Genomic DNA, 491,232 nt, shown 5'->3' on the forward strand with positions numbered 1-491,232 from the left:
ACATGCAATTTTGCCATACTCCGCACACTACAAAGGCAAAAAGCAATGGCAGTGAAAGAACATAACTTGTCGGGCGTATTTCTGTTTTCGTTGTGTTCAACCAGTGCAACACACAGAAGTACAAGAAATGTAAGAAGACACAGTGGAACGTACTTTTTTTAGTATGCATCAGAGTTTACCACAAGGGCCACTATCGTCTCTCGTACACAAGTGCCACTCGTCAAAAGGTGTTATCTACATATAAGGAAACGTGAAGGACGGTTCACTGGCTATGAACGTCTGCTCCTGAGCACGAAGCCGTGGGTTCGATTTGCCACTGTGACAATGCGTTTTATGGGGGCGGAATGCAAACATAACCCCGTTTTATGCCTTGGGTGCACATTTACGTAGCAGAAGTGGAGCTAATAACTGTCAGACATTCATCATGGCTTTCCTCCGAGCCCAGCACACAGTTGAAGCAGCAGTGTTCTTTACGCCGCCGTACAATGCGACGGAGTTCAGTGAATCTAGTGCAAGAAACTAAGCAAGACAAATGTCCACCCGCTGGGCAATTCCTTTTAAAGCGAAGCTTTCCTTGCCTCGTCCTTTGACTTTTACGCTGCTACTGCTGTTGTCTTGCACGCCACTTTGAAGGTGGCTCAGAGCATGTGTTTATGTCACGGCCTGTCACCCGTTCTCGGTCGGCCCGAAGTTGTCGACGGAGTATAGAAGGCGGTCGGTTGTTCTGTACTCAAGCTAACCCAGTGAAGAGGTCAGAGTAGGGAGAAAGAAAGAAAAAAAAATCATTCATTGATTGACCGCAATAAATAAATTAAAATAAACACAAACACTAACACACATGCACCCAATATCAATCAATGATGACGACAAAGGAAATAGAACGAACAATTAACAGTGCATATAAAAACTAACACTACACAAGAATACACTTAATGGCGGTTCACTGAATAGGGTTAAAAAAAACAAAGGATGGCATACGCATGGCTGGGCAGCAGCAGCGAATCCTTAAAGCGTGTAGTCGACGACAGAGCTTTCCCCAAGAACGCTTGCAAGCCGATTTCGATGCGGTGGATGCGATTGCTGCGCTGGGTTTCCCGTGAGTCAAGGTCTGACGTCTTCCGTCGAGCAGGTTGAACCAACTTGAGGGGAACTACCGTGAGCATCGTTGCAGACTTTGGTTTGTCGTCTCTTACGCCAAATAGTCACTCGCAGCTCAGACGCAGCTAGACTGCCCAAGCCATACTGGATTGTACTAGCTCGTTGATGCTTCTCAACAGATTATAGCCTGAGCTTGTAGACTGCTTCACCATCATCATCATCAGCCTGGTTACGTCCACTGCAGGGCAAAGGCCTCTCCCATACATCTTCAACTACTCCGGTCATGTGCTAATTGTGGCCATGTTGTCCCTGCAAACTTTTTAATCTCATCCGCCCACCTAACTTTATGCCTCCCCCTGCTACGCTTCCCTTCTCTTGGAATCCGGTCCGTAACCCTTAATGACCATCGGTTATCTTTCCTCATTACGTGTCCTACCCATGCCCATTTCTTTTTCTTGATTTCAACTAAGATGTCATGAACTCGCGTTTGTTCCCTCACCCAATCGGCTCTTTCCTTATCCCTTAACGTTACACCCATCGTTCTTTTTTCCATAGCTCGTTGCGTCGTCCTCAATTTAAGTAGAACCCTTTTCGTAAGCCTCCAGTTTTCTGCCCCATACGTGAGTATTGGTAAGACACAGCTCTTGTACACTTTTCTCTTGAGCGTGACCTGAGAATGCCTTCTAAACGCACCCCAGCCCATTCTTGTTCTTCTGATTATTTCAGTCTCATGATCCAGATCCATGGTCACTACCTGCCCTAAGTAGATGTATTCCCTTACCACCTCCAGTGCCTCGGTACCACTACCTATCGTAAACTGCTATTCCCTCCCGAGACTGTTAAACATTACTTTAGTTTTCTGCAGATTAATTTTTACCCCCGCCCTTCTGCTTCGCCTCTCTTCTGCTTAGCTGGGTCTAAAACCTGCTTTTAAATAACTTCTTTCCCTATTTCCCTGGGTCGGGGATCGGCAAATATTGGTAGGATCTAATCACGCTCACCCAATCCTATCCCGGCTCCTCCAAAGGCGTTCATCACGCCCGCTTTAATTAGGCGCGAGGGAGCGGGTGATTCTCCCATGCTGTTAGAGGTGGCGCACTTGCATTACACCACACAGACCCACGCGCACACCCCTGAGTTTGTGGCGGACCTCTATTGTCCGTCCACAAACACAAAAGAAAGGACGGTAGCCGGCCACACAGCGCCAAACCCTCCGACAAACACAAACTGTCAGCAATTCGTGGACACGGTATTGGACAGAGACACCACATATTTCGGTGTATTCGCATCCCTGCCTTCTTAGCAAGCTTCTCAATGCACGCGCCGGGCAGAGTATACGAATGGGAAAAGAGAGAAAAAATCTCTTAACCTGCTTTCGACGTTTTCCCGCCGCTTGCCCAAGTGGTTGGCAATAACCGTCTTGCTTGCCGGTTCCTCTTCCCACGACCTTTTGGCGCCCGTTTATTGGTGCTTCGCGATTCGAACAACGCCACTCCGTGACAATATTCCTACATGCATGTTGCGTGTTTCTTTCGGACGACGTGCGCGGGAGCCCTAGCGAAGAAGATGAACTGCTCTTGAGGCTAGAAATGTCCGCTGAACTGGCCAGCGCTGTTGTTGTTTTCGTAAATATACGTTCTAACCAGTCTATCGCAATCAATCCATCGTTCGCGTAACATTTTGGTGAAGGTTGGCGTTTCCCTTCCTCGTCACGGAGCTCGGCAGCGTCCGCATAGTTGAGCTTTCCACCATGGTTCCCTGAGACGAGACCTCGTTTGCATAAACACCTACGACTCCAACAACGTACGTCACGGCTATCATACCCCGCTACCCTGGCATATTCTTCGCACAAGATAATGATAAAAAATTATGCGGTTGTACGTGCCAAATTCCCGGTCTTATGGTGTGGCACGCCGTAGTGAAGGACTCCGGAATTTTAAAACAGCTGGGGTTCTTTAAAGTGTACCTAAATCTAAGTTCACGGGTGTTTTCGTATTTTTCCGCATTAGAAATGTGGCCGCCGTGCACGGGATTCGATGTCGTGACCGCTTTGGAAGCCCCGCTGGTCGCCAACTGGCTGCGAGAAAAGAGCTTCCTATCAGAGCGCAAACGTACAAGACGCGCTTAGTCTTTGCCGGAAGTTCGACAAGAAGATGGCCGTGGTTAGTAAAGTTGGCCAAGTCCTCAAAATGATCGCGTACGACGCCTTATACCTTGTTGATCTACAACAATGCTTCATCTGTGGACGTAATTATCAAGGAACGCCGCCGCTTCGAACTGGCCAAAGCTCATTGCAGGGGGGACATGGCAATACATGGCAGTCCACGCGCGAAACTCGTTCGGACCTTTACATTCCATAACAAGTGCACAATGCACTCTGAATCTCTCTGGGCATCGCTATATTATCCTCTTGACAGCTAATTATCTTCGACCCTCGTACAAAGCATTGTAGAAACAGCACCGCTTACCTTTGTACTAAATAGCAAGTCCAAAGGCTACATAGAAAGAAATGCAGAACGAAGCGGGAGAGGAGACAGAGAAGGGGTGGAACCGACGCAGTCACGAAGCAAGCGAGTAACAGCCTTGCCTGTCTCGGAGTTCCTATACAGCGGGATAGGGAAGGGATGACATGGAAAGGCAAGTAAACAGCAGTTGCGGGCAAAGTTAGGGTATGATTCGGTATGCTTCCACTATTTCTGAAAAACAAACACCATGCGAATTCCTCATGCGGATAACTGACGCAGGGCATGCCGACGCAAAGCCGCATTAAAACGTCGTAAGGTCTATGTGACACTACCCAAGCGGACGCACGTCCAATTAAAGCTTCTGTCCCCCCCGCGATAGCTTGTCGGCTGTGGCGTTGATCGAAATCGTGGGTTCAATCCCGATCATGGCACTCGCATTTCTACGAGAACGAAATACAAAAGAACTAGTGCACATAGATATGGGTACACGTTAAAGAACACCCGGGTATCAAAATTATTCTGGAGTCGGGCAATATGGCGTGCCTCATAGTCTGGTCATGGTTTGGGCACGTAGAGCCCCATAGCTCAATTAAAGTTTAAAACTGGTCGCAGGATGCGATGTAGCATGTGATGCAACAGTAATGCTCAACCCTCTCAGACAGTATTGACAACGGCGCAAGAGAATACCTCAAGGAAACACGTCTTCTTGTGTGTTTTGCGTGCTACGCAAACAAATAGCATTGGTTCACGCCATATAACGTTTAACACTAAGTAACCACTCTCGTGTTGAACTAAACTCTGAACTCTGAAGAAATTACGCATTCGTCGTCGATATCACTTCCAACTATCGACAAACACCATAGAAACTTCCGTTACATCGATTACCAAAGTGCGTGGGAGGTGCATATATTTTTTTTGTAGGATTCGCTTTTCCCGGATGAAAAAAAGAAATTTTCTATTGAGAAAAAAAAAAGGTGCCCTGAAAGAGGCGATTCCCTTTGTCGAAACGTTGGCTCCGGCGACATTCGTTGTTCTCCCTCTGTTCATAAAAATGAGCCTCCATGTTCCTGTGAACTTCGGTGTTGTTTGGATATGCTCCAGTTATATAGGACCAAATTTTTATTTATTTTTTATTTATTGATCCTGCAATCCCACTTTGGGGATTTCGGCAGGAGGGTACAAATGTTGACAAGATCACAAAAAGGCAACCGACAAATGCATAGATACATAAGAGTAAATGAACTAATATAAACTAAAATAGAAGGCATACGGTAAGTACTAAGTTAGACACGATGTAAACAAGGTAAGTGAATTCTGTTGAACTTGGGTGGTAGTAAGCTGGTTCCATTCAGCTATTGTCCGCGGAAAGAAAAAGCATTTAAAGCAGTTTTTATGTGTGCGAAACGGAGCAATTGTTAATTGGTGTCTTTGTCTAGTGGCATACCCGGATGAAAAGGTTATTACGTCTGAAGTATCTAATTTATAGTGCCCCTTTACAATATGATACATAAATTTTAGCCTAGATGACCGGTTTCTTTGGGTTCTTTGTGGCAACTGGGCTCTGGTTAAAAGGGAAGAAACAGAAGAACGTCCGAAGCTGTTATATATGAATCGCACACCCTTTTTAGAGCGCAGCTCTTTGGCGTCCGTTCCTGGGTTTCGCGTCGGCGTCGGCGTCGGCCTCGTAACCAGCTCCGCCCCCCTTCGCTGGAGTGGGAGACGAAGGACGCGAGCCGCGAATGGCGGAGACCAATGAGAGCGGCCCCTTCAGTGACGTGCGCGCGCGATGCTGGTGTCATGCGGACCCTCCTTACGGCTCGATGCGCACTCGTGTCTGGTCTCAGCCGATCCGCTCGTTTCGTACTATCGTCTGCTCGCGCCACAGCTCTCGCCCGCGCCTGTTTGGTTCTGTTGGGTCGGTCTCGTTCGCGCTTGTTTTGGTTGTTATTTCGACAACAAACGGTTACAAATATCCCTCGAGGCCAGCGCACCTTCCACAACTTAATGCGGTGAGTGTAAGACTCGTATCTCCGCGAATCCCATTCATGCAAGTGCGACGACTGATGCACGGCGGAGGCCAATATGGCATTAAGGGCCCAGTTGTGAACGTCTTTGTGAACGTCTTTGAGAATCAAGCATTGGTGTACCAAGTCGAACATATATCAGTCTATTTCTCCGACCACAAAGCTTCCTTCATGACTGTCAAGAACTGTTAGTGGAGTCTTTGTTAAAGGAATACGTGTGAAAAATAAAAAAAAAAATTCTGTGATAGCGCATACATGTGTTGCTCGATTTCTTTGCCTCAATCTATCGAAAAGGTGAAACAGCTTATTTGCTGCGCTCAAATTTCGCATTAGGAAGTAACGTAATCGTCGGTAATTTTTCTGTACGCTTGTTCTTGTTAATATTGGTCCTAGTGAAGGGGTCCCAGATTATGGCTGCATAATCTAATGATGGGAGAATAAGCGCTTTATATGTGGTCATGCGGACACCAGGAGTGGTAAATTTTAGAGCTTTTCGTAAAAAGAACAACTTACAGTTTGCATTTCTTACGACATAATCAATGTGCTTAGTCCAGTCTAAGTTACTTGTCATCCAGAGGCCCAGGTATTTGTAATGAGGTACTTCGTGAAGGACACTGCTGTAGATAAAATAGACAAAGGTTAATGGTCTTTTTTTGTTAGTAACCCTCATGAACACTGTTTTTTCATAGTTTATACACATTTACCACATATCACACCACTGAACAATTTTGTTCACTGTATCATTTACAAGAATTTGGTCAGCTGTACTGTTCACTTCAATGTAAATCACGCAGTCATCGGCATACAATCGTATTTTGACACGAATGTTACAGACAATATCATTAATAAACAAAAGAAAAAGGGGCCCAAGCACAGACCCCTGGGGAACGCCCGAGTCCACACCAAGAATTTCCGAAGTTTCTCCCTTAAAGACAACAAACTGTTTTCGATTGTTAATGTATGCGGCAATCCAGTTTAAAAGTTGCTGGTTATTTAATATTCTCCCTAATTTGTGCAATAACTTCTTATGAGAGACCTTAATAAAAGCTTTTGTTATTGTCCATAAAAATTACATAGGCTTGTTTTCCATTATTATTTGAAAGTGCAAAGTCATGTATAGTTTCTGCTAGCTGGGTACACGTAGAATAACCTTGTCGAAATCCATGTTGATACTTTGTTAAAACATGATGTTTGTCAAGAAACTGCGTTATGTAGGTATGTATAATATGTTCTAAGAGTTTACATGCAGTACAGGTAAAGGAAATCGGACGATAGTTCTTTATGCAGTCTTCCCTCCCATTCTTATGGACAGGCTTTACTCTGGCGATTCCCCAGTCGTCCGGAACTTGCCCCTCAGATAGTGATCTAGAGAACAGAACACACAAGTATTTTGAGACCCATTCTGCGTATCTCTTAAAAAATGCGTTTGGTATGTCATCTGGCCCTGGGGACTTCTTTACATTGAGGTTTAAGAGCATATTCAAAATTCCAGCTTCACTAATCAGAACATCTGATATGGGTGGGAAATTTGCGCCGAAGTGTGGTAAAATATCATTATCAACAGTGAAAATGCTCTTAAATTGCTCATTGAAGGCATTTGAGATTTTTTCGCGTCATGTACTTGTACACCTTTGATATCAAAGACATCACAATCGCTAGAAGTCGGGCGTATGTGCCGCCAGAATCGCTCGGGGGACGTGCGCATAAAATTTGGCACGGACTCTCCGAAATACCGTTGTTTGTCAGTTCGTACTTGTGTTTTTAGCTGTAATGTAATATCCGCTATTTTCAGCGCAGTATAGGAAGAGTGTATATTTTTGTATTTTCTTTATCCTCTTAAGATGCCTTTGTAACCGCAATGAGTCCCGAGAGATCCACGCGTTCCTGCGCTTCGACTTCATTACAATATGTGGAACATATTTATCGATGCATTCTTTTACAATCATTTTGAATTGATGCCAAAGACTGTTATATCTCCAGAATAGGAGGAGAAAATATCTAAATTAAGGAAGGCATGTCAATGATAGAGACATCATCTGCTCGTGAAAAGTTAGGGAAACTAGAGGTTGGGTTATTACGTTTAATTGTTGCACCAGTCAGTTCTAGCAATACTGCAGAATGGTCCGAGATACCAGGTATTACCTCACAGGAAGTTTCGGCTGTAATTGAGCCACTTACAAGAAACAAGTCGAGTATGGACTTGGAGTTACCCTGAATCCTGGTGTAATGTTGTTCTACTTGCACTAAGTCGAACGCGAAGGCCATATCTATCAGTATTTCACAGTGATTATCATTTCGGCTTCGGGTTCTGAATGTTGACCAATCCACCTCGGGCAGGTTGAAATTGCCTGATAGGATTATTTTGTCCCCAAGCCTGACTTGTGTGTCTAGATACTTTCTTAAGTTTTTGAGGATGCCAACATGAGACCCAAGAGGCCTGTAAATAGCGCCTATAACATGTCTGGTGTTACCACAATACACTTTGCAAAAGACAGCCTCGACACCAGGCACATCAGGCATTTTTTTCATGCCTAAGGATTTGTTGAAAAGAATAGCCACCCCACCACCCTTACTCTCGCGGTCTTTTCTATGTACGCTGTACCCAGCGGGCACAAATTCAATGTCATAAATGGACTCGTTTAAGCACGTTTCACTGAGGATGGCTATATCAATGCTATGGGTCCACAACAATGCATCTAGCTCAGTAACTGTGTACGACACTTCTGCAGTTTACATTAAGTACTTTCAGTGACAGTGCGTCATGCTTCTGCCGTCAATTAGCCTTTTTGCTTAACTTATAGCGTGAACCAGTAGTTTCGTTCCACCCGAACATGACGTCATCCACGCTTAGTTTATCAAAAATTAGTTTCACTTTGGATCCGTTTTTCCTTTCATCAGCTGATGTGCCCCACAATTTTTTCCTTCTTTCTCTTATCCTGTAGGAAATGTCTTCCGACATTGACACCATACTTCCATTAAGTTTGTTACAACTCTTTAATACAGCTATCTTCCCTCGGTAGTCTAGAAACTTTAGAATAACAGGACGGCATTTCTTTTTGTCCATCTGCCCGATTCGATGACATCTTTCGTTTCCCGTGACTGTAACCTGTTGTACATCTTTGAAAATTTGATCTTTTACTTTTTTTAATAGGTCATCTGCAGTTTCGCCCCGTGGTTCTTCCATGCCATATATAATCAGGTTCTTTCGGCGGCTTCTATTTTCTAGCTCATCTACCTTGCTCATCAGGGATACAATCTCTTTGTTTAATCCTGTAACTGTTGCTTCTACTTGTTGCACTTTGGCGGTTAGCGCCTTGAGGTTTTCTACTTGTTTATCAACTTTGTCTATGCTCTCTGTTAGAGTAGAGATCTTCTTTTCTATTGCATTTTGAGTTGTCTGTATTTTTTCAATGCAGGAATGTGTTTATGCTAGGCCCTATAAGATTTTAGCCAACATTTCGCTATCACCGGGACCAGGGTTCGCCTCAACATCTCCGCAAACAAGCAAATCAACCGGCAGTGAATAAATACATGTTAGCAAAGATTTTACACCCAGTGGGCAGCGCAGCAGCAGCAAATAACGATTTGCTGCTGCTGCCCGACGACTCATCACGTGACCACGTGATGAGTCGTCGCTCCTGTGTATGGCCACGCAGTCTCAGTGTGTGACACAATGAACGGTGCACTTTCGGAGACCCGGCAGCCGTTGATGTTCGTTGATACAGGGTGCCTCACGATAACCCAATCGACACGTGCGGCGTCTTGCGTTCCGTTGTGGACAGCCAGATGATTCCCGAGTAGAACAGCCGTGACCTGTGTCATGAAGCAGAAAGAATTTCTAGGCATGTTGCCCTTGCTGCTGCCGCAGTGCCCACTGAAGATCCAGGTTTCTGGCGACGCTTTTGTAGTTTTCGGAGGGGTCGCGTGATGAGTCGTCGCTCCTGTGTATCGCCACGCGGTCTCAGTGTGTGACACGATGAACGGTGCACCTTCGGAGACCCGGCAGCCGTCGATGATCGTTGATACAGGGTGCTCACCGTAACCAAATCGACACGTGCGGCGTCTTGCGTTCCGTTGTGGACAGCCAGATGATTCCCGAGTAGAACAGCCGTGACCTGTGTCATGAAGCAGAAAGAATTTCTAGGCATGTTGCCCTTGCTGCTGCCGCAGTGCCCACTGAAGATCCAGGTTTCTGGCGACGCTTTTGTAGTTTTCGGAGGGGTCGCGTGATGAGTCGTCGCTCCTGTGTATCGCCACGCGGTCTCAGTGTGTGACACGATGAACGGTGCGGTTGAACGATTGAACGTTCAACCGTTCAACCGACCTTCGGAGACCCGGCAGCCGTCGATGATCGTTGATACAGGGTGCTCACCGTAACCAAATCGACAGGTGCGGCGTCTTGCGTTCCGTTGTGGACAGCCAGATGATTCCCGAGTAGAACAGCCGTGACCTGTATCATGAAGCAGAAAGAATTTTCAGGCATGTTGCCCTTGCTGCTGCCGGAGTGCCCACTCTTGCTCGTGCGTAAATTGCCTGTAGAGAAACGCATGGCTATGAGACACTCAGTTTGAAGGTCAACCCCTTCCAAAATACTTAATTTATGGCACGTGTTGCATTGACGAAATGTATTATACAAATATCAAAAGTCTAAATGCTTCTTTTTTGGCGAGGCGTTTTTTACTTGCATGTGCCAGCAGAAATTTGGTAACCTCAACATATGAATACTGCTATATTTGGCACCGCTTAAAAATTACAGGGCAAAGTGACAGGCCGGAGCAGAGTGAAGACCAAGTAAAATGAAATTCTGGTGTCTTACGCACCAATACCAAGATGTAATCATGATGCGCGCCATAGCTGGCAACTTCGGATTCGTTTGGACCACATGGGTTCTGTAAACTTAAATCAATTTACACGGGTGTTCTTGTATTTTTCACGCCGACACGCGTCTGCCATGGCTAGAATTCAACCCGCGACCACTAGTTGAGCTGCGTACCGCCACAGCCACTCAACTACCATGGCTGGTAAAAGGCCGAGTAAGGGCGCGCGCAGTCACGCAATTCCTTTCTTTTTCTGTAGCGACATAAAGCTTACTGTCGTTGCGAAGTTAAGGATAAATTCATGCTCGTAATTATTAGAACTACACAGCTGAATAGCTCACTGGCAAATTATGGGTGAGTCATTAATTGATTTGAGTCATGTAACGGGGTGCGGCAGGGCGCAGCATAGTAACTATTGATCTCTATGCTTGAAAAATGTGAAGTAATTTTGCAGATCCAACTCACATCTTGAAGGCCATGTCAAGCGAAGCTTTCGTGAATTGGTTACTGAGATGGTATGAAGTTGCCTGTTTAGATCCCGCATCAGAAAAGTGGCACGTGCGCATGTACCAGCGCCCACCCATGCAGGAACTCAATACAATACACGTGGCGATCATCTCAAAGAGATAGCTGGCCTTGGGAGAATAGACGCGCAGTTGTGACTTTGTGGTCAAAGCGTCGGGCTGCTTTTTGGGGGGACAGAGGTTCGATTGCACTATGAGACAGGTAATTTGATGATTTTGAGTATGAGCCATTCGGCAAGATGGCAACAGCACCCAGCTTCCTTTATTGGTACATCGATCACGTTTTTTGCTCAGAAATTTGCGTTTTACAAAGGAAGCTTTCCTCATACGGTGTTTCTACGTCACGAATCAACTGCGCGTGCGTGAACTTTTAGAGGGCCAGGAGCCTGTAGACCACGGCGATCTGCTCAGCATACTGGATGGGTTTCACTGCGCAAGAAGTTTATTTGCCCATTTATTTCATTTGTAACGCTGTTGCAAATAAAATAAATTCAAATTGAAACTCCTTTAGAAGATGAAGGGATTCATGGCATGTTCTTACAATTTTCTGGCTCTTTCAGTTAGAAAGATGATTAGTCGAGTTTTTATAATTACTTAATTTATTACTGGGGTAGTCATTTCAAAATATGATAAAACATACCAGGTATGTTACTGATTCATTACATTTTCATATTTAACGAACTGCACAACCTTTTTTGAAATCTTCCAATGTATTCCAAATTGCATGCCAGGCGATTTCAAACTCTCAATTAAAAAAGTAGTTCCTCAAGACGTTCTAGATATGTTGCAACAAAGCCTGCTATTGAATGCTCTATATCCCGTGATTTTACTTTGACCTCAAAAATGCCTAATCAATGGAACAATACAAGTCAGTCATTTTTTCCAAACTTTGTCCTAATTGCCTCAGTGTTAATCATTTATTTTTCCTCAAAGGACTTTTGTCAGCTAGTATACACTACTAAAAAGCTCACGATGTGAAACTATCTATTGTCGAACAATTATATTTACTGCTATAAAAATCATTGACTAAAGTTTGCACGCCTTAATTGTGGGTTTAAACACCTAAATTGCAATAAAACTACTTAATAGAATGACCATGAAGGATTAGCCTTCACATAACCTATTAATTTTGCAATAGGTATTAAGAATAACAATATTGTAGGGAATATTCTGCATGTAGCAGCTCTCCTTGTGTCTGCAGTGTTCAGTCACGTCATGAATTTTTTTGCATAAAGGACTCTTTAAAGGTTGTACATAGGTGAAATACCACTTTTTCAGAAGATATGATGTTAGTCAACATATTTTAACCAGGTAAATTACAGTTGAGATGAAATTATGCAGTTGTACATAATTTACGCTCGTGAAAATTATGTATGTGTTACAGCTAAGTCTATCAGGTTTTGTGTGAAACATTTACTGTGAAGTTAGTACAGCTCAACTTTCTCTGAGATCAATTAGTTGTATGTGTCTTTCACAAGCTCACTTAGACCATAGTTTTCTACGCAAGGGAACGTGGTGTTCGGACAGCATGCACAGATCATTCGGGGCCTTTTGCACGACTGTGCAAACATTGTGTAAATTCATTCCACAGCAAATGTTATTGTTGGATCTTAAAAGATCTGATGGTTTATTGTGTAACAGCAGACGCTTGCAAAGGACGATGCCACAGCAATGAGAGAACATTCAAGTTAAGCAGCTTCATCCAGTGGAGCAGCCCAGCGTCAAGTTGCGCCAGTAAGTTAATGCACAGCTCTATGCAGCCATAAGGCATGTTTCCAGTTTGATCATGCCTTTTTGATGACTGAGGTAGACATTCCCCAGTATTACTGAAGTGAAGTGTGTTTTATTTATATTCAGGCAAGATGCTCTCAAGCCACAATGGACATAGACCTCTCTGAGGGCTTGTCTGATGTGCTAGCAGAAGATGCTGTTACATCTGCTAGCCCCTCGACTGATTCAGACATCGCTGCTGAGCCTTCCCAAGTCCAGCATGTCCTGGTATGTTTCGTTTTGGTAATAACCACAGAGCCTGCTTAACAAGTTTAATTTCAAAAACTGGAAAAAAACGTTTTCTCACGTGTGCGCCTTTGTGCATTCATGTTCTGCTCTGCTTTGCAAAAATCTAGCGTTTCCCTGTGATATAGATTTTGGATTCCACCTTTAAAGCAATAATTGCCGTTTCAAACATGCATATTAGATTTTGTCATACAGTTTCTTGTAAGATGTTTTCGACAGATTTAAAAGATCTGATACTAATGCTAAGAATTAAGAGAAAGAATTCTGCAACCTATCATCAACTACGTTACAGGCCTTTTGTGATACAGGTGACAAACATACTTCATGAGTTGTGTGGTCAAATTTCATTGTCAACACTGGGAAAAGCATGCGCTAATGAATGAAAGCCATAGATGCTTCATCAAAACTTCATTTTAGTGAATCTAAGATAAGTACAAGATAATGAAAATAAAGCGATGCCCAGCAAAGCAGCTACTTGTTTTTTTTCACTAGGGCTTGCTTGTTTGAAGCAGAACACACAAACACACTGCTTGTTTGAATTATACTTAAGCCATGTCCTCTCATTGCAAGCGTAAATAGCACCCGTGCTAGGCTCCCCCATTTACTACAGTATTAAAATTGATAACATGCGAACTGTGCTGATAAACTTGATCAACATCATTTTTACGACAGTAGATAAAAATACAGTACATTGTCACGGCCACTGATCTTCATAAAAGTATACTCGTTGCTGGTAATTATTGTGCTTCCATTTTCAATCAAGCCAATGGTCTCGGTTTCGGTCCTCGGTTTAACTTCTGCTGCGAATCTAGTATTTCGTTAGCACGGGCAGCAATATCAACCTATGTAGCAATAAACAGTCACTCATCATTTAACCTTATGTATTTTGTACAGCCTTCCAGTCGACGGTCTTTTCCGAAAGTTGACAACAATATGGCCGAGGTTGACAAAGTTGGTCACGTTTTCAAGGAGATCGCGAACGATGCGTTCAACTTGTGGATCTTGAACAACGTACCCACCATCAACGTCATTGTGAAGGAATGCCACCGTTTTGAGCTCGCCAAAAGCCGCCGCGTAATTCCACAGTTCTCCCTAACTAAAGTCCCTTGATGATTTGAAAGTAGCGACACTCTTTGAACTCTCCCGCCGCCGCGCGACCTCCTCGCCTCCTCTTCGCCCCTTGTGCGTTCCCCCCGCGGTAACCAATTTTGCCCCCGTTTTTCTGCACGACGATTGGTCTCCCTGCCGTTGCCCTTGGAAACGCGCGGATCTTGAGTTTTGCTTGTGTTTTTCTTTTTCGTTCGCGCCATTTTCCTCCTCAGCACGGCTGGCTCGGCGCTTTAGCTCGGCGTAGCGAACGCTGTACGCCGTGTTTCCTGCTATATGTGCTAGCGCTATGCCGGGCTGTTGCGCATATAACTGCAGCAAGAAGCCTGAAGATGGTTATGCCGTTTTTATGATACCACAAGGAAAGCGTGACGGCTTGCGCAGGAAGCAGTGGCTGCATGACAATGGCCGAAAGAACTTTGTTCCGACAAAGAACAGCGTTGTTTGCGAGCTGAGGCGTCTTTCTTATAGCTCGTAGCAAAGCATCCCGTAATGCTGCATTTTTTTTCATTCTTCCGCTCACCACGCCCACCACGCTCACCATGCTCATAAACGCTCACCAGCGTTTATGTTGCGGTTGTCCACAGTATGCTTAATATTCCCCTCACACGCCGCGAACTGTTGTTATTCACTCGGAAGTGCAGCCTTATAGATTGTGCTTTGCACCCTGAAAAAATTAGTGGCAAGTATACCCGTGTTATTGCAGGTGATGAGCGTTAGCTAGTCAACATTGAGTTTTTTTGAAGTTTTAAGGCGAAAGCCTTGAGATCTCTGTTTCAAGGTCGCCTTGTAAACTGGAGGTATCACGTGACCCAAGGGAGGCCAGAGGTGACCCAAATCATGTCCGCGCCTGCATAAGAGAATGATTGCCCAAGTTAATTAATGAATCATTAGTGATTTACATAAAATGGATTAGGGAGGATTAATGATTAGCGTGTATTAAAGAAGATTAAGGCGTATTAGAGTGCCTTAAGAAGGATTAAGATGCATGAATAAGGATTAAGGTGGGTGGAGGAGGATTAAGGCCGATTAATGTGGATTAAGCTGAATTATGGTTGCTAAAGGAGAATTAAGACCGATTAAGGTGGATTAGGGACCATAGAGCTGGATTAGGTTTGATAGAGGTGGATTAGGGTGTATTAAGGTAGATTGGGACTATTAAGCAGGATTAAGGTGGATGATGGAGGATTAAGACGGATTATAATGGATCGCGGTTGATAAAGGAGGATTAAGAACGTATATGGTAGGTAAGGTGCATTAGGGGCGATGTAGATTGATTAGGTTGTATTAAGGTGGATTGGGAGTATTAAGCTGGATTAAGGTGGATGAAGGAGCATTAAGGTGGATTAGGGTGGACTAAGGTGAATAAGGGTTCATTGAGTATTAAGCCCGATTAGTCTACCATAATCCCCCTAATGCACATTAATCCACCGAATCCACATTCATCGACCTTAATCCTCCTTCATTCACTTTAATCCACCATAATCCACAAGAGTCCGCCCTAATGAACCCTAATCCAACGTCGTCGACCTTAATCTGCTCTAACTCTCCTTAATGCACTTTAATCCTCCTTAACCAACGCTACTACTTTCTCATCCACATTAATGTACCCTAATCCGCTATAATCGCCCTTAATTCACCTTAATCCACATTCATCTACTTTAGTCCACCCTTATCCTCCTTCATTCACTTTAATTCACTTTAACCCACCATAATCCTCCTTAATGCACCTTAATCCTTCCTAATCCATCCTCATCCTTCTTCATGCACTTTAATCTACCCTAATCCACTATAATCGTCCTTAATGCACCTCAACACATCTTCATCCACCCTAACACACCTTCATCGAACTTAATCCAACCTTGTCCTCCTTTATGCACCGTAATCCACTTTCATCAACTGTAATCCAACTTAACCCTCCTTAATACACCCGAATTCATCTTAATCCAATCCTAATCAATCATTACTTTGCTAATCATTAATCATCTCCTATGAGTGGCTGCACATGCTTTGGTTCGCTTGCCGCCTTCCTTCGGTCACGTGATATTTTCTGTAGCCCACAACGGGACCTTGATACAGAGGTCTAAGGCTTTCGCTTAATAGGCCACACACAAAGGGATGTGTCACAAGCAATACTATATCAGACGCACGAAATAAAGCATCTCATCAAGCGGCAGAAAAATTGTCTGGAGTATAGAACTCGCCTCAAAAGCGCCTTTTACATCGGTATACCCCGTTCATACGGCTTTAGGAAAAAACCAACCTCGTCATAAATGCTGCCTCTAGCATTATCGATGCTGCTGTTAGCATTTCTCAAAATTTTCAACCCCACTGGGGCGCGCAACTGGCCCAAAATAACACGCCTCCATAGAATCCTGCGGCCCGTGCGCGGTAGCCAAGGAGGAATAGCGTGCCGTGCGCAGCCGGCGGTCGAGGAGAATCGAGGAGGAAAGCGCCGTGAGGAGGAGAGTGTCGCTACTTTCAAATATCAAGGGGCTTTATCCCTAACATGGCTGCGACGCCATCTTGCGTCAACCTTAACGCTGCACCACCCTTAAATGAGTACGTCACACGTCTTGTTCGCTATGAGCTCGAGGCTACAAGTCCTGCACCGTTCTATCCACGTCCACTTGACTCCACCATTGACCAACCAACCCCAGCGACCTCTCTCATTCAAGCAGTTGCGCGGCAAGCATTTGCAAACTTCCGTTTTCCTGCTGCCTGCTCCGTCTCCGGACCTGATGCTCGACTAGTGCCGACAGCTAAGGCTCACAGCGATCTGCACTCGCCTACCAGATATCGCAACCCTCCCGAGTGGAGAACTGCCGACGACATGCCCATTTACTTCTGTTGCCTCCGCATTGGCCACGTCGCTCGCCATTGCCGCATCTCCTGGACGTCGCCGTATTCGAGCTCCTTTTCCCCGTCTCCTCGCCTATATGGCGTCCTGCGCCGTTACTCACCTCGCCGTATGCCTTCTACCTCAGGCGTATCCGACGACGACAGTCGTCCTGCTCGCCCACCGTCACCTCAGCGCCGTCGGTCCGTCGCCCCAGCCACACCGCTATTCGTCACCCACCAATTATGGACCCTCCAGGACCGAAACCTAGACCATGCAGCTCCTGGGGGTAGGGCTTCATTAACTTCGTCGTGTCAAAATCCTCCATTGACGCTCCCAACGAACCAGAACTTACTTGATGTTCACGTCGAGGGTGTCCCTTTGACTGCGTTAATAGATACTGGAGGCCAGGTGTCCATAATGAGTTGTAAGCTCCGTCATCGTATGAGAAAGGTACTCACGCCTGCTACGACACGAGTGTTACGCATGGCCGATGGCAGCACTGTTGACGTCACTGGAATGGGTACTTCTCGTGTGATCGCCGACCACCACGTTCCTGTTTTGTTACAGTGCTGACCAACTGTCCCCATGACCTAATCCTCGGACTCGACTTTCTTAGGGCTCATTTAGCTTTGATCGACAGTTCTGCCGATACCCTATACCTGGTACTTCCTCTACTCACGCATATTGATACCGAACTGCCGAACAACTTGAGTACGATCGGCTTCGTCCGCCTGCCACCTAAGGCCTTTACTTTCGTCGATTTGATATTATCTTTTCCGGTGCCCGATGGAGGTTACGTCGCCACACCTGTGCATGATGTCTTTTGGTGCGCAATATCACGGTGCAGCACTCCGTCTTCAACATCGCCGGTAACCACACATGCCTCCCCGTCGTCAATTTCGTCCTGACAAAGGAAGTTCTACCCCAAGGCATATCGGTTGCAACGCTGCGTGTTATAGGAGATGACCACGTCACGACATTTCCAGTAGGCGTCTGCTCAGATTCTTCATGTCCATAAGACGCTATTTGCCCTGACGCAGCATTTCGCCCCATGGTTGCTGCGGGCCTATTGCCTGAACAAGCAGCAGCTCTGTGTCGCCTTTTCGTTTCCTACCACTACGCCTTTCACCTCCACGATCGCTAATTGGGCCAGACATCTATTGTTAAGCTTCGTATAAATACTTCTGATGCCAGTCCTATCCATCGCCGGCCACATCGTGTTTCTGCTGAAGTGAAGAAGATGTTTGCCGAAGGCATTGTTGAAGCTTCGTCGAGCCCATGGGCGCCAGCCGTGGTACTTTTTAAAAAGAAAGATGGCACAGGGCGTTTCTGCGTATATTATCGTCACGTTAAACCGCGATTACCAAGAAAGACCTCTATACCTTGCCCCGTATTCATGATGCCCTCGATTGTCTGCACGGCGCCAAACACCTTTCATCAATAAACCATCGGTCTGATTATTCGCCGATTTTTGTGGATGAAAAGGACCAAAAGAAGACCGCGTTCATCACCCCTGATGGTCTATATCAATTGAAAGTCATGTCATTCAGTCTATGCAACGCCCAAGCAACATTTTAATGTATGTTGATGGAATCTTTGCTTCTAGGGTTCAAATGGCCAACAAGCCACTGCTACCTAGACGACGTTCTTGTATCTTCACCTACTTTGAGACACACCTTGAACGGTTACCAGGTGTTCTTCAAGTCTTCCATGAGGCTGGGCTGCAACTGTATTGATCGAAGTGTTACTTCAGTCGTCGGCATACTACAGGGCTGGGCCACCTGATCGACGCTTCCTGTACAAAAGCAGACCCGGAGAAAATTCGTGCTGTGACTTCTTTTCCTGTATCTCAGTCTGTCATATACGTCAGAAGTTTTGTAGGACTCTGCTCTTACTTACGACGCTTCGTTAAAGACTTGGCAGCGATTGCCTGACCACTTACTGATCTTCTGAAGAAGGACGTGCTGTTTACGTGGCGCCCCGCTCAAACTGCCGCGTTTGCCTACCTCGCCAACATTCCCACCAGGCCACCTATACTGGCCCACTTTCACCCGTCCTCTCCTACAAACGTGTGTACCGATGCCAGTGGTCACGGTATCGGAGCCCTCTTAAAGAGAAGCTGAAAGGTTTTCCAGAAAAAAATGAGTGAAGAGCAGTACGCCGTGATTTTCAACCCTCTGAATTCGAATATCGCATCGAAATTGAGTGAAAGAAAGCGCGAACATATTTTATTTCGACGAAAAGTGCAGCAGCAGACAAGCCCAGGTCGCGCGCCTCGTTTCTGCCTGTGATTGGTCGGGCGCCTCGTGACGTCAACAATGGTTCGGCTTGCAGACGACGAGTGAACGCGACAGCCATCGCCTCGCTTGTAGCGCTGCCGCTGTCGCGTGCAAGATCACTAGTAAGGGGTTTATACTTGTACATACTACACGTACGTACATACTTGTGCATACTACATGCACGAGCCGATTGCGAAGAGCCGGCCTCTCCAAGAAGCAAAATATGCTGGTGCATGCACTGCTTTCCACGCGAGCGAAGGCGAAGTGCTAGTATCTCCTTGTGTTGGAAGTGTTCTTTGGCGAGTATGTTTTTCGCTAAGCTGCATTCAGCGTTCCAGTGAGTACGTTTCCGGCAAACAACTGTAGTGTTATGTTCCTGCATGCCTCCTCGTAGAACGTAAGCGGTGCTGCAATCTTCAGCATTCGTGCGCTACCCCAAAACTGTCGGCAATCTACACAGATGGTTTAAACGCGGAAAAAGTTTACCGGCTGTTGTAGCACGTGTACTATAGAACATTCATCAGCGCGCCATCCGCACGCTACTCGTAACTGGCGAATTCCGTCGGCTACGTGAGATGGTCGGTTTCTTATGTGTGCGAGAGAAGGGGGAGTACAGCGTCTTGGCGTGAGCAGGCTTTCCAACACATGCAAACTTTACGCTTGCACTGCGTTATGGTAGCTGCATGCTGGCTGTTCCACAACACACGTGCGAATAGAAAATTCGCGGCGCTTGGCGATGAAACCTGCGTCAAGGGTGGGCGATAAACATGCACCTTCCATTCAGCGTGCTAACAATTTTTTTAGGAGAACCCAAAGCATGCATTATTGATAAACTTCGGTAGTAATCGTCACGGAAGTGGTTAGAGCACAACAATGTTGTTCTTGAGCGCTTCAAGTTGTTTCGCTTCACAGCAGCCTCCCACTTAGCTGAAAGTTTCTTGTCTTGCAGGAACTAATGGAACGTCGGAGCATTGTCGCGGTCGCTGGTGTTCGCGCAAGCGTAGGCTGCACAGAACGCCGGCATGATCGACCTACAAGTTCAATTGATGCTGCGAACGTAAACTACCACTCCTATATACAGACAAATAAAGGAATGTAGGGTCGAGCGAAGCATATTAGGACGGCACGCACGCAGAAATAAGCCCGGTCAGGCACGGTCGCGGAGACTGCGAAGGAGCGGAACACCAGTGTTGACGTCACTAAGCCGCGGTTTGCGGTCTCCGCTCGCATCGTCAGCGTCAGCAGCAGCGCGCAGCGCTCGACGGGGGGCGGAGCTACAGCGCAATTTTAACTGACGATTGCGTCGCTCTTAAGTGAAAAATCCCTCCCCCCAAATTTTACCTTCATGGGTTATAAGGTTCCCGCATCCGTATATGAGCGTCTTATTGAATTCGACAGACTCTTCAGCTTCCCTTTAAGCCCAACGCCAACACGGTCGAGATTGTGTTATCACCTACGCTAGCCGCCTCCCAATGGCAGCGGAGCGCAACTATTCGATTACAGAGTGTGTATGCCTGGCACGCGTCTAGGCGGTTTCCAATTTCCGCCAGTACTTGTATGACACGCACTTCCAGGTAATCAAGGATCACTACATGCTCTGCTGGCTTTCGTCACTAAAGGATCCTACCGGCCGGCTTCGTCGCTGGGCTCTGCGACAGCAAGAATATTCCTATGCAGTAGTGTAGAAATCCGGCCGAGATCATCAAGGTGCAGACTGTTTATCACGCTATCCACTGGACGAACCACCCGCCGACCCTGGCCCCGATGCCGACGCTTGCGTGTTGTCCGTTTCTCAGCTGCTACACGCTGCCGAGGAGCAACGCCGTGATGCCCCCTTGCGCGCCATCACTGACGGCTTGGAATCTTCGTCTTCTGATTCGTCCCTTCACCTGTTTGTTCTCTGGGATGGTGTATTATACCAAAACAATGTATGCCCCAATGATCCTGCAACAGCTCACACCAACAGCTCACACCGTGGTCGGAAATTTCTTGCGCAAGGCATCGCCGACATCCTGCAGTCCTCGTCCACCAAGCACAAGCTGACTACATCTAACCATCCACAGACTAATGGCTTCACTGAATGCCTGAATCGCACCCTAACAGACATGTTTGGAAAGTACGTCTCGTCCGACCATACTGATAGGGACCTTGCCCTACCCTATGCCACTTTTACACATAATGCATCGCGTCACGACACTGCCGGTTATTCGCCGTTATTTCTGCTATTCGTCCGAGAACCTACATTGCCACTGGACGCATTCCTTCCAACCACCGTAGCAGAGACAAGCGAGTATATATCTGACGCCATCGGCAGGGCAGCCGAAGCACGCGAAATTGCCCGCGCTCGCCTCCTGACTTCCTCAAGAGAAGCAACGGCGGCTGTACGGTCGCCAACACAGAGGCGTCCACTTTTCGCCTGGGTCTCTGGCACTCCTGTGGACTCCGACTCGCCAAGTTGGCCTGTTAGAAAAACTCCTGTCTCGGTACACAGGCCCATATCGAGTGCTGTGGGTCGCGACTCCGGTTAAGTATGAAATTGCCCCAGCCAGTACCAGTGCCTCATTGGACCCGAATTCCACTAAGATTGTGCATGTCGCACACCTTGAGCCATTTTACTCCCCTCTTATCACCGATATTTAGACGCTCCGGGACGGTGCTTCTTCCGCCGGGGGCAAGGAGAAATCCATATTGCGTGTTTCTTGTGGCCGATGCACGCGAGCGCCCCGACGAAGACGACGAACGCTCTGGCTCTCTAGCTATCGCCTGAACAGGCCAGTGGTGCAGTTATCCTTTGTAAATATACTTTCTAAATAGTCTCCAGTCTTAATCCGTCGTTCACGTAACAATATGATATGGACACCTTGCACCTCAGTATCACTGTTGAGTTTGAGTTTTGATAAATATTTAGGAAGACACAAGGGTTGGCCTTGGTGATAAATACACTCATGTTCTTTTTTTAAAGTACTCTTTTTGCAGTGTTCCTCAAGTACATGTTTTCAGAGGATGCTTACACCCCCAAATTGCAAACTGCCATGTAGCTTGTGTGCGCATTAAAGCAGCACTCTTTCGCCAAAAGAAAGCCTTATTTAACGCACAATTCATAAGAATAGTAAGGTGGTAACAGGACGTCACACAGTCTAACAACCACTGCATTTTACTGCTTGCACAGCAATATCAAGCAAGAGGCGACAAGCAAGAATAGGTAAATCGGCAATACATGTTGCTCACACAACTGCGAATACGACACATGTCATGGCTACTATGACACGTGTTTTACAATGATAAATAAACAATCTTGCTATCTTGATAATCCTCTGGAGGGGAAGCCCGCTCGGCGATTCCCTATCACACATATAAGGGCATCCTTACAAATTTTGCCAGCCCTATGGTCCTTATACCTAGCCACAGTTGCACAGTTTTCAAACAAAATAATACAAGTGAGCTGTGAACTACCAACTGACCGCCAAATGACCTCAGCATCAAGTTAACATGGTTGCAAATCCAGTCATTTATACATTGGCCTCTTTTTCCGACAGTGTCTACTGCACGACAACAATATTTAATACCCATCGACACCTCTGTCCTCAACACACTCTTTTTTTGCATGCTTTCTTTCACAGGTAGCGATGCACGCCTCTTCCTTATTTACATGCCTACACAGCAAAGAAAGCTTCTGCCATGCCGAGGAAGAATTGCAGGAAAAGACGACATGAGGCTACTTTTCTCAGCACTGAACAAGGTAGGTTTGTTGGTTTGGGTTTGCATGCATCATGTCGACGGTTTTCGAAGCCCCATACAGTTTTTTTGCTCATACTAAAGCAGACAAGCTTATGGGATGTGCTTCTACAATTTGTAGAGTGCACTAACAGTCCAGGTGCGGGTCTAATCTTCGGAAGGAAGTTTACTAATGGCACCGTTCACGGCACAAATGACTCTCATATAGTCAGGCAACGCACCCGTTTTAATGTTTGTTCCCTTGCCCAAAACAGCAGGTAGTTGTGCAGTTCAGTGTAGGTAAGTATGTAGGCGTAGATAGTTCAGTGTTGTTTTAGGAAGACATGTTAAACATAACTTCTATGCTTTGAGTAGGTGCATTTGCCTTAGGGCAAAAGTTTCTTTCTTGCAACTGTCTACAGTAGTGCTTCCTTAGCATCGGCATCAAGTTGCCATGAAGTTATGCATTCCGAAAGTCGTGAACAATGACCGTTTAGTTGGCACATTGTGAAAAAAAAAATCAGCTTTGATGCCCTTCATTTTTTGCTGGCATACTTGTGCTGTCAGTAATTTCTTGTCAGCTTGCTGAACTATTCTGAGGCCCCAAGCTGATGCTACTGATGTCTTTTCAAGATGGGACTCTGGGTTTTGCGAGTGTGGTTGAAGAAAAGGTGGCACTCGCAGGTGGCTGTTCTAGATGTAACTGAAATTAACTGGCGCATCTTGGTTACATGTTCTGTTGAGTTGAGTAGGAGGTAAAGGTTTGACGAAAATTCGTCTCTTCTTTAACGTGATCATAATCCCTTACTTGGTCAGTGAGCGTAACTTCACAAAGCATGTTACATGAATAAACAAATTTTCGTCGAACCTTTGGCAACACTTTCTACGGAACTTATTGACAGAACATTGTAACCGAGACTTACTGGTTCGTCTCTTTCGCATAGAGAAAAAAAATCTATAAGTGCCACTTTTCCTTCAAACAGGCTTGCAAAGCGAAGACTCTTACGCCAAAAAGTTTGAATTTTAGGGCATCGGTAGTGCCAGCGTGATGTATCAAGATACTTCGGCTAGCTGGGAAGAAATTACTGCTAGCAAGTCTTTCGAAGCCTTGATCTTCTGTCAGTGCTGACAGAAGATCAAGGGCTTCGAAACTCGAGCGTTCTTCGCAAGGAGCGAACTATAGCAGGTCATTACTTGTGTCTTCTGTAACATACAGCTAAATGTCAATGTCACGGCGACACTAAAGGACCACCTGTGCAGACAGCCACAAGAAAACTTGATGTTTTAAAGCCACAAGAGCCCGTTGAAACCACGAAGTTATCTTGAGGTTGTCTTCCTACAAGCCCACTAAACCTGCAACTCCCATTCTGCACAAAGGAATCAACACTGTGGCAATTCCCCCAACCCTGACAACAGTGACCTGCGCCATGGAAGTTGCTAACAGTAAGCTCTTTCTGAGGCAAGACCACGAACTTAACCCTCCAGAACAGGAGCTGTGTTGGCTTCACTTGGCTCAGTCACCCTAAATTCATCACTATGAAACAGGATGCATCAATAATTGCAAACTCAGGTTTATGTCTTTATCGGAATCATTTTGTGGACAACAGATGAAAAAATGTCCAGTGTGACTAGTGATCCTGCCCAGGTGTCCATGATGTCAAGAAGTGTGAAAATCATTTGCATAGCTTGACAATTACAAAGCTAACTTGTGCTGTCACTTAAACAAAACCATGGACTTAAAGGAGTGGTGCCATATTCTTTTTGGTGTGGTGAGCACCTGCACTGCACACATAATTATGTGAAAAAGCAAATAAGGCAGAATGGGCCATATAAAACTGATGGCAACCCAGGTAGCACATTAAGTCTCCAAAGGTCGTATTAATGGATTGAACGTCTCAAACAGATGTTTGAACAAACTCGACGCATTGAAAAGGTCGCAAGCAGGATAGCTTAAAAACGAGGCGTGAATACGTTTCGAGAACATTTTGATAAGTCTGGCCGTATCTGTTCAGTTAGCGTGCTTGGTTTTCGAAGGCACCGTTCTTGGCGGGAGAATTACAGTAGAATCTCGATAAACGGAAATCGGTTAAACGGAATCAACGCTTAAACGGAACGAACGCCTCGCAGTTGGTTGGTTTTGCATTAAGGCAATGTAAAAAAATCCCGTTAATCGGAACTCAAATTTTCAGACCACCGTATAAACGGAACTGAAAATAGACTCGATACCGCTACTTGACGTTCACACAGAACCCCATCGCGGTACGGATCACTGTCTCCCCTACTTCTTTCTCGCACAATGTAACCGCATCGCTTGCTTTCTAACGGTGCGCTTGCTGTTGTTTGACTTAAGCCTTACATCCGCTGTTTAGCGTTGTCTGCGACATTTCGTCGCGAAGTCAGCACCTGATGGCAGCGCAGAAGCGACCTCACAATGTCCTTACGTTGGAAAGGAAGATGGAGATAATCAACGACTTCGGGAGTGGTCGCTTCACAAAAACAGCGCTTGCGACGAAGCACGCCGTCCCCAAGAGCAGCCTCACGAGGATACTTCAGGACGAGGATAAGCTGCGGCAGGCTTTCGAGATGTCACGCTTTGGCCCTCAAAGAAAACGGTTGCGAGAGCTCAAACAAGCAAACATAAAATCCTTTTTTACAAGCCAGTAAATCGCAGTTATCACTGATTTCCGCGGAATAAGTGGACTATCGAGATTTTTTTTTAATTTTAGTGGTGCTCTGAAAAAAGATTCATTGCTTACCGCTTTTGTGCAATAAAGTTAGTGCCCATAGCCTACCATCCTCTTTATTACCTAGATTTTGCATCTGAGATCCGCTTCAGCGGAGACTGCCGATTGCGCGCACGCCTGCCTCGTCGGGACCAAGCAGTCTGGAACGGATTGCGAAATCCTGAACCTTCTCTCTCTAAACGAAACTCCTGATAAACGGAACATATTTTCCTGGTCCCTTGAGGTTCCGTTTAACGAGAGTCCACTGTATTCATTTATCAAGAGGCACTCGTGTCAATTGCTGGTCTATTCCCCCTCCATAAGCATGAGTTCGGCTAGGGAAAAGGAAGCATTTTTTGGTGTTGACATCACGTCAGAAAAGGCAAACGATTGCAAACGAAGTTGACACCGCAACAGGCCACGAAGGAATAGTGCGCGAGTGCAGTAACATTGAAGCCGCTCCTTGCGACGCGGACAACCGGTCTACATCGACTTCGCAGGAGTGCTGCCAGTCAATAGACCATGCGGGTGTGAGTGATGATTCTGTACGCGCATTCTCTACTTCAATAGCTTTGGCTTTATCATAAACCTTCTCACCATTCAATTCTTTCTGACAATTTCTTTCAGTGCCCTGCAGTAATTTTTTTCTCATGACCACTAGTGCAAATCTGAAACAATCGATGTGTCACTCTCATCGTCTTGCAAATGTATTCATACCGCACACTATCATAGAATTGAACAACTAGCCATCGCACGTAGGCACTGAAGGATACGCCGCAAAATTCAAAGAGCTGCTACGCACTGAGCGCAGTGCCCAACCTAATTCATTTCTCTACATCTTACGCGTTTTTTACAGTTTCTTACACAATCAGATGTATTTTAGCGATGGCATGTTAATACTTCCCCTGTTCCATTTTGTCAGCCTTCTAATGCGGTGTATTTATAAGGCTTATTCTATATTAAGCCTGAATAAAGGGATTGACTTAAACAGCGAACATCACTTTCGATGGCACCGAAGGAATGCATCGGTACATCCGTCACTGTCGGAACGGTGCTTTGCAGAAAGCGTTGGGGGGGAATTCTACTGTGAGCACAATGTATACAGAAATAATGTGCAGAAACCACCGTAGCAGAATGTCAGTACAAGCGAATAGCCCGAACGAGCGAGCGAACGAAAGAACGAGAAAGAGTGGGCGAAATATAGTTGGCGAGAGAAGAAAAGAATGAACGAACGTGTTCATTGCACATCAACAGTACTTACGACCTACCACTGACCTCTTAACAAGCATAAAAACAGCCAGAGACAGTAAGCTATTCGCTTTAATATTCATGGGACTCATCGGTATGGTATCGGCACGCTTAGACGCATAGCTTGGTGTGATCACGCATGGTCAGACGCGCCGATCGTCTAACCCCAATGATGTGGCACTGACGGCGTGCGAAATCAAACGCCTGAAAAATGCACAACAGGAACGGCCAGCTCACTGCTCTGCTTTGAGTCTGAGCGGCATACAGAGCAAGCGAGCCAGCGCCAGAGCACGAAAGAACAAAGGGAGAGGGTGGCGTCTGGCTCTGCGTGACATGATTCACAGTCGCTACACAGAAGCGCACAACGCGCACGACACGCCGATCCGAACACGCAAGCGCTCACACCACGGTGCTTCAACAGCCTGTCAACACAATCCAACATTACGCATGGTGCCGATATGATGCCGTCGTCACATCGGTCACATGACCAATTGTGTGGCCAAGGCTGCCGTGGCTGCCGCTGTGGCTTCCCTGTGAAGTGGGCTGTGCATAGTTCCGCAAATGTGCTCGTTCGGACAGTCGTCTCTTTCTCACTGTTTTCGGTTGCGCTGTCCGTTGTTAAGCAAGTATTGCGCATCCGCCTTACTTCCCACTGCGTGTGAAGCGATTTGTTTCATCATCATCATCATCACCATCAGCCTGGTTACGCCCACTGCAGGGCAAATGCCTCTCCCATACTTCTCCAACAACCCCGGTCATGTATTAATTGTGGCCATGCCATCCCTGCGAACTTCTTAATCTCATCCGCCCACCTAACTTTCTGCCGCCCCCTGCTACGGTTCCCTTCCCTTGGGATCCAGTCCGTAACCCTTAATGACCATCGGTTATCTTCCCTCCTCATTACATGTCCTGCCCATGCCCATTTCGTTTTCTTGATTTCAACTGAGATGTCATTAACTCGCGTTTGTTCCCTCACCTAATCTGCTTTTTTCTTATCCTTTAACGTTACACCTATCATTCTTCTTTCCATAGCTCGTTGCGTCGTCCTTAATTTGAATAGAACCCTTTTCGTAAGCCTCCAGGTTTCTGCCCCGTAGGTGAGTACTGGAAAGACACAGCTATTATATACTTTTCACTTGAGGGATAATGGCAACCTGCTATTCATGATTTGGGAATACCTGACTAACGCACCCCAGCCCATTCTTATTCTTCTGAATATTTCCGTCTCATGATCCGGATCCGCCATCACTACCTGCCCTAAGCAGATGTATTCCCTTACGACTTCGAGTGCCTCGCTGCCTATTGCAAATTGCTGTTCTCTCCCGAGACTGTTAAGCATTACTTTGGTTTCCTGCAGATTAATTTTTAGACCCACTCTTCTGCTTTGCCTCTCCAGGTCAGTGAGCATGCATTGCAATTGGCCCCCTGAGTTACTAAGCAAAGCAATATCATCAGCGAATTGTAAGTTACCAAGGTATTCTCCATAACCTCTTATCCCCAATTCTTCCCCATCCAGGTCTCTGAATACGTCCTGTAAACGCGCTGTGAATAGCATTGGAGATATCGTATCTCCCTGCTTGACGCCTTTCTTTATTGGAATTTTGTTGCTTTCTTTATGGAGGTCTACGGTGGCTGTGGAGCCGCTATAGATATTTTCCAGCATTTTTACATATGGCTCATCTACACCCTGATTCCGTAATGCCTCCATGACTGCTGAGGTTTCGACTGAATCAAAAGCTTTCTCGTAATCAATGAAAGCTATATATAAGGGTTGGTTATATTCTGCACATTTCTATATCACTTGAAGGATAGTGTGAATATGGTCTATTGTTCAGTAGCATTTACGGAATCTTGCCTGGTCCTTTGGTTGACAGAAGTCTAAGGTGTTCCTGATTCTATTTGCAATTACCTTAGTAAATACTTTGTAGGCAACGGACAGTAAGCTGATCGGTCTATAATTTTGTAAGTCTTTGGCGTCCCCTTTCTGATGGATTAGGATTATGTTAGCGTTCTTCCAAGATTCCGGTACACTCGAGGTCATGAGGCATTCCGTATACAGGGTGGCCAGTTTCTCTAGAACAATCTGTCCACCATCCTTCAACAAATCTGCTGTTACCTGATACTCCCCAGCTGCCTTCCCCCTTTGCATATCTCTTAAGGCTTTCTTTACTTCTTCCGGCGTTACCTTCGGGATTTCAAATTCCTCTAGGCTATTTTCTCTTCCATTATCGTCGTGGGTGCCACTGGTACTGTATAAATCTCTATAGAACTCCTCAGCCACTTGAACTATCTCATGCGTAATAATAATGATATTGCCGGCTTTGTCTCTTAACGCATACATCTTATTCTTGCCAATTCATAGTTTCTTCTTCACTGTTTTTTGGCTCCTTCCGTTCCTGAAAGCATGTTCAATTCTATCCATATTATACTTCCTTATGTCAGCTGTCTTACGCTTGTTGATAAACTTCGAAAGTTCTGCCAGTTCTATTCTAGCTGTAGGGTTAGGTGCTTTCATACAATGGCATTTCTTGATCAGATCTTTCGCCTCCTGCGATAGTTTGCTGGTATCCTGCCTAACGGAGTTACCACCGACTTCCATTGCGCACTCCTTAATGATGCCCACAAGATTGTCGTTCATTGCTTCAACACTCCTGAGTTAAAGCTGAATACCTGTTATGTAGCTTGATCTGGAATTCCTTTATTATCCCTCTTACCGCTAACTCATTGATCGGCTTCTTATGTGCCAGTTTCTTCCATTCCCTCCTCAGGTCTTGGCTAATTCGAGTTCTTACCATCCTGTGGTCACTGCAGCGCACCTTGCCGAGCACGTCCACATCTTGTATGATGCCAGGGTTAGCGCAGAGTATGAGGTCTATTTCATTTCTAGTCTCGCCGTTCGGGCTCCTCCACGTCCACTTTCGGCTATCCCGCTTGCGGAAGAAGGTATTCATTATCCTCATAATATTCTGTTCCGCAAACTCTACTAATAACTCTCCCCTGCTATTCGTAGTGCCTATGCCATATTCCCCCACTGCCTTGTCACCAGCCTGCTTATTGCCTACCTTAGCATTAAGGTCGCCCATTAGTATAGTGTATTTAGTCTGCACTCTACCCATCGCGGATTCCACGTCTTCATAGAAGCTTTCGACTTCCTGGTCATCATGACTGGATGTAGGGGCGTACACCTGTACAATCTTCATTTTGTACCTCTTATTAAGTTTCACAACAAGACCTGCCACACTCTCGGTAATGCTATAGAATTCATGTATGTTACCAGCTATATACTTATTAACCAGGAATCCGACTCCTAGTTCTCTGCGCTAAGCCCCGGTAGCACAGGACGTGCCCGCTATTTAGCACTGTATATGTTTCTTTTGGCCTCCTAGCTTCACTGAGCCCTAGTATATCCCATTTACTGCCCTCTAATTCCTCCAATAGCACTGCTAGACTCGCCTCACTAGATAACGTTCTTGCGTTAAACGTTGCCAGGTTCATATTCCAATGGCGGCCTGTGCGGAGCCAGTGATTCTTAGCACCCTCTGCTGCATCGCAGGCCTGACCGCCGCCGTGGTCAGTTGCTTCGCAGCTGCTGGGGACTGAGGGGCCGGGGTTTGATTGTTGTGTTAATAGGAGGTTGTGGCCAAGTACTGCACCAGGGTGGCCAATCCTGCTCTGGTGAGGGAGTGCTTTACCGGTTCTGGTCACCGGGATCAGGCCACACTCCAGGCCTGTTTGTGCTATTTTATCAACACGCGGATATTTTTTTATCCGGTGGACAATTGCCGGCACCGGGATTCGAACCACGGACCTCTTGCACGCGAGGCGGGTGTTCTACCTCTCCGCCACCGCTGCATCTTAGCGATTTGTTTGTATGATAATAATTTGAAGAGCAGCTGAGTTATTCATTCGAGAGCGCAGAGTGGAGGGTACTAATTTGCTCTTTAAGCTCATTGTCATGTCGCTATGGCTATGTGAGGGCCTTTTCAGTGGCGTTGTAATTAAGGTATTAAGAGCAGTATTAAGATGGAACTTGGAAACGAAATGTTGCTTTTTGGTGCCTGGTATCGGGATCGGCCTCATGCATGAAACTAGCAAGTTTTGCAGGATGCGAAGAGAGGCGGGAATGCCAATTATGCGCACATTACCAATGGCCTCTAGGCACCAGTCACTGGGGTATTTCACTCTTCCGTTTAGCAAAAATGTTGCAGGCAAGAGAACTGACGAACGGGCTCTTTGTTAATGTGCATCACGAGTACGGTAGCCCAAGACATAGGGTCATGTGCCCGTCGTATATTGTTGCCCTGGCCTACAGCGTACTCGCATATTATTGTATGAACCACACCGTGCTGTTATCGCATGCGATCCAATTTCGATTTTATTTTGGCCCCTTTTATCACTCGTGACTGGTATGTCATGGTCAGAAGAGGAACTTTGTGTCCGATATGAGACCGCTGAATTCGATTTTCTTCAACACCTCGGTACTCTATCAGTATCTTCTGCTGGTTCTAAAGCTTTGTCCTTGTTATAGTTTCTGTAGTTCGTGATCGGATACCGCATATACTATGCATAACTCACTTGTCGATACTGTGCTCGTCAGTCGTGAATCTCCTTGCCGTAAAATATCCTGTTAATCCAGGTAGTCACTATCTTTGCTGTTTGTGACTGGTGCCGGTCTCCGCGCTGTGCGGCCGTGAACTCGGTAGCCGCCGAGTTCATGCGTATGTTATGTGTGCGCGCGGAGTTTCGGAAACGCTACCGTGGGTTTTTCGATATGTGCGCCGTTCGTGTACTTCGTGCAATAGAGCATCCGCTGTTCTTGGTCCTTGTGCAACGAATTTTCCAAGCATACGTCAAACGGAGAAACCTCTTAGGCATTTAGGGATGTCGGTTCATTAAAAAAGTTGATGGGTAAAAATACATAGGCCTTGCTGCTTGGAGTTAATGTAATATTGCCACGTAATGCAGCAGAGAGCTCTCCACATGCCAGTTACTAGCACTCTCGTTAGTGCGCTTGTTTCTGGCTCGAAGAGCGTGCTCTGCCTTCTCTCGCCTGTCGGTGCTGGCATACGTGGTAAGCAGCTGTCTCAGAAATTCTGCCATGCTGCTGACTCTTCTAACGCGAAGTGCACGTTTCGAAGTTTTCTTGCCTTGTTCCAGCCGTGGAAATCTGTGACTCGCTTGAAGTGTCCTCACCAATCCTCCACATCTTCGAACGTATCACCGTGGAAGAACTCGGGCGTGCGTGGTGGGTACAAGATGAGCTGAGACGACGCCACCGGGCTGGTCATGGTTGCACCGTCACTGGTAACTGTGACGTGAACTGCTGCAGCAACCGGCAGACCGAACTCGGGCGGGTCTCCTCGGAGGCAGCGGTTTGTGCGCTGGTGTACTGGAGTCAGTTATCTGGATTCCCCTCGCTGAGGGTCGGTGCTCCGCTCTCTTATGAACTGGGGACTGAAAATCATACCCCGCACTTCCACCAGACATGTAGCACTCTTCAATGAAGCACACTAAACAAACTGATATATCGTGGGCGAACTTCTGCAAGGAAACTGAAGCGTAAAGCACTCTCACGCAATTTGCAAGCAGAGTTAACAGGAGCATATCAACAGTGAACCACTTCTCCACACCGAACACACTTTCACGCGCCCCGAAGACTAGGAGCGACGCCGTGACTTCTCATTCGACGGGGGGACTCGGGCGCTGCCGTGTGCCGGTGCTAGAGGGAAACGCGCTGTCTAATGGCACTCTTCTAATGGCGATGCGATGAGTAATCCCTAGGGGCTTAGCGATGGGGCTCTTAGAAGGGTACCTCACGAGAGTGCTTGTAACTGACGTGTGGACAGCTGTTTGAGGAAATATGGGTTATTTGCACAGAAATTCTAGCCTTGTATTGTGGAAGGGATTTGTGCGCGATTGATTGCATATATTTGTCCCTACCTAGAGGTCTTAGTTGTCCATGTGATTACAAGGCGACAGTGTGCCAATAAATGCAGCTATATCGGACTAACGCCTGGTAGCTTAGCGTGATGTTTTGAATGATAGTAAGCTGATGACAGGTGACATAAAAACCGCTGGCGCCAACACATTGTCCCCTGCTAAAAGGGTGGGATAATAAGCGTCTATACATCGGGCCATCTTTCCTCATCTGACTTTAAGGACGTCCTCCAAATCGTTTAAGGAATGCAAGCAATCAGATTGCTAGCACAGGAAGGGCGAGTGAACGCAATTCACATTGTCACTACATAGATAAAATGCTTAATATACCTAATGTGAAATTTACTCATCATGTGCCCATTTCATTGAACAGCCTAGTCAAAACAATTTCAGTAATACAATTTTACAGTTAACATTGGTTATGTTCATATTTACGATCTGGATACAGCGTTGCAGTTGCATATTTTGTGGTCATGCTACTTTGATGAGTCATAAATTGAGCATATCTTTAACATTGTAGCTTAAGTGTGCTGCTATATGATATGTTTCATTAGAAGCTGCAAAAATTTGAGTGTGAGGCCTGCCCACTTATCTGGCAAGCACACCGAGTGGGAACACGCAAAGTTCAGTACTACCAAGTGTACAGTGAGCGCATACATGTGTCAGAGATAGTATGTGGGCAAGTCGCACTGGTGAAGCCACTGCACCTGCATTCAAAAGATTTACACTACCAGCGTACTGCAAAATGTCGTGTCCACTTTGACGAAATGAAGCACCTGTGCAAATATCGGCACATACCTGTCCAAGGCGGTAAGTGTGTATACATTGAAGACATTTCAAGTACCATCATGTACGGCAGTGCCATTTCCAGCGGAACTGCAAAGTACAAAGTGGTGTTCTCCCAAGCTGTTCATCAATGGAACTCTGCCTGGACTCTGCGCCAAATATTTTTGGATGGGGAAAAGGATGAACTGGTAAAGCATTGGCTCGGGGCTACATGGGTGAAATGTTTTCGTCATTCAAAGTGCTTTTGACAGGGAAGCTGTTAGCCCCTACTTGGTCGGCATTTTTTGTGTCCGTGTGCATTACCGAAAATGTGGGCCGATTGCGGCAGCAGTGCAGGACCAGAAGCGATGGCTCGTACCCCCCTAAGGCAGAGGATTCGGCAGAATGAAGCGCAGATTGCATACATTGTTTGGAAGCACGGATGCAACATATAGAAGAGCGTACCTTTCATAAAGAACAAGCTCAAAACAAGCATAAGAGTGACTTAATTGATAAAGCATGCCTGGTAACAATGCGAAGTGCGTAGTGCTCCCTGCCGACGTTTCCCGATAGCGATTACTGCAGCGCAAGCTGCCTCGGCGATGACAGCTTGCGACGTGGGTAGTGACGTCCCTAGCCTTGCGTTTATGGCATAACCAGCCTAGCACCTGATTGCAGTGTTGTTGCAGCACCGCTACGGGCGGCGGCGTGCTGTCAAAATTACCACCACTCTAAAGCAGTAAAGCACTGCATACCCCACAGAAATTGTAGCAGTAGTGTTAAATAGATTCACTGGACATCCACTTTTGCAGGGCCGGGAGGGCGAGCCAATTTGTTTTATTTATTTAGGAGACTGGGGATGCGTGCAAGGTGTACTAATGTATTCATGTGTTTGCAGATGATTCATTGCGAACTTATGCCTGTTTTTGCGAGAGTGGTACATATGTGCCTTTTGTACAATGCTGTTTATGTAAACGGATTTGTATTTATTATGACCATTGCTCCCTTGGTTACTGAAGCGCAGCTTCTTGTGCATTCCAGGTAATTTCCAGGCTCAAAACATTCAATTATGGGGTTTTACGTGCTAAAACCACTATCTCATTATGAGGCACGGCGTAGTGGGGGACTCCGGAAATTTGCACCACCTGGGGTTCTTTAACATGCACCTGAATCTAAGTACATGTGTGTTTTCGCATTGAGTAAGTACGAAATGCGGCCGTCGCGGCAGCGAAATTTCCAGGTTTATACAATTTTGTAGTAAAAAGGTGTGCACATTCATTTATAGTGCACTAAAGTACTATAATTACTTTAAAATCAAGGAAGGGGCTGACAGATGAAATAGCACACTGTTTTTTAGAAATGCACAACGTTTCTCAGTTTTATCGTACTCAGCATTACAGTATTGGTCACTTGTTACACAGATTTCCTTATTTGAGTGTTCTTTACGATCATTCACGAGATTGTGTTTTAGTTTTAAGGTTCGTTTATTTCTCGCACCATTGCATATTTGATGTACCGTACAGGCAATATTTTCAAGCTTAACATGGGGCCATTGTTTCGTTTTGATCACAGGGCTGATTTTTGATCGTATGTCGTTATTCCTTTCTGTGTTCTTTTCAAGGTCCTAGAATATTGGTAACAGAGCTTGTAGGCAGATACCATGCGATTAAATTTGGCATTTTCATTCTGCTTCTTGCAGTTTCTGTGATATCACTTTCTAAACTCTAGTCTCGTCATCTGATAGCATGTGCTCTTTACTGTGCAAAATAAGGAACTTTAGCAGACTTCGCGTTCTTGCTATTCGTCATTGTATGCGTACTTACGAATTTCGTTTCTGCATGTTCTAGCTATTGTTGATCAATTTCTAGTTCATTAAGAATTTTTTCTGGTAGCTTTAGTGATTCTTGATGTGCTTTTAATTCGATTGACCTTTCATTTCTCATATATTTTCCTCAAACTTTGCATAAGTACTATTTTTGCAATAAAGTGTTGGTTTGTGATATGCTCGCTTAATATGCTTTATTTCAAGGCCAGCTATACGAATCCGTTTTGAAGAGCTGTTCTAGATCGTCTGGAAAAAGAAATTACGCTGGATATTCGCAGGCATATACGACACTTTACCAACGAAGTTTTCTTACTCGTTGCTTCTATAAAGCGTTTATTTTGTCTCAAATAAACGATATAAAAACGTTCTGTATCTCTTTTGTGCTACCTGGGAATAAGTTTCCTATAAATAGATGTTTGCTCAAATCATCTCACAATTTCTTGTTATATAAAGCATGAAATTTTGTTAAATATAGCTGCTGTCAGACGACTCTCCATAAGCATTTTTATTTACGGATATGCTATTTGCCCAAAGTACATGAAATTCTGGAGTTTTATCTGCCAGAACCACAATATGATTAGGAGGGATGCTTTAGTGGGGGACTCAGGATTAATTTTAGATGCTCACGGTTCTTTAATGTGCGCCCAGTGTACCCTATGTTTTTGCATTTTGCTTTCATCTAAATGCGGGCATTATGGCCGAGATTTTATTTTCCGCCATTTGGCTTAGCAATGCAATGTCAAAGCCACTACGCCACCATGGTTCTTATGTTGTTGGCGGACGGGTAGTCTCCATGTAACTTAGACCCCTCGACCTGTTTTGCTCCTTTTTAAAATTACATTGTAAGCTTGTTACTTCTGTTGCTTCAATACAAGTAATTGTTGTTCAAACAGTGTTTGTCTTTATTTTTTTACGGTGATAACTTGTTCCAGTGGCCTGCTGATGTGACACGTTATTTTACCACAGTAATGCATGTTCCTTTAGAAGTCATAAGCATTGCAGGAAACCACTTACGTTTACTAAACTTCGTTAAGTATCCTTTTTGTTCTGAACTCTGGAGCACTCTTACCTGTGTGAATGTAGGCAAAACTGATTTTGCCTATGCGCTATCTCATTGCATACCAGAAAATAAATTTTGGGCTTTTCTTTACTTTTTCAGGGGCCCTGCATGCTCTCACTCAAGGAACACAATCCAATGGTCATCTGTCAGCAGACTGGTTGTGTCAAAGTACCATTGGAAGGTCTGATAAACAACACTTGTGTGATGTATAACATGCTGTTGCTTAAATTCAGAGGTCACTACTATTAATGAAAAGTTGAATGGCTGTGCAAAAAAGCCTCTGTAAATATACTCTTTTATTTACAAATACAAGCCCTTACTTGATCTCACTTTTCCTCTCAAAAGTACTGTTTACCGTAGAGTTGCGAACAAACCATTACAGCAAGACAACACTGCAGTAAGGTCAGCACAAATGACCATGCATGTAGTACCACTTATAATAATTGTACTTGAAATATTATAGTAAATATGTAAAGGAAGTGCCATTATTTTTTAGCGTTCATTCTCTTGCAGGTTTTTACAAGGTCGTTCATCTTGTATGCACTCAGCTCGTAGAAACAAACACGTTCATGATGTATAAGAATCTCGTTCATTGGCAAGAATGCAATCTCATACACAACTGTAGTACGAGAAATCGTTCAGTCGACGAGAAATTTTGCAGTTCACGAGAATTCTTTCAGTCGTGGAGAAATCCTACAGTTGATGAGAACTGGTTCAGTCGACGAGAAATCGTCGTCTATGGACCAATAGTAGCGTACAACATTTCTTGTAGATTCTCGTTCGCATTTTTTATTTCAATAAGGTAGGCTTTGCGAACAAACTGTCGAAGCAGATTAAGTGGCCACTTCTATAAATTATGTGAAGAAGTAATTTTGTGTTTAGCAGAATTTGCTTACATTCCCAAGTATTTCAAATTTTTGAAAACGATTTCGCATAGTCTCCTGAATAAAAGCTATCCACTGAATCATGACATACATAAGGCGTTTGGTATAACAACAAAGAGGGCATGGAAGAAAGTTGAAGTGAACCACATTGAAAGTGCATTGCTGGCGTGTGATTTCAGCACGATGCGACTGATATCGAAGCTTCCTGTCTAGAGTGCTTTACAATAACTTGATGACTTTTGGGTGTATATCCCTTTCAGGTGCACATTAACTCGCTGCTAAACACAATAGCACAGACAAAAAATAAATAAACGAGTCACGTACATTTTAAAAATATTCTGATTTCACATGAGCCAACTGTTTCAATAATGTGCACATTGCATCCGTAAAAAGAGTTGAGAAGTAGATGGCCTAACGCTTGCTCTCAGTGCGAGTATGTCATGATGCAGGTGCACTAATTACATTGCTTTCGGCTTGTTTTGCATCAGGCATGTTGTCCAAGTATTCTGGACACAAAATAGGTGTTTTCATTTATAACAACTTGTCTTTCCAAACGTTACCTAAGGTTTCTTAAATGATTTATAGATAAGAAAACCAGTAATTAGAAACATGGCTGAATAATTATTAACATTATTCCTGGGGCAAAACAAATGCCACTTCTTGAAGCGAAACCCACTATTACTTTCATCTTTGTAAAAAGTAATTTTTTAAACCATTGTGCATGTCCCCTTAGACGCATTGTGCATAAGAGTATTGGACCCTCTTGCTCCTGAGTGCCAAGAAAGTGATAACAACAAATACAAACGTGCGATTCTGCTCCATTTCTTGATGGAGCAATTATGTTCTGGTGTAAAATGCTGGCGGCCTCTGTCTTCTTCCTTTTCATATCCTGCTTGTGGGCTGCTCCTGAAACTTTATGGAGGAATATTTGGGGAATCTCGGGTAAGGCTGCCCAAACAGTAATGTACAGTTGCAATTTTTTCACGATTTTAACGTCAAGGTTGTCTTCTCTGCCGATGAAAAATTAGGCAATCTGTACAAAATACCCGTCGCTGCATCTCGGCCCAAAGAGGTTGTATTATCACACAGAAGAATAAATTCATTCATTCCACAAAAAAAAAAACATAGTGTATCGGATCCGCCTGCACTGTGGTATATGTTACATCGGACAGACGGGCCCCAGCACCCAGCAATGCTGTTACCCCTAAATACAGTGATTGCATTACCTTTCTACACTGCAATGCGCAATCTGCATGTGCTAAGCATGACCGGCTCACTACACTTTTCAATGAATTTTCTTTTCATTTTCAAGTTCTCATGATTACCGAGACATGGTATGCATCTGAAAACGAAGTTATGCGCCTGCCTCGTTATAACACCTTCTTTGTCAACAGACCTTGTTGACGCGGTGGCGGCGTGTTGCAGCTTGTGTCAGAGCGCTTATCGTGCAGCTTGCTCGACGAATTTTCCATAGCAAACGAAGATTATGAATTTGTAGCACTGCAGTGTAGAAAATGTGTGTGTCATTGTATACCGCCCACCAGATGGAAACACCAACACTTTTTTTTCTTTTTTGGAAAAAAATATTCAGCTTTGTGTCAGTCGACAAACTGTGTTTTGCTATGGGAGGAGACTTAAAGATCAATATTTTACGCCAGACACCGAAATCTTTTGAATTGCGAATGATTCTCGAGTCATATCACTGTACTAATGTTATTACTGAACCTACACGCATCGGCCATCTCTCTGATAGTTTGATAGATGTACTTATAACAAATTCTTCTGAAGATTGTACAGATTCAGGTGGTGATTGTCACTAGTTTAGGTGACCATTTACCAGTCTATATGTTCTACCGTTTTATTCACTGTTTTGAAGATACACATCACACTGATACATTTCTCGTACAAGAAATCATCGGCAAAACATTCGGGGAATTTCGCACGAGAATAGAAAATATAAACTGGAGCTCCATGCTTGAAGTAACTGATGCAAACAACTCTTACAATACGTTTATAAGCATTCTGAAGGAAGCATATACTTGATGTTTTCCGTTTAAACAAGTAAGAAGGTCCACTAAAATACGCAAGGCATGGGTTACAAATGAGTGTCTCAAAATTATTCGCGAGAAAAATTCATTATATGCTCAATTCGTGAAAACAAAGGCCATTAGTGATCTCGCAGCATTCAAGAAATGCCGCAATGGTGTAACTAAACTTTTGAAAAACACAAAACGTGCATACTTTGAACATCGGTTTAATCAAACAAATAGTCGAAGCGAAACAGTCCGGCGTGAACTTAACAAGCTTTTAAGACCAGACCGTGAAGATGAGTTGGAAGTTACTGTGGGTGGTAAATCGTTAAGGGGCGAAGAGCTAGCAAACAGCTCTAATGGCTCCTACTTTACTTCTCTAGTCTCAAGCAATTACAACGAAACAGCAATTGAGTTATCGGGTGTACTACCCAATACACATTCAGCCTTTCTTGAGCAAACGTTTCCGGAACAGGTTTTCTTAACTTTCATTACCCTGAAAAACAGCATTGCGCGTGATATTGGTGAGCTGCAAATAACACCCATTAAATTTCTGCTCGATCTTCTGTCACCTGTCCTCATTCATATATTCAATATTGCTTTATCTGCTGGAGTCTTTCCCCAAGCAATGCGACGTACCAAAGTTACTGTACTGTTTAAATCGGGGAACAAAAATGAATTCTCAAATGACCGACCAGTTTCAGTATTACTTGTAATTTCAAAAGGACTATAAAAAATTATCTGTAAGAGGGTTACATCATTTTACGAGAAACATTCTATCCTATCCAAGCAACAGTTTGGTTTTCGGAAAGGAATGTCGACAGAGCTTGCTTTACTGTCACAAAAAGAATTCCTTCTTAACGGTTTTGAAGATAAAAAGATAATAGGGGTATATTATTGACTTTTCTAAAGCGCTCGACCGGATTTACCATTTAATTTTATTTGATAAATTACGACATCATGGGTATCGCGGCACTCCATTAGCACATATAGTCATATTTAAGACATAGAAAGAAGTGCGTCTCAATTAAATGCCACCGATCAACTCTTCAATAAATGTTGCAAGGAGTTCCGCAGGGCAGCATTCTTGGGCCAACACTGTTCAACATCTACATAAATGGCATTGTTCATATAAGCAAAAAAACACGCTTCATAATTGATGCCGATGACAGCAGTTTGTTTTTCCTGTCAACTAGTCTGGCTTTACCTTTCGAACCTGGCAAATGACACCCTGAGTAGTTTGCCTTAATGGAGTAAAACTAACACGTTAGAAATAAATAGTACGAAAACAAAAGCTATTGTGTTTGCGCTACCGCAGAAAAAAATTGATAGAAACATAATGTTAACGCTTGGTACGGAGAGGAAAGAGCTTGTAAAAAAAGTAAAGACTCTAGGAGTAGTTTTTATTGAGCATTTATTGGGGGATGATCACGTTGCCCGAGTTTCAACGTCTTTGGCCAGGGCTTGTGGCATACTATGCAAATTCAGGCGTTTTACCTCCTAAAATTAAACTTTTAATCTACAACAGCCTTCTTGCTCCTCATATAAATTATTGCAATCTCGTATGGGGGAACCTCTTCCCGAACAAATCTTCACAGTTTACTAGTCCTGCAAGAAAAAAGCCGTTCGCAATAGTTTGAATGCCTCTTACGATGCTAATACAGCTGCAATATTTCGCTCCCTTAATCTGATTCTCGTACAACACTCGCACGAAACAAACCTTGTTTTAAAGTACAAAAACAGTCTTCTATACAAGAACACATTTGTCTTAGATATATGCAAATTAACTTTCCCCACACATGTACCGTACAATATGAGGCAAAATTATGTTTGGCTACTGCAATTTTCAAGAACAAATTATGGCTTTACTAGATTAGAATATCGCGTCCCCAAGTTACTAAACGCCTTACAGATTGTTGATAGAACCCTAAATGATATTTCTAAGCGAACGTTGACAGCACAACTTTCAGAATACAGTGCATTTGCGTGGAACAGGTGACACAAACGGTCGAGCAATTTGATTAAAATGACTTATATAACAGTATTTTGCTTATATTACTTGAGTATCCCTTGTACGAAAGCATGTTGCTGTAGTAAATTATACCCTTATAAGTGGCTGTATGAGTTACCATGGCAAGTTTCTGAAAAATGAATGTTGTAACAATGTTTAAAGAAAAATTGTTCGAGAAAATACTATAAATGTACTTGTCTTTTTTCTAGTCTTTTTCCTTTTTTTCCCTTTTTTTCTTTTTTTTCTCTCTCTCATTTACAAACTAACATGAAGTTTTCTGGTATGGGTTTGTGTATATGCATATTATATGTACTTTGAATGTATGTATGAATATGTGCCTGTTGCCAAGAAAAGTGGCAAGGACCTAGTCAAGCTTCTCTTTTGCAGCTTTTTGTTCCTGCCCTAGCATTCTTTTTCTGCTGTAAAAAAAGAATGCTGAAATAAAGTGAAATGAAAATGACAATGCTACCATTCCAGAGCCTGCGAATATTAGTTTTTTCTCCTTTCCTTTTTTTCGCACTCAGTGCTTCCTTCAGTTTATAGTCGGCGTTCGTTTTGTCCACTTCTCCTGTGTCCGTGTCTGCACGTCTTATCCCCTTCTTGCATTATGGATCTCATCCTGTACTCTTTTTGGTGTTCAACATCCTCAACATAATTAAGACACCTTCTTTTTTGACGATAACAATGACCATATCATTAAGGATAAGGTATTGGGGTACATAGGCACTTGACGGAGAGAAAACGCTCTGAAAATGTATATTAAAAACCTGCGATAGTATTATGCCGTCAGTTTAGAATTTCCCGTTAAGATTATTTTATGCACCATTTCATTTCTTTGACCCAAAAATCTCAAAAATTTTGCAGGATCATCTTTAATGAATGCAGGCAGAGTGACTTGATAGTAATGTATCCACGCTTCATTTACTTTAGTTGCAAATTTATTTGCAATTCATTAAACAACTCAGCTGTTACGTCTCAAGCTTCCTACGTCGATTGAATCTACGTTTAATATGGATCGCATCCGTAGAGATCCATAGATTTTTACGGTTCTTACATATTCCGGAATTGAAATATTGGTCAATCGAGAACATGATCGTGTTCTTAAATCGTGCCCACAGGGCACCAACATCATCATGCTTACTGTGTGGTTCAGTGCACTAAGTAATCTGTTACTGATGTAATATCAGCACGATCAATGTCTTTAATGCTCTCTAAATTAGCACTCGAATGCCTTGCAGACCTTCGATGAGACTAGAAAAAAACAATAAATATGATCTCACACACCATACTAAGTCCTAATAATGCCATTTAAAAACATATCACTTACAAAAAATAAGCCCAAGACAGCACTTTGCGCATAGGTTCACAGACAATTTGATCAAGCTTCAAAGTTAGCATTGTGTCTAAAGATCACTCTATTTAGATTGTCAGTAAACTAATTTATCCCATTTAAAAGCTGGAAGGTTGAAATCCCCTGTAATAACTACATGTCCTGGGCGGTTTAGAAGAAGATGGTCGTAAAGTTGTTCAAGAAACGATTCTGACATTTGAGGGGCGTTATAAAGAACACAAAGCATAAATGTGAAAGCATTACCAGTGACACTCAGAAACAGGCTTTGGTGATCAGGAGTCTGGTTCAGCAAACATACATCAATACCTAGTTTAGAAATTACAGCAACTCCTCCGCCGCGTGTGCCCCGAGCACGCCTGTGCATCTGATAGCCGGGCGAATAATTCCATCATCGCGTACGCCATCACGCATCCACGTCTCAGTGATAGCAACTACATGACTGTAATAAGTCAGAAGCAATACTATTTCTAGTTTTTCCACTTTGTTGAGAATTCTTCTGGCGTTAAAAAAGAGCACACAATGATTCGTAGATTTAAACCGTAAAAGCTACGACGTTTTTTGTGTAACATCTTTCCCAGATTGGAAAACAACACATGTGTTTGAAACGTCATCCCATGCGTAGAACTGGCAATCGATGCGAAGTTTATCCTTCACCAATGCGACCTTCGTGCCTTGTTCTTCAGCTTTGGCACTATGGCACTAACAGTTTTCGTTTAATTAGTGTTTAAACAGTCACGTAATTTTGCACGAGAATCTGCGTTCCCTTATGCTTCGTGCAGTTGCGTAGCACTTCTTGTTGTTCCATATAATTTTGAAAAACAAGTCGCTTTCCAGCATGTTTTCCCAAGCTATGTATTCTAGCAACCGATAAACACTTTACGCCACGCCCATTCATCGAACACTTCCTTGATTACAATATGCCGCAGATCAGCCGCAGTTTAGTTTGCGCAGTCATCTATGCCGAAAACCACAAGATTAGGCCTCCGACTCTGATCTTCTGGCTCTACTAGGTTTGCCTGTTGAAATATGAGTGTTTGTTGAAGTCTTTCCGCAGAATTGGTAAAGATTTCACAATTGTCTACTTTTTGTGCTATTGTTCCGACATTTGTTTCTAGGTTGGCCATTCGGGTCGAGATAGAATTGACATTTTTTGGCGTCTTCTGACCGCTTTTTAAGCTCTGCCAAATCATCCCTAATAGCCTTCTGGCCCTTTATCAGTGTCTGGAGCATATTAGCATTCGGGGGACCCGGATTCAATTCTACAAGGCATGAATTGACAATTTTTGCATATAGTAACACTCGTACGCTAAGGCAATCAAAGTCAGTGGGCACGGCACCACAACACCCCTTTCATCTCTGCGGTATGAGCCTACACAACTAACCTGGAACTCACCATAAACGCGAAGTGCCGTGCCGAAAACGACTTCTGCTGAGGAGCACTGTGCATCTGCTTTCATAGCTGTGCGACGCCCTAGTATAACCAAATGCAGGCACTTTGCCCATGGAATCAGAGTCATGGGCACGAAGTGCTGCTTTTAGTTGACCATGGAAGCGTTCTACCAATCCAATGGAACTTGTGTAATAAGCTGTCGTTCGTATGCGCACTACAAACAAAGATGGGAGAGAGGTTGAAAGGGGGACGAGTCAAATTGTCTTCCCCTTTCTGTCATTATGGTGCGGGGTACGCCGTAACAAGAAATCCAGGTATTTGAGTTGGCCTGGGCTGCAGGCGCTGCAATTATACTGAGACAGAGGCATTACTTCAGGCCAGCGTGTGAAGCGGTCGATACAAGTGAGTATGTACCGTTGGTTCGAGGACGGTGGTCGCGGACCAACGATATCCGTCTCAACCTGGCCGAAACGAATGTCTGGTGGTGGGAAATGACCAGGCGCGCTCATAGTGTGTCGACTGACGTTGGCGCGCTGGCACTGTATGCATGCCCATGACCAGCAGCGGACGTCAGCGCTCATACGTGGTCACCTATAGCGGGAAGTGACCAGACGTTGTGTGGCACGTACCCAAGGGTGCGATAAGGATTGTAGTGCGTCAAAACCTTGCTGCCAGAATTCTTGTGGAACGTACGGTGTAGGATGACCCGTAGACATGTCCCATATTACTGTGACGTTGCAGCCAAGCAGTAAGATACCTTCGAAGCGCAGAAAATCATTGGCACTCCGGAGTGTTTGAAGCTCACGGTCTGTGCGTTGAGCGGTAGCAAGGTGGGCAAACTCAATGCCGGAACAATTTACTCGGCTTCCATTTATATGCATCCGGGACTGAGCGTCAGCGACGTTATTATCGGCACCACTGATGTGCAAATATCAGTGATGAAGTCCGAGAGATATACAAGCTCGCGAATTGTGCGGGGAGTGTGCAAATACCTTTGCAGATAATAGCAGAAATGAGCTGTTTGTGGTCGTTGAGAATAAAGAACTGACGCCCTTCGAGGTTGTGAGGGAAGTGGCGCACTGCGAAGTACAGTCCGAGCAATTTGCGACCGAAAGTGCTGTAAAGGATTTCTCGCGGTGTCAGCTTCCTTGAACAGAAAGATATCAGCTGACATGTCTTGCCAAGCAGCTGTTGAAACATGGTGCTAACAGCTATGTCAGGGGGGTCTACTAAGACGGACATTAGAACGTCTCGTTGCCTGTGTGCCAGTAGAGCAGTGATAGCAAGGGCGCTCTTGGTAGAGATAAATGCAGATTCAGCAGCATTAGTCCATGATATAGACGTGCCATGGTGTGCCAGAGTGTAGAATGTGCAGAGGCTGCAAAATTGAAGCACAGTGAGGAATGAAACGGCGATAGTAATTGATGAGGCCCAGAAATGCCCGTAATTGCTTGGTAGAAGACGGACGTGGGAATCTTTGATGGATTGGAGGCGGGACGGAACAGGTTGGGTGCCATGCTTGGCCCAGAAAATCTGGAGAACCAACGCGAACTCACTCTTCAAGAAGTTTAGAACCAGGCCATGTTGATGGAGGCATTCCAACACCGTACGTAGGTAAGATTCGTGTTCTACAGCAGAGCGACTGAATATAAGAATGTCGTCTAAATAGACGAAGCAACAAGTCAGACCTCGGAGTACTTAATCGAGGAATCGCTGAAATGTTTGAGCAGCACTACGGAGGCCTAATGGCATGCCCACGTATTCAAACGTGCCAAAAGGGGTAATGACTGCGGTTTTAGGAATGTCGGAAGGCTCAACACGAATCTGATGGTAAGCATTTACTATATCCACTTTGCTAAATGCTAAATAATCAGCAACCATGAAGCGAGGCAGTGAAACCGTGGGTGTTGTGTGCACGGTACCTATCGGGAATGGTCACTTAGTTTAAGGCGCGGCATATCGCCACACAGCTGCCAATCACCCGTCTTCTTGGGCACCATGTGTAAAGCAGACGACGAAGGGCTAGCGGCAGGACGAAGGAATCCCAACTCGGCCTGAATTCGAATTCTTGCTTTGCAATTTTCAGAGAGTCTGGTGCTAAGCGGTGAGGTAGGGCCTATGCTGGTGGTCCTTTAGTCACAATGTGGTGCGTGATGTTCACTACTGAACAATCTGGCGAGAGTGGTTTGAACAGGTCTGGAAATTCCAGCAAGACGGTGGACCACTGTTTCGGTACCAGGGTGTGTGCTTTTACGAGACGCATATTTGGTGCAGATGTTGTGATACTTTGTACGGACAGATTTGTTGAGGTGTCAAGAAGGAGGCAGTTGCGAAGGTAGATGAGAAGGTTAAACCTCCACAGAAAATCAGCGCCGATGCTCGGCCTGCGGACGTCAGCGACAGTGAATAACCATCGAAAACGTTGCCGCATACCAAGGTCTAAGTTAACAGATATCCGGTCATACGTTTTAATGTTATAACCGTTGACGGCAGTGTGAAAAGACGTGTCATGGCGATGTCTTATGTGGTCTTGAAAAGTAGGGGGAATTACACAAATTTCCGCACCAGTGGGTACAAGATAGCGAAGTTTCGTGACACGGTCGGTGACGTAGAAGAGACGGTTTGGTGTAGCCGTAATCTACTAGCCGTAATCAGTGACTGGCCCGACCGTTTCCCGGAAACTCGCAAGGTAGGCGGCACTGGCCTGCGCGAGTGTAATATCTGGCGCGATACCAACGAAGAAAGGGAAACGGAGGACATGACACGCTTTGATCATGTGAGCAATGCCACTGCTGATGGTTTTTCACCCAAAATCATAAGGCAGTCAACTGGTTAGTCCGCTCCTATACATCTGCAGCAAGGTGCGTGCTTGAACTATCTGGTTCGTCAAAGTGCTGCTGTACCTGGGGTTGTGTCGCAATGGGTGCACAACAACGGTCAACAGCGGATGGAAACACAGGAAAGAACAAATCCACAATCTGGTCTGCCATCATCGCTAAGGCCTCGACAGACGTCATGGTAGGTGAGCCACATAAAATCATGTGTACCTGGTTCGGTAGACGCTGGAAGAAGAGCTCCTGAAGGATTTTCGAGTCTGCTGATGATGGGCTGGTTCCCAGGATTTGTGTCATGCGGCGAAGCAGCTCAGATAGTTTTCTGTCACCAATTTCCTCCGATGAAAGGAGCTGCTGAATCAGTCGCTACTCAGACGGTAGTGCGCTGTAGTAACTGCCGGTTATGGGTGTCATACCGGTCATGGGGCGGATGAGCTAGCAGAATGTCGCGCACCAAAGGTGCAGCGGTCGGGTTAAACGCACTCATGACGTTGTCCTACTTGGCCGTCTGAGATGTGACTCCTCGACGGCGAAACTGCGTCATGATGTGGGCAAACCAGAATTGACAGTCCGATGGCCAGAAATGGAGACGTTTCAGCACGGCGACGGAACATGTTCCGTTTTCTTCAAGATGACATTGTTCGGCGGCTGGTTCCATGGCTTCAAGAGAGAGAGAGAGAGAGACAACTTCATGTAGTCGCCTGCAGAACGACACCATGACTAAATGGCGCCGTGAATCGGGCCCAGACGTCTTCTCAGCCGGTTGTCTCCACTGAACGCCAGCGCGTGTTACTCCCGCGGTCGGTCGCCCTGAGGGGCAACGTTCCGTCGGTTTCGCTCGGCATTTGTCTTTCAAGAGCCGCCGAGACCCGTTGGATGGCCCAGGTTTGGCTTTCGTGGTCGTAGCATTCCGCCGCAGCCACGAGTCGCGGCGGAATCGTTGTACTTGTCGAAGCCTCACTGGGGAACTTGGTGCAATCCCATAGGATGTGCGTCAGGGTGGCCCTCTCCCGCTGGCACACGCGGCACACATCACTCACATATAATTTAGGGTATAGATGAGTCATTAACACTGGGGTGGGTAAAGAACCAGTTTGCAATTGTCTGAACAGCAGCGCCTCCGCTCGGCTCAGCCCCGGGTGCGGGGGTGGGAAAGTCCTTCGAGCCAGGTGGTGGAACTGTGTAAGTTCGTTGAACATCGTCATGCGGTCCTTGGCACTATACCACGTTAGACGGTCGGTTGCAGCGGCGCGGTTGGTTAACGCTCGCGCCACTGCGTGTGCCGTCTCGTTGTGGTTATCGTGCTTCTCGGACGCATCGTTGCCCGCGTGCGCCGGGAACCACTTGATTCTAACATACCAATTCTGTCGTTGCAGGTCAGCCGAGCACAGAACGCGCACAGCCTCACCACACACTTTGGCCTTTGCATAATTCCGCACTGCACTTCGGGAATCGCACAACACCGTCTGGCACCCGGGGTAAGCAATGGCCAGGGCAATGGCCTCGTCCCAAGAAGAAACTTCGTGGACGTATACAGTTGTGATGAGTTATCACGTCCGGGTCACCAACTTATAGTAACAAAAGACCCACAAAGAATTGCATTTTATTTATCAGGTGATTTTTTTATAGCAGGTGATGTCGCAGCTACTATTATCGAGCCTATAAGCTTGAAGTCCAGTCTCTTCTTCCACAGTGGGGCTCTATGAGTACTTTCCACTGCACTTTCTTTCGTGAATACGGATGAGAATAATATTGAAAACTTGTGCGCACTCACTATTAGGAATAGGAATATTGTTTTCATTGTGTAACGAGATGTCATTAGTGTGGCGTTCAGGAGACAAAATTAGCCAGAAATTTCTAGGATCAGGTTTGAGTAGTGAAGGAAGGTCTTGGGAAAAATATTCATTTTTGACTAAACTACGAGCGGAGCAGTAGGAATTGAAACAGTTATGATACGTTTCCCAAGCTACCATTATACCGTTTTAAAGAACTGCCTGGAAGGCACTTTACAACTTTAATAATATGAGTAAAATTTTGGACGATGCCACGGCAAGGAAGTTTTTGAAATTGCTGAGGGGGCTCACCACGAGGTTGTATTAGATTAGTCGTTTCAGTGTATACCTCAGATTGATAACCTTTGCAAAAAATTGAACAATGCTTGTTGCATTCCGCTAAAGGGCTGAAATTTTGTTGATATAGGAACCCTTCGAGAACATTTAATTGAGCCTGTTCCGCATTCGTTTGTCGTATTGTGTTGCATCTATGGGTCATTCATGCATGGAGCCAGTTATTCAACCAAAACAGGGCTGTCAGCATTATGACTTTCTCGCATTACCATACAAACAGAACGCTGCCCTTTAAAGAAGTAAATATTTTACTGATTCCCTAATTACTGCATTTAAAACTCCTGTAATGGTTATATAGCAACGTTAACGAGTTCCAACTATCCGCGAAGAGTTTGACTGAATGGGGACCCTCTACATGCAGTGCACTTAAAAATATTCCTGGTTCCAAAGCCCATATTTTGTATGGTAACCGGAAAATTTGAAGTGTTGCAGTAGTCGAAGATAGCGTTCGGCCCACATATGTAAACATGCAGCTAACCTTCGGAGAAAAAGTTAAAACTGTTCAATTATATTCGCTGCTTGCCTTTTTATTTTTTCTCGTGCATTTCCCTTGCAAATCTTCATTCATACCTTTTGTATTATCAAGATTTTTTTATATTGTTTTCTTCTTTTATGTACCGTGCTGATTGTTGCTTAGTTTAAGTACATGAGTCTATGCTATTCTAATTGCTTTGCTTCCTCTACAAAATGTTATGCATCCCGACTAGCCTCATGTTCGTGATCCAAATACATTTGTTCCCACGTTTTATTCTACTGCACACAAGCAATATATTTCAATTAAAGAAAACTGTTTTCTCATACGGCCCCTTGGCTGTCAGGGGCCTGGGGCTGCAGCACTCTTAGTCCGTAGGGTAATCCATCCCCATTAATAACTAGTATCATGACCGTAAGTTTTGATTCACCATCCTTTTTTATCAGGTGGACATTGATGTAAACAGCAAAAATCCTACAATTCATGGCATGCAGAAAACAGCCTTATATTAGAAGATGCATATAACTCGTGCTCTGAAGAACTTAAACTTTGATTGGGGTTTCCTGGAATGAAAGCAGTTTAGGAACCTTAACCTCAAACTCTATTTTACTGGCTGCAGCATCTATCGTGGATGCGAAGTGGGTATTGCAGCGGAAAGGCGGTGCCCACGTAGAAGGAAAAGTACTACGATGCTGATCAGAAGTTTCATAGATGTATAGTTTAAAACCACAATTACGTACAGGAATCACATGACACTGGCCATAACGCAAGGCAACGGTTCATCACGGATGGAGTATGCATGTATGGGCACACAAACATGATGCCCAACGCAAGTGTGCCAGGTGCAACCTTCACTTGAAATGATAGTCACTTTTGAGATACAAGTGGCATGATGGCATAGTGGTAATCAATGCTTGTTATTTCTTTATTCCCACAATGATCAGTTGTATAATAGTTGTGCCTAGAAGCAATTATACATCCAAGAATCACAGATGTTACATTCTATTTGCCTATGCAACTTTGCCACATGAATTAGGAAGGTCACTGAAATAATCAGTTATGCATTGTGCAAAAGTTTTATGCTGTTTCTTGCAGTTTTGTCTGTCATGAGTACTTGCATAATGTGGAAAAGAATACGTCGAATACGTCGATGTTCTAAATGTTATGTACATATGACAACACAACTATGCTTCGGTGATCAGAGGAGGATTTCATGTCAATATATGAAGTTCTTTAACAAGGAATATACGGCTGGCACTTTCATGTGAACAAGCGTAACTAGCCTCCCACAGGCAAGCACGTTGACGGGAGTACCTTTCAGTCATATTCGCAAGAAAGCTTTCCCATTGGCTTTTTTTTTGCGCTAAAGCCAACCACACGTTTCTTGATCTAGCCGGCTTATCTTTTATGCGACAAGCATGTGCTCTTTTCCTTGGAAAGAGTCCTTTTACATGTGCACACAAAACGTCGTTCACTCATAAGGTTTTTCTCTTTTTCGACAATCCTGATGTTTTTGTGGCAACAAAGCTCTTCATACAGCAGTCAATCTTGCTAGCAATGCTTTTTTGCAACGAGGCGCTCAAGTGATTGATAGACTATTCATTTCGTTTTGTTAATACGACAATTAGTAGTATTGCATTTACAACGTATCCTTTGTCCCCAGTAGTTAGCTCTATTTTTGCACTAGTTAAGATGCGGTACCTAAATATATAGAAATAAATATTGCTACCACAAGTACGTACGTGGCCATATAACTTCAACATTTGTATAATCTTATTGAATTCATGTTTAAAAAAGTGACATTCTCCCACCTATGCATCAGATACAATGCGCAAAGATGCACCCAAGCCATAGTTGAGCTTTCTGAAGTCTTACTGTGCTCTATAAAATAGAGAGAAAAATCAGCTTTTTAGAGAGAATTTTATTATGTTGTTTTGTGTATTCTGTTCTTCGGCATTTTCTATTCTGGATTGAAATGTATGTATTGTGAATACGTTGCAGACAGAGACATAGCGTCTCAACTGAACAGATATTTATTTGATACACATGAATTTGTGCCCTGCTCAGCTTGCTTTCAAAATTATGCCGATTGTGGCCAGCCCATAGTATCTGTAGAGGCATGTCTATGATGTGGTCGGAGGGTACGTGTGCAGTGCTACTGTAAATCCAGTTACAGTTCTCTCAGCAAGGTTATGGCTTAAATATAAAAAACACGATAGCTCCGTTGCAAGGGTGAGACAAATTATTTGTTCAAATCACCGAAGACACAAGCAAAATAAAATATGTTAAGAGAAATCCGACATCCACCCATTCGTAGCAATTGCTAAGAATGGGTGAATGTGAATGGGTGTTCGAGGACTCGAACATGGAACCACCGCCTTCCTGGTGAAGCCGCTCTATCATCTCAGCTAATCAGGAGGTTAGCAGGTAGCAGGGCGAAGTCAAATTTGTCAACAACTTGAAACAAAGGCAAGAATTTCACGTAATAGTTCTGCGGAAACCCGCAAGGTGGAGAGTAGCAATTATCTAGGGAAAATAAGACATCCTCCCGTTCGTAGCAGTTGCTAAAAAGGAACCCACACGGGTTCCTTGAAGCCTCGCATTGAAGAAAAAAATGGCGATGGTCCCAGTTTCAAGTCCCGAACCAGGACAAATGGGTGTATGATTTTCTCTCGGTTAATTACTACACTCCACCTTGCGGGTTTCCGCAGAACTATTAAGTCAAGATATAATATGACTACATACCATGTGCTAGCTATTATTTGTAGTGATGAATAGGATAATGTTTGCGCTGTTGTGTTAACTTCGTTTATATGTTGTGTTACAAGACAGGTTGCGAAGTTAACTTGAACATGTCTAAATGTTTACGAAATTTGGAAGGTGGAAGACATACTTCTCGGGGAAGCAATACCTCAGTAGTAATGATGCCATGATGGTATGATGGTATTACATCCTGTGAAATGCCACACCAGCAAGGCTGAATATCCATCCTAACTTCTCGAAGGTTTAAAGAATGTTAAACAGTTATTTTTTAAAGAACATTTTGGTTACAAATGTACACCACGTTCATTTCAGTGGAACGGAAAGAGGTGATTGTACACTGCCATGCTATTGTACTATGTAGTCAGGAATACAGGAGAACTTGGGGGCTAATAAACGTTAATAGCGTGGACACATAGCTGTGACTTGCAAGATTATTTTACTTCGCAGGGAGTGCTGCAACAAGGTATCTGCAACTGTAAGCAATACGAGAGCGAGTGAACGATTGCTTCTAATATGTGTGTTTGTATGGTACATGTGAATGTGCACCCAATTTGCCACTACGTCTTTTTTTTCTATTGGAGCAATTTTATGTACAGCACAGTCACTATTCTTCATCGGATCTAAGGTCGCTCCTGCACTGTGTCACTTTTTAATGAAAGTCTGACAATAATGTGTTTCACAGGCTGCAGGATAAACATATTGTGCGAATTGCTAGGTATGTGGATGATTTTTTAGTGTTTGTAAGGTTAAATTCCGATGATAGCCTTGAACCAAACGCAAGAACGTGTTTCGAGGAGCCCTCCCGGCATCTAAGGTTCGCGCTCGAACTTTGCAAAGAAAACTTGATCAGATTTCTTGATTTAGAAATGACATTTAAAAGTGAGAGTCATGTGTGTTGGCGTCATTGCCCTAGACCGAAAAAATCACTCCTCCAGTACGAATCGTCTCACTCCAAATTTATAAACCGTGGCATAGTTTCCTTGTTCTTGAGGAATGCTGTTAACAAGAGCTGATCCCACTCTTTGCAGGATAGTTTTGAAGCCCACAAAGTGAGGTTAATGTCGGCAGAGTACGCGGTCTTACTTTTGATGGCTCTGGCTGAAACCATGTTTAGAAAGTTGCATGGCTTGTCTCATAATCTTAAGAGGGTGGCCACTAGGAATGGCGTCACGGTAGTGCTCTCGGCGCCGAGCAAACTGGTTAGGTTGTTCAAAAGCATCACAGGAGAGAAGAAAGATGCGACTGGTGGCTGTGGAAAAATCACGCTACTTTTTTCAGCAAATGTGTGCATCTTCGGTCGTGTATCACATACCTCTCTCATGCGGACTGTCCTATATTGGCCAGATAGGATGTTGAGAGGGTGTTGTTGCATCAATGATCGCATACGTGAGCATCGCTATTTGCTACCTACAGGTACAGGAGGGAACTTGCTGTTGTATTGCAAGAAGCAGGATTCCCGCCCAGTTTTTGATAGTGTATCGGTTGCGGGGGAGAGAGCGCAGTAAAAATGAAAGAGAAATAAGCGAAGCGTTCCACATCAAAACGTTGGGCGCGCATAGATGTGTGAGTGAGCCTTCGGTCCATATCAATGATAAAGAACTTCAATTTTTAAACTTATGTTAATCCATATATTGTTGCCCTTGTCGGGAAGGGCTGTGACTAGGCTTTAGTCTATGTGTACATCATTTTGTTGATTTTTGACTGCAAACCTTGTTATTGTTCTTGGTTGTACATACGCATGCATGACGGATAATTGTGGGAGGTATTCCCAATAAATTTCAGTTGTAAGTCCAGCGTTGTCCTGTCCGTTTCTTCTTACTTGTGCTCGAGTCCGTACTTGCCGGACGCACTTATACGTCCCCCATGCACCAACTGGCCCAGAAAACCGCACTACTAAAGCAATCATCCTTGATTGTTACCATTGCTGAGAGAGGAAGCATGCCTGTATGCACTTTGGCCACAGGCTGTACGTTGTCTCAATGCTGATAGTGGTATGAATAAGTAGTAAAGGGGCAACAGATTTGCCCCCCGGGCCTTTCTGCAGGGGCATTGCTGCTTTGTGTGCCCCGTAAACATTTGTCAACTCTTAAGGCATGAATGAGATAACACTACTTCGATTTTCAGGGCCATTTATAGAACAAACAAGAAATGTAAACATTACGTGATTTCACGCCTATAGTCTTTTCAGCAATACGAAATAATAATTGTTTTCATTCAAACATCCTGTTATTGAAAAGATATCTGAAAAGTATCTCGGGCTAAAGTAACTATAATACCTACATATCATTATTATGCCTGTGATAATCAATTGTAATCAATTCCTTCAGACGTACTGGTGGGCTAGTTCGTTAGTCATCGTGTAATATGGCAGCGCACTTGGAAACAATGACGTAACAGAGAATGGATAAAGACTGTATGTGGGTGTCACATAAGGCAAGTGTTCGTTCGTTGTGTTTCGTCATTGTTTCGAAGTGTGCTGCCATATTAAGTCGTGTAGTAAATTGTAGGCACACCAATAACTTGACAGCTACTAAAAAACGTGAGCACCAAAGTGCAAATAAATCATGAAGCCGTAGTTCAAGATTCACACGCATGCTCGGTGACAAAAACAAGTGACTTGTCGACCTGTGCAGCTCTATTCCGCGATAACAGAACCATTTGTGTAGGAGTACAATAATAGACAACACTGCGGCCTTTTAGCGGGCGACGCTGTGGCTGCGATCGATCTCTTGTTCATTTTTTTATTTGTTGGCACTCCAATCTTTACCGGGATTTTAGCGGGGTGGGATACAATACATGAAATAAAATACGACATAATGACGAACTAAATATATTTACATGCACAGGTCACTGTCAAGAAAGAACACACAATTTAAACAAAGCATTCATCAAATGTGCAAATGAAACAGGAACAATCAACGCAGATGCCATATAGACAGCCAATATAAAAATAACTTATTGTGTTTCAGCCATCAAGAAGGGTTGCGAAAGCTAACAAAGAGCCTGCGTGAGCGATGCAGCTGCTGAGGCTATTCCAGGAAAAAATTAATACTTGAAAGAGTCATTATAAGAACGAAAAAGTGTTATTGTTAGTTCATGTCTTTGGCATGTTGAATAACCGGAAGAAAACGTAATCCATTCGCTAACGTCGGCGTTATAGTGCCCCTTAACCAACTGATATAAAAGTTTCAGACCTGATGAGCTGTTTCTACCGGATAACAGGGTCAGCTTAGCGCGAACTTGTAGTTCAGTCACTGAACTACAAGTTCACGCTAAGTGTAAAAAGTGTGTCGAAAAGCGTTATAAATGAACTGTACGGCTCTTTTTTGGCCATTCACTAGTTTCGGAATATTACCTTTCGTTCAAGGGTCCCATATTGTAGTAGCATAGTCTAAGACTGGGAGAACAATGGATTTTGTAAACTAATCTTATTACAGCAGGGGCAGCCAGAGTCAACGTTCTTCTTAAAAAGAATAGTTTCCTATGGGCATTACCTGTAACGTAATGAATGTGTTTATTCCACCTAAGATTGTTTGAAAACCATAGCCCAAGATATTTGTATTCGGACACCTCAGACAGAAGCACATTGTTAAAATTGTACGAAAACGTTAACGGCATCTTCGTTCGAGTTATCCGCATAAAAACAGTCTTGTCGAAGTTTATACACATCAGTTTATACACCGCTTACACCATGAAGCAATACGCCGAACATCATTGTTTAACCTGACCCGATTGATCATTACCCTTCCGATATAGAACACAGTCGACCGCATTGAATTTTATTTTCACAGAGATGTCATTTACCATGTCGTTTCTATACATAGAAAAGAGGAGTGTCCCTAGGGCCGAGCCCTGCGGACCACCCGATTTCACTGGTAATTGGTTAGACTGATGGCCTTTAAATGCAACAAATTGGTGGTTCAAGTGCGCTGAAATACAATTACCAAGTTGAGTTTCTAAGTAGCCTATGTAATTTAAATAACAATTTACTGTGTGATACGTTGTCGGATGCTGTCGAAAAATCCATAAAAATTGCATCAGTTTGTTTTACGTTATTTACAGATATGGCAAAATCATGGACGGTAGCAACTAGCACTGTACAAGTTGAGTACCCTTTCCGAAATCCATGCTGGTATTCTCTTAAGATGTTATGTGTATCTAAGAAATCCACGATATGTTTATGTATTACGTGCTCTAATAATTTGCCAGTGCTGGAGAATAAATAGACCGGACGGTAATTCTTTATACACTGTTTCACACCGTGTTTATGATGTGGTATTCCTCGGACTGTTCTCCAGTCATTCGGGAGTTAACCTTCTTCTAAGGAAAGTAGAAAACAATGTACAAGTATTTCGAAACCCATTCGGCATACGTTTTTAGGAAAGTGCTGCGTACATGCTCTGGGCCTGAATTTTTCGTCAAGTTTTAAAAGCATGTGGAATATACCCTGTTCGTTATTGACACATAAGAAATAGGGGGCACATATTCTCAAACACAGGCAAGACACCATCATCACTAGTAAAAACGGAGTGAAACCGCCAATAAATAAGCTGGTAATTTTTTCTTTATCATTCAAGCGAATGCGTTCAACTTCAAGTACATCACATTGGTAATGTTTTGGTAACACCTCCCGCCAAATTCTCTCTGGAGACGTCGTGATGAATTTAGGCAATGATTCTCCATAGTAAGTTTCTATTTCAGTAGATAGTTGGATCCGATGTTTAGATGAACGAGAGAAATTTCTGTCAGTGATCTGGTGAAGCAGTGCTTGATACTTTCCTTTTATTTCTCAACCTCATGAGCTCAATTTCAATCTCAGCGTCTTCCGAGAAATCCACGGATTCTTTTTTTCTTTTCTTAACAATAGTTGGTACATATTTTTCTATGCAGTCATTAACAATATTTTTAAAGCATTCCCATAGCTCCTGCACGTCTACAATATTTTCTGAAAATAAAGCTAAGTTAAACGAAAGTGTGTCTATAATCGAGACATCATCAGCTCGGGAGAAGTTGCGGAATCGGACAGCGTTACAGTTGTCTTTGCAGTTCGTAATATTCATTGTCAGTAACACAGCCGCGCGATCCGATATACCGGGATATACAGTGCACTTAGTTTGGCTGCTTGTGGTCCTGCTTACAAAGAAGAGGCCCTGAATTGTTTCAGAATTACCCTCTATTCCAGTATGGGTATCCACTATCTGTACTAAATTAAAAGAAAAGCAATGTCTAGCATGTCCTTCCCTAAGAAGTGTTGTGCCATTACCACCAGCCCGGATTCCGGATCTGCAAGATGCAGAATTTATCCTGCGAGCGCCCAAATTCTCCCTTGACAAGTCAGGATGCTGAGCCGTCAGGCAGCTGTGTCCTGCGGAGAAGCATCGGCAGGCAACATGTTCAAACGTTTCAGCAAGTGACAGAAAGCCCGGCGCCGCACCTCCTTTTGCCTGGAGGTCACCGCGCGCGCGAACTTTGAACCGGGTGGCCAGCGCGGTCGCTGGCTGGACCTCTCGGACGACCGTCGAGTTCTGACTTTGTATTGGGCCGTTTGAGTGACAATGGTTCTCGTGGATTATAAAGCTGCGAGGCGGTCGCTTCAAAAACCGGATCCGCCGACCCACCGGGAGCATAGTGCCGCTCTCGACTGGGGTGAGATGTGTCACGCGTTTTCGCCGGACGTCGCCATGCGGGAACAGTCGCGTTGGCTGTGAGATCTCGGCCCCAGTGCCGACCCGTTCATGTCCTGTATAATGACCTGTATATAGTGTATAAAGTCCCTTTTGTTATTCTCATCGACACCTGGCGCGGAGTCTTCGCTACCAACGCTCTGTCACGAAACGGGTGACCAGCGCTACGGGACCACAAAGTCTTAATAGTGGTGCAGCGGTGCAAAGTCGTAACAGTGGTGGCAGCGGTGGGATGTCGTAACAGTGGATGGCAGCTACGGGATTGACCGGCATCGGCTACCTCGGTGCGGTGAGTGCCTGAAGTTTACCCCAAACACCAGACTTTCTCTGACACAGGTTATAGTAGCTTAGGGAAGGATTTGGTGTTGCATTGTGTTAACCTTGTGTGTTTCAAGCCTAGTGAGAGTGCTTTGAAAACCAGGGGATGCTGAGGGGCTAAACGGGGCAGTGTGTGAAATACTTGCATATGTCTTACTATTAGTGTTATAGTAGCGTACGGCAGGTATATTCATAAAGGGTAAACAGCAGGAGGACAGTGTTAACGATGGAGAAGTACAAGGTGAAGGAACTTCTCGAAATTTGTGAGGAGTTGGGCATTGAGTTGGGCTCAACCAAAAGAAAGAATGCGATCCTTGAGGTCATGAGGACTGGGGACGTAACGGCTGAGGAAGCCGCAGAGGCCTGGGCGGATATCAAGGAACGTCGCGAGGAGGAAAAGAGGGAGAAGGAACGTTGCGAGGAGGAAAGGAAAGAAAAGGAACGTCGGGAGTGGCAGGCAGAAAAGGAACGTCGCGAGGAGGAAAAGGAGGAAAGGAGAGAGAGGGAACGTCGCGAGCACGAGCTTAAAATGAAAGAGTTGGAGACCCGAAATAGCTCGCCGGCGCCTAGTCTCACTTCTAACGTTCCAAGAATACGCGATCAACTTCCACGCTTTGTCGTCGGAGAGGATATAGCCAAATGCCTCGTGAAATTTGAGCACGTGTGCGAACGGAATAGCATTGAGCGATCCCTCTGGGCACAGAATCTGTTAGCCTTGCTTCCTGGGGAGGCATCAGACATAATAACTTGCTTATGGAAAGAGGCGTTTGAGAACTACAGTGATGTGAAGCAAGCGCTACTGCGGAAGTACAAATTGTCGCCCGGAGCTTTCCGGCAGAGGTTCCGGTATGCAAAAAAGGGCAAGGAGTCGAATGTTGACTTCGCGTTTCGTCTAAAAGCCGACCTGGTGGAATGGCTGAAGGGCGAAGAGGTTTACGACGACCGCGACAAAATCGCCGAATGCATCGCGTTGGAGCAGTTCTACCGTTGCATTGATGAGGATGTCAGGCTCTGGCTGCAAGATAGGCTAAAGGAGGTTAAGCTAAACAAGGCAGCAGAGTTAGCGGAAGAGTATTACACCCGCCGCAGCTTGCACAGCAAGGCAGTGCGCATAGAAAAAGCAGATAGGAGAGATGGGTTTTCCGGGGAGCCCGAAAAACGGAAGCCATTAACTTGCTACAATTGCAAAAAGCAAGGGCACATCGCTGCGAACTGCCCAGAGAAAATTGCTTTTGCAACAAAACAGCGAAACGATAAGACGCGTTTTTTTGAAGGACGGAAACCGTTAACCTGCTACAATTGCAAAAAGCAAGGGCACATCGCTGCGAACTGTCCAGAGAAAATTGCTTTTGCAACAAAACAGCGAAATGATATGACGCGTTTTTTTGAAGAACGGAAACCGTTAACCTGCTACAATTGCAAAAAGCGAGGGCACATCGCTGCGGACTGCCAACAGAAAATTGCTTTTGCAACAATACAGGAAACTCACAAAACCACACGACTATTAGAGCCATATATGCAGGAAATTAATGTAAACGGTAACAAATGGCGAGTACTTCGGGACTCTGCAGCAACTATGGACGTTGTTCACCCGTCTTTCGTCTCCTCGAGTGATTTTACGGGAGAGTGCGCTAGGATACGGCAAGTTGCCGAGGAGAGGAGTGTCTGTTTACCGATCGCAACGGTTATCATTGAAGGAGAGTTTGGGAAACTTAACACAGAAGCCGCTGTGTCTGCCGCCCTCCCGGAACAATTTCCCTACCTCTTCTCGAATAGCTCGGAGCAGCAGCTGAAAGATCAGGGAAAATCATTATTTGCCGACGTGGCGTACATGGCCCTCACGCGATCCAAAGCGCGCCCGCTGTCGAGGGAACTTGACTTAGCGTCGGTGAGCGAACAGCGGTGCGGCACAGGGACCGATCAAGGTAACTTGAGCGGCGAGCAGTCACGGGAGAGGCAGAGCTCGGAGGCTGGCCGAGGCGAGCGGGTCCTGGAAGTGAGTGGGAGTGACACGTGCAGTGCTAGCCGCGATATAGACGCGACGCCGAAATTAGGCGACGCGGGCTCCACACTCGCTCCGGTTTCCGCCAGCTGGCAGGAGCAGGGGGCAGTTGAAAGAGAAACTCTGATTCGCGAGCAACGGGAAGACTGTTCAATAGCAAATCTGAGGAAGAGCGTCAAACGGGGAGTGAAAAAAAAGAGGGTTTCATTTTGCAAGGAATCTGGCTTATTGTACCACCGCTACACGGATAAGCAGGGTCGCAAATATAAGCAGCTTCTGATTCCGCGAAAATATCACCGGGAAAAATGAATGACCTCATTTGCTTCCTCAGTAGTATGTTTTCGGTCCAAGCTTTTTCAAGGGGACCACTCTATTTGTCATTATTATTGTTGATTATTAATTGTCCTGATATTGTTGCGTGTTGTTAATTTGAAAACTGGTTGATTGATCCTTGTGTACCAGATCGTACACCTGCCTCTTGTTGCAGAGGGAGAAAAAGGGGGATAGCAATTTAGTTAGGTTGGTTTGGATTATGGCCTTGTCTGGTGTTTGACGGGACACAGAGGGCACTTGTTCGTGTTGGGTGTTGCCTTTTGCCGGTCGGTTTTGCAAGCTGCAGAACGACCAACCGGGACCAGTGGCGAGAAGCAAGGGCTTAGGAACGACCCGAGCGGGACTGGTCGAGGTGCCTTGGCGACAACGCGGTGAGCAGAGCTCCTGTCCTGGCGAGTCAGACCTGGGCACGTGAAGTTACCTGGCGTCCCGACACTGGACGTGAACTTGGACGAGCCTGACGAACGTGCGCGCCTGGCATCCGAGCCACATGGAGGCAGCTCGTCTTCCTGGCGCCTTATCTGAGGGCGGGGATGCTGTTATGCCATTACCACCAGCCCGGATTCCGGATCTTCAAGATGCAGAATTTATCCTGCGAGCGCCCAAATTCTCCCTTGACAAGTCAGGATGCTGAGCCGTCAGGCAGCCGTGTCCTGCGGAGAAGCATCGGCAGGCAACATGTTCAAACGTATCAGCAAGTGCCAGACAGCCCGGCGCCGCACCTTCTTTTGCCTGGAGGTCACCGCGCGCGCGCACTTTGAACCGGGTGGCCAGCGCGGTCGCTGGTTGGACCTCTCGGACGACCGTCGAGTGCTGACTTTGTATTGGGCCGTTTGAGTGACAATGGTTCTCGGGGATTATAAAGCGGAGAGGCGGTCGCCTCAAAAACCGGATCCGCCGACCCACCGGGAGCATAGTGCCGCTCTCGACTGGGGTGAGATGTGTCACGCGTTTTCGCCGGACGTCGCCGTGCGGGAACAGTCGCGTTGGCTGTGAGATCTCGGCCCCAGTGCCGACCCGTTCATGTCCTGTATAATGACCTGTATATAGTGTATAAAGTCCCTTTTGTTATTCTCATCGACGCCTGGCTCGGAGTCTTCGCTACCAACGCTCTGTCACGAAACGGGTGACGAGCGCTACGGGGCCACAAAGTCGTAATAGCGGTACAGCGGTGCAAAGTCGTAACAGATGTCGCTACCTCTTTTGACTGACATCGTTTTTCAATCAATGCTTGCAATCTTAAAATCTCCCGAGAAAATAATGCGGTCACCGGGCATCACATGCTCGCTCGTGTATACCTTCAAACAATTGAAAACTCCAACACCTGAATTAGAAGGTCTGTACATAGCAGGTATGGCATATCGAATATTTTCACGGTAGGCCTTGCCAAATATGGATTCAACATCCTATAAATCAGGCATTCTTAAGAGTTTGATGTTATGCAGCTGCAGCTGTGGCGTAGAGGTAGAACACCCGCCTCGCGTGCAAGAGGTCCGTGGCTCGAATCCCGGTGCCGGCAATTTTTCACCGGATTAAAAAAAAAATTTAAAAATCCGCATGTTGATAAAATTGCACAAACAGGCCTGGAGTGTGGCCCGATCCCGGTGACCAGAACCGGTAACGCACTTCCTCACCAGTGCAGGATTGGCCACCCTGGTGCAGTACTTGGCCACAACCTCCTATATGAACACAACAATCAAACCCCGGCCCTCAGTCCCCAGCAGCTGCGCAGCAACTGACCACGGCGGCGGTCAGACCTGTGACGCAGCAGAGGGTGCTAAGAATCACTGGCTCCGGACAGGCCGCCATTGGAATATGAACCTGGCAACGTTTAACGCTAGAACGTTATCTAGTGAGGCGAGTCTAGGAGTGTTACTGGAGGAATTAGAGGGCAGTAAATGGGATATAATAGGCCTGAGTGAAGTTAGGAGGCCAAAAGAAGCATATACAGTGCTAAAAAGCGGGCACGTCCAGTGCCACATCCTACAGTGTTTGACATCCTCAGTGTTGCTACATCCAGTCATGATGACCAGGAAGTCGAAAGCTTCTATGAAACGTGGAATCGGCGATGGGTAGAGTGAAAACTAAATACACTATAATAATGGGCGACATTATTGCCAAGGTAGGCAAGAATCAGGCTGGAGACAAGGCAGAAGGGGAATGTGGCATAGCCACTAGGAATAGCAGCGGAGAGTTATTAGTAGAATTTGCGGAACAGAATAATATGAAGATAATGAATACCTTCTTCCGCAAGCGGGATAGCAGAAAGTGGACGTGGAGGAGCCCGAACAGCGAGACTAGAAATGAAATACACTTCATACTCTGCGCTAACCCTGGCATCATACAAGATGTGGACGCGCTCGGCAAGGTGCGCTGCAGTGACCATAGGATGGTAAGAACTTGAATTAGACTAGACTTGAGGAAGGAAGGGAAGAAACTGGTACATAAAGAGCCGATAAGCGAGTTGGCGGTAAGAGGGAAAATAGAGGAATTCCTGATCAAGCTACAGAACAGGTATTCGGCTTTAACTCAGGAAGAGGACGTTAGTGTTGAAGCAATGAACGACATTCTTGTGGGCATCATTAAGGAGTGTGCAATGGAAGTCCGTGGTAACTCCGCTAGGCAGGATACCAGTAAACTATCGCAGGAGACGAAAGATCTGATCAAGAAACGCCAGTGTATGAAAGCCTGTAACCCTACAGCTAGAATAGAACTGGCAGAACTTTCGAAGTTAATGAAGAAGCGTAAGACAGCTGACATAAGGAAGTATAATATGGATAGAATTGAACATGCTCTCGGGAACGGAGGAAACCTAAAAACAGTGAAGAAGCAACTGGGAATTGGCAAGAATCAGATGTATGCGTTAAGAGACAAAGCCGGCAATATCATTACTAATATGGATGAAATAGTTCAAGTGGCTGAGGAGTTCTATAGAGATTTATACAGTACCAGTGGCACCCACGGCGATTATGAAAGAGAAATTAGTCTAGAGGAATTCGAAATCCCAAAGGTAACGCCGGAAGAAGTAAAGAAAGCCTTGGGAGATATGCAAAGGGGGAAGGCAGCTGGGGAGGATCAGGTGACAGCAGATTTGTTGAAGGATGGTGGGCAGATTGTTCTAGAGAAACTGGCCACCCTGTACACGCAATGCTTCATGACCTCGAGCGTACCGGAATGTTGGAAGAACGCTAACATAATCCTAATCCATAAGAAAGGGGACGCCAAAGACTTGAAAAACTATAGACCGATCAGCTTACTGTCCGTTGCCTACAAACTATTTACTAAGGTAATCGCAAATAGAATCAGGAACACCTTAGACTTCTGTGAAGCAAAGGACCAGGCAGGATTCCGTGAAGGCTACTCAACAATATATCATATTCACACTATCAATCAGGTGATAGAGAAATGTGCGGAATATAACCAAACCTTATATATAGCTTTCATTGATTACGAGAAAGCGTTTGATTCTGTCGAAACCTCAGAAGTCATGGAGGCATTACGGAATCAGGGTGTAGACGAGCCGTATGTAAAAATACTGAAAGATATCTATAGCGGCCCCACAGCCACCGTAGTCCTCCATAAAGAAAGCAACAAAATCCCAATAAAGAAAGGCGTCAGGCAGGGAGATACGATCTCTCTAATGCTATTCACAGCGTGTTTACAGGAGGTATTCAGAGACCTGGATTGGGAAGAATTGGGGATAAAAGTTAATGGAGAATACCTTAGTAACTTGCGATTTGCTGATGATATTGCCTTGCTTAGTAACTCAGGGGACCAATTGCAATGCATGCTCACGGACCTGGAGAGGCAAAGCAGAAGGGTGGGATTAAAAATTAATCTGCAGAAAACTAAAGTAATGTTTAACAGTCTCGGAAGAGAACAGCAATTTACAATAGGCAGCGAGGCACTGGAAGTCGTAAGGGAATACATCTACTTAGGGCAGGTAGTGACGGCGGATCCAGATCATGAGACGGAAATAATCAGAACAATAAGAATGGGCTGGGGTGCGTTTGGCAGGCATTCTCAGATCATGAACAGCAGGTTGCCATTATCCCTCAAGAGAAAAGTGTATAATAGCTCTGTCTTACCAGTACTCACCTACGAGGCAGAAATCTGGAGGCTTACGAAAACGGTTCTACTCAAATTGAGGACGACGCAACGAGCTATGGAAAGAAGAATGATAGGTGTAACGTTAAGGGATAAGAAAAGAGCAGATTGGGTGAGGGAACAAACGCGAGGTAATGACATCTTAGTTGAAATCAAGAAAAAGAAATGGGCATGGGCAGGACATGTAATGAGGAGGGAGGATAACCGATGGTCATTAAGGGTTACGGACTGGATCCCTAGGGAAGGGAAGCGTAGCAGGGGGCGGCAGAAGGTTAGGTGGGCGGATGAGATTAAGAAGTTTGCAGGGACGGCATGGCCACAATTAGTACATGACCGGGGTTGTTGGAGAAGTATGGGAGAGGCCTTTGCCCTGCAGTGGGCGTAACCAGGCTGATGATGATGATGATGATGTTATCCTTGAAAAGGATGGCAACACCGACACCCCTGCTGCCCCTGTCCTTTCTGAATGCCTGATCCCCAAGTGGAATGAACTCGCTATCATAGATTTCTTCATTTAGCCGTGTCTCCGTCAAGACAACGATATCTGGGTTGTACGACAAAAGAATTCCCTCTAACTCTGTTGGCTAGTTTGAAACGCTGCTACAACTTACAGTAAGAATTCCTAAAGGGCCACGCTTGCGCTTAGTCGGTCAGTTTTGAGGAGCTGGTTTCTTCAGCGTTTAAAGAGATCTTTGACCAGCATCCCAACTAAAGAAAGTCCCGTTGATGCTCAACTTATTGTAAAGCAGCTTTAATTTCATCTTTTTCTGCCTTTCTTCTTTAAAACGCTCCAATGAAAGCCTACATGTGTCACGTACTCGCCTCGAAATGTGTTCAGATAATAACCGTTCACTGCGTTTTAGTTTATCCGATGCTCTAAAGAGGGCACCTTGTTCTCGGTAGTCAAGAAATTTTAGAATCACTGGACGGGTTACATTTTCTCTTTTTCTCCCGAGCCTGTGACACATGTCGATGACGGTTACGTTAATGCTGAGTTTTTTATTAAAGACTTCGTTGTTTATTTTTACCTCTAAGCCTTCTGAAGTTCCAACTCTTGGTTCATGTAAGCCATAAATTAGTAAGTTATTTTTCCTGCTTCTGTTTTCTAGGTAATCAACATGTTCACTAATGTTGGCGAGTTGTTCCTCGAAGTTCGTTATTGTACTTTCCATGCTGTCAACTTTAGAGTTCGGCGCACTTAAACAACGCTAGCTCCGCTCGATGTCATCAATTCTTTTCGTTAATTTGATAGGTTCCTTTGAATTTACTTTTGTGTTACCTGTACGTCTGTAAAGTTGAAAGAATTTTACTTTGCCCATTTAACAGTTCTAGCAAAAGATCTTTTTCTGTAGGACTTGGATTTTCTTCTACACCACCTCAAACCAGACGATATATGACTAATGGGCTAATGATAATATTAAAAAAATAATTACCACAGTTGGCAGAGCGGCAGCAACAAAACCGGTTATCTCATCGATAACCACGAGTTGTCACATACCTACTAACCTGTAGCATGAAGCAAAAGGGATTGTTCAGCATGTTGCCGGGATCGTTGCCGCCTCGCCCACGGGTGCCTTCATTGCTGTCCGATGGGGCATGTGACCTGACGTCACTGTTGTTGAGGCAATATCCAGAGTTGTGACGCATGGAAAACCTTGTCGATCCATGATGCCGCATTCACCATCTGTCGATGAATGCACGCAAGCGTGATGGTGCACGCCCACTAGCGTTGTCGAAGCAGCCCAGGCGCTAGTTGAAGCATGATTTCCGAGAAAGAAAACCGCAACCTGTAGCATGAAGCATACGGGACTGTTGAGAATGTTGCCGGGCTTGCTGCCGCCTCGCCACTGCACTGCCGCCTCGGCACTGGTGAAGCACAGCTCGTCTGCTGCCTTTATGGTTGTGCGATGGAGCATGTGACTTGACGTCACTGTTGTTGAGGCAATATCCAGAATTCTGACGCATGGAAAATTTCGTCAAACCATGATGCCGCTTTCACCACGTGTCGATGAATGCACGCCAGCGTCCTGGTCCACGCACACTAGCGTTGTCGGAGCAGCGCAGGCGCTAGTTGAAACTTGGTTTCCGAGAATAAGAACCGCAACCTGTAGCGTGAAGCATAAGAGACTGTTCAGCCTGTTGCCGGGATTGCTGCGGCCTCGCCCACTTATACGCCTCGCCTACTTATACTTGTTTGTTCATGTGCACGCGCACAACAAGTACGCCATCGCGCCGGACACAACCGAGTGCCTAGGGATGTATGCTGTTGCAACATGATGCGGCAGCAATAAAGAAAAGGGGCACAGATAAAATTACTGCAATGTGCCGCAAGTGTGCGTCAATGCGTCAACGCCACAAATACAGTGCAGAATGCGACAGTGCAAGAGTCGCATTTTTGCCATGACGGGGAAGCTTGAACCCACACTGAGAAAAATATGCCAGCCTCGTCTGCTGTTGGCGATAGTTGCCGGCTTCGAATGGCTTTCCTCTGCGGAACGTTTGCCAGCTGTCAACACACTTCGCGTCCACACATCTGAGTGCGAATGCCGGCGCATGCAAACTGCTCGGGCTAACTAATAAAAAGTTAACTAATAATAATAATAATAATAATAATAATAATAATAATAATAATAATAATAATAATAATAATAATAATAATAATAATAATAATAATAAGTTAACTAAGCCACGACACCGCAGCTGTGATGCCACGCTCACTTTTCATGCTTGTGCAGGTGTTGATGGCGATAATCGGTTCACCGTCGTCCGTCGCACTGCAGCGCCTGGGTTATCCATCGGAAAATACCGGACCTAATGAAGACACCGAGCTTAAAGGTTTACGTTGGATGCGCAGTCAATCGTCAAGTCCGTCACCGGATCAACCACCAGTTCTGGATGCGACTGCATTGCTCGGCTGGCAACATGGCACCTTATCTATGGCATGCACAGTACTAAAGCACACCCATTTCGACAGCACTTCGGGCCACGACACCGCAGCTGTGATGCCACGCTCACTTTTCATGCTTGTGCAGGTGAGCCTCAACGGTGCTTTTTCTTTTCGTAACAACGATGTGTTCTTATTAGCGGTGTCGTGGCCACCCGATTCAATGAAGTGTTTTTGTGATTGTGTCTTGCATCTATGGCGCCTTTTGCTGCTTGGGGGCGACGTAGAGGCAAACCCGGGTCCCATGACTAAACCACAAGAAGAAAAACTTGATTTTGTATTCACCACTGTTCAGAGACTAGATTCTAATAGTATAGGTATTTTAGAATCTGTTAATAAGGTACTACAAATCCATATTGGCATAAAAAGTGACCTAGACCAACTAAGTCGACGTGTTTCTGAACTTGAAAGTAAAATTCTGTCCAATGTTTCTGAGAAAGTAGCACTTAACTGCGAAGAACGCTTTTCTAAAATGCAGAATCAACTCGATGATTTCGAGCGAAAGATAACTTCAGGGCTTTTGTCAGGGGAGGCTAATGCGCACTCCCTTCCAACTCACGAATTGAGCATCTCCAAAATAGAAGATAAGGTCGACGATTTAGAAAACCGCTCCCGCAGGTGCAATTTACTATTTTACGGGCTTTCTGACTCTGAACAGAACGAACGATGGGAAACTTCTGAGCGCCTGGTTCAGGAATTTTGCGACAATCATCTTGGTATGAAAGTGTCCTCAATAGCAAGAGCGCACAGATTAGGTCGTTTCTCGAACGATAAAAAGCGACCGATTATTGCAAAGTTTTCCAATGACAAAGAAATTGATGCACTACTTGGCTATGGTTACAAACTAAAAGATAAACCTTTTAGCATTTCCCGTGACTACTCTGAAACAGTGCGAAATAAACGCCGCAACCTTCTGCTATTTTCCAAAACAATACGTAAGGAAGGCGATCGTGTGCGACTCGTGTTCAACAAGTTGTTTATTAATAATGACGTTTATATCTGGGATAGCGATCAGAAACGCGCAAAGGGAGTGTCTGAAAGAGCTACAGAATGACGAGTGTCATGTGATCACACTAACCATCAATCCACTGGACCAATATTGAGGAAGAATGACGCCCAAGACCGCATTCCATTTCTTTACACAAACATAAGAAGTGTCATTTCTAAAACAGTACAGCTATCATCCATCATTGACTCATGTTCAGCATCGATAGTGATACTAACTGAAACATGGCTTACCGATACTGTCCCCGATACCTGCATTCTGGAAAGCTGGACTTCATTTAATTACTTTCGATGCGACAGGACAAATCGAATAGGTGGTGGCGTTTTGGTGGCAGTGCAAAAAAATCTTTTCGCCACACGTATTCACCTTGACACTTTTTTAGAGTGTGTGTGGCTTTCCATAAAACATAAAGCAGGCCTAATAATCATTGGTGCTTTTTATCGACCTCCTGACATGGGCAATACGTTTTCTCGTGAATTCCAACGGCTCCTTCAAATCATTGCTGTTCGTTTTTCTAAATCTCTAGTACTAATTTTCGGTGATTTTAATTTCCCCGAAGTTGATTGGGCTAACCTTTCAACAGCAACCTACCTATCTGAGGCCCACACTTTCCTGCAGTCATGTCTCGACTTTTCTTTAACACAGCTTATCACCCGTCCTACGCGATCTTCGGCTACATCCGCTAATATTTTAGATCTAGTATTAACCACTGATCCTGACGTGTGCTTCGACCTAACTCATCAAGATGGGCTATCTGACCATGATATCATAACAGGCAGTCTTGCAGTTTCCCTTCCAAGACGTCCATGCTCTGATAAGTACATCCGATGTTACAATCGAGCGGATTTTGACAGCATTAACTCCGCGCTATCTGACTTCTCTTTACATTTCCTCAATAGATGCCAATTTCAAACCATCGAACATAACTGGGCTGAACTTAAAACCACTCTTACTGAACTAATTAATCGATTCGTCCCTCTAACAAAAATAGCCTGCACCCCGACAGCCCCATGGTTTACCGTAAAGCTTCGGCGCCTCAATAATAAGAAAAAGCGTTTATATCGTAAAGCCGATAAAGCCCGCGACTCAGATTCCTGGCACCGTTATAAGACCTGCGATAAGCAATATCAGTCACTGCTAAAATCATCTAAACGACATTTCTTTGCCCATGACCTATATTCTATGCTCACTAACAATCCTCAACGTTTTTGGCGCGTAATAAACCCGAAGAGTTATCCCGATTTAACACTAGTCGATGAGCACGGTGATATGGTCCACCACTCGGAATGTGCTGACTTATTGAATAGTGCATTTTCATCTGTATTTACACAGGAAGACACGATATCTTCACCAACCCTTGACAATCTCATTAATATATCAATGCCAGAAATAATTGTTAGCGAACCAGGTATTTCTTCTTTACTAAATAAACTTAAAGTTTCTTCCGCCTCTGATCACACTGGCCTTTATAATAAAGTACTAAAGCATTTGTCACCTAGTTTATCACCTATATTATGTGCACTCTTCTCGCAGTCTTTATCCACTAACACTATTCCGCACGATTGGAAGGTGGCAAAAGTCATACCCATTTTTAAGTCCGGAGACCGAACTCGCCCATTAAATTACCGCCCCATCTCCTTAACAGGTACTATTTGTAAATTACTTGAACACATCTTGTATACTGAAATCATTAACTACTTAGAAGAGCACAAAATTATTGTTAATTACCAACATGGCTTTCGTCGTGGTTATTCATGCGAAACACAGTTAGCCGGCTTTTTACATGATATACATTCATACCTAGACCTAGGGTTTCAAGTTGATGCTATCTTCCTGGATTTCTCGAAAGCTTTCGATCGCGTTGCTCACCATAGACTAATACTGAAGCTAATGAACCTTAACATACACCCAACCGTTATTGGATGGATTAAGGATTTCCTCTCATCCAGAGTACAATATACGTCTGTTAACAACAGTAATTCCTCTTATACCAAAGTAACCTCCGGTGTTCCGCAGGGCAGCGTTCTTGGCCCTTTACTTTTCTTAATCTATATTAATGACCTGCCTAACTGTGTGTCTTCCCACATCAGACTTTTTGCCGTTGACTGCGCAATATATCGATTAATTTCGTGCGACAATGACACAGATATTCTTCAAACCGATCTTAACGCTATTAACACATGGTGTTCAACATGGTTGATGACTCTTAATACAGCTAAAACGAAGTTATTATCATTTACTAGGCGCAACCACCGTATTCCAACATCGTATGTAATATCTAACAACATAATTGAACTTACAACTTCATATAAGTACCTTGGTGTTCACTTACAGTGTGATCTAACGTGGCATCATCACATCCGCCTGACGTTGGCATCAGCTAACCGTTCTTTAGGCCTCCTCAAACGCAACCTTAAGCATGCTCCAGCTAAACTACGCAGACTAGCATTCATCACATTAATACGCCCCAAAATCGAGTATGCATCAGCCATCTGGGATCCTTTTCAAACATATATCGCCCAAGAAATCGAATCACTGCAAAACCGAGCGGTCCGTTTCATTTTTTCTGATTATTCACCCTATACTAGCATTTCAGCACTAAAAGCTCGCGCTCAGCTTGACGACTTATCTCATCGCCGCAGAATTGCCCGCCTCTCACTGCTGCACAAACTTTATCATCATCCGCACCTTCACCGTATCTTCGAACCAGCGACAGCCTTCTTTCCACGCACAGACCATATCTTCAAGATAAAACGCATCAGTTGTCGCTCAGCTAACTATGCTAACTCCTTTGTTCCCCGAACAATTGTTGCATGGAATAACCTACCATCACACATTGCCACTCAAACCGATTTCGCAACCTTTCAGGAACTATTACGCAATAGTTACGTGTAAATATGCATCATGTACGGTTTCTTCATACGTTGTTCAGTGTATATATTGTTTTGATCATTTGTCTTACCATTCTGCGTGCACATTGTATAAGTCGATTCATGTCTCATTAATTTGTTAACGTGACAACTGACGCATTTTCGAGCAACACCCCGTTTTACTTCTTTTACATTGTACCTATTTTATTCCCCTAATTTATTCTTTCAGACAGTTTTGTATTTTCTGAGTTTCACTTGCCTAATGTATTTCGTATATTGTTTTACTTGTATATTTTGCTAAATATCGTACTTTTGTATAACTTTTGTGCTTTCTTTTGTAAAAATTTTGTATAACTTTTGTGTACTTCAGTTGTTTTTTTTTTTCGTAACGCGCAAAACTCACATCTTTTTCATGTATCTGTACCCCCTATGTAATACCCCTTCGGGGGCCTTTAGGGGTATTATGAAATAAATAAATAAATAAATAAATAACAAAATTCCTGCACGGCGCGAAATTTTCCTAGTCGCCGGCACACGAGGCGGCCAACGCGCTATTGCATTTTCCCAGCTGCCGGTTACCCGTTTGGACAATCAGAGGGCACACGCGAACTGCACAGCACCGTGCGAATCCAGCATAAATGCCATATTGTGAGCGATTGCGCCGACCGCGCGCCCTTCATGAACCGGTCGTGAGCGGCGCGATTAACAGCGGTACGGGGATCGAGCTTAAGCAAGCCCTAAGGGTTACGGCACCTCGCCGTACGAGGCGCCTGCGTGACACGCCTTGCAAGCGGCATTTGCTAAGGAAGCTGTCGCTGTACCGTTCAACACAAGTTTAGCCTACTATCACTTGCACGATGCCGTGTTTCCTGGGGATCCATCCTTGAAAACCAACGATCTGATTTACTTTTTATTTTTTACCGGCACTTAATCGGGGGACGTAATCTGCGACGGTCACTTTCGGCGATGAATTCTGTCGCCGCGACGATAGTACCGCCGTCAGGCGCGGGCTGATTGGCTGGTTTATCAAAGTTTGGTGAGCTGATTGGCTGGTTGAGCACTACGTTACGCGATGGCGATAGTATCACCGAAGTGATCGTCGCACAATGCATCACCAGTGTTCTTGTATTAACGATTTTGTCGCTAGAGTTATAGTTACTCATCTGTTAACGAGAAAGTTTTCTATTTATCAATCAGCGACATCTTTTAGTGACTTGAATGATCAATTGGCAATATTTCAACGAATTCGAAGTTAGAAAATTGCTGCAAAAATAGGCTTCTAAAATACAGTTATTATTGAAAAGCCACATGTAAGTCGCCTGAACTCGCTGTTTGATGGGTAGCCTCCGTCACTAAGCTGAAGGAACAGTTGCCTTCACTGCCATTGTGCCACTGCCACTTCATTCTGATTGTGCTTCATAGCGCTGCCTTTACGACATTACAGCCTCCCATTGTTCTCACAAAATATATGTTTCTTTATTATTTACAACAGCGACCTTTGAGTGTGTTTAAACGCTGCGTGTTCAATAGCATCGCTGTGTGGATTCTATTGGCGGACGTGCGCAAGCTTGTCCGTAAGCCAGTTAACCAAAACCAAATGGATTATATTTTATGTTCAGATTACGAACGCAGCAGGTGAATAACACGCGTCGACTGCATGAGGAAGGCGTACGTATCGGAGCGGCTGATCTCGCTCACGCGCGTCTTAACAAACCGCCTCCGTTTCTCACGGCTTTCGGACCACTCAGTGCGTCACGATGGCTTTCCGGTGGATTAAAGGCGAAAATGTAGTATTTTACCTGTATATATAAAGCTCAGGTGATTGTCATGCCTGCACTAAGAATAAGAAGCCAAGAGCGTTCCACATAACTGAGGGATAATGTACACTTATAAGCGCATTTTCATGCTTATACAACTACGTTACTTATGTTCTTTTAAATCGTGCTGTATTTGTGATCTTCCAGTCCGAAGGCAACGAAAGATTTAAGCTTACATCGTCCGTTGTGCAAATATTATAGGTGGGCCAATATCGAATTATTCGAGTACAAATCGAATGCGCATAGTAAAGTATCGAATAACGAAAAGACAAACGCAGGCGCACATATTTACCGAACGAACATTTATTTCTACACAATCAGATAACACGCATGCACTGAACAACCATTTACCTATTCGGACAACTAGGGTCGTTTTAAACATAGATCACTGCAACTGACGTGAAAAAGAAAACTGCATGGAACTGCAAAGCAAACATAACCGGTTGTAGCCCACACTGTGAAAAATTTTTCGTTAATGAACCTGAAATTTTCTGGCAGCTGCCTTACCAGAAAATTTCTGTAAAGCTGTTTTCTATTTTTCTTTTTCCTGTTACTGAATAAGTTGTTTCTGTTTTACATAGTGATAAATATTGTGTTTATATACAGTTATCTGTTTTGTATTACAGGAAAAGTTCAGTTTTCTTTTAAATTTTGTTCTGGTATTTTAATAATATTTTCTGTTTTATTTCACACAAGAGTATATGTAAAACAATTATTCATTTTCAAGCACAGAAAAAGCTTTTTTTTTCGGTTTATATTGTTCCCTCACTCCATTTTTCTTTCCTGTTCCACGGTACAGAAGTGTGTTGTGTAAAGACAATTTTCTATCGTGGTGAATGATTGGCGAACCAGGACTGTCGCTGCAGCCAACGCTTTGAAAGGACATTGCTCTTTGTGACGACAGTTGCCGCCCTCGCGTCGCATTTTTTTTTTTTAGGAAAGTCAACTGCAGGCGATATTCCTAGTTCGACCACCGTTTATCAGCCTAGCCTCCATTTTCATGTGAACTGCTCTCATGTTTGAGTTTTCTATCGCGCGTCACAAATCATTACAAAATAAGACATTTCATGTAGATATGCAGCTGGTCTCAAAACGAAAATTAGGCTCTGTCCTCAAAGCTCAAGTTCTGCTGCAGCGCAACAACACAAAGGTCACACGTAGCGCTCGTGTGCGTCTCCGTTTTTACTTTACTCAGTTTTCTTGCGCTTCTGTTAAATATGGTGAACAAATTTTCTCTCAGTGGCTGTGAGAAATAATTCGTACTTTAGGACATTGTAAAAGAAAATGAGTTTTTTGTATATGTTACATGAAAATATCACTGGAGAGATAAATATGAAAACAAGTATATCAATAGAATTGCTTATGCGCACTAGGTTCAGAAAACAAGCAGCATCGCTTTTCCTCCAGGTGTTATAACAGCTTAAAAGTCTGTTTTTCAGGCTATAGATAAGCTTCCGCTTGCCATGGATCGCATGCCGACGTAGAGAAGAAGAGGAAAAAGTACATTCCCTTTCAATGCAAGGCTTGAGAAGTAAATAAATACGCACATCTTCGTGTACAATGGGCACTGATGGCCAAGTTACGGAACTCTCCCGACCTTTTCAGTAAATTTGTTCTTAGCAATTTGTTTCAGTAATTTCTTGGCGGCATGTATCCCTGCACACATTGCCGACAGACAATATTATCAAGATGGGTGTGCGGCGTGTATGAGGCATCATGGTAGGTCTGCATTAAGTCACGAGGTCCAGATATAGTGAAGTTCACATTGAAGAGGTGTGTATATTGTCAAAATGCCGATACAATGAAATGCTTTTTTTATGTGAAAAGCAACTGTTGTGTAAGGTCAGATATTGCTTTACCATCATGCGTGAGTCACAAAATAGCAAAACTATTCTCACCTGATAATTGTTTCATCGAATTTCACTATAACAGTTTTTTTTTTGTCCATGAATGAATTCTGTGGTGTTACCTGCCAGAACCACAATGCTATTATGATGCACGCCGTAGTGGAGGCTCGGGGTTAATTTTCATCAACAGGGGAACAACAGGGACGTGGGCCTAATACACGGGACAGACGCATTTTTGCATTTCGCCCACATCAAAATACGGCCGCCGCGCCCGGTATTTGATCCTGCGACTTCGTGCTTAGCGCCGCAAAACCATAGCATAGCTGCTTAGCCACCACGCCGGGTTTTTAACGCGACAGCGTTAAGGAGCTCGTGTCGCAGAAAAGCCGGTGTCATCGGCATCGGCGGCATTCGCCGTGAGCGATAAATCGCGGCAGACACTTCATGAATAAAAAACAACTTCCAAGATGGGCTGGTTGGGAATCGAACCAGAGTCTCCGGAGTCTGAGACGGAGACGCTACCACTCAGCCACGATTTCTTTTCTTCTTTATTGCTGGCTTTCACATACACAAACAATACAGAAAAAGGAAAAACATGTCAACAAGGATTTTGCTGGCACGACATATCAAAATTTTTTCAATGCTGCAAGTTTATCTAGCATGTCAATCCATGTTGGTTGTTCAGGGAGTGCCCGATGGATATCCCTGAACCGTACTACAATTTCAATGAAGTGATCCCGTGTAGGTCGCGAATTGACATCAGCATTGTTGAACTACGCTCTAGCTTTCCACAAACTGTGGAGGCCCAGGAGCATTATAGCGTCATACGGAAAAGCCTCCGTTTCTACCGGCAAGAATCTTATTCCATGTGGATCTTAAGGTAACTCTTTTTTTAAAGTCCTTTGTAGCACATCCCAGAAAAAGATGGGATCCCAGAAATCTAAAAACGCATGCTCTATCGTTTCAGGTTTCTTGCATAAGAAGCAGTTAATGGACCATGGGACAAAAATACCCCTGTTATGCATCCATGTTTTAACTGATAATGTGTTAGTGTGTAGTTTAAAGAAAAAGGTTTTTACCGAAGGGTGTACTGGCATTCTTTTAACCGTTTTGAGGACGTCTCCTGTGCCTCCACGGTTTGACATACGGTAAATCGGTACAGGGAGCATAGTGTCAATTAGGTCCTTATACAGTTTTATGCGAAGCATATTACGAGGGCTCAACCCAGCTCCTCAGGCGCGGCGGTGACCATGAAATCACGTGACACCGTGACGTCACGACAGAGGAGAACCGGCGCTCCAACTCCCGCCGTCGCTCGCGGCGTCGCGCCCCGCATCGGACGCGGTGCGCGTCGAGCAACGCAGCGTTCGGCGCGACAACGAAATGTGCGCCTGAGCAAGCGCCGCACGCCTGAGCCGACGTTATGCGAAGCATATTACGAGGGCTCAACCCAGCTCCTCAGGCGCGGCGGTGACCATGAAATCACGTGACACCGTGACGTCACGACAGAGGAGAACCGGCGCTCCAACTCCCGCCGTCGCTCGCGGCGTCGCGCCCCGCATCGGACGCGGTGCGCGTCGAGCAACGCAGCGTTCGGCGCGACAACGAAATGTGCGCCTGAGCAAGCGCCGCACGCCTGAGCCGACGCCGACGACACCGGCTTTTCTGCGACACGAGCTCCTTAACGCTGTCACGTTAAAATAAAGGCTAGTATGCTTCGCATCCTGGGCTTAACCTTAGCTAAGCCACAGCCATTTTTTTTCCTAGTAATATTGGCGAGATACTGCACAGAAAACCGCACATGCAACATTCTGTACGCAAGCACGACTTCTCGCAGGTAACCTTTAACGGAACCATGCATTGCTTCACATGAGCATACAACAAATCCTGGAAGGTAACGACATAAAAGCACTTGCATGACTGTGCGGAGGAACACATCATTCTGATCGTGAAGGTACATAACTCAGCCACGATTTCAATGCTCCAAAGCAGTACAAAAGCGCCTCTAGCGAATGCGGTGTTGCCTTAGAAACGAGCCGTATAAAGTTATACTGCGATGTATTTCAGTAATTATGAACATGTAACCTACAGAAGTCGCAGTTACACGTTAGCGAAGTGCATTTCCGCTACATTTCTTCTGCGCTTTCATCACACGCAGAGCCATCTTGCGGCAAACACAGAAGACCCCCTCCTCTCAATGTACGGCGCTGCCCCCGACAGGTGGCGCGCGACGCGCGCATTGGGGCTGTGCGGGGACCGGTGCGAGGTGCATCGCGGCCCGGACTCCCTCTCCCCTGACGACGCTTCGCCTTGCTCCCTCACGGGTTGCAGAATCAAGCGTCCTTCCTTTCTTTAGATCACTATCTGTCTATCTCTCTGCCCGTGCCGATCACGACTTTTGGCTGGCGTGCATCGTTTCCCCCTCCGAGACACCGAGTTCTTCGGTTCGTTCCGCTTGCACAGGCGCACGTTTCGTTGCCGCGCCGAACGCTGCGTTGCTCGACGCTCACTGCGTCCGATGCGGCGCGCCTCGTAAGTGATCGCTGCGCCGTAGTCCATTGTCTTACACCCCTTGGCGGGTCGACGGGAACGCTGTCGCGTTTCACTCTTGAAGGCGAAGCTTAAGCGTCCTCCATTTTTTTTGATAACCCAAGCAACCCGATATAATATGGAGTCATGCTTGATAAAGAGCACCTGGCAGCGCTAACACTGTTGTAAATGATGCCACAAAAAAGAGCCAGGCTATAGTTTGCTTAGTACAAAATAGCAAAGTGATTTGTGTGAAATTTAATTTCGAATTGAATATTTCTTGGCCTCAATTTCAGTATTTGTGCATACGCTTCAAATAGAATAGTTATGAAGTCATTCAGTAAATCGGTTTAGTAAGAAACCTGAGCATTGCAATATCTTTCGTTCAAGTCCACTTCTTCATGTAATCCATATCATTAGGCCTGTTTGGCCACATGAAACCTAAACAGAAACGGCGAACTTCTTACTACAGTGCAAGAGAACCAGCTTATATGTCAATATCGACATGTTTGCACAGCCCAAAACACGAGGACACAGCGCCTGTGTTGTGTTCTTCCTTCAGTCGTCATCTTTTGCGCTATGCACACATGTGGATATTGAATTACCAACTCGCCCAAGCTTCCAGCTTATATATGAAAACATAATGACGCTGAGAAAGAACTCAATGTGGCCTCCGCATTACGTTGATGAACGCCTTTGCTTCAGAACTCAATCGTGAAGACACCAGATAATGGTGAAAACTTCTGGTGCAAGGCATGCTGCTTGCTTGGGCGCTGGATCTTGGTTCCTTTCTCAGGGTGTCATGCTGCGACTGACCTGAAAACCACAGTGGTGCTTTAATATACACATGGCAGTAGCATGATTGTACAGAACTCAGTGACTTAAGCGTTTAGGAGAATAATTTTTTTTTTTTGGAAGAGTGGTCAACGAAGCCAAGCAGCGTGTGCTTATGTGAGTACCGTGTAGGAGGCCGCATCCAAGTAATGTTTATTCCAGCCAGACGACTATTTCCTTTCTGGGAACTGCAGAATATTTGTGCGTGGCAAGTCAGTGGCACCGTATACTTTTTGAAAGAAACAGCACTCACCAAGGGACAAAATGTAGATGCCCTTCCCTCCCCCCGCCCCCCTAGACTCAAACAACACACCTGTAGACAACACGTATGCAACACACACATTCGCACGCACACACACACACACAACTCCATGTTGGTGGTCGCTGTTTACTTCAAAAATGTAGAGGCCTATACAGAACATTGCACTGACAATCTTGATCCTATTATTGCCAATATGCACTAAGCTAGAGGATGTGTTAACCTCAGGTTAATTGAGGCGTCTCTCGTTTTCTTTTTCAAGTACAGTTAAGCATACAAAAGGCGAAACATTCAGAATGAGTACTGCTGCATTTTAAAGGAACAGCAGTCGATGAAGGCAAAGACAGGAAAATATGTCAGGTTAGTCACCGCAGGTTCAGCCACAAGTGTAATTACCACCCCCCTACAATTTTAGTCGTTTTGTTGACTGTTTTTATGCGTGTCACCTATTCATGACACTATTAACATAACGTTTGTGCAACTATGGTTGAAACATTTTTCAAACCATGCAACCAATTGAACGGGATAACAGAAACGAATATGCACATTCTGTCATGAATTCGACTTTTATAACTCTTCTAAACTAATTTTACTATTCACTTGAAGGCACATGATGAAATTGCGCAATTGAAGCCGATCAGTATGGAGAAGTGATGCAATGACTTCATTACTTCTTGGCCTGAATTTTCGAGTTTGTACATTTGCCTCAAATAGAATACTGATGAAGTTATTCAGTAAACTGCTTTAATTAGCAGCCTCTACAACGCAATCTGTCGCTCAAGCAGGCGAAGTCTTTATGTAATCAATATCAATGGGCGGCATTGTGCTATATGCTTCGTGTGCTTTCTTTTAATTTTCGAACCAAAACAAAGTCGCACTTTCATCCGAAAGGCGCAGCATCGACTGCGATCGAAATTAGCAGACAACTATGCGAAGTACGGGTACTATTTAGGTCGGCAGTATAAACAGGGAAACATTCGCTTACTAACTGAATTAACAAGCATGGTGTCAGCGCGCACATGCATCAACACATCACACTCGACGAGCGCGCACACTCGCTGTCAAAACGCTGGTTTGAGCGAGCGCAGCAACAGCACCGACCTTCGTGCGATATGTCGGTTCAACGCAAAAGCGGCGAGAACACAGCGCGCACAAAGGCATGAGCCGTGTGCAGATCAGTTTCAAGAAACGTGGCGCGCGCGAAGTACGCGTACTCGCTGGCGGAGCCAAAGCCGTCCGACCACCACTTCCGGCGCGGCTTCCGTCAGTTCCCCGAGCGCCCGAATGCGCAGTCGCAAGCAAAGCACACGTCGACTTTTTTCTTAACGATGTCCAGCAGAATGGAACAAGGTACAAGATAGTCCTGATAATTCAAAGCGGTGGACACATTACGTTAACTGTATAGTATTACTCATGTGAAACAATCTGCCTTTTTACTTTTTTTGCTACATATGTTACTGCAGTTCAGTTTATGCAAATTTTGACAATTTCTTTCTGATTTTTGCAGTCCACCGTTCATACATTTATTCTTTGTCAGAGTCAGGAAGTGAGGCTAGCAGACAACATGCGAGCAATTATTTGTAGCCACGAGCGTGATGACAACATATCTTCACTGGTTGAGTACTAGCACCTACCATGCCCTGCTTTTAAAAGGCGCAGGTACTACACAAAGCCACGCAGTCCAGTGTTCCCGCTAAATATTCTCAAAATTAAGTGACTTAGTCAGTGGCCAGGCAAAATAATTTCCCGGTGTTAACGCGCTAAGCATTCGAATCGCAGCTAATGAAGCAAAAAAGAAAAACAATAGTGGATACCTTGTGCCCTCATATGCGGTGGGCTCAGATACCAGCGTGAAAATAAACAAAATATTACAAAACTGAAGAAAGTCGCACTTTACGCTCACTTTAATAAACTAAAAACAGCATCGTAATTAAGGCCTACCGTCGCCGAATGAGTTTTGTTGAAAGCTCACGCCTGCTTTGATGGTTCTCGCAGCCACACCAAAAACAAGTACATTCCGAAAAGAAAAGAATAGGCAATAATACATTCGTCAAGCTCACTAGCTAGCCCTTACGTGATCTCTAACAAAAAACTGAACCTAAACTGAATACCCAAATCCGACGTTACCTCACAAAGCGCAACGTACGCTGAAATGTCGGAACAGGTAGGTGCTAAATTTTGTCACTGTCCGCCTGAGAGAGCAAGGACAGGAAACGCGGGGAGGTCGACCAGAAGAGCGCCCGGTTTTTTACACAACACTTGCGATGCGGGAAAGGGGAGCAGAAAGAGGAAAAACGGAGATAGTGAGCGCTGAGTGCCTGTGAGAGTCTACCTGAATTTTCTTTGCGGGCGACATTGTAGTCCAGTTCTATGTCATGAACACGCGGAAAAGATTGGGTAATAGAATATGTCGTGCACTGTTTGTAATGCACTTGTAAAGAAAACCGCTCACCTCTTGCGATTTTCAGAAACAGAAACGGAGCAGTGCCGACATGCGTTGACTCGAGGAACAGCCATCATGATTATGGCACGCAGCATCAAAGCAGCACTACAAACAGCGCATCGTGCACGCTATGTACAAAACACGGCGTGAATGAAACGAAAAGCTCCTTTAAAATGTTGTTTTATAGTTTTTTACGTAGTTGCAGTAATATAAACGTTTATATTTTACTTTTGACTCGAGTTGAAGGCTACGCATCTAGAAGAACCAAAAATTTTAGTTTTTTTTTTACTTTAACAGGATTCTGTCATGGAGCATGCACAGAAAATTTATTCTGCGGTACAGAAGATTTCTGTAAATTTTATGTTAACAGCTTTATATACAGTGTAGAAGATAAAACTGCTACATGACTAGACTGCAAGAAATACAGGTCAAGAGCAAAAATAACCGGTTGTAGTGTCAGGGACGAGAAGGGAAACGCAGGGGCCAGAATTTCTACGGGCACAATTTGTGTAAGAACGCTCGCATAGTTTCGTTAGTCCCAACCATATGAAACCAACAGATAAGAATGTAAATCATTTGTAGTTCTTCATAATTATATGAAAATTAGCAGCTAAAGGGAAATGGAGGAAAAAAAAATGGCTGTGGCTTAGGTAAGGTTAAGCCCAGGATGCGAAGCATACTAGCCTTTATTTTAGTTGTTGAACCACTGTTTGGCCTGGTGAACTGCTGTTGCTTGGTTATATTTGGTTCGGCTAGACGAAGAAACTACTCATGCATTAGTGCTTCGCCTTCAAGAGTGGAACGCGACAGCGTTCCCGTCGACCCGCCAAGGGGTGCAAGACAATGGGCTACAGGGCAGCGACTACGCGCCCCCCATTGGACGCGGTGAGCGTCGAGCAAAGCAGCGTTCGGCGCGGCAACGATATGTGCGCCTGAGCAAGAGACGCACGCCTTAGAAACAGCTCGTTTCTAAGGCAACACCGCATTCACTAGAGGCGCTTTTGTACCGCTTTGAAGCATCGTACTCGTGGCTCAGTGGTAGCGTCTCCGTCCCACACTCCGGAGACCCTGGTTCGATTCCCACCCAGCCCGTCTTGCAAGAGTTGAGCCAAAGCCACTTCTCCTCTGTCGTGACGTCACAGTGTCACGTGGTTTCAAGGCGACACCGCCGCGCCTGAGGAGCTGGGTTGAGCTCTCGTAATATGCTTCGCATAAAATTGGAGGACCCTTAAGCTTCGCCTTCAAGAGTGAAACGCGACAGCGTTCCCGTCGACCCGCCAAGGGGTGTAAGACAATGGGCTACGGCGCAGCGATCACTTACGAGGCGCGCTGCATCGGACGCAGTGAGTGTCGAGAAACGCAGCGTTCGGCGCGGCAACGAAACGTGCGCCTGAGTAAGCGGAACGAACCGAAGAACTCGGTGTCTCGGAGGGGGAAACGATGCACGCCAGCCAAACGTCATGATCGGCACGGGCAGAGAGATAGACAGATAGTGATCTAAAGAAAGGAAGGACGCTTGATTCTGCAACCCGTGAGGGAGCAGGGCGAAGCGTCGTCAGGGGAGGGAGTCCGGGCCGCGATGCGCCTCGCACCGGTCCCCGCACAGCCCCAATGCGCGCGTGGCGCGCCAGCTGTCGGGGCAGCACCGTACATTGAGAGGAGGGGGTCTTCTGTGTTTGCCGCAAGATGGCTCTGCGTGTGCGGAAAGCGCAGAAGAAATGTAGCGGAAACGTACTTCGCTACACGTGTAACTGCGACTTCTGTAAGTTACATGTTCATAATTACTGATGTACACCGCAGTATAACCTTCTACGGCTCGTTTCTAAGGCAACACCGCATTCACTAGAGGCGCTTTTGTACTGCTTTGAGGCATCGAACCCGTGGCTGAGTGGTAGTGTCTCCATCTCACACTCCGGAGACCCTGGTTCGATTCCCACCCAGCCCATCTGGCCAGTTGTTTTTTATTCATGAAGTGCCTGTCGGGGTTTATCGCTCACGGCCAACGCCGCCGACACCAACGACACCGGCTTTTCTGTGACACGAGCTCCTTAAGGCTGTCGCGTTAAAACAACTTGCTCTTACGTGCGCATTGCAGTAGAAATTGTGCTACGGCGACGGCTGTTCTCGCGCTCACATTCTTCAGTATTTACGCATGCGTGCACGTTCTAACCTGGGGAGTGTTAATCAGCGCCACACTCCCACCACAATACCGAAAACAAAGCTTGTATTAGTGATTGCTTTTCTGCATTGCTTCAAAAGCCTTTTCGTTGTTTTACTTCTGCTGATTTGCGATATCATTGTTCAGCAGGTGAAGAACAGCTACCTGACTTTAGCGGTCGGTTGTTGCCAAAGAAGTCGCAGTTTTGACGGCAAGGCGAAGCATCGATTGCAATAGCAGATATGTGGACACCTATGCGAAGATAGTATTTTTACCGATGATATACGCTTCTAATCATAGGCGTACTAGCTAAATTAAGAAGCACGGTGTTCCACGCGCACAAGTGGCACCGAGTGAGCACATCTCAGTCGGTGACCACGGACACTCGCTGTCTAAACGCGGGAAGGTGGAAGCGCCACAGCGGCAGCGAGCGAAGTGACCGTCGAGCTGCGTCTCACATGAACGCCAACTAAGCCGCGAAAACACAGCGCACGGCGGACTCTGTCCCCTTCCCAGACGGATTTCGAGATAAAGCGGCCCGGGTGGGCGCGCGCGGCGCCCACCTAGGACCTTTTGGGTAAAGAATGCGAAAAACGAAGATCTAGTTAATGCAAAAGTGAACGGGGAACTTATATGCGGGTAACAGTCGTACAGTTTCGGTTGTCGGCTTGGCGTCAGTGCCGACAGGCGGCGACAACAGAGCGATCCCAGCCGTTCCCGGCCGGGGTTCGCGGCTTTCATCACTGAAACCTGTCTCTCTCCCTACTTATATATTGCCGCACCTTGCAACAGGCGGCACCGAAAGCAGACGTGCGCCCGTCCACGCGCCGGCACCTGCTTTCATGGGCACCTGTGAAGAAGCAGACAAAGCAGTTGTTTGCTTACATCAGGGGCACAATCGGGACTCGATGGGATGCAAAGGTCAGTGGGTCGCCTCGCATTGGGCGCTTACGGGAAGACTTCAAATGAAGCTGTGCAGGGTTATATGGGCTGGGCTAGCTTTGAAGTGAGGGAAGCTCGCAGTAAAATTGAGTGTGAAGAACGACTGAGAAATATGGAAGAAAGTAAATGCGCTGGGAGAGTTTTGAGGTATCTGTACTGGAAGAAACATTGATTCACAGTGGAGGAAAAGAACTAGGAAGCTTACCAGCAATTATGCGGCCTCTAGGGTGGACAACACAGCAACCAAGGCCGTCAAGCAGAAAGTCAGAGAGGCCGAAATAATCTCATGGGTGGCCGCAATGGAAAAGAAACCTGCCATGAGTAACTACGTAAGAGGAAAAAAACGAAATCATGAAAGAAACAATTTATGATAACTCAAAGGGAAGCTCATTACTTTTCGAAGCGAGATCGAGATGCCTTAGAACACGCACCTATAAAGCGAGATATAAGAAGAAAGAAGAAGCATGTGCTTGCTGCGGTAAAGCTAGGGAAACTATGGAGCATGTTTTATTAGAATGTTAAGACGTCTGCCCAGCGGTCGATTTAGGCACCACTGGCCTCCTTGAAGCCCTTGGGTTCAGCAAGAGCATTGGAAAAGTAAATATGTCCGCAACAGGGATTAGTAAGAGACGATTAGAAGATTGGTGGAATAAGAGTAAGGAAACGGCAAAAAACGGATACGTATACAAAAGCACAGTTCGCCACAAGGGATCAGAAAATTTGGTTGTGGGAGTTCATAGTGTTTTTTTTTCATTGTTTAACCTAGGTAGGACACTAAGCAGTATAATAGCAAGAGCTTGGTGGCGCAATCCAACGCCCCGTCCTAAAGGGGATGCTCATAACATCATCCATCAGCCCCCGTTCGAACCCTATTGGAGGCGAGGACTTGCGGAGTAGCCATCTTCCGGAAGCGCCTCCCTTGTCAAATATGAGGGATCACGCAGCGCGCTCCTCACAGGTTTGGCTTATGGCGCTCAACAAAAACACCACGCGGCGTCCCACCGGGAAATTTCTCTAAGTACTTTCATAACGAGGCAAGTTTTTACTTTCAAAATAATACTCTTCGGTGAACTGAAAGCACAGAATCGTTTACAGAAGCTATCTCTTTACCGAATATCGAGATCCGAGATCGAGATCATCCGTCTCAGCCTTTGTTTGAAAAGCTAGAAATTATGAAAATTACTCAAATGTATCCATACCGCCTGTGTTTAACATATAAAAAGGATGTGAAAGAAAACATAAACTTTCTCTCAGCTTTAGCTTCTCTGTCTAAGAAAGCTCCTTTATACGATACACGTAGTAGGGAACTTTGGAACGTAGAAACGTGTCGAACTACCTATGGACAGCAAATGATGAAAAGAAAGCTGCCAGAATTATTAAATTTTTGTCACAGACACGCTATACAAATAGAACATACATCAAAACAGCAATTAAAATTGTTCCTTTCTGCCTGAGTTGTATTTCCCTGAACATTGTTCTCGTATGTATAATTGGTATGTATATCAAATTTCTCTTTGTCTTCTGACGTGCTTCCTGAACTTTCTTTTTTCATTGTGAAATGTAGTGAAGAATGTTCATGATATACCGTTGTTGTGTGTACGCTGTTTACATATGTCTTCCAACAGTGTCCTGTAAACATATTGTCATTACTACAGTTACATGTTCACATGTTTGGGAATGTGCATATTTATACGCCACAAAGATGCTTGTAGTTCTACGTATTATTTTTGTACAATCAAAAAATGTTTTTTGCTGTCGATAGCTGAACTGTCTGCCTTTATGGAATGTTTTTTTTTTCTTTGGGAGGGCGGGAACTAGTCAAGCTGTCTGTTACAGCTTTTTTTCCCTTACCTCCCCCATCACGTTGATGGAAATAAATAAAGGTTATTATTATTATTATTATTAAATACGTACAGTGAACGCCTCTGCACGCGGTTACTGCGATGGAGTCTCCCGAACCGGCTTCTTCCGTGAAAGGTCGACAAACGCTGAGAGCAAACTATGTGAAATATGTTCTTGTAGTGGGCTGTCTGTGTAACGGAATGGCGCATAACAAATGCAGCGATCGCACATTATCGCGGCGACCTACTGCGCGTCTGCATGCATGTCCAAGCAGAATGTTTCGCTTTCCCTGCATGCGCGTTTTTGCACAGTGCCGTGACCTTTAGGCCGCAGAAAATGAGCATTTGACACCACACCAGCAACCATTGTTGCGTGGACGCTATCAGAACTGTTCAAAAATAATTTCGTTATAGCGACCTCGACGCCTACGGCGACTGTGTTGCGCCGTCGCGAGGACTCAATCTTTCTTTTTCTAAATTCTTCCACGTTTCAATATTATTTCTCAAGTTGCGTCGCACTGTACGATTATCGGTCTTCTCAGAATGTGGTTTCTCACTGCTCGTTTTTCGTAATCCAGTGCATTAATGCATCAACCAAACATGACCATATGTCGTGCCTTTCTTTAGTGTGCTTCTTACCGCTCCCTTTACATTCCAGTGAGCTTGCCACTATCTAGCATCAACAAGTTTTTAGACCAAACTGTCATGACATTAACCGGGCAGCGGGCCCGAGCGAACGTCGCTGTGCGCGTTTTCTGCTACTGACCGAACAACGCAGACTCGGCGCCGTAGCACACATATTCCTCACGTCTGTGCTTGCGGCATACCCGAGTTGTAACCGATGGCTGTTTGACGGTTCTAAGTTTCGCAAGCTAACTTTCACGCAGCGTGTTGTGCTGCAGCTAAGTGCTTATAAGCCTGGCACCTGGCTCCGTTGCGTACGTCCGGCACTGCGGCACCGAGCATTAGCCTACCATGCTGCACGCCTGCAAAGGTAGTCACTACGGGCTCATTCACCCCGGCGACTGACAGTGCTGACGCGACCAAGTTGGTCGCAATGCGATCAGTTGCAAATGGTCGCAAATGGTCGCTTTTTCGAAAACCGACCATTTTGGGCCAGTCGCTCTCTGCGCGATTTTTCAGTCGCACGACCGTGGTCGCAAAACTGATAAACCAATCAGCGGCGCACCGGAACTGATCTTTCATGTGTCTACATCCGGCCTCTTCCCGCGCCGAGGCAAATTCCGCGTAGGTGCCGAGAGTTCTTGCTGAGAACGATAATCTCCGGGATCGCGACTTGCGGGTCGCGCTCAGCCGGGCTTGCCGGTGTGAACATCAGTCGCCTCCGGTCGCTTTTTGATCACGAGTCGCAAATGGTCGCGCGACCTCCTCAAGTCGCCGGTGTGAATGAGCCATACCTATTACAGTGTTTTCAAATGTTGCCACGCAGATACCCAAGGCGGTAAAACCTCGCCAGTTAAGCAGAACGGCAGTGCAAGTGGGACTTCAAACTTTCGTTTTCAGCTAGCTTCGGCGCTTCCGAAGCAACCGACGCGGCCGCTGTGTCCACGTGATTCCTCATGCCACGTCACGCCGCGGTGGCGCCAGCTTGTTCAGTGGTGGAGTTCGCCCCCAATATGTTCCAATTGTCTTTGGGTTACCTTCCGGTTAGGGCACGTTCTAAGGATATCAGTTTCGATTCGGGTTGGGGTTCCCCTATAATTCCAGTTCGGGTGCAGTTTTCTAGTTCGGGCTTATCGACAGCCTGAACAGAACACTTGGCAAAATAAATTCTCAAAAATGTGGTGTCACGTGTACCAAATAGAAATGGAGATTGCAGAAATAACGTATTAGAATAACATCTATAGGTGGTACAAAGAAAATGTTTGGCAGGGCATTCCGCGCCACATGTATATACCTAACATCGGCAGAATTCTCATCTCATGATGACTGTCAAAGTTAAATAATTACCATTAAAACAGTGTAGCGACGCATCGCATTGCCCGTGACATTTTTATTTAGTGATCCTTTTAAGATTTTCATTCGCTACATTCGGCACACAGCTGTTACCAAGGTCGGCCCACTCTAGTATGAAAATCGATCGTCAGGGCCGCCCAGTACCATGACGCCATGACGACGATACATACGGTCTCGACGATGGAATGACGAGGTAGAAGCGGCGTCGATGGCATGACTAATGCGGGAAACACATGGTGCGATTTTCCGTGCGATCGGTCGTACGGCGCGTCGTGTGCGTCTTGCCGCATGCGGCGATTCGAGACACATGGTACGACTAGCTTTGCCGTGCGTTAGTCGCTGAACTCCGCCCAAATTTTTACTCTTTCATTGTTGCTTGACAAATTTCGGTGTTCGCCGTGTTGACGTCAGAAACAAGACAAATAAACTCGCGTATTTTTATGTTGAACACAACAATAATGGTTTCTTCTTGTGAATTATAGTCTAATGTGTCTTGGTTCACCAGAATAAATAATAGTTTGTGAATGCGACATAACTATGCCCTAAAGTTGGACGGATTCACATAGAAGTGCTGGCAACTGTGGTCTAGTCGCAGCACGCGCGGGCCCGATGCTTGGCGAGTAGCGCTGGTGTGTTGGTTTCTTGAACGTGCTATTCTCGCAATGATACACCTCGACCACCGCAGAAGACTGCTTCTTCTTAAAAAGAAGGTTCTTCGGATTCAGAAGAAGAGGAAAGAAAAACGAAAGTGGTGGGTGCGGCCGTCATGGAGAGACCGGCACACGCAAAACGAATATTTTACGACGGCCAGTAGCGTTCTGAAGGAAAACTATTTTTCACTTTTATTGAATAAATTGTACAACGCGATGGTGACTGAACAGCTAAATGCCATCACTGCTGCATGCCTGGGAAATGTTACTTTATTGTTGAGGATGTGACCTTGACATTAAGGAAGCTTCAGCACTGGACCAATTAGGATTTCCCTAGCAAGATACTTGTAAAATGCAGAAATGCTCCCGGCAAACAACCGCTAGACCGATTCGACTAAAGTTGCATTTGAAAGGCAACGTGAAATTCTAGACGACAGAGGAAGCACAATTTCGATGTAGGACATCATACTTGGAAAAATTGTCAAGTATAAAAAACTTAGACACGATGTTTACAAATCGCAACGCTACAGCGAAAACAGATGTCAGAACGCTCTAACCTGTAACAGTACAGCTTACGAAAAATTCTTAAGATGCTTACGGGTGTTTCGCAAAAGTCCTACAAATTAGTAGTATTGTCTGATTGTGGTGCATATATAATACGTTCCTTTTGTACACTTGAGATGTTCACGTGCATTTAATACATTGTCATAGCTTTGTATTCTGCTAAATTACAGACTAAAACTTAAGACTAGACTTTCTGTCCAATTTGGGAATTTTGAAGACTATTTTAAAGAGATTGATGACCGAAGTACGAAAACTTAGTAATAAGTGAATTTCTCATTTTACAACAGACCTCATAAAGTTTTGTGCGCTCTATGTCTAGAAAAACATTTTCTCCATTTTCATGTAACTACAATAGGTCCTGAGCTAAAGATATATCTTGAAGCACTGTTTCGTTAACACAAGTTGCTGTAATCACTAAAGAGACACCGAATGCGCATCTGTTCCTCAGATGCAAAGGATGCGTACTGGTGACATTGAATACTTCAAGAAGTATTACCGTATGACGCCGCATGAGTTCGATTTTCTGCTGAGCCTCTTGCAGGAAGACCTCCAGAGAAAGCACGTCGTGAGAGAGCCAATACTCCCTGCTGAACGACTGGCCATGACACTAAGGTAATGTATACCGCATTTGTGTAAGGTGTTGCATTTGTAATAAAAGCTTTATGTCACTTTGCCACTGCGATTTTCGTTCAGTTAAATTATCGGAACGTCTATTTGCAAGTACTAAAAGGAAAAAAAAGTAATGCATTGACGGGCTAGATGGTGGTTATGAGTATTAAATTTTAGTACAAGAAGGACAACAATGAGAGGATACAGGACAAGGCACTACCGTCAACTAACTTATGTCAGACCCTTGCTCATAAAAAAAACCTAAGGAGCAGGCACAGAGGAACCATCATGATGGGCAGATTAAGAGATGAAATCATACGAATTATTCAAAAGAATCGTGTTGTGCGGAGCGCGACAGATGCAACAAAAACGGGCACACATCCATGTCATCCCGTTGGTTGTGTGACACAATTGTATGAAGCAACAGAGCGATGAATTTGGCTGGTTGGTGCACATTCATTGTTATTGCGCTATGAGCAGCACACACTAACGGGGACAAATGGCCACTGACTCTGACCGAAAACGCAAACTGACACAATTATAGCTGTCATTTGCACAATGTGCGCATGGTGTCATTAGAGCTGATTCTAGACTTTACGTATCAAGGTTGTGCAGCCATGTATCACAAAGAATTAAGAAATCTGTTTGCGGAAAGAAACATTCCAAGTTTGTAAAATGAACTGTTGGTATACTTTATAAAATTCACTTTACATGTGACAACGCGTCCATGGGCCAGACTGGCCACTGTATGTATGACTGAGAGCACGAGCGGCCTCTACCAACAGAAACTGCAATTAGCACAAGACGGCGATATGTGCATGTGTCAAGCTGTTTTCTAAGAGACCGTGATATTATCATCACCGTGACCGTGAGACCGTAAAGGAGCCAAGACACAACTGCCTGAGAATTGTCAGAAACGAATTTAAGAGGCTTCTTTTAAATTTTGTTCTTAAGCAATAACAACTTTTAAATTGTCTGCTACAAGCTTTTAAAGTTGCCATTCTCACCCCTGTTGCAGGTACCTATCGTCTGGTGATGTCATGCAAGATATCGCCCTTTCGTTCAGAGTGGGGATATCAACGGCACGCATGGCTGTCCGGGTCACATGCCGGGCACTATGGAGCAGACTGCAGACGCTCTACATGCCGGTTGGTATTCTCTGTTAAATCTGTTGCAGGCAATCACTTCCAATGTTCAAGCCCTAGTTGTACTTACGAAAAAGGCAATTCGACCTTGTGGTCGTAACAAACCTAGACAAGCTGAGCGAGGCAGTAAAGAAATGCGATGGAGGCAAACTTCAGGCATTTATTTCTGGAAACACAAACCGGACTGTACGCTTGGAACATAGTACTCATTGAAAAGGTTGAAGAGGGGACATGGCAAAGAACTGTTGAAAGACACCTACAGTGCAAGGTGAACACTTTTTCCGGATGACCCTTTCAACATCAGCAGTTTCGTGACTCTGGTAGACGAACTCTGACAAGAATTGTCAGAAGCTATGGTAGCCTTTTCCATTGACATAAAGGACGGTTCTACTCAATTCTCAATATGAACATGTCGCAGTTAGAGACTTGTTGCGAAATGTGGTGAACTGCCCTTCCAGGCAACCTGTAGTGTAAGTGTAGAAGCCTTTTAAAGTCGCTAGGCAAGTATTTGTCTTCAACACTCATTGGTAAGTTTTATGTACACAAAAAGGGAGTTTGCATCGGGTCCTATATAGCACCACTGCTTCGCAATACCTTTCTAGCAAACTTTGGCAGCAAGCTTAAACAAAAATTAGACAAGCACATGCTTAGGATATTTAGGCACGCTGATGTTTTTCTGATTACGTCCCCCATGTTTCCCAAATGTGTTGCTGCATTTTCAGTCTAACCATTCAAAGCTATTCAAGAGAGGAATTGTTAAATTGTTTTCAAAGCGCATTAGGTAAGAGTTGCTCACACACTATTATGACAGGCTTTCGATCACTGCAACGTCTGCCGGGAGCTGGTTATCCCCAGGTACTGCAAAAAGCAGTGTTCGAGGCACAACCGAATTACTTTTTTTCTACACTTTCTAACCTGCCAAAAAGATTGTCAAATGTGAGGAATAGTAAAAGTGAGGTGGTCATTTCAGATCGTGCATCATGTCACTAGTAGAATTTCAGTGGGAATGTTTAACAATGCGTAGGAAACTGCCGATAAGATCGATCAATTTCTGTAAGCCTGGTAATGAAAGGGTTAATTCATTATAGACATGGGGCACAACTTTCTTGGGAAGTTTCACGCTCTATTACATTAAGGGAGTTCCTGGGTGCCCCTGTGACACAAGTACTACAACACTGAAAACATAGCTTTATTCACTGCAATTACTGTTTTAGGTGAAGCAATCGTGATGCTGATTCTTAAGAGTGCTGTAAATTGGGCCACCTAATACACTTACCAGCAGCTGTGGCTTTAAGGTATTGCATTGTTAGCTTGTGCAACATGCCCATAAGAGCATTCCGTATTGTGTTATCAGTCACCTGACACACCTAGTGAAGCTGAAAATGGCATTTCTCAGCTTGCAGTACACTGACAACGTACTACCATTCGCTGTAAAACTGCTTCATGTTCCTTTTTTTTTGTCGCATACAGAAACCCGAGACTGCCACCTGGCTGGAGATTGCGGAGGGCTTTGGGCATGCCTGGAATTTTCCAAACTGCCTTGGAGATGTTGACGGCAAGCATCTACACCTCGAGTGCCCTGCCAAATCAGGAAGCATGTACTTCAACTACAAGGTGAGTATAGTTTTGCAATATACATCAGGTAACCTGAAGCAATGGGTCAGGCCAGTTGGTTTGCAACGAAAAAAGAAGCTTGTGGGATTAACTAGTCTGCAACTGCTTATCTTCTACCTTGACTAACAACACCAGGAACACTACAGGGAAGGAACCAGCTTGCAATGTGCAAGGAATGCTTTAAATAAAGCTTAGATAAGGTTTAAATGTAGAAATCGGAAAAAAAGTGTCAGAAAAAAATCCAACCTTTCTTCCTCAAAGGCCATGAGTACTAGTACTTCCACTAATCTCCGTGCTGATTTTTTTCTTGTGGAAGTTTCTACATTCTTTAGCACACTCCACACGCACAATACCAGAGACCCGTAGCCCATCACTACCCAAACGAACAGTTACAGATAACACACAGCTATTTGACTTGGCATGCTTCATTCCTCTTTTCTTTTTTTGTACTGTCTGGGCTTCTGCCGACAGTGGCTCTGATTTGTAATGTGTAGGTGCTTACAATGCCTCCTTTACTATATATGCTTTCCGCGTGAGCCGAGAAGCTGGTTCCTGCCCCTCTCGTCGTTACTCTTCCTCACCCGGGTCGGCTGCGAGCGCTAGCTGTGGTGGCCGCTGCAAACCTAAATCACACAGCCCTGCCTCTGAGATTTTAACGGCGTCTTTTGCAATCCCGGAGGCTGCACTCATGGTCTCTCGTCAAGCCATTGGTCGAGCGCATGCTAGTAATCCTCACTTCCTCCGCAACAGAAAGTGGGTCGGCTGCGAGCGCCGTCTCTCCGCGACTACCCTGAACTACGGTAACCTCTGCTCCAATGGGAAGACTAGCGACGCGACAGGCATCTAGTAAAGGAGGCATTGGTGCTTAGCTCAGTGCTTGGATGGTGACAATAGAAGGAGCAGTTTCTGACTGCATGAGCTGGTTGTACACTTGTTGGTGTGTTTTCTGCTACTTGCTTTGTAAATATATTCTTATGCATGCTCTCCACAACATTCTGGTACACTCTTGTGATTACTTGTTTATTGCAGGGCACTTATTCCATTGTGTTTATTGCTGTGGTTGACAGCAACTACAAGTTTGTTGTTGTTGACATGGGTGCATCCGGCAAGCAGAGCGACGGGGGAGTGCTCGAGCAGTCCATATTCGGGCAGTTACTGCACAAAGGCAAGCTGCAGCTTCCCCGGGACCTTCCACTACCGAACACAGCCCTGCGAGCTCCTTGTGTCTTTATCGGGGATGAGGCCTTCCAGCTGAGAACCGATTTTTTGAGGCCATACCCAGGTCGAGGAGTGGAGGCCAGCAAAAGGGTATTCAATTACCGCCTCAGCAGGGCAAGGCAAGTTCAAATGCTTACCACGCTTCTTTGTAAGAACTGAAGGCTCATTATTTACCGCGAACCTTCTTTTTGTGCATCATGCAGAAGGTGTGTCGAGAATGCTTTTGGAATCCTGGTGACCCGGTGGAGGATCCTCGGAAGACAAATGGGGGCAAGCCCAGAAAATGCTGAGCAGGTGGTGAAGGCACTGTGCGTGCTTCACAACTTCCTGATGGATGCGCGCACAGGGAGTGATGACTTTTATTGTTGGCCCGGTTATGCGGATTCAGTAAGCTCATTGGGTCAACCACAGAGCGGCCAGTGGCGGAAATTACTTGTACAACTACCCATGCAGGTGGCCCGCACCAGGGCACACAACTTCAGACACATGGCACGATATGTCAGGGACATATACTTGCAGTACTTCAACAGCACTGCAGGGCGTGTTTCCTGGCAAGATGCCGTGATCTGAAGTTGCAGTCTTGGTGTCGTCGTACCTTTCTAAAAGTGAGTGGTCTTTGTTGAGCTTGTGCATAAAAATGCCAAGGAATTTAGTAGCCACAGATAAATTGTCTGCAAATTCCTCCGTTTTCTTCCAAGGAAGTAGAACGTGATAGCAACCGTCCTTGTTAGTTATAGCTTTCTCGAACTGTTGTAGTGTCAGTTCACTGTCTATCATGCGATGCTGCACAGATCGCGATGTCTATTTTTCTGGACAACTTTTGGCGTTTTCAGAAGCGCATATGCTGGCACTGTTTCTGGGCACTGAAGTTAATCGAAGTACTCCAGAAGACTTTGCAACTTTCTCTGCTTTCGTCTTCCGAAGCACTGAGTCGGTCTCTGCTTGAACCGTTGATACCACTGTGGATGCTGTCGTTGGCTTTCCAAGCTCGTAAAATTTAAGCGCCAAATCTGACAGCAAGACTCACAAGAGAGTCCCGTAACATGGAACAATAAGTGGGTGTAGGCTTATGCCAAGAGCTTCGACTGAGACTTGGTCATAGAGACCACGAAGTTGCCTGACATTCAAAGATGACGAGACTTGCCTCGGATCTCAAAGGCTCCTAATGTGCTCTTGAACAATTATACTTTCATCTCCAAAACATTTCATGAGAATATCTGTGGGGTCCTGATAGCACTCTTCGGTTGCTTGGAGTACAGATATGGCCGAAGTGGCTGCTCCACTGAGTAGTACAACCCCCCATGCCAGGTAAACCACCCATGCCACTCAGGTGAATAAAATTGTCAATAGTGGTGAGCTCTTCCTTAATGTGCAGGGACGTCTGTTGTGGTACAACATGCAGATATTCTAGTCCTGCAGGCAAAGTGCCCATTGGGCAAAATGGCCCGAGGTATTTTTCAAGAACAACAGCCAGGGTAGTGCAAGGTGGTCTGTAACTACATCAAATGGACGGCCATACAAATAAGGCCGAAACTTAGAGCTTAGATGATGGCCAGGCATTATTTTTCTGTCACAGGGTAATTTGTCTCAGCTTTCGTAAGCGTACGACTTACATAAGCCACAACATATTCAGGACACCCTTGTTTCCGCTGGGCAAGAACATTGCCAAGGACAGTACCACTGGCGTCTGTGTCGACCTCTGCAGGGGCTGATAAGTCAAGACGGCGAAAAAAGATGTTGGCAAAAGACAAAGCCTTGTGAAGGCTTCGTCTCTCTCGGACGATCACGAAGTAAGGAGCCCGTTGCTGCTAAGCCGTTGGTTCACCACTGCAAAGGTGGAGCCTCTCTTAAGTTTCCAAATAGGCTTGTGATGTCTTCGGTTGTTGATACCTATTGGCTGACTCCCAGCAGTTCTAGGGAGGCTGGCTTCTAAGGAGCCTCACTTTTGCGTCGCTCAATTTCAGCAAGTTTCCATGTCACTATGTGGCTTGCGTCAGCGGTGCACTGCGATTCTTGAAGTTGGCGCTTATAGTAAAAATTAAAAGTGAATACTAAATCACCTCTGCCACCTTGACCTTTGAACCAGCGCTGTTGCCACCATGTAAGGACATGATGGTGATTGAATGGTGTTTGCCACCTTGTCTCCAAAAACAAAGCAGCATGAACATTCCAATAGGAATCAATGAAATACGCATCTGACTGCGCATTTCATTGCCCGTAATTGCGGCAATCTGTTTCACGAGACTGAGATTTTGGGCAGATGCATGGAAACAACTGCACGCAAACTTTCGGAGGCTTTCCATAAAAAAATGACACTAGATTGCGTTATCGACGTTTGTGTCTGTCCATTTGGAGCAGATATTTTGCTTCTTTAAATTCTGTCTCTTTGGTGAGCTTAACCATACGTAAGGCCGTTATCTTCTCTTTCAAGCTGGGCAGGGAACTCCAATGCCTATGTTGTGGTTGGAGCAACTGTAGTATCAGCTGAGCAGTGAACGAAGTAGATGTACTCTTGCTAATATAATACGTAAAGCAAAATTTTCAGCCGCACATTGCAGAATTTGTATTTAAGGCGGGAGGATGAACATAACAAAACAGCTCTTCAAATATTTCAGTCTTCTAACAAGGAAAGGATACCCTTCAAGGAAGAGCAGCACGAAGCAATATATATTAGCGTGGCGCAATAAAAGTATGTAACCAGAAAAAGAAAATTGCAGTTTCTTGTGCCGTGACCGAAAAGTGAACCTTTCCATTGTCAACCTTCATATTTGTAGCCGGTGTAGAGTTTGACTTCTAGTGTTGTGACATGGCCGCTGTTGACATGAAAGTCTAGGGCAGCCGGGAGGTATCCGTCGGCGCTCACCTGTAGGTAGAAAGAGGAACAATAACTATATCGGCGGCAGAAACCATGCAAAAATGTAGTATTTATTAGAAGATGATTTGACTTCCTTCTTTAAGTTGGATGAAGATATTGTCCCGAAAAAAATCTAACAATTGCAAGAACTGTAAGTCCCGAAACTAAGTGTTGATTGGGCAAACTTGCGCCCCTAAAAACAACTTACGCTCTAGGCAAAACGAAAATGTCGAGTACAGTAGGCTATTTCTGCATGACGGACTCTTGGAAGGTTCCGTCATAATATATGTACCCTATCTGCGAGCCTGACCTCCGGGAATCAACAACAATAACCAGAAGGCTAGTTCTGTAATAGATTTTTTCTGGTTGCCCTGATAAGCTTACAGCTGGAAATTGCCTTCCAGTCAAGCAATTATTACTAGATTACAGTTAAAACTGCTTCCTGCATAATTGTAATTATCTGAAAGATCAATTAAAACCGTGTGTTTGGCACAGTTCAGAAAGGTAATCGATTACTTTTGTTCATACCGAGTACCTAAAATATTCTTGGTACTAGATGAAGCGGAGGCGGAAGCGCATCGTAAGTAAAGGCTAAAAAATAGAACCTGACTTTTCAAGTTATGTTTATCGGCTTTCGTGGTATCGCGTAATGGCAGTGTGTAACGAGAACAAAAAAATTGGCTGAAGGCTTAGCTTGGTTAAGCCTTGAAGATTGCGAAAGCAATACCCTTGGCTGCGCCTTGGTTCGGCTGATGGTGTGGACATAGTTGCCCTTTGTTAAACTTTTGGCTATACATCATCCGACATAGCGCAAGCCAGCGCGCCGACCACTGCGAGGAGCCGAGCTGCAGCCCCATTTATCCTCCTAGCGTGACGTCACACCAGCGAGCGTCCTCTCTCGGTAGCGCCGCAGCAGCGGTGCGCAAGGCTTCGCCTCCGCCATCGATGCCGCGAGCTGGGACCCCGTCTCTCGGTGTGGCGTGACGTCACACGGTCACATGACACGCAGCTGTGTAAGGAGGCGCCACGACCACCGATGGGCCGAAAATGCGAGCAGTATTGCTCTCGCAATACTTGTTGTTTGCGTGTTCACTTATGTATTATGCAAATTATGTACTAATGTATTCCCACCCCTTATGTAATACCCCTATCCAGGGGTCTTTAAGGTAATAAAATGAAATGAAATGAAATGAAACAGTAAACCCGAAAAGGAGGGATCGGTGGCAAGGACATAACCCCACACGCCGCGACGTCCTGAACCCGTGGCTGCTGGAACGTCATTTTCACTGTTGCCCCGCAAATTAACTGCCTTCATACATCATCGTCACAGCATGCAAACCAATGGTCGCTTGTCTTTTTCCTTCGTTCTTCTTGTGACTTGCGAGTTTGCTGTCCATTCTTTCGGGTGTCGTGCTTATGCTTCTCATAGGTTGGCAATGTAAATAAACACACAAATTGTTTTAATGCGTAAGCATGCATTCTTTGATGAGCTACCCAGCCCTGTTATGCGAAAAGTCGATGCCTTGCATCGGAACAAAAAGTCGCAGTTTCGCGAGAAAGGCGAAGCACCGATTGAGATAGCAATTAGTAGATGGCTACACGAAGTTACAATTGTAGTTTTATTGGCCGTATAAACTAGTAAACATTCGCTTACTAACGGAATTAACAAGCACGGTGTCAAGCGTGTACAGGTAAACATGAATACATGTCGGGCGACGACCAGGGAAACTCGCTGTGAAAACGCTGGAGTGAGGAATCGCTGGGGCAGAAGCCAGCTAATTCAACTTCGTGCCCTCCCCCCCCCCCTCTCTAACTTCAACGCGAACGAAAGTTAGAAAGCACAGCGCATGCGAAGCTACCGGCACAACGGGCACTCTGCAAAGAGAGAGAAAAACTTTATTGCTCAGTTAATCGGAGTTATGGCAGGTCTGGGTGGGGCCCTCAGTCCAGGGCTCTGCAAGCATCGCAGATAAATTTGAATACGAGAGCCGCGCGGGCGAGCACTTTCGCCACGTGGCAGGATACAGCGCCCGCAGGGCCGCGCCGTAAGCAGCAGCCGCTAAAGCCCCTTAACCTTCGTAAAGTAGCGATACTCTCCTCCTCCGCCTTCACTCCTCCTGGCTTCTCCTTTCTTGCGCGCTACCTCCTCGACCGTGGCGCCACCTACACTGCTCGAGCGTAGCAACGGCGCCAACATGCGCTCCTCGCCAATCCGGAGATGCTTCCCGAGCAAAAATGGCGCTGAAGCAAGACGCGAAGGCCCACGTGATGCTATTAGGCCAATAGCGACACGGCGGGGGCCTCGGCCAGAGCGCGCGAGGAGGAGGCGGCATTCTTCAAAGCGTGGCACTACTCTACGCAGTTTAAGGGGTTTTAGCAGCCGCTAAAGTCCCTTCTTTGCTCACGCAGGCGAGATTGCGCCGCGTTAACCGCCTCACCCGGCTCACCCTCACAAGCTTTCACTCGCGCCTACAGCATACGGCGCGCGGCGACGATTTTATTGCCCTTGGACTGTACGGGACCTCATGGCGAGGGCGAGGGCGACGCCGACGGGAGAATGCGCCAGAAGTGCCCATATAGTTGTTACCTCAAGAAAATGCGCATTTCCAACGACATTCAATTGTTATCATAGTGTAAATGTAAATGGTTTGAAGCCTTGAGCGATAAGGAAAAATTTCAAGCAACAAATAGGTAAGAGAATACCCAGAGATACATACGGTTCCTTGGAAAACGCATGACGAAGCTTATAGTAGGAGTGGGTCAACCGCAATTTGAGGGTGAGTCAACTTAATATTTGGAGGTAAGCAAAGTGAAAATTGGGTGTGGGCGAACTTAAATTTGGAGATGGGCCAACATAAATTAAGTGTGGGTCAATTTCAAATTTAAGGGTGCGCCACCTAAATTTAAGGGTGGGCCAAGTTCAAATCTATGGTGGGTCAAGTTAAATTAGGGGGTGGGCAAATTTGCAGTCTGAGGTGCGCACACTTCCATTTCGGGCTGGGCCAACATGACGTTCCGAGGCGGACGCAGTGAAATTAGGGGGTGGGCCAACTTGAAATTTGGATGTGGGCCAAACTGAGATGTTTGGGTGGCCCAATGTCCAGTTCTACGCTGCTGAGCGTCTTTCGAGTTATGAACCCCTGGCGGGCAAGTAGTACGTTGAGATGATTGGCACATTTTCATTGGGCCTTACCGAGGCGCAGTCAGAACGTCGGCGAAAGCTTGCATGGACAAACAGCGCACGCGTAGTACAGGCTTGCGAGAGAGACAGCGAGGGTGACGTTGCGTCACGAAGATGCTATCTTTCCTCATGCAACGCCTCAAGCGATACTCTGGCAGCTGGTGTTCCGCTTCAACCACCTGCTCCGTCAAGGCGCGCTCGTGCCTGCCATTACGGCACGATTGGTACAATCGCATTGAAGAGGCCCGATGCGGCGAGAAAATCTGACAATTGCCTACTCAAGCATAAGCATTCTTTGCCATCGGAAAGGTCTTGGGTAGACGCGCATAAGCTAGGAAAAGCAAGTAAGCAAAACTAAGCAAGAACAAAGTCCCACGAGAGCGAGCAATGCTTATGCATTACCGTACACAATTATGAGAATTTCTGCATGTTTTTTGCTTAACAATCACTTCACCCTAGACAAAATTTAATTATGGGGTTTCGCGTGTCAAAACTACGATATGATTATGATGCAAGCCGCAGTGGGAACTCCGGGAATTTGGACCACCTGGCGTTCTTTAGGTGCACCTAAATTTATATACACGGGTGTTTTCGCATTTCGCCCCAACAAAATGCGGCCGCCGCTGACGGAATCCAATCCCGCGTTCTCGCGCTTACCAGCCCGATACTGCAGCCAATCAGCAAGCACGGTTGGTCATTTCCCCCTAGTCTCAGACCTACTAACATTGCCTCACCCCAGTTGACTCAGAATCAGCCGCACCGATGTTCCACTCATCCTGGCTAACTTAGACTAATCATATTCTACTCAAGCTCATCAAATTCTCCTCAGCCGAGCTCACTCGCCCTGTGACTCGCCGAGATCAAGCTAAACGCATCAATAATGAAACTAAATCTCGGTTTGTAAGGCCTTGCCTTGCACCGTAAGTTTATGCGCTATACCTTTTTCATAAAATTTACTACTCTTGTAGTGTTCCTAAAGGGTCCTGAACCACTTTCAGTCGAAGTCTAGAAGTGGATTTTCAGTTAACATACACTATTTTAGAAAAACCTTCCCGCAAAAAAATATGACTTGAATGCTTTCATCAGAAGCGGAGTTATTAGCAGCGAATGCTCGCCTATGATCCCGTTTGCGGCACTCCCACTCCTTCTTCAGTGCCTTGCACTGCCAAGGCTGCAGTGGAGCGGGGCATGCTCACAACGCTCCGTCTACTGAAGTGACCCTGGCATGCACCTCAAATGTGATTGTGGATGTTCCCAAAGACACAAATAATTCAACTTTTGCATCTATGACGTGCGAAACGCGATTGTCAGCGAGACGAAGTGCGCTCAGTGAGCAGACTCGTCGCGGCACCCGCAGCGGCCGAGGTACATACCACCATCATCATCATCATCATCATCATCATCATCATCATCATCAGCCTGGTTACGCCCACTGCAGGGCAAAGGCCTCTCCCATGCTTCTCCAACAACCCCGGTCATGTACTAGTTGTGGCCATGCCGTGCCTGCAAACTTCTTAATCTCATCCGCCCACCTAACTTTCTACCGCCCTCTGCTACGCTTCCCTTCCCTTGGAATCAATTCCGTAACGCTTAATCACCAGCCGCAGCTACGCGCAACTGTAGTGGGTTTGCGATATGTTTGCTTTGTTCACGCAGAGCTTGAATGCGTGCTCGCGCGCGCGTGCCCCTGTCTGGCCGTGTTACGTGGTGGGGACCGGCTTTGTCCTACACCAGCTTGACAACTACTGATAGTAGCCACATCCAGCTTGCGCAATTTGAAGTGCTGTCAATAGCTCTATACGAAGCGCACTCTTCCAATGCATCCAGACAGGAGCGGCCGGCAGTGAGCATGCCCTTGCAAGCGGGCGCGTGCTCTCACCTGGTGTTTCGCCTGGTTTGAAGCTAGTCAAATTTAGCAAGACCAGAATACTATTTCCATAACTGACCCTGGGAACATTTAACACTCTAACTGCCTCGAGTGAAGCCAGCTTAGCAGGTATCTGAGGAGCTATCAGATATGTCTGGGATATCATTGGCCATGATGAGGTTAGAAATACTGGTGAGGCTTATACAGTGCTGAGAAATGGCCACGTCCTCTGCTATAGAGGACTTCTTAGATGAGAAGCAATACGGAGTAGGAATCCTAATTCATGAGGACACAGCGGGCACCATGGACGAATTGTACAACATTAGTGAGACGGTAGCAGTAGTCGTAATAAGATTTGATAAGGGATAAATAGTGTTACGTGTGGAAAGACACAGAATAAAGAGGCTATATACAGGCTATTTACACTGAAGACAGCGATGGCGTAGAGGTAGAACACCCGCCTCGCGTGCAAGAGGTCCGTGGTTCAAATCCCGGTGCCGGCAATTTTCGACCGGATAAAAAAAAACAATCCGCGTGTTGATAAAATTGCATAAACAGGCCTGGAGTGTGGCCCGATCCCGGTGACCAGAACCGGTAACGCACTCCCTCAGCGGAGCAGGATTGGCCACCCTGCTGCAGTACTTGGCCACAACCTCCTATATGAACAACACAATCAAACCACCGGCCTTCAGTACCCAGCAGCTGTGAAGCAACTGACCACTGCGGCGGTCAGGCCTGCGACGCAGCAGAGGGTGCTAAGAATCAGTGGCTCCAGACAGGGCGCCATTGGAATATGAACCTGGCAACGTTTAACGCTAGAACGTTATCTAGTGCGGCGAGTCTAGCAGTGCGATTGGAGGAACTAGAGGGCAGTAAATGGGATATAATAGGGCTCAGTGAAGTTAGGAGGCCAAAAGAAGCATATACAGTGCTAAGAAGCAGGCACGTCCTGTGCTACCGGGGTTTAGCGGAGAGAAGAGAACTAGGCGTCGGATCCCTGATCAATAAGAATATAGCTAGTAACATACACGAATTCTATAGCATTAACGAGAGGGTGGCAGGTCTTGTTGCGAAACTTAACAAGAGGTACAAAATGAAGATTGTACAGGTATACGCCCCTAAATACAGTCATGATAACCAGGAAGTCGAAAGCTTCTATGCAGACGTGGAATCGGCGATGGGTAGAGTGAAAACTAAACACACTATACTAATGGGCGACTTCCATGCTAAGGTAGGCAAGAAGCAGGCTGGAGAGAAGGCAGTGGGGGAATATGGCATAGGCACTAGGAATATCAGGGGGGAGTATTTAGTAGAGTATGGGGAACAGAATAACATGAGCATAATGAATACCTTCTTCCGCAAGCGGGATAGCCGAAAGTGGACGTGGACGAGCCCGAACAGTGAGACAAGAAATGAAATAGACCTCATACTCTGCGCTAACCCTGGCATCATACAAGATGTGGACGTGCTCGGCAAGGTGCGCTGCAGTGACCACAGGACGGTAAGTACTCGAATTAAAACAGACATGAGAAGGGAACGGAAGAAACTGGTACATATGAAGTCGATCAATGAGTTAGCGGTAAGAGGGAAAATGGAGGAATTCCAGATCAAGCTACAGAACAGGTATTCGGCTTTAACCCAGAAAGAGGACCTTAGTGCTGAAGCAATGAACGACAATCTTGTGGGCATCATTAGGGAGTGTGCAATGGAAGTCGGTGGTAATTCCGTTAGGCAGGATACCAGTAAACTATCGCAGGAGACGAAAGATATGATCAAGAAACGCCAATGTATGAAAGCCGCTAACCTTACAGCTAGAATAGAACTGGCAGAAATTTCGAAGGTAATCAGCAAGCGTAAGACAGCTGACATAAGGAAGCATATTATGGATAGAATTGAACATATATGCTCTCAGGAACGGAGGAAGCCCAAAACAGTGAAGAAAAAACTAGGAAATGGCAAGGATCAGATGTATGCGTTAAGAGACAAAGCCCGCAATATCATTACTAATATGGATGAGATAGTTCAAGTAGCTGAGGAGTTCTGTAGAGATTTATACAGTACTAGTGGCACCCACGACGATAATGGAAGAGAAAATAGCCTAGAGGAATTCGAAATCCCACAGGTAACGCCGGAAGAAGTAAACAAAGCCTTGGGAGATATGCAAAGAGGGAAGACAGCTGGGGAGGATCAGGTAACAGCAGATTTGTTGAAGGATGGTGGGCAGATTGTTCTAGAGAAACTGGCCACCCTGTATATGCAATGCCTTATAACGTCGAGCGTACCGGGATCTTAGAAAAACGCTAGCACAATCCTAATCCATAAGAATGGGGACGCCAAAGACTTGAAAAATTATAGACCGATCAGCTTACTGTCCGTTGCCTACAAAGTGTTCACTAAGGTAATCGCAAATAGAATCAGGAACACCTTAGACACCTTAGACCAGGCAGGATTCCGTAAAGGCTACTCAACAATAGATCATATTCACACTATCAATCAAGTGATAGAAAAATGTGTGGAATATAACCAACCCTTATATATAGCTTTCATTGATTACGAGAAAGCATTTGATTCTGTCGAAACCTCAGCAGTCATGGAGGCATTACGGAATCAGGGTTTAGACGAGCCGTATGTAAAAATACTGAAAGATATCTATAGTGGCTCCACAGCCGCCGTAGTCCTCCATATAAAAGCAACAAAATCCCAATAAAGAAAGGTGTCAGGCAGGGAGATACGACCTCTCCAATGCTATTCACAGCGTGTTTACAAGAGATATTCAGAGACCTGGATTGGGAAGAAATGGGGATAAAATTTAATGGAGAATACCTTAGTAACTTGCGATTCGCTGATGATATTGCCTTGCTTAGTAACTCAGGGGACCAACTGCAATGCATGCTCAATTACCTGGAGAGGCAAAGCAGAAGAGTGGGTCTACAAATTAATCTGCAGAAAACTAAAGTAATGTTTAACAGTCTCGGAAGAGAACAGCAATTTATAATAGGCAGCGAGGCACTGGAAGTCGTAAGGGAATACATCTACTTAGGGCAGGTAGTGACTGCGGATCCTGATCATGAGACGGAAATTATCACAAGAAAAAGAATGGGCTGGGGTGTGTTTGGCAGGCATTCTCAGATCATGAACAGCAGGTTGCCATTATCCCTCAAGAGAAAAGTGTATAATAGCTGTGTCTTACCAGTACTCACCTACGGGGCAGAAACCTGGAGGCTTACGAAAAGGGTTCTACTCAAATTGAAGACGACGCAATGAGCTACGGAAAGAAGAATGATACGTGTAACGTTAAGGGATAAGAAAAGAGCAGATTGGTTGAGGGGACAAACGCGAGTTAATGATATCTTAGTTAAAATCAAGAAAAAGAAATTGGCATGGGCAGGACATGTAATGAGGACGGAAGATAACTGATGGTCATTAAGGGTTACGGACTGGATTCCAAGGGAAGGAAAGCGTAGCAGGGGACGGCAGAAAGTTAGGTGGGCGGATGAGATTAAGAACTTTGCAGGGATGGCATGGCCACAATTACTACATGACCGGGGTTGTTAGAGAAATATGGGAGAGGCCTTTGCCCTGCAGTGGGCGTAACCAGGCTGATGATGATGATGATGATGATGATGATGATGATCACACTGAAGACAGATCGCCAGGCCGACACTCGCTCGCGCCAAGGGCACAGACGACACTCGCGGCGGCTCGTCCCTTGAGCATCGCTCGATGATATCGTAATACTAGCTCCCAGCGGCAAAAGTGCCGTCACGGGGATGTTAAATATCCAAGGTGCGTGGAGAGTTGTAGGGTTTGAGTCGGGCGACTTGGACAATGACACTGGTTGTCTCAGCGGTGGACATAAAAGGGCGTGGCTAGAGCGATTTTGTAGGTGACATCGGTTACTTGGCGAAGCACGCGATGTGGGCCTGGGTAGCAGGAAAGCAGTTTTTCACAAAGGCCAACTTTACGCGATGGTGACCAAAGCAACATGAGGGTTCCGGGCACAAAATGGACATCACGATGATGGAGGTCGTAGCGTTGCTTTTGCTTGCCTTGAGACACTTGTAGACGAGTGCGCGCAGTTGGCGAGCATGGTAAGCATGGGCGAAAGCATCACGGGCATAAACGCTAGTTGAAGCTGTGGTGGACGGAAGCAGTGCCCAGTGGTAGCGTCGGTTCACGGACATACAAGAGTAAAAAGGCGAACAACCAGCAGTTCCGAGACGGGAAAAGTTGTACGCAAAGGTAATGTAAGGCAGAGCCTGGTCCCAGTCACGGTGGTTGTTTGAAACGTATTTGAATAGCATGTCTGTAAGGGTACGGTTCAAACGCTCATAGAGGCTGTTCCTTTGAGGGTGGTAGGAGGTGGTAAATTTATGCTGTATTGAGCAGGCACGCATGATGTCGTCAATGACTTTGGCTAAGAACGTACGGCCACGGTCTGTTAGCAATTGAGGCGGAACACCATGAATCAAAATGATATCATGGAGGAGGAAGTCCGCAACATCAGTCGCGCAACTGGTCGGAAGAGCGCGGCTTACGGCATATCGGGTCGCGTAGTCCACCGCGACTGCAACCCACTTGTCTCCTGATGTGGATTCCGGAAATGGGCTTAGGTCTAAGCCGACATAATGGAAGGGCTCGGCAGGGATGTCAAGCGGCTGTAGGTAACCAGCGGGGAGCTGGGAATGCTTCTTGCGTCGTTGGCAATGTTCACAAGCGGCGACGTAACGTCGTACGGAACGGGCAAGGCCCGGCCAGAAAAAACAGCCACGGACACGGTCATAGGCTCGAGATACGCTGAGGTGTCCCGCCGTTGGTACGTCATGAAGCTCTTGTAAAACGGTTGAGCGGAGGTGTTTAGGTATGACAAGTAAGAACTCAGAGCTGTCCGGAGAAGGTTACGACGGTACAGAGTACCGTCGCAGAGGATGAAGAGGCGTAGAGTGGCGTCGGCCGGATAGTGCTCAAAACGGTCGATGAGTGCTCTGATGTAGGCGTCACGACGTTGCTCGTCGGTGAAATGAAGCAGCTGCGACACAGAGAATACACAATGAGCACTGGTAATATTGGAGGAATCAGGGTCGTCAACAGGCTAACGCGACAAGCTGTCAGCGTCTTGGTGCAGGCGGCCAGACTTGTAGACCACGGAATATGAAAATTCTTGTAGCCTCAAAGCCCATCGACCAAGCCGGCCTGTAGGATCCTTTAGTGATGAGAGCCAGCAGAGAGCATGATGGTCAGTGACTAAGGAAAAAGAGCGACCGTAAAGGTAAGGACCGAACTTCACAACCACCCAGACTACAGCAAGGCATTCTTGTTCCGTAATGGAATAGTTGCGCTCCGATGGTGTCAGGAGGCGGCTCGCATAAGCAATAACGCGATCTTGGCCACGCTGACGCAGGGCTAAGACGGCACCTACGCCATGACCGCTGGAATCTGTACGCAATTCTGTTGGGGCATCAAGGTCGCAGTGGGCGAGAATGGGTGGTGAGGAGAGAAGAGTGACGAGACGAGAGAAGGCGGTGGCTTCTGCAGTACCCTACGAGAATTGAACGCTTTTCTTCAAAAGATTAGGGAGGGGTGTAGCAATTGCCGTAAAACCTTGAACAAAACGACGAAAGTACGAGCATAGCCCTACAAAACTTCGAACGTCTGCGGCTGTCTTCAAAACCGGAAAGTCACGGACAGTGCGACTTTTGTCGGGATCAGGCTGTGCTCGGGAAGCATCAACCAGGTGGCCCAGAAGAGTAATTTGGTGGCGGCCGAAACGACATTTGGACGAGATAAGTTTCAGCTTCGCCTTTCGAAATACATCAAGTATAGCTGTTAGACGCTCAAGGTGAGTGTCGAACGTGGGCGAGAAGACGATGATGTCGTCGAGGTAGCAGAGACAAGTGGACCATTTGAAACCACGGAGCAAGGAGTCCATCATACGCTCAAAGGTAGCAGGGGGCGCTGCATAATCCAAACGGCATTACTTCAAATTGGTATAGGCCATCAGGTGTGATGAACGCGGTTTTTTCTCTGTCCATATCGTGAACAGCAATCTGCCAGTATCCAGAACGAAGATCGATGGAAGAGAAATAGCTGGAACCGTGGAGGTAGTCAAGGGCGTCGTCTATACGTTGGAGCGGGTAGGCGTCCTTCTTAGTCATAATCATCGTCATCATCAGCCTGGTTATGCCCACTGCAGGGCAAAGGCCTCTCCCATACTTCTCCAACAACCCCGGTCATGTACTAATTGTGGCCATGCCGTCCCTGCAAACTTCTTAATCTCATCCGCCCACCTAACTTCCTGCCGCCCTCTGCTACGCTTCCCTTCCCTTGGAATCCATTCCGTAACCCTTAATGACCATCGGTTATCTTCCCTCCTTATTACATGTCCTGCCCATGCCCATTTATTTCTTGATTTCAACTGAGATGTCTAACTCGCGTTTGTTCCCTCACCCAATCTGCTCTTTTCTCAACCCTTAACGTTACACCTATCATTCTTCTTTCCATTGTTCGTTGCGTCGTCCTCAATTTGAGTAGAACTCTTTTCGTAAGCCTCCAGGTTTCTGCCCCGTAGGTGAGTACTGGTAAGACACAGCTATTATATACTTTCCTCTTGAGGGATAATGACAACCTGCTGTTGATGATCTGAAAATGCCCGCCAAACCCACTCCAGCGCATTCTTATTCTTCTCATTATTTTCATCTTATGATCCGGATCCGCCGTCACTTCCTGCCCTAAGTAGACGTATTCCCTTACGACTTCCAGTGCCTCGCTGCCTATGGTAAATTCCTATTCTCTTCCGAGACTGTTAAGCATTACTTTAGTTTTCTGCAGATTCATTTTTATACCCACTCTTCTGCTTTGCCTCTCCAGGTCAGTGAGCATGCATTGCAATTGGTCCCCTGAGTTACTAAGCAAGGCAATATCATCAGCGAATCGCAAGTTACTAAGGTATTCTCTATTAACTTTCATCCCCAGTTTTTCCAATCCAGGTCTATGAATACCTCCTGTAAACACGCTGTGAATAGCATTGGAGATATCGTATCTCCCTGCCTGACGCCTTTCTTTATTGGGATTTTGTTGCTTTCTTTATGGAGGACTACGGTGGCTGTGGAGGAGCTATAGATATCTTTCAGTATTTTTACACACAGCTCATCTGCACCCTGATTCCGTAATGCCTCCATGACTGCTGAGGTTTCGACAGAATCAAACGCTTTCTCGAACTCAATGAAAGCTATATATAAGGGTTGGTTATATTCCGCACATTTCTCTATAACCTGATTGATAGTGTGAATATGATCTATTGTTGAGTAGCCTTTACGGAATCCTGCCTGGTCCTTTGCTTGACAGAAGTCTAAGGTGTTCCTGATTCTATTTGCGATTACCTTATTAAATAGTTCGTAGGCAACGGACAGTAAGCTGATCGGTCTCTAATTTTTCAAGTCTTTGGCGTCCCCTTTCTTATGGAATAGTTTTATGTTAGCGTTCTTCCAAGATTCCGGTACGCTCGAGGTCATGAGGCATTGCGTATACAGGGTAGCCAGTTTCTCTAGAACAATCTGTCCAGAATCCTTCAACAAATCTGCTGTTACCTGATCCTCCCCAGCTGCCTTCCCGCTTTGCATATCTCCCAAGGCTTTCTTTACCTCTTCCGGCGTTACCTTTGGGATTTCGAATTCCTCTAGACTATTTTCTCTTCCATTATCGTCGTGGGTGCCACTGGTACTGTATAAATCTCTATAGAACTCCTCAGCCACTTGAACTATCTCATCTATATTAGTAATGATATTGCCGGCTTTGTCTCTTAACGCATACATCTGATTTTTGCCAATTCCTAGTTTCTTCTCCACTGTTTTTAGGCTTCCTCCGTTCCTGAGAGCGTGTTCAATTCTATCCATATTATACTTCCTTACGTCAGCTGTCTTACGCTTGTTGATTAACTTCGAAATTTCTGCCAGTTCTATTCAAGCTGTAGGATTAGAGGATTTCATACATTGGCGTTTCTTGATCAGATATTTCGTCTCCTGCGATAGTTCGCTGGTATCCTGCCTTACGGAGTTACCACCGACTTTCATTGCAGACTCCTTAATGATGGCCACAAGATTGTCGTTCATTGCTTCAACACTAAGGTCCTCTTCCTGAGTTAAAGCCGAATACCTGTTCTGCAGCTTGATCTGGAATTCCTCTATTTTCCCTCATACCGCTAACTCATTAATCGGCTTCTTATGTAGCAGTTTCTTCCGTTCCCTTCAAATGTCTAGGCTAATTCGAGTTCTTACCATCCTGTGGTCACTGCAGCGCACCTTGCCGAGCACGTCTACATCATGTATGATGCCGGGGTTAGCGCAGAGTATGAAGTCTATTTCATTTCTAGTCTCGCCGTTCAAGCTCCTCCACGTCCACTTTCGTCTATCCCGCTTACGGAAGAAGGTATTCATTATCCTCATATTATTCAGTTCCGCAAACTCTACTAATAACTCTCCCCTGCTATTCCTAGTGCCTATGCCATATTCCCCCACTGCCTTGCCTCCAGCCTGCTTCTTGCCTACCTTGGCATTAAAGTCGCCCATTAGTATAGTGTATTTGGTTTTCACTCTACCCATCGCCGATTCCACGTCTTCATAGAAGCTTTCGACTTCCTGGTCATCATGACTGCATGTAGGGGCGTAGACCTGTACAATCTTCATTTTGTACCTCTTATTAAGTTTCACAACAAGACCTGCCACCCTCTCGGTAATGCTATATAATTCCTGTATGTTACCAGCTATAATCTTATTAATCAGGAATCCGACTCCTAGTTGTCTTCTCTCCACTAAGCCCCGGTAGCACAGGACGTGCCCGCTTTTTAGCACTGTATATGCTTCTTTTGGCCTCCTAACTTCACTAAGCCCCATTATATCCGATTTACTGCCCTCTAATTCCTCCAATAGCACTGCTAGACTCGCCTCACTAGATAACGTTCTAGCTTTAAACGTTGCCAGGTTCGGATTCCAATGACGGCCTGTCAGTGCAGCGGTGCAGTGGTGGCGTAGAGGTAGAACACCCGCCTCGCGTGCAAGAGGTCCGTGCTTCGAATCCCTGTGCCGGTAATTTTCCACCGGAATAAAAAAGAATCCGCGTGTTGATAAAATTGCACAAACAAGGCCTGGAGTGTGGCCTGATCCCGGTGACCAGAACCGGTAACGCACTCCCTCACCAGAGCAGGATTGGCCACCCTGGTGCAGTACTTGGCCACAACCTCCTATATGAACACAACAATCCTTCTTAGTAATGTTGTTCAGATGGCGGTAGTCTACACAGAAGCACCACGAGCCGTCCTTCTTCTTAACCAACACTGCGGGTGACGCCCAGGGATTCGAAGACGGCTCAATGATGTTTTTGTCCAGCATTTTGTTGACTTCACTTTGAATTACTCGGACTAGCATCGCCAGTAAGAATCCGATGCTTGACCGCGAGCGTCTGGCCTAAAGGGCGCTCGTCATAGTCGAAAATATCTCTGTAGGACAATAATACTTGGTAAAGGTCCCCAGCCTGCGGAGAGGACTGGTCCGTCGCAACCATTTTCTGTATCTTGGGGTCGGCGGCCGAGGCTGGCACGATGGGCCTGCTAAGCTCGCAAGAAGCATCGGTCGATAAAGTTGCCACGCGATGGTCACCGAGACAATCAATGGTGACAAGGCAAATAACTTGCGGTAGAATTTGCTTTGCAATCCAAAGTTAAAAATAGGCATGAAAGCGCGGTTCGCAGTATTAGTAAGTATACTGCGAGGCACGGTAACGTCATACTGTAGTGGAATGTCGGGCAGAGGAGTCACGAGGTACTCGCCATCAGGGACTGCTGGGGAAGACAAGAGTTCAATATAGGCTATTGATTTCGGCGGCAGGCGAATAAAGCCGGTGGGGCCTAGGCGGCACTGGGGTGCGTCAGAAGGTTCTGCGAGAATCGGCAACTCAAGGTGAAGGGTACTAGCAGAGTAATCAATAAGAGCAGAATGCGCGGAGAGAAAATCGAAGCCGAGAATGAGGTCGTGGGGGCAATGAGCAATGAAGGTGAAGAGGACAGGAGTGTGGTGGCCGGCGATGCTAACCCGTGCTGTGCACATGCCGATTATAGGCACAGTACCGTCATCCGCAACGTGGACGACGCGTGCCGACGCTGGGGTGAGAAGCTTGTTCAGTCGTCGTCGAAAGGCAGCACTCGTAATAGCAAAGTGTGCCCCTGTGTCAATGGGTGCCGTGACAGGATAGCCGTCAACGTCAACGTCAAGAAGCTTTTGGTTCGTGTGTAACGTGAGCAGAGGATTTGAGGGCAGGGTGGACAACGCAGCTTCACCTCCAGAAGCTGCAGTGGCTATTTTTCTGGCTGGATCCGGGAGGTGATAGGCGACGGAGAGAAGCGACGGGGTTGGGACGAACGAGACTGATGGCGTCGAAGTGAGGGCGAGCGGCTGTAGCGAAGGATCGGGGCAGGAGCATCAGCGGCAATGGGTTCATGGCGAGTGGCATAGGGAACAGAAAGGCCAAAAGGGCGGGAATGAGCGGCGGTGTATATCCGAGGAGGTGGTGGCCATCGGTTGCGGCAGTGACGAGCGACGTGGGGATGCGACAGCAGTGAAAGCAGATCGGCCTGTCATCAGGGGTACGCCATTCGGCCGGGTTGCGGCGAGACGTGGCAGAAAATGACTGCCGGGGACGAGGAGGGCTACTAGAGAACTGGGGAACCGTGGGTGTAGACGATGAACACACGGAGTTCAGACCCATGCTCTCAAATTCCTGTCTGACGACGGCCTGAATCAGCGCAATCGCGGTAGCTGGTGGATCGGGAGGCGTCACGGAGAAAGCTGGCAAACAGGCAGCCTCGAGCTCGCGGCGAACAATGTGGGTGACGTCGTCACAGGTGGTGGTCTGACGTGGTCGACCCTCACATGTCGACGTAGCAGCACTGTTGGGTAGCCGCGTGATGTGATGTGTGATACGGCGGCGCTTGGCTTGTTCAAGGCGCCGGCATTCTTTGATGATGGCGTGGAGTCGAGACATGGCCGAAAACAAGCAAATTGAAAGCATCGTCGGCGATGTCTTTCACCACATGCGACACCTTATCTGCTTCAGACGTAGTATCGTTAGCTTTGCGGCAGAGCGCCAAGACGTCGAGCATGTATGAAACGTACGGCTCTGTAGATGTCTGAACACGGGACGCAAGGACACGGGACGCGTTTCGTCTTGCACAGTATTGCTACTGTCACCTTTATACGTCAGTACCACGTCACACCGTAGTAGCATAGTATAGTATACAATATAAAGTGTACATTATATAGTATTGTAATGGTTGAAGTCGGGTATGAAATAGATGGTAGCTGGCCCATGCCTTCGTCCAACTTATCCAAGCTGAGGATGTTGTTGAAGGGAGAGACTTGTCCTCATCGAGAACGAGGAATACGGGATTTATTTACAGTATCTACATCAGAACGTTACAGTTCACTCTAGCATGAGTGAACGAGAATGCGCACTTAGGAGCCGCCAAGGGCTCCATAAATACACCCTGTCCTCCCTAGATCCCTAGGTGAGGGAAACACCAGTTCGACCAAACGGAGCGTCCAAAGTCATCGTAGCCTACCCGCCTTCGAGAGCGAGGGTTTACGCACTCACTTCCGCACAGGTTGCACTGACCACACCAAGGTGAGAGGGTTCTCGCAGACACGGAGTTTGACCCGAGCCGGCGCCTCTTCATCCCAGAGTGGACCCTGCAGTCAGTGGTCGCCGCGTCTGTCCATTGACCGACGATATGTCAAATTGCGTGAGACGGCACCGCAAAACCCCTTTTTCCAGGAGTTCCATCGTTTCAAACTAACGGTGACGGTGGCGGCGAATCCATGAATACTTGCTCCGCCGACTGCGTCTAGCCATCTCGGCATCTCACAGCAGGGAAAGCGGCACATTTTCCTCCCTACAAAATGAGTCGTCGCCGCAGCCCTGGTGGCGCTGATGGGCTGGGGACTGACGTATTGTCCTTTCAAAGCGAGTCGTCGCAGATTACATGGTGGCGCCTTTCCATTGGTCGCTTCCCCTAGATCGCCAGCCCCCGGCGGTCAAACATAACAGCTCCTCCATGGCCCGGAAAATCTCGACTGGCCAGTGATGATAACCGCTAGGCAGGAAGAGAATGGCTGGTGGCAAGGGGGATATGCGCTGGCTTGCAGCGACCAAGTGTGAAATGATGACACCACCCCAAAACATCCAGCAAAGACAGGCAACTGCAAAGCGAACCCCACAACATGGCTCTGCGCTGAGATGACTTACCTTGGATCTCACTTTAGACCCGCTAGGCTTCAAAGAAAGCATAAGTGCACAAACAACGAATGCTGCATTTTGGTACGCCAATTTTTTTAAGGGAATTTCGTGCTGACAAATTGAGCAATTATGGATGGAGTCCTGCGAAATGAGAGGGGATCTTCTTAGCTTAACAAAATTAACAATAACAACCCCAGAGTTTAGGTGAGTTCAGCTTTCATTCAGCTTCATTTAGGCAGAATTCAGCTCGGCCGGCCGTCTCGTGCACTGACCGATAACATGGCCCAGGCCCAGATAAGTAACCTGTGAAAAGCCAGACCTACACTTTTCAGCCTTCATCGTTAAGCCGCCATCCCTCAACCATGAGAACACCTGTTTGAGGTGCAGTACGTGCTCTTCCCAGCTGCCCCAAAGAATTACAACATTGTCAAAATATGGCAAGGCGCGTGTTTTAGAACAATATCCATTAACTTAGAGAAGCTAAACTGCGCGTTTTTCAGCCCGAAGCTGAGAGCGACACGGCGAAAAGTGCCTACAGGTGAGACAAATGCGGCATAGCGACTGGCACTTTCAGAAAGGGGAACTTGCGTATCCCTGCACGGGATCTATAGTTGAAATGTATTTATTATCACTAACTCTCAATTCGTTCCCCAATGTTGGGTATCGGGTCCAGCTGATCCCTAGTGATGGCATTCACCTTCCTGTAGTCAACACACGGACGAGGGTCCTTATTTAGGGTTTCTACAAGTATTGCCCGTGATGTGTAGTCACTCTCGGAGGGCGCAAAAACCCCCAAATCTAGCATGCGCTGTATCTCTGCCTCCATACTTTCGCTCTGTCGTGGAGACACCCTGTAAGGCTTTGAGTTTACGGGTTCGGTTGATGTCAGCTCTATTTCATGCGTTATTAGTTCGGTTCTACCTGTCCGATCGCTGAATCTGTCGAGATCGCCTGCGTGAGCATGCCGCTTCATTAAAACAAAACCCGTACAGACATCCAGCCGCCCACTGTGAGACGTGTGGCAGCACTCCGATCTTTAACAAGTGCGAAATAACTGGTAGATATAATGAAAAGCGTGCGCGGGAAATCTTCGAAGCATTTCGCATATTCAAAAGTGGCGGCGCATGCGTCAGCTCTGCGTCCCTTACGCTCTCAACAAATGAAACTTATTATCTTCTTGGCTTACCGTTATCCTTCTTAACCTTCCCTTTATATTCTTTATATCACCTTCATGATGTATATATATGCTGCTTCAGCGAATAAAGCATTTGGTTGCTAGTCAGCGCTCTGTCCTGTTTACTCGTTCGTCCTGTGTTGCGCTGTTCCTGTTTTTATTCTAAAGATGAACCAACCAGCTCTATTGAACACACTGCTAGTATCTGGAAGTTTGTGCAACACTTTAACGGGCGCCTCCCAGAGAACATCAGGCTTGTTCATGCTTGAAGGTTTCAGGATCATTAGCTGGTCTCCAGCGTCAAACGTACGAAGCCTCGCATTCTTGTTGTTATGGAACTTGGTGTTCTATTGAGCTACTCCCATGTTCTTTTCGGCTAGTTCTTGGGTTGCACTTAGCCGTTCCAGCTCATTTAGCACGTACTCTACCCCTGTTGGGCTCTCTCCTCTCTCCTGCCACATTTCTCTCAACATTCTCAATGGAGAACGGAGTGTCCGCCCATACACTAGTTCTGCTGGCGAGAACCCTGTAACCTCAAGAGGAGCCGTTCGCAAAGCAAACAAAGTGGCCGGAAGGCAATTCTCCCAGTCCTCCCAGTGCTCGTAACAGAGCACCGGCAAAACTTGCTTAAACACTGAATGCCACTTCTCTACACAATTTGACTGAGGGTGATAGACGGAACTGCATATCAATTTTACCCCGCACTTGTGTAAGAACGTGGAAGTCAGTGAGCTGGTGCATACTGACACTTGATCTGCCTGAATTTCGGCTGGAAACCCAACTCGTGCGAATACTGTCAAAAGCGCGTCTACTACTTCGGTGGAGCTGAGCTCTTTCAGAGGGATTGCTTCTGGAAACTTTGTAGCCGGACACGATATGGCAAACAAGCACCTGTAGCCCAGTTTTGTTTTTGGAAGAGGCCCTACCATGTCTATTACAAGTCGTCTGAAACGCTCTGTTATTAAGGGGACTACCTTCAGTGGAGCTTTCCATGTCTCTCCTGGTTTACCAGAACGCTGGCAGGCGTCGTATGATCTTACAAAGTTTTCTACGTCTTTGAAACAGCCAGGCCAGTAGTATTCCATAAGCAATCTTTCCTTTGATTTGTTTATGCCTAGGTGTCCAGACCACCCATTTTCATGACATAGACTCAAAAGGTCCTCCTTGTACTTACTGGGTACGATCAACTAATCCTGCCCTTTTGGTCCCTGTAGTGCCGATACAACAATCCTGCTATTTCTTGTATCGTCACGCTACGCCTAGCAGTGCCTTCTTTAGCTGTGTGATGAAATTTAGCTAAGCTGTCAGAAATCTTTTGCTCGGCTGCCTGTGACTCTCTGTCCATACGGAAGGGGTGATCAAAGTTCGTTGAGGCTGGTGAGAGTAACGACCCTGTCTCACTTGCAAGTGCGTCAGCTGGCGCTTCCTGCTGGCGCGAACTTTCACACTAGTGATCCGCTCTCATTGAGCTGGTCAGATGGCGGGCTTTCCTAAACCGTTTTTTCCTCCCTCGAGCCTAGCTAAGATTCGGTTACTGAAGTTACCTCTTTTGCTACTTCCGCTGGAGCAGCTTTTGCATTTTCAGCCGCAAGCAACGCAATTTCACGAGCTTGGCCTCGCGTCAACGCCTGTACTACGCCCTTTCCCAGTTTGTCTTTTGTCACGCAGTAACTGATCTGACCGATTCGAAAAATTGTAAGGGTACTGCAGCGACAAAAATTTAGAAACTTCAGCTTCGGTCACTAGCTCCCCAAACGGTCCACTGATTTCGACTTTGGCCATGGGCAGACACATGCTGTGTTCTTCTACAACCTGTTTGGTTCATGCTACTTCTCCCGTGAAGTCATCTGCCGTCACGTAAAACGGATGGACAATCTTCCTAGTGGCGAAACTGTCTCGCAGTACCCGGCATGGCATTTCCAATAACTTGCAGGTCGTGAAGATATGGGCTTAAAAGCTCTATATTCTCGTATTTTTCATCCACGTAGGAGCAAACTACGCTAGTCTTCCCGCAGTTTACAGCGATATCTCCCAGTTTGTGGCACTTATAGCAGCGGATCGGTCAAAAATATTCGAATTTTCTTTTCTGCTCTTTTAGTAAGGTTTCCCCGTTATATTTCTCGTCGTTGTCTTCTGGGGGCTTTTCCTCCACGTCTACAGGTACTGGTCGTCTAGTCTCCGAACCCTTTTTGAACGTAAATGGTTTCCACGGTCCATTTCCACCATCCCAATTTCCGTCCTCGGCGTTCAGCTTTCTACGCGTTGCGTGCTCTTTGGCTAATTCAGCCGCCCTTTCCACAGTGTTTACATTTCCTCTGTCTTGCACCCACAGCTTCACAGATTGTGGGATGCTTCTGTAAAACTGCTCTAGATGCATGCATTCAATAATCAAGTCTCTGCTCTCGTACACTTCCGCGCTTTTCAGCCACTCGACTAGGTTGGCCTTTAAGCTATATGCAAACTCCGGATATCCCTCGCTATCTTTCTTGCCTGTGCTCCTAAACCTTTGCCGAAAAGCTTCGGCTGAAAGGCGGTATTTCTTCAGGAGACTAGCCTTAACTTTTGCATAATCATATGCATCCTGTGCACTCAGTCTGGCGATTACCTCCGCCGCCTCACAGGGCAACATTGCGACACCTGTACTTATCTTTATCGGGCGACCACGTTTCGCCGCCTAACAAATGTATTCGCACAGCGCGGGACGCGCCTGCATGTATCCGAAGTTTCCGGAAAGTTATCGATGCTTCTACCCGGCTGTCTGTTGTCGCCGAACCTTATGTTATCTGATTTCATCGCGTGACGCGAATGGTGTAGAACTTTGTCGAAGGCACGCGGGTCCGAACGATTAGTCTGCAACATTCGACGACTGCTATATAAAAGCCGACGCGCTTGGCCCGCTGAACAGATTTCCGACGATCGCCGACCGTGTTCGCCGCTATCGTTGTGCTATAAGTGTAGCCTGTTTTTGTGGGCACAGGTTCGCCCAATAAAAGTTAGTTTTGTCCTTCACAGTATTGCTACTGCGTTCTTTGACGTCACGACCACGTGACATCTACCTACCTAAAGAAACACAACCTAGCTAACAATCAACAATCTAGCTTACCTACTGTTCTAAACAGAACAACCACAAAATGAAGCCTAGAGAGAAAAAGCAAGAACCAAGCACTCCCCGTACACACAGCACCACGTCGCAAGAACCGTCTCACCACTGTCAGTCAGTTGTAATGGTTGGGGTCGGGCATGAAATAGATGGTAGCTGGCCGAGGCCATTGCCAACTTATCCACGCTGAGGACTTTGTTGAAGGGAGAGACATGCCCTCATTGAGAACGAGGAATATGGGATTTATTTGCAGTATCTACATAAGAACGTTACACTTCAGCAATCTAACATGACTGAACGAGAATGCACTGAGGAGCCGCCAAAATTCCTTAAATACACTCTGTCCTCCCTAGATCCCTAGGTGAGGGAAAACGCCCGTTCGACCAAATGGAGCGTCAAAAGTCATCGTAGCCGACCCGCCTTTCAGTAGGCGGGTTTACGCACTCACTTGCGCACAGGTTGCACGACCACACCAAGGTGAGAGGGTTCTCGCAGACACGGTGTTTGACCCGAGCCGGCGCCTCTTCATCCCAGAGTGGACCCTGCAGTCAGTGGTCGCCGCGTCTGTCCACTGACCGACAACTTCTAAGCTGCGTGAAACGGCACCGCAAAATCCCTTCTTCCAGAAGATCCACCGCTTCAAACGAACCGTGACGGTTTCGGCGAAACCACTAACAATACTTGCTCCGCCGACTGCGTTTAGCGATCTCGGCGCCTCACGGCAGGGGAAGTGGCGCATTGTCCTCCCTACAAAGTTGTCGCCGTAGCCCTAGTGGCGCCGATAGGTTAGGGACAGACGTATTGTCCTTTCAAAGCGAGTCGTCGCAGAAGACATTGTGGCGCCCTTCCGTCGGTCGCTTCCCCCAAGATCGCTAGCCCCCGCCGGTCAAACGTAACGGTATAGTATACTACTATAGTATACTATAGTAATCGGCGACTTCAATGCAAAAGTGAAGGAAAAGCAGGCTGGTGAACAAGCAACTGGCAACTACAGCGTGGATTCTATATACGCTAGAGGAGAGATGCTGGTAGAATTCGCGGAAAGGGATAAACTGCGAATAATGAACACCTTCTTCAGTAAGCGTAGCAACAGAAAGACGACCTAGAAAAGCCCTTAATCGTGGAACAGCAAATACATTACATTTCATACTTTCTGCTGATCCCAGCATAGCGTAGGATGCAGAAGTGTTGGTAGGGCAAAGTGCAGTGATCATAGGTCAGTGACGTCTATAATTCGCCTCAACTTGAAGAGACATAATCAATTTGGTCAAGGAGAAACAGGCCAACCTAGATGCGGTAAAGTTATAAAACCAATTCACGCTTGTACTTGCAAATAAGTATAGACCCTAGAACGGAGACATGGAGATGACATGACATAGAAGTAATGAACTAGGCTGGCTTCAGAAGCAACAGATGAAGTGGGAGGTGAAGCACCAAGGCAACCAGTAGGTAAGCTCTACCAACTAACAAAGAACCTAATAAAGAAACGACAACGAGTGAAAGTGTCCAACTCCAGAGATCTGACAAAATTCGCGAAACTGTCAAAACTAATCAACAAAGAGAAGATACGGGATATCCAAAATTATAACGTGTGAAAAACTGAGGAAGGAATAAAAATCTATTCGACGCAGCATGAAATCAGTGAGAAGAAAACTAGGCATCGGACAAGTTAAGCTGTATGCACTGAAAGATAGACAGGGTAATATCATGAGCAATCTCGAAGATATAGTAAAATCAGCAGAATAATTATATACTGACATGTACAGTACCCAAAGTAGCTACGATACCTCCTTTCGAAGTAGTAATCAACAGGTTACAGAGGCTCCTTCTATAACTAGCGATAAGTTAGAAGAGTCTTGCAAGACATGAAACGGGGAAAAGCGGCAGGAGAAGATGGACTACCAGTTGATTTAATCAAAGATGGCGGAGACACAATGCTGGAAAAACTAGCGACCCTTCATTCGAACCGTTTATCGACTTCAAGGGTCCCGGAGAACTGAAAGAATGCCAACATTATACTAATCCACAAAAACGAAGCCGGTAAAGAATTGAAAAATTTTAGGCCAATTGGCTTACTTCCAATATTATATAAAGTATTCATCTAGATAATATCCCACAGAATAATAGGAACACGGGACTTCAGGCAACTAAGCGAACAGCTCGCTTTGTGAAGGGATACTCTACAATGGATCACATTAATGTTATCAATCAGGTTATCGATAAATCCGCAGAGTACAGTCACCCCCCTATGGTTTTTATAGATTACGAAAAGGCATTTGATTCAGTAAGGGTACCAGAAGTCATAGAGGCATTTTGAAATGAAGGAGTACAGGACGCTAAGGTAAATATTTTGGAAACTATCTACAGGCATTCAATAGCTAAAATTATTTAGGGAATTCGGAGATGCCTACAAAGAAAGAGGACAGACAAGGAGACACAATATCTCCAACGCTATTCACTTCGTGCTTGGAAGTAGTCAAGCTGTTAAACTTGGCTCACGAATGATGATCAACTTTTAATATGTCAGCAACGTTCGATTTGTAGATGACATTGTCCTGTTGGACAACACTGGGGACTAGTTACAACAAATGATTGAGCACCTTAACAGAGACCCTGTAAGAGTGGCGTTGAAGATTAATATGCAGAAGACAAAAACAATGATCGATAGCCGGCCAAGGGAAGAAAAGTTCGCGATCGCCAGTAACCTCTAGAGTCTGTGAAGGAGTACGTTTACCTATGTCAATTACTCACAGGAGACGCTGATCATGAGAAGGAAATTCACGGAAGAATAAAAATGGGTTGGAGCGCATACGGCAGTAATTGTCCGATCCTTACTGGAAGTTTACCACTATTATTACAAAGGAAGGTATACAACCAGCGCATTCTACTGGTACTAACACATAGAGCAAAAACTTGGAGACTGACAAAGCAGCTCGAAAAAGTTATGGACCGCGCAAAGAGCGATGGAACGAAGAATGTTAGGCGCAACATTAAGAGACAGGAATAGATTGGTGTGGATCACAGAACAAACGAGGATAGCCGATATTCTAATTGATATTAAAAGGAAAAAAATGGAGCTGGGCAGGTCACGTAATGCGTAGGTTAGATAACTGTTGGACCATTAGGGTATCAGAACGGGTGCGAAGAGAAGGGAAACGCAGTCGAGGATGGCAGAAGACTAGGTGGTGTAATGAAGTTAAGAAATTTTCAGGCGTTAGTTGGAATCGGTTGGCGCAAGAGCGTAGTTAATGGAGATAGCAGGGAGAGGCCTTCGTAGTGCATTAGACATAAAATAGGCGGATGATGATGATGAAGGCTATGACACCGATAAGCAGGGTGGCCAAAGTTTATTGCAGCGCGAGCGGCTGTGGCGGGGCGGGAGCAGACTATAGCCGGCTTCTTCCGGAAGTACTTAATTCTTACCGAAATTCGAACACAGATTTTCACTAACTTCAGCATGTTTATTGTTCTGCGTCAATATACGTACACAGCAACAGGAGGAACAAGAGAACTGATCCGAATACTTTTCCTGAATGATGTCAGCTATTGGCCAGTAGAAACCGCCTATGGGAATTTGCTATGTTACGAAACAAAGCATACAGAAAAGAGTAAGCAGAAGGCTTCTGTTGAAAAGAGAGTGTTTAAGAAACGGTAACTTCGCGCTCCGCTTGCAAGCTTTACGTGCAGCGTAAAGACCGCGCATGACTGCAACAATTTGGCGCAAATGTTCAGAGCAACGTATCTTATCCGCGCCGCGCACTGCGTATTTTCACCAAGTCCGACTGGTGATTCAAGAGCCCTCTAAAGATTCGTCCTTTCTTCTCCCATCCTACATTTCACACTCGCATCAATCACCAAATGAAAGTTGAAGCACCAGCATGCAACTTCAACTCTTACTTTCGCTCACTTATACCACGCACTGTGGATGATTGGAACTGCCTTTCCCACTCCATTGCTACCATCTTTGACGCCACCAAACTCAAAAAGGTTAGTAACCGCTTCATATGTGCGGTTGCCAACCGCACATATGCCCACAGGCTTTGAGAACAAAAAAATAAATAAGCCAGGGTATATCGCACACCGAGTCACCAAAGACTCTCGGACCTACCTTCACTCGGCCTCTTTCGGGTTCATATAATTACGGACACCGTCATACTAACCGAATCGCGGGATCTGACTCCAATAAAACTCACGGAATCACCAATTAACTTATTTTATACGAACTCGCTGGCCTATAGCTAATATCAATTATCTATCCACTAAAATGATCATTGATGATCAGAGTTAGTTTCAAAGTCATGGTTACACTCGCGTGCACAAACATGACAAGCTGCCACGCACTCCCTGCCACACTCACCTATTTAGGTACTGGTTAATGCTCATATAGACATCCATTCATGCTGACCAGCGTTTACTGATAATCACATAAGGGGTCAAATGAGGAAAAGCAGTAGCAGCAGCAGCTCCCGTTGCCGCTGCTGCCACTGCCGCAACCGCCGCCGCACACGAGTGCGGCAGAGACGAAAGGCGACGCGCGAAACTCGCTTGGACCTTTGCACCGCTTTGAATGTGCACAATATCCTCTGCAGCTGCCTAGACATCACCACTTTAGCCTCCTAATATCTGCAATTATCCGTGATTCCCCGCAAAAGGACTGCAGAAACTGCAGCGCTTATCTTTCTACTAACGTGCAAGTCCAGAGGCTAGATAGATGGAGTTGTAGAGAGGAGAGGGGGAGGAAGCAGAGATAGAACAGACGTAATAGTTAAACGAGTGAATAACGGCCTTGTCACTCTTCGCTCGCAGTTCCTATTCAGCGGGAGATGAAGGAGGATAGGGAAAAGGTGACGTGAGAAAGCAACGAAACGCTACTACATATACATGACAGCGGTTGCGGGGAAACGGGATAAATTTAAGTTCAAGGTACGGTACGGCTCGTTTCTTCTATTTCTGAAAATAAACAGCGTGCAAATATGTCAAGCGGGCCACTTACGTAGGGCGTGCAGAAAAACCGCCGCTTTAGTTAAAGCACAGTGCAGGGTCTAGGCGACACCACAGAAGCATTCGCGCGTCAAATCCACACTTCTGCGTCCGCCGCGGTAGCTTTGCGGCTATTTCATTCCTCGAGCTCGCGGTTTTGATGCCGACTGCGGCAGCCACATTTCGACGGGGGCGAAATAAAAAACGTTCATTTAGGAAGGCAGCAAAAGGCACTATGGTGTCAAAATTAATCCGGAGTCAGCCACTACGGCGTGCGTCACAATCCGATTGTGTATTTGGCAAGTACAGCCCCATTATTCAATTAACGTTTGATACTCCCACGATGCGATATGCCATGTGAGGTGATGACAAAGCTCAGTTCTCTCAGAGGTTATAAAATATGGCGCACAACAACACGTCAAGCAAACACCTCTCCCTGTGCCTTTCATGTACCACGCATACAAATAGCAGTGCTGCACGCGAGGTATCGTTTAACATCAACTCGGCACTCTCGTGTTGCACTAAAGGTTGGGGAAAAACATTCGCCATCAACGTAACCGTTAATTATCGTCAATTAAAGCAAACAATACAGAAAGCTTCGCTTACATCGATTCCCAGAGTTCGTGGGATCATAAATGCAATCAGTGCTGCAATGCGGGCTTGTTGGTGTGGCATCTTGGAACACGAATGTAGCGCATATAGACGAGGACGCAGTGCAAAAGTCATGCCAGGATTTAGAGCACGCTAAGCTTCACGTTCCAGGTCACACGTATGGTGTACTGGCATGGGGCAGCGTGTCATCCGCACAGCAAAACGATGGGAGAACCGGGGACGCTTCTGCGATGACGTCACAGACAGGCGCTGCGATCGACTGGCGGGCCTAGCACGTGAAATTTAAAGCCGTTGTGCATAGCTTTGTGCAGGTATAAACTAAAACAGCCAGACCCATACGGACTGACTCATCCAAAATACTATCCAGCCGGAATCACTCAGGCTCACGAGTCACTCTTAGTTTGAGTTAGTCTGTGCGAGTCGAATAGTGAGTGAGTTTGCCGACCTATGATGCTTCCTAGTGTTATCGCTCGTGATTGCTTATCTCGCCTGCGGCGAGTGCAAGCCCTGGTGGATCTGTTTTATGGCTGCGCTTGTGACTCTGTGCTTCCAAAGGTGTAACCTCATTTGCCTAGTAGGGCACGAGGGGCACATGCTCAGCCCTATATAGTTCGTTAACGTCGTAATTTAGGGCTGCTAGAAAGATGCACTCCCGCAGAAACGGCACCGCCGCAGTTAGGCAATATTAGGGAAACCTTCTAATACACAACAGCGTGTGCTGCAACCACCACACCCACCACATCTAATCACATGCTCACGCACAGTGAACTGTTGCGCAGGTCTGTTGCGTCTTACCCAATCTACACATTGGAAAGCCATCACATACACATGACTCTGAATAGATCAAATTCCAAGTCCACGCGACTTACGAAGATGTAAGTAAAGATGATGTAAGCCTGAATCAGCGCCACTTCACGTCAGCTCCGTCTTCATTCAATGATTTTGCCAAGAAGTCACCGAAAATCACCGAGTTTTTGCTATCCCTTCATGCAGCAAGTTACCAAGATTCTGCCGATACCAACTTCAAGGTGGAAGTCCCATTTCTCGAACTTCTACGCCAAATTTTCCTCTGTGCCACACCGGCAGTCGCCGCGGTGGCTGCCGCGAGCCTAGGCCTATAGGCGCACCTGCGAAAAAAGAGTACACGTGGCGCGCGCCCACGATCGCTCGCAGACGGAATAAATTGAGGTTCTTGTGCAAGGGGAGAACATTTCCCAAGAAGAATTCGAGCCCGGTACAGGCTGGAGTACCGTCGGCTCGAAAAAGCAAGCCGTGGAGGGATCCAATAAGAACAGTTTAGGTGCCCATTTCGCCACCGGCGGAAGGAAGCAGAAGCGCGAGCAGAAGCTGAAACAGCAGTTAATCAAGGCCAGCCGCATGCCATATCTACCGAAGCGTGATTTCAAGATTATCATCCGCCCAAAGGGAGGCCTCAAGATTGGCGAATTAGGAGCGGCCCGAGTAGCCTCGTACGTCTACCAAGCTGTTGGCATACCCGGGGAGCACAGGGAAGACGACACCATGTGCCTCAACGTACAACAGAACATTATCGTAGGGAGTACCCCCAGTGAAGCCAACGCAGACCGATACCAAAAAGTCGAGCGCCTCCTGGTCAACGGCCAGGCCTATGAGACCAACGCATACGAATCGGCACCAGACTTAACTCCCAAAGGAGTCCTCAGGGGTATACCTATCGAAGATTCACCCCGGGACATCACCGCCCAGGTCGTCACCCCTAAGAATCCTACGGTAATCGCTGCGAAACGACTCAGCAATACCCCCATGGGTGCTGTTTTCCGGAGTGAAAGTTCACTCCTTCGTCCGCTACGGTGGCGCACTCATCAGGTGCGCGTTTTGCAGAAAACAACTCGACCTGTGCTTCCAATGCAGCAGACTGGGCCCCCGCATGGACATGTGCCCTAGTCCGCAGGATCGTATCTGTAGAGGCTGCGGCACGGCCAACCCAAGTCTCGACTACCAGTGCAACCCCCTTTGCCAACTTTGCGGGGATGAGCACTTAACGGCCGATAAGAATTGCAAGGCTCCTTCAAGACGCCATATATAGTCAGGAGACAACGTTGGGAAAGACAACGACAACAGGAAGAATTGCTAGCATCGGAAGCTACGAGGGAATCGGTTGGACGCCCTTCCCGGGAGACCAAGCCACAGAACACCTATACAAACTTAGAGAAGGGAAACTGTACCTTCCACAGTGCTACGGAAATAAGCGCAGTGGTGGCGTCATAAACTAAAGTATGCGACCACGGGTGGCGCTGTACAACAGGAAACGGAAACGGGGTTTTTCCCAGTTTACCAGGTGTTCTGCGGCTTTACTAGGTTACTGGCTGCTGCGCCTCGAACGTGCTCCCGCCAGTTTAGTTGCTGCTTGCTGTGTGGCAAACGTAGCGCCTACATATTTATGTAGGCGACGTTTATGTAGCCATTACATGTAGCGCCTACATATTTATGTAGGCGCTACGTTTGCCACACAGCAAGCAGCAACTAAACTGGCGGGAGCACGATCGAGGCGCAGCAGAATACTAGTAGCGCTGAGTCATATCGAGTGAAGGCACACTCTGAACTGATTTTTAAGGGCATCCCGAGCGGTTTTTCATTTTTTAGCGGCACAACTCGGGGCACCCCAAGTTGTGCCGCCGCGCTCCAGCTGTTGCATTTCGTGTAGGGATACTGACAGAATGCGGTTTCCAGATGGCACGATGGCCTCGACTGGAATAAACGCACACGACACCAAAGATTGAGTAAGCCCGAAAATATTTTATTTGCATCTTACAAGTACAAAAAAAGCACACGTCTACGCATCCACACAAACGCGGTTACATAGTCAAGAACATAGTCAAGAAACGGCTCATTAATAAGGGTACCACAAACGCACAAGAAAGAAGACCTAAGCTACAAAACGTACGGTCGGCTGCTAAGTATAATAATTTCCCTGTCACCGCGTGTCACTTTTATACAGCATCTTTACAGCACTACCAAGCCGGGTAGTTTGGCGGAAAAAACTCAACTGCTTACGGCCGTCAGCTGCCTCTTCCTTACAGGTGTCATAACTATCCTAATCTCCGCATCAACGTCGTGCAAGTCCGCATACAGGTATCTGTATCTGAACCATATGTGCCAGCTTAATACATGTGTAGTGAAATTATGATAACCACTGCGTCTTATCAAACGTATTGTTTTTGCAAATGCGCATTACAGCTGACGGAACGACATACTGTAAGTGAAGCACAATAGAACGAGGACAAAAGGAGGATACAACACTTGAAGAAGAAATAAAGAATTAGTAGGCGTACAGCAAACAACCGATGACGGAGAACACACAATGATGCATCGGGTGTTCTGTGACATCGGTTTGCGTACTTACGGTGTTATGGAGATCAACGGCATATAAACGTACCTTCAAGCGTACTCCCTCAACCTCCGCCGCATTTATTATGATAATCAACGCCTAAACAAAATGAGGCACTATTTTTTGCCGAGAGTTGACCTCTTTACAGCACGTCTATGTAATGACTCGCAGACGAAACCAGCATGCTTTCGAAAATGTTTTACCGCCGTAGTATTCCAACACCAACGGCCAGGAAACACATCGATACCAATAGGCTGTCGGCTGTCGGTGGTTAATGTACAAAAACCTTGACGCTATGACTAAAGCGCAGCTTCAACAATCAAATTTTAAAAAATCAATTGCCTATTTGCCTGAGGTCAAAAAACATCCTTAGACACCTCGATTGTTTATGTCAATGGTTTGTGTAAAGTAAAAATTCAACATGTTCAGTGCCCCTAGCAGAAAAAGCACAAATTAAAGTATTCGACCAAATTACAGTAGCTGCACTTATGCGCTTACGCTGAAACACGCCTCGATTCATTTTTCGCCCTCTGTGGCCATTTGTTGAACTTGAGAGTGTGCGGGGCCTGACCAGGCCCCGTGCACGCTCGAGGGCGCGCTCGAGAACCAGAAAGCCCAGATCACGGAGCCGCACACCCGGACCGCCCCGAACTAAAACCCCTCAATTTTTCAAAAGTAGCGCCATTCTTAGATTTTTCCGCCACCGCGCTCACCCTGGCGCATCCTCCTCCACACCTCCTGTCGCCCCAGCCTCCTCCGCTCCCCCATTGGCCAATCTTTGTCACGTGAAAGCAGGCGCCGCGCTTTTGTATATTTTTGTTCTTTTCAGCGCGGAACAGGCGCCGCGCTTTTGTATATTTTTTTCTTTTCAGCGCGGAACAGGCACCGCGCTTTTGTATATTTTTTTCTTTCCAGCGCGCGCCGACCTCCATTGTTGTGCCTGCGCGACGAAAGTACGGCAGGCGGACTGACGGAGTGCGTTAGCGTAATAGAATGTGCAGCGCCGAGAACTTAATTGCGATGCCATGCTGCTGCGCCTTGGTTTGCTGCAACAGACATTGCGAGGGCAAAAAGCTTTTTGCTTTGCCGTCCGGCGGGCGCAACGCAAAAAGAAGTGTGGATTCGCAGGATCGGGCGGGCTGACTTCGAGGAAGTGGCAAAGAACGCACGGCTTATTGAAGTAAGGGCCACGGCTACTCACAACCTCTTATTTTGAGCCTAGTTCACGCCTTCCGCTTCGAAAAAGTATGTGTTCATGCTCTGCGTGGGTTTTAGCGCGTTGTTTGACTTTTGTTTTTTTAATGTGCTCTCTTTGTTTCGTATAGTTTCGTCTTGCGGTGAAATGGACGTATCTGCAGCTGGCCTGTGACATAAAAGCGACTTTATTCAGGGTGTGTTTTGAGCTCCACCAGAAGTTAGCACATTCTCGACGCTTTTGCAAGGCTCACTATGACTTACGATGCAGCCTTTTAGCTTCGAATGTACGCCCGCATGTATTGATTTGGTTTGTGGTGATTAAGGTTTTTAACGTTCCGAAGCGACTAAAGCTAGGATGGCGGTCGTAGTGGTTGGCTCCGGATAACTTTATCTAGCTCGCCTGGGGATGTTTAACTTGCACTTTGATCGTAGAGTCGTACGTGGGCCGGGAAATTCCTCGTTGGCGTTTCATAATACTCACGCGCTAGCGCTGCTTTAGAAGTTGGCGCCTCGGCTCGATTGTATTTCTTCAATAAATTTTATTTACTAGTTGTAACAACTTGTCATTATTTCGTAATATTGACGGCGCCTCCAGGGCACCAAAGCGGCAACGGGAACACCAAAGCTAGAACCAGGGCTAAATGGGGCTCGCCGAAGCCTGTGCATGCCAAGGGGGTATAAGATCGCGGACAGCCAATTTTGTATATGCGAGCACTTCCTGCGACGCCTGCATTAGTATAATGTTACGTGCTCTTCAGAGGCCTCCGTTAGCCATTACATGTGCCCTCCTGGAGCAGTACTTGTAAAAAAAACAATATATCGTCACGATTACCAAAGCACCCCGCACTGAAAAAAACGGCCCGGTTGCCAGGCATTGCTGACCGCACACAGCCGGAATCTCTCACGCGCCGACCGAACAAAAGTGTCCTGCAGGTACGTGAATGAACCTACGAAACCACGTACACATACTTTCCCGCTGTCAACACCTGAAACTTTGGTAATTACGCGCGTGTTTGAGTACACCGCGTGCCTGCGTCGTGTTTCAGCAACACGAACTCTCAACGTCGCGCGCTTTACGCCTTAAATACGCCTTGTATAATGGTCATTTTCGCTGTTTCTTCCGCAATTCCAACACGAAATTCTAAAGGCCAGTTACCGACTGACGAAGAAAGATCTCGATTGAAAAAACTGCTCTGCAGGGCTCGAACGAACTTTTCAGCGGATTTACTCCCGTAGCGTATTAGCCGTCGTCTGCTACGGCAGGCCCACCACCGGCGGCGCCACCGTCGAGGCCGCGCCGAGCAAAGGAGGAGGGAAGCGAATGGCGCTTCTTTGGGAGATTGAGGGGCTTTAGCCCGAACCAGATCCCGGAGCATTCGTGGTCCCGCCGCAGCGGAGGCGGCCCGGCGGCAGAAGAAGTCACCAACAAGTTACGCTGGGCGGACGCGGTCAAAGGCGCGTCGCGCCGCGGTGGATCTGAGGCGACTGCAGCTTCTAAGGAAATAGCAGAAATGAGACGGGAAAATGCGCAATCGAGAGAATTAATCTCACACCTCACGAGAGAAATCCAGGATCTTAACAATAGTCGAAGGGTGGAGATACCTGCCCGTCTGAGTACTTGTAATGCAGGTGCAGCTGTAGTAACCTCTAATAATAGCATGGAGGAGGACAACAACACTCCGCCAGGTAAGAGAAAGGCTCCAGCCGTTAGCAGCCAAACCTGATCACAACTGGCAGACCTAGGGCAGAAATTAACAGAAATGCAAAACGTACTCAAAGAATAAGCGGAAGCCGTTGGCAACCTCACGCTGGCGGTCTTGACCATAATATCGAGACTTGACAAATTCGAGAACAATGTGGCCAACCTAAGTCTTAGGGTAACCAAACTACAGCCAGTTACCAAAGCAGGGGCCCCCATAACTGGGGTCGCATCTAATCAATTTCACGACACCCCTACAAACACCGCAGCAGCATCTGGGGTCGTTCAGACCGCCACCCCACGACCAGACCAAAATAGGCAAATACGGGAAAGAGGCGCGCTGACAATATGGCCGTGGAATTACAGGAGTTATTCCGCAAAAAAAGCGGTCCTGCAACACCACCTTAAAAGCAAATCAAAACCTCATGTAATAATGCTACAAGAAACACACGGATTAGCAAAACTACTTGGTTATCAAGCCATTGGCCTCCCATCCGGGGAGAACCAAGCGTTAACTACTTTGGTCAGAAAAGGCTTAGTGGTCGTTCGTCACGACATTAAGGTAGTGCAGATTGAACAAGTATTCGTAGAAATTATACCCAAAAGCAAGAGCTAATGCAGCACGTTTATCCTCAATCTATACAGCTACCCTGAGCACATACACACTAAGAAAAAAAAGAGTATCTCTTACTCTTTTCGAAGAGTCTGGACTCGCCACATATACGACACACTTTGTGGGAGACACCTGAACTCTCTTTCGGCAGAGAGTCCCGAGACTATCTGTACTCGATACAAGGTGGTTCCGTGACTCCACACATAATAGTCATGCAACTCTCTTGTAGTAGTCTCCTAACCCTCTCAAAACAGTTACACGACTAGTGCTGAGGGAGTCCGTTAACTATTCTGCATGAGTCAGACAACTCAAGATAAAGGGTCACATGACCACTGCAGAAGGATTCGGGCAACTATTCTTGATGAGTGTGACGACTCCAGCAGTGTGTGTCAAGTTACCCTTAGTGCGTGGTGCAGGACTCTTGCAAATAGAGTAAAATAACTAATCCATGTAAGTCGTTTGACTCTCGGATGGCAGTGTCGAGCCGCTTTTCAAAATGTGTCACCAACTTTTGCTGTAAGTACACACGACTACGCCTAGTTCTCAAGATGACTACTGTGAAAAGACAACATATACGAAAGAACCTATAGCAAGCTTGCCAAAAAGGACATGGCAGGTTAGCAACAAAATGTTAACAGTTCATCACCCTTTGTTGTCTTCTGGAAAATTCAAATGTATTAGCACAGAATCACCATGAAAGCAAGGCAGTTTTCATTACCATTAAACTGGAATCAATAGCCAACCAAGCAAAACAATCTTAAATATATGTAGCCTGCAGGTGCATATGCATGACACTGCAATGCAACTCAGAACCATAATGAGACCCCAAAATATTATGTAACTCATGTAGAAGTTCAATTCAGCGCTGCACAAGTCTCTAATGTCAAAACATTTATAAGTTAAACCTATTTCACTGTTCTTCGAGACATGTTTTTATTTAGAACTTTCGATTTAACATTTTAAGGAAGTAAGCTACACATAAAACATACACATAAATAAAAAAGGCTGCACTTATGTACAAAGGAGACCCAGATAGTCAAGTGCAATAAAAACAATATTCCAACTTAGATTACATAATCTATGCGTTATACTATGCTTGCTGAAAAAAACTGGTAGGCAATTGATAATCCAATCTAACAGTAAAAACAGCTGTTTTACCTTATGGTACTCTTGTTGGCACTTTTCCTCCACACTTGTGCGTGTTAGCGTCAGTTGAAAATTGATCTCAAAAATACCACATTAAAAAGTTGTGCATCAATTTTATTCTGTCATACAACATGCAACAGTGTATAAAAGCTTCACAACAGATAATATTACAAAAATAAGTACAGCAACATTTATACTAATTGTTTATTTATGTTGACAAACATACTTTTCCAAGACGAAGTGTAATAGCTGACACAGACAATTTCACAGATTGCAATAACCAGTAATACAAAACTTGCCATAATGCGAACACGCTGACAAAATATGTAGCACAGGTAGCTGTATTTTGTTACGGCAAAGGTAGCACATGAATAATGAGGAAAGGGAGGAAGCAGAACACAAACTATATCCAGCTGCATGCATGCAGCTGTACCAATATACATGGTGCACCAAGATCCAAAAGAAACAAAGAGGAAGATGTGAGGGAAGTTTCTTTTACTCATCCCAAGTTATCCTGTAAGAGCAGATTATGCGCTGGCTGTAATCTACCCTCAGCACATACGTAAATAAGTTACACTAGGTGCCACATTTACAAATCACTCATACAATGTTCTTGTGATTGTCTGTATTCCGATTTTTAACTTGGAAAGCATGACTGATATACGTAAAGCCTCCCTACGGCTTGGCACATATACAGAAAGAAGTGTTTCCAAGTGAGTTGCGGGCACGGCACGCATGCAAGTATGACTTCCAACGTGTTCGTATTTGCTTGTCTGCAGGTCCCTTTTCTCGTCGCTGCCACGAATGCAAGTGCAATCGCCACACACTGCAAGCCGGAGCGTCAGCCTAATCATCTGGATCTACTGCAGACGCAACTACTGGGCACGTGCGACGGCGATACGTATATTGGAAGCATCCACCAATCATCGACGACCAAGTCACGGACCGATCCCTACTTAAACGAGCCCCTGGACCCCCCCGGACTCAGTTGCGGGCACGGCACGCATGCAAGCATGACTTCCAACGTGTTCGTATTTGCTTGTCTGCAGGTGAGACACGACACTTCCTCACTTAGAAGTAATCATCTGTCACTGATTGTCGTGCCGTGCCCCCGCACACTAGCGCTGCTTGTATGTGATTGTTGGTCTATATGTCTCAAGCTTATCACAAGTGGTGATGTAGAGTTGAATCCGGGCCCTGGTTTGACTACAGATGAAAAACTTGAACAGATTATGCAAGCGTTGAAAGACCAGAGCAAGACATTAGGTGACATTGAACGTGATCAGAGAGCAGTTCAAAAAGAAGTGAAAGAAAATGGTGCTGCCATGAAACTTATTGAAGACCGCTTAACTAAACTTGAGTCTTCTTTTTCTAAACTTGATGACACACAGCGGACGATGTCTCGTCTGAATGAAACAGTCGCAGTGCTATCTAGAAAAGTTGACGATATGAAAAATCGCCAACGCCGCAATAACCTTATTATCTTCGGTTTGCCTGAGCAAGACAATGAAACACAGGCAGATTTATCGAAACTGATGCAGGACAAAATATTTTCTGTGATTGGTACTTATCCTCGGAGCATTGAGCGCATGCACCTTCTTGGAAAAAAGCAGTCAAAAGCACGACCAGTTATTTTCCGACTGTATGATTTCAAGGAAAAGCAGGAAATTATGAGCAACTGTCCCAAGTTGAAAGGCATGAATGTTTCGATAAGTGATGACTTTTCAAAGAGCGTGGTGCACAGGAGAAAGTGCCTATGGGAAAGCGTTAAAAATGAGAAATCGAGTGGGAAGCGAGTGGGCCTAGTTTATGACATGCTTTACGTGGACGGCAAGGCGTATTACTGGGACGATACTTCCACACGTAGGCCATGCCGGGAGCCGCGTCGTCGTGACAAAAGTAGCAACAGAGGTGGCAGAGAAAAGCCCTACGAGAGGCGAAACAGCTCTGACAGCAGTCACGAGTGTCCCTGATAGACTAGTAGTTTTAAACGTCAATGCTCGGAGCATATGCAACAAATCTTCACTTTTGGAAGCTGTCCTCTTGGAACATGAACCGGATATCGTAATTGTAACTGAAAGTTGGTTAAATAAATCAATCGAAAGCGCTGATTTCCTTCCTCTGAACTATACGGCTTGTCGCAAAGACAGAGGATCCAGAGGAGGCGGTGTTGCTATTGTTTATAAAACTTCAATGGTCTTCGTCGAAATTTCATCCCCTCCAGAACTGGAGTGTATTGTGGGTACCACAGAGATTGGTGGTCTGTATTTTGTAATTATTGCAGTATATCGCCCCCCTGGCACCTCCGAAGAATACATGCTATTTCTGAATGATTTCTTACTTGAAAAGTTTGGCAACAGCACCTGTAAGATTATAATGGCCGGAGATTTTAATTTACAAAATATTGACTGGGCGTATTATCAGGAAGGTCAAAATAATCAGGCCGTGTCTCGTGTTCTTCTGAATCTGACTTTTTCCCTTGACTTAACACAAATAGCAACTTTGCCCACACGAACCCACGAATCGGGAGAATCACTGCTTGATTTGGTGTTTCTAAGCAGATCTGTCACACAATCCAAGTACTGGTGTGAAGTCTTAGAAGGGATTTCCGACCACAAAATGGTGATCACGTATGTCTCTACCACATATACCCGAGCAGAGAAGAATAAAACTTTGCTAGTCTCCGATTTCTCTAAAGCAGATGATGTTGCAGTATTGGACCATTTAGAGGAAAGTTATGATGATTTCAGCCATTTTATTTCGCTAAATACCACGTCAGTAAATGATGCTTGGGAGAAGTTTAAAAGTGTGGTATTAAAATCAATAGCACTATTTGTTCCCAAGCGCCCCAAAAAGGTTAACAGAAAAAACCCATGGATTACACGGGGAATAATTCATAAAAAGCGCCTCCTGAAACGAATGAGGTCTAGAAAATTCTCTGCAAGAACACGTCATTGTATTCATTCCGCTTCACATCAACCTAAAATGGAAATTATTGAAGCGAAACATTGTTACATGAATAAAACACTTACCAATTTTATTAAATCCTCTCCGGGAAAATTTTGGAGGTACATTTCAGGGCCCAAATCCGGCATTCAATTTCTGACAAGTGAAAATAAGACTATCACGAACAGCTCTGAAATGGCTTGCCTCTTCAATGAATATTTTGAATCGGTCTTCACATGGGATGACGGTTCTACACCCGTAACAGTACATTCCATTAGGCACTGTATATCTGAGCCAACTATTAGACAAGGCGGTATCTTGAATCTACTCCTTAAACTAGATGAGAAAAAATGTCCTAGCCCTGATGAAATTCCCAACGCTTTTTTAAAGAGGTACGCCGAGTGGTGCTCATGTTTCCTTTCAGACATCTATACTAAATCTCTATAATCTGGCGACGTTCCGAGAGACTGGAGGCGGGCTAAGGTAGTACCGATTCACAAACAGGGTTCCAAACATGACGTCACTAATTACCAGCCAATCTCTTTGACAAGTACATGTTGCAAAACGCTGGAGCACATCCTTACTACCCACCTAACTAAATTTGTGGAAGATGTGGGGATGCGCGACCCTCGCGCCTCCCCTGATGTTTTTCCCGCATAGCGCGTCTCCTGTAGTGCGGCTTCGCCGCACATGCGGCGGTCGGAATGGTACAGGCGCAGTCCGAGAGATGGCGCGAGTGTTGCGCTGCTAACGCCGCGAGGTTACTTGGGCGCCGAAAGGAAGGCGCTTGCTCTCTTGGGTTCGAGACAGCAAGCGTGCCGCACGTGCAGCAACGCTCTTCCCCGGCGGGTCGCCGAACAGCGCGGACATTCCGCGCGCGCGGCGACCGATGCATCTGTGAGACCACGTCGCGTGGCCGCCTTCGAACGCGCCACGATTCGCGTGACCATACACGCGAACGACCAGGCGTTGGGATCCAGCATGGGGCGAACATATTCGCTCGCGAGGACGCGGTGAGTCGGACTTCTAGATTTGTCGCGCGCCCATCGGCATGTTTTGTGGATAGCAACTCGGCTAGCAGGCATTGATGTATGAAAGGTGCAATAAATGCCTTTGTGATTGTTTGCCCTACTGTGTTGTCGTTCCTTTGTCCCAAGAGTACGGTGTGAGATATCCCACTTCAGACCCCACATCTGGCGCCCAACGTGGGGCTCTTGGGGCATCGGACGATAGTTTTAACAGTTTTGCTTCGTTCGAGACCTTTGTTCGAACCGAAGCGTAGGCCTAGCGTGAATATTGATCGCTAGCGTCGGCGGCGTGCTTTCTTGAGTGAGGTGACGGTGGCTGTAGTGTGTTAGAACATGTCAACATGCTAAGCCTTTTCGCAAGTGTTTTTTTAATGGCATTCGTCGGTACGAGAGCCACGTGGTCTGCATCCTGGGAGAGCGAGGCTCAGCGCCCGCGGAGCATCGCCAAGCCTGAAGCGAGTGAGTACGGAAGCCTCGTGGGTGGTCCGAATTTCTTATGTAAATAGCTTCTTCTATCTCTTTGACTCGGATGAAGTCGCGGCTCTGGGAGCCGGGTGGCCGCGGGCCACGGGTGCCACTACGGGCTGACTGGTATTGCGGCCTGGCACCGGGCGCTCCGACACCGTCTGGGACGGTGGGCGCCGTCAACTCGGATGCTGTGTGCACCGAGCGGAGTAGGACCACCTCACAGAGCTGACGTCTCCTCGTGGCTGCCTGTTTTGTGCTCATTTTGGGTGTTTGTTGGATGCCGGTTGTTGTCAGGGTAGCGACGCTTTAGGCCTAAGGCTTTACAAAGCTGCCTGTCGCACGTGGAGGGACACAACCTGGTGGACCGTGGCATTGAGGCGTTGCAATTTCCTTCCCTCATTCTATTTAGCCTCGCACGAATTGAAATTACTCGTTTGACTCAAGAAAGCGAGCTTCGTTCACGTGAACTTAGCATCTGAGTAGCTGCCCGATCTTTTGCTGGCCGAGTTGAACATCGTACCACGTGGGCGATGCGCATGTAGAATTCCTCTCCCTTGCACTACTTTAGTGTTTGCCGAGTGTGTTGAGTTTCCGCAGTGTGATTGGAGTCACCCCTGGTTTGCCGTCACCTGCACATCGTCTGCGCTGCTGCCCCGGACTACGATCGAGCCACCCCGGCGATGGTGATGCTGTGGCCAGTGCGGCGCGGCGACTTCGGCGGCCTCCTGTATCCAGCTCACAACCCTCGGCGGCGGACAAAAGAGCCGGCTGTCACCGACAGCTACGGCGGCTCTTGCCAGCAGGGCGCGTCGGCGCGAGCGACGCTTGCTCGTACCGACTACTGCGTCGTCGTCTCCGGAGTCCTGGCTTGGGATCGTGCCGTCGAGGCTGCGAAGCTGCTGCTGTGACCGGCGGACGCCAGCGGTGTACCCAGGGACAATGTCGGCTCGCATGCTATGGACAGCGTGTGGACATTTCTTCGGCGCGGCCACTGTTACATGTGCTACCTTGTCGCGAAGCGCGCGTTGATGTGAGACCGAGTGACATGTTTCGCCGGAATATGTAGTGATTTAAGGTTGGGGGGATGTGGGGATGCGCGACCCTCGCGCCTCCCCTGATGTTTTTCCCGCATAGCGCGTCTCCTGTAGTGCGGCGGTCGGAATGGTACAGGCGCAGTCCGAGAGATGGCGCGAGTGTTGCGCTGCTAACGCCGCGAGGTTACTTGGGCGCCGAAAGGAAGGCGCTTGCTCTCTTGGGTTCGAGACAGCAAGCGTGCCGCACGTGCAGCAACGCTCTTCCCCGGCGGGTCGCCGAACAGCGCGGACATTCCGCGCGCGCGGCGACCGATGCATCTGCGAGACCGCCTCGCGTGGCCGCCTTCGAACGCGCCACGATTCGCGTGACCATACACGCGAACGACCAGGCGTTGGGATCCAGCATGGGGCGAACATATTCGCTCGCGAGGACGCGGTGAGTCGGACTTCTAGATTTGTCGCGCGCCCATCGGCATGTTTTGTGGATTGCAACTCGGCTAGCAGGCATTGATGTATGAAAGGTGCAATAAATGCCCTTGTGATTGTTTGCCCTACTGTGTTGTCGTTCCTTTGTCCCAAGAGTACGGTGTGAGATATCCCACTTCAGACACCACAAAGAGAACGACGTTTTGGGTAAAAACCAGCATGGCTTTCGCCGAGGGTACTCCACAGTCACTATGCTCACTGAAGTTACGGATGAAATCGGCCAATGTATTGATGGAAAGGGTCAAATAGATATGATCTTTATCGATTTCCGCAAAGCATTCGACAGAATATCCCATAGAAAGCTGCTTATGAAGCTGTCTCATTTCTTAGGTAATACCAAGCTATTAAATGGATTGAGGCATATTTGTAACAAAGGGAACAATTTGTTTCCTTAAATTCTGTTAGCAGTACCAATAAACCAGTTCGATCGGGTGTGCCGCAAGGATCTGTTATAGGCCCTTCCCTTTTTTCCATTTATATTAGTGATATGGGAGCAGGTTTTTCGCCGCAAATATCCATCAAGCATTACGCGGATGACACCATTATATATGCTAAAATATGCACTCCTTGATCAACAGGAGCTTAGTAACCATTTACAAAAAGTTAGTCTCTGGTGTGATAAATGGCAAATGGAATTGAATACATCAAAAACTGTTTGTATGCGTTTCACGCGTAAAAAAGATCCTTTAATATTCCCCTACAGCATTAACGGAGCCGAATTAGCTGAGGTTAAGGAATATAAATACCTAGGAATTCATCTCGCACATGATTTGAACTGGTCGGTACATGTCGACATCTGTAATAAGGCCATGTGCACACTTTGGTCGTTACGACGAAAACTTCACGACGCCACAGCAGAGGTAAAAACAATGGCCTACAAAATGACTGTACTTCCTGTACTGACTTATGCAAGCCATGTTTGGGAGCCGTACACTCAACAGAACGCACTAAAATGTGAGGGCGTACAAAACAGGGCCTTGAGGTTTATTTTTAACACATACGCTAGAACGCAGTCCGTCACGGAACTTAGAAATAGAGCTGGCCTCATGACTGTCAAGCAAAAAATGCAGCTTAGCAGGCTGACATTCTTTTTTCACGTATTAAGCGGAGACTATAAAATAGACTTAGAAAAACACATCACATTAGAGAGACCTGCTAACCCCAGAACAAAGCATCCAAAACATATTAAACCACTTAAATATAGAACAGAATCCTTCAAAAATTCGTTCCTGGTTCGAAGCATAGACGATTGGAACAACTTGCCACATGATATAGTAGAATGTGCTGATTTACAATCTTTTGTAAAGGCTGTGACCAATTATTTGTAAACGGTTGAGAATACGTTTTATTGTTAGCTGTTTGTTGGTTGCAGTTGTTTGGGCGCGTTACTTTTTTTTTACCCATATAGTGCTGTAACTTACTTATTGTAACTGATGTTCTTTGTTGCTTCATATTTGTTTATATGAAGTGCCTTCCTAGCCTGATTGTTTTGTATTGAATTGTTTAAACATCCACTATGTCTAGTTTGATGACAGCAATGTAACCGCAACTCCTGTCTTGGCTTGTGCTGACAGTATGAATAAATAAATAAAAAAATAAACACTGGAGGTCATGGAAGGATGACTGACACATACCTTTTTTAATTCTTTTGTCTTTGTCTTTATGATTATCTACCCAGCAGTCTGTTGTAGAGTGAAACACATACAGATAATACACTGTGGGCAACAAAGTGTGAATACTTGTTCTTGATCTCTACCTTTCTCTGGTGTCCCGCTAAGGTAAGATTGTGCAAAAGATTGTCTTCCCAATGTATACGTTCCCACAAAACAAAACAGGAGCAGATGATGAACCACGTTAATGGTGCGTGAACCGAAACATCTGTTCTTAACTTACCACTGCCATTCCAATCTAGTGCGATTTACTGTTTTGTTGTGTAATCTAGCACAGGTGCTACGCAGTTCACTTGGTGCCCAAAGCAACTCTCACACCATATCAGGATGTCAATTTTGTTTTTCAAATTCTAAGCGAAACTCAGGTTATGTGGGACAATTGCAAACTTATAGCTTTGCTTTGGATCTTCATTATGTTGTAGAGCAGGGTAGAAAGCAAGAACAGATGTGTATAGTTTGGGTTCCCACTGTGCATTGCATGGATATGTTTCAATGAATGATAAAACTATTTGGTAGATAAACATTAAAGAGAATTAAGCTCGAAGTCTACCGTATCAGTAACTGGGAATTTTATGTGTAATTGAAATTTTGTGATTCCCAGTGATGAAGAAACAGTTTTGACAATATGTGCAAGGCAACTAAGTCACTCATGCTGACAAAGGAAACAATAAAAACAAGCAAGATTACAAAAAGTTCGAACTTGCAACCTAAAGTGAGAAACCTCACATGACTGATTTATGTATTTACTGAGCATAAATTACATCTGGCGCATAATCTGCTTGTACAAGAGGACGAACAATAAGTTACTGTTGCTTTCTCTCTGGGGCATTTGGCTCTTCTGAACACATGCACATTGTGTGGCACAGCTGCGTGGATGTAGCTGGGCACAGCTGTTATTCAGCACCAATCTGTTTTCATGGGCCTGTACTGTTATCGTTGTAATTTATAATTAGCAAATAGCCTAACTATTCGGTTGATCAGCTCCATTTTAAACAAAACATACTGACAGATTTCCCTGTTTATCGCTAACAAAGAGAAGGGTACATCATTTCAGATTTCAAGAAACAGCGCTGGAACAGAACAAATGCTGAAGACAGAAAAGCTACAATGACCAGTAGCTTTTTTATTAAATGCCATGTACTAGCTCTTTCTGCAAAGAAGACCATTATTACCAAAAATTGTAGCCTGAAAAAATAATTGGGAAATATTTACAAAAGTGACAGGGATTAGAACTGCATGTTAATTTCAAATGTCTTCTTAAAAAAGATCACGATAATTGAATTTTCATTAATTTCAGCAAAATGCTGACATTTCATTATTGAAGCTAATCAGTGCTGAAGGTATTGTTAGTTTGTAGGAGTCCTCAGACTGGCAGCTCTGAAATATTTGTCACCATACTTCGTGGAACATGATTTGCTCTTTCAGATATTACTTTGCCAAAAAGCCTCCGGTAAGCTTTGTGGGACAATTCTGTGTGGAAGAGAAATCTATTTGATCGTTACTTTTTGGGTATGTGTATCTCAGAACTGGTGCTAGTCTGAGTTCTTACAAAGTAGACGTTATTGAGTACTGTAATTCTAATGCCTGCCACTGCTATAAATTTCTGATAGTGAAAATTGTCGCACTGTCATGAAGCAGTTATGTTCAGTAATTAGTGGCAGTCACCGCTCAAACACTCAGTACAATACACAAAATAAATATATGGAGTCAAAATTTAAATGTCCAACAAAGTTATATTCAAGTCTACATTTCACAGATCTTTTTTTCTGTTAGTGTGCCAATACCAATTGCACATTCACAAACATTTTAGTACTGCACTTCTGGCAAATGCAGGAAAATCCACCGTCTTTAACAGAAGCTCTTGGGAAGACAGCCCATATTCGCTTCAACAAAAGGACTTGCCTTGAACTTTAAGTCGCTATTTTGTAGGTCACTGTAGCAAGGGGAACGTTTTGCTGATTGAATATTACTCGAAATATTTTTATTATTTGTACTAGAGGTTTGAAAAGAGAGCCAATTGTAGAGTTCTTCATGTAGATTTCATATATTCCATTTGTTTTTATTTAGCTGCTTCTTGAGTTATGCCCTACACAACGGCAAAATAGTGATATTTGCGGGCACTTTCTTGTGTATTAAATTTTCACAAAAAGCGGTGTGCTGCAGCTTACTCAGCTCCCTGTAGACTGCAAGGTGCCGATATCTATTCAAATAGCATGTAAAGTTAGTAGAAGTATGCAAGATAGAAGGCAGGCAGGCAGGCCTGCCTACTAATCTTGCATACCTCTCATGTACTCTGAAAAAAAATTATTGAGAATACTTCAATAATTTTTTTTCTCATAATAGCATGAGAATGACCTTGTGCACTTATAATTCTATACAAATGAAATGTGGCATACATACTCTACAAGATATGCAGAATACCGATATGTAATTGAAATTGCAATCTGTAAAAATTATTTAAAGTGGCCTAATATATTTTTGCATAGTTCCAGTAATTATACAAGCTGTTTGGATAGGTATAGCCACTTTGCGGTATACAACTAGCTAAACAAGATACAGCATGCAACTATTTGCGAAACTTTTCAGACACGAAAGTGCCCATAAAAATATATTTCCACTATGTAGGACATAACTAAAGAACACCGGCTACACAAAAACCAATGGCAATTCAAATCTACATAAAGCTCCCTATGAATGGCAGCACATTCAAATCTCTAGTACAAATAATTAAAAAAAATTGTTTCGAGGAGCATTTCCCCTTAATAAGTGGGAGTCAGTGTTTCTACCAAAGGGTTAGAAAATGCCTTGAGGCATACCATAGGGAGTTTTATAAATAGCACATGCACGCATCTGCCTAAAAAGCCCCGTGCCCTGCTTGCATTCCTTAGACATTTTTCTACATTCTTTTGTATGTCACCGTTTGCATCCCTTAACATGACGGCGCAAAACCAAAAAACAGTCTATTAACACACTGAATGTTTAGCCTGTAAAGGGGTTGTATGCGAGTGGGGGCAGCCAACTCTAGCATGAGAATAAAGAAATATTTGTTCTCGCATTAATAAAACCATTCAAAATATAATCTCGCAAATCTGGAAATTATGCACAAAGAACCTTGCTATTGTTACATTAGTGTCCGAAACAAGATCTTCTGATGTTTATAATTCGTAGTTTAATTCACTTTCGTCTAGTAACTGGGCTCTGACCTAGAATACTCAGTGTAGAAGACTAACCCAGGCATGGAAGCCAATATTTAAATCTGAAATAGACATTCATCCCCCTACCACACGGCACTGCTACGTCATCAGAAGAAACATGCATCGATGGACATATAGCCTGTAAAATTATTTTTACGTGATCTGTAGCATTACTCTTGCACTAACAAATTCTGAAAATTAGGTAATACATCTGCTATTTAAAGCACTGCTTCAAACATGTGTGTCTGAGAAATGCAATACTCAAAAGGTGTAATACAACCAATGTGTGCATGAAACCTATGCTGCCTTTGACATTCGTCAGTGTGGCAAATAAGCACTGAGAAATGCCAAGGGTATCATAGCTTTCATGTCTAAAACCTTGTATGCGAGTACCAGTATCTTTGCAGTGAAAGGAAGTCCCATTATTACCAGACTTATGAGGGGATGCCATGTTTCTCTAGTTCAATATTTTCTTTCTTGTGCTCCTATATCCTTGAGTTTTTCAAAAATAACGGGTGCTTCAAATAAGTACTCTATATTCCTCTTAAATTTATCCTGCACCAGAGTCCGTGTTATGTTACATTTCTTGAACACATTGCAGTGCTGCAGATTATCAAAGGAAGAAAAAAATGCCGTAAGTTGGCGTTTTGGCCTTCTGTACAGCAAGAATTAAGAACCTATCAATTACATCCACAAGTACAAAAGAACTACGAGAAACGGGGCTTAAAGGCAGGTATACATTATAATATCAGGAGTAGATGGTGAGAATTCTAAGAGAAAGGAACTATTAAAAACTATGTACTAAAGACACGTATGAAATATAATAGCAGAAATATTTGCAAAGAATTTGAAGAGACAAATAGAATGTCTGTTCAAATCGCTCCTCCCCAATATTCATCCATGGTTCGATAAGTGATCACAGATGGTGATGCTGTTTGGATAGATGGTAGGTGAGGCACAGCTGTGAAATAGGTAGAACATGTAGAGGGGTCACCAAAGGTTGCACGCTGGTTGCCTTGATCTCCGGACTCACTCGACACTGATACGTTGAGCCTGGTTATACGTCGTTCGCAAAACGCCTGGCCCGAGCGTGCGGCATGGCTTGGGTAAAATTTCGAGGCAGCCTGAAAATCACAGATCCATAAATTTAAGCACCAAATATTCTGTACCATAGGGCAAATCTGAAGTTGACCATCTGCACATACCAGATGATGGAAACAGACACAAGTAACCAGACTCAAGGTATATAAATGTGCAAAAGTGTAAATGAATGTGAAGAGCTGCTTATAGGATGGAATCCTTCATTTTGTCTTTTGTGGATGTATAATAGTATCCTAACATAAAGTCAAGTGTACATGACCCTCCCTATTTGTGTAAGTGGACTATTCCATGCCAGCTGTTCCAACCTGGCACACGACCACTTGGAATTTCTTTTTGAAAACTGAGGGCCCTTCAAATAGAACAAATCTCAATTTTAATACTTAAATACTTAAAGCAAAAAAACTTCTTACTGGGATAAACATTATGTCAAATTTTGTGTAACGCACCGAAGTATGTATCATAAAATGGCATAGCCAAAAATTTGGTTCCTTCATTAAGCGGGCCAAATTTTAACGACAATGAAGAGAGGCCTTATACCAAAAACTTAACTGCTTATTAGCCACTGCTCAGTTTATTATGGCTGATTAAAAATGGACACAATAGCTTATTAACTTTATTTTCACAGATGTGACCTACAGCAAAAGGTGCAAATTTATGCAATCCATGTGTTTAGGACTTGTGCTACGTGCAAGAATGGTATCAGAAAGATATATTATGCAGCAGTGCAGAGAGAGGAGGATGGACTTGGAAAAGAAGTCAGTTTTGGTGTACGTTTATCGGCCTACTTACCATTGAGGCAGCCCTAGTAAATTTATGCCAAATACCATGTATAAGAGTACATTCAGTTGTCTTTAAATTAGTAAAGCTTTACCAAAGTAGTTTTTCTGTTTGCAAGAAAAAAATTGTACAAGTGGTCAAGTGGCCTCTTGTAGTTTCAAATTTTGCATCGCATTTTGTCTAATACACATAGCCTCTTGGCGGCTAAGACAAAATGCATGGACTTGAGCATCCCTGCACAGATAGCAGGGAGTCTAAACTGCTTCGAAGTTACTTCTTTCATTGCTGAGTGACTACAAGCCATATCACTCAAGAAGACGTCGCTTAATTACAGGTATTTACCTGAATCTTTCTGTCCGCTGTCAGCCTGCTGGCATCATCACTAAGGCTGCAAACTCCCTAGTGGACGTAGTCGGGACATGGTGGTGGCAGAACGCAGTAACAGAAGCCGCCAAAGGCTCCCAACTACCTAGTGGACGTAGTCAGGACAGGTTGGTGGTAGGACGCAAGAGTAGGAGCCGCCAGAGTGCACCTGCAACAAATTTGCACAAATGTTCTTAATGCTACCATGTCACGATTTACGATAAAAATTGAGCTGTCTGTGTAACACGGCTACCAATACAAATAAAGGTAAACAGTAAACAGGTCCTACGACACAACTAGAAGCCCGACAAAAAAGAAACGGTACTTATGTTTATGAAAATCTAAACAATGAAAAAAAATTTGCAACCGATTTGTGCGCGGAAGCTCGGTTGAAACCTGAGCTCACACCATCAAGTGATCTGCTAGTCAACTGCAAGCATGCCACCTTAAAATGTCATTGTAAATTTTTTTACATGCATTATTTTAAGCTGCATTAATACAAGTTCAAAATCTCTTAATATAAGTAAATCACCAAGCTAAATCAATTAAGAAATTCCAATGGTCCTTAATGCAACAGAGTGAAAGCTCGGAATGAAACTGGCCAAACTGGGCAGTGAAAAATAACAATGTGGTTCTCTACATCGTTTTCGTGGCTTTCGCTCTAGCACTGGAATATACAAGAATTTTGACATTCCTGATATTTCACCCTGCTAATTTTTATGCCATAATGCATAATACTTCAGCAAGAGCAATAATGCTTTCTTTTAACCGTAAATAGTGATAGCACAAGAAAATTCCTTGGAGCCAACGTTTTGAGAAGAAAAAAAAATTACCGACGATTACGTTACTTCCTAATGCGAAATTTGAGCGCAGCAAATAAGCTGTTTCACCTTTTCGATAGATTGAGGCAAAGAAATCGAGCAACACATGTATGCGCTATCACAGAATTTTTTTTTTTATTTTTCACACGTATTCCTTTAACAAAGACTCCATTAACAGTTCTTGACAGTCATGAAGGAAGCTTTGTGGTCGGAGAAATAGACTGATATATGTTCGACTTGGTACACCAATGCTTGATTCTCAAAGACGAGATCTATACAAGTGCCTCGCGAGGTTGTCACAGCCGTGGGACGCGTTACGAGCGAGAGGAACGGGATGTTCTCCCGCATAAGTGTTAGGAAATTGCTGTTTGTCTTTATGTCAACATTAAAGTCCCCCACTACTAACATCGGTGTGGATCGATGGACGGTTAATGCGAGTTGCAGGAAGTGCACGACGTCTTTCGTGAGTGCGGTAGCGGACTCACGAAAGCGGTATCAGTCGGTCGCTGCTAGCGCTGGGGGGATGAAAGGGGGGCGGAGCTGGTTATGAGGCCGACGACAACGCGAAACCCAGGAACGGACGCCAAAGAGCCATTTGTGTAGCCAGCCCTCCTCCACAGTCTCTCCTCCACCCTTCCATCATCCTCCCTCGCCCGGAGAGCCGACAGCGCGCATGCGCGGCGGCGGAGCAGCGGCGCATGCGCGGCGGCGGAGCGCGGCGGCGGAGGCGAGCTGGTTACGAGGCCGACGCCGACGACGACGACGCCGACGACGACGCGAAACCCAGGAACGGACGCCAAAGAGCTGCGCTCTAAAATCTCCTTCTAGTTGTCGAAATATTGGCTCCAGCGATCCTTGTTCTATGGCTCTTCATCAGTTCAAGTCTGTCTTCCTGTGTACCTCTGTACTTTCAATGTTATGTCAATGAAATTGTAATAACGGATCATTAGTAAATGTAGCTGATGAAGAACTTGGGCTTATTAGTAGATAATGACAGAGTAACTGCGCAACATAGAGATACGGACAAGGGAGGCTTGTATGTGTAGTCTCCTCCAGCCATGTCTCCCCTTTGGGCGATTACTCTGTCTCAATGTAAAACTGTTACCCTTTGCACAATAATAGTAAAATGCATAAAGACAGGAAAGTGGTCACAAAAATTACAACAAATAGCATCATATGCTAATGAGATATGCGAAAGTGCCTGCTACGATTTGTCTCACCCATAATGTCCTGGATAAGATGGCGACTTCTGGCTGCTGCCATTTCTTGAATACCTAAAATAAAATACATTTCAAAATTAAAAGAATACACAGGACAACAGCAGTAGCCGAGGACATAACGCATTGTTTAGTACAAGAAGGTAAACTAATCTCTTATACACGGCAGACGAAATTTCCTTTATTAAGTTAGTAGAAAAATACACCAGACTTCATTTCATTCAATACTGTCAGCGTTTCTTGCTACAAGAAAAAACGTAGTTCTGCATGGAAGCAGCAAAATAATAAATGGCCTTCTACTTTCACAAAATATGCTGCAGCGACTAAGCCAACTACAGCTGTATATATTTAAAATTGTTGTATGCACATTACAATAGCCAAGACAGGATAAACTTGGCTTCATATGCAGCTCACTGGAAAGTACAACTTTGCAATCAACTCATTTCTGCTTGGCAACTATACGCACTAACATAAAACTACAAATAAAAGAACCCTTTCTTTTTCATAAAACACCGGACTCAATATAAAAAATCCAGTAGCAATATTATAATTCCACCACATAACACAGCCACGTTTTGTAAGACTAGTAGGGCTTACTACATAAATGTTGCAGCATATTCATGATTTTAAATATTTGCAACCGTGAAAATAAAGATTACGTAAAAATAATACATTATATATAGGCTTAGATTGTCAGCTAATGTGTTTTGTGTTTTCTACTTACAGCCAAATGCACTTAAAATTTGTTCTGTTTCAGCGCTTTTAAAGCGCTCTGTCTGTTCGCTTGTGCATGCAGCCGCTTTACCGCTCTTAAAATATCTGTGCTGCCCCATCGCCTGACACTGCCATACAGCGTTGTAGCGCTTTTAATATTCGCGGTAATATACCTACAGCACTAGTAAATCTTCAGAATACATAAGCTGTCTTTTCGACTACCTGTCTTCGCCAGCGAAAGTCACACTGGTGCTAGTATTGTATCTACACTTCAAGTTACGCAGTGCTTGATATTCTGCGGATTTTTCGATGCGACAGGCCACTCGTCACTAGAGTCGTTAAGAACGGTGTTTCTCCTGGCAGTACAGCTTTGCAATAATTTCAGATGCTCTCCTGAGGCTTCCGTCTGCCAGTAGTATTTTCGCATACATATTTTTGCGGCATGGCATTAACTTGTCCTGACAGCCAGAAAAAAACATTATACGGTTTTACGTGCCAAAACCAATTTCTGATTATGAGGCACGCCGTGGTGGAGGACTCCAGAAATTTCGACCACCTGGGGTTATTTAACGTGCACCTAAATCTAAGCACACAAGTGTTTTTCGCATTTCGCCCCCATCGAAATGCGGCCGCCGTGCCTGACAGCCAGAACATCGCACTCATATAGCTAGTCCTTTGGCTACGCCAAAAACGGAAGCCGACCATGTACGTGCGAAAGCTATTCGACAAGCGCCCTCAACTCGGCGACTACCACCAGCTAGTACAGGAGCTGCGAAATGCAGCTTACCTGTGGCGAGACCACACTGCATTCGTATAGCTTCCCACGCGCTGTTCTTCCGCTCTGTGTCGCGGTAGTCCATGCGTCTCACATCGTATACACATGGATGGTTGCGAATCGCTTCAAGCAGGCGTCCTCACTCGCGCTGTCATCACACAAGGATGTTGAAAAAAACCACAGCTGCACTGTCCGTACGCGCACCGCAGGCCGCCATTCTGCCTTCTGCTCACTGCCGCTACAGTGCGCAGTGCATTCTGGTCTAGCGGCAGCCGCGTGAAATAGAACACGCTCTATGTCCGCGCCGGTGGCGTTGTGTTCGCCAAGCGCACCTAAGCACGCCGGCTACGCCGTGACGTCGGACTGTAGAATGCGCGCTTTTCACCGACGTCGCTTAACCGCGCCGCGCGTTACGTCGGAGTATATCTTGCGCTTAAGAAACGTCTGTGAACTGCCAAGAGAAACGTGGCGCAAAATGTAGCCATACCGGAAGGGCCGAGTACGCGCCGTTTGTAAACTCGGAACAAAAGTTGATATGCTTACCTGAGACGTTAAGTGAAATATGGCACAGGTCACAGGTCCCCGCTGGTCGGGGTTCGTATGCATCTGGTCGTCTCTGTCCGTTGCGATCTCCCATATCACAATGAAAGATGCAGTGCAAACCTCAGCACTTCGGGCGCAAGTGACGGTCCGGCGATCTGCACTTGCTCGATGTCGGCAAGGACGAAATCGGCGATACGCTGCTGCTGGCGGCGGTCCCCTCGTCGCAATCACACAGCACGGACAGAAGCTCCTACCGTAACTTGCCGCAACGCTTAGTTGCAGTCGCCCCTAAAACTCAGCGATTTCAGAACCACTCAACGACAACGTACTCGCGTGCGATGCAGCGCAACTTCAAAGTGGCGTCATGCTATTGACGGCTTCGGCTTTGGATCATTTTGTATCTCCACAACTGAGCAAAACAGTTGCGCTACTTTCGGGTTTGTTTACTCGCGTTGAAATAAAAACTGTTTTGCCCACTCATAATTTTACGTCACTGAAGTAACGTTCACGAATAAAACAGCCATGAATTTAACACGCGTCATTTAAGCGCCATTTAAAGTTTCGGAGACGGTTTGAAGGACGAGGCAGCAGAAGCGTTCTGTCCGCTCTGTTCGCGCCCTTCATCACGCCGACGCTGTGACAGCGAGTGTTCGCGGTCATTGAGTGAGATCTGTTTACGTTTGCATGTGCGCGCGCGACCCCATGCTTGCTAATTTACGGAGTAAGCTATTTTTTACTACAGTTTGTTCAGGCGATGAAACTACGAACCTTGGTTCGTGCAGTTGTTCGTGCAGTGGTTCATGCAGCATCGGGGGGAAACTGCTACATTTTTGTTTTTACATTTCTAGGGGGTTCAAAAGCAGTGTTGCGTACACTAATATTTGTTTCTGGTCGCGGAACGCAACGCACTGCGGTAGCCCAGCGGCTTTGCTGTTGCGCTGCTGAGCTCGAGGTCACGGGTCCAACCACAACCGCAGCAGTCGCATTCTAATGGGGGCAGAATGCGAAAACGCGCGTATACTGTGCATTCAGTGCACGTTAAATGAGTCGAGCTGCTGAAAATAAATATGCAGTTTTCCATTACCGTGCGCCTCATAACAAGATGTTGATTTTGGAACCTAAATCCTCAACATTTAATTTTACGTAGCGCAATTACATTTACAATCGACAATGTTGAGTGCGCCTACTGAACTTATCTAGTTGCTGTGCTCTCTTTAGTAGCCAATGCTTTTTTTTTAAGATTTACTTATGGTCAGAATCCAGTGTGACAAATCCTGGTCTTCCTTAGCATAGGGAGACAGCTATAGCTTAAGCGTGTGAGATATTAACAAACATGTTCAAGGAAAATCGATATTTAGAGTTCGATGTATAATTGCAGAACATGACAAGGACAAAAGAATGATACACCGCATTACAACCAGGACAGGAGCCCGAGAGCCTGCCTAAGACAGAAGGCAGTATTTCTTCTCCAGCATTTTAATCTTTCTCTCGCCATACTCATCTCGAATATCAGAGGAGTCGCGATCTTCCACGATGACTCTTTGCGTGCTATTAAGGGTCAAACGACCCATACACAAATGTTCACTCTTGTTTTGTGACTCTACCCGCGCGAAAATGGGTCTTCGTAAGAAAAAAACAGAGTCAAGTTGCCGTGACTCACTTTTTACTCTCTTTTTTCTTAGAGTGTACGACAGCGCTTCCTAACCCTTTTTCGGACGGCCACCGACATTGCGGGCTCCCATCCCCTACTAATCGGGGGAGATTTTAACGCCCCGCACGGAGCGTGGGGCTACGCCTATACGAGAGCCAAACGCAAGGCTTTATGGCAAGATATACAGGAGACAAGACTGACCCTCACCACCGACCCCAGCTCCCCCACCAGAATGGGAACCTGGCTGACAAGAGACGCCACGCCCGATCTAACATTAGTGAATAACGCGAGAGGAGCCAGTTGACTAACACGTTCGAAGACCTTGGTAGTGCCCACAGAATTCTAGAAATTATATTATTGGAGAAATAAAAGATGATGATGATGTGTGGTGTTTTGTGGCGCAAGGGCCAGGTTTGGCCAAAGAGCGCCATCACTAGTGGTAGTGTTAAGGATGTATTATGGAAGATGTAACGTGGCTGTAGAGTGGCCTAAAAATAGTCGCTGTAAAGTGCGTAAAATCTACGTGCTATAAAATTATGGCGATGACTAATGACCAATACTATGAACATTAAAATCCATCCTGAAAGCATGATGCATTGTTTAAAATATGCGAGATGTTAAATTGCTTACAGCATTACTGCCTCGCCAGAGCCCTTCAACCACAAGGGCCTAGAGGCATGTGCTATCCAAAATAATTATCGCAGCGGCATCCTCTGGAGAGAGGAAGCATTACGAACGTGTGGGGCTAATAACATGCAACACGACATCTTTCTAAAAACCTAGGACGGCGTTGGTGTCAAAGAGTGGTTCTGGACAAAGTAACATAACAGGATGAAGGGGAATGTGGTGCCGGTATGCTAAGAGAAAATGTTTTTTTCTTTAGGATTCGGCTTCCCGACACTCCAGTAGGACGTGGAGGACGGTCAACCTCTCCCCGCTTCTACCAAAGGTTGGAGGCTCGTTTCCCGAGAGTAAAACGTTGTGTGCCAAAAGTGTGTCCTATTCTTAGACGGCAGAATAGGACATCGGTCCGGCGGGATTTTGTTGCAGGAGGCCAGAAACCTAATTGTGGCTTTATTACATGCAGTTTATTATTTATTTCTTCGTCCCACATGCGTTGCCAGTGGTTTCGTAGTTTCCTTCTTAAGAAAGGCTTCAGGTCTGTGACAGGGACCGAAGCAGTAGGATTAACTGCATGCAATGAAATTGATGTGGCCATCTGGTCAGCTAGAACGTTTCCCTCAATGCCCCTATGTCCAGGCACCCAGCATATGATCACATGTATGTTAGATATATATGCTTTGCACAGTGCGGAGTAGAGTTCATTAAATACTGGATTTTTGCGATTGCAGAAAGACATCAAGGCCTTCACAACACTGAGGGAGTCCGTATAAATAACTGATTTCTGGAGTTGTGATTTATTTATCTGAGGTGCAGCGGTGGCGTAGAGGTGGAACCCCCGCCTCGCGTGCAAGAGGTCCGTGGTTCGAATCCCGGTGCCGGCAATTTTCCGCCGGATTAAAAAAAAATCCGCGTGTGATAAAATTGCATAAAACAGGCCTGGAGTGTGGCCTGATCCCGGTGACCAGAACCGGTAACGCACTCCCTCACCAGAGCAGGATGGCCACCCTGGTGCAGTACTTGGCCACAACCTCCCATATGAACAACACAATCAAACTCCGGCCCTCAGTCCCCAGTAGCTGTGAAGCAACTGACCACGGCGGCGGTCAGACCTGCGATGCAGCAGAGGGCGCTAAGAATCACTGGCTCCGGACAGGTCGCCATTGGAATATGAACCTGGCAACGTTTAACGCTAGAACGTTATCTAGTGAGGCGAGTCTAGCAGTGCTATTGGAGGAATTAGAGGGCAGTAAATGGAATGGGATAGTAAATGGGATAGTAAATGGCCGGCATTCTCAGATCATGAACAGCAGGTTGCCATTATCCCTCAAGAGAAAAGTGTATAATAGCTGTGTCTTACCAGTACTCACCTACGGGGCAGAAACCTGGAGGCTTACGAAAAGGGTTCTACTCAAATTGAGGACGACGCAACATGGAAAGAAGAATGATAGGTGTAAGGTTAAGGGATAAGAAAAGAGCAGATTGGGTGAGGGAACAAACGCGAGTTAATGACATCTTAGTTGAAATCAAGAAAAAGAAATGGGCATGGGTAGGACATGTAATGAGTAGGGAAGATAACCGATGGTCATTAAGGGTTAGGGACTGGATTCCAAGGGAAGGGAAGCGTAGCAGGGGGCGACAGAAAGTTAGGTGGGCGGATGAGATTAAGAAGTTTGCAGCGACGGCATGGCCACAATTAGTACATGACCGGGGTTGTTGGAGAAATATGGGAGAGGCCTTTGCCCTGCAGTGGGCGTAACCAGACTGATTATTATTATTATTATTATTATTATTATTATTATTATTATTATTATTATTTATATGCTTCACGGCCGACAGCAGTGCGTAGGCCTCAGCCGTAAAGATACTAGTTTCCTGATGGAGTACGTCGGATTCCGAGAAGGATGGACCGACGGCTGCATAGGACACCCCGTCGTTTGACTTTGATGCGTCTGTGTAGAACTCCGTGCAGGAGTATTTGTGCTGGAGTTCCCGGAAATGCATCTTATTTCAATCTCTGGAGCACGCTTTGTGACTTCCACGAAAGATATATCATATTGTATGAGCTGCCACTCCCAAGGAGGTAGCAGCTTGGCTGGATGCATTAGGCGAAGCTCGGGAAGTGGAACGTGCATTTCTTCACTAAGCTCCCTCACACGCAGCGAGAAAGGCTGTTTTACGGAGGGACGATTGCGAAAGACTGTAGCATATGTCATGTCATTTATGACAATAAAACAGGGATGTTGAGGATTTGAGTGGACTTTCAGAAAATATGTTTGGCTGATGTATGTTCTCTGCAGATGGAATGGCCACTCATTTGATTCTACATATAAACTTTGTATGGGACTCGTTCTGAAAGCGTCAGTGGCAAGTCGGATTCCGAGATGGACTGGGTCTAGCATCTTTAGTGCGCTCGGGGCGGCAGAGTGATAAATCACGGCGCCATAGTCTAGTCGTGATCGAATGAGGCTTCTATAGAGATTCATTAAGCACTTCCTGTCACTTCCCCACGTAGTCTGGGATAGAAGTTTGATTATGGTCATTGTTTTAGACACTTTTCTTTAAGATGTTTAATGTTGGGGACGAAAGTGAGTCTGTAGTCAAGTATGACACCTAGAAAATTCTGTTCTTTGTTCACAGGTATCTGTTGTCCACACATTTCTAAGCAGGGATCCGGAACAAGGCCTCTCTTCCTTGTAAACAATGCACAAGAACTCTTATGACGATTGATTTTGAATCCATTTTTCTCTGCCCACCCTGACACCTTGTTCAAACCATGCTGTACCTGTCTCTCGCACACTGCGAGGTAACAGGATTTTAAACCTATTTGAATGTCGTCCACATAGACGGAATACAAGATAGCCGGTGGTAAGGAAGCACGAAGTGTTGTCATCTTAACAATAAAGAGCGTGCAACTGGGCACGCCACCTTGGGGTACACCGGTTTCTTGTGCAAAAGTACGTGACAGCACATTGCCTGCTTTCACCCGGAAGGTACGAGAGGACAACTAGCGTTTTATTACGTTTAGCATATTACCCTGAATGCCCATTTTTGACAAATCTCTCAAGATTCCGTAGCGCCAGGTCGTATCGTACGCCTTCTCCATATCGAGGTATATCGATAAGAAGAACTGTTTGTGTACAAACGCGTCACGAATATGTCCTTCAATGCGTACAAGATGGTCGGTTGTGCAGCGCCCTTCTCGGAAGCCACACTGATAGGGATCAAGGATTTTGTTTTGTTCAAGGAAATGGATGAGTCGCCAATTTACCATTTTTTCAAATACCTTACACATGCAGGTTGTGAGGGCTATCCGGCGGTAACTTGCCAGTGAAGAAGGGTCTTTCCCTTGTTTCAAAACAGGGACCCCAATGGCTTCTTTCCATGCCGTTGGAAGGTATCCTGCGTCCCAGATAGTGTTGAAAAGTGTAAGTAATGTTACTTGCGTGTCATTGTGTAAGTTTTTCAGCATTTCATACATGATTCTATCGGATCCCGGTGCAGAGCTCTTGCATGCGCTCAAGGCAGCTTTCAACTCGGCAGCACTAAAAGGGCAATTGTACGGTTCATTCTGTCGGCATTTATTGATGAGTGGCTTGCATTCTTCTATTTGTTTATATTTTAGGAAGGATTGCGAATAATGATTTGAGCTTGATACACTCTAAGTGCTCCCTAAGTGAGTCGGCCTGCTCTTTCAGTGTATAGCCCTGTGTATTTACTAGAGGGAGTGAATATGTTTGCCGCCCTCTAATCCTATTAACCCTGTTCCAGGATTTGGCCTCATCTCTAAACGAGTTAATACTCGATAAAAACTTATGCCAACTTTCTCTTCTGGCCTGCCGGCGGGTTCTCCTACCTTGGGATTTTATTTTTTTAAAGTTGACAAGATTCTCAGTGGTGGGAGAAACTCGCAGCAACCCCCACGCCTTGTTCTGATTCTTACGGGCGGTCTGACATTCGCTGTTCCACCACGGTACACGTGGTTTGCATGCCAAACCACTTACTTCGGATATGCATTTTGGTGCGGCATCTATTATGAATGCTGTAAAATAATTCACAGCAGCATCAATTTCTAAAGAAGACAGGTCAGCCCATGAGATGCTAGAGAGAGTTCGAAATTTCTGCCAGTCGGCTGTGTCTATCTTCCACCTAGGAGCTTGTAGAGGATATTCGTTTTCTTTAGATGTTCTTATCAGTATGGGGAAGTGGTCGCTCCCGTAAGGATTGTTCATAACTTCCCATTCGAGTTCAGGCAGTATACAAGGGGAAACTAGGCTGAGGTCAATTGATGAAAATGTTCTGTTGGCGAGAGAATGATATGTGGGTGCCTTCTTATTCAGCAGGCATGTACCAGAAAAGAAGAGGAACTGCTCAACAAGACGACCTCACGCACCTATACGAGAGTCGCCCCACAGGCTGTTGTGCGCATTGAAATCCCCAAGTACAACGTAAGGTTCTGGCAATTCATCTATGAAGGACTGAAATTCATGTTTGCTTAGTTTGTAGTGTGGGGGTATATAAATCGAGCAAATAGTGATAAGTTTGTTGAGCAAAACAATTCGAACCGCCACTGCTTCAAGGGCCGTTCGCAGCTGTAAATGTTGACATGCTATGCTCTTTTGGATTACAATTGCAACACCTCCCGATGATGCGATTACATCATCGCGATCTTTGCGAAAAGTAACATGCTGTCGGAGAAAGTTTGTGTGTTGTGATTTTAGGTGTGTTTCCTGTAGACACAGCACTTTTGGATTGTGTTTGTGTATAATCTCTTGCATATCATCAAGGTTCCTAAGAAGACCTCTGACATTCCATTGAATGATTTCTGCATCAATGTTGAAAGTAAATTGGTGCTGTGTGTACGGAAACGGAAGTGCTTAGATTACAGAGCTCTTTCGAGGCCCTGTAATCGGGATTTTGCCCTTTCTGGAGCGTTCGAGGGAGCCTCGCCGCTCCTTAGGCGCTTGGCGCGCCTTGGAGATAGGTGCTTTTCCGAGCGAAAAGTTACCAGGGCGGGTCCCGCCTTGGAAGGCAAGACCAGGAAGAACAAGGAAGGGTGAGATAGTTCTTACTGGTTTATCTGGTTTTTCAGAGTGGATCACGTGAAAATGAGGGAAAGATTCTTTTTGCCGTCCAACAAACCGGAATACTTCATCGGTGCGCCCTCTTTTCTGATGGCGATCAGGAAGTGGAGGGAAGGATGTTGCCATAAGGAATTGAATTTTCGGCAATAACCCCAGCCACCCACCATGGAATCCTACAAGGGGACGCTACAGGGACTGTAAGAACAGGTCCTGTAAGCGCCAGCTGTACGTCATCACTATAACCAAATATGAAATAACCTAGGTTGGCTAATCACACAAGGTTAATCCTTGCTGCCTGGAAAATTTGGAAGTAACCGGAAGGAAGGAGAAGAGAGGAAAGACGAAAAGTGAGAGAAAGACGAAGGCTGGAGGGAGAGGGAGACAGGAAAAGGCAACTACCGATTTCCCCCGGGTGGGTCAGTACGGGGGTGCCGTCTTTGTGAAGCAGAGGCCAAAGGGGTGTGTTGCCTCCGCCGGGGGGCCTTAAAGGTCCAATCACCCAGCATCAGCTCAAGCCCCAGGATCCCCTTTTCCCCAGACACGGCTAAGCCGCGCACGGCTACACGCGGGAGGGTCCAACCCTCTTGTGCTCGGGTACGTGGTGTCGCAACACACCAAACGCTTGCTGATGCAGGAGCCCCTGCGGGGGAAATTAAAGATCGAACCCAACAAAACCTTCAAATAGACGGACTGTGACCAGTTCCGCAAGAATCGAGCCGGAATGGCGCACGCGCCCATCACAGACATTCAACAATGGGCCGAAAAAGTGATTACTGACGTGAATAAAGTAACAAAGACCGAAACGCCAGAACTCCCCATCGAGAACATCGACAGCCGCCTGGTACACATGTGGGAGGCCAAACGATCGCTTCAAGCCAGGTGGCAGAAACAAAGACACAACAGGAAGTTGAGGAAGCCATAGCGTTCCTCAACAAACAAATACTCTTAGTGAACAACAATGGGATGAGATCTGCAACGAGATGGACGGACGGATTGGCACCAGTCACACATGGCGCCTGCTCCGACACCTGCTAGACCCGACTAAGTCCAACGCAACACATACGGAAACCGTGCGCAAGATAATACACACACACACGTCAAAGACGAGGAAGAAATCTTTTCCGAGCTCTGAGACAGACACGCCCCGCATAGACCGACTATTCAACACGGGGAATACACGGGAAAACCCAATTTCTCTCTGGACAGAGACTTTGGCGGCGCGGAAATCCAGGCCGCTTTGCAAAAGCTCAACATCAAGTGGGCCCCGGGACCAGACGGCGTAACTAATAAGACCCTTTGTAACTTGGACAACGAGACCATCTCTGAACTGGCCAAGTGCATTAATGATTGCTGGACCCGAGGATGCATCCCGGACCAGTAGAAAAGAGCAAAAATGGTGCTAATCCCCATACCAGGGAAACCTCCCGATCTGACCAACCTTCGGCCAATATTCCTTACATCGTGCGTCGGCAAGTTGATGGAGTACGCCTTCCTCGCCCGGATCAACGCACACTTGGACGACGTGGAAGCGTATCCGGACACCATGCTCAGGTTTCGAGCTCATCTCTCCACGCAGGATGCAATGTTGCAAATCAAGCACCAGATACTCGACAACAAGACAAGAGGTACCAGGGCCATTCTGGGATTAGACCGCAAGAAAGCCTTCGACAACGCAGCTCACGGAGCCATACTACGCAGCATCGCCGTACTCAATCTAGGAAACCGAGCGTACAGCTATGTTAGATTTCCTCACAAACAGGAAAGTCTCCTTAACGCTGGACAAATTCGCACCCGAAGACAGGAACACAGGCAGCGCCGGCACCCCGCAAGGCTCGGTCATCTCGCCGATGCTCTTTAATCTCATTATGATCGGCCTCCCCGAGCGCCTCAACGCCATCGAGGGGGTGCACACACAATATACGCGGACGAAATTACGAACTGGGTGTCCGAGGGAAGCGACGGAGAAATCGAACAGCGGTTACAGACCACGGTCGAGGTGGTGGAAGAGTACCTTGTCGGAACCGGTCTCGTCTGCTCGCCAGAAAAATCGGAACGCCTCCTCTACCACTCGACTTTTAGGGGATGACCCCCCAATGCTTCATCCAGCATGCTGCATACGAAGAAATTTGCATACGCACCAAAGACGGACAAGAAATACCCAGGGTGAAACAGAATAAACTGCTCAGACTCATCATAGAACCGAACGGCAACAATGGAGAAATGGTCAGGCATTTGGAAACTAAGATCACGAACACGATGAGGCTCATCAGAAGAATCACAAACAAACCTCAGGGTATGAGAGAGGCCAACGTCGTCAGACTCATACACTCCTTCGTTATTAGCCACATTACCTATGTGGCCACCTACCACAACTGGTACGCGGCCGAATATGCCAAACACCCTCATTAGAAGAACACACAAGATGGCACTGGGCCTTCCAGACAGCACAAGCAGGGAACTTCTGCTACAGCTGGGCGTCCACAACACGCTCGCAGAGTTAATCGAGGCACACCAAATCTCGCAACTCGAGAGACTAGCGAAGACACGAACGTGTAGGAGCATCCTGGACAAACTCGGCATAAGTTATCACAAGCAGCACGGTGACAAGACATCCCTTCCAAGCGCGATCAGGGAAAAGCTTCAGGTGGCTAATATACCCAAGAACATGAGCCCCGAATTCAATCAGGGTCGAATAGAATGTAGCGCCAAGGCTTTACTCCAAGCCCTCGGTAGGAACAAGGAAGTTTTGTTCGTAGATGCTGCAGAATACGAGGATCGACATGCTTTCGCAGTAGCCGCCCTCAACACGAACAATTGGTCAGTTCTTGTAGTATACTTTGCAAAAACCCCGAGGCAGCGGAAGAGCTGGTGATAGCCCCAGCCATCGTTAACCTCAGTTGCAGACATATACTCAGTGACTCGCAGACTGCGGTCAGAAATTATGCACAAGGCAGAATTACGCGGAAAGCTGAGGCTATACTCAAAGCCAGCGCGAACTATGTCACCTCCGAGGAGATGGAGGAACGACACATTGTATTGTTCCCGGCTCACACGTCTCCCGACAGCCCCGTACCCAACCTCAACGAGGAGGGCCATCGCATCGCGCGAGGTCTCACATTCCGCGCACACCTAGAAGGATTCTCTTTTGGTGTTGGAAATCCAGTGGAGGTATGGACAGAGAGGGACAGAATGACCAGGTACTGTGATATTACCAAATTTTATCAAAACTCCAGGCGTGTTTATCCGCCCCCTTACCCCAAACTCGACAGGGCCCAAGTGGTAGACTGCAGGCAGTTACAAACAAAGACCTTCCGCAGCCCCGTCCATCTCATGAGGATATATCCGGACATCTACTCAGACGATAACTGCAAACTATGCAGCAGGGTACACGCATCTCTTAGGCACATTCTCTGGGAATGTGAGGTTATATGCAAAGAAAATGCAGTTTCCCCAGATGAAGCTGCGGCGCGATGGACGGCCGCGTTGCGCAACTCAAACCTCGAAAATCAACTACGGGCCATCCAGCAAGCCCGTGAGGCGGCGAGGAGCCAGAATCTCCCGACCTCCTCGGGGGTGGTCTAGGCCCAGGCCACGAATTTGCCGGATTTTCAATAAAGTTGTTACCACCACCACCACCATGCCCATGATTACGCGCGTCTGTGATCATTATTGCACTGGTTGCACAGACTGAGTCCATGGTTTCGTGAGTTTCAGTGAGTTGGCCTTACCATTTTTGTGTGAAGTGTGAATGTTTAATCAACGCAATAAAACCTAAAGACACCAGAACGAGCGCTACGATACGTTCCCTAAGTGCATTGCATCTCACATCGCCAAAAGCAGCTTATGCAAAGTTTTTGTACACAGGCCGCCTTTTTGGCTTCGCAAAAGTTGTCGGGGTTGGAAAAGGGAGCTGTCCTGTAGAACAGGAAAACGCCAATGCAGCATTAAGTGTCGTGCTCCCAATGCTGATTGCGTGCGCGGAGTCGTTTACCGAATATCACTTTCCTACGGTGCCTGCTACGTAGGGCACAGCAGCGAGTGTGTAAACGACCGACTGCGCGATTGCTATAACAACGTGTGGAATGGGAAGGAAGGTTTCTTATCCTTTCGTTGCCAAGATCATGGGTGTGGTCCAATATTTCAGCACACCTCTGTGACCAGCAAGCCTAATGATAACTGCAATCGCATTATCACTGAAGCTGCACTTATGGTACGCGAGGACGATCGTGTAACAAAGCCCTTGATCTGACAGTGCTGACAATGAAGTGCACTTTGAGCGCATGTGTATCTAACGCAGTGATGGATTATGTTTATTGATTGTCAATCTTGCTTTATTTTTGTGATGTTTTCGTGTTCTTCCGAGTTGGCAGGATCGCTTACCTCTAAATATCGCTTCAAAATACACCACAGTAATATTAAGATAGCCTTTGTTGTGTCTTTCTTTTTCGGGGTCTTCTTTTTTTGCCTCATACAAAAATGATGCAGTGGGTTACACTACTTCATCTTATCGCAAAATTCAATGAGCCAGCGTGAGTACATCAGTCTCTGAGCCCGTTCGTGTGAATGATGCTGCGTTAGTTTCATTAGGTGTACGCTGATCATTGCGATCGAAGCGGGCCATTTTTGAATAAGTCGACATCGGGGTGAGCACTTATATTACATAATTAGTCTCAGTGCCTTATGTTTACTCAGCCGACCTGCGCCTTTTCAAATGTCATCCGTTAGCTGTAAGAGTTTGGCAACATCAAAAATTCTACATTTTTTTTTATTACAGAACCACAGATAACGTCTGAATTGGTGATCCTCTAGCAATGGTGCTAGCTGGAGTTGCAATAATTTCGGATTTTCGGATTTTGGAGCATGTATTGTACTTTAAATGATACTAACAATAGCCCTTAATATTGTTACTTGTATTTGAGGAGATTTGTCAAGCACAATATAAGACACAAGCTCATTTCGTAATGTTCTTGTTACTAAGCCTAGCTCAGGCACCACACATTTTATTTTTATACTTGATACAGAAGCATCTAAAAACAAACTGTCAGTCATAAGGCATTTCCAGGCTATCTTTAGCAGTCTTTTCTCATGAGCCTTCATCTACTGTATTGTGAAAAGAAACTCCTTTTCTGCTCGTCTCTTCGAAGGGCGTGTTCAACACGCTTCTTTTTTTGGTTTCTGTAGTGATTTAGCATTATTGAGCAGTGCTTTCTCACATCGAGGGAATGTTAGCAGTAATCTATAAGAAGATATGTATGGAGCACTCTTATATTACATATCGTTATTCAGCTAACTGCAGTCTTCTTGCACCAAGTACTTCAGCGAACCCGGCGCATAACAGCCACTCTGCGTTTCTATTCTTACGGACCCCCATAAAATGTCGTCCACGAACATTGCTACTTCAGATAAGCAAAATAAATGTGCTATGTCAGAAAAAAGGGCTTGGTTTCGCAACGACTATCAAAGGAGCCCCGTCAGAGAAGTTCAGTATCTTTCTTTTTTTCAGGATCATTTTCGCACCACTTGCAATATTCAGATACTAGAATGAAGCCGACCTCAATTTGCATTAAATATGGAAACATATGCAACTGAAAAAAATTTCAGCTACAAATAAATTTTATTTACCAATAACAAGTTCTTCCTTCCTTGATATTTATTCGTTTATTTATTGCACCTAATTGCTACAAAAATGTTTACTGGTAATTACATTGCCGGTGCCAAGTTTTTTACAAAAACTCTGCAGGTCGCTATTCTTCTTCTTGGAGGTTTTAACTGACTATTTTATTTATTTTAATGTTTCTGATGGTTCATATACCCCTTTTTATTGAGATTTTATTTTTGTTTGTATGACTTCTGCATCTGACGTGCTCCTTCGCTGATCCTACTTGGTAGCGGGTACTTGTTTGTACAGTTTTTAAAGCGTAACTCTTAGGCACGCGTTCCTGTGGCGGGTGTCCGCGTCCCTCGACGTAACCACGTGAACAAGCACAGCCAAGGATGAAAGAGCGAACGTGGAGCGCATCGGTGAATGAAATACGTCAACAGCGAAGAGAGCGCGAGGAAAGCGGAGCAGGAGGCTGCACTGGAACCATGAGGCGGAAAGCGGAATGGCGGGTATGGCGAAAGCGTGAGAAGAAAATCGTAATGTTGTGCAAGACGGACTCTGCGGTGACGATGGCTACGAGATGGCGCCCAAGTAGCTGCGCGTCGACTTGCTGGAGAATAAAATATGATATGATTTGTTCACCGATGAGGCCACCGATACCATATATGGAAAGAAAGCATTGCATAAGTAGAGGTTTGTCTGCGGCGGACACTGTGAATCGCGTCCGCGCGTCACCCACACGCTGCCTCTCACGATCTCCCGATAAGAGAAGCAGTCGCAGCACACTTCGCTGAGTTTGCAACGTTCCGCACGCGATACATTGTCCGCGCCAGCCAATAAATTGCGAAATTAAATCAGACATAGAGCTGCGCTAAAATTTTGCATTAAGGAGTATCGTTCTCATTGGTGTTCTTGTTTTTTTGCTTCGGCAACCACCCAGGACCCAACGTTACTAGACTAGCTTCAGTTGTAAAACTCTCCGCCCGCGCGCTTACAGCCGGTGTCGCCACTTCTGTGACAGCCGCCAGATGGCAGCGCCGTTCCATCGGGCTCCACTGCAGACGCCTTGCCGCAGCCTTCAGCCCGTGCGGACGGGCAGTTTGCGCGTGTTTCACGCTCGCTGGCGTTCTCCCTTGTCCGAATTAGTGATACCATGAGAAAGCGGTATCCACCTACAGCAATAAGATTTATCGGGCCAGTTGGTTCATACTGTAATAAGGGTAAACTGCACGAAAGAAAGAAACGCATAGAGCGAAGCGCGGAAGCTGTGTTTTTTCCTGCCGTCTTAACGTTTCGCGCAGCTTAGGCTCAGAAGCCTGAACATTTGGCCAAAGTGTGTGATTAGGATGATCTTCATCCCCACCGAGGCTTCTCGCCACGCCAAAGAAGCGCAACAAAAAGAAAGATGAGGTCAGTCTTTGAACACACAAGCCACACACACACACACACACACACACACACACACACACACACACACACACACACACACACACACACACACACACACACACACACACACACACAAATATCATCTGCTCTTCCACTCCGTGAAGATGGTTAACCAGCGAAGCTGAAACGTGCGGCCCGTGTTTATCACTGGGTTAATCTAGAGGATTCATTAAAGTATTTCTGAATTATGCGGTAACACACACAATCGGCTGCGACGGAGAGAACGACGTCACTGACGATATGCCCGTAGTCCGCCGTTGTCGCTTGCGTTCGATGTCTCGAGTTTGCTCGGAGGCGTGATTAGCTGCTTTCGCCCGATTTGCGATTATTCAAAATTAAGTTTCTTCAGAAATTAAATCTATCCGTTACGTAAGACAATGAGTGGCTCATACTGCCTTAAGCAATGGCCCCTCCCACCGTAAACGCGGCCTCCCCATTACGATGACAGAAGTGAAATTCTACGCTGTAATGATGAACGGCAACGCAGCCAGCTGTGGAAGACGACGATGAACGTAGGAGCAGTGGCACGAGCGCGTGTGCCGGTCGGCACAAGGAATAGCCGAATTCATGGCCGTGGTGCTAGCATTACGCAAATTAGGACCATCAATTACGTCAGCCGTGATAGTTCTGATTCTTTATCATTGTGCTCATCCCTTACTGCTTCTAGTGATTCTCGCGTGATGAGGACATTTCAATCATTGGTACCTGGTTACTTGAGAAGCGTGCGTTTGATTTGGGTGCCCGGCCATAAAGGACTAATCATTAATGAAATTGCAGACTCTCTAGCCAAGGCATCGATAAGTGGCCCGATTCTTCCTTGCTGCCCTTTGACTGCTTATGTAACTGCAGCTAGATTTCGCAGGAGTATCATTATACAGTCAGTATCAGGCTCCGAAATTACTAACTCTGTGGAGTACGGACATCTCCTGCACCCTTGGAACAGAGATTTTTGCCGAACACGGAAAATTGAAGTGTCCATCACGAAGCTGCGCTGCCGTATACCTGCATTGAACTTCTACCTCCACAGGTCTGGTCTGGTCCCCTCACCACTATGCTCATTCTGTGGCGAAGCGGAGACAATCGACCATTTCTTGTTGTCTTGCAGACGTTTTTCTATTATAAGAAAACGACTACTCGAAATCCCGCTTCGCTCTATTGGTCTGACTTTATCAGTGCCTGTGATCCTATCTTTTGGAGCCTCCATTGTTGGGTTCAGCAACAGAAATGTTTGCTTGGAGATCCAAAATTACCTCATTGAAACTAATCGATTTCCATGTTAGATTGATCGTTATCCCTCCCAACCATAGCTTTCTTTTATTTCTTATCTTTTATTAATTATTATTATTATTGTTATCTTATACCCGGTTTTCATCTGATTATTTCTTTTTTTCTCCAAACACAGAACGTTTACTTTTAAACTCACACGCCCAAATCGTTAACTCCCTTGTTATCATTATTATTTTAGGCACCTAATTAAACCGCCCGATTCCTGGCCAATCCCCCACTGTGGGTATGTGCCACGGCCACTCAGGACAACAACAACAACAACAACAGAATCGCTCTGTTCCACGCCGAGCGAAGCGTCGCATTGCTGGCGGCACAGAAAAAGCAGCGCGCCGAACTGTCGACATCGTTCCGATAGCCGCCTATGCAGCCAGGTGCGCAGCACGTCGGCATCGTCTGCTTATATTCTCAACAAACTCGGCGAAAGCTACAGTTTCGTGGATTACATGCTTGCTGAAATTCGCCTTCAACAACGCTGCACCGCGCGCTTAGTCCGACCCGCCCGCGTAGCCGGCTAGTGAGGAAGTGAAGCCGGGCGCGACTGCAGCGCCACGAAGGCGCGGGCGGGTGGCGGTTCCGCGCAACGGCGCCGAGTTTTAAAACTGAAGCTAGTCTAGTAACGTTGCCAGGACCATCTGGGAAATAAAGTGGACCTCCTTAAATTTAATTAGGCATTTGATGGATGAGGGGTACCAACTCGCCCTTATAGCGACTTACCAGGAGCATATAGAAACCAGGAAGTAGCATTCGCCAGAACTCGCCGAATTGGTTGCTGCGGAACCCTACCGTCCTGTTGTTGATAGCAAGCAGCGCACCCGCCACAGGCTCGCCACGTCGGTTGGTAATGGTGCCTCGAACACCTGCAATACGGAACCGCACGTGAGACTGCTCTCGCATTCGCTTTGTGTTCCTTGTTACGCACTGAAGACACAGGGGTGAATCTCCGCATGGCTGCCATTGGCTGTTTTCGAGCAGACGCTCTTTCGACGCTAGCGCCAAGGTGCCCTTCAGTTACGGCCCTAACAGCAGGGTGACGCAGAAGCAAAATGGCGGCACACACGATTGTTTACGTTGTCATGGCAACAGGAACAGCAGCCGCGCGACGCCTTCTCTCCCAAACGTCTTTCTTTTCTTTTTGTTTTTATTATGCCGACCGCAGCACGCCGCCAGTGGCGCACCAATGCTACGTCCATTCAGTAAGTGAGACGGTTAAGCTTTGTGTGCACATTCGCATCGTCTCCTCGGCGCAGGGGACGCCGGCGGTGTATCTGTGTGCTTATATGCACGTCAGTGCCTTTCTCTCCGCTGTAATGGTTGGAAAATACGTTGAACTGCCTTCCATGTACCGAGCGGCAACCGAAAGCCTGGGGAGCGCTCGCTCGCTCCTTCTCTTGGGCGAGGGTGTACTCGACAGCCTATTAGTAGACCCGTTTCGCGAAGCAGTTTTATTTAGAGCAACGAGGTGGCGATTTCGGCGGTGTGCCGCATGTTGCCTCAGTGAAAGCGCACGAATTAAGCATTACCTCTTCTGGCCTGCTTCTGTGCGATCAGCTGTCGGAAATTCAACTGGATTTTCGCCAACGCACTGTGCTCCATTCATGCTGCAATACATGGAACGATGGAGTGAAGTCGGAAGTTGCCTCCAAAATTGTGAGTGGCATATTAAGGAATGGATTAATATGTGTGTCGAATTTTACGGACCCCTGCTTCATAGGGATTGCCTGTGTTTTGCGCTCTTCGCGAAGCACGGTTTCCCTCGAGGATAAAAAAGTCACTGATTCGCCAGTGCTGCTACGTTAACCTCCAAGGACTTCAATCCTGGAACGTCTTCCCGAGTGTGTACCGCTCGTTATACGGTGACGAAGGGAGTAGCGCCGCTCATTGGCATATATTAGGTTCATCGCATGTTACTTACACACATCCACCCCAGCTCGCACGAAACCTTACGCTCATTCTATCGCCAACTTATGAAAAATAAGTTAACGGACGCATACTTGAATCAGTGCGCCGAAGCAAAGGTGAAGGCGAATGCACCGACAGTACAGGAATGTTTGAAGCTCAACGTTTCGTAACGGTCGACACAGGAAGCGAATGACTAGCGATAATACGCATTTGCTACAAGCTATTACAACGTATGGAACATCTGCGTTACAAGCTTTACACCCAGCAAGAACAAGTCAATCGCAACTGAGCACACCCGCGAGTGGTCAAGCAGAAAATAAACATTCGCATAGTGACTGTCCGGGAAACTTTACTGAGTGAGAAACGTGGCAAGCCGCTGCTTAAGAGTATTTGCTAAATAAAGAAATAAGAGCTAAACACACTGATACTGACTCGAATAATAAGCCGGATGTTAAGATAGCTTGGAATATATTTGTAGTACCACTTTTATTGCAGTCACCGTATACGCTGCTCGCACCGTCTGGACAAAGTGTAATGAGCAACGAAAGCAGTTACGTGTCCTTTGAAGCTGTAGCCAAAGCTTCGCGTGTCGTCCACCAAGTCACCGCCTACGATATCCTCCGAAACAGCGGTTTGCAGAGTGGCACCGGCGTCACGCACACTTAATGTAAGCACAGCGGCAACGGAGGCAGCTGAGGCAAGCATAGTGCGCGTCACCACGTGATCAACCATGGCAGCGCCCACGGGACAGCCGTGAAAAGGATCGATAATAGTCACCGCCACCAACGTACTTCAGCCATCTGCGTAACGTTAGCGCGCTTGTGTCACTCTCTGTCTCGAAGCTTGTAGAGCTGGCCGCACCGCAGCGATGTAATAAAACGTTCTCGATACGCGTCACATCGACGGTCTCGCGCATTTGCCTGGGCCTCTCTCTCGTGGGTGAGCGCCAGTCCGCCAGGTCCCCGCTACATCTACAGACCTTAGTTCCTGTTTGTAACAGCCGCAACAGGAACGATTTCGAGCAGCTCTTACTATTTTTACGAACATTTTACATAATCCTTTGCACACATTTTGAAGCGCAAGTGGTAACAGCAGAACAAAAAGATTTCTGCTGATTACGTCTGACAGAAGGTAATTTAAAATACTCTGAATACTTACCAGAAATTGCGTCGAATGATGAACGTTTGTCTATTTATTTGTGTAGGAACACCTGCACAGCTTCTAATTCATTGTATTGAGTTATTCTTTTTTTAAATAAAACTAGACACCTAACACAAAGAATTCAGTAAGGTTAACGTTTCGTGTTTGTAGACTTGTGTGTTATTTCCCCAGCTTCAACTTACCTGGTCGTATTGACACGTGTACTTATCTTTATCGGGCGACCACGTTTCGCCGCCTAACAAATGTTATCGCACAGCGTGGGGCGCGGCTGCATTTATGCGAAGTTTCTGGAAAGTTATCGATGCTTCTATCCACTTTCTGTAGTCGCCGAACCTTATGTTATCTGATTTTATCGCCAGACGCGGATGGTGTAGAACTTTGTGGAAGCCACGCGGGGCCCAACGATTAGTCAGGAACATTCGACGATTGATGTACAAAAGCCGACGCGCTTGACCCCTTGATCAGATTTTCGACGATCGCCGACTGTGTTCGCCGCTCTCGTTGTGCTTTAAGCGTAGCCTGTTTTGTGGGCACAGGTTCGCCCAATAAAAGCTAGTTTTGCCCTTCACAGTACTGCTACTGTGTTCTTTGACGTCACGACCACGTGACATCTGGTGGAGGTGCTAGTGCGTTCATGTACCGAACGCCCCCGCAAAGCCGCGATCCGAGCCCGAAGCCCGAGGACAAAACCAATATCGCCCAAGACCAGCGTTCTAGCCGCAGACTGCAACGACTGCCCCCAGAGCACGGGCTTCTACCTGACACGACCAAGAAGGTCGTGGTCAAGACTACTCCAATGGCTGCCCCAGCGTCACCCGTTATCCTACAACAACCTCGGGACCCACCAACCTTCCATGGAGCAGTGAAAGAAGACCCGGAATCCTGACTGGAGACCTACGAACGAATCGGAACATTCAACAACAGGGACTCCGACGACAAGCTGCGGCATGTATACTTCGCCTTAGAAGACGCCGCCAGAACGGGGTTTGAGAACAGGCAGTCGACTTTGACAAAGTGGAACCTGTTCCGTAGCGGCTTCCTGCGCACCTTAACAAGCGTCGTGCGCAAGGAAAGGGCCGAAGCTATGCTGTACGCCCGAGTGCAACTACCGAACGAGAACATTCTGTTGCGACATGGTGCTCCACAAGTCCTCATTACCGACAGAGGAACGGCTTTTACAGCAGAGCTCACGCAAGCCCTTCTGCAATACAGCCAGACAAGTCACAGGAGGACAACTGCCTACCATCCGCAGAGGAATGGTCTCACGGAGCGCCTGAACAAGACCCTCGCCGACATGCTAGCAATGTACGTCGACGTCGAACACAAGACGTGGGATGCGGTCCTGCCGTGCGTAACATTCGCTTACAACATGGTGGTGCAAGAAACAGCACAGATCACGCCATTTAAACTGGTTTATGGCAGCAACCCGACGACGACGCTCGACGCCATGCTACCGCACGTCAGTGACGAGGAAAATCTTGACGTCGCTAGCTATCTCCAGCGCGCCGAAGAAGCCCGACAGCTCGCCCGCCTGCGGATCAAGAACCAGCGGAGGACCGACAGCCGACACTACAACCTCAGACGACGCTTCATCGAGTACCAGCCCGGCGATCGTGTTTGGGTATCGACGAGGACTCAGTGAGAAGCTACTGCGACGCTATTTCGGACCCTACAAGGTCATCCAACGTATTCGAGCACTGGACTATGAGGTCGTGCCAGACGGCATATTGCATTCAATGCGGCGCCGCGCACGATCTGAAGTGGTTCGTCGGCGTCCGTTTTACGGACGCTGACGAACTTCCTTACTTTGTTGTTTTCTTTCCTATGAGTGAAATAAAAACCGCCAGGGGGCTGAAGAGCACAGTTGTACCTCACATGGGCTCCTCCTTTTCTCGCTATTTTGTGTGGAACATTGCTTGGAAACTCGGGGAATTTAAGCATCGTTTGACACCAGCCACGACGCAGTGAGTAAACTTTACTCGAATAACCAAACCCTGAGCATTCTGTTACCGTGCGCTACGAGATAATCCTACCGCCGGGGCAACCGTGGCACGAGCCGGAGACCAGCGGCTCGCGCCTGCATGCCCGCGGCGCACGCGCACGGCGCTCTCGCAGTAGGAGTGAATCACGCAGAACCAGCATCTGAGGATAAGCGCACCCACTTTCCTGGAAACACAGATGGCGAACGCTTTACAAGAGCCGACAAGGTGCAAATGGAGGTGACCGGGGCTAACTCCGATACCATACCACAGTGAACATACGACGCGAATAGCGACAAAACGACTGTTAAAGACCACATCGAGTGGCTACAAGTTGGTCGTAAAGGCGGATCAGCAAAATAAGACAATAAATCCACCGAGGAAAGAGCCACGGAAACCAGACCCCAAACATCAAGCACAACCACTGCCGCAACGTCAACGCATTCTGAAGATGCGCCCCTTCCCTACTGACGACTTCAAATCGTCTTCCGTCCTCAAGCAGGTCTTGACCTCTCGAAGCACACACTCATCGCAGTGACACATGCCAACGGAAGATCCAGTGGTTTGGCCCAGCATGACTTTCACGATAATGTCCGAGTACAAGTGCAGAAACTAGAGAATGTGATCATCGCGAGCACGGCAACTACGGAACGAGCTACCAAACTGCTGCATATCAACACCATACAACTCGGCGGAACCGCCTATCAAATAAATCCCCACATTCGACACCCAGACGATGTGTGCCGCGGAGTGATATACGGCCTCGAACCGGGTACGAGTCCCGCGGAGATTGTTGCCGGCCTTCGAGTGGACTCAAGATACACGGTTTTCGGCGCGCCCATGCTAGGATCTTCAACAGTTGCGGTTATCACCTTCGACGGACAGCACGTCCCTTATTACGTAACGTACCAGAGCGGTGACTACAGATGCAAGCCCTACCGAAAATCCATGCAATACTGCAGAACCTGCGGCGCCATCGGACACCGACAGGCTATCTGTCCTCAGCCGAGAGCCAACTTCTGCTACTCATGCGGGCGCGATTGGGTCACGGAAGAGCACGATTGTTACCCGAAGTGCGAAATTTGCGGCGGACACCATGAAACGGCAGGCAAGGAATGCAAGAAGAAACTCCGTAACAACCCGCCTCCCTACCAAGTAAGAAGACAGCAACTTGACAACGCTCGCGCCCGAGAGAATCACTGGAGCTCGAGCACCGAAGACTTCCCCGCGCTGGTTACAGCCTCAGACAGCTCACGGGGGCCCTCGCCTCGACAAAGACCTGGCCGGAGACGCTCTCGCTCTACCCTAAGATCGAGCTCTACATCCCGCTCTCGGTCACGGTCTCGCTCCGTTAGGCGAATCACTTACGCCGCCGCGGCGAACGGAAGCAGCGCCTCGAATTCCTCACGCAACCCGAGCAGTTCGAGCGAGACAGCGACGATACGGACTCTCGAACATAAAGTACAAGATCTACAGAGGACGATACAACAACAACCGGTAGCCGAGTGCAACATGTCAGAACTCTAGGAAAGAGTAGCGAAGAGAGTAGAAGAAAGCATACTAAAACATGTAGAAACCAGAATAATGAAGCGGGTAGACGAACGGCTGCAAGCACATGAAGCGAAGATTCTCGACCTTGTTGAACGACGCCTTCAAGTCTTCGAGGAAACCCTCACTCAAAACTTCTCGCATCATCAGACAGAACCATATGGACAATGATAAATAAGATCATGGAAAAGGTAGAGACACTAACCCCTACGGTCACCGCCCTCGACGCCAAACTGGACCACTTCATGGCACAACAACACAACTTCATGACCTATGCTTACAAGAACTTCATGACCCATGAACATCTGGCGGAGCAGTTAGGAACCAAATGCAAAGGACGAAGGACAGTACGAGGGGAATCCGTGGAGGATTCTAGCTCCACAACGCCAAACCACCTACTCCAGGTGGAGGACAACCACCAACATGGCGGCTCCCAAACCTAGACATACCGAGCCGCTTCCCACCCTCCGCATTTGGCACTGGAATTGCAGATCCTATAGACCCCGCTCGGCCAACCTGCAAGAATATCTCAAAGCAAACAATCCAGACATAAACGCGCTACAGGAATCCAACACCAAGAAAATAAAGCTCCCCGGCTACAACACTATGACACACACTGCCCGCACCACAATTCTTGTCAAGAAGACACTAACCGCACAGCCTCACGAAATTCAAGACACTGAAATCGAACACACCATAGTGGAGGTGTTGCCGACTCGTAAGAATCAACAGAGCGTATACCTGGCCAATTTCTACAGCCCGCCGCGGGAGCAGCTACTCCACTACGACCACTTTATCCGGGACCTTCGCAGAAAGGCTAACGGCAACCGGCTTGTTGTGGTAGGAGACTTTAACGCCCCACACGCGGCCTGGGGCTACCCCAATACCACCAAGGGGCACGGGTTCACGACACCGCACAGCAGCACGGTTTTACTTTATGGAATGACCTGCTCCAACCCACCCGAGTGGGCAACAGCGTGTCGAGGAACACCAATCCTGACCTCACGTTCACTCGAGACGTGCGAAAGGCCACGTGGACCCAACTCCCGGAAACGCTAGGGAGCGATCACCATATAATTCAAATCGATGTTGAACAATCTCACCGTGCGCACAAGACAGGAAAGGCGCGACTCACTGACTGGAATGCGTATAGGAATGAGCTAGACAACGATTCGGACATCGAAGACGTTGAAGCTTGGCTAAACGGTATCATAGTGCGGCTGACGGCCACACTAGGACAATCCAACTAGACGAAGACAATCCGGCGGTCGATAACCACCTACTGCACTTATGGGAGGCTTGGCGATTGCTCTTCAAACGATGGTGCCGCCAAAAGCTCAACCGCAAGCTCCAGCGCCGAATTGCCCTATTAAGCATTCAGGCACAGGAGTACGCTCAACAACAAGCGAGTCAGAACTGGCGATCCTTCTGCAACCAATTTCAAGGGACCCTCAGCACAAAGAAGACTTGGCATATACTTCGATCCCTGGTTGACGACACTCACACCAAAGCCCAACAAAGACATGCAATTCACCGACTAATCCACAACTATGGTGGCACAGAGGAACAGCTACTCCAAGAACTTCAGACGACGCTACACGGCTCAGCTAACCCGCAAACCACTGCCACCAACCTTTCCTCCCCCAGGGAGTACCAAGGAGCGCCGAACAAAGAGCTAGATCGGCCTTTCACACAGGCAGAGTTGCAGGCGGCCCTCTCTAGGCTAACACGCAATACGAGCCCGGGAAAAGACAGAGTCACCAACAAGCACCTTCGACAGCTACCCCTTCGGGCATTGACGGCTCTCCTTCGGTACTATAACGACTGCTGGATTCATCATCATCATCATCAGCCTGGTTACGCCCACTGCACGGCAAAGGCCTCTCCCATACTTCTCCAACAACCCCAGTCATGTACTACTTGTGGCCATGCCATCCCTGCCAACTTCTTAATCTCATCCGCCCACCTAACTTTCTGCCGCCCCCTGCTACGCTTCCCTTCCCTTGGGATCCAGTCCGTAACCCTTAATGACCATCGCTTATCTTCCCTCCTCATTACATGTCCTACCCATGCCCATTTCTTTTTCTTGATTTCAACTAAGATGTCATTAACTCGCATTTGTTCCCTCACCCAATCTGCTCTTTTCTTATCCCTTAACGTTACACCTATCATTCTTCTTTGCATAGCTCGTTGCGTCGTCCTCAATTTGAGTAGAACCCTTTTTGTAAGCCTCCAGGTTTCTGCCCCGTAGGTGAGTACTGGTAAGACACAGCTATTATATACTTTTCTCTTGAGGGATAATGGCAACCTGCTGTTCATGATCTAAGAATGCCTGCCAAACGCACCCCAGCCCATTCTTATTCTTCAGATTATTTCCGTCTCATGATCCGGATCCGCCGTCACTGCCTGCCCTAAGTAGATGTATTCCCTTACGACTTCCAGTGCCTCACTGCCTATCGTAAATTGCTGTTCTCTTCCAAGACTGTTAAGCATTACTTTAGTTTTCTGCAGATTAATTTTTAGACCCACTCTTCTGCTTTGCCTCTCCAGGTTAGTGAGCATGCATTGCAGTTGGTCCCCTGAGTTGCTAAGCAAGGCAATATCATCAGCGAATCGCAAGTTCCTAAGGTTCTCTCCATTACCTTTTATCCCCAATTCTTCCCAATCCAGGTCTCTGAATAACTCCTGTGAACACGCTGTGAATAGCCTTGGAGAGATCGTATCTCCCTGCCTGACGCCTTTCTTTTGGGGATTTTGTTGCTTGCTTTATGGAGGACTACGGTGGCTGTGGAGCCGCTATAGAAATCTTTCGGTATTTTTACATATGGCTCGTCTACACCCTGATTCCGTAATGCCTCCATGACTGATGAGGTTTCGACAGAATCAAACGCTTTCTCGTAATCAATGAAAGCTACATATAAGGGTTGGTTATATTCCGCACATTTCTCTATCACCTGATTGATAGTGTGAATATGATCAAATGTTAAGTAGCCTTTACGGAATCCTGCCTGGTCCTTTGCTTGACAGAAGTCTAAGGGGTTCCTGATTCTATTTACGATTACCTTAGTAAATAGTTTGATTGTAGTGTTCATATAGGAGGTTGTGGCCAAGTACTGCACCAGGGTGGCCAATCCTGCTCTGGTGAGGGAGTGCGTTGCCGGTTCTGGTCAACGGGATCAGGCCACATTCCAGGCCTGTTTGTGCAATTTTATCAACACGCAGATTTATTTATTTTTTTAATCTGGTGGAAAATTTCCGGCACCGGGATTCGAACCACGGGCCTCTTGCACGCGAGGCGGGTGTTCTACTTCTACGCCACCGCTGCAACTCTACTGCTGGATTAAGGGCGAGCTACCCACAGCCTGGAAACACTCGGAGGTAACCATGGTACCCAAGCCAAACAAACCCATCTCTGTCGCAAATCTCCGCCCCATCTCCCTTACGTTTTGCACCGGGAAACTATTTGAACACATGGTCAACGAGCGGCTCACCACACATCTCGAGGAAAGCGATCGCTATCCACACACCATGTTCAGCTTCCGCCAGATGTTCTCCACGCAGGACGTCCTCTTCCAGCTAAAGGAAGCTATTCTTGACCATTTGAGCAAACACAGCAAGTCTTCCATTCTAGCGCGAGACGTAAAGGGCGCCTTTGATAACGTGAGCCATGAAGCGATTCTCCGCTACCTAGAAGATATCGGCTGCGGTGCCAGAACATACGCCTACATGCACGCTTTCCTCACTAACCGTGCGGCCACGGTGGGGATTGCCAACCTCTGAAGCAAGACATTTCACCTAGCTAACGCCACAAGGTTCGGTAGTCTCGTCACTCCTCTTTTACGTGGCCCTCCTTAAGCTTCCCCGCCTCCTAGACACCGTCCCAGGGATATTCCATGCTCTATATGCAGTTGATATCACACTGTGGACGAGAGGCGCGAGCACGGGTGAACAGGAGGCCCGTCTTCAGGAGGCGGTCAACATCATCGAACGGTACCTCAACACAGGCGGCTTCCACTGTACTCCAGATAAATCCGAGCCGTTAGTACTCGGGGCACGCACCCGGGGCCGGCACCCAAGCCACTACGCACCGGTCCCACAAGTCCTTCTTCAGGGCGTCCCGATACCGAAGGTCGACTCACTTCGAGTCCTCGGGGTCCATATACACAAGGACGGGTCCGGCTCCACCACACTTCCCAGGCTACACAACACCGTGGCATAGCTTACTCATCTGATACGACAGGTGGCCAATCGCCGCAATGTCCTCAAAGAGCACGACACTTTGCAAATGGTACAAGCCCTCCTTTACAGCCGCATTACATACCGAACTCCTTACCTCAACCTGAAGACCACCGAGAAACAAAAGCTAAACCTTCGAATAAGGAAGGCCACGAAGCTCGCGCTAGGACTACCGACAACCGCCTCCACTGACCGTTTGCTTCACATGGGAGTTCACAACTCCTGGGGAGAACTCGCGGAAGCGCACCTCATCATCCAGATCGAGAGGCTCATTTCTTGGTCTTCACCAACTCTCATACAGTGGCACGCAACTACATGAAGGGCAGGATCTCCATCAAAGCGATCAACTTCCTCAAACGTGGTGATACTCCCCCCCCCCTCCCCTTGCACCTGCGTCGTGTGGGTTCCTGGACACGAGGGACTCGAGGGGTATGAAGCGGCACACACCGTGGCCTGCGCAGGCATCAACCTGGCTTTCCCGCACGACTTTCTAGACAGCTACCACGCACCCGAATCAGAGGAGGAAACGGAAACAATACTGTTAACTTACCAAGCACTGCTACAACACTATCGGCTTGGACGCACGGTCTACCCACTACCACATCCGAAACTAACAAGAAATGAAGGCACCGACTACAGGCGACTCCAGAGCAATACATTTACCCACGGAAGCTTACTGCACAATTTCCAGCCGATGCTATACAGCTACATCTGTCCGCACTGCAACGTGCCAGACACCCTGGCGCACCTCCTCCTGCAATGCAAGAACACCCGAGCAAGCATCACAGCGCCACAACTTATAGCAACATACTCAGACCCAAACCTCCTCGCTGAAACGTGGGAGGCTACGATCTCCAAGCCGGACCTGGTCGACCAGCGCGAACTCGCTGCAGGCCTGCAGGGCGATACAAGACAGGGGGTTCCTGGAATAAGGGACCCTCCCACGTCGACTGACAAATCACTACTTCAAATAAAAGTTTCTTTCTTTCTCTCTCACTTTCCTATGCGTGCTTTTCTTTATTAATTTCGTTTGTTTGCAGCATCGGGTCGATGCTTCTTAAGAGGGGGGTAATGACACGTGTACTTATCTTTATCGGGCGACCACGTTTCGCCGCCTAACAAACGTTATCGCACAGCGTCGGGCGCACCTGCATGTATCCGAAGTTTCTGGAAAGTTATCGATGCTTCTATCCGCTTTCTATTGTCGCCGAACCTTATTTTATCTGATTTCATCGCCTGACGCGAATGTCGTAGAACTTTGTGGAAAGCACGCGGGTCCCAACGATTAGTCTGGAACATTCGACGATTGATGTATAAAAGCCGACGCGCTTGACCCGTTCATCAGATTTTCGACGATCGCCGACTGTGTTCGCCGCTCTCGTTGTGCTTTAAGTGTAGCCTGTTTTGTGGGCACAGGTTCGCCCAATAAAAGCTAGTTTTGCCCTTCACAGTATTGCTACTGTGTTCTTTGACGTCACGACCACGGTACAATATCACGTAGTTACGGGCAAAAGGGTTATACCTCACTCTGCATGTAATCGATATAGTATAACCAACCACTGCGATAAGGAGATGCTAAGCTGATCTATTAATACCGTAAGCAGCAACTGTGGACGAGCGTTAGAACAGTTAATGAGGCTAAAAAGGGAAACAGCCGGGAAATATTCTGTTTCAGCCCGCTTGATCAAAGTGAGAGTGCAGCTGTGGGCAACGAAGAAACGCCACGCGAGCACAGCAGAGCCCCATAATGTGCTTTCATAGGACGGCATGCTCTGTGACGAATACACTCACTCGTGCCCTACTCATTTCAGAGGCGCGAGATGGAGCCTTTGTTAATGATGAAGGCTGTCAGTGGACGTTAGCTGAACGGGAGTGAGTATCGGTGACGTGGAGTAGACTTGAGTACGAACGGTAGTGAGCGCCTCATGAGAATAGGAGACTGGGTGACGTGGTGAACTTTTATTGCATTGCAGCCACGCTACTAAAACGAGGACTGAATTATGTACAAAAAAAGAACACGCTTAACTCGCGACAAATTTTTATTTTAAAAAATAACATTATTGGATCTACCAATGAAATTATGGAAAAATAGACGAGTGAAAGTTGGGAAGGGATCATCACTGTGGCCAGAGCAACGAATCCAAAGAGAAAACTAGGTGCTTTTAGATTGCTAGAAATATATTTATTATTCTTAGTCACTATAAAAGGTTGGCCAACACACATGTCAGCTTGCCTTCTGAACATGAGTACGAACGAAAGTCAGTGACGTGGATTATGAGTGGACGCGCGCGTGAGTGGCAGGTAAGTGGGAGTGGCAGTGAGTGCGAACGCGAATGAGTGCTGGTGTGACCAGGCGCCAGCAGGAACCAGTGCCGACAAGTGTGAGTGGGTACATAGCTTGCGAAAATATTGGCGAGCGAGTATGAGTGAGCAGAGGCTTGTTCTGCCGCCCATAAAGAGCGTTAAGAAAACTTTAAAGGAGATGATGTCCTAAAGGTGAAGCGAGCCGCCGTCATCGTACTAGTGAAATCGATAAACGTGAGCATGTGGCGCAGGGCAGGAAGTCCCTTATTCTCAATTCCATCGCTTTTCACATAGCCCATTTGGCCTCATACGTGCTTCTGGATGTGTCTTTGTCAGTGGTTTTCAGAAGAAATTTGAATATCTTGGGAACCCGTATGAAAGATCATGATATTACTCTTTAGCCAATGGCAATCTTTTAGCCCCGAACAATCAGCTTTTATTTTTGAATTTGTCTCCAGCTTATATCATCACAGCCAGAGCAGTTAATCTGCGAATTCTCTCCATCTAGTTCAGTTAGAGTTCAAGAGTAAAATTGCGGACAGCGCCTGCTCTATCTCCCGTGGTATCAGCGGGTGCTACCATTCCTTTATTATTGAAGACCTCCTTGGCCGACCTCTACAGGTGCTTACCCCTGTCGGCCATTCGCAGAAGCTTGAGCAGGGGTGCACGGGTCTGCTCGAAGTGGCCCTTGAGGAAGCGTGGCTCGTCGTACTTGCAGCAGCCGATGAAGACGCTGAGCGGCAGCGAGCCCTCGTAGGCATACGCGTAATCGGCCAGGCTGCCGCTGATGCGCGAGAACGAGGCACCTAGCCAGGGGTCAAAACAAAGCAAGCAGTCGCGTCGTCACAAACAGTCATTCGGGATAAGCGCTCGTTTGAGTGCTACGTTGACGTAACACAAGCTTAGCAATGTGAAACACTCCGAACGTCGACCCGACAGGAAGTGGAACAACCGAGCGGCCCCGAGTTGCTAGTCACAATAACACGAAGGGCGAGATGATAAATCAAGAGAAAGCCCACGGGAAAGCTTATTGTGTTTGATTCAAATGCTGCAATAATGAGGTAGAGTAGAATGAATGCGAACGAAATGATAAATTTGCCGCAGCTCGGCAGCGACTATCTTCGCATTACGCGTTCGGTGCTTTAGCTGTTAAGCGACCGCCGCGCTGTGCACCTAACCACTTCATCTGGCAGTTGTGTACAAGATTGTCGGCGGAAGTGTGAGCCAGAGTCGCTCACGTCTAGCCGGCGGACAGGTAACGTTTTTTTTAATCGCAGGTGTCGCGTAGCACGCGGTCACAGAAGCATGCAACTGGCCAATAAACCCTCGTTAGTTACATCATGGCACTAAGGCTCCGAAGTTTGAAGCCCTCGCTTTAGTGGGAGCTTCCAATGTGGCATACAAATTATGCACAAGTAACTTCCCCTATGCTTTCTCTAGTTTCATTATCTGCCGCTTTGTATAAATATGACTAACGAAAACCAACCCCCTCGGCTACGCTTTACTTTTGTGCTTTGCCTAGGTGGAAGAATTTACCATATAAAACCGTGTGCAATTTCAACATCATCATCATTCTCATCATCATAATCATCATCAGCCTGCCTACACCCACTGCAGGGCAAAGGGCTTTCCGGTACTTCTCCAGCTACCCCGGTCATGTGCTACTTGTGGCCATGTTCTTTCTGTGAGCTTCTTGATCTCATCCGCCCATCTAACTTTCTGCCACCCCCTGCTACGCTTCCTTTCCCTTGGAATCTAGTCCGTAGCCCTAATGACCATGCCTTACCTTCCCTCTTCATTACATGCCCTGCCCGTGCCCATCCCTTTTTCTTGATTTTGACTAGGATGTCATTAACTCGCGTTTGTTCCCTCACCCAATCTGCTCTCTTCTTATCCCTTAACGTTATACCCATCATTCTTCTTTCCATAGTTCGTTGTGTCATCCTCAATTTAAGTAGAACCCTTTTCGTAAGCCTCCAGGTTTCTGCCCCGTACGTGAGTACTGGTAAGACACAGCTGTTATACACTTTTCTCTTGAGGGATAATGGCAACCTCCTGTTCATGATCTGAGAATGCCTGCCAAACGCACCCCACCCATCCTTATTCTTCTGATTATTTCAGTCTCGTGATCCAGATCCGCGGTCACTACCTGTACTAAGTAGATGTATTCCCTTACCATTTCCAGTGCCTCGCTACCAATAGTAAACTGTTGTTTTCTTCCGAGACTGTTAAGCCTTACTTTAGTTCTCTGCAGATTAATTCTTAGAACCACCTTTCTGCTTTGCTTGTTCTGGTCAGTGAGCATGCATTGCAATTGGTCCCCCTGAGTTACTAAGCAAGGCAATATCATCAGTGAATCGCAAGTTACTAAGGTATTCTCCATTGACTTTTATCTCCAGTTCTTCCCAATCCAGGTCCCTTGAATACCTCCTGTAACAACCCTGTGAATAGCATTGAAGAGATCGTATCTCCCTGCCTGACGCCCATCTTTATTGGCATTTTGTTGCATTCTTTATGGAGGACTACGGTCGCTGTGGAGCCACTATAGATATATTTCGGAATTTTTACATACCGCTCGTCCACGCCCTGATTCCGTAATGCCTGCATGACTGCTGAGGTTGCGACTGAATGAAACGCTTTCTCGTAATGAATGAAAGCTGTATAAAACTAACGAGACGCGAAAAACAAGACAAAGAGCTACTCATTGTTCCAACTTCTTATTCTCTTGCAGTGCCCGCCTGCCCCGTTTATTCGTCTTTTTCTACATACTCCCGCCCCCCAGTAGCGTTGTCCAATTCAAACTTGTACAATTTCTGCACTGGCCTTCTTATAAGCTTGCTACCTTGAGCTTTCACACGGCAGGCTCAGATTATTCCATCTTGACCAGGGAAGACGGCCACGACTCGTCCCAGTGACCAAATACCTCTAGAGGTGTAAGGTTCTTCGACGAGTACTAGATCATCTACGTGTAGACGGCTACTAGGAGGCGATGGGTAGAGGTGGAGTTCCCGTAGCTCGAGGAAGCATTCTTTCTTCCATCGGATCCACAGGTGGTCCACGAGCTTCTGGCGGTATCGCAACTTCTTGCTGAGGTCACGTCGCGTAGCCTGTACACTTCGAGCTTCGTCGTCACTGTTAGTTCGCTCTGGAGAGGCAAGAAATGAGCTCCCGATCAGAAAATTAGCAGGACATAGTGGAGAGGGCTCTCTAGCGTGAGTATACGTATAGGTTAGGGGTCTTGAATAGATAACTGCCTCTACCTCTAACAGTACAGTCTCAAATTGTTAGCCGTTGAGCTTGCTCTTTCCCAGCACTTTGCTTAAAGATGACTTGATTGATTGGATAAGTTTCTCCCACCAGCCGCCCCACCAACGCACACCTGGCATAATAAATTTCCACCCTATGCGCTGCGTCACGAGCAAAGATGCAAACGGAGAGCTGTTCATGGTGTTCCAAATGTTTCATAGGTCTCGCGATGCTCTCTTAAATGCGAGAGCATTATATGAGTACAGTGTTGCGGGCACTCCTCTACGAGCCAAAAACCTACAGAACGCTAGTAAGAGGGAGCTTCTAGAGATTCCACTCGTCAATTCAAGGTGTACAGCTCTCGTGGTCTCACATGTGAACAACAGAATATAAGCTTTGTACGCAACTTCATCAGTCTCATGTTGCTTTATATATAGTGGGCCTGCAAAGTCTAATGCCATGACTTCAAACGGCCGTGATGTGAGAAGCCTGTCTTCAATCATTGGCGTAAATTGCACCTTTACAGGTTTGCCCTTGTATTTTTTGCAGAGAAAGCAAGCATTGATGATCCGTTTAACTTCTTGTCGAGCACCTATACCCTAGTAATGCTGTCGAATCTGCATCATAGTGTTTGCCACACCACCACGTAAAACTCTACAGTGAGCCTCAATAAACACTAAGGCCGTGAAGGGATGCATTTGCGGTAGGTAAGCGGGTGCTTTTAGTCATGCGTAGCATTCATTCTTTCAAGTCGGCCGCCAAGTCTAAGCTGGCCGCTGTGATCAAGGTAAGGGTGGAGATCGCGCAGTACGGAGTGTTTCTGTACAGTGTCTCTAAGCCGAAGGTCTTGAATGTCATTCGTGAATGCTTCGAACTTGACACGACAGATCCAAAACATTTCAGCCCCTTTGTCGAAATAGTTCCACCGAGCGACGTTTCAATACGACGACACCAAACCGCAAATCGAAATGCCCTGGCGGTGACGCACAGGAGCTTCTGTACGTTGCCAAACTTCATTAAGTCAATCATGGTGACCACTATTCTCGGCGCTTGAAGACGTACATGTTGCGTGTCACAGTCTGACTCTTCGTAGGTCGGTGTGCTCATGTCCGAGTCTGAAGGCAAGGTTGATCTTGGCTGGGATAACCAACCAGGTCCCCTCCACCAGCTGCAACATTTACGTAGAATCTTTAAACATACGCCCCTAGTCAATATATCTGACGGGTAGCCTTCTGGGCAGTCGCGCCATAGCGGTGAGTCAGCTAATGCTGCGATTTCAGTCACTATGTGCTTTACAAACTGACACAACTTGTCACGGTTACACTGGGTCCAGCTCAGTGTGATCATTGAGTCTGTCCGAATGACGCAGGGAAAATACGTTGAAACCCACGATCAGCGGATGTATTTTAATAATCTGGCTCCTACTACCACAACCATAGGCTCGAGCTTCGGCAGTGTCAAAATCTTGGTAGTTGCTACTCTAGACTTCGTTACTACCTGTGATATAACTGTATTTCCGCCGTCATGAACTGTTCTCAAATAGGCACATGCTCCATAAGCCTTCAGGCTGGCGTCGACGAATATATGCAGCTCTGCCTTCTCTACCGCTTCATATAGCCCATCTCTCACGCAGCGCGGAATCTTGATGAAGCCAAGCTGGATTACGTCTGCGCACCATGCTGTCCACGTCGTCTTGATCTCCTCTGGTAACTGGTCATCCCAAGAGTGGCATAAAACCCACAGGCGTTGAAACAAAAGCTTTGCAGTGACGATGAAAGGTGAGAGAATACCAAGAGGGTCGAAAATTCGGGAAGCAGCCTTGAGAAGCGTACGTTTTGTTTCCGGCTGAGCTGAGGCTAAGTATTGGGCTATACATTTGGAAGAAAATTTGATGTAATCAGTTTCGGCATCCCATTGCATTTGTGTATTTTGCACAATGATATGGAATGTTATTTTTTCCCCTCTTTTATTCTTGTTATCGCCTATGCAAGTGCATCTTGTTCTGACAAGAACTTGTTATTTTGATGTGATATTGACTATCCCAGTGCATTTTTATTATAGTATGAATATCGTCCTTTGCAGTACAAAAATGCCAACTTGTTACTTTTTTTCTTCGCTCTCTTCCTTTTCCTGTTCCATATGTCTAGCACAAGAGCATATATTATTCTTGTCCTACATGAGTGTTTGCGGAAAAACGCCCACCTGCTTGGTCTGTATAGACTGCAGTATGTACAAATAAATAAATAAATAAATAAATAAATAAATAAATAAATAAATAAATAAAACTGCAGTTCATTCCCTTGATGCACCTACCTCTTGCTCCTCCTGATTGTAGAAAATATGCTGTAGTTGCTGGTTATTGGTCTTCCATTTTCTGAGACTCATGCCTGCATCTCGCATAATTGCCTTCGATCGCTCAAAGATGCTCAGACCATCTTAGAATGTCTCTGCACTCACCAGTAAATCGTCTACATAAAAGGACTGCTTCAATATAGAAGCAAGCGCTTTGTCCGCACAAGCGTTGTCCAAGTGGTGATGAATAGTCACCATGAGCCATAAAGGCTTGATGTTTATCCAAATGGTAGCCGGGCCATGCGCCATTCGATAATATTATTGTTTTGAGTGACGGGAAAAACATCAAACCAGAGGAACCGGAATGCATTTTGGTCGGTCTCCTATATGTCAATTTGTAAGAATGCCTTCTCGATATCCGAGTTGATGGCGACCGGAAACCCCCGACAGCGAAGTAGTACTTGTAGTAACTCTGGGTTGAGGTTCACTCATTTATCCAGGCAGTCATTGAGTGATGGAAAGCCTTGAGCTTGTGACGATGCGTCGAACACGACTCGGCGCTTGGTGGTCAGCGATTCCTCTCGTATAATTTCCATATGTGGCATATAATAGGGGGCCCGATTAATAGGAAAACTCTTAGGTACCACTTCTGCGTGTCCTAGCTCCAGGTATTGTCGAATGACTGCGTTGTATTGCTCCAATAATTTTCGAATGACTACCTTGTATTGCTCCAATAATCCTTGAGTCATTGATAGCCTCTTTGCCAGTTTTTGTAGATGTGAGAGCGCGTTATCACAGTTGCTTCCAAGTAGCTGTTTCTGATTTTCTTTCGAAGGCAGCGCGACGGCGTATCTGCCATTTTTCTTGCGATTTGTTCCTCGGAACCATGCAATGGACTCGGGAGAGGGAGGTTCGCCAGAATCTGTGATGTCAATTTCTTCGAGCTGCCAGAACGGCTGTAGAATCTGCGAGGTTGTGTCATCGTCAGTAATCGTTTCCACTCGCAGAACGCAGACAATAACGTTAGCGTCGCAGTCAAGAAAGCCTTTTTGCCGACTCGGCCCTTGAAGTGTCCATCCGAATGCCGTGTTGATTGCGACCAGTCCTGGAACGTCTATGCTCCTTGAAATTTTTCCCGCCATAATTTTCCTAAGATGGCCAGCTCCAATGAACAAGTTGAGGGCGTTCTCAGTATCTGCTTCAAGAAAATTCTTGTCATCAGCAAACAATTTCAACTCACATCGCAGCTTCCAAATGAAGTTGTTATCAGCTGTCGGTGCAGCAATGTCGTGACAGATAACTGGAACTATAATTGCTGCAACAATGTGGATGTCGGAACAGCGCTGACTACGTTATGGTACTTCAACAATCTTTTGTATTTTAGCAGAACTTGGGTACGCGTTGCCAAACGTGTTGAATGAAATTCTGGTTTCTCGCAGAACCTGCAGTTGTAGTTTTACAGCCAGATCTTCTGTGATAAATGATAGAGCTCTGGCTACCTCCATCCATAATCCCTCTGATGTATCTGGACCTGTTATGTTTAGTGATAAATGTGCGAAAAGTCTGCAGGTACACTTAACTGTCCGTCTTTGCGCAAGTGTTTGTGGAATCTGTCGCAAAGCATTACTGATTGCGACGAGACTATCCCTGCTGTGCTACCTGAAGCCACCACTGGTCTCGAAGTTTCCGCTGTAGTATCTTTATTTCTGTACTTTGGGCCACACATACTCGAGGCGTGTCTTCCGTGACAAGCTGAGCACGTGAGTTTGACATGGCAAGACTGTGCCTGGTGACCTCGTGATGTACATCTATAACAGTGGTTATCCTTAGCTAGCTTGTCATTTAAAAAAAAGAGATAGGTTGGCGTTGCAGGCGCGTGTACCGTGCTTCCTAGATCGACAGAGGAAGCACTCGCTCCCGCTGTATGATGCACTGTGCAGCATGGAAACGGTGCTGCTCCCTCGAGTTCTCTCAGCAAAGGTCATCGACAGATCGTTGTGACGATGTGTTACACTGCTGTCGGCTTTGTAACTCAACATGTGTGAAGATGAGGAGCTCTTTTAACTCCGCTTGCGATGTTGCAGCTGCCAGTGCTGGCAGCGAGAGATTAGTGTCAAGCCCATGTTGACGTAAAGTCTGACTCCGCTTTCCTCGCGTATATGCAAGAACGATCTCGCGTGGCAATGCCTTCTCTAGAATATCTATCAGCATTGCAGAGAAACTGAGAGAATTGGTACTTTTAGTGCAGTCAGACAACGGATATATAGTTGCGCGGCATCATACAGCTGCCTGAGGCCGCGTACGTCGCTTCCGGACTTTGCAAGAAGTAGATGGCGAAGCGCTGTCTGGTGGTACTGCACTATCCTTTGACAATTGCCAAAACGATCTTTAAGAAGTTCTACGGCATCTGAGTAGCAAGCTTCAGAAGTCGGTAAACCGGCAATGGCCGCAGGCGATTCCCCGGCAAGATAACGCCGTAAATAGAAAAACTTCGTCGTTGCCGATATATCGTTGCTGAGATGAACAGTATGCTCGAACTACGCCTAGAAAGGTACCCATTTGTGAATGTCGCCTTTAAATGTCGGCATATCAAGATTCGGTAGCCTTGGCCCAATTCTGGGCATAGCGTCAGGAACTGTCGGCTTGCATTCTAAGAAGCAGACTCCGCTGCACAGTCCACGCTTCCCAAAGCGTCGATCTTGCACCGAATCTCGGCAAGCGTGCTGATAGCTTGATTGTTATATTGTGCAGCAGTTACGTATTCTGCTTCGAGCTCATCGTCGGCAATGGGCTCTTCGAGTGCATCGTTAAGTTTCGAGAGCCCGTTGTTGCTAGCAGATAGACGGTCAAAATTACCTGAAAGCTTGGACTTGCCCACGGTATGATCTCTAAGTAGCAGCTGTGCTTCCTGCAGAAACTTCGTATTTTGTGCTTGTCGAGCCGACCGCTTGGTCTTGAGGCGATCCATCCGATTAGCTCTTGATAGATATCTGGTCTCCATGCCGATCATGAAAAATGCGTCATTCAGTCATTTCTCCTCCCTCACAGCGCGAAGCGGTGGAGTACAAGGCCCTTGGAGACGTGCGATGAAGGTAACGAGTCCGCACGAAGGTTTTCAGCACCGAAATGTATAAACCTAACGAGACAAAGAGCTACTCATTGTTCCAACTACTTCTTCTCTTGGAGTGCCCTCCTGCCCCGTTTATTCGTCTTTTTCTACAAAAGCTATATGCAAGTTGGTTATATATCGCACATTTCTCAATCACCTTATTGATAGTGTGAATATGGTCTATTGTTGAGTAGCCTTTACGAAATCCTGACTGGTCCTTCGGCTGACCCAAGTCTAAGGTGTTCCCGATTCTATTTGCCATTACCTTAGTAAATACTTTGTAGGCAACGGACAATAAGCTGATCGGTCTATAATTTTTCAAGTCTTTGGCCTCCCCTTACTTATGGTTTAAGATTACGTTGGCGTTCTTCCAAGATTCCGGTACGCTCGAGGTCATGAGGCATTGCGTATACAGGGTGGCCTATTTCTAGAATAATCTGCCCACCATCCTTCCCCAAATCTGCTGTTACCTGATCCTCACCAGCTGCCTTCCCCCTTTGCATAGCTCCGAAGGCATTCTTTACTTCTTCTGGGGTTACTTGAGGGATGTCGAATTCCTCTAGACTATCCTCTCTTCCGTTATCTTCGTGGGTGCCACTGGTACTGTATAAATATCTATAGAACTTCTCAGCCACTTCAACTATCTTATCCATATTTGCAATGCTCTTGCCGGCTTTGTCTCTTAACGCATCCTTGCCTATTCCTAGTTTCTTCTTCTGTGCATTAATCTCAATTATAACCACATTATACTTCCTTATGTCAGCTATCTTGCGCTGGTTCAATTAACATGGAAAGTTCTGCCAGCTCTATTTTAGCTGTCGGCTTAGAGGCTTCCGTACATTGGTGTTTCTTAAACAGATCTTTCGTCTCCTGCGATAGCCGACCGGTATCCTGTCTGACGAAGTTACCACCCACTTCTATTGCACACTCCTTAATGATGCCAATAGGATTGTCGTTCATTGCTTCAACACTAAGGTCCTCTTCCTGAGTCAAAGCTAAATACCTGTCCAGTAGCTTGATCTGGAATTCCTCTATTTTCCCTCTTACCGTTAACTCATTCATTGGCTTCATATGTACCAGTTTCTTCCGTTCCCTTCTCAGGTCTAGGCTAATTCGAGTTCCTACCATCCTATGGTCACTGCAGCGCACCTGATCGTGCACGTCCACATCTTGTATGATGCCAGGGTTGGCGCAGAATATGAAGTCTATTTCATTTCTAGTCTCGCCATTCGGGCTCCTCCACGCCCACTTTCAGTTGTCTCCATTGCGGAAGAAGGTATTCATTAGGCCCAAATTATTCAGTTCTGTAAACTATACTAATAACTCACTCCTGCTATTCCTAGAACATATGTCATATTCCCCCACTGACCTATCTCCAGCCTGCTTCTTGCCTACCATGCCATTGCAGTCGTCCATCAGTATAGTGTATTTTATTTTGACTTTACCCATCGCCGATTCCACGTCTACATATAAGCTTACGACTTGCTGGTCATCATGACTGGATGTAGGCGCGTAGACCAGTACGACCTTCAATTTGCATCTCATTTCAACAACCCCTATGTTAATAGGGGTTGTTGTAGCTAAAATGTAGCTAAAACCGTGTTAATGTCCATTCATCGTCGTCGTAACTACGTTATCCCTAATTATAGCATCAATAACACGCAGATTGCAACAACGGATTCATTCAAATATCTTGGTGTGTACATCTCGCGTGACTTAACTTGGACCTATCATGTTAACCACATAATAAACTCTGCTAATCGTACTCTAGGTTATCTACGCCGTAACTTCTTCCTCGCTCCTCCCTCTATTAAACAACGTGCTTTTCTAACCTTTGTGCGGCCTAAGCTTGAGTATGCCGAAGCTATTTTTGACCCCCACCACAATAACCTTATAAAAGCCCTCGAGTCGGTTCAGAACCGCGCGACACGATTTATCCTGTCAACTTATTCATACAATACAAGCATCTCGGCACTAAAAGCCCAAATAAGCCTACCCTCTCTAGCCTCACGCCGTAGAATAGCCCGTCTTAAACTTTTATGCGAAGCATATTACGAGGGCTCAACCCAGCTCCACAGGCGCGCAGGTGACCATGAAATCACGTGACACCGTGACGTCACGACAGAGGAGAACGAGGGCTCAACCCAGCTCCTCAGGCGCGGCGGTGACCATGAAATCACGTGACACCGTGACGTCACGACAGAGGAGAAGTGGCTTTGGCTCAACTCTTGCAAGACGGGCTGGGTGGGAATCGAACCAGGGTCTCCGGAGTGTGGGACGGAGACGCTACCACTGAGCCACGAGTACAACGCTTCAAAGCGGTACAAAAGCGCCTCTAGTGAATGCGGTGTTGCCTTAGAAACGCGCTGTTTCTAAGGCGTGGGTCTCTTGCTCAGGCGCACATTTCGTTGCCGCGCCGAACGCTGCTTTGCTCGACGCTCACCGCGTCCAATGCGGGGCGCGTAGTCGCTGCCCTGTAGCCCATTGTCTTACACCCCTTGGCGGGTCGACGGGAACGCTGTCGCGTTCCACTCTTGAAGGCGAAGAAGTAATGCATGAGTTGTTTCTTCGTCTAGCCGAACCAAATATAGCCAAGCAACAGCAGTTCACCAGGCTAAACAGTGGTTCAACAACTAAAATAAAGGCTAGTATGCTTCGCATCCTGGGCTTAACCTTACCTAAGCCACAGCCATTTTTTCATAAATTCTTTCATTCTTGCCTTTTGACAACCCGTACATAAAAAGAGCACATCGCATTGCCCGCACCAGTCACTCTAATACAGTATATCCCCCACACACAAGCTCATACCGTTACTTTTCAGCAATCATTTTTTCTGCGCACAACACGAGACTGGAATGGCCTGCCCGCCGAAGTTGCCACTATCATCGACCCACTTGCATTCAAGCGACTCATCGGAAATATCCCTTTGTAATTTATAGTATCTCTTTGTCACTAACTCCCCGCTCCCTCATGTAATGTCTCAACAGAGACCTTTGAGGAAATGAATAAATAACTAAAAATAAATAATGTTGGCGGTGGAAGGTATTCCTATTATTATTATTATTATTATTATTATTATTATTATTATTATTATTATTATTATTATTATTACAGTAATCATCGTTTGATCATCGTAGTTTGTGATAATTTATCGACGTTGTCCGCTTATGGTCTGGAATGTACAATTGGAGCTCCTACTAGAGCGGAATTAGTTAATAATGGATTAGTTGATTGTTCTTTAGATCACATAGCGGTCAGAGCCCCCAGCTGTTTATTTAGATCATGTACTATTCTACAACGGTTGGCGGACCACTATTTTGTAGCATGCCGTCTTGTTTTACCAGACGCGTCTGGAATGCCATCGGTGGAAACTGCATCTGGGAAGCGTAAATTCCTTGTCCCTACTGTTAATAATTCTAAGCTTGATAGCTTTATCGTTTCGTTTGACTGGGCATTTCTTAACCAAAGAAGATTCGTTGGGAAAATGTATGAAAAGTTCTGTACGCAACTGAAAAAATTTGAATTACGTTGCACACGCCTGATAGCTAAACCGATAAGAAAGGGTCATTGCTGGATGAACACGGAAATTCTTGCTTCCATTTCGTATTGAGACAACTTGTGGAAACGCTGAAAAAGAAATCCCAGAAACCTAGCACTGAGATTAGCATACAAGTCAGAAAGAAATAGAGTTGTTGCTCTTCTGCCTGGGTCTAAACGCCGTTACTTTTTTTAATAAATTCCAACAATCTTCAAATAATGTAAGCAAAACTTGGTTTTTGGTAAATAATCTCAGAGGAGCGAGTTCCAGTAACCGGTCTGTATCCCGTGCTTTTCAGCATCATCATCATCATCATCATTAGCCTCGTTACGCCCACTGCAGGGCAAAGGCCTCTCCCATACTTCTCCAACAACCCCAGTCATGTACTAATTGCGGCCATGCCGTCCCTGCAAACTTCTTAATCTCATCCGCCCACCTAACTTTCTGCCGCCCCCTGCTACGCTTCCCTTCCCTTGGGATCCAGTCCGTAACCTTCAATGACCATCGCTTATCTTCCCTCCTCATTACATCTCCTGCCCATGCCCATTTCTTTTTCTTGATTTCAACTAAGATGTCATTAACTCGCGTTTGTTCCCTCACCCAATCTGCTCTTTTCTTATCCCTTAACGTTACACCTATCATTCTTTTTTCCATAGCTCGTTGCGCAGTCCTCAATTTGAGTAGAACCCTTTTCGTAAGCATCCGGGTTTCTGCCCCGTAGGTGAGTACTGGTAAGATACAGCTATTATATACTTTTCTCTTGAGGGATAATGGCAACCTGCTGTCCATGATCTGAGAAAGCCTGCCAAACGCACCCCAGCCCATTCTTATTCTTCTGATTATTTCCGTCTCATGATCCGGATCCGCCGTCACTACCTGCCCTAAGTAGATGTATTCCCTTACGACTTCCAGCTTTTCAGCAACCTCCCACAGAAGTGGCAGATGCTTTCAACAGGCACTTTGTTAAAGCGTCCCTAAGGGCTCTCTCTCTATCCACAAACACTCGGCCGTTAGGGCATTCCGTATCTCCGTCAGCTTTTCTTCCGAGAATTTTGAAGGATGATTTGGAAGAAATCATTTTCAGTTTCCGTCCTAACAAGCCCACTGGATATGATGGAATTTCTTTACACGCCATCAGAAGGAATTTCAATGCGCTGTAAGATATTATCCTGCATATACTGAATGGTTTTTTGGAAGGTGACGAAACTACAGAATGCTTAAAAACTGCAGTTGCTGTACAACTACACAAGTCAGGGAAGAAAGATAGTATTGAAAATTATCGGCCAATTGCTATATTGCCGGTTATTGCTCAGGTCTTAGAAAAATTCCTTTTGCACATTATATTTTCTTTTCTTAACAAATTTTCTGTCCTGACCAATCGACAGTTTCGCTTTGTTTCAGGCTGTGGTACTATGGCACTGCTTGAGGAATTTGCAGATGAACTGTTCTCGGCATTCGATCATAATCTTTTCACATGTGCGCTATTTTTAGATGTAGCGAAAGCGTTTTAGACCTTGAATCATCAAATCTTGTTAAGTAAACTGCATTTTGGGGGATTTCATGGGCCTTCTTACACAGTTCTCGAAAATTGCTTGAGCAACAGATGTCAGGTGGCCGCTACCGATGATAAGGGCGTTTTTAGTTCTGAGCTGTCAGTGAAAGCTGGTGTTCCTCAGGGGTCCATTTTATCGCCATTGTTGTTCATATCTTCGTTAACGACTTTCCTTTGGTAATTTCAAAATGTTCAGTATTCCAGTATGCTGACGACACTGTATTATTGGCGAAACACCTTTCTTATAAAGCGTCCACTGAAATGTTGCAAAATGACGTGTACAAGGCAATGCTTTGGTTCTCTAATAAGTGAATTGTTGTTAATGCCCAAAAAACACAACTCGTTTGTTTTCGCTCCCCACTCAAGACTACCGCTATTAACATGCCTCTCTACTTACATGAGCCGGACTGTGTTCATTGTAAATGTGCGCAAATTCCATACGTGGATTGTGTGAAATATCTCGGAATCTATTTCGACAGTAACTTATCGTGGCAACATCACTTATCACTTATTTGTTCTACGCTGAGGTCAGTAGTTTGGCTGTTGTTTAATATCAAAAGTATTGCGCCCTTGTCTGTAAGAAAGATTGTAGCATATGCACTAGGTTACAGTGTTTTGAGATACGGCATTACCGTCTTTGGCTTCTATTCGGATCGTTGGAGATGCAGAGTAGAGCGGATTATAAAAAACATTCTTAAAAATGTTGTATACAATGCCCCAATAGTAACATCTGCGAATATCTTCCATGAACTTGGTCTACCAAATTTTCATTCATTACTTATAGAGACAGTTAAACATTACTGAAATTCCCCTTTCAAACAAAAAAGTGACGCCGCAAGAGAACTTAGAAAACATGTCCGTTATGTAGTTCCTCGTTCAGCCACAAAGTATGGCGCGGCCAGACGTTGTGCTTATGTGCCTGACATATTTAACAAATTACCAGACGAAATTTTTAGCGCGACATCAAAAAGCACGCTCAAACATCTCTAAAAGCAGCTATGGTAAAATTAACGTCTTGAAGATTCATGCATCGCAATATTTACCTCTTCAACATCTTTTATTATAAGTAGATAACGAAATGTTATCTTGTTCTTTTTAACTTTTTCGCCATTCGTTTCTTCTTATTTTTTACCTACATGTCTCATCAATTTATGTATATTTTTTTCTATCTCTATCATATTCATAGGCACGGTCCTACAAGCCAACTGAGGCTTAGACCGGCCTGCTGGGATTGTTTTGTATATTTTGTGGCAACAAATAATATTCTTCTTCTTATTATTATTATCATTCTAATTTATGTTCACTGCAAGACGAAGGCCTCTCCCCGCTATCACTAATTACCCCTGTCCTGCGCCAGCCGATTCCAACCAGCGGCCGCGAATTTCCTCATTTCATCGCTCACCTAGTCTTCTGCCGTCCTCGACTACGTTTCCCTCCTCCTAGTACCCATTCTGCAACCCTAATAGTACAACGGTTATCAAGCCGGCGTATTAATGACCTGCCCAGCTCCATTTTTGCTCTTGATGTCAATTATAATATTGTTTACACCACCTTGTTCTCTGATCCAAACCACTCTCTTTCTGTCTCTTAACGTTATGCCTAACAATATTCGTTCCATCTCTTTTTGCGTGGTCCTTAACTTGTTCCCAAGCTTCTTTGTCAGTCTCCAAGTTTCTGCCCCATATGTCAGCACCGATAAAACGCACTGATTGTACACCTTCCTTTTCAATAATACTGCTAAGCTTCCCGTCAGGAGCTGACAATGTCTGTCGTATGCCGCTCCAGCCCATTTTTATTCTTCCGTTAATTTCCTTCTCATGATCAGAGTTCTCTGTGAGTAATTCACTTAGGTAAATTAACTCCTTCACCGACTGTAGAGGCTCACTTGCGATCCTGAAGTCTTGTTCTCTTACCCTGCTATTCATCATTATCTTTGTCATCTGACTAATAATCTTCAACCACACTCTTACACTCTCTCTTTAATGGTCCTCAATCATTTGTTGTAGCTCGTCTGCAGTGTTGCTGAATAGGACAAAGTTATCTACAAACCGAAGGTTTCTGAGATATCCACCGTTGATCCTTACTTCAACATCTTCCCAGTTTAGTAGCTTGAATACTTCTGCCCGTGACACAGTGAAAAGCATTGGAGGGATTGTGTCTCCTTGTCTGACCCCTTTCATTATAGGTATCTTCCTACATATGGAGAATTAAGGTAGCTGTGGAATCTCTGCAGATACTTTCCAAGATATTTACGTAAGCATCCTGCACTCCTTGCTTACGTAATGCCTCTATGACTGCTGATATTTCTGCAATATCAAATGCCTTTTCGTAACCTATGAAAGCCATATAGAGAGGTTGATTGCACTCTGCACATTTCTCGATTACCTGGTTAATAACATGGATGTGATCCATAATGGAGTGCCCCTTCCTGAAGTCAGCCTCTTCCTTTGGTTGAATAAAGTATTGCGTTGTCCTTATTCTACTGGAAAATAATTGGGTGAATATTTTATATAATACTAGGAGTAAGCTAATGAGCCTATATTTTTTGAATTATTTCACGTCTACCTCCTTGTGGATCATTATAATTGTAATAAGATTGTTTATTATAAGGCACTAGGCACAGTCTAGTTGCACTGGCAGTAGGCGAACGCTGATTGCGCGCACAGCCGACGCAAGAGCGCCTTCTTCGTCTTCATCTTCACCGCAATGGCGCCCGGGAGAGAAGAGGAGCCATCCTGGCGACTTACGGCGTAGGTAGGATGAGGGGGTCATAGTACGGCTTAAGTCGGTTGACATGAACCGTGTCACGCCCGCGGTGCCTATGGTCGGGTTAAGGTGTCACAGGTTCTACAACATAGGTGACAGCGGAGGTACGGTCTATGACGCTGTAGGGGCCATAATAGCGTGCAAGGAGTTTGGTCGAAAGGCCAGAGCTGTGAAGCGGGACCCACAACCAAACAAGGGAACCAGTCGGGAAAACTGGTGTAAGCGCGCCACTGTCACGCCGCAGCTTTTGACGACCTTGAGCAGCGGTCGTTAGGGTTCGCGCGAGCTGCCTACAGTCGTCGGCGTATTTGGCGGCTTCAGACACAGGCGTGCATTCGGAAGCGTCGGGTCGGTATGGGAGCATTGTATCTATAGTACACGAGGGCTCTCGTCCATACAGCAGAAAAAAGGGCGAAAAGCCAGTGGTAGCTTGTGTGGCCGTATTATTGGCATACGTGACGAACGGCAAAACAGTGTCCCAGTTACTGTGATCTGAGGCGACGTACATAGTCAACATGTCACCGAGTGTGCGGCTGAACCTCTCTGTCAAGCCGTTCGTTTGCGGGTGGTAGGCTGTAGACTTGCGGTGAACGATGCTGCATGCAGCTAGAAGGGCTTGGATGACTTCGGACAAGAAGACACGTTCCCTGTCGCTGAGCAGTTCGCGTGGTGCGCCATGTTGAAGAACGAAGTTCCGCAAGATGAAAAAAAATGGCTGTGGCTTAGGTAAGGTTAAGCCCAGGATGCGAAGCATACTAGCCTTTATTTTAGTTGTTGAACCACTGTTTAGCCTGGTGAACTGCTGTTGCTTGGCTATATTTGGTTCGGCTAGACGAAGAAACAACTCATGCATTACTTCTTCGCCTTCAAGAGTGGAACGCGACAGCGTTCCCGTCGACCCGCCAAGGGGTGTAAGACAATGGGCTACAGGGCAGCGACTACGCGCCCCGCATTGGACGCGGTGAGCGTCGAGCAAAGCAGCGTTCGGCGCGGCAACGAAATGTGCGCCTGAGCAAGAGACGCACGCCTTAGAAACAGCGCGTTTCTAAGGCAACACCGCATTCACTAGAGGCGCTTTTGTACCGCTTTGAAGCGTTGTACTCGTGGCTCAGTGGTAGCGTCTCCGTCCCACACTCCGGAGACCCTGGTTCGATTCCCACCCAGCCCGTCTTGCAAGAGTTGAGCCAAAGCCACTTCTCCTCTGTCGTGACGTCACGGTGTCACGTGATTTCATGGTCACCGCCGCGCCTGAGGAGCTGGGTTGAGCCCTCGTTCTCCTCTGTCGTGACGTCACGGTGTCACGTGATTTCATGGTCACCGCCGCGCCTGAGGAGCTGGGTTGAGCCCTCGTAATATGCTTCGCATAAAACGCAACTTCGCGCGCAGAGGCTGCCGGGAGTGCGGCAGTCTCGGCGTAGCGCGTCAAGTGGTCGACACCTACAATTATCCATCGGTTACCCGAGGAACTGCAGGGAAGTGGCCCGTATAGGTCTATGCCGACGCGATCGAAGGGCCGAGCCGGGCAGGGCAGCGGCTGTAGCTCACCAGGCGGGCGCTGTGGAATATTACGCCGTTGGCACGCCGTGCAAGCGCGTACGTACTGGCGCACGAAGTGATACATGCCGTGCCAGTAGAAACGCTGCCTTAGCCGAGTATACGTTTTCAGAACACCGGCGTGACCATTATGAGGAGCAGCATGAAAATAAGCGCATATGTCAGAACGCATGTGTCGTGGTATCACCAGGAGCCATTTGCGACCATCAGACAAATAAGTTCTGCCGTAAAGAACGTTGTCGCGGACAGTACAGTGAGCGCCTTGGCGACGAAGTGTTCGAGAAGAGGGTGTGGCGGATGGGTCGTGGAGGAAATTCAGCATAGTTGAAATCAGGGGATCCTTACGCTGCTCATCCGGCATATCAGCGACGTTGAAGGCTGACATGGATGCGAAGAGCGGAGACACTGAAGCCACATCACAAAGTAGCGGCGATCGGGAAAGTGCATCGGTGTCAACGCGGATATCATATTCTTGTAAGCGGAGTGCCCATCGGCCTAGGTGACCTGAGGGATCCTTCAACGAGGACAGCCAGCAAAGTGAATGGTGGTCGGCGACAATGTCAAAAGGGCGACCATATAGGTATGGACGAAATTTGACGAGCGCCCAAATAATGGCCAAGCACTCCTTTTCTGTTACTGAGTAGTTGGCTTCTGCGTTCCCCTAAGTGCGGCTCGCATATGCGACGACGTACTCGTCATAGCCGTCTTTCCGTTGTGCGAGGACTGCACCAAGTCCGATACCGCTGGCGTCCGTATGTACCTCTGTAGGCGCTGTGGGATCGTAGTGTCGAAGAATCGGTGGCGAAGTAAGTAGGCGACGTAGTTGCTGGAAGGCTTCATCACAGTAAGTTGACTACGCGGAGACGCCGTTGGTAGCGGTAAGCAAATTGGACAGTGGTGCGATGATAGACGCAAAATTGCGCACAAAACGCCGAAATTAAGAGCAGAGCCCTATAAAGCTGCGGAGCGCCTTAAGAGTAGTGGGCGTCGGAAACTCTGCGACCGCGCGAAGCTTGGCTGGGTCAGGAAGCACACCGTCCTTCGATACAACGTGACCCAATATTGTTAACTTGCGAGCAGCAAAACGGCACTTTTTGATGTTAAGTTGGAGGCAGGTCAGTATCTCACGCAAGCGAACGAGGTGCGTCGGGAAATCTGGCGAGAACACCACGATATCATCAAGGTAGCACAGACATGTTTTCCACTTGTAGTTGCAAAGGATGGTGTCCATCATACGTTCGAAAGTAGCGGGCGCGTTGCAGAGCCCGAATGGCATTACGGTAAATTCGTACAAGCCATCGGGCGTGATGAAAGCTGTCTTCTGACAGTCATCATCTGTCATCGGCACTTGCCAATAGCCGGAGCGAAGATCCAGAGATGAGAAGTTCTCCGCGCCTTGCAAGGAGTTGAGGGCGTCATCTAACCGAGGCAGCAGATAGACATCTTTACGAGTGATCTTATTGAGTCGACGGTAATCCACACAGAAGCGTATTGACCCGTCCTTCTTGCGTAATAATACTACAGGAGACGCCCAAGGACTGTGGGAAGGGCGAATGAGGCCACGGTGCAGCATGACGTCGACCTGCTCGTTAATGATCTGTCGCTCGGCTGCCGACACGAGGTATGGTCGCTGGCGTAAAGCAGGATGGGAACCATTGTGTACGCTGTGAGTGACGGTTGCCGTACGCCCCAGAGATAGTTGGTCACAGTCAAACGACGAGCGAAAATTCTGAAGAAGCGCGAGGACTTGCTGGCGATATGGAGGCGGCAGATCGGTGTCTACGACAGATTCAAGAACGTCTGGCGACGACGACGACAATGATGATGATTATGTGCACGGCACGGGAGAAGTGAGGACGTCGAGTTCATAACAGGCCGTGTCGTCGGAAACATCGAGAGTGTGAAGCGGGTCAAGGGGCTGAACACGACCGAGTGATTCACCGCGCAGTAACGTCACATGGTAGTGAGACGGGTTACACACAAGCATTGAGGATAATCCAGACACAGTGGTGAGGACGGCAAATGGGAGAGGTAGGGCCTTGCGACGTAGAAAAATCGGCGACGGTGTAAAAAGTACTGTAGCGTCTGGCGCGGTAGAGCAAGAGACGGGCACAAGCACACACATGTCGGGTGGTATGTCCGTATCGGACACAATAGTGAGCTTGGAGGCTTTTTGTTCAGAGGGGTCAGGCAGCAGATCATCGGCAAGCGGAAAGAGCGCCACTTCGGCCCGCGCACAGTCGCTGATGGCACGTTGGTGAGACAAGAAGTCCCAGCCGAGAATAATGTCATGTGAACATGATGACAACACGAGAAATTCAACATCATAGACAACGCCGTCGATGACCACCCTTGCAGTACATTGAGCAAGCGGGGCTATATGCTGCGCAGTCGCGGTGCTTAGAAGCATACCAGATAACGGCTTGCGACCTTATGGAGGCTGCGACAGAGCTTTTCGTCGATAACAGAAACTGCAGCCACAGTATCAATAGGCGCTATTGCGGCGGTTCCTTCGACCAAAACGTCCAATAACTTGCGTGGCGACTGTGCAGGCCTTATAGAAGTCGCGAAGCTTGCAGTTCGTGCCTGCGGAACTGCAGCAACTAGTTTCCCTCGCTAGGTGACTGGCGGCGAAGTAAGGGGGAAAGTGAGCGACGACGTGGTGATGGCGAACGATGGGTGCCGACAGGGCGTCGAGGAGGCGGCGAAAACTCGTGGTCGGGAAGCATCGCATGCCTGGTAGTATCGTGGGAATAGGCATATCCAGGCGGTGCGACAGTAGCGTTAGCAGGTGGCATGCGACGATGGCCGAAGCGCGCATCGTGGCCGGCGACACCACAAGCGAAGCATATTGGTCGGTTATCGCGTGTGCGCCAAGAGGTCTGAACTGGGCGTCGAGATGGAATGGGAGGCGACGCGGGAGGAGGTGCAGCTTGAAGCCGCATTGGCGCCGGGAACGAGAACGTCGGCGGCGCAGGTCGCGCGGCGACTTCGGCATAAGTCAGAGGTGCAGCCACGGGAGGGCAGGGTTGGGCGAAAGGTAAAGACCCAGCAAGTTCCTCGCGAATGGCCCGCCTAATGGGAGCAGCCAGAGATGTGTCAGGCTGGGGAGGTCCATCGTTGAGAGGCAGCATAGACTATTAGTGCACCACCTCCTCTCGAATGAAATCCTTAATCTCAACAGAGAGCGATACTGCTGGCGTGGTGTTTGAGCGAAGCGTGAGGCCCGCGAGAGAGTCGCCAGGTGCGAGAGCACTGCTCGCAAGGACCCTTTGTCGACGCAGCTCATCGAAGCTCTGGCAAAGAGTGACGACAGCTGCGACAGAAGTAGCGTTCCGCGCCAGGAGCATTTCAAATGCGTCGTCCTCGATGCCCTTGAGGATGTGCTTCACCTTGTCCTCTTCAGTCATGGTGGAATCGACGCAGGCGCTGTTCAGCACGGAGTTTTCGCAAGGCTGGGCACCCGAAGACTTCCGCGAATGCAGTTTTGAAAGTGGACCAGGTTTGCAGTTCCCGTTCATGATTGTGGAACCAGAGGTTCGCCACGTCAGCAAGATAGAAGATGACGCTACGGAGCTTCGTCGGGCCATCTCACTTGTTGTGTCCACTGACGCGCTCGTAGGTAGCGAGCCAATCTTCTACGTCAAACTCACCTGATCCGCTATAACAGGAGGGTCCCGCTGCCGTTGCACGGCGCCGCACATGACAGGAGTGGCAGATGCGCCAAGCGGATTGTTGGGAGCGTCGTTCATAGTAGCGGCCGGAGCAGATGTTAAAGTTCGGCTGCGAAGCTCCAGGGTGAGGTCGGGGAGTGCAGCACCTTCCACCAAATGTAATAAGAGGATTTATTATAAGGCACTAGGCAAAGTCTAGTCGCACTGGCACTAAGCGAACGCTGATCGCGCGCACAGCCGACACTAAAGCGCCTTCTTCGTCTTCCTCTTCACCACATAATGTTTGCATTCTTCCAGCTCTCTGAAACTCTTGAAGTTGATAGACACTTCGTATAAAGATCAGCCAGTTTTTGAAGCGTTATGTTTCTTCCGTGGTTGATTAAATCGACTGTTATTTTATCTTCTGTCGCTTTTCCCCGCTTCTTTTCATGCTAGGTGCTTCTAACCTCATCGCTAGTTATAGAAGTCACTGCCACCTGTTCATTGCTGCTTCGAATATAGGTATCGGGGCTCCTCTGGGTACTGCACAAGTCAGTATAAAATTATTCCGCTGCTTTAGTGCACCTTCGAAATTGCTGATGATATCATTACTATATCATCGAGCGATGCTCAAGAGACGAGCCAGCGCGAGAACGACGATGATGTTGGTCGGTGCGCATGGCGCGAGCGAGTGTCGGCCTAGCTGCCTGGCTCCAGTGTTAATAGCCTGTAAATAGCCTCTTCTGTCTACCTGCTCTGTCCACCTTCTGTCCAGCTGTTCTGACCGCCACCAGAATGTTGCGTCTTTCCACACGCAACATTCTGGTGGAGCTCAGCGATCCCCATCCTCACTACGGAATTTCGAAGTGGTCGGCACACCGAGCTTGTCACCATGCCTACCGGTGACGCGCCCACCTCTGCAACGGCTTCGGCTTGTGCCACTGCTCCAATCGTCACGGTCGCCCCACATCACGACCCAGGTGTGTTCTCTGGCCTGGAGGGACAGGATGTTGACGACTAGATCAAGCTCTATGAACACGCCAGTGCTAATAACAGGTGAGACCCAACGATTATGCTCGCCAATGTCATCTTTTATCTCGGTGGCACCCCACGCATCTGGCACCAAGCGCATGACGATGAGATAACCAGTTAGGACAGCTTCAAAGAGAAGCTACGGGAACTGTTCGGCGACCCCATTGGGCGCAAGGCTGCCGCGAGAAAGGCTCTTGCGTCTCGTGTTCAGTCATCTACGGAGCCGTACGTTTCCTACATCCTCGACGTCTTGGCGCTATGGCGCAAAGCTGACGATGCTATGTCCGAAGTAGATAAAGTGTCACATGTTCTAAAAGGCATCGCCGACGACGCTTTCAATTTGCTGGTTTTGCAACGTCTCCGCTATCGACGCCATCATCAAAGAATGCCGTCGCTTTGAACAAGCTAAGAGCCGCCGTATCACACACCACATCACACGGCTACCCAACACTACTGTTACGTCGACATGTGAGGGTCGACCACGTCCGAGCACTACCTGTGACGACGTCATCCGCATTGTTCGCCGCTAACTCAAGGCCGCCTGTTCGCCAGCTTTCTCTACGACACACCCCGATCCGCCAGCAACCACCATTGCGATGATTCAGGCCGTCATCCGATAGGAATTTGAGAACATGGGTCTGAACTCCGTGTGTTTCACGTCTCAACCCAGCGTTCTCCAGTTCTCTAGCGGCCCTCCTCCACCTTGGCAGTCCTTTTCCCTCACATCTCGCCAAAACCCGTCCGATTGCCGTACCCCTGATGACCGGCCTATCGGCTTCCACTGCTGTCGCATCGGCCACGTCACTCGTCACTGCCACAACCGATGGCCACCACCTCCTCGGACATATGCCGCCGCTTATTCACGCACCTTTGGACGTTCCCTTTCCTATTAGCCTATTATTTCCTATTTCCTTTCCTATTTTTTTTAGCTGATGCTCCTGCTCCGAACCTTCGCTACAGCCACTCGCCCTCACCTCGACGCCATCAGTCTCATTCGCCCCAACCCCGTCGCTTCTCATCGCCGCCTATCGCCTCCAGGATCCAGCCGGAAAACTAGGCACTGCAGCTTCTGGAAGTGAAGCTGTGTTGTCGACCCGGCCCTCAAATCCTCTGCTCCCGTTACCCACGAACTGAAACTGGAACTGAAACATCTTTCTGTTATGAGTGCTGCCTTCCGACGACGACTGAACAAGCTCCTCACCCCAGCGTTGGCACGCGTCATCCGCGTTGCGGATGGCGGTACTGTGCCTATCATCGGCATGTGTACGGCACGCGTCAGCATCGCCGGCCACTACGCTCCTGTCCTCTTCGCCGTAATTGCTCATTGCCCCCACGACCTCATTCTCGGCCTCGATGTTCTCTCCGCACATTCCGCTCTTATTGACTGCTCTTCCAGTACCCTTCGCCTTGAGTTGCCGATGCTCGTAGATCCTTCTGATACACCCCACTGCCGCTTAGACGTCGCACCGGCTTTCTCCGCCTGCAGCCAAATTCAGTGCCTACATTTAACTGTTGTCTCTCCCACCAGAGCCTGATGGGGCATACCTCGTCACTCCTCTTCCCGACATTCCAATAAGGTAGGACGTTACAGTGCCTTTGGTAACTTTGGATTGGCAAAGCAACTTCTACCGCAAGGTATTTGCCTTGCCACCGTTGATTTCTCAGCGGCCAATACGTGGCAGCGTTATCGACCGATGGTTCTCGCGACCTTAGCATGCCCCTCGCGCCAGCCTCGGGTGCTGATCCCAAGGTAAAGAAAATGGTTGCGACGGACCTGTCCTCTGCGCAGGCTGAAGAGCTTTGCCAAGTATTATCGTCCCGCTCACTTGGGGTCGATTGAGGGTTCTCCCTCTAACCCTGACGAGGGCGCACACGAGGACGCGCGAGGACTCACTCACCGCGCCGCCTCAGCAGTCCCCCAGCCCCGCGGAGAACCCTTGCATACATTTAATGAAATCACCAAGCACTACTATCTGGCAAGACGGGTATTTCCCCTCCCGCACCCCGCCTTATGGAGGGCGCGGGCGGTTACCCTTCTACATTTACAAGCCCGTGGGTACCCTAACCTCGCGGTTTTTTATGTCATATACCCTGAAAGATATCCCAGTGCGGACTGCCCTGCCTGTGAACTAAGGGCAACATTGGACCATGTGTTGTGGGAGTGCGAAGCCATCGGCTCCTCCTTCAGCGAGGATAGGTGGGCTGCGCTCTTGGGCAGCCCCGTACTCAACGACCAAACCCTGGCCGTCCAGAGTGCCCGCGATCGGGCCGTCAAGCTCGGCTTGGCGGTCCCTACGTGGGACTAGCTGGGTGGCGCGATATGAAGTTAGTTCACTCACTCACTCCCCGAAATATTTTCGACATCGACGATCGCCCTTTAGGCCAGACGCCCGCGGTCAAGCATCGAATTCGAACTGGCGATGCTACGCCTATTCACAGACGACCGTATCGAGTTTCTGCGTCGGAACGCCGAGTAATACAAAACGAAGTCAACAAAACGCTAGATAAAGACATCATTGAGCCTTCTTCGAGTCCGTGGGCGTCACCTGTGGTATTGGTTAAGAAGGACTGAACGTGGCGCTTCTGTGCAAACTACATTCATCTGAACAGCATTACTAAGAAAGACGTCTACCAGCTACCACGTATAGACGATGCCCTTGACTGCCTGCACGGTTCCAGCTATTTCTCGTCTATTGATCTTCGTTCGAGTTACTGGCAGATTGCTGTTGACGATATGGACAGGGAAAAAAACGCGTTCATCACACCGGATGGCCTATACCAACTTAACTTAATGCGGTTTGGATTATGCAACGCCCCTGCCACCTTTGAGCGTATGATGCACTCCTTGCCTCGTCGTTTCAAATGGTCCACATGTTTCTGCTACCACGACGACGTCATCGTCTTTTCGCCCACGTTCGACACACACCTTGAACGTCTAACAGCTATACTTGATGTATTTCGAAAGGCGAAGCTGCAATTAAACTCGTCCAAATGTCATTTTGGCCACCGGGAAATTACTCTTCTGGGCCATCTCGTTGACGCTTCCGGAATACAGCGTGATCCCGACAAAACTCGCGCTGTCAGAGAGTTTCCGCTTCCGAACACAGCCGCAGAAGTTCAAAGTCTTGTAGAGCTATGCTCATACTTTCGTCGTTTTCTTCCAGATTTTGCGACAATCGCTAGACCCCTAACTAATTTTTTGAAGAAAGGCGTACAATTCTCGTGGGGCACTGGAGAAGCCGCTGCCTTTTCTCTTCTCGTCACTCTTCTAACCTCGCCACCCATTCTCGCCCACTTCGACCCTGATTCCCCTACAGAATTGCATGCAGATGCCAGCGGTCATGGCATAGGTGCCGTCTTAGCCCAGCGTCAGCGGGACCAGGATCGCGTTATTGCTTATGCGAGCCACCTCCTAGCGCCATCGGTGCGCAACTACTCCATTACGGAACGAGAACGCCTTGCTGTTGTCTGGGCGGTTGCGAAGTTCCGTCCTTACTTCACAGTTCTGACCGCCACCTTGGTCAGTTGCTCCGCAGTTGCTGGTGGCTGAGGGTCATTGGTTCAGCGAATTAGTCATTTGGGAGGGAGTGGCTGATTACTGCACCAGGGAGGCCAATTTCTGTTCTGGGGAGCGCCTTCCTAATTTGGTTGTAAATGGATTAGTTTAGCCCCACACGCTCTCGGCAACTTTTGCCGGTGGCAGGCGCCACTCCAAGGCTGGAGATGCAGGCACTTGAGGAGGTGAAATCTTGGCTTACCATCCTCAGATTAAAAAAAAGAGAGAAACGTTTTCCTACGGGGATCCGAATACCACCATATATAGCAATTTCTCTCCACTTGCATGCGCCATTTCAAACATACATTTCATAAAAGTAATGGGTCCTGTCATTTAAGTCAGCAATAACTTCATCTATGCAGTGGAGCAAATAGCACTAAGATTGAGACTACAAAGAAGGACGCAGCGTGGACGCACGAAGAACCAAATGTAGATTCTATTTCGCACAAGGCTGCTCTTATTTAAACGTTAGAAAAGGGGGAACACAAAGAGAGGAAACGCGAATTTCGTCATCTTTCTGCGCAGGCACAAATATGGCGCAATTCATCGTGATTTTTTTCTCTGCTTTATTCTTCCATCAACGTACGGATACATTACTTGGCCATTGACTTCAGAGGAAGCATTTGCTCGGATGCTCCTATATAAAAACATGTAAAAGAAGAATTTGTTTTTCTCGTCAACCACTGCACCAAATTTGGCAAGATTTGCTGCATTTAATAGAAAAACTTAGAATCTAGTGACTGTTGGTTTTGTATTTTCGACTTATTTTGTAAATTTTTTGTTAAAACATGGCAAAAATGTAAACCTTTTTAAAATAATACTATCTTGTTTACAACTCTGTAACTCAGCAATGAGAAATTATATCGCAATCATGTGAATTGCGTCTAATAGTACATTTATAGCAGACAAAATTGATGTAAAACACATGATTCTCAAAAAATTTAGTAACATGGAAATATAACTTTCGCCGAACCTTTGTACACAACGTAACAAATTCACCTAAGATATAGACTGGCATATCAATTTTTTTCGCTTTGAATGATGTAGTAGATGCTGTTCACATAACCGTGATTATGTTCTTGATGCAGAGCTATTATATTTTAACTTCATGCTTCTATTTTTTTTTTAAGATTTGGAATTTTTGAAAATTTTTGACAAAATTCAGTCCCTAAACCGAAATTCCGGTTTCACCAGCCACTATAATTTAGCTTTCTCTCTCAAATGCAACCAATTTCATTAAAATTGGTCCAGGGGTTATCTCAGAAAACCTTTTTTGCGTTTTACATGTATTTAAATAGGCCGCGTCGGAGTTGGGCCCGAGCTACAGTTTCCTATTGAGACACTTCCGTAAAAAAAAAAAAAATTACGAGCCTCACTCTCCGCGTACCGTTGGCGAAGCCTTCGTTATTGGCGCCGACGGGTGGCTTTCCCGCGCAGGGCGCCGTTCCGTTGAGTGCCATGAGAGAGACCATGCTCCGCGACAATTCCTGGAACACGTCGTCGTCTGGCGTCGTGCTACCAGTGCGCACCCAGGGCAAGTCTGCGCAATCGTTGGTCCCGCTTAGGCTCCAAGTATTTCGCGTGCCTCGGTAGCAAAACACACTGTGACTATACCTTTAGGTGTAAACGCAGGACTTCGAGCGAAACAAAGGACCGTGAAATAATGCTACCTTGGGCACTTTCGCACAGGTTGCGGTTAAATACAGCAACGGCGCACTGGACAAGGCGAACAGAAAAGAGCACTTTTGTGAAGGAAATCGCGTTCTTTTCGCTTTGATGATGGCACCCATTTTTAGATTATTTTCTTTATTTTATTGACTTGTTTATTGCTTGGCTGTCTGCAGCTTGATTTCATGCTCCTCACATTCTTTCCTTCCGTTGCCGAGCTTTTAGCAATGTTGTGTGCAGAATAAACTTGCAAGCTTTTTTCCGGTCTCAATCGCTGCTATTCTGTTTGAATCTAAGCACAAATATTTTATTTTCCCATCTTTCTCAGACGCGAAGAGTGAGCTGGCGAAACTTATGGAGTTTTCTCAGCAACCGGTCTAGTTTAAATTGAAACACAGAAATCTGACGCAGAGAATAAAGTTCAATATCACCAGAAAGTTATACGATGACACTATCCCACCTCATGTTCTGACTTAGGTGCGGTGTTCAAAGCACTGACCTCCAATATATGAAGCCTCCCATGAAATTTAGGCAAGATTTAAAAATGTGCCGAAATGCTCTAGGATGACGCAGCTAAATGTATGGGGATGTCTACTGTATGGAGCATGTCATTGTATATTTTTGTATTCCTGTCGCTGTCCTAATTAGGCAGAATACTTAACTGACTTCGCAAGTACGAACTTTAGAGCTAAATTAGAAGAATTATAATTCTAGACATATCTAGGTAACACTTATTTCTGCTGCTCGTGACTCCGTAGTTGTTATGTGGTAAATATTTATACGCCATAAAATAAGAAGTGCCATTTCCGGACAAAAGCAGGAGCATCGATTGCGATAGCAAATTAGTGGACAGCTATACGAAGTAAGGATGGTATTTTTATCAGTCGTATATGTAAACAAATGCACACTGACTACATTAACAAGCGCGGTGCCATGCGCGCAGAAGCAAATGGCTCGGTAACCGCGGAAACTCGCTGTCGAAACGCTGGCGCGAGGAAACGAGGCAGCAGCAGCGAGCGAAGTGACATTCGTTCTGCCTATTGGCGGCGAGGAGTTACGGAGTCGCCCTCTATCGGAAGCGCCTCGCTGGCGTAGTATGAGGGATCACGTGGCGCGCTCCTCATAGGTTTTGTTGTCAGCGCTCACTGAAAACACCACGCGTGAGCTCTCCCGGACATTTCTGTAAGTACTTTCGAAACAAGAGAAGTTTCTTCCAGTCTAAATAATAATCTTGGGCAAACTGAAAGCACACAATCGTTTACAGCCGCTATCTCTTTACCGAATACGTACAGTGAACGCCACTGCGCGCGGTCGCCGCGATCGAGACTCCCGAACCGGCTTCTTGCGTGAAAGGTAGGTAAACGCTGAGAGCGAACCATGTGAAATATGTTCTTATAGTGTTTGTATAACTAAATGGAGCGTAACAGAACGAAGCCTCAATGCAGCGATCGCGCAGATTCGCAGCGACCGACTGCGCGTCTGCATGCTTGTCCGCCCACTGTTTCGCTTTCTCCGCGCGCGCGTTTTCGTACCGTGCCATGAGCTTTACGCCGCAAAATATGAGCATTTCACAGTATACAAGCAACCATTGTTGCGTGGGCGCTATCAGAGCTGTTCAAAAATAATTTCATTTTATAGACTTCGACGCCTACGGGGATTGTGATGTGCTGTCGCGACGATTCAATCTTTTTTCTTCTTCCAAGTTCTTCGACCTTTCGATACTATTTCTCGAGTTGCATCGCACTGTATGTTTATCGGCGTTCTCAGCGTGCAATTTCCCGCTTCTCCTTTTTTGTAATCCAGTGCATTAATTCATAACATAAACATGACCATATGCCATGCTTTTTTTAAATGTGCTTCTTACCGCTGCCTTTCCACTCCAATGAACTTGGCAGTATCTATAGTATCGACAAGTTCATAGACCAAACCGTCACGACATTAGTCGGACAGCGGACTCGAGCGTGCGTCTCAGTGCGTGTTTTCAGAACATCGCAGACCGGGCGCCGTAGCAGAAATCTTCCTCGCGTCTGTGCTTGCTGCATACCCGAGTTGTAGCCGATGACTGTTTGCCGGTTATATGTTTCGCGAGCCAAGCTTCACGTAGCTTCTTGTCTTGCGGCTACGTGTGAATAAGGCTGACACCGACCTCCGTTACGTGCGTCCGGTCCTGCGGCACCGAGCAGTAGCCTACCATGTCGCGCGCCTTCAAAGGCAGCCACTACCTATTGTAGTGCTTTCAAGCGTTGTAAAGGAGACACTCGAAGCGGGTAAATTTCGCCACTAAATGAAAACCGCAGCGTACGAGGGAATTTAAACTCGTTTTCAGCTCGCTTCGGCGCGCCCGAAGCAGCCGACGCGGCTGCTATGTCCACGTGATCCCTCCTAGCACGTCACGCCGACGGTGGCGCCAGCTTTTCCAGTGGTGGAGCTCGAGGCCAATAGACGAGGCTACCTAAAGTTTGCCCGCGCGGCACTAGCGCCGAATGCTTCCCTAGCGGAGCGATGGAAGTTTAGCAAGGTCGTCGCTGCGCTGGCGCGCGCCCGTGTTCTGTACAGCGGGAGCGCACGTGCGCTTGGTTTTTGCGATGCCGAGCGTGACCTCATCAGCCAGGAAAGGTAGCACGCAATACTGATGTGTTGTCGATTGCCACAGCAGCCTCGAAAACACGAAAGGTCCTACGCCGCCCTTGAAGTTCTACAGATTTCCTGGGAAGTGGTACGAGGACAGACTGCAAGCATGGATAACTGCAGTGCGCGGCCAAGCCAAGTAAGTCTCATACTTTCTCATTCGCGTGTAATATCTTGAAAGCGGTATAGGCATATGCCTGTTGTTAGTGCCCGGCCGTTTGTTTAGTCGCGTCGCGTTGTTGAATTGTGGTGGCATCCGCTGTTTGTTAGCGGTAAATGCATGCGTGTTGCGCCGCTAAGCTCTACGACGCGTGCTCGATTCCCAGCCACGGCGGCCGCATTTCGAAAGGGGCAAAATGCTAGAACACCCTTGTTACCGTGTGCTTTGATTTTTGTGCACGCTAAAGAAGCCCCACAGGTTAAAATTATTCTAGAGACTCCCCATTATCGCGGGCCTCATAACGATTTCGTGGTTTTGGCATGGTTTTGGCACTTAGAATCCCCGAATTTATTTGATTGCACTGTGGCTTCCCTCGCGATCGGCATGGACGAGCTCAAGAGAATTATTTCCCTTTTCCAAATGCTGCAACTTAAATTACTAGTTGTGCAGGTAATGAAAGGGGCCGCGCTCTACTTTTGTGTGGTAGCAGACCGTATTTAATGCAAGCCACGGTCGTCGCGTGCGTCGGAAAGCGGCAGATCGGAAAGCAGCCGCTCGAGACGTGCGCGTTATGTTTGTTGTTTGCCCATGCTTTCTAAGTATCTAAGTGTGCAAGTATCATAACTTGTAGTGGTACCACTCTTGTAGAATATATGCACACAATCACAGGAACGTTACCTTTGCAAACATATTATTGGGAGTAATTTAATCCCCACAACAAATAGGCACACATACTGTTTCATTTATATGCGATGCAGATGGAAGCGACGCCAAACAGACCAATGGCAATCACAACAGTCTTCTCAGCAGTCAGCACCACCGGGACATGTGTTTTCGTACTGCAGCGACACAGCTCTTGAGCAGCAGCAAGACACGTGTGAAACAGACTCCAGAACATGCCTTTGTGAAGTGACGGAACCGTCAAGAAGCAGCCCAATGGATCTGCAGTCATCGAGTAGTATGACAACAGAAGTTCCTGCTGCCAGTGTGACTTATGTTGTAATTGAAAGAAAGGTGGCTAAATTTCTGAACATGGTGCGTACCTCTAACTCGACGTCGTCTACGATCTTGTCGGACACCTGTGACACGCACTTGGCTTTCACTCTCACATCACCGTCCACAATTTGTTCAACGCCATACACGTTCGGAAGCAGACGCTCCCCTATCGTGGGGTTGCCGCCAAGAAAAAAAGCTGTCGGCGTCGGCAACCTTCTTGAAACCACACGGCAATCTTTGCATCGTGAGAAACACGGACTAGGTCGAAAGCTGTGCCCAGCGCGATACTTCAACCAGACGCCTGCGCCATGGACACACTAGCATGCCACAAATTCCACATGCACCACACTTTGAAAGGAATTTCCGAGTGAAACGGTAGCACTAATTGATCCATCAGTGCGCGATGGTATTCTTATTTATTCTTGCACGAGCGGCATATATTGATATACTTGTGAACATCTTCCTTCAAATTATTCCCCGTGAACCTTGGCAGGATCGTGAAATATTGTGCTGACCACCTGGGTCCAATGTGTCATAGTACACGTGGCGCCCTTGTGAAGAACCAGAGTCTCTGGGGTAACGTGCCTTGTATGGTCAAACCGTAGGTTTTCGTGCACTTATACCAGTTTCATGAGGTTTAACAGCTCTTGTGGAAGTGAAGGCGCTATATTTGCAGCGGTAACATTGATATCGAACTGCTGCAGCTTGGTTATCCAGTGTGTGAGCTTCTCCTTGGGCGCCGACATATTCGGAATATTAGTCCAAGCGTAGTAGCCCAACAGAGTGAAATTTGCAACTCTACTTGGTAGCCCCGTGTATAGAGTTCAAATTTTATTCAGTCGATGTACGATCGAAATTGTGCACTGCCGTAACGACGCCAAGTGCTTCTTTGTCAGTGTCAGTGGTAGAGAAGTTGAGTACCAAAAACTTCAATGATTTGGGCTAATATTGCGTGTCTCGAAGCCACTGATTTGTTGGAAGTCTACTGGCTTTCTGAAAGAGCACTGGCCGGTGAATTATATCATGTACCCTTTTTCATCTTGCACTATAGGCTAAAGTCGGGTAAAGCAGTGGGACAGACTATGCGGGGCATTCAGAAATGCATGAGTTTGATTTAAATGGCATGGCTTTATTTCTGGCTTGATGGCTCTACAAAAATAGAAATGTCGCAGCTTCACTGGAAACGCGAAGCATCGATTGCGATAGCAAGTTATTGCACAGCTATACGAAGTGAGGATAGTAGCTTTATCAGCAGTATCAACTTGGAGACATTCGCTTATTAAATGAATTGCTGACCGTGGTGTCAGCGCGCACAACCCAACATAAACACACCACACTCGATGAGCGCGGACACACGCTGCTAAACGCTCGACGCTCCGGCGTGCAAGCGCGCCAGCAGCAGCGAGCGAAGTGACGTTCGTGTGGTCTATTGCTTCAACACAAGAGCGTCGAGGACATAGCGTGCACAAAGGCATGATGTGTTCATAGATTCCTTTCAACATACGGGGTGCGCGACAGCGCCAGGCTGTGCAAGGTACGCACTTGTTCGTGGAGTCGCAGCCAGCCCACTCCCTTCAGCACGGGCTCCCCGCATTCATCCACATTGACCCGTGTACTTGTTTATCTTTATCGGGCGACCAGGTTTCACCACATAAGAAATGTTATCGCACAGCGCAGGACGCACCTGCATGTATCGGAAGTTCCTGGAATGTTATCGATAGTTCCATCCACCGTCTGTCATTGAACCTTGTGTAATCTGATAGCATGTATGAGCGACGCGAATAGTCTTAAACTTTGTGGAAGACACGCGGGTCCCAGCGATTACTCTGGAACATTCGACGACTGATGTATTAAAGCCGACGCACTTGATCCACTGATCAGATTTCAACAATCGCCGGCTGTGTTCGCCGCTATCCTTGCGTTTTAAGTGCAGCCTGTTTATTCCTCATTCACAGAATTTCTACTGTGTCCTTTGCCGTCACTACTACGTAACAATATATAACGCACGAGAGTGAGCCGCGCTCATCACTTCCTCTTGCGCTCAGTCGCGAAATGCGTCATTATTACCGGAGCACAATGCCGCCCCCATCCTTCCTTCCCATCCTCCCACGGCCTTTCGCGCTACGGAAGTCTAGACAAAGTAACGGAAGACTGCGTGTTTACTCACCATCCTCTCCTCGGCGCGCGCCAGATTGAGCCGCTACCGTCACTCCCTCTCACGCCTAGTCGCGAAACGCGCAGTTGTTCACGGAGCACAATGCTACGCCCCTCCTTCCCTATCATCCCCTCCAGCATCTCGCACTACGGAAGACTACGTGTTTGCACACCGTTCTCTCCTTGGCGCGCGCCAGATTGAGCCGCGATCATCACTTCCTCTTGTGTCCAAACCCCAAATGCGCAGTTGCTGCCCGAGCACAATGCCACCCCTCTCCTTCGGGCCCATACCCCCACGGCCTTTCCCGCTACAGTAGACTGCGCGTTTGCCCACCGTTCTCTCCTTGGCGCGCGCCAGATTGAGCCCAAAGCGTCACTTCTTGCTCCCAGTCGCGAAGTGCGCAGTTGCCGCCAGACCACAATGCCGCCCCCCTCCTTCCCTGTGGAGTACTGTGCGTTTGCTCACCGTTTTGTCCATGGCGGTCCCCAGATTGAGCCGTGGTCGTCACTTCTTGCGCCCAGTCGCGAAATGCGCAGTTGCTGCCTGACCACAATGCCCTCCCCTCCCACTCCCCACGGCCTTTTGCGCTACGGAATACTGTGCGTTTGCTCACCGTTTTCTCCATGGCGGGCGCCAGATTGAGCCGCGATCGTTACTTCCTCTTGCGCACAGTCGCGAGATGCCCAGTTGCAGCCTGACCACAATACCGCCCCCCTCCTTCCCTCCCACCCCCCACGTCCTCTTGCGCTACGGAATATTGTGCATTTGCTCACCGTTTTCTCCATGGCGGGCGCCAGATTGAGCCGCGATCGTTACTTCCTCTTGCGCCCAGTCGTTAAATGCGCAGTTGCTGCCCGATCACAATGTCACCCCTCTCCTTCCAGCCTATCCCCTGACGGCCTTTCCCGCAACGGTAGACTGCGCGTTTGCTCACCGTTTTCTCCTTGCCGTCCGCCAGATTGAGCCGCGATCGTCACGTCCTCTTGCGCCTACTCGCGAGATGTGCAGTTGCTGCCCGAGCACAATGCCACCCCTCTCCTTCCCTCGAATGCCCTCCGGCCTCTCACGCTACAGAAGACTGCGCGTTTGCCAACCGTTCTCTCCTTAGCGCGTGCCAGATTGAGCCGCGAAACTCACTTCCTCTTGCGCCCAGTCGTTAAATGCGCAGTTGCTGCCGGAGCACAATGCCTCCCCCTCCTTGCCTGCCATCCCCCACGGCCATGGGCGCTACGGAAGACTGCGCGTTTGCTCACCGGTATCTCCTTGGCGCGCGCCAGATTGAGCCGCGATTGTCACTTGCTCTTGCGCCCAGTCGCGAGATGTGCAGTTGCTGCCAGATCATAGTGATGCCCCCTCCTTCTCTCAAACCTCCACCCCCCCTCCCCCCAGCGGCCCTACCCGCCACGGTAGACTGCGCGTTTGCTCACCGTTTTTTCCTTGGCATGCGCCAGATTGAGCCGCGACCGTCACTTCTTGCGCCCAGTCGTTAAATGCGCAGTTGCTGCCGGAGCACACTGCCACCCCTCTCATTCTCTCGAATTCCCTCCGGCCTCTCCCGCTAAAGAAGACTGCGCGTTTGCCCACCGTTCTCTCCTTAGCGCGCGCCAGATTGAGCCGCGAACCTCACTTTCGCTTGCGCCCAATCGTTAAATGCGCAGTCGCTTCCGATCACAATGCCACTCCTCTCCTTCCGGCCTATCCCCCACGACCTTTCCCGCTACGGTACACTGCGCCTTTGCTCTCTGTTTTCTCCTTGGCGGGCGCCAGATTCAGCAGCAATCGTGACGTCCTCTGGCGCCCAGTCGCCAGATGCGCAGTTGCTGCCGGAGCACAATGCCACCTCCCTCCTAGTGTTGCCAGGATTGGCTATATATAGCCCAATTGGGCTACAGAAAAAAAAATTGGCGTCAACTTGGGTGAGTTGGCTACGTGGCTATATTTGGGCTACTGAAAATCTGCGACTTGGCTTTGTTTGGGCAATGAGTGGCGCCTTAACCCACGCTCCAGAGCTGACTCTCATAGAGTAGAAACAAGTCTTGAAGACTATGTTTTAGCTGGCTGAGCCGGCAGCGCGACTGTGCGTGTGCGCGCGAAATGCCCCCTCCCCTCAGTGCATTGTTCTCTGAGGCGATGATTTTATCCTTGACGCACCAAAATTTACACCGCGCTTCACCATGCCAACATTTACGCCAGCAATGTCGTCTAATCTTCATCTTATCCCGACACCCAATCACCGCGTATCGGGATGATCCTGGGAGTGGAGGGTGTTTCACAGTACACTGTACTAACTTGGTTATGCTCAGAAACGAAGAGCAATAAGGTTGGGCGATCGTGGCGCCGGCATGATAGGAGGGAAGCACGGGTAGATGACACGCTCTAGTGTGTCCATGGCGCAGGCGTCTGGTTGAAGTATCGCGCTGGGCACAGCTTTCGACCTAATCCGTGTTTCTCACGGTAAGCTTCTTACTGCCATTTTCCTTAGCGTGCGAAATGAACTTTAAAGCGATAGCCTTAAAGGCCCCGTGTCGCAGAAAATCCGGCGTTGGCGCCGTTGTCCGTGTGAGAAAAAAGATCCCGAACCACGTAGGCCCTTCGGCTGGCGCATATGCATTACTGAAATAATTTATTTTCTCAAAGTAAAACGCGTCAGAAAATTCGTAAAGTACGACTTACACTAAACCTATAGACATGGTAGCCCCGAATTGTACTTTGAATATACGAGAAAACACATCTTTGTTACGCGGAACCTCGATCACAAACCTCGTTTCCATCTGCCGTTCGACGTCTTAGTAGGGGGGCGATGGTTTGGCTAGTTGGTTTTCCATGATATTGTGTGCTCCAACGCGAAGCGGGACAGGGGACTATGGAAAAAAACGAGGACAAGCGGTCACTGCCAAGTAGGAGCGGCGTGTCCCGCTCAGTTCAAATGCAACACCATCCATATCGCACTCGCCTCCGTGGCAGCGGCGGCACCTGCCATGCGAGTGGAATAAAAAAAGAACCAGAAAGCTCGCCTTCAAATCAATCAATCAATCAATCAGTTTTATTTCATCTCTCAACAAAGAGAGAAAGGGGGTGGCGGGAAAAAGCTGCATTACTGCAGCTTGAATAAGCCTAGCCCCCGGTGGTACAATTCGATAGTATGCAGCAGTAGTATAGGTACATAACATAAGTCAAGGCACTTAACAGGCAATGTGAAAAAAAAAAAGGTAACATGGACGTACAGGCAGTAATTTTTTTTGTGCAGAACAACAACAAAAGAAATTGAGGAAAATAGAATTACATACGAAATAATTTCAGAAAAATAAGCTGTGAATACAGCTAAAAAATGAACAAAAATTGAATACATCAGATGTATCGAACTCGAAATAAATAGATGACATAAGCATATGTGCATACATACACATATACATACACTAATACTAATGTATACCAATACCAATGTACATACTAATATGTATACAATAATCCAATACAAGTACAGGAATCACACAGCGGGATGTTGCGAGAGGAAATAAGTGAAAAAAGAACGAGGAGACATAGTATCCGGGTTTAACCCACTTGTAATTAGGGTGTTTAGTAGATCAGCTATGCGGTAGTACCGTGCATATTGTTCGCCTGCAGTGCATGCAGGTAAACATTATGGCAGCATACGCTGCAGTGTAGGAGTTGAGGACCGACTTCGGGGTGAAAACAAACTTGGGAGGGTTTATTTTACATTATATACAGAGAGGTGAGAATCAAGTAACAGTCGTACAGTCATTACGGGCCGGCAGCAACTCGGACGCTGCGGCCCGCGGCAAGAAGTTCGAGAGAGGTGAATCAGGGAATGCTCTGGTCTCTCTGGAATGCTTCTTTTAAACCCTTCGAGGAGTGGAAGTCGCGTCATGTTCGGCCAATGGGAGAGTCCGCTCAGATGACGCCATTTTCGGCCAATGGTTGGCGCCCGTGTCGCGGTGTCAAACCCGGCGGCTCTCTGCGGTCTTGCCTTGCAGACTTGCAATGCGCTCTTCAAAGGAGGAGAAGGGGGGACGCTTGGGCTCCATTGTCCGAGGGCCCACCTGCTCCCGGTGGTGCGGCCCCGCTGTAGTAGCAAATGCCTTCTTCAAAGGCGAAGAAGTGGGACGCTTGAGCCTTCCCGGTACATCACAGCCGTCTTGCTTCGAGACCCACTTTCCTTGCAACAGTGCCGGGCTATCCCTTCGCTTTATGGAAAGGTGAAGCATTGAATAGCTCTCGGCGGTGTACGAACTTGTTTGCACGTGAACTTGTGGCCTTCAACTTGTTTGCTCGAGGGCTCCTCTGGAATGTGCTTTCCGTGTTTCTGCGCTTCTCAATTAGTTGTGCTGCGATTCGATGTGGTCCGGGGAACTCGAAGTAGACGCAGGAAACAGCCCCATATCTAACAGCAGTTTCCGGAAAGCGTGAGCAAGCAGTCAAGGATCTTTGAATGCTATCAAGTTCCACTCTTAAATCTGAATACTAAAGAGCTGAAAACCAATTTTCAAGGCACCTATTTTTTAATGCAATGGAATGTTTACCGGTCAGAGTGCGTAAGCAAGAAGTGGTAACGCGGAAAACGCCGTGGAATATTTTTATCAAAATTATTTTATCTGCAGTGAGGATGTAGTCTTTCCGTGGCAGCTTGCTGAAAGTAGTGATAGGTGAGCACGATAGTGATTATACAACGGAATTAGTGGGAGGCAGACGACAAGTGCGGCCGTAATTGTGACAAAGTATTTTGTATAGCAATTCTACGTTCCTGCGATTCATGTTCTCCGAAGTGCTAAGTACTTTTGCCGTAATTGCTGCGTGTTTTCATTGTTTCCTGTCCAACAGCTTTGGTATTTAAACAGTCGAAACGAAACCAATCGGATTGAAAACGAAACGACGGTTTTGCAAGTGTTACGCAGTTCAGCGTGTTGCCGTAGATTTCACTGTCAGGCTTCGCCACATGGCCTTTGAGATTTTCTACCCCAATTAAAATTATAATCCCTACTTCAATCCCGAACAGTGTGCCTATTTCTATCCCCATAAATTATGATCAGTTCGTTTCCATTAACGTCTCACAACATATTCTGGCCAGTTGTCCCTCAAGCGTCCTCCAAGTTTTTTGTTCGTGCATGCATTCGAGATTCATTTCGATAGGTACTCCCTTAGCAGCGATTCGTTGGAACTTGAGTTCCCGGGGCCAACAAAATTGTTCTGTATGCAAGCATCATGTAGCTGTTGTAGATGTCAAGGGTCGACGTAATGGCGTCACGGACGTTTTTTTTTTCTTACGACGGGTTGTACAAAAGGGGATTACAGTAGTTCAACGTGAAAATGTATATATATATAAAACTGAGCATACCAATGGCTATATTTGGCTACAAATTTGCTTTGCTCTTTTTTGTGTTTGGCTACATTTGGGCTACAGTTTCTCTAGCTTTGGGATACGCCGCGTTGTCCGACCTGGCCACACTGCTCCCTCCTTGCCCCCCATCCCCCACGTCTTTTCACGCTATGGAAGACTGCGCGATCGCTCAACGTTTGCTCCTTGGCGCATGCCAGATTGAGCCGCGATGGTCGGTTTCCTCGCGTCCTTTCACTCGTATACACAGCACAGGACGCGTGCCGACGTTGTTATGGCCCTTCGACATTATACAGAACATCATGGCGACCGCAAAAATGCACCTGGAGTGTCTAATAACTGATATCGCAACAAAACGCGATACGTAGAGGTGGAAACTCTGGGCGTCACCGTGTCTTGCTTTCCGTCCGGTGTATTTTGCGGTGACGCAATAATCCGTGAAGCACGGCGCACCAGTTCCGATAGTGCTAGAATCCTTGAATGTTGCGGCGGCCATGCATAGATATTGCTACGGAACAATATGTGCGATCACGAAAAGGCAAGCAGTGTGAACACGACGACGACGATTTGAAGCTAGCGCGGGCTGTTGCCTCTTAGCCAGGCACAGCGTATTTTCTTGTAAATATACTTGTACATAGCTTTTCGTCTCCGTCCTCCTACGTAACATATCTGGAGGAGGTGGACGTTCCCTGTACCTCGTCTCGGAGCTTCGCAGTGGGCGGTACGTCGAGCCTTCCTTCATGGCTCTCGGCGACGACAACCCGACTCCGCCGGCTCCGACACCTGCTGCCACTTCGACGACGTACATCACTCTCCCCACTCCCCGTGATCATGGCGTATTCTCGGGCAAAGATGGGAAAGACGTCGATGACTGGATCAGCCTGTATGAACACGTCAGCCGCAATAACCGGCGGGACCCTACTATTATGCTCGCCAACGTAGTCTTTTACCTCGGTGGCATACCTAGAGTTTTGTATCGCACGCACGTAAATTGAGCTCACCAGTTGGGTTTCACTTAGGACACAGCTTCGAGACTTGTTCGGCAACCCCTACGGTCCGATAACGATAACGCTCCGATAACGCCGCCGCTGATCCTCCTGCACCAAACCGCTCCTATTCTCGCTCGCCTTCGCCCCAACGCCGACAATCTCGCTCTCCCCAGCCCCGTCGCTCCTATTCGCTGACTCCTTCGGACGCCGCTCCCAGCCGGAAAACTAGACGATGCAGCGCCTCGAGGTGACGCTGCATTGCTCCCTACGCCGCCAAATCCTCTACTGATATTGCCCGCTCATCTGAACCTTGTTGACGTGCAAGTCGACGGTGTTTCTGTGTCTGCACTCATAGACACTGGGGCGCATTCGTCCGTGATGAGCGCTGACTTTCGTAACCGGCTCGAGAAAATTATCACGCCCGCCACGACGCCTGTTGTCCGTGTCGCCAATGGCGGAACAGCCCCGTAATTGGTATGTGTACCGCCCGCGTCTCCTTCGCCGATCGCTCAACAATCGTGCTATTCACAGTCATCGCCCACTGTCCCCACGACATCATCCTCGGCTTAGACTTCCTCTCCGCACATTCTGCTCTCATCGATTGTTCCGCCAGTACTCTCCGCCTTGACCTGCTTGTTCTGGACCCTGCTGAACCACACCCCAGTCGCCTCAGTTCCGTTGACTTCGTTCGCTTTCCACCTTCGGCAGTGACCTACGTTGACCTAGTGTCGTCCCCACCAGTCCCCGACGGTCACTACATCGCGGCTCCTATGCAAGACGTCCTCCTTACACGCGGGATCACAGTACCACATACAGTTTTATCTATTACGGCGAATTGCGTCTGCCTGCCAGTGGTCAACTTTGGCTTGACGACACAAGCGCTGCCACGCGGGATGTCTCTGGCCCAGCTTTGCTCATTCGAGGATCACTCAGTAGCATTCATTGCAGTAGACGACACTTCACCCGATACTCCTCTACCATCGCAGTCGGCAAATTGTACCATCGCTGACTTACAGAAAATGATTGCGCCCGACTTGCCGTCCGAGCACGCTCGTGAACTCTACCGCGTTCTGTTTTCCTACCACGATATTTTTTTACTTTAACGATCGTCCTTTGGCCCAAACTACAGCTGTCAAGCATCGCATTAATACCGGTGATGCCCCCCCTATTCATCGTCGCCCGTATCGAGTGTCACCAGCTGAGCGTCAAGTTATTCACGCAGAAGTTCGCAAAATGCTTGCCAAGAACATTATTGAACCATCATATAGTCCATGGGCGTCACCTGTTGTATTGGTCAAAAAGAAGGATGGCTCATGGCGCTTTTGCATGGACTATCGGCACCTTAACAGGGTTACCAAAAAGGACGTGTATCCCCTACCTCAGATTGATGACGCCCTTGACTGCCTGCACGGTGCTCGTTATTTCTCCTTTATTGATCTTCGATCCGGCTACTGGCAGATTGCCGTGGACGATCTCGACCGCGAGAAGACTGCTTTTTTAACACCCGACGGTCTTTATCAGTTCAAAGTGATTCCGTTTGGTCTATGTAACGCCCCTGCCACATTTGAACGCATGATGGACTCCCTTCTTCACGGTTTCAAGATGGTCCACGTGCCTGTGCTACTTGGACGACGTTATCATATCCTCCCCAACGTTTGCTACGCACCTCGAGGGCCTCTCAGCAGTCCTGGACGTTTTTCATCGAGCCGGTCTGCAACTCAACGCATCGAAGTGTCAATTCGGCCGTCGCCAGATTACCTTCCTTTGACATCGCGTTGACGCGAACGGAGTGCAAACGGACCCAGACAAGATCCGTGCTGTTGCGCGCTTCCCTGTTCCGAAGTGTGTCAAGGATGTGCGCAGATTCATCGGCCTTTGCTCGTACTTCCGCCGTTTCGTGAGAAATTTCGCCGCCATAGCACGACCACTAACCGAGCTTTTGAAAAAGACGCCCCTTTCCAGTGAGGCGATAACCAGGCCTCTGCATTTTCACATCTAATCGACATTCTGACAACGCCGCCCGTTCTGGCCCATTGCGATCCTTCTGCGCCTACCGAAGTCCGTACTGATGCAAGCGGTCACAGAATTGGCGCAGTACTGGCACAACGCCAGCGTCGCCACGACCGTGTTATCGCTTACGCCAGCAGGCTCCTACCACCCGCGGAGCGCAACTATTCCATCACTGAGCGTGAGTGTCTGGCCCTAGTTTGGGCGGTGGCGAAATTCCGCCCGTACTTATATGGCCGACCTTTTTCCGTTGTCAAAGACCATCACGCGCTTTGCTGGTTATGCTCACTGAAAGATCCTACAGGAAGACTTGGTCGCTGGGCTTTACGCCTCCGAGGATATTCGTATACTGTCACCTATAAATCTGGCCGACTACACAAGGACGCTGACTGCCTGTCTCGCTACCCGGTCGACGAGCCTGACAGCGCCGACAGTAGTAGCGCCAACGGCATTTTCTCTGTGTCTGCCTTCACTAACATCACCGATGAGCAGCACCGAGACCTATCGCTGCGAGCACTCATCGAGCGTCTGCGCTCTGCACCTACCGACGCATCCGTTCGCCGATATGTCCTCCAGGGCGGTATTCTGTATCGAAGGAACTTCCTCCCTGACGGCTCTGATCTTGTCGTACCAAAACAGCTACGACAGACTGTGTTCTTTGAGATGCACATGTCCAGGAATTCTGGACATTCTCCTTTGGAACTTCACGGCAACACACAAGTGTAACTCAATGGGAAAATTTTTTTCTAAATTATATTTCAGAATATAGTGCAAGGGTCAAAACGTTTCAACTGACTACAACAATAGGGTAGTCCCTTCTAGCAAAATATGCATTTTGGCACTTAGTCAGAACATTGGTGGTACGTTAAAGCAGATAAAGAAAGTCAGACAGGGGGGGTGAAGTCCAACGACAGGAGAAAATCGTTTTGCACCCTCCCGCCAGAGGGCAAATTGGCTGGAAAAAGTGCCAAATTTAAACCATAAAGCGATTTATTACAGTTGGCATTGAGGAGGTATTGGTAGAGGGAGTGTTATGCAGCCTGTTGGCACGTGCAGGCGTTTGAGAAGCAGCCGAGATGGAACAGAATGTTTATGCGTGTGCATGTCTTGAGCGTGCCTGGGTATGGTTCTATGCGCATGTTCGCTCTGTGTATGAGTGTGCGGGCGTGTGCCTCCGTATTCGCGTTTGCATGCGCGCGGGTGCGTGTATGCGTGTGTCAGCGTTCGCGACGTGTGAGCGTTCGCGGCGGATGTGCGTGCCTGCGTGTGTGTGTGCTTGTGCGCGCCCTTGCGGTGCCTGTGTGGGTGTGTGTGAACGTGTACGCGTGCCAACGTGTGTTTTTTGAGTTTCAGCATGGAGGATTGCGAACAAATGTGTGCGTGTTTGTTTGTGCATGGATATCTGAGCGTGCGTATTGTGTGTGTGCATATGACGGATGGAGAGAGAGTACGTGCGTGTGAGGGAGAGTGCAGTTGTGTGCGAGGGAGACAGTGTGTGTGTGCGTGCGAGGGAAAGAGAGCGTGTGTATGCGTGAGGGAGAGAGATAGTGTGCGTGTGTGTGCGTGCCAGGGGAGAGTGTGTGCGCGTGCTAGTGCATCCGTATGTGCATATGCTTGCACGCGAGTGCACGTATGTGTGTGTGAGCGTTCGCGGCGTGTGAGCATGCCTGCATCTGCGTGTTAGTGCATGTGTGTGCGCGCTTGCTTGCTTGCGGCGCATGCATGGCGGCGTGTGAATGTGCACGTGTGCGACCGTGCTTGTTCGTGTTTCAGCATGTATGCCTGCGGACATAAGTGTGCGTGTTTGTGTGCGCATGGATATCTGTGCGTACGATGTGCGCGATGAAGAGGGCGTGTGAATGCATGTGAGGAAGAGACTGTGTGCTCTTGCGAGGGAGAGAGAGTGCGTGTATGTGCGTGCGAGGGTATTTGCGTGTTTGCAAGTGTGAGCGAACATTTTCCTGCTTACACCTACTCTAGGACACAAACGCTATGTGGAGACCAATAAAGTCCGTGTTTAAATCCCCGAAACAAGAACGAATGACACCGCATTTGCAGCATTATCTCTTTCTGAAAGCGAAATCGAAAAAAAGAAATCGCCTGCGATGTCAGTAATGCAGCCCTTGGCTGGCGCGGCCCGTAAGAGGCTACCAAGCAGTTCAACTTCTTTATCTTGCTTCCGTCGGTGGTAGTGCAATGTCTTGAATGCAATGACGCGCAAAATCTGCACTATCATTCAATCGTGTATCATTTCGGTGACCAAGCTAGCTTTCGGCAGCGCACGTTTGTTGCTATATTGACATTTCAACTTTAAACGGCTTGCCTACGGAAAAAAAAACGCCGTGGTTGCTCAGTGGCTATGGTGTTGGGCTGCTGAGCACGAGGTCGCGGGATCGAATGCCGGCCACGGCGGCCGCATTTCAATGGGGGCGAAATGCGAAAACACCCGTGTGCTTAGATTTAGGTGCACGTTCAAGAACCCCAGGTGGTCGAAATTTCCGGAGTCCTCCACTACGGCGTGCCTCATAATCAGAAAGTGGTTTTGGCACGTAAAACCCCGCAATTTTTTTTTCGAAAAAAACAATGTGAATAAAAATCGACAGTCGTCTCGCCGCAAGGACCATACTCACGGAGCCGTGTCATTCATGACATTATCTCAAAAGGCTGGAAGCAGTCAGGTCGATGTTACCCTCGACTTTTTCCGCGTCCGTTAGGCTTTCAGAGAGTGCTTAATCGCAAAATATTTGTTCTCACTCTTACAGGATCATGTTTATTAAGCATATATTCGCTCACCTACACAATGTCGAAGACAGGCTCCGAACTACTCATTCGCTTTAGCCACCCAAGATCGATTATTTAAAAGATAATCAACATACATTCGTGAATTACGCACACAACTGCTCAACTTGCTCCGTTTTCGGAGGTTACCGTCTGAACACTCGAATGATAATAATGTCAGGAAGATTTACATTGATCTATTTCTTAAAATTTGGTGCCGTTAAAAAAGACCACCTGTATATTGATAGCGCATTAGGCATCTAATAAAGCAGGTGCGAATGCTCAGACAGGTTTTCTTGGCGCAATTCAAGTTGATAAACTTAGAAGACATGCATCCAACCATGCACCTCTGTCTTTACAATGTATTCTCCTACATTGTTCAAGAAATGCCTCAGCGCCACGTTACATGACAAAAGGTGTGTGGTGGCATTATTTGTTTTCCCTAACAGATTTCTGAGCGTTCGCGGCATCAGGCTTGGTTTTCTGGCGTCATCAGGAATCAGAACACTGAATTAGGGTCTGATTTATCTTGCATGAGTAATTGACAAATCGCGCAACAGAAGGTTCCCGCAATGATGTGTGATGATGACATTCTGCCACTAGCGAGAATGAATGTGATTTATACATGAGCGAATGTTTGTGGCTACGCAGCGAGAAACCTAGGCCTTAGGTTTAGCAGAGAAATCGGGAATTATGATGTTTAATGAAAAGACGGGTAATTACACGGTGTCAATTCAACAGCAAGTCATACGCGTAGTCAAACGGTGTATATGCATATTCAGCCATTGCATATTTGCTTGCTTACAAGGGTATGAGAGAGAGAGAGACAACTTGATGTAGTCGCCTGCAGAACGACACCATGACTAATTGGTGCCGTGACGCGGGCCCTGACGTCTTCTTAGCGGGTGGTCTCCACTCAACTCCAGCGCGTGTTACTCCCGCGGTCGGTCGCCCTGTGGGACAACGTTCCGTCAGTTTCGCTCGGCCTTTGTCTTTCAAGAGCCACCGAGACCTGCTGGACGGCCCAGGTTTGGCTTTCGCGGTCGTAGCATTCCGCCGCAGCCGCGAGTCGCGGCGGAATCGTTGTACTTGTCGAAGCCTCATTGGGGAACTTGGTGCAATCCCATAGGATGTGCGTCAGGGTGGCCCTCTCCCGCTGGCACACGCGGCACACATCACTCACATATAATTTAGGGTATAGATGAGTCATTAACACTGGGGTGGGTAAAGAAACAGTTTGCAATTGTCTGAACAGCACCGCCTCCGCTCGGCTCAGCCGCGGGTGCGGGGGTGGGAAAGTCCTTCGAGCCAGGTGGTGGAACTGTGTAAGTTCGTTGAACGTCGTCATGCGGTCCTTGGCACTACACCACGTTGGATGGTCGGTTGCAGCGGCGCAGTTGTTTAGCGCTCGCGCCACTGCGTGTGCCGTCTCGTTGTGGTTATCGTGCTTCTCGGACGCATCGTTGCCCGCGTGCGCCGGGAACCACTTGATTCTAACATACCGATTCTGTCGTTGTAGGTCAGCCGAGCACAGAACGCGCACAGCCTCACCACACACTTTGCCCTTTGCATAATTCCGCACTGCACTTCGGGAATCGCACAACACCATCTGGCACCCGGGGTCGGCAATGGCCAGGGCAATGGCCACCTGCTCCGCCTGACACGCCTCGCGGACCCGTAAGCTCGCCGCTGCCCTCGTCGCGCCGGACGACGCCTCGATGATGGTAGCTACGAACGCCGCCCAGTCTCCCTGGTATTCTGCCGCATCCACGAACCTTGCGTGCTCGTCCTTGGCGTGAAAGTCGATGAGGGCCTTGGCCTTCACCGCTCTTCTCTCCTTGTTATACTCCGGGTTCATGTTTCTCGGGATGAGGTCCACCCGAATCCGGCGCCGGGTTCCGTCCGGGACAGAAACGTCGCTACTCGCCGCTTTCGCTCCGGGCGTGACGCCCAAATATTGAAGTATGCGCCTGCCGGCTTCGGTCATAGAGAGCCGCTCCAGCTGGGCGGTCCGTTGCGCTTCCGCAATTTCGTCGAGGGTATTGTGTACCCCCAGGCTCAGGAGCTTGTTGGCGTTCGTACACTCGAATAGTCCGAGCGCCGCCTTGTAAGCTCGGCGTATCAGGGCATTGATTTTATTCCTTTCACATTGCATCCAGTTGTGGAATGCTGCAACGTAGGTGACGTGGCTGATTACGAAAAAGTGCACAAGCCGAATCAAGCTTTCCTCCTTCATCCCGGCCTTGCGGTTGGCGACCCGTCTGATGAGACGTATTGCGTTGGTAATCTTGGCTGTAAGGCGGGAAATAGTCTCGCCGTTGCCCCGTCGCTTGTCTATAGTTATGCCGAGCACCCGGATTTTGTCGACCTCCGGGATCGCGTGGCCGTTCCTCGTCACGATCTCGATGGCCTCGTAATCCCGCGCTTCGCTCTTCTTACGTCTGACGCATTTCGGTCGTAACACCAGCCATTCCTGATTATGTCGTTCTTTTTTCGGGTATGAGCCATTGCAACGAGAAACTTTAGACTTTCACCCTAATCAACCAATATTTCGTCTGCCAATGTACCCGTAAGGTTTGGGGCTGCTTCAACCACGGGCACTAGGTCGGAACTCGTGTTTCCATGGACTGCATACGTATATCGGCAATAAATCTAGAAAAATATATAGCGGTATTTTCTTCTTTATGTGGTAACAAGAGCCAGTTAAAGTATATGCCGCAAAGCACTCATCCCAATACTTCAGTGCTTTTTGTTCTAACACACACGTGCGCGCTACTGTATTTGACACAATGTACCATAATTTTGCATTTATTTCCGCCAGGCAGCAGTTTTTATTCTTAATGACACCAGGAAACCGAGCCTGATGTCACCAACACTCATATATGTAATCGGGAGCGCGCAAATGTTCTCGCATATACAGGGTGTCCCACGTAACTTGAGCCAAACATTAAAAATATGCAAATGCAACGTACCTAAACAGACTCAAGGTAACGTTTGCCATCGCTTGAAGATACTCAGATAATTCTTTTATTTAGGCATAATTAGATAATTAGCCCTAATAAATAATCAGACTCTCAAATATTATAATTAGGTAAAAAGTGTCAATGACAAAATTGTATAGCAATATGAAAACTCCCGATCAAGCAAAAACTGCAATGCCTCATAGCCCCGTAAGGCAGAGGCTACAAACACTCAGCAAAGTGAAGCGAACAGTGCTTAAATTCTTTCTAATAACGCACACAGCATACAACACAGCATGTCGAAAAATGTCATCATCAATGGCTCATACCCCCGTGAGCAATGGCTCCTACCCCAGCAAGCAATAAAAATGCAATTACACATAGTCCGAAGGAAGACGAAGAAGCCGACTAGAGCGGATGCGATGATTTCGGCTTCTGGTTTTTGCAATGATTTCGGTTGGTTTCCTTCCTCTAAACCGAGTAAATTATGCGTTAATCGACGCAGCAAGTTGTGAGGACTTCACCGGTACCGGACGTTTCACGGTGGGTGACATTTTCGACGTTTTACGAGTGTGTGAAGTTCCGACTGTGCCGCGGCACAGCCAACCCTAGCGCGGTAGCTAGGCCTAAACTCGGCGAGGCAGCGCGGGTAGGCCTGGGCCTAGCCCTGCGACCACGGGCCAAGATGGAGCGCAGGATGGAGATCGTGGACGGAGAAGACATCTCTCAAGAAGAAGCAAGCAGCCCTGGCTGGATGACGGCATATGGCCGCAAGAACGGCAGGGGGATGAGAGTGGCGACTACTACCCGCGAAGGCAACCCAAGACGTGGTGAGCGAAAGGACGGAGGCCGCACTGCCGCCCCACGGAGCGCGCACCAGCGCATCGTCGCCACTTCAAGGCTCCCTCGACTGCCAAGGGACACGTATCGCATCATCGTCAGGCCAAGGGACGGCCTGAACGTGACCAAGGTTGGCCAAATACGTTTCGAGCGAGCCCTAGCCATGGCGGCGGCCCTGGCTCAGGCCGAAATTGAAGAGGACACCATTTGCCCCAACGGTACCCAAAACATCTATGTGGTGTGTACTCCTTACGAGAAAAATGCGTGCGCCTACGTAAAGGCACAGCAAGTCCGACTAGGCGAAAGCACGTACCGGATCTCTGTGTACCCGGCTCCCCCTGACGACACGTGTAAAGGAGTAATACGGGGTGTCGACGTGGATGTCAACGAGGCTCAACTCCGAACAAGGATCGTGAACCGCCGCAACCCAGGAGCCATCGAGGCCAAAAGAATCAAGAACACCACGGCTGTGGTAGTATTGTTCAAGGGTATGAAGGTGCCCAGTTATGTGTCTTGCAGCGCCAGCATGTTTCGCTGCACGCTATACAGGAGACACATGGAGGTTTGTTACGCCTGCGGAGGTTTAGGACATCGTGCCGATGTTTGCCCTAACCCAAACAGCAAGTGGTGCCGCACGTGCGGACAGAAATCACCAGCGGATGATCATGAGTGCATTCCGAAGTGTTCGCTATGCGAAGGCCCACATCCCACGGCGGACAGAGTATGCAAACACAGGTTTCAAGTCCCCTACATCGTCAGAAGGAGAAGACGCCAACGTCACCGGCGTGCCGTGAAGATGCAGCTGGCCCGAGGAATGCAGTCACGCGACTCCAGCGTATGTACCAGCGTCGCCAGCACCCTTGGAAGAGGTCGCTCCAGGACGCCATCTACGCGGTGGCGCGACGCCAAGCGGAGCCGCTCCCGTTCCAGAGGGCGCTCGGCGTCTCGAACGAGATTTCAGGAGGAGCTCATCTGGGCGGATCGAGTGGCGAAGACGCCGAAACCCAGAAAGGTAACGCGGTCGGTATCGCCAGAGCATAGTGCAGAGCGGGAAATTCAACTACTGCGTCAGGAGATTGCTAGTCTCAAAGAAGAGCTATGCAAGCAGAAAGTTGCGCAGGCCATTCAAAGCAGGGTCGAGGGTGCGACAGCGGCGGATAATGCCGTGCAGAAAAGCACGCAGGAACCCAAAGTCGAGGTCAGCAAAGCCAAACGTAAGGCCCCCCCTCCACTTGAGGACGACTCGGAGATGAGCGAGTCGGAGATGGCCGGTGCGGAAAGCTCGCAGAACAAAATGCTCCAAGAGTTACTTAGGATTTCCAAAGAAAATCAGGCAAGCATTAACCAGCTCGCGCAGCGCATGGGAGCACTTGAAAGTAAAGTAGGAGCTATAGAGAATAAAGTAGTAGCAGTTGAAAACAAGATGGCTATAAAGGCCAATTCAAAGGTTCGTAGGCAAGCTGCAGCTAATGACGGCACTGGGATAGCCCCGAAGGGTCATCAAAATCTAAACTAGCAAAATGGCGGGCACTCAAAAGGATCTAGTAATTTGGCAGTGGAATTGTGCTAGCTTTCAAAGGCGCAAGACTTCGCTGCAACAGTACATTACAGCTGAGGCCAAAAGGCCGCAAGTAATTTTGCTACAGGAGACACTGTGTGTTGCACCCACCCTCGCAGGCTACAAATCGGTGGCGGCAAGGGGGGAGTCCAAGAGAGGTATAGCTACGCTAGTGAGCAAAAAGCTCGCATACGTTGAACATGATATTCAGCCAGGTCGCGGCAAAATGGAGGCGCTTCTGGTTGAGGTTATCCCCAACAGCTGGCTTAAACAAAGCGTGTTCATCCTCAATGTTTACAGCCCACCATCCGATCAGAGACAGTCTTTCCACTCCCTGTTTATGAAGGCGGCTTCGCTCGCTAGAGAGGCACCGTTAGTAATCGCGGGAGACTTCAACGCCCCACACAACGCATGGGAGTACATCAGGCAGACAGCTAAGGGCACAAATCTAGCGCGGGCCATCGATGACCTAGCGCTAACAGTCATCACCGATCCCCGTTTCCCCACGAGACTGGGCACGTCGGTGGCTAGAGACACAACCCCCGATCTTGCCCTTATCAGAAATGTAGAGCAAACAACATGGGATAACAAGCAAGAAAACCTGGGCAGCGATCACTTCATCATTAGTGTTACCCTTCAGGTCAGAGCCCCACAGGCCAGGGAATTCAAAGTTACGGACTGGGATGCTTTCCGTAAGCTCAGAAAGGAGGACACTGACGAATACGCCAGCTTCAGCGAACTCGTTGAGAGACTCAGAGCAGACGTTGAAAAGGCTACAAAAACTATTCAAACTGAGCTCGAGGTTTCCAGGATGGACCCGCACCTCGCACATCTCTTGGAAGCTAAAGCCTCTATTTTGAGGCGATAGAAAACACAAAGGCTTAACCGGAGGTTGCGAAAGAGGGTTGCCGCACTTAACAGGGAGATTGAACAGTACTGTACCGAGTTAGCTAGGCTACAATGGGATGAAATCTGTTCAGCAGTCGATGGGCGCATGCACACAGGCGGAAAATGGAATCTCCTTAAGCACATGCTAGATGACACGCAAATCAAAAGCAATCAAAGACAGACATTGTGCCGCCTCATTCACAGGTACAAACAAGAAGGAGGAACCGAACAAACGCTCTTAGACGAGGTAGCCAATAGATATCTCCCGCTAGGCGCAGCACACTCAGAGGAATATCCCAACATCGAATGTGACACGGTAAAGGAGCTCGATGACCCTTTTACGGAGTCCGAAATCAGAGCAGTACTTCACAACTTAAATAGCAGGACGGCCTCAGGTCCGGACGGCATCTCAAACAGACTGCTAAGGAACTTGGATGATAGATCAATTGAGCTGCTAACGAAAGAGGTCAACAAAACTTGGGAGAATGGGTGCGTCCCGGACGAGTGGAAAGCGGCCTCGGTTGTGCTTATACCGAAACCGGGTAAGCCCCTAAACCTTGACAACCTAAGGCCGATATCGCTAACCTCTTGCGTAGGCAAGGTAGCGGAGCATGCGATCCTGCACAGGATATCGGATTACATAGAACGCAACGAACTGCTCCCGCACAACATGGTCGGCTTCAGGCCCGGCCTTTCCACACAGGATGCAATGCTACTCCTTAAGAAGCAAATTTTCGATAAAAGCACTAGGGATGTTAGGGGCATCTTGGCCCTTGGCCTGACCAAGACCTTTGACACTGTATCTCATCGATTTGTCCTGCAGGCCACGGCCAGCCTAGGTCTGGGAGCAAGGTTTCAGGCTTTTGTTAGATCATTCCTCATGAACAGAACAGCCACCATCAGGATTGCACAACTCAAGTCAGATGAGTTCGCGCTAGGGGCCAGAGGCACTCCCCAAGGAGCAGTCATCTCCCCCTTACTGTTCAACATAGTCATGAAGGGCTTGTCAGAAAGGCTCAAATCCCTTCCTAATATAAGCCACTCACTATACGCAGACGACATCACGATTTGGTGCCCCAGAGGATCACTTGCAGAGGTAGAGCACTCGCTACAATCAGCCCTAGACGCAACGGAGTCCTACCTGGCAGACACATGCCTCCAACTATCGCCAAACAAATCTGAATTGTTACTTTACAGGCCAGCCAGGCAAGGTGTTCGGGGGCTCACCCCCCTAAACCAACTTCCCATATCCCTCTTTGCGAGAAACGGGCAGCCCATTCCTCATGTCGAATATATCCGAATCCTACGATTACTGATTGACGCGCGTGGATGTAACGCCAAAACGCTCACGCGCATCACGGCGAAAACCGAGAGCATGCTAAGACTAGTTGCTAGAGTATCCGGACGAAAGAAGGGACTAAGTGAAGGCAACCTCCTCAGGATCCATCACGCTTTCCTAATGAGCCACATCACCTATGTAGCCTCGGCCCTTAACTGGACCAAATCCGAAAAGAATAAGCTGAACATTCTCATGCGCAAGAGCATAAAAAAGGTACTGGGGTTACCAGTAAGCACTTGCTCGGACAGGTTAAACAAACTCGGTATGCACAACGACATTGATGAAGTGATCGAAGCGCAGGTCACCGCTCAAGTAGTCAGGCTCTCGTCAACCAGGGCAGGGAGACGCATCCTAGACGAGGCCGGCATGGCTCCAAGAATACTCAATGAACGGAAAATCACCTTATCCAGGGAGGCACGGGCAACCTTTGTGGTCAGCCCATTCCCTCGGAATATGCACCCGCAATACAATGTAGGGAGACGAAAAGCCCGAGCACGGGCGATTTTACAGAAGGCCAGTGAGAATCAGGATTCGACTGTCTTTGTCGACGCGGCTCAGTACGGCAACTCTAGCACGTTCGCTTTGGCAATCATTGACGGCAAAGGGGAATTACGCTCCTCGGCGTCGGTTAGGTTTGCTTCAAGTGGAGTCGCGGAACAGGTCGCCATAGCCCTGGCCATGACCGACCCCTCGCGAACCAACGTTTTCACCAACTCACGAGCGCCCATCAAAGCTTTCGAATCGGGTAACCTAGCCCACGAGGCTGCCTCCATTCTGGAAAAGAGAACAAACCCTGGCACTCACTTCATCTCTTGGTTTCCCGCCCATATGGGTGCGGACGTTCATCAGAACATACCTACCCTCAACGAGCTTGCCCATGACCGTGCGCGAGATCTAACACGCCGCGGCGGCATGGAGGCCTTATGGGGACAGGATGAAATCCAGCAGAACGATCCACTCCTTACTTTTCACGAGATAACATCTCACTATCGGCTTAGCAGAAGGGCCTATCCTCTTCCTCACCCGAAGTTAGACAGGTCTCAGACAATTTTACTTAGAATGCTCCAGACGGGCTCATTCCCTTCGCTGGGCTTTCTCAGCCGTATCTACAGAGACGTCGATTCGAGCTGTCGGGACTGTAATGAGATCTATTGTTCCTTAGCGCACATGCTCTGGCAATGCCCCGCGTTACCTAACGGCCCTCTCTCCAGCGAAGCCGACTGGGAAGAGGCACTCCGGAGCCCATCGCTCCAGACACAACTAGAGGCAATCCAGAGGGCCCGAGAAAGGGCGGAACATCACGGCGTTCCTGCCCCGACTTGGACGCGGCCAGCGGCTTCCGCGGGTCCCCGATAGGGGCCTCCGCTGAAGCTCCTCAGGATCAAATAAAGTTCATTGTCTGTCTGTCTGTACACATAGTCCCGTAAGGTTCATGGCTACTCACTTGCGTGAATTAGCTGCGATGACACTGCCTCTGTTGTCGGTGATTTCAATGTGTATGTGTGGGTACCGAAAAGGGAGCAGTTCCGTGTTCCGCGTTGCAAACATATCCCCTGCGATGCCACACTGATCCGGCCTAACCGACAACCCAGCGGCGTACGTGCATCGATTTGACATTATCAAAGAATGTGACTGCAGTTGCGAGGGAAATAATGACGACCCATCAGGACGATCAATGAGTTTGTTCCTTTTGTTCAAAATTATGTGTCACCTCCGTCTGCTGCTCTAAACAGCTTCGCTGGTCAACCACCTTCATGGAGTGGATTGGCTCATGATTTTTTTGTACTTTCACTCTGTCGATGAGGATAGCTATAGCGGCTCGTTCGTACGGCATATTTTATTTTGTTGTAGCGCAAGCTGAACAACGACAACACACGGGCTGTATGACGTTTCGAGGGTGTATTTATAGCAACGAGAATGGAAATAAATCTGTTGTTGAAAATTAGCGCTGTGTGTGTCAGATGGGCCTTTATTTATTTATTTATTTATTTATTTATTTATTTATTTATTTATTTATTTATTTATTTATTTATTATGGAACCCACAGCGCCAAAGCATTACAGTGGGGGGGGGGGTACAAGAAGAAATACATACGACACCTCTGCTCCTGTACAGTGTTAAAAGTGATAACAAAAGAGAAAAAACGTTGACCTTGTTGACTCTGTTGACCTTGTTCAGCTTGCGCTACAACAAAATAACATTTCTCTCTTTCTTTCTTCGTTTCTTTCTTTCTTCCCTTCTCTCTTTCTTTCTTTGTTTTCTCTTTCGTTCTGTGTTCCTTCTTTCTTTCCTTCCTTCTTTCTTTCCTTCGTTCTTAAGGCACTGCCGCTCAAGCCCTGTGTGGCTTTGGCAGGCCTGCTCTGTACGCTGCTTTTTGTGACTTTGTGGAATGAAGTATTATTATTATTATTATTATTATTATTATTATTATTATTATTATTATTATTATTATTTCCTCTTGTTTCTTCATTCATTCAGCCATTGCATATTTGCTTGCTTACGAGGGTATGAGCCATTCCTGATTATGTCGTTCTTCTTTCGGGTCTGAGCCATTGCAACGAGCCACTTCAGACTTTCGCCCTAATCAACCAATATTTCGTCTGCCAATGTACCCTTGCGGTTAGAGGCTGCTTCCACCACGGGCACTAGGTCGGCACTCATGTTTCCATTGACTGCATAGCATATCAGCAATAGTTCTAGAAAAAAAAATCACGGTATTTTTTTCTTTATGTGTTAACAATAGCCAGTAAAAATATGTACCGCAAAGCACTCATCCCAATACTTCAGTAGTTTTAGTTCTAACACACACGTGCGCGCTACTGCATTTGATACAATGTACCATAATAATTTTGCATTGATTTCCGCCAGGCAGCTGTTTTTATTCTTAATAATGCCAGGAAACCGAGCCTGATGTCACCAACGCTCATATATGTAATCGGGAGCGCGCACAATATTCTCGCACACCTTGTGTGATATACCGTAGCGCTAAAGTGCTTCTTGTATAACGTAGGAGAGTCCGTCGTAAAAGCAGAAGTGTACTGTTGGGCGCATGTGCTTAAGTTGATGAATTTTAATTGCGCCAAAAAAAACCGTCGAAGCATTTGCACCTGCTTTATCAGAAGCGTACTGCACCATGAATATCCAGGCAGTTATTTTTAACGGCGCCAAACTTTAATAGAGCAATGTAAATCTTGCTGACATTATTGCTATCATTCGAGTGTTGAAATTGGTAGCCTCTAGATACGGTGTAAGCTGAGCAGTTGTTTGCGTAATAAACGAAGGTACGATAAATAAATTGTCAATAATTGATCTTAGGCGGGTAACGGACATGAGTAGCTTGGAGCCAGTCCTCGAGACTACCTAGGTGAGCGAATAATTAATAAACATGCTTCTATTTTACAAATCATTAACAGATAAACTCTGAAAGCATAACTGACGCTGAAAAAGACCGTCCTTAATGGCGACCTGATGAGCCCAGTCTTTTGTGATAATGTGATCAATAGCATCGCTCCGCGAGTACGTTCCTTGCGGCCAGTCCGATTTCGATGTACAGTCGCGGACAGAATAAAATGGACAACGGCATCTCCGAAAACGTTGAATTCCCGAGCAGCCTGTAGCAGTAACCAGTAAAACTGCCCACGACAACGTTGTTAGCACATTCTAGTGGAGGTCCAAAATGCAAATACCAGATTGCGTTGTGAGGTTGCGGAGATACTCAGCTTTTTCTTAGATTTCATGGTCCATAATATTCTGTCCGCGACTGTACATGCCGCCGAAAGTTGGCTTTGTCGAAGAAGGGATACACGGCGCAATGATGGTACAGATGTAGCGCGTCATCGCCGTCAAGAGGCAAGGAAGATAACGAACGCGAACCGATAGTAGCTCCTCGCGGGACCGTGCCGATGGTGATGGTGCCATCGAGACAAAATACAGGGCGTGTCAGGATTGGGGGCTCAATCCCATCCGTTGTCAAGATTGGAGTCCGGCATGAATTCGAAGGTAGCTGGCCCATGCCGTCGTCCAACTTATCAACGCTGAGGACTTTGATGAAGGGAAGAACTGCTTCTCATCGAGAACGAGGAATATGGGTTTATTTACAGTATTTAAATCAGTCTAACATGACTGCTTGAGAAAAGTGCATCAGTCTAACATGGCTGCTAAAGAAAAAGAGTGTCAGTCCAACATGACTGCTTAAGAAAAGTGTCAGTCCAACATGACTGCTCAAGAGAAGTGTCTCGAGCATTCGCTCCACAACAGTTTTTAAACACTCGGTCCTCCCGCGATACAAGGTGACGCGAACGTTCGTTTACTCATTGTAAACTCGCCGCCGCCCCGCAGGACAGTTTACACACACAAAAGCATCTCTGGCGAATGTTCAGAACCGACGTCAGAGGGGAGCCATTCCGGGTAGCTCGGAGCCATTCTGGGTAGCTCCTTGTCCTGCGTCCCGGTCGGCGCGTGGGAAGCAACAAAAACGGCTTTCCCGTGGTAGCTCGCGCACGCGTAGCAGATCAGGTCCGCGCTGGGGAGTTTGGGCACAACAGTTCGCCCGCCGAACTCATTCCGTCAAAACGGCGATTTAGTCACGCTGTGGCTAGAAGTTGGCGGCGAAGCTCCCGGTATCTTGCTTTCCCCAGTCGTAACTGGGTGGCAATCTTGCATTGCAGCTCGCCATTCTTAACAGCACCTCTATGGCCCGAAAAATCTCGACTTTCTAGCGCTGACAACCGCTAGGCAGGAAGAGAACGGCCGGTGGTCAGGGGGGGATTGTTGTCTTGGCTCGCAGCGACCACTTGTGTATTGATGTCACCGCCCCAAAACTTCCAACAAGGACAGGCAACTGCAAAATGAACCCCACAACACGGCTCTGCGCCGAGATGACGTGCATTGGCTCTCACTTTAGACCCGCTAGGCTTCACAAAAAACAACATAAGTGCAGAAACAAAAAAAATGCTGCATTTCGCTATGCCAATTTCTGAAGCAAATTCCTGCTGACAAATTCAGCAATCATGGAGGGAATCCTGCTAAATAAGAGGGGATCTTCTTCGCTTAAAAAAAATTAACACTAATAACCCTAAAATTTAGGCAGGACCCTCAAACGCAGAATTCAAATTAGCCTGCCTGCTCAAACCATCCGCATTGCTATGCAACTTTCCCTTCTTATATCTGACGGAGAAGTTGTACTCTTGGAGAGTGGGGCTCCATCGGAGCAAGCGACCATTTTTGTGTGACATTTGATTGCGCCACGTCAGAGGACAGTGGTCGGTCTCGAAGATGAACTTCGCTCCATACAAGTCACACGACAACTTCTGGGCGGCCCAAACTAAACAAGCACATTCCTTCTCTGAAGCGCTGTAGGCTTCCTCTCTTACGTTTAGTTTACGGCTCGCATAGAGGACAGGATGCTCCTCGTTATCGTCGCCGAGCTGACTAAGTACCACGCCCATACCTCTATCGCTTGCGCCGCATTGAACTTTGAATTCCTTTGTGTACACTGGCGCGCGAAGCACAGGGCGAGAAACCAATAGCGTTTTCAAACTTTGGAAAGCATTCTCTTTGTCCTTATCCCAGTGTACGTTACTCGGTGCTCCCTTTCGGAGGGCATCCGTTAATGGACTTGCCATTTGCGAGTAATTCGGAATGTACCGTTGATAATACCCCACAATACCCAAAAATGAACGTAGGGCTGTTTTCGTGCGCGGCTGAGAAAATTCTCCAATCGTAGCTATTTTCAGCTCGGCCGGCCGTCTCATGCCCTGGCCGACAACATGGCCCAGATAAGTAACCTGTGAGCAACCAAACCTACACATTTCCGCTTTCACTGTTAAGCCGGCTTCCCTCAACCGTGAGAACACCTGTTTGAGGTGCGATACGTGTTGTTCCCAGCCGTCCGAAAAAATTGCTACATCATCAAGATAGGGCAAGGCGAACTCCTGCAAGTCTTTTAGGACAATTCCAGTAACTTAGAGAAGCTAAACGGCGCGTTCTTCAACCCGAAGCTGAGTGCGAGAGGGCGAAAAGTGCCTACAGGTGAGAAGAATGCGGCATAGCGGCTGGCACTTTCTGAAAGGGGAACTTGCCAGTACCCCCGTACGAGATCTCTAGTTGAAATGTATTTAGCAGCGCTAACCCTTTCACTTCGATCCTCAAGGTTGGGTATCGGGTACAGCTGATCCCTAGTGATGGAATTTAAGTTTCTGTAGTCAACACACGGACGAGGGTCCTTGTTAGGGGTTTCTACCAGTATTCGCGGTGGCGTGTAGTCACTCTCACCGGGCTCAGTAACTCCCAACTCTAGCAAGCGCTGTATCTCTGCCTGCATAATCTCTCTCTGTCTTGGAGACACCCTGTAAGGCTTTGATCTTACTGGTTCGGTTGATGTCCGCTCAATTTCATGCGTTATTAGTTCGGTTCTACCCGGCCGATCGCTGAATCGGTCGAGCTATTCCCCTAACACGTTCTTTTAGCTCATCTAGCTGCTCGGGTCTTAGAGCGTGCGAGCTTACCGAGTGTTCTACTACTTCTTCTAGGCCGATTTCAGAGTTGGAGGTCGCCCTATACTCTTTAAACTTGGTACTAGTGCCATCCTGCTCTTTGATGGTATAGTTAACGACTCCGCTCCGCTCTATATATGGCTTCATCAAATTGCAGCGATATATCCTCACCTCCTTCCTGCGACGGGGCATTTTCAGAGCATATATTAGTATCTGAAAGTTTGTGCAACACTTTAATGGGCCCATCCCAGTGAACTTCAAGCTTGTTCTTTCTTGAAGGTTTGAGGATCATTACTTAGTCTCCGGCGTTAAACGTACGAAGCCTCGCATTCTTGTCGTAATAGAATTTGGCGTTCTTTTGAGCTATTCCCATTTTCTTTCCGACTAGTTCTTGGGTTGCGCTTAGCCGTTCCAGTAAATTTAGCACGTATTCAACCATTGTTGGACTCTGCCCTCTTTCCTCCCACATCTCTCTTAACATTCTCAGTGGAGAACGGAGTGTCCTCCCATACACTAGTTCTGCTGGCGGGAACCCTGTCGCTTCATGCGGAACCGTTCGCAAAGCAAACAAAGTCGCGGCAGACAGTTCTCCCAGTCCTCCTTATGCTCGTAACAGAGCGCACGCAAAACTCGCTTAAGCACCGAATGCCACCTCTCTACACTGTTTGACTGAGGGTGATAGACAGAACTGTGCATTAACTTTACCCCGCACTTTTGCAAGAATTTGGAAGTCAGTGGGCTCGTGAATACTGACCCTTGATCTGCCTGAATTTCGGCTGGAAACCCAACTCACGCAAACACTGTCAAAAGCGCGTCTACTACTTCGGTAGAGCTGAGCTCTTTCAAAGGGATTGCTTCTGGAAACTTGCTAGCCGGACACAGCATGGTAAACAAGTACCTCTAGCCCGATTTTGTTTTTGGAAGAGGCCCTACCATGTCTATTACAAGGCGTCTGAAAGGCTCTGTTATTAAGGGCACTACCTTCAGTGGAGCTTTCCATGTCTCTCCTGGTTTACCAGAACGCTGGCAGGCGTCGCATGATCTTACAAAGTTTTCTACGTCTTTGAAACAGCCAGGCCAGTAGTATCCCATAAGCAATCTTTCCTTTGATTTGTTTGTGCCTAGGTGGTCGGACCACCCATTTCCATGACAGAGACTCAAAAGGTCCTCCCCATACTTAGTAGGTACGACTAACTGATCTAAAATCCTACCCTTTCGATCTCTGTAGTGCCGATACAACAATCCTCCTCTCTCATGTATCGTTACGTTGCCCCTAGCAGTGCCTTCTTTAGCTGTGTCATGTAATTTAGCTAAGCTCTCATCATTCTTTTGCTCAGCTGCCAGTGACTCTCTATCCACACGTAAGAGCTGATCAAAGTTCTTTGAGGCCGGGGATAATAACGACCCTGTCTCGCTTGTTAATGCGTCAGCTTGCTCTTCCTGCAGGCTAGAACTTTGACACTTTAGTGCTACGCTCTCACTGAGCTGGTCAGTTGGCAGGCTCTCCTCAACTGTTCTTTGGTCCCTCGGGCCTAGCTTGGATTCGGGTATTGAAGTTATCCCCTTTTCTGCTTCCGCTGGGGGAGCTTGTGCATTTTCAACCGAAAGCGCCGCGATGTTACGAGCTTGGCCTCGGGTCAATGCCTGTGCTATGCCCACTCCCAGTTGGAGCCCTTTGTCACGCAGTAACTGATTCGAACGATTCGAAAAGATGTAAGGATACTGCAGTAACAAAAATTTGGAAACTGCAGCCTCAGTCTCTAGCTCCCCGAATGGTCCACTGATTTTCACTTTGACCATGGGCAGACACACGCTGTGTTCTGCTACAACCTGTTTTATCCATGCTACTTCTCCGGTGAAGTCATCTGCCGTCACGTAAGACGGATGGACAATGTCCATCGTGGCGGCACTGTCTCTTAGCACTCGGCATGGTTTGCCATTAACTTGCAGGTCGTGAAGATATGGACTTAAAAGTTCCATATTCTCGTCTTTTTCCTCCACGTAGAAGAAAACTACGGTAGTCTCCCGCAGTTTACAGCGATATGTCCCAGTTTGTGGCACTTATAGCAGCGGATCGGTCAAAAAGATTCGAATTTTCTTTTCTGCCCTTTTAGTAAGGTTTCCCCGTTAGATTTCTCGTCGTTCTCTTCTGGGGGCTTTTCCTCCACGTCTACAGGCTCTGGTCGCCTAGCCTCCGAACCCTTTTTGAACGTAAATGGTTTCCGCGGTCCATTTCCACCATCCCAATTTCCGTCCTCGGCGTTCAGCTTTCTACGCGTTGCGTGCTCCTTGGCTAATTCAGCCGCCCTTTCCACAGTGTTTACATTTCCTCTGTCTTGCATCCACAGCTTCACAGATTGTGGGATGCTTCTGTAAAACTGCTCTAGACACATGCATTCAATGATCATGTCTCTGCTCTCGTACACTTCCGTGCTTTTCAGCCACTCGACTAGGTTGGCCTTTAAACTATATGCAAACTCCGGATATCCCTCGCTATCTTTCTTGCCTGTGCTCCTAAACCTTTGCCGAAGAGCTTCGGCTGAAAGGCGGTATTTCTTCAGGAGACTAGCCTGAACTTTTGCATAATCATATGCATCCTGTGAATTCAGTCTGGCGATTACCTCCGCCGCCTCACAGGGCAACATAGACAGCAATTGCTGTGGCCATGTAGTCGGGCCGAAGTTCATCTTTTCGCAAGTCCTTTAAAAATTGCTTAGGAAGAAGCCTATGTCGGTCCCGACCTCAAATGGCTCTAATAGCCTGTCCATGCGGTACGATTCTGCCTCACTTGACCGTCCCAGAGCGCCTTCACTCCCTTGAGCCCACTCCAAGCGTTTGCTTTCAAGTTCAAGTTGCATTTTTCTTAACTCGCGATCTTTATCGCGTTCCTCTCTCTCTTGTTCTTTTCTCTCTTGTTCTTTTCTCTCTCGTTCTTCTCTCCTTTTCAGAAGTTCAAACCCCATTTCGATTTCTTACTCACTTGCTTTTTCCGGAAATTAGCTGCAATAATTCCGATTTTAGCATTTCCTTGCGTACTTCTAGGCCCAGTTCCTCACCAACAATCAACAACTCGTCTCTCAGCAGTGTCCTTAACTCCATGATTGCTACTTTGCTGCCTTGATTCTGCTCTCTAAATCTAGCTAGGAAAACACAACCTAGCTAACACTCAACAATCTAGCTTCCCTACAGTTCTAAACAGAACAACCACAAAATGAAACCTAGAGAGTCAAAGCAAGAACCAAGCACTCACCGCAGATACAGCACCATGTCGCAAAGTCCATCTCACCACTGTCAGCCAGTTGTCAGGATTGGGGGCTCAATCCCATCGTTCGTGATCCGTTGCCAAGATTGGAGTCCGGCATGAATTCGAAGGTAGCTGGCCCATGCCGTCGTCCAACTTATCAACGCTGAGGACTTTGATGAAGGGAAGAACTGCTTCTCATCGAGAACGAGGAATATGGGTTTATTTACAGTATTTAAATCAGTCTAACATGACTGCTTGAGAAAAGTGCATCAGTCTAACATGGCTGCTAAAGAAAAAGAGTGTCAGTCCAACATGACTGCTCAAGAGAAGTGTCTCGAGCATTCGCACCACAGAAGTTTTTAAACACTCGGTCCTCCTGCGATGCAAGGTGACGCGAACGTTCGTTTACTCATTGCAAACTCGCCGCCGCCCCGCAGGACAGTTTACACACACAAAAGCACCTACGGGCGAATGTTCAGAACCGACGTCAGAGGGGAGCCGTTCCGGGTAGCTCGGAGCCATTCTGGGTAGCTCCTTGTCCTGCGTCCCGGTCGGAGCGTGGGAAGCAACAAAAAATGGCTTTCCCGCGGCAATTCGCGCACGCGTAGCAGATCAGGTCCGCGCTGGAGAGTTTGGGCACAATAGTTCGCCCGCCGAACTCATTCTGTCACAACGGCGATTTAGTCACGCTGTGGCTGGAAGTTGGCGGCGAAGCTCCCGGTATCTTGATTTCCCCAGTCGTAACTGGGTGGCAATCTTGCATTGCAGCTCGCCATTCTTAACAGGCGGCAATACTTCACCGGTGCTTTCACAGCGAAGCTGTGTACCTCTGCCCCGAAATGCATTTGTCGTGTCAAGGAGCAAGAATTTTGGCCGATCCTGTAGGTTTTGAAGTATCAGGCTGGCATGCGGCGGAGGTGAAGCAGGCTTCAGGTTCTCCGCCAATAATAATAATAATAATAATAATAATAATAATAATAATAATAATAATAATAATAATAATAATAATAATAAAGATGCATTGTTTCACGTCGATTGGCATGCTGGCATCATTTGTGAACCGCACATGGTCTCACGCGCAGAAGGCATTGCCGTATATGCATAGGAGGAAATGTAATACAACCATACAGCACGACTCCTAAGAGGAGAGAGGCATCGACTGTGGAGTTGTCTGTGCCGTACAAACAAAAGACGAAATTATGATATCCACTGTCTATATATGTATATTCAGGCACACCCAAGTGTGGTACTGAGAAGTTCATTACCACGCACTTTGTATTGGTTAGCCGCGACGACACTACCTTTGTGATCATCATTGAAGACTTCAATGTGGCCATTTCAAAACCAGAAAATAAATGGTTCACTGAGTTTGTTCCGCTGACGGGTGCAGCTTGGAGAGGTGACGCTGCTAGAACGACAGGGTTTGCGAATTTAGTTATGAGTGCTGCACCACTCGAAGTAACTCAATTAAGCAACAACGGTCCTGCATAGATTCTACTTTGGCCAAGATTCTGTCTAAGGTTGTAACCGGACCAACCCGTATATATCACAGTAATCACAAGGCTATCGTCACTACCATTACCAAGTGGTGAAAATAAATACGTGACCCCTTTTTTAATCCTGTGTGATGTGCTACAGCTTAGCTGGTCATCCATCTTCACAGAGTGGAATGGCACCTAATATTTTCTTTCTTTATGCATCGGTTTTGCTTTCAGAAAGTGATAATATTACAAAGGCAGTGACATTCGTTCTTGTCTCTTGGGATATAAATAACATTCAAGTAAACTCTATATCCGCGCCGTGCTTGCTTAGTGTCTGTGGTGTTGGGCTGCTAAGCACGAGGTCGCGGGATCAAATCCCGGCCACGGCGGCCGCATTTCGGTGGGGGCGGAATGCGCAAACAGCCGTGTAGTTAGATTCACGTGCATGTTAAAGAGCCCCAGGTGGTCGAAATTATTCCGGAGTCTCCCACTACGGTGTGCCTCATGATCAGATTGTAATTTTGACACATAAAAACTCCACATTCTAATGTCTATATTTCATTTGCATCCGAGAGTAGGTGCAAGTAAGGAAATGCTAGCTTCTCACGCAAACCTATACACATGGATATTCACCCCCCCCCTCTTTTTCTCAAGCATACAGACGCACAGATAACAGGCACGTTAGCCTCCATGCAGATTAACAATCGCCCACGCATGTACACACGAAGAAAAATGTGCGCACGCACGCACGCAAGCAGGCACGCACACGGAAATGCACTCATACACAAATGCACGTATGCTAGCAGACGCATAAACGCGCTCGTGCGCACGCAGACTAAAATACGGAGACACAAGCACGAGCGAACACACAAACTCAAGTACACGCCCATGCACACTCAAGATGTGCACACACATGACACTCCTTCTCCATCCCTGCTGCCTCTCAAGAAGCTACTGCGTGCAGAGTGAATCACACTTGCTCTGCAATTGCAGTTCCAACGCCCGCTCTAATTAATCGTCTTACGGTTTAAATTTGGTGCTTCTTGAAGTCAACAGGGCTATTTCTTTATCTACACTGGCTGCGCGAGTGTAGCTTGTGTAGGAAGTCGCCATGGTTTACTTGCCGTAGAATAGTTTAGCTCCGCCTACCTACACGAAGTCATTTTTTAATGTGTAGCATGAAAACTACGCTTTCTACACTGCGCTTTCGATGAATGCAAGCAGCGGACGTCAAACAATATTAGTGATATAGAGACGATAGTAAATACTCGCTGCGAAGACGATAGCGAAGTGCTTGCGTGACCACGTGTCACAGAGGGAGGTGAGCTAATCTTCCAAGAAGGTAAAATTATCTCACTCATGGATGGTGTAGGCTGTTTCAGACTGCGCGCTGACTTCGTGCACTGCGCATTCGCCATGTATTTAGCTGCAGCTTGTCTATATTTGTTGACGAAAGTAAAATGGTCCACTGGAGTATAGTTTCAGGGTAGCCTTATGCGGGTAATGAATGCTACTGTTATCCGCGTCGTCGTGTGTCCCCTATACCAGCGTGTGTGACGCGATCCCTGCTCTTGCAATGGGTGATGGCAAACGGCTATGAGTAAAGCTCTATGCGACGCTCCCTTGGGTGTTGCCGCCACTAACACTGAAATATACAGCCCGTAAGTGCGAAGTCAGGTGCTTTTCTTCTGCTGATGCATAAGACGACGCGCAGTCTGCTGTGACTGGCTACAGCCCAGCGAGCCAAGTGCAGCACACGACGTCATAACTCTGCCCAGCACTACACTCCTCTACAGGAGCCTGCACGAAGGGAAGGTTAAAAACGACAGCCCTAATTTTCCCTCTGCCGGGAGGGTGGAAAACAATTTGCTCCTGAAGTTAAATGTGACTTCACCGCCGATCCCTGGCCAAAACATTGTTTAATGCACCACCATGTTCCTACTAAGTGCCATAAGCGCTTATATTGTTTGAAAGGGTTGCAACGCCGACAGTCATCTCGTCGCAGTCCCGCGACCCAGGAACGTTTTCCGGGACATACAATTTTGATGTCGATGAGCGGCTCCACATGCATAAGAGCATCAGCGCCCACAATAGGTGGTACAAAAGTGTTATGCTGGCTCACATAATTTTCTACCTGAAAGGAATGCCATGGCTCTGGTTTCGAAATCACAAGGAAGAACTGACAAGCTGAGAGCAATGTAAGCAAAAGCTCCATGAGTTCTTCGGGAAACCTGTTGGCCGTCAGCAAGCTGTGAAAAGGGGACTTGGGTCCTACGTAGAGGCGTCGACCGAATCATGTGACATACATCCAGGAAGTTACCGTCCTTTGCCGCAAGGTTGAGGAGAACATGTTAGAAGACGACAAAGTAAACCACGTACTGAAGGTCATAGCAGAAGACGCTTGTCATCTTTTCGTGCGTTTTTGCACCATAGCCGACGTTATTAATGAATGCCGACGCATCGAAGAAGCAAAAAGTATTTGTATCGTACACCAGTTGATCCGTCTTCAAAATATGGCTGCTACGTCTTCGTGCGAGGACTTTCGCTCTGCGAATAAGGCGTCACCGCCTGAAAGCCTTGTCCGTATCGTTCGACGGAAGATCGGAGCCGCTGCGCCGGTTGGCTTCAAGACCTCTTCGAACTATTGCCGACTGTTACGTTTCGCCTACGACGCGCGGTATAGCCGGCGCGGATTCAACGGACGCCGGGGCTTCGTTCAAAGCTGCGGACATTTTGGCCCGTTCGGAGCGGCCGCGACGCATCCCCGCCGAGCGCGTCACGGCATGTTTCAGTGCCACGTGTCTTCGTGTGTGCGTGTGAGTGTGTGTGCCTACGCTTGTCAAAGCGCGGCAGCCGGGGAGAGGAGCTCCCCCAGTGTGAAGCGAGGAGGTCTGACCGGCGCCGGCCCGGCTGATGCGTCACCTCCTTGTCCCAACGTGTCTCTCAGCGTGTCTGTGCCCCACCGTCACGTGATCTAGTCCCGTGACCTTCCCTCTTGCCCTCAACTCCGAGAGTATAAGAGCAGGTGCCCCCGGACGCCAGGAGAGAGGCTCCGAATTCTTCCGTCGAGAAGCGTGCTCTCCCGTCTCTCCACTTCGGTCGACCTGACCGGCCGCTCTTTTGCGATGCCAGAATAAACAAGTTGTTCTGTTAGCAGTCGACTCATGCTTTGCCGGGACCTTCGGATGCTTCCAGTTTTGCCCCAGGCCGCCAGGCCAACGCTACCCTTGGGGCTTGCGACCCATTTGAAACAACTTGTGCCAGCGGTGCGACTGCAATAACGGGTGTCAGCACTGAGGTTCCAACAGCTGGTTGCCAGCGGTGAGATCGCGACAACGGAGGCCAGCAGCGAAGATATGCGGTTGACTGTATGCTGAGCAGCACAACTACCACCGGGAGCAGTGCAACGAGCCCTGTGTGATGACTGGTTGCCTGCAGCGGAACGACTGCGCTGAATTCTTGGCTGCGAGCTTTGGTGAGTGCGGGACTTTCTTCTTCTGAGTTTTGCCAGGCTTTTTGTTAGTGTCAGAAACAGAGCTGGTAATTGTGGCTGTCGTTGCTGCCGGGTTAGTTTGCGGCAAGACAATAGTAGGCAGTAGAGAAAGCAGCATTCAGAGCAGCCATGGATTTGAAGTCGTTGCGCAAACCGAAATTGTTGGAGCTTGCAAGAGAGTTGGGTCTGGATGTCTCAGACAAACTCAGAAAACCAGAACTGCTAAGGGCTATTCTTGAGTTAGGAGCTGAGGATGACGAGCTGTCGGAATGCCTTGAGACCATTGAGGAGAGGGAGACGGCAAAAAGACATGAGCTTGAACGAAAAGAACAAAAAGAGAAAGAAAAAGAAGAGCGCGAGCACGCTTTGGAAATGAAGCGTCTCGAGGTAGAGATGGAACGCGCTCGTAATGGAAGTCAGGCACACGGTGCAGGAGAACGAGTATTGTTCAAAATGACTGACCTAATGCGGCCGTTTAGGCTTGGAGAGGACATTGGTTTGTTCCTGGTTAACTTTGAGCGAACGTGCGAGAAGCAGGGGTTCTCTCGGGAAACGTGGCCACAGCGCTTGCTCACTTTGTTACCCGGCGAGGCGGCCGGCGTAGTCGCTCGCTTGGAGAGAGAGGAGGCAGAGGATTTCGACAAAGTGAAATCGAGTCTGCTAAAAAAGTACAGGCTGTCAGCGAAGGCGTTCCGTCGGAAGTTTCGGGAAAATGAAAAAGGTAAAAGTGAGTCATATACAGAGTTTGCCTACAGGCTTATGTCAAACATGCAGGAGTGGCTCAAAGAAGAGAAAGCGTTTGGTGACCACGAGAAAGTTCTGCAGTGTTTCGGGCTAGAGCAGTTTTATAGTCGGTTACCTGAGAACGCGCGGTACTGGGTCTTGGATAGGCCAGATGTTAGTACGGTGGCTAGAGCCGCTGAGCTAGCCGAAGAGTTTGTGACGCGTCGGGCTCGCGGAGCTAAGGACGGTCAAAAGGGTGAATTTGGCTCCAAGTTTGAGAGGCCGAAGTTCACGCCCATGAGAGCAAAGGGGGACACACGTAGTGCGGACGCGAGTGAAAGCACTCCGACCGAACGTAAGGAGACGGCGGCAGCCGAAGCCGAACGCAGAAAGCGGTTCGAGGCGAGGCAAGCGCGCGTGTGTTATACGTGCCAGAAGCCGGGTCACTTTTCGGCGCAGTGTCCAGAAACAAAAACAAAAGTTGTGTTTTTGTCATTATGCAGCACTGACGAGAACCTGAAGCTTCTCGAGCCTTACATGCGAGACCTCCTCGTAAACGGGAAAGAGTGTCGAGTGCTTCGCGATTCCGCAGCTACAATGGATGTAGTTCAGCCCTCTTACGTAGAACCCGATATGTTCACGGGCGAGTGCGCATGGATCAAGCAAGCCGTGGAAGCTCATAGCGTGTGTCTGCCCGTAGCAAAAGTGCTTATTGAAGGACCTTTCGGAGCACTTGAGACGGAGGCGGCAGTGTCATCTATGCTGCCCCCCCCCCCAGTACCCGTACCTATTTTCGAACAGGTCCGATCACCTCCTGCGCGAGAAGCGGCTTTTGTTTGGTGAGGCTAGCGTTCAGGCCTTAACCAGATCGAAGGTTCGGGAGCTCGCTGCAAAGGCGGTAGTTGCGGGGCCGACGTTGTCGAACGATGAGAAAGGGTCAGAGGCGCAGCAAGCTGATATTCAGAGCACGCCCGAACTGAATAAAATTGAGCCTGTAGCGTTAAAGGCACCAGATACTGAAGAGGAAATGCCCGATGCGGGAAAGTTAGAAGAGCTATCTGCAGATTTGCTCATCGCGCCTACGTCAGACGGATTTAATAGGTTGCTAAAAGTCAGCCGGGCGGCTTTGATAGCCGAGCAAAAGAAGGATGGCAGCCTAGAAAACATACGCTGCATTGTCAAGGAAGGTATCGCCAAGAAAAATGCTCGCTTTGTGGAAAGAGGTGGGGTCCTGTACCGGAAGTATCTAGACCGCAGGGGAGTGGAGTTCGATCAGCTGATCGTGCCTCAATGCTATCGTCAGGATCTGTTGCGCTTGTCGCATGGGGGCTCGTGGTCCGGACACCTAGGAGTTAAGAAAACTAAGGACCGTCTCTTGCAAGAGTACTATTGGCCAGGGTGTTTTCGGGACGCAGACCACTTTGTGAAGACATGTGACACCTGTCAGCGGGTGGGCAAACCAGGGGACAAATCGAGGGCGCCGTTGCAGTTGGTACCTATCATTGCGGAGCCTTTTAGACGGCTCGTTATTGATACAGTGGGACCTCTGCCGGTAACAGCCACGGGGTACAGACACATTCTGACTGTGATCTGCCCAGCGACAAAGTTCCCTGAAGCAGTGCCGCTTAAAGAACTCAGCTCAGTTGAGATAGTCAATGCACTACTGTCCATATTTGCGCGAGTTGGTTTTCCTGCGGAAATCCAATCAGATCAGGGCACAGTGTTTACTAGCGCTTTGACGACGGCCTTTCTCGAAAGGTGCGGGGTAAAGCTGTTACACAGCTCAGTGTACCACCCCCAGTCAAATTCCGTTGAGAAGCTCCACTCCGTTATGAAGCGCGTGTTGAGGGCATTGTGGTTTGAACAACAAACTGACTGGGAGCTGTTTCTGCCTGGGGTGATGTTTGCATTGAGGACCGCGCCGCCTGCAGCTACAAGGTTTTCGCCAGCTGAGCTGGTGTACGGTCGCTCGCTGCGATCTCCGCTTCGCATGCTTCGAGACGGATTACTGCCCTCTCCATTGGCTGCAGACTATCTCTTTCACAAATGGCCGCCTCCTGCGCTGGAGCCTCGCTATGCAACAGTATTCTTTTGAGGTGCGTTACAAAAAGGGGAGTCTCAACGGTAACGCCGATGGCTTAAGTCGAAGCCCCTAACGTGGGAATCAGCCTCAAAATTGTTTATTATTGATGTTTTTCTTCCTGAGGCAGGATTATTAACATATTGCTTTTGTGTAGTGTTTCAAAGTGATGATGTGCTTTCTAGTGCAATTTTCCGATTTGTGGACGCGTTCTGAGTGCTGCTAGACTACTGTAAGGAACTAGGCAGTAGTATAAAAGGGGAAAGAGCCTGGCATGGCTTAGTGAGGGTTGTGCCGTGCTTGCTGACTGAGCGGCTGAGTTTCGGCGCAGTTCTAACGCTTGCTGGGAACGAGACAAAAATGACAACTCTCCCGAAGTCACTTTGCAGTGTCCTGTGTGAACCTGAACGTGAGAACGAGGCCTTCTCGGTGCGCTGCGCTGAAGAAACGCCGAGGGACGACCGACTTCGGTTATGAGCATCATCGAGCGACATCCCTCAGGACAGCGGATGCAGTCCCCTGACCATCGGGATCTCCTTCCCCCGGCGGGGCGGTCTGTTACGTTTCGCCTACGACGCGCGGTATAGCTGGCGCGGATTCAACGGACGCCGGGGCTTCGTTCAAAGCGGCGGACATTTTGGCCCGTTCGGAGCGGCCGCGACGCATCCCCGCCGAGCGCGTCACGGCATGTTTCAGTGCCACGTGTCTTCGTGTGTGCGTGTGAGTGTGTGTGCCCACGCTTGTCAAAGCGCGGCAGCCGGGGAGAGGAGCTCCCCCAGTGTGAAGCGAGGAGGTCTGACCGGCGCCAGCCCGGCTGATGCGTCACCTCCTTGTCCCGACGTGTCTCTCAGCGCGTCTGTGCCCCACCGTCACGTGACCTAGTCCCGTGACCTTCCCTCTTGCCCTCAACGCCGAGAGTATAAGAGCAGGTGCCCCCGGACGCCAGCAGAGAGGCTCCGAATTCTTCCGTCGAGAAGCGTGCTCTCCCGTCTCTCCACTTCGGTCGACCTGACCGGCCGCTCTTTTGCGATGCTAGAATAAACAAGTTGTTCTGTTAGCAGTCGACTCATGCTTTGCCGGGACCTTCGGATGCTTCCAGTTTTGCCCCAGGCCGCCAGGCCAACGCTACCCTTGGGGCTTGCGACCCATTTGCAACAACTCGTGCCAGCGGTGCGACTGCAATAACGGGTGTCAGCACTGAGGTTCCAACAGCTGGTGGCAGCGCTGAGATTCCAACAGCCGGTGCCATCGGTGAGGTTCCAACATGACTGACGAGTTACCTTGTGCAGTCTGTTGTGTGCGACCAGTTGGAGAACCATGGAATTCAGTCTCTCTATTCCGTCAACCAAGCGGACACCTACATTTTCCTATGATATCTTCTTCGCGAGGCCAGTACCCCTGTCGGCCTTTTCGGAAGCCAGAAGAATGGCGAACATCCGATGACCGGCCGATATGTATCAAGTGCCGACACGTTGGCCATCGGTGCCACAATTCCTGGACGTCATGCCAATATAAGACTGCGCTCCAACCTTCCCGCCACTCGCCAGGTACTTGTCTATCACTGCAAGGTTTCACAGAGCCATACAACTCTACGCAGGCGTCCTCATCTGTACGGCAGAGTCGTTCACCCTCACCACGACGACGGCTGTCTCGCTCATCCACTATTTGCCGTCCTGCGTCCCCCATGTACCTGCACTCTACATGAAACTGATGGGTGCAGCTTGGAGAGGTGACGCCGCTGGAATGACAGGGTTTGCAATTGCTCTACTTACCTTACCGACGGAAAGGAATTTACTTGACGTGACGTAGGTGGTGTCCTTGTCGCTCCTCTGCTTGTATAGGCGCGCACATTTATGTGATGGGCGACCAGCTTTGTAGACAGCTCCCTCACTTACGTCCTGACATCTGCGGCGCCCTGTCTTGTGCGAGTCGCTAGCGAAGAACACTGGCCACAATAAGAATGTGTGCCGCTCTCGTTGGTGTCTGTGGCCCCCAAAAAACATCTGTTTTGTTTACTATTCTTTAAGAGTGTCCCCATGACGTTGTTCTAAGCCTTCATTTCGTATCCGCTCACTCCGCCTATATCTACTGCTCGCTGGAGTTCCCCTTGATTTACTTTGTCCTGACCGCCCCGAGGAAGTTCCCAGCAGGCTCTGCTTCGCTGAGCACATTCGAGTTGCCCCACAAGCCATGACCAGTGTCCTGCTTTATACAGATCCATCTGTGCCTGATGGTGACTGTGTTGTGTCTCCCCTCGGGGAAGTCCTCCTTTCTCATCACGTTGCTCTTCCGCAAACCGTTGTCAGTAACAGGAACAACTCGATCAGCCTTCATCTCGTCATCTTCGCAATCAGTGACCACATCCTACCACAAGGCATAGCCTTAGGTACGCCGTCTTCCTCCCATGTTTGCCTGTTTTCAGCTTTAGCTGCTTATATTACGTTGGCTCCCGTTGACTCCTCTTCTTTGCCGGCTGTCCTTCCTCAGCTCACAAACGTTATTGCTCCCGAATTCCGCCTCACCACGCCAACTACTTATGCCAGCTGCTCTCCGCGTTCAGCGACGCTCTAGACCTGGGTCGCCCTTTAGGCCAGACATCTCTCACGACACACCATACTGACATGGGTGACGCGCACCCTAATCACAGGCGACCACACCGTTGGTCCTTGCATGAACGACAAGTCATTCAAACATAGGTCTTGAAGATTCTCTCTCGATGAGTCGTTGAACCATCATCCAGTCTTTAGGCGTCCCATGTCATTCTAGTGGAAAAGGACGCCAGCTGGTGCTTCTGCGTGAATTACCGGCACCTTAACAAGATCACCAATAAAGACGTTTATCCTCTACCACGCGTTGATGACGCCCTCGAATACCTCCATGGTACGAAGTACTCTTCTTCCATCGACGTTGGTTCCGGTTACTGGCGGACAGCGTCCACGACATGGACTGAGAGAAAACCGCCTTTATAACACTTGATGGCCTATACAAATTCAAATTTGTACCACTCGGCTTATGTAATGCTCCATCTACTTGTGAATGCATGATGGACACACTCCTTGATAACCTCAAGCGGTTCATCTTTATTTCTTACATAGATGACGCCGTAATTCTTGCTCCTACATTTGCCACGCACCCGGAGTGGCGCTCGCTCATTCTTTCTGCGTTTCCCAATGCTGGCTTTCAACTTAATTCGTCTAAATGTCACTTCGGACACCGTTAAATTACTATCCTCGGTCATCTTGTTCATTATTCTGGTGTGCGCCCGGACCCGGGAAAAGCTCTTGCCGTACAGAAGTTTCCCGTGCCAACATGTGCTAAAGATGTCCGGAGCTTCATGGCCCTGTTCTCGTACCTCCGCCGCCTCATGCACAATTTTGCTGAGGTCACCCACCCTCTGCTCTTCTGAAGGCATACGCAGAAGAGGACATGAACAAGCCACTGCCTTCTCGAAGCTTGTCTCTCTCCTTACATCTCCATTCCTTCTTGCGCACTTCCACCAGACAGCTCCAGGAGAAGTCCGCAGTGATGCCAGTGGTCATGGAATCGGTGTCATTTTCAGCCAACGTCAACGACGGGATGTCCGTGTCATTGCCTATGCCCGCGTCTACTTTCTCCAGCTGAGCGGAATTATCTGAGCGAACGTGAGTTATGCCAACGCCAGAAGAAGCCATCTGTGCTCACTGCTGGTTTACTCCTACCTCTTGGCGTTCCTACCGAACCCTCCTATCGCGCTGATGTAGACCTCTTGGCGCCTTTCCCCACATCTGACTGATGCAACAAGTGAATTGCCGTCGAAAAAGATTATACAACTTGGTTCGCGTTCACCAGAGCCCTTCCAACAGACGTAGCCTACTTCCTGTTGCACATAAATTTTCACCACGGCGCTCCTCGTCAACTTCTTACCGACGGGGGTCGCTCCTTCCTCTTTACAGTTGTGGGCGACTTCCTCCATTCTTATTCTACCAAGCACAAATTTAATAGTACATGCCATCCGCAGACGAACGGTCTTACGGAGCGGCTTAATCGAACAATAACAGACATGCTCTTCGTGTATGTTTCTGATAACCATCGTGACTGGAATACTGGGGCCCTATAACGTAAAACTGTTCTACAGTGTTTTTACTGCACTCTCCTGACGTCAAATTTGCGTCACCAGCGACGCAAGGATCGGGCGATCGCCCGCAGGGTTGTCTGAACAAACCAATCAAACGCTTTCCTCGTTTATAGGAGGTCACTTTTGTTTGCTTGAAAAACGAATAACATTGCCTACACTGAGCGGCTTGTCTTATCTAATAGACTGACAATAGGCGAGGAGCCCGCTGAAGTGGACAGGGATTCCATGGGGCCGTGCCACTGCACTGAAAATCGATAAACGGATAAAGAGGGTAGTGCCAGGCGTCTGCGATTGGTCCGCTTTCCCTTACTTAGCTTGCGGTGGCTGGTCGAAAATAGCGGTGGCATGCAAAGGAAGCTTAAGAATGCCGCCAAAACGGATCCTCAGCGAAGAGTTGGCAGAACGAGGTGAAAAAGGTGCGGAAAGTGTTCGAAAACGTCACAGGGCCGCGCAAATAGTTTTATTACGCGCAAGTTAACTCATGCTCTTCGGCAGGCGCGAGTGGCCAGTGAGTGAGCGATCGGCGGCAGCCATCTTTTATTCCTTTCGGAACGGGGCAGCCTGCGGCTATTCACAAGGAAATTCAGTTTTGTTTGACATAATAATCTTTAACGCGTATACGTCACTTTGACGCGGTGAGTTTTTGCGGTTTTGTGACGTCGAGTGACAGGCAGGTGAAGTGGGTGCAGCCCGAAAACTTCTGACCAACAGCCGAGGCGCCGAATCAGAAATAACAATTTTTCTTTTGTTCGGTCAATTCATGCATAATCAGTGTGCACACGTCGTATCAGATGTGGAGCTATTGCGGTTTTCGTGATGTCGCGTGACGGACATGTGAAGTTGGGGTGGACCAAAAAAGTGTTTGACCACTCGCGGGGGGCTGATTACAGAATTGGAATAGAAAAGTTTGGAATCGTTATAGCGCCCCTGCTTTCCTGTTTGTCATATTTGTGTACAATTCGTCACGCCGCGACACTGCACGTTACAAGCATTTTTATTTGTTGTGCGGCCGAGATCCAGTGTTGCTTTGTAGTACAATACTACCTACCGCTTAAGAGTCCGTGTCTCAGTATACAAGCGATGTCATTGCTCGAGCCCAAGAAACACGCCATGTTGCTTACCGTCGTCTTTGTGCTTCTCAGAACAAGCGGAAAAGCATTTGTGACAGTCTTCAACGGGATGCCGATTATATTCCCGGGGATCTTGTTACTCTGTCATCTCCCACCCGCCGTTTCGACCTTTCGGAAAAACTGATGTCCCGCTACTCCGGCCCTTACCGAGTCCTCTGTCAGTTAACCAACGTAACCCACGAGATGTCTCCGGTCGCACCTACTACTCGCTCCATCCAGACTTCCCATCACGTCGTTCAGGTCAGCCGCCTAAAACGCTACCAGTCCTTTCCTGCCTACAAAGCAGTGGGACGGCGCTATTACGCCAAGTGAAATATGTTGCGCAGCTCTGCACAAAGCTGAGGAAGATGAGCCCAAGCATAGGTCTGAAGAAGTGAACCCTTCAACGACTAGCCTGCTGTAGTCTTGGCTTTGTCAATTACTGTAAATTACTGCACATCCTGTGAATTAAAAAAAATAATTATGGGGTTTTACGTGACAAGACCACGATCTGATTCTGAGGCACGGCGTAGTGGGGGGATCTGGAAAATTTCGACCACCTGGCCATCTTTAACGTACCCTAAATCTAAGTACACGTGTGTCTTCACATTTCGCCCCCATCAAACTGCGGCCGCCATAACGTATATACGGTACCCGTCTTCCTTCTTCTATCAGCAAAAAACATTATTCTAAACCTAACTTAAGAGGAAGCTTTAGCTCCTACATTGTAAATCAGCAATCCTTTCTTCTTACAACCACTGCGCCGCAATTCATGAGTTACGTGGAACTTAAAAGAGACAGTTAAAATAAGATTTCAGAAAGGGAATTTTTATTTAGCTTCTACATTTTTTTAAATTCTAAAAAATAGGAAATTTCAAGAAACAATACTCGAAGTATACGACTCTGAACCTCAGCAACTAAAACGATATTGGAATTATGTAAGCTGCACCTAATATTTCATTTAATGCGGACGAAAATGATATATCGTAGGGCACCCTGAAATACACCACTAACTCGTGAATATGGCATTCGCAGAATCTTTACAGGCATTGTAACAACTTCACATATGTTATAAATTCATACATCTAATTAGCGCGATTCAGTTTCTCCAAGGGAGGTAGTTTATAGGGAGGCGATATCAGTTTTAATCCGAACCAAGGGATTTGTAAACTTCGTACTTCTTTCTTCAGATTTGCCGATTTCCGATAATTGTTGCCAATGATGCCATGGCCTAAATCAAAATTAATATTGTAGCGATCACTGTGATCTAACGTTCTCTCTTGAATGCAACAATTCTCATTCAGATCGGTTGAACAGTTGAGTGATTTTCTCATAGAATCATTTATGCGTTTTACGTCAATTTGAGCGGCCGGCATCGAAAAAGGGCCCTAGCTAAAGCTTCCTCTTATTGAATCACACCGGTTCTTAGAAAACACACGAAACATAACGCTGACTTGGGAAGGAACAGCGCCTACTAAGACGATCACAAGAGGGGAGAACGAAACAGGACAAGCTCCTCCCCTCTTGTGATCTTCTTAGCAGGCGCTGTTCGTTCGTAATTCAAGTATGCACCATCTAGACCAAATGAATGTTGTCCTGAACTATATAACATTGACTACACGGAAGCCTGCGGCCGCTGTCGTACACCAATAAAGAGAAAAAGCGAAGAAAGGGAACTTAACGGAAGTTTTACGGGAGCTGTTATCTCGCCCAGTCATCTCACCCGAAATGCCGCCGAGCTGTCTGGCAAGGTGTCTAGCAAAATCTTCGATTCATTGAAAGTCGAGCAAGGAGCAGGTTGCCTTCAAAATAAGACTGATACGTAAGCGCGCTCGTTGCCAAGTGCCGAGGTGAAGCAACCGTCTCAGGGTGTGCTTATTTTATTATGTTTTCTTTACTTTTGCGTCATGGTGTACGTCACGGCACGAATTTCAAATCCTTAAGGTTGATACGCCACGTGGTGGCGAAAAAAGAAACTAAACGCATGTCCAGAATTCCTGGGTATGTCACGCACCCACTGCAGGACATCATGGGGTAACCCGCACGTACGACCGCGTCCGCCGCCGCTTCTATTGGCCTGTTCTCGCTCTCTCTGTTCGACGCCATGTTGCTGCCTGTGATCCCTGCCAGAGTCGGAAAACACCTCAGGTGCTACCTGTCGGTCATCTCCAGCCGATCACCGTCGCTGTGGAACCATTCTTTCGTGTTGGATTAGACCTGCTCGGTCCCTTTCCCACGTCATCCTCTGGGAACAAATGGGCAGCCGTCGCGACTGATTACGCCACCCGATACCCTATCACTCGGGCTCTCCCTACCAGTTGTGCCACTGACGTCGCGGAGTTTCTCTTGCGTGACATTATCTTGCTTCATGGCGCCCCGCGACAGCTGCTTACTGACCGTGGTCGAAACTTCCTCTCGAAAGTTATCGCTGACATTGTGCGTTCCTGCTCCATTCAACACAAACTGACTACCTTATACCATCCTCAAACCAATGGCCTGACAGAGCGGTTAAACCGTACTCTTACCGAAATGCTGTCCAAGTACGTTTCCAAAGACCACCACGACTGGGACATTGCCCTTCCTTACGTAACATTTGCGTACAATTCTTCCCGGCACGACACCGCCGAATTTTCTCCATTTTATCAACTGTATGACCTACCTTGCCCCTAGACACGGCACTTCCTCCTGCTGCGATCTCAACAAGCGAGTATTCGCTCGACGCCATCGCCATCGCCGACAATGCACGCCAGCTTGCCCGTGCTCGACTGACAGCCTCACAAACAACTCAGCAGTGTCAGTGCAACGCCCGCCATCGTGACATACAGTTTTCGCCTGGTGCGTTCGTGCTCCTGTAGTCGCCCTCCCGTCACGTCGGCCTTTCAGAGAAGCTCCTTTCGCGATACACAGGGCCCTACCACGTGCTGCGCCAGGTGACGCCTGTGACTTATGAAATTGCTCCTGTGGGTTCACCCTCGTCCTCTCTCTGGCATCTAGTGATGTCGTGCATGTCAGTAGGCTCAAGGCCTACTACACTGCTTCCGAGTCCGATCTTTAGTCGCTCGGGGAGGGCGCTTTTGCCGCCGGGGGTAGTGCTACGGAACAATATGTGCGATCACGAAAAGGCGAGCTGTCTGAAGACGACGACGACGATTAGAAGCTAGCGCGGGCTGTTGCCTCTTGGCCAGGCGCAGCGTATTTTCTTGTAAATATGCTTGTACATAGCTTTTCGTCTGCGTCCTCCTACGTAACAATATTTAGGGTTGGGAAGGGGGTTGGTGTAGCATAAAATATATGCTTTAAGAACGCTAATAAAATATTGGAGAGTGCTTAAGCTTTGGCTTCAAGAGTGGAATGCGACAGCGTTCCCGTCGACCCGCTAAAGGGTGTAAGACATTGCGCTACGGCGCAGCGATCACTTACGAGGCGCCCCGCATCGGACTTTGTACCCACCAATCACGCGGTGAGCGTCGAGCAACACAGCGTTCGGCGCGGCAACGAAACGTGCGCCTGAGCAAGCGGAACGAACCAAAGAACTCGGTGTCTCGGAACGTCGTGATCGGCACAGACAACTGGACGGCGGCGCGCCTCGCATTGGTCCCCGCACAGCCCCAATGCGCGCGTGGTGCGCCACGTGTCGTGGCAGCGCCATACATTGCGACGAGGGGGTCTTCTCTTTGCCGCAAGATGGCGCTGCGTGGGCGGAAAGCGCAGAAGAAATGTAGCGGAAACGTACTTTGCTACGCGTTTAACTGGGACTTCTGTAATTTATATGGTCATAATTACCGATATACAGAGCAGTATGTAGGCGAGTCGGGGTCAGGCAATGAACAACTTTATTGCAAGAATGAACGGTATATATATACAAAGTAGTGCCGCAGTGGGTCATGCGCAGTGCATACATATAAGGGTGACGTAGCACCTATTCAGCCTTGCTACATCTTCCCTTTTACAGGGGAACTTAAGACGTGGTTATCGTGTCTCTTGTTGAGGGTACCGACAGGGCTCGCGTCGAAGTCTTGTGCTTCGACGTAGTTCTTGCGGGGGCTCTGTGGACGATACGTCTTCGGGCAGGAGGCTCGCTTCCGGCTGTGGGTCTACCAGGCGGAGGTGCTCTCGTGTGCGCCGAAGTTCCCGGCCGTCTTCAGTCTTGACTATCGTTGAGCGGTGTTCATCGGCTGGTCGGAGAAAGACGGCGGGAGACCAGGTCCGCTGGTTGGTATCGTACACTGTGACCTGCTGACCTGGCATCACAGGCGGCAAGTTCCTGCTGCCACGGTTGTAGTAGGTCCGCTGTCGTTGGCGTATTTCTTGAAGGCGGCCCTGGACCACGTCCGGGGGAATTGTCCGTGGTTCCAAGTGGCTGGTAGGGACTGGTAGAAGCGTCCTAGTCTGGCGTCCCATCAGCCTCTGCGCGGGGGACTGGAGCACATCATCCCGTGGGGTATTGCGCCATTCAAGCAATGCCATTTGAAACACAGGCATTTTAAAGGCACACTTTTTTAACAGCTTTTTTGCTTCCTGAACCGCTCTCTCAGTCATGCCATTGGAACGCGGATGATAGGGGCTTGAGGTGATGTGATCAATAGCCAAGGTGTTGAGAAAGTCCTTAAACTCACTGCTGTTAAAAGGTGGACCATTGTCAGTGCACAACTTCCTGGGCAAGCCATGGACTGAGAAAATTTGAGAACACCACGTGTTAAGAGAGCTTGCCGTTGTTGTACGAAACTCTCGAATTTCAAAGAAGAAGGAGTAGAAGTCGACAATAAGGGCGAACTCGTGGCCTTCAAAGAAGAACAAGTCCATGCCGACAACTTGCCATGGTAGTGAGGGCACATCATGACTCAGGAGTGGCATTTTAAGCTGTCGAGGCTGATGCTTTTGGCACACTTTACAGGCTTTACAGAACTGCTCAATGTTGCTGGAAATATTGGGCCAGAACATCACGTTCCTTGCTCTCGCCTTCATCTTATCCACTCCCACGTGTGCCGCGTGAAGAAGACTCATCATTTCCCATATCTTTGATTGTGGTACAATTACCTTGTTGCTTCGAAACACGAGGCCGTCCTGTGCATGTATCTCATCCCGGTACGCCCAATACGACCTAAGTGGCTCCGGGACTTCTTGCTTGTGAAGAGGCCACGTTGTATTCGCGTACTCCCGTAGCTTTACGAGGGTGTCGTCATCATTGGTTGCTGCTAGTAAATCTTGCAGGGAGCGTTGAGAGGCTGAAACACATTCAAGAACATTTACTTGAAACTGCTCGTTTTCGTCCAAGAATCTTTTACTAGGAAACCTTGATAAGGCGTCAGCGAGGAACAGCTCTTTGCCAGGCTTGTACGTCACAATGATAGGATAACGCTGAAGAGTTAGGCGCATGCGTTGCAGACGTAGCGGGCACTGGTATAGCGGCTTACTGAATATCGCCACTAAGGGGCGGTGGTCAGTTTCAACTGTTACAGCATGCTGTCCAAATATGTAGTCATGAAATTTGGTGCATCCATGAACAATAGCTAAAGTTTCTTTTTCAATTTGAGCGTATCTTGTCTGTGCCTCTGTGAGTGTCCGTGAGGAAAAAGCAACAGGCTGCGCATCCTGTATCAGCACAGCGCCTACCCCCAGCTGGCTTGCATCAACTGATAGTGTCACGGGTTTGCTTGGATCAAAATAGCTGAGCACAGGTGCTTGAATAAGAGCCTCACGCAGTCTCAGAAAGCTTTCTTGCTGTTTTTCCGTCCAAACCCATGCAGTGTCTTTTCGCAACAAAGTTCGTAGTGGTGCTGTTACCACAGACATGTTTGGGACAAAGCGCTGTACAAAATTCATAGTGCCCAAAAACACTTGAAGTTCCTTACAGTTTCTTGGTGTCGGCATTTCTAGAATGTCTTGAACACGTTGGGCGTCCACACGCAGGCCTTCGGCGCTGAGCACGTGTCCCAAGTAGCGCACCTCTTGCTGCAAAAAGAAGCATTTCTTCAAGTTTAGTCGAAGATTCTGTTCTCGGCACCGCGTTAGAAGAAGCTGTAGATTGTGGTCGTGCTCTTGCTTAGTCTTGCCCCAGAGAAGAATGTCATCCATTACTACTGCGACATTTGGCAGACCTTCTAGGACGCGGTGCATCGCTGCCTGAAATATCTCCGGAGCAGAGGCAATGCCAAAAGGCATGCGCAAGAACCTGTAGCGTCCGTACGGTGTACTCATTGTACAAAGTTTTGAACTTGCGTCGTCTAGCTTTATCTGCCAATACCCCGATGCTGCGTCTAAGGTTGAAAAAACGTTGGCGCCCGCAAGCTTTGGCACAACGTCTTCGAGAGTAGGCATTGGATAGTTTTCCCGCAACAACGCCTTGTTCAGCGCTATGGGGTCTAGGCAGATGCGCACTTTATCTTTCTTAAGGACTGTGACCATGTAACTCGACCATTCTGTCGGGCCCTTTACCTTTGCTATCACGCCTTGTTCTTCCATGCGCAGAAGCTCTTCCTTGACTTTGTCTTGAAGGGCCACTGGAACTCTCCTGGCTGGCACGACGACTCCTACGGCTCCTGGCTTTAGCTGCATTGTGTACTCCTCGCCTTTCAGCTGTCCCAGTCCACTGAAAACGTCTGCGAAAGGTTGTGCTGCCGGGTATAACTCTTCGACGTGAACGTTTTGCACGCGACAAAGAAACCCGAGGCGTTCCGCCACTGATCCACTCAGCGTCACGGGCACATTTTGTTCGACCACGAAAAACGACTCTTCGTGCACTCTGCTGTTAGCCGACAGTCGCAGCCGAATTTTTCCTCTCGCTGTAGTCTTATGACCGAAAAAAGCGGTCAATGTGGCGTGGCAGGTTTGCTGTGGCTTGCTCGGCAGCAGTTTGGCATCCTTGTTTGAAATGACGCAGCAGTTAGCACCTGTGTCTAGCTTGCACGTAAACTTACGGCCTTCAATGTCAACTGCTGCACTCCAATGATCTGCCGCTTCGACTGCACTGACAGTCAGGGCTTGCAAAAAGAAATCGTCGTCTTCCGCTTGTACCTCGCGCAGCACGTTCTTAGCGCCTCTGGTTTGTCGTCGCACTGAGGATCTACATGCTTGGGCGAAGTGATTACGCCCACCACACTTCTTGCATGTTTTACCTTCAGCCGGGCATATTTCGCCACGGTGAGCGGTATAGCCACAATGACCACACGGTTTCCTTTCTTTGGTGACTGCTTGAATTACTGTGGCACGTGCTGCTTCTGCGCCTTCACTGATTTCTTTAAATTGCTCTTTTCCCAGTTCCTGGGCCCGGCAAATTTCAATGGTCTTACTGTATGACGGGTTCTCGGAAATAAGCCTTTCCTGCAAGCTTTTGTTTCGCAGTCCCAGAATGATTCGGCTGCGGAGCAAACGGTCTTCTAGGTCCCCGAACTCGCAGTTTTTTGCTAAAAGCCTGAGGTCGGTTAGCCAATCATTGAAACACTCCCCTTGCTTTTGGTCTCTTGATCCGAAACGAAATTCATTAAACGTCAAATTCGTCACTGGTTTGTAGAATTCTTCAAATTTCTGAAGCAAAATGTCGACGTTGTTCCTATCCGCTTCATTTTCGAATTTGAAGGCGTTGTAAGCTTTTCTGCCCTCCTCTCCAACTGTTACAAGTAACGTTGCTGCTTGGACTTCTTTGGGCTGCTTACTTAACTGGGTAGCCGTGGAGAACAATGTGAACTCACATTTCCAAGTTTTCCATCCAAGCCATGCGTCTGCTGACGGGTCCAGTGGTTTCGGCGGGGGAAGCAGCGTTGACGGGGCCGACATAGCGATAGTGAACCGCTGCCACCATGTAGGCGAGTCGGGGTCAGGCAATGAACAACTTTATTGCAAGAATGAACGGTATATATATACAAAGTAGTGCCGCAGTGGGTCATGCGCAGTGCATACATATAAGGGTGACGTAGCACCTATTCAGCCTTGCTACACAGTATAACTTTCTACGGCACGTTTGTAAGTCAACACGGCATTCACTAGAGGCGTTTTTGTCCCACTTTGAACGATCGAACTCATGGCTGAAAATAAAGAAAAAAAAAGAACTCATGGCTGAGTGGTAGCGTCTCCGCCTTACGCTCCGGAGACACTGGTTCGATTCCCACCCAGCCCATCTTGCAAGTTGTTTTTAGTTATGAATTGCCTTCCGGGATTTTTTGCTCATGGCCAACGCCGCCGACGCCGAAGACACCGGCTTTTATGCGGCACGAGCTCCTTTACACTGTCGCGTTAACATCCTGCCCGCGCTTCATGAAATTTGGTTTTCACCATATGCGTTCGCTGCTCAAGAAAGCTGAGAATCTGGGGTGCTGTATCAGAAGGGGTACTTAGCAAGGATATTCTAGAAATGGCACATCTGATAACACGGGACACGCAAAAGTTTCGCAAAAAAAAACTTGTGTTTTTTCACAAATCTAAAAAAAAAGGTTTTGTAAGCGTAAATTTACTTTCTTCAGGAGCTAATATCCTGGAATGCTTAGGTAAAAGGACAATCTTTGCAATATGTGGAAACTTATGAAGTACAATATAAGAAAACATAAATCGTGGTTTGTGGAATAGAAAGCATAACGAATACACCGCACTAAGTTACAATAAACCATCCCGGTTGAGGCAAAAATGAGTCGCCAAGAAAAGACAAGAAGAAAGGTAAAGTTAAAATTAAGAGGCATGTTTTCGCAGCTGTTATTGCGATAGGCATGCTTGCCGTCTACAGTTTGATAAGACTAGTATTTCGGGCAGAAATAGACTTAAGTGGAATCTGCTGATAAGCATGTTTTTACGCGGTCACCTGCTTGATCACCGAGAGCGAGCTTGTCATGATTTGCTGAAGCAAGCTGAAGCAGGTAATCAACCTTGCCCGACAAGGAACTACATTTTTCTACGTATGACGTTTTCTCAGTCTATACCACAGATAGGTAAATGCCTGTACTTTTTTTTCATTCAATAGAAAAGCCTCACGTGCCTGTGACATTCCTGGCGAAGGGCATTTTGTTCTTGTCACAAATTTAGTCCCACGCTCTTTCTAAAGTGGCACTAAAGCGGAAAATAAGTTAGCTGCTTGAGTAAATTGTCCTTCTACAATAGGAAAACGCATATTTAAGAATGCCAACTGGGTTCTTACGTCAGAAAAGGCAGAGAAAGTAACACAGGTGGCGACGACGTGTCGAAGTGTCCGCACTAGCCACCTGTGACGTCGTGGAATTAGAGGGCTTCTGCTCGGGCCTTGTAAGACAGCCATTGCTTAGAACACACATTTACGCTCGGCGAGTGAAATTAGTCTCCGTATTTGGCGTTGTTTTTTCTTCAAGCATTTACTTGATCCTTAACCGTCTATGTTTTATTTTACCGGAATGATCCAATGCCTGAATTCTTTAGGTTTCGATAAGTTTTGCTGCTCTACTTGCCAAGTCCAAAATTTGAAGTCCACGACTTCGCAGCGGAGCACCAGCGCGAAAGTCTGCTTGGAATGAGAAAAAAAAAGTCGCAGGTTCCCCCGAAAGACGAGGCACCGATTGTGACAGCAAATTATTAGATAGCTAGCTATACGAAGTAAGGATAGTAGGTTTATCGGCCGTATAAACTTGTAAACATTCGCTTACGAACTAAACTAGCAATGACATAATGTGTAAGCGCGACTGAACGAGGACGTAGAAAGAAAAACACATACAGAGACAGTGCTGTTTCTGTGTGTCTGCTTCTTTCTACGTCCTCGTTCAGCCGCGCTTGCACATTCTATGCTGGATTCAAGCCGACTGGCCCACGGACATGGTTTAGGTAAATTAAAAAGCATGGTGTCACGTGTGCACAGGTGAAGGTGAACCAATCTCGCTCGATGAGGGCGGGAACTCGATGTAAATATGCTGGAGTGAGGAATCGCTGCAGCAGCAGCGATCGAATTGAACTTCGTGCATCTCAATCTTCAACGCGAACGGAACGTCGACAGCACAGCGCATACGAAGTACCGCCACTACGCGCACTCGGCAGACATCGCAGATCGTTTTCAAGATGACGTACGCACGGGCGCGCCGCAAGTAGCTGCTGCCGGAAAAGAACCCCTATAGCCTCACCTCCGTGCCCCTCTCGCGACAGGATAGGGCGTGCATCCAGCCCGCCTTCCTCGCTTGCAGACGCGAGATAGAGCCCCGTTCGTCAGCTCACCCTGGCACGTTTTCACTCGCGCATACAGCATACGGCGCACGGCAACGATTTTGTCGTGATTGGACTCTAAAGGAACTCCACGGCGACGGCGACAGCAGAAATACGCCTGGAGCATCCATGTAATTGGCAATAAAAATTGCAGGTTGAGCGGGTTGAAACAATCATAATTTCTTGAGGTTTCAAGAGAAGAAGACGAAATGCCTTGACTGACGTGTCCTTCAGGCTTCTATATATGGTTCAGTGCGACAATGCGCCTTAGCTTTGAGAGATAATGAAGGTCTGATAGGTGCACCAAATGGGCTGATAGGTGTGTCACAGGTGTCTCAGTTGCTTTTGGCAATGGAAATAGGGTCCATTCTTGAATGCAAAGGCCAAACTGCACGTACAATGGCGGGCGCACGAATGTTCGCGGCCACGAGCCTCAGGCATGCGCAGATGGTCCAGGATACATCATACGCATCGAAGCTGGGCGCGAGCCCTGATACCTCCTACAGACAATCGCGCTGTTCTGGGTGCCTCGCAAAAAAAATGGGGAAACGACGTCTACCAAGGCGAAAATATTCAACTCAGTGAGAGCGCGTTGGCGACCCTCTTGTAGGTGGGCCATTGCTCGAGAGGCGTGGCAAACGCAGGGCGCGTCGGCACGCGTTGTTCGACCTAAACACCCTACTAATTCGGTGTGTTCCCGTGGCATCCTGTATTTCCTTTCCCAATTAGCTCGAGTGGTCAATTCTAGACCACCATGAAGCTCATATGGCGACATTGCTAGTTTTATTGTTCGAAACCCAAAATTATCTATTAATTTACAATCTAGTCCAAACACACTGTATGTTAATTTTGAGATGTACGAAAACCATAGACGTGAACGCTTACCAGTCTGCTGCCTCCATTTAGCCGCTGTGAAATATCTTGTGTGTGCGCCACATTGGTACAATCCTCCACGAGCAAGCCTAGCAGTTACAAGTGTTGACTTATCCTGTGTTGTGAGTTGCAGTGACTGTATGCGTTTTGCCTGTCTCTCTCTATTTGCGTCTTATCTTTGCACGCTCCCCAGCGCCCGTTGGAGGGTAGTCTTGCTTTTTAGAAACGGTGCCCTAATCAACCACTGGGCAGGCGTCAACTGAGAGGACGCCCCTCACCGGCTCCTGGCTGGTCGTCGTAGGGGTAGAGGACCCCGTGCAGGCCGGCGAACAGCAAAACCGTGAGCAGGGCCGGGTGCGCGCGCATCAGGCGCAGCACGGACGCCGATTCGGGCTCGACGGGGGCGCGGCTGCTAGGCGCCACGCGCTCGAAAGCGCTCGGGAAGTTGCGGTTGATGGCCACGCCGTTGCTGTTCTCGCTGCGCAGCAAGCGCACACGGACGAGCGAACAATGGAGCTTCACTTATTCAACTCAAAAAAGAAAAGTAAGCGATGCGATGCATTTGCCCTAATACGCGATAAGTGCAGATTGCTCTGAGTAACCACAAGCAGCAGTTGGCTGACTATTAATTGTGCCAAGCACGGAAGCCTGCCAGCCCCTTCTGTGACCGCCTTAGTCGAAACTTTTTGAAAGCGCAGCAAAAAGGCGTGGCAGAGAAGAGACTGCGCAAGACTCTCGGTCGTGGATTAGCACCGTGCTCTGCTCTTTCCCGTGTTTTCGTAGGGAATAAAAGAAATTCCAAAGATGAGTCGACGAACTCCCGCCTGGCCACCTTACTGCCTTAGTCGAGGGCAGCATTAAGTGAAGACAGGGGAGAAGTAGCCCCAGACCTCTGAGCCACGCGGTGTGACAACAAACAATAGAAGCAGAGATAGGTGCCGGACAGAAAACTAGTACATAAATTCGCAGATCCAACTGTAGCTGACATCTACGTAATACGTATCATTCATAATTTGTTGAGTATGGCTGCATTAGTAATTTATCGGTTATGTAGCCAACTGTCATGTAGAGATCATATGTTTTAGGATTTATATTTACAGTAAGTAAAACAAAGTGTTTCTAAAGGGAAGATATCAAATTTCAAGCAAACTAAGACCCAGTGGCACCTACCCCGTCGCCCCTGTGGCAGCTATCTTTTAGACTCCATATCACCGCGATTGAGCGATGAAAACGGTGATACAGGCTGTACACTCAACAGAATATGACTGCATAATTACTCTATGTGTGCGTCTCGCAGTGGTTCTTGGCCACAGCGGTGGACTTTTGTGGAGAAACACGACGCACCACCCTTTCTGACTGCTGCATCTAAACCTTCAGATGCCACAAGGAAAGCTTCAATAAACTTCGCGTCCCCGTTTCGGTTTTTATTTTTTATATTAAGTGCTACAAGTTCTCTCTACATCATGCTTATACTTTTCACATAACGTTTCATGACAGTCACTGAATTGAGACCTCCTCCTGCATATTATTGTACTGCAACACATCCTTGCGTTATAGACTTGATTCTGATTCTGCAGACATCTCACAGAAGTTGTACAAGTGTGGTAGAGCAAATATGGCTCCAAACTAGACGCGGCTGCAGGAGCTCCTTTTTCAGGTTTCAAATTTCTATTTTTATTGTCAGCTAGCAGCGTGGTGGCTAGGCACAAAACCAAAGCCCGTATTTGCTCTGGAAGGTACCGTAACGCATGTGTATTCATTTGTAACGCTTGCATTCGATGATCGATTACCAGATCGCCACTATGCTTGCCATTTTAATGTTTTCTTCTCGGGGAGAAGCTGGCCTATTTGGAATACTTCGCATTTTATGTGATTCGTGCTGCTACTTCACTGTCACTATATGTTTACATTTAGTTGACGTGCTCCTTTGTCCATACACTGGCTACCCCCATCATGCCATTGCCTAAACCTGACCCATGAGCACAATACAGACGTTACATCGAACCAACGGGCACACCTCATGCAGCAAGAGTCAAGGTGAGGAGTACAGGACCTTGACGAGCAGAACCACTCAACCGCAATTCGCATGACCAATGGACCTACCGATATTCGGAATATTATTCAGACGATGTCAAGGGCTTGTTGGGGAAATTTTAGTATAAAGAATTCCAAACTTCAACAAGTGAAACTGCGAGATCAAACAGCGCCATGCTCATTCACGTTTCAAAGATTCCACTAGTTAAAGGAACCACATTTAATTCTGATTCCCTTTGGGCCAGATGGGACTTCAATGGTTCTCCGTTGATGCGCCTTACACACACACAAGGCCAACGACGATGTGACATGACCGATCACCTATGAGCAGCAAAATTCAGACTTGCACGATCCTCCAGTTTGTGCTCGCCATGTCACTGCACCAGGTCAGTGCATCAGGTCACCAGCTCGCGACGGGTAGGGCCGCAAACAGACAAAGCGCCTACATTATTAGGCTGTCCTTAAGAGGAAGCTTCAGCTCGGGTGCTCCTATGTAAATACATGTAAAAGGAGAATTTGTTTTTCTCGGCAACCACTGCACCAAATTTGATGAGGTCTGTTGCATTTTAAAGAAAAACGTAAAATCTAGTGAATATTGGTTTCGAATTTTCAATTTAGATCGTCAATTTTTATAAAAAATTGGCGAAAATAGCAAATTTTCTGAAAACGAAACTATAAAGTTTACAGCTCCGATAGACGATATCGCAATTCTGTGAATTGTACTTAATAGCACATCTAAAGCGGACAAATTTGACATCTTACACGTGAATCTCAAAAATTTATTAATATGTAATTACAACTTTTGCAGAACCCTCGTAAACAACGTAACAAACACGTAAAATGTGAAATGACATGTGAAATCTATCCGCTTTGAATGATCAAATGGATGCCGTTTACAGAACCACGATATCTGTTCTTGATGCAGAGCTATTAGTTTGTAGACTTCGTGCTTCTATTTTGAAAATCATTTAAACCAAATTCAAGCCATAAATCGAAATTCTGCTCCCCACAGTCACTAGAATTTAACTTTCTCTCTCAAATGCAACAAATTTCATTAAAATCGGTCCGGTGGTTATCTCAGAAAAACGTTTTTTCGTTTTTGCGTGTATTTGAATAGACCGCGTCAGAGTTGGACCCGAGCTAAAGCTTCTTCTTAACGGAAATTAAAAGAAAAAACATTGAAGGCAGTGTTGCTACACGTTGTAATGGCATTCATCGGCGAGGCAGTGGCAAGACGTGGCGCTGTAAGGAACACGCTTTGCAGAAAAAAAAGCAACCACGAAGGCACACAGCCAAATGACGACGTAGGTGGAAAGAGGAAACATACCATAACAGTGATCCAATGAAGAGAGCCAACTACAGCGTGGTGCGAAGAACTACCAAAAGTTACCGTTCTAGTAGGTCCAGGAGATAACGAATCTATCATCAGCGGACCTTTCACCACCTAGTAGGAGTAAGAGCTCGTACACTTCCCGATTTAACACGGCGCAGCCGCTCGCCTAAAGTTAAAATTGATACCTTTGTCGATGGGTCAAGACATATCGCAGCATGAGGAGCTAAATTACCCTGCACTGAAGGTGCTTGAAGATAGAACAAGCGCCACAAGTCGCACCAATGGCATCCGACGAGGCAACCACGTGCATTGTACCTCGTAGGCATCGTTCAGGGCAACAAGCACCGAATGCCTGGCTATGAAATTTGTGGACGAGGCGAAGCGAGGCAGATGCGTACAAATACTACAAAAAAATCGCAATTCTGCTTACATTGTTTGTTGTGAAGCCATGACATTTTGTTTGATCTAGGCGAATTCTTGTTATTCGTGTCATTAAATAGGCTAAATATTATAACAGAATACGAATATTTGGAAACAATAAATACTATTATTTTCATATTGGCGAAAAAGAATTCAATAAGGAATATTTAAATATTTACGAAATCGAAGTTACATTTTCTGGAATGGTTGCGCGCTGATTGTTTGGAAACAAAACGCTTCATTTACATTATATGTTACTACTAGTGCATTTAAAACTTGTATGTCGCGTCAAATGAGAAGCTCGCGCATCAGAGGCTGAGTAAAAGTTCATAACGTTTGTTGCACAATTAAAAGAGGGTACTGAAACAGAGGAAGAGCGTGACATCAAATGCTCGCACATATATACAGGCTGTCCCTACTATTATGCACTAAGATTTAAATATATGCAAATGCCAGATTATGCCAGATGCCAGATGCGTAGATTATTTTTTGCATCCCTCCTAATTACATAATTAGCCTTCCTTTATCAACATCTCAAATATTATAATTAGATGAAAAGGGCCAATGAGAAAATTGCAGAGCAACATCAAAACTCCCGATACAGCTTTCTGTTGCTCAATACCGTCTGCAGCTTGTGTAAGTTGTACTTAACGCATTTACTGATGCAACACACCTTAAAGCATTAATTTAGTTTAATAATGCACTTGTGCTAAGTGGAACGTCTAAAAGAATGAAGATGTATGCTCCACTTACACGCACGCACGTGCGAGCGTTACGTGCGAGCAATATGAGCGGGAACACGCGAACGCGCGGCAAATAGCCTCGAAACCGAGTTTCAGCGACACGCGGATGGCGCTGTCGAAAGCAGAGAGGAAAGGGGGACTCTCTTCCGCTAACTGTTTGCACTCCCACCGCGCCTGCGTTTGTCGAAAACGGCAGCTTACAGTAGACAGTTTTAGTTACAGGTACGTAGAGGCTTTGCGTACGTAGAGTTTCTATGTGTCAGCAGTGCGCATGCGTACAACGTAGCGGGCGCGCGCGCGTCTCACGGACGTACGTGAGATTCAATTCTTTGCGTGCGTTTCTTGCGCACGTAGACAGCTTCGCGCGGGAGTTCCGCAAGATCACGAACAAACGTTAGCGGGCCGCGCGTGCGCAGACGTCTCGCATCGAAACACGGCGACAGGATTTCATTGGCTAACGCCGTGTTCACATTTCCCGATAGATGGAGCTACGGGGTCCCTCTTGGCCTGCGTCGCGTACGTGTAGCTAAAAGCGTTTCAGACGGCGTGCACGTAAGGTACGTTAGCTTTTCAAGTTTGCGTACGTGAAACCTCTACGTACGTGTAACTAAAACTGTCTAGTATTTCACTGGCCGCCGATAGCCGATAACACTGTTACATGCCCAGTAACTTGCAGCGATTCATTTTTTTTTTTCGTCACACTTTCTTTTTCTTTTCTTTCTTGAGAGAGCGCCGCTCTTAGGCGCCTGTTCCTTGCTTAGCTTAGCTTCGGATGTACCCCCACAGGACCTGATGTATATATTATGGAGCGCATCGTGTCACGCGTTCCGGACAGATAGCCAGACGCACAGATTTCCCAGGGAAGTAGCTCTCAAATGTTTACGCTTCAAAATTGTGTGGCCATTGGCAACTCTACGGTGCACAAAGTTATCAGTAACCGCAATATCAAACAGCTTTATCAATGTGCACTGTTGATGCGAAGTTCCGCACTTTGTATAAAGAGACACATGGTGGGGATTGCCAACAGTTATTAGAACAGCGTCCTCCTTTTCACTTTGTTTCCGACAGGGGCCGCCACGTATCAACCATAGCAGGGTTCGAGGCTAAATGACACGCGCTCCTGTGTTCCCGCTCATATTGCTCACCATAGTAGGTCGTGTGTGGCAGTGCCGCATTTGTAACGGCGTCTACTGTCGCCAACAGCTTCGCTGTACTTCCACGTTCACAGGGTGGAATGGAGGCGGAGGCGAAGTTTTTTCGCTGTAGTATAAACGTGCCATAGTGTACCTTAAATTTAAACTTATCCAGTTTTTCCGAAACTGCTGCGGTGTATAGTAGTGGCATTTTCTTTCCTTCTTACGTAACATGGCTTCTGGCTGAGGCCGGGGCGATTCGAGGACTCCAAGTGACTGCTGAATGTCCTGTCGGACGGTGTCAGCAATAGATGCTACTTCTGGCAGCGCCGAAGGGAACATCCTGCGCAGTTCTTCGCGTACGATGGTTCTAATCGTCTCTCGAAGCTCGTCGGAGCCTAGTGCTTGGATTTCGTTCTTCTGCGAAAGCACGCGGCGGTTGTATCGACGAGTGCGCATTTCCAGCGTCTTCTCAATCGCCGTTGCCTCCGTCAAAAACTCCACTACGGTCTTCGGGGGGTTCTAGGTCAGTCCAGGAAAACGTTCTTGCTCTAGGCCCCGCATCAGGAAGCGGACTTTTTTCTCCGGGGACATTTCCGGGCCGGCATGTGGGAAAAGATGGGTCATCTCTTCCGTCGACACTGCGATGGTTTCGTTGGGCACTCGCCCTTGGGTTTCCAGCATTGCTTGCGCTCGCTTTTTGTGCAAGACGCTCACGCATGTCTGCAAGAAGACTCGGCGAAATAGGTCCCAAGTTGTTAAGATCGTTCCTCGATTCTTGAGCCACGTCTTGGCGGCGTCCTCAAATGAGAAGTATACATGGCGCAAGCTTTTCGTTGCTGTTCCAGTTGTTAAATGTAGCGACCCATTCATACGTTTCTTGCCAGTTTCCGGGTCTTCAAACGATGATACGCGGAAGGTCGGTGGCTCCCTTGGCTGCTGCAGCACGATGGGTGACGCTGGGGCTGCGAATGCGGTTGTTGACTTGGCCAAAATCTTCCCGGTCGTTTCAGGTAGAAGTCCGCGCTCCAGGGGTAGGTCTTGTATCCTGCGGCTTGATCGATAGTACGGGGCGTCGCTGGTAATGTCTTTGTGCGGGGTTAACCGGGGCGTCCGGTACATGAACGCAAAAGCACCTCCACCACATGTCACGTAGTAGTGACGGGCGAAGGACACAGCAGCAATACTGCGAATAATTTGACTAATGTTTTATTGGGCGAACCTGCGCCAAAAAAAGAAAGCTACACTCAAAGCACAACAATAGCGGCGAACGCCATCGGCAATCATCGAAATCTGATTTGCGGGGCAAGCGCCTCGGCTTTTATACGTGAGTCATCGAAGGTACAGTGCTGAGCAGCCTTGTCTAGAGCGCGCCGACGGTGCTCTGCGGAGCAAGTCAGCGCCACCTAACGTTGCGGTCTGGGTTTGAGATATGTGTCCCACGCGCATGCGCGGTAGAAACCGAGGCATGCCTGCTCATCGCTTCCTTGTCCAGCCACCGCCTTGCGAGTTCGTTTCGTGCCGCCAGGGACGCGCTGTCGGCAATTGTGACGCTGTGAGAGCGGCGAGAGCGTCGCCATGCCGCCGTGTTTCACGAGTGTAAAGGCGCGCTCACACTAGCGGGAAAACGCACAACGCAGGACGTTTCCCGCACGCCGCTTCCCGCACAGACCGGTTTTTCTCCCGCAGACAGGCTGCTCTGCCGTCCCGCAGAGCGATGGGTCCTGTACCTATTTTTGCCGTGCCGCTGTCGAGAACAGCCAATGGGGGCCGACCGTGAACCGTGACGTCGGTCCCTGTTCAGTGACCCCGTCGGCGGAGGCAGGAGGCTGCGCGCGTGCTGCGGGACACTCGGCTGTTGCTCGGCGCGCTGTCCTGTGTGTTCCTGCCTCGAGGGTCCTCCCTCAACGCCTCCTCTCTCTACATCCCAAGAACCGCAGCGAGAAAACGCGCGCAGTGTGATCGTCATTCCGAGCAGCTGCGACGCAGCGGCGTCGTTTACGCTGTGCCGCTGCGGGAAGTCTCCCGCTAGTGTGAGCGCGCCTTAAGGAGACGGCCAGGCAAGCAAGCGCGAGTGATAGCAGATCACCGCGCATTTCTGCACAGGCACCACTCGCCGCGGCCATAATGTCTTTCGGCGCGTATCTGCACTGCGTATTTAGCTAAGGTCGACAGCGCATTTCGCGTCTTTTCAGACCGCGGCCAACTCGGCTGCCTCTGGGGTTTTTTATGCCGCTGCAAGTGTAGCGGAGTAAATGACTCCTCTACGATAGTTTGATTGGCGTCTGTAACACTCTAAACTCAAGTTCGGTTTCTCTAGAACTACAAAAAAAAGCACCGGAAGGTGGTTTGAAGAAAGAATGGCACATTTATTTAAATGGTACAAACTGGCGTGGGATACAACCGATAAAATAAACACACACAATCTGAAGTAATTCATGAAAAAGCGAATGAAAAACAAAGTTGCTGGACAGCAATATAATGGGAGAAGAAGATATTTATGAAGTGAAACAGAAAAAAATGGCTGTGGCTTAGGTAAGGTTAAGCCCAGGATGCGAAGCATACTAGCCTTTATTTTAGTTGTTGAACCACTGTTCAGCCTGGTGAACTGCTGTTGCTTGGCTATATTTGGTTCGGCTAGACGAAGAAACAACTCATGCATTACTGCTTCGCCTTCAAGAGTGGAACGCGACAGCGTTCCCGTCGACCCGCCAAGGGGTGTAAGACAATGGGCTGCAGGGCAGCGACTACGCGCCCCGCATTGGACGCGGTGAGCGTCGAGCAAAGCAGCGTTCGGCGCGGCAACGAAATGTGCGCCTGAGCAAGAGACGCACGCCTTAGAAACAGCTCGTTTCTAAAGCAACACCGCATTCACTAGAGGCGCTTTTGTACCGCTTTGAAGCATCGTACTCGTGGCTCAGTGGTAGCGTCTCCGTCCCACACTCCGGAGACCCTGGTTCGATTCCCACCCAGCCCGTCTTGCAAGAATTGAGCCAAAGCCACTTCTCCTCTGTCGTGACGTCACGGTGTCACGTGGTTTCATGGCGACACCGCCGCGCCTGAGGAGCTGGGTTAAGCTCTCGTAATATGCTTCGCATAAAACAAAAATTAAAGATAAACCAATCAACCCGCGAAAACCAATGCAGTACAGGAGAAGGATGAATGTCGACTCGGATATAACATCCATGAAGGGCTCAGGCGGTGGCATTGCTGCAAAAGTTTTAGGAGTAGGCGAATGTGGCAAAGTGATCACTTTCCGGGATCGCTCCACTCAGTATGGTATCGCATCCCCCTGGGCCGCTTTAACACTGACTATTCTGCCCGGTAACGAGTCGTAGAGGGGGTCCGCAAAGTTGGGCACACCTCTCAGGCGATTCCACTCAGCCTCAATAGCTTTCCACAGTTGTTCACCTGTGGCGACACTGAGTCCACTTCTTTTGCTTAGATTTTTTTTTCAGGATTCCCCAGACGTTTTCTATTATATTAAGGTCCGGACTGCGCGCTGGCCAATCTAGGGGCATGATGCCCAGCTCGTCCATGAGGTCTCGCACAGCTTTGGCGGTATGAATGGGTGCTCCATCCTGTTGGAAATGAAACAGTCCATCGGGAAATGGCCCGTCGAGAACGTATGGAAGGAGCACCGTTTCAAGTATCCATGAATAGCTGGACGACTTGATTCTTCCTTCAATTCTGTGTATCGGCCCCAGACCTTGATAAGAAATAGTGCCCCAGACGTGGACTGTTGTTCGGCCGCTTGAACGAATACTCCACACGTAGCGTGGATCCCACCTGCAGTGCGAGAAAAATACCGACATATATTATTGTGCTATCCGGATCAAGTGTTCACAGGCGTGCCTACAGGTGCGAACAGCATACTTTTGCAGCTGACATAAAGAAAGCCGCGAGGAAACTCCTACGGCGAAATTTAGGCAAATTCAGTGAAAGCTAATACCTTACTGATATGATTTTGCATTTCTGTGCTGTTATTATTTTGCTCTTGCCGTCCAAATGGTATCACTCTGTTTATTTTGCAATTTGCTAGAAAGAAGTAATTTCTGAATTTGGGTGCTCCCGCAACGTCAGATTAAGCGGTGACCTCAACGATAAGGTATTTAGCAACAGGATGACATAGAAGGCCACACTCCATGTGAATCAGTTGAAAACATGCGGATCGCACTGATTCCAAGCTGCGCAGGAGACACTTGATATTAACAGAATTTCGCATCTTTATAGACAGACCTTCCTCAAAGAGGTACAGTATTAGAACAAACAGTTCGGATCGCACAAATACAATTTGCTGGACCTGCAACTGTGATAGTTATTTCATCGTTGATGTGTTCAAAGCTGCGGAGAGAAAGACAAAGATCCGCAAGCTACCCCATGTCCATGAGTCCCCGACACTTACCGGCAGTTCTCAGGACGCCACACGCGCCTTTGTTGACCCAAGCGGGTGCAAAAGGATGCCTCGTCACTGAACACCACGGCGCGCCAGTTCGAAGGTGACCAGAATTCTACCACTGAGGCAAACTCCATCCTTTGGGCCACGTGGCTTTGCTGCAAAAGTGTCTTTTGGGCGGCGATGTAGGAATTAATGCCTGCTTCACGCAGGCGCCGTCTTATAGTGGAGTCGCTCACATTATCCAAACCCAGCTCGTCCCGAATTTCCCGTGCACTCAGGAACGGATCCAGGAAAGCTGCCGCCACAATCTGCTGGTCCTCTTCAACCGTCGTCTTCTTGTAGCTTGCTGCACGGAGAGCATCAGCTATTTTATCCTAACGGTTGAAGGCTTGTAAAACGCGGTTAACCGTTGCCATTGGGCGCCCTGTCAACTCGCATATTTTTCGTTGTGACATTGTCTTTCCCATCACCGCTATAGCTCGCCGCTCTTCTGGTGTCAAACGGGGTGCCATTTGGAATGCAAGGTTTGTTCAGCGGAGGTAGACTTTATACTTCGCCAACTGGACCGATACTTGGCATTCTTCTTCTCATTGGCCAGTCCGGCTTTCGGTCGACAGTTTTACGTGCCGTGCCGCGGGCAAGCTTTATCATCACAAAGTTCGTCAATGCGAAAAACATCCAAGATATGATAACGAAAAGCGTGTCGGCACATAGCAACCATGCTTGTAAAATGGATTGCTAGGATAAGAAATGATCGAGTGGGTTCATATGTCGCTTTTTTTTTTCACGCCAAAAGAACTTAGTTTCATTCCAGCTCGGCATTCAACAGCTTTTGTCTGCCCTCTTAGCATTGCTTCCTACATACTTGCAGAGTTCTGTGGAGGTGTTGCCGTGTCAAGACACGACCCGTAGGAAACTCAAAGCTGCCGTCAAAATGATTTCTACTACTAGATCAGAGCTCCAAAATATTGTCGCATACAGGGCTGCTGCCTCGCTTTCTGCCAAAGACCGCTTCCCGTGTTATCTCTGTTTGTAGTTGGATGGAGCATCTAACCACATCGCTAAGGTGGCTATAGCAATCCACGATGGACGAGATTGGCCTGTCTTCAGTCTTCACGTATACTTATACCCCTGGGGTGGGAATGGTGAAACAACAAGGAGGTTATGGTCCGAAGTAACACACGGGCTACAAATTATGCAGTACCGAAAGTTTGTCTATTAATTTAGGTCACCTGGGGGTTCTTTATATGTGGCGATACCTCACAGCACTATGGCGTTTTTGTATATCACATCCATTTAAATACAACCTCCACGCCTATGATCAAACTTGCGGCCCTGTAATCAGCAGCGGAACGTTAAAGCCTCTGAGCCGCCGCGACGGCTTCACCGCAGAAGATTTCTGGCAAGCAAGTGCAGACGACTGGAAATATCCTGCGGGACGTGTCAAACTGTCGACCCGATATGCAGCTTCGCACTGCACAGAATAGCTAGTATAGAGCAAGCGAGAATGCCCTGTCCATCTTTAAGTCGAGTGATCTGACATTTAGGCGCTTAGAAATACAATGGTTCTGAAACAAATCCAGCTCTCAACTGTGTCATAATGATCTTGTCCCGCTTTATATTTTCCCATCCACGTTGTTTCTCAATCATTCATCCGGAATTTTTTTTCATCTGTTTTCGTTCGTCGGTATCGCAAGTGCTTGTATCATTTAAATAAATGTGTGTTCTTTCTTGAGATCACCTCTCGTCTTTTATTTTTGTTTTACCGTTTCCGAGAAAGAGCACTTCAATATCGAGCCTTACACGTTAAGTGACGCCACTGAAACGATATTGAATGAGCTATTTTTCTACACTCGTAGCGACATAAACTGCTGCACCCATGAGCACTCCGCGTCGAGGAAGCCAAATTCTCAGATCTGTATGAATGCCAAATGCGGTGTCACTTGTAGCTAGCTGATAACACATCGCGAAGACACGCCATCACACAATATGCCTGCAACGCATGGTGCGTGGTGGTAACGCTCAAACCCTATATATACTGTATACGGAAAAGACGAAAATAGACACCACACAACCATATAGGCCCAATTCTCGCACTCTTAGCCTGGTCTGCGCCTGAAACGCGCGATCACCCGCTATCACTTGGACTTGCTTCAGAAACGTGCGATCACCCGGTATCACTTGCACTTGCTTGCCTAGCCGCCCCGTGATTCGCGCGAAACACGGAGGAAGGAAACTAAGGAGAGGCCCTACCCCCTCCGCGCGCTATACGTCATTTCCGTGTGGCGGAAATGACGTATGGGTTCTCATTTTTTTGCTGCTTTTTTATTTTTTTGCTGCATGGCCACGCCTTTTGGGCCACAATGGCGGCGTTGTTCTGATTTTTTGAGCGCTCACACTTGTTGCTCTGGTAGGTTTCGTGCCGTGGCAAAGGCGCTGTGTGGGCGGGTTTGCGTTAGTCACCGTGTCTTGTTGCGCTGTGTTACCTGCACCGTGCTCTGCCGGATGTTGCGCAAGCGCGCGCGCTCCGCGCGCGAAACCACGCGCAGCGCGGCGTGGTTTCGCGAAAGATATAAACAAGAGAGGAGGGTGGCACAAAAGGCGGAGCATCGCCATGAGCAACGCCAACTTCCGGCTTCACTTTTGCTTCACAAAGAGTGACGTCAGGGCCTCTCCTTAGTTTCCTTTACAGTGAACTAGAATACATTATAGTGACACGACCGGAATGGCGCGCCTGCTTTTCCCGCGGCCCGTTAGGCTCTGGAAAGCCGCTAGAGGCGCTGCCGCTCTCTTTCATATTGCGGCGCGGACGGCTGGGCTTGCGTGGGGCACGGATAGGCATTCGTCAGCCTGCCTCTCCTGCGTTTCGCAAGACTGTTGAGAGTGGTGTGCATACGGTTGGCCTTGTGCTTCGTGCGAAGGGCCTTCTCGTGCGGACCGTGTGCCCTGTGCGTCTTCGCCGCGTGCAGCCCCCGGCATGGCGAAGAGGCGGACGGATTCACACTGCTTCGCTCCGGGCTGCCGCACGGGCTACCCAAGTGGACCCAAAGCGTCGTTGTTTGCGGCACCAAAAGACGATGAACTCCGCAAAAAGTGGGAGCGCAACCTTCACGGGAAGGATAAAGCTCTCACCGTAGACCAGCTCTCACCGGAGACCAGCGCCCGCCTGCAGACGCTGGTCTCCAAGCAAGTCCAAGCACTAAGCAACAACTTGTTGACAAACTGCTTTACTCGGGAAACTTGATTGTAGCAGAAGACCTGCTTTGGACAATGCCCCAGACCATTCATCCTGTGTAGTTACTTCCAGTGACAACAGGCTTATTTTCTACAATGCCGGGTATGTTGCCCGAAAGTGCATCGTGAAATCAGGGTGTGAGGCATGCCTCACTCGTCTCTTGATGACTAAAGAGGCTGCAGAATGCTTGAACTTGGCTTCATTCACACGAATGAGAGATAATAGGGGCCTCCTCTACCCATCAAGTGTGCTTTATACGTTTGTTGTAAATTTGGAGAATGCCTTTACTGAATGCTTTAGTCTTTTGGAATTACATTCTGACAGTGTACTTGATGCTCTGGACCACATCAAGCGAAAGCAGAAGATTCAGCTTGGATGTCAAGATCATTGTGATCAAGTTGCAGCTGAGGTTACAGCATTTTATATCACAACACGCCTACAATTTTTCACAAAGGGCCTAAACCAGGCTAGCATCAAAAGGCGTGAAGGGGCGAAGCACCTTAAATTGAGCAGGTGCTAAACATTACTCGGTGCTCTTTGAATAAATCATACTTCAGCCCTGCCTTTATCGCTTTGATTTCTTCAGCATGCAGCTGCCTACCACGTGTAGAGCGTTGCGTTTATGCTGAACTGCATGCGAAAAATTTACTGGGCGATCAAGAATTTATCTGGAGGGTGAAGGTGGGCGTAAGTGAGTCGAGGGTGGGCAACCCACTAGCTAGGGTCTCCGGACCACCCTTGGAGCAGCTCAACACTGAATGAATTTGCGTGCCATTAAGAGTGTTGAGAAACTGCCCATCAAGAATGTTTGCTGCTTTTCGCTACGACGTCGTTACAAGGACGAAGATGTAAGTTTCGCAAAATCGATCATTCATTGCCCGATCATGTCTGTGGACAGCTTGTATTAGTTCAGCACAGTGTAATTGTGTCCAATTCGCACAAATGTGGAAAGGCGATCGAATGAAAATATTTCTACCCGCAGCCGGCGATTAATATCGCCGATGCGGGTATATATTCACTGTACTAGAATATATTCTAGTACAGTGAGTACAAGTGAGTACAAGTTGTACAGTGAGTACAAGCCCGAACATCGCGTTCCGCATTTTCAACCGAGTACAAGGCAATCGCCGGCTGCGGGTAGAAAAATTTTCATTCGATCGCCTTTCCACATTTGTGCGAATTGGACACAATTACACTGTGCTGAACTAATACAAGCTGTCCACAGACATGATCGGGCAATGAATGATCGATTTTGCGAAACTTACATCTTCGTCCTTGAAACGACGTCGTAGCGAAAAGCAGCAAACATTCTTGATGGGCAGTTTCTCAACACTCTTAATGGCACGCAAATTCATTCAGTGTTGAGCTGCTCCAAGGGTGGTCCGGAGACCCTAGCTAGTGGGTTGCCCACCCTCGACTCACTTACGCCCACCTTCACCCTCCAGATAAATTCTTGATCGCCCAGTAAATTTTTCGCATGCAGTTCAGCATAAACGCAACGCTCTACACGTGGTAGGCAGCTGCATGCTGAAGAAATCAAAGCGATAAAGGCAGGGCTGAAGTATGATTTATTCAAAGAGCACCGAGTAATGTTTAGCACCTGCTCAATTTAAGGTGCTTCGCCCCTTCACGCCTTTTGATGCTAGCCTGGTTTAGGCCCTTTGTGAAAAAATGTAGGCGTGTTGTGATATAAAATGCTGTAACCTCAGCTGCAACTTGATCACAATGATCTTGACATCCAAGCTGAATCTTCTGCTTTCGCTTGATGTGGTCCAGAGCATCAAGTACACTGTCAGAATGTAATTCCAAAAGACTAAAGCATTCAGTAAAGGCATTCTCCAAATTTACAACAAACGTATAAAGCACACTTGATGGGTAGAGGAGGCCCCTATTATCTCTCATTCGTGTGAATGAAGCCAAGTTCAAGCATTCTGCAGCCTCTTTAGTCATCAAGAGACGAGTGAGGCATGCCTCACACCCTGATTTCACGATGCACTTTCGGGCAACATACCCGGCAATGTAGAAAATAAGCCTGTTGTCACTGGAAGTAACTACACAGGATGAATGGTCTGGGGCATTGTCCAAAGCAGGTCTTCTGCTACAATCAAGTTTCCCGAGTAAAGCAGTTTGTCAACAAGTTGTTGCTTAGTGCTTGGACTTGCTTGGAGACCAGCGTCTGCAGGCGGGCGCTGGTCTCCGGTGAGAGCTGGTCTACGGTGAGAGCTTTATCCTTCCCGTGAAGGTTGCGCTCCCACTTTTTGCGGAGTTCATCGTCTTTTGGTGCCGCAAACAACGACGCTTTGGGTCCACTTGGGTAGCCCGTGCGGCAGCCCGGAGCGAAGCAGTGTGAATCCGTCCGCCTCTTCGCCATGCCGGGGGCTGCACGCGGCGAAGACGCACAGGGCACACGGTCCGCACGAGAAGGCCCTTCGCACGAAACACAAGGCCAACCGTATGCACACCACTCTCAACAGTCTTGCGAAACGCAGGAGAGGCAGGCTGACGAATGCCTATCCGTGCCCCACGCAAGCCCAGCCGTCCGCGCCGCAATATGAAAGAGAGCGGCAGCGCCTCTAGCGGCTTTCCAGAGCCTAACGGGCCGCGGGAAAAGCAGGCGCGCCATTCCGGTCGTGTCACTATAATGTATTCTAGTTCACTGTAATTCTAGTTCACTGTAGTTTCCTTCCTCCGTGGCGCGAAACGAGTTGGTTTTCCGGCCGCTGTTACGTATCATTCAGCGCGGCTCTGGCGGACTGAAGCACAAGCAATGAGGCCGAGAACCCACGAGCAGGCAACGCTTTATTTTGGCCGCGCATGCGCACGAGACGCATAGCTCAAACCCAGAGCGTAACGTTAGGGGGCGCTGACTTGCTCCGCAGAGCACCGTCGCCGCGCTCTAGACAAGGCTGCTCACCACTGTACCAAAATAATCACTCGTACCCGCGTCTCTTCCAGAAAGCACCATGCAATTCGCGTCACTCCTGCAGTCAGATTATACAAGGGTCGTTGACAACAGCCAGCGGATAGAACCATCAATAACATTCCAGAAACTTCCGATACATGCAGGCGCGTCCTGCGCTGAGCAATAACGTTTAACCTTTGTTAGCCGATGACAAAGTGGTCGCCTGAGAAAGTCGAACAAGTAAACTAGTCAGTATGCGCGCTCTGAAAGATCTCTCGGCATGGCGTGCAAGACAGTGACAGCAGCAGAACCAGCAGCAGTCGAGAAGTCGAAGGAACGCTTAGCTTTAAAAGCGGACGCTGCTCTTCCAGTTGCTCACTGTCGCCATTCACCTTCTCTTCAGCTTGCGTTCTTGCACGAGCGCTCTCCTCAAATTCCGTGCCCCGGCCCACGTCTATCTTGCAGAGTGCGGCGTGCCGACGTGCGTGGAAATCATTCATCATTTTGTATTACGCGCATGCTTGAAAAGCGCGCAGTTTTGCACGAAGGACGAACCATATATTGCAATAGCAAAGTAGTGGACAGCTCTACGAAGTACGCATAGTAGTTCTATCGGCCATATAAACATAGGCACACTAACTAAACTAACAAGCATGGTGTCACGCGCGCACAAGCAAACATGAACACATTGACTCGATGACCGCGTACACTTGCTGTCAAAAAGCTGGCGTGAGGACACGTGGCAGCAGCAGCGATCGAAGGGGCTTTCGTGCTGTCTATCGTTTAAACGAAAAGCCGGCGCCGAGAACAAACAGCAGGAACAAACCTACGAGCCGCCGACGCGCCGCGACTCTGCCCCCGGCGCAGATCGCTCACAAGATACGGCCGGGCGCCCGCGTGCAGGCGATATATGTCTTATTTAGTTGTAGCGCAAGCTGAACAAGGGCAACAAGAAGGCACATCTGACGCACACAGCACTAACTTTCACCAACAGATTTATTTTCCGGTCTCGTCGCTATGTGTTCACCCTAGAAACATCATGCAGCACGTATAAAATTTCCTTAAATATGAACCAAAAAATAAAGAAATAATAAACTGGGAACCACACGTCAGCAGCTTTTTTACTCTCATGTTCACACACATGGGCACGTTCAGCGCGAACGAATATAATTGAGCTCTTTTGAGTATAATAAACTGGAAGGTTTACTGGCGCATGCGTCGACGAATATTAATATGTGTCTAGCTTCTATTATCAAGCGCCTTATCTCACACCTGCTTCCACTCATGATGACTGTTTCTTTAAATCTAGGTTTGCATTTGCGTCTCTGGCAATGGATGGCAAGAAAGCCGTCAGCGGCCAAGTTGTTTACTTTGTTATGTTCTCGTAGCTTGTCATTTATGCATCTGCCTGTTTGACCAATGTAGGATCGCCCACACCCGAGAGGAATGCGGTATACCACACCCATGATGCAATCAATGAACTTGTTTTTCTGTTCCCTTACACATGCGGTACGAGCGATTGTTTCTGGCCTTGTGTTTCTACACAAGCTGACCAATTTATTAGGCGCCAAATATACAACGTTTTTGATACCACACCTTCCAGCAACCTTCTTTAATCTATGGGAGAACCCGTCTATGTAGGGGATGACAGCAACCTTTCTTCTGTTTATGCCAGTGCTTGTACCATGCACCTGCTCCGAACTGCTTTCCGGTGACTTCTTAAGCACTCCTTCTGCGACTGACACGACCACGTGGCTCGGGTAATCAGCGCAGCTTAAACGCGAGGCTTGCCGTCCGAAGCTATCGTGCATTAGGTGCTGGCATGATTTCTTCAGTGCTTCCGTGAAACACATCTTCGCGATTCCCCTCTTCGCGAGCTTCGTACGCGCGGAATGAAATGGTAAAAGTGGCTTACTTGCCCTAAGTTCGTCACACTAGCAGGTTTTGTTATCGGTCAGCCCAAACTTGATGTCAAGAAGTCAAATCCTTCCGTCACATGCCATTTCAAAGGTGACTTCTAGTGGCTTAAGACAGTCACGAATAGCGGTAAAAACGGGAGCACATTTATTAGTAAAACGAGGTGGTGTACAGTCAATAGGAACTAAAAAGTGATCCACATATCTAGAAACGTTTACAGCCTTAGATATGCCGTACCAAGAAGCCCCTGTAGCTATCCTCCTCGGCGATGTATGTGCAGCCGAAGGCAACACCCCCTTCGCCCCCAGTGCCTCGCAGCGTTGGATGCCTCGCGCACGACGGGAGACGGCGCGCTCATTTCCCGCTTTCGGACTTCTCGAGCGGGCGAGGCGGAGCCGTCATCGTTGGCTTCCCTCGCACGCCTTTACTCGTGCATACAGCGTAGGGCGCGCGGCGACGCTGTTTTCGTCATTGGACCGCACAGTGACGCCGACGGCGCAAATGCGCTCGGAATGGCTACATAATTGCTATCGCAAAGAAAACATTGGAGGTGGGCGACGTATATTGTGTCGTCTGTACGGCTCGAAGGGGTTGTCTCACCCTCCGGTCATGCCGCTGCAGTCTCCTGGGATGGAGGCGTCCGAGCCGTCGATGTTCACCGACGGCACCACGTGCAGCCGGGCGTTGTTCAGCAGCCAGTGCACGTCGGGGTCAGACTGTGCGTGCCCCACCATGTACTCGACCAGGTGCATGACGACCTCACGTGTCATCACCTGCCAGGCACGACACTACTCTCTGAGCCGGCCGCTCGCACGGTAAGAAATTTAAAAAGGAAAGAAAGAAAACATTATCGCCAACTACATACTAACAACAGTTCACGCCCGTTGGGGCGTACCTTTGTCCAAGAACTATGTTCGTCATGTGTCTCGCTTGCGTTTCTCTTATTCAAAACTGTGCGCTCTGCGCTTTCCCGTCCAGAATTGATATTGCTCTGATAGCGTACATGCCGTTCGCAACCCGCAAGTCCTTTTACCTATCGGTAATTAAAGACACGCAAGATGACACGCCTCAAAGAGTATAAGCTCTCTTCACAGTGTACTGGGTCTCCAGCCCAAACGCGACGGCGACTTCCCAGGCGAGACTGTTTAAGCTAGCATTCCTTCACAAGCTCCCTGCTAATGATTGCTTCTTTGCTTTCGCATGTTATCTCTGTTACCACGCTTCCACTTAAGCTGGAAGCACGCACTCAAAACCAGATGTCGCAGATGAAGTACACTGCATGATGCAAGTACCCTGCATGCACAATGCAAGTACACGGCACTGCATTGCAATCACGTATACGAGATACATGAAGAGCGTTCGCGAATTGTCGCAGACACCGCCTGTTCTCCCTGTACGCGTGATTGCGTCCTGTGAGCGAATTGTTAAGTGGCTCGTGATCTGGTTAATTGAGTGCTTGTTCTCGCCACTAGTGTCCCCTGGAATGAAATGCTGCATTTTTGTCCCAACTTCCTATTCAATTGGCTGAACATGCTTCATGCCGAGAAGCTCGCCGAAAAATGTGGGTACATTCTGTTGGTACATGGACTACTAAAACCCATGAACAGGTTTTGCGTGCGAAATTACATTTCCATTGTGGCAAAAAATGTGCCGTGATCAACCGATAATACCAAAGATGGCCGATGGTGCAAAGAGTATAAAAACACCCCAAAATGCTAGGACTGGCGTCACATTTTTCAAGGAGGTTAAGGCAAATAAAGTAAATTATAGGCCTTGAAAAGAAAATTTGCTAAATTTCATTCAGGGTGGGCACCGAGGCCAGGCCTCTAGGGTGCAAGACGAGCACGCTTCCCCGACACAACGATGTCTACACGGAGGTGGTGGACTAAAGGTGTGCGTAGCGCGTGCGTCATTCCACACGTCACGCCTAGGTCACCTGGCTGAATAAACGTGTGGTCTAGTGCTTCCGCTCGTTGGCGCAGCTAACGGGGAGGAGGTGACGTAATGCGCTTACTGTATGGCCTCAGTAGTAACATCGAAGATAGCAAATGGCACAACAACATTCACTAGGACTTATTATGGGTCATTCATGATATTTAAAGTGAAATAAAGTGAATTACTGTGAACTAAAGTGACACAAAGTAAGAACAATTAGACTTAAATTACTTAAGATGGAGTAAAGTGAAATAAGGAGAAATAAAAAAATTATTTACGTGCTTTTACGTGCCAAAACCACGATCTGATTATGAGGCACGCTGGCTCCAGAAATTTTGACCACCTGGGGTTCTTTAACGTCCACCTAGGTGCTTTCGTCCTTCACCCCCATCGAAAAATGTGGCCGCCATTGCCGGGATTCGCTCCCGCAACCTCGTGTTTAGCAGCCCAACACCATCGCCACAAAGCAACCACGGCGGACAAGGTGAAATAAAGCTACTGATGATAAATTAAAAACTATTGAGCTGGTTAAAGCGGATTAAAGTGGATGAAAGTTGGTACAAATAAGGACAAAGCGGATTAGGGCAGATTAACTTGGAATAATCTAGAGTTGTGAAGTTCGATTAAGATGACTTCAGGCAGAGTAAATTGAATTAACGTGAAGTACGGTGAATGAAAGCGACTCAGAGAGAATCCTCATCATCATCATCAGCCTGGCTACGCCCACTGCAGGGCAAAGACCTCTCCCCATACTTCTCCAAATACCCCAGTCATGTACCAATTGTGGCCATGTCGTCCCTGCAAACTTCTTAATCTCATCCACCCACCTAAATTTCTGACGCCCCCTGCTACGCTTCCCTTCCCTTGGAATCCAGTCCGTAACCCTTAATGACCATCGGTTATCTTCCCTCCTCATTACATGTCCTGCCCATGCCCCTTTCATTTTCTTGATTTCAACTAAGATAAATTAACTCGCGTTTGTTCCCTCACCCAATCTGATCTTTTCTCAACGTTACACCCATCAGGTCAAATTCTATAGGACAGGTTCTATAGCTCGTTGCGTCGTCCTCAATTTAAGCAGAACCTTTTTCGTAAGCCTCCACGTTTCTGCCCCGTAGGTGAGTACTGGTAAGACACAGCTCTTGTACACTTTTCTCTTGAGGGATAATGGCAGCCTGCTGTTCATGATCTGAGAATGCCTGCCAAATGGACCCCAGCCCATTCTTATTCTTCTGATTATTTCCGTCTCATGATCCGGATCCGCCGTCACTACCTGCCCTAAGTAGATGTATTCCCTTACCACTTCCAGTGCCTCGCTACATATTGTAAATTGCTGTTCTCTTCCGAGACTTTTAAACATTACTTTAGTTTTCTGAGTATTAATTTTTAGACCCACTCTTCTGCTTTGCCTCTCCAGGTCAGTGAGCATGCTTTGTAATTTGTCCCCTGAGTTACTAAGCAAGGCAATGTCATCAGTGAATCGGAAGTTACTAAGGCATTCTCCATTAACCTTTATCCCCAATTCTTCCCAATCCAGGTCTCTGAATACCACCTGTAAACACGCTGTGAATATCATTGGAGAGATCGTACTGCCTGCCTGACGCCTTTCTTTATTGGGATTTTGTTGCTTTCTTTATGAAAGACTACGGTGGCTGTGGAGTCGCAATAGATATCTTTCAGTATTTTTACATATGGCTCGTCTACACCCTGATTCCGTAATGCATCCATGACTGCTGAGATTTCAACAGAATCAAACGCTTTGTCGTAATCAATGAAAGCTATATATAAGGGTTGGTTATATTCCGCACATTTGTCTATCACCTGATTGATAGTGTCTATTGTTGAGTAGCCTTTACGGAATCTTGCCTGGTCCTTTGCTTGACAAAAGTCTAAGGTGTTCCTTCGCCTCACTAGATAAAGTTCTAGCGTTAAACGTTGCCAGGTTCATATTCCAATGGCGGCCTGTCCGGAGCCAGGGATTCTTAGCACCCTCTGCTGCGTCGCATGTCTGACCGCCGCCGTGGTCAGTTGCTGCGCAACTGCTAGGGACGGAGGGCCGGGGTTTGATTGTTGTGTTCATATAGGAGGTTGTGGCCAAGTACTGCAGCAGGGTGACAAATCCTGCTCTGGTGAGGGAGTGCGTTACCGGTTTTGGTCACCGGGATCAGGCCACAATCCAGGCCTGTGTATGCAATTTCATCAACACGCGGTTCTTTTTAATCCGGTGGAAAATTGCGCGGCACCGGGATTCGAACCACTGACCTCTTGCACGCGAGGCGGGTCTTCTACCTCTACGCCACCGCTGCACCGCTCAAATAGAATCAAGCTGGATTACCGTGGATTAAAGCGGCATTCAAATTTGTTAGGATACTAAAGTGGCTGTCAATTTTTTTTTTCACGGACTTCGAGCAACTGCCCACGTTGCTCGATTTCACTTGGCACTGAGCGTTAATGAAATCCGACAAATTGTCAACCAAGATCTTCTTGTTCATATGACCCGAGATTCATTGTGTGTTCCTATTTCTAAGGAAGATTGTGTAGTTGCCCTTGGCAAAATAAAAATTTCTGCCAGAAGAGAAGAAATGAACACAGCTGGCACAGACACACAATATCTTCAAGAAACCAATAAAACCACGCAAAAACACCCACTTCTGTTGTCATGACTAGCGTGGCAAAATAATCGCGTAATCTAACTTGTTTTGTATGAGTGTTAACTTTTGGCTCCGATACTCTATCAACGGGAAATTTCAAAATCACAAGGGAACCGGATGGGTTGGAGCCATAACTAGCAAATTCAACGCAAAAGGAAAATTAGCATTGCTTAATGAAGGGATGAATTCGAACTGTTTGTATGCCCAGCCCTAATAAAATGTCCTATCACCGGAATTTTGCGATGTATATAAATAAATAAATAAATAAACAAACAAATAAATGACGTACGCTGCATCAATGTATACTTGGTTCGCTTGTCTTTTGACATGCTATAAATACCGGTGAGCTAAGTACCTCCGTGTTTTGCTTTAGCTACCGAAAGAATGTCAACGAAAGAGCAAGCGAGAATGCTCAAAAGAAAAGCGAAATGGTAAAACCTGGACTCAATAGAATAAAAGACGTCAGTATTCTTTACGTAGTGTATTGCGTACGAACTCTTTTATTTTCGATTTTTATTCGTTGCTTCATTCACAGTAGGCAATTTCGTTACTACACTTTTTATCGCTCATGATCTTTACTTGGAACCTGCAAAATTCGCCTAGTTATTCTCCATGTGGTTACTTTTTCTTGTGCTTCGCGTGGCAGCATAAAGAATGGTATTCTGAAAATGTTTCTCAATAAGTACTGTACCTTGAATTCATTATCAACAAATTCAAAAATCGATACCAACACCATAAAATAGAAAAGCATGCTTTAAAAATTGAAGTTGTTATCCACGTACGGCCGGTGAACGTGGCAGACGTTATCTTACGTCATTTCCGTAAATGTTCGCGATGAGGTGCAGGTTGGGTATGAAGGAGTCTTCCTTGGCTCGATTGGTCAATATCAGCTGCCATATCCTGCGCCCTGCACAGGACATGATGTTGCACTCAAAAACCGACAATGTCAAAATGGAAGTGCAGGAGTTTACACTCCAGAAGAATACTACACTCGCGGGATGATTCGCATAATTTTGTGAGCACAGGATTATAGCTGACAGCGACAACGCACTTTTTGTAGTGCTTCATTATACCACTTGTGTACACAATGACTGGAACTTACAAAATCCTCGGAGGAGGAGGAGGTGGAGGAAAAACTTTATTTCCTCTAATTGGTTAGAAGTTAGCGGTGGCAGATGTGGTTGGCCGTCTTCAAGGTCTTCTTCCCCATCAGCGCTGGATCGACGCCCCTATTCCAGGGCACCACTGAGGGTGGCTACACGGTGAGCGTGCCTTACTAGTAGATGCTGGACTTTCGGGTCGCTTCTGGAGAGCGCCCTCTGCCACTGCTCCGCACTCGGGTTTTTTATTTGAAGGAATTGTTGATTGTGAACGCATCCCTATGTAATGTGATATAAGGTGGGCTTGGCGCCGCACCAGGGGCAAATGTCTCTATACTGGGTGGGAAACATATTGCTTAGTGTGTTTAGATTTGGGCATGTTCCTATTTGCAGCCTCCTTCAAGAGGTTGCTTCATGCTCATTTAGGCTGTTGTAGGGTGGAGGGTGTTTGATTCGGACCCCCTCATAGTAATTCAGAATGTTTGAGCAGCTTGGGCTGACTGGTATGGTTTCCTCAAGGTCGGTGCTTGTGGCCGCTCGGTTTGTGTGCTCTCGAGCTGCCTTGTCCGCCCTTAGGTTCTTTTCTATTTCAGCGTGTCCCGGTACACAGAAAATTGTATGCCTGACTTTGTTGTTAGCCCTGCAGGAGCGGAGGATGTGAAGCGCTCTGCGTCTTATTCTGTCGTTCATGTAATTCCGACACCTAGCTTGCGAGTCGGTGAGTATTGCTAACGACTTTTCGGATCGGTAGCCCTCCACTGCCGCTAGAGCTGCAGCTATTTCCTGAGCTTCTGTTACTGAACAGTCCTTCAGTGACGCGCTGCTGATCTCTTTGGAGTCCAGGCTTATTACTATCACAGCTGTCTTTACTTTGTTTGTTCCTCTTTGTTTGGCGTATACTGCAGCATCTGTGTGTACTGTTGTGTTTTTTGTGGGCAGGTACTTTTCGACGGATATCGCCCTTGCGTCCCTTCGCGCCGTGTGGAGGTTTGCGTCCATGTTTTCGGGTAGGGTGCTAACAGTGTATGTTTTCCGATATTCATCAGGAATCCCCTCCGTTCTTTGGGTTTCTTTGATTGATTCCGCGAAGCCTAGCCTTATTAGCAGTTCCCTTCCCGTTTTGGTCTGCTGGAGTCTCATGAGCTGTGGGATACCTTGGGCTTCTTTTAGTTCTTCGAAGGTGTTGGTCTGCTGGAGTCTCATGAGATGTGGGATACCTTGGGCTTCTTTTAGTTCTTCGAAGGTGTTGCTTAAACCAAGTGCCATTAGTTTCTCTGTCGATGTATTGTTCGGCACCACACCAAACAAAGGGACACCCCAAGGTTCAGTAATTTCCCCGATACTCTTTAACATCGCAATGATTGGCCTAGGGCATAAACTAAGCAAAATCGAAGGCATACAACACGCCATGTATGCAGATGGCATCACCATCTGGGCCCATAAAGGCTCGCTGTGCCAAAAAGAAAGCTATCTACAATATCCTCGGACAAACTACATTCTGCAAATGAGTGATCACAACATTCCTAAGCAACTAAATAATATGTTAATACATCGCATTTATGTAACTACGTGTATGGTTTTCCAAACTGGCAATTTCTTTTGTGTCGAGAATTTTCAGGCTGCCTCCTTGGTATATCGAAATTTGTGTTTCCTTGAAATCAGCTATTTCATTTTTTTCGAACAGCCAATCACTTATTTGTGTGTGTGAATGCAAACGTTTTGGATTACGTGATTGGACTTTAGAAGAAAATGGTTATTTTCGCGCCTAGTTTTCTTATTGAAGCAGTCGGTTAGCAGCGCTTGTAGAAGCAGCTAGTTTTGCGGTGTGTATCCATATTGACACGTGTACTTATCGTTATCGGGCGAGCATGTTTCACCGCTTAACAACTGTAATCGCACAGCGAGGGACGCGCCTGCATGTATCCGATGTTTCTGGAAAGTTATCGATGCTTCTACCCGGCTGTCTGTTGTCGCCGAACCGTGTGTTATCTGATTTCATCGCGTAACGCGAATGGTATAGAACTTTGTGGAAGGCACGCGGGTCCAAGCGATTAGCCTGGAACATTCGACGACTGCTCTGTAAAAGCCGACGCGCTTGACCCGCTGATCAGATTTTCGACGATCACCGAGCGTGTTCGCCGCTATCGTTGCGCTATAAGTGTAGCCTGTTTTGTGGGCACAGGTTCTCCCAATAAAAGTTAGTTTTCTTGTTCACAGTAATGCTGCTGTGTTATTCAACGTCACCACCACGTGACATCTGGTGGAGGTGCTTGTGCGTTCATGTACCGAACGCCCCCGCGAAGCCGCGATCCAAGCCCGAAGCCCGAGGAAAAAACCGACATCGTCCAAGACCAGCGTGCTAGCCGCAGTCTGCAATGACTGCCCCAGAGCACGCACTTCTGCCTGAAACGACAAAGAAGGTAGCAGTCAAGACAACCCAAATGGCTGCCCCAGTGTCCCCCATTATCCTACAGCAACCTCGGGACCCACCAACCTTCCATGGAGCAGCAACTGAAGACCCGGAATCCTGACTGGAGACGTACGAGCGAATCGCGACTTTTAACAACTGGGACTCCGACGACAAGTTGCGGCATGTATACTTCGCCCTAGAAGACGCCGCCAGAACGTGGTTCGAGAACAGGGAGTCGACATTGACAACATGGGACCTGTTCCATACCGGCTTCCTACGCACCTTTACAAGTGTCGTGCGCAAGGAAAGGGCCGAAGCTATGCTGGACGCCCGAGTACAGCTACCTAACGAGAACGTTGCCATCTTTACGGAAGAAATGAGCCGTCTCTTCCGCCACGCCGAACCGAATATGCCCGAGGAGAAGAAAGTCCGGCTACTTATGCGTGGTGTGAAGGAAGAACTTTTCGGCGCAATGATACTATGCCCACCGACGACCGTAGAAGAATTCCTTCGTGAGGCCACCAGCATCGAGAAGACACTCGAAATGCGGAACCGGCAATTCAACCGCCACACGAGCTCTACACACTACGCCGGAGTTCAGTCACTCGCCGCCGACGACCTACGCGAGACTATCCGAGCTGTCGTGCGGGAGGAGCTACAAAAGCTGTTCCCATCATCACAGCCTCAAGTGACTTCGATTGCCGACTCCGTGCGTGAGGAGCTCCAACAACAACTTGGAGTAGCCCCTGAATCGCCGCAACCTCAGCCGCAAGCGATGACATACGCCGCTGTAGCCCACCATCACGTTCCCCCTCCGCGCCCACGGCTGGGCCCAGTGACGACACAGTTACGTCGTCCACCACCACCCCCACCGCCAGCACGCCAACCCGTCAAGCCACGCGGCATTCCAAGGAAGACTGACGTTTGGCGCGCCCCTGACCACCGCCCGCTCTGCTACCCCTGCGGAGCAGCCGGCCATGTGTACCGCCGATGCCCATACCGAGAGATGGGACTGCGAGGTTTCGCCTTTAACGCGCCGCGGCCACAGATTGGCGAACGACCTCGCGATATCGCCGACTACCTCGCCGCCACTCAATGGAGCCCTCGACGGCCGTCCCGTTCGCCATCACCAGGCCGCTACCTGTCGCCGCAGCGCCGACCATACACTGGCCCAGCCCGGGGCCGGTCAGCGAGCCCATATCCGGAAAACTAAAAGCAGCAACCGATGGAGGTGCGGTTGCTGTTCGTCGAACTGACGAAGATCCTCCGCCGCCGACAAAGACGCCGAATAGACTACTTCGACGACACAACGACACGCCGCCATTCCGAAGAAATTTGGAAGCAAAGAGTACGACGACGAAAGGCAACTTGACGACGCAACGTTCTAGCTTCAGTTCAACACGACGCAGCCGTGATCCGACTCCAAGACCTAATTGCAATGCCAGACAAAGAACCACCGACCTCGATGTACTTCTCGACGGCCACGCAGTCACCGCTTTAGTGGACACAGGAGCCGATTACTCCGTCATGAGTGGACCCATCGCCGCTCAGTTGAAGAAAGTTAAAACTGCATGGGAAGGCCCTCAAATTCGGACCGCTGGAGGACACCTCATCACGCCGACTGGAATCTGCACGGCAAGAATAACCATTCATGACCGGACTCACCCTGCTACCTTCGTTATCCTCCAACAGTGTTCACGAGACGTCATTCTCGGTATGGACTTCCTGAACCAACATGGCGCAATCATCGACCTGAAGTCGAAGTCAATAACGCTGTCGCAAGATAAAGCGATACCGCCGGGGAGCATTCATAGTCACCACGCCTTGAGTGTGCTCGAAGATCAAGTAAGCATCCCGCCTCGCTCCAGCATTGTTATTTCGGTCGGCACCGAAATACCCGCTGACGTAGAAGGTGTCATCGAAGGCGACCAACGTCTACTGCTAGACCGTGAAATTTGCGTCGCAAGAGGGATCGCTCGACTGCATGGAGGGAAAACTGAACTGTTGCTGACAAACTTCAGCCTGGAGTTCAAGCACATCAACAAGGGCACGACGATCGCGTACATCGAGGAAATTCTGGAACCCAGTAATGCGTGTGTCTTCTCGGACTCCGCGGCATCTACCCCGACGATCATGGTTTCCGAACCAGACTACGACATTAATCCAAGTCTCCCCGTGATTAAGCAACAGCAGCTCAGAAGTCTGCTCCGACGATACAAAGGCTGCTTTTCGACGTCATCGAGGATTCGACAAACACCAGTCGCCAGGCATCGCATAATCACCGAGGAGTACGCTCGACCACTCCGTCAGAGCCCTTACCGAGTTTCGCCGCGAGAACGTGAAGCTATAAGAGAACAAGGCGACGAAATGCTGCGCGACGACATCATCCAGCCGTCGAAAAGCCCGTGGGCATCCCCTGTTGTCCTGGTAAAGAAAAAGGACGGAACCCTACGTTTCTGCGTCGATTATAGTCGTCTGAACAAGATCACGAAGAAGGACGTATACCCCCTCCCACGGATAGACGACGCATTGGATCGGCTCTGCAACGCTAAGTACTTCTCCTCGATGGACCTCAAGTCTGGCTATTGGCAAATAGAAGTCGACGAAAGAGATCGCGAAAAAACCGCCTTCATCATCCCAGACGGCCTCTACGAGTTCAAGGTTATGCCATTTGGACTGTGCTCGGCGCCTGCAACATTCCAGCGCGTGATAGACACGGTTTTAGCGGGATTGAAGTGGCAGACCTGTCTCATTTACTTGGATGACGTCGTTGTATTCGCCGGAAATGTCGACGATCACCTTAGGTGGCTTGCCACAGTACTAGAGGCCATCAAGTCATCAGGGCTCACTCTGAAGCCAGAAAAATGTCGCTTCGCTTACGATGAGCTTTTGTTCCTAGGCCACGTCATCAGTAAATCCGGAGTACGCCCCGACCCCCCGAAAACAGCTGCCATCGCAAAGTTCCCGCAGCCCACCGACAAGAAGGCAGCGCGTAGATTCCTTGGCATGTGTGCCTACTACAGGCGCTTTGTCAAGGACTTTTCACGCATCGCCGAGCCGTTGACACGTCTAACTAAATGTGATGTTCAGTTCAAGTGGGAAACGCCGCAGGCCGACGCATTTGAAGAGCTCAAACGACGCATGCAATCGCCGCCGGTACTTGCGCACTTCGACGAGTACGCCGATACAGAAATCCATAATAAAACGGAGTTGAACAGGTGATAGCTTACGCTACCCGGTCGCTGTTAAAAGCGGAAGGCAACTACTCTACGACCGAAAAGGAATGCCTCGCCATCGTTTGGGCTACAGCTAAATTTTGCCCTTATCTTTATGGCAGGCCATTCAAAGTCGTCATTGACCATCACGCGTTGTGTTGGCTAGCGAGTATAAAGGACCCTTCAGGACGGCTGGCGCGGTAGAGCCTCAGACTACAAGAATACGACGTCACTGTAACCTACAAGTCCGGACGAAAACACTCCGATGCCGATTGCCTATCACGCGCCCCCATTGACGCGCCGCCGCAAGACGACGAGAATGACGACGCCTTCCTTGGAATGATAAGTGCGAAAGACTTCGCTGAACAGCAACGGGCAGACCCGGAGCTAAAAGGCCTCGTCGAATATTTGGAAGGGCACACCGACGTTGTCCGCAGGGCATTTAAGCGCGGATTATCTTCCTTCACGCTTCAAAACAATCTATCATGAAGAACTTCTCCCCAGTACGCGCCAACTACCTTCTTGTTGTCCCGTCAGGACTTCGTCCAGAATTATTGCACGCCCTACACTCTAAGAACTAGGAAGGGTATCGCAGGAGTGAAGCGGCCGGTTCACTCTTCAAAGCGTCGTTTTACTCTCGCAAAATGTCGAGGAGAGTGAAATGCATTGTTCACTCTGTCACCAAGGAGAGTGTTAAATGTGCTTTTCACTCTCCCCTTTAGAGAGAGAGAGTAGAACTACTCTTGCGGCAATAGAGAACAAAACGTAGCGTAATCTTCTGCTTCAACTGTATGTGGCTGGCCCCGAACATGGCAATGTATCATTCATGCACGCTGAGCAAAGACCACATCGTTTTGCTTCTAAGATGATGATGCTGTGTAGTGTTTTGTGGCGCAAGCGCCAGGTTTGGCCAAAGAGCGCCATGACAAGTGGTAATGGTAACGATGTATTATGGAAGATGTGACTTGGCTGTAAAGTGGCCTAAAAATTGTCGCTGTAAAGTGCGTAAAATCTACGTGCTATAAAATTATGGCGATGACTAATGACGAATACTATGAACATTAAAATCCATCGTAAAGGAATGATGCATTGTTTAAAATATGCGAGATGTTAAATTGCTTACAGCACTACAGCCTCGCCAGAGCCCTTGAACCACAAGGGCCTAGAGGCATGTGCTATTCAAAATAATTATCGCAGCGGCATCCTCTGAAGAGAGGAAGCGCTACGAACGTGTGGGGCTAATAACATGCAACACTTCATCTTTCAAAAAACCTAGGACGGCGTTGGTGTCAAAGAGTGGTTCTGGGCCAAGTAACATAACAGGATGAAGGGGGATGTGGTGCCGGTATGCTAAGAGAAAATGTTTTTTTCTTTCGGATTCGCCTTCCCGACACTCTAGTAGGACGTGGAGGACGGTCAGCCTCTCCCCGCATCTACCACAGGTTGGAGGCTCGTTTCCCTTGTGTAAGAAGTTATGTGTGCCAAAAGTGTGTCCTATTCTTAGACGGCAGAATAGGACACCTGTCCGGCGGGATTTTGTTACAGGAGGCCAGAAACCTAATTGTGGCTGTTCTGATTCCGTGGCACGCGTTGGGGCTGCGGCCACTCCTCAGATAGTTAACGAGTCACAAACACCAGGAAAATTAAAGCTTTATCCTGTGCATTTACAAACTCGTAAAAACGCGGTGCTGCCACAGTCGTGCAGCGCGAAAGAACAAAAGAGGCGAAGGTTCCGTAAACAAGGCACGCCGAGAGGGAGAAAACGAGAGTGAGGGTGCACGGGGAGAAGGAAGAACAAGGGACGGGAGAGGAGTCCAATGTTCGCAGACGAGGGCGGCGCCCGGGCGGGAAACTTGAAATGGACGCGAGTCAGCACACTCCTCGTCTGGTTATACATATAACCACTATATGATGTTTTCAGTCCTCACAAGGAATAAGCAGGACTGTCTCAGTCACAGGACGGAGAAACGTCTTAATCACTCCCCGTGTTGCCGTCTTGATTTCCACCTTTCGCACCTTGCCATCCTCACTCGCAATAGCGTTCACAATGAGTCCCATGGGCCACTCGTTGCGGTGAACCTGGCTGTCTCTCAGGAGGACGAGGTCACCTGCCTTGAGACTCCGCGTTGGGCCCTGCCACTTGCGACGACTCTGCAGGGTGGTAAGGAACTCGCGTCGCCAGCGGCACCAAAAGGCGTCGGCCAGCCACTGAACCTGCCGCCACTGTTGCCGATATATATCTTTGTCGTTAAAGACTGGTGGCACTGTGTTGCCGCCGACCTTCTGGGTCAGAAGCGTTGCCGGAGTCAGCACTTCCCAGCACTCGGGGTCCGTTGAAACAGGAACGAGCGGTCGCGAATTTATAATCCCTGAGACTTCTGCCAAGAGGGTTACCAAAACTTCGTGAGTAAGGCGACGAGAGGTATTCTCAAGAAGCATGGAGTCCAAAATTCGCCGTGTGACTCCTATCATCCTCTCCCACACTCCTCCTATGTGAGAAGCATGAGGGGGATTGAACACCCAAGTGCATCCATGGTCTGACAGGAAAGTTCCTAGCTTCTCGTGGTCTGGGCCACTTGTGCTCACCTTTAGTTCGGTGCATGCTCCAACAAAATTTGTCCCGCAATCAGACCTCAGTTGCTTTGCCGGGCCTCTTATGGCAAAGAATCTGCGGAGCGCATCAATAAAACTTGAGGTATCCATGCTCTCGATTACTTCGATATGAACAGCACGGATATTCATGCAAGTGAAGAGCACGGCCCACCGTTTACTGTTGGCCTCACCGCCTCTGGTGCGACGAGACGTGACTTGCCACGGGCCGAATACATCTAGTCCGACATAAGTGAAAGGTGGCTCGGTGCTTAGTCTTTCTGCGGGCAGGTCTGCCATCATCTGCTGTAGCTGCCTTCCTCTGAGCTTGCGACATGTAACACAACTGTGTATATATGAGGCGATGCTACGCTTAGCTCCGACGATCCAGAACCCAGCTGCCCTGACTGCTCCCTCAGTGAAGTGGCGTCCTTGATGTTTGACCTCTTCGTGATAGTGCCGCACAACCAGGGTGGTGACATGGTGTCGCCCTGGCATGATGATGGGCTTCTGCTCTTGCTGGTCGAAATGGCTGGCCCTGCCTAGTCGGCCACCGATTCTCAAAAGACCGTCGGAATCAACCCATGGAACCAGTCTCCACAGAGGGCTTGACTTCGGTAGTCGCTTTCCTCGTTGCAAGCTTTTCAACTCGTCTGAAAAGGCTTCCTTCTGGACAGATAGAATGACGACTGCCTTTGCTCGGGCTAGGTGTTCTGCAGAAGGTCGGAGTTGGTGAGATGAGCTGTTATGCGGGCAGTCTAACACGTTTTCAGAAGTGCCCCGAATTTTGTCCACTAGCCGTACAAGCGTTGCAACTGCGCGAGTCAGCGTAATCCAACTTGAGAAGCGCTCGAACCGCTTGCTGCCGAGTTGTTTCACGCCCACACTGGTTGCGAGAACATTTGCCTGGGGCCGCACCTCCGTGTCGGAATCCGCATCGACCAAGTCGAACTTGCCCTTCAATACCTGCGAGCAGCGTTCTTGACGATGCAAAAAGTCCGGGCCTGTCAGCCAGGTCGATCCTGCCATTTGGGCTGCTGGCACAGACCTGGTTCCGAGATCCACAGGGTTGATGTCAGAAGGAACATAGTGCCATTGGTCTGGCCGTGTAGAGCTCCTTATGCGTTCCGCCCTGTTACTGACATACACAAAAAACCTTCGCGTCTCATTATGTATGTAGCCTAGGACGACCTTGCTGTCAGTATAGAAGTTTACAGCATCAAGTTCCATATCTATATCACGACTGATAAGCTCTGCTAGCTCCACTGCCAACACCGCGCCGCACAGTTCAAGCCTTGGGATGGTGTGTTCCGGATGCGGTGCTAGCTTAGCCTTTCCTATGAGGAACCCGACATGACACGCGCCATCTGGATATGTCACTCTGAGGTACGCCACTGCAGCCACAGCTTTGGTTGATGCGTCGGAGAATATGTGCAGTTCCTTCCTCTCTGCGGTAGTAAGTGAGGTAGGGGCATAGGTGCGAGGTATGTCCAGCTGCTCGAGTACTTGCAAGGAGTCCTTCCACGCCTCCCAGGCGGCTCTCTTTTCGTCAGGAAGTGGGCAGTCCCAGTCGCATGTCTCAGCGACTACCTCTCGGAGGAGGGACTTTCCTTGAACGATGACTGGAGCAACAAACCCAAGTGGGTCATACAGGCTATTCACCACTGACAAGACACCGCGCCGAGTGAATGGCTTTTCTTGGTCTGGACTCGTAAATGTGAACACATCCTTCTTCAGATTCCAAGAAACTCCCAGACTGCGTTGGACCGGCTGTGAGCCATTGCTCAAGTCAAGATCCTTCAAACCCTTGGCACGGTCTTCTTCTGGAAAGGCTTCCAACACTGTAGGGCAGTTAGAGGCTATGTTGTGGAGCTTGAGGTTTGATGCTGCCAACATGTGTTGCGTGCGACGTATTAGGCTGACGGCGTCCTTGACGTTGCGGAGAGACTTCAACCCATCGTCGACATAGAAATCCCTCTCGATGAACTGCCTGACGTCGCTGCCAAATTCTTCCTCTCCTTCTCGTGCTGTTCTCCGCAGCCCGTACGTTGCAACTGCTGGTGAAGGGCTGTTTCCAAACACGTGTACCTTCATTCGGTACTCCACCACGTCACTATAGATGTTGTTGTTGCGGAACCACAGAAATCTCAGATAATTTCGGTGGTCGTCTCGTACCAAGAAGCAGTAGAACATGTGCTTAATGTCCACAGTAATGGCTACGGGCTCTTTCCGGAATCGGATGAGCACTCCAAGCAGGCCGTTGATCATGTCTGGACCGGTAAGCAGCACACTGTTTAGAGACGCGCCCTTAAACTGTGCACTGGAGTCGAACACGACTCGCGTTTCCCCGGGCTTTCGTGGATGGCAAACACCAAAGATGGGGACGTACCAACATTCTTCTCCTTCTCGAACCGGTGGAGCTTCCTCGGCGTGGCCGTTCTTGAACATCTTGTCCATGAAGCTCGCGAATTGTTCCCTCAGTTCTGGCTTTCTCTTCAAGGTCCGTTGGACAGCAGTGAGGCGTGACTCAGCCAAGCACTTGTTATTCGGAAGCCGAGGTCTTGGAGAACGAAAGGGAAGAGGCGCTACCCAACTGTTGGATTCGTCCCTTGAGAACTCCTCGTCCATCAGCTTCAAGAACTTCCTGTCCTCGACGAAAAGGGAAGGTCTGTTATCAATCATCCTTCGTTGTGTGGAACAGCGTTTCAGCGACCCCATCGTCACAGTGGTCGTTCCTAGCAGCGTTCTGAGCTGGTTGGAAGCATTGTGTCGACCCTTGCGTGTCAGCGAGCTTCTCCTTGACCAGAAAATGATTCTGGCATGGCTCGAAAAGGGAGGGACGTCCATTTTCAAGGACGTTTGTTTTGAGGTTGCTCACAGAGTCCGGTGTGCGACTTCGACTTATGCAGACATTCCCCACGATGACCCATCCCAGATCCAGTCTCTGAGCAAATGGAGCATCAGCCGGTCCGTTGCGCTGTTGTCGAACCTTGTGTACTCTGAGGATGTCTCTCCCAAGGAGAAGTAGAATCTTGGCCTCTGGGTCCAAACGAGGAATGAATTTAGCTACAGCTCTGAGATGAGGGTGATGCGATGCCACTTCCGGTGTTGGAATCTCGTTCCTGTTGTTAGGCATCTCGTTGCACTCGATGAGTGTTGGCAAGGGTAGCTTCACGGAGCCATGAATATCCTCAATGAGAAAGCCGAATGCTCTTCTTCCTATCGCCTCTGTAGTCCCAGCACATGTCCTTAGTGTGTAGGGGGAACTGTCACCATTGAGCCCGAAAATGTCGAAGAACTCTGTTCTTGCAAGGGACCTGTTGCTCTGGTCGTCTAAGATGGCATACATTTTTTCAGTGTTGTGGGGCTGAGTCGGGTGACTAACATTCACCAAGCATATCTTAGAGCAGGATTTGCCACCGCCGCTTTGACCGCAGACCACTGTACACTTAGATGACACCTCAAGTGCGGAATCTTGGTCTAGACTTACATCTTCAGAGTCGTGATGAGCCACAGTAGACCTATGGTTGACATTGCCAGCATGAAGTGCTGTGGCATGCCTCTCGCTACCACAATCGTCGCATTTGAGAACTGTTTTGCAGTCTCTTGCAAAGTGGTCTGTTGAAGCGCAGCACCTGAAGCATATCCCATAATTTTTCAGCAGAGATTTTCGTTCATCCAGCGGTTTTTCTCTGAAAGCACGACACTTCTGGAGGGGGTGAGGCTTCCTGTGCAGAGGACAATACTTGGTTGTATATTGCCACTTTGGTGCGTTTGAGGGCGGATGGTCCGTGCTTGCCTCCACGTCCGTCAGTTGCACTGAGATGGGCGTTCTTCTCGTGCCATCATTCGCTGCCCATCTGTCTGCTCTTGGGAGCCTTGAAGGGGTGCCACTTGCGGTGCTGAGTTTGAAGCTAGGATCGTTTCTCGTTTTCGCTTGGTCCCTAATAAAGCTGGCAAAGAACGAAAAAGGGGGAAAGGCGACCCGATGATCTTGTTTGTACTTCGAGCCTTTCGCTATCCACGTGTCTTGCAAGCGCTGCGGCAGTTTTTCTACAATGGGGTTTACTCCTCTTGCCGTGTCCAGATAGGAAAGCCCAGTCAGGTGAGGGTCACATTTTGCAGCCTCAACTTCAAGAATCAGGTCTCCCAGCTCTCTCAGTTTCTCGGTGTCCTTGTCGGACAGTCTGGGGAAACTTCCGATTCTCCTGAAGATGGCCTCTTCTATAATTTCCGCACGACCATAGCATTCCTCAAGTCTTTCCCAAACTACCTCTAACCCGGCTTCGGGGCTGTCGACGTGCACGGAACGCAGCCGCTTTGCGTAGCTCGACGACTCGGTACCAAGCCTTTTCACGAGAAGGTCAAGTTCTTCGCTTGCCGTGACCTCGAGAGTCCGTGTCATTCCCTTGAATGTAGATTTCCACGCCCGGTAGTTCTCAGGGCAGTCGTCAAACTTCGTAAGTGAGGTACTCACAAGGTCGCGTCGAATCAGATACTTTGCCATGGCGGTCAGTTCTGGGGCGTTAGCTTCATCTCCCTGCTGACGAGCAATATTCTGGGTGATTCTTTGGTTGTGAGCGCTAGGAGGGCGCGGAGCGTGATCTTCAGGTGCTTCATCAACGTTCTGAAAGACGTAATGCTCTCCGCCGTCAAGCCGCTGCGATTGCTGACGCGGGCCAATGCGCACGTGAGCCTGGTCAAGCACGTAGTCAAAGGTACGTTGAGCGCGGTCTTCGGATGCCTCCTCGACAGTCCGACAGATGTGATGCTCCCCGCCGTGCTGATCTACGGCAGCCTCCAGGATCTCTGCTTGCGCTTCCGCGGCGGCCGCTTCTCTATCCAACTGCAACACATGTAACTCGGTGTCTAGCTCGACTTTCTTGCGTTCGATCTCCGCGGCCGCATTTTTCTCTTGTTCTTCGAGTTTGGCCTTTTCCAATTTCACCGCGGCTTCTTCATAAGAGAAGCCTGGGGTGCTATTTTGTAGGAATTCTATTACTTTTTTTATGCGTTTTGCCGCCATCACTGAGCAGCCATTGGTCGAAAATGACCGGGCCGCGCCCATTTTGTCTGTCAATCACGCGACGTCAGCAACCCGCAAAAACTGTAATCGTCATCGTGACGTTGACGCACTCATTATGCGGAGCAAAAGGCACGGATATTTGGCACGGCCAGAGGCAGGGTCGTTTCCGAAGGCATAACAAAAATGGCCGCCCCTCTGATTGCTATGGCCGTGGCTCTTCGCCGTCGCCGACGTGAACACGGAGAGCCAGACGACGCGTTTGACATGCCGGATGACCATTTTCGACGGCATTTTCGACTCTCGAAGGGAACGGTGCGGTTGTTGTGCGAGGAACTGGCGGGGGAACTAGAAGCGGAGCGAGCGACGGGACTGTCGGTGGAGCGGAAGGTGTTGTGTGCGCTGCGCTTTTTTGCCACTGGGAGCTTCCAAGCGTCCGTTGGGAGCGAGGAGACGATTCGTGTGTCGCAGTCGACAGTGAGCGAGTGCGTGCGACGGGTGGCAGAGGCTGTTGTGAAGGCCGGGGCGCTCAACAAGTGGGTGCATTTTCCTAAGGCGGCCGAGGAAAAGGCAGCCGTAAAGGAAGGCTTTCTTCGTCGCGGTGCTATCCCCGGTGTCATAGGATGCGTCGACGGCAGCCTCGTAGCTATTGTCGCACCGAAGGGTGAGCGCAAGGCTGCGTTCATGTGCCGCAAGGGATACTACGCCCTCAACTGCATGTTCGTAAGTAAACCTCACGTTTTCTGGTGCCGATCCTTTTTGACAGTAATGTTGCTCATGTCATCGGGCACTTTCTCTGTTTACGTTTTACCAGATCTGCGATGCGGACATGAAAATCTTGGCCGTGGACCCTCTGCGACCGGGGTCGGACCACGACGCTTTTGTCTGGCGCACGACATGGTTGCGCCGGCGGTTTCAAGCGGGCCGCATCGTGAATCCCGGAGAATACCTCCTCGGTGAGGCGAAACACCTTTTTTGGCGCAGTCACGCTTCAGTAGCGCAGAACGCCGTGTCCGCTCCAACTCAAACTTTTAACCAAATTACAAGCACATAAATCGGGGAAAAAAAAATGAAGTCACCATTGTCACCATTGTGACTGCCACCATTCTCAATGTTCGAAGTGTTAAGTAACAAGCACATTATGTGCTTGCAAGGAGCAGATGAAAGCAATACGTATTAGTGCTGCTACTACACCCAGTGCCTGCCAGAAGCAGAAGAAATGAACAAACATTAGTGCTGCTACTGCTACTACTGTCATTGATAGTACCAACACGTGTTGATTTCTTCTGCTTGTGGCAGGCACCGAGTAGTGCACTTGTAAATTTGTTAACCGTTTGTGTCGGGTATGGACATGCTCAACTCATGCTTTTACTTGGGATTCACTTCTGGAGCCTTCAGTAGATTTCCTAAGTTTACAACTTGCCTCTCGTCAGAGGAGTACTCAATGTTCTATTTCCATCTTCGTGCAGGTGACAGTGGCTACCCCTTGGAGCCGTGGCTCCTGACGCCAGTTCCTGGCCATCCTCCAGCGCAGACAGCCGAGGGGCAGTACAACACAGCACATGGCTCCATGCGTTCCGTAGTGGAGAGGTGCATTGGGCTCTTAAAGAGCCGTTTCCGCTGTCTTCAGCGATATCGCACCCTCCTCTACGAGCCGGAACGTGCAGCCAACATTGTCGCGGCATGTGCTGTGTTGCACAACCTTCGCCTGTCTGAGGGCAACATAGACTCGGGCGATGATGACAGCGATGACGACAGCAGCAGCAGCAGTAGTACTGAGCTCTGCGGTAATGACGACCCCATTCCGCAAGGTCTGCCCCGAAACACAGGGTCGAGAATGAATTATTTGAGAGGCCGGGCCGTCCGTGACTCTGTGATTGGGATGTTTGGGACAACCCGTGCGCAGCACATACAGTACCTGAGAAGTGTTCGGCGGCAGCTGCGACGTCAACAGCAGCGTCAGCATCGCTAGGTGCATGCACACAGTTGTAGCATAACATGTGCCGAAAAATTGCATTGTGCATTTCATGCTGTGAAATTGCAGACAGATTTCCCATGCTAAGTTGTGGGTGATGTTTATGTAATGCAAAGCATTCATGACTGGTCAAGGAATGTAAAAGTTGTGTAGTGAACCGTTATGTAAGGCCTGCATTTATACTAAGTGAAACAGTATGTTTAGTGGCGACATATAAGATTGAAAGCAAGCTAAAAATAAGTGTATTTTCAAAGGGTCTGCCATGATTTGCATGTTGCTGCTGTCGTCACCTAGATGCCCTGCGTGCCATGCATGTAGCCTGCAGTTGTCATAATTATTTCTACTCGTATCGGTGAAGTTCTGTGTTCCCTTACGCGTTCATGGACAGAAACGCCTGTCTACTTGCTTTGTATTCGTCGCAGAGAAGCTCCCAAAAGCCAAAATGTACAGTGTACGTCACACCTTCCGCTCCATTGAACGTGCTGTTACACGTGCAACTTCTAGTTCCTGCGCCAGTTTGTCTCGCAACAACCGCAAAGTGCCTTTGTAGTGACGAAAATGCCGTCCACCTGGTCATCCGACATGTCAAATGCTGTGGCTCCTGTGAAGTGTGGCAAGCATGAGCAGTTGATACATTTCAACAAAGTGCCCTCAATTGTAAATAGCTGAACTCGGGGAATGGAATATTGCAGAGTGTGTAATTACATTTCCACAGTGCAAGCTAGCACTGCAAATACAGTAGCGCCATGCAAATAAAAGCACCAGAACACTGCACCTTTCCGTATTTTTTCACCCTTCAACATACAGACATTTTTTTGGTAACACTTGTTTATGTACACATCACGTGCGACAGTCTCTACATTGAATAAGTGCGAGAACAGTGAGTACTGCAGCAGTAGAGACATATGCAACATATCACAGACAAGTTGCAATAAATATTGCATCACATTGTTCTTGCATCTGAAAGATTCACAGGTAACGGCAGGCATCGTGTAAGGAAAGTGTTGTACGCTGCACAAATATGCAGAAATAGCAACTGGCTTAAACTGCACCTGAAAAAGGTGCAGGTGCTTAAATCACGCATCGACAGAAGAATATCACTGCAAAATATGTAGGTACATCACTACGTGTGAAAGGAACATGCTGTCGTGGAGTTCCATACTGAAAAAGAAAGCCATAACATCTTGCTTTGATATTGAGTAAGAGAAACTGCATAAATATTGCACACGAGGGGTAAACGTACAATGTATCACAACCATGAAAGAACACTGAATCGCAACGAAACCTGGTAATGAAAACAAGAAAAGGACGTCAAGCCCTGTATGTCACGGCAACGAATTATATAAACCATGGAAAAACACTGAACGACAACAAAACGTACTCATGAAAAAGAAGACAGTAGGCCCCCTATGTCACGACAAAAAAGAAATAACCATGAAATATCAGTGAATGGCAAGAAAACGTTATAATGAAAAACAAGAAAAGAAGACATTAAGCCTTGTATGTCACTACAAAAAAAATATTGACCATGAAAGTACAGTAAATGGAAAAAAAATGTTATGACAACAAAGAAGAAAAGAAGACATTCCAGCCCTGCATGCCAAAAAAATGCAAGCATAATATGTACATAAATATGCAAAAAAATACACATTACAGATGAGGTGAAGGTGCATAGGCAAGGAATTTTCAGAGCTTTTTGCTGTGCATATTCAGAGGTTCCGTGTGACATTACATTAAGGCGCATTGATGACATAGGATTGAATTGTAGAACATTTGCAGTGTTGTTTCGTGCTTAACTTGACATGACAACAACTAGGCACCGCATAATTGCAATGCCGCAGTCAGATTAATGTACCATCGGGCTTGCTGGCACTTGTGCAGGTGAGCGTGATAGTGTGGGCGCTCTTATTGCTGAAGTACAACTTCAAGCAAAAAAAATCATGCTGCAACGGCTATGCTACTTGTGGTTGCATGAAAGGGTGACTTGAGCAATTATTTCTTGCTAACTAGCAATATCCGGCCTTCATATCACCATTACTACAACAGCAAAATTTAAGCTAATAAAAAAATGGTATAAAATTCCTTGCCTATGCTACTTCTTATTTACATATGTGGGTCCTGAGAGGGGGGAGGGACTTGGCTGCCACCATGGGCCAGTGCAGCCAGTAGCAGCTGCAGGATACGCTGGTGTGTCTCCTGTGAGCGTCGTTCCACTGCCAGCCGCTGCTGCTGCACGTCGCGCATGCTGCCAACCACCTCCCTCAGCTGTTGAAGTCCCTCCATGTGGACAGCATGTTGCTGCCGCAGGACCTCCATATGGACTGTATGCTGCTGGCGCAGGATGTCCATATGGGCCTCGTGTTGCTGTTAGCGAATAAGATGTGTAATTAGTTTAATTATATAAGCTCAGTGACAATGCCTTGGTGTGTTGCATTCATCTGCATTTGCAGGCTATTGTCACTGTATATTGAAACACTGATAATATCTTTCTGGTCCATCAAATTTGTGCAGTCCCATCCCATTAAGATGTCTTACATGGTTATACCTGCTTCCCTGAACCTAATGCCACTTCTTTCTTTTCGCCACATAATTGCGTAAATATTGACACATATTATTCCACGCAAATGTGTACAAGATATAATCAGAGCACTGTATGCATACATTATGCTTGTTTAACGATTAATTGTTGGAGAGGTCATATGCTCGTCAATTTCATACGCAGAAAAATATACGTCTGTGGCCTTACACATACCCGCTGGTTTTGCTCCAGCATTTGTCGGCGGAAGCGAGCCTCCTCCTGTGCCCTGGCTTCCGCCGACTGGCCCTGCCGAACATATTCGGCAGTAGCCATATGGACGGCGCCCTCAAGGTCTTGCTGCTTCGACTGCCTATGGGGGGGTGCTTGCGGCTCTCGTGGAGTTGGCTGGGGGGTCGGCTGGAAGGGTGGCTGCTGGAGGGTAGGCGGTTGCTCTTCATGCAAGACAAAAGCAAACGCTGCTCATCCACTGTTATCCGACCCACACAGCTTGATTGTCCTAACCAGTCACTTCGAAATGTCATTGCAGCTGCACAGCTACAATTATGATACACAAGGCAGTCGCATAGTTGGAGCAAAAGATGTCGCAGAAAATTGCTGGTTACATTAACCTATAAGAAGCACAAGGAATCTCTATTACAACATCATGTCATTTGTAGGCTTGCATTTCTGCTCCATGAATAAGAGCTGAATGCTGGACACAAAGGTAGTAACAGCACAGTGGGCTACTTCATAGCAAGGTCATACAGCAACTGCAAACAATGCTACAACAAAAGCTGGGTCACTGACTTACGTGTAAGGCCACTTGGCCCAGCAACAGCTGCAGGACCCGACACCACAAACGTAGTTGTTGCTGGTGCACTGCGGGAGGGCCCTGCAGCATCCTCCGAACTTGCGTCCTGCAGTCAGAGTAGTGTCGTTGCGAGCAGTGTGTGCAATGCGCATCATTTACACAAGTTGCTGCTCAGAGTGCATAACCCCTATTGTAACCAGCACAAAAAACGAAAAAAAAATATGGCTGAAGAGATTTTGGAATGTTGTATTACAATGTAATGCTGAAAATGTGTTAGGCTACAGCAGCACAAACAACAATTTTTAAACCCAATGTACGCACCTCGCTATCGGCGAATTACTGCGGCGGGGAAACAAGGAGGCCGCCTGTCCTCCCAAGGATGTCGAGGACGCGGCCGTCCACCCCACCCACTTTCCCGCCTCCAGTGGCCCTGCAAATACAACAACGACAACAACTACGTGAAACGACGTTACTGTCAGCATCATTAGAAAGCTCACCTCTTCTCGCTCGCGGCCCTGGCCGCTTCTTTCTTGGCCTTGTGAGCCATTTTGGCCCAGTGGTTTCGCCAACGGCTCGTTGACTTAACCGCTGGGCCCTGTCCGTTCAACACTGCCGCCACCGCCTCCCATAGCTCGTTCTTTCGAGCAGCAGTCATACGTGGCGAGAACTCCGTAGAAGCTCTCGCCAGGTATGGGTGCTGCTCGATGAACTGCACCAGAATATCCGTCTGTTCTTGTGACACTCTGGGCCCTTTCGCTGCCGCCATTTCCGATTTTCAAACTTGGGAATTTCAGCCGGCCCGCAACACAGTAAGAAATTTACAGTCAAACATTCTGTCTAAGCTAAACGCCTGCATAAAGTGCTCACTACGAATTGATTATTTTTTGCCTTTTTATACCACTAATATAGAAAAGGTAAACAAGCTACTCACATTTACCGTTGTAGCAGCTTCTTTCACGGAGCGTAACCGTCAGCGCAGGGGCGCCAGGCCCAGAGTATTACTGTTGCTGCGATCACATTGACGAGGCTATTGTTCTGTCGTGGCGGTGCTCTAATGAAGGGTGCTGAGTGGCCTGACAGTTCTCGATCCACTATGTTGCAAAGTTTGTCCTCGTGGGTTACGGTTAATTCTTGTTGGCCCTTCGTAAAGAAGAAATTATCACACGTCAGACATGATGCACCGAAAACCGCACGACAACGTAAGCACTACACGAGCAATATTTACTCACCTCACTCTGCTGCATCTCACGGCTCCTGCAAGCAGCGCAGATTCTTCTAAGATGCAAGTGTACCGCTGTGGGCCGCAAATAGTTGCGCTGCGTTACCGACACGCTAGCGGCTGTCAGCTGTTGCAGGTAAACAAAGGCTGCCATTTTGCGTGAGCTCAACGGCATGGATTCGATGCACATCCGACTACTATGTGGCTACGGCTTCAAAAATAGAGCACTTGCGTTTGCATTTCTTTGGACTGCGGCAGCTTTTGCGTTGTAATGTAACAAAATGAATTTGCTTTGCGCAGCATGGAAGTCCGCTTTCATTAAGTGCTGTTTCACAAAACAAATTTGCTATACAGTCCCGGAAAAAGAGAAGAGAATACGAAAGAAACATCCGGCCAATGAAGGGAGCTTCTGATTGGACGATCCAAGAAACGTCGTGCCTACGTGTACACAATTTCCAAAATCGATGACGTCACGCGAAGAGGCATTGGCATGAAAAAAGGCATTCCTACAAAATAGCACCGCTGCACCATAGAGAAAGAAATTTCTTTCTCTATGGCTGCACTCGCGCCGCGACGGCCTCCGCTCTTGCTCTGGCGGCGAGCATGCTTGGCGTTGTCGAGGCGGTCGAACGCTCCGAACGGGCTGAGCGCGACGAATGCCGTGACTGCACAGAGCTTGCCATTTTCTCAGAGCATGCGAGACGAGATTGGTCCGGAATCACTTGAGCAGCGGGCGACTTGCGGTCTTGCGACGCCATGCCGTGTGTGGCTACGAGGCGAAAACCGAGCTTCGAAGCGCGGAGCCAGCGAGTCGAGCCGCCTAGGCCTAGGCGCTTTGGAGACGCGCGTGAGACGCCGACTCGGCGTTCATCGCGTTTTTACTGTTCTGATTCCGTGGCACGCGTTGGGGCTGCGGCCACTCCTCAGATAGTTAACGAGTCACAAACGCCAGGAAAATTAAAGCTTTATCCTGTGCATTTACAAACTCGTAAAAACGCGGTGCTGCCACAGTCGTGCAGCGCGAAAGAACAAAAGAGGCGAAGGCAGGGGGCGGACACTCCGTATACATCCCATTGGCCGTTTTCAAGCAGACGCTCTTTCGACGCTAGCGCCAAGGTCCCCTTCAGTTACGGCCCTAACCAATGGGCGACGCATTAAGCAAAATGGCGGCGAACATGATTGTTTACGTTGTCATGGCAACAGCAACAGCAGCCGCCCGGCGCCTCCTCTCCCAAACGTTTTTCTTTCTTTTTTGTTTTTATTATGCCGACCCGCTCCACTCCCTTTCCCCCTTTCCCCCATGCCGCGCGCGCCGCTCACTTTTTTTTTTGTTTTTACCCGTAAGCGGCGCGTTTTTCTTTTTTATAGCGCGCTTGTTATCGCGCGCCACACGCCAGCTCGCAAGCAATGCGCGGCGTAGCGCGCTCATTGCTTGCGAGCTGACGCGTGGTGCGCCGTGGGCTACGCGTTGGCACGCACGCAGTCTTGCCCATACTTATATTATACCAGCATGTGCCGTGATATAAAAAAAATTCCACTTCCAACACAACAGATGTTTAGTCTCGCTTTATTGACTTCGTTTCCGAAAAGAGATTTTTCTTACAACGTGGTGTGATACACGCTCAAAAAATGAACAATAGTGAGAGGTGCATGACATATACAAGAGTACTAAAGACAAAAGTTCACAGATGGTGAAATAAAAAAAGAAAGTGCTAGAAAACGCGAAGGCTATTTCATGTACACACATATAAAAACAAGATTTTTATATAACGTCCTCAAGACCTAAATGTAGACGAGCTCCTGATATGTGCACTAAGATATTGCACAAAATTGGACGACGTGCATGACATAGTCATAACAACTATAAAAAGGGAAAACTCACTGGTAATGGCAAAAACAATGACACGCAAAATACCTGAAAGATAGAATAAAATGCTAACATTGTTTGATTGAGAGCCATACCAAAAGGAAGCTTACTTATAAATCTGCACGAAAGTATATGAAATGCTTGACATGTTCATTACTGCTGAACAAATTGAAAAAAACATGGCAGAAAAAATAACATTGTACTAAAAACTGAAACACACATTATCACATTATTTTGCACTTGGCCACAACTTGAGTAACGGTGGCAAGGAGAACAGAAGGTAGTCGGCTTTTGCAGCAGCACATAGAAAACATTCGCAGAAAGGCTTATTCCTCAATCAAAGACCAGGTAAAACAAGCCAACACGACTTTTCTTTCTACCCGAATGCAATGCTTAGCAATAAAATTACGTCACTTAAGGCACTAAGTCGTACCTACTGGGCTCTCCCTTGTATAATAAACACGAACTGCAAAAATCTGCATGTAGGACGCTTGCAATGCTCATGCTTTCCAGAGGGAAAAAAAACGTATCATGCCTACACATGAAGGTTGTTCGCGCGGTTTTCCCATCGGGGGTTACTGAGATAGTACACAAACACTAACAGTAATTTTTCAGCTGTTAGTTGGTTTGCAAAACGTGATACACAGAAAAAGCACTGAGGGCAGTATGGAAAGCTGGGCAAGTTACTGATATTGCAGAATGCGACTTGGCACAGAAAAACACAAGTCACAGACCAGGTGACAATGAGGAGGAACATCTATTTGTCAGCTTTCTCTACCGGGAAGAAGCAAGTGTAGCACAATCAAGGCGCCACGACGTCCGGAGCCTCATGGAGTACACAAATGGACAGGGCTGTGTTCGTGTACATGCGCCTTCTGATGTCCTTGGGTCTGAGCGCTCACCTGTTGTCTTTAGGCACCCGGAACAACCTTGCAGGACTTGTTTTTGAGGTATTTGTGCACCACTGCACGATGCACGAGCGGTACGAGTCGTGAAACGGGTGAAACATCGCGGAACACAAGCACACAGCTGCCGAGGACCACTGAACTGACGAAACTAGCCACGTCGGTCAACGCACAGCAGCGCACGCATGTCGATGACAGTAGATAACAAAAATAAAGCGTTACGTAGCGGACTAAGCAGCAGCCGGGCCGGCGGGGATGGCACGGCGGCGCGGGCGCGTAGACAGTCGAAGGTGAGGGAGTTGAGAGGGTATTAGGAGAGAGGGCGTAGGAGAGGAGTTGAGCGGGGGGAAGGGCTTGGCCACCTGGATCGGCGCGCGTGCGCACGACGATCTACGAGGCCATGCAAGGGAAACGGATTTTTGCGTCGCCCATTACAGAGATGGCGCCAATTTCCTGTGCCACCGGAACCGGGGAGTGTCCCCCCCCTGGCGAAGGTTCCGTAAACAAGGCACTCCGAGAGGGAGAAAACGAGAGTGAGGGCGCACGGGGAGAAGGAAGAACAAGGGACGGGAGAGGAGTCCAATGTTCGCAGACGAGGGCGGCGCCCGGGCGAGAAACTTGAAATGGACGCGAGTCAGCACAGTGGCTTTATTACATGCAGTTGCTTCTAAGAGAACAGGCCGCCGCAGTTCAAAGGAACGCGTAGCGAGCGCTCTACTTTTTCACTCGGATTTGCTCCACCGCGCGCGCGCGCTCAAGATCGCGGAACAACACAGCACCGGAGAAAGGTGATCCGTACAGCGAGCTGCACCGCCGCATGCCGCCGCCGCGAAGGCCAAGGAAGATCGTATGTCAGCCATCTCGCGTCGCTACGAAAACACGACAGTCGTTCGTCATGCCTTGGATATAACAGCGAATCCTCCACGGTAAGTGAATTCTAACTTAGGTGCACATTCTCCGTATATGTCATGCTATCGCCAGGAAGTCGTCGCTGCGCTTAGCCGACGCGATTGACAAAAGATTGGGCATAGGCGCTGTGTCTCTCCATGTCAATCGAAAAAGCCAGTCGTCGCGATAACTACATGTGATTTTATCACGTTGCCGTTGTCCGTAAGAGCTTTAAAGATCGCAAACGCTGCTAGAACTATGGTATGTTCAATAAGACGCCAGGCGAGAGGACGCTTAAAATGGTTTGTTCACCAGCCCGTGATTCCGAGCCTATGCGGAGCGTGATTAGCGTGCGTTTTGTGTGTTTGAATTTATTCAGTTTAGCAGTCTACTGTGTACGGAACGCTGTTGAACTAAGGAATCACATAACAGAAGGCGTCATTTTGCTGGCAGCATGCTTTTTTTTATAAGTAAACCGCGCGCTTGACGGTGTCTCGCGCAGGGGGAATCTGCGACCACTGAAGTTACGTGCAGCAGCAGTGCTAGTTAGAAACTTTGCCGCAGGCATTCAGCTGCATGCTGCAAGAGGTCAGTTGAGCGCGTTATCTTGAACTTACTGAAAACGCATGAGGAATCCATGTTTCATGCTGAAAAAAGTATGAACCCCATATAAGCGATCTTGCACGCGGCGGCTACAAGCGACGCGATGGAGATGGCTGTCGCGTTCGCTCGTCGCCTACAAGTCGTACTCCGTGCGAGCGACGATATTGAGCGACGCCTCTCCGGTGTTGCCGGCATGAGGGCTGCAATCACGCGTGACGCGTGCTTTAGTAATTTACGTTGATGTATTTTACTAAAAAAGTAGCATAAAATATGTCCGGAGGTCTTGCCGTAGGTTCTTATCCTTGCACGTATAAAAATTGAATCATTTGCTCGTTCCGCGCTACAATCGGTAGTATTTGAGCGATGTACATCTAGTTCCGGCTTCGTGCTATTGGCTAGTCGCTCATTGCACTTTCGGGCGACGAGCGATGATTTCTAGATTTTCAGAACCGAGCCATCTGTTCAAGCGACGGCCCGTTTCGTCGCTCGTCGCCGTCGCGCACTAAATCGCTCTCACAGTGTTTATCCCTAAGACTGAACTGTTTTTGCTCATGTATTGAAATGGTGTGATTATAGGTAGGTCTGGTTTTGTCTCCTGTTGCGGTTTTCGTGCATGGTGCGAAAGTGAAAGGATGCTTATGCCTACGAACTCGGTGAATTGTCGAGCAGCTAGTTATGCATCGGCATCGAATATAACGGCTGCTGTGTGGAATTACAATTGCAAGGGCGCTTTGCATACGCTTATTGTTTTGGACATGCCTTTGCATTTGCTAATATGAGTTGTCGTGTCAGAGTTATGTCATATGAATAGCTAAATCAGCCTTCCTTTGGGGGTTGCAAGCGTAATGTGTGCATTTTGCTATTGCATGGCAGATCAAAATGTGTTTATCGCTTGAATATTTTTAGTAGAGAAATAAAATATCAAAATAAAATGTTTCTTTAATTCCGTGTTACCAGTCTGTCGTACACAGAAAAATAGGTTGGTGTAATAAACCAATAACTGCGGTTTAACTGCAACTTTTACATGCCTTCAAGAATCTAAAATGCTAGATTTCAAACTGCAGCAGTGGTCGGGTCTGTCAAAAATGAACTGCATTGTGCACCTCATACATGAAAATAAGTTCATGCCTTTTAGTAAGCTTAGATGCAGGCCGCAGTGAACTTTCTTGTTATTATTGAAATGTGGGTAAGCTTGCCATAACAAGCCTCGTTGCCCTTTTTTATAGGCACATCCATATATCCATTGAACTGAAGGACAATATTTTCATCCCTACTGAGCATCATGTTTCCAGCTATAATCCTCAAATTATGGCTTCAGCAGTGGCACAACCAGCGATGGTGCGGGGCGCACACTTGGCACGTGCTTAGGATGTGTCACAAATGGTGTTTGCGATACATCAGGCTCATGACAGACCTACGATGTCTGAAAATGACCAATATTCTATTCATTAGCAGGAGTATTCTAACATTCGTGCCGAACGAGGATGAACTGTCCGTTATTTCTTTTTTGTGTAAATCTAAAATTGAAGTTAATTTAGCAGTTGACTGTTGCAGTCATTTAGATGTTTTGCATGCATTTCACTAAGAAGACTAAGAGCTAAGACTTTCTTTTATTGCCATGGCCTTGACTGTCTTGATGTTGTTTTGCACCATGCCCTTGTGTTGACTTTTGCATTTCATATTTTTCAGGCACCCGCTTTATATAACTCAAGAAGGCAGCTGCAAGGACACGAGGATGTGAAAGAGCCAGTGCAGCGCGACTTCACGTAGTGCAGAGGAGCCAATGCCAGAAAATCAAAATACATTGCCATGCAATTTGGACAAGAAAACTAGTATGTGGGTATATTGGGTGTACCATTTGACCAAACGTAACCAAAATCAAGATACAGTATGTTACACCAAGATGAAAATTCTCACGTGCTCCAGGCAGTCATCTTAACATGGTATATTTATGTAATGTCTCCGATTGGAAAGTCAAATCAAGTATGTTCTCTGGAGACAAACACATAGCAGCAAGTGTCATTGAAAAGTTAGAAATGTGTTTTGAAAAAGCTGATTAGTTCTGAGAAGTGACTGCTTTTTGTCTTGCCTCTCAACAGATACATCCATGTGATAAAAAAATAGTGGTACAATGAAATTGCATATTTGCTTAGTGACATGATACATACTTGCAATGAGCACGGTGCCTGTGTTTACTATAAAAAGCAACAGCCCATGCTTGTTTAGGTTAGGCCCACTACAACATGCAGGCATGGGTAATTGGCGCTTTTTTTTTATTTCTGTGTCGTAAGGTTTATTGACGTGCGTATAAGTGCAATGGCACGCAGTATGGCTAGTACAAAAAAAGGGGCGGGGGGGGGGCAGATATATATAGCTCACTGTACACGACACAGGGCAAAGGAAATCCGTGTTCAGCAACCATGTTAAATGCCATGTACGTAAATTTTACAACGCTACTCATTCGAAGCGCGCACAGGTGCATACTGAAGAAAAGTGTTCCAGGGTACATAACTTAGTCCGTAATTTACACTAATTTTGCTCTAACCACAAGACATATTAATTTGAATATACTGCTCGGAAAAACCTAGAGCGAATTAAATTGTGTGTCAGCTTCGTGTGTATACATATAGTCTTTCCTATGCATTAGGTTTTTTGCGTAATGCATTACCAGTTGACAGCCTATCTTATGTGTACTCTGTTTACATTACAGTTGTTTATTAGTTTACTCATTTGTTTTGCAACCTATGAAATGCTGGTGTATATATATTTTCAACATTTGACATAACCCTGTATGTTTTGTAGGGACAACCCAAGACGTGCATTTCTCAGCACCCTGTCAACTGCCAGAAGTGACTCGAACACAGGCCACCAGTAAGTGGACATCAGTTGCAATTTCACATTATGCAGTTGGCTGCTGCCTTGTACTGAGGCTTTTTTTTTTAATCAGATGGTGGTGTCGTTCTAATGTACATTTTGACCACAAAGGTGCGATCATGTCTCACAGAGGCATATATGCTTGCTATTCTCTGCGAGGGACGTGTTCTCGTGTTCGTGAAGCATTTGTGTTTGGCAGTATTGTCGCCCAATGAGTCAGATATAAACACTGTAACTCGCCACTGCTGTGAAGTAGTTACGCGAAACACAATATATTATGACGCTGTAAAGTTATTTCATTAATTCGAAGGAAAATTTTGCAGCAGGAAAAAAGATTGCTCTTCCAGGTAAACATGTCTTTTTCTCACAAGTTATTTAACCAAACCGTGGATGCGTGAAATTCGTGACTTATGAATAGATTTTAATTCATCCTTTAGTAATGCTTCTAAAAGAGACTAGAAATAGCATGTGACTACCTCTCCAATCAGCAGATCATACACTTAGTCATAAGTGGTAGTTCCATGCAGTCTCGCACTCTATATAACCTTTCCGTTCAGCAGCATTGGAACTGGCGGCTGCGTTTTCAGAAGGAGGAGTGCACTTGGCACTGTATATGTATGTGTGAATTCGGTTTTCTTTGTATGTGTCGGCTCACTGACACAAACAGTGCAAAAATCAGTTGTACCATGAGGCTGATGACGCCTTCTGCTGCTAGAAATGCGGCACTTCATATATTATAGTACTGCATGACATTTAAATCAAAGCTAGCACATAAGATGATCAAGAAAACTAACCGCTGTTATAGCTGTTTTCCTCAAAGAAAGCTTGTCCTTCATGGACTGTGTTAATCTGAGCTCTCCACCGATGTTTCAGTAGTATTATCCCTTGGTGAGTGAGAGATTGGGGGCAGTTAATCGTGTCAGTCTTTAAGTGGTGTCCTAATTATGTGTATTTGTTCCAACAAAGTTGACTAGATTACTTTATTGTGTTGTGTAAAGCTTATGAAACCATCAGCAACTAGTGAGTTGCTAACATGCATGTGCATTTGTCACTATACAGGTGGCACTCGGCTGTACCACTGCAGTGCTGCGGAAATTGCCAGCACCAGCGGCTTTGCAACAGCTGTTTCACAGCATGTCGGTATGTGCTAATCTATAGTTTTGTTGGGATGAGTTAGTATTATAGACCACTGCTACTCTGTATTGTGACAGATCCATATGATAAGTGATGTAATGGGCACAGCGAAAACATGTGAATGTTTTACTATGCTACATAAAAGGCTCTCCTTTTCGTCACTGGAGCAGGGGAGAAGAGCATGCAGGTACTCCTGAATGTACATATAGTTCAAAACATGAGAGACATATATATATATATATATATATACACACACATACAATTAAACTAAAATCAGGGACATTCCATCTTTCATTTTGAATTCACTTGTACAGCGCAAAGATACAACACAGACCACAGAGAAGCCCGCATGTTAACAGGTATGATACACACAATAATTGAACAGATTTGATACTTCAGGTGTACTATTTTATGCAAGGGGGAAGGGAAAGGGGATAAAACCAGAAAAAAGAGTGGAGTGGAAAATAAAGGAATCGTGCCAAAAAGCATGAGAAACATTGTGCAGCCAGGATCGCCAGCAGGACATCTAAAAAGCACTGATAAAATTGCATACAGGGCAACCTTACGTATTGTTTGTTTCAATCAACTCAGATCACATGCAGCCATTACTGCAATCAAGTTGTTTCCTTATGTCATGTGGGAATGTTGTGGGCCCAAAAAACTGTTTAGAGCTGAAGGATTATGTTCCATGCTAGCCTCATTACCTGCTTTTTATCATATTGTTATCAGCTGCTTATGTTAGGGACAAAAAGTAAGAGTACGAGCTTTTTCCTAATTCGCCATTCCACACAGCATGTCTTTGTGACTATATGTACACGCAGATGATCCATAGATGAAAAATATTCAGTACAGTAGAATCTCATTACAAGATACACTTGGTTGTAAGAGACATCTGAAAATGGTTTGGTTGGTTTGCCACATTAACAACACTGTACACAAGAGTCACCTTTGTTACTAACGACTTTTTAAGTATTCACTACTTCGAAGGGACACAACCCAGACACATTCACTTCATGCACCTTGTGTGCTCCAAAGGGCGTAAAGATCACGCAATCCTCACACAGGTCAAGTGCGCATGTATCTTTAGCATGAACTAGAACAGGAGGGCAACGAGGACAGTGCAGGGCAGAAAGTGTCAACAGATGAAGCTGACGAGCGTCTAAGAGCACCTCAAAGGCACTGCGAGCAACAAGGCTTGCAAAGTGAAGTGTTTAACTTCCAGAAGTTAGGGAGTAAGCTAACACAATCTACAGTCACTAAAAAGCTGTGAATGTCTTCTTTAAAGGGCCCCTAAATCACCGAGGTTGAAATTTAGTTGCGGTGTTGCAGTTGTACATGTTAAGGCAACGAACACGTAGCCACGAGAATTTTTCAAAACGGTGCAGTAATAGTGGAGCTACGTGTTTGATTATCGAAAAGTAGTCCCCGCTCATTTTACTCTTTCATCTGGTACACGCCATCTGGACAGTATCGTCTTTTCCTCACCTAGTACACCTCCAAATGTTACGGGACAGGCCATCACTAACGAGCTCTGTTGCTGCCGCGCAGGCCCGTCATCCTGCGAGGGGTGGCGCTAATGACCTTGCCAATACAATGGAACTGTATGGTGACTCTAGTTAAAGAGCCTCATAGGGAGATCCTTCTGTTGGCATTTCTATTCTTTGCCCCCATTGGCTGCCCACAATGGCATCGCGAGCAACGCGATAAGGAAGAAGGAGTGTGTATTTGCTTGCAGGCCTTGCCGGCAGTCCTACACTTTCGTTCGACCAATCGACAGCACCGGAAACTGGTGACATCATAAGAGACAGCCTGGCGATGTCAGGACAAACTGGGGGCTGCAGGATACGTCCAGAGAGGCGCACGGGGTCGTTTTCGTCATATTGTGATGCTCCCACAGTGCTACGCACTGTGGCGTTTGGCGTCGTCAATTGTGACGGCATTCTGATTTTGGTGCGCATGTTTACTTGAAATGTTCAAAAAATGTCAAGAAGTGGTTTAGAGGCCCTTTAAGCCACCCTGAGCAATTATTCCTTCAGATATATCTAAACATACTTTAGTGATGATGCATAATAAGGTGATCTAGTCTGGCTCCTCAGTGTTTTAAAATTTTTGGTTTCGAGAGACATGCTTCCCGTGCCTCTTGAGTATCTCTTCTAATGAGGCTTAACTGTAATGTACGCACACAATTGTGTAACTCCTCCTGCAAGTATTATTCCTTAAGCCTGGTCACTGATGTGCAAAGCTTGTGGTTATGTTTTGATGTCCGTACTTTTTAGAGCTATGTTTATTAATTCAGGCTGTTCTTATTGGTTCTTCGATGCAGGAGACAATGCCTACGAAATTATTGGCCCTGATGACGAGAGCCCTCAAGGAGCAAACGACATCTCTGTTGCAGAAGTGAGCCCGATACCACCTGAAGTTACCATGACAGGTGGCACGGCAGCAATAGATACAGAGACGGCCATGTCTACTGCAGCTGCAACAGTGTACGAGGCAAGCAGTGGTGTGTCAGCATCAGCAGCAGTGTCAGAAGGAACCGCACCAGGCCTGGTAGAGCAACATGTGTGCTATCACTGTGACTTTTTTGTAGTGCATACAACTCATTTGCTCAACATACAAAAGCTTTTCACCACGACTGTGAGCCAGTGTTCTTGTGCAGCAAGTGCAAGACTAAGTTAGGTGTTATAACACAGTACAAGCATCACTTTAAAATATGCAAACATATTACAGTTGTTGCCTCCCCAGCCAGCCCACATAGCGACAACAACGTGGAACACATTGTGGGACACACCTCTTCCCCATTAGAAGATAGTATAGACTGTCAGTGTTGCTGCTAGATTAACTGGTCTTTGTAGGCAACTAGAAGGACAACACAGGTGTCATAATATTGTTGTTTATGTTGTTGTTGAAGAGGTAAAAAAGAAGTTTGATGCAGCTGAAGTGCCAACTGATATTGAGCAAATCAAAAACAACCACCTGAGAAAGCAACACTACCGAAATTTGGGTATCTATGTGCCGCCAACTCTGGTAAAGATGGCATAGGACAGAAGTGTGATGAAAATCACACAGACACTGCTGTTCCATCACTGGTCACAGTGAGCACTGACTTGTAGGGCAAGAGAGTCAACTGAAACGAACATTATGGCATAGTGTCATGATCCCATGTGACCACTTTCCATGTTATTTTGCATGATACAGCTCAACCTCCAGAAACGAGACTGCAACTTGTCTGTAAAAAGCTTTCACAAAAAATTATTCAAAACACTATTAACACAGCAGTATCTTTTTTTTGTGGGTTCGAGGTTCCCGGGTGTCCAATAATGCAAAAATTGCGGAAAAAAAGAACATGTGTCGTACTTACACCTTTTTAATAAGTACGAGGGGGACAGAACTTTTCTAGTCATGCATCTTCATCATACTATAAAGTTTTTAAATGCCTTTTATAATTATTATTACCAGTTATACCTGAATACATTGTATGCATTTAGCAGGTGTAAAATCAGGTCAGTTGGATCAGATGCCTTATCTGCAAGGGAGCCCTATATTCAAGAAATGTGAATTAAAATAGGTACGTTAGAGACGCAGTCTTTCAGCACTTTGTTCCTTGTGGTTTAAGCATTGCTCAATACTTTTGTGGATGGCAGTTTTAACCGGCACAGCAATGCGCTTTGTCACGGTCACGTGTCTTCAAAGCGGTGTTTACCATTTGTGTTGATCTGTTTGTGTATTGATAGAGCAAGTTTTTATTTATTTTTTCCGCATTCTTGTGCTTGCACTAAGCTTGTATAAGGCAGTTACAAAATGGGCGTCACTATAACGAACTGTTCTGTTGAGCTTACACTTGCAAATAATAGTGTTCAGATGGCCGCACTTCCATGTAGGTGCACCGATAGCTTGGGTATGTTCTCATGTTTGTATAAATCTTATATAAGCTAGTTACAAATTGTATGTCACTAAGCATTGTGATATTCTTTAAAGAACTGCTTGGTTGGTTGTACACTTGTGAATTAGTATTGAGGCGGTGGTATTTCCATGTAGGCGCACTGCTAGCTTTCTGTGTGCTCACGTGTTTGTATTAAGCTTTTACAAAGGAGTTACAGCATGTACGTCACTAAGCGCCGTGATATTTTTAAAGAACTGCTTTGTTGGTTTTACACCTGTGAGTAATAGTACTCGGGTGGCACTAGTCGTGTCACACAGGGACCATTTGTATACATTATGCTCATGTAAAGCAGTTACAAAGTGTATGTCACTAATCACTGTGATATTTGTTGAAGAATTGCTGTGATGGTTTTACACATGTGAATAATAGTGGTCAGGACACAGTACTTGCGATGTATAGTGGAATTTATACAGTGCCAAGACATGGGCTGTATACGTACCAAAAGAAATGTATTTCATTATATTGTTGTGATTATTACTGCTTGGATTTTATTAAACTCTAATAACGTTTTTTCTTGTATCTATTGAGGTATGGCAATTTGTCATGCAACCAAACTGAGGACCTGAAGTTGTGCATACAAATAAACAGCTAATTTAAGAGTATACTGCTCATATTCTGCGAAACCAGTTTAACAAATCTTGTACTACAATGCTGGAAAAATGACAGAGCTGACAGGGATGTACAGAAAGACTTCTGCACTGGCTGAAGGACTGCCCCACACTGGAGTTGGTAATGTTGCGTTTATTGGAGTAGAACAGTAAGTGCACTTCTATTAAAAATGGGACAGTCAATGCAGAAACAAGGCAGACGAGCAGATGTGGCACATTTTTTTCAGGGCCCTCCATGCCTACTACTGCATTTCTAGTCTTCCTGTGCTCTTCGTATAAGCCCCTGTTCAGCCAAGGTTTTTACTCCATGACAGTTGTTCTACTGGGTTCGTAGCAATATTGAAGAAAAAAATGCAATGGTTTTCAAGAACTTTCGAGGCCCCGACACAGTAACTTCAAGGACCTCGTGCGATTTTTTAGTAGTTTGGACAGGCAATAACTTGTTCATTAACATCGTTAACTTTAATGCAAACAAAAGAAAACAAAACAAATCACATTTCACTGATTTCAAACATTTGAAAGACTGCTAATTTGCCTTTCACCGCCAATCACTAAAGGCACACAAGGAAGCATTTCAAGAAAGCGCTCAGTTTTTCTGCAATAGCACAATTAACTACTTGGACCTGCAACATTTGCAGTTTTTGAATACTGTCTGGTTTGACAGTGTATGTGATGTCATCTGTTGCCTCAGCTTTTCACCACCAAATAAGCAAGTCGTTTGTAATTTCCTTTTATTGCGTCTGTAGCTCTCGATTTACTCATCACGGCTTTTTTTTTTTTGAATGCCTGAACTGTTCAGCTTCCTGCTTCTGCTCCTCCAAGTACATTTGTCGCCGGTTCCGTGTGCCTAAAACTGGTATCTGCAGCTCCTTTGTAATTTCAACTTTGAGGATGTCACTTTCCTTCTATTACCTCCGCAGAGGATTCTCTGTGACATGCGAAGAGTGTCACAGAAGGGAAAAAAACGCTTGGCAATGTCTGCTAAGTCTAGCCAAGTGTACAAATTTAAGGACTTTCCAGTACTTCTAAAAATTCCAGGGTTTTCAATGCCTTGAATATGGCATTTTAGAAATAAAAGGTTTTCAAGGATCGCTACAAACCGTGGATTCTAGCACCTAAATAATTTTACAAGCTTATTTTGGCATGGAGTTAGGAAATTCATGCTTTTTAGCTAACGCTGCGCTATCTCTGTACATTGCCACGAGAGCGCAACCATTTTGGAGCAAAGCAAAATACTGAAAGCTTTTAATACCACTCTTTTTCTATGGAGCTTCGTATTGCCTAGTTAAGTTTACGAATGTGCCTGGTTTTGGTGGGCGTTTCTTCGACATCTTCTGTGAGAAGCAGATGACTAACCCCCATATTCAGAAATGTATCTTAATACAAAGCTCATGCTTGACTTTATATAAACGACGCCTGGTGCGAACGTCCCCTAGACGCTCACTGCCTTTCTTTTGGTGCGTTCATGGCTTGCGTCATTCAAGTCAAGCATGGGCTTCAAGTTATGATGCATTTCTGAATATGAGGGTAAGCGTGCGCAATTCCGGGCAACGCGTTGTGCCATAGACACTGAGAGGAAACGGGGAAAAGAAAGTTAACGCCCTATGCTCCTAAACTTTTGCCTACCTGTGGTGTGCGTGTATCGTGCAAGAAGGAACAGCGCAAACACCAGGACGAAAAAAAGCATCAACCACACCAGTGCTTCGTGGTGTGGTCCATGTTTTTGAGTCGTCCTTGCGTTGCGCTGTTTCTTCTAAAATGCTCAACCAACTAGCCGACAAGTCCATCCTGTGCATATATATTGAACACACGTATGAATTTAGATGGTCTTCGAAGCTTTTAGAACGAGCACTGCCACAGGATACGAGCAGCGCACGCGTAACAAGTGGACACATTAGTCATTTAAACATGCGTGCCAATGCATGTGACGCGGCTATCGGCATAAGCAGTCTCCAAATGCTGGAATGCATGCTCTTCAAAACGCTAACGATCCGCTGCTAATGCAGGACAACAGCTCACAGCGGACTGAACCGAACTCTAAACTAATGCACTTGAAAAGAACGCCTACACGGCAGCGTGAGGCACGTCGAAATGCCTGGTACTGGCGTCGCAGTTAACCACATACGAATGGAACTGGCGGAAAAAATAAACAGAAATGCTCACCAGTATACGCGCGACTTAAATTCACATACGTGGATGGTTGGCACGATACTTTGTATCCGCGTATTTTCGGAGAACATATAATGCATGGACTGGAAAAGCACTCGATCGTGAGCTGAACGGCACATTTGTTATTTTCCTGGGGTGACGACAAGCCGTGAATAGTTCTCACGTCGTCGTCTACGTTGTATTCCTTCGTTAGTCGTAGCAATGAATGGAAATGATGCAAACGCAAACGTATTCCAGTACACAACAGCACAGCACACTGCAGAGAAACTCCACCCACCGCAGCCGATTCCTCAAATACATTTGTTATATATATAACCTCTAAAACAACACGACTGAGCGTGGTGGCTCTGTGGTGTAATGGTTAGGATGTGTGCTTTGAATTGTATAGATGCCGAGTGTACGCGGGTTCGAATCCACGTGATGTATAGGGCAATGTGGCTCTCCATGTCTGTGTGATTCCTTCGTCTATTGTGTTTTAATTAGACTATGTCTCTCCTGATTGTGAAATGTGCGAAGATAATTGCGGATGAAATGTTAATTAGCTTTTTTTTCTCCGCAGTGGCGTTCGCGACGCATACGCATAAGGCCGATTCCGAGCAGTCACGCCTCATGGTAGGCATCAAATGCCAGGAAAAAGGATTTTAAAATCCTGCATAACTTTGCTTACGCCTATTCTGTAGGCCGCTTGGAATTGGGCTACTGACTCTGAGGAGCCGCCTAGGGAACGGTATATCAGCGACCCTAATTTGATCTGATTTCCTGCCTGCATGCGTGGCCAGGTCTTCGCTAAGAGGGTATTGGGAAGAGTACTAGCACTCTGTTTGGGGGAGTAGAAGTACTCGGTCTGGTGGAGTGCCATGACCCCTGCGGTGAGAGTATTATCACTCTGCGGAAGAGTACTAGCACTCCCTGTGGGAAGAGTATTATCACTCTGCGGAAGAGTACGAGCAATCCCTGGCGGTGGAGTAACAAAACTCTGTCAACAGGAGTTGACCTACTCTCTATCAAAGAGGGTCGTTCTACTCTCGAAAAGAGAGTGAAATATGGGACAAGCCGCTGCTCCCTCAAAGGGTGTGCCCGGCACTCTCTTTGTTTTTAGAGTGTACATGACGATCCGACCGCTGGACTCCTCGGAATTTCCCGGACACTATCGAGGATACAAGAAAAGTATTATTGGCCGCGCCTGACCGCTGACGTCGCCCGTTATGTCAGAACATCCCGAGACTGTCAGCGACGCAAGACACCACCGACAAGGCCAGCCGGATTACTACAGCCAATCGAGCCTCCTTGCCGACCATTCCAGTAGATCGGGATGGACTTGCTGGGACCCTTTCCGACATCAACAACCGGAAATAAGTGGATCGTCGTGGCGACGGACTACTTCACCCGCTTCGCTGAAACTAAAGCACTGCTGAAAGGTAGCGCAGCCGAAGTGGCGAAATTCTTTGTCGAAAACATCCTGCTGCGACATGGTGCCCCAGAAGTCCTCATCACCGACAGAGGAACGGCTTTTGCAGCGGAGCTCACCCATGCCATTCTGAAATACAGTCAAACAAGGCACAGGAGGACAACTGCCTACCATCCGCAGGCGAATGGTCTTACGGAGCGGCTGAATAAGACCCTCGCCGACATGCTAGCGATGTACGTCGACGTCGAACACAAGACCTGGGATGCCATCCTGCCGTACGTAACATTCGCTTACAACACGGCGGTGCAAGAAACAACACACATCACGCCGTTCAAGCTGGTCTACGGCAGGATCCCGACGACGACGCTCGACGCCATGCTGCCGCACGCCACTGACGAGGAGAACCTTGACGTCGCTAGCTATCTCCAGCGCGCCGAAGAAGCCCGACAGCTCGCCCGCCTGCGGATCAAGAACCAGCAGAGGACCGACAGCCGACACTACAACCTCCGACGACGCTTCGTCGAGTTGTAGTGTCCATACCCATACCCGCGACCGTGTTTGGGTATGGACCCCGATACGCCGACGAGGACTCAGTGAGAAACTACTCCGACGCTATTTCGGACCCTACAAGGTCATCCGACGTATTGGCGCTCTGGACTATGAGGTCGTGCCAGACGGCATTTCGCATTCACAGCGGCGCCGCGCACGATCTGAAGTGGTCCACGTGGTGCGCCTTAAACCCTTTTACGAACGCTGACGAAATTCCTTATTTTTGTTTTCATTGCTACGGGTGTTTTTATTTCGTTTGTATGTAGCATCGGGTCGATGCTTTTTAAGAGGGGGGTATTGAAACGTGTACTTATGTTTATCGGGCGACCACGTTTCGCCGCTTAACAACTGTAATCGCACAGCGAGGGACGCGCCTGCATGTATCCGACGTTTCCGGAAAGTTATCGATGCTTCTACCCGGCTGTCTGTTGTCGCCGAACCTTGTGTCATCTGATTTCATCACGTAACGCGAATGGTGTAGAACTTTGTGGAAGGTACGCGGGTCCAAGCGATTAGTCTGGAACATTCGACGACTGCTCTATAAAAGCCGACGCGCTTGACCCGCTGATCAGATTTTCGACGATCGCCGAGCGTGTTCGCCGCTATCGTTGCGCTATAAGTGTAGCCTGTTTTGTGGGCACAGGTTCGCCCAATAAAAGTTTTCTTGTTCACAGTATTGCTACTGTGTTATTCAACGTCACCACCACGTGACAATATTGTCACGTGTGGAATCACTCAGGAAAACTCGGGCCATCATGTGCGGAACCAAGAACCGCTGTCGTTCATGTCGCCCGCTTGAAGCCCTACGTGCGAGCTGTTCCTGTGCCACGTTAGCCTTCTCTGGGACTGCACTCCACCCAGTGGCGGCGTAGTATTGCGATGAAGACGACAAGCATAGGCAAACCAAGGACGACGAGGACGAAGTGTGTGTTATTGTGGCTGCCGCTTCGGTCGCCATGCTTTAAGGTGTCGGCTTGAGCCGTCTGTGTTCGTGCCTGCGCTCATATACAGTATTCGAGCTTGTTTGCGCGTGGCACAAATACTAACACGTGTACTTGTGTATCTTTTTCGGGTGACCGCTTTTCACCGTCTAAAAGATGTTATCGCTCAGCGCGGGACGCGCCCCCATTTATCCAATGTTTCTCGAATGTTATCGACCATTCTTACTCCTGCCTGTTGTCCCCGTAGCTTGCGAAATCTGATTGCATGTGCGACCCGATTTGTGTAGAACATTCTGGAAGAGACGCGGGTGCCAGCGATTTCTCTCAAACCTTCGATGGCTCATTATAAAAGCTGATGCGCTTGACTGGCAGATCGGATTTTCAGACAATCGCTGACTGTGCTCGCCGCTGTCGCCGTTATTTGAGTGTAGCCTGTTTTTGAGGGCACTAGTTCACCGAATACAACGCTAGTTTCGTCATTCTAACCTTTGCTGCTTTCTTCACCGTCACTAGTACGCGACATCTGGTGGAGGTGCTAGCGCGTTCATGTACCGAACGCCCCCGCATAGCAACGATCCAAGCCCGAAGCCCGAGCACAGCAGCAACGTCGCCAAGAACCAGCGAGGTAGCCGCAGGCTGCAAGGACTGCCCCCAGAGCACAAACTTTTGCCTGAGACGACCAAGAAGATTGTGGCCAAGACAACAACAATGGCTGCCCCAGTGTACCCTGTTCTGCTGTAATAACCTCGGGACCCACCAGCCTTCCATGAATCAGCCACTGAAGACCCAGAATCCTGGCTGCAGACCTACGAACGAATCTAGACTTTCAACAACTGGGACTCCGAAGACAAGCTGCGGCATGTTTACTTCGCCTTAGAAGACGCCGCTAGAACATGGTTTCAGAACCAGAAGTCGACCCTGACAACATGGGACCTCTTCCGTAGCGGCTTCCTGCGGACTTTTACGAGCGTCGTGCGCGAAAAAAGGGCCGAAGCTATGCTAGAAGCCCGAGTGTAACTGCCCGAGAACATTGCGATCTTCACTAAGGCGATGACACGCCTGTTCCGCCATGCCTATGCGGATATGCCTGAGGAGAAGAAAATTCGCTTCCTCATGCGTGGGGTAAAGCAGGAGCTCTTGTCCGGATCGATAACCAACCCACCCAGGACTGTCGCTGAATTAGTTTCCGAAGCCAGGACCACTGAGAAGATGCTCGATATGCGGACTAGGCAATATAACCACCGAAACTACGCCGATGCTCAAGCAGTCGGCAGTGACGACATGCGAGAGACCATCAGAGTGGTCGTTCGCGTGGAAGTGCAGCAGCTGTTCCCAAAATCGCAGCCTCAAGTGGCCTCAATCGCCAACATTGTCAAAGAAGACGTCCAGCGATCACTTGAAGTTGCTGAATTGCGACAGCATTCGCCAGATTTCCCCTCCGCGGCCGCGCCAGGGTCCCATGACGTCGCCAATCGGCCGCCAGAACGCCGCCACCACTGCCGCCGTTAACCAGCCTACCTGTCAGCCAGCGGGCCCCAGGAAGACAGACATTTAAGGCCTGTTCACACTACTATAAAACTTAGGTGAGCGAAGCGGATTCGCTCGCCGCAAAAAAGAGAGCATGTTCTCATCTGTTGACGCGCGCATCGGCGGATCCGCCACCACTTCTCGCTTTTCGGCGACGACAGTGAGATTTCACGGAGGTTTCTTTTTTTAGTTTCGCGACTTCGCGAACGAGACGAGAGTTCACGTGAGTGCCTCCCCTTCGCGGGCTTTTCTTGCGTCTGCTTCTATTGCGCCGTTGCTGGGCTTCCAGCTGCGAGATACTGAGCACAGCACGATGGCGAGCTTTTCAGAAGACGAGGAAATGTCGGAAGAAGAAACTGTCAGGATTCTCCTCTGCAACTCAATGATGGCTATGCTTCAAGAGCTGCGACAGGCTGAGCAACCAAGATCGCGGCGGCGGCGGTGGTGGGTCCGCCCGTCCTTGCAGGAGCGGGATAGGTTGGGAAAGGCCAACGATCTCTTGCCACTGCATGAATCGTTAGAAAACTTTACGCTCACCGTTGTAGCACAGAAAAGTTTTTATTGTAACACTGCTCTACTCTCGCGGTGCCATCAGTGTCGCGCGTGCATGCCTGCGCAGGCATTCGAACGGCGCACGAGCTGAGCATGCACGGCATAGGAACAAGCAGCGGCGCGGGAAAAAGTTTGCTGACGTTTGAAGGAGAATATGCATAAAAGCAAGGTACTGGCAATGAGAAAGTCATTTCGCTCTGGCATCGGCGCGAGTAAGCGTGAATAGAAGTTGTACGTACCACTCACTCCCATTTCCTTCCCGATCATGTCCTATAGCTGCTCTTTGTAGGCAATGTCCTCGAAATTCAAGTGCCTTTTGTCGTGGAGTATGGGGTGCTGCCTAATTGTATCGCTGAGCATTTCCACGGAGAAGGCCGGTCGCTCAAACATGCTGGCTGCCATTTTGAGATTAGACGGGTTGTGACGTCAAAAACGCAACTTCCGGCGGTGGCGAAAGCGGAAAAAATGGGTACTGGACCGATTGCCTTCACCGCGCCGCTTTCCGCCCTTCTCGGCGTCAAAAGCAGCCGAATCCGCTTCGCTCGCCGGATATTTCGTGTAGTGTGAACAGGCCTTTAGCGCGCCCCCGACCACCGCCGGCTCGGCTATCATTGCGGGGAAGTAGGCCAGGTGGACCGCCAAAGCCCCTACCAGGACTTGGGATTTCGAGGCTTCGCCGTCAACGCGCCGCGTCTACAGCTTGGCAAGCGCCCTCATGATATCGCCGACTACCTTGCCGCTACACAGTGGAGCCCTCGACGACCGTCCCGTTCGCCATCACAACGCTCCTACCCGTCGCCGCAGCGCCATCCATACACTGGCCAAGCCCGGCGCCGGTCCGTCATCCCATACCTGGAAAACTAAAATCAGCAGCCGATGGAGGTGCGGTTGCTGTTCGTCGAACTGACGAAGATCCTCCGCCACCACCAATGACGCCGAAGAAACTATCTCAAAGACATAACGACGACACGCCACCATCCCAAGAAAGCCTAAAAGGAAGGAATGCGTCGACCAAAAACCTGACGACGCCACGTTTCGGCCACACGTCAACACGACGAAGCCGTGATACGAGGCCAAGACCTAACTGCAACGCAAGACAAAGAACAATCGACCTCGACCTGCTTCTCGACGGCCACGCAGTCACCGCCTCAGTGGACACAGGAGCCGACTACTACGTCATCAGTGGCTTGTTCGCCGCCAAGCTAAAGAAAGTCAAGACTGAATGGAACACGGTGGACGCGGACTGGCAATGACGCTAACCAGAACTCTGTTCTGCGTTCTGCAGGGCATTTTCCAGATCGGCACATTTTCGGCAACGAGCGGCTACACGTGTCGGGATAGAAGCGATGTCATCGACGTCCATCAACTTCGTCCGGATAACGCTGCTGGCCAAATGACACCATGGTTATTTCCTGGAGACCTGGCTCCACTAGCGACACCACCTGGTAGTCGCGGTGTGACGTCACCTGAGAACACCACTATAAAAGAAGCACCTCACCGGTTCATCTTCTGTGGGCACGGTGGACGCGGACTGGCAATGACGCTAACCAGAACTCTGTTCTGCGTTCTGCAGGTTAGTCCTTACAGTAGTTCTTTACGGACTGATTGTCGTGGAATTTTTGTCCTGCCGTGCCCACAGAAGTGTTTAGACCTTACCTATGAATGTCTTCTTGTGTGCAAGTTGCTTCTCTGTGGGGACATTGAATCAAACCCAGGTCCCACGCAGAAGGAATTGTTTGAAGAGTTGCTTCAGGGTCAAACTGCTATCCGTAACGATATTTCATAAATGAAAGTCCAGCTGTCTAACATAGAAACATTGATAAATAGCCTTCAACAGACGTGCGCTCAACTTGACAAAAGGTTATCTGCATCTTCTCCGACCGAAAGGGATCAGGTTCAAACTTCTTTCAAGTCTATAGAAAATGTTATTGGCTTCCAGTCAAAGAGACTAACTGATCTCGAAGACAGAAATAGGCGTTCAAACGTAATTATTCATGGCGTTTCTGATTGTGACGACGAAACGGAAGCAGCCCTCAAAGAAAAAGTTCTCACCGAGGTAATGAGGGATAAGCTGCAAGTACAGTGCAAATCAATCGGCCGCATTCATAGGCTAGGCCGACAAGGTAGCAAACGACCGGTCATAATCTATCTGCAGGATTTCAACGAAAAGAAACTTATATTTGAAAAATGCAGCAAGCTCAAAAATTCAGGGATGTGTGTACAAAATGATTACTCACAAGCAACGCTTAAAAAACGGAAGCTTCTGTGGGAAAGCGCGAAAGATGAAAAACTGCAGCGTAAAAAAGCACGCCTACTTCATGATAAACTTAGGGTCAATAATGATTTGTTCTTTTGGGATGAGGCAAAAAACATGCGCGTCAAGATAAACAATCAACGCTCTCAACAGCCCGAACATTGACGCCTTTCCAAAGAATGTGACAAGCACTTGCGCATAATCACCCTAAATGCTCGTAGTGTAGTTAACAAAACGGAACCCCTTCATGTTTCTTTACTAGAACATGACCCACATATTGCCGTCATAACCGAGACGTGGCTGCGGACTGAAATAGCCGATGAGGATGTCTTCCCTAATTGTTACCAAGTTTTTCGTAGGGATCGGCCTTTCAGGGGAGGTGGCGTTGTAGTTCTAATTAAAGACCACATACAGGCTATTCTCTTGGAGGAAATTCCCGACCTTGAATGTTTGTACATAAAGATCTCATGCTGGGGCCATACCTTGATTCTGTTTGCAATTTACAGACCTCCTGATGCATCAGCTGATTATCTGTTAAAACTTGAAGAGCACATGTCTCGGTTCCAGAGAAACAAATTGGTACTTATTGGTGACCTTAACCTGGCAGGCGTTAATTGGGAGCGTTTTGAATCCCTTCCTCAAAACAGCAATAATTTAAACAGTGTACTTAACATAATGTTAACACATGACCTCATTCAAATAGTTCAGGAACCGACACGTGTACAAGGAACTAGCAAATCTGTACTGGATTTGGTATTTTTTTCTAAGAGGATTACCTGATTACACTGTTGAAATTGTGAAAGGCATCTCTGACCACCTGCTTGTCAGTGTTCACTTACTCATTGTCGCTTGTACTCTACCTAATAACACTGTGAAACATTGTTATTTCAAAGATTACTCACGTGCAGATGATGCATCAACTAGAGAACATCTGGAAACATGCCTTATCGATTTCAATGATACTGATTTGAACACACTTTGGCGCCGTTTTAAAGATATGTGCCGCTTCTGTATCGATAAGTTTGTGCCGAGCAAACGTAAATTTGTTCGTAGACAAACGCCGTGGATGACGCGTGAAATAATCCACTTAAAGCGAAAAATAAAACGGTTAAAGAAATAGCGCTTGCATTTAGGTCATTTAAAGGATTTAAAAGAAGGTCTTGCACGTGCAGTACACTCTTCGAAAGAACATTATTCTAATACAGTGCTGCCAAATTTCATTGTAGAGGAACCAAAAAAGTTTTGGAATTATATAAGTGAAAAAAAGAAACCGGTGTCGCAAATTTTGGTTGATGGTTCTGTGGTTACCGATCACGGGGATATTGCGCACCAATTCAATGACTACTTTCACAGTGTGTTTTCTAAATCCGGTGCGTGTCCATCCAATGACGCAGTGTTTCACCCCTGTGATGTAAATTTTATTTCATAGCCTGGCATAGTTTCTATGTTACTAAATTTAAAAACTAAATCACCATGTGGTCCCGACAACCTTCCTAACGTGTTTCTGAAGAGATATGCGGAATATGTTGCAAAGTTTCTAGTTATTAACGCGATAGCGTTAAGGAGCTCGTGTCGCAGAAAAGCCGGTGTCGTCGGCGGTGGTGTCGGTGTCCGCGGCGTTGACCGTGAGCGATAAATCACGGCAGGCACTTCATCAATAAAAAGCCACTTCCAAGATGGGCTGGGTGGGAATCGAACCAGGGTCTCCGGAGTGTGAGACGGAGACGCTACCACTCAGCCACGAGTTCGATGCTTCCAAGAGGTACAAACGCGCCTCTAGTGAATGCGGTGTTGCCTTCGAAACGAGCCGTGGAAAGTTATACTGCGGTGTATATCGGTAATTATGAACATGTAACTTACAGAAGTCGCAATTACACGAGTAGCGAAGTGCGTTTCGCTGCATTTCTTCTGCGCTTTCCGCACACGCAGAGCCATCTTGCGGCAAACACAGAAGACCCCCTCCTCTCCATGTACGGCGCTGCCCCGACAGATAGCGCCACGCGCGCATTGGAGCTGTCGCGGCTCGGACTCTCTCCCCTGACAACGCTTCGCCTTGCCCCTCTGCAGAATCAAGCGTCCTTCCTTTCTTTAGATCACTATCTGTCTATCTCCCTACCCGTGCCGATCACGACGTTTGGCTGGCGTGCATCATTTCCCCCTCCGGGATACCGAGTTCTTTGGTTCGCTCCGCTTGCTCAGGCGCACGTTTCGTTGCTGCGCCGAACGCCGCGCTGCTCGACCGTATGGCTCGACGCTCACCGCGTCCGATGCGGGGCGCCTCGTTAGTGATGGCTGCCCTGTAGCCCATTGTCTTACACCCCTTGGCGGGTCGACGGCAACGCTGTCGCGTTCCACTCTTGAAGGCGAAGCTTAAGCGTCCTCCATTTTTTTTATTTCGTATTTCATTACTTCATGGAAAATTACCGGGCGACTGGAAGATAGCCAGGGTTGTGCCAATACACAAGAAAAGTGACCGCACATTATTACAAAATTATCGTCCAATATCACTTGCATCATCATGTTGTAAACTAATCGAACATATTATTGCCAACAAGATTAATGAATTTTTAGATGCGCACGCAGTCATCTCTAATTTCCAGCACGGGTTTAGAAAATGATACTCAACAATTACACAATTAGTGACAGTAATACATTCACTCGCTTCATGTCTCGATAGGAACGGGCAGATTGATCCAATATTTCTTGACTTCAGTAAAGCTTTCGATAGAGTTCCCCATGACAAACTAATTTTAAAACTCAGACGTATAGGACTCCCGGAAATTTTAATCATATGGATTTCAAACTATTTAACCAATCGCTACCAATTTGTAACAGTTAATGAGCAGCAATCAGGTTGCCTTCCGGTCGGCTCTGGCGTGCCCCAAGGAAGTGTGCTGGGGCCATTATTGTTCTTATTATATATTAATGACATTGCTGCTGAACTTGATCCGAATGTCCAAATCAGATTGTTTGCGGATGATTGTGTGCTTTTTCAAGAAATAACTTCAATTAACGACCAAATCCATCTTAACTCCTATCTTGCTAAGGTTTTTGAATGGTGTGAAACGTGGGACATGAAACTTAACACAGATAAGACCGTCTTTCTTCGCTTCTCTCGCAAAAAAGCTCCGCTTTCTTTTAAGTACAGACTTGGTTCGTCACCTTTGCTGGAAGCGACTAAATATAAGTATTTGGGTGTCACACTAACTAATACTTTATCATGGAATTTACATATAGATAACATCTGTTCTTCCGCATTCCGTAAACTGTACTTTGTAAGACATAAGCTAAGACGTTCTCCCCCTAGCGTAAAATTACTTGCTTACAATTCATTAATTAGACCTAAACTTGAATATGCATGCGTTGTCTGGGACCCATTTAATAAACACAATATCACCCGCCTAGAAAAGGTACAGAGAAAAGCTGTAAGGTTTATTTACTCTAAATTTTCCCCGTATGACTCACCCTTTGAATTAATGCAGATTAACGGTATACAATGTCTTGAACAACGAAGGAAAAATTTACGTTTGCAATTTCTTTGCTTGCTTTGGAATAACTATCTAGCTATTAACCCTTCTCCATATCTGTCGCTTTCAACGTCAAGGCATACACGCCACCATCATCCTAATTCCCTGACACCGTATTTTGCGCGAACAGATTTATTCAAGTTTGCATTTTTCCCTCGCACGGTAACCGACTGGAATGATTCCTTATTGCCTTTCGCCACACTTTGATGTTTTTTAACTTTGTTATTATTGTTTATTGTTTTGTTGTCATTTGATCCACCCTGCTTGGACCTGTACAAGGTTTGCAGTATTGAATAAAGAAAGAAAGAAATTCAGACAGCTTGAAAACACCTCACAACACCGACAGGAATCTAAACGGCAAGAATTACATTTCATGACCGGACCTACTCAGCAACGCTCGTTGTCCTCCAACAGTGCTCGTGAGACGTAATTCTGGGAATGGACTTCCTGAACCAACACTGTGCCATCATTGGACTGAGGTCGAAGTCGATAACACTATCCACAGACCAAGCGATACCGACGGAGAGACCTTCCAATCAGCGTGCCTTGAGTGTACATGAAGACCAAGTCAGCATCCCGCCTCGCTCCAGCATCGTCATTTCCGTCGGCAGCTAAACACCCGCACATGGACACGGCATCACCGAGGGCGACCAACGTCTACTGCTCGACGGTGAAGTTTGCATCGCAAGAGGGATCGCTAATTTGTACGGAGGAAAAACGAAAGTGTTGCTCACAAACTTCAGCCAGGATTTCATCAACCACATCAACAAGCGCACCACGATCGCATACATAGATGAAATTAGGAAACCAGCAATGCGTTTATCCTCTCAGATTCTGCCGCACTTACCCCGCCGACCATAGTTCTCGAGCCAGACTTCGAAATATTTCCAGGTCTCCCCCTGACTAAACAGAAACAGCTCAGAAGTCTGCTCCGACGATACAAAGACTGCTATTCGACGTCATCGAGGATTAAACAAACACCAGGTGCAAAGCATCCCATAATAACCAAACAGTGCGCTTGACCCTTTGCCAGAGCCCTTATCGAGTTTCAACGCGAGAACGTGAAGCTATTAGCAACAAGTCGACGAAATGCTGCACGACATCATGCAGGCGTCAACAAGCCCATGGGCATCTCCTGCAGTCTTGGGGGAAAAAATTACGGAACCCACCGTTTCTGCGTCGATTATCTTGGACTGAACAAGATCATGAAGAAGGAAGGACCATTCCACGGATAGATGACGCATTGTATCGGGCTGCAACGCTAAATACTTATCATCGACGGACCTCAAGTCTGGCTAGTGGCAAATAGAAGTCGATGAGAGAGATCCCGAAAAGACCACCTTCATCACGCCAGACAGCCTCTACGACTTCAAGGTTATGCCATTGGAACTGTGCTCGGCACCTGCAACGTTCCATCGCGTGATGGACACGGTTTTAGCAGGATTGAAGTGGCAGACCTGTCTTGTTTAATTGGATGACGTCATTGTTTTCGACGGAAATCTTGATGATTACCTTAAGCGGCTTGCGACAGTACTACAGGCCATCAAGTCATCAGGGCTCACTCTGAAGCCGCAAAAATGCCGCTTCGCTTACGATGAGCTTCTATTCCTAAGCCAGGTCATCAGCGAATCTGGAGTCCACCCCGACCAGCAGAAGACAGCTACCATCGCAAAGTTCCCGCAGCCCATCGACAAGAAGGCAGTGCGTTGATTCCTTGGCATGTGTACCTACTACAGGCACTTTGTCAAAGACTTTAGACGCATCGCTGAGCCACTGACACATATAACTGTGATGTCGAGTTCAAGAGGGAAACGCCGCAAGCCAACGCATTTCAAGAACTCAAATGACACATGTAGTCGCCGCCCGTACTTGCGCACTTCAACGAGGACGTCGATACCGAAATCCACACTGACGCCAGTATCCTTGGCGTCGGTGCCATTCTAGCCCAGGGAAAGGCGGACTGGAACGGGTGTTAGCTTACGCTAGCCGGTCGCTGTCAAAAGCGGAAGGCAATTATTCTACGACTGAAAAGGAATGCATCACCATCATTTCGGCTACAGCAAAATTCCGCCCATACCTATAAGGCAGGCCATTCAATATCATCAGCGACCATCACGCGTTGTGTTGTCTAGCGAATTTAAAGGACCCTTCAGGACAACTGGCGCCGTGGAGCCTCAGACGGCAAGAAAATGACGTCACTGTAACCTACATGTCCGGACGAAAGCACTTTCATGCTGATTGCCTGTCACGTGACCCTTTGACTCACCGCAGCAAGATGATTTAGATGACGACGCTTATCTTGGAATAATAAGCATGGAAGACTTCGCTTAAGACCAACGAGCAGACTTGGAGCTAAAGAGCGTCGTTGAGTATTTCGAAGGGAACACCGTCGTTGTCTCTAGGGCATTTAAGCAAGGATTATCTTCGTTCTCACTTCAAAACAACCTACCCATAAAGAACTTCTTACCAGCCCACACCAACTACGTTCTTGTTCCCTCAACGCTGCGCCCAGAAGTACTCCACGTCCTACATATTGATCCGACCACTAGGCACCTCGGATTCTCCCGGACACTATCGGATATACAGGAAAAGTATTACTCGCCACGCCTGAGCGTCGACGTCGCCCGTTACGTCAAGCCATGCCGAGACTGTCACCGACGCACGACCCCACCGACAAGGCCTGCGGGATTACTACAGCCGATCGAGCCTCCTTGCCGACCGTTTCAGCAGATCGGGATGGACTTGTTGGGATCTTTTCCGACATCAACAACCGGGAGTAAGTGGATAGTCGTGGCGGCGGACTACCTCACCCGCTTCACTGAAACGAAAGCTCTGCCGAAAGGTAGCGCAGCCGAAGTTGCGAAATTCTTCGTCGAGAACATCCAGCTGCGACATGGCACCCCAGAAGTCCCTATCGCCGACAGAGGAACGGCCTTTACAGCAGAGCTCACCCAAGCCATTCTGCAATACATCCATACAAGCCACAGGAGGACAACTCCCTGCCACCCGTAGACGAATGGACTCACGGACGTTGACGACGAACACAAGACCTCGTATGCCGTCCTGCCGTACGTAACTTTCGCTTACAATACGGCGGTGCAAGAAACAACATAGATCCCGCCTTTCTATCTGGTTTACGGCAGGAACTTGACGACGACTTTCGACGCCATACTGCCGCACTTCACCGACGTAGAGAATCTTGACGTCACCACCTATCTCCAGCACGTCGAAGAAGCACGACAACTCGCCCGCCTGCGGATGAAAAAGCAGCAGAGGACCGACAGCCGACACTACAACCTCCGACGACGCTTCGTCGAGTACCAGCCCGGCGACCGTGTTTGGGTATGGACCCCGATACGCCGACGACGACTGAGTGAAAAACTATAGCTACGCTATTTCGGACCCTACAAGATCATCCGACGTATTGGCGCACTGGAGTATGAGGTCGTGCCAGACGTCATTTCGCATTCAGAGCGGCGCCGCTCACGAACTTAAATAGTCCATGTTGTGCGACTGAAGCCGTTCTACCAGCGCTAATGAACTTTGTGGGTTTACATGGCTGAAATTTGGCCCTTCTTTCTTATTTGGACTATGTTTCGTGGCGGTTTTGTTGCTGTTTAATAATTGCGCTTTTTTTCGATCTCCTGTTGAGATTGTAGCATCGGGACGATGCTTTCTGAGAGGGGGGCAATGACACATGTACAGTCAATAGCAAAAGATTGCGGGATGCGCGAGCGCGTGGCAAAGCGACCCTCCTCCCCTTCTAGCGGTGACCCCCTGATGTCGAGACCGACGGCTGCACGCATGTGCGTCCCTTCGATACTGCAAGCGTGCATGTTTCCGCCCTTCCTCCTTTCGCGCCGGCGATATGCGAATGTAGCCGCGAGGTAGCCCTCTTGCGATATGCGGTGTGGCGGCGTCGACGGGCGAAACTGTGTGAAACGTGTTTAGAAGCGTGAACTTGCGGGTGCCACTGGCGCCACTGAGTCCGCTTTTTGTCGAGTCACGAGCGCTGACACATAGGGCCGGCCCAGTGGCGAACGCAACGTCTTTGTGTTTCTTTTTTTTTCTGGGCTGCACCTTTTCATGGCCAATCTTCGTTCTTTCTTTTATGAACGGTGCGTTCTACTGCGGAAGAGCGTGGCAGAAGACGCGCTGTATAGAAGGAGACCGGCAAGACGAAAACGGGCAATTGATTTGCGTTGAATAAACGAAGGTCTGCCCGTCGAAGCCGCCACGCCGCATATCGCAAGAGGGCCACCTCGCGGCTACATTCGGATATCGCCGGCGGCGCGCAAAAAGGAAGCGCGGAAACATGCACGCTTGCAGTCTCGGAGGGACGTGCATGCGGGCAGGCGTCGGTCTCGACACCAGGGGGTCACCGCTAGAAGGGGAGGAGGCTCGCTTTGCCGCGCGCTCGCGCATCCCGCAATCTTTTGCTGTTGGCTGTACTAGTACATCTTTTTCCGGTGACCACTTTTCACCATCTACAAGATGTTCTCGCTCAGCGAGGGACGCACGCCCATTTTTCCGAAATTTCTCGAATGGTATCGACGGTTCTTGCTGCTGTCTACTGTCACGCAACCTTGTGTAATCTGATTTCATCGCGTGACGCGAATGGTGTCAAGATTTCTGGAAGACACACAGGCACCAGCGATTACTCCAGAGCCATCGAGAAAAAAAAATCAACAAGAGCGGATACTCCCACAGACGGCCGCACGCCAAGTTTCATCCCAGACGCCAGCGCTGGTTTCTCCCCTTGCGGAACGATTTTACCTCCAATGGGTGTAGGCACAGAACACCTATACAAACTTTGAGAAGGGAAACTGTACCTTCCACAGTGCTACGGAAATAAGCGTAGCGATGGCGTCGTGAACTAAAGTATGCGACCACAGGTGGCGCTGTACAACAGGAAACGCAACTTGGATTTGGACAAAAGCGTAGCAGTTTGGGCGAGTTGGTATGTCATGACTGTTTTAGGCTTGTAGCGCAGCTCGGAAGAGCAAAAAAGGAATAAGGTAGGGGTAATCAAAGGGAACGGGAAACAGAGTGAGCGCAAAGGGAACGGGAAACAGAGTGAGCGATTTGGATTTTGTGGCGAATGGACGTGCTTTTCGGGGCTCCATGGCGACGACGAAATCATAAGTTTTTGTGCATGCTTTGAGCTTGCTTCTGTTTTTATTTCGTGGTTTTTTGTATTTAAATAGTAATTGGGGGTTTTTCCGTTTCTTTCCTTTTTTATGTCTCGTATTTTGGCTGCGCGGGTGTGCTTCGTGTACATTTGTTTTGCAGGATGATTAGAGCGTCCTTTCATGCCACGTGTTCCAACATGTGCAGCCGAGTGGGACGTTGAGTGTTTGTAGTCTTTAAATAGTAGCTTGGAAGTGGCAAGACAAATAGCTGTGAATGGTTTTACTGTGCGTGTTTGGTAGAAAAGTGAGAGCGTGGTTGAGCGCGTGCAAGAGCGTGTCATACCTTTGGTCTCCGCGGCATTGATTATTTTCGAAACAGTGGTGAGAGTTGCTTTGCGGCATTTTGAGGATTTGAATCCTGTGCGTATCGGTTTTTTCCAAAAGGCACGTGCTCTGCATTGATATAGTATTATAGTATTTGCAAAAAGCCGTGCAATACATGGCGAGAAAGCCGGTAAAGCAGGCAGTATGGGGGGCGTCCCACAAGGCAGATGAGCAGACAGGGGAGAATGGAGAGGGCGTCGAATCAACCGGCACACAATGTGATGTCGATACTAGGCTGCAGAAAATGGAGGCTTTCCAGGAAGAGCTTCTCAAACAGGTGCAAGAGCTCAAAAATGAGCTAAACACTGAGCGTGAGGCACGGAAGGTAGTTGAAAAGAGACTTGAAGCAGCAGAGGAAAAGCTGAACAGGGCCGCCATTGTGACCGAGAATGTGCGTGACAATGGAACGCAGACCCCCGACGCGACAGGCGCGGGAGGGTCAGAGAAATACGTGAAACGCAGGCAGGGTGATGAAGGGTTAGCTGGACAGAGGAGCACCTACCTTGAGGCAGCTACGCCGAAGAAGCAGGAGCCCAGGGAACAATGCCCGTTGTCGAGTCCGAATCACGCGAAAAATGACAAAGGGAAGCAGAGAGAGGTGGGAGAGAGTGTAAGGGTTATTATCGCTGGCGATTCAAACCTGGCTGGGTGCTCAAAAGCAATTGTGGAGAGGGTGAAAGGCCACAAAAGACTGGCAGTAGGGACATTTCCAGGGCGCACACTGAGTTCTGTCATGGAGCGAGCAAAAGAAAAGCTCGCGGAAAATGCCCACGTGCGCAACCTCGTCATAGTAGCAGGTGGGCTAAATGCCGTCCTAAACAGGAAAGGGCCAGGACTAGCCCAGCGCTTGGCGAAGGGGGTGGACGACTTGCGTGAGCTATCCCCTCAGGTGCAGATCGTGGTGTGCACGGTTTGCACCCACTATCTGACCCACGATCAATGACAGTCATGTGCAAAGAGCCGTAGTGGCTGCTAATGAGGCAATATGGAAAACGAGCCGAGAGAAAGGCTTCGAAGTTCTCGAAGTAAACAGGGAAATGAGAAGTTGTGGTGGTTTTAAACGAGATGGGCTCCACTTCAATTACAGGTTAGCACGAGAAGTGGGCTGGCGACTTAGTGGTCGCGCTGTTGCTTTTTTAGGGCCTCCTGAACGCCCGCGGGCGTTCAGGAGGTCAGAGTAGATAGTGATGGAGAAGGTCCCCTAGGGGAACATCAGAAGGGCATCGCCGTCGATAATAGAAAAAGGAGCAAAACAAGGAAAAGAGCTCACCATGCAATAGGCTACATAAGCATGCAGGGCGGCAGAAGAAAGGAAAAGTGGGCAGAGATTGAGGAGCAGTTACACAGAAAACAAATAGGGGAGTATGCGGTTACAGAAACGCAGCTCAGAGACTCAGAACAGCCCCCAGTTATTGAGAATTATGTTTGGGAAGGGTGCAACAGAACTACGTCGGAAAGAAAGGGAGGGAGAGTCGGAACGCTCATCCATCAGGGAGCCAAATGGAAAAGAGTAAATTCACAATGTCAAAAGCATCTTTGGTTATGAGGTACAATGAGTGGGAAAGAAACTTGGCTGGGCGTTGCGTATTTGTGGACCGGAAAAAATTGCACAAAAAAGAATAAAGAGTTAGCTGAATGCATAAGTGAGAAACCGGCGATCGACCATTGATTACTGTCTGATGACAGAAGGAATTCATGATAAGTTGAGAGAAATGGTCATCGATGAGGAAGGGTTTAACAGCATAGGGAGTGACCATAACCGCATCATATTGGAAATGGGATATGTAGTTGGGGAAAGAGAGCAAGGAGAGCAAAATGGCCAGTCCAAATTTGAACGCTGAACAAATACCAAATACAGTCACTAGAGTTGAGGAAGAACTTGGCAAATCGCCAAGTAAACAGTGGGAATATGGTGAGCTTCTAAGTGTAATAACGACAGAAATACGGAAAGAGAAACAGCAAGTTCGTTGGAAAAGAAAAAAAGAAACCGAAAAGCTGGTGGAACAAGGAGATACGAGAAGCCATCGCCGAACGACAGAAAGCATCTCGAGAGCACAGGCAGGCAAAGAAGGCGCGGTTGCCACAGGATGAACTAACTAGTAAATGGGAAATGTACCGGGAGAAAAAGTCAATGGTTCAAATACTGGTGCAAGCAAAATTAAAAGGTGAAAGTGAACGTTGGTTGTCAGAAATACGTGAGAAAAAGAAGGCCGCACCTAGAATATTTTGGAACCACATAAAATTATTAGGCCGGAAGTCAACAACAATACAACAACATATCCTAGACGAAGATGAAAACAGACTGGAAGGAGAAGCAGCAATAAATTACATCCGAAAAGCAACAGACGAATCTTTCCAAGGCAATGACGAGGTTATACTTGATGAAAAAAAAAGTGCATGAAAGAGACCCAAGGGGAAAAGCAGCTGGTGCTGACAAATTTAAACTGGAAGAAAGCGGAAGAGAAAATTCCTAAGCGCACAGCCACAGGGCTAGACGAGGTTCCCGTTACGTTGATAAATGAACTAGGACCAAAAAGTAAGGAAGCTCTGGTGAAAGCAGTGGAAAAAAACTTTAAAAGATAGACGAATACCAGACAGTTGGCGACAAAGTAAAATGAATTTCATTCATAAAGGAAAGGGGGAGAAAAACAGAATTCACTCGTATAGACCATTGACCTATACATCGGTAATATACAGGCTAGCAATGCAGGCAATCGAATTAAAGCTTCAAGCATGGACAGAGAATAATGGCATATTGGGAGAGCTTCAGAATGGCTTCAGAATAGGTAGGCGTTTGAATGATAACTTGTTTGTTCTTACTCAGTGTATTGAAATATCAAAAGCAGAAAGCAGACCGTTATATGTGGCCTTTTTAGACATTACAGGAGCCTACGAAAACGTGGACCGCAACATTTTGTGGGATATTCTGGAAGGGGAAGGCTTAGGTAACCATTGTATACAGCTTTTGAGAGAAATTTACCTAGAAAATACCATTTGGGTTGAATGGGAAGGGATGAGGAGCGAGGAGAAAGTTCATATCAACAAGGGGCTGAGGCAGGGGTGCCCTTTATCCCCGCTCTTGTTTATGGTGTACATGGTGAGGATGGAGAGGGTGCTAGAAGGAAGTAATATCGGGTTCAATCTCTCATACAAACAGGCGGGTACAGTAATAGAGCAGCAACTACCAGGTTTATTTTATGCGGACGACATTGTGTTGCTAGCTAACAAGCAAGGTGATTTGCAACATCTGGCTAGTATCTGTGGACAGGAAGGCAGCAATTTAGGTTTGAAATTTAGTGTTAGAAAATCAGGTGTTATGGTAGTCAATGAACACAGTGAACAGACAGGGGATATACAGGGCCAAGAAATACCTCGGGTAACAGAATATAAATACCTTGGTATATGGATAAACGAAGGCAATGGATATATGCAAACGCAGGAAAAAAACCATAACAGTAAAGGGGAAGAGAAATGCAGCCATAATGAAGCACAGAGCGCTATGGGGATACAATAGGTACGAGGTCCTCCGAGGTATGTGGAATGGTGTAATGTTTCCAGGACTTACTTTTGGAAATGCGGTTGTTTGCTATAAATCAGGGGTACAATCAGGACTCGACGGGAACCAAAGGTCAGTGGGTCGCCTCGCATTGGGCGCTCACGGGAGGACTACAAATGAAGCGGTGCAGGGTGATATGGGCTGGACTAGTTTTGAAGTGAGGGAAGCTCGCAGTAAAATTGAGTATGAAGAACGGCTGAGGAGTATGGAAGAAAGTAAATGGGCTGGGAGAGTGTTCAGGTATCTGTACAGGAAAAACATTGATTCACAGTGGAGGAAAAGAACTAGGAAGCTTACCAGCAAGTATGTGGCCTGTAGGGTGGACAACACAGCAACAAAGAAGGTCAAGCGGAAAGTCAGAGAGGCTGAATTAATCTCATGGGTGGCAGCAATGGAAAAGAAACCTGCCATGAGTAACTACTTAAGAGGAAAAAACGAAATCAGGAGAGAAACCATTTATGATAACTCAAAGGGAAGCTCATTACTTTTCGAAGCGAGATCGGGATGCCTTAGAACACGCACCTATAAAGCGATAGATAAGAAGGAAGAAGAAGCATGTGCTTGCTGTGGTAAAGCTAGGGAAACTACGGAGCATGTTTTATTAGCATGTGAAGACGTCTACCCAGCGGTCGATTTGGGCACCACTGGCCTCCTTGAAGCCCTTGGGTTCAGAGGGAGCAATGGTAAAGCCTGTCACCGCGTGTCACAGTTATACAATTTCCCTGTCACCGCGTGTCACAGTTATACAGCATCTTTACAGCACTACCAGGCCGGGTATTAAGCGGAAAGAACGCAACAGCTTACGGCCGTCAGCTGCCTCTTCCTTACGGGTGTCATAATTAGCCAATCTCCGCATCAACGTCGTGCAAGTCCGCATACAGGTATCTGTATCTGAACCATATGTGCCAGCTTAATACATGTGTAGTGAAATTATGATAACCACTGCGTCTTATCAAACGTATTGGTTTTGCATATGCGCATTACAGCTGACGGAACAACATACTGTAAGTGAAGCACAAGAGAACAAGGACAAAATGAGAATACAATACTTGAAGAAATGAAGAATTGGTAGGCGTACAGCAAACAAGCGATGACGGAGAACACACAATGATGCATCGGGTGTTCTGTGACATCGGTTTGCGTACTTACGGTGTTATGGAGATCAACGGCATATAAACGTAACTTCAAGCATACTCCCTTAACCTCCGCCGCATTAATCATGATAATCAACGCCTAAACAAAATGAGGCACTATTTTTTGCTAAGAGTAGACCTCTAAACAGCAAGTCTATGTAATGACTCGCAGAAGAAACCAGCATGCTTTCGAAAATGTTTTAACGCCGTAGTATTCGAACGCCAACGGCCAGGAAACACATCGATACCAATAGGCTGTCGGCTGTCGGTATTTAATCAAATACAAGAACCTTGACGCTATGACTAAAAAGCAGCTTCAACAATCAAATTTAAAAAAAATCAACTGCTGATTTGCCTGAGGTAAAAGAACATCCTTAGACACCTCGATTGTTTATGTCAATGGTTTGTGTAACGTAAAAAATTCAGCTTGTTCAGCGCCCCTAGCAGAAAAAGCACCAATTAAAGTATTCGACCAACTGATAGTAGCTCCACTTGCGCGCTTACGCTGAAACACGCCTCGATTGATTTTTCGCCCTCTGTGGCCATTTGTTGAACTTGAGAGTGTGCGGGGCCTGGTGTAGGTTTCCGCCACCGCTTTCCTTCATGATCGCGCCCGCGTTGAGTTCGCGCTCACGCGCGAAACGTCTCTTGTTTGCGATGGCGCCTCTTCGGATGACCGGAAATTATTATTGTGTTGTTAAATGTCACGACAGTAAGGTAAACACGAAAGGGTTGATGCCACCAGTGAAATTTTGCCGATTCACAAGAAAATGGTACGAGAAAAGCAGACGACAGACATGATTACTGCACTGCGCCGAATGAATTAAACTGGCAAACGAAGCGAGCTCGTTCATTGATTACTCGTGAGTGTCTGACGTTTGTTATATCTAACTCACATAAATTTCATGATTACTCGGTATATAATCCTTTTCTTCATGTAAAAACTTTCAGTTGTTCGACCAGCGCTTGTCCTGTCTTCTTTCTCGTGTTTCGTCTGTGTATGCGCTGCCCAAGAATGGAAACCACTTCTGTTGTAGGCGCTAGCACTGGCCGAAGTTCACGTGTGCCGAGAAATTAAATATGTGCACGATGCATTGAACATGACCTCAGTTTATTCCTGCATCGCCACTGCACCGATCGATCGAGTTACTGGACTATACACGTCGCACCGGCATTGCTGAAGCAGAAATTATTACTAATACTTTCAACTTCCGTCGCTTGAGCGCTGTTTAAAAATGACCAAGCTATTTATATTGCTGCCTCTATTCTATATTGTAGGGGACGTACTAGTTAAAATTGTGTGCGCATGTCGTACTACCACTATGCGGCGATATACTTTGTTCATTTCCGCACAGTGTCGATGGAAATCCGTTGTCGCCATCAGAGACAACACGGATTTGCAGCAAAGATTTTGTGGGAAACTGCAAAATGGACTTTAGCTAACACGCGTCGTATGTGCCGACGATTTTTCCGGCGGCACATAAGATGTCGTTTCCAATTACCTGCTCAGCGTCACTTGCATGGCTACGGGGGCGCGCGCTGGCCTCATTGTCGGGAAGCGTGCTACTGTCAGAGGCAATGCACCGATTTCATCAATACTGCGGGAACTTTGCTGATATTCTTTACTAAACGTTGTGCGACGCCACACTCTGTGCCTTCATTGACGATAATGGAGTTCCACAAACTTCTTTTGACAACATGCTTCGTTTGTTCCTTCGAAAGGCCGAGTACTGAGCGCGAACACGTATATTCTTCACTGTGTGTGCTACCGTAATAAGCAGAGACAAGAAGCACCAAGATGTGCGCGCAACGTGCTCAGTCTTTATTTGACTCGATAGGAAAACAAAAGACTCAATCATGATAACTATGGGGGTTGAACACGATGAAACAAACGGATACTAATAAAGGCAAAAGAGTACACATTTGGGCTGGTTGGTTCATGATTACGAGCAATAAAAACAGCGCTAAACGACGGGACGAGTGAAGGGACACAGACAACGGCGCTGACTAAGAACCAAAATGTGTTTATTCCGTCAGTCAGCATATATATGCTCCGCCGCTATCTGAAACCACAGAATCTACAGGATAGGGCATGCGCAGGGGGAATGCAATTAATGTGATAAGAAGGCAATCTCCTTTGGAAGAAGAGAAATGGATGGGAGGCTTACACATGCTTCACCACTAACGTGAATGTGGAAGGCTTCGGATATAAGGCGTGCGCGGTCATCACGATATTTTGACAGATAGGTTACACCTTCGAAGGATGGCTTGCAGCCGCATTCATTGCAATGTAGTGACAACTGACTATCTTTTGCCCGCTTTGACTGCTTGCAGGTTGTGAACCAGAACGAGCTGCATTCCCACAGTGCTCAGAAGATAGTTCCATCAAGATTTGCGAATGGCGTCTCAGACAGCAGACTTCCTGTGGGGCAACTTGGTGGTTCGACTGCCTAGGAGAGGACGTAGGAATCCGGGGCAAGGCCAAGAGGTAACAACATTCGGGGATGCGTCAATTCCCAACAATGTTGCCGATCTACTCAAGCTTGGTCCTAAATTTTGTGAGCACCCTTCTCTGGACAAGACGGAACTGCTCAGCCTCGTCAGGACAGCTGCCGGTAGAGCAAGGACAGATGAAGCTGACAGATGCATCACAGAAGGTGTCGACTGCCTGCCCCAGCAGGTCAAAAAAGGCAACACAGTTCGGCTCCGCACAGCAGTGACCGTCCTTCGAAATGCGGGGCTCAAGCTGCTCCTATCCGACAAAGAAGGCGGTTTTGTCGTGATGCCTGGTGGCTTGTACAAGAGCAAAGCTGATTCGGCCATTCTAGGCAACTTCAAGGAAGTGCATAGGGTGGCTCCTGCGAAGGTCAAAACAAAGGCTGTTCAGCTCTGCGAAAAAATGGCTGTGGCTTAGCTAAGGTTAAGCCCAGGATGCGAAGCATACTAGCCTTTATTTTAGTTGTTGAACCACTGTTTAGCCTGGTGAACTGCTGTTGCTTGGCTATATTTGGTTCGGCTAGACGAAGAAACAACTCATGCGTTACTCTGCTTCGCCTTCAAGAGTGGAACGCGACAGCGTTCCCGTCGACCCACCAAGGGGTGTAAGACAATGGGCTACGGCGCAGCGACTACGCGCCCCGCATTGGACGCGGTGAGCGTCGAGCAACGCAGCGTTCGACGCGGCAACCAAATGTGCGCCTGAGCAAGCGACGCACGCCTGAGCCTTAGAAACAGCTCGTTTCTAAGGCAACACCGCATTAACTAGAGGCGCTTTTGTACCGCTTTGAAGCATCGTACTCGTGGCTCAGTGGTAGCGTCTCCGTCTCACACTCCGGAGACCCTGGTTCGATTCCCACCCAGCCCATCTTGCAAGAGTTGAGCCTAAGCCACATAGAAAATCAGTCTCTGTAGCACGCCGCAACCTTCGCTTCTCATTCCAACGAGCAGCTCTGTCTCCAGGAGGCATCTCACCTCGTGAATGTCTAGCAGAGGCAAGCGCAGCTGCTTATATACCGCCGCGACGCCGCGAGCGACGGCGCGAGTTGGAGCCCCGGTTCTTCTCTGTTGTGACGTCACGGTGTCACGTGGTATTGAAGGCGACACCGCCGCGCCTGAGGAGCTGGGTTGAGCTCTCGTAATATGCTTCGCATAAAAGCCGGACTCACCAAGTTGGCCTCCTCCATAAAGGCCTGCAGGGAAACCAGCCTTTCGGTGTTTTTCAGTGCCAAGACGCACAAAGAACTGTGCCCGTTTCGGGCCATTGTTTCTGAGCGTGGAACCTGGCAACGACAATTGGGAGTGTTCCTGCAAAGGTTTCTGTGCCTCCTCGACATTGATGACCCCTTCCTCATAAAGACGCCAGGCACTGTCTCCACCTTCCTCCGTGAGGAATGTCCAGAGGCTGTCCGAGTCTTTTCCGTGGACATCAAGGACTTGTACTACTCCTTGCCTCAAGATGATGTATGCATTGAAGTCAGCCATTGCATAGACAAATATGGCGTTCTTAGGTTTCAGAATGCATGTGGTATCGACGTCGACAAGTTTTTAGAGCTTTTAAGGTTTTATATGCTTTCCACTTTCGTTTCAATGGAGGATAAGCTTTTTATACAGAAGAAAGGTGTGTGCATTGGTTCATGTATAGCCCCTGTTCTTAGTGACATTTTATTAGCCAGCTATGACCGCAATCTTGTAACTAAGCTCAGCCAGACAAGCACTGTAAAAGTGATGCGATACGTCGATGACTTTCTAAGTTTTTACAATACTAACGCCACTGACGCGCAGCCTGCTGCTGCTATAATATTTGACTTGTTCCGCACAGTTCTAGATTCTTTCGAATTGACCACGGAGCATCCGTCAGACAACAAACTCCGTTTCTTAGACTTGGAGCTAACGTTCTCAAGCAATCATGTATGTTGGGGTTACGCTCCTCGGTCTCATAAGCACCTTCTTCCATTTTCGTCCGCGCACTCAAAGATAGTCAAGCGCGGTATAGCAAGTTCCTGCATGAAGGCGGCCCTCATCCGGTCATGTGACCACGAAGTGGATGTAAGCTTCGAAAAGCAAGTAGCCAGACTGAAGCTCGCAGGGTTCTAGGTACCACTTTTGACCAGAATCGCCGAAAGCCTCGTAGCGAACCTTAAAGGAAAGCAGTCGGCAGCTGCTCTGTCCGAGAATCGCTCACGGCAAGTGGTTGCGGTAATACCATGTGTTCACCAGGTTGCGCACAACCTCAAAAAGGTTGTCGGTAGGGCAGGCGTCAGGTTGCTGTTTACTGCCAAAAATAGGTTAGGTAGCCTGTACCACCACGTCAATAGGGTAAGCAATAACAACAAAAAAGTAAAAAACAGCACAGACAGAGGTTTGTTGCTGACTGTTGGGACTGTGTGGTTTACAAGATCCCTCTTTCATGCAAGCGTTTTTATATCGGCCAAACGGGGCGTTGCATCAACGACCGCATGCGCGAGCACTTCAACAAATTTGAAAAACGGGAAAAAGATAGTCAGTTGTCACTACATTGCAATGAATGCGGCTGCAAGCCATCCTTCGAAGGTGTAACCTATCTGTCAAAATATCGTGATGACCGCGCACGCCTTATATCCGAAGCCTTGAAGCATGTGTAAGCCTCCCGTCCATTTCTCTTCTTCCAAAGGAGATTGCCTTCTTATCACATTAATTGCATTCCCCTTGCGCATGCCCTATCCTGTAGATTCTGTGGTTTCAGATAGCGGCGGAGCATATATATGCTGACTGACGGAATAAACACACTTTGGTTGTTAGTCAGCGCCGTTGTCTGTGTCCCTTCACTCGTCCCGTCGTTTAGCGCTGTTTTTAATGCTCGTAAACGAATAAAGGAATGCTTTAGATTGAGACAATGAGCTGGAAGTGATTTTTCTCGACAATCATTCCCTACACCAGACAGAACCTGCCCACCGGCGGGGAATTGGACACGTCAAGCTCCGAGCTTCAGTTAGTATCTCATCATGTCCCCATTGTTAGCGATGACAGCGCTCATCCTTGAAGGCAGTGAAGTCTAGGGTGACTTGATCAGCGATGTGTTCATTCGCAGCACGTCTCAGTCACTGACGATGGTGGATCAAAGCCTATCCTCGGGCGACTGATAGAGGGGATGGTGCGCCAACGATAATTTAAAGGATCCCCAGACCTTTTAAATGATGTTGGCGCCCGGGGATTGAGGCGGCCACTCCAAGATAGTGACGGCGCGCTCTTCCAGCAGTTCTTACACAACACGAGCAGTGTGGATCGGTGGTCTATCGTGTTAGAATTTATAAACGCCTTCCAGGAAAGGGCCGTCAAGAACATATGGAATCAGTACATCGTCTATGACTGCCCTGCATCTTTCAGAGAACTTACTTTCGAGCGGTATCAGTGGGCGTCGCACAACGCTTAGTAAAGAATACCGGCTCATTTCACGCAGTAACGATGAGATCGGCGCACTGCCCGACAGTAGAACGCTTCCCGACAATGCGGCCAGCGCGCGCCGCCGTAGCAGACGACGCCGTTCAAGACCCTGGCCTCGAGCACCTGCGCCTGCGCGAGCTGCTGCCGCTAAAGTCCCTTGATGATTTGAAAGTAGCGACACTCTTTGAACTCTTCCGCCGCCGCGCGACCTCCTCGCCTCCTCCTCGCCCCTTGTGCGTTCCCCCCGCGGTAACCAATTTTGCCCCCGTTTTTCTCCACGACGATTGGTCTCCCTGCCGTTGCCCTTGGAAACGCGCGGCTCTTGAGTTTTGCTTGTGTTTTTCTTTTTCGTTCGCGCCATTTTCCTCCTCAGCACGGCTGGCTCACTGGCTCGGCGCTTTAGCTCGGTGTAGCGAACGCTGTACGCCGTGTTTCCTGCTATATGTGCTAGCGCTATGCCGGGCTGTTGCGCATATACCTGCAGCAAGAAGCCTGAAGATGGTTATGCCGTTTTTATGATACCACAAGGAAAGCGTGATGGCTTGCGCAGGAAGCAGTGGCTGCATGACAATGGCCGAAAGAACTTTGTTCCGACAAAGAACAGCGTTGTTTGCGAGCTGAGGCGTCTTTCTTATAGCTCGTAGCAAAGCATCCCGCAATGCTGCATTTTTTTTCATTCTTCCGCTCACCACGCCCACCACGCTCACCATGCTCATAAACGCTCACCAGCGTTTATGTTGCGGTTGTCCACAGAATGCTTAATATTCTCCTCACACGCCGCGAACTGTTGTTATTCACTCGGAAGTGCAGCCTTATAGATTGTGCTTTGCGCCCTGAAAAAATTAGTGGCAAGTATACCCGTGTTATTGCAGGTGATGAGCGTTAGCTTGTCAACATTGAGTTTTTTTGAAGTTTTAAGGCGAACGCCTTGAGATCTCTGTTTCAAGGTCGCCTTGTAAACTGGAGATATCACGTGACCCAAGGAAGGCCAGAGGTGACCCAAATCATGTCCGCGCCTGCATAAGAGAATGATTGCCCAAGTTAATTAATGAATCATTAGTGATTTACATAAAATGGATTAGGGAGGAATAATGATTAGCGTGTATTAAAGAAGATTAAGGCGTATTAGAGTGCCTTAAGAAGGATTAAGATGCATGAATAAGGATTAAGGTGGGTGGAGGAGGATTAAGGCCGATTAATGTGGATTGAGCTGAATTATGGTTGCTAAAGGAGAATTAAGACCGATTAAGGTGGATTAGGGACCATAGAGCTGGATTAGGTTTGATAGAGGTGGATTAGGGTGTATTAAGGTAGATTGGGACTATTAAGCAGGATTAAGGTGGATGATGGAGGATTAAGACGGATTATAATGGATCGCGGTTGATAAAGGAGGATTAAGAACGTATATGGTAGGTAAGGTGCATTAGGGGCGATGTAGATTGATTAGGTTGTATTAAGGTGGATTGGGAGTATTAAGCTGGATTAAGGTGGATGAAGGAGCATTAAGGTGGATTAGGGTGGACTAAGGTGAATAAGGGTTCATTGAGTATTAAGCCCGATTAGTCTACCATAATCCCCCTAATGCACATTAATCCACCGAATCCACATTCATCGACCTTAATCCTCCTTCATTCACTTTAATCCACCATAATCCACGAGAGTCCGCCTTAATGAACCCTAATCCAACGTCGTCGACCTTAATCTGCTCTAACTCTCCTTAATGCACTTTAATCCTCCTTAACCAACGCTACTACTTTCTCATCCACATTAATCTACCCTAATCCGCTATAATCGCCCTTAATTCACCTTAATCCACATTCATCTACTTTAGTCCACCCTTATCCTCCTTCATTCACTTTAATTCACTTTAGCCCACCATAATCCTCCTTAATGGACCTTAATCCTTCCTAATCCATCCTCATCCTTCTTCATGCACTTTAATCCACCCTAATCCACTATAATCGTCCTTAATGCACCTCAACACATCTTCATCCACCCTAACACACCTTCATCGAACTTAATCCAACCTTGTCCTCCTTTATGCACCGTAATCCACTTTCATCAACTTTAATCCACCTTAACCCTCCTCAATACACCCGATTCATCTTAATCCAATCCTAATCAATCATTACTTTGCTAATCATTAATCATCTCCTATGAGTGGCTGCACATGCTTTGGTTCGCTTCCCGCCTTCCTTCGGTCACGTGATATTTTCTGTAGCCCACAACGGGACCTTGATACAGAGGTCTAAGGCTTTCGCTTAATAGGCCACACACAAAGGGATGTGTCACAAGCAATACTATATCAGACGCACGAAATAAAGCATCTCATCATGCGGCAGAAAAATTGTCTGGAGTATAGAACTCGCCTCAAAAGCTCCTTTTACATCGGTATACCCCGTTCATACGGCTTTAGGAAAAAACCAACCTCGTCATAAATGCTGCCTCTAGCATTATCGATGCTGCTGTTAGCATTTCTCAAAATTTTCAACCCCACTGGGGCGCGCAACTGGCCCAAAATAACACGCCTCCATAGAATCCTGCGGCCCGTGCGCGGTAGCCAAGGAGGAATAGCGTGCCGTGCGCAGCCGGCGGGCGAGGAGAATCGAGGAGGAAAGCGCCGTGAGGAGGAGGGTGTCGCTACTTTCAAACATCAAGGGGCTTTAGCTGCAGCCTGACTCAAGCGCTCGCCGCATCGCGATGCAATGCGCTCCGCGTTTTCCCTTAGTGTGAGACTGTACATCGTCCTTTAAATAAAACGTCCACACACACGTAGGCACACACCGCGCGCGCTACGAAACGTGCCCCAACACGCGCAGTGCAACAGGCAATCAAGGCGGTGCGAACGAGAGACGAGAGAGGTGTACCATCCGCTAGTTGAATTTCGCCCCGCAGGCGGCGCTCTCAAAGCCGGCGCAGCGCGAGCTGCTGGTTCTTGTTTGGATTTTGTGACCAATGGACTTGCTTTTCGGGGCTCCGTGGCGGCGACGAAATCATAAGTTTTTGGCCATGCTTTGAGCTTGCTTCTGTTTTTTTTATTTGCTCATTTTTTGCTTTTAAATAGTAATTGGGTGGTTTACTTTTTCTTACCTTATTTTTTGTCTCTCGTATTTCGGGTGCGCAGGTGTGCTTCGTGTAAATTTGTTTTGCAGGATGGTTAGAGCGCCCTTTCGTGCCACGTGCCCCAACACGCGCAGCCGGGTGAGACGTTGAGTGTTTGTAGTCTTTAAATGGTAGCTTGGAAGTGGCACGACAAATAGCTATTAGTAGTTTTACTGTGCGTGTTTTGGTAGGAAAGTGAGAGCGTGGCCGCGTGGTTGAGCGCGTGCGAAAGCGTGTCATACCTTGGGTATCCGCGGCATTGATTGTTTTTGAAACAGTGGGGAGAGTTGCTTTACTACATTTTGAGGATATGGATCCTGTGCGTATCGGTCTTTACTAAAAGGCACGCGCTCTGCATTGATATAGTATTATAGTATTATAGTAGTTGCATCAGTAGTACCATTATTACAGCTTATAGTATTTGCAAAAAGCCGTGGAATACATGGCGAGAAAGACGGGAAAGCAAGAAGTGCGCGGGGGGTCCCTCAAGGCAGATAGGAGCGGATGAGTATGAAGAAGGCATCAAATCAACCGGTACACAATGTGATGTCGATACTAGGCTGCAGAAAATGGCGGCTTTCCAGGAAGAGCTTCCGAAACAGGTGCAAGAGCTCAAAAATGCACTAAACAGGGAGCGTGATGCACAGAAAGTCGTTGAAAAGGGACTTAAGGCAGCCGAGGAAAAGCTGAACAGGGAAGCCATTGTGAACGAGAATGTGCGTGACAATGGAAAGCAGACCCCCGACGCGACAGGCGAGGGAGTGTCAGCGAAATACGTGGAATGCATGCAGCGTGATGAAGGGTTAGCTGGAAAGAGCGGCACCTACCTCGAGGCCGCCACGCGGAAAAAGCAGGAGCCCAGGGGACAATGCCCCTTGTCGAGTCCGAATAATGCAAAAAAGGACAAAGGGAAGCAGGGCAACGCGGGAGAGAGCAAAAGGGTGATTATCGCCGGCGACTCAAACCTGGCTGGGTGCTCATAGAGCAATTGTGGTGAGAGTGAAAGGCGACAAAAGAGTGGCGGTAGGGACATTTCCAGGGCGCACACTGAGTTCTGTCATGGAGCGAGCAAAAGAAAAGCTCGCGGAAAATGCACACGTGCGTAACCTCGTCGTAGTAGCAGGTGGGCTAAATGACGTCCTAAACAGGAAAGAGCCAGGACTAGCCCAGCGCTTGGCGAAGGGGGTGGACGACTTGCGTGAGCTATCCCCTCAGGTGCAGATCGTGGTGTGCACGGTCTGCACCCACTATCTGACCCACGATCGACGACAGTCATGTGCAAAGAGCCGTAGTGGCTGCTAATGATCCAATATGGAAAACGAGCCGAGAGAAAGGCTTCGAAGCTCTTGAAGTAAACAGGGAAATGAGAAGTTGTGGTGGTTTTAAACGAGACGGGATCCACTCCCATTACAGGCTGGCACGAGAAGTGGGCTGGCGACTTGGTGGTCGCGCTGTTGCTTCTTTAGGGGGCCCGCGGGCGCTCAGGAGGTCAGAGTAGGTAGTAATGAAGAAGGTCCCCTAGGGGAACATCAGAAGAACATCGCCGTCGATAACAGAAAAAGGAGGAAAGCAAGAAAAAGAGCTCGCCATGCAATAGACTACATGAATATGCAGGGCGGCAAAATAAAGGAAAAGTGGGCAGAGATTGAGGAGCAGTTACATAGAGAACAGATAGGGGCGTATGCGGTTTAGAAACGCACCTTAGAGACTCAGAAGGGCCGCCAGTTATCGAGAATTATGTTTGGGAAGGGTGCAACAGAACTAAGGCGGAAAGAAAGGGAGGGGGAGTCGGAATGCTCATCCATCAGGGAGCCAAATGGAAAAGAGTGAATTCGCAATGTCAAGAGCATCTTTGGTTATCAGGTACAATGAGTGGGAAAGAAACTTGGCTGGGCGTTACGTATTTGTGGACAGGAAAAAATCGCACCTAGAAGAATAAAGAGTTAGTGGAATGCATAAGCGCTGATATTAAAGGGACCCTGAAAGGCTTTTGATGATTTTGTACAAACGTACTGAGTCGTTAGAGTAGGTCCTTCTGACAATTAATTGACACATCTAAGTGCTCTACGTAAAGCGTGTAATTTATTATAAAGTTTTAAAAATGCACATAGCTGCGGATCGCAGCGCACTGCTCGGCGGAATTTTAAGCCGCCCCTACCCATATCACCGAAATCACCCATATGACTTCAGTGGGGCGAGCTATCCGATTGGCTGTCCAGGGCGCGTGATCGAAAATTTTTCCAACTTTATGGTAAACAAATGATCTTCGTAATAGTTGGAATGTTAGTTAATTTGTTTTTATAAAAAGAAAGTAACATAAAGAGAATGCACAAGAACAATTTTTCAGTACACTTAAACACTTCCGACACACAGCAAGTGTCGTCTGCTTCTGTTACAACATACTCCATTTTGACGAGAGCTCCGCTGTCAGAGTTAGTCTTTTCGCGAGCACTATGATTCGACTTTGTTGCCTTGTGGACTGCAAACGTAGCGACTGGTAATATGTCAAGCTGCGACATCGTGTCCCTCTGCAAGACAGCGTACGAGCGAACTGGCTGCTGCGCATCGGACTGCCGCTATCCGATCGGCGCCAGGATTTGCGCGTTTGTGGCCGTCACTTTACACCGGAAGATTACTAACGCAGTTACTGCTACTACTACGATTACTAACGCTTCGCGAGTCCCGTATTACGGCAAACGAAAAAAACGGTCTATAGACCGTTTTTTCGGAGGTGCCGCCATATTGTTAACGCAGTGGCGCCGCCTATGAGCAGCGCCATACTGACTGGGGTGAAAGCGGTCTTTTCCATGGCAGGTATATGCCTCGGCGGTAGGTTCTGGCGTTTGTTTTCCCGATCGTGTGGTCTGTTTAGTATGACGTGCTTCTTCTACGTAGTAAGCGGTTCTGTGAGATTTGCTGAAGTGGTTTAAGGCGTCATCGCCAGAGTTTCTGCTGGCGTTGGGGTGGACGGAACACGCAGCGCGATGTGTGCGCGCATATTTGAGCCTGCGATCAGCCTTGGAGATCAATTGTGTATTTCCGAATGTTCCAATCACTAATGCGACCTATTGCAATATTATCCTCTACTTCTAAGCTGCGGTTTAGGAGCCATGAAACATAGGCTACGATCGTAACAGCGTGGGTACCGCTCTGCTACGATAGGAGCTGTGCCGTTATACTTTGACAAGCGTTCAAACTGTCCGCTGCAGGTTACATTGCGTGACTACTTGGTTGGATGGATGAAGTTTCCACCCATGAATAAAATAGTTTTGGCTAGTAATAGCAGCATACCTTACAGTCTGAATTAAGCTTGTCCAGCAAAGCGGCCGTTTACGAACTGCGCGAGCGTCCTAAGCAGTAGTAGGTGCTGAATTACGGATATCTTTGTTCTATATCGCATGGTCCAACCATATGGCATCAGTGGTCATATATTTATAAACGTTGTGCGGCGTTAGCCCGTTTCCGTTTGCTCTTTAGAGAAAGAGGATGATAACCGAATTTTCTTTTCGGTTGTGTTCGTTCAGTTCTCTACGACGCACTCACACGTATTACGGAAATTTGGCGCTCAAAAATAGCCGTCGCATTCTTTTTATGCGAACCCTCTCATATATTATGGCTGTATACAGGCTAAAAAGGCAATGCCGAAGCACACAACTTATATATGCATCGTGCTGGCTCACGAACCGCAGTGATCGCTGTGTTGAGCAGCGCCATAGGCCCCATGCAGCTAGACTAGCGTAGACATTTGATAATTTCAGGCATACTAGACTTGAAATGCGTGAGAACAACGTTAGTGTATCACAAATATTTGATAGCGCCTGCCACTCAGATGTTTCGTGGTGGCCTTAGGTTGGCCGTGCACGAGCGTGCGCACTTATGTTTTACTCCCTGCGCCAATCGATCAGACAGTGAGCTGATTTACTATTCAATGCTGGTAATACAGAAACGCCGGTTTTCTTTGTTGAATTAAAATCGATATAAGCAAAATAGTAAACAACACATACACGCAAGGCGACTGATAATGCGCGTACACTGCGGCTGATTATGCGAGTCACATTTTTGCGCCCCCAAGACATATTTCTGCCTACAGTAGTTACCGATGCACCGAAAGCCTTCCCTGACGACCTTATATGAACGAACACGGCGTAAATTTCACAAAGTAAGATCTAAAACATCTCGAAATCGTTCCGCAGCACGCGAGAGCAATACTTCCAAGCAGCGCCGCGCCGGATCGCCCAAGCCACAAAAGAGGAAAGGCTCTCCGCGAGCCCTATCCTCCTCGCCCGATGAAACGGTCTATAGAATCCAGCCGCCGAATCGACTGTAGCGCACCAAGCGGATGGGATTAGCACCTTCCCGTTTCAGTTGTAAGCGCGCGCGCTTTGCACGCAAGCTGGTACCCGCCACGCTGGCTCCGCTGATCGACACGGCGTTTAATTTTTAACGCGATAGCGTTAAGGAGCTCGTGTCACAGAAAAGCCGGTGTCGTCGGCGTCCGCGGCGTTGGCCATGAGCGATAAATCACGGCAGGCACTTCATAAATAAAAACAACTTCCAAGATGGGCTGGGTGGTAATCGAACCAGGGTCTCCGGAGAGTGAGACGGAGACGCTACCACTCAGCCACGAGTTCGATGCTTGAAAGCGGTACAAACGCGCGTCTAGTGAACGCGGTGTTACCTTAAAAACGTGCCGTAGAAAGTTATACTGCGGTGTATATCGGTAATTATGAGCCTGTAACTTACAGAAGTCGGATTTACACGATAGCGAAGTACGTTTCCGCTACATTTCTTCTGCGCTTGCTGCACACGCAGAGCCATCTTGCGGCAAACACAGAAGACCCCCTCCTCTCAATGTACGGCGCTGCCCCGACAGGTGGCGCGCCATACGCGCATTGGGGCTGTGCGTGGTCCGGTTCCCTCTCCCCCGACTCCCTCTCCCCTGACGACGCTTCGCCGTGCTTCCACGCGAGTTGCAGAATCAAGCGCCGTTCCTTTCTTTAGATTACTATCTATCTATCTCTCTGCCCGGCCGATCACGACGTTTGGCTGGCGTAGATCGCTTCCCCCTCCGAGACACCGAGTTCTTTGGTTCGTTCCGTTTGCTCAGGCGCACGTTTCGTTGCCGCGCCGAAGGCTGCGTTGCTCAACGCTCTCCGTGTGATAGGTGGGCGCAAAGTCCGATGCGGGGCGCCTCGTAAGTGATCCCTGCGCCGTAGCGCATTGTCTTACACCCCTTGGCGGGTCGATGGGAACGCTGTCGCGTTCCGCTCTTGAACGCGAAGCTTAAGCGTCCTCCAATTTTTTTGCTTCTGCTGCTTAACCATGTGTGGCCTCGGCACGGAATCATTTTATTTTATGTGATTGCGAACGACCTTTGCAAGCTCCCACGGAATTTGTGCCACAAGCGATTTCATAAAGGAAACGCAAGGCATCTTCTGAAATGATGAAATGTTTATTTCGCTTTATATGAATGCTCTTTCCGGGCTTTTTGTGCATTCATCCAAAGTTGTGGCACCAGGCAAGCAGCAGTAGTTGCTGTACGAAGCTCCACCAGACGCCATCAGCTGAAAAAAGTAAATTACAAGCATGTATAATTTCGGCATATAGACCTAACAGGAATACTGCGTGTAGAGGCGAAACGTGCGTATGTGGTGAATGAGCGGCATTACAGATAAATTCACTTACATTTCGTAGCAAACAGACTCCACCCAAACAATGCCATAAAATATGAAGAAAACATCTGCTTTTCAAGCATTCCTCCCTTCCCGGGCACCATTTCCTCCACTTTCAGAGCACAAATACACGGGTGACTGCGATTTTCCAAAACAACTTGGCCTCAGTCGACGCGATGGTACGCCAAGTACACAGAGCGGCCGCAACGCAGGCTGTCAGACCATGTTACAGGCTCGCAGAATGCCTTCCACTCGCACTCAAGACAAATTCGTGGGTACCAAGCCTGTTCAGTCGCTCAGAAAGCAGAATAATCAAGTTCTTGGTTTTTAGCTTCTCGGCGATATCACTTGCGCGTCCTACCGGCGCAAGCAACACACTCCCGTGTTATCACTCTTGGCAATCGCTCGTCGCGTTCTCGATTAGCGTGAGTACCGAAATAATCTAGTAGTGTCCTTGACTTGGTCAGTGACCGCAATTTCTTCATCACCGAAATAAGGTATATGTTGTTGCAGGGCCTTAAAAAGCATCACAAACTTTTCTCACTAAAAATCAGTACACGCCATACTGTCCCCAGGACCGGCATGCTTTTTTTTTGCTAACAGCTTCGCAACCCTACGCACGGCGAGCATGCCTCGAAAGAATCCCTAAAAAGGTACGAATTACAATAATTTTGATGGTCAGAGAATGCATCACGAACTTGTCCCAGTAAGGTTCAGCACATGCGAAACTGCGGCCCACAGTCGAGCTGCTTTTTGCTAAGTCCGTCACAAAGCCGGATACGGCAAGCGTGCCCAAAAACTACCAAGTTACAATAATGTTGGGGCTGACAGAAAGCGTCGCAAACAGCAAAAGTCATTAACTCAACTCAACTGCGCCAGAACGTCCGAGCTGTTTTTCGCAAACTGTTCCCTGTACTCGCGGACAACTCTTCTTGGCTATGAAGCGAAGGCTATGGAAACTAAGCGCGCTTTTTTCACCGCTGCCGGAAGTAGCCCCGCAGTTTCGTTCACGCTTCCTTACGTGGGAAACAGAAAACAATATTCTTGTTGTTTTTATAGCACTTAATTGGGAATAATACGTTACATTCACGAATCAGCTATTCGTATTTTACTGTATTCTTAGTTTGCATTTTCAAGCTTTCGCACACCCGAAACCGTCGCATGCTTTGCACATTCACCAAACGCAAAATGGCGCCCCTGTCTTCTGGTGAGTGTTTGTCACTTGCTTTGCCACCAATCAAATCTCCTGAGAGGCAGTTCACCAAATTTAGCAACAAAATACCGTGGAAGCAGAAAAAAAACTGTTTTCAGCGTCTGCGCGGAATCCAAGCGCACCCAAGCGAAACGAGGGCGCGCGAGCTGACTGCTGCGTCGGCTCTAGCGACGCCAGCGTTGGTTGCGCGTCTAAGTCATAACTGACGCCATACGGTGGCTTCGGAGCTCCGACGCAGGCTTCAATGCTCGCTGTTCATAACTTGGTGGATATCGGATGTGAATAAACATTAGTTCACGCCTAGTTAACTGTATCTACTGCAATAAGAGCTTGTGCGAGGTTGGCGAAACCGGTGCCCAGCGCACCCGAACTGCATTGCGTACTAATACAGTCATTTGCAGAAGCAAGGCCCCGGTAGCTTTCCCTTATAGCCAAGAAAAGTTGCCCGCACGCATAGTCTCAGTTTTGTGCCGTAAGCCTAAATTTGCTTGAAATGCGTCGCAGACTGTCAAACGAAATTTCTCACCTTGCCGTCGTCCAATGGTGCAGTGGTGCCGTGTCGAACTGCAGAAGGAACGTAAAAAACACCGAAAGCCCAACAAACAGGCTACATCCAAAAAAGACGGGTCGCCGAACAGGCGAACGTCACACGCGCAGCCGGCTTAGGACCCGTACATGGTCAGTCCGCCCGCGTGCTGATGGCTCTCTACTGGTGAGCAAGGAGCGGTCGCAACTTTCCCGTCCGCACGCCTGCTCGTCTCTCATTGGCTGGTCCGAGGCGGATGGTTCGGCTGTCGTCACAGCAAACATGGCGCGTGCTTGAAGCGAAGCGAAGCGGGGACGTAAGGCCTAAGCTACAGCCGCGTCAGAGACAGTCTATTTTTTCTCCTTTTTGTGATTTTTACGAGAGTTATCTGGCACCCACGGAGATAGTCATCGAAAGCAACAAGCCGGTGTACCCTTCCAGACCTCATCAGTGCGTGCGATTGCCAACAGAAACAGACGGAGCGCAGGAAGTGTGTGTTGTGTTTACGAGAGCGTCGGAAGAAACATTTGAAGCCGTTGAGTTCGTGATTTCTTGTGCCATGCTTCGCGTGTGCGCCGCAGACGAGAACTCCATCACATACACGTGCATTCTGAGCAGCACACACGTTCAAGGCGTGGCGAAATAAGTAGCGTCCGATTGGCGCACCCGGCGTACACGTTTGGTTTCTGCTCTGTGTATGCGGATCGTTGCCGCGGAGTGGTGAACGCCAGCCCTTCGCGACTTTCAGAAGTAATGATACGATCAGTAGCGATAAGTTTTTATCGCCTCGTTATCGCTGCCATTCTGAGTGTGCTATACTGCGTGTGAGCCGTTTTGCCGGCTGCGATGCGCCGTGGTGACCGCGACGTTCGAGCTGTGTTCTTGCTGTTATGAAGTGCGATTGCAAGCTACAAATCGTGATATGTATGTGTGATGTGTTGCAGCGTTACTGGGTGTGGAAGTGGTCGTACTACGCGATGTTCGTGTGCTCAGAAGTGAACTGAGCATAAGTGTTGCCGATCGCGTTTTCATATTTAGTACCCTTACAGATAAGCCCTATCACACCGGCCTTTTCTCCTTCGTACATCTATCGTTTCTTTCAAAAGTTGTTACTGCGTGGTTGAAGATGCTTCTATCGGTGGGGGGAAATTAGGGAACATCATAATAATTCCATAACGTCAAGACGTTCAGCGCTGTCGTGAAATGTGGACGCGCCTGAGAGCACTAATGTCATGAATGCAATTAAAAATTCCCAAGACAGTGTTAAGAGAACGGTTAAAAAAGAAAACATATTTTGGGCCTAACAGCAGCTTCTGAACCCGCTCCTATAATACCTCTACCCGCGTCTGTTTGTAAATGTATGTTTTCTTGCGTTTGTCAATTTTTTTTTATTTCCCGCATTTCTTTATATCGGAGTTTTTCTTAGTTCTCGCGTTTGTGTGTGAATACGTGCCTGCTTCCATGCGTGTTTGCGCTTACCCTTATTTCTGTCCTTTTATATTATATTAGCATTTGCTTTTGCTAGTTTTCTTTCAGCGAAGTCATTACACATTTTCGTTAATCAATCTCATTCAAAGCACTAACTCATGTACACGGCAGGGCTGGCCTCTTCCATCTCATTAAAACCTTTCTCACTGGTCTACCTCTTCTCAATCTGCCTATTCGCTGTGTTTTCTGTCCTTGCTTCTTGTGTTGTTGCTGCAATGTGATTAACCAACTTGCTCAAAACAGATTTTGATCGCCTATGAAAGCAGAAATGTTTAGAGATAGATTTTCTTAAGAGCGTCGTGGCAGTTGCACAGCAACTTTGCCTCTTACCTCTGTTCATGTTTATGCATCAGTGCATGTGGCAGCTCACCAGAAGTACACATGAAAGGGTGCCATGTTGTGAAACTACACCTTGCTATGCTGTTGCATTTTTCATGCAATCAGTCTTAGTAAACGGATGGTTACGCTGCCCGTCACGTATGATGGCAAAAAATTTCAACACGAATAACATTGTGCAGTGGGGTGTCATTTCCTGCCTGATGCTTTCGTCGTTGCAAAGACATTCTTCAGTAAATGGAGCCCAGCAAAGCAGTGCACTGATAGCTTTTGCAACTTTCACCATTTATTACTTCACAAATGTCGTTGTCTGAACCTGGCCGTCGATCGCTATGCCGATGGCTTGTGAATTAAATAATTGCCTCCATAAAACACATTCAACTTCACTCGGCATTTTTTAGTACAAACAATGCTAGCAAAGCTATTCAGGGTGAATAATTGTGCTTACATTGTTGTTACTTGCCGTCAGATAAACAAGTACAACAATGGCTGCGACATGACAGTGATTTGACGTGCAGACTGCTAATGGTGCCTTTCAAGCGTGCCCTCGACTACTGCTATTAATAGTTACCCGACTGAGTATTTTGGGCCTAACTAAGCTAATGATGTTTGATAATTGTTCTCCTATTCGCATTACTTGCCTGGGCCAGGTAACCTAAATAAACAATGCCACCACATGAATGTGTGTGTGCATGCAAGCTGCCAACAGTGGCTGTCATTTTCGCGTTGACTGCTGCCGTTTCCCCAACAGTGGCGACGACTTCACTGCGCTTTGACGTGCAGACTGCTAATGGTGCCTTTCAAACGTGCCCTCGACTACTGCTATTAATAGTTACCCGACTGAGTATTTTGGGCCTAACTAAGCTAATGATGTGTGATAATTGTTCTCCTATTCACATTACTTGCCTGGGCCAGGTAACCAAAATAAACAATGCCACCACATGAATGTGTGCTTGCATGCAAGCTGCCAACAGTGGCTGTCATTTTCGCGTTGACTGCTGCCGTTTCACTAACTGTAGCAACGACTTGACTGCGCTTTGACGTGCAGACTGCTAATGGTGCCTTTCAAGCGTGCCCCCGACTACTGCTTTTAATAGTTACCCGATTTAGTATTTTGGGCCTCACTAAGCTAATGATGTTTGATAATTGCCACAGAGGCTGAGCCACTACGGCCTCTTGACTGCAAACTTCTGTGCTCTCACAGTGCTAATGGGAGTATCGTTCATTTGGCTACCCAAATAGTGAATAGGTAATAGAGCAATACAATCTTTGAGTTTTACGCAGAACACCTTGTGCATTATTCACAAAACTGAACCTAAGGAACTATTCGCTGGTTTTTTATAGAAATATAAAAATGGCAATGAATATTTCCATGCTTTTTGTGTAGCCCTGTCTTCTGCCCTACACACCTTCATTTCATTGTCATGTGCATGTTAAAACAGCAACTAAGTAAGGAAGACAAACACAAAACTACTAACTACATCAACCTTTTCAAATCACAAGAGGTCACTGAACTCACTGCTAAGCTACACTCGATAATATCGGTTTGCTTTCAAATAAATACAGGCACTGGCCAGCTGTTTATGTTATGCTATGCATTTTTCATTTTCCTAAAATATGGCTGTGCATGAGGTAGCAAGGTTGTTACTACATAAATACATAAAAAACATGCAGCCCATGCCCAACTCATATAACCTGAGTAGAGCTTATTTTTTATATGTAGAGCAATCAAAATAGAACACGCATGTATGATGCCGACAGTATCAAACAGTCTCAAGTCGAACATCCTTGTTTGGTGCCATGGGTGAGAGAGGGAGTATGCCTGTCAAGGTACTTCTTAATTTTGTCTGCTTTGGTGATGTTTGTAGATTGTTGAAATGTTAAATTAGGTATGTTAAGTAGTAAGGTGGCAACATATTGGCCACCCAGGCTGGCAAGAAAGAATGCAATTGTTTGATATCACTCAAAATAAGTTTTCTTATCAGCAATGTAAAAAATATGCGTTCAAATAAATACTCCCCTTGGAAACATATTTCATGAGTATGCATATATCTGCATAAGATCACCGCAACACATACATATTGCTTTAAGCCAGTCATAATGAATTGTACACTCACTGCTTAACCTTCAGTTCCTTGCTGCATGAAGTTAACCACTTATGCACAACTTTTTTTGCACACGGTGAGAACTTCAGTCATCGCTGAGCACATCATTTAAGGAAAAGGCATTCCATGCATCCAACTGCTTTAAGCACTCTTAAAATTGGCAGAGTGAAAAAAAAAAGAAGCACGAGCAAGCGTATCAGCAAGCTGTACTCGGGGCCTCACACGCGTGCTCAGTGGTAAAAAGGTGCGTCTTGGCGACCTGCGCATATGCATTCCGCGACAGATGTGCGTGTGTACCGTATTCTTGCAAGCTGTCACTAGCACTACAGAAACCGCGCTTCCGGCGACACTATCAGTTTCGCGTGACGCAGAACGCATCATGTTGGATAATTAGAGAGGTTTTGTTCAACCAGCCAAGGCAGCGCGCACTGAAAGTAATCATCCGAGAATACGTCGCGTGCTGCGACGTGATACGATTGAAATACATCTGTAAAATGTGGCGCAGATAAGACGACTGTGCAACGTTTCGAAGAAGGATGATGGTGGCAATGCAACACATACGGCTGCAGAACAGAATGTGGCAGCCTAGGGTCGCATTTTCACCGGAACGCGGAAACTTGAAATCACATCTGCAAAAATATGCCAGTGTCGTCTGCTGTGAAAGGTCGTTGCCAACCTTGAACACCTCTGCTCCGCCGAACGGTTGCCAGCTGTCAACAGGCCGCGTCGCCCAATAGGAGTGCGCGTGTGATCCGCTCGTGCGGATTGAGCGTGCATCAAATTTTGCGACACCTTCCGCCTTTTGGGCTTCCGCACGCGGGCGGGCTAGGGCGGAACGGACGGGCGGACTGACCATGTACGGGCCCTTAGCTCGCTCCGGTGGCGCGTGTGGCGGATGACGCATCATATGGAGCGCCTATCGCGCTGCTAGCTTGTTGCTATGTAACTCAAGAAAAATAGATCGCGAAGAACTTTTCAGCTTTACCGGTAAGGAATGAAATAAATTAAATGTTGTCTGTTGGTTCTTTTCACATTTTTTTTTTCGATGCTCGCGTCAACTGACGGATGGGATTAACACTAGGCGTGACGTGTTTCCTGTTCCCGGTTTTCGCCGAGTGTCCCCTCTTGTTGAATTTCTTGTTGAATTTCTCTATCCTAGAACCTTCGACGGCTCATGTATAAAAGCCGATGCGCTTGACCGGAAGATGAAATTTTTTGACGATCGCCGACTATGTTCACCGCTTTCGCCGTTATTTGAGTGTAGCCTGTTTTCGATGGCACAAGTTCTGCCAATAAAACTCTAGTTTCGCGATTCAAACTTCTCCTGCTTTCTTCACCGTCACTAGTACGTGACAATATCAAGCGTACCTGTGTGACAAATATTGATTATTTCCATTATTTGAGATTTGAAATAGGCAATGCCGGGCCGCGGGTCGGCCCGGCATTGCCTATCTCCGGAGTCGGCCCACATATTGTCACGTGGTGGTGACGTTAAGAACACAGTAGCAATACTGTGATAGACAAAACTAACTTTTATTGGGCGAACCTGTGCCCACAAAACAGGCTACACTTATAGCACAACGATAGCGGCGAACACGGTCGGCGATCGTCGAAAATCTGATCAGCGGTTTAAGCGCGTCGGCTTTTATACACAATCGTCGAATGTTCCAGACTAATCGTTGGGACCCGCGTGCCTTCCATAAAGTTCTACATCATTCGCGTCAGGCAAATAAATCAGATAACACAAGGTTCGGCAACAACAGACTGCGGATAGAAGCTTCGATAACTTTCCAGAAACTTCGAATACATGCAAGCGCGTCCCGCGCTGTGCGATAAGATTTGTTAGGCGGTGAAACCTGGTCGCCCGATAAATATAAATACACGTGTCAATATCATCATCATCATCAGCCTGGTTACGCCCACTGCAGGGCAAAGGCCTCTCCCAAACTTCTTCAACTACCCCGGTCATGTACTAATTGTGTTCTCCCTGCAAGCTTCTTAATCTCATCCGCCCACCTAACTTTCGCCGCCCCTGCTACGCTTCCCTTCCCTTCCAATCCAGTCCGTAACGCTTAATGACCATCGGTTATCTTCCCTCCTCATTACATGTCCTGCCCATGTCCATTTCTTTTTCTTGATTTCAACTAAGGTGTCATTAACTCGCGTTTGTTCCCTCACCCAGTTTGCTCTTTTCTTGTCCCTTAACGTTACACCCATCATTCCTCTTTCCCTAGCTCGTTGCGTCGTCCTCAATTTGAGTAGAACCCTTTTCGTAAGCCTCCAGGTTTCTACCCCGTAGCTGAGTACTGGTAAGTCACAGCTGTTATACACTTTTCTCTTGAGGAATAATGGCAACTTGCTATTCATGATCTGAGAATGCCTGTCAAACGCACCCCAGCCCATTCTAATTGTTCTGATTATTTCGGTCCCTTGATCCGGATCCGCGGTCACCACCTGCCCTAAATAGATGTATTGCCTTACCACTTACAGTGCCTCGCTACCTACCGTAAACTGCTGTTCTGTTCTGAGATTGCTAAACATTACTTTAGTTTTCTGCAGAACAATTTTTAGACCCACTCTTCTGCTTTGCTTCTGCAGGTCAGTGAGCATGCATTCATATTGGTCCCCTGAGTTACTAAGCAAGGCAATATCATCAGCGAATCGCAAGTTACTATGCTATTCTCCATTAACTCTTATCCCCAATTTTTTCTTAATCCAGGTCTCTGAATATCTCTTGTAAACACGCTGTGAATAGCATTGGAGAGGTCGTATCTCCCTGTCTGACGCCTTTCTTTAGGGGGATTTCATTGCTTTCCTTAAGAAGGACTATGGTGGCTGTGGAGCCGCTGTAGCTATCTTTCAGTATTTTTACATACGGCTCGTCTACACCCTGATTCCGTAATGCCTCCATGACTGCTGAGTTTCCGACTGAATTAAACGCTTTCGCAATCAATGAAAGCCAAATGAAAGCTAAAATAATTTCTCTCGTCATATTTGGGTGCTGATTGCCGTGGTATGGTTTGTGAACGAAGCTTTCCCCTTAAGTCTAAATATTTTAAGGCAGTTTTTCGTGCGCGTATCATAGCCACGCACGCTTATATCGCCTTCCATTTCCCTACCACGGGTGTGCTTTAAAACCACGGCACTGCAATTTTTGCTTTCCTTTCCTTCATTCCTGGCTTCATTCCTTCAGTGGCTATGGTGTTAAACTGCTGAGCACGAGAGCGTGGGATCGGATCCCGGCCACGGCGGCAGCATTTCGATGGGGGCGAAATGCGAAAACACCCGTGTACTTAGAATTAGGTGCACGTTAAAGAACCCCAGGTGGTCGAAATTTCCGGAGTCCCCCACTACGGCGTGCCTCAAATCAGAAAGTGGTTTTGTCAAGAAAAACCCCATTATTTATTTTTTTTTAATTTGACTACTGCGGGGACGGTAGAGCATCCGTCTCTCGTGCAAGAGGACCGTGGTTCAAATCCCGGTGCCACGCAATTCGCCTCCGGAAAATACAAAAAAAAAATCCGTGTGTCGAGAAAATTGCACAAATAGGCCTGGAGTGCGGCCTGATCCCGGCGACCAGAACCGGTAACGTACTCTCTCACCAGAGCAGGATTGGCCACCCTGGTGCAGTACTTGGCCACAACCTCCCATATGAATACAACAATCGAACCCCGGCCCTCAGTCCCCAGCAGCAGCGAAGCAACTGACCACGGCGGCGGTCAAATCTGTGACGCTGCAGAGGGTGCTAAGAATCACTGGCTCCGGACAGGCCGCCATTGGAATCTGAACTTGGCAACGTTTAACGTTAGAACGTTATCTAGTGAGGCGAGTCTAGCAGTGTTGTTGGAGGAATTAGAGGGTAGTAAATGGGATATAATAGGGCTCAGTGAGGTTAGGAGGACAAAAGAAGCATAAACAGTGCTAAAAAGCGGGCACGTACTGTGCTACCGGGGCTTAGCGGAGTGACGAGAACTAGGAGTGGGATTCCTGATTAAATAAGGAAATAGCTGGTAACATACAGGAATTCTATAGCATTACCGAGAGGGTGGCAGGTGTTGTTGTGAAACTTAATAAGAGGTACAAATTGAAGGTGGTACAAGTCTATGCCCCTACATGCAGTCATGATGACCAGGAAGTCGAAAGCTTTTATGAAGACGTGGAATCGTCGATGGGTAAAGTCAAAACAAAATACACTATACTGATGCGCGACTTCAATGCCAGGGTAGGCAAGAAGCAGGCTGGAGACAAGTCAGTGGGGGAATATGGCATAGGCTCTAAGAATAGCAGAGGAGAGTTATTAGTAAAGTTTGCAAAACAGAATAATATGCGCATAATGAATACCTTTTTCCGCAAGCGGGTTAGTCGAAAGTGGACGTGGAGGAGCCCGAATGGTGAGACTAGAAATGAAATCGACTTCATACTCTGCGCGAACCCTGGCATCATACAAGATGTAGACGTGCTCGGCAAGGTACGCTGCAGTGACCATAGGATGGTAAGAACTCGAATTAGCCTAGACTTGAGGAGGGAACGGAACAAACTGGTACACAAGAAGCCAATCAATGAGTTAGCGGTAAGAGGGAAACTAGAGGAATTCCGGATCAAGCTACAGAACAGGCATTCGGCTTTAACTCAGGAAGAGGGCCTTAGTGTTGAAGCAATGAACGACAATCTCATGGGCATCATTAAGGAGTGCGCAGTAGAAGTCGGTGGTAACGCCGTTAGACAGGAAACCAGTAAGCTATCGCAGGAGACAAAAGATCTGATCAAGAAACGCCAATGTATGAAAGCCTCTAACCCTACAGCTAGAATAGAACTGGCAGAACTTTCTAAGTTAATCAACAAGCGTAAGACCGCGGACATCAGGAACTATAATATGGATAGAATTGAACAGGCTCTCAGAAACGGAGGAAGCCTAAAAACAGTGAAGAAGAAACAAGGAATAGGCAAGAATCAGATGTGTGCGTTGAGAGAACAAGCCGCCAATATCGTTACTAATATGGATGAGATAGTTCAAGTGGCTGAGGAGTTCTACAGAGATTTATATAGTACCAGTGGCACCCGCGACGATCGTGGAAGAGAAAATAGCCTAGAGGAATTCGAAATCCTGCAGGTAACGCCAGAAGAAGTAAAGAAAGCCTTAGGAGCTATGCAAAGGGGGAAGACAGCTGGGGAGGATCAGGTAACAGCAGATTTGTTGAAGGATGGTGGTCAGATTGTTCTAGAGAAACTGGCCACCCTGTATACGCAATGCCTCATAACCTCGAGCGTACCGGAATCTTGGAAGAACGCTAACATAATCCTAATACATAAGAAAGGGGACGCCAAAGACTTGAAAAATTATAGACCGTTCAGCTTACTGTCCGTTGCCTACAAAGTATTTACTAAGGTAATCGCAAATAGAATCAGGAACACCTTGGACTTCTTTCAACCAAAGGACCAGGCAGGATTCCGTAAAGGCTACTCAACAATACACCATATTCACACTATCAATCAGGTGATAGAAAAATGTGCAGAATATAACCAACCCTTATATATAGCTTTCATTGATTACGAGAAAGCGTTTGATTCAGTCGAAACCTCAGCAGTCATGGAGGCATTACGGAATCAGGGTGTAGATGAGCCATATGTAAAAATACTGGAAGATATCTATAGCGGCTCGACAGCCACCGTAGTCCTCCACAAAGAAAGCAACAAAATCCCAATAAAGAAAGGCGTCAGACAGAGAAATACGATCTCTCCAATGCTATTCACCGCATGTTTACAGGAGGTATTCAGACACCTGAAGTGGGAATAATGGGGGATAAAAGTCGATGGAGAATACCTTAGCAACTTGCGATTCGCTGATGATATTGCCTTGCTTAGTAACTCAGGAGACCAATTGCAATGCATGCTCACTGACCTGAAGAGGCAAAGCAGAAGGGTGGGTCTGATAATTAATCTGCAGAAAACCAAAGTAATGTTTAACAGTCTCGGAAGAGAACAGCAGTTTACGATAGGTAGCGAGGCACTGGAAGTGGTAAGGGAATACATCTACTTAGGGCAGGTAGTGACCACGGATCCGGATCATTAGACTGAAATAACCAGAATAAGAATGGGCTGGGGTGCGTTTGGCAGGCATTCTCAAATCATGAACAGCAGGTTGCCACTATCCCTCAAAAGGAAAGTGTATAACAGCTGTGTGTTACCAGTACTCACATATGGGGCAGAAACCTGGAGGCTTACGAAAAGGGTTCTGCTGAAATTGAGGACGACGCAACAAGGTATGGAAAGAAGAATGATCGGTGAAACGTTAAGGGATAAGAAAAGAGCAGATTGGGTGAGGCAACAAACGCGGGTAAATGACATCTTAGTTGAAATCAAGAAAAAGAAATGGGCGTGGGCCGGACATGTAATGAGGAGGGAAGATAACCGATGGTCATTAAGGGTTACAGATTGGATTCGAAGGGACGGGAAGCGTAGCAGGGGGCGGCAGAAAGTTAGGTGGGTGGATGACATCAAGACGTTTGCAGGGACAACATGGCCACAATCAGTACATGACCGGGGTAGTTGAAGTATGGGAGAGGCCTTTGCCCTGCAGTGGGTGTAACTAGGCTGATGATAATGATGATGATGATGATGATGATGATGATATATAACGGTTGGTAATATTGCGCACATTTCTCTATCACCTGATTGATAGCCTGAATATGGTCTATTGTTGAGCAGCTTTTACGGAATCCTGCCTGGTCCTTTGGTTGACAGAAGTCTAAGGTGTTCCTGGTTCTATTTGCGATTACCTTAGTAAATACTTTATAGGCAACGGACAGTAAACTGATCGGTCTATAATTTTTCAAGTCTTTGGCGTCCCCTTTCTTATGGATTAGGATTATGTTAGCGTTGTTCCAAGATTCCGGTACGCTCGAGTTCATGAGGCATTGCGTATACAGGGTGGCCAGATTTTCTAGAACAATCTGCGCACCGTCCTTCAACAGATCTGCTGTTATCTGATCCTGTCCAGCTGCCTTTCCCCTTTGCATAGCTCCCAAGGCTTTCTTTACTTCTTCCGGCGTTACTTGTGGGATTTCAAATTGCTCTAGACTATTCCTTCTTCCATTATCGTCGTGGGTGCCACTGGTACTGTATAAATCTCTCTAGAACTCCTCAGTCACTTGAACTATCTCATTCTTATTAGTAATGATATTGCCGGTATTTGTCTCTTAACGCATACATCTCATTCTTGCCAATTCCTAGTTTCTTCTTCACTGCTTTTAGGCTTCCTCCGTTCCTGAGAGCATGTTTAATTCTATCCATAATTTACTTCCTTATGTCAGCTGTCAGCTATCAGCGGCCCATGTATGGGGCGTGCTTGACGCCTGCTACACCTCCGCCGCGGGTCGGCCCGGCATTGCACCATCTCCGGGGTCGGCCCGCCTATGGGGAATTTTTGCTTACGATACAAAAATTCCCTGCGACAGTAGAGGTATATAGCTTCGCTGTAAAACAGCCCTTGATTGTACGTGATTGTGTGTGAGCCTCAGGTGCTCATTTCGATATTTCTAAGAGATGCCACCTAGGATAGCTTGCCACTCTCAAGGCGTTGAAAGAAGCCGAGTAGGACTCATTAGGGCATTCTCTAAAAGAGGGATCCCTGTGTTTTTTAAGAGTACTTCCAACCGGAGGGACAGAGGAGGCCAGACAGCTGGGTGCTTACGGTCCAGCCTGGTCGTGGATAAGTCTTGAAAATTGAATGACATGGATGGTCAACATCTGACTTTACGTTGAAGGCATACGAAATTTTATGTATGTCCTTCGGTAGTATAGAGACCATTTGTTAAATTCAACGTAAAGGCTTTGCTCTGGACTTGCCCTACAGGCGCCCGTAGCAAGGCGGATGCCTTAGTGGTGAATGGGATCTAGCATTTTTAGAGTAGGTCCAGAGTACAATCACGCCCCTGTTCACCCTTGTGAAGGAATATAAGTACCTACGAGTTATTTTTTTCTAGCAAGTTAACGTGGAATGCGCACATAGACGACAATGCATCGAAAAAAAATTGTGGGATTTTACGTGCCAAAACCACTTTCTGATTATGAGGCACACCGTAGCGGAGGACTCCGGAAATTTCGACCACCTGGGGTTCTTTAACGTGCATCTCTATCTAAGTACACAGGTGTTTTCGTATTTCGCCCCCATCGAAATGCGGCTGCCAATGCATCGAAGGCTAGCAACACAGCAAACTCCTTGAGACGCAGCTTTAAAGAAGCACCGGCATGTCTAAAGGAAACTCTGTATATGTCGAACGTACACTAACTTTTGGAATAAGCATGTAGCAGTTGGAACCCTTTTACTAAATAAAATTAACGTGCATGCTCTGAAGCGTCTGCAGTTACGAGCGGTTCCTTGCGTTACAGATGATTACTACTATCCCAAAAGTCATTCGAAATCAAAAATGCCATATGATGGCCTCTTTTGGAAGACATGCTCAAATCTCTACGTTTGTCCTTGGTTTACAAAATATTTCACAATTCAACGGGCACTAAAGAAACTACATGCTGCAGCATATATATATATATATATATATATATATATATATATATATATATATATATATATATATATATATATATACCCAATAGTGGCTCACATCACATTTCACTAAATGATAGGAATCAAGCTCCAATCAGTGCCAAGGAATGCCCAGTCGTCCTTAATGAATTTTTTTCTTCCATATTCACAATAGAAGACCATTCTAATCTGCCGGAAGTCACTGATCTAGATTACCAGTACATGCAATCCATCGATGTAACAAAGGATGGTATCACAGGTCTCATAAATAACCTTAAGTTGACTACTTCTTCGGGTGTCGATAATATTAACTCAAAAATGTTAAAGAATACAGTCACGTTATCTAGCAAATTCTTATGCAATATATTCCGCCAGTCGTTGTCATCAGGCCAGCTTCCCTTAGACTGGAAAATTGCAAAAGTGATACCAGTTCACAAAAATGGTAGCAAGAATTCCCCAGAGAACTATCGGCCGATATCATTGACAAGTATTTGCTGCAAAATGCTTGAACATATCATTGCATCTCACATATAACATCATCTGGAATCAAATAATTTTTTCTTTATTAACCAACATGGGTTTAGGAAAGGTTTGTCATGTGAGACGCAGTTACTAGAATTCACTACAGACTTGCATTTTAACATGGACCATAATCTTCAAACAGATTGCTTTTTTCTCGACTTCTCCAAAGCCTTCGACCGTGTGGCTCACTGTCGTTTAATTTCCAAGTTATCCGTTCTCAAATTAGACTGCTTAACGCTCTCCTGGATTCGTAACTTCCTCACAAATCGTCAGCAATTTACAGTCGTTAATAATTTTACGTCACCCCTTGCATATGTCAGTTCCGGTGTACCGCAGGGTAGCGTACTAGGACCCTTGCTTTTTCTTATTTACATAAATGATCTGCCCAATAACATCTCATCCTGCATGCGTGTTTTCGCCGATGATTGTATAATATATCGACCCATTCGCAGCCTTCATGACCATCGCATTCTTCAAGAGGACCTTCATCTCGTTACCAATTGGTGTGAAGACTGGCAAATGAAACTTAACTCAACTAAATGCCAACTAATGACATTCACGCGAAAAACAACAACTCATAGGTTTTCCTGTTATATCAACTCAAATATAGTATCTCAGGCATCAGCATATAAATATCTAGGCGTAAATCTTACACCGAGCCTTTCCTGGGCTTTTCACATTGCAACAATATGCGCAAACGCTTCCAAATCTCTTGGGTATATTCGCCGCAACTTGCGTAATTGCCCGTCTAAACTCCGTAAATTAGCATTCGTATCATTTCTACGCCCTCAGCTCGAATTCGCGTCCCCTATATGGTATCCCTACCATGAATACCTAATCCACATGTTAGAAGCCATCCGAAACCGAGCTAGTCGATTTATTTCCCGAAATTACAGCTACCAATAAAGCATTACTCAAATAAAACTCGACCTTTCACTTCAATCACTGAGTAGCCGACGTGACATAGCCCTCCTGTCCTTGCTCCATAGATATGTTCACCAAGTCAAGCCACCAAACTTGCCACTGGAACGCGCGTCTTGCACACCACGACGACTTTATAATGATTTAAGCCTCACTCGCATTTATGGCAACAATAACGCATTTAACTTCTCGGCTTTACCACGAGCGATTCGATTATGGAATTCGCTTCCTAATAGCACTGTCGCTCAAATGAGCAATGATAAATTCAGACAACTACTGAACCTACAGTCTTCATCATAACAAATATATTCATCTGTACATATGTCATGTCATATAATACGTGACTTTCTTGTTATTGTGGTTTCAATTTTGTTTGCTTTATGTACTCGCGCTATGTACGTTATTTCGCGCAAGTGTTACATTGCCTTTTATGTTAGAGTGAATTGCCCTTTTCATTCCTTTCCCGATAACGCTTTGTATTGATTTAGCGCTTTTTTTAAACACTCTTTGGAAGCATGTGATCATTACAAACATTTTTTAGCGCTCATATATATGTTTTCTCTTGTCATTCGTTCAATGACGCCCCCCTTACTCAATGCTCCCCTTAGGGCCTGTAAGGTACTTTGAAATAAATAAATAAATAATATATATATATATATATATATATATATATATATATATATATATATATATATATATATATATATATATATATATCTGCCAGTGCCGATCACACATTAAAATTGCGTGAATTTGTTACCAGGATAAAACTATTCAATTAATAATTCTCCCAAGAATTATTCAAAAATGATATAAGTGCCATCAACGAATTGCCTCCGCTTCCCTTTTAACATTCCCACTTGTGCTTCTAAGTTCTCTTTTAGTCAGCCTGGGCACATTTTAAAGTTATTATTTATGCTTTCTTTTCTTTTTCTTGGCGACTTGTGCTTCGCTTTTTCTGACCATTTCTTGCCTTTGCTTCTTGAAAAAAAAGCACATTTAAGAGTTGTTGCGTAGGCAATTCCAAGTGACGCCTTACCAATCTGCACTTTACTTATTTGCATTTGTTTGTATCTCGACGGTAATATTTCTCCCCTATACTAATGCCCCACATGGGCGGTGTAGCTATCGTGAATAAATGAACAAATAATAAATATATTTAGGAATACATTATTCATCAGAACTGACTCAGTGTTCCTATTTCAACTTTTAAACCTTTAATGTGCAGTGTTGCTAGTAGAAGCAGCTCAAGAAATAGCTTTCCTCGTCAAGTATTGTGAATTCATACAACTAAAGCCACTTGATGATATGACTGCGCATTCTGAGCCTTGAAAAGTAAAAGTATCGCACTTTCTGCTCATTTTTAGACGACAAAAAGGAAGCACAGGTGTTTCGTCCCAGTATACTACATGTGAGCGCTACGCAAGCAATTCATGCTGTCTCAACAACAAAAAAGGCTTTTTCCAAATAAATGTTAGGTTTAGTCTGCCGCCGGCAACATTAGCGCTGCTACGTGTGGCAGTCATGCATGTTTATAATGCTATGAACGCGCTATGAACCGGCAAAACATTATGTTTCTCTGGGGCATGAGGGTATTTGTAAAGTAACGTGGAAAGTTGGGCTAGTTGGTGAGTGATCATAGTACCTTGCTGGTGAAGCAGCGCACAGACACGGACACAGTGAAGACAAACAGGAATAGACGACACTCGCTGCACTCGCAACTATTTTATTTCAGAACACATACTTCATGTTTATATACCTGTGCACCCTCTGGCGTCAAAGCAAATCAAGGCAAGATTAGAGGCTTTTTTTTATTATTATATATATCGTTTTCCCGCGCATACCCGGGCGTCAAAGACATGGCACTTATCTATCATTGTGTGCAATCCTATCGTAATTTGTTGCAACCCTAACAACCATTTTTATTACACATTTTTAGTGTACTTCCAAAAACGCAACCTCACCATGGCTTAGATGTACAGATGGCTGACTGATACAACCCTCTCCCCTCTTGTGAATATGAAAGGCTTCGATTAGTTCCCTGGTTAGTTATTCCTTATGGTGTGATAAAACCGTGGTGTCATTGTAAAGCGGCCAGCACCCATGTTGTGAGCAGTGCCCCTTAATATGGGAATGAATGTTTCCCCCCAGTGACCTTTTGTGCTCTAAAGGTCTCGTGTTTACACAACGACCCGTTTGGCCGATGTATACTTTCCCACACGATATAGGCAAACAGTAGACAACAGATGACCTGCTCATGGTTATATTGCGCTCAGTTTTACAAAGACGGTATTAAGAAAGGACAGGACGTGGACGGACGTGCGCCGCGTCCGTCCACGTCCTGTCCTTTCTTAATACCGTCTTTGTAAAACTGAGCGCAATATAACCATGAACGTTCACCAACTAGCCCCCTTCATTGCTTTACTAGATGACCTGCACTCGACAAGCTTTTCTTTGTGCTTGACTGTGCACTTACGTCCATTTTCTTTTACTTTTGTTGAAACTCTACGATCCAGTCCGGCAAATATTTTTCCGAGTTTTTTAGGTGCTGAAAAAACTACTCGTAGACCGTACCTGCCACCTACGTTTTTTTTAAGTTATGCGCAATTTTGTGTGCATATGGTAGTGACACAATTTTTTTGCCGTCAATCTCTAGTCTGTTGCGCTCTTTCTGATAGCCATTGCGCACATAACGAATCAACTTATACGCTGATGTACAGAGTACATGTTTTTCATACCCTGCATTCTTTAGTCTGATAACCTGTTGGCTGAATGTTTCTTTTATTTTTTCCGGGCAAGACTTAGTTAAGGCCGCCCTCAGGCACGAGAAAGCTATGCCATTTTTTTACAACTTTAGAGTGTCCCGACTTATAACTAAGCAAGGGTTTTTCTGATCGTGGATTGTATGACCAACAAACGTGGTCCGGTGTGGAAGTTAACGCCAAATCTAGAAATTGTAGCTTGCCATTCTTCGGCAACTCAACAGTGAAAGCCAGTCCTTGGCTGTTGTCCTTGAACACTTTTAAGACTTCATTCATTCTTACGTCCAAAACACCATGTTCGACTATAACCAAAAAATCGTCCACAAAGCGGAACACTTTTACCGCTAGGTCTTTAAGGTTTGCAACTATCGCTTTGTCTATACTACCTAAAAAAATTGTGCTAAGTACCGGAGCTACTTTTGAGCCTATACATATACCGGACTTTTGTCTGTACATAACATTATTCCACATTACAAAGGTGGACTCAAGGTAAAATGTTAATAGTTCAAGAAATGTATTAACTGATACGCCACATTTGCTGACAAATTCCATCTCGTCGTTGTCTTCCGTTATACAGTGCCTAACACTCGATAATAAGGGACCATGCGGAATATTGTAATACAAATCCTGTACATCTATGCTGAAGAATTCACATCGTCCAGGGTTAGACGTGCTTAAGTACGTTACTAACGTTTCAGAGTTTGGTAAAACGAACGGATCGGTAACTATCAAGCCATTAAGGTGGTTTTGAAGGAATGAAGATACAACCAACTGCCACGAGTCCCTTTCTGATATTATGGCTCTGAACGGAACCTCAACCTTATGTGTTTTTGCCACGAAAAACAATTCGAGATGTAGGTTGCACGAGCGCTTAACTGCAGAAGCAAGTCGCTCAAAATTGTTGCTTGCGAGTAATGTGACTGCTTTATCCCTCACCTTTTTAGCTTTTACGTCGACACGTACGAAATTCTTTCTGACCGCTGGCATCGCCTTCTCTTGGAAGAGACCTTCAGGCACGACTACAAAACAACCTCCGCCAAACTGTCGGACGTCCTACACCATTCCCTGCAGCGTCTGTTGTGCTCTCGACCGTGAAGCAAGGCGCACGTTACTCTCAGGGAATATAAAGGGTTGTAATGGAAATGAAGTTCAGTAACGTGGAAAGTTGGGCTAGTTGGTGAGTGATCATAGTACCTTGCTGGTGAAGCAGCGCACAGACACGGACACAGTGAAGACAAACAGGAATAGACGACCCTCGCTGCACTCGCAACTTTTCTATTTCAGAACACATACTTCATGTTTATATACCTGCGCACCCTCAGGCGTCAAAGCAAATCAAGGCAACCAACTAGCCCAACTAGCCCAACTTTCCACGTTACTGAACTTCATTTCCATTACAACGGGCCCTTTTATATGTTCGAACAACTTCAAGCAATATGACCCTAGCACCCTGGCTACAGTTATGGCGATATGCGTTTGCAAGGCAAGAGTGGCATCTTGGCATGTAAGGTACAACGTGTGCCCCCAGGAACTCGAAACCATGTGCGGTTTCCTTCAGCCATCTTCAACACACTCAAAACACATTTGTAGGATTGTAAAAGCCGAATTATGGAGACAAGCAAGACATTTCAAGGATTCCCTGAGAGTAACGTGCGCCTTGCTTCACGGTCGAGAGCACAACAGACGCTTCAGGGAATGGTGTAGGACGTCCGACAGTTTGGCGGAGTCGTTGTGGGCGACCACGAGACCACACCTACCTAGACCAAAGAAGCACGCACCACCGGAAGGCAGGGTGGTCACCTTGGGAGACGCCACCGTTCCCGAGAACTACAAAAGGATTCTTGGACTCGGTCCGAAGTTCTCCTTCGAGCCGGCCTTCACTCCACCAGAAAAAGTAGCACTGACCAAGACCATGGCGCGTCGTGTGGCCGAAGGAGAACGTCCACGTTTCATTACAGAGTGTATGGATGTGCTTTCCAGGACAATGACCGCCGACAGAAAAGAGCAACACGTAAGGAATCTAGTGAACTTTGGCGTGAAGAACGATTTTCGGTTTCTGACTTCTGATAAGGAAGGTTGTTTTGTAGTCGTGCCTGAAGGTCTCTTCCAAGAGAAGGCGATGACAGCGGTCAGAAAGAATTTCGTACGTGTCGACGTAAAAGCTAAAAAGGTGAGGGATAAAGCAGTCACATTACTCGCAAGCAACAATTTTGAGCGACTTGCTTCTGCAGTTAAGCGCTCGTGCAACCTACATCTCGAATTGTTTTTCGTGGCAAAAACACATAAGGTTGACGTTCCGTTCAGAGCCATAGTATCAGAAAGGGACTCGTGGCAGTTGGTTGTATCTTCATTCCTTCAAAACCACCTTAATAGCTTGATAGTTACCGATCCGTTCGTTTTACCAAATTCTGAATCGTTAGTAACGTACTTAAGCACGTCTAACCATGGACGATGTGAATTCTTCAGCATAGATGTACAGGATTTGTATTACAATATTCCGCATGGTCCCTTATTATCGAGTGTTAGGCACTGTATAACGGAAGACAACGACGAGATGGAATTTGTCAGCAAATGTGGCGTATCAGTTAATACATTTCTTGAACTATTAACATTTTACCTTGAGTCCACCTTTGTAATGTGGAATAATGTTATGTACAGACAAAAGTCCGGTATATGTATAGGCTCAAAAGTAGCTCCGGTACTTAGCATAATTTTTTTAGGTAGTACAGACAAAGCGATAGTTGCAAACCTTAAAGACCTAGCGGTAAAAGTGTTCCGCTTTGTGGACGATTTTTTGGTTATAGTCGAACATGGTGTTTTGGACGTAAGAATGAATAAAGTCTTAAAAGTGTTCAAGGACAACAGCCAAGGACTGGCTTTCACTGTTGAGTTGCCGAAGAATGGCAAGCTACAATTTCTAGATTTGGCGTTAACTTCCACACCGGACCACGTTTGTTGGTCATACAATCCACGATCAGAAAAACCCTTGCTTAGTTATAAGTCGGGACACTCTAAAATTGTAAAAAATGGCATAGCTTTCTCGTGCCTGAGGGCGGCCTTAACTAAGTCTTGCCCGGAAAAAATAAAAGAAACATTCAGCCAAACAGGTTATCAGACTAAAGAATGCAGGGTATGAAAAACATGTACTCTGTACATCAGCGTATAAGATGATTCGTTATGTGCGCAATGGCTATCAAAAAGAGCGCAACAGATTAGAGATTGATGGCAAAAAAATTGTGTCACTACCATATGCACACAAAATTGCGCATAACTTAAAAAACGTAGGTGGCAGATACGGTCTACGAGTAGTTTTTTCAGCACCTAACAAACTCGGAAAAATATTTGCCGGACTGGATCGTAGAGTTTCAACAAAAGTAAAAGAAAATGGACGTAAGTGCACAGTCAAGCACAAAGAAAAACTTGTAGAGTGCAGGTCATCTGTTGTGTACTGTTTGTCTATATCGTGTGGGAAAGTATACATCGGCCAAACGGGTCGTTGTGTAAACACGAGACCTTTAGAGCACAAAAGGTCACTGGGGGGAAACATTCATTCCCATATTAAGGGGCACTGCTCACAACATGGGTGCTGGCCGCTTTACAATGACACCACGGTTTTATCACACCATAAGGAATAACTAACCAGGGAAATAATCGAAGCCTTTCATATTCACAAGAGGGGAGAGGGTTGTATCAGTCAGCCATCTGTACATCTAAGCCATGGTGAGGTTGCGTTTTTGGAAGTACACTAAAAATGTGTAATAAAAATGGTTGTTAGGGTTGCAACAAATTACGATAGGATTGCACACAATGATAGATAAGTGCCATGTCTTTGATGCCCGGGTATGCGCGGGAAAACGATATATATAATAATAAAAAAAGCCTCTAATCTTGCCTTGATTTGCTTTGACGCCTGAGGGTGCGCAGGTATATAAACATGAAGTATGTGTTCTGAAATAAAATAGTTGCGAGTGCAGCGAGTGTCGTCTTTTCCTGTTTGTCTTCACTGTGTCCGTGTCTGTGCGCTGCTTCACCGGCAAGGTACTATGGTATTTGTAAAGTGTTGCGTGTGCAGGCGCTTTTAGTGATACGCGGGCAATATAATGTCACGCGGGTGCATCGTGACAGTCGGCTTCACGTGTATTCTGGTACGAGGGTAAATTTTGATAGGCATGTAGGCACGTACCACGATTTTCATAGTTCTACAGCGACGCAAGGCGAACCACGTTGTGTATATGGCTTCCTATTTTTCAATGAGTAAGAAATTATTTCTCTTCAGTATTCTCAGTCTTCTATATTTAATTGGAGACATGAATAAGCAAATTACGCATAATATTTCCTAAAACTTCTTTAGCATTCTTTTCGGTATATGTTAGTCGGGAAGGAAGAAGAGGAAAACAATCAGATTTCCAGTACATCAGAAACTTGAAGAGATGTGTCACGATCCACCCTGGTTCGTGAACAAGGGAGGGCTCGAGGCAGCCTCCGATAGATGGACGCTCCGCAGCGTGGTGGTGCTGAACGATGACTGACCCCGAGCAGCCGTGCTCGTCGGTGTTTATTGCGGTGCGGTGACCAATGTTGCCTGCCGAGCTTGGCAGGCCACCGAGCCAGGCGGCGAACGAACATTATGCCTGAGGGGGCGTCACAAGCTTGCTACACCCCCTTACCCCCAGTTTGTTTGTTAAATAAAAACAAACGTCCATGTTCGAAATATGAGGCTCTGCCTCCACCCTAGCTGGGTCGACGGTGCCTGCTGTCCAGGTGAGTAACGGTCCGGTGGTCTCCACCGTCGAGTACTCTGCCTGGGCACCGGTGCCGATGGGTCGAGTGTGGTAATGCCGGGTGCTGCCTGAGCCAGCGTCGCTCCATCGGGAAGGTCCGTAGTGGTCGGCCTTGCGAGTGGTGCCATGCTCGACACCGGTCCAACGGGTGCCGCACCACTGGCAACGGTTACCACATCCGAGGTGGGTGGTGCTCCGCTGGAAGCAACTGGTGCTGCCGCTAGTCCTCCTGTGGGCTGGAACTCAGGAGTGGCAGTCGAGGGTGCTGGTCAGGTCCCGAGGCGAGGCCTGACGTGGTCGGCATGTCTGTGCCACATGGCCCCGTCTGGCATGCGGACGAGCAGCGATGAGGCGCTGGCAGGAGACACCAACTGTCCGGCAGACCAGGGTGGGCCAGGACGGAAGTTCCTGATGAAAACTAGAGTTCCCGACTCTGGCAAAGGCCCGGGACGGCACCCTTTGTCAGCAGCCAGATTCTGCTTCAGCTGCTTCAAAAGCACTGTGGATCGGAGATCCGGATGCAAGACATCCAAGGGTGTCTTTACCATCCGACCCAGCAGGAGCTCACAGGGGGCACGGCAAGTGACATCGTGAGGCGTGGTCCGGTACTGAAACAGTATCCGGGCAATCTGCGTCCGGAAATCCCCAGTCTGGCTCTTCTTGAGCTTGTCTTTGATGGTGTGCACCACCCGCTCGGCTGCACCATTTGAAGCAGGGTGGTACGACGGAACCATCATCCGGCAGATTCCGTTCTTCGTTTCTTCGTCAGCCAGGCCAGGTACTTTGTGCTGGCGGAAACAGGGCCATTGTCGGACACGATGGCATCCAGCAACCCCTGGGCGGCGAAGACCTGTCGTAGCGCTGCAATGGTCGCGCCTGCTGATGCAGTGGTGACAGGTAGAACCTCCACCCATTTGGAAAAGGCGTCCACAACCACCAGAAAGTATTGGCCCTTGAAGGGTCCCCCAAAATCCACATGTAGGCGAGACCAGGTTCTCTGTGGGAACGGCCAGGGGGTGCTTTCCACATGACGCGAGGCTCGCTGATGCTCCTGGCAGATTTGGCAGCTCTGCACCACATGCAGGCTGGCTTCCGTATACTCTGGCAGACGAATGCCCAGTGCATGAATCCAGTGTCGGCTCAGCAGCGTCGGTGACGACCTCTTCATTAAGGGGAAGAGTTGCCTCCCTGTCGCCAAAGCGAACGCTGACCTGTGCCTGACCCTGGAACTGGGAGAGTTGCCAGGAGTAGCTGCGCAGCATCACGCCCGAAGCCTCGATGGAAACGCCGGGGAAGGTACGCTTAAAGATTTTCCCGGCCATTACCGACACGCTGGCCCCTGTATCCAGCTCCATGAAAATGGGGTGCTCGCAGATTTCGATGGTCAGCATGCACGACGGTACACGGACTGTGTCTCACATGTCGAAAACCGGCGGGTTCTCGGCCTCGACGTGGAGCCTGGCCGCGGAAGAACTTGAGCCTGCTGCCGCACGGCCCCGCCGCGTACGCTTGCGATAGCTACCCTGGCCGCGGGCTTGTGTGGTATCTGGGCTTGAATCAGGCTGCTGCTGCTGCTGTTTGCTGTTCATCCTCCCGCTTCGGCATGCACGTGCCAGGTGCCCAGTTTTCCCGCACATGAAGCATTGTGCTTGAGAGAACTGGCACTGTGAGGGGGAGTGGGCACCACCACAGCGACCGCAGGTACTGCCCTTTGTCACCAACTCGTCGACCGCCGCTTCCGCCGACGGTGAGCCAGTCGCACGGGAAATCTCGCCGGCGTCCTTGGCTGCAGCTTCCATTGCTAGCGCTGCTTTCACGGCGTCGTCCAGCGAAGGGTCGGGAAGCTCCAGGAGTCGCGTCTGCATGGCGGGTTTGTTGGTGCCGCAGACCGAAACGGTCCCGGAGCAGCGAGTTCAGCTGGTCCCCGAGAACGCAGGCACTCGCTAACCCTCGTAGGACAGCAACGAACTGCCCGAGCGCCTCTCCTTCCCTGCGGCTCCGGTTGTTGAAGCGGAAACGCTCCATTAGTGTGGACGGTGCTGGGTTGAAATGCGAGCGCAGTATGGCAAGCAGCTCACCCAGCGTCTTAATGTGCGGCGTGGCTGGCTTGAGAAGGTCGAGTAACAGGCTGAAGACGCGGGACCCGCAGCTGGCCAGGAAAATGTCCCGCTGTTTGGCCTCGGGTGTGTCGTTTGCTCGGAAGAACACGTGGACTTGCTCCTCGTAAATTTGCCAGGCGGACCCATCTCCCTCGAATGGCTCGAGCCTTCCGTCCAGCGGCGTGGTGGCAACAACGGGGGAGGGGGGGGGGGGGGGTTCGCCGCTCTCGGCGGCGTGGGACGATCTGTGGGTACTCTTCGCCGTTCTCGTCGCCAGTGTCACGCGTATCCCATCCTCGTCGCCAGTATCACGATCCACCCGGGTTCGTGAACAAGGGAGGGCTCAAGGCACCCTCCGTTAGACGGACGCTCCGCAGCGTGGTGGTGCTGTACGATGACTGACCCCGAGCAGCCGTGCTCGTCGGTGTTTATTGCGGTGCGGTGACCAGTGTTGCCTGCCGAGCTTGGCAGGCCACCGAGCCTGGCGGCGAATGAACATTATGCCTGAGGGGGCGTCACATGCTTGCTACAGATGATTACTCTCCTAAATGGAAAAATATACGAGATGTAAATTGGCGAGCATGAGGACGCAGAAAATCAGAGACTATGGCCCATTTTTTCAGTTGTTCCATTGCAGCAAATCACTCATCTAGCAGCCCTTAGACAGTCTGCATCAGGTAGGACGCGGTAAACCACTCGCCATCATCCACCTAGATCCAAGTTACTGCACACTTGTACATTTTTCTCCACTGCGCAGAACACAAGATGCATTTGTGTCTTCGGCCGAGCCCCCATTACTTAAGGGCGTTGCCCCAGAGCACGACCACAACTGCCCAGTGTTGTCTTTTTCCAAATGGCGACAAATATTTTCGCACACCAGATTCGTTATGTACCAGTGTTCTCACTATTTCGTTACACATGGGACATATCAGGGTTAAGCATCTTTTTCTCACACACCGATTTCGTTCCGAAAAACGAAGATGTTCACGAAAAGAGCGCTTGCGAAGGAACTCTGCTAAATTGACTTGACATACATTTTACACTGCATTTTGTGCGCTATACAGCGTGGTAGTTTACTTATATTTATAAAGCGGAATACTAAACGTGGACGGAGAAAAAAATAGAAACAACACGAACAGCGCCACCCGTGTTTTGTATTTACCAACGATCCCTAAGGCGCCAATTGGGCACCGCCTATAGCCCGGACATCAATGTGTTCAAAATAAGCTCGCACCCTTGATGGTGTTTCCCAGGTATTGCAGGGTGACGAGCGAGCCATGTTCGGATGCCACGTGGTGCACGAAAGCGTTCACCTCTTCCAAAGTATGGTACTTGAACTCCATGGCCGATGCCACGAAGACAGTGGCACAGAGAAGCAGCAGCATCCGTAGAAGCATGGGGTTTATGGATCTGCAAATGCAATACTATCATTGATTGCGCTTGAATACACCAGGCAAAGGCTTATTAATTATGTACGTATGCTGCATCTGTGAATCAATAGAAGCCACTTTTACCCTTTTAGCAAACTGAGCTTCTGCAATATCAGAGAACTCTCATCACGAGAGGAGGATTGGCAAACAAAACTGGGCTAGACAATTCCTGAGTGGACAGAGGTGGAACGGCTTGAAGGCTGTCCACGTCCGTGACCCTGCCGCAACTCTGCACGTGCAACAATATCGACAGGTGTACTTATTATTCTTTTCTTGGGTGCTGACTTTCCCCCACTAACAACTTAGTAATCACTCAGCACAAGGCGCGCCTGCATGATTGGAACATACTGGAATGATATAAATAATTCTATGCCTTGTCTGTTGTCCCCAAAGCGTGTGTAATGTTATTCTATATGCGACGCGAATTGTTTAGTACTTTCTGGAACACACGCGGGCACCAGCGATTACTCTGGAAGCTTCAAAGGCTCATGTAAAATGCCGACGGCTTGATAGGCAGACGAGATTTTCCACGATCATCGGCTGTGTTCGCCGCTGTCCTTATTCTTTGAGTGTAGCCTGTTTCTGTGGGCACAGGTTCGCCCAATAGAAGTTCGTTTCGTCATTCTCAGTATTGCTACTGTTTTCTTTACCGTCATTACTGCTTGACATCTGGTGGAGGTGCTCGTGTGTTCGTGTGCAGGACGCCCGCGCAAAGCCGAGATCAAAGCCCGCAGCCAGAAAGCCGCACCAACTTGGCTCCAGACCGTCGAGCAAGCCGCAGGCTACAAAACCTGTCCCCAGAACACGAACTCCTTCCCGAGACGGCCAAGAAGATTGTGGCCAACTCGACAACCCCAATGGCCGCCCCAGTGGGCCCCTTCCTGCTGCAACAGCCCAGGCAGCCGCCGACCTTCGGCAGATCATCCTTTGAATACCCACAAATATCTGGTTGGAAACATACGAAAGGGCCGCTCAATTCAAGAATTGCAACTCAGACGACCAATTGCAGCATGTGCACTTTGCCTCAAAAGACGGCGGCAGGACGTGGTTTGACAACAAAGTATCGACCCTGACGAGATAGGACCTATTCCACAACGGCTTCCTCCAGACATTCACGAGCGCCTGCGCAATGAGCGAGCCCACGCATTGCTGGAACCTTGGATGCAGCCGCCCAACGAGAACATAGCAATCTTCACCGAGGAGATGACGCGCCTCTCCCACCATGCCGATGCGCATATGCCTGAGGAGACGAAAATTCGGTTTCTGTACATGGGGTCAAGCAAGAACTCTTCGCCGGACTGATGCGCAACCCGCCCACGGCTGTAGCAGAATTTCTCTCGGAAGCCACGACGATTGAGAAGACATTAGAATTGCGCACCAGGCAATTCAATTACCGCTCAATGCCAGCCTCTCTACGAGCTGAAGCCCTCTGCTCCACCGACTGACGAGAGACAATCAGAGACGTTGTGCCCGAAGAACTCCGCAAAATGTTCCCTTCGGCGCAGCCTCAAGTAGCATCCATTGCTGACATCGACCGAGAGCAGATTCAGTAGTCACTTGAAGTCCCGTAACCACCGCGTACTGAACCAGAATCGATGACCCACACCACCGTAGCCCCTTTTACGCTCCCCCTCCGCGCCAGGGCCCAGTAACGCCGCAGCGCCGTCGTTCACTGCCGCAGCCGCCAGCCCACCCCCACCCGTCGCCCAGCGCAACTACCAAAGGAAGATAGACATTCGGCGCGCTCGTGGCCAGCGCCCACTCTGTGGCCACTGCAGAGAAGTGAGTCACGTGTACCGCCGATGCCTATGCCGGGAGATAGGGCTCCGAAGGTCCGCCGTTAGCGCCCCACGCCCGAATCAATGTGAAATGGCATGTGATATCTACGACTACCTCACCGCCACTCAGTAGAGCCCTCAACGACCGTCCCGTTCGCCGTCGCAAGACTGCTACATGTCCCGGCAACGCCCGCCATACGCTGGCCCAGCCCGGGGCAGGTCTATAAGCCCATGTTCACAAAACTAAAAGCAGCAACCGATGGCGGTTCGGTTCCTTTTCGCCAAACTGATGGAGATCCTCCACCACCGACGAAGACGCCGGAAAGACTATCTCGACGACCTAACAAAGACACGCCGCCATCTCCACGAAGCCAAGAAGCAAAGAATGCGCCGACAAAAGAACAACTGATGACGCGACGTTCCAGTCACAGGTCAACACGACGCGGCCGTGATTCGATGCCAACACCTAACTGAAACCAAGACAAACAACCACCTACCCTGACGTGCTTTTTGGCGGCCATGTAGTCACCGCCTTAGTTGGTATAGGATCCAACTGCTCCGTCGGAGTGGACCTATCGCCGCCCAGTTAAAGAAAGTTTAGACTGCATGGGGAGGCCCTCAAATTCGGACCGCTGGATGACACCTAATAACGATGACTGGAATCTGCACGGCAAGAATTTCCGTTCATGACCTCACTTACCCTGCTACATTAGTTGTCATCCAAAGTGTTCACAAGACGTCATTCTCGGCATGTATTTACTGAACCAACAGGGCGCACTCATTGACCTGAAGTAGGAGTTGATAACGCTGTCTGAAGATCAAGTCATACCGCCGGAGAGCTTTCGTAGTCACCACGCCTTGAGCGTGCACGAAGATCAAGTGAGCATCCTGCCTCATTCCAGCATTGTCATTTTCGTCGGCACCGAAACGCGCGCAGACGTAGAAGGCGTCATCGAGGGCGATCAATGTGTACTTCTCGATCGTGAAAATTGCGTTGCAAGAGGCATCGCTCGACTGTACGGAGGAAAATTGAAAGTCATGCTGACCAACTTCAGCCAGGAATTCAAGTACGTCGACAAGGCTACGACGATCCCATACCTCGATGAAATTGGGAAAGCCATCAATGCGCTTGTCTTCTCTAATTAAGCCGCATCTACCTCGACGACCATAGTTCCCGAACCAGTCCTCGAAATAAATTCAGTCTTCCCCATGAGTAAGCAACAGCTCAAAATTCTTCAACGGTAGAAAGACCGCTTTTCCACGTAATCGAAGTTTCGGCAAACACCAGTTCCAAAGCATAGCATATTTATTGTCACGAACAGACAATGGAAGATGTACACGGCGTCGGCGAGGCAGACAGCTGTACAAGATGGCGTGCAATAACTCAAGCCGGCGTCCTCAGCTTCTCCTTCTACCTCAGCGCGCGTTCCAGTCCCAACTTCTTTCTCAGCGCTGGCTCGTGACACCTAGCGGCATTATTCCCCCGCCAAAAGAAAGGCATCGACCCGATGCTTACGAAACTAGAAAGTGGAAGTGTGGAAGTCGTATGAGGTCGCATTGGCGCCGCCTTAACGCGCGAAATACGCCTTGAGGCGAATAGCATGCACTATCTCTGAGTGGTGCTGTCGACGCCGAGGCGACAAGGCACCGTCGGGAATGACCTGATAGTTCTCTAACGCGGCGTATCACTTTTTAGGGTCCAAAGTAACTTCTAAGGGGCTTCTCAGACAACTCCTGGCAACGGACTGGAGTCCACACCCAGACTTGGTCACCTGGCTGGTACTCGACTTGCCGATGTCGAAGGTTGTAGCGCCGTGCGTCTGTACTCTGCTGCTTCGTGACGTGTATGCGCGCGAGTTGACGAGCTTCCTCTGCGTGTTGAGTAAGTTGTTCGGCGTCGGAAGTGATGCGTCGGTGTCGTGCGGGAGCATAGCGTCTAGCGTGGTCAGGACCTCGCGCCCGTAGACAAGACGGAACGGTGTGAATCGTGTGGTTTCCTGAATGGCGGTGTTGTATGCGGATGTAACGTATGGAGGGACTTGATCTCATGTTTTATGCTGGACGTCCACATACATAGACAGCATGTCAGCAATTGTTTTGTTTAGCCGTTACGTCAGTCCGTTGGTCTGTGGATAATAGGCAGTGGCCTTGCGATGCTGCGTACAGCTCAGCTCGAATGTGTCCTCATCAGTTGGGCTGTAAAGGCAGTTCCTCTGTCAGTGATGACATGTGATGGGGCGCCATGTCTGAGGACTATGTGATCGACAAAGAACTGGGCAACTTCGTAGGCCGTGGCACGTTGTACAGCTTTCGTCTCGGCGTAGCATGGTAGATAGTCCTTGGCGACTAGAATCCACTTGTTTCCGCTGGCTGACAAGGAAAAGGGTCCCAGAAGATCCATACCGATTTGATCAAACGGTGCGCTAGGTGGTGCGATGGGTTGTAGTAACTCTCCGGGCTTCAAAGACGGCAATTTCCTGTGTTGACACTCACGGCAGCTTTGCACGTAACGCTTTACCGTGGTAGAAAGTCTGGTCCAGTAGTACGTCTGGCGTACTCGTGTAAGAGTACGTGAAAATCCCAAGTGTCCAGACGTGGGCTCATCATGGCAAGCTAGGAAAATGTCATCACGGAGGGCGACAGGTACGACCAATAGATACTCTTTGTCACTGGCACTCGAGGTTTTCTTGTAGAGGACACCCTTTCGGAGGCAGAAGGTCGAGAGACTGCGAGAAATGTGTTGTGGAATTGTAACATTCTTGCCTTCTAGGTGATCGATGAGAGGGCGTATTTCGGCGTCCTCGCGCTGCCATATGATAAAGTCAGATGCGGTGAGGGCCCCAAGGAATGCGCTGTCTTCGTCCATGTCCTTATTGCACGTTTTGACGGGAGCGCACGACAACGTGTCCGCATTTTCGTGTTTACGGCCCGATTTGTACACGATGGTAACATCGAACTCCTGCAGACGGAGACTCCATCGAGCAAGTCACCCGGACGGGTCTCGTAAGTTGGTTAACCAACACAGGGAACGGTGGTCTGTCACAACCTTGAAAAGGCGACCGTACAGATAAGACCGAAATTTCATTATGGCCCATACAACCGCTAGACACTCTTTCTCGGAGGTGGAGTAGGTGATTTCGGCACGTGAAAGGGTGCGACTGGCGTAAGCGATCACTCGCTCGACGCCTTCCTGGTGTTCAACGAGTACAGAGCCAAGACCGATGTTGCTTGCATCGGTATGCACCTAAGGTCCCTCTATAATTTCCAAGGTAGCGACATCTGCCGCGCGCGCCACCTAGGAAGTTCCTGTAGCAGACGGCGCCCACGCTAAACCACGGCGCCGCGGCATTTGTGAGGGGAAAAATATCTGCATACGCGCGTAAATAAAACCTACTGGTGCCTGACTGTGGCGAAAAACGAAAGAAGGACCCGAACTGCTAAATTTAGTCCTTTAATTTCAAATGAGTGCTCCAAGAAAATAGCTCAAGAGAGCGTAATGAGGGCTTCATCGCCTCGATTCCGCGTGTTTACATTTCGTTCGTTTGCGCTCAATCACCGCGCGAGCCTTGGTAATTGCTTACGCTTAATCCCGTATGCTCTGTGAAATCTTTTGCATGTAAGTGTGCTGCGTACACATAGCGGTTTCATTGAACGAAGAAATCGTGTAAAAATGAAGGCTGACAGTCGCTTGGACCGAAAAACTTTCGACATAACGTCACTCAAACTCGCGATTCTCAAAGCGCGCGACCCTCACGGCAACTAAACAACATCCTGTGTGTTTGTGGAAACGAGTGCGCCAACAGTCTTCTTGTCGCTTAGTGTGTCTGTCGCTACGAGCCAGCTACGAGCCAGTGCAACTGTCGTGACGTGATGAAGAGGCGGTATGGATCGTGTCAGCATGTCTCCTCGATTGTGTTCGGGCTGCCAGCGCGATCTGATCTCGCGGCACACCAAAATCGAGCGTAGTGTGTGCGCGTGTGTGAATGTGGTTGACTGTTCTCGTGAACCGTGCGACGTCGCCGCGTAAACTAGAATCATGACGCGCATTGTAGTGTTTATCCCTTTTCGCCTCCGTGCACCGCTAAAGCCCCGTAAGAATCAGCGGGCCCTTATACGAAACGCACACGGATTGACCCAGCTATTACTGCACTGTGTTTTGCTGGCAATCCGCGTATCGCTTGTGGCGTTTCTATTATGTTCATTTGCAGTTGTGTGTTTTTCGTCAGTGAAATGGCATTGCCGATTACTTAAACATCTTCGAGTGTAAGGGAAACTTGGAAGGAACGAGCCCGCAGCTGTATGTAATGTACTTTGATATACTGTATTACGCTTTATTATTTCACGGCCAGTAGCTGTGGCTATGCAGTATTCGTTTTTAACAACAGAGTAATGCAGGCACTTAGCAATATATTTATTCACATATGCAATGCACAAAATACGATTAGGATATTAGAAATTACATTTTGGACATGTTGTGAAGCGCAGTCAACAACGCGCGCACAAACAGAGGAAAGTGTAAAAGTAGAATTCGCTGCTGAATTTTATTTTTTATCGCACGTAACGCAATGCGGATATTTGTCAGCGAGTTAATGCGTTTCTGCCCCACTATTTACTTGCATGCTAGGTCATACTGCACTTTCTAAGTCAACGGGCTCGTAATGCACTAAAATCAGTAATCTCCACAAACTTCGGCCGTCAACATTCATGCGCGCGAATGAAATAATACTGCAGCTCTGCACACACAGGTGTATACTTTCTCTCGCACCTTCGTATCGCTCTACGTTACTTTCCTCACATAGTGGTGCAGTTACCGACGGTTCAATCTTTCCGTCCATTTCTATGCAACCAGAATTACCTTCTGGTTAGGTTTTGTTTGCTGCGCGGGATGCAAAATAACTTCTTGTCGTCCTCCGTCTGATCTCGGCACCCATCCGCACAGCAACAAGGCATTTCGGTCCTTCGCATCCTAGGTCATACGGACCTATTCAGTGGGCTCACAGCGAACTAAAATGAATAATCTCCACAAACTTCGGCCCTCAATATTCATGCACGAGAGCGAAATACTATCACCACTCGACACACACACGTGTATACTTTCTATCGCACCTTTGTATCGTTCTATGTTACTTGCCTCGCATAGTTGTGCTGTTACCGACGGTTCAAAGTCCGTCCGTGCCATTCTGTGTAACCATACTTTTCGTCTGGTTAGGTTCTGGTTGCCGCGCGCGGTGCAAAATAACTTCTTGCCATCCTTCGTCCGGTTTCGGCACCCAACCGCACAGCAACAAGGCATTTCAGACCTCCCGGAACGAAAATATCGCAGCGATGTGAAAAGCACAACAGGCGAAACGCGCGCACTTCGCCCGGCGCGCAGGAACTTTTATGGCGGCAAAGGGGCGGAGCAAGGTCACATGTCACCGATCAGCCTATCGCAGGCGTTGTCGGCTGGATCAAAGCCTGGCGGTACTTTTAAATGATTGAGGGACTTTATTTGCACCTCGCTGTCAGCGCCCTCGTCAAAGTGAGCGAGGACGGGTGATTCCTGCAGGCGTTGCCGTAACTCGGTGAAAGCTGCGTCCTGCTCATCCGTCCAAACGAAGGGTGTGCATTCTCGCGTGAGGCGTATGAGTGGTTCGGCGATCCGGGAGAAATTTGCGATGAAGCGACGATAGTACGCACACAGACAGAGAAAGTGGCGCACTGCTTTCTTGTCACGAGGAGTCGGAAAAGCAGCAACCGCAGATGTTTTGTCTGGGTCAGGCTGGACGCCGTCGGCGTTCACGACATGCCCGAGAAACTTCAGCTCTTCGTAACCGAAGTGACACTTTTCTGGCTTTAGTGTGAGATTAGCGGAGCGGAGCGCCTCAAGTACCGCCTCTAAACGCTTCAGATGTTCTTCGAAGGTCGCCGCAAACACGACGACGTCATCTTAGTATACTAACCAGTTCTGCCACTTAAGACACGTCAGAACAGTGTCCATCATTCGCTGGAATGTGACCGGTGCAGAACACAGGCCGAATGGAAGTACTTTAAATTCGTACAGTCGATCCGGGGTAACAAAGGCAATTTTTTCGCGATCTAGTTCGTCAACTTCGATTTGCCAATATCCACTCTTCAAATCTATGGATGAAGAATACCTGGTTCGCCGCAGTCAATCTAACAGGTCATCGATCCTCGGAAGCGGATAAACGTCTTTTTTTGTGACGTTATTCAACTTTTTAGAGTCAACGCAGAACCTAAGCGTTCCGGATTTCTTTTTGACGAGGACCACCGGCGACGACCAAGGGCTTTAGGAGGGTTGTATGACGTCATCGTCAAGCATTTCTTTCCCTTGTGCATTAATCACGTTGCGCTCTTTCGCCGATACGCAATGAGGCAGTTGTCGTATGGGACCAGAATCGTCATACGTGGTTATTCGGGGTCTCGTGATGGGCGCTGGCGTATATTAGAAGAAGATGGGAAGCACTCCTTGAACCAAAGGAGCAACTCGCGCAGCGCTTTCTGCTTTTCCTCCGAAAGGTCTGAATAGATGTCGATATTGCTGAGTGTCTGAGCTGGATTCTCCTTCGTCGTAGAGGCAAAGCATTCAGCAACGTCTGCTATGGGCTCAGCGAAAGCGATAGTAGTACGACGAAATAGGTGCCGATGTTCCTGGCTGAAATTCTTCGTGAGGAGCGCCGAAAGTCCACCTCGAAGCATAATGAGACTGTGGGCTGCACATACACCATGAGTCAGCATAAGAGAAGAATTGCCCTCTGCAACAGCTTCGCCGTCACGCAGATCGTCTCATACGACCGCTACCAGGACACTTGCGCATGGTGGTATAGTTACACTGTGGGCGTAAACCCGAAGCGCGTTACGTCGGCTAAAGTCGGGGCTGTTGCTGCTCTTTCTGTCCAAAACGTCACTGTGCGCTCCCGGATGTCTATAATGGCACCATACTCTCGCAGAAATTCGACGCCCGAGATGAGGTCCTGAGAACAATCGCGGCGTATAAGGCAACTGGCTGGAAACGTGCACCCATGAATTTGTACTCTGACCGTGCACATGCCCAACGGTGTTACGATATGCCCGCCAACAGTACGAATTTGCGTTCCAGACCAAAGCGTGATAACTTTTCTAAGTTCCGTCGCTAGTTTTCCGTACAAGATTTAGTAGTCGGTCCCCGTGTCCAATAAATCACTAACGTGGCGGCCGTGGAGCACAACAGGTATGTCCCATCATCATCATCATCAGCCTGGTTACGCCCACTGCAGGGTAAAGGCCTCTCCCATACTTCTCCAACAACCCCGGTCATGTACTAATTGTGGCCATGTCGTCCCTGCAAACTTCCTAATCTCATCCGCCCACCTAACTTTCTGCCGCCCCCTGCTACGCTTCCCTTCCCTTGGAATCCAGTCCGTAACTCTTAATGACCATCGGTTATCTTCAGGCCTCATTACATGTCCTGCCCATGCCCATTTCTTTTTTCTTGATTTAAACTAAGATGTCATTAACTCTCGTTTGTTCCCTCATCCAATCTGCTCTTTTCTTATCCCTTAACGTTACACCCATCATTCTTTCCCTAGCTCGTTGCGTCGTCCTCAATTTGAGTAGAACCCTTTTCGTAAGCCTCCAGGTTTCTACCCCGTAGCTGAGTACTGGTAAGTCACAGCTATTATACACTTTTTTCTTGAGGAATAATGGCAACCTGCTGTTCATGATCTGAGAATGCCTGCCAAACGCACCCCACTCCATTCTTATTCTTCTGATTATTTCCGTCTCATGATCCAGATTCGCCGTCACTGCCTGCCCTAAGTAGATGTGTTCCCTTACCACTTCCAGTTCCTCACTACCTATTGTAAATTGCTGTTCTCTTCCGAGACTGTTAAACATTACTTTAGTTTTCTGCAGATTAATTTTTAGACCCACTCTTCTGCTTTCCCTCTCCAGGTCAGTGAGCATGCATTGCAATTGGTCCCCTGAGTTTCTAAGCAAGGCAATATCATCAGCGAATGGCAAGTTACTAAGGTATTCCCCGGTAACTTTTATCACCAATTCTTCCCAATCCAGTTGTCTGAATACCTCCTGTAACCACGCTGTGAATAGCATTGGATAAATCGTATCTCCCTGCCTGACGCCTTTCTTTATTGGGACTTTCTTACTTTGCTTATGGAGGACTATGGTGGCTGTGGAGCCGCTATAGATATCTTTCAGCATATTTACATACGGCTCGTCTACACCCTGATTCCGTAATGCCTCCATGACTGCTGGGGTTTCGACAGAATCAAACGCTTTTTCGTAATCAATGAAAGCTATATATAAGGGTTGGTTATATTCTGCACATTTCTCTATCACCTTATTGATAGTGTAAATATGGTCTATTGTAGAGTAGCCTTTACGGAATCCTGCCTGTTTCTTTGGTTGACAGAAGTCTAAGCTGTTCCTGATTCTATTTGCGATTACCTTAGTAAAGAGTTTGTAGGCAACTGACAGTAAGCTGATCGGTCTATAATTTTTCAAGGCTTTGGCGTCCCCTTTCTTATGGATTAGGATTACGTTAGCATTCTTCCAATATTCCGGTACGCTCGAGGTCATGAGGCATTGCGTATAGAGTGTGGCCAGTTTCTCTAGAACAATCTGCGCACCATCCTTCAACAAATCTGCTGTTACCTGATCCTCCCCAACTGTCTTCCCCCTTTGCATATCTCCCAAGGCTATCTTTACTTCTTCCGGCGTTACCTGTGGGATTTCGAATTCCTCTAGACTATTTTCTCTTCCATTATTGTCGTGGGTACCCCCGGTACTGTATAAATCTCTATAGCACTCCTCAGCCACTTGAACTATCTCATCCATATTAGTAATGATATTGCCGGCTTTGTCTCTTAATGCATACATCTGAGTCTTGCCAATTCCTAGTTTCTTCTTCACCGCTTTTAGGCTTCCTCCGTTCCTGAGAGCATGTTCAATTCTGTCCATATTATACTTCCTTATGTCAGCTGTCTTACGCTTGTTGATTAACTTCGAAAGTTCTGCCAGCTCTATTCTAGCTGTAGGGTTAGAGGCTTTCATACATTGACGTTTCTTGATCAGATCTTTCGTCTTCTGCGATAGTTTACTGGTATCCTGCCTAACGGGGTTACCACCGACTTCCATTGCACACTCCTTAATGATGTCCACAAGATTGTCGTTCATTGCTTCAATACTAAGGTCCTCTTCCTGAGTTAAAGCCGAATACCTGTTCTGTAGCTTGATCTGGAACCCCTCTATTTTCCCTCCTACCGCTAACTCATTGATCGGCTTCTTATGTGCCAGTTTCTTCCGTTCCCTCCTCAGGTTTAGGTTATTTCGAGTTCTTACCACCCTGTGGTCACTGCAGCGCACCTTGCTGAGCACGTCCACATCTTGTATGATGCCAGGGGTAGCGCAGAGTGTGAAGTCTATTTCATTTCTTCTCTCGCCGTTCGGGCTCCTCCACGTCCACGTTCGGCTATCCGCTTGCGGAAGAAGGTATTCATTATCCGCATATTATTCTGTTCCGCAAACTTTACTAACAACTTTCCCCTGCTATTCCTAGTGCTTATGCTATATTCCATCACTGCCTTGTCTCCAGCCTGCTTCTTGCGTACCTTAGCATTAAAGTCGCCCATTAGTTTAGCGTATTTTGTTTTCACCCTGCCTGTTAGGCCGCTCATCTCTCGAACAGGCAGAATGGACGGTGTAGGGCTGCATGATTGTTTTGTATATATTTTTGCAGTGTCGCGAGTTGCCCAGGCGTTTTGTGAATGGGGAAGCGTCCACCCCCCAGCGCGTCGGGCAGCAACCGCTTCTGTTTTTGAGGGGTCGGACGGCCCGCGTGGTGTCGGGTGACGCGCCGGGGGGGCGCTGTTCGGAGGCGAAAACGGATTCGGAGAACATGCTCTTACGCGCGCTGTGTTGACATTCCGCCGATGGTCATAATAGGGCCACGCGGACAAACCTCGAGTGGGACGGTGGTATACGCGACGTTGTGGCGCCGGCTCTTGAGTCCCCTGCTGGTTAAAGACGCAGCTGCTAGCAATGTTGACCACGTGTTGCGCGTACGGAGCGGGGGGTTCACGCCCCTACGCATTCGGGCGGCAGCCACGTGCATCTTGTTTTGAGCGCTGAGGAGAGCCCGCTTGGTGTCAAGTTACAACTTGCAGTGCGCGCCGTGGAGAGGGGCGCGGTGCGCATGCGGAGGCCGCGTTCGGAGAACGTCGTTTTAAGAACACCGAGTCCGGATGCCGCCAGCGGTCATTATTTTTCTACGAAGAAAAACCTTGAGGGGGGCTGCGGCACGCGGTGTTGGGACACCAGCGCCCGAGCCCCCTGCTGGCTAGAAACGCCGCTGAGGTGCGAGATGGCCTCAATAAATCTTGCGGGCCTGGCGTGTTTGCCGAGGCCGTCACTGACCACGTGGAAATAGGAGGGGGAGACGGAGATGTGGGAAGAGGGAAAACAGGGTGGTTTTCCAATAGATTTACTTTTGAGAGTAAGCCCATCCCTTTGGGTTGTGGCGTAAGAAACTGTCAACTCTCATTGGCAATTGCTTCCGTGGGATGGGCTAACGACCCTACCGCCCTTTTTCTTTGTCTCTTTCCCCTATAACAATCGAGACGAGGTGTTTCGTCCTCAGTTTAGGCTGTAATCACTAAACCTGATAGAACACTAAGACTCCGTACGATGCAACGCTAGTCTGGGCCGTAACCACTTAGTGGTAGAACAGTGAGACTCGGTAGGTCGTATGTAGTGACAGTTGTCCTAGGCTCTAACTTAAGAAAAGTAGAAGAGTAAGGCGCTGTTTACTTGTGTGTTTTGTATCAGTGTTCTTTTGCTAACTCTGTATTTGACTATGTAAATATTTCCGTTGCAATATATCTTCAAGATTTGTTACATCCAACCTGCCTCCTGCTTCATCAACGCCGATAATCACCTTGAAGAGACTTCGGTCGACATCAAGGAAAAGAACACAAAACTTAACTCGACCCATCGCCGATTCCACGTCTTCATAGAAGCTTTCGACTTCCTGGTCATCATGACTGGATGCAGGGGCTTAGACCTGTACAACCTTCATTTTGTACCTCTTATTAAGTTTCACAACAAGAGCTGCCACCCTCTCGTTAATGCTATAGAGTTCCTGTATGTTACCAGCTATATTCTTATTAATCAAGAATCCGACTTCTAGTTCTCGTCGCTCCGCTAAGCCCCGGTAGCACAGGACGTGCCCGCTTTTTAGCACTGTACATGCTTCTTTTGGCCTCCTAACTTCACTGAGCCCTATTATATCCCATTTACTGCCCTCTAATTCCTCCAATACCACTGCTAGACTCACCTCACTAGATAACATTCTAGCGTTAAACGTTGCAGGTTCATTTTCCAATGGCGGCCTGTCCGGAGCCAGGGATTCTTAGCACCCTCTGCTGCGTCGCAGACCTGACCGCGGCCGTGGTCAGTTGCTTCGCACCTGCTGGGGACTGAGGACCGGGGTTTGTCTAGCGAGAGTCTGTCGTGAGTTCGGCTGCTGTCGTCGTCGAATCGTGCTGAATAGACCGTGCTAGCGTCGATGGGACGTCTTCGGAAGGGCGATTATCAGCGGCCTCACCCGCGAAGGTCGCTGTTCTTAGTTTTCCCGGCGAGCGCTTGGCGATCGTCCCTGCGCTGCCATCGGAGGGCTTCTAGGAGCTGGGGAAGAACGCCTGGGGGACGGCGAGCGCGACTGCCGCCACGGGAACAGTGGCATACTCTGCTGGTATTCTTCAATCGCCTTAGGCCGTTCTCCATATCTGGGTCTTGGTGAATCCGCGGCAAAACCTTGCAGTCCGAGGCGGCGGTATGGGCACTCGCGGTATATGTAACCGGCTTCTCCACAGTGATAGCACAGAGGCCTTCTGTCCGGGGTACGCCAGATGTCAGATTTCCTTTCGAGCGGGCGCCGATCCTCCATACGTTGAATTGGTTGCACTGATGGGAGCGGCGGGACGTATGACGCGGCGTAACACGTGGCCGGGACGAAATGGGTCGGAGCGGCGACAGGGACTCGCCTCAAAACTTCCGCATACGACGGCCGCTGCAACTGTGCCGTCACAGGTGGTGCATTGCTTCTTGGAACGAGACCTTGGATCGTTTCTGCACTTCATTCCTCACAAGGGCAGAAATGGAACTTAGCGTGGGCTGAGGCGGGCAGGTGAGCCGTTGAAGCTCATCACGCACCACAGGGTGCATAAGGTCTCTGAGAACGTCCACGTTTCCAAAGGCAATCGCGTCCGTCAGTGAAGCAGCGTTCGCGTGCCTGTCATACGGAGCTGAGCACTGGTCCGAAGGAGAAGTTGCGTTCAATTGCCTTTCATAGAGAGCTGAGCGCTGGTGTAACATCTTTTCCATCGTGGTGGCTTCGGTTAAGAATTCACCCACGGTCTTGGCTGGGCTTCGAACCAGGCCAGCAAATAGCTGTTCTTTAACTCCCCGTATTAGATGGCGCAGCTTCTTTTCCTCTGACATGGTAGGGTCCACCCGACGGAAGAGGCGCGTCATATCCGCTACGTACGACGTCACGCTCTCATTCGACAGATGAATCCGGGATTGGAGCGCCCGTTCGGCTCGTTCGCGGCGATCAGCATTGGTGTAGGTCTCTAGCAAGGCACGACGGAACTCGAGCCATGATTTGATGATCCCTTCTCGGTTCCCGTACCAAGTGCGGGCACCGTCCTCCAAGCTGAAGTAGACGTTCCTCAACTTCGCCGCGTCGCTCCATTCGTTTATCTAGGCAACGCGTTCAAACTGTACTAACCAGTCTTCTACATCCTCGAAGATATCCCCGTGGAACACTTTAGGCAGATTCTGCAGCAGATACTGAGTTGCCGTCATGGCCGTACCTTGCCTAATGGTCAGTAGGGACGTCGACGTTCCTTCCATACCCGTGTGTGGGGGCGTTGATGTTGTTGTGGAGAGATGATCAAGCTCCGGAGGCAATCCTCGGACTCTCCTGCTTGCCCGGTGAACAGGTGTGTTCACTAGTAGAGGACTGGTACTCCTGGCTACCAGGAGGGGTTTTTGGCATTGGATGAACCCCACCTCGCACCTCCACCAGTTTTGTCACAAAAAGACAATGGAAGGTGTACACGGCGTCGGCGAGGCAGACAGCTGTACAACATGGCGTTCAATAACTCAAGCCGACGTCCTCAGCTTCTACTTTTTCTACCTCAGCGCCCGCCTCTTGCCGAGCGCGCGTTCCAGTCCCAACTTCTTTCTCAGTGCTGGCTCGTCACACCTAGCGGCAATATACGAAGAGTCCGCTCGACCATTACGCCAGAGCCCTTACCGAGTCTCGAAGCGAGAACATGAAGCTATAAGGCAACAAATGGACGAGATGCTGCACGACGACATCATCCAGGCACCGAAAAGCCCGTGTGGTGTCTCCTGTGGTTTTAGAAAAGAGGAATGGAAGTCTGCGGTTCTGCGCCGACTATTACCACTTGAACAAAATCACCAAGAAGGACGTATTCGTCCTTCCACAGATAAACGATGCTTTGGACCAACTTTGCAATGCTGAGTACTTTTCGTCGATGGAACTCAAAACTGGTTATTGGCAAGCCGAAGTCGACAAATGGGATCGAAGGACCGCTTTATCACGCCAGACGGCCTCTTCGAGTTCAAGGTAATGCTATTCGGACTTTGCTCTGCGCCTGCAACGTTCCAGCGCATGATAGACAGAGCCTTAGGAGAACTCAAGTGGCAGACTTGTCTCGTCTACTTGGATGACGTAGTCTTTGCCACGAATTTCGATCACCTCAGGCTGCTTCAGACATTACTAGAGACGATGAAGTCATTTGGACTCACCCTGACGCTGCAAAAGTACTGTTTCACTTACGGAGAACTTCTGTTCCTAGGCCACATCATCAACAAATTCTGGAGTCCATCCTGGTTCACAGACAACAACTGCCATCGCTAAGTTCCCACGGCCCGTCGACACGAAGGCAGTGCGTAGATCCCTTGGCCTTTGTGCCTATTACGTGCGCTTTGTGAAACACTTTTCGAGAATTTCGGAACCTTTCACTCTTCTCCCAAAAGCCGACGTCTACTTTAATTGGGAGACACGGCAGGACAACGCATTTGAGGATCTCAAACGATGGCTGCAGTCACCATCGCTGTTTTCACACGCACGAAGGCGCCCAGCGAAAAATCCACATGGTCGCAAGTAGCGTAGGGCTCGGTCCCTTGCTAGTTCAAAGTAAGGAAGGAGTTCAAAGTGTCATAGCTAACGCTAGCCGCTCACTGTCAAGGCAGAAGCGAATTATTCTACGACGGAGAAAAAGTGTCCTGCGATCATTTGGGCTACGGCGAAATTTCGGCCTTACATATACAGCAGGCACTTTAATGTGGTAAGCGACCACCGCACCTTGTGTTGGCTGGCAAACTTGAAGGATCCTTCAAGTCGCCGAGCCCGATGCAGTCTCAGACTCCAGGAATTCGACATCACCGTGTTGTATAAGTCCAGGCGAAAGAATTCTGATGCGACTGCCGGTCCCGCACCCCTATTGAACCACCACCGCAAGACGAACTTGATTACGATGCCTTCCTAAGAACATTACCTGTAGGCGATTTCGCCAAACAGGAGCAAGTAGAGCCGGTGTTACGATGCCTTGTGGAGTATTGAGATGGTAAAAAATATATATATGGGGTTTTACGTGCCAAAACCACTTTCTGATTATGAGGCACGCCGTAGTGGGGGACTCCGGAAATTTTCACCACCTGGGGTTCTTTAACGTGCACCTAAATCTAAGTACACGGGTGTTTTCGCATTTCGCCCCCATCGAAATGCGGCCGCCGTGGCCGGGATTCGATCCCGCGACCTCGTGCTCAGCAGCCTAACACCATAGCCACTGAGCAACCACGGCGGGTGTATTGAGATGGTAAGACCAACGTTGTCCCTTGTCCCTAGGGTATTTCGGCTGCGACTGTCTTCCTTCTGCTTGTGCAACGACGTCCTCGTAAAAAAAAGGGAATTTCCTGCAATCCACGCAAACTGCCTCCTCGTTGTTGCAGCAGCACTCCGGCCAGAAGTCTAAGATGCTCTGCACTACAATCAGACAGCCGGGCAACTCTAGTTTTCTCGTACGCTCACGAAAAAATACAAGATAAATTGTACTGGACGCGCGTGACCGCTGGCGTCGCCCGCTACGTCAAGACATGCCGTGACTGTCAGCGACGCAAGACACCACCGACAAGGCCAGCGGGATTACTACAGCCCATCAAGCCTCCTTGCCGATCATTTCAGCAGATTGGGATGGATTTTTTGGGACCCTCTCCAACGTCAACATCTGCAAACAATTGGATCGTCGTGGCCACTGACTACCTTACCCGCTACGATGAAACGAAAGCCCTGCTTAAAGGTAGTGCAGCGGAAGTAGCCAAAGCTTTTTGTACAGAACATCCTCCTACGGCACGGTGTGCCAGAAGTCGTCCTTACTAAAAGAGGAACGCTTTTCACAGCGGAGCTTGCTAAAGCCATACTGCAGTATAGCCTGACAAGTCACTGAATGGCCACTGCCTACCGCCCGCGGACGGATGGCCTAACGGAACTACTGAACAAGACACTCGCCGACATATTAGCATCGTCGATGTCGAACACAAGACGTTGGATGCTGTCCTGCTGTACGTAACCTTCGCTGGCAACACGGCGCTGCAAGAAACAACGCAGATCACGCCGTTCAAGCTCGTTTACGGCAGGCACCTGACTACGACTCTCGACGCCATGCTGCCGCAACTCAACGACCAAGAAAATCTTGACGTATCCACCTATCTACAGCGCGCCGCAGAAGCCCGGCAGCTCGCCCCCCTGCAGATCAAGAGACAGCAGAGGACCTACAGCTCACTTTACGATCTTCGATGAGGGTATGTAAACTTTTGGGTTTGGACGCCCTTGCGCCGACGAAGCCTTAGCGAAAAGATTTTGCAACGCTATTTTGGACCCTACAGCATCATTAGGCGTATTGGTGCACTGTAGTATGAGGTCATGCCAGACGGGATTTCACAGTAAGAGCAGCGTCGCTCACGGTTGTCGGGCGCCTTAAGCCCTTCTAGCAAAGCTAATTAAGTCATGGGCGTTGTATTTCTGTTTGCTTGTTATTTCTCTTCACTGCATGTGCTTTATTTTTTGTGCTCATGGTTGTAGCCTCGCGACGATGCTTTTTAAGAGAGGTATTGACACGTGTGCTTATTTATCCTTTTCTTGGGGACTGCGTTTCACGCACTAACAATTGACGCGCCTGCATGATTGCCTGCATGATTGGAAAGACGCGCCTGCATGATTGGAACCTAATGGAATGTTATCGATGGTTCTGCGCGTTGCCTGTTCCCACCGAAGCTTGTGTTATCTGATTGTATACGTGACGTGAATTGTGTAATACATTCTGAACGACACGCGGGCACGAGCGATCACTCTGGAAGCTTCGATGGCTCATGCATAAAAGCGGACGCACTTGATAGGCAGATCAGATTTTCGGCGATCGTCGACTGTGTTCGCCGCTATCGTTGTTCTTGAGTGTAGCCTGTTTTGAGGACAAAAACAGACTGTTTTGAGGTGCTTTGTAGGCTTATGCCTCAGGAGCGAAGGGGAAAGACAACTGACTCGAATCGACGCCGCAAAAAGGACTGCGAGCAGTGGTTTTACGTGCCCCGACCAGGCACCGTGTTTGTCTTCTTCTCGTGCGGGCACACGCTATCCGGGTGCTGGGCACTGCCCAAGGGAGGGCGCAAGAGGGCCCCCCGCCTACACTAGAAGTCGAAACCGGAGCGAGTACGAGTTCAGGCGGCCATGGGAGGCTTTCTGTCGCCGTCTCCACGTAGGCCAACTTAAGGCGGTCTAAACTGACCGGTCGTTCATTAGTAGGGTGGCGGTTTTCGGGCTGCGGTGGAGGACGCAGTATGGTCGGTCGTAGACCGGCGTTAGCGGTGGTCGGACAGTGTCGCCCCGCACGAAAACGTGTGTTGAAGTGGCCAGGTTGGAATGGGGTGGAATGGGCCGGAGGCCTATAGTACAGCCCACGAGGATTTGTAAGAATGCCTGTGGCCGGCCTGGTAGCTACGTTGATGTAAAGAAGTCTGCGGGGAGACGCATAGAACTGTAGGTTTGCCCGGAGGAGGGTCCCTAAACCCAGGAGCACAAGAGGCAAGGCGTCCGCTCAGCTAGTGCAAATGAGGCGGGTAGCCAGGGCGGCCTTCAGTTGTCGGTGAAGGCGTTCCACCATGCCGTTCGCAAACGGCTGATACGCAGTGGTACGGCAGCGTCTGGTACCGAGAGTGCAATTAACGCAAGCAAGCAGGGAGGCCTCAAATTGGCGTCCACGGTCTGCTGTCATGGTGCCAGAACAAAGAAATCAGGATACCCATGCAAAAATGAAAGCACGGGAAACCTTCTCAGCGGAAGATGGTAAATAAGCAAGGTTTTAAGCCTCTTTAATATTCACGGCAATGGTCTAAGTTTTACCCACGAGATTCCGGTCGACAACCTGCTACATTTTCTAGATTTAACTATAACGTTTCTAAAACATGTTTGTTGGGGGCACGTGCTACATTGTCGTGGCAAGTACTACATGGGGCAAACTGGGCGCTGCTCCAATGACCGAATGAGAAGGCACGGAAATATTTCAAAGAAGGACACGACCGCGCTCTTGTCCTAGCATTACAGGTCTTGTCCCGACTGTTAACCACTGTTTTTTAATGTCGGGATCGTAGGGAGAAGCAAGAACAAAACCGCACGTGAACTGTTAGAGGCCTAGCACAACCAAACCCCTGGTCTAGCCGGCGTGAGTCAAACAACTGCTACCCTTTATTATTCAGAATTCAGATTGCTAAGCATTTAAATAAAAGTAAAAACAATGCCTTCGGCTGACTGGCGTTCTTTGCGTGTTTTATGGGTTTGCTCATGTGCACGTTTGTGCATATACAGGATGCTCTGTTTTCGGAATAAACAGCTGTAAGTGTAGCTCTCATCTTTCCTTTCCTTTTCACTGTCTCCGTTTTCCTTCTTTCGTGCTTTTGCGCTAAAAAGCAACAGGTTGAGTAAACACCAACTCGGCCAAGAAGTCACCATCAACCGATTTGGGGCGTTCCTGCGCGCATGGATAAGAACCACGGCGTTCGTGATTGCTCTCTTGGCAGCAGTAAAGGCGCCGTGGGCTTCTGATCACGGAGAAATGGCAGACGATGGGTCGTCGGTTGACCTAAAGAGGTCGGTGAGCCGGCGAAGCAGCTCTGCAAGCGCCTGAAAAGGTTCACAAGCCCCAGGAATTGGCGTATCTGGCGTAGAGTTGTAGGCTGGGGGTTACTCCTGGATGGTCCTGACGTGCGACGGGAGAGGGCGTATACACTTGGATGATATGTGATGGCCCGAAACCTCAAGCTCAGATGTGCCGAAAACACACTTGGAGGCGTTCACAGCCAGGCCGTACTGCTGAAGACGTTTGAACAAAGCACATAGATGGTGCTCGTGATCCTCAGGCGTAGGGCTGGCGATGAGGACGTCATCAACGTACGCGAGCACAATAGGAAGGCCCCGCCTGACTTCAACGATCATCTGCTGGAAGGTTCGAGCCCAACTGCGGAGTACAAAAGGCATCCGCACGTACTCAAACAAACCGAAGGGCATCGTGATGATGGTCTTGGGTATGTGGGCCGGTTTGCTGGGAATTTGGCAGTACGCCTGAGCCAGCTCCACTTTGTTAAAAATGGCACAGCTGTCGGATAGCTGTCGTGCACAGTCTTGCCCTTCAACGCTCGATAGTCTCGACTGGGACGCCAGTAACCGAGATCAGGCTTGAGCACCAAATGCAGCGGAGAAGTCCACGGACCGGACGACGCACGTACAATCACGAGCTGCAGCATGTGGTCGAACTCACACTTGACGATAGCTAGACGGTCTCCAAACAAGCGGCGCAGTGAGCGGCTGCTGGTGAACCATGGGTGACGATGTGGCGTGTCACCATATGTTTAGGTGGCTGAGTGAGGTTCGTTGGCTTTGTTAGTTCCGAAAAATCTGCCAAGATATTTTCGAAGGGAGAGGAGGTATCAGCGTGCGGATGCCCATGGGAGCAAGGTCGGAAAGGACTCCAGGGGTGAAGAGACGAGTCAGGCGATCTGTGAAGCGACGACGCCGCACGCTGACGTCAAACTATGAGAGGACGTCCGAGCCGATGATCGGTTCAACCACGTTTGCAATGACGGAGACCCATAGAAGAGTACGGCGAAGGGTGAAGTCGGGGGTGAGAGATCGGAGTCCGTACGTCGATATAGATGAAGTGTTGGCAGCACGAAGCAACTGCCTTGATGCGCTGGAATGATCAGCCTTAGTCGGGGGAACCACGCTGATTTCCATGCCCCTGTCTATAAGGAACGAGGCGGCGGAGAACTTGTCGGTTGCCATAAAGAGGCAGCTGGGACGACAAGCGAGAGCCCACGCCGCCGTCAATGATCTCGGCGGGCGTTTCCCAGCCACGAACAGGGAGGGCGCTACAGCTTTATTTCAGTAATCTTCAATGTTGATCTGCCTAATCAATGTACAGAGTTGTGGAAAAATAGCCTGGTCGTGTAAATTGGTTTAATGATGCGCTTAAGCGGAAGCTATAGTTCAGGTGCTCATAGAGAAATACATGCGAACGGAGAAATCGTTCTTCTCAGCAACTACTGCCCCAACATTTATGAGGTGTGTTGAATTTCAACAAAAAAGTTAAAGCACAGTGACTGTTCAAAGTGGATTTTTTGTCCAGGACGTCAATCTTTTTATTTTTATACAAATGCTGTGAAAATTGTAAAATTGAAATAAAGATGTCTCAGTTTCACCTGAGAGGTTAAAAACGACTGCGATATCAAATTATTTAGTCGGCCATACAAAGAGAGAATAGTAGTTTTACAAGCCAAATACACTTGTAGACATTCGCTTAATAGCTATGTCAACAAACATGGTGCCATGCGCGTACACGCAAACATGAACGCATCTATCTCGATGATTGCGGACACTCGCTCTCAAAATGCTGCCATGCGGAAGCACGACCGCAGCAGCGAGTGAATCGACCTTCGTGTTGATTCTCGCTTAAATCCCAACTACCTGGTCAAAACACAGCGCACACGAAGCTATCATTTGTTGGCATGCCCTTGTAGTCGCCCTTCACTGTCTCTACGGTCCCAGCTGCTTCTCCTCTATTGACCTTCGATCTGGATACTGGCAGATTGCCGTCGATGGTATGGACATAGTAAAGACATGTAAAGACATATAGTAAAGCATTTATAACACCCGATGATCTTCACTAGGTGAAGGGTATGCACTTTGGGTTATGTAACTGTTTGTTTCAGGGTTTCAGATGGTCCACATGCCTGTGCTACCTCGACGGTGTTATTATCTTTCAAGCAGATTTGCCACTCACGTCTTCATCATTCATAACAAACTTTAAATTAACGGGTCCGATTTCTCCAACTTATCGCCCAACGCACGCTTTCGACATAGTCATAGCATGTATAGTGAGCCACCATAAACACGAAATGACACTTTCAAATATAGCTATTTTCCTGATGTAATCAAGGAATGAAACATGCTGCTCGATTCATTGGCTTTCTCTACTTCCTTAAGTACATTTCCAGGCAAGCTGCAGATTCTTGTTTGTTCGGGTCAAGAAGTGTTTTGATCCGCTAGCTTAAGGGGACACTAAAGGTAAGTATTATGTCAGCGTGGACTGCTGTAATACCATCCCAGAAACCTCGAAACGCTTGTTTTGTGCGAAGAAGAGAAAATGAGTTCTAAAGCATCCGCGTACCTCTAGCGCAGTTCAAATCACCCGCCCTCCGATCGGGGAGTGTTGACGTCATGGTCTCATAGTGACGTGGCGCCGTCAGTGAATAAAAAAGCTCCCGCAGACGGCGCTAGGGATTTTCTGCGCAAAACGCGAACGCGCGGCAAGAAACAGAGCCAAGATAGAGCCGACATAAGCGCGAAAGCGGAACTATGGTGGCTAGCGGAAGGGAAAGCGTGCAACGATAAGCTGGTTCTTTATTTTATGACGCCAACTGCGACGCTCGTTGCAATGGACGACCCTGACAACGGCACATTGGCTCTCGATGCTGGGCTCGAGTTCAGCGATTTAAGCAGTGACGAACGTGACCTGCTGCTGAGGGCTCTCGCTGCCGGCGTCGTTGCGTACTACTACGACGGCGGCCTGCTTTGAAAGGCACTAATCGCGACTTCAGTAAGTCGGCGTTGAACTCGTAATCCTCTGGACGAAAGTGCAGCGAGCATACTACGTGATTTTTCGGCTCTTTGCCAGCGCGCTGTGGCAGAGGTATAGCACTTAACCATTTCGAACGAAGAGGTTCAGTCGTTGGCACACAGTGATAAGTAACGTTGGATTCACCGCTGCAACTGCCCTTGGCCAAGTTCCGCGGACCGTTCGCGCATCCCACAACATCACATGGACGTGGCATTCTCGCTGCTTGTTCCAAATGCAAGTTTCGTGAGCCAGCAGGACCACCGCAGCGCGACGCGATAAAGAAACAACTGAAACTCCAAAGCGCGCGCGGCGCAAAGTCGAGCGCGCAGAGTCGAGCGAAAACGAAACCTTTCGATCACCCATACTAAAGGGTAACGTCAAAATGTTATTTTTTCTTAGAATCGAATAGAAGTAGACAAGTACAATCTTCTTCCGTTTTATATTCTGATGAAATGATCTTTTTAATACCAGTAGTTGAGTCCTAGTGACATAAATTATGATGAGGAATGCCTTCGTCATCGGGCTAGTACCGGAATGTCGCTGGCGAGTCTCAAATCGTGGCATCCATTTACCTCAATTTCTCGGTTACTAAAGATCTGTTCGCGATTATATGGCCGCCATAGACGTTCTAGAGCATTGCTTTATCACTTTACCTTGACTTCATAATAACTTTTAGTGTCCCTTTAATAACGCCATGCTGTGGTCGCGACGAGTGTAATTGTGCTCGGATTACTACTACTATGAACGTATGTGAAAAAGAAGTGCCTGCATTATTACCATTACCTTCATTGTTGCGCGCGTGATTTTTCATTGTACTGTAAATGTTGACTGCATCTCCATTCCTCTGATGACCCTTCGGGGGCTAACAGTATCAATAAATAGAAAGACAAACAAACAATCACACAAACGTTTAACGTCTCCCAACCATTGACGCTCTTCATAAGGCCAAGCTTCAACTCAACTCATCGAAATGTCATTTCGGTCGCCACCAAATTATGGTTTTCCGCCATCTTGTCAACGTTTCTGGAGTACAATCTGAGCCTGACAAAATTCGCGCCGTTCGAGACTTTCCGGTTCTGAAGTCAGCATCAAACGTTCGCGATTTTCTTAGACTAAGTTCTTACGTGGACCGCTACGCCCATGATTTTACAGATACTGCTTAGTCTCCAACTGAACTTTTGAAGAAAGGCGTACCCTTACTGTAGGAACTTCCACAATTTGCCGCCTTCTCTAGCCTCATCAGGCATTTGACCTCGCCGCCGATCCTCGCCCACTTTGACGCTGTCCCGATAGAATTGTGTACGGATGCCAATGGTCATCATGTAAGCGCTGTACTAGCCTAGCGTGAGCGTGGCACGATCGCGTTATCGCTTGTCCCAGCGGCCTCCGCTCACCTACAGAGCGCGAATATTGTATTAGGGAACGGAAATGCCTTGCTGTTGCTTGAGCGGTTGCGAATATCCGTCCCTACTTTTACGACTGTCCCTTTTCCGTAGTAACCGACCATTATGCTCTCTGCTAAGTTTCCTCCCTAAAGGATCACACAGGCCAGCTTGGTCGTTGGCGTTCAGGCTCCCAGTTTTCATACTCTGGAATTTACAAGTCAGGACGCCTGCACCAAGGCGCGGATAGTTCGTCGCGTGACTCGGTCGACAGCTCTGACGTTCCTGACTTCGAGAACGCTGCTTGTGTTTTCTCTGTGTCACGCCTTTTCTGTATCGCTGAGGAACAACGTTGGTGAGCGATAACGTTTAACATTAATTGTTAGCCCAGTGAAAAGCGGTCAGCCGTGAAAGATAAACAAGTACAGGTGTCACTATTAAATTACAGTTTTACGTGCATGAATCACGGTCTGATGTTGAGGCACGCCGTAGTGGCATACTCAAAACTAACTTGGGCCACCTAAGGTTCAATACCGCACCACTACATACAATGCTAAATACCGCTAAATACATAAATACGCACCGCTAAATGCACCGCTAAATACACCAGCACTTTTCTATTTCGCCCCTGTCAAATACCGGCCGCCGCGACTGGGATCGAACCCACGACTTTGAGCCGAGCCGCGAAACACCACAGAAAATAAGCTGCCGCTGCGGGCTAATTTTCTCGTGGGAACGAAAACAGCACAAATGAGCCGTACCTTTTCACCCCTTTCTTTGTCCCGTTATCCTGCCGGTTATTTTTCTTGAATTCATTATGTGCACCAGCAATCTCAAAAACAGGCCCCCTTTAAGATTTTGTGCTAACTATGGCCGGAAGTCATCTCTCACACCTCTCTTATGAAAGCACAGCTTCTCTGAATACCAGCATAAAGAGTCGTATTCTCACCTGAGTCTTGCTTAAAAGGACGATCGATAGGCCTTGTATTTCAGAAAACTGTGTCTAAGGCTTGGCTTGTCCTCTTCTTCTTCTTTATGGGAACTCTAGCGCTCAATAAACCGTGGCCTCCGAGTCGAAGAGTATTTAAAACGAAACATTCTATAAATAAAGAGAGAATTGGCAGTAAAATCCTGGCTCTCCCAAAATCGAGAGTCGAAGTAAGCATGAAATGAGAACCGGCAAAGCAGATTAGTTGGAGCTGATACAAGCCACATCCATAAAATTGGTGTAGTGCATGCTCGCAACGGCACACCCCACCGCACCACACCGCATCACGCCATACTGTGCACTGGCCCGTATGGACGCTGCCCTGCTAGGAGGGGAAAACCGGCTGAAGGCGGGCCGACAGGCAGCGAAAGACGCCAGAGAGACAGATCGCGCTATAGAAGAAAAAAACGCATGAAGCAGGCGCCACGCACCGTGGCGTTATCTCTCAAAGCGACACAAAATCCGCACCGCGGAACTCACGAACCGCTAGCGTTCAAAAGAGCAAAGGATAACAATGAGTCAAAAGGTGACAGTGAAGCGTATGGTAACCGGTATCTGCCTTGCGAACGTCGCTATACGATATGGCAAACAAAACTTCAGGTTACTATAAGTTACAGCTTGAGTGATATTTTCAACAAGCATTAGGATCAACTCGGAAGCACTATTTTTAAAGTGAGGCTGTGTAAGGCTTGCCGATTCGTCCGTCCGTCCGTCCGTTTGTTGCCTGTACACCGAAAACTTCTCCAGTGTAGCCCCATGTGGATGCGCGAAAAAAAAAGAGAGGTGCGCGTTTGACGGCGCCAGTAGTGACGTCCTTGCTCTCCGTCGTAGCCGAGTGCGCACGCAGCAGTTTCTTTCCGGCTCCAAAATTTGTAGGCTGCGTGTCATACGCAATCCTGAAGAGCAGGCAGCTTTCGATCAGCAACGCCGTGAGCAGAACTGGGAATGAGCTCGTCTACGCCGTGCCGATGCTGCGAGCCCAGGCACTAGAACAGGCTCGTGCAGCCGAGCGCAATAAGCAACTGCGTACCGAGGATCTGGCAGCCTGCGAAGCCATCGTTTAATGAACCGTCGGGATTAGCCCACTAATAAAAACCGGGGCCGCACATTTCATCCTCGCCGGTTAACCATCCGTAAGAAGTGCTTCGGCGCTGAATTTTGTAACTTATTTGAGCAGTAACTAGCATATGTAATATGGTCTTGTACAAAGGGATGGGGGCCCGAGACCACATTTTCGCATGTTTTGAGTGGTTGCCTGGAAGATCTCGTTTGGTTCTCGTAACGTGCCCGGATAACGGCTCTGGCTTTTGGCGCAAGGTCACTTGAAGGTCGCCGGCAGCAGGAGCTCAAAGCATTTCATGCTTAACAATGCGCTAACTCCGGATATAAGGCTGAGCTTGGTGAGAATTACTTGCCAACCAACTGCTCATGCAAGCCGTGCATTGAGGAGAGGGACGTTGTTATCTGCATGGGGATACAGCTTTGGTATAATTTTAATAATTCATTACCCCTTCATTAAAAAATTTTCAGGGATACCCCATCTCTAATTTTGTCCTATTCCCATGGTTGCATTTTCGGCATTTGTTTCTCGTCCATTGTCTTAAGTTTCCCGTTGCGTGTTGACTTTGTGTACAAGAACCAGGCACGGGATAAGTGTGGGTCTCTGGCACTTTACGCGGCGGCTCCGCGAATATACTTGCGTGTTGCATGCAACGTAAGCTAGGTTGGTTCATTCTGTTGCGCCATCTCGTCTGTTTTGCGTTGCCGAAATGTGCTTTGGAATCGAGTCTGGACAAACACGTTGAGTTTTGGGGTGCACGACTTCTTCAAACATGCCTTGAGCTCGGAACAGTATTCACTTCCATCGGTTTCCATCACGGCCTCACCAGATCAAAGGCCGGACCAAAGCATCCATAAACTTTGTCTGGTTGTTCTAAGATAAATAAAGGAGCCGTGCATTCACAACAACTTCGTGTTACAAGTCACAGCTTCGTGTTGCCTCTGCAGCTGGGACGACTCCGGAGCTTGGTTGCTGTAGGCTAACACAAGGATTGGCTTTCGTAATTTTGCCGACCTGTAAGCAGATGCATCTTTTTTCTTAGGGAGATATTTCTGTGCTGGTGCTTCTCAGCTCTGGTTGCAGCCTTCACACAATGTTCTGTACATAAATGGCAAACGCTAACGCAGCGAAAGGTTTACATTCGCCATCGACGCCGGTATTAACGTGCAACAGCCACCGCCGGCGAGTCTACTAGATCCAGAGTTAAGAGTGGACTACCTTGTAAACCATGTCTGATCGTCGAATCAGCGAAAAGAAGGGAGATGAAGGTATCCCGCTGTCTGCTAATTTTATCCAGCTTCGATGTATGTTCATTATTCCATGATATTCATAACGTGCTCAGCAAGCTATCATAAACCTGTGTAACAATATGACTATATAAGTGGTTACTTGCACCTAGAAGCACGTTTTAGATTTCCGTGGTCAACCTTATTTGCGGGGCTCATTTCTAGCGTTATTAGCACTCGTTTTTCTTTTCTTTTTCCTACTTGGGTGTCATGAATGTTACCAGCCTCGTGTAAGCGGCAACCGTGGTCAAGAAGAAGTTCACGAGAATACGTTTTCCAGTTTGCCAGGCCTTGGAAACCAAAGTGCCAAACAACTGGATGCGCCATGTGTGCAGTTCGCACCTTGACACCGCTGTCTGTATCACATGTCAGTGCTCTAACTGTCGATGCCTTCCGACCGCCACGGACCCGGTGCCAATACCTGCCTCACCCAAGGAGCGTCATCATGATGATCTTGAATTGCTCCATCCCAAGAACCCTTGACGGTTAAACGCTTGACGGTTAACCCTTGACGGTTAATACACACGGCGTTATGATCAGCTGGGTAAATCAGGACGCCTGCTGCTACCTCCTCTGTCTGCTCATGTAATCCTTCAGCGGAAAGCACGGACATGAAGCGGGCTCTCCTACGTTGCACGTTGCGGACTCAACGGCACCAACGAGGCGTTGGATGCGACACTCCGTCGCCATTACCACTGCACCCATCGCCCAGCTTAAGCCGACGTATCGAACCAACCCCTGCACCATGCCCAGGCGTTCCCGTCGGGACGGCGCAACCACTGCGATGGCTACCAGTCGAGCGTCGTCATAGAGAACGAACGCTTCACGTATTCACGCACGTTACACAAGAGCTACGGGGGTCCAATGGTTGAACATGGCGCGTCCTCCCGGAGCCGCATTCCACATGGTGTGTGGTCAGCCACGCTCCCGTTGGTGTGCGTATAAGAAGGCCAGTCGCGTGAGTGCGGGCGCGTCGGTGTTTTCAAAAAAGCTGCAGTTTCGTCTGAATCGGCGATGCATCGATTGCGATAGCAAATTAGTAGACAGCTATATCAGGTCAGGATACTAGTTTTATCGGCCACATAAACTCGTAAGCTTTCGCTTACTAAGTCAACAAGCATGGTGTCAAGTGCTCATTAGCAAACATTAACACATCTCACTCGATGACCGTGGAAACTCGCTGTCAAAACGATCGAGTGAGGAAACTCGGCAGCAGCAGCGAGCGCATTCACCTTCGTACTGCCTCTCGCTTCAACGCGAACTAAGCCGCGAAAACACAGCGCATACGAAGCTATTAGGTGTTCGCATAGTCGATCGCTTTCAAGATAGGGCAGCATCCACTGGAGTAGAACGAGAGTGAACCCTTTATCGGTGTCAATATAATTGCTATCACAATAAAACGGAAGCACAACGCATACCTCCTTGCGCCCGTCGGCTCGCAGAACTCCTGCGTCTCACTCCCTCACCTTATGGAGCCTGCATGAAAATGTATGTAGGCCCCCTATTTCACCGTTTTCCACCCGAGCGATGCGAGTCGAAGGCGTGCCGTAGTCTACTGTTTATTATGTCCATTAATGACATACACTGTAAAATAATTTACTTCCTAAAAAGTGAAAAATGGTGTAAATGTGTCTATAACTAACGCCTTTAGTGTGTATTTCGCTAGAATAGCAGCTTGGGCTTGTTGGTTTTCCATCCTGCTAGTAACAGCAGGATGTTAGTAACAGCAGTTGTTGAAAGACAGCGCTTGTGGTGTCTTCTTGTCTCGTCTCTTGTCTACATATTGCGCTGTTACTAGCAGGACCCTTAGTGTGTTCGTTACAAAGATAACACCCTAAGGGTGTGAGTTATAGACACATTTACACCCTTTTTCACTTTTTAGGGCGTAAATTATTTTACAGTGTACCCGCTGTGGTTGCTCAGTGGCTATGGTGTTGGGCTACTGAGCACGAGGTCGCGGGATCGAATCCCGGCCACGGCGGCCGCATTTCGAGGGGGGCGAAAACACCTGTGTACTTAGATTTAGGTGCGCGTTAAGTAACCCCAGGTGGTCCAAATTTCCGGAGTCCTCCGCTACGGCGTGCCTCATAATCAGAATGTGGTTTGGCACGTAAAACCCCATAATTTAATTTTTTTTCATTAATGACATAGTGAAAATGCCACTAACACCTGGTATTTTACATATGCTGAGTACGTCAATGTATTTTTCTCCAGGCTAGATATTGACGTTCTGCAGTTCCAGGTTAATTATTCGTTAGAAAATTCATCTACTTGGCTCAGGTGAAATATGTTGGATTTAAACGCTAAGGCAAAAATTTATGCAGATCGCACTTACTGTAGTAATCGAAGTTATGCGAAGAATTCGCTAGTAGCTGGCAATGGCATTAACTGTGCGGCAGTGCACCTCAGCGTGCTCTTTAACTCCTCCCTCAATGACTTCTAGCAGGCTCTAGCTATGGAGCTCGGACATGCTGAGGGTCTGAAAGAGCGTGGGCTTGTCTATTTGCCCGATTATTGCGAACGCATTGCTCTTGCTCTGTGTTAATTCACTTATTTTCCGAGTTACGTAATACCACATCGTGTGACATTGACGGTATACAAATGACACCTGTAAAATACGTGAGACATTACTGCGCCTGTTTGAGTATACAAACCTCTGCCTGGTATCTCTGGTGTTTCCTGTCCAAATGCAGATCGCTAATGTATTTGCTCTGTTTAAAAAGTGCAGTAATAATGAAAAATCTAATTAGAGACCTATCTCTATACTTCCAGCATTTTCAAAAGAACGTGAGAAAATAACATTTCAGCGTAGTTCAAATTTCTTTAAAAACACAGCCGAGTTGCCTTACTAGAACAAAAGAAATTAATACTGAGAAACTGAATTGACACGTCTAAATCTAGAGGTTCTTATTGATTTCAGCAAAGCGTTTGACACTAATAATCATGAAATTTTATTAAAGAAGCCAAAGTATCTTGGAATTAGTTTAGATATAGTGAAATCTTATTTAAAACAATGGAGTCGACTTGTTGAGATAAACGGCATCTCCTCCCAGATCAAGCAAATAAAAGTTCAAGTCCCCCAAGGGAGCATACTGGGCCCCTTTGTTTTCAATGTATACGTAAATGATCTTGTTCTTGAGGATACAAAATATATCATCCAGACAGATGCTACTACCATGCTTCTTTCGTCAAACAATATTGTAAACCTAATTTCAACTGCAAATTCTATCCTTGCTAAAATATAGAGATAGTCACAGGATAATGGCTTAAAACATAACACTTGAAAAACCAGAGCTTTCATTCCAAGCCAAAAATAAACATGTGAACTTAGACAGATATTTTAATAGGCTCTTCAAGAATTGAGCTTTTCCGCTCTACGAGAAGTTAGATGTGTTTTTTGAGAGCCATATATCACGGACTGATCAGACAGACTTCCTTTCAGGAAAACTTGCGCAAGTCACCGGAATACTGTTCAATATAAAACCACTGCCACGTAAAGTCAAACTTCCCTTATACAATGTTCTTTTCCCGAGTCACATATTCTACGACAGTACGACATCTGCTACCAACTTAGATTATGCCTGCTTCAAGAAAAAGTAATTCGTACTATCTGCAATGCTCCAGCAGGTGTTTATACTGTACCTCTCTTCCAACAGCTGAAATTACTCGCGCTGCATTCTCTCATTTCATTTCATTTCATTTTTATTCCTTAAAGACCCCGTAACGGGGTATTACATAAGGGGTGGGTTACACAGAAATAAGGAGAAACCATGTGTTAATTTATGGTGAAAGGTGATTGGTGACGCTTTCTATGAAGGTAGATAAACAAGGGATGGCAGCGGTGTCGCCCGGAAGGCCATTCCTGTCAGCAGCTGTACGAGGACAAAATGACGTAGAAAAGGTAACGGTGCGTGAACATGGTCGCGCGACTTGAAGAGGGTGACCAGTGCAATTAGATATGCGTGTTGGTGGAACAATGTAAGGCGGGATGCCCATCGAGCTATGAAAAAGTTTATAGAATCAAGAAAGACTGGCGATACGGCGGCGACATGAGAGAAGGGGTAAATTAGATTCTAATTTTAGTGATGACACACTCACATCATAAGAATACGAACGATGAATGAATCTAGTGGAACGGTTTTGAAGTGACTCAAGGGCGTCTTGAATATAAGCTTGTCGCGGGTTCCAAATTGGTGAAGCATAGTCCAATTTTGTTCGCACGAGAGTTTTATAAGCTAGCAATTTTACGTCCTTAGGTGTGTTATGTAGATGACGTCGCAAAAATCCAAGTGTTTTATTTGCAGATGATATGACGTTAGTGATATGACGTTGGTGATATGACGTTATGACTGCAGCGGTGGCGTAGAGGTAGAACATCCGCCTCACGTGCAAGAGGTCCGTGGTTCGAATCCCGGTGCCAGCAATTTTCCACCGGATTAAAAAAAAAATTAAAAAACCGCGTGTTGATAAAATTGCACAAACAGGCCTGGAGTGTGGCCTGATCCCGGTGACCAGAATCGGTAACGCACTCCCTCACCAGAGCAGGATTGGCCACCCTGGTGCAGTACTTGGCCACAACCTCCGATATGAACACAGCAATCAAACCTTGGCCCTCAGTCCCCAGCAGCTGCGAAGCAACTGACCACGGCGGCGGTCAGACCTGCAACACAGCAGACGGTGCTAAGAATCACTGGCTCCGGACGGACAGGCCGCCAATGGAATATGAACCTGGCAACATTTGACGCTAGAACGTTATCTAGTGAGGCGAGTCTAGCAGTGCTATTGGAGGAATTAGAGGGCACTAAATGGGATATAATAGGGTTCAGTGAAGTTAGGAGGCCAAAAGAAGCACATACAGTGCTAAAAAGCGGGCACGTCCTGTGCTACAGGGGCTTAGCGGAGAGAAGAGAACTAGGAGTCAGATTCCTGATTATTAAGAATATAGCTGGTAACATACAGAAATTCTATAACATTATCGAGAGGGTGGTAAGTCTTGTTGTGAAACTTAAAAAGAGGTACAAAATGAAGATTGTACAAGTCTACGCCCCTACATCCAGTCATGATGACCAGGAAGTCGAAAGTTTCTATGAAGACGTGGAATCGGCGATGGGTAGAGTGAAAACTAAATACACTATACTAATGGGCGACTTTAATGCCAAGGTAGGCAAGAAGCAGGATGGAGACAAGGCAGTGGGGGAATATGGCATAGGCGCTAGGAATAGCAGGGGAGAGTTATTAGTAGAGTTTGCGGAACAGAATAATATGAGGATAACGAATACCTTCTTCCGCAAGCGAGATAGCCGAAAGTGGACGTGGAGGAGCGCGAACGGCGAGACTAGAAATGAAATAGACCTCGTACTCTGCGCTAACCTTGGCATCATACAAGATGTGGACGTGCTCGGCAAAGTGCGCTGCAGTGACCACAGGATGGTAAGAACTCTAATCAGCCTAGACCTGAGGAGGGAACGGAAGAAACTAGTACATAAGAAGCCGATTAATGAGTTGGCGGTAAGAGGGAAAATAGAAGAATTCCAGATCAAGCTACAGAACAGGTATTCAGCTTTAGCTCAGGAAAATGACATTAGTGTTGAAACAATGAACGACAATCTTGTGGGCATCATTAAGGAGTGTGCAATGGAAGTCAGTGGTAACTCCATTAGGCAAGATACCAGCAAACTATCGCAGGAGACGAAAGATCTGATCAAGAAACGCCAATGTATGAAAGCCTCTAACCCTACAGCTAGAATAGAACTGGCAGAACTTTCGAAGTTTATCAACAAGCGTAAGACAGCTGACATAAGGAAGTATAATATGGATAGAATTGAACATGCTCTCAGGAACGGAGGAAGCCTAAAAGCGGTGAAGAAGAAACTAGGAATTGGCAAGACTTAGATGTATGCATTAAGAGACAAAGCCGGCAATATCATTACTAATATGGATGAGATAGTTCAAGTGGCCGACGAGTTCTATAGAGATTTATACAGTACCTGTGGCACCCACGACGATAATGGAAGGGAAAATAGTCTAGAGGAATTTGAAGTCCCGAAGGTAACGCCGGAAGAAGTAAAGAAAGCCTTGGGAGATATACAAAGGGGGAAGGCAGCTGGGGAGGATCAGGTAACAGCAGATTTGTTGAAGGATGGTGGACAGATTTTTCTAGAGAAACTGGCTACTCTGTATACGCAATGCCTCATGACCTCGAGCGTACCGGAATCTTGGAAAAACGCTAACATAATCCTAATTCATAAGAAAGGAGACGCCAAATACTTGAAAAATTATAGACCGATCAGCTTACTGTCCGTTGCCTACAAACTATTTACCAAGGTAATCGCAAATAGAATCAGGAACACCCTAGAATTCTGTCAGGCAAAGGATCAGGCAGGATTCCGTAAAGGCTACTCAACAATAGATCATATTCACACTATCAATCAGGTAATAGAGAAATGTGCGGAATATAACCAACCCTTATATATAGCTTTCATTGATTACGAGAAAGCGTTTGATTCTGTCGAAACCTCAGGAGTCATGGAGGCATTACGGATCAGGGTGTAGACGAGCTGTATGTAAAAATACTGAAAGATATCTATAGTGGCTCCACAGCCACCGTAGTCCTCCATAAAGCAAGCAACAAAATCGCAATAAAGAAAGGCGTCAGGCAGGGAGATACGATCTCTCCAATGCTATTCACAGCATGTTTACAGGAGGTATTCAGAGACCTGGATTGGAAAGAATTGGGGATAAAAGTTAATGGAGAGTACCTTAGTAACTTGCGATTCGCTGATGATATTGCCTTGCTTAGTAACTCAGGGGACCAATTGCAATGCATGCTGACTGACCTGGAGAGGCAAAGCAGAAGAGTGGGTCTAAAAATTAATCTGCAGAAAACTAAAGTAATGTTTAACAGTCTCGGAAGAGAACAGCAATTTACAATAGGCAGCGAGGCACTGGAAGTCGTAAGGGAATACACCTACTTGGGGCAGGTAGTGACGGCGGATCCGGATCATGAGACGGAAATAATTAGGAGAATAAGAATGGGCTGGGGTGCGTTTGGCAGGCATTCTCAGATCATGAACAGCAGGTTGCCATTATCCCTCAAGAGAAAAGTATATAATAGCTGTGTCTTACCAGTACTCACCTACGGGGCAGAAACCTGGAGGCTTACGAAAAGAGTTCTACTCAAATTGAGGATGACGCAACCAGCTATGGAAAGAAGAATGATAGGTGTAACGTTAAGGGATAAGAAAAGAGCAGATTGGGTGAGGGAACAAACGCGAGTTAATGACATCTTAGTTGAAATCAAGAAAAAGAAATGGGCATGGGCAGGACATGTAATGAGGAGGGAAGATAACCAATGGTCAATAAGGGTTACGGACTGGATCCCAAGGGAAGGGAAGCGTAGCAGGGGGCGGAGAAAGTTAGGTGGGCGGATGAGATTAAGAATTTTGCAGGGACGGCGTGGCCACAATTAGTGCATGACCGTGGTTGTTGGAGAAACATGGGAGAGGCCTTTGCCCTGCAGTGGGCGTAACCAGGCTGATGATGATGACGTTAGTGACGTGCAAAGCCCAAGAAAGGTCATGGCAGAAAGTGACTCCCAGATACTTCAACGATTGAACAGCTTCGACAGGAACGCTGCTAATCGCAAAAGAAAAAACAAGTGGAAAGCGGCGGCGGTTGAAAGATAAGGTCTTGCATTTGTGAAGGTTAAGTTCCATGAGCCAATCATCGCACCATTGCTTTACATGGTGAAGATCACTTTGAAGGGTTAATTGATCAGAGGCGTTGGCAACAGTGCGATAAATAACACAGTCGTCGGCAAACATTCGGATATTACAAGATAAATGAGTTGGTAGGTCGTTAATGTAAATAAGGAATAAAAGCGGGCCAAGGAGGGACCCTTGCGGAACGCCTGATGTTACTGGAAGGGAAGCAGAGGTAGCATTGTTCACAAGCACACCCTCAGAGCGGTTATTTAAAAATTCACGGATCCAATTTATGATGTCGGGGTGAAGATTCAACAGTGAAAGTTTGAGTAGAAAGCGTTTATGGCGTACTTTGTCGAACGCTTTCGCGAAGTCCAGAAAAATGGCGTCAGTCTGAAAATTGCAGTCTAAGTTTGCATGTAAGTCGTGCGCAAACATGGCCAGTTGTGTTTCGCACGAAAAAGCCCTGCGAAATCTATGCTGCTCAGGATTGAAGAAATTATTCGAATCGAGAAAGTCCATGATATGTGTGTAAATGACATGCTCCATGATTTTGCACGGGATACTGGTTAAAGAAATGGGTCGGTAGTTTAGCGGTTCAACTTCTCTGTTTCACTTCAGGCTGTCGTTAGCCTATCGTAAAGACGAGAAACAAAACCAGTCATCCATTACGTCCTTAACGCAGTTAGTCAGAAACAGAACAGAATACAGCACACGATCACCCGAACAATTGCATTTGCCTCGTCCGTGAACTAACTACGCCCTTCAATTGCTACATCATCACTTACCACGCTTGTTAACCCCTTGAGACACCGTCTACAGAATTGTGCACAGCAGCAGAGTACATCTATAGCAAAAGCGCTGATGAAAAAATAATGGTATTTAAAATGTGTTTCATACATCTTGAAACACTTATTATTGGAACTGTGCTGCAATATTGAATATTGTACAGAATGTTTAAGCAAAATGAGTGGGAAGGTGGACGGCTGGGTGTTTTTACTCTGTGTCAGCATGTTGCATGTAGGGGGATCACTGCTTTCTATGTTTTTTCCCAATGTCGTGCGCAAGGCATAATTTTCAAGTGGCTGGAAGTGCTTTTCTAGCTCTTAAAAACACAAAATTGTATATGTTCTCATATTTGACGTTCCTGTAGCGAGCTTTCGCATGGAGTCAAAATTTTGTAAACTTAAGAAAACTCGCTAAACAATTGAAAATTCCTCATCTTTTCTGCAGCTGTACACTTTCTATGATTCTGAAGACGCAAGAGCTGTGGCGAAATCAAGTTGTCCATCAACGGGATAAAGTGGCATCTGAAAGGGTTAAACACACTCATGCGCAATAACATCGATGTCACTTCTTGCGCCATTTCACTTTCGTATGAGCTTTTCAGCAAATGAATCAGTGAATGAAGTAGTTTAATTATTCGGAAATGTAGAGAGGTCAGCCGGAAGATGGAGCATCTGTCCTGCTACTCTATTTAAGGGAAGGGGAAGAGGGGAAGAAAAAGGGTCACAATGGGGGATGATAATGGGAGGAACGAGGTGGACACATTGCATAAATGTTATCACAAGCGTGAGTCCAGGCCCGTGTCACCTAAGAAACGCGAAAGAGCACGCATTGTCTCTATCGTCTGCCAACTCTGTGGCCAAGCGCCTAGCCAGAAGTCCTCCAACAGTGGTCTATTGTATAAATATCTCAAAGTAGTTGCCATTGTCCGTTTTTCGCGTGCATATTCAGGGCACACCACGAGCACATCGTCTATAGGGAACCCAAGCTCAAGTTTGGGCGCGCGATGACAGCGCTCACTGCTGCTCTAGCGAGCGAGCCGGGCAAAACTGGGGATAGATGGAGCCCGCGCAGCCAGGCGCAACCAGTTTGCAGGCGGCCACTGCACGTGCGCGCCCGTGCTATTCAGTCGAGCCAAGGCAATGGGGCGTCGCGTCGCCAGCTGGGAATGTTGTCAAAAGGCTTCTTGCGCGAAGTTGAGTCTCCACTATGGCAAAAGCGGCCCCGCCGAAGGGAAAAGCGCGGTCCGAAGTATTGCTATGGTGGCTAGAGGGGGACCATAGTATTGCGGTGTCGTGGGCTGCTGTGTCGTAACGAGCCCCTAATTCTCGTGACCTTCAGTACTAGTGCAGTTACTTCACTGAAGCAGTGCATTCTACAGCATGAATGTTTTTCTAACTCATTTGGGAAGAGGTCCGAGACATCTTGTTCTAAGCGTCTCTTTGGCTTTCCGCTTGGCTTGCCCCATTTCTAGGGCTGGCTGGTGCATGAATTTACTTCTTTATTGTTGACGTAAATGCACAACGCATCTGTGTGCTTGCACTGAGCCGTAATGCCAGCTTTGCAGGTGCATCTGCCTTCTCGAACGCAAGGATTCTGCTTTTCATGGCACGACCACTGCAGTTATGAAAGAAAAAATATAAGCGCGAGACAGTGAAGCCATTTGTCACTACTTTTCAAATGCAGCTGCCTTCCAAACATGCCTCTACAAATATTCAGCAACATGGCGTGGTGCGCATTTCCAAAGCTAACTCCAAGTTTGCAGCTCTGCCACAATACTCCAGGCTGCCCTATAAAGCGAAAATAAAGGCAACATAATATGCTTACGTTTACTAATATAAACACTAGCACACTGTTTCGAGTGTGCGTTCACTAGCGTGCTAATTACGCGAGCGCATCACGCGCACGATACCATATCACGCCTTTAATTCTGCACCACTCACACTGAACCGCCTTCGCGCAGCAGGTTTTATGCACCTGTAAGGCCGATACTTTCCCAAAACTCGAGTGCAGGCATGACGCGACCGCCGAAATCAACGAGGTGATCAGTTCAACCGGCTTCCCAGTGCTTAAATTTTAGCTGCCTCGCCGCCAAGTCAGTGGGTGATGCTCCAACGGGCGAAGCAAAAGTGTATTTTCGCAGGCTTTTCAGTGGGATGCCATGGCGGTAAAGTTATTTTTTTTTCGCACGCCGCAAACGTTCGTCTCCGACAGTAGACGACAACAACTGTAAGGCTGCCATATCATCATCATCATCATCATCATCATCATCAGCCTGGTTACGCCCACTGCAGGGCAAAGGCCTCTCCCATATTTCTCCAACAACCCCGGTCATGTACTAATTGTGGCCATGCCGTCCCTGCAAACTTCTTAATCTCATCCGCCCACCTAACTTTCTGCCGGCCCCTGCTACGCTTCCCTTCCCTTGGAATCCAGTCCGTAACCCTTAATGACCACCGGTTATCCTCCCTCCTCATTACATGTCCTGCCCATGCCCATTTCTTTTTCTTGATTTCACCTAAGATGTCATGAACTCGCGTTTGTTCCCTCACCCAATCTGCTCTTTTCTTATCCCTTAACGTTACACCTATCATTCTTCTTTCCATAGCTCGTTGCGTCGTCCTCAATTTGAGTAGAACCCTTTTCGTAAGCCTCCAGGCTTCTGCCCCGTAGGTGAGTACTGGTAAGACACAGCTATTATACACTTTTCTCTTGAGGGATAATGGCAACCTGCTGTTCATGATCTGAGAATGCCTGCCAAACGCACCCCAGCCCATTCTTATTCTTCTGATTATTTCTGTCTCATGATCCGGATCCGCAGTCACTACCTGCCCTAAGTAGATGTATTCCCTTACGACTTCCAGTGCCTCGCTGCCTATTGTAAACTGCTGTTCTCTTCCGAGACTGTTAAACATTACTTTAGTTTTCTGCAGATTAATTTTTAGACCCACTCTTCTACTTTGCCTCTCCAGGTCAGTGAGCATGCATTGCAGTTGGTCCCCTGAGTTACTAAGCAAGGCCAAGGCTGCCATATCAAAACAACTAAAACATATGCTTCATATTCGACAAGGAAGAACATCGAGAGTACGCGGCTTCATTTCGCAGTGTGTATAGACAATCAGTATTTTTAACATATCACAGAATGACACTCATCTCGAGGCGCACGTCGTACACGATGTTGTCGCTCACTTGGGAAATACATTTTGCATTGAGCTGTCCATCGTTGCCGTTGATTGTCTGCTCCACAGAGTTTACGTGACTGACGAGCTTTTCTCCTTTTAACAAGCTGGCTTTCCTAAAATAGCTGGCCGATCTTTTTGAAGCCGCACTGAAGGCGATACATTGTGACGCGCCGCACGTGCAAAGCGAGGAGAGGGCCCTGCACGTGCACAAAAAGCGAGCGGCTGCAGCGCGGTGCAGCAGAAATGCGCAGTAGATATTCCCAGTTTCGACTTTTTCTGCCACAGATGGCGCTGCCCGTCAGGAGCAGTGGCGCCGCTCGCGGTGCTTGGGTAGCCTATAGTCTCTACGACGCCACATACTGAACCGTCCGGGGACTCTGTCCGTCCAATGATGTGCAAGTATTTGCGCGTGAAGGCGATGCCTAATCGCAGTCTGTGTATCAGGCATGTGTGAAGCCGTGGAATTCCACGCAGAACAGGAAATTGCATATCGGGATCTAGCCCTTTAAGGCGGACGTGACGAGCGTCTGGCATGGGTCCAATATCTTCTCGTCGCACTCCTCATTAATTCCGACAGGAGGCATGTGATGTCCGGTCTGAAGGATGGCACTACAGTTCGCAGGCCATTGCTGTGGGCGTGACTTGCTGCAGCATCGGCCATCTCATTACCGTTGAGCCCACAGTGTCCCGAGATCCATTGGAACACTATGCGGCGGTGTTTTTCTTGAGCGCACAAAAGTGGCTCAGTGATCTACAGTGCCAGAACTTGATATGCGGTGTGGCGCAGGAGAGAGCGTAAACTTTTATTTCAAATCAGCAAGATTTGAGTCCGGCGTCTTTTAGTGGGTCTGGGCACCCGCCGCGGACGCGGTTCCGAGACCTTGTCTCGAAGCGGCTTCCTCGGCTCGCTGGATGGCCCAGAGTTGTGCTGTCAGCTCAGAGCTGAGCAGTGCGGTCATCCAGCGTGACTGGAGGCTGGCGGTGGAAGAGACGGAGGGGTCGGCACTGCCCGACTTGTTTGTTAGGTCCCGACACTCCCATAACATGTGATTTAGTGTGGCAACCTCGCCACACGATGTGCATCTGTTTGTAGTGTACATGTCTGGATACATGGCGTGCATGAGTCTGGGGTTTCTGTAGGAGTCTGTTTGTAATTGTCTGAAGTGTACTGCTTGCGTCCTGTCTAACCTAGCGTGAGGGAATGGGTATATGCGTCTTTGTAATTGGTAGTGTGCCGTGATGTCGTGAAAAGTGGTCATACGATCCTCCCATGCCAAGACGTTTGCAGTACCCCGCGGGGGCTCTTCCTCCGATGCTGCTCGGTGAGTCAGGCCTCGAGCAACGCCGTGAGCCGCTTTGTTGGGGGTGCTCATTCCAGTGTGTGCCGGGATCCATAGCAAATGCCTTCGGTTATCAACGTCGGCCTCTCCCTGGTTTATGGGATGTCGCTGGAGTATCTGATACGCCTCTTGCGAGATGCGCCCATTTGCAAAATTGCGAATTGCCGTTTGCGAGTCACAGATCACGTATGTAGCTTTGGTTTGTGTGAGGGCCAGTGCTATGGCCGCTTCCTCTGCCGCTTCGGCATGTGCCGTGTTCACGGTGACACTCGTCAGGTGGTTGCCTCGGTGGCTAGTAACTGCTGCCACGAAACTCTTCCTGTCTCGATAGCGGGCTGCGTCGGTGAAGACCGCCTCCTTGTCGTTAGGTAACTTTTGTTCATTTGTTGTGCCCTGGCTTCACGCCTCCCCGTGTGGTGTTGGGGGTGCATGTGGCGAGGCAATGGGGGTACGTATAGTTGCTCGCGTATGGGTCTTGGAATGTCTGCTTTGACGCCGTGTTGCGAGTGGTATGTGATGCCGAGATGTTCAAGCACGTGTCTGCCCGGGCGGGTCTTGGATAGGCGTTCAAGTTGAGACACTTGTTGCGCCTCCACGAGCTCTTCGAGCGTATTGTGTAGGCCTAGTTCTAAGGGCTTGGTGGTGCTAACTCCAGGCGCAAGTCCCAACGCGCATTTGTACGCCTTGCGTATGAGCGCGTTGAGCTTGTTTTTTTCCGCAACCGTCCAGTTGTGAAACGCTGCCGCGTACCTTATCTGAGAAATGACGAAGGCTTGTATGAGTTGGATGACGCTTCCTTCGCGCATGCCCGCGTGTTTGTTGGTTATGCGTCGAATGAGCTGCATCGTGCTGGTGGCCTTTGCTGTTATCTTGCGAAGTGCTTCGCCATTGCCACCCTTATGCTCTATCATCATTCCTAGTACCCGGATTTTCTCTACTATCGGGATGGGTAGGCCATTTGATGCCGTTAATTGGATCTTTTGCTTTTCCAGGGGGGTGTAGCATTTAGGTGGGCACCCCTTTCTGACTGGTCTATACAGCAGCAGTTCGGAATTTTCGGCCGAGCAGGCGAGTCCCGTGCTCACGAGGTAGTTTTCTACGCATTGGATGGCCTGTTGTAAACGTTGCTCGATCGCTCCGTCGCTGCCCGTTGTCGTCCAGATCGTAATATCATCCGCGTATAGCGTGTGATGCAGTCCTTCGATTTGAAACAATCGGTCGGGCAACCCCAGCAGGACGAGGTTGAAAAGCATTGGCGAGATCACCGAGCCTTGCGGGGTGCCCGAGCTGCCGATGTTGATTTGCTCTGACTGTAGTTGCCCCACTCGCATGCGAGCGGTTGTTCCCGTGAGGAAGTCTCGGACGTAGTTGTACGTGCGCAGGCCGAGATTTAGCTTGTCTATTTGTCGCTATATGGCATCGTGGCGAACGTTATCGGAGGCCCTCTTCAGGTCCAGCCCGAGGATGGCTCTCGTCGAACGCCCCGGATTGTCTATGATTTGGTGTTTTAGTTGCAGAAGGGCGTCTTGCGTGGAGAGATGTCTTCTGAACCCAATCATGGTGTGTGGAAATAAGTCGTTGTCCTCGAGGTAATCCGTGAGTCTATTGAGAAACGCGTGCTCCATTAACTTGCCCAAGCAGGACGTGAGGGAGATGGGGCGCAGGTTCTCCAGCTGTAATTTCTTGCCGGGTTTCGGTATCAGTGTGACATTTGCTTCTTTCCATTGCCGGGGTAGCTTTCCGTGCGCCCAACACTCGTTAATGTATTTTGTTAGTTTCTCGATCGATCCGTAATCGAGATTGCGTAGTGCCCTATTGGGTATTCGATCGGGGCCAGGGGCCGACTTGGTGTTCAGCTTTATGAGGGCCGCCTGGATTTCGGCAACGGAGAATTCCTCGTCTAGGGTGGCGTTGCTTTCTCCTGAGTAGTCTGGATATATTTGCGGTGGCGTTTGGGATATGTAAAGGCGTTCCGCATCCCGTAGGAATTGTTCTTCCGTTCCCCCGTAAGCGTGTATGATTTTGTATATGCCTTGCATGTGTGTGGTCTTGGTGTTGGCGGGATCGATCAGGTAGCGCAGTATCTGCCACGTGCAACGCGTGGTGAGTTGACCATCCATCTCCGCGCATTTCTCTTCCCATTGTTGATGTTGCAGGTTAAGCGCGTGCTTTTCTATTTCTTTGTTGAGCTGTGCTGTCCGTTTACGCAGTCTCCTATTGTGTCTCTGTTGTTTCCATCGGTGCTGCAGGTTAGTTTTGGCTTCCCACATGTGCAGCAACCGGGAGTCTATTGTCTCGAGCCCAGCTGTCGACGGGATCGTTTGCGTCATGCGCTCGATATCCCACCGCAGTTGGTCGGTCCACTGTTCTATATCTTTGATATCTTCCATCTGTTGCTCATCACGATCCATGGTAGAGTGTATAAGCGCGACTGGACGAGGACGAAGAAAGAAACAGATACACAGACACAGCGCTTCACTTTCAACTATATATTTTATTTTCGCACGCATCGATAAATATATACCGGGCGAGCGGAAACAAACGTTACAGCAAAAAAGAACATTGAGTGGTACATTGGTACAAGCAAAAAGTGCAAAAACGCGTCGAATGCAAGTAGTACCAATGCTAGAGCAAAGAAAGTTGCTGTGCTGCCATACATTCATTGCATTTCTCATAATCTCAGAAGAATAGCGGCGAAATCGGGAGTAGACGTAGTTTTCTCTGCCCCAGAGCGTCTACAGAAGCTATGCAAACAAGTTAACACAGAAAATAACAAAAGGCCCTCATGTTCTACCCAAGATCGCAAACAATTTGTAACCTGTACTCATAACGTTGTCTATGCCATCCCACTTTCATGCGGAAATACGTATATTGGTCAAACCGGCAGATGCTTCAACGAGAGATTAAGGGAGCATCAATACAATGTCAATAAGGTAATCTCGGGTCACTTGGGCATTCACTGCCGAGATTGCTCCTGCAAGCCCATGTTTGAAAGCACTTCCGTTCTGTATAAGGCTCATAGCAGGATGACGAGGGAGATTGTAGAGGCATACGAGATAGCAAAATTACAGCAAAAGTGCGTAAGCAAGCCTTCGGTATCACTTTCGGAAAAGGAGATACGATTCCTTGGTTTGTCTTCGTGACAATTGTAGTAGATGTTTTTTCTCTCTTTTTCCCTTGCCTTGCACACGTGTCCGGTTCAACGAAATGTACCACTCAATGTTCTTTTTTGCTGTCACGTTTGTTTCCGCTCGCACGGTATATATTTATCGATGCGTGCGAAAATAAAATATATAGTTGAAAGTGAAGCGCTGTGTCTGTGTATCTGTTTCTTTCTTCGTCCTCGTCCAGTCGCGCTTATACACTCTACCATGGATTCTAACCAACTAGCCCGCCAGCGTGTTTTAACCAAGCTCATCACGATGTTTGCGTAGCCGATTCCAGTTGGTGACCTTCATTTGACGACCGGCATTGTGTTCCTGCGGACCGCCTTCTGCTTTTATGGAAATAATGTAGTGATCGCTCCCCAAGTCTTGCATGGTGTTTGTCCAACTGACTTTGCATGTGTTGCACGTGAAAGTAAGGTCCGGCGTCGTGTCAGTGCTTACGCTGTTGCCCTACCTTGTTGGTGCCGCGGGGTCGGTGACCAGCTCGAGTCCGGCGTATTGCGCCGTTGCCCATAGATGGGTGCCTTTGGGGTGATCGTGCTTGTAACCCCACGCCGTGTGCGCCGCGTTAAAGTCCCCCCCAATGAATAGCTGTTGCCCCTTGGCGGTGTCGATTGCCCGTTTGAAGAGGACATGGAAGCGGTGCTGGCGGCGTCTGGGACTGCTGTAGACGTTGAGTACGAAGATGCTATTGCGGGTCTTGCGTGGTGGAATTAATTCTACGAGAACGTTTTCGATGTCTCTGATTTTGGTATCGTGTTCGATAACTGTGTGCGCTCGCTTGACCAGTGTGGTGACGTTTGGTTTCTCCGCCTTGCCTGTTATAGACTGGTACCCCGCGAGTTTGGCGGGACCATTCGTTTCCTGCAGTATGATGACGTCTGGGCGTTCGGGGATCGTTTTCAGGCATTGTTGTAAGTGCGCTCGTTTGTTTTGGTAACTTCTGCAGTTCCACTGCCATATCGTGTGTTTTTGTTTCGATGAGTGTCGGGCCATGCTTATATCTTGTTACATGTGTTGCGCCGCTTCCCTATGCGACGGTACGATCGTGCTGTTTGCGGCTTCTAATCTCGACAGTCTGAGGTGAACACTCTCCAGGCTCCGCTGGATGGTACGCGTGATGGACGCGATGATAGTTTCCTCGAGATTGCTTAAGCGAGCCTCGAGTGCATCTATTCGCGCGTCGCGTATCGCTGCGCGCGTGCGCTTGGGTCGTGTTGCCTCTGTAAGGGTGGGAATGGGTCTTCGTTTGGTATCGGGGAACTCGACCTCGTCGTCCTCTATGGGTTCCTCTTCTGTTCCCTGCGTGGCCTGAGTGGTCTGTGAGGGAGTGGGTCTGCGTTTAGTGTCGGGGTATACGACTTCGTCGTCCTCTATGGGTTGTCCTTGAGTCTCATGTATGGCCTCTGTATCGGTACCGCTCTTCACGGCATGCTGGAGTTGTTGTATGAGGTCGTCTTTTGCGCGAATCTGTGTCTGCATGTGTTCTATTTGCTTCTGCAGCGCTTGTATCGCCTGTGTTAATTTGGTTACCTCCATCTCTGTTTTAGCGGGTGTTTTGTCGCCAGCCTTCGTGGTTGTAGCTCGTTTTCCCGTGACTGCATCTGCCCAGCTCACCTTCTCGGTGGTTTCGGTGTCTCTTGTTGAGGTCGTTCTGGGGGTGCGGCAACGAGACCGGCCTTGCTGCTGCTGCCGTAGGTTTGGGGTGCGGCTCCGGAACCGGGAGCGGCCTCAGCTGCGGGTCCTGGATCTCGAGCGTGGCTTGCCGGCGGGGCTGGTGGCTTTGGCGGCCACCTCCGCTTCCTCGGCGGCCCTGTGTCGTTCCCATTGCCTCTTTATCACGACGTAGGGGGTCTTGTACCTTGCGCGGCAGTTGCGATCCGCTGTCATGTGTGTTCCCCCGCACAGCTTGCAACGTGGGGAGTACTGATGGTCGGGGCCTGGGTTGAGGGCGTCACAACTACGGCACACTTTGTACTGAGGATTGGGGCACACGTCCATGCGGTGACCGAGTCTCCCGCAGCAGTGACACAGGTCGACTTGCTTGCGATACAGGGCGCAGCGAAGTAAGGCGCCGCCGTACCTGACGTAGGAGGGCACTCTTGGTCCTTGAAACGCCACTATGACCGTCTTGGTATTACTGAGCCGTTTGGCTGCCAGGGCATCGGGGTTGCGGGCGTGAACGATGTTGGTGTGAACGGACTTGGCGTCCTCCTCCAACGGGATTCCCCTGATGATTCCCTTCACCGTGTAGTCGGGGGCCGTCTCATAGGCACTGACCTCGTGGCGGCGATCACCGATGGTGATGGCTTCTAGTTGTCTGTACTTAGCGGCGTGAGTAGAGTGAGGTGTACTCACGACTATGATGTTTTGGCGGTTGTTGGTGCACACCGTGTCCTCCCCTGCTTCTTGCCCCGGTACGTTGGCCGCCCGGTAAGTGGCCGATGCGAGGAGCACGGTTCCGGTGGCGGCAACGTCGAGGCCTCCTTTTGGTCGTATCACGACCTTGAAATCACTTCGTGGGAGTAGTGGAATTTTACTGTTCCTGATGACTTGCTGCTTGACGTTACGCTGTCTTTGACGCGAACGCTGTCGGTAGCCGTTCGCTCCCTCGCCGGTGCGGGAGTGGGTTCCGTTCTGGGTGTTCCTTTGCGCGGCCTCGCGGTTGAATTGGGTCTTGTATCGAATGGTGCACCAACCGTTGCCTTGGAGAAACTCTTCAGGGGAGATGTCCTCCGCGTTCACTTGAACTTCCATCACTGCTCCGGCGAAGCGAGCTCCGGTGAGGGTTAGCGTGGAGCTGGTCAAAAGCCTGTGTGATTGGGAAGGAAGTCGTTTCCCAGCTTGAATATGGTGCCAGTAGAATCTTGGTGACTTCCTGCATACGCTGGTGTTACATTCATGAGGTGAATGAGCGATAATCGCAGCGAAATTCTTGGAAAACGGAGCGAATCGCTTCCCAAATAGCCATAAGCTCTGCAGCGGTTGATGGAGAATTATGATCTAGAATGAAACATCGAGTCATCCATTGGGCTGGTATTACCACAGCTGCTGTCGATGCGTTTGGTGACGCGGAGCCGTCTGTGTAAATAGGAACATATGTCTGGTATACGGACCAGATGTATGCTAGAGCAAGTTGTTGTAGTCTGCTAACGGGAACCGATGATTTCTTTAGTATGCCGGGGACATGCACGTATACGGAAGGTTGAACCATCACCCACGGTGGTTTGACGTAGTGATATGGAAAGGCATAGCCTGATGTTATGTGGGGTAGGTGGCAGGGGAGTGTACCTGTGAAACTGCTGTCCGGCTGCTCATGTACAACCATTGTCAATGGATGGCAATGGTGTCGTGTCAGTAAGCGTAAATATACACGAAGTGGTTCGTGGAACAGGTATACCGATAATGGGCATACGCGGGCTTCTTCAATTGTGCCTTTGTTGGAAGCACGCCGGGGCAAGCGGAGGCATATATTGAGTGCCTGCGCTTGAACGCTAAAGTCCTTAAGCAGGAAATGCTCAAGTTTGAGACTATCGGCAGACTGCATCGAATGTAGCCTACGAATAGAGACTGATCAAGTCATAGTAAGGAGCCTTCCGTGGAGCCGCATTTCGTGCCCGCTACGAAGCGAAGAACATGGCAAAACAGATTAAGTTTTTGCTTCAACATATTAACATGCCTCGACCATGACAAACCGCGGTCGATGATAATGCCCAAGGATCTGTGGTGTATTATAACACCGTTAATGGAGATCGGGTGGCGGCAGACGGATTTGCGCGTGATTGCAACCACAGCACATTTTTCAGCAGCTAAAAGCAAACCCTGATGCCATATGTATCGAGAAGTAGATGACACAGCATGTTGTAATTTCGCACGTAGCTGTAGGCGTGTTGTACCAGAAGCCCAGATGCAGATGCTATCCGCATATGCACTGATGTGGATGTGAGCTGGAAGTTCGCTCACCAAGCCATTCAGTGCCACATTAAATAATTTTGGGCTGAGAAGTCCTCCCTGAGGAACTCCACGGCATACTTGATGACGATTAGTCTCTCCGTCAGGCGTGGGTATGTAAACGAAACGGCCACTGAGGTAGCTCACAATACAAAGGTAGAGCCGGCCTCCAATACCCAAGTCATCTAGGGCATCGAGAATGGCTTCATGAAGTATGTTGTCGTAGGCCCCTTTGATGTCTAAGAAAACAGCGGCGACGAGTCGCTGTCGACGTTTTTCGTGTTCCACTGTCGTAACGAGGCCAATGACGCTGTCAATCTAAGAACGACCCCGCCAAAAACCGGTCATGTTCGGATGAAGATAATTTTCTCTAGAAACCATTCGAGCCTCGCCAGGACCATTCGTTATATAACATTTCCAACACAGCTGGCTAATCCAACTGGCCAGTATGAGGTAAGTTCATAAAGAGTCTTTCCAGGCTTCAAGAGAGCAGCCAGGCGGCTGATCTTCCACTGCTCCGGAACAATACCGGAGACCTATGTGTCATTGTAATAATTGAGCAGCGCAGTGCGACCAGCCCTGCCAAGGTGAGAGACGAGTACGAGATCCCGTCAGGGCCTGGAGCAGACGAATGCCGACAGGACGCAAGAGCAGCCTGTTATATTCAGTTTCGTTATTCATTTCAGTTCTTTATTCCCCAGGGGGCGCTTCTGTTCTTCATTATATATTTGGCTGTATATGCTAAATAAACGGCTTTTTACTTCGGGATGGCTGGAGTCTGAGTTCCACCTTCGCTCAACACCAGATTGGCGACGAGGATTTCGTGAACGTACCCCCAGCCCCGCTGTGCCGTCCGTATCCGCCCACCATGAGCTTCACCGGGCTTGCTCCGCCACCGTTTTTCCTTCCGACGCCCGGCCGTCCGTCATTGCCATGGAAGCAGTGGGAGCAGATGTTCAACGTGTACTTGCTGACATCCGGAGCCGCCGCATTCAAGCCGGAGCCACGCAAGGCTATTCTTTTGCATTGTTTGGGGGCGGAGGGCCAGCGTATTTATCAGGCGCTACATGCAGGCACCAGCGCTGCAGCACCCGCCGCGCCAAGTGCCGCAACACTTGCCGATGACAAGTCTGTCGCGGCCCCTCCTGACGAATACGACTCTGCACTCGCCGCATTACGGCACCAGTTTTCGACGTCGCGCAACGTTATCATCGAGCGGCATCGCTTTCACCGCCGCAGCCAACACAAAGGCGAGTCCGTTCATGACTTTGTTGCCGCTCTACGGGAGCTAGCGTCACATTGTTCGTTTGCCTCGCAAGACGACGCGTTGCGGGACCAATTCGTTGCCGGCGCAGCTTCCACTCGCGTACGTGAGCTGTTCGAGGGTGCCGCACTTTCATACGAGAATTCTGTTCGAATTGCACTTCAGTTTGAGCAGGCGGCTGAAGGGCTAAAGGAGCTGTCTGCGTCGGTCGAAGCAATTTCATTGCGGCAGCCTCGAAAACCATCGTCGCATTCTTCGAAAAAAAGGAATTCACAACCGGCAGTCACCTTAGAGCAGAATTTAACGAGGAGCGCGGGCGGCTCACGTGCGTCGCAGCGGAACTTCCCCCCTCAGCGGAACCGAGAACAGATCGAGTAGCCGCTCCGGCTCGCCACTTTGTTTCCGATGCGGCTCGCGGAACCACATCGCGTCAGCGCCGCAGTGCCCAGCGCATGGCAAGACTTGTTCGTTTTGCGGTCGCAACGGCCACTTTCAAAGGGTATGCAACCGCAGGCTAACCCAAATGCAAGGCCGAGTCCGTGAAGTTGAGTTTCATGAAGATGTTTCGTCTTCCAGCAGTGCTGAGGAAGTTTTGACTGTGCAGCGTTCCGCGCGCAGTGGAATTCATATTCAAGTGCAAGTCACGAATGTCACTTTGACATTCCTTGCTGATTCATGGTCATCTGTTTCAATCCTGTCGGAGCAAGAATTCAGTCGATATTTTCAGAGCGTTCCGCTCCTGCCTGCTCCGCATGTTGGTCTGTTTGACTACTCTCAATGGCCGATTCCAGTGCTAGGTTGTTTCCAGGCAGACGTTCGATTTAAAGGCCGCACAGCGTCGCTACGTTTTTATGTTGTTCACCGAGGAACTTCTCTGATCGGTCTTGACGGCATTAAAGCCTTGGATCTTCGCATTGAGGGTTCTGCTCTCAAGTGCTTATACACGTCCATTGCTCCGCAGCCGACTGTTGTTGACCCGCTATCCTGTTCTATTTCCACACCGTCAAGCACGCAGCCCCGTAACCCCGTAACAAAGCTTTTCCGCCAGCCTTAGCACATGAGTTCAGTTCACTTTTCTGTCCCGAGTTGGGTCTTGCTAAGGGGTTCACGCATCGCATCAAGACACGGCAAGGCGTGCAGCCTGTAACTTCGAAGCTTCGCCGTCTGCCGTATTCTCTCCGGTCACAAGTATCAAATGAGCTTCAGAGGTTGCTGAGCCTTGATATCCTCGAGCATATCGATGCTTCTGAATGGGTGTCCCCCATTGTTGTTGTTAACAAGAAAGATGGTAGCATCAGGATCTGTGTAGACCTTCGAGAGCCGAACAAAGCTATTGTTCCAGACAGTTTCCCATTGCCCCATACAGAGGAGCTGCTTCACGCTTTGGTAGGCGCTACACACTTCTCCAAACTTGACTTGGCTTCTGCTTACCACCAGGTTCTCTTGCACCCTGACAGCCGGGATCTGACAGCTTTCATCACCCATGATGGCCTTTTCCGTTTTAAAAGAGTTTGCTTTGGGTTGGTTTCTGCCCCAGCGGCATTTCAGAAGATGATGGCGAAAATCCTTGACCGCTGCCCTGACGTGTTGTTCTACATTGATGATATCATCATTTTTGGCAAGACCGCAGAACAACACCTTTCAAACTTGAAGACCGTGCTGCAAAAGATCAAGAACGCAGGTCCGAAACTGAACAAATGCCTTTTCGACGTTCCAGAACTTGCCTTTCTAGGGCACAAGGTCACTGCACGTGGTATCTCGCCACTTCCAGAGAAAGTAGACTCCATAGTTAACACACCAGTGCCAACTGATATGGCCGCCCTTCGTTCGTTCCTGGGCCTCGTAGAATACTACTCCAAGTTTGTTCCACACTTGGCACAAGTGGTTGAGCCTATGAGAGTCTTACTTCGCAAAAATGAGCCATTCATCTGGTCTGCCGAAGCAGACAGCAGTTTCCGGAGGGTCAAGGAAATGTTTTCGTCAAGTACAGTCCTCCAGATGTTCGATCCGGCATTGCCAGTAATTGTGTCGACCGACGCGTCCGACTGTGGCTGGGAGCAGTCCTGCAGCAACAAAGTGGCCACGAGCTCCGCACAGTCGCTTTCGCATCTCGTACACTCTCGCCTGCAGAGAGAAAATATTCAGTCGGTGAACGAGAAGCTCTTGCGTGCATTTGGGCGTGTGAGCGATGGCACACGTACCTGTCGGGTCGCCATTTCACAATTCGAACAGGCCACCAGGCACTGGTGTCCTAGCTGTCGTCACAAGGACATGGAAGACCACCACTCCGAATCGCACGATGGAATGCATGACTGCTTTGCTACAATTTCACTGTTGAATACCGCAAGGGGTCCACAAACACTGTAGCAGATCCACTTTCTCGGCTACCAGCACCTACCTCGGAGGCAGAGAAGGCTACGGAGGAAGAAATTGTCTCGTTCATTGAGCCAGCCTGCGTGACAAAGGAGGAGTTCAGGCAGGCCGCCCTCGACGACAGTTGCCTGGAAACCATCAAGTCATTCGTGCTGAATTCCTGGCCGCCAAAGAAGTCCATACCAGAAGAGGCGAAACCATTCTACGCCATTCGGGAAGAACTTTCTGTTGTCGATAACCTGCTTCTGCGTGGAGAGCGCCTCATTGTTCCGTCCTCCCTCACGGCTCAGATAATCGGCACCGCGCACGAGACACATCCGGGTATCACGTGCACGAAGGCGCGACTGCGTGAGCGGTTCTGGTGGCCACGAATGGATAAGCAAGTGGAAACGGCAGTAAAAACTGCCATATCTGCCTGGAGGCAGATAAGTCCGCCAAAACATCACCAGCACCGTTGCAACCTGTTGAATGGCCTGAGCGACCGTGGCAAAAGCTTAGTCTAGACATTGTTGGTCCTTTGGAGCATGCAGCTTACAACAGCAGATTTGCAATAACGCTTGTTGATTACCATTCTAAATTGCCAGAGGTGTATTTTTGCAGCGAAGTTTCTACGAGCACCGTGAAAGACTTTTTAAGAAGTGTTTTTCCCGTGAAGGCTACCCGGAAGAGATTGTTTGTGACAATAGACCTCAGTTCACTTCGCGTGAGTTCATAACTTTCCTGCAAAACAGAGGCATCAGTCTTTCACATTCTTCGGTATACTACCCCCGAGCCAATGGGCAAATAGAACATTTCAATCGCACATTGAAAAACTTCATTCAAGTCTCACTCCTCGAAAGACGACCACTCCGACAAGCTGTCACAGAATACCTTGCCATTTACCGCTGTACTCCGCACGCCACCACCGGGGTCCCCCCAGCAGTTCCGCTGCATGGTAGAATGCCCCGAACCAGGCTGGATATTGTGGGTTTCTAGGCACCAGCATTTGCGGAAGATCCAGCCAAGAAGTTGACGCGACTTCGTCAAAGGGTTCGGCGTCAGCAGCAAAGCAGCAAGCACTACACGGACAAAAGGAGAGCCGCCAAGAAGACGAAGATAGCCGTAGGTGATTTTGTCCGCATCAAAAAACCGTCCGTTTGGTTTAAGGGAGACTGCGCCTTTTCTTCACCAACTGAGGTGATCAAGAGGAGGGGACCAGCCTCTTTCCGACTTGGAGACGGCCGTACGTGGAATGCCTCCAAGCTTTCCAGGGTTCCAGAGAGGGGCACCTGGGAACCAGGCCCACCTGCCACGCCACAGCCGCGGTCTCCTGAGGCGCTACAGCCTCCACGCCGCAGCCGCTGTCTCCCGATGTGCTGCAGCCTGCTGTGCTACAGCCTCCTTCTCCTAGTACGCAGGCGCTGTCTCCTGGCATACCACAGCAGCAGTCAACGAGCCCGTCGCCTGTGCGACGTCCAACGCGGCCGACCCGAGAGCGCCGGCCACCGGCCTGGCTCCAAGACTATCAGACCAATTAGTTCGCGGTCTGACATTGTGTTGTAAATATGTGTTCTGTCACTGTGTACATAGCTTGTAAATATGTGTAAATAAGTACAGTGTGCATGCTTTGGGGTTTTTCGTTACTAATACTTACTAACAACTAACCACTAAAAATAACGGAGGGAGTATGTTATATTCAGTTTCGTTATTCATTTCAGTTCTTTATTCCCCAGGGGGCGCTTCTGTTCTTCATTATATACTTGGTTGTATATGCTAAATAAATGGCTTTTTACTTCGGGACGGCTGGAGTCTGAGTTCCACCTTCGCTCAACACCACACAGCCTCTAATTCAGGCATGGTAAAGAGCAAATCATAGAGGTCACTTGTGGAAGGTGGCGCAAAACCTTCGAATTGGACTAGTGTGGTTGCTTGGGCTAGTTGGTAATTCATGATCAAAAATGACGTACAGCATCCATTGCCGGGACTGCGGCTGCGTGCCATTCTTTGAAGATACGTAAGTTTTAGCGAGACACTGCTCACAGCTCACCCGGGAAATTGTGGAAGCTGATTTCATCAGAAAACTTGGCAGTATTTGCGTTAGTGCGCCCTCAATCGCGCTGACCCCTGGTGAAGTCGCGTTTCTAAACAGATAGAAATCGTAATGCTTATTTTTTTTTATTATTTTTTCAGGTGACCATGTTTTTTTAGTTCAATGACTTGCTGTTAGAACACCCCATGTGACTGTCCTACATTTTCTGCGCATGCCTCTTGTATATATACACACGATGTGGCAACGCAATAATATATTGTTGGAAGTCAGCGCTGTGTATGTCGTCTATCGCTGTCCTTGTCCTTTGCGCTGTACGTTATTTTTGATCTTCGAATTGGATAGAGGCTGGCTGAGTTGTGCCCACATTCATTTTGCAGAAGTCGTCCGCTGCCTCTACATCAGTGTGGCGTTGGTAAAGGGCCAGAGAACTGAAAGGCTACCTTTCTTGTGGGGAAAAACGTAGGCTTCTGACTACATGGCAAATACGTGACAGTGGATTGCGGGGATCCAGTGATGAGCAGAACTTTCTCCAGCTCTTCCTTCCTAATTTCTCGAGATGGCGATTTATTTGTCGTTGAGCTCGGTTGAGCTCTCGTTGAGCTCGAGCATCGTACGTGGATTTCGTCCTTCTGTATTTCCTTTCAGCCCACCGCCAGATTGCGCGTAACCTCTCGAATTCCACGTCGACAGGAGACCCCGGTGTAGGTGCACATATGTTCCGCGTGGTCTTACCTAGGGCGGACGGGATTAACTCTACTATTTGAGTTGGTGACTCGAGATCCGCACAGGGATTCTCCACGAATGTCTTAAAAGTGGGCCAGTCTGTGCACCGCACATGAGACGAAGTGGCAGGTGCGAACCATTTCACGCAGATATACGTTGGTATGTGATCACTGCCTTGTGTTTCCACATCACTGAACCAGATAATAGGGAACTGTAGTAGAGAGGAAATAAACGTCAGGTCCAAGCACCTACTATAGGACGTGCCACGCAGAAACGCAGGAGGGCCATCGTTATTATTGACGAAATCCTGTGAGTGCATAAAGTCGGACAGGGCTTTGCCGCGGTTATTCATTACTGCACTTCCCCATTGGGGGTGACGAGCATTGAAATTAGAAAAGGAGCTGTACAACTCTGGATTGCTGAAGACAGGTACGAAAAATCAATGTTATTTATGGGTCGAATGTAGCCGCCGAGTGTCGAGAAGACCCGTCCTTTAGGCGTTGACATCAAGCAAATGCAGTGGTTCGTGTTGTGGGGCTGGAGCACATGGCGGTAGTGTGAAATACTTCGGCGCATGCACTTTAACACCTTTCTGCTTTCATCAGCTTCTCGAAACCACAGCCATACATATCCAGAAAGGTGGAAAGCAGAAGGCTTCTTGGGCTCGCATATCACAATCGCAGGGAAACGGTATTTCTGGACGCGCTGTCGGAAGTCACTCAGGCGACCACGCAGGCCTCGGGCATTCCACTGCATCACTACACTGCGACGTATGTGCATCGACACAGAGGAGGGGCTGTGTGGTAGCGCCATAACGAATTACTGCAGTGCCGCCAAGAGCGGCTCAATTGCATTCAAAAACTGAACCCTTGCTGTTAGCGTATTGAGGCCTCAAAGGAGCGTGCGCATGGAGTGTACAAGTTGTTTCAGAAGAACGTTCACGTGTTGGGCTTCCGGCTTGTCCATATGTCCGCTGGAACGGCATGGAATGTTGGACGCGTTCGTTCGACGACCTTGGACGACAGAGCAGGCCATTCCACATCAGTGGAGGTGGATAATATACCCGCATCTTTCTGAACCACCGTGGTAACACGGGGCGCTGCAGCAGGTGGCGTCTTATCATTCTGTGGCTCAAGACGCTGAGGCAATGGAGCTGAGAGTTGCTGTGACGGTGGCTGAGCCAGACTAGTTACGTGTGCCTCTGGGCATCGGCGTCAGGAACGGCGTTTGCGGCGGCGAATAGACGTGGCCACTTCTTAGTGAGTTGAGTTGTCTTTTACCACCTTCTTCAGGATGAGCCTCTCGTTCTTCATCATAGGACAGTCTTTAGCCGTCGCCTCATGAGCGCCGAAGCAGTTGGTACACTTGACAGTCTCCGTCTTGCATCATGCTGGTGCGAACCGCCGTATCGATGATGAGTGTCCGCAGGTCACTGTCCGTTATTCCAGGGTCTACATCTGTAATAACTCCAGGGGAAGACCATTTTCCATGAGAGAGATAGGGGCGGACCAGCATTACGCCTAACACTCCAATTTCTTTCAGCTTGTCCACTGACGCCCGAGATTTCACATCTACCGTAAGGACATTCTTCCATGCGTTGATTCTGACCTCTTGTACTTGCCCCGGAATCACCTGGTCGAGAAATTGGGTCAGCCGCTGTCTGCTGATGGTATTCAAATTAGCCGTCTCCGTTGTGGCTACGAAAGCCACAGAAAACCCGTCAGGTGCGTCAACGTTCTCTGTAGGCAACTCCCTCGCTGCTGATGTGGATCCGGCGCAACACGCCAGTTTTGTCAACAGTCTTTGTAGTCGTGTCACCAGCTGTTGATGTCCAGTGCAACTTCTTTTCAGGTGACGCGATTCAACAGGCGTGAAGGTGCTAGTGTCGCAATCAATCTCAGTCACCGTGGAGTAATCTGCCGAATCTGGAAGCTCCACATCGGTGACGGCCGCAGCAAAGAAGGCATCAACCGATGGAGCAGCAGTTTGGTCGACTGCATCGACGAGAAACTGTACGGGACGTGTGCCCGTCATCCCTAAGGATGACGCGATAACTGTGTACACACAATATTAACAAACTACAGAAAAGTGGAACAGCCGAAAACAAACGTTCTCGATCGCCACTTCTTCTTCTTCCTTTTTCAGCGAAATTTAATCATGACCAAATTGCCTGCTTCATGTTTTTCTTCTAATGTGTCGATTGCAGATTGCTTGATCTTTTGTAGCGTGTTTTCTTATCTGAAATTTTCTTTTTTGCTAGCACAAATTGAAGTCAACATTGTATCGAATTTTAATGTATTGTTTGTGTTGTTCGTCCTGAATCAGTGACTGTGCCTGCCGCTGGTGCCCTCAGACTGGGTTTTAAGGCCCGTCAAGTTGCTGTGTGCAACTTTTCCTTGAGGTCTCCATAAAACATATGTTTATGGAAATAACGGCAATTGAATTCCTCTGTACCAAGTAGTACCCCAGTAGTACGACACCCTCTAACTACTCTAGTGAACCTTTGAGGAACACTTTGCCCGAGTTGACGCGTTTCTCGAAGACGTGGCGGTCCTACGAGAGCTTCTTTGTGACCGTCAGGAGGCGGTGGGCGTGCATGGGTGGGGAAACTTGCTTTAGCATCGCTGTTCGTACAGAGTCAACCCGGTGTTTGCCCGGAGCTTCTTACCACCTGGTTCGGCGCACGCGAGGATCAGCGGTCAGAGCAGGATGATGGAATGATAACGATGCCGCGACCATGCCTGCATCTAAAGTAGTTAGGCGCCGCCCGCCAAGCCGGCGTGAGCCTAGTTATATAGACCGACATACTCAAAACGCATGAAGTTCGCAAATAACGTTTCGCATTAAATGTATATAGTATTTTGAACCCGTAATGAGACAATTCAGAAGCCATAGTAAGGCAAATAAGAGCTGGGGTAGCTGTCAAAACTGCTTTACGTTGGCCGCTTCGTGACTTCTCAAACGTTTCCAATCACCATCAAATCGAGCTCCAACCTCGGTCACGCACCGCACAACTGAGTCCGCAATGTCTCAGCAGAAAGTCCCTCTTAAATTTCGCACACGCAGCCTTGTGCTCGTGCAATTTAATGGCCTGGTACCTGGATTGGCACCCGTCTTCTTGTCGAGCCCTCCACTTACGGGCACAATAGTCGTCGATGCTCGCCGTCCGTCTCTTTGCTTTCCTCCTGCTACGCCTCATGCCTTACTGGTTTGCTCCGCCTCCTCATAAAGGGAGGCGCTAAGAGTTTCTTAGCTTACTTCTTGCTACGCCAAGTGTGAGCACATGCCTTACTGGGTTGCTTTGCCTCCTCAAAAGGGCGCAAGAATTTTGAGGCAGAGTGTGAAGATATCTACCCAGCGGTTGATTTATGAATCACTGGCATCATTGAAGCCCCTGAGTTCAGCGAGAGCAGGTGGAAAGTAAACGTGTCCGCAATATAGATTGGTGGAAGTATGGAAACCACAAACAACTGAGGCGTACCAAAACAAATTTCACAATGAGGGTTGAGAAACTTCGGTTATGCGAATTCATCGTGTGTTTTTTTTCTTTTCTTTTTAACATAGGCAGGGCATTGAGCAATAACATAACAAGAGCGCGGTGGCACAATCCAACGCCCCGATCCAATAGAGACGCTCATAATCAATCAATCAATCAATCAATCAATCTTTATTTTCATTCTGTCAATGATACAGAAAGTAGGACTGTGACAAAAAAGCTGTTTTTCAGAACAGCTTGACTAGGCCACAGCCCTATGGAAAAATTTCGGAGCGGTAACAGCACTGCCGTAAAATAAATCAAAAGTTGAAACTTAACAGACAGAGTAGTACTATAGGGCACACACTAAGTAAAGGAAATGCTAAGGCAATACAGAAGTTAAGGCCGTTTTTACAGTCGTCAAAAAAAAAATACATACACTACAGTTTCTTAGAAAAATTAATATCTGAAATGCTATCAAATTACAAATGTCTAGAATAAGTACACTGAATGTACAGGAAAGAACAATTTAAAAATCAACTTGTTACAAATAGTTGCATACATCCAGATGAAACAATTCGATACGGTTATGGATTTGATAAACGAAACAAAGTTTGTAGTATAACCAGTGTTAAGTAGTAGAAATCTCAGAACTATACGTCACTGTGCATATCCTGATATGAATAATCAAACAAGTCAAAATTGTTAAGGTGATAGTGATTGAGAAGGGACGGAATAGTGTAAGACAAGCGCTCTTTTCCGGAGTTTAATCCTACTGTGTCTACTTCCCAATTTTCTCCATGACGCGTGAGATAACTTAAATGCCTAATTCTTAAATTGGCCAGAACGCGCAAATTTTTTTGTTTTTACGAGTTTCTATTTGAATTTTCAGCTTAACGTATAATTGTATGTCTGGTGTATTTTTACTATTCCTGAACTGCAGAATAAAACATGAGTAGATGCCGCAAAGGGTGCATTGAAAATATGCCTAATACATTTTTTCTGAACCAAGTATATCTGATTTAGATTAGTGACCGTCGTTGTACCCCATACTAGTTGGCAATAATTTAAACGACATGCTACAGAGTGAGTGATAGAGTAGAAGCTTGATTTCTTTTGGAAGTTAGTATCGAAGCCGACCAATTACACCTTTCACCTGAGCTAAATTTTGCAGAACATGTCTTACGTGGTAATCCCAACTCATATTCGCAGAAAAAAATATGCCCAGACATTTAAAATGGTAAACTATTTCAGTAGTGTGAGTACTCAGTACTATGTCTTCATGAGGTGGAATAATTTTATTTTTTGGTCGGAATATAACATCTTTTGTTTTATTTTCGTCAATACGCATAGCATTTGCTGCTGACAATCTCTCTAGAGTTTTCATTGTGTGATTACAAGTTCTGATAAGCTTATGAATATCATGTCCTGAAAAAAGTATGCTGGTATCATCAGCATATATTATGTATTTCGCCTCGCAATTAATATTTACAATGTCATTAAGGTAGATATTAAATAATAGTGGGCCTACAATACTGCCCTGTGGCACTCCACACAGCAAAGGTTTCACCGCGGAAATAGAGTCGCTTATCTGAACGACCTGCTGTCTGTTCGATAAATAGGAGTCAATACGAGTTAAAGCTTGCCAACGAATACCATAGCAATGTAATTTCTTTAACAATATTGTTACGCATGAAGAAAACGAAGACCAGTGAACGTGTACACGCCAGGGTGGTCAGCAGTTGAATGCAACTCCTCGCGGCGGGAAAGTTCCTCGCGGACGATCTGTCGGATGGTGGAAGGAAGGTCGAGGCAAGGACTCGTGTCCACACTGGCAACCGTCGTAACGTTTGCCAATCGACCAAACTTTGGCGCAATCCGACGCATCTTGAGCGTTTCAAAAGTTCTGCAGTGCCGAATGACGTCAGACACAGAACTGAGGCTCTCCTTTCCAATTAGAAAATTGTACACATCCTCAGCCACTCCTTTCAGCAAATGTCCGACTTTATCTTCTTCCGACATGCGAGCACTGACCACCTTGCACAGCTTTAATACTTCTTCGATATATGTTGTGCATGTCTCACCTGGTAGCTGCGCCCGTTGAGACAGTGTCTGCTCCGCACGCTTCTTTTTGGCGACTGAGTCCCCAAAACAAGCCTTTAGCTCGTCAACAAAATGTTCCCACGTCGTAAGCGCGTTCTCGTGGTTCTCATACCACACGAGGGCGGTATCGGTCAGGGAGAACACCACATTGGTGAGCTGAGCGGTTGCATCCCACCCGTTGGATTTGCTCACTCGTTTGTAGTGGACGAGCCACTCGTCGGCATCTTCCCCCGCTTTGCCTCCGAAGGTGGGTGGAACTCGGTAGTATGGCAGTGGACTGCTAGGCGCTGCCCTCGGAGTGGCTCCGTCTTCTGGCATGTCGAAGATGGTCATGGCTGATGGCGGGAGGCCGGCAAGTCGACGGCTTCGACGAAGCTGCGGCAATGATGGTTCCATTGTTGTGAGCGGTACCCCGCTCCTCCACCACTTTGTTGCGTGCGAAGGAGACCGTTTGTAACCCTTACGGATGAAGGGGACCGTTTACTTTAAGTCGCGAAGGTGAGCGCAAGAGCGGTCAGCTGGTTTAATGATGATGATGATGATGATGATGATGTCCTGGATGAGTTTGGCGCTTACCCACTCGCGGGGATTGGCCAAGAGTCTGGTTTATCAACTAAGCGTCGTCCTCTTCTTCCTTCCTCCACTCGGGACCGCAAGCACGTTCACTGGTCTTCGTTTTCTTCATGCGTAACAATATCTTATGGTTTACTAAATCAAAGGCCTTTGAAAAATCAATAAAAATACCGAGAACGAGCGCCTTATCTTCAAATTGTTTAAGAATATACTCTTTTTTTCTCCAGGAGCGCCAGTTCAACTGATTTCTTTTTCAGAAAACCTAATTGATTAGGTGTAAATAAATTATATTTATCAATTAAACTTGAGAATCGAGTGTGCAGAATTTTTTCGAAGGCCTTTGAGAACACAGGCAAGATATACACGGGCCTATAATTGCCAAAGTTATTTCGGTAACCTTTTTTGTAAAGCGCGGTCACTTTTGCTATTTGCATATTTAAAGGAAAGACAGAGTTAGTTAAACAAATGTTAAAGATATCGGCTAAAATTGGCGCGATAACATCAGACTGTCTTTGACAGGACGTATTTGAATTCCGTCGATATCACAACTGGCGCTATTTTTTATACTTTTTATTGTTGGTAAGACTTCATGGGCGCTGACAGGACGCAAGTACAATGATTGACCGTTGTGAGCACTTACGTATTCGCACGCATCAGCCGGGGTTCCGGTCGTTATCATACCAGTGAAAAAATTAATAAATGCTTCAGCCAAATCTGATCCATCCATATCAATACCGTCTACTTCCAGTTTTGAAACAGGGGCAGTACAGTGGCCGCGATGGAGTGTGTTTAATCTAGACGACAGTACGTCAGAACGATTGGCAGGAACTTCAAGATATGTGGATTGATACTGAGTTCTCGCGGATCGCAAGCGTTTTGTAAGTTTGTTACGATAAGACTTGAAGGCCAGCCAGTCCTTCGGTAAATGAGTATGTAGGAATGCTTGGTAAAGTTTCTCTTGTTTTGATTTGATGACGCATTTCAGGCCTTATCCATGGTTTTTTGTGTTTTACAATGGAATCTGCGCTCTTTGAACGGAAAATTCAAACGATATAATCGCTTGGAAATTGCAATAAACTTATCGTAAGCATTGTTTGCGTCAAGATATTTTCTTATATCGCTCCAATCTGCATGCCTGCAATAGACTGTTACTTAATTATTCGAGGCTTTGCTCTACTTTGTGTCAATAGCTCCGCACATAAAAATATTGTAAGATGGTCACTGATACAACATGTCAAAACACCTGACCTAATATTATTGTCAGACAAATTTGTAATAAAAATATCTAGGACTGACTCGCATTCAAGTGCCACTCTCGTGGGTATGTTAATTGCGTTTATGAAACCGTTAGACAGTATGATCCGCCCGCCAGTCTCGTTGTACGAGGCAGCGCGGTCAGGTTGGTCGAAGCTTCCGAAAAGGTAGGCAGATGATCCTTTTTGCAGCTGACCACGATGGCGAACTTTCCAAAAGCCCAAGCGGCAGGCACTGCTATGTCCGCACCAGCGTCTATTCCTGCGACCATGCGGAGACAGTGCCGAAAGTTAGCGGTGATTGCATGGTGCTGCCACCGCTGCCGAAGTGCAAACCGAAATCCATCGATCCATTGATACTGGATGAAACTAGTGGAGGGTACATATATAGAGCTCCGCTATGAAACATCGGGATTAAACATCTGACGGTTATAACGGCAGCGTCGTACCTCGTAAAGCGCATAACGAAAGATGAGAGCGAACGGTGAGCGCAGCGGGCGATCAGAGAAGGCGGGAACCAAGATAGCCCAAGGAGGAAAGTGGAGGAGGACATGCAGCGGACTCTACCTCGGACAAGTGGGAGAAGACCCTACGAAGCGCGCTTCTGTGAGACCAGCAATGGTCCTTCCAGCAGGCTCACGCAGCGGCGCCAGGTACTCCCTGTCGGTCCCTGCGTGGGAGACGCCCACTGCGCCATGACGTGCGTCCTGCAGGACCTTTATTAAAGTTTGTCCAATCCAATGCAGCGGAACCATGAGGCGGAAAGAGCAGGAAGAGAAACCATAGTGCCACGCAAGATGGACTATGGCGACGATGGCCACGAGATGCCGCCCGAGTGGCGCGCATCGTAAAATCCCTTGATAATTTGAAAGTAGCCACACTCTTTGAAATCTGCCGCCGACGCGCGACCTCCTCGCCTCCTCCTCGCCCCTTGCGCGGTTCCCCGCGGCAACCAGTTCTGCCCCCGTTTTTCTCCACGATGGTTGGTCTCCCTGTCGTTGCCCTTGGAAACGCGCGGATCTTGAGTTTTGCTTGTGTTTTTCTTTTTCGTTCGCGCCATTTTCCTCCTGAGCACGGCTGGCTCGGCGCTTTAGCTCGGCGTAGCGAACGTTGTACGCTGTGTTTCCTGTACTATGTGCTAGCACTAGGCCGGGCTGTTGCGCATATAACTGCAGCAAGAAGCCTGAAGATGGTCATGCCATTTTTGTGATACCACAAGGAAAGCGTGACGGCATACACAGGAAGCAGTGGCTGCATGACATTGGCCGACAGAACTTTGTTCCGACAAAGAACAGCGTTGCTTGCGAGCTGAGGCATCTTTCTTATAGCTCGTAGCAAAGCATCCCGTAATGCTGCATTCTTTTTTTTCATTATTACGGCCTGCTCATCAGCGTTTTTGTTGCGATTGTCCTCAGTATGCTTAATATTCTCGGGCGGCTCCATCACCTCGCACGTCGCTAACTGTTGTTATTCAGTCGGAAGTGCAGCATTATAGATTCTGCTTTGCGCCCTGAAAAATTAATGGCAAGTATACCCGTGCTATTCCAGGTGATGAGCGTTAGCTAGTCATAATTTTTTTAAGTTTTAAGGCGAAAGCCTTTAGATCTCTATGTTTCAAGGTCGCGTTGTAAACTGGAAGTATCACGTGACTCAAGGAAGGCCAGAGGTGACCCAAAGCATGTCCGCCCCTGTATAGAGAATGATTACCCAAGTTAATTAATGAATCGTTAGTGATTGACATAAGGTGGATTAGGGAGGATTAAGGTTGATTAGAGTGTATTAAAGAAGATTAAGGTGGAACATAGTGCATTAAGAAGGATTAAGATGCATGAATATAGATTAAGGTGGGTGAGGAGGATTAAGGTGGATTAGGGTGGATTAGGGTTCACGAACAAGGATTAGAGAGGATTAAGGTGGATAAAGGGAGATTAAGGTCGAATATTGTGGAATAAGGTTAATTGGTGTTGATAAAGGAGTATTAGGACCGATTAGGGTGGATTAGGGTAGATTAAGGTAGATTAGGGACCATGGAGCTGGATTAGGTTTGATAAAGGTGGATTAGGGTGTATTGATGTAGATTGGGACTATTAAGCAGGATTAAGCTGGATTAAGTTGCATGAATAAGGATCAAGGTGGATGAAGGAGTATTAGGGCAGAATATGAAGAATTGCGGTTTGTAAAGGAGGATTGAGATCGTATAGGGTAGGCTAAGGTTCATTAGGGCCGATGTAGGTTGAATAGGTTCTATTAAGGTGCATTGGGAGTATTAGGCTGTATTAAGGTGGATGAAGGAGTATTAAGGTGGATTAGGACGGACTAAGGTGAATTAGAGTTTATTGAGTATTAAGACAGATTAGTCTACCACAATCTTCCTATTGCACATTAATCCACCGAATCCACATTTATAAACCTTAATGCTCCTTCAATCACTTTATTCCACCATAATGAACAAAAGTCTTCCCTAATGCACCCTAGTCTACCTTCATCGACCCTAATCTACTCTAACCCTCCTTATAGCACTTTAATCCTCCTTGATCAACCCTAATGTTTCCTCATTCACTTTAATCCACCCTAATCTACCATAATCGTCCTCAATTCACTTTACTCCACCCGAATCCACATTCATCTACCTTAGTCCTCCCTAATCCTCCTTCATTCACTTTAATTCACCCAAGCCCACCATATTCCTCCTTAATGACCTTAATCCTTCTTAATCCACCGATATGCTTCTTCATGCACTTTAATCAACCCTAATCCACAATAATAGTTCTTAATGCATCTCAGCGCACCTTCATCCACCCTAATCCATCTTCATCGACCTTAATCCAACCTAGTCCTTCTTTATGCACCTTAATTCACCTTCATCGACTTCAATCCACCTTAATCCTCCTTAGTACACCCGAATTCATCTTAATCCAATCACTAATGAATCATTACTTTGCTAATCACTAATCATCTCTTATACGCGGCTGCACATGCTTTGGTTCGCTTCCCGTCTTCGGTGACGTGATATTTTCTGTAGCTTACAACGGGACCTTGAAACAGAGGTTCAAGGCTTTCGCTTAATAAGCCACACACAAAGGGATGTGTCACAAGCAATACTAGATAAGACGCACGAAGTAAAGCATCTGATCATGTGGCAGAATAATTGTCTGGAGTATAGAACTCGCCTCAAAACTCCCTTTACATTGGTATTCCCCATTCATACGGCTTTAAGAAAAAACCAACCTCCTCATAAACGTTGCATCCAGCATTATCAGTGCTGTTATTAGCGTTTCTCAAAATTTTCAAACCCATTGGGGCGCGCAACTGGCCCAAAGTAACACGCTTCCATAGAATTCTGCGGCCTGTCCGTGGGAGCCCAGGAGGAAAAGCGCACCGTGCGCAGCCGGCGGGCGAGGAGAATCGAGGAGGAAAGCGCCGTGAGGAGGAAGTGTCGCTACTTTCAAATTATCAATGGGCTTTATCGCATCGTTAGGGTGCCTCGATGCGCTCCGTCATTATGGGGAACCAGCGCTGGAGTTTTCACGACGCCTGCAGCGCCGCCGTGGGGGTCAGAACGTGCACAATGCAGCCCCTCCCGCGGACGAAAATTGCTACTGGTAGTGGCGTCGCATGCACTGAAAGCCGAAGGAAAACAAAAGGACGCCGACGATACTGTTGCGTATACAAGTGCCGCAACTACGTCGGGTTGAGGGAGGATGTATCCTTCTCTGTCTTTCCATCTAAACCCTACGAACAAGAACGGAGGCGGCGTTGGATACAAGCAGTAAGGCGAGCGGAGTAAGTTCCCGTCTTGTCACCCTGTCAAGCGGTGTCGAGCTGGTTTCTAAATCAAATTTCGCGTGTGTGCGTGGTTTATTCGATAGTGAAGACGGTCAGCCGTGGCAGCCAGTACCAAACAGCAGAATCTGAAGTCGGCATTTCGTCGGAAACAAAATGAGCAATAGCATGCACCATCCTGCATATGTACCAACCATTTTTGCTTCGCAACACCACCGCCAAGCCCCTTCCAATGCCACTGCACCAAGCGAACGATACGAAAGGTAAATATTATCCATTCATTGCCAAGAATTATGTGGGAGGGAAGCTGCCTTGTAATACGAGTTGTGTGCGCATACTGCCGGCGCATGCGCGACTAAGCCGCCTGTGTGTTTTTAAAAATGCGCATGTGGACGAGGACTCGGCGCTGAGATGCATCCGGTAATATTTTGTAAATAGTGCTAAATGTAGCCACGGTTGTTACGGATCAAGCAGCGGAGCACTCAAAACCTTTGCTTGCGCGAGTCAGCTGATGCGATAAAGCTTTCTTCTCCAGTGACTGCTGTGGCAAAGTAACATGAGAATTTTTTGTCTAGCCAGAGAAGTATGGAATGTCTTCAGGCCAACTAATACTTCCGAAACCATAGCGCAGCGCGACTGGTGCCATAGCTGCTAGATTTGCAAGGCAGGCTGCCACACAAGCATGGCAACGCACACGGCGCAACCGGTAAAGAAACACACGTGCTCGCTGCGACACACTGTGAAAAATATATGAAGCTTGAAAAGCTTCTTTCGGTATTTCTTCACTCGATGGCGCTAGCTTCTTTACAAAAACTGTCCACTTGAAGCGGCGCGAAAACAGAAACATACAAACGGCCGCGGACGTGTCGTCTGGTTGAGCGGCTGGAATATGCCGCGTTTCGTCGCCTGGGCGGCGTGCAACGCATTCTCTTCGATGCGCCGCCTATCCAGCGCTGGTTCCCCTTAGAGTGTACTGTACACTATGGTTGAGTACGGCGAACGACGCTCCCGCTGAGGCGCCACGTGTGGAAAAATTATGCGAGGGCGCAGCGAGCGAACTGTATTTAAAACCCCTCAATTTCCCAAAAGTAGCGCTATTCTTAGGTCTCCCCGCCACCCCACTCTCCCCGACGTTTCCGCCTCCACGCCTCCGGTCACCCCAGCGTCCTCCGCTCCCCCATTCGCCCATCTGTGTCACGTGGAAGCAGGCACCATGCTTTTGCATATATTTTCTTTCCAGCGCGTTCCGACCACCATTGTTGGCCCTGCGCGACGAAAGTACGCGCAAACGGACTGATCGAGTGCGTTAGCGCAACAAATTGAGTGTGTTAGGGACGGGAACTTAATTGTGATGCCGTGCTGTGCCTTCGGTTGCCGCAACAGACACAGCGACAGCAGACAGACAGACAGACAACGAACTTTATTTAATCCTGAGGAGCTACTGTCAGGACCTCCTAACGGGAGGCCATTGTAGCCGCTGGCCGCGCCCACGTAAAGGACAGAACGCTTTTTCTTTGCCATCCGGCGAGCGCAACGCACAAAGAAGAAAAGTGTGGATACATAGGATCGGACGGGCTGACTTCGAAGAAGTGGCAAAAAATGCACGGCTTTGTGAAGTGCCACAATTCCTCACAACCTCTCCTTTTGAGCCTAGTTCACGCCTGCCGCTTCGAAAAAGTTTGTGTTCATGCTGTGCGTGCTTCTACCGCGTTTACGTTGACTTTTTTTTTCGAATGCGCTCTCTTTGTTTCCTGTTGTTTCGTCTTGCAGCGAAAGTGTACGCATCTGCGACTGGCCTGTGACATAAAAGTGACTTCATTCATGCTATGTTTTGAGCTCCACCAGAAGTTAGCACATTCTCGATGCTTTTGAAAGGCTCACCATGGCTTACGAATGCAGTCGTTCAGCTTCGAATGTACGCCCGCATGTATTGATTTGGTTTGTGGTGATTAACGTTTGTAACGTCTCGAAGCAACTAAAGCTATGAGGGAGCTCGTGGATGACTCCGGATAACATTGTTTAGGTCACCTGTGGATGTTCAACCTGCACTTTGATCGCAATTGCACGTGCGCCAGTAAATTCCTCGTTCGTGTTTCGTAGTCCTCGCGCGTGCGCTGTAGCGCTGCGCCAGAAGTTGGCGCCTCGGCGCGATTGTATTTCTTTATTAGATTTTATTTACTAGTTGTAATAACGTGTCATTATTTCGTCTTAGTGACGGCGCCTCCAGGGCACCAAAGCGGCACGGGAACACTTGTAATGTCACGTGCTCTCCAGAGGCCTTGGTTAGCCGTTACATGTGCCCTCCTGGAGCAGTACTTGTAAAAAAAACAGTCTATCGTCGCGATTACCAAAGCACCCCGCGACTGCTGCAACATACCGCGCCCGTGCGAGGAGAATAACGGAACACCAACGAGGAATCGCTTCACGGGCCTCTTGCATTTCGCCTCTATTAGCCCCGAGAAAGAGGAATGGCGCCCTCTCGCGAGTGACGTCACGGCCAGGACGCCGCTCGCTCCGGCTCGCTCGGCCGCCGCGCGCTCTCGTTCCCTTCGTGTATGCTTGGGGTATAGGTGGCTCGAGCCGTACGTATTGAAGAATAAGTCGGCTTCTTTCAGCTGCAATACCTTAACCACAGTTTCTTCTTCAAAAGCGTGTGAGTCGAGAAGCTTTGCGACATGGATATCGCAAGCTAAGTAGCGTTAAAGGGGTCTACAAGGTTTTGCAATGCATATATGCGCCGTGTCTATCGGTAAATTTTGACAAAAAAAAGAATATCTGCAAATTCAACGCGCGAAGTTATGTATGATGCTTCGCTAAACACTTAACATTCCTTTAGTATTTAGCTATGAGAGGCATTGCTTTTTACGTGGAAGAAAAATTCGGTAATTGGCGTCACCACGTTATCCGATGTTAGAAAGACACTGCCCAGCGAAGCCGTCATCATGATTCCTATTACTCTGGTGTGTTGTTCTATTCAAATATGGCCATTCATTAATGCGTAAAAGAATAGTTTAGCGCGCATTTCTTATGAAAAAGTTTGCTGCTACTTTCATCCCCCTCTGAAACAGGCCTCCAAAAAATGAATTGCTCATAGCTGCTAACACGACGGCGCGTCATGTAGAGTATTTACATAGTTAATTCACAAACACCATAGTAGCAATCACCTGAGAGAAAAGTTTCGTTGTTAAGATCGAGAGCCAATCGATTGAAAGTGATGAAATGTTTCATAATGGCCCTCAGTAGCCTTTATCGACAATATGGCACACCCCTGATCACGTAACGATAGCAATCGACTGACCGTGTGGCGAGGCACGCTATGTTCGCGAAACCCATCAGTTCACTACAAGTTCGAATTAAAACCATAAAGCATTTTTTTACAGCGCCAACTGGAATGGCTAAAGTATTCTCGAGCTGCTACACCGCAGCTTAGATTGCCTACAAAAGGAAAACTCAAGCACCTTCTGTCTCACCATGTCTCGATCCAGCGTTATTTAATTATACAAACGGATAACTATTCGCTTCGTCTGCACATAAAAGAGAATCTTGCAGGCTAAATTAAGTTTGCTCCATTCCAATCGCAAACATTCATAAAGAAAGCACCACAAGCCTTGCATATACTTTCACTTGATTTCTGACCCTCCACCGGGGGAATTTCGATTTCTTCAATATGTCCCACACTACTAGTCATTGACGCTTCGACTTCTTTCTGGCTGCATCTATGCGGTCCAGCAGGCATACTTCACTAAAAAAATTGGGCCGAGCAGCCTGTGTCAGTTCGCCAAACATATTCGTCATGTATATTCCTCAAGCAACAAGCACCAGTAAATTTCTCAAGTGAGTTTGATTTGATTTATTAATTTCCATTTACACACACACATGTACAGAGGAGTGGTAAATGGAGGTGGATGAGGGAAAAAAGCCACAAAGACGCGGCTTGAGGTAACCTCACCCCCTTAGGTACAATATGACTACATGGGGTAACACATCAAGCGCCATATAAATTACATTTATATAGTGGCCATAAAACATTGCAGTTATACAATATATGAAAGAACAGTGAAATATTTCCACAATAACAATGCAAAACACACTGCGGCATTGAAATAAATAAATGATATACACTTGGTAACATAGACAAAAAAAGAGGAACATAACATACATTATTATTCATTAACAAACGCGCTCTAAAGAGGTGAGTTGAACGTGTAGCACGGAAAAGGGAATATATATTGCTACATTCCTATTTGTACTCTGTAAATAGCTCTAAGCCTTCATTAACATTTACTTCAAATTGCCGCCGCTTAAAAAAAAATAAGCACGTGAAGAACCGCCCAATGTTGACAAGCAGTTAAAGAAGCACGTGAGGCGTGTAGTATCTAAGCTCCAGTATTAGTTAAGTCCCCGTGCTAGTGCCGAGCGTTTCTGTGAGGAAATGCAAAAATTCGATATTATACCATGAACTACTCGTCGTGAGCAAACCTGTTTTAGCGGAATGAAATCAACGTAACTGCTGTAGAAGTCATGTATAGCCAGCTTTGTGACATACTTGTTGCACCGCGGCAGGTATGGTATCATAACTGGATTCCTATAGTCTATGCTTTGGGATTGTCTATCCGCGTATGAAAAACCCGCAATCGGCTGGTCTGCGTCGCTTCGGCTGGCACTGTAGCGTTGCCTTCGAGAGCTGCATTGTTGTCTAAGAAATTAGCTCTTTGAATAAATGAACGCAAAGGAAGACGTCGTAAAAATATATTTGAGACGACCACCATAAGCATACAAGCAGAGAGAACGAGGGCGAACAAACTAAAACACCGCAGAAAGCGCCCGGACAACGCCCGAACTGTAGCAGACGACAGGCGCGAGTCCGTGCCCTGACGTCACGCGAGCGGCGCTCGCAGCGCCACTCGTGTTCGTTCTCGGGGCTAATACCTGCTGCTGCCGGACGCGTCCTCAATATTGGCGGCATGAGCAACGCCTACTCACACGTTTTGTGTGCAGGAGTATGATGGCCTAGAAAGGCCGCAAAGGACCGCAGGCCCGCTGATAAGGATAAACATTTTTACTGCTTGACGTGAACATTTCTATGCGTCCGCTTAAGTAAATGGACATCGCATGCGTCATATGCACTGCATGTGAACCTACGAAACCACGTACACACACTTCCACGCTGCCGAAACCTGAAACTGTGGTAATTACGCGCTTGTTTGAGCGCACCGTATGCACGCGTCGTGTGTAGGCAACACGAACTCTCAACGTGCGCGTGCTTTACTAAATAATGGTCTTTTTTTTCTATTTTTTTTGCGCAATTTCAACATGACATTCTTAACGCCAGTTACTGAGTGATGAAGCAACATCTCGATTCAAAAAACTTCTCCGCAGGACTCAAACGAACATTTCCGCGAATTTCCTCCGGTAGCATGTGTCGTCTGCTACGGCAGGGCCAGCATGGGCGGCGCCACCGTCAAGGCCGCGCCAAGCGGAAGAGGAGGGAAGTGGTTGGTTGGCGCTACTTTTTGAGATTTAAGGGTTTTAACTGGATTGAGGCGGAAACGCGCTTCGCGGCAGATTCAACGTAATTTCTTTGCGGTTGCCGAGACCGATTGCGCGTGTATGTTCTTAGAATGGTGCTTTGTTTGAACTGCAAATTTATATTGACACCTTTTTGCTACGTATAAATATTTGAGGCATAAGTTATACCACGTGACGTCTTCAACCTTGCTGTTGTTGTCAAGTGCGTCGTCTGCTAGCGAGCACGCGTTCGCTGTGCCGACGCTGGCGTGCGTCAGTTTTCCTCGCAGGAAATCGGCGCAGTACATTTTTTTTTTGTTTTTGTCTTTAGTTGCTTTAGTGTGCCTACCGCTCATGTCGGCTGGTAGGAAATGTAGTTCTAGCCAGAACTGCTCTTTTTAATGCAGTTTTCTAAAAGTAACACCCTATAAGCCGCCTATCTGCAACATGAAGCTACGCAACAAAATTTTATTGATGTCTTGCATATTACGCACGCTTCTTGTTGGTGGAATATCGATCACGGACAATGATCGAAGAAAACAATGTTCTGGTGAAACAAACCAAATTTAATAACTCCGTGGCGTGAAGTACCAATGTACTTCCAGGTAAATCAAAGGGTACATAGGCGTATATATTCACGACGTATGTGGAAGGGAAAAAAAAATCAAATATGCTAAATGCGCTAATTGAAGAAGTGAAAACTCCTGAAGTAAATAGACGTGATTGCAGTAACAAACACACTTATTAGTGAATACTACGCATAAAACTGTCATTCGCAGAAATGATATCCCTAGCAGGCAATTACAATTACTGTATATATATATATATATTCCTGCTATAGTCCTGCTCATTCTAGGCTAAAATACACAATGGCGAAAGGCAACTGTTAACACTAACAAACAGTGAACGCGTCGCAATATCGTGAGGTATGTGTACAAATAGGAGCGCCTGCGTCTCAACTAAATGCCCAAGACTATTATATTATAATGCAGTCTAGTCTCGACGACGGGTAATGAAGGCGCGCACGAGGCTTGAGCAGTGTAGAAAAGCACCATGCTGCGTGCCGGGAGCAAAGCCATGACAGCATCGTCATTTTATGGCTCCTGCATTTGGTGACTCGGCTTATAAAGGAATTATGACAGCGAAGCAAGGAGAATATTGCACCAAAGGCACAAATAAAGACAGCTTAACCCCCCCCCCCCCCCACCCCATTTTGCTTCGCATGCTCGTTCTAGGGTTTCTTTTCTTTTTTGGAGTCCTTGCATGGTGAAGTACGTTCTATTTCACAGCTCTGACAGCGCATGCGTTTGCCAAAGTGCTCACTTTGATAGCTGAATGACTATAGTGTACGACCCAGGGACCCCTTGCCGCCGCTAGTCTCGATTTGATCTGTCTAATGATGGAGGCCACGCAACATGTAATCGCTACTAAAACACAAGAGAGACTTGCATCTTTTCAAAAGAATTTGGTTCAGTGTAGCTGGTGGTCAAACCAGGCACGGAGTCCAGCGAAATATTGTCTGTTGCATAGTTGTAAGCCTCACGGACAAAATGCGTGAATACCTGCGAAATAAAACAAACGCTATAATGAAAGGCCTACGTAACATAGAAGTATCAAAGCTAAGCAAAGCGTACAATACAGAGTCTTACCTGCCCGTCTGCTGTGTTGAAGCCGCCTTTCAACAATGAGTTGCGGAGGTATTTCAGGAGATGTGGGAAGTCCGACAAAAAAATGTCGGCTTCATTTTGAATCTGTAGGATGCTTCACCTTGCACGTGACATTATTTACAGTTACTTGAATGCCCATTATTGCTCGCATTCGACGGTTCCGCGAAGCTCCAAAACGCCACGAAATCCACAAAGAGTCCTGCCTTCTCCACAAGAATTGTGACTTTGATCAGTATTTTGCAAAGGAGGCTGCCCTTAAAATTTCCATGCGTTCCAAATGCTCCTAAGATTTGCGAGAATTCTCCGGTAAAGGGCACGGACATAACAAGCATGCCGTGGTCACAGGGCACGTTGGCATGTTGGAGTTGGAGTAAAGGGACCCAAGTCTACGAAGCCTCGCTGTATCCCGAATTGTTCAATAGAAAGGTGTTCTGACAGCTTCATCTCGTCAAACAAGAGACCCCCCCAACAACTGAAGTTGTCCATTGTGCTCGTCTTTTTTTATCGCTTCTAACATTTTCTTGTTGAAGCTTAATCCCCTTCTGTAAGTACTTGTGTATTTCTTTATAGTAGTGTTGCTCGGAAGGATAAGAATGCTGTTCATTCTCAGGTGTCTGTAAAATTTTGGACTTTTCATTTTAATACAAATGCATTCCAGCATCCATTCACTAGTAAAGCGCATGCCTCTGGTCCCTTTTCTCTTCGCTGCTGCAAAGAAATGACGCACAGCCTCTTATTGTTTACGGGATAGCGTTGACATTTTTCCTGTCAAGACTTCATCTTTAATTGCGGCGTTTCTGATCTTCATGGCTGCGACCCGACCCTTCAAGCTCAGGAAGTTCGCAGACAAACGCCCCTGTTTTCGCAGCGACGAACTCAGCATTGAGCTCACTTTCAGTATTCTGTGCGGGGGAAAGCGAATTTGCAGATGTCAAAGCCAAGTGAAGTCGCCTCCCGTGTGGCGTCTGGTTTTGGGACAGAGGTAGACCAATGCCAAAACGGCTTCCTTTCACTGCCTTAGCCTGCAGCACACCACAACAACTTTCTGATACGACGTGTAGTATGGAATAATCTTCAGTTATATGTGCGGAGCGCCTGTGGAAACAAAGATGACTGCTTGAGCCTGCCCAATTGACGCCTTTTCTCACTATGCCAGATGCTCTATAGCAGCTTGGAGTTAGCCTTTGTACCCTTGTATGTCTGGTGTTGCGCCTCTGTCTTCTTGGAGCAGCAGGACAATGGGTTGACCCTCTTGCCGAAACAGCTGACCTAATTCAGTCGCACTAACGCTCAAGCTGCAGCTTCCGTTGCATACGCCCTGGAGTACTGACCATGTAGAACGATTGAGGGAGGCTAGCAATGGAGTATCGTTGGGTTTGTGGATTTCGCAGCCTTTCAGAATCTCAAGAAAAGATTGTTGAGCGAAAATGACTATGATTATTGAATGAAGATTTAAGGGAGCTTGCCATGCTGGTTCATGTACACTGCCATCCTCTGCTGTTGCTGCTGGTATTGCTATTACTGTTGAATGTGAATAATGTGCTGTTGACTATGAAGCTTTAACAAATTTGCCTTGTTCTATGAGAATATGTTCAATCTTGACATACAGAAGTAATATTGCTTTAGTTGCCATTTCAGCATGCAGGGTTTGACTCGAGGAAGCACAGCCCTCAGTGGACGGTAGCTGTTGACTGGTCCAGCCTCTTGTTTAACGGCTTCTTCCTGTGTTTCACTTTTTCGGAGCACTGAAGAAGCAAACTTGCAGGATGTCGACCTAATATGAGAATTGCTAGGCTTTGGGGGGACTGAGTACAGCTGCTGCCTACTTTCCCCACCTCCTTGGCTTTCTCCTGCAGCTTGTGGTCCACTTTTTCCTATACTGCTCATCGTCAAACGCAAGGAGGCATGCAGCGGGCAGTTTGCTGCTTGTCCAGCTGCTCAATTGGACGTAGTACGTCTGCTAAGGTCACTCTCAGTTCTTTGAGAGATTCCATCATCACTTAAGTGTGATGTCTTAATGTACTGCGGTGGCCAGGTTTCCGTTTTGATTATCCAGACACTGCTTGCTAACAGCCCTTCATCCCTTAATGCGCAGGTCACAGAAGTCTGCTTGTGTGAGCAGCTTGTTCTGTGTGAATCATGCAGCATAGTCATTTGACTGTTGTCCGGTGTATTCGCATTTTTGGGAGCTGGAATACGACTGTGCGGTGATCGGCTACGCGGCCACTGTTCCATGTGCTCCTTCAGTTCATTTTTGCGACAAGTCTTTTCAAGGCATTTGAGGTCCGTGCCAGAACTTATGAGAAGCCATGGTGGGGCAGTTTTGAGGTTCGTGTTCTGTGCCCCACTTTGTGCAAACAGGTTGGCGCATGCCTATGTCTTGTTTATAACCAGTCCCGTGGCATCGAAAGCACTGCAACATTCTGGGTTTGTATAGCGACCCAAGTGTCAGCCAGCTTTCGCAATAAGGTGACACCTAGGCGTCGGTAAAGTGAGGAGCGCCATTTGGCTTTGAAAGCACCAGAGGCAACACCTTTGGCATTTGGCTGCTAGTATCGTGGCTGTTTCCGAGTCCAGTGCTTCCACTAGCGACTCTGCTGATTTTATTTGCATATCACACACACTACGCCTCGAGACATCCCTTTGCGGCGCTGCGTGCAAACACTGACTTCAAGAGACTCATAAAAAAATCAAGCACACTGAAACTTCTGCGAATTGGCGGATGCAAATAGTGTGATGCCGGTTGTAAATGGTTATGGTAACAATGGTGGAAGTTAGAGTCGGTAAGGTTGGCCTGAAATCATCTTGCAGAGGCTATCAGAAAATGTCTTTGGCATGGCACACCTGGCTCTTGACAGTATAAAGAAGACATTCTTCTAACCTTTGTCGTTATTGTAGGCGTAGTGGACACCCGTATGCTTTTGTCTAATGCAGTTGGGTTGCCTACAGACCAACTGGCTTGAATACCATGCAGAATAATGTTGCCTTCACGTTCATTTGCAGGTCTGTTTTTTCTGTTAGTGGAGGCATCCTGCGCCACTGTCGCCCTTCTTGGACCAGAGGATGTCGTTGACTCCCATTAGCCTTGACATTGTACCCTCTGTAGTCTGATTGATTAGCAAAATTCACATCACATGCAAGTCATCATTTTCCACTCAGTTCTAGGCATCGTTCTCACACTGCATTAAAAATGCGCAAAGCAAATGGAAAATAAGATAGTGTGCTGAATCGGTCTACGATTAGAATTACTGTATTATTAGACTCCTGTCAAGAGCACACTTGTATATATGCCTGCCATATTGTATTAGAACCATGACTATAAATGAAAGCACGACCCATGCTTGCAAAAGCTAAAACCAGTGCAACATCAGCAACAGGTGTATTTACAAACATCTTCACCTGGCACAAGCTGTGGCGATGCTGTGCTCGGAACGCTATAATCACCATATTTGTTTATCCGTATGAGCCTCTATGTCGATGCCCTAGTAGCGGCTTCTCCACATTCTATGCCTTGACCACGTGACCGCACTCATCAAATAAAGGAGCGAGCGACTAATGAACTGCAGATGTACGTTTCCTACATTTGTAGAAAGTAATGCCCGGCACTGTATGCGCTCCATAGTAAGCGATGTGATGTAAATAACCGGCTCGTAAACGGCGTACGGCGTGTTCGTGGCGTGGTGATTAGCTTGTTGGGCTGCGTACCCGACTTCTTCCTTGTGTGTGCAGTCGTCAACGAGTGAAATGCGACAACACGACCATGAACCCTTAAATAGATTCTGTGCTCAATCTTAGTGTACCGAGAATCGCTGCGCGATTAAGGTAAGAGGCATTTAGATTTATGTGCGACTTGTGTGCGTTCAGCTATTCGCCGTCGTACGTCTCGCCGCGTCAAATTATGTGCCGAGGATAAGGAGCGCTCGCCATATCGTCTTTCGTCGAGTGACGACTGTACGCAAATCTTGTAGCGGGAATCATTGAAACATGGTGGCCGCATTAAGGTAACAGGCGTCCAGATTCACGAGCAACTCGTGTGCTTTCAGTTGCTCTCTGTAGTACTTTTTGCAGCGCGATACGTGCTGCGGAGAAACAGCACTCGCAATATCGTGTTTGGCACGCTTACGAATGTACGCATGTCTGTGAGTGCTTGGACCTTTGGAAGATCACGTCCGTGCTTTTACTTAAAACATAATAGGTGACTTCCCGACAGCAGGCGGCATGGAAAATGTCCGCTGCGCTTGACGGTTTGATGAACGTATGCTACAGCCGGGGCAGAGTGCAAGAAGACGTGTGAGATGGTGGACATGGGGTATACGATGTGAAGGCATGGGCGGCATTCTCGAGCGATCACTTCGTAGTTTACGGCAGCTGACCAATCGGCCATCTGCGAACGACTACGTTACTGGCAGACAGGGGGAGGGAGAAGGGCGAAACCGCGGTTGACGGTCGTATATTGAACTTGCACAATATATGCTATGTACCCAAAAGCCCCAGACTCAGTCGACTAAGTTACCTAGTGTAGCGTTTTGTATGGGTGTTCCTCCCAAATCATGGGACAGTAAAGTCTGACTCTGATGGACACACCTCAATGCACGGTCAAGTTTGTCACTCTACGAATTTTCTGCACAACGAATATAGAACAAGACATATCGGGAGTGTAGTGCAGTCTTGGGGACATAGTGGATTTGGAAAAGCTCAAATGGGAAAAAATTAATTTTACTTCATTCTTTGCACATAATCACCATATTGTGTTAGACTAGTGCTCTGTTTTCATCTTCCACTTGTGTTAGGATTATTTTGAATGCCCTCAGAGCACACAAGAGTGTCCTGCTGCTCGCGCTATCACACAAATGCGGTTCTCTGTTTGTCATTTCTTTTTACACGTACTGTGGTAGGTTGTAAAGACATAAGAGGAGCTGAAAGCACTATCATCAGCTTCGCTGTCTTTTTGTAATCTGTATCGGTAAAGTGAGGCTAACTTCCCAAAGACTTTGCGCACTCTTTTTATCTGCACCCTTTGCCAGATGCACAATGCTGAGAAGTTCTTCTTTAACTGTGCTGCACTGTGCTGTTCTAATTAAGTCAAATAGAAAGTGGTGGTACAAGATAAACTACCCTTTTGTTACACTTTTGTTGCATAGCACCATCATATAACACATTCCTATGAAGGTCTCAACAATTTTTTCACTGCACCAAAAAAAAAGGATGATGATAAAAGCCAAGCGGAAGCACAACACAAACTTAATCAAACACACTCACATAATCTATTCCACAATGCTGGTCAGCACCTTCCCAGAGACCTATTCCGGAACAGTGACATCACCACCAAACTTGTGACAGCAACTGTCAACTTCTGCTTCACACCCTTGCCCAAACTCTACGCACTTGCACTTGCACAATATATGCTATGTACCCAAAAGCCCCAGACACTAAGTTACCTAGTGTAGCGTTTTGTATGGGTGTTCCTCCCAAATCATGGGATAGTAAAGTCTGACTATGACGGACACACCTCATTGCACGTTCAAGTTTGTCACTGTACGAATTTTCTGCACAACGGATATAGAACAAGACATATAGGGAGTGTAGTGCAGTCTTCAGGAGGCACAGGACAGGAGGCATGCTCATTTATGCTTTCATCGAGCAGCCATGAGAGCGAGATTACAATAAGTATGGAGGATACAAAACAGCAAATATTTTCACAATATGTTATAAATGCTAACAGCAGCAGCACTATTATACGAATCTTCAAAGCTGATAAGCGGAAAAGAGCGTCCTGTAGTGAATATGGCTGCAGTATGAGTACTGTCAAAGTGAATTGACCATGATCACCTGGAGGAGTCTGCAATGTTAAATATGCCACGCTCGCTGACATGTCTCGCGAACTCCTGCTGCTTATCCGTCGACTGTAGACGGGGCCGGGTGGGAAGCCCAGTGCTAGTCCCGATTTTCAACAGCAGTGCCTCCTTGCCAAGCAGTGTCCTCAGGTGACATCAACTGTGCTGGTGCGTGGGACCCACACCAGCATATCAAAGCGTCTGTAGATGTGGCTGGGCACAGTGCTGACGCGTCTGTTGTTCTCATGATTGTAACCCCATCTGCTTGCATCTCTCATGCAGCAATGCGCTTTTCGAATGGCCATCTTTCTCTTTTTGGTGTCATAATCCTTTATTGGCCTTTTCATTGGCATAGGACCTCGGTTGGTAAACAGCCTCTTGAACTTGTTGCAGAAGTATGTGTGCCTGGGCCAAGTAGTCACTGCAGACCTTTATCATGAGGATAACAATAAATAAGAATGGATTGGAGTGCCTAGTTCAGTCTATTGTTATCCTAGAAGAGAAACTACACAATTAGTGGATTCTACCAGTACTAAGCTGCAAAGCTGAAACTTGGTGGATAAGAAAGAAACTTGAAAAAAAAACAGGACCATGCAATGCATAGTGGATTAGAACAGTAAACTGTTGGGCTAGTTTGTTTGGCATGACTTTTGCGAAGGGGAGTGCAGAAGTGTTGCGGAGAAAAGGAGACCTGCACAGAAAATCCGCTCACTTGCAACCAAGTATATGCTCAGAGACAAACCACCAAGAAAGTTATTGCACATGCGCTGCCATCAACAGTCGTGAAAAAAATAATCTTTTTAAATAAAAGAAAATTGCCTAAAAACGAGGCATACATCACTACATCAATAATGACACCTAGTGTGGGTGATAGCAACAACGGCACGTGCAGGTGGCCTGACAGAAATTCGAAAAAAATGTTCGGGGAGAGGGGGACAGAAGAGGATGGCATAGAAACTTCAGCCAAGGGCGTCGGGGCAGCTGATGGACAAGGAATTTATGTTCCTCGCCCTTGGCTTTGAGTATTGCTGGGACCCATGTGGCTTGCATAACCAAGCAGAACAAAAGTTGCTCGCCTCCCCTTATAAATACTATTATTTTCATTGCAAATCAGCCAATATCGCAGTTAGTCTGACTAACCTACATCAATGGTAAAATATTTAACACTCAAGGTGTGTCAGTCGAGTGCTTAAAGCACTTCACCACACTCTTCGCCAGTAGACTTGCGCTTTCCATGCCTGTATTTCTTGCTGATCAACTCTTGAAGTGTTTCTGTTGTTCTTCTATACTGTAAGATTGGTTTGACACTCCTAATAAAATTGCTAGAGTGAAAGTCTGGGCTGGTATATTGGCCATGTCATTTTAAAACTGTTGGGGTTAACACTGTCAAAGCTTTCGCAACTTTAATAAACTTCACCTCACTACAGATATGTACTGCGGTGAGACCATTTAGCATGTGAAAGTAAAATTGTCGGCAAATTGGGAGTTCGAGAGCACCTATAGTAAAGCGGGCGGCGCAGTATCTGCAGTGCAAAAGGGACATCAATGCTGGAACTAGGGCGGCCTTAGTACCCGTCACCGAAATACAATGTTTGCTTCACTGCATTACACAAATGGGTTGCGGTGAAGTTATTGTGGATGCATATGTACGTAAATTCATCCCAACTTTGCACAGAACCCTGCGTCACATCGACAAAACTAAAAGTGCGAAAAATGGGCAGAGATGCAGCTGAAAATCATGGGGTACGATGTTAAGCGCCATCTCGCTGTGTTTATTGCGCCCTTAGTACCAAAAATCTTAAAACATCTACTCTCCATTTTACCTCGTTGAATTCTGGCAGACCATGTGATGTCATTAGAGCTCCTTTAAGTTCACAGTACTACGGGATAATTGTCGTAAAGCCCACGATAAAACAAATCACATGAACTCAAGGATTGAAAGCATGCGCTGCCTCATTTCAAGGACGCCCGAACAGTTGTGAGCAAACACCACCTTAAGCATTTTATCCCCTACGTAACTAAAGACGTGGCCAGGAGCACGTGCGATACCTCCGCCTTTGACGCCCGTCAAGTAAAAGTGCGTGTTCAATGTGATGACGTTGCCGAAAAGGGCGGACAGGGAGACGTTGCTGCACAGAGCCGGTTCGCAAACTGCTTTGCCCGAGACACAACGCCACTTGAATATTCCGATCGTCAGCACCACCAAATTCTTCAGAAATACGCGTCTCACACTACCATAGTTCACCGAGACCAAACGCTCACATGCCACACCCCTACTGATGCACGACTTTTCGCCAACAAACACAAAACCCACAGCGGGGACATCACACGGCCGGCGGTCGGCGTGGGCCTGGGGTTAACCACGGCGTCACTTGGCACAACCATCGTGCCTTCTCAAGTGTCCCTAAACCTGTTCTTAGGCACCTAGGATTAGGTCACGTGAGGGATTCTTGTACAACATTTAGACGCAGGCAAACAAGAGAGGTGCTACGACTACAGTGTCTACAAGTAGACGCGTGAGTCTAAATGTCGTACAAAAATTCCTCACGTGACCTCATCCTAGGTGCCTAAGAACAGGTTTAGAGACTTTTGAGAAGGCATGATGGTTCCGCCAAGTGACGCCGTGGCACCTTGCGGCGCGTTTAATCTCTGGCCCACGCCGAGTTCTTTATTCTATGGCCGAGCGCTGGTTGTATGATGCCTTCACAGTTGGTTCTTTATTCTCTGCAGTGGGTTCAATATTTGTTGCCAAAAGTCGTGCAGTAGTAGTGCGTGGCATGTCGGCTTTTGGTCTCGGTGAACTCTGGTGGTGTGAAACCCGTATTTCTGGAGAATTCAGTGATGCTGACGATCGAAATATTCAAGTCGCGTAGCGGCTCGGCAACGCAATTTGCGAACCGGCGCTGTGCAGCAGCGTCACCGTGTTCGTCCTTTTCGTCAGCGTCATCACATCGCGTATGCACCTTTACTTGACGGGCGTCGTAGGCTGAGGTATTGTACGTGTTCCTCGCCACGACTTACGTTACTGAAGTAAGATAATGCTTATGGTGGTGTTTGCTCACAACTGTTCACGCGTCCTTGAAATGGGGCAGCGGATGTTTTCAATCGTGTTCAGCGCTAGTGTGCTATCCGTGACTTCATGTGATTTACTGTTATCGTGGGCTTTACAACAATTATCGCATAGTGCTATAAACCTAACGGAGCTTTAGTGACACCACATGGTTTGGCAGAATTCCACCAAATAATACGCAGAGTACGCCAATCCATTTTTATTTGGTGTTATCCTCATGATTCAAGTCCCCTATGACTACTTGGCCCAGGCAAACATACATATGAAACAGGTTCAAGAGGCTGTTTACCAACCAAGGTGTCATGACAAAGAAAAAGCAGTGGAACGTAAGGTTCTGTGCAAAGTTGGGACGAATGAATGTGTATATGCGTCCGCAAAAGTTCACCGCAACACATATGTGTAATGCGATGAAGCAAACAATGTATTGCGGTGACGGATAGTGTGTCACCTCTAGCTCCAGCTTTGATATCCCCGTTACCCTGAAGAAACAGCGCCGCCCGCTTTACTGTAATCTTCGATGCTCTTCAACCCTCTATTTGCCGGTATTTTTATTTTCGCATGCTAAATGGTCTCACCACAATATATATGTGCAGTGAGGTGAAGTTCATTAAAGTTGCCAAATGTTTGACAGTGTCAGACCTAACAGTTCTAGAATGACATGGCTAACAGCCCAGACCTTCATGTTAGCAATTTTATTAGGACTCTCAAACTAATCTTACAGCATAAAAACAACGTAAACATCTCAACAGTTGATTAGCAAGTAATACTGGAAAGCACAAGTCTAGTGGTCAGGGTGTGGTGAAGTGCTTCAAACACACAACCGACACACCTTAAGTGCTTAAAAATTGCTAGCATATTGATGCAGGTTGATCAGACTTACTGTGATATTGGTTGTTTTACAACGAAAATAATAGTATTAGATTAGGAGACGCAAGCGACTCGTGTGCTGCTTGGTTATGCAAACCACATGGGTCATAGAAATACCCAAATAGGGTTTTTTGTTTTCACATGCTGCTGCTTCCGTGCCCTAATGTAAAGCTCTCTGATGTCAGCAGTATATACAGAGACTGTAAAAACAGGCCTTTGAACTTCACAGCTCCAAATTTGTTTCTTCCATACTCATACAACCTAAACACTACGCTGTCGTGACAGCATCTGCCTAGCTCATTGCCACATTTTGCGACAAAAGCAGTGATCACTCAGAGTCGCCTGTCCTAATATTACTCCAAGAATTCTTTAAACAGTTCATTTTTAAGCACGAAGCAAGTTATGCGTCTCAAGTAAACTGATTTGCACTGCACCACATCATGCCCAACTAGAAACTTAACCAAGTAATAAGCTACTAGAACTAGCTAAACAACAGCAGTCTTCTGAAGTCAACTTGATTTGCAGCTCCTAAAATTGGTACTATTGAATTAGGGCAAGGAAGGAGCACCTTGAATAAGCATGTCTACATTGTCTGCAAACAAAATGTTATTGTTAAAAAAGCACATAAGTGTGCGCAGCATCATGAAAACAAAAACCAAGAAATTGTGTTAGATATATAATCAGTTATCCTCCTCCATGCTCCCTCTTTTTAATGCATTGTAAGGGTTATGACAATCAAACCTGCAGATCCAACACAGTGTTCAAATCTAAATGCCATGAAGCTTGTCCGAGTTGGTAAGGTTGTAGCAGCAAGCCACATGAGCACAGCATCATTGCCTGTAGGTGTTAGCTCTCTGGAGCAAAGATGAAGGTGATGTGTGATGCTTGTCAAGAGAAAAATGTTGCTGAAAGGATGAGTGAGGTTTTGTAGAAAATAGCAGCTCCGTGCAGTGCTGCTGCGAAGCCTTCAATGTGGTCAATGTGGGGCAATGGCTAGTGGTTAGGGACGGTGGTATCAAACGCTGGTAGGCCTCGTTCAAGTGTCAGTCATCTGGAGTCTTCTTGGGTACCATGTGCAATAGACATGCTCATGGGCTGGAAAATGGATGCACGATTCCTAGTCCCAACATGTGTGTGAGCTCATAGCAGGCAATATTGATCTGGTCTGCAGCTAGGCAATGTGATAAAGCATGTGTAGAAGGTCCAGTAGTGACAGTTGTATGCAATGATAAATATGTATCTAAATGCATTTAAGGACTCATACCCCGTGTGTCATCGGGACGCATCCATTCTGGGGGATTAGCCAAGAATGAGCACATACCCAGTTGCACATACCCTGTGTCGAAGTTGTCTACTACGTCATGAAATAATTAGCAGCAGCTAACAAGTTGTCACAAATATATATGACAAGAAAATGACATGTGCCAAGCCTTGGGGAAGCGGCAAAGAAAGTGTTGTTTAAAAAACTGGAAACAATGAAAGAGGGTGATTTGTAGGGAGCTGATGGGTGGAAGGTACTCTACAGCTAAAACATAAACAAATAAAGAACAACAGAGATGTGATAACTTTTGCATAGCTTGAAAACCCGCCTTACTCATAATTTTGATACATACAGTGGGTCCTCTTGTACGGAAAACATTTAAGGTAACAGTGAAATATAGCTATCCTGCCTTGTGTAAATGGACTTCATAATATGCCTGCAGATTTCTTAATAGTATCATGCAACCATGGTCTCCACTGCCCTCGACCATATTTCCCTCCCCTTGGCAAACATTCTGTTAAATTCAGAGTGCTGATTATGTGCTGTTGCTTGTGAATTACTAATTTCCATTGAATATCAGTCCAACTCCACTTCTCTTACCCTCAACCAGTATATTGGCTACACTCATTTGCTGTTTAATAAGTACTGTACAATTCTCGTCTCATAATGCTAAAACTCCCTTGCATTCCCTTGCACTACCTTGCATTGCACGGTTCTGTTTACTTTCAAGTTTCTCTGCTATCCCCAAAGTTTCAGCTACAGCTTAGGACTGGTACAATGCACTGATTCTGTATTTTTCTCTTCCGGGATAATAAACTGAACTAGGCATTCCAATAGATTGTTATTTGGTGTTATCTTCATAATCCAAGTCCCCTGTGACTACTTGGCCCAGACAAACATATTTCTGAAACAGGTTCAAGAGGCTGTGTACCAACCAAGGTTTCATGACAAAGAAAATGCCAGTAAAGGAGTATGGTACCAAAGAGAGAAAAATGGCCATTTTAAAAACTGCGTGGCTGCAGGAGAGGCGCTATCAGATGGGATTCCAAGCACAAGAACATCAGGCGTGTCAGCACTGTGTCCAGAAACATCTACAGAACCTTTGATGTGCTGATTTGGGTCCCACCTCCACAGTCGATGCCACCTGAGGACATTGCTTGGCGAGACACCACTGCTGACAACCGTGACTAGCACTGGGCTTCCCATCTGGCCTTGTCTATAGCCGACGGATAAGCAGCAGGAGTTCACGGGACGTCAGTGGACATGACATGTTAAACATCGCAGGCTCCTCTGGGTGATTATGGTCAATTTACTTCGACAGTATTTATACTGTAACCATATCCACTATGGCATGCTCTGTTCCTGCTATCAGTTTTGAAGGTTCATATACTAGTGCTGCTCCAGTAAGCATTTATAACACAATGTAATAATGATTACTCTTAAGTTTCCTCTGTGTTCATTGTACTATCTCACGGCCGCTCGATGAAAGAATACATGAGCGTGCCTCCTGTGTCACGCAGAACTTGGGCAAGGGTGTGAAGCAGGTGGCAGTTGCTTCCGCCAGTTTGGCGGGGATGTTCCGGGATAGGTCCGCGGGAAAGCGCTGACCAGTATTGTGGAATAGATTTCTTGAGTGTGTTCGATTTCGCGCCATGCTAGCACTTGGTTTTTATCATCATTCTTACTTTGGTGCAGAAAAAAAAATTGTTCGAGGCCTGCGAACGCGGCGGCGCCAGGACTAACCAACCGTGCCGCTGCTACTACAGCCGACCCGTCGTGGTGGTGGGAAACCAAGGACAAAATGACTTCCTACAATGAAATTGTGAAATGGTACCAACTGGAGCGAAGGACTATGCCGCCACCTCATCCGGGCTTGACCCGTAAGGAGGCGGTTTTATACCGACAACTTCAAATGGGGTCGTTATTCACCCCGGTGCTGATGAGGCACGTGTGTCCAAGTGTTTATGAAAGTGATCTGTGTTGTGTGTGCCGAAAGGAAAGAGCCACTGCAGCTCACATCCTTTGGGACTGTGCTAAGAATCCGCATGAAGCTGCAACAATAACAACGATCCCGCCGCGGCTCGAGGCCGCAACGAGATGCTATGACCAAGACGTCCAAACCCAGGCCGTCCAGCAGATCTCGGCGGCCCTCGAAAGGCAACGACCGAGCGAAACCGGAGGGAGGCTGCCACCCCAAAGGAGGGGCAGGCGCGGTCGACGAAAGGGAATAGTGCGGCCGCGGCCGAAGTAGAGGCGCCACACGCCGCGAAGACGTCATGGCCGCGTCACGGTAACGCCTCCCTAACAGGGGAAGGCTAACCGTTCTGCAGGCGTTCAGAACAAAGTTTCGTCACTCACTCACTCACTCGAGGCCTCCATAGGAATTTGTTTTATGACGGTGGTATGCCAAACAGCTGCTGTGTGGCACAAGCGTCACAAAAGGGTCATTTGTCTAGTAGCACCACTTTCCGCCTGACTTAATTAGAACAGCACAGTGCAGCACAGTTCAAACAGAATTTCTCAGCATGGTACACGTGCCAAAGAGTGCAGAAAAAAACTTTGTGAAAAGTCTTTGACCTGTTAGCCTCACTTTAGCGATAAGGATTACAAAAAGAATATGAAGCCGATGAAAGTGCTTTCAGCTGCTCTTATGTCTTTACAACCTGCCACGGTACTCGTGAAAAGAAATAACAAACAACAGTATACAATGTAAGGAAGCTAGTGCTATCTTTTTACGTTGTAATGAAACGTAGAGCAGCTAAATGCAGAGGACTAGAGGAAGCTCCGAAAGTAAGGGCACCACATTCGTGTGATGGTGGTGAGCCGCAGGACATTGTTGTGTGCTCTGAAGGCATTCATAATAAAGCTCAACCTAGTGGAAAAGTTAAATAAAATGAAAGCGGAGCACTGGTCGTACACAATGCCGGGATAGGTGCAAAGAATCAAGTCCAATTCAATTTTTTGTTTCCCGCTTGAGGTTTTCCAAGTCCAGTAGTCCCCAGGTTGCTTTATATTTCGGATATGTCTTGTTCTATATCCGCCGTGCAGAAAATTTGTGCAGTGACAAAATGGAGCATGCAGTGAAGTGTGCCTCTCAGAATCACTTTATTGCCCCAAGATTTGGGAGAAACACCACACAGAAATCTACACCAGGTAACTTAGTTGGCTGAGTCTGGGGTTTTTGGCTACATAGCATATACTCATAGTGCAAGTACAATCCACGACTGTCAAACGCGGTTTGCCCCTTCACCATCCTCATCTGCCAATAACGTTGTCGTCCGTAGACGGCCGACGCGTCAGGTGCCGTAAACTCATGAAAGTAATCGTTCGAGAATGCTGCTCGTGCTTCGCCGCGTGTACCCACGTCCTCCATCGCACGCGTTTTCACGCACTTTTCCCCGGCTGTTAGTTTCAGCACTACCTTCTCTCAAACATACGTTCATCAAACCATCAAGCGCGGCGGAGATCTTCCGTGCCGCCTGCTATCGGGAGGCGCCTATTATATTTTGAGTAAACGCACGGACGTCATCTGGCAAAGGTCCGAGCACCCACAGACATGCCTACAATCGTCAGCGTATGAAACACATATTTCGAGTGCTGTTTCACCGCAGCACATATTATCACGCTACAAAACGTACTACAGAGAGCAACTGAAAGCACACAAGTTGCTCGTGAATCTGGATGCCTCTTACCTTAATGTGGCCACCATGTGACTGATTCCCGGTACAATATTTGCATACAGTCGTCCCCCGATGAAAGACTATATGGCGAGCGCTGTTTATCCGCGATGAAACGTACGACGGAGAGTAAGTAACCATGAAATATGGAACCAGTAAGTAACCAAGAAGTTTTAATGAAAGCATACCAGTTCCACGTGATTCTGGACCTCTCTTACCTTAATCGCGCAGCCATGTATGAGCGATTCTTGGTACACTGAGATTTCATTCGTTGACGACTGTACACACAAGGACGAACTCGCGTACGCAGCGCCAACGAGAATCGCCGCGCCACTAACATGCTGGACGCCGTTTGCGAGCCGCATGCTTACATCACATGCTTTACAGTCGAGCGCATACAGCGCCGCCTTCTGTCTCGTATTTTGATTGGCTGCGATAAATCGGGCGTTACCTTTTTCAAAGGTGGCAAATGTATATCCGCATTTTATGCGTCGCTCACTCCTTTATTTGTCGAGTGCGGTCACGTGGCCCACGTCATGCAATGCGGAGAAGCCACCACTAAGGCACTGATATAGAGGTTCGCACAGATAAGCAAATATGGTGATAACAGCGTGCCGTGCAGTGCATCGCCACAGCTCGGCAGCTTCTGTATGTGGAAGAGTACACACACAAGTGCTTCTGAAATTGCCACCATTTTTGTATGGAATATTTCATATTCCATACAATAGGTGTGACACCTGGCTAATGACTCTAAACTCATCAAAATGTAAAGTGATGTCCTTCACCCGCAAACGCAATAACTTGGACTATTCTTACTGTATTAAAAATGTCCCATTATCTCGGACCTCATCATTTAAATATCTAGGAGTTAATCTTTCAACAAACCTCTCCTGGACTTCTCACATTACTACCATCTGTGCCAGTGCTTCTCGATCACTGGGTTACCTGCGACGTAACCTTCGGAACTCACCTCCGCTTATCCGCAAACTGGCATATCAAACATTTGTTCGCCCTCGACTTGAGTTCGCCGCTCCAATCTGGTCTCCCCATCAAAATTACCTAATTACCATGCTGGAATCAATCCAAAATAGAGCCGCACGTTTCATTTCCCGAAATTATGACTACCGTTCTAGCGTAACTCAAATAAAGATTCACCTTTCACTTCAGCTACTAAGTAATCGTCGCGACGTAGCCCTTTTGTCATTATTTCATAAATACGCCCACCACACTAACAAACATTCCTTACACCTAGAAACGTCATCAGACACGTCGCACAGATTATACAATCATCATAGCTTCACGCGCATCTATGGTAAAACAGAAGCATTTAACTCATCTGCAATTCCACGTGCCATTAGGCTCTGGAACAACCTCCCCGACAACATAGTTTTGGAAACTGACCCTGATAAACTCAAGCGCTCACTGAACTCGCTTAACCCATGTTAACCATTAATAACACACTCACTGCTCTGTATTATTTCTTTGCCTTTTTCTTGCAGTGTTATACGTTGTTACTAACTTATATTGTTCCTTTTTATTGTAATCATATGCAGCTTTATGTAGCTAATATGTTTCATGACTTTTAGGCCGTGCACTTGGCTGCTGTTTTCATTTGTTATTGTTGTTAATTGTATGTACTTGATTGTATGCCCCCCTTACTCAATCCCCAAGAAGGGGCCTTGTAAGGTATTTTACAAATAAATAAAAAAATAAAAAAGGCTTTTCTTTCTCATTCATGTTTGCTGACTGCCACATCCGTGTTTTGTTAGGTGCCCTTACTGTGCTGTCCACAGCAAGTTCTTCTAAGATAAACTACCACTGACACATACAAAATTATTCTTTCCAACTCGTTCCAGTGACAACGAATGCTACGAATGTTCATGTGCACAGCCGAAAACGCTCTGTCCCCTTGAAGCGATAAGCGCCAGAAGGCAGCTAAATATTTGCATTCGTGAAAGACAGTGTTCATTGCCCAACAAGCCTATCAAGGTCGGCAAAACCATTGATGCGTTTTAGAGGTGCGCCTTCTGGCCCGCTCCGAAAAAAAAATTTCCATTTCTTGACCACACAACTTTGTACTCCATTTGATTTCCCTTTTGCCGCGCAGCCCAAAACAATTGTTTGTTAAAGCCCGTCAGATTGTCGCTGAAAAACATGGAAGGCACATATTTGCTTTCAACTTGGGACCGCAATTTCGCACGTGAACTGATCTATTTCCCTTTCAATATTATATTCACAAACCTAACCAGCACGACAGGCGCCCCTTCACGTTTTGCTGGCATTCGATGGATGGCTTCCACATCAGAATCATCAAAAGGCACTTTCAGCTTTTGTGCCAAGTCATCGATTGGCGAAAAAAGTACCTCCTTAGGTTTCTGCGGTAAACCGTGAATTTCCAAATCGGGCAACCTACTGTACTGCTCTAACTCGTTCGCTTCCTTTCGCAGCTGTACAATTTCTTCTGCCTGTTTAGAGGCAGCAGAGCGCAGTGTTGCTACTTCTGTCTGCAGTTTTTCAATGGTGACCTGGCACTTTGCGTCCGAAGCGCGCACCTATTCATACCTTTCCGACAGGAAAGCAATGGAACATGTGACGTTCTGCACCGATTTGTGAAGCGCATCCACCGTAGTTCTCAGAGCGAGGAGCTCATCTACTTTTAGGGCAAGAGAGTTGATCGCATCTTTCAGCGGAAGTAAGGCTTCTATCTTTGCTGCTAATTCAGATATTGAAGCCGAAACAGGCACTGATTCGTTTTCCGTCAATGCCTGATTGTCCGATAGACAAGCACGGCATTGCCAACTGTCTCGCTTATCAGCTCCTTTGCCCGACACGGTACTTTCAGCGACGCCAGCACATTTTTTTTTCCAAAGTGAAAACCGTGTTGGCATTCAACGCAGGTTAGAAATTTGCCCTCAGCCGGCCAGCAACACTTTCCTACATAAACCACAGTTCGGTTCCATTGTCATCACACAAATCAGAAAGGCAGCAGTCTGCGGCAAGCATGAAGTATTGTGAAAAACAAGAACAGCGAATACTACGCCTCACCCCAGTAGTTAACAAACAAACTTGGGGTAAGGGGGTGTAACAAGCATGTGACGCCTCCTCGGGCATAATCTTCGTTGGCCTGCCAGGCTCGGTGGGCAACATTGGTGACCGCACCAATAAACACCGGCGAGCACAGCTGCTCGATGGTCAGTCATCGTTCATCACCACCGCGCTGGGAAGCGTCTGTTTGTAACGGAGGGCGCCTCGAGCCCTCCCTCGTTCACGAACCCGGGCGGATCGTGACAACTTCAACCAAACAAAAAGAACGCACACATGAGTTTAATCATGGCAAACATTCACAACGACCTTACAGTAGCCTCGACGTCTGGCAACAAGTTTGGAAAATGTGGCTTGAGGTCTTTATGCTGGCAAAGCAGCGTGACTGGGTAATGTGTACTCTAAGGTTGTCAATAGGTATTTATGTTGGAACCAAGTAGTCTCTAGCTATCATGATTGTCGCTTGAGTCCAGGAGCATCATGGTAGTCCAAGACATATCAGTAGAGCCTGGTCTTGCAAACTTTCGACGGTACGAATGTTTGTTTTACGTGTGAAGTTTATTCTTCTTTTCAAGGAAAAGAGGGGACCGGGACAAAAGGCGGTAAGGCCTGACGAGGCCCCGGTACCCATACAGTTGGCAGTAACAATATAAAGGCACAAAAAAAATTTACATGGAAGGTGCGACAAATATGTCAAAACAACGCTACAATGCGCACAGTGAAACTTAATTCGGGAAAAAGACAAACATGTGCAAGGTAATACTGACACGTATACTTATCTTTATCGGGCAACCACGTTTCGCAGCCTAACAAATGTAATCGCACAGTGTCGCAATCGTCGTAATCGCACGACCACGTGACAATATGCAAGCATTCAAAGTTATACGCGTACAAATACAATGCGTACATGACTGGTGTATAACGACACAAAAAAATACAATTAAAGCATTGTCCGCAATAAAGATAGAGAGAAACATATGTATAAACAAACGGTAGATACATTTTCTTGCGTTTGAATTTCGCCTCCAATCAAACGTCGTTTCGTGTTTTTCTTGAACACATTTTCTTGAAAACTATGGAGCATGTTTTATTAGAATGTGAAGACGCTTACCCAGTGGTCGATCTAGACACCACTGGCCTCCTTAAGGGGGTATGGTAGGGTGCATGAACTAATTTGTGTAATTTTTTTACTGCAGGCCTTTTTTATTTTTTGTGTAGTTGATAACCAAACTTTAAGCTATGATGGAAAATGAAATGTACCTTTTCTCAGAAACAGAAAACAGCATGACCGTGAAATTTCGCACAATAATTCTGTATAATAGTGGGTTTAACTTGAACCTTTAAAAAATGCTTTGCTACATTTACGTCACAAGAAAAAAAATATTGCCGTCACACGTCTCGTACTGTGGAGGGTCTTTCTAATAATCTTTTCTTTTTTTTAGTTATAACTGAGTGATTTTTTCACACATTTAGGTTCAGATTACTTGCAAGGGATGTGAGTAAATTCTGGGCAAATTTCAGCGTAATGGGCTGAGTAGTTTTCCAGAAAAGGTACATCAAGTTCCGAAAATTTTCAGAAAAGTGATTTTGAGAAAAACGCATTTTTATGTTTGCACCTTCACTACAACCGTTCAACATGCACCAGCAGAGTATAGAAATTTTCTGGCTTTTTTGGTGTCTTCCCCAAAGCCTTTCTTCATGTTTACGTAAACGTAAACATTAAGTAAACATAATTACGTAAACACTAAAAAATGACGGAAAACAACATCTAAACAAACCCTTGCGTCTGTCCCGTTTAAATACCAGGCGGCGCGCTTTTTGGCGCCATTTTTAAATGGCCTAGAGCGCTCCTACGCGCTCGCCGCTGCACTGTTTTACTCCCTACAGTGTGTATTATTTTTTATTGATGAAATCAAAAAATCTGTTTTTTGGTCGATTTGCCCTACTATACCCCCTTAAAGCACTTGGGTTCAGCAAAAGCAGTGGAAAAGTAAACATGTCCGCAATAGGGGATTGGAGGATTGGTGGAAGAAAAGTAAGGAAACGACAAAAAACGCAGACGTACAAAATCAATGTTCACAATAGGGGATCAGAATATTTGGTTGTGGGAGTTCATAGTGTTTTTTTTTTCTTGTTTAACCTAGGTAGCACACTAGGCAGTATAAGAGCAAGAGCTTGGTGGCGCTACTCACCGCCCCGTTGCAAAGGGGACACTCATAACATCCATCCACCCGTCAATCCATCTTCGCAGCGCCCACTGCATCGCACTGCATAGAGTTTCATACAATAATTGTGACCATAGTGTACTAGAATAATCCTAGTACACTAGAATTATTCTAGTATACTATAATTGTGAGAAACTACATGGCCCACTGGACTAAGCAGGAGCCCCATAGGGGGTCAGAAAATTTGGTTACCAGAATTCGTCGATGGTTTATTTTCTTTTTCTCTTCAATTTTTTTAATTTTTTTAAACCCGGTTAGGACATTAGACAGTGCAATATAGCAAGGGCTTGGGGGCGCCACCCACCGCCCCATTACAAAGGGGGCGTTCATAACATCCATCCATGCAGGTTAAGGAGACGAGAGGGGTATGTGAAAAACAAAGATGCAAACCGAATCAGCATTAGAGACATACAGGACGTTTAAGCAAGAAATAGCCGAAGAAAATATTTACGATAACTGATTGTTATCGAAGCTCATTGTTGTTTGAGGCCAGGACAGGTGTACGGCGCACTAAAACGTACCGAGCCAGATACCAGGAGATATATAGATTTGTTGTGCGGGCGTGTGGAGAGGAGGAGGAAACGGCTGAACACCTGATACTTGCTTGTATACATACACTCTTAGGCAAAGTTACACCCTTTGGAGTGCCTCTTCTGCTACACAACATAATCGTTATCTGCCTTGATGCGTTTCCTTTCTTGAAAACGCCGCGCCCGCTACTTTCCTGTCGCGAATGCTATCTTGCTGATAACGCGCATGCCGTTCGTTACTGCAGGGAAAGTTAAAGAAAGGGTTAAAGAACTTAGCGTTAAAGAAAGGAAACGCATCAAGGCAGATGACGATTATCGTTGTGTGGCAGAAGGGGGACTCCAAAGGGTCTAACTTTGCCTAATAGCATCCTCGATCAACCGCACCGGTGCGCACCTACCATCCTTGATCACCGGAAGCGCACCCTGTTGGAGCGGTTTTCTCACGACCTACTCTGTTCTGCAGTCGGCTGTGCGCGCTCGCGACGCGCGTCCCGCAGTGCTTGCTGGGATTACACCCCGGCGCACCGTCAATTTTCTCGGTGCGAGACGGGGCAATGGAAAACCCACGACCTACTGTATGCTGCAGAACCGCAGACGCTCTGGCCCGATAGCTGCGGTTGCAACGGAGTTAGCTAGTGGAGATGTCGGCAATGAGAAAGGAAGTGCTAGTTGTTGCCGCAATCGATGAGCTTTCTTCAAGTTCGTCTGACAACGAAGACGACGTATACATGCTGATCAACCTCGTCCAAAAACAATGTGGTGAAGAGCGACCGAAAGTTGACAGGTTCGTTGAACGGGTCGTCAGAATTAATTATAATATCCATTGGTATTTGCTTGCAACCAGGTATGTCGGAGCACGCCGTTTGACAAGGTTCGAGCATGGCCCCGCACACTCTCAAGTTCAACAAATGGCCACAGAGGGCGAAAAATCAATCGAGGCGTGTTTCAGCGTAAGCGCGCAAGTGGAGCTACTGTAATTTGGTCGAACACTTTAATTGGTGCTTTTACTGCTAGGGGCGCTGAACATGCAAAATTTTTTACGGACGCTCCTGTGTCGAGGCTTCAGCGACTTCGTTCGTAGCTAAGCACTTTTTTTTTCTTCTTATTAGCTGATGTTTTTGAAGTGTTTTATTTTGCATGGAGCAGGAGCGCAAATTTTGAATTCGTGGTAAGCGTGGTAAACGTACCGGCTTTGTCTAGGTCTGGCGGTTCCCTCGTTAGGCCTAGGTGCTAGGCGGCACCTATTTGATAGGCTTATTTAACTATCTCAGCTAGCTCTTCGAAGTGATTTGGCGGACGTGCTCGTTCAGCCTAAGGACGTAGGCCTAGCGATGAAACCAAAGAAAGGGAAGGCCGCAGGGGACGCGGAGCAAGTGCAGTGCGACGAGTGCCTGCGCTGGTGCTCCCTCGACGAGACCAGTTTCCAGAGCTTAGCAGATGCGGAGGAGTCTAGCTTTACGTGCAGGCTGTGCGAAGGGGTCAGGGAAGCAGTCCAAAAACTGGAAGGAAATTGGACAGCCAAGTTCGAGGAGCTGAAAGCAGACCTGAGGGAGGAGCGGGAGAGGCGGTTAGCTTTACAGGCGAAAGTCGCCGAGTTGGTCAAGGTGGAAGCGGTGCAGGCCGCGCAATTAGTAAGAACCGTGGCCGAGCGTGGAGAAGAGAGGAAAAGGAGAGCAGAACTGCATAGGCGTCTCGATGCGCTTGAGACGCGCGCAGTGGAGAATGATGGGTCGGGACACCAGGCCGGAGGCAAAAGCACAGAAAGTAGGGTAGACCCTACATGCGAAGTCGGAGGCAGGGTGGCAGAGCAAGCGGTAGTCAGCTCGCCGCCGGTGAATCGGCGTAGTTATAGCGAAGCAGCGCAACACGCCCCGCAGGAGGCGATGCTGCAGCCACAGGGGCGCCAGCGAGCGCGAGGAGAGGAGGGGAACAAGCTAACCCCAAGGAATGAGCTCATAGTCAATGATAAGCACAACCTGGAAGTTAGAAGGGAGGGAAAGAATGCCCTAGTACTTATCGGTGGTGATTCAAATATGAGGAGGTGCAAAAGAGCTATAATGGAGCGTGCAAAGCATGATAAGCGGGTAGCAGTCGGGACGTTCCCAGGCAGGACAATGGACGCAGTACTGAGAGAAACAAAAAGCGAGCTTTCTGAGAATATTTCAGAGCGCAATTTGGTAGTGGTAGCGGCGGGGCTAAATGATGTGTTGAATGGTGAAGCTGCAAAAGTAGTGGAAAGATTAGCGGAGGGAGTTGACGATTTAAGGGCGATAGCACAGCAAGTCCAGATCGTGGTATGCACAGTGCCGGAGGTGCAAGGAAGGAACGGAGCAATTGCCAAAGACGTTGTGGCTGTAAATTGTGAAATAAGAAAGCTAAGCCAGGAGAAAGGATTTGAGTGGCAGACATAAACAGAGAAGTGCATAGAGCAGGCTTCGGTGGAGGCTTTACACGAGATGGCATCCACTTTAATGGAAGGCTAGGAGCCGAGATCGGCTGGCGCCTGGCACGTCGGGCAGTAGCTTTTTTAGGGGGTCCACTGCGCCTCAGGGCGTAGGGGTAGGTAGAAACAGTGCAGAAAGTGCAACAATAGAGGCTGACGCCAATAAAATGGCCACTAGGAGGTCCAGGAAGAAAACTACAAATAAATTTAACACCAGAATCAGGTACATAAACATGCAAGGCGGTAGAAAGAGAGCGAGGTGGTTAGAAATAGAGCAGCAGTTAAAGGACGAAGAAGTAGGTGTACACGCGCTATGCGAAACACACCTCAGGGATCTAGAAGACCCACCGCTTATTGAAGGCTACATCTGGGAAGGGAGCAATACAACAACAACGGAGAGGAAGGGAGGAGGAGTAGGTATGCTCATACACCAAGGAACAAATTGGCAAAGAATAAAGTTAACTTGCAAAGAACATGTCTGGGTATCAGGTACAATTGCCCGTAAAAAGGCATGGCTAGATTTAGGGACAGGGGACAAATACAGGCAAGAGAACAAATATCTAGTGAAGTGTCTCGATGACGATATAAAGCAGTTTGGAGAAGGTGCCGATATTTGTCTGCTGGGTGACATGAATGGCCACATCGAGGATCTGGATGGATACACATATTGTAATGGGAAGTTGATGCTAGACTTCTGTGAACTACACAACCTAGTTATAGTAAATAGAGAAACTAAGTGTGAAGGACAAATCACGTGGGAGTCCCGTAACAGACAAAGGACGATTGACTACTGCTTAATGTCGCAGGGATTGTATAGCAAGCTAGCAATAATGGAAATAGACGAAGAGGGGAAGTACAGCCTCGGAAGTGATCATAAGCGTATTAGTCTACAGGTGGGAGCCCTACTCAAAAGAGAAATGCAGGGAAGCCAAAAAGAGTACGCAAAATTAAATGCCGCGCAAATAACGCAAATAGCGGCTGGCATAGAGGAAGCAATAAAGAAACATCCCATGGAAAGGTGGGATTATAATCAGTTAGAACTACTCATTAGTACAAAAATAAAAGAGGTAAAAGGAGTAAACCGCTGGAGAGGAAAGGGGAAGCCACGAAGTTGGTGGAATAAGGAAATTAGAGAGGCCATCGAACAACGACGGTGGGCATCTCGGGAACACAGGGAAGCAAAGAGGGCGCAGTTATCTGAAGAGGAAATAGGCAAAAAAATGGGAATATTATCGACAAAAGAAACAACAAGTGCAGGTCCTCGTCCAGGCTAAAATAAAGCAGTCCTCTGATCGCTGGCTGGCTGAAGTTCGCGATGCAACTAAAGGGGGGTCAAGAAAATTCTGGAACCATATAAGCTGGCTGGGTAAAGCTAATCACAGAAAAGAGGAACAGATTCACGATGCCGAAGGAAATTGTTTAGAGGGAGATGACGCTGTGAACTACATTGGTTCAGTTATAGCAGAGTCATTTAGGAAAGACGATAGGGTAATCGCCCCAAGTGAGGGAGCAACACAGAATAGCATAATAGAAAACAACTTAGAATTGACCAATCTTAACTGAAAAAAGGCGGAAGCAAATGTTCCAAAATGCACGTCCGCGGGGATAGACGAAATTCCGATCAAGTTAATTAATGAACTTGGCCCAAGAAGCAAGGAAACGCTGATAAAAGCATTGGAGGCAGTCGTAACAAATAAGCAAATTCCGCACAGCTGGAAACAGAGTAAAATGAATTTGATTTATAAAGGGAAAGGTGATAAGAAGAACATAAAATCTTTCCGACCAATTACGATAACATCAGTTATATATAGGCTGGTGATGCAGGCGGTGAAATTAAAAATGCAGTCATGGGTATAAAGTAATAGAATACTTGGAGAACTTCAGAACGGGTTCAGAAGTGGTAGGCGCTTAGATGATAGCCTGTTCGTGCTTACCCAGTGCATAGAAATAGCTAAGGCGGAAAATAGACCTCTGTATTTAGCCTTCCTGTACACAAGTGGTGCATACGACAGTGTGAACAGGGAACTTCTGTGGAACAGATTGAAAGCTGAAGGTATCGGTAATGAGGCAATCGATTTTCTACAGGAACTATATCGAGAAAATAATGTTGAAAAACATGGGAGGGAATCAAGAGTGCGACAACTGTCGAGGTCCACAAAGGATTAAGGCAAGGTTGTCCGCTATCACCGCTGCTGTTCATGCTTTATATGATAAGCATGGAAAGAAGGTTACAACGAAGCAATCTAGGGTATAATCTGTCGTATAGATTAGGCGAAAAGGTTGTTGAGCAACGACTACCGGGTTTAATGTATGCGGACGATATTGTACTGTTAGCAGATAGCCAGGAAGATTTGCAAACTCTGGTTAATTACTGTGGGGACGAAGGAGACAGTTTAGGTTTCAGTTTTAGTGCACCTAATTCCGGTGGGATGTTTTTCAACGATACAACTGATCAGGAGCTTACAATACAGGGCCACGAAATACCCCGAGTGGCCGAATACAAGTATCTCGGGGTATGGATAAACAAAGGGCAGATGTACACGGAAAAGCACGAACAGTCTCTAACAGCAAAAGGGCGAAGAGATGCCGGGATAACGAAACATAAGGCATTGTGGGGTTACAACAAGTATGAGGTACTGAGTGGCATTTGGAAGGAAGTAATGGTGCCGGGGCTTACTTTCGGGAATGCGGTCCTGTGTTTAAGGGCAGAGGTTCAGCCGAGACTAGAAGTAAATCAGAGAGCTGTGGGAAGGTTAGCACTAGGTGCCCACGGGAAAACCACAAACGAAGCAATACAGGGAGATATGGACTGGGCATCATTCGAAGCACGGGAAGCTCAGAGTAAAATCCTATACGAAAAACGTCTCAGGAAATTGGATGATAACAGGTGGGCAGCTAAGGTGTTTAAATACCTATACAGAAAGAGCGTTGACTCACAATGGCGGAAAAGAACTAAGAAGCTAACCAGTAAGTATGCCAGACACTGTTGTGACAGAATGACGTCACGGCCCCGCCCCCTGTTCGTACCTAGATAAACAGCGCGCCTTTGGGAATAAAGCCATTCCTATTCCTGCTATCTGAGTAGCGTCTGTATGCATGCTACAACGAGTGGCGACGAGGGTGGGACCATAAACTTAGGCCGAGATTGCGCAGGACAAGAAGAATGGCGAAGTTCTTGGATTTCGAGCCTTCCACCGATGATGGCGAAGAAGATTTCATGTCTTATGTTGAAAGATTTGACCACTACTGGGAAGTGACCCAAAACAAGGATGACAGCCTGAAGAAGTCTGCCTTTATAACAGCCATCGGTAAACGCCCCTACAAAACGCTGAAGGACCTGTTGCTACCGGCCAAGCCAGAAGACAAATCATTCGTTGAAATCGTCGCAGTCCTGAGGGAACACTACTCTCCGGGAAGCAAAGTTATCGCCGAAAGGTTCAAGTTTAATCGCCGCTACCAGACGGAAGGTGAGACAATTTCTGCATTTGCCGTGGAACTACGCCATATGGCAGCAAGATGCGATTTTGGGCCGTTTCTGGACGATGCTCTTCGAGACAGGTTCGTGGCTGGCCTCAGCGACGCTTCGGTTCAAGCCAGCCTTCTGACGAAAAAGGAGCTAAGCTTCGGATCTGCGTATGACCTAGCCAGAAGCGCGGAACTGGCTCCGAAAGAATCCAAAAGTGCTGGAATCCAAAAGCCCAACCTCAGACAAGACTTTTCGCGACGAAGACGTCCACGTCATTCAGAAGGGTCAACAAAGACAAAAGCCGAGGACTTCGGCGGGTCTTGCAGCCGGTAGTTGTTGTTACCGATGTGCAGAGCAACACGATGCGGGAGACTGTCCATATCGAAAGGCAAGGTGTCATTATTGCAAAATGACCGGTCATCTGGTTCGGGCGTGCAAGAAAAAAAAACGAGAAGCGGTTAATGCATTCAACGACAACGACGAAGAAGTGGAAGAGTTACAACTGTTTCACGTTCAGCAAAGTGGACCGACGACTTGACCTTACCGAGTGCAAGTGCGCATTGCAGGTACGCCGGTGGAGATGCAGGTCGACACAGGAGCCGCTGTCTCGATTATTAGCGAGAGCGTCTTTTCGTCCCTGTCTTGTTCACAGCCGCCAGTCAAAACAGGACTGCAACTTAGAACGTACGGAGGCGCACCACTGGAAATTGTAGGGCAAGCGGAAGTGCCTGTGGTCTACCGAGAACAACGCAAGACGTTGCCTGTCGTGGTTGTACCTGGAAGGAAGCCGCCGCTACTTGGAAGTGACTGGCTTGCAGAACTGAAGATTGACTGGAAGAGCGTATTCACGCTGCAGACAAACGGAATGGTGGAGGAGCTGCTACGCAAGTATAGCGATGTCTTTTCTACGGAGGTAGGACTAATAAAGGGACACAAGGCACAGCTGGTCCTAAAGGAAGACGCCAGACCAGTTTTCTGCAAGGCTCGACCGGTTCCCTTTTCCCTGCGGACAGCAGTCGAAGAAGAAATCCGACAGCTCGAACGGAACGGGGTCCTGGTTCCCGTGGCACAAAGCGACTGGGCTACACCAGTGGTCGTCGTCCCCAAGGCAGACAAGAAGGTGAGGCTGTGTGGAGCCTTCAAAATTACCTTAAATCCTTGCATAATGACGGAGCATTATCCATTACCCTTAGTCGAAGACATCTTTGCAGTAATTGCGGAAGGCAAGGTTTTCACGGTATTAGACCTGACCACTGCGTACCAACAAATAGAAGTGCACCCTGACCCTCAAAAACTGTTGACGCTTAACACGCACATCGGCTTATTTCAGTGCCTCCGCATGCCATACGGAATTTCCAGTGCCCCAGCCATATTCCAGTCGGTGATGGATCAAGTATTAAAAGGCGTGAAGGGCGTTGCCTGCTATCTCGATGATGTCCTCATCACGGGAGCGTCCGAAGTGGAATGTTTCCAACGCGTTGAAGCAGTCCTTGCTCGGTTTCGTGAGTATGGCGTTCGGCTGAAGCAAGAGAAATGTAAGTTTTTCAAAGACTCTGTCACCTATCTGGGGCATATTATTAGCGCAAGTGGAATTAAGCCGTGTACGGAAATGGTTGAAGCTGTTAGGAATGCGCCAGCTCCAAGGAATGAATCGGAACTAAGAGCGTACCTTGGCATGCTATCTTTTTACTCCAAGTTCATCCCCAACATATCCACACAGCTGAAACCCCTATATCAATTACTGAAGGGAACTCGGCAGTGGCAATGGCCCAAAGACGCTGAAGAGTGTTTCCAGAGGAGCAAGCGTTGGTTGACGAGTGACAGTGTCCTAACCTTCTGCAATCCGGAGAAGTCAATAGGCCTTGTAGCAGACGCGTCTGCATACGGACTGGGGGCGGTGCTCTTCCATGACATCGACGGAAATGAAAAACTGATAGCCTACGCTTCGCGAACACTCAGTAAAGCAGAGACTGGGTACTCCCAAATAGAAAAAGAAGCGCTTGCCGTGGTGTTCGCTATCAAACGATTTCATAAATATATTTATGGACGAGAGTTCACTATATACTCTGATCACCTGCCATTAAATGGCTTACTCGGACACAACAAGCCCATTCCAGCACTATCAGCTGCCCGAATGATGCGCTGGATGCTGCTACTTGCGGCCTACCGTTACAAATGGGCATATAGGAAAGGGAAGGCTCCCGCTAATGCAGACGCATTATCACGGCTTCCGCTAAAAAAAACGAAGCCGACGTAACTGACTACGTGCAGTTTTTCTCGGCAACAGACGAACTGCCCTTATCAGCTGAAGATATTCGGAAAGCAACACAGAAGGACCCAGTCCTATCGAAGGTCCACTTCTTCACATTAAATGGATGGCCAGCAAAAGTTGCCGATGAAAATTGTGGGGATGCGCAACCCTCGCGCCTCCCCTGATGTTTTTCCCGCATAGCGCGTCTCCTGTGGTCCCGCTTCGCCGCGTGGCCTGCGTGACGTCAGCGCGGTCGATGTGGTTGAAGCGCAGTCCGAGAGATGGCGCGAGCGTCGCGCCGCTGCGCGGTTACTTGGGTTCGGAAAGACAAGGCGCTCTCTCTTGGGTTGGAGACAGCGAGCAGCACGGACGTGCCGCGCGTGCAGCGACCCTCTTTCCCGGCGGGTCGGCAAACAGCGCGGACATTCCGCGCGCGCGGCGACCGATGCTTCTGCGAGACCGCCTCGCGTGGCCGCCTTCGAACGCGCCACGATTCGCGTGACTATACACGCGAACGACCAGGCGTTGGGATCCAGCATGGAGCGAACATATTCGCTCGCGAGGACGCGGTGAGTCGGACTTCTAGATTTGTCGCGCGCCCATCGGCATGTTTTGTGGATAGCAACTCGGCTAGCAGGCATGGATCTATGAAAGGTGCAATAAATGCCCTTGTGATTGTTTGCACTACTGTGTGTTGTCGTTCCTTTGTCCCAAGAGTACGGTGGGAGAATCCCCACATCAGACCCCACAAAATTTAGCACCGTACTTTACTAGACGCCATGAACTATCGTGGGATCGAGACTGCGTGACCTGGGGCAATCGCGTAATTGTGCCACGTGCGCTTGTTACGCCGGTTTTAAACTTGCTGCACGAAGGACATTCAGGCGCGACTAGAATGAAAATGCTTGCGAGGAGCCATGTGTGGTGGCCTCAGCAAACTTCGGACATAGAAGACACTGTCCAGAGCTGTGCAGTCTGTCAATTTAGGCAAAACACGCCGTCCCAGGTAGACTTCACTCCTTGGGCCCGTGCACGCAAAAGATGGGAAAAAGTGCCGTGGACTTCGCTTTTGTAAACTCATGCTGGTTACTAGTCCTGATAGATGCTCATTCCAAATGGGCAGAAGTTGTGTACATGAAAACAACTACAGCGGAAGCTACTGTGCAAGAGCTGCGAAGAATATTTGCGAGCTTCGGTCTACCGGAAATGGTCGTCACAGACAATGGACCGCAATTCTCGTCTGCTCAGTTGTCTACATTCCTTGCCTCCAATGGCATACGCCACCTCACTTCTCCGCCTTATCATCCTGCTTCGAATGGGGCGGCGAAGCAAGTTGTGCAAACCGTCAAGAAAAGCCTACTAAAGCAAATTGGAGAACACAAAAAGCATGGCAAGTCTATGCAGCATTGTGTCGATCAGTTTTAATTTTCGTACAGGAACACGCCCTGCGCATCGACAGGGATTACGCCCGCTCAGTTGTTTTTGACTTGGGCCCCAATTCCTCCTGCACCCGGAGCTGAGTAACCGGTTGAAGAACGAATAGCGCCAGCCCACTTTTGTCCGCTCAAGGTCAACGTGGCGGGAGTTCACAGCAGGTGACGAGGTGCGAGTGAAAGGAACTCGTACGGGCGACCCTCTTTGGTTAGCAGGCACGATTACGCGCCGTATAGTGCTGTCACGTATACAGTGCGGGTGAATAACGAAGAACGTTTTGTGCATGCCGACCATATCGTTTCAGCTAAGCGCCCGGATTACCAGCCAGCCAGAAGCTCGCATTCAGACCTACAACTTCCAGGACGGCTTGATCAAGCAGACCCCATGGCGGCCCGAGAAATGACAGCCCTTCCAGACGGTCCACAGGGCGACGATCAGACACTGCAAAACCAATCTTCACATGAGCCACTAGCATCGGGGCGCCTTGAAGTTCGCCAGGCGATGTCCGGCCCCGAGACCTTGGAGCAGGTTCCAGTGCGGTCTACTCCTACCTTAAGGCGTAGTACACGAACACGCAAGCAACCAGATAGATGGGGATACAATTAAAAAGAAAATTAAAGCTGGCAGAAGTGTTGTGACAGAATGACGTCACGGCCACGCCCCTTGTTCGTACCTAGATAAACAGCGCGCGTTTGGGAATAAAGCCATTCCTATTCCTGCTATCTGAGTAGCGTCTACATGTATGCATGCTACAACAGACACGAGGACGAAAAAGGACAGAGCATTAAACGACAGACTAAAAATGCGGAAGGTAAAAATTGGATAAATTCAATGGAAAAGAAGCATAGTGTAGAACTATATCGATACTGGAAACAGCAGATCAGGAAGGAAGCGTTTCATGATAACTCAAGAGGCAGTGCCCTACTCTTTGAAGCTAGATCAGGATGTCTTAGAACGCGGAGCTACAAAAGAAATTAAACGAAGAAGACGCATATACTGTGTGTGGTAAATACGTAGAAACGATGGAACACCTCATACTAGAATGTGATGGTATCAATCCCGATGTCGATGCGGCCAAAGTCACCCTTCCTGAGGCCCTAGGGTTCAGAGATAATGATAGTCATGTAAATAAATGTGCGGTGGAAATTAGCAAAAGGTGATTGGAGGATTGGTGGCTCAAAAGCAGAGAGGTGACATAAGGTTAAAAGGGTAGGAAGACGTATTTAAAGAAAATCGAGAAATTCAATAACACACAACACAGATAAAAATGAAAGGCAAAATAAAAATCTGAGCATGGTGGCATCTGACATCGCCCCGTTTCAAAGGGGACGCTCCTACCTTCCATCCATCCATTTTTACGTTACACAAACCATTGACATAAACAATCGAGGTGTCTCAGGATGTTTTTTTACCTCGGGCAAATAGGCAGTTGATTTTTTAAAATTTGATTGTTGAAGCTGCTTTTTAGTCATAGCGTCAATGTTTTTGTACTTGATTAACCACCGACAGCCGACAGCCTATTGATATCGATGTGTTTCCTGGCCGTTGGCGTTCGAATACTACGGCGGTAAAACATTTTCGAAAGCATGCTGGTTTCGTCTGCGAGTCATTACATAGACTTGCTGTGAAGAGGTCTACTCTTAGCAAAAAATAGTGTTTCATTTTGTTTAGGCGTTGATTATCATAATGAATGCGGCGGAGGTTAAGGGAGTATGCTTGAAGGTACGTTTATATGCCGTTGATCTCTAACACCGTAAGTACGCAAACCGATGTCACAGAACACCCGATGCATCATTGTGTGTTCTTCGTCATCGTTTGTTTGCTGTACGCCTACAAATTCTTCATTTCTTCTTCAAGTGTTGTATCCTCCTTTTGTCCTTGTTCTCTTGTGCTTCACTTACAGTATGTCGTTCCGTCAGCTGTGATGCGCATTTGCAATACCAATACGTTTCATAAGACAGTGGTTATCGTAATTTCACTACACATGTATTAAGCTGGCACATATGGTTCAGATACAGATACCTGTATGCAGACTTGCACGACGTTGATGCGGAGATTAGAATAATTATGACACCCGTAAGGAAGAGCCAGCTGACGGCCGTAAGCTGTTGCGTTCTTTCCACCAAACTGCCCGGCTTGGTAGTGCTGTAAAGATGCTGTATAAAAGTGACACGCGGTGACAGGGAAATTAATATACTTAGCAGCCGACCTTACGTTTTGTAGCTTAGGTCTTCCTTCTTGTGCGTTTGTGCTACCCTTATTAATGAGCCATCTCTTGACTATGTTCTTGACTATGTAACCGCGTTTGTGTGGATGCGTAGACGTGTGCTTTTTGTTGTACCTGTAAAATGCAAATACAATATTTTCAGGCTTACTCAATCTTTGGTGTCCTGTTCGTTTATTCCAGTCGAGGCCATCGTGCCACCTGGAAACCGCATTCTGTCAGTAGCCCTACACGAAATGCAACAGCTGGAGCGCGGCGGCACTACTCGGGGTAACGGCGGCGTAATAAACGAAAAACCGCTGGGTTAAAAGTCAGTTCAGAGTGTGCCTGCACTCGATATTACTCAGCGCTACATGTATTCTGCTGCGCCTCGATCGTGCTCCCGCCAGTTTTGTTGCTGTGTGGCAAACGTAGCGCCTACACATATATGTAGGCGCTACGTTTGCCACACAGCAACTAAACTGGCGGGAGCACGATCGAGGCGCAGCAGCCTGAATCCCAGTAAAGCCACAGAACACCTGGTAAAGCGGCCGCCGTACTGGGCAAAACCCCGTTTCCGCATGGATGGATGGAAGGTAGGAGCGTCCCCTTTGAAACGGGGCGATGGCAGTTGCCACCATGCTCAGATTTTTATTTTGCCTTTTATTTTTATCTGTGTTGTGTGTTATTGAATTTCTCGATTTGCTTTAAATACGTCTTCCTACCCTTTTAACCTTATGTCACCTCTCTGCTTTTGAGCCACCAATCCTCCAATCGCCTTTTGCTAATTTCCACCGCACATTTATTTACATGACTATCATTATCTCTGAACCCTAGGGCTTCAGGAAGGGTGACTGTGGCCGCATCGACATCGGGATTGATACCATCACATTTTAGTATGAGGTGTTCCATTGTTTCTACATATTTACCACACACAGTACATGTGT

General features: G+C 47.5%; 7 protein-coding genes and 1 pseudogene across 9 annotated transcripts; 5 read left to right on the plus strand and 3 right to left on the minus strand.

The window, feature by feature from the left end:
• Positions 1-22,841: 22,841 nt before the first annotated feature.
• LOC135910445 (uncharacterized) lies at positions 22,842-94,586 on the plus strand. The gene is made up of 8 exons (XM_070523231.1): positions 22,842-22,911; positions 36,544-38,270; positions 48,321-48,422; positions 89,972-90,042; positions 91,058-91,187; positions 92,655-92,798; positions 93,828-94,135; positions 94,220-94,586. The coding sequence occupies exons 2-8, from the start codon at positions 38,157-38,159 to the stop codon at positions 94,584-94,586; spliced, it is 1,236 nt and encodes a 411-aa protein (XP_070379332.1). The 5' UTR covers positions 22,842-22,911; positions 36,544-38,156.
• A 2,075-nt stretch (positions 94,587-96,661) lies between these two features.
• LOC135910434 (carboxypeptidase M-like) lies at positions 96,662-410,845 on the minus strand. Of its 3 annotated transcripts, XM_065442469.1 has the most exons (9): positions 410,718-410,845; positions 385,159-385,334; positions 287,935-288,029; positions 283,137-283,309; positions 264,699-264,898; positions 205,732-205,884; positions 178,676-178,852; positions 165,634-165,776; positions 96,662-96,879 (listed from the first exon to the last, which is right to left on the minus strand). In XM_065442469.1, the coding sequence occupies exons 2-9, from the start codon at positions 385,319-385,321 to the stop codon at positions 96,772-96,774; spliced, it is 1,212 nt and encodes a 403-aa protein (XP_065298541.1). In that variant the 5' UTR covers positions 385,322-385,334; positions 410,718-410,845; the 3' UTR covers positions 96,662-96,771. The 3 variants fall into 3 exon arrangements, with proteins under 3 accessions (XP_065298541.1, XP_065298543.1, XP_065298542.1); XM_065442471.1 differs by lacking the exon at positions 178,676-178,852; XM_065442470.1 differs by lacking the exon at positions 165,634-165,776.
• On the plus strand, positions 302,074-303,799 carry LOC139048351 (putative nuclease HARBI1). Its single transcript, XM_070522746.1, has 3 exons — positions 302,074-302,182; positions 302,274-302,415; positions 302,929-303,799. Exons 1-3 carry the CDS (start codon positions 302,144-302,146, stop codon positions 303,429-303,431), a joined length of 684 nt encoding a protein of 227 aa, XP_070378847.1. The 5' UTR covers positions 302,074-302,143; the 3' UTR covers positions 303,432-303,799.
• Positions 304,257-307,529, minus strand: LOC135910446 (myb-related transcription factor, partner of profilin-like). The gene is made up of 5 exons (XM_070523148.1): positions 307,261-307,529; positions 307,175-307,193; positions 306,764-306,869; positions 306,187-306,404; positions 304,257-304,595 (listed from the first exon to the last, which is right to left on the minus strand). The coding sequence occupies exons 1-5, from the start codon at positions 307,527-307,529 to the stop codon at positions 304,506-304,508; spliced, it is 702 nt and encodes a 233-aa protein (XP_070379249.1). The 3' UTR covers positions 304,257-304,505.
• On the plus strand, positions 311,614-319,016 carry LOC139048352 (uncharacterized). The gene is made up of 5 exons (XM_070522747.1): positions 311,614-311,680; positions 313,935-314,077; positions 315,048-315,116; positions 316,179-316,259; positions 318,577-319,016. Exons 2-5 carry the CDS (start codon positions 314,029-314,031, stop codon positions 318,930-318,932), a joined length of 555 nt encoding a protein of 184 aa, XP_070378848.1. The 5' UTR covers positions 311,614-311,680; positions 313,935-314,028; the 3' UTR covers positions 318,933-319,016.
• Positions 410,846-434,099: 23,254 nt separating the features above from the next.
• LOC135910435 (uncharacterized) lies at positions 434,100-434,988 on the plus strand. The gene has a single exon (XM_065442472.2). It carries the CDS (start codon positions 434,100-434,102, stop codon positions 434,871-434,873), a length of 774 nt encoding a protein of 257 aa, XP_065298544.1. The 3' UTR covers positions 434,874-434,988.
• A 2,705-nt stretch (positions 434,989-437,693) lies between these two features.
• Positions 437,694-458,790, minus strand: LOC135910428 (uncharacterized; annotated as a pseudogene).
• Positions 458,791-484,023: 25,233 nt separating this feature from the next.
• On the plus strand, positions 484,024-484,759 carry LOC135910436 (uncharacterized). The gene has a single exon (XM_065442473.1). The coding sequence runs from the start codon at positions 484,095-484,097 to the stop codon at positions 484,728-484,730; it is 636 nt and encodes a 211-aa protein (XP_065298545.1). The 5' UTR covers positions 484,024-484,094; the 3' UTR covers positions 484,731-484,759.
• Positions 484,760-491,232: the final 6,473 nt, after the last annotated feature.

This window comes from Dermacentor albipictus, chromosome 8 (assembly GCF_038994185.2).
Source record: "Dermacentor albipictus isolate Rhodes 1998 colony chromosome 8, USDA_Dalb.pri_finalv2, whole genome shotgun sequence".
NCBI classification, from domain to species: domain Eukaryota; kingdom Metazoa; phylum Arthropoda; class Arachnida; order Ixodida; family Ixodidae; genus Dermacentor; species Dermacentor albipictus.

Bases quoted from the DNA above. Each gene is read 5' to 3' on its own strand.
- LOC135910445 (XM_070523231.1), top strand. From the start codon at position 38,157: ATGGAGCAATTATGTTCTGGTGTAAAATGCTGGCGGCCTCTGTCTTCT. The intron at 38,271-48,320 runs GTAAGGCTGCCC...CTGTCGTTGCAG, and splicing joins GAATATTTGGGGAATCTCGG to GTCAGCCGAGCACAGAACGC. The intron at 91,188-92,654 runs GTTGGTATTCTC...TGTCGCATACAG, and splicing joins TGCAGACGCTCTACATGCCG to AAACCCGAGACTGCCACCTG.
- LOC139048351 (XM_070522746.1), top strand. From the start codon at position 302,144: ATGTGCCGCAAGGGATACTACGCCCTCAACTGCATGTTC. The intron at 302,183-302,273 runs GTAAGTAAACCT...ACGTTTTACCAG, and splicing joins ACGCCCTCAACTGCATGTTC to ATCTGCGATGCGGACATGAA. The intron at 302,416-302,928 runs GTGAGGCGAAAC...ATCTTCGTGCAG, and splicing joins TCCCGGAGAATACCTCCTCG to GTGACAGTGGCTACCCCTTG.
- LOC135910446 (XM_070523148.1), bottom strand. From the start codon at position 307,529: ATGGCGGCAGCGAAAGGGCCCAGAGTGTCACAAGAACAGACGGATATT. The intron at 306,405-306,763 runs GTAAGTCAGTGA...TCTTGCATGAAG, and splicing joins TGGGCCAAGTGGCCTTACAC to AGCAACCGCCTACCCTCCAG. The intron at 304,596-306,186 runs GTATGTGTAAGG...TTTCTTTTTCAG, and splicing joins TGCTGGAGCAAAACCAGCGG to TATGGAACTCCACGACAGCA.
- LOC139048352 (XM_070522747.1), top strand. From the start codon at position 314,029: ATGCCAGAAAATCAAAATACATTGCCATGCAATTTGGACAAGAAAACT. The intron at 314,078-315,047 runs GTATGTGGGTAT...TATGTTTTGTAG, and splicing joins CAATTTGGACAAGAAAACTA to GGACAACCCAAGACGTGCAT. The intron at 316,260-318,576 runs GTATGTGCTAAT...TCTTCGATGCAG, and splicing joins AGCTGTTTCACAGCATGTCG to GAGACAATGCCTACGAAATT.
- LOC135910434 (XM_065442469.1), bottom strand. From the start codon at position 385,321: ATGCTTCTACGGATGCTGCTGCTTCTCTGTGCCACTGTCTTCGTGGCA. The intron at 205,885-264,698 runs GTGAGGGGCGTC...ACGATTGCGCAG, and splicing joins CGACGACCAGCCAGGAGCCG to ACTTGCCCTGGGTGCGCACT. The intron at 96,880-165,633 runs GTAAGTCGCTAT...TTCTACCTACAG, and splicing joins CTGGTTTCTATATGCTCCTG to GTGAGCGCCGACGGATACCT.
- LOC135910435 (XM_065442472.2), top strand. From the start codon at position 434,100: ATGAGCTTCACCGGGCTTGCTCCGCCACCGTTTTTCCTTCCGACGCCC.
- LOC135910436 (XM_065442473.1), top strand. From the start codon at position 484,095: ATGGCGAAGTTCTTGGATTTCGAGCCTTCCACCGATGATGGCGAAGAA.